General features: G+C 42.8%; 9 protein-coding genes and 2 long non-coding RNA genes across 27 annotated transcripts; 8 read left to right on the top strand and 3 right to left on the bottom strand.

Moving 5' to 3' along the window:
• Window positions 1-97,231: 97,231 nt before the first annotated feature.
• On the bottom strand, window positions 97,232-125,027 carry AASDHPPT (aminoadipate-semialdehyde dehydrogenase-phosphopantetheinyl transferase). The gene is made up of 6 exons (XM_053385737.1): window positions 123,911-125,027; window positions 120,100-120,325; window positions 108,331-108,452; window positions 104,625-104,786; window positions 102,694-102,771; window positions 97,232-99,280 (listed from the first exon to the last, which is right to left on the bottom strand). The coding sequence occupies exons 1-6, from the start codon at window positions 124,091-124,093 to the stop codon at window positions 99,122-99,124; spliced, it is 930 nt and encodes a 309-aa protein (XP_053241712.1). The 5' UTR covers window positions 124,094-125,027; the 3' UTR covers window positions 97,232-99,121.
• Window positions 125,028-125,499: 472 nt separating this feature from the next.
• KBTBD3 (kelch repeat and BTB domain containing 3) lies at window positions 125,500-134,543 on the top strand. 4 transcript variants are annotated; one of them, XM_053385733.1, is made up of 3 exons: window positions 125,500-125,642; window positions 129,387-129,634; window positions 131,405-134,543. In XM_053385733.1, the coding sequence occupies exons 2-3, from the start codon at window positions 129,411-129,413 to the stop codon at window positions 133,008-133,010; spliced, it is 1,830 nt and encodes a 609-aa protein (XP_053241708.1). In that variant the 5' UTR covers window positions 125,500-125,642; window positions 129,387-129,410; the 3' UTR covers window positions 133,011-134,543. The 4 variants fall into 4 exon arrangements, with proteins under 4 accessions (XP_053241708.1, XP_053241710.1, XP_053241709.1 ...); XM_053385735.1 differs by lacking the exon at window positions 125,500-125,642 and adding an exon at window positions 125,649-125,772; XM_053385734.1 differs by lacking the exon at window positions 125,500-125,642 and adding an exon at window positions 128,387-128,487.
• On the top strand, window positions 126,654-128,465 carry LOC128412324 (tigger transposable element-derived protein 1-like). Its single transcript, XM_053385230.1, has one exon. The coding sequence runs from the start codon at window positions 126,654-126,656 to the stop codon at window positions 128,463-128,465; it is 1,812 nt and encodes a 603-aa protein (XP_053241205.1).
• A 4,171-nt stretch (window positions 134,544-138,714) lies between the features above and the next one.
• On the top strand, window positions 138,715-145,336 carry MSANTD4 (Myb/SANT DNA binding domain containing 4 with coiled-coils). 3 transcript variants are annotated; one of them, XM_053385729.1, is made up of 3 exons: window positions 138,715-138,816; window positions 142,637-143,125; window positions 143,911-145,336. In XM_053385729.1, the coding sequence occupies exons 2-3, from the start codon at window positions 142,664-142,666 to the stop codon at window positions 144,484-144,486; spliced, it is 1,038 nt and encodes a 345-aa protein (XP_053241704.1). In that variant the 5' UTR covers window positions 138,715-138,816; window positions 142,637-142,663; the 3' UTR covers window positions 144,487-145,336. The 3 variants fall into 3 exon arrangements, with proteins under 3 accessions (XP_053241704.1, XP_053241706.1, XP_053241705.1); XM_053385731.1 differs by lacking the exon at window positions 138,715-138,816 and adding an exon at window positions 138,827-138,896; XM_053385730.1 differs by lacking the exon at window positions 138,715-138,816 and adding an exon at window positions 138,990-139,343.
• A 12,665-nt stretch (window positions 145,337-158,001) lies between these two features.
• Window positions 158,002-388,751, bottom strand: GRIA4 (glutamate ionotropic receptor AMPA type subunit 4). Of its 12 annotated transcripts, none has more exons than XM_053385719.1 (18): window positions 388,174-388,750; window positions 386,751-386,909; window positions 340,645-340,710; window positions 284,453-284,692; window positions 232,515-232,699; window positions 220,571-220,624; window positions 218,395-218,553; window positions 217,628-217,795; window positions 215,653-215,757; window positions 210,370-210,480; window positions 196,881-197,087; window positions 193,452-193,822; window positions 190,808-191,006; window positions 188,281-188,528; window positions 169,406-169,520; window positions 164,549-164,683; window positions 159,001-159,141; window positions 158,002-158,577 (listed from the first exon to the last, which is right to left on the bottom strand). In XM_053385719.1, exons 1-18 carry the CDS (start codon window positions 388,259-388,261, stop codon window positions 158,542-158,544), a joined length of 2,787 nt encoding a protein of 928 aa, XP_053241694.1. In that variant the 5' UTR covers window positions 388,262-388,750; the 3' UTR covers window positions 158,002-158,541. The 12 variants fall into 12 exon arrangements, 10 of the variants coding, with proteins under 10 accessions (XP_053241694.1, XP_053241693.1, XP_053241695.1 ...); XM_053385718.1 differs by lacking the exon at window positions 169,406-169,520 and adding an exon at window positions 167,037-167,151; XM_053385720.1 differs by lacking the exons at window positions 169,406-169,520; window positions 340,645-340,710 and adding an exon at window positions 167,037-167,151 and having other exon boundaries at window positions 388,174-388,749.
• LOC128412602 (uncharacterized) lies at window positions 200,966-203,744 on the bottom strand. The gene is made up of 2 exons (XR_008330115.1): window positions 203,494-203,744; window positions 200,966-202,679 (listed from the first exon to the last, which is right to left on the bottom strand). It is a non-coding gene; the product is annotated as an uncharacterized LOC128412602 (long non-coding RNA).
• Window positions 355,601-365,396, top strand: LOC128412603 (uncharacterized). The gene is made up of 3 exons (XR_008330116.1): window positions 355,601-355,898; window positions 363,722-363,871; window positions 365,137-365,396. It is a non-coding gene; the product is annotated as an uncharacterized LOC128412603 (long non-coding RNA).
• An 8,915-nt stretch (window positions 388,752-397,666) lies between the features above and the next one.
• On the top strand, window positions 397,667-400,343 carry LOC128412342 (disintegrin and metalloproteinase domain-containing protein 20-like). The gene has a single exon (XM_053385250.1). The coding sequence runs from the start codon at window positions 397,828-397,830 to the stop codon at window positions 399,994-399,996; it is 2,169 nt and encodes a 722-aa protein (XP_053241225.1). The 5' UTR covers window positions 397,667-397,827; the 3' UTR covers window positions 399,997-400,343.
• Window positions 400,344-425,917: 25,574 nt separating this feature from the next.
• On the top strand, window positions 425,918-428,257 carry LOC128412599 (disintegrin and metalloproteinase domain-containing protein 20-like). Its single transcript, XM_053385717.1, has one exon. It carries the CDS (start codon window positions 425,924-425,926, stop codon window positions 428,078-428,080), a length of 2,157 nt encoding a protein of 718 aa, XP_053241692.1. The 5' UTR covers window positions 425,918-425,923; the 3' UTR covers window positions 428,081-428,257.
• A 5,763-nt stretch (window positions 428,258-434,020) lies between these two features.
• LOC128412341 (disintegrin and metalloproteinase domain-containing protein 20-like) lies at window positions 434,021-436,675 on the top strand. The gene has a single exon (XM_053385249.1). It carries the CDS (start codon window positions 434,297-434,299, stop codon window positions 436,451-436,453), a length of 2,157 nt encoding a protein of 718 aa, XP_053241224.1. The 5' UTR covers window positions 434,021-434,296; the 3' UTR covers window positions 436,454-436,675.
• Window positions 436,676-440,025: 3,350 nt separating this feature from the next.
• On the top strand, window positions 440,026-443,400 carry LOC128412598 (disintegrin and metalloproteinase domain-containing protein 20-like). The gene has a single exon (XM_053385716.1). The coding sequence runs from the start codon at window positions 441,102-441,104 to the stop codon at window positions 443,256-443,258; it is 2,157 nt and encodes a 718-aa protein (XP_053241691.1). The 5' UTR covers window positions 440,026-441,101; the 3' UTR covers window positions 443,259-443,400.
• The last annotated feature ends 58,904 nt before the right edge of the window (window positions 443,401-502,304 follow it).

Raw genomic sequence — 502,304 nt, 5'->3', positions numbered from 1 at the left:
CGGGGTGGGGACAATCCATCTGTTACGTTGATTCTCATCATTCAGTTTCTCAAGATTTGATATATTTTTAGAAGTATCCCCTCAAAATACCTTTCAAATTCTGGAGCTTCAAAAGTCCTGGTGCCATTAATATCCTTGAGACTACTCTTGAGTAAGCAGTTTGAGGACTGTAGTCTAGCTACAGCTTTGATCAGCAGTAAAATTCCACTTGTATATGTAGATAATTTCATGTTCATTTTTCATGCAGACTAATTCAGTAAGAGATTTTCATTTACAAAATTGTAGTGTTCCTTTGCCTCAGCAGTGCGTCATGCCAAGCCAAACTTTAATATGCTCTGAAAAACATAAAACCATGCATGGGGCTTTACTCATGAAATCACAACACGGTGAAGAATTTAGAACTCAGAACTGGTAAAGGGATGGATTCTTGAAAAATTGCCCATTTAGCCTGTTGCAGCAAAAACAACAAAGATCTTGTGCCATCTTAGAAACTTAGGCTGTAATCCTATACACACTTAACTTGGGAGTAAGTCCCATTGAATTCAGTGGGATTTACCTTTGGGAAGACATGTACAGAACTGCGCATTAGAAGATTTATTGTGGCATAAGCAGGGTTGGCCCAATTACAAAGAGGAATGAGACAGTTGTCTCAAGTGGTCAGCACAAGGGGCAGTGAATTATTGGACCCCCTGCTCACTTCGTCATTAGTTGGGTTGGCTGCCCATCAACCCCTCTCACTCCACCCAACAAGGCAAGAGTCTTGGTGCCCTACTCCTCCCCCCTGTCTCATCCTGCTCTCAGTGTCCCACAGGGCAAGGCCTTTTGGGTGAGGTAGGCAGGAGACTGCCTAAGGCAAATCACAGTGGCTAAAGAGACTGTTATAATGCCACAGAGGGCCCCCTTGGGTAAGGTGAGGAAGGAAGGGTGGAGAGGGAACAGTGGGGAAGACATCAGCACCAACACTTACTTGGGAGCAAAGAGAAAGGATGAGAAGTAAGGAAGGATGGCAGGAGGGAAGACGAGGACACCATCTGCAAAACCTCAATGAAGAGGGAAAGTGGTGATGGCAGAGCCACTGCCTGCCTCAGGTGGTGCAACCCCATGCGCTAGGCCTGATCATAAGCTTTCGTAGACTAGGGTCCACTTCATTAGATGCAGAGAGTATTATCTTTGTTGGCACATCTGTTGCTGCCACATAGTGATGTGTGGAGAGCTGGGCTAACAGGAAGAAGATCCCCAAGCCTTTGGGCATTGGTACCCAACTTCAAGCCAAGGCCAGCTTCTGGGGGGCAACAGATATCTGTTGCCACTGTTTTGCAATAAAATAAAATAAATTGCTCCATGGAGAAGCAGCTCCCATCATTGTAAAAAGGAGGCCAAGTATGGGTTGGGAACATAAAGGCCAGATGGAGGACCTTTGTTGAATTAATTCTTGGATTTGATCGATTGTGTTTGAGATTGTTTTGACATGCATTTGGATTTGACTTGTTTTACATTCTGATATATGCTGTGTTTTGTTCTAATGACATTCCTTCAGATATTTTGTGTTAACAGAGCTGGGGTGGTAGTACTGTTTTGCTGTTGGCGGCTTTGGGCTTTTTTTTTTAACCAAAGCTGAGTGGGGGGAGGTTGAACTGTGTACAATGCCTTGAGCTCCTTAGAGGAAAACGTGGGGTAAAAATGTAAATAAATAGCCAACCACACAAGAGGGAGCATTATGCTTCTGAGATTGTGGTGCAGGGCAAAAGTGTATGCACGATAGAAACTGGCGCTTTCTGGAACGTGGGCTCTGCATCCCCCTGGGATTTGAAACTGAACGCTTCCATTTTCCCTCTATATTTATGGATGGATAGGCAGAGATATACATGCACAAGATACTGTTTCATGCATCCAACAAAGTGTTCTCTAGTCTACAAAAGCTGATGCCACGATACATCTTGCTAGTCTTTAATGTACCACAAAACTGGCTATCTTGAAGCAATTCAACACAATTTCAGTGGAACCTTGATGATTTATGCCCTGTGTGATCCTTGATACCCGAAGGTGAAGCATAGAACATACTGTATTTCTCTGGTATTGTGTCCCTGGAGCTTCCTTGACAGTTAAAGAGGTGGCTGGCATATTGCTTCTGCAATGGTACCTTGAGCAGAATGCTAATTTGAAGCTGAATGTTGCCCGTGTCTTACAGATGAACACTCAAGTGCAGGTTTGTACAGCAGTTCTGAAGTTTAAAAGCAGAACTGGAATTTAAGTTGAAGTCAAAGGTTTTGGAGGATGCTGTGCTCTTCGCTGCAAAGAGTGTGTTTCTTCTGAGAACAAGGTTGTTTCTCTAGATTCATTCATTTACAGCAAATGTTCTCAAGCAGTGAGTTGTGGGCACAGACATCTCCCAGACCCCCTTCCCCTGTTGATGGGTCTGGGTCACCATGTGCATTGTTTGGTCCTACAGGCAGTTTTCCTAATCCATCCTCATGACTGGACCACCCACTCAGGACATCAGTGAGGGTACCATATCCATTGCAAGCTTGATATCCCTTTCCCAGGCCTGGGGCTTTCCAGACAATTCAGCCAACATGGCCAATGGTCAGGGAGGATAGGAATTTTAGTTTGAAACATCCAGATAGCGTCAAGATGGGAAGTTCTGCCTTAAAATATATTGTGATTAATAGCAGTTGAGAGTGGAAATAGAACCCCTGGTGATAATACAGTGGTACCTCGCAAGACGAATGCCTCGCAAGATGAAAAACTCGCAAGACGAAAGAGTTTTCCGTTTTTTGAGTCGTTCCGCAAGACGACTTTCCCTATGGGCTTGCTTCGCAAGACGAAAACGTCTTGCGAGTTTGTTTCCTTTTTCTTAAAGCCGCTAAGCCGTTAATAGCCGTGCTTCGCAAGACGAAAAATCCGCAAGACGAAGAAACTCGCAGAACGAATTAATTTCGTCTTGCGAGGCACCACTGTAATAAAATAAGTAATAACTAGGAATAAGATAATAAGATAATAAAAATTAGCCTCCCTGGCATACAATGCAAAAAGTCATTTACACACTTGCTTGGAAGCAAGTCCCATGGAACCCAGTTCAACTTACTTTTGAGTAGACATGCATAGGACTGCATTGTTAGAAGTCTCTTTTTGTAAACTGGCCACAGATGATGCTCTATCAATATCGGTCATTTTTCTCAGTACAAGCCCATTGATGTAAGGACATTATTAAAAATTAGCGGTTCTTCATTGCTGTCCACCCTCTAACAGAGCAAAATTAGCCATATTACCTTTGGTTCAAAATCTGTTTTCATAAGGTACAAGGCAGGGCTTGAAGTATACCTGTGCGAAAGGTTGTACGTTTCCCCATACATTGTAGCCATTCATAGCAGAGTCTCAAGTCAATATCACATTTATGTTTTTTCACTTTTAGCACAGCAGATTACCTCTGAGAAAGCTGTTGGTTGCTGCTTTATCCAGCAATATGCAAGCTATTAGCAGATAGACTGGGGGGGTGGGGTGGCATCTTATACTACATTTGAATCTCTAAACTGGAGTCATCATGGAAACAATTTTGCAGTGAAATAGCTTCATTTAGATACGAACTTTAAAAATTTGCTTCTGAGTGCTGAGCTTCCAACACACACATGGTCCCAACAATGAAAATCATTATGATTATGGAAATCATAGGGACAGTGGGAACGAAATCTACCAAGCATTATGGCTATGTAATCTCCTCCATTCATTGCATTAGGATTTGCAGGGGCCTTCTGTTCAACCTCAGTTATAATTAAGGGACGTTGCATGGCAACATTGCTTGGTGAATTGTTCCCATTGTTTCTAGACAGGTAGAGAGACTAGGAATACTAATTCCTTTGAACAATAGTGTCCAGGAGGTAGGAGTGATGGTCCTGAATGGGGAAAAAAGCAGAACCACTATAATCACAGAGATCAGTGCAAAACCTAAACAATTGGGTATCATCATCTCCATGGAGATAATGGCTGTGTTTGCAAATAAATCAATTCTCTCAAAAGAAAGAATAGCTTCCCACAAAGAGCCTGCAGACAGTGCTTTTTATATATAAGCATCTTCAAATGCGACACCTCCCAGACACCCATTTTCAGTGCATTGTACCAAGTGATGTGCTTCCGTATTATGACAACTAAAGTTCCTTTGGGGGCACGTTTCTCTAGCTCATTGTGTGAGGGAAGCTTGAGCGTATTGACAGTCTTGCCTTTTTATACTGCTGCAGTGGCCAGATTATTTGATATTTGAAAAGCATGGGCATTTTTCATTAAATCAAGAATGACCTTCCCGCCCCCCCAGCTTTAACTAAACAGATGCTGTGGACCATATGGTCCAATTGCCCCTCGTTGAGAGAGACATTTCGGATTCAGCAAAGCTCTGCGGCTTTCTAAGTGCTGGAAGGCTGTTCAAATTGCAAGGTGTGAGCAGACAGTGTTTTGCAAAACTTATCAAAAGGAACTAAGGCAACATTTTAGAATGTAAATGAATGCAGTGCTATCCAAATGAGAGATATGCAAAGGCATTATCTCTGTTTGCTAGGACAATTTACTACATTAGTACCTTTCAGTGGCACACCATCCAAGTTCTGAATTATAGGCTTGTTGGTCTTGCCTTTGGGGCCTATGAGTGGAGTAGATGTTAGATCACTAACTCCATGGATCTAGGAGCTTTAAAAAGAAGGCAGTCTAATCAAGACCTACGCTTGAGAAAACTAAAGCTCAGAACTTGTTGCAACATAATCATATTTCAGTCATACATGACAATAATACTATCTGATTTTCATGTTTCCAATACAGTGGCAAGGAGTCCATTTCTAAAGCATGTATTCGTGCATACCTATGAAATGTACCCCTTAGGTTGAAATAGATATTATGGTTTATTGTTGATTATTTCTACAGGACTCACAGTGTACAGAATGCTGTACCGTCATCATCTCAACAACCTTGTAGGGCAGGTGTAGCCAACACGGTGGCCTATAGATGCTGTTGGACTACAACGCCCATCATTCCTGACCATTAGCCATGCTGGATGGGGCTGATGGGAGATGCTGTCCAACATCTGCAGAGCACCACATTGGCTACCCATGCTAGACTCTGTGCTGTAGGGCCACTCAGATCAAATCAAGCAAGGATTTGAACTTTGATCTTGCACAGATCAAAACCGCTAGTAGTGTTGCCTCTCAGAATATTCCAAGTCTTCCTAACCAAATCATCTCATTCAGAATGCTTTAAAACTAAATTGAACTGCAGGCTTACAAAGTAAGTTTTGCCAAGGCATGCTCTGGTGCCCTCAAGCTTTTCACATGTTTGTTACTTACATATAGCTCTTGCCAGGGTGCAGTCAAGCAGAAGTCAATATACAGACTTACATGGGAGAAAGCCTCATTGCATATGGGCATCCATAGCATTTTGGTTAGTCCCTCTGCATTGCTCTTAGTCGGATTTAGCCATGCCTAACTGGCAGGGTTGCATCTTTTAACCTCTGATGGTGCCTCTCATCTTCTGAACTATCTGAACATCTACATCTTACACGGCGGATGGCATGTATGTCACTTGCAGTTCTATATAAAATCTTAATTCACCTAAGACATCCCTATGACGTTCTTATAAATCCTAGAGATCAACACACAGATGATGCCCTTCAAACAAGCCAGTATGTCTCCAGGCAGAGACTATGTGGGGAGGGACATTTATACAATTCCCAGGCACTACACTCTAGATTGCCATGGATTTTAGGCTATCTGTTAAATTATCTTTTTAAATTGGTAGCAAACCGAAGGATTTAATATCTCCACACACACATTACTCACATGCATCAAGTAACTGTGCTGGAAATAATTGGGGAAATCTGTTTCTAGATTGCAGGATTGGCTTCCATGGAGATTTTTTGAAAAATGTTGAACAGGTGTTATTTAAGAATGCTTACTAAATACAGTATTTTTGTCTTGAAACATGGGTCTAAACTAGACCAAATGAGTATTTGCAAACTCTACTGAATCTCCTCTGCTGTCCCATACCTCTTAATGTATAGGAACATAGGAAGCTGCCTTATATTAGTGGAAGACCACTGGTCCATCTAGCACAGTTTTGTCTGCACTGACTGCCAGCAGCTCTCCAGGGTTTCAGGCAGGAGGCTCTCCCAGCCCAAACTGGAGGTGCCAGGGATTGAACCTGGGATCGTTTACATGCAAGACAGATACTCTACCACTGAGCTATGGCCCTTCCCAATATATCCTATCTTATTTCACTATGGCCAGTAGGTGTCAGAGCCTTCTCCAGTCCCTATTTGTGCCAGAAGATAAATCATATCAAGAATGGATCATTGGCAGATGGCACTAGGATTGCCATACAACATTTACCACTGGTAAGTGGTATGTTACACCTGCCAGAATTGAGAAGAAGGAAATTTAAGCAGTGCATCCATGTGCCACCTGTCCATTTTAGGTCAGTACCATTATTTTGATCACTTCCAGGTATGTTATAATCACTTACATATTTATCAGCCACTCTCTAGCCATTCTAGTAATTCTTTGTAATATATCAATTACTCAACGTTCAGCAAATCTGCCAAACATTACTAAGAGACTCAACCATCATTTACAAAGCAAAGCAAATGCAGTTGAATAAATGTTGCGAGATGAGTAGAAGTATCTCATTGGGGGGGAAAATGTGCTTTTTAGTAGGGCTTGACATATCCATTCCTTGTCATTTTTGTATGTGTTCTCCTGTCTGTCCATTCTGCCATGTTTCCACATCATTCTGCAAGTTAAAATAATATTTGCACAAAAATAATACATTTAAAATATGTGCTTTTAAAATTTATTTTGTTCTTTTTTTAAAAAAAAAAAAACAACCTGAGAACTTAATCAGAACATTTGGGAAGCGGGAATGCTGGTGGATAACTTAATTTCATATCAATGCATTAGTCTAGGAAGTTGAGGATCAGGTCAGTTCATATCAGAATTTGCAAAGGATGAATTCCTCAAACATCCCACCTTCTAAGGATCTAAGTCATCCTTGGTATCAGTAATAACACTGTTTGGCCAGCACAGTCATTTTAGTGCTCTGATCCCACAGCTCTTGAATTCACTAATTTAAGCATCACTTTATGCTTGTATGTTTATTATTTTATAACATAACACTCAACCTGTAGAACGGAGTTGGATACAGTCCAACTAATACCCCAAAGGTATGATGCCCATGTTCTCAGCTCTAGCCCAGTTCAGCTTTTAGGCAGCTTTTCTAAATCCTTCCCAGATGTGATATTATTAATCAACAAGTAGGCAGAGAAAACAAAGGAAATTAACAAGCTGTGTAAATGCAAAGAATGCAGAGAGATCTTTTGCTAGGACCAAGCTGCAAATGAAATCTTCAGGCAAATCTGCACTGAAAATTCATATTGTACTTGCATAGTGGCCCATTATGAATTGTGCATGTGAGCTTGGGAGAATTAGCTCCTAGCAATAACTTACAAGTACAAAGCAATAAAAGAAAAAGCCATGATCACATTGGTGTAGGTACATACTGTGTGCCAAATTATTTGTGCTTGTGGCAGTTAAACTGTATATAAGCAATAAACCAGTAAGTCATACATTGAAAATTAGCCTCCCTGGCATACAAAGCAATAAGTGACTTCTGAGTTGGAGCAATGGCTATAGAAAACATGGCAACATTTAATGTCTTTCAGCATCCATCTTGTGCGACCAAGCCATTATCTTTCTTTCCGAATGCATTTTACTTCAAGGTCCAGTTTTCTCACATGCATTGCCTGCAAGGTTGCAGGGGAGAATATTTAACAACGGGAGATAGGAGGTAGGACAAGATCTAGTACTTAAAAACCTATGGAAAATGTAAAAAGAGATCTGCTGGTTGGCAGGTTGAGGTAGCTGGTGATTTTGCAGAGCTTTGAGATTGGCTTAAGTCCTATCTGCAACTTGCTGGTATTAAAATTCAAGAAAATTATAGGTGTTCCTTGCAAAACTTATAGATAAGGCAAGAACAAAACTGGCGCACAATAAAAGCATGGAAACACTGTTATGCCACCTCAAAGCTTCTGCCAGCATTTGTCCAGGCAGCTTTTATTGATTAGTGGCATCCAAGAAGTGTGATTGTTTGACGTAATAAATTTCTACGTAGGATAGCATCATGCGTCTTTCTATCACAGGCTACTAGATGGTTAATGAAGCAAGAAAACCCTCTTTGCTTTGTACAAGGAGCCTTCCAACTCTTGTTCCATTTTATCTTCACATTGGAAGTGTGAGATAAGTGAGGGTTGGAAGAGAAGTATTTGCCCATAGCCACAAAATTATGGGTTTGAATCTGGGACTTCTGCAGCCTATCTCCAAAGTCTATCTTTTGCAAGGTTCACATTTCAGCCATTGCTTTCCTAGTATTGCCTAGACTGTTTTTCAGAAGTCGCAGCTGATGTTTCCCTTCAGCACATACTCAACTGTGCATAGCAGCCAATGCTGTTCTCATCTGGCATACAGTGACACATTGCTGTGCACTCATTAAAATAATCCTCAAGAATAGCAGTATTGACTTCTTTTACATGAGAGTTTGTTGAAGCAGTGCTATTTCCGCCTGGAACTGGTTGGTCAGTGGCTGGAAACCAATCATATACTGCCTTCCGTTGTTGTTGTTAAGAAAGTTGGGCCATAAATGAAATAAATAAAACTAAAGCTGGAAGTCTCCCAGCTGATGCCATGACCAGAGGTCCGTCAGAAGCTGTACAATGTAGCTCCATCTCTGTAACTTAGCAGGTCTGGGTTGGGCTATTGCCTGAAATAGGAATCCATCTGAGAACACTCCCTGCCCTCATTCTCAGTTCCTTGGAGGAAATATAGTATCCAAGGTAATAAACAGTGCAAAATTGCTTCAGTGTGGCTTAATTAGCTGTGTTGCTGCATGGAGGTTTCATCAAGCCCCTCCGTTAAGGTCACAGAGAAAATGAATCTGTTCGTTAATGGAAGTGTAGAACAGAAAAGGTTTGGCCACCTCTCTGGCACATATAAAACACTGCCTTAAATCCACCTGTACTTTATTTTCCACATTTTCAGTTCAAAATTAAGGATTCATACAGCCATTATCCAGCAAACTGTTGCCCAAGCCAGGTTGCTTCACTAAATTTCAGCACCATCCTAACATCCAACTTCTTTTATTAATTAATCAAGAATAACCCCATATTATTCATTCTCATCAATAAAGAACATTAGAGAGGAGGTGGAGAGATAACACATTGTGTTTATAATAAGCTGCCTTAAATTGTTTATAAGGATAAATAGGTAGTCAAAAACTATGAAGGAGTAGCTAGCTTACGTTGTGACCTTGAGAGTGCATCTGTATTTTTAGCTACTGATAAGGTTGCAGGAAGCAATATACACTTACTCTGCTGTCATGTAGTCACACAAGAATCAGCAAGACTGTCACAGGCTTAGTTCTATCATTGCTTCGGTTAATGGTGAGATTGGAGCCTGTGTCACTAACACGTCGTGCCCCGTTCATGCAAAGCCATCCCCTGGTTGCCTGTTGATAATAATGCAGATTAGTACTCATTGCTGAAGAACACCATTCTTTAACGCCTGATCATGAGTCTGAATATTCGGGTAAAGGGTGTTGAAATGGCAATTGATTGGTATTGTGAATGTGCCCGAAAAGTCGAGAAAGTGGGAAAATGCTAACCAAAGTTCCAGGCAATCACTGGTACGGTCTGTGTCAAGCAACCTACAGCTATCAGTGGTCCAAGTTTGTCAGGATTCTCCTAGGACATTGGTCTTGAAAAAATAGGTCATCGTGGAGATTTGAAATCTGTTGTTGTTGTTGAGAATGATGCGGATGCTGATGCTATTTATCAAATTTGTATTGTGCCCTTCATTCGAAGATCACAGGGCAGTTCACAGCATGAAAATACATAATGAGAGCATAAAATTTAAAGTAGCTAGGTGTCCCAGAGAGCAAAAATAAAGCTCAAAAATCACATTTGATACCAGTGTGTATCAACTCTTCAGACACAAATGACATAAGAGATAGAATTGCAGCAGAGGCTGTTGAATACATTTTGCTCACATTCTAGCTATGGGTAATAGAAAAGATTCTTGATAGATCAAAGTCAGCTCCCACTACATACAATATATGTGGAAAGCTCCTCCTCCTTGCTACTATTGTCACTTGCCCATCCCTTGCCACTTGACCACTTCAGTGCCCTTGATAGCCCTTGACAGCCATGGAGCAGCAACCCAAGGGTGGATGGTAGCCTTCAGCATCCCGGAAGAATGACCAGACGATGTTGTTTTTCATCAAGGTCTGTTCAGAGGTGCCACCTACAGTTGCCCTGAGCATAACCTGCACACATTACAGCTCACCAATTCATGTTAACACCCCCAGCCAATGGGGTAGTGTGCCATTATCTGTAATTTGGAGCTGAGCACCCACTTCCCTAGGGGAAGAAAAAAAAATGATGTCAACAGAGAGTGACCAACTTGGATGACTTTAAAAGAGAACCAGACTAATTCATGGATAATGCTGTCAGTGACTGCTAGATATAATGGCTGTGCTCATCTTCCACTGCTGGAGGTGATATGCCTTTGAATACTAGTTGATTGGAATCAACTTGTGGGGAGAGTGCTGTTGCATTCAAGTCCTGTTTGTCGGAGCTGAATGCAAAGGCCTCTGGTTGGCCACTATGAAAACAGGATGGATTTGGTGGGCCTTTGTCCTGATCAAGCAGGGCTGCTCTTATGTTCTGAGACAAGGGGCAGTGCAAAAGCCTGGGTAAATTATTCACCATCTCAACTCTGCAGATGCAGATAAAAAATCAACTGTTACGCAGCACTTTGGCCTAGCACTAGAAGGTGTTGTTTGGAAAACGATGTTCTTTGTATAGGCAACTGGGACTGTTATGACATCAAATAGCATTTATTTATTTATTTCAAAGCAAGCGCAACTTGAACCTAAAATAAGTAATTTGTGCTTCAGCTGCAGCAGTTCTATGTCAAATAAGATTCGGCAAAAATGATGACAGTAAATGATGCTTTTGATATTAATAGCCAAGAGAAGGCTTTCGAGTTATACAGCTCAACATTTTGTAATTAAAACACTGGTGCTGTATTCTCAAAAAAAGGTGCTTATAATTTCAAGCATGCAGTGTGCCCTCTGGTGGTGTAAGCGTATGGCCAAACATTTTAGGCTTCTTAGAAATAAGAGTTATTATGCTAGTAGGGAAAGCAAAATTAAATTCATGGTGCTAAAGCCAAGGAAGTCCAAATTAACTTAGCTGGATTTATGTCTCAGAAAACATGCTTAGGTACAGGCTGGAGGTAGTTTAACAGCTGGTTTAGGAATCAAAAGCAATCCCTTATGCATCTGGAAAAGCCATGCCTTTTATGAAATTTATTGCCTGCCCTTCACCATAAAGTCCCAGGGCAGGTTACAACAATAGAATATATAATTATAAAAACAAATAAAACCATTAAAACGATAAAAGATGTAAAAACAACCCAAATAAAACAGAACGTCATAAATTCAACAGAAGAGGTGGATCCCACAAATCAAAATACCTTGCCTGTCAAAGGCCAGGGTAAAAAATGCACCTTCAGCATTTTTTGAAGCATTAGTGAAGATGCCTGGCATACCTCTATAGGGAGAGAGTTCCTCAGTTTGGGCTTCCACAGAGAAAGCCCCTTCCCAGGTCAACATTCTCTCTACTTCTGAGGGTGGCAAAACTACCAAGCCTACTCTGCAGGTCTTCATGCTCAAGAAGGTTGGTAGGGATGGAGATGGTCCTAAGTCATGAGGGCTTGAGGGTCTTTTGGGTGGGGGCAGGATCTGACACCGTGTGAGATGCTGCAACAAGAGGGGCAAAGGGTGGGCATGCGTGGAAGTGTCGTGTTTACTTTATTACATTTAAAGCTCATATCTTCATTACTGGGGATACCAGCAGTAGTGTTTAGCTGGTTTGTGGGTGGCCATCAAATAGTCGCCATTTCTGGAAGTGGTGTCTGCTTTGTGATGATTGAGTTAGGATTGCTTCCCCCAAAACAACTGAATTTACATCTAACCAAAGATTTAAATTACCTACTTGAATAGACCAAATCTGGGGCATGATCCATCCACAATGAATTGCATTTAAGTTCCCATTGATCTGTTGGAAAATTAAGCTCACACTTAAACCTTTCTCACTGAAGCCAATGGGACTTAAGCATTCATAATATGGGATAGATAGATGGCCTTGTTACTTGAGTGATGGTGGTATATGAGGTACATAGTAAACATAATAGCAAAACAGTGGAGAATATTGACCAGGGATTACTGGAAAGCAGTCGTGTTAGAAGAGCGTGGAACAAAAACTTAATTACTTCCTTCACTGGTGTGCATGTCTATAGAATAAATTCACTGCCATATGACAAGGCCATGAGATCAATTGTCTGTGCACAGTAAAAACTACTCATTTTCTTAACACTTTAAGGTATGAACCATTCTCCATGATAGTTGAATGTATTTTTTGGAGCAGTCACCCTTGCCTTTTGCTAAGGCTTCTTCACTGTTTCCATTTCTGTCCTGGGAGCCCTTGTTCCTAACATCTGCTTCCCATTAGGCCTGTGTTGTTATGCTTAACGCTGTGGGGAAAGGGGATGAAGCAGCCCAAAATACTACATACCAGAGCAAGAAAATTAGCACAAGGAGTTGCCAGGCCTTATACAGAGTCACACCTTTCATCCACTTAGCCTTGTACTGTCTATGTTCAGGACATTTTGCTGTCTGAGGTAGAACAACACATGGCTCCCACCCCAAGTCAAGTGCATAGACCCAAGGCTGGCCAGATTATTTTGACACCTGAGGCAGCAAAATATCTGAGAAATGTATCTGCCTGGGAAGAAAAAAAGAATAATTTGCTTGACTTTTATGATATACAGAATCAGCTGCCTCATAGTGTCTAATGGTAGGGCCGGCCCTATGACTATGCCAACTGAAAACAGCTCTCCAAAGACTTAGGCAGAGGTCTTTCCCAGCCCAGATTTACATGAGATTGAATGGATTGATGTTGGGACCATCAGTATAGAAAGCATGGATTCTATCACTGAGCAATATCCCTTTCCTACAAGATTCACTTGCATTACTTGAGATGAAGCTTTGCTGGTGGTTGCCTTTTGGGAGGACAGGGCATTTGCAAAGGGTACCTCTGCAGCTGTTGTTGATTCAGAGCATTCCTCTTGTGTTGTGTTTCCCTCCCAAAAAACTCCATGCCTTGGAGACAAGAACTGAAATGGAGGGCAACACCAATGAGCAGAGGAAACCAGAAGGGGAGATAAGCTCAAGAGATGCTAGGAAGCATTTGTTTCTGTAGAAGGGCTGTTGGCCAACATATTTCACGCAATACAATTTTTTTTCAGGAGCAACTTAGTCTGGGAGACATTAGAAAGCAACCATATTTCATGAGTATCAGTTGATCAGTCCCTTAGATGGTGCTTGACCCAAAATAAGTTGGGCCACAGCATTTCTGCTGGTGTCCCACTGTCTTCCATCAGCACGGGGGAAGCGGGCACTTGAAGTCATAGTCATAGGCACATGTCAACACTTGGTTCCTTCATGCTTATTGTGGTTGCGTAGAAAATGTCTATTGCTCACATCAGGAAGCAACCTGAAACGCCACGAGTGTAGGCATCTCCGTACAAAAATGGCAGAACTGCTGTGCTGGTGGCAGCCATTTTGTCTTTGTTATTAACAGTTTAATATAAATTTTACAGTACACAGAAACACACAATTCTCATCATTAGCATACCACAACATTGGTTGACAGCGGCACCAAACATTGGCAGTTTTTTACCATAGGAAACATTGGTAGTCTTTGCCACAGGAAAAAGAGCGAATCAGCAGCCTTGGCCCATCTGGGTCACACAAAATGGCCACCCTTATGCTACTGAGGTAAAGAAAAGCTGAGCCTGCAGTCAGCCAAGGGAGACTTTGCTCCTCCAGTTTGCCTGAGAATTGCAGCGCCACTTCTAAACGGAAACATCTTTTGAGCTTACCTTGTAATAACTCCTCTGATGTGTGTTGTGACTCCTCATCTGCCTTCTGTAACGAAATCTCTTGCTTCAATGCTGTGTGTATGTGCGTGTGCGCCAGCCCGTGTGCGTGTCTGTATTACAGCGCAATGTTTTTACTTTGTCTTGGAGAACCTTGTTTGTTGCCATATTAGTAAGCCTAAAGTACACTCTTTATTTTAAATAAAAAAATAAAAAGTAAAGCAATATTTACTCTACTCTGCATCTTCTCAGTCAAAGCCTCCATAGCGGCAAGCTATTTCTTATAAATGTTTATAAACAGAATGCAGTTTTCTAATATTCACTGCACCAAGCAGAGGCGACTTGCTTTTTTCCAGACATTATTAATATGATGACATTAAATAACAGTGTCAGCGTCTACTTCTTCCACACCTGTATTTTCTAACCCGCGACCAATCTGCCACATTTTATAATATTGCCAACAAAAAAGCGTTTTTAAAGAGAAAAAGGAAATTAATCAGCTATTTCATGTGTGATCTTGACACAGTACCTGATTCATAAAAAGGGGGAGGGGAGAATAATTCAGCATCTCAGTTCAATAATTTTATTCGTGCTGTTCAGATTGCTAAAGTCTCTGAAACTTTAAGGACTCAGGGATATGGGCATTTCTTCAACTTCTTCTCCAATTCTTGAGTCATTATTTTTTCAGCATCTTCTGTCACTCCCTCTGACTTCTGCTGTGCTCATGTAGACCCTCATAAAATAAAATTTGAGATCTAATCAATGAATTTTTTAAAGAAACGGTGAGTATCTGGATTCAGTCCGCCATTCTTCATTTCCCCTGCCAATCAACTAACCAGTGTGATTATTGCCAAATGCATGTGCTTCCATAAGGACACAGTTGAGTCAGAGCCTTTGCACTTTTTTCATTATTAAAGATGAAATGTAAATGTCGCTATGGAAAGTATAAGAGCATTTTTTTAAATCTGGAAAACTTATACACAGGTATATGCTGATCTCCAGGCCTTTTCACAGCTCCATCATAATGCTGTTCACTAGATATTTCTAATAGGCCACAGGGCAAAATTTACCAACGTGTATGTGAATTAACAGAGGCCAATAAGAGATGGGGTGCAGTACATGGCTGATGTAAATTTACAGCATAAGTAGCTTTCTGTGAGGTCAGATTAGCTGTCCTTCTCATGGAATATTTTCTATAAGTGGCAGCAGCTTTTCCCAGACTCAGATCAATGTCTTCTCCTACCTGATCTTTTCAACTGGAGTTTCCAAGGATTGAACATAGATCTTTGGCACGTAAAAGCGCGCCACTGAAGAGTGTTTGTCTCTCCCTCTAAAATTCTGTTATGTGCTTCTCCACAAAAGAAAGAGGAACTTTAAAAAAAATAAAAGTGTAGCATTCTCCTTTCAGAACTGAAGCCTTCTCAGTAAGCCCTCTTATTTATTTTTTTAAAAAAGATATTTATTGAGTTTTTCCACCTTTATACATTAAAAAATCAAAAAAGGAAAAAAAAGTTAAAAACACATAAAGTTTACAATCCTTATTTTCAATAACATATTTCCCTGACTTCCCCACACCTCCCCTTCTTATATTCCAATTCAAATTGTTAATTCAACAAGTTCTTGTCCCCAATTTTTGACCTTTTTATATTTAATTCATTTAAAAAAAAACAATTTTAACTTATAAACATCAGTGCTCATTCTTAAAACTTTTTTCTAAAGTCGACCCAAATTCCCTTCCACGAATTCCCCAATTTTCATACCAATAACAAAACAAAATAAAAAAAAAGATTATAATTCTGCACCCTTTGGATTCCCAAACCCCACCCCACCCTTTCCCGGTTTCAATCCCCAACAAATGTCCATCAGTCTTAGTCTACTATCAGCCTGGAGACCTCACGTCCGAGGCTCTTAATTCTCTCTCAATTCCTCTCTGCCGGTTTTTTTGGTAGTCCTTAATATTAAACACCAGATCTCGGAGAAGCTCTGTCCCGATAGGGTCCATATTTCTTCCAGCCAGACCTCCATACTTAAAAGTGGAGCCCGAATCTTGTTTCTTACTCCGTTTAAGTCCAAATGTCCCAAAAGCTCCAACTTTCACCTTAATCAAATTTGTAATCCATAGGTCTTCAGATCTCCACATAAGGAGATCTCTCCATTCTTCAATCTTCAATTCAAAACAGATTTTCATCATCCAGTACTTATTTTCCTTTGTAGCCATCATGTCAGGCCTCTGGCTCTCCTTTGTCATCTGCAACATTACATCTCCTCCTTCCTTTTCCTCAGAAACAACATATATCTCTTTCTCCACACTCTCAAATCTTTCAAGTTTCTCTTCTTGTCCAGCTGCATGGACTTCATGAGTCAAGTCCTTATCAAATTCAATGAATTTGTTTACTGTTAAGTCCAGAGTTGCAACATTTGTAGCCAAAACATCAATTTGGCCTTGTAACTTTCCCAAGAGAAGAAACACTCTGTCCAATTTAGCTTGAATTTTTCCTCCTTCAGCCATTCTTGTAATGTCCCAAAATCCCCTCTAGAGGGATTTTGGTTACTTTATCTTCCTTCCAGTTCAAATCCAAAAATCAAGTTAGTTTGTATCAGTTCTTCCTTGTTTTCAACAAAATATAACCAAATTGTAGCAAATATATCCAGCAGAGATAGCAGAAACAAAGTTCTCTTTTTCCTTCTTGACAGCTAATTTGACAGCTGTCAAACTCTTCTATATCTCCTCAACAGGCTCTCTCGCGGATCACTCCTGGGTCCTGGGGGGTGGCACTTCAGCTCTCAAAATTAGCTCTTATCCTCCAGTGAAATTACTTATACTGCCAAATCGTGAAATTAATGTCTTTTACCCAATAAAGAAGAAGATATTCTCTCGACCTTAGTTAGCTAGTCCTTGCTTTAGATTATTTATAAGACAGGGAGACGGACTTCCTGTTTGCGCCTTCCCCGATCGTGCCTAATTCAAAAAAAAAAAATTCTTTACAAATCCAATTTCCGTATTACTCACGGGTTGTTGCTTTTAGAGTCCAATTGTTCACAAGAAGAAGTCAGCGCTCTCCGACCATGGCATGTGGCTTCACTCCGCAAGAGAAGCAGTCGACTCTCAGCACCGCGCCGCTCACCCCGTCCCCCGTTCCGAAGCCTTTAAAAAGGCTCCTTCGCGGGTCGGGGGCGCAAATGGTGCCCGCCGAGTCACCAGGTTCACAGGCTTTAGCGCCTGTGATTTCTGAGGGTCCCCGCGTCGCCGCAGCGGCAAGACCCGGATCCTGCGGAGCCGATTCCCTCCGGAGCTCGGAGGGAATCCGCCATTAGCCGATGGCGCTAACCCGGAAGTCCTCCTCAGTAAGCCCTCTTAAGTGCTTACAATAGTGTGTTGAGTTTAATGGTGTGACTAATCCTACCAAAATTTTTTGGTTTTTGCCCAAGGGGGTTTTTGGCCAAAGATGGAAATTATCAGTGGCATTCAGTGGCCAAATATGCTTGTCTGATTGGACAGACTTCATGTAGTCTCCGTGGCATAGATGTCTTTGGAGTGACTTTGCTGGAGGTCAGTTAAGGACGTGGCCAACAAGCTTTAATTATTTGACCAAACAAAATGTCAGAATGGGGTGTCGTTTCCCCTCTTCCACTCATCGTGTCATCTCTTGAGGAAAGTTTTCGAATACCACTTGACGTATGATTGTCATTGTATTTCATTCGTCTTAATGTTAAATAACATTTTAAGCTAGATGTTGTAATCATCCATTGTGTGTGCAGAATGTGATTGGCGACACGCACACACACATATATATGGTGTGTGAGGGTCCAAAACCAGGCATAAAGGACTGGATTGGGCCCATATTTGTAACACTGACTTCCTTTCCTTTCTTTCATGGCAGTGCTGCTTTTTCACAGTGACAGGTTTGTAAAGAAATAAAATAAAAGCCCTGTGACACACAGTTGTAAAAAGCTCCACTGATCTCTTTTGCACTCGTAGGGCACCAACCACCCAAATTTAAACGGAGCACAGTTCTGTGTTAACTCAGAAGTAACCCCGAGTAAGTTCAGTGGTGTGGCTACCCCTTTAAGAGTGCTCAGGACTGCAGCCTTAATCCCCGCTTGTTCCAATGAGCTAAATTTTAAGGACATCCTGAATTCTTCCATTAGTATCAGTGGCAGCCAAAAGGCTTTTTAACTTTAGCTGCATTGCACCCACAGAGTTCAGCGTGAGGGAGAACTGCTCCACTGACTTTACCAGGGGGAAAAGCACCTTATGGGAATTCCTATAGGAGTGAATGGGATGGCCGCTTCTTAAACAGAGCTCCACACATGCAGGAGATTCTGCAACTCTGCCGTGGAGCTTCTAGGTCATGTGGGTTTTTGTTCAATTCTGAAACGTCCATTTCTGGTGGAATGGAGAACCCAGTTTTTTAAAAAAATCTCTCGTAGGTATTTTAGCAACATAAATAATCCTTATGTTCCTGCTCCATTAAATTTTATACATGTTCATATACTATATATAAGTATATATAAATATATATATATATAATATACATATACATATGCATATATTTTATGAATCAGGTCTGTGATTTTTACTATTCTGAGCAATTTGATGCATTTTCATAAGGTCATTATCTCTTATTTAGTTTGCAGTGTAAATAATAGTGTACATCTGCTATTTTATTATACCAATATGCCATGGGCAATTTTCTGTTTGTTTGGAAACTGTACTAGATATATCAAATAGCAATTGCAATGCCATCATTCCACATTGCTTCCATATACAAAAGTATCTGTGAGGCGTATGTTTTTCAACCGCTAATATAATCTGCAGCATCAGAAATATTTGATTTACATTTCCCTCCCAGCTAAACCCACCTCTCAAAGTATGTACAGTTCCCAACAATGTTTTCTCTTTGGTAATTTCCACTTGGTTTGCATCCCATGTATGTCCTGTCAGAAGTGAGTGAAACATGAGGTATAATGTCAATAGCCATTTCAGATTGGAATTAATCTATATCAGTCTGTATGCATTTATAGTGCTGAGAAACAACACAGCAAACACTGCTGCTGTGCTCTTTCCATTTTCTCGCCCGGGCTTGTGAGATGAATAGCAATAGATGATCGGTCGGATCCAGGATGAGAGACCCATGTGCAAAAGCAGGCTTCCCCACTTGTGCCCATACATCCCTCATGACTGGGTGTGGCACATTCAAAAGGTGCTTTGTGAGGTTTTAAGGAAAAAATCCTACACCTGAGCTTCTGTGCATCATCCCTCTGTTTACACTCCTTAACTCACATACACCCAATACATGCCCTTCACTTCTACCTGTAAGTTCACAACCGCATGTTAGGCATGGCACATTAAGGCCTCTCAAAATGGCATCTCCACACCAAATAGATCCATCTACCTTTTTTCACAATGCCATCATGTTTTGTATATCTCAGGCCCAACTCAAGAAATTGGACAATGCGATGATGCCACCAGATGGGGGAAATGGCCCCTGGTCAAATTCCATTCCTATTTGTCCCATCTTCCAACATGGCTGTGGAGAGAGAGAGAGAGAGAGCAGCTTCAAAGATTGCTCTAAGCATTGATCTCCCATCCTGTTTGGTCTTAAAAGTGACAGTTGACTAGCTGAGATTTGGGAGAATCGATTCCCCATATTATCAAAGCTCTCAGCGCTGACTATTGGTCTGACAGGGAGATACTGACATAAAGATCTCTGGAGTAGATGGAGGAAGCGCAATAGCAGTGCTTGTTGGTTTGTGCCCTCAGTCAAAACATGAAATGTATCTTCCATGCTTTTCACACAGCAAAAGCCTTTTAAACACTTTTGTATATTTTTGTGTGTGTCATACGCGGTGTAAATAGCATGTTTCATTATGCAAAAATTTCTAGGTCATCAACTTCAGAACAAGATGAATTTGTATATGAGGAAAATCGAAACATCGACAGTAAATCCGGATGATTAAAACAAAATATAAAGTGGTTATGACTGTTGTGTGTTCTATTTATACTGTCCATATCCCGGTTTTATGTTTTAAAGGAGAGGAAAAAATACATTTTCTTTACCCTTGAGTGTATGATCAATTATTTAAACTATATTTACATCAATAAATCTTATGCCAAACCTATTAAATGTTGTCAGGCTGTTTGCTTTGTGGGCATGATGACAAATATCCTGGTTTTTTTTAAAAAAGCATGTGGTGTGAGTGTGTGCCATTTTTAAATCTGTATTCCTATTCCACTAAATTAAAAAGCAGGTTTAAACGAGCAAACATTGAGATGAATTGTGAAATCCAACACAGTAAGAAAGATTGTAATAATATGCACAGAGCCTCTGCACAGAGAGGAAATGTGTTGAGCTTGTGTGGACATCCTCACACACATGTGAAACACTCACACACATGTGATCCTCATACACATGTGAACGACTTCCTCACACACATGTGAAGCACATGAGAGCCAGTGTGGTGTAGTGGTTAAGTGCAGTAGACTCGTAATCTGGTGAACCGGGTTCGCTTCCCCGCTCCTCCACATGCAGCTGCTGGGTGACCTTGGGCCAGTCACACTTCTCTGAAGTCTCTCAGCCTCACTCACCTCACAGAGTGTTTGTTGTGGTGGAGGAAGGGAAAGGAGATTGTTAGCCACTTTGAGACTCCTTAGGGTAGTGATAAAGCGGGATATCAAATACAAACTCTTCTTCTTCTACACCTCAAAAATGAAAAAAAGGAAACCCTTGTATGCCCAGTAATAAAATATTGAAACCACATACTCCATTATTAGTAGTATGTTGGGTCAGGTTGCTTACAATTCTGCTATAAAAATTGGCACTCACAAAATACTTCTCACCACTTCTGTTCATGAAATCTTAAGAAATAAATGTTTGGCACTACAGTGGTACTCTGGTTGTGAACGGGATCCGTTTTGGAGGCCTGTTTGCAATATGAAAAGAGCGCAACCCGCAGTGGCACATCTGCGCACACGCGGGTTGCAATTCACCACTTCTGCGCATGCGTGTGACGTCATTTTGTGCTTCTGCGCATGCGCAAGCGGCAAAACCCGGAAGTAACCCTTTCCGGTACTTCCGGGTCACCACGGGACGTAACCTGAAAGAACATAACATGAAGCAGACGTAACATGAGGTTACGTACTTTAAAATAAACTGAATGAAGGTACTGCGAGGCAATTTCCATGCCCCACAACATCCCACTGATCGAAAGCAGGACCCTCGTTTTTTAGTCCAGCACAAGGAGAAGCTCCTGACCAGGGCTACTTCTGAGTAAACTGCTCAACCAAAAATCAGCCCAAATGGACTGTAACCAGGTAATGATGGGGCCTGTTCCCACTGGCTTATATGATGCATTTTCTATTTTATGCAACTTACTGTATTTTAGATTCTTTTTGCTCTTGTTCTTAGATCCGTTTTTAGTATTATAAGCCACTTTGAGTTAATTTTTTCTTAAAAGTGGCTAATAAATCTAAGAATAATAATATGCCTCATAGGGGTCACTGGAACAGGAGAACCTGAGGAAGGCACAGGTTACCCCTTGAGGGAGGATAAAGGAAAGTGGTGGGGAGGACCATGTTGAGCAGGGCTTCTCTGGTCTGTGACTGGTGCTCATGAGAGAAGTGACAGGGAGCTGCCCAATGATCTGAGGGCAACTAGAGAACATATTTTTTAAAAAGTCACATTCACATTAAGACATGGATGGGGCACCTGGTGTCTTCCAGATGTCACTGTACTCCAGGGCCCATCATCCTGTGTTCAGGGATCAGGGATCATGGTATCTGAAGTCTAGCAACATCTCAAGGGCCAGAGGTTTCCCCTCACTGCACTAAGACATGAATTCATGCTCCCATGATAAGTGGGCCTGATGTTCGCGCTCAATCCCAGAACCATCATAAAGCCTCCCCAGTTATCAGTTTCTGAACAGTACCATCTGTGGTTGCCATTCAGCTAAAATGCGGCTTTCAAGATTTTGGGTTGTGTTCAATGTTAATTCTATACAGAGTAGATCGCTCAAAAATTCATGGACTTGGCTAACTTGAGTCCATTCATTTCAGTGGGTGTAACTTGGTTAGATAAAACCCTATGAAATTCAAGTTGCATTTACATTTTTCCCTTAAGTGCTGATGTGATGATTACCAGCCTGTCCTTCAGTTTGTTAAAGACCTAACATAATACTCCTGCAGTCCTGGGAAGGTGCCACAGAGAGGCAGAGAATCAATTTATTTCCCCAAATTTCAGTAAAAGGTGAGTGCTTATCAGTTTGAGCAGATGGGTACTTAGATAGCACCTTTTTAAGGACAAAAATATGAAGCTACTCAATGCTGCAGCAATGGCCAGCTGTTTTAAGACTAGAGAGGTAAGCAGACATGGTTTTCCCTTCTGCCCTGCATTTGTCCCAGGCAGCACTGTTTCAGTTCTGTGAGATAGTATAAGTTACCATTGAATTTAAGTCAATATATGCCAAGCTGGTATTAGAAGACTCCCTGGAAAAGACCCTGATGTTGGGAAAGATTGAGGGCACAAGGAGAAGGGGACGACAGAGGATGAGATGGTTGGACAGTGTTCTCGAAGCTACTAACATGAGTTTGACCAAAGTGTGGGAGGCAGTGGAAGACAGGAGTGCCTGGCATGCTCTGGTCCATGGGGTCATGAAGAGTCAGACAACAACAAAATAATTCATATAATACCAAGGATCTGGCCCATTTGAAATGCTTCCCTGGCAGATGTCCACCATCCCCAGATTTTCCTAAAGCTGGTTCCCCACTCCACCTTCTCTTGGTCCAAATCTCGTCTGTCCCAATTAAATCAGCACATCCCGTTTTCTGGGGCCAAGCTCTTGCGTGAGAGCAAAGAGCCCCAAAACGCATGAGACCATGGCCCTGAAAGATGCTCGGTTTGGGGCACCGTACTCTCATGCAGGTCATGTGACTCATGCACTTCCTAGAAGATGGTTGTCATGGTTTCCTGTTGCAACATGGTGGAGGGTATGATATATAATGGCCCAAAGAGCGGACCTATGACTTCCATTCCCCTTCATCTGCTCTATATATTAAATTCAATTTTTAGAAACTAAAGAATCAACTAACAAGTTTATCAGTATTTAAATGTAACCTACAGCTCTATAAATAAAGGATGCATTTTAAATGGAATAATAATCTTCCATTCCATTGCTTATAATACAACAATAACTAATCCTCATTTTGAAGATTTTGTCAGTTTTAATCCAATCAAGATTCTCTAAAAAAAACACTATTCTTATAATTAGTTAAAAAGTTATTTGAACAGTCCATCTCACACACTCCTCGTTTCTCACTATTTTTAAAAGCCAAAATGTTAGCTTTGCCAATTTAATCATTTCCCAGCACCTAATTTCCAATTTATTTCTCTGGAGACTTCTTCTAGTTCAGCCTGATTAAAATTTTAACTGCCATTAATATATTTATTATTCTTCCACCTCCAATCCAGTATCTTAAAAAACACACACACTGAGAGATATAATAAAAAATATCCATAGGCCTTCATCAAGCTCCAAAGCCTTATCAATAGACAGGTCCCAGCTTCAAAAAATCTCTCAAAACTGTATTTTGCTAGTGTTCCAATTCTTTGCTAAAGGACTAGACTCCAGGAGAAGCTACACTTCACAAGGATATGAAGCGGACTTTATCCCAGCCCAGGGTCCTATGGCTGCTCTGGACTACTCAGTACCGAGTACCGAGGCTGATGAGAGTTGCAGTCCAAAAACATTGGAGGGCACCAGGTTGGGAAAGGATGATGTAAAATGGTGAGACAGGAGGCAACTTGGAACATCCCAAACATCGTTTAGCAAGCTCAAGCAATAGAAATCACCCAATTTACTGGTAAGTTGAAAGAGAGCGCCACCTGAATCTCTTCTTAATATGAACTTGGTTTCTAGTTGCAAGTGGTTAATGAGCAGTTCATCTGGCAATATATTCCCCACAGCAGATAAAAACAACAGCTGATACTGGAAAGGTATCAAGTCACGGATAGCAAATAACTAAAGTGTTCGTGACAGCATTGTTAGAACATGCAGACACATCTGTCTAGGATTAAGGGATTTCCTATAATATTGGGAGGAATTCATGTGACATCTTTTGGTTGCAAGGATATTTCTTGACTAACACAGTTCTTTTTAATAAAAAAAAACCTAACCCAAATACATTTCAGTTGATTTAAGCAAGGGTGATCAAGGGTGACTGACTGAAGGCAACTGGATTTGCACCCATCTGAAAATTATTGCACAGTACGTTTATCTGTTAAGCATTTTTGTGCAGAATTAATAGAAAATTTCAGGGATACAGGTGGCGCTGTGGGTTAAACCACAGAGCCTAGGACTTGCCAATCAGAAGGTCGGCGGTTCGAATCCCCACGACGGGGTGAGCTCCCATTGCTCTGTCCCTGCTCCTGCCAACCTAGCAGTTTGAAAGCACGTCAAAGTGCAAGTAGATAAATAGGTACCGCTCCAGCGGGAAGGTAAACGGCGTTTCCATGCGCTGCTCTGGTTTGCCAGAAGCAGCTTAGTCATGCTGGCCACATGACCTGGAAGCTGTATGCCGGCTCCCTCGGCCAGTAAAGCAAGATGAGCGCCGCAACCCCAGAGTCGGCCACAACTGGACCTAATGGTCAGGGGTCCCTTTACCTTTACCTAAATATATTTCTTTACTGCAATGGGAGGTTGGTACACAGATCTATTTCAAAATCATTTCTTCTTTCCTGCAAATAGAGAGCTAGATGGAACATGAGACAGACTGTGAGTGATTTTTCTTTAACATTGTTTTTATATAATATTATGCTACTTTCCTCAACCACTGTTCAGATACAAGGCCACCCATAAAATATGTCTTCCAACCGAATAGGTAAGGGGTTGCAAAGTTGTGATGAAGGAGAATCTGATCAAATGGTGCAAAATGTGACCAGGGTGGGGTGGAAACAGAAAGTATGGACTTAAGGCCATTGAAAATGTGGCTTACTTTATGGATGTTCCCAGTGCAAACCTCCCATTTTCTTAGCTAATTACCTACTTAAAGCCAGCAAGGATTCCTTCGGTTTCTGACTGATGGCCATAGATTTCCAATAAAGCGCTGCTGCAACTCTGTGAGAAGCCTATCATGTTGCTTCAACAGCAGTCAAGCTCTATTAGGGTCACTGTCATATCTGGGAGAAAGGTGCTGAAGCTCATGCTGTCTTCTTCCAGGATCAACATTTCAGCTAATTATCCTAATTCCAGAAGAGTCCTCTCCAGGAAGCCATTAGGGCCTGGGGTTTGCAAATCTAATGAAACATGACAATGTGCTGGCTTCCGCACCACTGAGACAAAATGGTCGAGGAAGTCACATTGTTTTTCTCACGGCTTCCTGACCTGTGTGCACTGTGGGTCTCCTAGCCAGGGCCAGTCCTAGTTATTCCACTATGCCTGGAAACAAGCCTCTGTTGCAAAGTAGGGCTGCAAACTTGAACCAGTTTAATAGGTAAGAGCATCTGCTGTAGAGATGGATAACCTGTGGCCCTCCAGATGCTGTTGGACTAGGAAGCTGCCTTATACTGAGTGAGACCAGTGGTCCATCTAGCTCAGTGTTGTCTAAATTCCAGCTCTCCCTGAGATGCCAGGGATTGAAAATGGTGTTGGTTTCTGTGTGTTGCCACTGTGCAGTGCTTTGAGTCACAATACTCTGTTTACATTCCAGACTGTTGGAAGTCTCACGGAAGACAGGGAAGGACGAGAAGTTTGAGCTACATTGCAAAGAGTTTTATTCCTAGTTACGCAGACAGAAAAGAAACATCCTCTCTCTGTGAAAGGAGAGAGCAACTGAACCAAAGGAACAGGAAACCAGTAAACATCACATCCGTCTCCTGTCTTCCGTGAGACTGCCAACAGTCTGGAATGTCTCTGGAATGTAAACAGAGTCTTGTGACTCAAAGCACTACACAGTGGCAACACACAGAAACCAACATCCTCCCCCTTTCTGTGAACACCACCGGGCAGTGTGTCAGTACAATATCAGTACAAACCCAGTTTCTGTACATAGTTACAGTTGATCCTTCGGAACAACCCTGGACAATAAATCAGCAGGAATTTCATTACCTGGCATGTAGGACACCGTTACGAGTCCTTTCTGAACACATTCTCTAGCATGTTGCAGCTTCAATTGCAAGTGCTTTGTGCTTTGCTTACAACCTTCAGAAGTCAGCAAGGCCAAACATGCTTTGTTGTCCTGATGAACCTGGATTCGACACTTTACAGGAATTCTCATGTCTTTACACAATTGTAACAACCATTTACAACCCACAAGTGAATAAGACAGTGCATTCAGTTCAGCTTCACAAGAACTTAAGCTTACTGTTGTTTGCTTCTTGCATGACCAATCAAATAGACCCTGGTTGTACATGTAGCAAACCCCAGGCGTGCTTTTCCTGTCTGTAGTGTCACTTCCAAAACTCGCATCAGCAAATATCTCAAGACCACAATACTTCTGATTGTTAAATCTCAGTCTGTAGTACATAGCGCCTTTCAAATAGTGTGCTATGCATTTCAGAGCTTTCCAATCCTTAACCGTAGGATTGTTGGCATGTCTGCTTAGCAAATTAGTGCTAACTGCAATGTCAGGTCTTGAACATCTGGCAATGAAGTTTAGTTTGCCAAGCACACTTCGGTACAGTGTAGTGTAAGAAAACGCTTCTTCAGTATCACCTACCTGATAACCTGTTGTCATTGGTGTGTCTACAGGGTTAGCATCCATCAGGTTTAGTTTGGTTAACACATCAGCAATTTTCTGTGACTGGTGTACTAAAATATTACCATCTTGGTCTCTCTCTATTTCCAGAGATAGGTTACCTCACCAAGAGATAACCAACTGTCGGACTTGCATTTGACCAATGGCACTGAGCTATACCTGTTCATCACCCTGTTCATTTCCCATCACCCTTGAACACTGGCTACAGCTGATGGGATTTGGAGGCCAACACGATCTGGAGAGTCACAGGTTCCTCACCTATGGTCTACTTAAATGTTACTTGGACAGTTATAGAGAACACATTTTATTTTAGTATTAAAGGTGCACTTGTTTGTTTTTGAAGGTTATTTTGGTTCTGCCGTTGTTGCAGAATATTAACAATGGCCTCCTAACTTGTGGCAGCATTTGTTTATTGAGTCGCAAATCAACTTGCACTACTTGCAATTCCTCACCTTTGCAACTATTGATTTTTCTTTGGTTTTAGTCCATTCCCCTTGATGGTGCTGCTTTTTCAAATTATTGGCTTGCCGCTTTTATCGGGTTGTGTCCAGCTAAGTTACAGAGCAGACTGATTGAAATTAATAGACCAACGTTAGTCATGGCCATTAATTTCAATGGGTCTACACTGAGTTAGACCTAAATGCTCCTGAGCCCAATACAAAGCCCTCAATGTCTTCCTAACCATTAGGCAAAATGAGCCAATTGCCTTGGGCAGCAGGGGCAAATGGCTAGTTTTGTGGTGTTCTGTTCTGGTGGTCAGGCTGCATTTGGTATGTGTGTGTCCAGTTGTGAGCCCAACATTTTAAGACAGGTGATGACAAGCTGGACCACATCCTGAGCAGGATGAGCAGTAGGATGGCCATCTGTTAGGGATGTTGCATCTCCTGAATTGAGCAATGGGTTGAACTCAATGATCTCTAAGGCCCTTTCCAAATATGTTTCCATGATGACGCCTGTTTTTAAGGGCTGCTGCCTTATCGCCAGTCTCTGCACTTACCTCCTCTGTTCTGTTTGGTTGGGAGAATTGTTTCTGTAAGATATTGTTTATTTTAGCGTGGTTCACCCTTGGTGTGTTTGTTGGGATTGTAAAATGTAATCATCCATTTCCATTCAGTGAATTGGAAATACCACGGAACAGGCTAGTCACTGTGGAGGCATTACTATTGATTCCTGTCATTTCTGTTTACAGAGGCTGACCGGAGGCGACAACACACCTCCACAGAGAGCCCCTCACTCCTGTAAATAATATCTCATCTCTCCCAGGCTTCTGGCAAAATGTGCATACTCCTTGCTTGGGCTTGTAGCAATAGAAATGGCTGTTATTGACAAACAGCACTTTTGACGTGTGAGGTTGTTTTCTTTATTCTCTTCAGAATACCTCTGTGAGAAAGGTAATTATAAATTGCATATTTCAGAGAGAGAATGGGAACTACATGCCTCAGTCTACAGACAGGATGAGGTTCAGGCTGCGTATACAAAACAGCAATCATGTGACTTCCCCCAAAGAATCCTGGGAACCGTACTTCCTTTTGGAATTTCAGCTGTAAATAAAATATGTTGTATTTTCACAAACTTCCATGTAGTAAAAGCACTAGTATTTCTGACCCCATCCATTTGGAGCCTACAAAAATGATATGCCGAGAGAGCAGGTAAGTGAACAGGAGAAAACAGGGACTCAATTAGCAGAAGTTTGAAATTAAAATGTGAGGGCCTGATCAAAATGTTGTGGTTTCATTGTGCCTTTAAGTTAAAACAAAAGGGCAGTGTAAACAGACTGAGGAAGAAGTAATAGTCAGCCAGGGCTCACATGGAACGATGCACAACAGGTCCGCGAGGATTGATTTCTATAATAGAATCACAAGAGAATGGAGAGGGAATGTAGTTGGTATAGAATTTCTGGGCATGAAGGAGGCATTAATAAAAGGCTTTTTGTGAAATCTTAAATGAAAAAGCAGGTTGGAATAATGGCTCTAGGGGGTTGAAACACATCAGAAGCGTACGCTGACAGTGATGAAAAACAGACATGAGATGAATACACCCAGTGAAACACTGCGGTTGATTTGCAGTCTCCTGGCAAAATAGCGAACCAGACGCAGCACAATTATTCTTAGTCTATGGATCATTGGTGGTCTACAGAGCAATTTGGCCCGGAATAATGGTGTCTTGTTTGACAAATGTCTCAGTCACTCACTTGCAAGCCTGTGCTGTCTCCTTCCAGAGGAAGCTGTTCCTTTTTCCTTTCCTACTGCTTGTTTGGGAGAACTTCACTGGAGAGCAGGAGCTCAGTTTTTATTTGGAGACCTTTCAAACTGTATCTTCTAGTCAAGCTTTCCTTTCTTGCCTGGTAGAGGTGTGGCAAAAGGTGATAGTAAGGGTAAAGTAAAGGTAAAGGGACCCCTGACCATTAGGTCCAGTCGTCACTGTCTCTGGGGTTGCGGCGCTCATCTTGCTTTATTGGCCGAGGGAGCCGGCATACAGCTTCCGGGTCATGTGGCCAGCATGACTAAGCTGCTTCTGGTGAACGTTTACCTTCCCGCTGGAACGGTACCTATTTATCTACTTGCACTTTGACGTGCTTTTGAACTGCTAGGTTAGCAGGGGCAGGGACCGAGCAATGGGAGCTCACCCTGTCGTGGGGATTTGAACCACCGACCTTCTGGTTGGCAAGTCCTGGGCTATGTGGTTTAACCCACAGCGTTAGTAAGGATATGGTAAAGTAGACTATACTAAGCTCCCCCAAACGTGGTGCCCTCTAGATGTTTTGGACGGCAAACCTCCCTCATCCCTGACTGTTGGCCATGTTGGATGGGACTGCTGAGAGTCCAACAACATCCGCAGGGCACCAGGTTGGGTGTGTGAGGGCTATACCACTTCAGGCTAAATGGGGGAAGGATGCCATTTTTTAGAATGTGACCCCACTTGGAAAACAACATTTCTCTGCGAGTTCTAGGAGAATGGGGAAGGGGAGCTGTTTGCAGAAGGAGGGAGAGTCTCTCTGGATTCTTCAGCAGCCTGTCTCCACTCTGCCTCTTGGGCACCCTCCCTTCCAGCCTCAGAGTCAGAGTCTGAAACCCTGTCACCTCTCCTGCTGCTGACACCTCCTCAAGCCAGTCTGCTCCTTCTTCTCCCTCTGACCACTCATTGTTGTCCCACCACCAATCCCCTGGCTTGGAGCTTTCTGTCATGGGACAAAGGTTCTTGAAAGCAGAAGAAGCAGTAAGTCCTACAAGCCCTACGCAATCATTCAATCCTAAACCTGCTAACTGCTAAACTGTTAACAGCAAACTGCTAAGTCACAGTGACTCGTGACTCATTTTGGGTGATGACTCATTCTCCCTATATAAAGTAGCCTCAGTGAGAGAGCTGTATGGATTTTCTATGGAGTAGTCTGTGGAATACAGTGGTACCTGGTTGAGAACAGGATCCGTTCTGGAGGGCCGTTCGCAACATGAAAAGAGTGCAACCCGCAGTGGTGCGTCTGCACACACGTGGGTTGCGATTCGCCACTTCTGCACATGCGCGTGATGTCATTTCATGCTTCTGCGCATGCGCAAGTGGCAAAACCCAGAAGTAACCCTTTCCGGTAGTTCCATGTCACCGCGGGACGTAACCTGAAAGAATGTAACATGAAGCAGACGTAACATGAGGTATGACTGTAGTGCTATTGTTGTTGATGTAAAGCTAAGGCAGACAGAGTGGCTCCGGCACTAGTAAATCAGTAACTAAGACTATGCCACTGTGAAGAGTCAGATAGCTGCTATGAGCACTCTGTGTATGCTCTTAACTATGTTGTTTACCCCCCCATCCAACCAGTCCATGACTGAACCCCTGGGGCCATCAGCTGGTCTTGCCAACCTCTGGCACCAGGCCTAATGATCCCAACTTGGAAACCAATGCCCATTTCTTTCTTTCTATTATTCAGACCTAACCACTTTTTTTTTAATACCTCCTAGTTCTATGATGCTCTGACAAGGGACCAGGAGCTGGCTGTACAAAGTAGTTGCGCACTCAAGCCATCCCTGGATGCCTCATTTAATTTCATCTCTATAAAACGGAGCAGCAACGGAGATATCAGTGACAGCCTTGTTACCATGCTGCTTCCAGTCACATCAAATTGGGATCAGAGATAATAAACACAGCCGCTTCTGCTGTTATCAGGCTACCCTTCTTGCCACCTACAATGTTGTGACCTCATCAGATTCCAAGAGTGCCGTGTCCCTGTTTCAAATGACTGACTAGGTGAAATTTGCTGTTCTTTTACATGAAAGGAAAGGGATGTCACCAAAGGGGAAGGATTGGGACAAACGAAAAAGAGACAGCCCCACCTCCAAAATAGGAAGGGACAACCGTTGCATCCCAGCTACACAGAAGGGCACTAGGACTTCCTTTGTGGGTTTCTTTTTCTTTTTCTCTGAAGATCTGCAACTTCTCTAAGTGACAGGGCATATTTTCATTTCTACTGTTGACATACATTTCGTAATGCATATTGATAGAGTGATGGATAGGCTGCCAGTTCCTCCCAAAGGAACCCAGGGTAGCATGTTGGTGTTATATGTCGTGGGTATCTTCTTACCAAACTCGCTGGGATTGGAAAATTGCATAAAGCTGTATGGGAGAGCTCAGTTGGTACAGCATGGAACTCTTAATCTCAGGGTTGTGAGTTCAAGCCCCACATTGGGCAAAAGATTCCTGCATTGCAGGGGGATGATCTAGAAGACCCTCGCGGTCCCTTCCATCTGTACAATTCTATGATTCTATGACCTCCGGCTCATCCACTGCACTTCCTGCTTTACCGCTGAATTGGAACAAACAGCAATACATGGTAAACACAATTGCCATTTGCTCCAATCCAGCAGTAAAATGTGGGTTTTCCTGGGGACAAAGCAATACAAACAAACAACAAATGCTCAGACATGGAGCTTTAAAGCCCAGTCCTGGATGCATGGGCTCCTACAGTGTGGTTTCTTTGTTTACTTATTTATTTCATTCATTTCAAGTTCATATGCAATGTTTCCTCCAAGGACAAGGGCACTACAACCAGAAGTGAAGACCACAACAGAGAAAACTGTGTAGTCATGTGAAACCTGGTTTTCCAAGTTTCAGTGACATGGATGTGTGTTGAGTTTCAACAGGGCTTTCGCCTGTTGATCTTAAACTGATAATTTGTCTGGAAATGTTTCGGTTTGTCAGGAGTGCGTGCAGGAGCCAGGCCCTGTGACCAGTAGGACCTCACAGGACGGGGGCCTTCCTAAGTTTGTTCTGAGGAGGCAAGGTGTGGCCTCACAGGTGAGGTCGATTGGTAACTCACAGCAGCTGGTGGCAATAGCCAGGAAGGGATATAAGGTCAGCATTTCCCTTCAGCTCTTTGCTACAGCAACACGTTTCCTGCCTTGCTGCGTTTGACTCCTTGCTTCTTGATCCTCGGACCCTTGACTTCGTGACTCCTTGCTTCCTGACCCTCGGACTCTTGGCTTCCTGGCTCCTGGCTTCTGGCCTCTCGATCCTGCTCCCACACTGTCATCTGCCCCCGGTCCCGACATCCTCAGCCAGGACTTTGACTCGGACTGTGACACGGTTCATGCACAAGTTATCGAGAGAAAGAAAGAGAGGGAGGGAGGAATAAATCCTGCAGGGACAAAAGGAGGGTAAGAGCAGAAATATAGTCTTGGGAAGAAAAACAAATGTCTCTGAAATAAGGAAGCTTTTTTGACTTCAAGTTGGCTTTGCTCACCTGTGTGAAAACAATCTCATTATGAAGTGGTGACTGAAACCTATAAAGAAGCTTAGGAAGCAATCAACTGGAGGTACTCTAATATTTCCAGGTCATAGGTATGAGCAAAGTACATCTCAGATGCTTTGACCTTCAATGACTAATGAAAACCTTTTAGTGTGGAAGGTTTTTTTGAGATGGTGGGTTGATATACTGAGGGTTTCTCTTGCCATGCTCTGCTGTGATTTCAGAGTTTTGATTCTATTATTTTATATCAGTTCTTTAAAACAGATTTTAATTGCTTTTATGAAATAAGATTGTGGGCCATCCAGAGGGCCCAGCTAGGCCAAAAGGGAGACTATAAATTAATACAATCAACCAGTGCATGACTCTTGCTGAACACGTAAATTATGTGGCTGGGTTTTTAATTTCAACATTGAAGAAGGGATATCTGCCTTGGCTTCTAAATGGGAAGGATCTTTTAATTATGATGTTCACAGATACCAGTGTGGCATCTGCTGCTATGCAGAAACAGATGATCAAAATGATGATAATGACATATTTATTTATAGCCCGCCTTTTCCCCCTGACGGGACTCAAGGAGGCTTACAGATAAAAATAAGAACTGCAAAAAAGAAAAAGAAAAAAACAAAGTTAAAAAAGTAATCGCTGATAAAATTAAAAGTAAATGCATATATAAAGTCCATTAAAACCATACCAATAACTACAATAAAAAATAGCACCAGCCCTTTAATTAAAAACCATCAATTCTTAAATGTCTGTTGGAACAAGAAAGTCTTCACATGCTGGCAGAAAGACAACAAGGAGGGAGCCAGTCTAGCTTCTCCAGGGTGGGAGTTTCAAAGTCTGGGAGCAGCCACTCAGAAGGCCCTTGAGATTATGGGTTGAAACATATTCCTTATGAGGAGAAGCTTACTGGTTTGGGGCATTTTTAAATTTATTTAAAGGATGACGTTGAGTCATGATGGTGGTGCAGATCCTCTGAAGAGACACGGCTGGTGCTGTGGTCCAAACCACTGAGCCTCTTGGGCTTGCCGATCAAAAGGTTGGTGGTTCGAATCCCTGCGACAGGGTGAGCTCCTGTTGCTCTGTCCCAGCTCCTGCCAACCTAGCAGTTTGAAAGCATGCCAATGCAAGTAGATAATTAGGTACCATTGTGATGCGAAGGTAAACAGCATTTCCGTGCACTCTGGCACTCATCACAGTCCTCCATGTGCCAGAAGTGGTTTAGTCATGCTGGCCACATGTCCTGGAAAACTGTCTATGGACAAACACCAGCACCTTCGGCCTGTAAGCAAGATCAGCGCCGCACCCCATAGTTACCTTTGACTGGATTTAGCCCTCCAGGAGTCCTTTACCCTTTACACGTTTTTACAGATCCTCCATGTTAAAAGGCACCTGCTGCTGAGTGGGTTTGGGGTAGACGAACAGCTGGAGGATTAATGCCTTCATGTCCTGCCTCTGGACTCACTAGAATCATCTGCCTGGCAATGTGGAATTTCTGTAAAAGTCATTATCAGCAAGGGAACCTAAGAACTGATAGTGTTAGAGTGAAAAACAACTCCACATAAGGTACAAGGAGGGCTCTGACAGCTACAGTGGAAATGGGTTGAGCAAGTTGCATTTCAAGGATTGTGGTGGGATGAAGAGATAGTCAGGTGATGTCAGGATGCTGTCAGCAGCTCCCAGTTGGTTGCCCAGGAAAGTATAAAGACAAGGGAAAGTTTCTTACCATCTTTATTGATTTCAATCTTTAGAGAGAGGCTAACGGACACAGCCTGTTGGATAATGGTGTTGTCCCAATTGAATCTCCACCTCACCTCTCCCACTTCTACGGGTGCCGCTAAGTGCCCTCTGTCTTTGAGCTCTTTGCTCTGCTTCTTTTAAGGCTCATCGGGTTCTGGGAGATGGAGGGTCTGATATGCTTTCTAGTGACAACGTGTCAGCCAGCTGCTGTTCTGGCTCTGGCTGCTTCTCTTCTCCCATGATTTCCCAACATTCCCCCTCATCTGCCTCTGAGCTGTGACCTCCCGCAATCCACTGTTGTAAATCTATACTGTCTTCCTCTTCCTCCTCCTGGAAGGGTCAGGATGGGGAGGCAGTCTCCACCATTCCTCCTCTGCCCAGTCCCTAACAGGTGTTGGGGTGGCAGAAAGTGTTTGGGTAGAGGACGAACAGCTAAGATGACACGTATTTTTCCCTTATAGAGGAAGTTCTCATCATCATCATCATTTTTAATTTGTATACTGCCTTTCTATCTTACAATACTCAAGGCGGTTTACAAGCTGAAGAAACAAATAATGCACATCTTATAACAATCTAATGCAATACAAAAATGTGATAAAACATCACTTTAAAATAGGCAGCCTACATCAAAAAAGTAACATTCAACAATCAATTAGTATAAAATAATAATATCAACATATAAAAGTTAAACAGAAATCCACTCAACAGTTACAATAATATCTAAACTATAATCAATAAAACAACGGCAAGCCACAGAACATAAAACAATACACATTGAGAAGCAGAGGGTAGAGCAAGGCAGGTGGAAGGAGGCCTTGCCTGATGGAGTCTCTCCCCTCACAGTTCTTCCTCCAGGAACCGCTCCCTTATGAGGACTCCTAGGACCAGAGACTCTAGAATGTCTCCTATGCTGACTCTTTGGACTCTTGTCTTGTGTAATGCATTACTGAATGAAGTCCAACCATCTGGTAGTTTGGTATGAGGCCCCATACTTGAACCCCAAAGGAAAAATTATCCCACAGTGGCTGATTGGAAAAGGGATGATGGACTAGGTGGCTGTTGGTCTAGGCTGGAGATGGGGAAGCTTTGGTCCTCCAGATGTCATTGGACTATTACAACTCCCATCATCTCAGACTAATGGCCATGCTGGCTAGGAGATGATGGCACTTGGAGATTCACAGGTTTGGTACCCATCTCTAGCCTAGGCTTTTCTTCAATTCTTATGAGTGAGCACAAGTGTTGAATGAACTGTAAACAACCTCCTAGCACTGATGCATCCCTTGGCATTAATACGTGGTGGTTAAACTTTAGATTATCTCTCTCTGGGGATGATTGATAGTAGATACAATAAGTTCATCTTGAAGCAAACTAACTGCCAGACACAGTTTATACAATACACAATGGATAAAGCAAGTTCATTTAAAAATATGACGTTGGATAGTGGACATTGTGCCTCGGAATTGTTTATTTCTTTCAAGATTATTGCTTTATCACTAACAATACACTTTGATGTATCGTATTAATATAATTCAATATCCAGCAGAGGCTGCCAGACTGGAAAAAGCAGATACGTGGAATTTTAAAATGCTGAAATAATGAATGAGTCAATATCTAAGGGCAGGATATCGAAGAGGAAATGAGAAAACTAGTACCGTATATTATCCATGGAGAAATAGAAATACAAAACTTACAGGGCGCATTGTACCGTTTGCATAGTAAGAATCATCAGGCAGCCACAGAATTATGATGGCAACATTAGCATTAAGGATCATAATGGATTATCATTTTATCACGCCCCTCTTAACAACAAACTCAGATGGAGCCACCTCAAAATAAGAAACTGACTTCTCGGCATGGGAGACATTCTAGACATGAAGAAGTAAATTATGTGAAGTATTTATTCTGTGACTAGGCTTACTGTGTGCTCTGCCAGATCAGAATATGCACCCTAGAAGACAGGATTAGTTGGGCTGCTGCTAAGGACCCAATGCCCAATCCTGGTCCTGCTGATAACAGCCCCATAGACCTTCCCCTCCTCTTCACCATTGCAATCCTGCTTGTTCACCTTCTTCTGGCCCAGGGATGAACAAATCTGTGAATTTCAGTTTTTATCCGTTCCTCACTTTTTGCAGATGGTGACAGCAGCCACGAAATTAAAAGACGCCTGCTTCTTGGGAGAAAAGCAATGACAAACCTAGACAGCATCTTAAAAAAGCAGAGACATCACCTTGCCAACAAAGGTCTGTATAGTTAAAGCTATGGTTTTCCCAATAGTGATGTATGGAAGTGAGAGCTGGACCATAAAGAAGGCTGATTGCCAAAGAATTGATGCTTTTAAATTGTGGTGTTGGAGGAGACTCTTGAGAGTCCCATGGACTGCAAGAAGATCAAACCTCTCCATTCTTAAGGAAATCAGCCCTGAGTGCTCACTGGAAGGACAGATCCTGAAGCTGAGGCTCCAATACTTTGGCCACCTCATGAGAAGAGAAGACTCCCTGGAAAAGACCCTGATGCTGGGAAAGATTGAGGGCACAAGGAGAAGGGGACGACAGAGGACTAGATGGTTGGACAGTGTTCTCGAAGCTACCAGCATGAGTTTGACAAAACTGCGGGAGGCAGTGGAAGACAGGAGTGCCTGGCGTGCTCTGGTCCATGGGGTCACAAAAAGTCAGACACGACTAAACGACTAAACGACAACAACAACAACACTTTTTCCATTCTTAATTTCAGCTCTTCACATTTCAATAGGAATTTACTGTTAAAAAAAAATGTCATGGAAATTTACCAGCATTTTTAGTGTGACTTTCTCTTAATATACACATTTGCATATGCAGTTTTGACCAATATGCCCAAGGTTCCTCAGCAGGCAAGTTGATACTGTAGGAGCAAATCAATGTTGCGCTGTTAGAAAGGTCTCATCTTCACAAATATTTCTGCTTGCCCAACAGAATGCCCTCCACTCGCCTCCATTTATTGTTCTAGAGATTCTCCCAACCCCCTGAGCAAATTTGGAAGAGTATTGGGGGCGCATGGGGAGAGGAGGAGGGCTCCCCCGTTAGTCAAATCCACCCCATATAGAAGTGATCCCTGGAGGCAAACATTTGAAACTCCTTGGATTCACAATTTCTTTGCAGAACAGCACATTTAAGCTTGTCTCTCTCTGCCCTGCCCTGTCCTTGGTCAAGACACTTTGAAAAATGCAAAGCAGCCTTATGGAATCAATTTCCCTCTTAAAAGACCTGACATCAGATTAGGGAAGCTGTAAAGGTTGGGAAACCGGGGGGAACAGATTAAATCAAATAACGGAGCTCTGTGACAACCAGAAAGACAGAGGGAAGGTTTGGAGTTGACAGAAACCTGGAATGAAAGAAGTTTAGAGATTGAAAACAAAACCCATAAGGCATGGAAAGGCTGGAATTGGAACAGAAAGGGCAGTTGGGTACCAGAAGACAGCTATCAGATGAGAAAAATAAGGAATAAAATGCCTAAGATTGATTGCACTGAACAGGAAAATCACTTTCTCAGATACAGGTTGCTCAGGAGGGTGGGGAGAATGAAAGCAAGAGCAAGACGAAGGAGGAAAGGTTTCTGTAGTTATACCTTCTAAGGTGTTCTCTTCAAATGAACGCTGAATCAGATATATACCCCCCCTCCACGAAAATATCAAGCCAATTTTCTGTGAACTGCTGGGTGGGAAGTCAATGCGAACAGATTGGCTTTCTGGTTCATTCACTGATGCAATAATACAGCCGTGAAAACCAGTCAGGGGCATTTCCTCTCGTTGTGGATGTGGATTACACCCAGGGCTTTGTGCATTTGTGATTAAGAAGATGAGAAGCGCCTTCTGGATCAGACCAACGACCCATCTAGTCCAGCAACCTGTTCTTGCAGTGGCCACCAAGGCTGTAGGTAGCCCCAAACCAGGACTTAGCACAATTCTCTCCCCAGCTGTGATTGTTAGCTGGGATTCTGAGGCATATTTCCTCCGACAGTGGAGGCCGAGCACAGCCATCGCGGCTAGTATCTACTGGTAGCATTGTTCTCCATGAATTTTTCTAGTCCTGTTTTTAAAGCTACTCAAGTTGGTAGACATCACTACCTCTTGTGACAGTGAGTTCCACAGTTTACTTATACATTGTACTTTCTTTTTAAAAAAATTTTTAATTAAATTTTCCACTTTTATCATATTCCCATTTTGTTACATAATTCTTTAACTTAATTCTTTAACTCTATAAGAGCATCGACCCCCTTCCCTCCCTCTTTCTGACTTCCACACATCTTTCTCTATTCTTCGCATTTCTATAATCTCTTGTTTACCTGCTAGCTTACTGTAATATTTCACCTTGTTATCGGTAAATCAGTTCCTTATATTTACATTACAAAACATTTCAGTTCAAGCCTACAGATGTTTTCAGATGTTTACGATTTTCTTTCATGTAAAATATAAATTTGTTCCAGTCCTTTTGAAACAGTTCATCACACTGATTCCGGATCTTCCCCGTCAACTTGGCCATCTCTACATACGCCACCATCTTGACCTGCCTATACACTGTACTTTTTTCCCTCCATCTTGAATCTTCCAATCTTGTGGATGTCCACGAGTTCTAGCTTTGTGAGAGGAGAGAAGCTTTTCTCTGTCTGCTTTCTCCACACAATGCGTAATTTTATACACCTCTGCCATGTCTCCTATTATTCGCCTTTCCTCTGCTCTGCAAAACCCCCAAATGCTGAACCCTTTTCTCTTGATTATGTTGATTGCCCTTTGCCGAACCTTCCCCAGCTCTAAAATGTCCTTTCTGAGGTTAGGCGACCAGAACTGTACACAGTCTTCTGAGTGTGTTTGCTCTATAGATTTGTATAATGGCATGGTGATATTGGCAGTTCTGTTTTCACTTCTCCTCCTAGCATGGAATTTGCCCTTTCCACAGCTGCTGTTCACTGGGCTGATTCTCATACTGCACTTAGGTAAGTGTGGAATTTCTTACAAAGCATTTTTTTTAAAAAAAATCTCATTTGTAAAAGAGGTTTGTAGCCTCGAAGACTGCAAAGATATTGATGATAAGAAATATATATTTCAGCATTTGAAATGAATGGTTCATGTGCCTTCTCAAGTTTTCGATCCTTGGGTTGGGGGGCTCAGTGGTAGAACACCTGCTTGGCATGCAGAAGTCCCCAGATTCAATTCCTGGCATCTCCAGATAGGGCTTGGAGATACCTCCATCTGAAACTCAGGAGAACTGCTGAAAGTCAGGGTAGGCAGCACAGAGCTATACTTGATAAAAGGCGGCTTCCTGCCTTCCTATGCCAGGTTATTATTAGTTGAGCTCAAGAAAGTACTTCATTGGCGTTGTGGGTCTCTGATTGCGTGCAGTTCATCAACACTTGATAACCAGACCCTTGGAGCAACGGCGAAAGGAACAGCTCAGCTGCCAGATATGAAAAAGCATCTCTGCATTGGAAACTGCACTGGCGGAGACAGGTGTTGAAAACAAATGTGCAGTGATTTGCTCATTGTCTCAACCGCAGGATAATCAGGGCTGGAAGTAATAGTGCTATATAGATGCTTTCCGAAAGAATGAAGCGACATCGTCTTATTAACTCGAAGGAAACGGCTTGTTACTCTCAGCATCGTAACTGAGCTCTTCAAATAGAGGGCACCTTCAAGCAAAGGACTGCCCTCTCATAGCCCTTCAAATAGAGGACTGTTCTATGTACAGTGAGACAAATGCCTACTCTAGCCAGGATGAGGATACAACATAACATTTCATTGCAGGTCCTGGGCCAACCCAACACCCAACCCAACACTGAAGGAGCGTCTCCACCCCCATCGTTCTACCCGGACACTGAGGTCCAGCACCGAGGGCCTTCTGGCGGTTCCCTCACTGCGAGAGGCTAAGTTACAGGCAGAGGGCCTTCTCGGTCGTGGCGCCCTCCCTGTGGAACGCCCTCCCACCAGATGTCAAAGAGAACAACAACTACCAGACTTTTAGAAGACATCTGAAGGCAGCCCTGTTTAGGGAAGCTTTTAATGTTTAATGTATTACAGTATTTTAATATTTTTTTGGAAGCCGCCCAGAGTGGCTGGGGAAGCCCAGCCAGATGGGTGGTATAAATAATAAATTATTATTATTATTATTATTAATGTTATTTATTTGCAGCCTGAGGCAAAGGACAAGGTGGCAACTTCCCTCCCATTCCATGCATAAAAGATGACTGGTAGCTGAATTTTGCATTTTGCAGCCTAGCTTCTGCATTGCAGGGCAAGCTGCACAGGATCCTATAACACCTTGCTGCCATTCTTTGCTCCGTACCCTTAGCACACACCACCTGAGGCAGCTGCCTCCTTTTGCCTAATGGTAGGACTGGCCTTGAGCAAATCTTGCTTGTCTTTCTCATTTCTCATTTTGGTTCTGGCTCCTCTGCTTCCCCTTTTCAGAGTTTCTGTTTCTACCACCACTGACAGTTTAGCTCACTTTCCTGCTCCCTGAAGAGAAAGCTTATTGATTCCAGCAGCAGCAATTTGACATTTTTCCACAGAAGGACCTCACAGCATTCAAAGAGGGATCATCCAGATCTGTTCGTGATGCAACTTCTGCAGACAGGTCATCAATGCAATTCGTTTTTTCACCCCCTCCTCCCTTTGAGAACCCAATATTTCAATTTGTTTGCTCCTGCTCCTGCTCCCTTTTTGGTAAAGTACACAATCGGAACGAACAAAAGCAATATAGCTCTAAGTACGCAATCGAGAGGAAAGCAATATAGCTTTGTTTCTAAGCTGTCATACTGTGTTTCCGGTTGCCTGGCATACAAACTGGTTTCTTTCATTGGATTGCAACTTAGCTCTTTCTCCCTGGCACTGTGCAGCTTCAAAATATAATCATTCTGCTGACATTCCTCTTTTGTTATTTAATATACTATCACTATCAATACAATGTGGCGTGTCTGGCACAGTTAAGACCACTTTAAAGCTGAAAAGATATCTGAAGGGGGAAATGCAGTATAAGCCTGCACATCAATACCTCTTTCCCAAAAAACGTTCCAGGCAGAAACACACGCGCGCGCGCGCACACACACACACACACACACACACACTGCAAATTGAGATTGGGTCGGCCTTCCTTTTTTATATATATAAATTTTTATTAACAATTTCAACATAACAAATTATCAAAACAAATCATCTTCATTATCCTCCCCATTCCCCCCTCCCACCTCCCCAACAAACCCTCCCTCCCTCCCCGCTATGACTTCCCTCACCTCCTCTTTCTGATTTCTCAACCAATGTTAACTTCTGCATATTATAAAATTGTATTCATCCCTATCTACTATGTTAGGTAAAGGTAAAGGTACCCCTGCCCGTACGGGCCAGTCTTGACAGACTCTGGGGTTGTGCGCCCATCTCACTCAAGAGGCCGGGGGCCAGCGCTGTCCGCAGACACTTCCGGGTCACATGGCCAGCGTGACATCGCTGCTCTGGCAAGCCAAAGCCGCACACGGAAACGCCGTTTACCTTCCCGCTGGTAAGCAGTCCCTATTTATCTACTTGCACCCGGGGGTGCTTTCAAACTGCTAGGTTGGCAGGCTCTGGGACCGAGCAGCGGGAGCGCACCCCGCCGCGGGGATTCGAACCGCCGACCTTTTGATCGGCAAGCCCTAGGCGCTGAGGCTTTTACCCACAGTGCCACCCGCGTCTACTATGTTAACCCTCAATAAATTTGTCTATGTTTATTCAAAACCTGCCAAGGAGTCCAGTTCATTTTGTTGTCTTTTTAAATAGTTTGTAAAAGATTCCCATTCTTTTTTAAAGTCACAGTTGTTCTTGTCTCATAATTTGCATGTCAATTTTGCCAGTTCTGCATAGTTCATCAACTTCTCTTGCCACTGTTCTTTTGTCGGGGTTTCCTCATTCTTCCATCGTTGTGCTATCAAGACTCTTGCCACTGTTGTAGCATACATAAATAAGTTCTTTATTTTCCTTGGCAGGTCTTGTCCTACTATTCCTAACAAAAATGCTTCTGATTTTTTTAATAAATGTTATTTTAAACATCATCTTCATTATATATCATTTCCCTTAAAAAAAAAATTCTCTGCATTCCCACCACATATGGTAAAAGGTCCCTTCCTTTTCTTTACATTTCCAACAGGTGTTTGACCCAGTTTTATACATTTTTGCTATCTGTACTGGTGTTATATACCATCTATACATCATTTTCATGTATTTTTCTTTCAGAAAAGAACAGAGATTGGGTCGGCCTTCCAAAAGCTGAGATGAGATGCAGATAGCGGTTGAATGGAATAGCTGTCACAGTGGTGGGTTTATAAAAATGCTTATTTCATTTCCAGACTGCCTTTATTCTTCCAGGTTCAGATGGGGCTCAGCCTGGGAAGGTAGCCCATCTAGGAGAAGGAAAACTGATTCTAAACCTCCATTGCCTTGTGACATATCTTCAGGAGAAGAAAAGGCTAAGTAAACCCTACACAAATCCGGACTGGAGTCCAGAGTGGAGTGACGCCTTGTACACCTCCTACCAGGAACTCCTGCAGCCACGCTAGTCCCAAACATATTGCTCTGCTTTTGGTGGGTCTTGTCATCTGGGCAGCCCAGGACTGCCCAGGCTTTTGCCCTGGGAATGCCACATTGGTATTGCTAATGCAGCAGTTTGACTTCACCCCCAGAGGTGCACTCCATTTTCTCTTCAGACAGACAGATGCCAATCCCATTTTGTTCTGTAGAACGCAGAGCAACATACATAGTCCCAGGCATCAAACAGACCAAGACCCACTGAGTTTCAACAAGCCTGTTGCATTGTGAGCTTTCAGACCATGCTTTGCTGGCCCCCAGGGATTACATTGTGTATGGCAGCGGTGGGGAACCTCTGGTTTGTGGGCCTAATTAAGGCCAACAACCTTACCGGTTTGGTCCATCAGGCCATTTCTTCTGCCTTACATCTCATATCATATGCAATGTCAGACGTTAGGTAGAAAGATTGGGCTGAAAGATTGACAGCCACTAACAGTAGTTGATCAGCTGGTTCAACCCCTGCCTTAAACCCTGGAGAGCTGCTACCAGTCAGTGTGGACAATACTGAGCTGGGTGGACCAATGGTCTGACTAGGTATAAAGTAGTTTCCTATGTTGTGGCAACACGAGAACAGGGCCTTCTCTGTGGTGGCTCCCCATTTGTGGAATGCTCTCCCCAGGGAGGCTCACCTGGCACCTTCATTACATATCTTTAAGCCCCAGTAGAAAAAATTTCTCTTCAACCAGGCGTTAGGCTGATTGACATTCTATGGTTTTAAAATGTGTTTGTGGGAGGGGAGTTATTGGTTTTGTTTTGTTATGTATTTTGTATTCGCAGTTTGTATCTTTCCTTTGGGAACTGCCCTGGGCTCTTTGGCTGAAAATGGTATATGAATTTAAATAATAATAATTCCCATGTAAACATCATCATCATCATCATCATCATCATCATTATTATTATTATTATTATTATTATTATTAACAGGTACCTGCACATGTTTTCCTCCCATTGCCCACCCCACCTCCTGCTAAACTGGTGCAGCTCTCTTTTTTATGACTTGGATTTTGCACACCATTTTGTCTGCTCACATTAATCTGAAACATCAATGTCTGAGCTGTTGGCTCTGCAGATTATACTTATCATTTCAGTTAGTTTGCGCAGAATAGATTAAATGTGAAATGGCAGCTTTGCTACCGAGAGCTCAATGCGTTCAACCTGAAAGGTTGCTTTAGATTTGTAGCTGCCCAGTGTCAGGAATCAGTGTGGCATTTATGATTTTGTTCTCCGGGTGCATTTTTAGCTAGGCTTTCTCTGCCTCCAGCTTGACTGAATGCCGTGGAAGACAATGCATGGAGATATCTATCTATCTATCTTTCGAAACCCTCTGCACCAGAAATCACCCACTTTTGTTCTGGCCTCCTTGCTTGCTGCTCCTTAATTTGTGCAGTGCTAAGATAGCACAGTGAATAGAGGAACAGAAACAGTGCATGGAGCAAGATAGGATCCCCTGTCCCATTTTGCAAAGAGATGGTACTAGTCGGTAAGGGGGAAGAAGGTAATAATAACAACACCAAATGGGTTTTAATCTCTGAGCGCTGTAGTGTATGCAAAGTAACACATTTTGGAAGAGGCAAATACCTTGGCCAGCATAACTGAACAGGTGGAAAATGGGAATGTAAGAAAGGAACATTCAGCTCCCATAATGCAAGGACCTCTCCCCTCCTGCGGCTTCCAGCAACTAGTATTCAGAAACATTACTGCTTCCAACTCTGGAGGCACAGCATAGCCATCATGGCTAGGAGCCACTGATAGCTTTCTCGTCCATGAATTTGTCTAATGCTCTTTTAAAGCCACGATACAATATTTGGTACAATACAATAGCATTCAGGAGCGATAAAAGCAAATGCTTCTTCATGCAGTGCCTAGTTAAACCAAGGAACTCGCTCCCACTGAGATCCAGCTCTGAGGTTGTGAGTCGAGGCCCCGCTCCCCGCTTTGTGATGAAATAAGACACATGGACACAAGTATTTTAGGTTAATGGGCTAAAAAAGGCCACAACTTTATTGGTTACAGAATGTGAGCGGTGTTCGCTTAGGCATTGGATCTGAACAGACTACAGTGGTACCTCTGGTTGCGAATGGGATCCGTTCCGGAGGCTCGTTTGCAACATGAAAAGAGTGCAACCTGCAGTGGTGCATCTGCGCGCATGTGCGATTCATTGCTTCTGCGCATGTGTGGGATGTCATTTTGTGCTTCTGTGCCTGCGCGAGTGGCAAAACCCGGAAGTAACCCTTTCTAGTACTTCCGGGTCGCCGCGGGACGTAACATGAAGCAAACGTAACATGAGGTATGACTGTATACTTGACTCCTGTCCGAGGAAGCAGGAGCAAAACAAGGAAGAGCTTGTGGGCCCACGGCCATTTAGATGCGGCGAAACCACGTCCCTCAGCCAGCTGCGGGCCCAGGACTCCAGTGACGCAGGGGACCCAGCCATGCCTGCCTGCGAGTGCGGGAAGTGATTCCCGCTCACAACCCCTCCCCTCTGGGAAGAGGAGAGGCTTTCCCTCACTGCGAGAAGTGAAGTTACAGGGAACCAGGCAGAGGGCCTTCTCGGTAGTGGCACCCGCCCTGTGGGACACCCTCCCATCAGATGTCAAGGAGATCAAGAGCTACACAACTTTTGGAAGACATCTGAAGGGAGCCCTGTATCAGGAAGCTTTTTAATGTTTGATGTTATATTATGTTTTTATATGTGTTGGAAGCCGCCCAGTGTGGCTGGGGAAGCCCAGCAAGGTGGGTGGGGTATAAATAATAAAATTATTATTACTATTACTATTAGTGTGGATAAGCCCTAAGTGCTCTTGAGCTCAGGTCTTGCTTCAAAGCTTCCCACAGGCATCTGATCAGCCCCTGTGAGAACAGGATTGGTCTGATCTAACAGACTTTAATTATGTTCCTTCCTGTAACAACATATTTCTGGTTGGAAAGTTTTGACTGCCTGTGATTTCTCAATCTTTAACTGTCAGTCTGGTGCACAGGAAGGTGTGCCCGGCTGATGAAGGTCTGAGACGGGAGAATGCGGTAGACAATAAAAACCGATGTGTTTCATTTAGCAGTTTCTAAGGAAGGCTGCAGTTATAATTGTTTTGAGTCTCTGTCCCGGGAATACAAGTTCTTTTGCTTTGACCCAGCCTTTTAACTCAAGTTATCCCAGAAATAATAACTGTGAGCACTCAGGCCAGAAAAACATTTTCTTGATCGCATTTTTCACCTCCCTAGTGGCTCATTTGGAATAGGAACACGTACCATTTGGGTCTCGTCCTCTGCCACAGTAAGTTACAAGTAAGTTGCACGCCTTAAAACAGGAGCACATCTTTCTTAGTGGGTGAGAGAGAACCATTGTTGTATGTGTTTCATAACTAGCAAGGATGCAGTCCAGCCTCAACAGAGGTTAGTCCACTGGGGGCACAGTCACCCCACACATTTAAAGAACTATTATTCATTCATGTAAAAGGTAAAGGTACCCCTGCCCGTACGGGCCAGTCGTGTCCGACTCTAGGGTTGTGCACCCATCTCACTTAAGAGGCCGGGGGTCAGCGCTGTCCGGAGACACTTCTGGGTCACGTGGCCAGCATGACGAAGCTGCTCTGGCGAGCCAGCACCAGCGCAGCACACAGAAATGCCGTTTACCTTCCCACTATAAAGCGGTACCTATTTATCTACTGGCACTTAGGGGTGCTTTCGAACTGCTAGGTGGGCAGGAGCTGGGACCGAAAGACGGGAGCTCACCCCGCTGCAGTGATTCGAACCGCCGACCATATGATCGGCCAGTCCTAGGCACTGAGGTTTTACCCACAGCGCCACCCGCGTCCCATTCATTCATGACCCCCCCCCAAATAATTCTGGGAGTTCTGGTTTGCTGAGGTTGCAAAGTGTCAGGAGTTCAGCCTACACTTGAGTAGGACCCTGGCAGAGACACATGCCCGACTGGCATGTTCTCTCCCTCCTGGTCGATCGTTTGGGAGCTTCATAAGCTTTCTGCAGGCCAAACATCACAGTGACCGATGCCAACCAACATTGGCAAACTTAGGGATCCACAGAGTTTGTGCATCAGGCACGTAACAGACCTCAGCAACTCAGCATTTTGGCTAATCTACTTTATTTACATATAAACACACATGGAGCACTGAAACATGGCTCCCTCTCTGGGAGTCTTCTCTTCTCATGAGGTGGCCAAAGTATTGGAGCCTCAGCTTCAGGATCTGTCCTTCCAGTGAGCACACAGGGCTGATTTTCTTAAGAATGGAGAGGTTTGATCTTCTTGCAGTCCATGGGACTCTCAAGAGTCTCCTTCAGCACCATAATTCAAAAGCATCAATTCTTCGGCGATCGGCCTTCTTTATGGTCCAGCTCTCACTTCCATACATCACTACTGGGGAAACCATAGCTATTCCCCTTACATAGCGACAATTCTCAGAGTTCCCTGTGAAGAGGGGTGGATTGTTAAACCATTCTGGGAATTTTTGCTCTGTGAGGGGAATAGGGGTCTCCTAATCACTCTCAGCACCTTTAACAGCTCCCAGAATCCTTTGAGGGAAGCCATGACTGTTCTAAGTGGCATCACGGTGCTTTAAATATAGGGCGCAAATGCGGCCTAGGAGTTCCACCCCAGCAGGCTCAGTCTGGCCTCAGCTAGTACCCTCCTGCCTTCTTCCTTACAAGCAATAGTGGTCAATTGGGCAGAGCTGCACTGCCTTTGTGGTTTCCCAGTGTCAGGGTCGCTGCCAGTTACCGAGAGGGAGTGTTGTATCGGCTCAGCTGTTGTCCCCACCCTGCAAGGACCTCCATGCTGCCTCTGCCTGCAGCCCCAGCATTAGGAAGCCAGGTCAGGAGGAGTCCAGGCCCACCTCCACCTGCTCACTGCTATTGCTCGCAAGCAGCCCAGGAGATGCATAGGCTTGGGGTTTTACTGTCCCGAATCCAGGACACCCACCCCACATCATGCCATTTTGTCACAGCCACCATGAGGCAGGTTAGGCTGAGAGGCAGTGACAGGCCCTGGGCCACACAGGGAGCTTCCCAGTCAAGTGGGGATTTGAACCCTGGTTTCCCGGGTTCTAACCTGACACTCCTATCCACAACAGTGTAGCAGCTGCTCACCATTATTAATAATGGCAGGCAGAATTAGACTGTGGTCATTATAATTCCCCACTCAGTTTTGAGCATTCATGGAGTGCATTTGCATTTCCAGTATCAATCTCAGATTACTTTTATAATTTTCTGCTTTGCTTGTTGAAAAGCTTAGAGATTAGTTTTTGGATTAATTTCCTTCCACTCATTTGCCTCTTTCTCTCGCCATGACAAACATTTGCAGGATGGCAAAGTGGACAGATCCGTCTGTAGGGGAAAGGTTTGTCAATGGGACAGGGTCCAAATTAATGCAGCGAAAACCAGGCTGGTACAAGAGAGCTCACCAGGGTTATGCTCCTGCAGCTGCAACACACGCATATATTAACCACTAGTGTGTTAAAAAGAGGAGAGTGTGTTAGAAAAACTGGAGAAAAGCAATCAATGGCTAAATTGACAATACAGTGGTACCTCGGGTTACAGACCTTTCAGGTTACAGACGCTTCAGGTTACAGACTCCACTAACCCAAAATAGTACCTTGGGTTAAGAACTTTACCTCAGGATGAGAACAGAAATCGTGCGGCGGCAGCAGGAGGCCCCGTTAGCTAAAGTGGTACCTCAGGTTAAGAACAGTTTCAGGTTAAGAACAGACCTCCAGAATGAATGACACCTAGTAATCCTAGTGAACTTTCCTAAAAGCGACAAATGCAAGCTTATCCCATTCAAACACTGTACTTCCTTCTTTTCGCTTTAATTCTATCCACTTAGATACATTATTATTGCCTAGCAGTGCAATCTTCCACATGACTAGCCAGGAAGAAGTCCAATGAACTTGGTGGGGCCTGCTCCCAGGAACTGGAGTATAAATTTTGTGGGCTTGTGGTTTCCACTCCCATAACAGGTGTGCTGGAACTGTTTCCAGGAGAATCACTCAGGACTGTCTAAGGTGGGTGGCAGTGTTCTCTAACTGTAGCTCTCCTTGTTGAATCCATCATAGAATCTTAGAGTTGGAAGGAGGGCCATCCAGTCCAACCCCCTGCAATGCAGGAATCTCAGCTAAAGCATCCATGACAGGTGGCTATCCAACCTCTGCTTAAAAACCTCCAAGGAAGGAGATCCTACCACCTCTCATGGGAGTCTGTTCTACTGCTGAACAGCTCTTACTGTCAGAAAGTTTTGTCGGAATCTCCTTTGGAGAGAGATATCATTGGCCTATCAGAGCCGCCAGACATTGAACTGGAGAAGGGGTGTAGCTCAGTGCAGAAGGTCTCAGGTTCAATCTCTCGTATCTCCAGGCAGAGCTGGGAGAGATCTCTATCTGAAACCCTGGAGAGCTGCTGCCAGTCAGTGTGGGTGTCGAGGGTGCTCCCTAGCCAAAGGAATGCACAGAGCCTCTTTAATTGTCAAAGCTGGCACTTAGTCATTTCTATGGCAACAAATACCCATGCATACCAGTCTAGCATCTAGGCTGCTTTTCCAAAGTCTGCACTCCATGGAGCAGTTTCAGGGGACCACTCTCCTTCTCTACTAGTTTACGAACCTTCCTCTGAGGGGCTGCACACATGCAGCCAGAGACTACGCCTGCATGGAAGTTGCCTCTGCTCTTCCCTCTTCAGTCCCCTCCTGGTTCTGGGAGACAGTGGTAAAGGAGAGACCTGATGTGAGAGACTCTTCCTCTTCTTCCAACCAATCCTGTGCTCAACCCTCCAGCTCTGCAGCTTCCCTTGGCTCCCACTCTTGCCACAAATCCGAGTCAGACTCCGGCCCCTTTCCCCCCGGGGCACATTCACCAATGTCTTGCCAGTCTCTGATAGTGGGCGATACTGAGCTCAATGGCCTGAGTTGGTGGAAAGGCAGCTTCCAATGTTCATATGAACATCCTTCACTTTCCGTTTCTGAAGGAAGAAGCAATCGTTTTGGTACACTTCTTCCCAAAGATTCTAGAATATGCACTTTGGAAACAAACATAGCAGCACTATTTTCCTTTGGGTCACATTGGTCACATGGGTAATCCCACCCAATCATGTAAGAGTAGGAAACTCAGGCCCTAGGACAAAATGCATCTCCAGGCCTCTCTACACAGACCTTGGGATTTCCCCTTGTTGTGTACTGAGTTGAATAGGATCCAAAATGCAGCAGTCTGTTTGGTCCTAGAACAATAGGATCCAAAATGCAGCAGTCTGTTTGGTCCTAGAACAATAGGATCCAAAATGCAGCAGTCTGTTTGGTCCTAGAACAATAGGATCCAAAATGCAGCAGTCTGATTGGTCCTAGAACAATGCAGCAGTATGATTGGTCCGCAGGAGCCACCCAATCCAGCTCCAGATGGAAGTGAATCCACAACCTGATTGGCCTACAGGAGAATCCCAGAATTAGCCAATCACATGCAGCCCATTGTGTAAATAATGTATATAAAGCAGATATTTTGGGGGAACATTCATTCCTCCTCACCCCTATGAACTGAATAAAGAGCATGAAATCCACTCTCGACTCCAAGTATATTTCACCCCTAGTCCCTGGCTCCTCACCAGTGAAGTGTGCAGTTCTATAGCCCTTTCCCTGGCATGAACTTAATCCAGCTGAATTTGCAGAATTCCACTAAAGGCCTTTTCTCCTGTCCTTGCTGCTTGGTTAGTTTATTAATGCCTGGTGTTCCTGTAGCTGACATTTTAAAATAGCACAGACATCTGCTCTCAATAGATGGGTGAGCTCTTCAGTGTCAGAGGGCGCAGCTATCTTCCAAAAATGAAAAGGTGTCTTTTGTCAGCCCACAATATATTACGGTGACATAAGGGTCATGCAAAAACTTCCTCAGCCGTGAACAATTCTAGGGAACTGGATGAATGCAGCGTGACAATGTTTTCCCCACAAGCCAATCAACCAAATAAGCAGAGGCATAGACTTCCTCACCTAAAACGGCTGCTTTCGGTGACTTAACAACCGACACTTTCAGGCATAGCAATTTTAGCTGTCTTAGCTTCCATCACCTCATGGCACTTGAGGTTTCCAAATTATTTTGTCCCATGTAAAGTAGGTGACCTACTCAGCTTCCAGAGTCTGTGGGGGACGTTAATGGTAGAGGCAAGTGATATTTGAATGAACAAACATGATGGCTTGCATCCAATGCAGTGTTACATCACAGCACAAGAATTTTAGCCTGTGCAGTCAGACTTCCCCCTCCCCTCCCCTGTGGGCCCTCCCTGCACCTACCCCAAATCTGCTCTAGAGTGCTTGGGGAAAGCCCAGAACACGTGGGGGTGCAGGAGTGTGGGGAGATGGTGGAAACCCCATTAGAGCTGCAATGGATACAATCCAATGAATGCAATTTTTTATTCTTGACTGTATCCAAGAGCTTTTGAAATTTTGCATTGAATATGATGTTGATGACTTACCTGCATATTTAACATACTGGGCAGCAGGGGTGGCCCTTCCTTGCTCTGCTTGTCGACCCACCCACCACTCCCCCTTGATAACTCTATGCAGTTTTGCATTATAAACTTCTTCTTTTTTCCCCAAGCAACTTACGGAATAGAATACATTTATGTATGTTATGTTCACTCATATATGCATTTTAGTTGTAGAGTTGTAGAGTTGAAAGGGACCGTGAGGGTCATCTAGTCTAACCCCCTGCAATGCAGGGATATTTTGCTTAATTCGAGGCTCAAACCCATGACCCTGAGGTTAAGAGTCTCATGCTCTGCCTTCTGAGCTATTACAGTGGTACCTCGGGTTAAGAACTTAATTTGTTCTGGAGGTCTGTTCTTAACCTGAAACTGTTCTTAACCTGAAGCACCACTTTAGCTAATGGGGCCTCCTGCTGCTGCCACTGCGTGATTTCTGTTCTTATCCTGAAGCAAAGTTCTTAACCCAAGGTACTATTTCTGGGTTAGCGGAGTCTGTAACCTGAAGCATCTGTAACCTGAAGCGTCTGTAACCCGAGGTACCACAGTAGTTGTTTCTACTGACACTCTTAAGTGACGTTCATCTTTTACTTGGGTGGCGTAGGTTATGCCCTTTCTTTGTTATTGCAGGGTGATCTCTTTTAGTTAATAATATTTTTTAATCTTTTGGTATTATATGCTTTAAAAATGTCGCCATTGTGAGGCTGTCCCACCCCACAACAAATGACAAACAATAACAGTACAGTGGTACCTTGGGTTAAGTACTTAATTCATTCTGGAGGTCCGTTCTTAACCTGAAACTGTTCTTAACCTGAAGCACCACTTTAGCTAATGGGGCCTCCTGCTGCTGCTGTGCCACCGGAGCACAATTTCTGTTCTCATCCTCAAGCAAAGTTCTTAACCTGAAGCACTATTTCTGGGTTAGCGAAGTCTGTAACCTGAAGCATATGTAACCTGAGGTACCACTGTACTACTATTTAAATATGCATATGGGACTTACATACAAACATGTGTTGTTGTTGTTTAGTCGTTTAGTCGTGTCTGACTCTTCGTGACCCCATGGACCAGAGCACGCCAGCACTTCTGTCCTCCACTGCCTCCCGCAGTTTGATCAAACTCATGCTGGTAGCTTCAAGAACACCATCCAACCATCTCATCCTCTGTCGTCCCCTTCTCCTTGTGCCCTCCATCTTTCCCAACATCAGGGTCTTTTCCAGGGAGTCTTCTCTTCTCATGAGGTGGCCAAAGTATTGGAGCCTCAGCTTCACAATCTGTCCTTCCAGTGAGCACTCAGGGCTGATTTCCTTAAGAATGGATACGTTTGATCTTCTTGCAGTCCATGGGACTCTCAAAAGTCTCCTCCAGCACCATAATTCAAAAGCATCAATTCTTCGGCGATCAGCCTTCTTTATGGTCCAGCTCTCACTTCCATACATTACTACTGGGAAAACCATGGCTTTAACTATACGGACCTTTGTTGGCAAGGTGATGTCTCTGCTTTTTAATATGCTGTCTAGGTTTGCCATTGCCTTTCTCCCAAGGAGCAGGCGTCTTTTAATTTCGTGACTGCTGTCACCATCTGCAGTGATCATGGAGCCCAAGAAATACAAACATGTAGAAACTACCAAACCCGATGTTTCTAGTGTGTGTGTGTTCTGCCCCAGAAAACTACCTGCTTTCCTTCTTAAAACCTGCAAGCTAATCCTCATGCCACCTGATAGCTTGTTTGCAAAGATCCAAAAGCTTCAAAAGATTCATGAAGTGTATATCTTGTTGCTCTTTGGTTGTTTTCCCCTCAGAAGGTTCTCCTGGCCCCTACTTCTGAGGCATCAAAATGGCATCACTCAAAATCCTTATCAACCATAATCCATAATCCAAGGAAAGATATGGTTGGCTATATGAATATTTTGTCTCACATCTTGGCTTTTATACTACCTTTGCTTCTGATATTTAGCAGCTAGCTAAGATGTAGGATCTGCAAGATACGCAATTTTTCTCCAACAAGAAAAGAAGCAATTGCATTGCCCTCTAACTGGGAGCAGGCTTTGAAAGTTGGGGAAGTGATAGGAATTTCTGACACATCGCCAGGGTTTTCTTTTTTATTCTGGCACTTGAATTGCATATTTTGAATTGCAAAAAAGAGAGGATATATTTGCTGACTTCTACTTTTAACTATGGAACGCTATGACGACTCTACCAATGAAAAAAAGGATGTGTCCTGGGAAAAGAGGACATATGGCAACCCAGATTCAGGTAGGCAGCCATGTTGGTCTGACGCAGTTGAAATAAATTAAAAAATTAAAAAATTGTCCAGTAGCACCTTAGAGACCAACTAAGTTTGTTCTGAGTATAAGCTTTCGTGTGCATGCACACTTCTTCAGGGGTGTGTGTTCCTGTAACATTTCTAGATTCCCTATTTGTAACGACGCAATCCTAAATTAATCACAACTGAGACATCCTTCGGGTTTTCAAAGGCCAAAGGGGGGGGGCAGAGAGAATGCAAATTCCTCTTAGTGATCATAAGCAATATTGCTTTTTAATACTGCGAATAATATCTTCTCTATTGATGAATTGCTTCTGACACTTGCAATTAAAACAGAAGATTCAGTCATTAGAGGCAATCAATCTGAATATGCACCTTTTTTTTAAAAAAAGGAATTAGATTGCATTGAACTTTGGGTATTAGACCAGCCAAACCTTGTGACTTCTCATCGTATCACTTGGTTTCATTAAGGACTATCTGGATTATGAGGCTGTAATGCAATATATAATTTGCTTTTAATGTGTGTGAAGCCCTAGAGCCTGCAAATGAAATAAGAACCAGACGCTTGTCCCATGTAAAAAATAAACCAAACAAGACTTTTCTGCCATTATTACCATATATATTCAATTGGGTGGAATGATGCCAAGCATGCATATCAGATCAATTTGAACTAATGGTTAGACAGCTGAACTTGGGGTCAAATGCTACATCAGCTTTGGGCTTGATAGGATGGCTTCAGAGCATATCATGGAAATTAGATGTGCATATTATTATTTTACAGATGATATGTATTCCAATTCAGCCTTCCTTTTAAGGCTGGGGTTGAGGAACCAATGGCAAGGAAGCTCTCCTATGTCTGGCCCTTAGGACTATCCCATATCCCCTGCCATACACTTGCTCCCAAGGCCATATGGTTTGGCTTCATACCATTCTTGAGTGTTCCTTGCTTGATGGAAATGTATCACTGAACTCTGATAATGATGCTTGCTTGCTTGCTTGGATGGAAGATAGAGGCATGTGTGTAGAAACTATTGTAGATATTAATATTGAACAGCTTAAAGCAATAGGTAAAGGTAAAGGTACCCCTGCCCGTACGGGCCAGTCTTGACAGACTCTAGGGTTGTGCGCTCATCTCACTCTAGAGGCTGGGAGCCAGCGCTGTCCACAGACACTTCCGGGTCACGTGGCCAGCGTGACAAGCTGCATCTGGCGAGCCAGCGCAGCACACGGAACGCTGTTTACCTTCCCGCTGGTAAGCGGTCCCTATTTATCTACTTGCACCTGAAGGTGCTTTCGAACTGCTAGGTTGGCAGGCGCTGGGACCGAGCGACGGGAGCGCACCCCGCCGCGGGGATTCGAACCTCCGACCTTTCGATCAGCAAGTCCTAGGTGCTGAGGCTTTAACCCACAGCGCCACCCGTGTTGCTTGCTTGGATGCCACCTGCTTGCTTGCTTGGATGGAAGATAGAGGCATGTGTGTAGAAACTATTGTAGATATTAATATTGAACAGCTTAAAGCAATAGGATGCATAAAAACTAACGCCTCTTGGAATAAAAAGTGTCCAGACCCATCAATATGATTCAAAAGCTTTAATTACAGGACTTGTTCCAAAAACAGATACAAAAAGAGAAAAGAATGACATGTGCATGTCCAGCACAGGTTCCATCTTCTTACTAATTTGAAATAACTCCAAACAGACCTAAAATCAGAAATCTGTCTCTCCCCACGCAGCTTCCATTAGCCTGGAGCTGCTTTCTCTTCAGGGGAGACCTCATTAGCACATCCTTTATTTCTCTGTGGCTTCCAGAGAAAAACTCAAACATCAACTCCCCAAAATGGTGTTTTGCAATTGATACCTCTCTCACATGATCTAAAGTTAAACACCACGTGAGAAGTAGCAGAGAACATCAACTCAACAGCCAATTATCAATACATGTAGGTGCTAAGATAGCTCTTCTTAGCTTCAGTATATCCCAGTTAAACCTTTGGCAATACACATACAGGAATGTTCCATTTCAGTGTCAGTTAAGCCATTATACTTAACAGAAACTAGCCAACCTGTGTGAGAATTTCTCGATTCCCTTCTTTCTTCATTGCTTTCTCAGCCACGACGTTCCCCTTTTCACCTCATCTTCCACGGCACTTAGTTCCTTCCCTCTCCCTGGAGATCCTGGATGAAGGATTTCCCACCCTCACCTCAGGCAAACCAACTTTCCATTTCTCCAGCGGTAGCACTGTTGCTCAGCATTCCACGTCCAACTCTTCCTTCTCCACAGCTATGGCAAGTCACAGCAGGGCAGAGTGGAAAAGACCTCTCAACATCCCAGTCTGGTTCACAAGCAACTACACTGGAACCTCCTTTTTGGCCGTGCTTCAGGGTGTCTTAAACATCCTTTTCATTGCATGTGTGACACTTCCCTTCTTCCAGTTTCCCCCCCTTTGCATCTCAGTACAATGCCAGAAAGAAGGCTGATCGCAGAAGAATTGATGCTTTTGAATTATGGTGCTGGAGGAGACTCTTGAGAGTCCCATGGACTGCAAGAAGATCAAACCTCTCCATTCTTAAGGAAATCAGCCCTGAGTGCTCACTGGAAGGACAGATCATGAAGCTGAGGCTCCAATACTTTGGCCACCTCATGAGAAGAGAAGACTCCCTGGAAAAGACCCTGATGTTGGGAAAGATGGAGGGCACAAGGAGAAGGGGGCGACAGAGGATGAGATGGTTGGATAGTGTTCTTGAAGCTACCAGCATGAGTTTGACCAAACTGCGGGAGGCAGTGGAAGACAGAAGTGCCTGGCGTGCTCTGCTCCATGGGGTCACGAAGAGTCAGACACGACTAAACGACTAAACAACAACAACAACACAATGCCAGAAGATGGAGAAAGTCAACTGGCTTGTTTTCCAGGACTGTGTTCCATCGCAACTTCAAAGTAATCAATCTGATACCGAACAAACTTATTTTAGGTATATTTGGAGTGGGAAGAGAGGGCCCTTCCCCAAGGGGAGACTTTTCACACCCCACAAAATCCCAGTCTCGTCCCAAACTTTCTCATGGCCAGTAATTTGCCCCAGTCGTTCATTGCGGTCCCAAAGATACAAACAAAGAGTATTGCTGTCTTCATTGAGAGACCAGCCTCTGTAAAGCTTGGGTTAGGGATGAGACTCCCAAATCACTTGTCTGCAGCAGATGGCTGCAACAGATGCCTCAATGGAGGCTGTGTTTAAATCTGGCAAAACAGCATCTAAAATGTAGGTTTGTTAAAAATGTAAAATGTGACTCAGCCATGCTCAAAATATGATATATTTACAACACAGTGTTGAGAAAGGAGGTAATTTTGAACGCCAAATTGAGCTCCATAAAGAATAATATTATACACATATAACATAATGTATGTACTTAGGGAGGTTGTTTTCTTTTAAATAAAAAACCGTATCTTTTAAAAACCATGTCTTAAGGACAGGAAGAAAACCCTTCAATTCTGTATTACTACCTTTTGAATCTGTTTCAGTCATTTTCAGCACACTTTGTCCTAGTTTAGTCAAACACTTCGAATGGACATGAAAACTGTTTGGGAAACAGAAGCGATATCTTGATTTATTTATTTTTTAAAAAGTGCAGGCACACACAGCTGTTGAACATTTGTGGAGAACTTTTAGCCCACAATTTGTTTTGGGCGTGTGTGTGTGTGTGTGTAAAGGTTTGATTATGTGTGCAGAGATTTTAGCAACTTTCCCCCAGGTGTGGTGGGTAGGCAATGGAATGCACATCTTCAGGAGGGGGCCTCTTCTGCCCCCTCAATATTTGGGGGGGGGGCTTGGCTCCTGTTATGTACTGAGCTGAATCCTAGAACAATAGGATCCAGAATGCAGCAGTCTGATTGGTCCGCAGGAGCCACCCAATCCAGCTTCAGGTAGAAGTGAATCCGCAACCTGATTGGCTTGCAGGAGCAGCCCGGAATTAGCTAATCACACGGGGCCCATTGTGTAAGTAAAGTATACATAGCTAGATATTTTGGGGAAAGTTTCATTCATTGCTACTACGAGCTGAATAAAGAGCACACTCGACTCCGAGTATATTTCAGCTCCCTGCCTAAAAATATTGTGTGGGTCAAGGCATCCACAGCCCTGTGGCAATGGCTCCTATGCACCAAACCTATTCTCTAAGAGACCTGACACATTGGAGAAAAGCTTAGTGTGTATTTTAGGGGTACACACCACTTTCAAACAATAGGTTCTCTGCATCGAAAGACCTCCCTCCCCAGCTATCATGAGATTCTCTCTCTAAGCTGCATAGCTTTTCAGGATTGCAAGCAAGAGGAGAGTGAGAATGAATGTGTTGCCTTAGATAACACTGCCCCATTCTGGGTAGATGTGCAAACATCTTAGCAGGGAAACATCTCCACGTCCGGCCATCTGGATATGAATTTATGTTGGAAGATAGATCTTGGGGGAGTTGCATGCCCTGTCCTTTTGACATATTCCACATTTTGTGATGTTCCCAGGGTTTGTGTACACTGTTTGAAGTTAGAATGATAGCAAACTCCCCTTCCCTAACATTAAAGAGATGAGAACCATGTTGTTTTGTGAGTTGGGGGGGGGTTTACTTGAAATGCCAATAAAGATGTAACACAGCATTTTATCTCAGAATCCTCTTCTGGTGGCAGGAAGCTGGTTCCATTTAGCACAAATTCCATTCTGATTTCTGCTGAACAAGCCTCTGTTTCAGGCAGGTTCAGTCCCCAGGATCTCCTGGTAGGACTGTGAGAAAACTGTGTCTGAAATCCTGGACTGCTGCTGTCAATCAGTGTGTAAGGGAAAAAAGTAAAGGACCCCGGGACAGTTAAGTCCAATCAAAGGCAACTATGGGGTGCAATGCTCATCTCACTTTCAGGCCGAGGAAGCCACCGTTTGTTCGCAGACAGCTTTCTGGGTCATGTGACCAGCATGACTAACCCGCTTCTGGCACAACAGAACACCGTGGTGTAAGCACAAGGAAATGCCATTTACCTTCTTGCCACAGCAGTACAGTGGACGCTTGGGTAGTGAACGTGATCCATGCGGGATGCACCTTTGCAACCCGCAGCGTTCGCAACCCTCAGTGGCGCGTCTGCGCACGTGCAGGTTGCGATTCGGCACTTCTGTTCATGTGCAAAGCACGATTTAGCACTTCTGTGCATGTGTAACTGCCAAAACCTGGTAGTAACCCGCTCTGGTACTTCCGGGTTTCGGCAGTCCGTAACCAGAAAAAATGCAACCTGAAGCGTCTGTAACCCGAGGTATGACTGTACCTTTTTATCTACTTGCATTGGTGTGCTTTCGAACTGTTAGGTTGGCAGGAGCTGGGACAGAGCAACAGATTTGAACCACCGACTTTCTGATCGGCAAGCCCAAGAGGCTCAGTGGTTTAGACCACAGCACCACTCGCTCCCTTACAATCAATGTGTAGATAATACTGAGCTAGATGGAGCAATGATCCGACTCAGCAGAAGACAGCTTCCTTTGTTGTTGGCGTCCATCCATCTCGAAAGTGGGCTGCACCACCAGTCATGGAGGAAAAAGAAGATGTGCAGAACCTCACAGATATGCCCTAAATATTTTAATAATATCAGGCATAACGTATCTCCCGACTTCAACATCTCATCCATGCATTGAGAATCTTCAGCTCTGCCTAGAAAATATTCAAACAAACGTTTTTTTAAAAACAGAAGCCTTTTTACTGGGAATATTAGAACCAGATATGCAAAGGAAAATAAGAGAATTTTTCTTTATGCGACAGCAGCAGCAAGAATTCTAATTGCCAAAAAATGGGAAAATGAAAGAATCCCAACAACAACAAAAAATGTCAAGATAAGCTATCTGATTATTTAGAATTGGCTAAACTGACAGGGGCAATTAGAGACCAATCCAAACAAAAATTTCAAAAAGAATAGAGAAAATATAGTGAAAACCTGAAAAAGCAGTGCCCTCAAATTAATACTTGGACTTGTTGGGACTAATTTCCGCAAAATAAGATATGGTGTAAAAATGTAAGTTATAGAGGAAAAATAGAGAAGAGGAATTGAGAAAGAAACAGTTTATTAAATACAGTGGTACCTCGAGTTACGGACAGGATCCATTCCGGAGGCCTGTCTGTAACGGGAAATGCCCGTAACTCGAAGCGTGTGTCTGTGCGTGGCGCGATTTGGCGCTTCTGCGCATGTGCAAAGCGTGGTTTAGTGCTTCTGCGCATGCGCAAGTGGTGAAACCCGGAAGTAACCCGTTCTGGTACTTCCGGATTGCCGTGGGACGTAATGCGAAAAGACACAACATGAAGCCGACGCAACACAAGGAATGACAGTATACAACCGGACCCGTATTGAGGGGGAAGGAAGTCAAATAGAAATGAATAAGAATTAAAATAGGGGTGTATGTGTATTGTTTGTTCTCTATGTGTAGCTATATCTTTTTGGATGCTTGTCTTGTGCATGACGTCTGTGTTGGTGTTGGTATAATAAGTTAATAAAAGCATTAAAAATAAATAAAAAGAGAGAATCTTCAGCTTTCCCTAAACTAGTCTTTAAAAAGATAATAGGTCTCTTCAAGACTACCACATAAAACGGAACAGAAAGGCTGCCTTGCGACTCTGATTGAAGATCCCAAGCCATTTACATTGTGCCAATTGTGCCAAAGTCACTGTAAATCCTATTGGATGACACTAAGCTTGCTCCAATGTGACAATGGTGAGGAAATGCGGTCTGCCAGAGTGTAAATTGCTGCTGGAATGGTGACAGCCAGCTTTCTGCAACCTGTGTATTCCCTGTGGCAGCAGCCTCTATATACAGACCTGGCAGAAGTGAGGCATGATTTCTTGGCACACACTTCAAAGGAAGACTGGAGAAATTGGGTAATCCTGTGGGGACAGGCTAGGAAAGGGCAGGGCTGTATGATTGTGCTAATCAGGTTTAGCCAGTAAAATTGTGCACTGTCCAGATTCTGTCAGTATCTAGGAATGGGTGAATCTGTCAATTTCAGCTTCTCATTTTCAAAATCTCCACATTTCCACATCAACCTGCAATTCTTTAAAAAGTCCTCATGAATATTCATCAGCATTCTCCTGATATACACATGTTTGTATGCACTTTTCCCTTCTATATACATTTTTGCAAAGTACCCCCCACACCGTAATGCATTTTTACACATTCTTTTCACTAGTGCATGCCTTTGCATGCACACGTTAACATTGTACGGTGGTACCTCGGGTTACATACGCTTCAGGTTACAGACTCCACTAACCCAGAAATAGTACCTCGGGTTAAGAACTTTGCTTCAGGATGAGAACAGAAATCATGCTCTGGCGGTGCGGCGGCAGCAGCAGCAGGAGGCCCCATTAGTTAAGGTGGTGCTTCAGGTTAAGAACAGTTTCAGGTTAAGAACGGACCTCTGGAACGAATTAAGTACTTAACCCGAGGTACCACTGCATATTCATTTTCTGCAAAATTCAGAAAAGTGTGAATTTTGAAGGATGTGTTGGTTTTGCCTTTAAATGTGAACTGAACCAAATTTCTCCCCCACCCAAAGCTCTACCAATAACCCTCAAATAGCTGAGACTCCTGCATTGCAGAGGGTTGGATTTGATGATTCTTGGAGTCCCTTCTAACTCTACAATTCTACGATGCTATGATTCTGTTCCTTCCAGGAATCTGCTGTTGACTCACCAGATCATAGAAGGGATAGAATCATAGAGTTGGAAGGGAACCTCAGGATAATCTGGATCAGCCCCCTGCAATGCAGGAATATGCAGCTGTACCACACAGCTGCAAACTTGGCAATATCAGCACCAACTGAGCTATCCAGTCTTCATGATTCGGTTCTACTTCTTATCCATAGCCTTTCAGCCTGACTCTTCCACTGATCTCCTGATTCCAGCTTTGACCCGCATGCCTAAATGATCTACCCAGCCTCACCCTGCTCTGAGGCTTGCTCCCTGAGACTTGACAACCATAATGGCACTTTGCCTGTTACAAGCTGTTAACCTTGCTATGGATGATGCCGGCTGCCCACTTCTGAGTAAGTGTCTGTGCTATTTCCCTTTCATTCGTAAAGTGCATTGGACAGTAAACACAGCTGTGGCTATTTGACAAGGCATTATTCACAGTGTAAAGGCCTTCTCCAGTCTAGTGGAATAATATTAATGATCAAGGTTACATGCCAAACATGGCAAATTCATTGACAAAGGCAATGCAAAACTTCAATTGCTTCAAGAAGAAGAAAATTCATTGAGAAACCAGACCCACGTTTGCCTAGTTGTCTCTGATCGCGTGGTTTGTTCAACTATTGACAGTGTAAAGCATAAATGAAAATGTTGCCAGGATGTAGTAGAAATGGAGGTGGATTGCTTGGCTCACTTTTAAGATTATATATTTCTTGCTCTGGTAGTTAATAACCTCCAGGGCTATAATCAAGGTAAAGGTAAAGGTAACGGTAAAGATAAAGGACCCCTGGATGGTTAAGTTCAGACAAAGGCGACTAGGGGGTTGCGGCGCTCATCTCACTTTCAGACCAATAGAGCCAGCGTTTGTCCACAGATAGCTTTCCAGGTCATGTGGTCAGCATGACTAAACTGCTTCTGGTGCAACGGAACACCGTGACGGAAGCCAGAGCGCATGGAAATGCTGTTTACCTTCCCACCGCAATGGTACCTATTTATCTACTTGCACTGGTGTGCTTTCAAACTGCTAGGTTGGCAGGAGCTGGGATAAAGCGACGGGAGTTCACTCCATCACTGGAATTTGAACCACGACCTTCTGATTGGCAAGCCCAAGAGGCTCCGTGGTTTAGACCACAGTGCCACCCGTGTCAATGTAGAGTTTATGGGGACCTAGACTTGAATTTTCTAACAGACAATAGTGGACTAGATCTAACCTAGTGCCATCCAGATGTTTTGGACTACAAAGCCCATTAGCCTCAGCTGGCTGATGAGAGCTGAAGTCTGAAAATCTGTTTAGCACCATGATGGACTGGATGGACAAATAGCCTGAGTCATATGATGCTGGATATTATTATTATTAGCTGTGTTATTCCACAATTCCACGATTCCATTATTCTATCATCATCATCGTGACCACCATCATCTCTTTGTTTCTCCATTTTTGTATTATGTACTCTAACACGTGGGATGAGGAATATCTCCCTTCATACCTCAGATTACTGTAGAAAAAACGTAATTGTTTTAGGAAGGCAAGTCACATTTCAAGGACAGAACACAGATTCATTTTGCATCGCAGGACCTTGCAGATTCCCTATTTAAATGCAAACCCTTTCCCCACATATTTTCCAGCCTGTTGCTAAACAGTAACCGAGAAGGAAAACATCATACATTTTTGCTTATTCACCCTTGCCAGAGATCTTGTTAATGAAGAACTTTTCTGGGCAATCCGTTTTACAGATTGCCAGCCCTTAATATGCACAATGACACACACATGGCATATCTTACAAGGTGACTGTGGCTGCTTCCAGACAGATATTTGTATATATCCCATCACCACTGAGCTACGGAAGAGCCGTGGTCCAGTAGCAGAACATCTCTGAAGCATCTCCAAATAGGGCTGAGAATGTCCCTTGTCTCAAACCCTGGAGAGCGGTTGCCAGTCTGTGTAGACAATACTGAACCAGATGGGCCAACAAATCTGATTCAGAATAAGGCAGCTTCTTATGTTCCTGCGTTTACTGCTGCTCCAGTGGTCCTGTTAGGAGTCACCAGGGTCCAGACCTTAGCCTCAATGAGACCCCCTTTGAAAAACACAAGGAGTGTGATCCTGTGGGGGCTTTTAGAACAAATGAGCAACCTAGGGACTCTGTATGCACTGAAGAAAAACAGATGTGCGTGGGAATATGCTAGAGACAACTCTACTGTGCCACAAGTAGAACCAACCATGTGCTTGCATCATTCTCTGGCATTGGCCTAATGTGGTATTCCCCAACCTGTTGACCTCCAGAGATGCTTTGGATGGTAAGTCCCATCAGTATCCAGCATGCCCAATGGTCAGGGATGATGGGAGTTGTAGTCCAGCAACACCCAGAAGACAGTACTAGGTGGGAGAAGGCTGGGCTAATGAAATATGTAACAGTGGCAAACATGCCTTTTCTAACGTATACTGGCCTTCTCAGAAAAGCCACACGTAGGACAAACAAATTGTATTTCTTCGCCCTGCCCATTTCAACTTGAATTAAATACTGCAATTTGTTTTCCACAGCCATCAGAGTCGAGGGGAGGGAGAACACTTTGCTTAGAGGATATTTATAGCTTTCATTTGTACTATTTTCCAGTTCTCTTTCTCTCTCTTTCTCTCTCTCCGCATCTGTGAAGACAGATGCTTTCATTAATTCGAGTCCCCATTGCCCAAACCTCAGGAGGAGAGAAATATTAAAACAAATAAATTATTAAGTGTTCGCAAAATACCTCTCCCAGATATTAAAAAGGTGGTGACTTTCATCTCTGGCAGTGATCTCAGACTCACTGACGGCAAGCAGCAAAGCATGCAGCTCAGTTTTTCAGCAGAAAAACTGGCTTTGCAAAAATGTGGACTGGCAGAGGAACCATGGGCATTAATGGGAGGCGGGGAAGTGAAGAGGTGGACAAGAGCAATATTTCAAATGGATGAATGTTTGGTGAGTCACAGGACTTTGCCCCATCAGAGTGTGGAAAGCAGTCCAGCTCTAGCAGTTGATGGGCATGTGCTGAATTTTGTATGCACTGTGGACCTACAAGACGCAAAGCTTAGGCCATGCCTCCAGTTTCGCTGTAGAACTTGCTCGCACAACAGGTAATAATGGCTGCTGTGGTGTTTGACCATTCTTTTGAAAATGTCTGTACAGGGGAAAAGAAAGAGTTAATAGGTAGACCAATAGGAAAGCCAGAGGCGGAGCCTACCTGTTTATAAAAGGGTTTAGCCCGAGGTTTGGTTAGTTAGTTAGTTGGTTGCTTGGTTGCGAAAAGGCAGTTGGGAAAGCAGTTGGCAGACAGATGGAAACAGAGAGACAGTTAGTGCAGTTGTTTTTTGTGTGAGGGGAGGTAGAAGAGTTAGATACAGAATAAAACAAGACTAAGAGGGAAAAGGGTAACAGCGTTTTGAATGCATTTAAAGTTTATTTGTGTTTGCAATAAACTACAATCTTCATTGTTAACATAAGAACCTGACTGAGACTAAGTGATTTACCGGGGAGGACCTGGTTGGTGGCAGCGGATTAGCAGTGTATGGGTCAATAGTTCGTGAGACAACCGGGGACTCCGTATGAACGCCACAGCTGCCAAGTCGGATGACTTTAAAACAAGATATTCATGAAGGATAAGGCTATCTAGGGCTCCTTGCCATGTCAATGATGTTATACCCGCAGTGTTGGAGGCAGTATGCCTCTGAAGGCCACCTGCTGGGCATAACAAGTGGAGGAAATGCTGTTGTGCTCAGGTCCTGCTTCTGATCTTGCCACTGAGACATCGGGCTGGCCACTGTGGGCAGCAGAGGTCTGAGAGATGGCCAAGAAACCAGGCACATGGTGTGGACACCTCTGGTCCTAGGACAGGGTGTCGGGGACTGGACTGAGGAGGAATGGTGGAGACTGCCCCCCTCCTGAACCTCCCAGAGAAGAGGAAGACGATATAGATTTACAACAGTGGTTTGCAGAAGGTCATGACTCTGAGACAGAAGAGGGACAAAGCTGGGAGATAATGGGAGAAGAGGAGGGGAGAGCAGCAGAGCTGGAGCAGCTGGCTGACACCATTCCTGATCCTCCTTCTCCTAGGACCCGATGAGCAGTGAAAGTGGTATAGCAGAAAGCGAATAGGCAATTGGCCTTACGCAGCCACCATAAAGTGAGTGCTGCTGCTGACGACTGAGAGTGAAAGGGGGAGGAGATTACTTAGAGCAACACCATTATCCAAGAGATGACATTTCTGTGTCTCCCTCTCTGTGAATATTGAATAAAAGACCTTGGTAAGTGCTTCTTGTCTTTCCATTACTGGCAGCCTGCCATAAGGGAGGGGGGGTCAGATTCCCTGAAGCCTGACACAGGGTGATCTGGGTCAAATGGCTCCCCAAGGCTGCTGGGGGCTCTCCTCCTACTTCCCTGAGGAGACCCCAGTCTCTGGTTCTGGGCAGGGCTGGACCCACCCACATTGCAAACCTGACTGGAGTTTTACTGACCTAGCCTCCCCACATGGTTGGCATATTTCCAGCTATGTGAGGTTTCCCTGTGGATAATCAGCTCCTACATAGCTAGGAGGTTTAAAGAGTATCCCTGTTGCTTGCCTTCTCACCTTCCTCCAGCTCAAAGCTGATCCCCACCCCCTTCCCATCTCCTTAACTGCTGTTGAATAATAACTGCTGCTGAGGAATTCTAATAATAGTTATTATTGAATAATAACTGCTGCTGAGGAATTCTAATAGAAGGAATTCTAACCTTACAGTTGCATTTACCCAGACCTAGCTGTGGTTTCCCTGGGAGATGTGGGTTTAAGCTGAATGCTTCGTCAAAAAGGTGAGTTTTGGAGAGAGAACTGAGACGTGTTCTTGTTTCTTAATGAATTCACTGAGTGAACAATTATACTGTGTGAAGCTCTTCCTCTTTTTCTGAACCTCTGGCCTGTGAGTGGCTAGTTCTTTCCAAAAGATCTAGCATTTTGGAAAACAGAACCCAGTTAATCTGTACCCAACTTGTAATAAAGGACTCTGTACCATGTAGAGCAGGAAGAATAATAATAATATATAATAATAATTTATTATTTATACCCTGCCCATCTGGCTGAGTTTCCCCAGCCAATGTGGGCGGCTCCCAATCGAGGGTTAAAAACAATACAGCTTTAAATATTAAAAACTTCCCTAAACAGATGTCTTTTAAAAATAAGATAGCTGCTTATTTCCTTGACATCTGATGGGAAGGCGTTCCACAGGGTGGGCACCACTACCAAGAAGACCCTCTGTCTGATTCCCTGTAACCTCACTTCTTGCAATGAGGGAACCGCCAGAAGGCCCTTGGCGCTGGATCTCAGTGTCCGGGCTGAACAAGGTGGGTGGAGACGCGCCTTCAGGTATACAGGACTGAGGCCATTTAGGTCTTTAAAGGTCAGCACCAACACTCTGAATTGTGCTCGGATTGAAGGGGGCCCCTAACTGCATATGGTTAAACACATTTAGAAGCCACCTCCCAACTGAAAAGCCTGATACTGTAGGGGAGGTTTCTAAGCGCATTCAGCTAAAGGCATTTGGGAACCATTTTCTGACCGTTCCACTCAGCATGGGAAGGTCAGCTCCACTCTGCAGTTACCGGGGAAACATCCTGCATGTAAGGAACAGGTATCTCCATTGTATCTAGCAGGGTTTGCCAACATGGTACCTATGGGTGCACCCTTGAAGTTTTTCCCTGGCACCCATGAAAACCTCTGAGCACGCCCCCACTGCTTCCATGGGCATGAGGCGGGTGAAGGCGGTTGCCTCTTTCTTGGAAAGAATACTGAACTGAAGGAGGAAGTTGGAAAGGTGGCACTCTTTCCCACTTCCTTTTTCAGCTTTCTGTGCTTTCCAAGGCTCAGGTGAATTCTGTGGGATTTGACTTTCTTGAAAAAGTCATGTGTGTGCTTTCTCTCTTTCTGACTCTCAGGGATGGAGCTGATCCAGGGAAAGAAGTGACCAGAGTGAGTGATGCGCTGACTCTAAAATCTGAAAGAAAGTGCAGGCCTAAAAAGTTTGGCAGCCCAACTTTTTATATTCAGTGCGGGTTTTTCTAGAAAAATAGGTGCCAGTACTCACCATGAAGTTGTTAGAGTAAGTGCCACACTTTTTAACAACAATAAAAGAGAGGTGCTGGTACTGCGTTCCCTTGGGTACCCCCTGAAAGAAAAAGCACTGGTTATATCCAATAGTGTCCCTTCCATTAGCGGAAGGCTCTCTGATCCAGCAGTCTTCTAACCATGGGATGAGAGCAAGGCGTTTTTTTGCCGAATCCTTAATTGTAGTCTTTCAAACACCTTGTGAAGATGTGGCTTTTTAATTAGGCTTAGGGCGGATTAAATCATGTTTATGCTGTCTTAGGTTGTGTTTATTTTAATGACTGCTGGATTTGTTAATTTTCGTTTGATTGTAATGGGTTTACTTTGGAACGTTATTTGCTTCACATGGTGTTGCTGCTTAATCTCTTACCCGCTCCCCGAAGTTTATTTGAAAAGCAAGCTGAGCTAGAAATAAAGAAGAAAGAAGTAAAGAACACCCCTTGGCCTTGCAGCACTGCCCACACTGTTCCAAATGGTCCCTCGAGCAGATTTTAGAGGGTGCAAGAGGGCTGGAGGAGGGAGGAGGTATCAGCAAATATTGACTCCTTCCTCTTTCTGTTGATCAAAGGCTCAGATGGATCTGCCTTCCATTGACAGGGTACCTGCACCTTTAATAGTTGTTAGAAGAGAAACTTATTAAAGGTGCAAGAGCTCCTTATATTTTTGGCATTTGGCTACCATATATTCAACCCATAGCACAGATAGAATCATAGAATCATAGAGTTGGAAGAGACCACAAGGGCCATCGAGTCCAACCCCCTACCAAGCAGGAAACACCATCAGAGCACTCCTGACATATGGTTGTCAAGCCTCTGCTTAAAGACCTCCAAAGAAGGAGACTCCACCACACTCCTTGGCAGCAAAGGAGATAATTGCCTTTGATCCTAAGATAAGTAAACACAAGGAATTTCACAGAAGGAACGTCTCCAGTCTCCTCCATTACTTGTACCTCTCCTGAACGTGAAAGCCTTTCCTGAAAAATATGAGATGGGGATAGAGGGTTGCCAGGGGTAGGATAAGAATGGAATCCCTGTGAGCCGACTATTAGTTTTAATTGTTTCAACGTGTTGCCTGCCCCTCACTGTTCACCCATCTCAGGGTAGGCTGCAACAAATCAAAAATACAACAATAAATTAAAAATGCAATAGTGCATTTTAAAAAGATTTTTTTAAATGCACTATTGCAAAAATATGCACTCACAAGATATAGGGGTGGGTTCAGCAAATATACACCTCAGGTGTCAAAGGCCAGGGTAGAGGGGTGTCAGTATTAGAATCTGACAACCAATAAATGAGTGCTGGAAAAGTTATGGAATGGATATGCTAAGCCACCCCATTTCAGCCTGTTCCTCTTTGGCGCTATTTAGTTGGAACAGGCTATATATGTTCAAGGTCCCATCATACTCCATTTGCTGGTGATTTAAGTCCACCTGAAATTACATTAGCATGCACACAATGCACCCCCCCAAGGATGCCACCTCCTAATATTTCTTACCTATAAAGAGAGTTCTGTTTTTGGAGATGACAAGATACTGCCAGGTCTGATCTTCACTGTTATTTATCACAGAGTGCCCTTGGAGTAACCAAGGGGGGAAAAAACTCTCAGCAAAAGCATACCCTAGAATATAATGTACTAAATAATATTCTTCAAATGCTTACCATGAGAGAATATGAATGTTGGCTGTCAACACACACCATGAGTATTGTGACAAATAGGTATTTGAAGCGAGGTTATTTGGGCATAATTTCAGACCGGCAATCTATGTTCTTCTCATTCCCAGTAAGCACCAGTTTATAAGAATATTGTAGTTCTTTGACAAAGGAAAGATTGATGTTTACAGCATGGGGGCGGGGGACGGCGGCAAAATACAAATAAACCTTTGCAGTTTAAAAGACAGCCTAGCGTTTTCGTGGAAAACAAGTCTAGACTGAAATATCTCTCCTGCCCCAGCACAAACAAACCCCAAAGTGTGCTACATTAAAAAGACCAATTTTTCTGAGCCAAATTGACTTTTCCTTTTCAATTTATTTCAAATTGTTTGTTTATTAAATGCCTACAAATTATCTGCAATAATTACTGAACTATCAGTGCAGCGAGAACAGCTTGATGGAAAACCGAATCCTTAATACAATTGAAGCAATTCTTAATAGCAATTGCAGATAATTAGGATAACCAAGCTAGCACAGCATGTTGATGAGTCGTTGAAACTAGCTAACCAAAAACTGGAAGAAGAATACTGGGATCCTATTACTGTTTTGCCTTCGATTTAAGTAGTGTGGTATACGCCACACCGAAAGTCAGCTGTGAGATTTTCAAAGGCCTTCCTGAGTTCTTTGTTGTAAACCTCTTTGAGTGTGATTTCTCTGTGGCAAATAAAGTGATAAATGAAAATCCTTCCAGACTTTTCCCTAATGAAGGCTCCATGTCTTCAACATCAACACATCTCAGACTGCTGTTAAACTCACAGGCAAAACGCCCGGGTGCTGAAAAACAGCTATCTGAATCCAGAGCTCCGTTAGGAATATGCAAATCTTCCACCCCGTTCCTTAAAATGAAGGCCGGGTGAGAGGGAACGACAGCAAATGCAGGATGAATGAAAACTGAAGATCTTATGATGTTTTATGAACCAAAAGGCTTGAACAAGCTGTAGCACAGCTCTTCCAATATGGCACATTCCCTGCTGATATCTGCAAAAGTGCCAAGAGAAAGGTGTAGCAATCTTCGAAAAGCATTTGCAGCACAACTAGGGACAATGAGGACACTGCTTGTGAATATGTGGAAAGAATCGATGGCACCCATGGAAGGTCAGTTGAAAGAAATTAATGCCAGATTAGACTCAATGTATGAAATGGCCACAACAACAGCAACAAAACTGGGGCTTAGCTCATTATAAGGAAATTAAATATTTGCAAGCACCTTGAATTTAGCCTGGAAGCAAATGAAGAACCAGTAGAATACTGGAGTTCTATGGTCAAAGAAAGGGGCTGTCACCAACAGCCTAGCTCAGGCATAGGCAAACTCAGCCCTCCAGATGTTTTGGGACTACAACTCCCATCATCCCTGACCACTGGTCCTGTTAGCTAGGGATGATGGGAGTTGTAGTCCCAAAACATCTGGAAGGCCAAGTTTGCCTATGCCAGGCCTAGCTGCTACATTTATTTCATTTCTACTTTCCTAAAGTAGGTGACCACCAATGCAAGTTTTTGGACATATTTCAAAAGCTGCTCCATGTAGAACACATGACAGCTGGTCTGTGATGAAATCATACTAGTGATTGTCCCAAGATATACTGTGGCAAGACCTCCATCAAAGGCCACTGCCAGTATGCCAACAGAACTGGTGCAAAATAATTCAAACCATAGTTAACATACTCAGGAGGTCTAATGCACTCCCAAACCATGAACCTTATTCTTTAAGGAGGAGTGAAATCCAGGACAGGCTTAGTGCTTATTTCTTGATTGGTGATTCCTCCCGCCAACAGGACTTCCACCTTGTCCAAATTAAGTGTCATGTTGTTTACCCACATTCAGTTGCTCACTGATCTTGGTTGATAATTTGCGGCCTCCAGAGGATTCCCCTTGGAGTCAGATAGAAAGGAGAGACAGAGTTGGGTGTCGCAACTTTCCAAATCTCCAAGCAGTATAATGATAAACAGTATTGTTGAGGATGAGAATGGGATCCTGTGGAGCTACATGAGCCAGGGGTCATTGGGACAAGCAGTTAAGATGGATCAAGAATGCTGATGCTGTGAAGATCAAAGCATTTCTGCTCTCTGGTATAACACAGAAATTGCTTAAATTTAATGATTCCTAGTGTTGCAGTAATCAAAACCTAAAAAGATATCTAAATCAATGTGAACCCTTTGAATGCTTTAATTAATGGAATACACACTTTGAATTCATAACCCTTATGTTAACTTCATCGTTTCAACATTATCCATTTTGATTTTAAGTAAGCTGCCTTTTGTCATATTGATTTGGTGTTGAGACCCTACTGATCTGTCCCTGAGAAAAAACAACCGTAGTGTTAAACACAGTTACTCCGGCATGAATCCCATTGACCTCATCTTATAGATGTTGCCAAAAAAAATAAAAATCAATGGGACTTAATCATGAGTAAGCTTATCAAGGATTGCAACCTTAACCTTTATGCAAATAGATTCCATGCCAGCTTTCCAGTATTTTAGTCCCATCATCTGAGCACCCTGACACTATGCTAGAATGAGCTCATTTGGAAATGCCACACAATATTGGGACAAAAGAGATCAAATTAAGTACATAAATCTATATTTTAATACCTCTATAAGTAGCCTGATTTACAAGGGTGCTAAGAAGTAAATTGCATCTTCTAATCCAGATAATGCAGGAATGTCTTTTTAATTAACCATTAACCCAGGGATCAATCTGGTCTACAAAACGTTTCTTGGAACCTCTCCCTCCCTCCTCCCTCCACCAGAAAAAAACCTACCTAAGGTGATTCAAGGTGTGTTGTGATATAGCTATGCTGTGAATTTCCCTGCCCTCAATTCCTGTTCATTGGCTGTCAACTGTGAGGCAACTTCCTAGGCAAGATGATACTGCGTCAAGCATCGAGTATCCATAGCACAGGTTTTATGGAAACATGGGAGAAAACAAGACACTGGCTATTTGGAAAGGTCTAGTAGTAGTATCCTTTGCCATATAGTTTGGAAACCATGAGTATGCATAGTTAGCATGCTAGATTTGGAACTGGGAGGCCTAGGTTGTGTACACGCCAAATCTTAAAAAGCACATTTGAAGCACATTCTTTCCCTCAAAGAATTCTGGGCACTGTAGTTTACCCCTCACAGATTTGCAATTCCCAGGCAGTAGCTGACCAGTGAGGCATAATTATCTCTTCCACCAACAGAGGCAACCTGTAGTGCTCATACTTTATGTCAATCAGGTTGAGCTTATAACTCGTACCTGCTGCCTTTTGTGTTGTTTTTGCTGCATTTACAGCACTGAAGTGACCTCCTCAAGCCTGGGAAGTGTTTATGGAGGTCCTATGCTACCCATATGACAGGGCCCCCTATTGGCCTTGCTAATGTGGTCCAAAGGAAAGCAGGACAATACATTTGGTACCAACTTGGCTGTAGGAGTTGCCAGAAGGAGGCATTCAAGGCACCATCCAACTGCCTTAGGGACACCATTCCAGATTTGTGTAGGATTTAGTCCTTAGCCTTTTCTTTTCCTGAAGAGGTCCCACAAGACAGTGGGTACTGATTTCTCCTTGAGGTTTACTCCTGAAACCTTTCTCATGAGTGACTGTATCTGCAAGGCAGCAGAGGTTTAGGCTCAGAGTTTTCCTTCTCCTAGATGGACTACCTTCCCAGGTTGATGAGCCCCACCTGCCTCTTATTTCCATATACATCTCATGCAGAAACCGCCTTCTTGACTGTTGGACCCACTATTGGTCTCATGTGCTCAATCTGCCGGAGTCTGTCTTCACATGCAGAGTACTTCCCTAACTCACCAATGATCGAGACCCATTGGCTACCCTCACCTGTTTCAGCCGACCAGACAATATATTTTAATGTGAAATGTTAATCCCAGCCAAACTGACAATTCCCCCTTCCCTTATGTAAAGCAAACTGCAAACTTCCTAACAGCTCTGTTTCCTATTCAGAAAAAGTTCCACACTGTCACACACAGCTCTGTCAATTGGTGTCAGTCTTCACAACCATATGCATAATACAACACAGATGTGATGTTCTAGGCAACTAAAAATAGCATCTGCCTTTCAGTTTAACAAGGCAACATGCCCATAGTCAGTACTATTGATCTGTTTGCCTTTCTTTCACCCCTTCTGTCAAAAAAGGGACTTTAAGAGGCACAGCCAAATCCCAAGCCTGAAGGAATTGGGCTTTTAAAAGATAGAAAACACATACTTCGTATGGTTAGCAGTAACTCAGAAACACCACGGATCAGAATGAGAAAGGTAGCTTGGTACCCCCAAGATAATCAACGAATAATAAAGAGTTTTCTTGGCAATGTGTGTGTATTTTGCAGCTTCCAGAGAAAATTATCCTTAACTGATATAATATGCCTAAAGGCCAGGTGGAACTTCGAATGATGAAACTTTTAAAAGGAGGGATGTTCATAGAGAATTGGGGAGAAAGGTACCCACATAAAAGGGAGGTTTGGCAGCTTTTCAAGTCTTTGAACAGGTTCAACTTCCAGACAGTCATAATGAGCCATGCATTTCAGAATCAAAAGAATAAAAAGCAGACCATCAAAGGTTCCTTCGTGATTATTCGTGTAGCCAAAAGAAAGGCTTTGGACTTCTATATGCTTGAACAGGCCAGATTCACAATATGAGGACATGGCTGGGATGAAGATACCAGTCTGTTCCAGTTCCTTAAATGGGGGCAGGCAGTCACTAGCCTTTCCTCCCGATTCCACAAGGGCAATTCACGCAGAGGAGCACCCTTCTGCAATTGGCTCCTGCAGGTTGCCTTCTCTGATTGGCTGTTTTCACATGCCCTTTCCCCCAACTTCTATCGGCCTCACTAAGGATGGGGGAAAAATTGATTCAGTTCACCCTGAAAGCCAACCTAATTTGTAGTTTCTGAATCAATACACAGTCTGTAACACAGGCGGCCTGGAATCTGTGCAGATTGTGGGCAAATGCAGTATTCTTGAATCCCCAAAGAACCCTTCCAAGGGCAAGTCACTTGATAACTTGTAAGTTCACATCTTTTAAACATGCAGGTACATTTTTAGGAAGGCTACCTCTGCAAACAGCAAGCACCACAGCTTTAAAATCAAAACCTGTGGACTGTGTCAAATGCTGAAAGGTTACATTCACTAATGATCTCTGGTGGAGTGCCAGTTCCTTAGCAAGTGTCAACATTCCTTTGATTTCTGGCCTATGACATGACAAATGACCTATTCGCTCCATGTCACCTCTCAAAAGCCAAGTCCACTGAAGGTGTTTTCTCTGATTACTTGAATTATCCATTAGAATTTCATGAGGATTTGAATGAACACTAGAGATATGCAAAAGCAAAACACACACACAAAAAACCTCTAGAGATTTTTTTTAACTGCTTCCAGTCCCCCTTGAAATTTCTTAGGTTTTTTCACCTCAAGAGGGACCTGAACGTCTGTGACTAGATTTCTTTTTCAATGCAATCATTTTGGTGCCTGCTGAAATCATTACTGTTTGGACAAGCCTACCCAGACACTTAGAAAGTTGAGATAATTTAAATCTATTTCAGTATTTCACTATACCTGAAGGAGCGTCTCCACCCCCATCATTCAGCCTGGACACTGAGGTTCTCCTCAGAGGGTCTTCTGCTGGTTCCCTCACTGCGAGAAGCGAAGTTACATTGAACCAGGCAGAGGGCCTTCTTAGTAGTGGTGCCCTCCCTGTGGAACACCCTCCCATCACATGTCAAGGAGATAAAGAACTACATAACTTTTAGAAGACATCTGAAGGCAGTCCTGTTTAGGGAAGTTCTTAATGTCTGATGTTTTATTATGTTTCATCATATGCTGTAAGCTGCCCAGAGTGGTGGGGGAAACCCAGCCAGATGGGCAGGGTAAGAATAATAAAAATAAAATGTTTTAAAGTAGGGTTGCAATTTTTCTTGAGTTTACTATTTTATCTTTTGTAAACTGGATTGAGAGGGTTTCTTTTACAATCAAGCGGTGTATAAATTTTATTAAATAAAATAAAACCTAGGGATGTGCAAAACACACAACCTTGAGAAAGCTGACTTCCCATTTAAAATTCTTCAGATGCAGGGTTGGCCCTAGACATTTTGCTTCCTTGAAGCAAACCAGGAAATGGTCTCCCCCCCAATCAAAGTTTGTTAAGGGTGCTTAACAACAATCCAGAGAATTGTAGCTTAAGGGTGGTTAGCAACAATCCTTGGAACTGTAAGGGTGCTTTAAAACAATTCTGGGAATTGTAGTTTGTAAAGGGTGATTAGACAGCAATCAATCACCTTGCTGCCCCATTTTTTGTTGTTGTTGTTGTTGTTTAGTCATTTAGTCGTATCCGACTCTTCGTGACCCCATGGACCAGAGCACACCAGGCACTCCTGTCTTCCACTGCCTCCCGCAGTTTGGTCAGACTCATGTTTGTAGCTTTGAGAACACTGTCCAACCATCTCATCCTCTGTCGTCCCCTTCTCCTTGTGCCCTCCATCTTTCCCAACATCAGGGTCTTTTCCAGGGAGTCTTCTCTTCTCATGAGGTGGCCAAAGTATTGGAGCCTCAGCTTCAGGATCTGTCCTTCCAGTGAGCACTCAGGGCTGATTTCCTTCAGAATGGATAGGTTTGATCTTCTTGCAGTCCATGGGACTCTCAAGAGTCTCCTCCAGCACCATAATTCAAAAGCATTTTATTTTTAGTGAACCTCAAAAAAATATGCTATTGTAATGAAAGGGTGGACATAGCATTCTCACCCCCCACCTATTTTCAACTGACTCTGAATACCTTTCTTCTGCACTACACACTTACACACAAACATGTTTCCCCTCTTTTTCTTGCCTTTGCAATTGTTCATTCTTTCTCCTCTCTCCCCTTTCTCTTTTATTCTCTCTCTTTTTCTTTCTGTGGTGTCTTCTATCTTGGTTATTACTTTTATTGTTATCAGTGCTTTTCTTCTAGAAAAACAGGTGCTCGTAATACCCCCAGAAAAAAAGCACTGATTATTATTATTGTTTTTGTTTCAATGCACCTTTCTCTACTAGTTTGCAGTGCGTGTTTGTGTGTGCTGTATTTAATTATGCTAGTGTAGTTTCTCATAGATGGGGTAGGGGGTAGAGTGTGTGTAGCCACATCTGATGAAATGTGTTGCTTTTCTTCCCATTTGCTATAATAATAATAATAATAATAATAATAATAATAATAATAATAATAATTTTACTTATACCCCACCCATCTGGCTGGGTTTCCCCAGCATATATATATATATATATATATATATATATATATATATATATATTCATTATTGAATATATATATATTCAATAATGAAACAGCGCTAAGATCTCTGAACTATATGACAATACAAAAGTGTTGAAGTGTTGATCTGGGATTTTGAATAAAATATTTAAAATAAAAATGGCTTTGTGGGAGCAGGAGACCAATAAGCAGATGAATGCCCTTCTACATAAAAAGCCCCAACTTATCCACAGAAGGAGAAAGGGGTTTAAAAGACAGAGAGGAAGGGAGAGAAGAGGGAAAAGAGAAAAGGCAATGACTGGGGAAAATTAAAAGAGCCTCTTATTAAAAAATAAAGGCTCAACCATATACCCCCCTCCCCCCCTCTCTCTGTGCTTTTCATTCCTAGATTCCCTTTGTCCTTTCCATATGAAAGACAGCCTTATTTGGATCTCTTTATGCACATGGAGCTCACTGGGGTTTACTCTTAAGTAAGTGTAGAGGATTGCAACCATACTGTTTGACTCTCAGAAGGAATGTCACTAGGGTTTACTTACAAATGGCAGTGTATGAAATGGATGCTGCCTCTACATCTCAAACAGCACCACTATTGCCTTTTCGCATCCACTGTTCCAACCCAATGAGCACAAATCACAGCAGTTGCCTCTCTTCCAGTTTTCAGAAGGAAAACACGTACGATAAAACAAAGGAAAGACTGAAGCAATGATGTTTGGCTCGAATGAGGAGTGCTTCATCTTCAAAGCTCTTGGAGGGAAACTAATTAATTAATTCTGAAGCAATTATAGAATTCAAACTTATAGTATAGCAATAGTAAAAAAAAACCCCTTCAAAAAACACAGCACACTTTACATTAGTAATGTTATGGTTCCACTGAACTTCCAAGCTATGCTAAAAAGGGAGATGTCTTCTGACAGCAACATGCTGCTGCTGAAGTATTAAGGGTAGCAGAGAATGAGAAATTATGTATAATAATACCGTTCAAAGATACATTAAAGGTCAGATTAAAATTTTAAGATGTACTTTCTCCTGGGCTGCAAACACTCCCTCTTTGAAGAGTTACTGTAAGTTCTTCTAAGGGCTTTACTTTAAATACTTTTGTCTTTTCCCATTTATGTCCTGTGGCAACTCTTTTTTATTCATTCCTAGTCACAATTCAAAGTATCCCTGAACTCCAGGGGATACATGCAGCAGGACAGTCCAACTCTGGGTTACTGAAAGACTTCCAGCTGCAGAGATATAAGACACATGTATTGCCGGTAGTACGTGTGAAAAGGGTTTAGAGCAGGGGTAGGCAAACTAAGGCCCAGGGGCCAGATGCGGCCCAATCGCCTTCTCAATCCGGCCCGCGGATGGTCTGGGAATCAGTGTGTTTTTACATGAGTAGAATGCGTGCCTTCATCTAAAATGCATCTCTGGGTTATTTGTGGGGCATAGGAATTCGTTCATTTTTTCCCTTCAAAATATAGTCCAGCCCACCACATGGTCTGAGGGACGGTGGACCAGCCCCCTGCTGAAAAAGGTTGCTGACCCCTGGTCTAGGGGACAAGCTTAACCCGAGTCAATAGTGTGAAGCAGCAGCAAGAAAGCTAACGTTATACTAGGCTGAATCTACAGAAGTTTAGTGTCCATAGTCCCACTCTATTCTGCCTTAGTCAGGCCAGATCTGGAGTACTGTGTCCAGTTCTGGGCACCACAATTTGAGAAGGAAATTGACAAGCTGTAACATGTGCAGAGGAGGGCAACGAAGATGATCAAGGAAACCAAGATTTTGAGGGAGTTGGGTATGTTAAGCCTACCTGCTTCTTCTGCCCACACCTTATCCAGTTCTCATGCTCCTCTGCCCATCCCTGACGCTTCAGCAAGACTCTGACAATTTAACTCCTCCCCACTGGGAGTTTGAACTTCTAGAGATCATGGGAAAGGAGCAGAATCTGGAAAACTGACAAATATCCTCCCCCATCCAAGGCCAGGACTGCATCTGCAGTAGTATGGAGATGAATAGACAGACAGGTGGCTTTGGGAACGCTTTGGAGAAATGCTACATCTCTGTGTGTTTCTGCGTGCAGAGCAGATGGTCTACCTTTCCCTACTTTTTCACCCAATAGAAGAAAGTTGCTTTTATCAGAGCCTGGCTGTTAGGAAAACTCTTCCAGCGCTCATGACATGTTTGCTGGAGATAGAGAGGTTTTGTGCCTCCCTATTTTCCTGGTCTCTTCTCACCCCTCTGCGAGTTTTGATGTTTTATTAATACTTCTGAGAGTTCCTGTAACGCAAGCATCTAAAAATCCCTTTGTGGGAAAGCTGCCCAAAGTTGCCAATAAAATATGAAGTTTTTATCATCTACCCGACATCCTGAGCTTTAATCATATTTCATTTTGTTCTCGGATGCCGACCTCTGCTCTTTGGAGGCTCAGCCAGTCTCTTGAGCTAAGCTTCTCTCCCAATTTAGTTTTCTCCTGTTACCATGAGACTCCAATAACTTTGTACTTAAATAACTTTGTACTTAAAAACTCCAATAACTTTGTACTTAAAAACAAACCCAAGCTTATCTGTGTGTACGTGATGGAATGCATAGATAAACAGAGCTGCAGCAGCTGGCATATATCCACGCCCAAATCTAGACCTGGATAGGACATTCTCCACAAGAAGACATCTGAGGTCAGTGGTTTAAAATGGACCCTTGACTGCAAGGATGTGAAACCTCGGGTCCAGGGGCTGGATGAAGCCCTCTGGTTCCCTCTGTCTGACCCTGACTCTCCACATACAACACCCAATGCTTGACTGGGTTGATTCTGACTTTTGTACAAAGAAGAAGAAGAAGAAGAGTTTGGATTTGATATCCCGCTTTATCACTACCCGAAGGAGTCTCAAAGCGGCTAACATTTTCCTTTCCCTTCCTCCCCCACAACAAACACTCTGTGAGGTGAGTGGGGCTGAGAGACTTCAAAGAAGTGTGATTGGCCCAAGGTCACCCAGCAGCTGCATGTGGAGGAGCGGGGAAGCGAACCCGGTTCACCAGATTACGAATCCACCACTCTTAACCACCACACCACAAAAGTGTTGGTGTTCATTGCAGAGGCAGAGAATAAGGCAGGACTGGGCAGACTTCTGGATTGTAAGAGTCACATCCATTGCTCCACCCCCTTTTGCAGCCCCTTTCGCTACCACTGTCAGTGAACATCCAGGGCTGTTCTCGTCAGACTGGGGAGTCCAGGACTAGATGGTTGAGCTTCTTCTTTGTACTGGAGCATCCATGTAGGGCTAGTATCATACGGAAGCAGATGGCGCTGTGGTCTAAACCACTGAGCCTCTTGGGCTTGCTGATCAGAAGGTTGGCAGTTCAAATCTCCGCAGCAGGGTGAGCTCCTGTTGCTCTGTCCCAGCTCCTGCCAACCTAGCAGTTCTAAAGCATGCCAATGCAAGTAGATAAATAGGTACCGCTGCAGCAAGAAGGTAAATGGTGTTTCTGTGCGCTCTAGTTTCCATCACAGTGTCCTGCTGCACCAGAAGCGGTTTAGTCATGCTGACCACATGACCCGGAATGCTGTCTGTGGACAAACACCAGCTCCCTTGGCCTGAAGAGGGATGAGTGTCACAGCCCGTAGTCACGTTTGACTGGACATAAGCGTCCAGGGGTCCTTTACCTTTCTTAACTTTTAGTATCATATCATTGTGGGTTCTTGCAATGCCATGACTCAGATCTCATCTCACGTTCAATGCATAGGTGAGATAATCTGGGATAGCTCATAAGACTCTTAACCTCATAGTTGTGGGTTTGAGCCCCACATCGGGCAAAAGATTCCTGCGTTGCGGGGGGGGGGGGTTGAACTAGATGACCCTTGGTGTCCCTTCCAACTCCACAACTCTACAATTCTATGCTTTTCTCCTGTCCTCTGCATCCTCCTTCAGTGCCTCAGGTCTTTGAGCAACTCGTTAGACATTTCTGAAGTCAGACTCAGAATGACTGATTGAAATCCCCTGTAGCCCCCCGAAGTGCTCCCCACTTCTTTTTCATTCCTCCATCCCATATATATGTGGATTAGCACTTTGCTATCCACAGAGAGGCTAAAAGGTAATTTAACTCCAGCTCTGCCCTCTCTATGTTCTATTACATGTTATGAAAGCCCAGGGCAGGAACAAGACATGTTGTTTAATAGAAATAATACCCCCATGGCACTATAGTTCATCACAAGTTTCTCTCGGGTAACCAGCTGCTATATTTTTTACGTCCAACTGAACATTATCTCAGCCCGAAGGATTTTTCCCCCCTGTCTGCCTGTCTGTCTACAAAGCGGAAGCATAACGATGCCCTCAGTGTCCTGGATCTAGATTTCATTTTTAATGGAATATTATCCTTTAAGCTGAGGATTTCAGGTGCCACAAGCCTTCCATCACATCCTATGCAGCCGAGAAGCTTAATGTTAAGAATGGAAAAATACAGTTCGCAGAATGGGAAGAATGGGAAGATAATATTCACAGAAAGGCATAAATGTCGCTCCCGGGGCCCTACAAAAATTTGGAATGGCGGTATGGGGATCAGTGGGAAAATAAAGATGTTAATATCAGATTGGTTAGTACAGATCTGGGCTATTAGATATGTGATAAACCCCACAAACTTGTCCAGAGTTGGAGAAGTGGGCAAGTTGGTTGAGGAAGGAAGCATTTATTTGCATAATGCAATTTAATTTAATTGCATAATGCATTGCAAGGGTAGCCAATGTGCTGACTTCCTGATGTTGTGGACTCCTGCTCCCATCAGCCACAGCCAGCAAAAATGAGGGATGATGGAAGTTGTAGTCCAAAACATCGGATGGCTACAATATTCTTTATATAATTATGCGGTATTGCCAGGATCTGGAATCTTTGGCCCACCAGATAGTTTCCCAGCAGCCCCAGCAAGGAAAGAACCACTAGATCTAGGGTCGTGTGGACAGTTCCCCTGCATGGGGTACGAAATTGAGGGGGGTGCAAAATTGAGAAGATCCACTTGGGGTTGCCAAATTGTGGCCTTGCAAAAGGGTGCCATATTAAGAAAGATTACCAAAGTCCGTCCCTGAGCAAGGTTCCCTACACCTGCTCTGCCCACCTCTGATTCTCAGCATCTGGTGTTCAGAAGCATAATGCCTCAGACTGTGGAGGCAGCACATAGTCATTGTGGCTCGGGTGGTCTTGTCGTCCTGTCTAATCCTCTGACAAAGCCTTCCAACCTGGTGGCCAGCTTCTGGGCTAGATTTAAGCCTTTTCCTCTTCTTCCCCTCACGGTGTCCTTCTCTGTCTTTTTCTCGCTACTCTCTGGGTTATTGGGATGATCCTTAGAAAGGGCTGCCTTAGGAAGTTAGAGCTGATGAGGAATTCCGCCATCTTTAAAAGCCATAAATAAAAGCAAAGGCAGATGTTTCCCTAGTAAACACAACACAAAGCATCGTCTAGTGGTGCTTTGCAAAAGAAGTCGGTGACATTTTACCACCTGGCCCAGCCAAGAAGTATTCCTAAATCTGGACAAGTATAAATTAAAGACAAATATCCTATTTACCTGGAGATAGAAATTCATTATGTTAAGGTCAAATGCATCTGGAGCTGTCTGCAAAACTGGCAGATACTATTAACAAGCTTTATATAAAGTGGAGCGGAGACAACTCCGCTTTCCCCACATTAAAGGTGCATTGAGAACAGGTGTGGAAAAACTTTTTGCACTCCAGATGTTGCTGTTGGAAGGTCAAGTGAGCTTTCCCACCCAGTCGTGGCATCTGCTACTTTAAGGAGAAATTTGCTGATGAATTTTCATGAGGAAACTTTAAAAATAAATAAATAGAAACAAACCACAAACTGATGTGGAAATGAGAAGTTAAGACTGGGAAAATGAAAAATGGAGAGAAACCAAAAAGGATGGATTTGCCCCTTTCTGGGCTTAGCATTGACCCTGGAAATCACAAACACCTGGACTCCTGCTCTCTACTAAGCATCACATCCTGGTCTAAGAAGTGAGTTGCAGCTCCTTCAAGACAGCCATATCGGCAACTCAAGCAAGCAAATCAGTTGACAACTTGCCAGGTCCAACCACGTTTGCCAGTTTCCCAAAACTGTGGCAACTGTGAGAACAAGATGCTGGACTTAAAGGGACATTGGCCTGATCCAGCAGGCTCTTCTTATCATCTTATGTTCTTAAGCATCTTTTCCTCCCGGAAGCAAAGCAGTAGATCCCAGCTTTGCTAAAAGTGTTTCTATTTCACTGCCGTGAAACATGGCCTGAAAAAAAGAGGAAAGGATGGGGAGATCTTCAGCTTAATGCAAAATATGATAGTAGAAAGAAATACTGGAAGCTGCCCATCATTCTTTCCAAGGCACTTAAAAGAAGAGGGAATGAATTACCTTTCCAAAAATAACTTTCCCCAGTCCTCTTTCCGCACTCATTCTTATTCCCCCGAAGTTTCAATTTCACACTGTGTATCAGACTACCTTAGGGGCACATGCCGTTATCCTCAATAAAAGCATGCCTAGCATAGAGGAGTCCTTGAAGCACAGAGATATAACAGCATTTAAAATGGAAGGAGACTGGTCCAGTGAAGTTATAAGTTTTTGAGAATATTTTTTAGACCAACTGCTCATGCTACCCATGATTAAAAGAATGCAAATAAGTGTGGAAAGGAAACCAGGGAGAGGTGAACTCTCCAACTTGCCTATCGTGATATTGTGCATAAATTAGAGCTTAATTCCTCCCATTTGCATCTCCTAATGGATTGAGGCAGATGTTTCTTGTATGCCATTATTCATACATTCAGAAAGCGAGCGAGTTCAAGATGCCTTCTCTCAGGGGTCGGAATCTTCACTGAACAAGCCTTTATTTCTGACTGCTCTCTCATATGAAAACACATGGGTCCACCTCCCTTCCTCTCCGCATCAAACTCCAAACATCAGTCCAAGATCACTTGAGAAATCACTCCAATTGTCTTTTAACAATGAATTGTTTTGACATGCCAAAGAGGAATAAGAACTTTATATGAGCATTCATGGGAGTGAACTCCAACACACTGCACAAAATGCTCTCTCCAGGAAACCCAGGCCTCAGCTCATAATGCAGGTCCCACAACCAGGGTAGATGAACAGGTTGGGGCGGGATTGTACAATTATGATTTGGCCCATCCAATTACCCCTTCATTCTTATGGGTTGCCTGGAGGCTGCAGCAGTGCACAAAATACATGGGGCTCAGAGAGCACCCAACCTTCTTTCTGTTTCAGCTGGTTCCCCCTATACTGCTTTAGAAGGTTGCCAGGAGGACATAGTTTGGCTAAGATGGTAAACCAAAGGAGAAGTCCCTTAAAAAAGACATACAAAATAACCAGGTCATAGACCAATGAGTGGCAGGAATAATAACTGAGTGTCAGTCGCTGCTGCCAACGACTCCCATGGCTGGTTGCCCAGGAACGTACAAAGACAAGGAATGTTCTTACTGTCTGCTTTTTATTCAGTATTTACAGAGAGAGGCTATAGAACCCAGCCTCTTTAATAATTGCATTGCCCCAAGTGAATCTCCACACACCCACCCGTCTCTTCTACTTCCTCATGTGTCATTCACATTGTCTCTTCTATGGGTGCTGTTACATGCCCTCTGAGCTCTTTGCTCTCCTACTTTCAAGGCTTGCCAGGTTCTTGGGGGTGGATCTGGAATGCTTTCTAAAGACACTGTGTCCATCAGTTGTCACGCCCCCCCAGTACTTCCTCTTCCTCCTCTCCCATTATTTCCCAAATTTCCCCCTCATCTGCCTCTGAGCTGTTACCTCCCTCAAACCCCTGTTGTAAATTTAAACTGTCTTCCTCTTCTCTGGAAGGGTCAGGCTGGGGAGGTGGTCTCCACCATTCCTCCTCTGCCCAGTCCCTAACACTGACTAATGAAATTCATATATCATATATGAAGTACAATAAGAGGATGCAAAACAATAAAAACTATGTCTCGGTGAAATAAATAACTGTACTTGGTGGTATAGTACAGTAGCTTCCCAAGAAACAAAAATACATTCTAGAGTTTTTATCATTCAATTGCTTTATAGTACTTGGACTGTCTATTATTCAACTGATGTATAGATTTGAAGATTTTGATGTATAAATTTTGTTTATCATTTCATTTAACTGATACACAGTATTTAGACTGCCTATTACTTCTTCTTCTTCTTCTTCTTCTTCTTCTTCTTCTTCTTCTTCTTCTTCTTCTTATTCTTATTCTTATTATTATTACATCTGTTTCTATACAGATTTAGAATTGATTATTCATTCCATAACATAGTTTTGTCTTGTTTCTTTTCCTTTATTGTACCTTACATAGGATATACAGTGGTACCTTCGGTTAAGTACTTAATTCGTTCCGGAGGTCCGTTCTTAACCTGAAAGTGTTCTTAACCTGAAGTACCACTTTAGCTAATGGGGCCTCCTGCTGCTGTGCCGCCGGAGCACGATTTCTGTTCTCATCCTGAAGCAAAGTTCTTAACCTGAAGCACTATTTCTGGGTTAGCGGAGTCTGTAACCTGAGGTTGTGGCCTGAGGAGAGTCCCAAGGGCTAGACCAAGAGGGCTGGAGGGCTTCATTTGAGCCCTGGGCCTGAAGTTTCCCCACCTCTGTTCTGGGAACACACACAACTTCCTGTCCTGGAGAGGGATGAAGAAATTCCGGCTGGGAGGAGGGAATTTACACCCCTTCAGACCTCTCCGTCTGGTCCTTGGGACACATTTTTGCCCGTGTCCTTGAATTCCTATAATGCCTCTAGGTTGCCTGGAGTATCAAGAAGGATATTTGCAAACGTCTGTAGGAACTGGCCTACAGTACAAAGGCAGAATTCACAGACGTTACTCTGCCCACTTTCCCCTCTGTCTCTGCCCACCTCTGGTCCCTGGAAGAATGTCCCTCTGCCTCTGTGGCCCCTGGGAAGTTGCCCAGGAGGGAATACGGCCCTCAGGCTAAAAATGTTTCCCCTCTTCTGATCAAAGGAGAGAGGAAGGGAGTGGCCATGCTTTTGGATGATTGCCTCCTCCTTTCCTGCGCAATGCAGACCACTGAGCAAACACCGGAGCTGGAAAAATCTCCTTTCCCAGGCCAGCTGTTGGAGCAAGGATCACCCCAGCATCCTGGATCAGAGGCGGAGAGAGACTCGAGAAGAGGGGAAGGGCCCCAGCTCGGTTGAAGAGCATCTGCTTTGCATGTCTAAGGTTGCAGGCTCTGTCCCCAGCTTCCCTGGGGAGGACTGGGAAAGTCTGAAACCCTGGAGACAGTCAATGTTGATAGCACTGAGATCGATGGACCTTTGGGTCTGACTTGGTAGAAGGCAGTTTCTTATGTTCCTAAGAGGCATAAGGTGGGATTAGATAGCAGCCATGGTGGCAGGGTGTGTGTGTGTCTGTGTCTGTGTCGGAAACAGGAAGAAATCAGAGGACGCTGAAAAAGACCTGCATCTGACTCCTTTCAGTTTGCTCTTGGTATTCCATCTGGCAGATAGACATGCCCTTGAATGCTTGGAGAGAGAGAGGGAGAGAGAGAGAGGGAGAGAGAGAGACATCCCCTATCCCTCACACTTCCCCTCTTGTTTTAATGTGTCCTGTCACTTGCTGGTCCCACGCTCCCTCAACATATAATCTCTCACACAGCTCAGTGGCCAAGAGAATGACTGAGGCACTCAGACCCCTCTCCAAGGCTATTTTCCAGGGTAAACAAAACGGCAACTTGTAAAGATTACTGATGAACTCGATCTTCCTCTGGAGACAGCACATTATCTCAGAGCCAGCCTGTTTTCTGTCAGCACGTCCCCCACAACTCTCTCCCCCCACACCTCACCACCACCAAGAATGTCAAGGTCAGCCAAACAGACCCTCCCCAGTGACAAGAACACAAGCGTCTCTGTGCTGGCTGAGTGCATGGGAAATATTCTTGATTGGCACGGCTGATGAGTACTATTCGCTCAAGAACTATAAAAGCCAAGACCAGCCCTACCATTAACCAGGGTGAAGCAACTGCCTCAAGCAGTTGGTGCGAGGGAGGAGGGCAGCCACAACAGCCCTCAGCTGTTCCTCCTGAGCCCGGCAGCTGTCCCTCTCTGGTGGAAGACAGATCGGGGTGTGCCACCTGGCCCAACCTCTGCCTGCTAAGCTAGCCTGCAGCCAGAGTGCTATGCCAGGATGGGGCAAATGTGGGTTCTAATTAGAGATGGACATATCTTTCAGTTTCCATTTCTTTCCGTTTCTTGCTTTTTCTACTCTTATATTGTGTTCTATGGTGTGGTGTAGTGGTTAAGAGCAGTAGTCTCGTAATCTGGTGAACCAGGTTCACGCCTCGCCTCCGCTCCTCCACATGCAGCTGCTGGGTGACCTTGGGCCAGTCACACTTCTTTGAAGTCTCTCAGCCCCACTCACCTCACAGAGTGTTTGTTGTGGGGGAGGAAGGGAAAGGAGAATGTTAGCCACTTTGAGACTCCTTCAGGTAGTGATAAAGCGGGATATCAAATCCAAACTCTTCCTCTTCTTCTTATCCACACTTTCACGGCAACATGTGGTTTTTCGTGGAAATTTTAGTGTTTCGGCACAAATTTTTAGAGTCTTTTAGCACAAATTTCTTGCCCCACCCAAGATGGATGCCTATGGATTAACATGTGCATAGACCTGTAATACAAGCTCTTTCATGTAACAGAGCCAGCAGAGATACAGTCCCATGATACAGCTCCATGAATGTTAACCTGTTAGGTTCTTCTTCAGCTTCAATGGAAATTTCCAGTCATGTTTCTCAGTACAACACAGCAGGCACATTATATATTTATTTTCCATTTCAATGTACATTAAATGATTATACTTAACAGCCAGACCCAATGGGTACTAGCCACCACTGGATGCCACTACATTATTGTCTTTTTGCAGCTGGTATCGACTAACATAGTTACTCTTCTAGAATTCACCAAAGAGATTTATCTAGGGGGCCTTTATTTAGGCTTGATAAACTGTTCATGCTCCTGCCAGGTTCATTCCAATTGCGACTGCATTTGTTTCCATCCGCAAACAACTACTTAATCAAATTAATCCAGCTATAGAAGTTGTGCAACGCTACAAAAAGCTATTTCCCGCCATCGCTATCTAATTTACACAATGAATCACACAGGCGCGGACTTTGCAGGATAATTATCTAAGCCAACAAAAGGCACAGCGGGCTTCTGCCATGTGTGCCCAACGCATTTGCAAAATGCAACCAGAGATAAATAAAAAGAATCGGCAAGGAGAAATATCCCTTGATCTCTTGAATAGAAAGGTTAACGTCAAAAGAGGTGTGAGGGGAAGGTGGAAACTTGGAAGGAAAATTAACATTGTAAATTAACTCAGGGTAAATTAATCATGCTTCCCCATGGCCTTAGATTTAACACGTAAACACAAATTTTCAGAAGGAACAGAGGAAATGAATGAGACACGCAAGGTGAAAAGTGGATAGAAAACTGCTGTATACCAGTTTACGTTATTTGGCCATCTAGTCCACTGTTGTCTAGCAGTTCTGGAGAGCCAGTGTGGTGTAGTGGTTAAGAGCAGTGGACTCGTAATCTGGTGAACTGGGTTCGCTTCCCCGTTCCTCCACATGCAGCTGCTGGGTGACCTTGGGCTAGTCACACTTCTCTGAAATCTCTCAGCCTCACTCACCTAATAGAGTGTTTGTTGTGGGGGCGGAAGGGAAAGGAGAATGTTAGCCACTTTGAGACTCCTACGGGTAGTGATAAAGTGGGATATCAAATCCAAACTTTTCTTCTTCTTCAGACCACCTTCATGAGACACATACCACTCTCCAAACTCCTTCAGAATTGCTCCTCCTGGGAATGTCATGTACATTGCCTTGGGTTCTGTGGTGAAAGAAAGGCAGGATATATCAGAAACAAGAAAATAAATGCTTTGCTCTGATTGACAGCAGCAATCTAAAATGCCCTGCAGTCCCACCTGATCCTTTTAAGTGCAAATACTAATACTTGAACCTGTGATCTTCCATAAGCAAAGCAGTTGGGGGGGGGTACGCATGGCCCTGAAAGATGGCATCCCAGTCCCCCCCCCATCATGTTGGAGGGCAGGGGATTCCCCATTCAGCTTTGGGCCCCAACCTAACATGACCCAAAGCAACATAATAGGCACTTGGACATTTTTGTTTTTTGTTTTACTTCTTCCTTTCCAGCCTCTTAGTTTCCTTGCCCAATATTTACAACAAAAGTCACATCGATGCAGGTGAAGTGATGATTTTGAAACTTTTGGAGGAGTGTGTGTGTATTTTAACCATGGAAACAGAGCAAAACCAGAACAAACTGCATGTGGTTTCCAGGAAAAAAAGAAACAGATATTCCATCTTGGCAATGGGCTGGACAGAGGGACAAACTATATGGTTCATTAGATGCATCTCTGTGCCCTTAAGTGTCGGATTTCTTGAAACACAAACTGCCAGTGTGGAGGCCTGATTCACATGAGATTCCTTGAATGGTCCTCTCTCTCTCTAGTTCTCTCCCTCTCTCCCTCTCCCTCTGTGTCGAGCATGGGTGTAGCCAGGGGGCAGAGGGGCAGCTACCCTCCCCCAATCAAGTAAATAATTTAAAATACTTAACTAAAAGTAGAAACAATCAGAATTGAAATGCTCGCTGAGGTCACATGGATGATACTGACTGAGCAATAGGCGTGGCTTCCACAATCTGACCAATCACCTCGCAGGTAGCTCGGTTCTGGAACGTGAAAGGTGGATGTCCCGCCTCTGACCCAACATAAATCCTGGCTATACTCATGATGCATTAAAACCTTTTTGTCCTGTGAATTGCCCCTGCACTTTGCAAAGAATCCCTATTGAAGTGAATAGGTGTTTTGCAGAGGCACAAACCACCCTTTATGATCCATAGCAGGGGGCAAAGGGTTGAAAACAACAACTCCTCTTAACCCTCGTGCTAGGATTCCGATCTGGATCAGGCCACCCCACACTGGCAATTTGTGTTTAAAAAACAAAACATCCTGCGTACAAAACTAACACAACATCTTGTTTGGCCATTTCATCATCATCATCAAACCTTTATTGGCATCACATAGAAACATTCAGAATACATTCAGAATAAATGGGCTATTTCAACAGTACAGTCATTTGCCAAAGGGAAGAAGAGGCGAGCAATCTATTTCACCTCTGTGGGTCTCCAGCAAGGGCAGGATCCTGTAGCATACTTCGGCGACAAAAAATCAAATAGAGGAACTTAGCTACTGTCTTGGTGAGCTCCTGGTGTCTCCCCTGTAATAAGAAGTGTATAACCTCTGTCTCTGGTTTCCATGTTGGAATACATAGATGGTCTAGAAATTGTTGTCGGAGATCATCATACATTTTACATGTAAGGGCCATGTGAGCTAGAGTTTCCACCAGATGGGCATCGCATGGGCAGATGCTATCTTTGGCCATTTCAGTCCCTAAAGAGGCTCGCAATATAAATGAAAAACATCTACGATGAATAGGACTAAATTAGATGAAGTGTGATCAGAAACAAAGGTTCATGGGGCAGGGAAGAAATGCTTCAAACAACAGAGGGAAGTTCTAGAAAGAAGTATGTCTGTCTTTTCGCCACCTTCTTTCCCCACCCTAAAAAAACCCCAACAAAAAACCTGAAGCCCAAACCTGCACAGACCACCTGATCTCAACAATCAAAGGTAATATGTTACTTTGGCATAAGGTGCTGTCATCTCCTTACAAGTTGATGAACTACGGGACTGTAGGCCATTTCCATGGAATGAGCAAATGCTTGGCAGCTTCAAACGGAATTAACTGAAATGTCAGTTTTCATTCACTTGCAGCAGTCTTATATTTTGGCGTTTATTTGAAAAGGAAATTGCTTGATTTCCATGGGAAACTATGAGCATTTTTACGAGGCGGAATGCAACATGTCCATTTAAAAAAACAACCACATGCCCCTCTGCCCTGCAAGAACCCAGGCAGTTCACAAGCAAGAAGACAAAAAATAAAAACAAAAGCTGTGAGGAGAAAATGAGGGTGTTCCTTCTGCTTATCTTAGCTGCAAAATTCCACTGACCACTCCCCCCATTAAGGATTCTTTTTCTGGTCTGCTTTTTACGAAGGGACAGTGTATCATAGTGATTAGAGTGTTGAACTAAGGCCTAGGAGGCTAGGGTTCAAATTTTCACTCAGCCATTAAGCTCACTTGAGCTTTGCATCAGCTTCGCGTGCATAGGATTTGTGCATTTGTAGAGTTTTAACAACCTGCCGTTTACTGGAGCAAAGGCAAGTAAGGGGCTTTTTTAAAGCCAACAACTAGTATGAATGTAAAAAAAATAAAATAAAAATCTTTGTCCAGTTTTTCCCTGGTGGCAGGCAGAAGAGGAGGGGGCTGTATCTGTTTGTTGGGCTTGCCAAGACTGTGAGATCAAGGTGTGCAATATTTTTCTTTATTTTTGTCATTTTGTTATTCCATGCATTTTCCTTATTAAAAATCATTATTTTCCTATACGTAAGTAATGTTCAGGAAGAAAACTGATGCATGGACATGTAGCCTTGAACTGTTGTGCAGGTATAGCTGGATTTATTTTCCTTTCTTTGTGTGCAAGGAAATAGTTTCATTTGGAAGTTTTTCCCCCTTGTTTTGTTTTGAGTGTGGTTTGTCATTACATTTCATTTTACGATGCGAAAATTGTTTCTTACAAGCTGACGATGTTAGAAAGCCAGGAAGTGTTCTCCCCTCACAGGCAATTTTTCCCCTATATTGGATTATGCAAATCCTGTTTACAAGTCAGCAAATTCAATTTGGTTGGGTAAATTAGGCATTACTTTTAATCACATTCTACAATTTGTTTTCAACTGCCCTTTTCACACCCATCATTGCGTTGACTTCCTAGAAGTAGCCGTTCGATAGGAGGACGGCAGTTATCTCAGGACAACATAGGTGGCAAGCATCCATCTTCATAAGATGATTGGCTGGTAGCATTCCTAGCTGAAAGCAAGGATACAGTGTCCTTTCGCAAGACTCAGACTTGCCCAGCATCTAAATCCTCTCTTGAGCTTGCTGACGATATGGATGCCAAGGCATCTAGAGCCAGCTTGGTTAGAAGAGTTCTTTGGAAGGTGTCCAGCTACAACTTGAATTAGCTTCATTTTGACTTTTAATCTGATGGGATGAGTTAGCCATCATCTTTCCTGAATTAGCTCATGAAGAAGCAAGGATTAGCACACTAGTTTATGGGTAGGGGTGTTTCTCTGTTTCTCATTTTTCACATCTTAAATTCAGTTCTCCATACTTCTGCAACAACTTGTAATTTTCTTTATTTTTGTTGAAAAGAACCCTCATGCAAATTCACCAGCACTTCACTGCAAATTCCTCCTGTTAACCACATTTTTGTATATGGATTTGACTGGTGTACACAGTTTTGCAAGCAATTTTCCCCAGTATATTTATAATGAAATGATTTTATAATGTTATATCATTTTACTGTTGTTAGCCGCTCTGAGCCCGGCTTCGGCTGGGGAGGGCGGGATATAAATAAAAACTTAGTAGTAGTAGTAGTAGTACAATGAATTTTGGCACATTTTCATGAATATACTCATTTTTATGGACACTTTCCCCAATATATGCATTTTTGTAAACAATGACTGGTTGGAGAACGGCATTGCAAAATTCAGGTAAGTGTGAGTTTTGAAGGACAGCTGTGTTTCAGTTTGAATATTGTTTCAGAAAATGCAAAATGGAAAGATTCACTTTTAAATGCAAACCGAATCAAATTTCTCCCCCATCCCTATTTATGGCATCTCATATCATGGGTTCCTCCAGACAGCCCGCTCATTGTGCAGGCTGATTTGCTTCCACAAAGTTTCCATGGAGGCTAGACTATTTCCAATATGTATAGAACATTCCTGTCTGTGAATATCCAGCAATGTACATTCAATAAATACTTACATTGATTTGCTTGTAGAATGCTTATGTCTTCCCATTCATATTCGTTCATCCCACACTTTTCATTTCCCTGTCACTTTCCTAACTGCAAAGACACCTGTTACTTTTTTTAAGGTGGATTTGTTGCAAAGGGCTACAAAGCATTTTATTCCACTTTCATTGTGCAAACCTAGATTTACGGTGTGCGCTTGAATCCATCCTTCAAACTAGTGACAGTCTGGATTAAATTGTTGCAGTGCTCTCTGCATGGAGCCGCTTTTCAACAAAACAAAAGAAAAAGAAAAAGAAAAAGTTGATTCTGCAGGTCCTAAGGCAACACATAATACATATCTTCACTGGCCATTCCATGCACTTGACATGACAGAAATGTGCTCAACAAAGGAGCATATTGCAGAACCACATAGTTTTTGTTTCAAAAAACTAACATGGTTCTTCAGATTTCTGGTTTGTTTTCTCAGAGAAAGTCATTTTGCCAGTGGATGAAAATTCAGTTATAAACTTCATTAAAGCTGAGCAAAATTGAGTTGGAGCCTAACCTCCACTCATTTCATCTAATGGCAAAACTTTCATTTATAAGAGACTGATTTTCATAGCTTATCAGAGCTGCTGGCTCATTTCCACTGTGTCATAGATTCTGAGGTAAAAATTGTTTCAGGGTAATATGGAAGAGACTGAGCTTCAGCTGTATATATGGAGTCATCTGCCACTTACAATTATGGGTGAATATGTTCTTTGATATTTTAGAAATTCATTTTTTGGAAACTGATGCTGCATTCATGTCTCTCTCTAAATTTACAAGGTGTTCTTTATTATAATGACTATACCAAAAAGTGATCACTAGTGAATTTTGTTGTTGTTGAGGGGAGGGTTATCTGAGAAATATCATCCGTATATGAATTAACTTTCACTTGGCTCAGAAAATACTTTTCTTTTGCCATAGCCACCTTACCATTCCAATAAATGAAAAACAGCTGCAATACTCACTAATTAGTTCTAATAAATGCTGCTCAGTGGATTCTTGTCAGGTGAAGCAATAGATCAGGGGTCAGCAAACCTTTTCAGCAGGGGGCCGGTCCACTGTCCCTCATACCTTGTGGGGGGCCGGACTATATTTTTTTGTGGGGGGAATGAACAAATTCCTATGTCCCACAAATAACCCAGAGATGCATTTTAAATAAATGGACACATTCTATTCATGTAAAAACACACTGATTCCTGGACCGTCTACGGGCCAGATTTAGAAGGTGATTGGGCGAGATCCAGCCCCTGGGTCTTAGTTTGCCTACCCATGCAATAGATGCTGGGTTCACTCAAGGCTAGATGCTAACCTTGGATGTCAGTTCTGCCCAAACAGCTCAGCCAGGAGAGGCACCATAGCTCAAGCTCAAGGACTGCAGCTTAGTGGTAATGCACATTCTTTGTAAGCAGATTGTCCAGGTTCAATCCTGAGTATATCCAGATTTATTTCTTTTTAAAAACAGGTAACAGGTGATGGAAAAGTCAGTCTCTGTTCATATACTATCTTCTTGCCTTCTTACAACCAGTCGAGTGGGTGGCCCTGGCTTTTAGATTCCTCCTCTTTACTCTGACTACGCAATCAGAAAATATGAAGATCAAGTGAAATTTTTACAATCCTTCCTTTTCTTTAATCTGCTCCACATGAATTGTGCTGTTGTGATATTACGTTTCCAAGCGTGGCTGGTATGGTAATTGAAATGACAAAATGTCTGTCAGCAAGTTAATCATGCATAGAAATAAACAGCTAATTTCAGGTAAGCTGAAATTTGTTTTTACCATTAGCATCCATTTAGGAAGCCTGAGAACCCTTATTACCTAAACAGTATTTATAATGTTTATCTAAATGCAAATGAGAATATTAGCAGTTACATTTGTGGTTCTCACTACCATATATTGCATTAAAAGCCAGGAGGCAAATGTTTGCAGATAAATTCTAACCCTACCCCATCTCCCAGCTCACATTGCAACAATCTGAACTTCCTAAAGACTAATTCCAACTTTACTTTGTGGTGGGTGACAACTCACAATAACACCGTTAAAGCTGGTGGGAGGGGTGGGAAAACTTGTTGGGACATCTTTGTTGCTTCTGTCTTATCTGAACTTCATACCCTTATCTGAAATCCTGAATCATGACTTCTGAGCAGTGTCTGCAGCCAAGCCTGTACCGTTGCTTGCCTGAATAAAGAACTAGTTATTACCCACAAGTAAGTCCTAAATCCACAGACAGTGCTATTATATTCTATCAAAGATAGAAAGCAGCTGCAACAGAACCCCGGGGTTCCCCTGCTCAAACCAGTGCTATGGTTCAGTTCCACTAAAAAGTTGAGGAAAGCTAATGAGTTTTAAATATTCCATAAAGAAAATTTTCCACCTCTTTCCATAGAAGTTCCAGTGTTTTCATCCCTTAGTATTGGGTAATCAATGTGGTGCCATTAAGGGTATGATGTCAATTAGCGGCATGTACTACAAGTCGCTTCCTCAGAGAAGTGTGATGCTTCACTTTGAATAAATGAGGTTCCACTGAATTGTAAAACTGAGAGATCTCATGAGGGCTGTTGTACCTTTGTGCAGTCTTGAATTTAGAGTTATTGAATCATCCAGCTTGGCTGCTCTAGAGTACAATGCAAGATTTAAAACTCGAGCGCTTTGTGCTTTTAAACAAGTACCTTCATTGTGTGCAGCAGGAGAGGGACTTCTTAAGGATTTCCCAAGGACCATGGCAGCAATAATGAAAACAAAAATAGCTAACTTGAAATCCTGGCAAGGAAGACATTCTCATGAAAGCCAGTTTGGTGTGATGGTTAGAGTGCTGGACTAAGACCTGTTTTCAAATCCCTACTCAAGCCAGGTAGTTCACCAGGTGTCATTGGACCAGCCACCACCTCTCAGCCTAACCTACCTGGCAAGTTCAGTTGGACTTGCTGAACAAATCATCCGCTCTTTGTGATCTGTCCAGGGTGCTGAAGCCAAAAAGACCAGACAGTTGCTGCCACGTTCGAGCTCAGGCTATTTGCCCATTTAGCCCAGTATTGTCGACTCCAGCCTTCCAAACTCTTCAGATGTTGATGGACCACAACCCTAACCATTGACCATGCTGGCTGTGGCTGATGGGATTTGGGAGTCCAACAACATATGAAGCAGGTTTGAGAAAGCTGGTCTACTTTGTGGCTCTGAAGGGGCTTTCCACTGTTAGGATTATGATGTTCCGTTCCACCTTAAAACAGATGTGTGGATTGTTGTATGTCACATGTCTGTTTACTTCCAGCACAGCCTGCTGGGAACTTCAAGTGTCCTACATGCCAGGAAATGAAATTCCTGCAGATCTGTTGTCTAAGGTTGTTAACAGAGAACAACCTAAGGTTTATGTACAGCGGTTGCAATTGGGTTGAACCACAGGTAAAACAGGTTACACGGAAAGGGGGAGGATGTTAGGATTATGATGTTCCATTCCACCTTAAAACAAATGTGTGGATTGTTGTATGTCTGTTTACTTCCAGCACAGCCTGCTGGAAACTTCTGTTGTGTATAGCTTTCGCTTATGCTTTTGCTTAAACACGAAGGGGAGTAGACATGTTTTACCTTTGTCCTGATGCTGAATAAAATGCTTGTAAATATGCTTACATATGCCTCTGTCCGTTGCAAAGAGTTTTTATCTCTGCTGGCTTGTGTGCTCAGTCTCTAAAGGTTTCTGAGGCTTGAGTCGCAGTTTTGATGCTGTTCCAAGAACCGGAGTTCACCCGGCTGCCGGCCGGTGGGCTGGAGCCAGCTGGGGGCCTGCCAATTGCCCCCGTCTCCCAGGACGCATCACAACATCCACATCATGTATCTGACCCTTTTAACTGGAGGTGTCAGTTATAGGACCTGGTCAGACTCTTCCTGCTTAGTTTTTGCTCTGACTGCCTGTAGCAGCTGATGCGGTGGAATGTCGCTAGTTTGACTGTAACTTACCTGGATCAGGAACGATGCAGCTATGCGGATGAACCAGTGGGAGTGCTGGATTGGCTCTGCCAGGGTGTCCACTCAGCCTCGACCATGCTGCCACTGTCCAGATAAACTACTTTGATGCCAGTGTTTAGGAGGGCAGCTCTACTGCACCAGCCACTGCTGCTTGCTGCATGCACTTCCACCCAACCCAGGCTTGGCCTTGCCAGAACTGGAGACTTTCCAGGGTGCCACTTCAAGCCCAGACAAGAGCAGCACTGCCTACAACCTTGAAACAAAACAACTCCAGGGAACCAAATGTTACTGGAGAACATTTTCTCCCCTTGCTTTCATATTTACACCGTATGATTAAAGAATGCATTCTATACAATATGGATAGCTACCTTGAGAGTGCTATTTTCAGTTCACTGAGGCGAAACCTTTGAACAAATGTTGATCATTGTTAAAATGCACCAGGAAAAATACAGTCCATTATAAGCCAAAATAAGCATGTGAGGCTGCACTCTCTGCTCAAGTACTGCATTGCAGAACTCTTTTTTATTTTTTGTAAACCCAGCTTCTGTCAGGGGTTCCAGTGCAGAAAACTCTTGCTATTCACGTATCCAAACTTTGGATATGAATTGCTATTCATATATCTGAACTTTGAGCAGAACCTGCCTATTCCATTCATAATATATGTATCACCACCGCTGTTATCTCCTTGTGTTTATTTCAGCTTCTTAGTGCCACTAGAGACCCCTTATTTTCTTGGTGATCAGTAACATTTTTACCATCGCCATGCACTAAGAATGGAGATTTACTATCTTTTCCCCACTTGTTTTCTCATCGTTGGTGTGGTAGTGGCCATGCAGCAACTGAAGGTGCAACAAAATCTTCTACAGCATCTCACATCCATGAGTCACTATGTGTTAATTCTTAAAGGTACATCATTAATTTCTTTAAACATGAAAATATGGTCTCTTTCATTAACATTTACAGAAATTGTAGCCACCTGTGTTAGAATCTATACTACCTCTCTGTCTAAAAAGGAACTTTGGCCAGTGATTGGATTAACTGAATTTATTCTGTTCCATTTTTCCATCATAAAAGAATATGGTATGTAAACTTGTTTATTTAGTATGTTATGTTACTTAGTTTGCATAAGGATTATGTTATATCATGTTTGTTTAATTTAGAGTATGCACGGTTGACAAAGCCCGGTTGGGAGAAACAAGGTATTATCCTGGAATCCTTGCTGTGCCATACCTTCAAGTTTTCCATCTGATTCAATATTTACATACAATGAACGTTAGAATCCTCAAAGCAGCAATATGTCGAACATCATAAGATAAGAATACCATATTGTGGTTATTGCCAATATGCCAGTTTAGGAACCGAATGGACTTTATCTCCTGACCATACATTGGACTTTAATTTTCTTGATATATTCTGTTTGCATGATGTGTTGATCTATGGAATTACACTTTGTGTGATATTCTATGTTGAATTGTGTTTGAAATAGAAGTTACATAGTCAAAAACTGGCTGTTACGTTGTGTGTGTCGTTACCAGGATTGTATTTACGTAACCTAAGGTTTAGTAGTGTTCCACATAAAACCCTGCTGTTAGTTTTGGATCATCCACCCATTACTTAAGTGGTCGTTCCCTTGCCCTTTTAAAATTTGTAGGGTCTCCACACTTTGTTGTTGTTCAGTCGTTTAGTCATGTCTGACTCTTCGTGACCCCATGGACCAGAGCACGCCAGGCACTCCTGTCTTCCACTGCCTCCGACAGTTTGGTCAAACTCATGCTGGTAGCTTCGAGAACACTATCCAACCATCTCGTCCTCTGTCGTCCCCTTCTCCTTGTGCCCTCCATCTTTCCCAACAACAGGGTCTTTTCCAGGGAGTCTTCTCTTCTCATGAGGTGGCCAAAGTATTGGAGCCTCAGCTTCAGGATCTGTCCTTCCAGTGAGCACTCAGGGCTGATTTCCTTCAGAATGGATAGGTTTGATCTTCTTGCAGTCCATGGGACTCTCAAGAGTCTCCTCCAGCACCCTAATTCAAAAGCATCAATTCTTCGGCGATCAGCCTTCTTGATGGTCCAGCTCTCACTTCCTTACATCATTACTGGGAAAACCATAGCTTTAACGATTCGGACCTTTGTCCTAGTACCGCTTTATTCCATTGACCAAGGCATCTCTTGCCAAATACTCTACATATACACATTTTAACTTTGCAGACTTACTCACTGCAAGTACTTTAGGAATCAGAAATGGCAAATGGCTTATCAGGAAAATAAACAATAAAGACCTGGTTCATGTTTTACTGGACAAGGGTGCCCTCCCCTTTGGTGGGATGGTGGCCATGTGCCCTTGTCCTTACCATGACTACACAGGGGCTTCTTAGGTACTGCTGAATGGATAATTGTTCTGTTTGTATGATTTGTGTCTTGAAATGGTGGTGTAGTGGAGCTACTGCATTAATCAGGTTATTGCATAAAGAGCCACACACGTGAAGTCTTCCTGATAAACATTACACAAGGTACTTGAGGAAAGACAGAAATGCACCAACTCTTCCACTATAGGAAAATACTACATTTAAATCAGGATTGATGTAATATTTTTAAAGTCGGACAACATCATTCCTTTCTTTCCCTCGCTCGATTATATTTGCAGAAATGAAATACAAAGATTCAGCAGCTGATAATAATATGAACTCAGCCAGAGAGCAGAAAACCCAACAGTTTTCCGTCTTCTGAATCTAGTCTTCTTGGAAAAGGTCAATGAAAAATGTAATCATTTGATACAGAACAGCCAAAAAACTAGAACACAAAAGGCAATTTTAGCATTCCCACCACCCAGACCACCAAACATACAAATTAACTGCTGGAAAGGAGAACAGCGTGCGGCCTTTGTGAGTGCTTTCAGCTTTTCTCCTTGCAAACGCAGCCTCTCTTATCTTGGATTGGAACCCTGGCGTGTTGGCGATTCCTGCTTAGCACAAAAGCTATCCCAGCAGGCAGGGTCTTCAGGTGCAAGAGGCACAGCAGAGGCAACTAAATCATCAAAAGTCAGTGTGGTAAATGTAGTCTGGGTCGCAGCAGAAGAAAGCACCTGAGAAGAAGAAGGGAGGGGAATTCAATTCACAGAAATGCAGATCAGTATTTCCATGATTGAAGAACAAGATTGTAATTATTTTCCCCTGTTTGTAACATTAATAAAACAACACACACCTATTTTACAGACGGGAGAGGCAGAGAAAGATAGATCTAATTCTAATTTTGAAAGGCAACCCAGTATGTTCACATTTGAGCACGACCCCAAGGTTCTGGAATCTGAAGGACCAGGGTGAAGGGGATCAGACTTTCCCCATTTTGGTCCATTATCATTTCGTCAGTCTGCTTTGCCTCACATTCTTCCCTGCTTGAAACTGCCACGTGCAGTTTTCTGTATTTTTCGGTACACAACTGTCGATCACTCCATCTTATATGCTGAAATATGGGAAGCTCCATCAATATTGGCATTCCGCCAGCTCTTGAAGACACACCAGTTTAGACAAGCATTTACCATGCCTGTTATAATGGATTTAGTTTTATATATTTTAATTATGGATTTTTTAATGTAGTCTTATTTTTCTAACTGGGTTTATTCTTGTTAGTTTGCTATTGGCTGTTATTCAATTGTGAACCGCCTTGGTATTTCTTCTTCAGATGTAAGGCAGTATATTAATTATTTAAATAATAATAGTATAATAATAATAATAATAATAATAATAATAATAATGTATGCACCAATGCGTATGCATGCTGATTCAGTGAGAGAGAAGAAAAAGGAATCCATGCTGTTGTGTGATCACATCAAGAAATGCCCAAAATAACTGAGAACATTCAGTTGTGTGAGGGAGAAAGCATATGGAAACATTTGTGATTCATGGCTCCCTTTAATAGATTTTGTGAAAAGCAGATATTTATACATTAATTGCTTCAGTTGATTTGATTTGAAATAATTGTTGATTGATTCTGCTTTTGCTACCCGCCCCCCCCCCCCCCCCGGTTCTTTAACCGCTTTAATATTTTCACATTGGCCAACATCCAATGATGCCCACTTGCTTGTGCAACAGAAATTTGTTTTACATAACAGGACTTCTGGTTTCTCTCCTCCTTGTTCCAGTCCCGCAAGCACCCCCAAAATCTGCTTTGGGTGGTTCCCCAGCCCTCTGGAGCATATTTTGGAGGCACACGGAGGTAGAAGAGGAAAGAAGCACCCCATTACATAAGCAGACGCCCACTCGGGCCACGTTGGATCTCACCTTTTCTAGGTTTCTAACCAAATTCTTCTGAAACTTAGTATAATATTTTTATGGTAAAGGGAAAGGTAAAGGGACCCCTGACCATTAGGTCCAGTCGCAGATAACTCTGGGGTTGCAGCGCTCATCTCGCTTTACTGGCCGAGGGAGCCGATGTACAGCTTCCGGGTCATGTGGCCAGCATGACTAAGCCACTTCTGGAGAACCAGAGCAGCGCACGGAACCGCTGTTTACCTTCCCGCCAGAGTGGTACCTATTTATCTACTTGCACTTTGACGTGTTTTCAAACTGCTGGGTTGGCAGGAGCAGGGACCGAGCAATGGGAGCTCACCCCGTCGCAGGGATTCGAACCGCCGACCTTCTGATCGCAAGTCCTAGGCTCTGTGGTTTAACCCACAGTGCCACCCGCGTGCCATGCGTAATAGTCCCATTATGGTATATTCATCAAAGTTTGCATTTATCCCAAACTGCACCATAGCCTTTCTAGCAACTTTGCATTTAATTGCTAGCTTTTTTTAAAACCACGAAAGTCAGCTGTGGGGTATCGATGTTTAAGTCTCCCTTTTCTGCTGTTGTTTTTTATGCGTTCGCTATTACCAGTGCAATGCAAACACCCTTCACATCAGGCTGGGGCGAGTAGGGTTGTTTGGGAGGAAGTGTCCCACTGCACAGCCCTGCTGGGTTCTGCCATCTCCTGCTAGACAACTGTAGAGTGACACCAGCATCACTTCACCGCAAGATCTGGCGAGCCTCGGGGAGAACAGGATGCTGGGCTAGAAGGGCCATGTCATGAATGAGCCAGCGCCCAGTGAAGGTTTGCAGCCAGCTCTCAGGGAAGGTTTGCAGACAATTGAAGAAAGCAGCCAGGAACAGAGAGGGTTGACTGCCAGGCAGGATGAGCATCGGCTAGTGCCAACTCCAAAGTGCCAAAGGTCCATATAGTTCAAGCTATGGTTTTCCCAGTAGTGATGTATGGAAGTGAGAGCTGGACCATAAAGAAGGCTGATTGCCGAAGAATTGAAGCTTTTGAATTATGGTGCTGGAGGAGACTCTTGAGAGTCCCATGGACTACAAGAAGATCATACCTATCCATTCTGAAGGAAATCAGCCCTGAGTGCTCACTGGCAGGACAGATCCTGAAGCTGAGGCTCCAAAACTTTGACCACCTCATGAGAAGAGAAGACTCCCTGGAAAAGACCCTGATGTTGGGAAAGATGGAGGGCACAAGGAGAAGGGGACGACAGAGGACAAGATGGTTGGACAGTGTTCTCGAAGCTACCAGTATGAGTTTGGCCAAACTGCGGGAGGCAGTGGAAGACAGGAGTGCCTGGCGTGCTCTGGTCCATGGGGTCACGAAGAGTCGGACACGACTAAACGACTAAACAACAACAACAGTGCCAACTTCCCCACTCCTTGGAATGCCGGTTGATAAGGGAATGGCTGAGAGCGGCTGGAAGCCAGCCAACACTCTTGGGAGGGGCAAACTGGCGTGAACAGAGAAGGAAGCAGTTTATCAGAACGGGAACAGATTGGAGCTGATCTAATCCCTCCTAAGAGTCGGCTAAGGGGAGGGCTGTTAGACCGGAAACAAAGCAAGAGGCGCAAAGTGAGAAAGTTCAATGTCGTCTGTAACCGGAAGGGATCTTCAGAAGGGTCATCTTGATTGATGATGGCGGAGGCTGTGTTAAGCTCTCCGGAGTTATCTGTTGTTTTGACAATAAATCATCCTTATTAATTAACTACGCTTACTGTGTGATCAAGCCGGGGACTGGACTCCTGACAGGTCATTGGCCTGGTCCATCAGGATCTCATATTATTGTGAAGCTCCTCCTTCCACCCACCAAAATGAAGGTGGGGGGAAATGTTGCCAGCAAGTTCTTTACTAGCAGCAGCCAGCAGAGAGCCCCACCATGGAGTTTTCTGGTGGCAGAGCTGAGCAGGTCCAGGAACTGTTGGACTGAGCAGCAGATTGGGCTAGATGATCTCCAGTATCATATCCCAAGTATTCAATTTTATTCTAGGATCTGAATACAGGAGGACGGTATTTTCTACTCTAGGTTTTTATTAACAGCTGCTTGGAATTGTATTCCAGCCAAGGGTGCTATTGTGTATTTAAAAATTCAACAGCTATTTAGCATAGAGCCATCTCAAGGCAGAAGACACAATATCACAAAACTACTAACAATTCTGCTTGATATTGAAAATTACCCGAACATCTTACCGCGGCAGGCTTCTCTCCAAACTCTCCTTGTTTCCCCAGAGCAACTGCAACATGGTGACAATCATCTAGCCGTGTTTCCTAGAAGGCAAAAGGGGAAAAAGTGTACTGAATAACTACCAACACTAATAGCAAGCAAACGTAGGAGAGTAAAAGTTTAGATAGTACAGACTGGAAAAATTGCCTACATTTTTCCATTGTTGCTACATGTTTCTGGAAGGTCGGTGAAGTGACAGCTTAGGTAAATTAACCTGTTGGCCTGTCAACCCTCTTATGTAACACTTCCTGTTCCATGTGTGAAATATTGCAAATATGGATCTGCTCTAGAGTGAGTAATATTAGGGAAGGGGTGCGGAACCTCCTGTCTAGGGGCAAAATCCACTCCACCAGGCCACAGAAATGAGGATTTTGGTAGCTGCAAATCTGTCAAGCGGTGGTGAAAAAAGTCACAGGTGTTAATGCATTGTCTTCTACACAACCACAGAAGAGTAGCCTACCCTTTGGTTACCCTTTAACCCTCTTCCACCCCATCATTTGGATTGTCTTTCTCCCTATTTTAAAGGAAACAGAAAACAAAGAAAACAGCAATGGAGCCATTAGTTGTCAGCGCATGACCTACTGGGGGGCCCTAACTCATCAGCTGAAGACCAGTGCTTTGACAATTTCTACTCTGTTCGCTGTGGGTGGTAAAAAAAGAAGTCTCTTCTTTACCTACTATACTTGATCCCATCCCCCCACCACCATTTCATACATTATCAAAGCAGAAACTTAGTTCCCTAAAGTGAAGTTAAGAGGTTATTTCTCAGTGACTTAATATTAACATCATTTCCCATTTCGAAAAGCAAACACAGGAGTCTAAATGTTAGTTACTGCCACTACTGGCATGAGGTCTTCCTAGACTGCAGACGTTAAAAGCTTTACGGGTGCTCCAACTGGGTGCATTATAAGGTTGTGCGGCATTGCGAGAGGACAAAGCAGGTTTTTTCCTTCTTCTCTGCAAACAACAGCAAATTTCTTTATGAGAGTTCAACAAAGCAACAGCACAATCGCTCCTGAAAGCCATGTACAAATTTGGCCGTTACAGGGAAAACGTGAATGTAGTTTTGATTGCTCCTCGAGACATAGCACAAATACTAAGGGGGTGGGTGGAGAGTGGTGGGTGGAGAGTGTGGCACCAAAAAATGCACAAAAAAAACCTCCCTGAGGGAGGAATTTCTGCCTTGAGTCCGCCTTCTGCCCTTAAAATCAACCAGGCACAACCAATGGTCTCCCCTGGGCCAATGGATTTTTAAGGGGACCCAGAAACACTGTCCACACAACCAACTATCAGGAGTTCAGCCTACACTCGAGTAGGACTCTGGCAGAGACACATGCCCGAGTGGCATGTTCCCTCCCTCCTGGTTGATCGTTTAGGAGCTTCATAAGCTTTCTTCAGCCCAAACATCACAGCAACCGATGCCAACTGACATTGGCACACTTAGGGATCTGCAGAGTCTGCGCAGTTCGCGTGACAGACCTCAGCAACTCAGAATTTTGGCTAATCTGCTTTATTTACATATAAACACACACGGAGCACTGCAACATGGCTCCCTCTCTCCCAAGCATCAGACAGCAAAGAACAAAGGACAACAGTCGCACTTCACAGAACACAGTAGCACAAACATCGTGTCCCCGTCACTTCCCACTCTGTGGAGTCAAAACATATACAGTCATGTGAAAGACAACAATCCCATGACTGCAATCACGGAGCAGAAATTCCAACACCGACTAGGCAAGCTCCTTTTCTTCTCCTACCCCTGCACCCTCACAAATCGGGATCCCAAGCAAGCAGGAGCTCACGAGTAGGCAATTTAAGCGTTACACCAACATCTTATGGTATTTCAAGACAGTATATAGTATAACTTTAGGGAGAAGTTTGTAGGTTGCAGCCTCACCTCAAAACTCCATTCCTTCTCTTCTTCGCCATCCAAGAGCATAACTGTCTCCTTATACGTTTTCCCCACTTCCAGTTGCAGTGGGGATACTTTAAACTCAATCCTCTGAAGGTCAAAACCTATCCCGACACCAATGGCTTTTATAAAGCTCTCTTTTAGTGCCTAAAAGTAAAAAATAAATATCAAAATGCAGATGGTCAACCCGTGTATGGTTAAGAGTAGTATCCCAATCACTATATGTAGAGTGGCTTTCTGAATCTCCACCTAATAGGAACCACAAGACTCTATATTGTGTCCCCCCCCCCACTTACATTTAAAATTCTTCCACGCCTATACACGATTAAACCAGGGCCAAATCCCAGGTCTTTTTCTTCTGCCTGGTATGTATAGAGAATTTCCATGGTTATATCTTGCGAGTACAATTGGCAGGAGTAAGCATGGGACAACACAGAAGCCGCCTTGCAGATACCCGAGTTACAAAAATGCCCACTGCATTAATAAGAACTGGCCACGAAACCTGAAGGTTTTAGCTGATCAGTCAATTAATTGATTATCTGTTTATTCTTCCTACAAGTAACTCAAAGTGGCTTATATATGGCTCTTAGGCAGTTTCCCACCCTAGCATCTTCCTTCTTTAGCTTTAGTGGAATTGTGCCATCAAGCCATTCTCTATGCTTAATGAATGATTTAACTGATCAACTGTTATTCTTATTGTCAGCGCTGCCCAAGGTCCCAGTTCACACAAGACCAACGCTGCTTCTTTCTCTAGTATAAAAGTCTTTATTGAAGTTCAGTTTCACTTCCACACGCGCAGCGTGCAACGCTACGTCTGTACCTTAGACCGTCGAAGCTCCATCTGAATCTCCTCCCCCTTGACACCAGTTTAAGATTCTAGCCTTACTCCACCTCTTCCTCTGTTCCTTCCTTCTCTGGGTCCGCCTGCTAGTCAGTCTCAGCCTTCCTAGACTCCTCTGACGCTGAGTCCCCTGACTCTTCCCACTCCCTCCTTCGGGCTTTTGGACCTGGCTCCCAATCCGGGTTTTCTGCTGTCCCGCGCTCCTCCACATTTGAACTTGGCGCGCGCGCGCAGCCTCCCACTTTCCTTCTGACCGTTACACTTGTGTCACTGCTCCCTCTTTCGGGGAGGCTAGCTGGACCTGGCCTTCCCTCCGTTTCCCCACTTCCCGATGGGGGCGTGGTTATCCCTGACTCATCTTCTTTCCCCGCTGGAGGAGAGGCTGGTCCTGACTCATGTGACTCTCCCCCCCCACTGTGCTCTGGTGGGGGAACTGGTCCTGATCCTCCGCTGCTCCCTTGGGAGTCCCCGCTGGTCCCTTGTTTCTGGAGCGTCCCCCCTGGGACCCCCCTTGCCCTTACCATAGGCGCCCCCTTCTGGGAATCTTCTGATTCGCTGGAGAAGCTCATGGAATCTCTCGGGTCACTGTCATATTCCCCTACGCTCCCCTCGGATTCCTCTCTTCCGCTCTCTATTTGCTCTCTCCCCTGTGCTTCTGCTCCTGAGCCTCTGACACTTATTTATTTATTAAATGCCCTTCACTATAAGGATGCAAGGGCAGGTGTTGCAACGTTAAAGCATAACATTAAGAACTGTTTAAAACAATTTGCAATCGTGAAAATAAAGTGGGTTCTAAAAATATTCACTTCTACTGTCAAAAGGAAGGGTAGAGGTGAGGATTCAGGAATAGCCAGAAGCTGTATAACGAAGGTGCCGATCACATCTCTGTAGGGAGGGAGTTCCACAGCTTAGGGGCCACCACAGAGAAGGCCGTCTCCTGGGCCACACCTCTGAGTGCGGAAAAGCTACCAAGAGTGTCACCTCTGCCGATATCAGCATTCAAAAGGGATTGTAGCGAAGGAGGTGATTGTTCACATATTTCGAGCCAGAAGAAGAAGAAGAAGAGGAGTTTGGATTTGATATCCCGCCTTTCACTCCCTTTAAGGAGTCTCAAAGTGGCTAACATTCTCCTTTCCCTTCCTCCCCCACAACAAACACAGTTATTTAGGACTTTAAACACCAATTTAAACCTCAAATTGAATCTGGAAATGAACTGGCAAGCAGTGTAGCTCAGGACCACAATACCTCTCCCCAGTGCTTTTTTTCTGGGGGGGGGGGTGCGCGAGGGTACGCATACCCCTAAACATTTTGTGACTCTAATGGGAGAATAAACTATTTTTTTTAAAAAAATAAAATTTTATGATGGACGGCGGTATATAAACCCAATAAATAAATAATAATAAGTAATAAACAGGGGTTATATGACATCGGAATGGAACCCCAGCAAGAAACCTCAATACGTGTGCCTTTTTGGGGACAAGAAATTCCAAGGTGACTTGGAACAGGGTTGGGGAATCCACCTGCCCATCAGTTGTTTGGCAGGGAGGAGATGAGAGGGGAAATGTTTCAATGTTGTACAAAGCAAATAATTGAAGAATTATTCCTGTCTACAGGAAGAAATGTTGGTTCTGTAATAACATTAAGAGAGATTGTATCCATTCATGGTGCGAGTGTGCAAGGGCGAAGCAATATTGGAGGACGGTGCTAATAGTTATAAATGAAAAAATTAAGGAGATAATAACTGAATATTTTCTATTATGTCTCCCAAATTATGTGAATCCCCCCCCGCCCCCCAGAATTGCAAATAAATCTAGACTCAAGATACTGTATAATTTAACCCTGACAAGGATTGTGAATGCTAAAATGTTGAAGAAAAATTTAAGCCAGGTTTGGAAATGAAGTAATTAGAAAAATAGGGGAAGAAATGTCAATTATTACATTAACAATCACATGAAAGTGGAGGGATACAGAGGAAAATGGGAAGACTGGAAATTAGCAGACCAATATATAAGAAAGGAGGAATAACGGAAGATGGAGGGAATTCATATTCTCTTATTTAATATTTAATGTAATAATGAGAATTTTAAAAGAGCAGATTAATGAATTATAAAATATTTAATATTTACTGACAGTTTAATAAGTGGGTATTTGTATGAATAATATTTGTGTCTTCATGTATGATATATATGTATTATGCCCATTATTCTGAAAAATATTGTATGAAACTAATGTAGTTGATGAAGAAATTTAATAAAGTTAATTAAAAATATTTTTAAAAAGAAATACATATGAAACACACATTTTATCACAAAATAGTATTTTAGCTTGGTGAACACATTTCTAAACGTATTTCATCCTAAAATACTACTTTCGATGCACTTTGCTACATTTTTTAAAGTTGAGATCTGTAATTTAAAATTAGGTGTGTGAAATCTGAAAGATAAATGTAATCCATAGATGTGTTGGAAGTAGTGAAAAATATGTCACCCCACTAATTAAATATATTTTAGGAGATGGTACATAAAGACTGATTGTTAATGATAGCAGCAAATACTGAAATGGTGTATGAAATATGATTATAGTGCATTATAGTATTTAAGATTTGTATTGTGCATTCTATGTTATATATTAACATTATGGCATTTTGTACATTTGATACATTTAAACACAACTGTTTTACAAAATGCAGGCCAAACAAAACCCTCCTCCGATTCTTCTTTGTAGGCTTTCAAAGCAAATATATAAACGACTCAATAAAAGTTCTTCAAAACAAAGCCACTCAAATATTTGAAGAGGGGCTGTGTTGACTGGATTATGGATAAACGGTTAAAAATAAAAATGGTCAGTTACCCAGTGCCTATGAAACATATCCAACTGAAGCCATTCGCTGTTCATGGACTTGATTGCTCTCCACTCTTCCTCTGTAAACTGCCGCTTCATAATTCGAAAGAACTCCGGAATTGAACCGCTCCCTGCAATTAGAAAGCAAAATGACTGGGGGGAAATAGATTGTTAGGGACTCTGGGGATTATTCAGAACCAGACCATTGGTTCCTTTAACTCAGTACAGTGGTACCTCAGGTTAAGAACTTAATTCGTTCTGGAGGTCCGTTCTTAACCTGAAACTGTTCTTAACCTGAGGTACCACTTTAGCTAATGGGGCCTCCCGCTACCGCTGCGCGATTTCTGTTCTCATCCTGAAGCAAAATTCTTAACCCAAGGTACTATTTCTGGGTTAGTGGAGTCTGTAACCTGAAGCGTCTGTAAAATGAGGTATCACTGTACTGTCTACACAGAGTGGCAGTAGCTCTCCTGAATTTTGGAAAGGGAGACTGTCCCAGCCCTGTCTAGAGATGGCGGGGATCTGGAACAAATTTATATGATATTTGAAAGACAACTGCAAGCAATTATCATCATTAGCAAGCTTATCTGAAAATTTGTAAGATGGAATTGCTACCTATACGGGCTGAGTAACATAATATTTTAGGTAATGATATAACAAGGATAGGAAATGTAAAGTGAAATGTAAAGACGTAAAGTTTAATTTTGTAAACCATCAGACAGGAGGGAATGAAGTCGTTAGGCTCAGTTGAGCCAAAGAGATAAAATAAGAGGGGTGATTATATGTAAAACCAATAAAAATCATATATATATATATATATATATATACACATATATACATATATACATACATATATATATATATATATATATATATATATATATATATATATATATAATGGAGATGTTGGAGACTGAACCTTCTGTGCTCAGTCCCTCTCTGGCAGCTCGTTGTGTTTCCACGGAGATCGAGGAGAAAAAGACAATTTAAGCCAACCGTGGCTGCCCTAATGCTGCTAGATTTCGAATCCCAACAGCCCCCCAGCCAGCAAAGCCAACCACCAAAGATGATAAGAGTTGTAATCAAGGAGTAGGCAACCTAAGGCCCAGGGGCCGGATACGGCCCAATCGCCTTCTCAATCCGGCCCCTGGACGGTCCAGGAATCAGCATGTTTTTACATGAGTAGAATGTGTCCTTTTATTTAAAATGCATCTCTAGGTTATTTGTGGGGCCTGCCTGGTTTTTTTTACATGAGTAGAATGTGTGCTTTCATTTGAAATGCATCTCTGGGTTATTTCTGGGGCATAGGAATTCGTTCATCCCCCCCCCCAAAATATAGTCCGAACCCCCACATGGTCTGAGGGACGGTGGACCGGCCCACAGCTGAAAAATGTTGCTGACCCCTGTTGCAATCTATTAACATCTGAAAGGTCACAGGTTTCCGACCCTTGCCTTAGGTGAGGAGTTGCAAATTCAGGCAAGGGCAACATCAAACATACTGAAGGAATAGGGCAATTCAGAGTATTACACATATGGTCAATGGCACGTTAATCTGGAGAGCCAAGGTCAGTGAGGGTGGAATTTTCAACTGAAGCCAGAACTCTTCCTGCTGGGTATTATGGATATACAGTTAGAAAAGGACTATGGAACTTTGTTACAATATATGATTACGGCTGTGAGACTTTTATATGCACAAAGATGGAAGGGCTCATTACTACCAACAAAGGAAGAATGGCTGTTAAAACGAATGAACTTAGAGGAGACGGCGAAATTGACACCTTTAATTACAGAAAAGTCATTGTTAACGTTTGTTAAAGAACGGGAACATCTCATGGATTTTTTGCATGAAAAAGAAAAAAGGAATAATGATATTTGGATTAGATGATTGAAGATGTTTGTTTGCAGAAAGTGGCTTTGTTGGGTGTTATATTGGATTGGACAAAGCGAATATTGTTTAGATATTCTGAATTTTATTTTCTGAAGTTTATTTTCCGAATTTTATTTTTCTATCTTTCTCTTCTAACCTCTTTTCTACTCTTTTTTCTTTTTCTTTATCTTTTTCTACTCCTTTGTCCCCCCCTTTTTTTACGGAATTTAGACCAAAGTCTTAGTTCAGATAAAAATGGGAAAAGAAATTTGATATTAACCTTTGTATTTTTCTCTAGAAAGCCTAATAAAACTTATTTTTTAAAAAAAGGGATTGTGAGAATGTTTTTTTTAAAAATTAATGAATTGCTGGTGCACCCTATCTAGATCAGTGAGGGGTTTTAACCCTTTGCCTGGTGTTGTGCTCTAATTCTGTGAATGGTGCTTTGAAATGTTTAGCTCTCAAACGTTGCACTATAATACAATGTACAAATTTTCAACTGACCCTCATTTATATTTCCAGCAGCATTTTTTAACCTTAAGTGCTGCATTCAAACACACTTGGATATGCCTGTTTCAAGTGGGACAGGAAGAGAGGCAGAAGGTCGTATTTTAAAGGAACAAATTGATATATAATGCTTTTTCATCCAAGTTGAGACACTTTTAACTGAGAGCTGCAAATCGGGGGGGGGGGGGACAGACAACAAAGGCAACTTCTTGGAAGAGCTGCAGTGAATGTATGAGCGGCGGCTTTTACAAAAAGCATTTAAGAAGCCTTGATCTCAACTAAAAAGCGCTTTCCGTACAAGGATAAATAAAAAGGCCAATAGCCATAAGGTCAAGTGATTTCCCACAAGATCACAGGATGACACATATTCAAAGGGGAATTTATTGCTGATGACATTGTCACCTTTCTTATCCCTAAAAGCCAAAAGATTTCAATAAGGTGTTTCTCTTTCACATAGAAGGCTAAGGGCATCAGCAGTCCTTTCACAACTTCAGAAAATAAAATAGCAGTTTGGAAGAGGGATGGCTGCTGATGATAACTCATCCTACTTCGACCAGCAAAAAACGTTTCACGTGTTCCAACTTTCAGTTTAAAGCTTGAGGGGGAAAGTCTTTTGATAAGCAGTTGTGGGACAAAATAAAGTCACAGGTGTGTACATACCACAGGGTACAAACCTCCTCTCAGACCACTTTCTGCTCTATTCAGTACAGTGCCAGATTTATGTATAAGCTAAACAAGCTATAGTTTAGGGCCCCACACTCTTGCCCCCCCAAACTCGATGTACATTTCCAAAATATAAGATTAAAAACAAATAAAATAAAACCTAGATACAGCAACAGTGTTTTATGTTGTATAGGCTCCTATTTGTTATGTGCAAATGGCTTCAGATACCTATTAGGTCCATAAATTACCATATAGCATACAGTGGTACCTCGGGTTAAGAACTTAATTTGTTTTGGAGGTCCATTCTTAACCTGAAACTGTTCTTAACCTGAGGTACCACTTTAGCTAATGGGGCCTCCCGCTGCTGCTGCGCCGCCGGAGCACAATTTCTGTTCTCATCCTGAAGCAAAGTTCTTAACCTGAAGCACTATTTCTGGGTTAGCGGAGTCTGTAACCTGAAGCGTATGTAACCTGAAGCGTACGTAACCCAAGGTACCACTGTATACTCATTATTAAGCAAGGCCTTGTAGATTTCTGGTTTTAGCTTAGCTGAGCATGCTGGGAAATTATTAGCAAGCTCATTATTTGGGAAAAAAGACATCTCTCTCTTTTAAAAAAAATAACAGCAATTACAATCCTACCAACTGCATTTAAAGAGATGGGAATTTAAAAAGCTAACTTCAGAAGCAACCTTTTCCTGTGGAAGGCCAAGTTCTTGCCATCTTGCCTTGTTAATGAATCTGATTAACTATATAATACCATGAAATTTTGTAAAAGATTAGAACTTGCAGTAGAAACATGTACCTCTCCAGATGCTGCCTGACTCCAACTCCCATCAACCCTAGTCAGCACGGCCAATGGTCAGGAATAGTGGGAGATGGAGTCCAGCAACATCTAGAAGACCACAGGTTCTCCAAAAGTTCTGCCATCATCAGTTTCAAAGTAAGGATATTGACAATTTTGGCAGATCTTTACATTACAAATGTGATAGATTTTCTTGGAAATGGGGTGAGAATATTGCAAATATTAATACTGGATGCATAAAAGCTGACTCCTTTTGGAAGCAAAATGATCTAGACCCATAATTATTATTCAAAGCTTTACTATCTAGAATGTCTTCAAAAACAAGTACAAAACAATCAATGATACAGCCGGATAATTCCATGCCTATCCAAGCATAGGTTCTTCTTAAATATATACATAATGTACCTAATTATGATCAGAGTAAAAATCAAATCTCTGTTTCTCCCATAGCTTGCATTAGCCTGCATCCAGTCTAAGTTTATGCAGCTCCTTGAGAAGCTTCATTATCACATTCTTTTGTTCTCTGTGGCGTCCAGAGAGTTACTAACAGGCAACTTCCTTCAAAATGGAGATTTGCAATTGAATACCTTAATCACATGATCTAAGGTTAAACACTTACGTGTAAACCAGCAGAGAACAGCAACGGTTAATGGTCAATCCAACTGAAGCTCAGAGAGAGCTGTCTTGTAGCTTAGTATATACTAAAATGGAATTTTCCAGTGTTAAACCCTTTCAGCAATAAACAATCATTCTCCTTTTCAGTGTGCACTTAAACAATTATACTTCACAGAGAACAAGACTAGATTTCTCTGTCATATTTATTTCCAGAGAAAGCAGTGTTTGAACAAAGGAAGATATCCCGAAAATGCGCTTCCTCAAAGTGAGGAATGTACATTAGGGGCTATTTCAGTATTTCTCAGAGTGGCCTGAGAGCCACCAGTGGGACTCAGCCCCACAGCCTGCCCCTCTGCCCTGCCCCCTAGTGCCAAAATTCTGAATTGCATTCTTTTATAGAGGCAACAGAGTGGGGGGGAGGGAGGGCAACTTCCCAGGAATAATAAATGCTTTATTTTAATTTCAAATAAAACTTATAAAAAGCTAACACATTTATCTTTGGAGTTTTTTTTTAAAGAAAATGAACATATTTATCTGTTATCCTGCAGGTTAGATACAGACTTCTGGGTCACGAAAACCTAGGCATGAGGTACCTATTTATAAAATGGGATGAAGTGACAGAAAAAAATTCTTTTCAGCAACTGTGCTGCTAAATATCTCATTAGCAACATAAACGTAATTAATGTTTTATCTGTTATGAATAGATTAAAAAAGCTGTTGTGCAGCTCATACTCCTTATGTTCATAATTGAAAGCAACAATTTCTTATCTCCCCTCAAACAGAAAAGCAACAAACGCTTTTTTTCTTATGTGGGGTGGGGAAATAAGTCAAATATTATCACCATCCAGGGCACTAAATAAAGGCTTTAGAGCTCTGAAATGGAGGAATCCTAGGCACATGTACCTGGGAGCAAGACCCAGTGAAACAGCAGAACTTAACTTTCAAGTATTCATGCCCGGGATTTGTCTGGGAAGAGAATAATTGGCTGCTAGAATCTTCATGTCTAATTTCCTTCTGAATGAATCGTATCTGAACTTCGCTCCCTCTCTAGAGTGTTCATTTCAGGGAGCAGACAATCCAGCTTTGCGTCAGCAGTTGTAAAATTAGTTTTAACTTATTTTTAATTGATTTCCCCTGGCAAGGGATAGATGATAACTGTTAACTGACGGGGTAGGATAAGCCCTGAGGACGGATGATAACATTAATGTGAATGACGGCTAAAAATGTTAGGGGGAAAGTGAAGAGTATTTTGAAGGCACCGAGAGAGGGGTGTGCGGTTTCTGGTTTGCTCTAGGCCCACATTTCAGAAATACATCTTTTTTTAAAAAACCCCAAAAAGGTATCTATGTCTCAAGCGCTTGGAAAAGGAAATACCATTCAGAGTATTCCAAGTATCAGTCCTTAGTGTGCAGCCATGAATTCTATAAATCACTGCAGAACCTGTCAGCACATTATTCTTACAGGTAGGGTGGTATCCATGAGCAGTTTTGAGAAGCAATAGGGCATGACACTGCTATTTCCCCCCTCCCTTTTGACATGTGTCCTGCAGTATTTCCAAGTGTATGACAGGCAGAAATTCATCAGGCATAGATTTTCACTACTGCATTCCCATCTTCCCAACAGCAGCCAAGGGGAAGCTTGAGCTTGAGTTTAACTCTTTCTCTACTCTACTCCCATTTATATTGCATGGCACCAGTGGAGGTCTCCCTTGAAATCTATACAGTAAAGCACTTTAAGCTCCACTGATGAACAAAAAACAACTAAGTTCAGCTGAATATTATTAGGATAACAAGCACTAGCCCGAAACTTTCCACCATGCCACACTTCACAGATAAAAATAGTATTCTGTATGCCCTGTCACTCACAGAAAATAATCTTAATTTCAATTATTCCCATAAATGAATGCTAAAAACCAACAACCTGGAAACATTCTCATGCTGTGACTGAAGAGTTCACCATACTTCAGTTAGACCTCTGATGGAATATGCTGGTGGGATCATGATGCAAAATAAAATAAAATAAAATAAAAAAGCAGCAGTAGCCATAGGAAGTAAAATGCTTTAATTGCACCAAAGCGGGACTTACGGAACAATCCTATCTGGCAAGATGGATGGGTTAGGATCCAGCTGGGGTTATACTGATGAAACTCCCTCATCCTTGGCTGGTATATCTCTCTCATCCTGGCTCAGCCAGGACTTAGCTAGCTGAGCTGAGCCCAGAAGATCTTCAATCTTCAGCCCAGTGTAAGCATTGAAAGGGGGGGTGAAGCGGGGGCGAGACCATGGCAGGGGGGACTTAGGCTGGATCCTAAGCCTGGTTCAGCTGAGTCACATGACCTGGCAACCTGGTATAAATTAAGCCGGCAAAAAGGGTGGTGTATCTCAAACACAATATTGAAGGCGTTCTTCCTCTCTGCCATGCTTAGGCTGGCTCATCCAGCTGTAGCCTCACTGCTGATCAGAATTTGGCTCTGGTTTATCTTTAAGGTAAAGGGGCCCCTGACCATTAGGTCCAGTCATGGCCGACTCTGGGGTTGTGGCGCTCATCTCGCTTTATTGGCCAAGGGAGCCGCGTACAGCTTCTGGGTCATGTGGCCAGCATGACTAAGCCGCTTCTGGCAAACACGGAAATGCCATTTACCTCCCTGCCGGAGTGGTACCTATTTATCTACTTGCACTTTGACATGCTTTTGAACTGCTAGGTGGGCAGGAGCTGGGATTGAGCAACAGGAGCTCAGCCCGCTGCGGGGATTTGAACCGCCGACCTTCTGATCAGAAAGTCCTAGGCTCTGTGGTTTTAACCCACAGTGCCACCCACATCCCTGTCTTTACTCTGGCTTAATTTACACTGGCTTGCATGATGCCAGCTTCCTGTGCTGCTTAGGCAAGGCTATTACAACAGTAGCGTGCTAGATAAGCAAGCAGTTTAGAGCTGAGTCGAAATTTCTTTCACTCTCTCCCCTAGGAAAATACTTTCTGCTTCCATTATCAGCTTTTTCACAGCAGAACCTTGAAAAGCCCATTAATCAAAAAGTGAACGGAAATGGCAGCATGCATATTATACAGATGCAGATAACTCTTCTCAGCATTTAAGCACCGGAAAGCCATTTACATTATTTTCTCCATGTTAGTTACTTTTAAGTTGCGTTGGTCTCAATGGAGGCAAGCGGCTCCAGTGCTCAACTCTCACCGCTATTTAGAGGACTCAAATAGTGCTTAACTTGGGACGTGCAGTTGCTTGTGCAACAGAAATCCACAGGGCCTCCAGCTCACCTAACCTTGCAGAGCAGATTTTGAGGTTACTAAAGGCAGCCCCTCTGACAGCACGTAACAGTAATCTGGCAGAGACTAGGACATTAATGATCAGAGCTGGCCTTGGTCATTCATCCCTTTAGACTGCAATCCAAAGTTTTGCAGAAGAGGAGATATAGTGTTGCATCTGCAGCTGGGACATTCAAGGTGACGCTGGAAGTTGATGGCAGCAGACCATTCAGGAAAAATCTCTGCACCATTTTAGCCTGCCTTTTAAAATGCAGTTAAAGCTTATCTTTCCTGGTGGTCTTCCATACCTGCTGATTTTTAAACATTATGAAGCAGCTCTTACTTTAGACCAGTGTTTCCCAAACTTGGGTCCCAGCTGTTTTGGTACTACAACTCCCATCATCCCTAGCTAGCAGGACCAGTGGTCAGGGATTATGGGAATTGTAGTTCAAAAACAACTGGAAACCCAAGTTTGGGAAATACTGCTTTAGACGGTTTCACCCAAAAAGTTTACTTTTAATGAATTTTTAGGTTCCTGATTCGATTTCTTATAGCTTTGCATAAGGCAAGGCACTAGATTATCACCAATCTCCACAGGAGCTTACCAGCACTCTGTAAATAAAAGCAGTTATTGAGTGTTGGCGAGGCATCGAGAACAGTATAGAATCACTGGAAAATTAGCATGTCTTATACTTCTCCACCCCCCACCAAAAAGAGATACAGTGGTACCTCGGGTTAAATACGCTTCAGGTTACAGACTCTGCTAACCCAGAAATAGTGCTTCAGGTTAAGAACTTTGCTTCAGGATGAGAACAGAAATCATGCAGCAGCAACGCAGCGGCAGCAGGAGGCTCCATTAGCTAAAGTGGTGCTTCAGATTAAGAACAGTTTCAGGTTAAGTACGGACTTCTGGAACAAATTAAGTACTTAACCTGAGGTACCACTGTAAAGACAAAACTAAGTACCGGTAATTAAGCAGCCTGGTCTGAAGAACAAATCTACACTGCAAAAATACCTGCTCTATACCAGTTAGATTATCATGGTTTGCCCCAAAGAATCCTGGGAGCTGTAGTGTAGCAAAGGTGCTGAGAATTTCCTGTTAGAGATGTCTAGTTGTTCCCTGACAGAGATACAGCTCTGAGAGAAGAGAAAATGGATTGGTTATTATAGCGTTATTTGGGTGCCAAAATGGTTTTCACATATCATGACGAGCATCCCCTTTTCAATGTGGCGGTTTAAATGTTGCAGATGGTTTCATCCGCAAGTGCTTAATGTTTTGGAATCTGAATATCGGAACAGATGGAAAGATTTTCCACAGATCAATAGTGCCACCCTGTGGCTGCTCTTAAGATAAAGAAAAATACAAATCCCTTGTAACTCTTAGTTTTTGGAACATAAAGCCTCTTTCCTTTCTGGAAGGAAAAACACACACACACACCGATCCACAGAATTGGGGGGGGGGGGAGTCAGTCCAGCCTTTCGTTTTCCAGAGAATCATATTGGTATAGTTTGGTTGTTTGTTTACATGAATTGCTTAGCCCAAAGCAGGGTAAATACAACTGTATTATAAGAACTTTAAGAACTTGGTGCTTGAGATTACTTTTCACTGCCATTTCTTTTTTCCCCCTCATCTGTCATGTATTTTTAGATTATAAGTCTGTTGCCAGGGACCATCTTAGTACTGATATTTGCCACACCCCAGCTTTTTCAGCTCAAAGGTGAGGTAGAAATACCGTAAATGGGCAAATAAATACTGTTAGGGACTAAACCCTAGAAATTATAAATGGCAGGATTTTGAATATTTTGAGTACTGAAGGGAAAATTGCAGTCAAGTGGAAAAACACAAGCTAAGCTTCTGTTCCAAGCCAGGGCCTCACCTAGGTTAGAGTTATTAATGTGACAAAAGTGTTGATGGCCCATCTGAGAGGAATACTGGGCCTAGGCAGAAAGAGGTTGCCATGGTGATGGGGTGTGTGTTTGAGGTGACAAGAAAAGAGAGTTTTTAGAGCAAGGTGTGCTGGGAAGAGGAAGGGGGAGAACAAAGACTGGGATCCATCTTGGGCAGGCTGGCTGCAGTCTGGCTGGGAGAGATGCCTTTGACTCCATGGCTGTGGGGGACCAGCCCCTCTTGAAATGACCATGCTGTAAGACAGGCATCCCCAAACTCAGCCCTCCAGCTGTTTTGGGACTACAACTTCCATCATCCCTAGCTAAAAGGACCAGTGGTCAGGGATGATGGGAACTGTAGTCCCAAAACAGCTGGAGGGCTGAGTTTGGGGATGTCTGCTGTAAGATCTGGACTCCCTCCACACAGACTAAAGGTGTGAATATGTGAATAAATCATATTTCTTTAAGCTACGACAATCTCCACCACGTCTTCAATTCTCCAAAGCAGCACAAACCTTGGGTGAGCGCCCGGAACCCACTGAGGGTGGCGCCCAACTTCTGTAACAATATGTACATGCATACATTCAATAAAAACATGTCAAACAAAATTAGAAACATGCCGCAGGTCTCATTGGCATCTCCTTGGGTAAGATTCCCTCCTGAAATCTTGGACAGCAACTGCCACACAATGTAGTGGGCAATGTTGAGCCAGATGAACTGATGGTCTAGCTTGCTATAAGGCAGCTTCCTTATACCAAGGCTAATGGATTGAGGTTGAATCCTGACAAGACAGAAGTACTGTTTTTGGGCGACAGGGGGCGGGCGGGTGTGGAGAACTCCCTGGTCCTTAATGGGGTAACTGTGCCCCTGAAGGACCAGGTGCACAGTCTGGGAGTAATTTTGGATTCATAGCTGCCCATGGAGGCGCAGGTCAATTCTGTATCCGAGACAACTGTCTACCAGCTCCACCTGGTATGCAGGTTGAGACCCTACCTGCCCGCGGACTGTCTCGCCAGAGTGGTGCATGCTCTGGTTATCTCCCGCTTGGACTACTGCAATGCGCTCTACGTGGGGCTACCTTTGAAGGTGACCCGGAAACTACAACTAATCCAGAATGTGGCAGCTAGACTGGTGACTGGGAGCAACCGCCGAGACCATATAACACCAGTCCTGAAAGACCTACATTGGCTCCCAGTACGTTTCCGAGCACAATTCAAAGTGTTGGTGTTGACCTTTAAAGCCCTAAACGGCCTCGGCCCAGTATACCTGAAGGAGCATCTCCACCCCCATCGTTCTGCCCGGCCGCTGAGGTCCAGCGCCGAGGGCCTTCTGGCGGTTCCCTCACTGCGAGAAGCAAAGCTACAGGGAACCAGGCAGAGGGCCTTCTCGGTAATGGCGCCCGCCCTGTGGAACGCCCTCCCATCAGATGTCAAAGAGATAAACAACTACCTGACATTCAGAAGACATCTGAAGGCAGCCCTGTTCAGGGAAGTTTTTAATGTGTGACATCTTAGTGTATTTTTGGTCTTTGTGGAAGCCGCCCAGAGTAGCTGGGGAAACCCAGCCAGATGGGCAGGGTACAAATAATAAATTATTATTATTATTCCTGCATTTCTAAAATTGGAACAATTCAGCCAATGGCAGTCAGAGACTGTGAACGAAGGAAAGCTCAGCCAATCACTGGCACTTCAAAAATCCCTCTACAGCGTGTGTTGCAATAAATGAGCAAAGTGGCTTCTCTTTCGTGTCCTAGGACACTGTAGATTATTAATTAATTTTTTTTAAGAGTGACTATAGTACACTTAGGGACGCGGGTGGCGCTGTGGGTAAAACCTCAGTGCCTAGGACTTGCCGATCAAAAGGTTGGCAGTTCGAATCCCTGCGGTGGGGTGCGCTCCTGTCGCTCGGTCCCAGCGCCTGCCCACCTAGCAGTTCAAAAGCACCCCCGGGTGCAAGTAGATAAATAGGGACCGCTTACTGGCGGGAAGGTAAATGGCGTTCCGTGTGCTGCACTGGCTCGCCAGATGCAGCTTGTCACGCTGGCCACGTGACCCGGAAGTGTCTGCGGACAGCGCTGGCCCCCGGCCTCTTAAGTGAGATGGGCGCACAACCCTAGAGTCTGTCAAGACTGGCCCGTACGGGCAGGGGTACCTTTACCTTTTATAGTACACTTACCTGGCATGCTCGTCTTCGTAACGTCAATGCCAGCTTGACAGTCAGGCTCGGCGGCAAGAACAGCATAATTCCCTTGATGGGAGACATTAAAGCTGAAGCTGGAATGGGCACTGCTTAAGTCATTTGCAAGGACAGGTTTGCCTTTTGAAGTCCTTTGTAACTTTATTTCATTCCAAGGAATCTTCAGCTTCTCTGCAATTAATTTTCTTATCAGCAGACGGCCAGCCTATGAGGCAAAATGAACAAATAATGTACAGCAAGTAACTGTTCTATGTAAAAGGGGGGGGGGGATATATTAAGATACCATTTGCCTTCAAAAATGTTTTGACAGTTCATTATAGAGCACAGCTATTCTTTTAAAAACAGAATTAAAACACACCTTTGATAATCCTCATAGAACTCTAGCCCAATAGTTGCCATTAATTTGATTCTGAATTGATTTTAGAATGAATTGATTTTAGAATGTATTTCAATTAATTGATTGTGATTTTATGTAAACTGTGTTACTGTTGTTAGCTGCTCTGAGCCCGGCTTTGGCTGGGGAGGGTGGGATATAAATAAAATATTATTATTATTATTATTATTACAAGTTGGGCCAAATATTACAGCTACTTTATAATATAATAATAGAAGATAGAATAGAACAGAACAGAATAATAATGCACACACACATATACATTTGAGGGGTCTTAATACACACACACACACAGTGGTACCTTGGGTTACATACGCTTAAGGTTACAGACTCCGCTAACCCAGAAATATTACCTCGGGTTAAAAACTTTGCTTCAGGATAAGAACAGAAACCCCGGAGGTCCGTTCTTAACCTGAAACTGTTCTTAACCTGAAGCACCACTTTAGCTAATGTGGCCTCCTGCTGCTGCTGTGCCGCCGCTGCACGATTTCTGTTCTTATCCTGAAGCAAAGTTCTTATTTCTGGGTTAGCGGAGGCTGTAACCTGAAGTGTATGTAACCTGAAGCGTCTGTAACCCGAGGTACCACTGTGTGTGTGTGTGTGTGTGTATTCCACTCTTCCTGCAAGAAAGACGGAAACAGGGGCTGTCCTACTTTATACTCACAGCAACCCTGAGAGGTAGGCTTGTCTTAAACCCATGTCTCTCTCATCCGTCCTATACCCTCCAACCCAGCCCCTATATGCTTCGGACTGCAACTCCCACAGCCATGCTGAGAGGGAATGATGGAAATATCAGGAGGGAACCAGGTTGGGGAAGCTGCTCTAATTAATACACTGAAATAGAACGGTCACAATGATGGAACTTACTGTCTATACACATGAACAGGAGAAACCAATGGCTGGTCCTAAGTTTGTCAGGAAACGGTTCGCTTTTATTACATTTTCGAATGATGCATTTAATGAGGAACTCATAGGCATTGCTCTCTATGATTTAGCAGTGGGTTTGCACTCCACACACCCCTCCCAGGGCTATTTTTATGATTTAAAAAAAGTATTAGAAAGATTGCACTCATATATTATCCGTTGGGCACCAGCACCACCTATAGCACAGGAGATAATATAAGCAGCAAACAGAAATCCCATTTTCACATCTGCCTACAGAGCTGATTAGAATGGATCATACCACACAGTTCTGCAGTGACTCAAGCCGATTTACATTTCATTTATTTTAAAACGTCGGCTGGAACTAGACGTTACAGAGCAAGCATGGATGCCACCGAAGAGCCTGGCATCTACGTCTCCTCCTCCTCCTTTCAACTCTTTTATTCCGTTACATGATAAAGTTATAAAACGACCAGGAGACATTACCATTGTAGCGGCAGTTCTGGGAGGAGAGGAGCTAAATGACAGCTGGTCCCAGCCAAGCTGAGGCTCCCCTGGAGCCATCATTATAAATCTCTAGGCAAAAACTTACCCTTATAACCAGGCCTTTGGCCTTTAATTAATTAATTAATAATAATAATAATTTTTATTTATACCCCGCCCTCCCCAGCCAAGGCCGGGCTCAGGGCAGCTAACAAACAGTAATAAAAATGAGCTGAATGAATACAACTTAAAAACAAGATTAAAATGCAACAATAAAATATTGAAACAATAAAATATTAAAATGCAGCCTCATCACAGGAGGAGAAAGGAAAAAGGAAAAAGAAAAAAGAATTGGTGTGGCCTTTTAGAAGTGGGTGGGGTGTTTTTAATGTATTTCTATTTCCTCTTGATTTTAATATACTTTTGTGGGAGGGTTTGTCCGTCTGTTTGGTCGGTGGGTTGTAAGTCGCTTTGTGCTGCCCCAGGCAGGATAAATCAACCATCAAATTTAATTTAAAAAATAAAAATGATGATGGAAAGAGATGGTTAGTCTCTTCTGCATCCTTTTGATATAGCCAAGTGGGAGTTGGCCACTGGGACAGGGCTAGAGAAACTTAAGTTTAAGGGCTGAATGTGGCCCTCCAGGGATCTATCTGGCCCTCAGAATGCTCTCCAGGCCACACCCCTTACCCCAGGCCAAAGCCCTCACTGGGCTTGCTTCCTTGAGTATTTTTGCCAGGCTGGAATGCGTCCTTGAACTCTGATATTCGCTCCTGCTTGTCTGGATGGAGGATACAGAGAGGAGTGTTCCAGTTTTTGTAGAAACTAGCAAATTGGATAGCTCAGTCAGTAGAGCATGAGACTCCATCTCAGGGTTGTGGGTTCCAGCCCCACGTGGGGCAAAAGATTCCTGCGTTGCAAGGGCTTGGACGAGATGGTCCCTTCCAACTATGATTCCATGATCTCTTATATGTGCGAAGGCAAAATTAAGCATTCTTTGCTCTGCCAGCATCTGCTTCTGGCCTTGACCACCTCCGATTTCGGCCCCCAGAAAGCTGCTTATAAGCGAATGTGGCCCTTGGAGCTGAAAACAGTTCCCAACCCCTGCTCTAGAGAGTGGCAATAGACAAGAGAGGACTCACCACCCTGTCATTTTCATTTTGCAAGTATTCAAGATCAAAAGCAGGCTAAAAGAACCCTCCATTTAAGGAAACTCAATGAAGGCCCAAACACCCAATACTCTGGAGCCAACGCTATGCTGATGGGGCGGTTTGGCACTGAGATCCAGTGCTGAGGGCCTTCTGGCGGTTCCCTCATTGCAAGAAATGAGGTTACAGGGAACAAGACAGAGGGCCTTCTCAGTAATGGAACCTGCCCTGTGGAATGCCCTCCCTTCAGATGTGAAGGAAATAAGCAGCTATCTTATATTTAAAAGACATCTGAAGGCAGCCCTGTTCAGGGAAGTTTTTAATATTTAATGCTGTATTGTTTTTAACACTCGATTGGAAGCCGCCCAGAGTGGCTGGGGAAACTCAGCCAGATGGGCGGGGTATAAATAATATATTATTATTATTATTATTATTATTATTATTATTATTATTATTATAGCAGTTATCAGCATAGGAGACTGGGTAGACTCTATTGGTTCAATGAATCTCTCACTTGCAAAAGTCTCTGTCTAGAAGCACTAGGAAAAGGTAAAGGGACCCCTGACCATTAGGTCCAGTCGTGGCCGACTCTGGGGTTGCGGCGCTCATCTTGCTTTATTGGCTGAGGGAGCCGGCGTACAGCTTCCGGGTCATGTGGCCAGCATGACTAAGCCCCTTCTGGCGAACCAGAGCAGCGCATGGAAACACCGTTTACCTTCCCGCTGGAGCGGTACCTATTTATCTACTTGCACTTTGAGGTGCTTTTGAACTGCTAGGTTGGCAGGACTAGAAGCACTACCTTTATGCTAAAATAACAACTAAGAGATGAGAGATATTCATCTCAGCAAAGTATATCTTAAAATAAGAGCATAAATATATATACCACTGCAGCCTTGGCATCGCGGCGGAAGACAAATTGTTCAATGCGCTCTCTCTCTTCAGGCTGTATGACGCACATTGACAGCAGCCAGTCCTCACGGCAGGGGACCCAGGTGCCATAGGAAAAGGCCCAACGTACTCTCTCCATAGCAAGACGCTTCAAGGAAGCCACAGCACACCGGAACATATGTTTTAAAACGTCAGCACGTGGTGGAGAGTGGAGAGAAATAGGAGGCTGACAGAACTCTTGGGCCAGTGAGTTCTGGGTTCAAATCCCTACTCAAGTTAGGCTGTTGCGTGAATGGCCATCTTTCAGTCTCTCGCAGGGTCGTTGTGAATGCAACATGGATTAAGCCCCTCTCCATGTGAGGTCATTGAAGGAAGGGAGCAGGATCAGAATCATATAAATAGAATGATGCGCAGTCTTTTCTCCAGCGTAAACAAACGCCTCCTCTGCCCAGACTGCAATTCTGTAAGCCCCTTTCAATTTGGTGGGGCTTACTTCCAATCAGGTGTGTTTAGGATTAGCAACTACTGAGGAAAGGGAATAAAGGATTTAAATGCAAATGCATCCCCAAAGTCTTCTCTCAAGGACTGGATTTCAAGTGGACCCCTTGCAGTTTTCAAAACCTGCTCCTCTTGGCATTACTTAGAGAGATTGCAGCAGACAATGGGCCAAAATGTACACGAATAGACAAACTGTTTCCCTTCTTTTGCTAGCAATCTAGGCAGGTTATTTTTTTTTTAAGGAGAGGTCAGAACGCGTTGCTCTCCTGGGGAGAAATAGCGCTGCTGCTGCTTCCGGGAGGGAACGGGGCTGGCTGGACTCGAACATCCGAAGTGCTGGGCACTGAGCGTAGAGATGCTCTAGCCTATGGCTGCAATTCTTAACCCCACTTACCTGGGAGTAAGCCTCGCCGAATTCAACGGGGCTTACTTCAGAGTATAGGCGTGGTTTAGGATTGCACCCAAAACTTTTTAAGCCAGGAGACTCCAAGGCTGCAGGAAGCCCCGCTGGACTCAACGGGACTTGCTTCCGAGTAATCAGGCGAAGCAGTCCGCGCTGCAGAATTGCAGCAGCAAAACTTGAGGGGAAATAAAGTGCAAGCTCCGCAGCGCGCGTGGCTCACTCTCCCCTCTGCTCGCTCCCTTTGATGAAGGTTCGAAAAAGAGGAGGGAGGGAGGGACTCGCGGAGGTTAGAGAGGGAGAGGAAACGCAGCAGCCAATCGGGAGCCAAATGCAAAACACGTCAGACCAATCACCATCTCCCTCCGGAGAGTACATAGAGGTATAACAAGAAAAAAACGAATTTTGCGTCCGGTGCTTATTCTGAGTTCTGCTTTACAGCAGTCACATGCGAAACAACAGCATTGCATAGAATACGGGGCGAAGCGGGGGGAGAATCTGTATTTCCACATACCTTATAGAGCCCTGTTCTATATTATTTACATTGCTTCCCCCCTCCCCGACGCTCACTTTCAATTGATAACCTGAAGTGTCTCTTTGTTTTCATCGAGCTTGGGAGCGGGGGGCGGTCCCCGCTCTTGACAACGTCGGCGGCACCGGTAGTTACGAGGAGGCGGGCTTTTGCGTTTTTTTTAGCGACACGGACTTGGGCCACTCACAACACAGGACGCGATCGATGGGCAGCAGGAAGAGCCAATGGGAGGACAGCGTCGGCTTTTGCAGATGTCGGGTGCCGCGGATGGTCTCGGAGTGGCTGCGCTGGATGCAGGTGGGTGGTTAGCGGCGCGCGCCGAGGGGGAAACTACGGAATGGAAGGCCTCCGCTGGGTTATAGGCGGCGCGTTCCTAACGAGGGGTGTTCAACTCGCCAGCCTGGGAGCTTGAACTGGGTTGTCTGAGGTAAAAGGGAAAGCGCTATAGAACGGGCCGTGTTTTAGATTGGCGTCTCTGGTGATGAGCATGCGCGCGGGGCATGCGCAGAACAGCCACTGAAGCTGTTACGTAGCGTGTGCCCTTAGTTCCCAGACGTTCCTCCCAGCTGCGAAGGCGGAGCTTCTGTAGACAGTAAGGCGATGATATTGAAGCTGAATGATGCTAGGAATAAGTGCTGCTGTTTCCCGAAGGGCAGTTTTGTTGGCCTTTTGCAGGAAAAGCAGCAGAGAGTTTCAATTATAGTGGATTCCCCCACCCCACCCCTTTTATGTGGAAGAGGAAAGGCTATAGCTCAGTGACAGATTTTCTGCTTTGCATTCGGAAGGTCGTGGGTTCAGTCCACAGCATCTCCAGGTAGGGCTTGGAATGTCCTCTGGCTGAAACCCTGGAGAGCTGTTGCCCGTTCTAGCAAGCTAGATGTACCAGCGGCCTGCAGCTTCCTTTGCTCCTAAGTGGCTTACCGATGCCAAGGTGTCGTCAAGCATGCTCTGCTTTGCCACTGTTAATTAATTTGCTGCACTTCCTTTTGGCCTAAGTGACTCTGCATGTTCTCCTCAACTTTTACAATCACACCCACCCACGACCGATGCGGTACATACACATGCATCTGTAAATGAAGACAGTACTTTATGTGTCTGATGAAGTGAGTTGCAGTATGATCACGGCTTATGCACATTTAACACAGGCAATTTCCAAATTTATGTGCGTGGGGGGGGACCTCATCGACAATCCCACCCATCATTGTACAGCTTAGGAAAGGGTGCTGAGGTGGAGTCAGTGTGAGCAGCGTTGGAGAACGTGTGGAGGTGCAGCTGGAGATTGAGAGTAGCCTTGGTGATTAAGAAAACATGGCCCCCAAACGCAAGCCAGGGCCCTCAGCTGCCGTGCAACACAAGAAACAACGATTGGTTCCAGCACGGCAAGAAAAAGTAGCGGCGCTGGACTGCTTGAGAGATGGCATGTCCGTCTCTAGTGTGGCACGCAAATATGGCTACAGTGAATCGAGCGTCCATGCCATCAAGGTTCGAGAGAGAGAAATCCGTGACATTGTGGCAGCAAGTGCTCCAATAACTGCTCAGGTGACAAGCCAGGTGCACGACAAGGCTTTAGCGAAGACTGAGAAGGCATTAAACTTGTGGCTTGAAGACATGAACCGCAAACGCGTGCCTACTGATGGCGTGATGTTACGGCAAAAGGCTCTCAGCCTCTATGCACTCTTCAAACCTTCTGCCGAGGATGGGCAGCCTGTGAAGGAATTCAAAGCCAGCCACGGTTGGCTTACTAGTTTTAGGAACCGCTTTAAACTGAAAAATGTGCACGCAACTGGTGAAGTGTCTACATCTGCAAACAAAGAGGCAGCAAAAGCCTACCCCAAGCAATTAAAAGAACTGTTAGACGAAAAGGGATACCTTCCTGAGCAAGTTTTTAATGCTGTTGAGACGGGGCTGTTCTGGAAAAAAATGCCTGAGCGGACGTACATCTCCAAATCAGAAAAACAAGCCCCTGGCTTCAAAGCAGCTAACGACCGTGTGACTGTGTTGCTCTGTGGCAGTGCAGCTGGGCATTTAATAAAGCCAGGCTTGCTGTACAGGTCTGCAGTCCCCCGTGCCCTGAAAGGCAAGAACAAAAATCTCCTGCCTGTGTTTTGGCAACCCAATAAAAAGGCTTGGGTGACTGCAGCAACGTTTCTAGATTGGTTCCACAATTGCTTTGTTCCGGAAGTTAAGCAGTACCTTGAAGAGAAACAACTGGACTTTAAGGTGTTGCTGATTGTGGACAATGCTCCTGGTCACCCTGAGGCACTCTGCTTTGCACATAATGATGTTGAAGTTGTCTTTCTCCCGCCCAACACGGCCTCCATCATCCAACCTCTCAACCAAGGTGTGATTCGGTGCTTCAGGGCAACTTACACAAGGCTAACCTTCTCATGGATACGTAACGCTATGGATACTGATCCCAACCTTGATGTCATTGAGTGCTGGAAGTCCTTTAACATGGCCAGTTGCATCACTTACATTAAGCAAGCAGTAGATGCAATCAAGCCCGAATCGGTGAATGCATGCTGGCGCATGTTGTGGAAAGAATGTGTGGATGATTTTAAGGGTTTCCCAACCATTGACAATGAAGTGGAACATATTGTCCAGATGGCCAGACAAGTGGGTGGTGATGGCTTTGTTGACCTCACTGAGGAAGAAGTTGAAGAGTTAATTGATGGCCATGGAGGAACGTTGACTAATGAAGAGCTGGAGGAACTGCTAAGACCAAGTACAGAAGATGAAGAGGAGGAGGAGAAACAGGATGAGCCAGCGAGTTGGAATCTGCATAAGTTTGCTCAAGTCTTCCAGACAGCAAAACACCTGAATGATTTGATCGCTGAGTTTGATCCCTCTATGGAACGAAGCCTCAAAATCACACAGGGTATCACAGACAGTTTGAGACTGTATCGAGAAATGTTTGAACAGCTCAAGAGGCAACAGCAACAGTTGCCAAGCACCATGTATCTCACAAAAAACGCAGCGGTAGCAAGTGAGCCCACAGAATCAACTTCTGAAACTGAAACACAGCCAACCCCTTTGCCTGCAACTCGCAATCTGTTGCTCAGGCCTGGCCCATCATCTCCTGGAGCAACCTCAAGCCCTGAAGAGGATGAGGAAGACTAAGCAACACGGTCATTGTGCACAGGTAAATGCTGGTGTGCTTTTTATGGGCCATTTACCTGGTTTTTAAAGGGTTGTATTGACCATATGGTATTCTGGCTTTACATGCTATCCCCAGAATGCAACCCCGTGCAAGATGTGATCATACTGTATATGCCATGAAAGCTTGTATCATAATACATTTGTTAGGGTGGTATTCAACCTTTACTCAGAGTAACAAGTTTGCATAACGAGCAAATTATTTCCATCATTTCCTGTGGGAACATTTCTAATCCAGGTTTTCTCCCTCCATGCTTTTTGCCTGAAACTGCTGCAGCCAATCAGCAAAAGCCAAAGAGGAAAAACTGATTGGTCCAATCTCTCTCCTTACCCCCATGGTTTCTGCCCAAAATGGCTATCATTGACCAGCAAAACACAAACAAGTAAGAAAGTGGGCAAACTCTAGCTGTTCGGCTATATGAATCAGTTGTTTGTATAGCAAGGTTTGGGTATAATTCTTTGGGACCTTGCTTTCCCTCAAAAAAACAAATAAAGCAATGCAGTAATAGTTACAGTTCATACCACAGATTATTTTAATTTTTTTGGTAACAAAGTCACTTAAAACATTTAAGCCTTAGGAACTCATGGTGGTTACAGTGAAATATATTCACTGCAAACCAGCATACAAGCATCATTCTGTGCATGGATTTCTTCATCACTTGCTTTGAAAGTGTACCCAGAGGCAAGTTACCAATGGGATTCCGACCTGTGATGTATTCTTTGGATGGCATTTCTAGCTATTTTTATTATTTAAAATATTTATACACCTTTCCCAATATGGATAAAGATTCCTTGGATCACCACACCTAGCATACCGTACCTATGAAGTCATTTTTGGTCAGTAATTTTGTTGTGTGTGTCTAACTTTTATATTATCTCCTTCAGCAATAAGAATAGAGTGCAGAAACCATGGACAACCGATATGATTTCATTAGCACCCCAACTTGCAATGGGATTTCCTCTCGTGAGCAGAAAGCCAGCTCCTTGGTGGCTGAAGGCCATGGCCAACAAATCTTAAATGTACTGCAAAGCTTCAGAGATCAAAACAACTTTTTTGACTTCAAAATACTTGTGAAAGATGAAGTGATCCCATGTCACCGTTGCGTATTGGCAGCATGTAGTGACTTTTTCAGGTAAGCCTATGATGTAGTTCTTGTGTGCATAGATATATAGATATATATGAATAGAAACATGGAGATATATAAAAATGACTGTTACATATGTGATGTAGTTAATTCATTCTTCTATTCCAGGGGTGTCAAACTCAAATTCATCGGGGGCTGATATAAAATTCATATAAATTCATTGGGGGCCGATATAAAAACAAGTGGAGGTTTCCTGAACGCATGTAAAGTGGAGGTTTCCTGTGTAGAACGGCTGGCGCCGCTAGAGGGCAGACGTTCTCTGGCTTGTAGGCTGCCGCGCATGCGCTGAAGAGGCGGCTTTCTTGTGTGAAAAAAATAAAAACGAGAATAAAAGGTGAAGGCTGGCGGCCGGCGGCGGCTACACGGGCCACATGACAAGGTCTGGCGGGCTGGATTCGGCCCGCGGGCCTTGTGTTTGACACCCGTGTTCTATTCAATTCACAACCCACCTATTCAAAACATAGAAGTAATTCTCATCCTATGTTGACCTTCAAAAGTAGATTAGTAGATCCAGTCAGCTATGAAAGGGCTATGAAACCATTTTAAAATTATTTGTTTTTGTTAGATAGCATGACTTCCACCCATTCACTGTGTACAACTTCATATGTAGGTTTCAGGTGGAGATGTGCATTACCATCTGCCTTAAAAGCTATATGCAGCCAATTCAACACAATGCAGAAGGGCATGCACCTACAGATACCACTTCTGTATGCAAACCGCCTTTGCTGGATGTATTGATTACACTAATCGATAATAAAGTTATTTATCGGTAGGAATATTTAATAACTGTTTCTCAATGAGTATTTTTGTTGTTGTTTGGATACTCTATGATGCAACATAGTATAGCATTTCAAATCAAATTGCTTGGCTCATATCCTCTGTTTGACAGTGTCTAGTATTGAAGATCTCAGAGAAGACATACAAATAATTTTAATTGTATTAAAATAAAAAATCAAGCATAAAACAGAACAATCACAGAAAACAGGTACAAGATATTGAAGCAGAAACAAAAACGGGTCTAGATACATCCGGAATACATTCTAGACTTTAGGTATAATAGAAATTACAACATATGAAAACAAGAACACTGTTAACATGGGTAGCCCTTGTCTTCCAGGAGGGTGAGCTGCATTTCCATTGAACCTTGGTTTGTGCCCACCTCATGTTGTTGGAACTGCAACTCTCATTGGCTTCTTGGTCAAGGGTGATGGAAGTTATAGCCCAACAGCATCGGGTGGGCTCCACATTGGCTAATTGGATGTACAGAAACAGAAATCCTCTGGCAATACATCATGCTCTTTTACTCACTCTGAGCTTTTAAGAACTTAAACATCCTAAGCAATCTGAATCTGAGAGTGGATGTAACTGTTAACAGGAAAAAAAAATAACCCAAAAATTACAGTGGACTTGCCATAGGTAAGCCTGTAGTTTGGATCCTATTCTATGAACTAATTTGTGTTTTAAGATATACACTCATCATACCTTGATTGGAATGATGCCTGAATTTATCATGCCGAACTATTTAAAAGTAATGAAAACCTCATAGAAAAACCCTGCTTCTTCTTAAATGTGCTTTATACTGCATTAGTTTTGTATTTATTCACTCTACAAATAATTTACCTAAAATGTCCAAAAGATGTTTATTGAAAATAGTTCCCTTCACCTTAAGCTGTGTGGTTTTGGTTCTACATTATATTCAGATGGAACAGATATCAGTGATGATTTATTGTGTGTTCATCTTCCATATTTTAACTGCAGGGCCATGTTTGAAGTTAACATGAAAGAAAGAGATGATGGGAGTGTTACTATTAGTAATTTATCACCCAAGGCAGTGAAGGCATTTCTTGATTATGCCTACACTGGAAGAACAGAGATAACAAACGATAACGTAGAAATGTTATTTCAGCTTTCATCCTTTCTTCAAGTTTCCACTCTTTCAAAAGCTTGCAGTGACTTTCTAATTAAGAACATTGATCTTGTCAACTGTTTGCAGCTATTATCCATTTCCGAAAGTTATGGGTCCACTCAGTTGTTTGACCAGACCCTCAAATATGCCCAGCGCCATTTTTCCTTGCTGCTCCAGTCAAATGATTTTCTGGAAATGAATTTCGAGATACTGCTAAAATGTATAGAAGCAGATGAGCTCAACGTCCCAGATGAGGAATCTGTGTTGAAAGCTGCCCTTTGGTGGACGAAACATAACTTAGAAACAAGACAGAAACATCTTCCTCACTTGATGAAAAAAATACGGTTACATCAGTTATCGGAGAAGACGCTGCAGGAAGTATTGCACTCCGAAGAACAACTACTTGAAAGCGCTGGTTGCTTGGTAATAATCAATAAGGCAATTAAAAGTGTGCAAACTTTTAGCGGTTTGTTTCCAGACGCTCGCCCTTCAACAACAGAACAGTACATACTTGTTCACAAAACTGAGGAAGACGGAGTACATCGACATACGTTTTGTTACAATATTAAAACCGATCAATGGAAAGAACTGATGCACACGCACATAACAGATCTGCCAGGATCAAGTTTATCTAGTTATGGTGAAAAGCTATTTATAACTGGCGGATGTGTAGGGAACTGTTTCCGGACAATTAGACTTCATATCGCCGAAACGTATCATGATGCCACTGACCAAACTTGGTGTTATTGTCCGGTGAAGGACAGCTTCTCATCCGTATCAGCCATGAAGAAGCCAAGGACAATGCATGCATCTGTTGTGACCCTAAATCAACTGTTTGTAATAGGGGGGAAGACAAGGGCATCTAAGGATATCAAAAGTCTTTTGGATGTGGAGGCATACAGTCCTCTCTCTGGGGAATGGAAATCTGTGAGTCCCTTACCAAGAGGTATCTATTATCCAGAAGCAAGTGCATGTCAGAATATAATTTATGTGCTTGGTTCTGAAGTAGAAATTACTGATGCCTTTAACCCATCTCTTGATTGTTTCTTTAAATATAATGCCGCAACTGATCAGTGGTCTGAGCTGGTAGCAGAATTTGGGCAGTTCTTTCACGCCACTTTAATCAAAGCTGTTCCAGTGAACTGCACATTGTACATCTGTGACCTTTCCACCTACAAGGTTTATAGTTTTTGCCCAGAGACATATGTCTGGAAAGGGGAAGGTTCTTTTGAATGTGCTGGTTTTAATGCAGGAGCAGTTGGAATAGAAGATAAAATTTACATCCTCGGTGGAGATTATGCTCCTGATGAAATCACTGATGAAGTACAAGTCTACCATAGCAGTAGGTCTGAATGGGAGGAGGTTTCACCCATGCCAAGAGCCCTAACTGAGTTCTATTGTCAGGTGATTAAGTTTAATAAATATAGGGACCCATGGTTGTTTGCGATAGCAGTGTAGTCCAATATATCAGTTATAAGAAACTGCACAAGTTTTATGGTTTTGTTTGCTTTTCATTTGCCAAAAAGCCCCATATATTAGAGGCCCAATGGTTTGCAGCCAGTTTTTATTTTAATAAGGAGCAGGGCTTGATTGAATGTTTGAATATATTCAAACACCTCTTTTTAAATTTCAGTAGCAATCCCCCCCACCAAAAGGGATTGACCACAACTAGAATCAGAAGCTTTGTGAACTCAAGAGTAATGTAGATGATGTGAGGGTTTTCCCCCCCTTTCCCCCAGTCAGCCCTACAATATGTTGAAAAGCTATGGTATGATTTGGGGTCAACTGGTCAAAGAAAAAAAATGTCAAAAATTACATTGAGCAGTTTACATCCTGGCCCAAGTTTTCAGATTAATGCACTTTTAGGGCCAAAGTAAGAGTAACCAGGATCAATCATAGTTTTGCCAGTAGAAAAAAATGGAGTTAAAAGTTGAAGTTTTCCATAATATGTAGTAAAGTAAAATAGGCTGAATTTAGTTGATTTCTGGATGTTAGCTTAACTGTTTACCAGGGAGCACACCCCATTGAACTCAGTGGGGTGGGCTTCTGAGTAAAAATGTGTAGGCTTGCTGTAAGTTACTCAATTCTGGATTTTTTTAAAGCTTAATTTAGCATTTTTCACTATTAGATATTAAATAAAATGTCAACTATTTTGATAGGAACATTGCACAAAATAATTTTCACAAACAACTTTTATTACCTTGGGCTGCAATACTCTGTTCACCTGGGAGTATGTTCATTGAACTCATAGAACTTACTTTTGAGTAGGCAAAGAACTGCACTCACTGATAGACTAAAATGGTTTAAGTAAAGATAGTAGTGGATTCAGTTGAGTATTCAGTATCTCAAATGGTGTAGCTTCTTGATGTTACTAATAGGTTGGTCTGTCATTTCAATGCTGTTGACTGTGCTTTTCTCTTTATGATAGCCATAGGTAACAGACACAGCCCAAGAAAGTACCTTTATGCTTATGCCTGTGGTAGCAAGTGTGCAGCAAAGTTTTTATTTCCTTTGTCCAAAACAATATAGGAATTTTTCTACTTGTGCTTATTGCATCAGGTTATATCTCGTCAGTCTGATGTAAAATCATAGAGGGGTTATAATAGATCAGTGTAATTGTATTTCCCCAACTTGAATGCCTCCATATCTTTTTGGACTACAGCTCACATCATCCCTGATCATTGCCCATGCTGACTAGGGATGATGGGAGTTTGGATCCCAAAATCTCTGGAGGACACCAGATTGGGGAAGGTGGCCAAAATTTATATTTATTTAAAATTAAGTTTCATTTCCTGTGTAAATTTACTTGGGAGTAGGTACATTTGAATTCAGTGAGATTTACTCCAGAGTGAACCTGTTAAGGATTATACTGCACAGCTTGTATTTTTGAGGCAGTATCTTTCATGACTGTTTGGATCCTAATTTTGCATTTCCTTATTCTTCCTTAAATTGTAACTGGGTTGATGATCTGTATAAAGCTGATTAAGGGCATGCCAGTTGCACATACCTACTTTTGTCATCCATCTCATGTACTAACAACACATTAGATATAAGAGAAGGATATAGCTAGTTTTCTAAGGCTGCATTTCTATGCATGCTCAGTGGGGCTTAACTCCTGAGTAAACATTTTGTAAGATGTGTTTGCTTAACATCTTGCAAAAACTGGACCACAAAACACAAACTAGAGGCCAAAATATTAATTGTACAAATGCACTTTTAAGGAGTACGTATTATCTAGTAGTCTTACCTGATAGTGGCTGGGATCCAAAGAGGTATTTTAGACATGCCCAAGAACTTGGGCAAGTCTAGTGGTATTTTTACTTCCCTCCAACCTTTGAAGATCAAGATCTTCATGACATATCAAACTGCTTTAGAAAGTCCCCTCCACTCAAGTTTCAAAAGTAATTTGCTATACGCCATGGGGAGATGTATTGTTCAAGAAACACAGTCACTAGGGTATGCTGGACATGAGAAACTAGTGTTGTAGTTATTCAGATCCCAGCCTACATTATAATGTAGAAAGGAGTTGCATGCCAACGTATATGAATTTATTTGCACTAAAAATGTAACCACACCAAAACAGTTCTATTATTCTGGTATTGTATTAAAATATGGCATGACCTAATGAACATTTAATATATGTAATTTCTTCCTATGATCAGTTAATTGATTGAACTATTTGCTAACTGATCACTAGTTCAATAGATATTATTTTGCAATTACTGTATCACAAATGTCAGTGTCAAAATGTAATGCATTGTTTCTATACATTGTGTTTTTTATTTTCACTTTTACACTCCTCTGCCAAGTCCACTGGAGCAATCATCAGTGCGACACGGCACCTATGACCAAGTCTGCTACCTATAAAGGTATTGGAATCAGAACAGTCAATCTAGTTCTCATTGCTGTAAAAATGTTAATGGAAACTTTAGTATTACCCTGAGGAAAAGGGTTAGGTAAGACAGAAAAAACGATGATTGCTAAATAACTGACATTCAGAGTAAGAGATTTTGCTGTAGCACATAGTATGGGAAAGGGCACATCTACACAAAGTGGTTTGAATCATGTTCTGTTATTATAGCTTTCCTCAAAGCACCCTAGCAATTGTAATCTATTCCCCACACCCGAAAAAAATCTTTAGTCTCTTTGCAGACCCAGGGCTCAGTGATTTGGAGAGCTGTCACACACAAAAATATTGCACTTGTGCACATTCCAGCTCCCCATCTACAGTCCTTGGAGGAGGTGGGACTGTTATCCTTCTCCCTCATGGCACCTGAAGTGAGGGGTCCCCGTCAGCCCACCCCCTCAATTTGGGACATGTATTATCACCCTGAAGACGAAGGCTGATGATCAGTCCCTTCTAGCTAGCTCACCTGCTGCAATGGTGCCTGTTGCTCCTCCTTGAACACTACTCATCAGTGGTAGAGAATGGCCACCGCACCTGAGAGTTGAGCACTACATGTTGCTAAGCACGCCTCCCTGCTCCCAGAGTACTAGCTGCTACCTCTTTCTGCTGCTGCTCTGTCTTCTACATCTGAGGTACTTTTACTCCACCCAGTTTTTGAGGTTGGGTGAGGGTGTTTCTAGGGTCCAGAGCAAAATTGTTGAACTTCCTGCAATTTCCTGCTGCCACATTGGATTCTGCTCCTCCTTTTGGAGCTTCCTACTGGATCATCTGAATCACAGTTGCCTTCACTTTTTGCCAGAGGAAATGGCCCCACAGGTGTCACTGGGGTTCACTTTAGCTTCATTACTTTCGGGGGGGATCCTGGGCACCTGCCATTTTGAGGCAGGAACGTGTGGGGAAGGCTTTATTTTGACACAGGAGTGTTCTTGGTCATTTGACTGTAATTATCCCCAAAATCCCTGAAGGAAGTGGCGTCCCTGGTTAGCCATTGATATGCAGAAGGAAATAATCTTTAAAGTATTTGTAACCCTGCTACAAGCTACTTGAAGTGACAGAAATATGTTTGTACCTGTGTGAGAGCTGGGATATTCATTAATCTGCATAATAAAAACACTGAGCAGTTGAACTAGTATGTTAAGCTTCTGCTCTATCTCACAATGAAGAACCACCTCCGTATACCTAAATTTAGCATTTTCCTTACAATGAAGAATGAATGCTGCAGAGATTTCCTTCTGAATAAATGATTAAGCTCATTTTAACACTTACCTGAAAGTAAGTTCAGTTGTAATCAAAACTTTCAAGAAAATGTATTTGGGATTGGGGTGTAAAAATGAAAGGTGAGAAATAGTTATGATCAATGTTCAAAAGAATAATATAAGCTCTGGAAGTCATAGAAATGTTGCCTGATGGCATTCCCGCTTCTTAGCCCCAAATGGAGTGTGAAATATATACATTAAAACCCTAGGAAAGCTATAGAACCACCAAAACAAGTATGAACTCTAAAAACTTACTATTTAACGCCCAGGACCAGTATAAGGAAACTTTGACAGCCACTGCCACTCTCTCTGCTTGCTCACCCTCTATGTCTGGCCTGCACTGAGTGAAGTAAGTGATAGTGTTGATCACTTATAAAATGCTTTTCAACCCTTAGGTAAAGGTAAAGGGACCCCTGACCGTTAAGTCCAGTCGCGGATGACTCTGGGGTTGTGGCACTCATCTCGCTTTACTGGCCGAGGGAGCCGGCGTTTGTCCGCAGACTCACATCTGGCAAACCAGAGCAGCGCACGGAAACACTGTTTACCTTCCCGCCGGAGCAGTACCTATTTATCTACTTGAACTCTGACGTGCTTTTGAATTGCTAGGTTGGCAGGAGCAGGGACCAAGCAACGGGAGCTCACCCCATCGCAGGGATTCGAACCGCCGATCTTCTGATCTGCAAGCCCTAGGCTCTCTGGTTTAGACCACAGCGCCACCCACAACCCATTTTCAACCCTTGGGATACTGTTAAAATCAGACTTGCCTGCCTCCTCCCTCTGAGGGGGTGGGTCTACCAACCCCTTGCTTGCCTTCTCTTTGCACAAGGTTGCTGTCAGGATAAGGAGGGCGGGGCCAGGATGAAATAGCTGCTCTTTACAGAGAATTCTCCACTTGTTCACCCTCCCTCTTTTTGGAGGGAGAACCATGGGCCTGCTGCTACTGCCTTGCCCACAGTAAGGATGGGAGACCTATCTACGGCCTCCAAGATGATGTTGTCTTCCCAGCTCCCAGCCAATGCAAAGACATCGGAAGCTGCCAAATCAGACCTTTGGCCCACCTTGCTCAGCACTGTCAGCAGCTCTCCAGAGTTTCAAGAAGAAAGCCCTCCAGATTCTACCTGGGATTGAATTTGGGACCTCTTGCATTGCAAGACAGATGCTCTTCCCTATCTCCTCCATGTCCCTGCCACTACTCTCCCGAATTGAGTGATCATTTGCACACGAGCAAACTGAACACCCGAACACGGCACATGCTGCAAAGGTTTGGGACTTCTCCATTGCCGAGGATCGTAGGAGGCAAATGTCATCAGCCAATACTGTACGGGATGGGGTGTTCGTGCTGCAGTAGAAGTAGATGTGCGCAGGGAAATGCAAACACCAGCAACAACTGGCTACTTTGCAAACTACGAATGTGGCGTGCACAAATATTTGTACCCAATAAGTCATCACGAAGCTATTTTTTTTTAAAAAATGTTAGTTTATAAAGCATGTTCCCCCCTTTTGGATGTCCCCTCTCTTTGAAGCTGCAGAAGCGGGGATCGCACCCAACCCTTCCCGCTGCGCCGCTCAGGTAGGCGGCAACGCAGCGGGCAGCGGTACGCAACTTGCGCGTGCTCTGAGGTGATCCAATCCTTTCCACAGCGGTATCCCAAAAATCGCAAACGGGATCCATCGCCCTTTGCCCGCCCCCTTCCGTCCCGGTGAGGACTGACACGGGCGAAGGCCGACTCCTCCTCTGCGCCCCTACCTAGGGAAGGCCCACCGACTTCCCTCCCTCCTCCTCAACCCGCCGCCTCGCCTGCGCCAACTCACCCGCCCTTTCTCCCTCTCCTCCGAAGGCGCCGCGAAAACAACCGCCTCTTTTCGCCTCCTCCACCAATGACGGAAGCCATGCTCGTTGACAAGCAGCCGCCGCGACCAATAGGCGGGAGACGAGTCAGAACGCGAGAGAGAGCGAGCGAGCGAGCGAGTGGGGGCGTGGCGCTAGGGGCGTGGCGGGCAAAGTTGCGCGAGTTGGGGAAAGGAGGCGGTTGGAACCGTTGGGGAGCGCGAGCGGGTGGCGAGCGCGCGGCGCCGTCCAATCGGAGCGTCGCGTGGATGGGTGAGTGACAGGCGGCCGCGGCAGGCGGGTGGGGGTGGGTCAAAAGGCCGGCTGTTCGGAAGGGGGAGCGGTGCGCGCAGGTGAGTCGCTCTTGCGCTGCTGAGGGAAGGAGGAAGGAAGGAAGGGGAGGAGCCGCGTCCGCCTGTGAGGGAGCGCCGGGGTAGATCCCAGTTCCCTGCCGATCTTGTGTGTGTATGTGGGGGGGGGGAGATCGGCTCTTTTCCTCCGCCTTCTCCCACCCCTGCCTCCGTTCACGCGCCGCCGCTGTTTCCCTCACGGGCCTCCTTCCCCTCTTCCGCCATCGCGTGGCGTGGCCGGGGGGCGCCAGGTGCGCAGCCTCCCCGCGCCCCACCCGTTTTCCCGAGGAGAATATTCGCCGCCGACAACGCTTCGTAACATCTCCACACGTTCAAATTCAAAGCGGGGTGTATGTGTGTGTCTTGTGTGAAGGTGAACCGCGGCGGCCCCTCATTTCCCTCGTCCCCCGAAGGAGCCCCGAGGTGGTAGAATGGGCCGCGCCTGTCCTGGTGAGGGATGCTGCCGTCGCTATTGTCGTTGTGTTTTTGCTGTTTTGTTGGATTTAAATCCCCATTCTTCCTACCAGAGCCGTTGGAGTGGTGTGCGACGTGTATAAAACACAGTGGCTGCACCAAGGACTGCCTACTCGAAAGCTGAAGCAACAGCCCCGCTGAAGAGCAAGAGTTCATTTCCTAGGGCAGCTGAGGAGGGTTGCCTTCTGATACCTTATCTTCTTATTTCATCTTCTTGTTCCTCCCCCATATTCCTTTTTAGAATTATTCCTACATACCTGTTTGTAAACTGCTGCAAGATGGGAAATTGCACAATAGGTTCTGGGCCAAACTCTCACCCACAGTGCTTGTTTTCTCCTTGCAATGAGGTGGGTTTTTTTAAAAAGGGTGTCCTTTAAAAGTAGATTGAAACTTAGTGGTTGCATCACAAGTTTATGGAGAAAGTTGGCCATTAGGGCTATGCTGAGGTGGCGACTTCCTGATCAACGGCACCCAGAGCTAGTTTTCAAAACATCCTCCTCTGGGCACCTGTTCCAATCATACAAAGGCTCTCTGTTGCTCAACAACTTTGGCTGGATGCTCCCCCTAAAAAAAGGTGGTCAAGTTCCAGCATCTCTTTTTTATATAGAAAAAAAGCCACTTTATAAGTGTGATGCAGTCAGCTAACATAGGAAACAGGCAGCGTTGATCTCAGTGGGACTGTTTGAGTGGAGTTAGGATTGTGCTGGCCATATGAACATATGCTGATCAAAGCCCAGGCGTTGTATGGTGAAGAAGGGTAGCTCATACAGGATGGATGTTGTGCTTTCTCTTCCCCCTTAGACACTTTAAATATATATCATGTGCTTTCCCCATCTTTCTGATCATATTTGCAACATAGGATAGTATTGCTGGTCACCTGTTATTCAGTGTTCTTCACAACAGTATCAGCTGCAGCCCTTACTGCCTCTTGTAATCATTTGGAGAGTAAATTAACTCATGGAGAAGAAAAACCTGCCCGGTTCTGTTTACAAAGAAGTCTGTGTGATGTAGTTAACACTGAAGGTGCATGGACAAGGTACAGGTACAGTCCTTTGCCACAATCCACTCCTAAAATCATATGGAACCACTAGATTCTCCTGCCCAGTCAGGCATTCTCCTGCAGCTGATGACCTTCAGGGCTACATTCCTTTGGGGTAATTGGCTGAGTGCTTTATATGTGGGTGGAGGATAGAGGTGGAACCCAAAGTAGGCAAGGTACGACACTTCTCTCTCACTGTTAGCCCCATTTACCACCTTCTTGACAGCCTCATTAAATGAGGCTAACAGGTACAGGCTGCTCATCCCTCTTCTAGATGTCTGAAAAAAATAATAATTCAACCTCCAGTTCAATTTACAATTTGACCAGGGCAATCTGAGATGCAATCCAAAATGGATCCACGAATTACCCTCTCCCTAAACCCAAGGTTAAAATCTGGGATTTCCAGACTTCATTGACATCATCAGTTTATTCTCAGGTTTCTGTGATGCATCCCTCTGTAAGTGTACAGAGGGCACAGGATAAATTATTGGTATTTGCACACTGATCAATAGACTATTGGTAGTGGGATAAAGGTAAACTGTGAAGATTATTGTTGGATCTTGCAGCATAAACAAGTTGGAAATAAAACTTGTTGATGACATTCAATATTGACAGGTGGAATATACTAGAAAAGGAACACCAGATATATTTACAGAACATTGTGTTCTGTATTAGCTGTTGCTACCCAAGAGAGAGGTGCTGGAATTGCTGTGGACAGCTCCTTGGAAAGATGTAAAGCTTTTACATAATGTGTGTACAGACTTTTCAGTTTTCATTGGCTGTTGTAGATCTGGAAAAGTACTTTTTGGTTTTGAGGAAAGGCTGTGAAGTCAGTCTTTAGTTTTGCAATTAGGATCTTAAGAGAGGATAGACTGAAGAACATGAATGGATAGAAAAAATATTGAGGCAGCCAAAACTCTGCACAGTATTCCAAATGCATTTGTGCAAGAGATTTGTATAACAGCATTATATTGACAGTTTTATTTTCAGTTCCTCTCCTAATTATCCCTAGCATGGAATTTGTCTTTTTCACAGCTGCTGCACAATAGATCAACATCTTCGAACTATCCACTATGACACCAAGGTCTTGTGATAGAAAATTCATGATAGAAAATGGAACGCAAGGAGCTGCATTTGGGGCGGGAGATGGAGTTCTAAGAAGCTTCAACAGGATGTGGAAATAGCTCATCTCTATATATGCAGCATCTGTCTCTGCTTCTGAATTAACCTCTCTTCATTTCTAAAAATCATCAGCATTGGTATTTTTTTTTGGAAGAAAGCATAATATCAGGAGAAAGGTTTTATAAATTTAAAAATAAAAGCTTTCCCCATAGATCATTTGGTCCTTAGCTTTTAAACAGATTTTTCTCCTCAGTGATTGTCAAAATGGGAAAGAGCTTTTGAGAAGCAAACTTGAATTGTACAGTCACACAAATGTACACATTTCAGAGCAGGCTATTGCCACATTTGCAACTGGCATATGGAAGTTAAGAACAGCAGAAGAACCTTTCAGTGTAAAGCCAAAGAACCATGTAGTCCAGCATCCTGTTTTCTACAGTGTTTCACCAAGTGCTTTTGGGAAGCCCAAAACCAGGTAATGAAGGCAATGGACTTTCCCTACTGTCCCAAAACTGAGTATATACCACAGCAAATGGTATTTAAAAGTAAGCTACCTGGAAGTTTCCCTTAGCTGTTGTGGTGAATAAGCCATTGATAAATCTATCATTGATAGATTTTAAAGGCATCTAGGCCAGTGAGCATTGCCACATCTTGTGAAACCTGGTGGCTTTTGCATTCTATAAATAAAAACTGGATACCTCAAAGATTCACATTAGACAATTGATTGCCTGATGTCTTTGAAGTACTATATCTTTTTTACAAATAGCATCCACTAACACTTATTTTGAAGAGAAACCAATAGTATCTTCCATACTATTGCGTAAATATTATTACACAATTGGTTGTCTTGTCTAAACCTCTAAGGTTTCCTCCCATTTTGTTCCTTTATTAGATGCTTTTATTTTTATTTAATTGAGCTGATTTTAGTTCATTGGTTAAAATTCAGTCTTTGCATATTTCTCGATGGCATTTACTTTCTTTGCTCTTTGCATTTATGAAAGATAAGAGGAAAAGCTGAACTAGTGAAACAAGATCTCACTGCAGGAACAAGCTGAATTGCGGGGTGATTGTTAAGGAACATAGCAAATCACTAATCTCTTGTCTGCTACAGGAAGAAGTACATTGAAAGCTGAAGAAGATGAAACAGCTAAAAAGGAAAAGGAAAAGCAATTTTAGTGTTCAGGAAACTCAAACACTACTTAAAGAAATCCGAAAAAGGAGAGAAGTGCTTTTTTCTAAACAATTAAATACAACCATTAATGAGATGAAGCGGAAGGCTTGGGAGGAAATAGCAGAATGTGTTAATGCTGTTGGTGAAGGAGAGCAGAGGACAGGGACAGAAGTCAAAAGGCGATACCTCGATTGGAGGGCCCTTATGAAACGGAAGCGACTTAATGCCAACATAAAGCTTGTGGGTGCTGGCTTTCACCTTCCATCATCTGATTTGGATGATTCTCTCAACGAAGATATTGATGAGAAACTTGGGTTTCCAACTGAAGCTGGTTTTGAATGGCAGAATATTACAGACTTTAGAGAAGCAGGTGGATCATTAACAGAAATAAAAGTGGAAGAAGAGGAGGAGGATCCACAGAGTTTTGAAGTAAGTAGTTTCTTCATGGTAAGTATATTTTATTTGTATGCTTTCCTTCTGTAAAATTTCCTAGCTCAGCTACTGTATAATTTCCAGTCCTTAGTGACAACTCACTCTGTTGTCTCCTAGAATTGAAGCGAAATCACCTATACAGAGCAATACTAAAATAAGGTTACCAGACGTCCCTGTTCCCAGGGACAGTCCCTGGATTTACAAATCAATCCCCATACAAAATCCATTGAAGTTGAAAAGTGTCCCTGGATTCATTGAAAAAATCTGGTAACCTTATACTAAAATCTGACTGAAGGCCCACTGATGGGTCATTGGAAGCAGTGTAAGTGCCACTCAAAGGCCTGCTGGCAGGATGGTATGTATGGCATTGGGGCCCCCATGAGGAAAACTCTGCAGGCATAGACGTTATGCCAACAGTCTTATGCCAGTGGTGAGACCACAAGAGGGCAAGTCAGGGTAGCTAAAGAGCTGCAATATCCTCAGACCTCTTGTCCATTAGACCTGTCCCTAAAAAGGGCCAGCAGGTTTAGGAAGTTGCAGAACACCACAGGGCCCCACCCCAAGATAGGATTGCTCTGCCCATTGCTCAATCTGCACAAAGTTTGGATAACAATGAAACACGTAGGTGAGATCTTAATGTGCTCTTCCAAAGGCTCACAAAAATCTTAGTCTGAGGGCCTCTCTCAGAAGCTATATAAAGTTTTGCCTTGCCTTTCCTACAGCTGATAGGTGTATCTTTACCTAGTGCAGAACATCATTAAATTGCTAATTGATTTTCTTAGTTTCCTATTGAGGAAGAAGAGGAGATTCTGTCCTCAGTGTTGCCAGATTCTAAAAGGGAAAGTGACCTTCCTGATTTCACTCACATCGAAGAGTTTGGCAATCTAAGCTCTGCTCAAGCTAGGCTGGCCTATGAAGATTCTCATCTGCTGATTAGCCTTGAAAAACAGAAGCTGGAGTTAGAGAAACAGCGACTGGATATCGAAGCAGAACGCCTGCAAGTGGAGAAGGAGCGTCTGCAGATCGAAAAAGAGCGATTACGACACATTGACCTGGAGCATGAGAGGCTTCAACTGGAAAAGGAGAGATTACAAATAGAGCGAGAGAAACTGAGGCTTGAGGCTTTGCATGCTGAGAAACCTGTGCTGGAAAATGACCCCAGCCAGTCAGAAAAACCTGCCTTGCAACCTCTGGATCTAGAAACTGAAAAACTAAAAATTGAAAAGGAGCGCTTACAGCTCGAGAAGGAGAGGCTGCAGTTCTTGAAGTTTGAATCAGAGAAATTGCAAATCGAAAAAGAACGTTTGCAAGTGGAGAAGGAGCGCCTTCGAATTCAGAGGGAAGGGCACCTGCAATGAACTTGGAGAAACCATGATTAACAATGCTGTGCTTTGTTTGTTCTTCCTCCCTTTTTTCTTTTTGAAAGGGTAGCTTGGTTTCAGTAAAAGTGTTGGATAGTCTGGTTGTCAAAGCGTTTCACCATCCAAGAGAATCCTGCTTTCCATTGCTTTGATACTGTGATGCTTACATCTTGACAGTACTTCTTTTTCCATTGCCAGAGTTGAACATTAATGTGTTCAAGTTTAAAAGAAGCTAAGGAATGGTGCTCAGTAAGTCAGTGTGCCTGTGTAAATGGAGCTTATGTGTGAAATTGCATTTCAGTGTAAGAGAAGTGTTAAATGTCCTCTTGCATTCTCTGTTGTATAGATTTGCCTCCACATTAAGCATCAAGGCTTAGCTGTATCCTGTCCTTCTTAAGAGTGTTATTCTAAATCCATAGGAGCTTTCAACACAAATTTGCATTTGATCTAAAGGAATGAGATTAAAAGTAGGCCTTATGCTTTACATAGCGTTAACCATGAAAGTAATGCCTTTAAAATGAGGTGTGTTCTTCTCTAGAGAAATGTTGAAAGGTCAGACTTTGAGGCTCTCAGTAGTTTTCCTACTCAACTATGTTTGTTAGTAGAAAAAAGAATAAATGAAGCTTCATGTATGAAAATACAGATTTCACCATTTATTTCCAAGCCAGACTTTAGAACCTCTGGCTTCTGTAGATAGCTTTGGTGGCCCACTTTGACATTGAAGTGTTTGAGCAGAAATATATCTTGTGGGATTTACATAGATTATTTGTACATGTCAGTTTATTTATATCACTATGTAATTACTTTTATTTTGCAAATAAACTGTTATTTTTTCTTACTGAAATAAGCGTGTGACTCTACAGTGGGAGGACAATTGGGTGTGTTGCAGATTCCTGTTCCTATTCCCTGTTAATCAAATCATTTTAAAGAATCAAGGCTTTGAGTCTTGGTAATATTAAAGTTCGTCCACTTCATCTGGCTGGTGCTTGGCCAGTACCAAAACACAAGCAAACCTGCGTAGTTGGTGTGACAGCTGGATGAGGAGTGGGACAGAGTGCTTTTCACTGTTGCTTCTGCCATCTGTGTTTGTGACCTTCAGCTGATGAGTCAGAAACCACTAGTGGGTCGTAGTCTGATCCAAGGTGGGTCACAACAGGCGCACTGTCACCATGTCAAGAGATTAAGAAATGGGTCTTCAAATAGACATTTGGGTTAAAAGTGGGTCCCAAGTGAAGGCAACAAGAATTGGACTAATCAGTCAAAGTTGTATGTCATAGGTATTACCAAATAAAGTCATACTTCAGTATATGAAGCCACTGATCCTAGTGTTCCCATATGTAACTGAAGTTTTCCAAGTGGCAACAAATTCCGTTGGTTTAGCAATCCTCTTCAAAACCTTAAGATGATGGACTCTTTTTTTCTGAGGCAACTTAGATCTGTGTTGATGGGAGCTCTGGTAGGTGCAACCAACATTAGTTAATTTTGGGTAAGTTTATATCCAAACAAAAAAAATGACTGCTCACTGGTAACAGGGTGGTGTTAAAGGAATGTAGTACTTCGCTGCTGTCACTGAGCAACGAGAAAGATGTGCCCATACCCTTACAAGCTGAAGATTGCTGGAGTGGCACACAATTGGTGAATGACAAGCTGCACACACAGGCAGCATTTCACCAGTTGTGCACTGAGATGGTGCTACTCTGCCTTCCAGCAATGCATGCTGGAATAGGGGTATGGTGAAGGGGTTTCTCTGCCCCTCGGTTGTTACTTGGTGTGACAGCGTATTACACCACTCCTCCATGAATTACCACTGTTGTCTTGAGTGCCTTTGCTACTCTTTGAACCTGCTTTAATTCCTTGAGTAACTGGGCTGTGGTATACTGTGCCTGGTTTCCATTCCCCACCCCACCCTATAATTGTACTATTCAATCATTAGTCAGTTGGATCATAAGGCGTAGAGTTGCCAATTCATTTCATGCTGTGTAATGCAATGCTTTAAAGTCTGTAATTACATTACACAAGGCTTATGATCCATCCTGAGATAGCTTGCTCTTGATGGATAGCACCATCAAGGAGAGCAGAAGAGCTAGAATGAGATGGGGAAAGAGTACAATTTTAATTTGACTCGTCTGTTTAGGAGTTTGAATACTGCTTTTCAGTGGGATAGTTATCTGCTGGATAAGAAGATTAAGGGAATAAGAACTACCAGAGTTTCACACTCTAAAAGTTAATTTAGCTGTTTTAAAGTTCTAGTTAAGAGTGCTGTTAGGTGATCATTTTCACAAATGAAAATCCATGTTTAATAGAAACACAATTCATTCTGTCACAAACAAGCCATATACTCCTAGCTGGGAATCATCATACACTTTCAACCTGATTGCAACAGTCTCCCATTTGGAGTAGTGGTTCAGATAAATAATCTGGCCATGAAGTGGCCATTCAATGAGGCTTGTGCATAGGCTTCTGGTCCTTTGTAGCAGTTTGGGCATTTCCACTGATGTTTACATTGGAGCCTGCTGATTGCCATTACTTGGTTTTCAAGTGAGTGGTACGGGGTGAGTTTACATCATAATTTTTATGTTAACAGAATATATCCTTACCAGTAGAATGATGGGAACATCTGTCTCTAGGCATGGATGGATGGATCTCTGCAACTTGTTTTCTCTTGCCACCCTAGGCAAATTATTAAGCGGTAGATTTCCCAGGGCATGATAAACCCAGCAATGACTTAAAGGCAAACAGGGTTCAAGCCCATGAAGAACTAAGGCCTTATATGAATAATAATTTGCTAATGGTAGTTATAACTGCCATGGTGGATAGGATATTCAGTGATGCCCAAATACTTTCATATATGGACACTGGCAATTATATGCCACCAGTTATCAATGGAAACCAGTGTGGTGTAATGGATAGAGTTAAGGCTGAGATGCCACTGAGACTTGTGTTTTGTGGCTCATAAATTTTGATTTCAGGGACTTTTACCATTTAAACAGGTGAACATTGATTATTCTCTGACTCCAAGCTGGAGAAAAATGCAGTTCCTTCTCTCTCTAATATACTCATCACACAATTCCTGCTATCCACCATCCAGACACCCATATCCCAAGATTGATGCTCCGGCATAGTATGTGAAAGGAGGGAGTTCTCTACCTTGCAGATGCCCAACTGAGAAACAACTTTCCTTCTTTCCTTTCTCCTGTTTGCTACCAGAACAATAGAAAGCAAGAGGGTGGGAGGGAAAAAGAACGAGTCCGAAGAAGTTTTAAAGTCCATCAGACTGTGGGGTCTGTTGGCTTGGCAGGGTCCAAATTGATTTAGATTGTATAGGCTTATGTTGAGCTGTTTCCCCATTTTTTGAGATGGGGAATAGCTTGGTTTACTCTGAGCCATTCTCCAACATGGGAGCCCACCTATTACTAACAAACATGAAACATGAATCTCTATTTGTGAACTTGGACTAGTTGCTATCTCTTGACCTCATCTCTTGGATCTGAAGAGAAAATGGGGGGGGGCAAATCTGCACTACCCCGAGCCCCTGAACCCCAGTGGATGGGACAAAAATATAAGCAATACATACACATCATCTCCAGTATTTATTGTTGCAAAACACTATCTGCTAGAAGCACATCAGATGATCATCCACATAATGGAACTACTGTGTGTCAGAATAGCTCCTTAGTGAGGTAATTCACCACCGATAATATTTCGCTTCACACATTGGGCCCAAGAGCTAAACTGATATGCACTATGCTATATTTTTTGTTTTAAAACTCGGGTGTCTATAATCCTGCTGAAAACATCAACCCTTTCAAAGCCCTTTCATCTTGGTGAAAAATAAATCACCTTGGAGAGCCAATCTTAGAAGTCTTTACATTTTAATATTTGCTGCTAATGAATGCTGATGTCTTAGATTGCCCTGGAGCCTGAACTCCTCTATTTATTCACAGAGCAGACTTTGAATAGCTGACAGCAGAGGTATTTTGTCTGCAGCATTCTGACAGCCTGCTTCCTTTCAAGTCTAAGGAAATGTGGGAGAAACTCACATCTCAAGCACCCATGTCAATCTGGAGCAGGACTATGTAATACGACATTTACACCTGAGCAAGTTATGAATCCAGCATATTGATTTAGCACACCCACTCATGCTGGGTAGGATGGAGAGAGTTCATGCATTTATGAACCAAAGATGCAGTAGCACACACGGCAACCCCACAGTATATATGCAGTGTGTGATGTGAACGTTGTGTGAGTACAAAGTAGGCCCATTTGATGCAATACCTTCATAATCGGTTAACTTATCCCAGAGCCTTTAGGGGAACTGAATTTTTCTAAAGCCAGAACTGCTATGTAAAACATTCATGCTTTAAACAGATGCAAATCCCAGCTCCTCACAGCCGTTCCCAGTTTTAGGAAATGTTTTTCCCTGGGTAAATGTTGCTTCTCACCAGTTTCCCCCTTAGTGTGACAATTGGCAATGTATGTGTCCACTTCTGCTTTAACGCAAACTTCTTCTACCCCAAAACCAAATTAATTCAACTCTGGGCAGCGTACACAGCAGTCCTTGTCTTGCTAGCACCCTAGAAGTCTGTATACAAATATGTCGCTACGGTGGTAATTTTTATATTTACTGTATTTAGCGGATGTGGGTGGCGCTGTGGTCTAAACCACAGCCTGTTGGGCTTGCTGATTGTAAGGTTGGCAATTAGAACCCCCACAACAAGGTGAGCTCCCATTGCTCTGTCCCTGCTCCTGCCAACCTAGCAGTTCAAAGCCTACCAGTGCAAGCAGATAAATAGGTACTGCTACGGCAGAAAGATAACAGTGTTTCCGTGCGCTCTGGTTTCCGCCATCGTGTCCCATTGCACAAGAAGCAGTTTAGTCATGCTGGCCACATGACCCGGAAAGCTGTCTGCGGACAAACATTGGCTTCCTTGGCCTGAAAGCGAGGTGAGTGCCACACCCCATAGTTGCCTTTGACTGGACTTAACCATCCAGGGGTCCTTTACCTTTACTTTTTTACCTTATTTATTATAAGCACTTGTCTCGGTAGTGTTAAACTAGCAGGCTTTTGAGCTGAACAGAGCTCTTGTCCAGAGAGGCTCGAAACAATGCAGCCTTTCCCTATCAGGCTCTGCTTGGATTTATCCAAAAGTTTAAATCTAGCATGCAATCCGAGGAAATTATTATATAGGAGTCAACATTAGAAGTTAACTGAAAAAGGTAGCCCTTGAGTTTTACCTGTCTCACCTCTGCAATGTGTCGTTCAGTTTGGCTTTGTTCCTGACACCCTGACATGGAGCTTTCTTCACTTCACGCCACTGTCTGTGTCATTAACTAGGTAGTGACATAAGGACCTGAAATATGTTAAACTGCACATTTCTTTTGTGGGGAGGGATGTTGCTGCAGTGAAATGAAATGACTGCCTTGTGCCCTCTCCTCCCCACCCACCCCAAAATCACATCCCCCCATATATACATATTGCTTGACAGAACACGTATGTTACAAATATTATAATGCACAGATACACAAAATTATATATACAAATAAAGCAAATGAAAAATGAAAATAAAACAAGCTGGACAAACTACAAGCACATTGTGATGTTTGACATGATGTTCTCTACATGTCTCCAGATCTATCCTCCCCAAGTCGTCCTCCTCAGTCTTTTCCTCATCCACTTGTGTTGAGTCACTCTCCTTCATCTTCCCCATATCTCCACTATATAATATCTCTTATTTTGTACCATGCCCAGGACCCAGGCTACACATTGCATCTTCTAACGGAGGGATGCTGTTCCTGAACTTCTTAGGGGGGTAGAACTACTAAGAGGGTCTCCTCTGCTGCTTAGGGCTATAAGCAGTAAGGTGAGCACCTTGAATTGAACCAGAAACCAACTGGCAACCAATGCAGCTGGTTTTAAACAGGGATTGTGCTTTTGGACTATAATACCTATCATTCCGGACTACAGAACATGCTGGGTGGTGCTGATGGGAGTCATAGTGCAGCAACATTTGGAGAACCACAGATTTCACATCCCATAAATTGCTCTATGGAATAAGGCGCGGGTGGGGAAACTTTTGGCCTCACAGGCTTTCTGATTTAGGAAAGGTTTTGTACTGACTCCTGCTGAGCAGAGCAGGGTTTAACCCTCTTGGTGGAGGGAAATTAAATCCTGTTGCTTTGGCTGCATCCACAGCCCACACAGAATTGAATTTAGCCCATCAGCTGACAGCACCCACTCATTGGAGTAACCTCAGCTCATTGACAGGTGAAAAAAATGGCCTCATGGACCAAACTGGAACCGCTGATGGACCCAGATCATCTTGTGGTAAGGGATCCTAACTATTGTACCAGGAAGGAAAGATTTTCTGCAGAGTTTCACCCCAGTTTGGACAGTATATCTGTGGTACATGCAACATATTACCTGGCACTTGTAATTCCCTAACTTCTGCTATCTTTTTTCAGTCTAATGCAGATTGTAAGTCTCCTAAACAAGGACTTGACTGCTCTGCAGGGAGGGTTTAGAACACTATTAATATTATATCAAAATCAAATAGTAGCTGGAATGGTAGCAGCTGTATGTTTGACCTATACTGCAAATGCAGAAAGTACTTTGGTCCCATTTTCCAAGGAATTTCATAGCATATCCTTTCACCCTTCAGTGTAAAGAAGGTGAGGAAGAATTAGCTCAAAATGGAAACAACTTTTGTTATAAATTTGCAGCACTGTACAGAAATACAAAATAGCAGCATTAGAGGCAGTTTTTAATTCCAAAGTTGTTGATGTGTGCATATCAGCAGCTGCATGGATTTGAGGAGTGTTTCTCTGACCCAAAGACTTTGATAAGGGCATGTCCTGTTTTGCTTTTTCAGATGTTGCAAGCGGTGGCCTTAGAGGGACATTTGAGGCACTGTGTTTGTGCTGAGAGCAGCAGAAGATCTGCCTCATTTGTTACTTTCATACATCTTTACAATAAAACATGAAATAACTATTGTCATCCACAAACGTTTTCCAGAATGGGTTTCCACAGGGGGAGGGGGGAGTGGAGAGAGAGAGAACTCACATTTTGTTGAGTAAAAATAAAACTAATTACCTGATTGGACTGACATTATGGAAATAGATCATAACCATAATTTCTAAACTTTTGTGTCTGTAAGATGGCTTGCTCTGGACTTTGCTCATGTGACACTGCAATATTGTGATCTGAATAAAAATATATTAATGATGCTACCAAAACAGTTGGTTATTACGTGGAGCCCAAAAATGGCACGCCTGTATCAAGTTCTTCCACTCCTGTACTGTGTAGTGCTGCCTATCATGCTGCTCTCCAGATCTGTTTCCCAAACTGCTTTTTTCTTCAATGAAGCCCATCCCTCTGTCCAACCTGGCTTGGTGTAAGGGTGTAGTTCTGCCTACAGACAACTATCCATGCAAGCGAAGGGAGTAGAGGTCTTGGAGAAGTGGAATCTTACGCATTTAAACGTTTTTCACAGCCCCAAAGTTTTGTTTTTCAGTGTCCCTTGCTGTATGTTTCTTTATGTCTTGGGATGACAGAATTTGGAGTAATTTTGGGTGCTTCTAAGAAGTACTGCTAGCTGAATGTGTTGTCATTTTGGCATTCTGGAATGTAGCATTTCAACCTGCAGAGGGTTCCACAAACAGCATGAAGACCTACAGTCTGCACAAGTTTTTTCCTTTGGACATTACGAGATGTACCAACAACGACATGCAGAAATGGCTGGGGGTTTGGCTTGGATGTAAGGACTGAACTTGCTGTTAGTTGTCTTGGAGAATTAGCATTGGAAATCTAAAACCATGTGGGTCTCCTAAGAAACTTGGTTCTATATTCTTCAAACGGAGGGGTGGGGAGATCCTGAATTGGGCATCAGAGTATATTTTTCATACTCCAATATTCTTGCAGGGATATATCAATTACTAGCCCAATGCAGGATTTATTAACAGCACAGTTCTTCCTTGGGTTGCACAAACGGAAAAGAAAGAAAGGCATGGATCCCCTTCAACCCATGCTCTTTTTCTGCTAGACCAGGTGGCAGGGATTGGAAGGGCAGAGGGCATTCATACTACCCCAATAATCCAATAAGAGAATTAGGTGGCACCTACATTTTGTGTTGAGAGACATAGCACAGCCTTTCCTTAAGCTACGGATTTGCTGTTGAGAAGAGGGGGAAACTGTTACAAATAGAACACAAAAACGCTGCATGCAGATGTACACAAATTGAGTAGTAAATCCATCGCATAAGTACATGTTGTTTAGATGTACAATTTCCCTTTCTGGATTGGGGTCAGGGGAAGCTAGTTCTCAATTTCCAGCAAAATCTGGCTGCTCATATTGCTGATTGACTGACAACTAACCCATCTTCCTTTCTTCCCCTAAGACTGAGTCTCTCTTTGTGTGTTTTTATAAGTTGCAGAATGCACATTTAACTGAATCAAGGTACCTTTGGTCCTTTTTTTAAAAAGAAAAGATAGGTAGCCCTTCTGAACCATAGGGAATCAAGACAGACTACCAAATCAGTATTTGAGTCTGACCAATATGTCCATCAAGTAGGTTGTGATAGCAAGGGAAGCTGAGCTCAAACTGTAGCAGGGGGAAATATGGATCCGGTCCCAATTTGCATGCATGCTTGTCTTGGGATAAATGACAAATGCAACCAACCCATTCCATTAATAAGCAGTGTTTGTGTGGCCAGAAAGAAAGATAGCTCAGGAAAGTGAAAAATTCTTCCCCCCGAGTCTTGGATAGAAGCAACCAAGGGGCCACACATCAACTGTGAATGTTTTACGTAAATCCAGAATTTCACAACAGTCTCTAGCTGTTAGTAGCTGCCACCTGCCTGCCACAGCTCAGCCGTAGAGCACCTGGGTTCCAGGTTCAATCCCTGACATCTCCAGGCTGGGAGAGACCCATGATTGAAACCCTGGAGAGCTACTGCCTGCCAGTGTAGACAATACTGGGTTAAATAGACCAAGAGTCCATTTAGAAGTCTTACTTTGTGACTGCCTGTCTTCTGTTGGGGCTTTGCGTATGATGAAATCCTGCACATGTGCAGCCAAAAGCCAAGAAAGTGGTTTAGGGACCAGAACCTCAGCAGGGTGTGGACTGTGCTTCGTGACATCTCAGAAGCCAGGGAAATTGCTGAACATAGTTTCCAGTGCTTGGCAGTGGGCTTCAGTGCCTTACAAAGCCCGAAGCGGGGACCCTTAAAAATCACAGGCGGTGAAGCCTGTGAGCGTGGTGACTCGGCGGGCACCATTTGCGCCCCCCAAGCTGTGAAGGAGCCTTTTTAAAGGCTCCGGAACAGGGAATTGGTGAGCAGCGCAGTGCTGAGAGTAGACTGCTTCTTCTGCGGAGTGAAGCCGCATTGCCATTGTCGGAGAGCGCTGACTTCTTCTTGTGAGCAATCGGACTGTAAAGTAACAACCCGTGAGTAGTACGAAAATTGGATCTTTAAAGAATTTTTATGAATTAGGCACGATCGGGGAAGGTTTAAACAGGAAGTCCGCCTCCCCGTCTTGTAAATAATTTAAAGTAAAGGACCTGCTAACTAGGGTCGAGAGAACTCTCTTCTTTTTGGTTAAGGATTTTAATTTCACGGTTTGGCAGTATAAGAAATCTTACTGGAAGATAAAGAACAAATTTTGGGAGCTGAAGTGTCACCCCCCCCCCCGGACCCGGGAGCGCCCCGTGAGAGAGCCTGTTGATGAGGTATTGAAGAGTTTGACAGCTGTCAAATTAGCTGTCAAGACGGAAAAAGAGAACTTTGTCTTCCTTGTTTCTGCTGGTTACAATTTGGAAATACTTGATACAATTTGAAAATAAGGAAGAGCTGATACAAACTAATTTGACTTTTGGATTTGAGCTGAAAGGAATACTAAGGAACCAAAATCCCTCTAGAGGGGGTTTTGGGACATTACAAGAATGGCTGGAGGGAAAATCCAGATGGAACTGGACAGAGCATTTGTTCTCTTGGGAAAGATACAAGGCCAACTTGATGTTTTGGCTACAAGTGTTACAACTCTGGACTTAACAGTAAACAATATTATTGAGTTTGATAAGGATTTGAATCAGGAAGCCTATTCAACTGGGCAAACAGAGAATTTCGAGAGCTTTGAGAATATGGAGAAGGAGACAGATGTTGTTTTTGAAGAAAAAGAAGAAGGAGCTGTAATTCTGCAGGTCCCAAAGGAGAGCTTGAGGCCTGACATGATGGCAATAAAGGAAGATAAAAATTTGATGTGGAAAGTCTGGCCTGAATTGGAGACTGAAAAATGGAAAGATCTCCTTATGTGGAGATCTGAAGACCCAAGGATTATAAATTTGATTGAGGAAGTCGGAGCTTTCGGGACATTTGGTTTTGAAAGGAGTAAGAAACAAGATTTGGAGTACCCCATAGGCTCCACTTTTAAGTATGGAGGCCTGGCTGGAAGAAACATGGATCCTGTTGGACTGGAGCCTCTCCGAGATTTGGTGTTCAATATTAAGGACTATCAAAAAGACCGGCAGAGAGGAACTGAGAGAGAATTAAGAGCCTCGGATATGAGATCTCCAGGCTGGACTTCCGGGTTAGCGCCATCGGCTAATGGCGGATTCCCTCCGAGCTCCGGAGGGAATCGGCTCCGTAGGAGTTGGGTCTTGCCGCGGCGGCAACGCGGGGACCCTCAGAAACCACAGGCGCTGAAGCCTGTGGACCTGGTGACTCGGCGGGCACCATAAGCGCCCCCCGACCCACGAAGGAGCCTTTTTAAAGGCTTCGGAGTGGGGGACGGGGTGAGCGGCGCGGTGCTGAGAGTCTATTGCTTCTCCTGCGGAGTGAAGCCGCGCTGCCATGGCCGGAGAGCACTGACTTTTTCTTGTGATTTGGACCTAAAAACAACAACCCGTGAGTAGTACGGAATTTGGATTTGTAAAGGAAATTTCTTTTGAATTAGGCACGATCGGGGAAGACGTAAACAGGAAGCCAGTCTCCCCGTTCTGTAAACAACCTAAAACAAGGACCTGCTAACTAAGGTCGTGAGAACTCTTTCTTTTATTGGGCAAAAGACATTAATTTCACGATTTGGCACTACAAGTAATTGTACTGGAGGATAAGAGCTAATTTTGAGCTGAGGTACCACCACCCCTCAGATCCGGGAGTGATCCGCGAGAAAGCCTGTTGGAAAGGTACTGAAGAATTTGACAGCTGTCAAACTAGCTGTGAAGACGGAAAAAGGGAACTTTGTTTCTACTGCTTCTGCTGGTTATATCTGTAACAATTTGATTATACTTTGTTGAAAATAAGGAAGAACTGATACAAACTAACTTGACTTTTGGATTTGAACTGTAAGGAACACTAAGTAACCAAAATCCCTCTAGAGGGGGTTTGGGATATTACAAGAATGGCTGAAGGAAGGGAAATTCAAGCTAAGTTGGACAGAGTTTTTGTTCTCTTGGGAAAGCTACAAGGCCAAGTGGATGTTTTGACTACAAATGTGGAAACTCTGGACTTAACAGTAAACAAATTCATTGAATTTGATAAGGATTTGACCCAGGAAGCCTATGCAGCTGGCCAAGAAGAGAAACTTGAGAGATTTGAGAGTGAGGGGAAAGAAGTATATGTTGTTCCGGAAGAAAAGGAAGGAGAAGCTGTAATGTTGTTAAAGATAAAGGAAGGCCAGAGGCCTGACACGACGGCTACAAAGGAAAATAAGAACTTGATGAAGAAAATTTGGTTTGAATCGGAAACTGAAAAATGGAGGGATCTTCTTATGTGGAGATCTGAAGACCTAAGGATTACAAATTTGATTAAGGTGGAAGGTGGAGCTTTGGGGACATTTGGACTTGAAAGGATTAAGAAACAAGATTCAGGCTCCACTTTTAAGTATGGAGGTCTGGCTGGAAGAAACATGGACCATATTGGACTAGAGCTCCTCCGAGATTTGGTGTTTAGTATCAAGGACCATCAAAAAAACCAGCAGAGAGGAATGGAGAGAGAATTAAGAGCCTCGGACGTGAGGTCTCCAGGCTGATAGTAGATGGACTGATGGACGTTTCAAGGGGATTGAAACCGGGAAAGGGGGGGGGTGGAGTTTGGGAATCCAAAGGGTGTATAATCTAACTTGCTCTGTTTTTATTTTGTTTGGATATCTATATGAAAATTGGGGAAATCGTGGAAGGGAATTTAGGCCGACTTTAGAAAAAGGTTTAAAGAATAAGCAATGATGTATAAATATGAAGTCTATAAGGCAAAATTGGTTTTTTTTTAGACAAAGGAATTAAATATAAAAAGGTTTAAAAATAGGGATAAGAGCTTGTTGAACCAACAATTGGACCTGGAATACAAGAGGGAGAGGTGTGGGGAAGTCAGGAAAATATGTTATAGAAAATAAGGATTGTGAACCGTATGTGTTTTTAACTTTTTTCTTGTTGTTTTTGGTTTTTTTCTTTTTTTTCTTTCCTTTTTGGTTTTGTTATTGTATTACGGTGAGAAATTTTAATAAATATTATTATTATTTATTTTTTTTAAAAAAGAGATCTCCAGGCTGATTGAGACTGATATTTGTTGGGGATTGAAACCGGGAAAGGGGGGGGGTTGGAGTTTGGGAATCCAAAGGGGACATAATTATAATTTGTTCTGTTTTTATTCTGTTTTGTTATTGGTATGAAAATTGGGAAATTCGTGGAAGGGAATATTGGTCGATCTTAGAAAAATGTTTTAAGAATAAGTATTGATGTATAAGTATTGATGTTTAAGTTTGGATAAGGCAAAATTGGTTTTTAAAATGAACTAAATTAAATGAAAATAAGGTTAGCAAAAATAAATTGAGGAAATGGACTAAAGAGAAAAGGTAAAATAATAATATGTTAAAATAAATTATTAAGTTAAGGTTGAGAAATAAGTAATAAGGATTTGCTGAGTTAACAATTTAAATTGGAATACAAGAAGGGGAGGTGTGAGGAGGTCAGAGAAATAAGGTAAAAGAAAATAAGTAATGGAAATTTTATGTGTTTTTATTTTTGTATGTTGGTTATTTTTCGTTTATTTTTGTTTTTGTTTTATTATTGAAAATGCTAATAAACATTTTTTTTAAAAAAATACAAAGCCTCCCCCATGACAAGCAGAAGCAGAATATATTATGCAAAACAGAAAGCAAAAAGCTGAATAGACTATGCAATAGTTGAGTCACCAAGCACACAAGCATAACTTGCATAATGTATGCAAGATACAGAATCACACATTTTTGCTGTTGCGGGATTTGGATTCCCTCAGAGGAGATTTATTTTTAAAGCACAGGATACATATATCCCTGCCTGCTGTACATAGGATTATTATGCTGGAGTGAACCAGTAGCAAAGTCAAGAAGAGTCCATTGCTTCTCTGGCCAGAAACTCAAGCCCGGCCACACTTCTTGGCGTCAGAATGCAAATTTGTCTCAAATACAATTTGCCCTCAGCTCTATTGACCTGTTGGGAACAGCATTCCTGATAGTCAGAAAACAACTCCAGGTCAGCAGGTATTAAAAGAACGGTTGTTGTTTTATTCTTTTTTGGTGGGTACAAAAACCACAGTTTCTTACACAGAACAAGATTATAAATAATATCGGTAACATGAGTGACCCGTAGTCTCTTTTGATTCTATACTGCAGACTGATGGTGTTCTCTAAACTTATTTGTTGGTTTCTTGTAGTTAGACAGATGCAAATCCATGGAACACGGAATGATGGGACAGAATGAGGATGACCAACAATGTTTATAAAAAAAAGTCTCTGAATTTTATTACAGTGATGACATTTTATATCAATTATTGCAATGAATTGTTCCCTAAGATGGTTAGAAAAAAGAATTGTGTTGTCCTCTACTGAATTTACATCCGTTAAAAAGCAAGCATGTTTCAATATTCCTCTTTTTTCCCCCAGAGAAAAAAGTAATTAATTTCTTTTATTTTTTCACAGGATTTACATATTTATTTTCTTATCACAGTTTAGTGACTTGTTTCCACAGCCGGACAGTCTTCCCACTGTATAATGTTGATCGTCGGGAAACACAGGTAAGCATGTTCATTGACTTCTATAGCAGTTGGTTCTCCACTTTGCCTAGACAAAGACCAAAAGGTAGCCTTTTCCTCTTGTGTATTCTTCACGGTTTTAATGCGCTAAATTGGCAAGTCCTATTAGTTGGTGTTTTGTTTTTTTAAAGTCCGCTCAAGTGAAATTTGTCACTGTTAATATTCCTGTCCCAACCCCACCTCCCCCCAACAAAACTAAATTATGATTTCCCCCCCCCGATATAAAATCTGAGTTTGGGTTTCCAAGCTGAGACCATGCACACACATTTGCTGCTGCTGATGTCTGGCATGCCAGGATGCCCTTCCCAGGCTCAGCCCATTTCTAAGTTCATCAATGACATTTCCCCGTGTCGTGTTACAGTCCATGCTGTATTCCCGTCAGTCACTGACACAGTTTAATTAAGGCACTCGGATATTTTTTTGGTTTTTATGGTAGGTCTGATGCAATTACCGCCAACCCCGAACTTTGTCTAATTGCAGTTCCGCTGTGTACAGCCTTTGGGCAGTCGGGAGTCAGAATGCGTCCGTTTTCTCCCATGCTTCCTGTGATGGATAATCTGGCTTTGTTTCGTATGGCTTCAGAAAAGGTCAGCTGGGAGGCAGGAGGAAGGACAGAAAGGGAGAGAGGGAGAAGAAGAAAGGGAGGAGGCAGAAAGGAAGTGTTACAATATTTCTGTTCCCCAATAAAACCAGTGCACAGCAAACACCAAAAATATCTAGGTGTAGACATCTGCATTATCACGTTAACTGTTTATATAATGATATAGATATAAGAGCATTTAACACACTCTTTTTTTAAAAAATAATAATAATCAATGCTCTAAAAGAGATTAAACTGGAGATTCTCATTCTGTTAAAATTTAGTAAAAGTCAAATCTCTGTGGGCAAGTGTAAAATGTTACTCAGTTGCCCAGTTTTCCTACGAATCAATCTCTTGTTCCTCCCCAGCCCTCCAAATCCATTTTCATGTATATGTGATAGCAGTAAGGCTTGGAATTTTCTCACAAATTAGCTCGTAAATCTGAAGTCTTGTCAAGCTGATATTATCTAGTTTACTGCATTTTTTGAATAAAAAAAGTTACAGGCTTTCTGTATATTTAAATGAAAATCCAGCCAAAGGTAAGCCCCTTTTAGCCCCATTGATTTAAATGAAAACTAAATCCAAATATATGCTTATCTCCACAGAAATAAATGGGACTTAAAAGTGTTTGACTTTAGCCGAATTCTTCCTTCCTTCCTTTCCACTTCTACCTTGATTTCCTTTCACTTAAAATTAAGGCAAGTTGCAAATACTTAAAAGGCTAATAAAAACAACAGCTGTAAAAAAAATATGTATATACATAATGTGAAGAATTCAAAATCTGTCTCAAAGGCCTGTTTAAATAAAAAAAAATGGTTTAGACCTGCCTGGGAGTAACCGCCCTCCTCTGAACTCAGTGGGACTTACTTCTGAGCAAACATGCATAGAATTGCACTCCAGGGCTGGAATCCTATTGGGGGTGAGGTTTGAGGTTTCGGAATGCCAAATCCATGGCAGGCTTTCTTTTAGAAAGAAGCATCTCATTGTTTGCAATTTGAAGAAGAAGAGAAGAAGAGTTTGGATTTGATATCCCGCCTTTCACTCCCCTTCAGGAGTCTCAAAGCGGCTAACAATCTCCTTTCCCTTCCTCCCCCACAACAAACACTCTGTGAGGTGAGTGGGGCTGAGAGACTTCAAAGAAGTGTGACTAGCCCAAGGTCACCCAGCAGCTGCATGTGGAGGAGCGGAGACGCGAACCCGGTTCCCCAGATTATGTGACTACCGCTCTTAACCACTACACCACACTGGCGTGGTCTTTTTCTTTTTTAAAAAAGGCCCATTGATTTGAAACGGGACATTGGCACCACTAAGTTTTGTTGGGCCGGGGCCAAACTCTCCAATAAAGTTAGTTTATTTGCTGAAATCGTGGCAATAACGTGGCTACACGTGGCATATTATGGGACAAGAGCAACACACACACACACACGGCCCAAAGCAGGACATTTATGGTGGATTAAGACAATCCCACCCCTCTGCAGTAACTGAGATTGTCCCGAGAGCACCAGCCATAAGGGTTTTGGGTTTTTTTGCATTGGGTGGTGCCTACAAATGAGCGAGTCACCCTCTTTGGCTTTGCATGCAGAGCATTGGAGGGAAACACTTAGCTTCCGGGGGAAGCCTCCTGAATCGACCTTGAGAAACGGAACATAGCGAAAACGGATAGTTGACAAAGATGTGGGACAAAAAGGAACATGGCTGACATATCTCTTTGCTTTTTGAGGATGGGGGAACCTCCGGCCCTGGCTGCAGATGCACCCTTTTCTTGCCTGAGACCTGAGTAAAGCTTTATTATATTCGTTTTATGGTGTTTCTATAATCACCTACGTTAAAACAAATCTCAAAGTAGCGTACAAAGGTGAAAACAAGCAAACAGATTGAAAGCCATTTAAAACAGAAACACCGAATCACGAGGAACATGGAAAGATAGAGAGCTACTAACCAGGGAAAGACTAAGGAAGCTGAAATGTTTCTGCTAAAGGATGGAACCACCCAACCATTGGCGCCTTATTCATTACTGGACAGGTGAATTCTACATAATCCTAGTTATAAATGAAGCAAGGGGTGGGAGTTTAAAGTGCTTTTTGTTTCATTAATTAGAGTGGTTATATGATACAAAGGTTGCTTCCGGACAGCCTGTTCATTGGGCATTCTTCCTGAATTGTTTAGATGAGGTTTGTGGGGAGATTAGAATACATTGTCTTTGTATTTGTTCTGAACTGTTTGCAGGAGGGTTAGATAGTGTGCTCTGTCACTCTCCTTATTGCAAAAAGTCTGATTTTGGGCAGAAGCCAGCTTGTTTTGCAAGACCAAAATCAATTTGCCCTCTGCCTTTCTGTCTAGTGATTCTAAGAAGCTACCTTTGGAACAGCCTTCATGTAAAATGGTTGTGAAGGAGGTCATTCACTACGTTACCCAGTGTCCTCTATGTAAAAATCCTAATGAAAAATATCTGGGTTTCACCACATAATCCCCACCCCACACCAAGTGAGTTTATGTGCTTTTTGCTGCCGTGCGTTAAAAACGGCTTAGCGCCTTGCACAAATGGGACGTGGGTGGCGCTGTGGGTTAAACCACAGAGCCTAGGACTTGCCAATCAGAAGGTCGGCAGTTCGAATCCCCACGACAGGGTGAGCTCCCGCTGTTCAGTCCCTGCTCCTGCCAACCTAGCAGTTCGAAAGCATGTCAAAGTGCAAGTAGATAAATGGGTACCACTCCGGCAGGAAGGTAAATGGCGTTTCCGTGTGCTGCTCTGGCTCTCCAGAAGCGGCTTAGTCATGCTGGCCACATGACCTGGAATCTGTACGCCGGCTCCCTCGGCCAATAAAGCGAGATGAGTGCCGCAACGCCAGAGTCGGCCATGACTGGACCTAATGGTCAGGGGTCCCTTTACCTTTACCTTGCACAAGTGGAGCTGCTGCTGGAGAAACAGAAAGAGGAAACTTTCAAGAACACAGATAGGTTTTGAAAGCCACGTTCCCTCTTAAATTGTTTCTGGCAGAAACAAAAGGTAACAGACAAATGGCCAAGGAAACCTTTTCGGAAAGGGAATCTATACTTTCCCACTCCATGTGCACCAAGCCCCCTCCCACGTCTTCTTCACCCTCCTCCTGGAAACCCACCTATTTCTCGGTGCTCTCCAGCTACAGTGACCACACGCCAATCTCTGGTCATACTGTGTTTGTTCTGCATTGTATGGTTCTGTTGTGTATCGGCTGTGCCTTTTGGCTGCAGTCTCCTTGGGGCAGGGGCCTGCTATTTGACAGGCACACTTTGCCTGCTGTGCAGTGCCGTGTGCGCCAGCACTGCATGAATAAAAATAAAAATAATAAATAGAATGCCTTTCTTTTTAAAGTCCGAGGTGGCAAAATAAAATGCTTAACATTTACAAGTTTACACCTAAGCTTTATTTGCTCTGTGTGTGTTTGTTTTTTAATTGCCATATCACTGGTCTTGTGGGTATTATTAAAGTGTACAGTCATACCTCAGAAGTCAAAGAGAATCTGTTCCGGAAGTCCGTTCGACTTCCGAAATGTTCGACTTCCAAAGCGCGGCTTCTGATTGGCTGCAGGAAGCTCCTGCAGCCAATTGGAAGCCACTGAAGCACCATCGGACGTTCGGCTTCCAAAAGAATGTTCAAAAACCGGAACAATCACTTCAAATTTTCAAGTGTTCGGGAGCCGGAATGTTCAACTCCTAAGGCGTTTGGGAGCCGGGGTATGACTGTACTGAGATGTGTGTGTTTTAGGACCCACCCTATTCCTGCAATTTGCTTTAACTGTTTTAATCCTGAATTTTAAATGGTTGTAACCTGCCCTGGGATCTACTGATAATCAGCACCCTACTATGCACATCTACTTAGAAGTAAGCCCCATTGACTTCAATGGAACGTATTTCCAGCTGAATGTGTATGTAGGATTTGAGCATTTGTACTATACCACAGTTTTGACAATCCTAAATATTTCTGGCTCAGAGATGAAGGGGGATAAGAAAGAAGACAATCAGTGCACCTGTATGCTTTCCTAAGAGCACCCACTCTCTTTCCTCCAGCCCTGAGTAGCTCTCCTGCTTGTGACAAACAGGGCACTCTTTTTCCATGAGCAAAAGCTGCAGTTTTGCTTGCCACCCTGTACTGAAGAATTTTGCCGTGACCTTCCAAACTGCATGCTGCGAGGCATGTCAGTTTCAGCTCGTTGGAGGGAAAGTCTTCTTGCAAATGCAGGAAAACTAACTAGCAGCACAATCGTATGCATGTAGACTCAGAAGTAAGCAACATTTATTAAGGAGATGTTTTTGTTTTTTTAAAGAAAAACATTGTGAAGCCCTGCTGGATCAAAGCAATGGTCCATGTGGACCAGAGCAAAGGTTCATTTAGTCCAGCCTTGCTATTTCCCTTATTAATCAGTTGCCTCTTGGGATATATACAAGCACAGCATGAAGACATTAGCCTTTTCCTGTTGCTGCTCCCAAGCAGCTGGCCTTCAGAGGCATGTTGTCTCTGATCCTGGAGGCTGCACACAGCCTTATTGACCAGTAGCCTTTGATAGATTTATCCTCTGTGAATTTGCCTAATCTTTTAAAGCCGTCCGATGAAGAGGCGGTCACCACATCCTGAGGCATCACCTGCCTCAAATTTGTTACAAACTTATTCCAATGGAACGTATTCCCAAACAAGTAGGGAAAGGATTGCGCCAGAACTAACGAAACAGACTATCTACAGAGAACATCCAAGAACAGAAGAAACCAGGTGCACCAAGCCTGAGTCTTGATCCTCCTTCATATATAAAGCACCTAGAATTATTTTTGGAAAAGCCATCTTCTCTTATGTCTGCCTAGGATCTTGCTTGGCCTCATCCTTCATCCAGAAATATAAATGTTCACCATGAAATCTAAAATTTCTAATAATAATAATAATGATGATAATTTATTTATACCCCACCCATCTGGCTGGGTTTCCCCAATCACTCTGGGCGGCTGTAGACGTCCCTGCAGATTTTTAAAATATATATTTTTAAAACCCATTGTATCCAATATATTTCTATCTCTCTCTATATATCTTGATGCATTTTTTAAAAATAAAAAAGCACCAAAAAAACCACCCCTTGCAATGCAGATGTCTATTAGCAACATATAGGAAAGTATACTAAACATCTGCAGCCAAAATTAACCGAACCGTTTGTTTGTTTTTCCAAAAGAGGAAGCTCTCTCGATAAGCAAGCAGTTACCACCACTGGACAGACAGGGCACAAGACCGCATGACAAGATGATGATGCACCAGCCACTCACTGTAGTAGGGCCCTAAGTCCTACCCCTAAATTTTAACACTCTCGGTTCCATATACGTTGTAACCTTCTCTATAAGTTGCTAAATTCTGGGTATTCTGCGAGGAAGTTGGATTAAAAGTCTGTGCACTCTTTGCCACCTTCATTCTCTTCGCCTCTGCCCTGGATTTGTAACAGAACTCTATCAAAGCCACCAGCATAGCCAGGCCCAGGCCTCCAACCAGAATGTAGAAGACGCCCGCAACATTGCTGAGACTCAGGGCGCTCGTCTTGTCCTGGGGAAACAAAAAGGGGTGTGCGTGTCAGATCAAAGGCGCCAGGCAGCCGGAGAGCAAACAAACAAAACAGTACAGTACAAGTACAGAGGCATAAGCGACGGCTTCATTGAAATACACGGGGAAAGGGAGGGGGGAAGACAGGCACTGACAAACGTCTTCCGAGATAATTGGCCTGCCCTGGCTTGCAAAACAAACATACGTATATAAGCAAACAATTTGTTTTCAGAAGCAAAATGCTACGAAAGATTACATGTGCTTAACCAATACTTTCGGATGCAATTAGCCCCTCGGTAATGAACGGCGGTGAAATAGTCTACCACAATTAACCGCAGCGCCAATAAAGCATATCTATCCTCTCTCGACTTGACGTTTAATGGTGGCCTGAACACGGGGTCGTTAGAGGATCATTAAGTAGCCTAAGTGATCTATGGCATGGCTCCTTTTAGGATAAATATGCTCCGATATATTTATTTGGAAAAGAAAACACCAGACCGGTCTTCCAACTGCTGGTTAAATAAAAGGCTAAATGTCCGTTACATTTAAATCACTTTTTAAAATTCAGGCAAACAAATTTCCTGTCACAGCTCCCGAGCCTCGTGTAGGATGTGAGCTAGGAGACAAATGAGTCTTTCCTCACGAAGAACAGCCTTCTCACTTCCTACTATACTGTTAAAGGAGAAAGAGGCCTGGTTTGTGAAGCACTTGCAGTATGGTGGAGAGGGAGAGGGGCCTGGAGCGTTGGAAATTCAGGGAACAATCTTGCTGCATCTGCACAAGTCCACAAACAAGCGTAGCAGCATTCTCTGGATCGGGACCACTGGCTTCCCTGGTTTTCTCAGGGTTGTTGTTTAAATTACTTATTGTTACTATCAGAGGAAGCTGCCTTGTATGGATTCAGACTTTTGGTCCACCTAGGTCAGTGTTCTGCACTGACTGGCCGTGCTCAGGTGTTTCAGACAGGACTCTCTCTTAGTCCTACCATGGCAGAGATTTAACATGGGATCTTCTGCACGCAAAACAGATGTTCTGCCAATGAGCTATGACCTCTTCTCACTAAGGGACTGCAGTGCTGATGCGGTAAATTGTTAGATACGTAATTTTTTAAAAATCCATTACGTTTTTAATTTAAGGCATTAATCTTAGTGTTAAGTAAGCATTTCAAATCAGTGGATGCTTTCCGTTCTGCGAGTTCGTGCGGCCACAATTCACTGCTGATTTGAATGAGCGAATGGCATGAACATGAGACTGCACACTTGACATTTCAGGATTTCAGAAAGATGCATGTAATTGTACATCATAATACTTTAGACTTTTTTTAAAAAAGGATTTGACATTATACCGCCCATTGCTATACTCCTAATTAAGCAATTTATGCAGGCATGCCTGTCGTAATAAACACTTATTAAAAAATGGGCTGAGAGTAAGACTTAGTTTTTTTTATTCTGAGCTATGTGGAATTCGCACACCATGATGAGCGCCGAGTTCAGTTGCTGAAATAGTTTAATTTAAAGATGCATTATTCAATGTTCCAACTAATGGCTGGGCAGGTGTAGGATGAACATCTTTCCATGTTGTTCATGTTTCGGTGGGGGGGATGGGATGGGTGAGGAACGTAACATTTTAATCTGCCTCCAAACTTGTTAGATTTGCAAAATACCGTCAAGAGAGATGGCCTTCCTTTTTAAAATGAGGAGTGGCAGGAGTCAAGTTGACATGGAGGTACTGCCAGATGTTGGTGAGGTGAAGGTCCACCAGACATGATCAGGGTTACAGTATATTAAATATAACACAATGCAATATAATCTTCAGATCTTGCTATCATTTCTAAGACTGATCAACAGGACCATTCTGAACCTAAGTGGTTCAAGTTGCTTAGAGCGTGGTGCTGGTAACGCCAAGGCTACAGGCTCGATCCCTGTATATTCCTTCATTGGACTAGATGATCCTCAGACTCCCTTCCAACTCTACAGTTCTATGACTGTAAGTCCATCAAAAGAAGACCTTTTAGAAAAGCATATGTGCTCCATAACTGAGGTGCCACCATGCCCTTGTAGAAACCGGAGCATCTTTTTTTTTAAAGCAAGTTAAGGGTTTGGCATTTGGGGAGATGCCTGGGATGAAGCTGATGTTGAAGGGCTTTAATTTAATTAATGCTTTGACCCTGTGTTGCATTTCTCATGCAGGGTTTACGAATCCAAGCGACCACTTCATCTTGCCCCCCTGGGGTTGGGAGGGAAAGGATAAGCGCCTTCTGTGCGGTGCCTGTTCAATAGCTCATTTATTTCCATTCCTACGTGAACATTAGCTCCCTCGTGAACACAATAGCGGGTCCCGAACTGCAGCGACTGACCTTGCTTCCAGAGTCCTTGGGTCCACATTCCCCTTTATCGTACCACCATTTGTTTTTCAGCTTGTCTAAGACGCCTGCCTCACTGAGTTTCAGAACGGCAAGGTTTACAGGAGTTCTTCACGTGGGAAATAACATAAATAACATTATATATGTTATTTTATGTTATTCAAGTAAAACTACATAGAATCGCATTGCAAAGTGACGGAGCGGAGGCCACAGAGGCTGCTTATGTCGTGCACAGGGTTAGAGACAGACATACGACTGGGACCTGCTCCATCGCTTCAGGTAATGGGCACATACTGCTGGGGAAGGCTTGGGAAAAAATTGCGTGCAATTACTGTGAACCCAAAACTATTGGCTTTCACCGACATTCAGTGGCCAACCAATTTAATGTCGAAACAAGGAGGCACCTGATTACCAGATTGCCTATCCTTTGTCCTCAAACTCACCTACATTTGAGCAAAATATCAACTGAACAATTTAGGCGGCAGACCAAAGCTGGGAAGTAGGTTCCATGAGGCTGAGTAGGATCTGTTTCAGTGTAAATCTGTTTAGGCTCACAATGCATACCAACATGTATGGGCCTCCCTATCGTTGTATATTTCAGTAAGCAGGGAGGATATAGCTGCCTCCCTCTCCATGGAAGGTATGGATGACAACACCCTTGATAGTTTTTATATCACCGACTAAAGACCTGATTATTCCGCTGGGTGTTTAGAGGAAGTCGGTAAAGATGGCTGACACCTGAACGTTATTTTATGCTGCACTGATTGCTGCTATACTTTTAAACTGATCTTTATTTAATTTCGTTGCATCATGATGTTTATGTTATGGGTGGGTTCCTTTGGTGATGGAGAGTGGCCTACAAATTTCATTAAAAAATATTAGAAAGCTGTGCTTAGAGCACAGTATGTTGTGTGTCCCCAGGTCTATAAATCAAAACCCTACTGAACCAGGCCATTCCTTTGGGTGGCACTGGGCTTCTTTCAGCTTTTAAGTGCCTCCACAGGGTTGTTCGAAAGATGACATGGAATAAGCCAATGGGTTATTTGGGAGAAGGGGGGGTATAAATGTGATTGATAAATATAGATAATATAAAGATAATATAATATACCCTGCCAGATGGGCAGGGTATAAATAAATTATTATTATTATTATTATTATTATTATTATTATTATTATTATTATTACTATTATTACTATTATTATTATTTATTATTATAAAGGAAGCACCTGCAATCACATGATGTTTATATGAGTTTTCTTTCCTATGGGAACTGAATGACACTTTGAGCAGGTAGAGTGGATCATAAAATCAAGATTTATTTATTAATTTCTTAAATGTCTATTTTGCCCTTTATCCAAGGATCACAAGGTAGTTTACATATCAAGGCCCAAAAATAACACAACATACTAACAAACAAAAACATTACCCCCCCCCCAATTATGCCACAATGCTAGTGTTCAGGGGACAACTTGTGCACCAGAGCTTGGGCCCGACTCTCACAAAACTACAGTTTCCAGGTTTCATTTGTAGAAACCACAACAATAAATCCACCTTTGTGTTGGTGTGCTCTAAAGGGAAATCATAGAAATGAGGCTATCCAGACAAAGTCTGGCCCCTGCAACTAGCTGGCCTGCTAGTTGCCACCCACCCAAGAGTTAAAGAGAGTTTTTTGGATGAAGTAGTGACTGTAGCCATGGGGATTTTCTTTTTCAGTGAAAGACCGGGGTTGTCTCTGTGGCCTACTGAAAATCTTCCTCTTCCAAGAAGCCTTTTAAGAAGAGATCTTCCCCAGTCTGCATTTGTGCTGCAATTGATTTATTAAATGTTTTAATTGCTTTCTGGCCTGTGTGTTTGCTGCCTTCTGCTCTTTTGGGAGAAGGGGCAGGACATAAATTTAATAAATGAAACAAAATAAGTTGGCCCACCAACCTCCAGCTACAGTAAAAACCAGTTGGTGATGGACAAGCAGCCTGAGTCATTCACCTGGAGAGACAGGGAGCTAGTTGGGCTCTTGTGATCTTGTCTGCTGTGCTGTGCTAATGACTTCCGCTGCATGTTCACCAAGCTGCTTTGTCCCTACCAACTTTTGCGTCGAGTCTGTTTTGATTTTTTAATATGTAGAGATTCCAGGTATGACATGCAAAATGACGATTTGGATTCCCAGGCCAATATGTTGGGCTTGAGACTCAAAACAAGGATGCAAATATTTTTGCTTTGACAGTAATTGCACACATCTGGATGTTGGTTTTTCGCTTTTTTATCAATGCCGTCAAGGATTTCGTGGCAAGGAAGGAAAGAGCCCCAGCAGATGCACCAATTACTCTACATACTGTTTACCCGCTTTGGTGACATTGAGGCTAACCTTGGAGTCACCTCCCCCGCTGCCACATTCTCCTTTGTCGTACCACCATTTGTTTTTCAATTTGTCCAAGAGGCCTTGTTCATTCAGTTTTAAAACTGCGAGGTTAACAGCATTTCTTGAAACGATAAAACATATTTTGTAAGAAACTGCATAGCCGTTAAGATGTTAGAAGGAACGAGGACTTAAAAAGCTCTTTTATCCACACACTAAATAAACCTCTCATTTGCATATTATAACACACCTGTGGGGAGGTAGAAGCATGCTGGCAAACAAATTTGGGGAGGGAAAAATGCATTTTTTCCAATAGAGGGCAGCTTTATTGCTCGGTGCTTAAGTAAGGATAATATGATTTTGTAAACCGATAAAAAAAGAGAGAAGGAGCTATTCACATATTTTCAATGTGGTGATAAAATGCAGCCAGGATATAGAATTTAGAGTGTGTGCATCCTTTCCCCTACAGTTTATAACAGACAGTAAAAAAGAAAAAGACCCTTGATTCAATTTCTTTAGCAGCCAGAGAGGCATGATTGTTTGTTGTACAAAATACGAGTATTAAATTTCAGTTCCCTTGAGCTGAAATAGTCAGCTCTTGTACTAACATTAAAGTCTGGTGGTAAAGTGTGAATTAAATAGGTGTACAAAATAAAAGATCAGCCCCCCCCCCCGCTTTGGTGCGAGTCTCTACTTCTTTTTACAACTGTCCCAAACATAGGTGTATGATGCGCAATTCAACCAAAGTTAAAACATATTGAATCCAATGGAAGGGATTCAAGCACTCCCATTAAAAACAATGAAACATAAAATGTGCTTAATTCTACGTGGATTATGCCCAGATGATTAGGCTACCTTATTGTTTATGATATTATGTTAGAGGCAGTGTCACTAGAGAGAACTCACCACCAGATATCTAAGGGAGATTGCTTCATGGAATTTAGGATAACGGTGGAATTCAAAACAGAGCTCTTACCTGACACCATTGGGCTTCATATTGCAACAAATTACCCTAGACTTGGCTAGAGGCTTCTGGACCCTGGCATCCATGCATGGTGTCATCAACATGCACCAGGGCTCTGAGATCCATCCCTGCTCCACCCACAGAGGAGAACAGGCAAAGGTTGCCTCGGTGTGTCACTGATGTATCAATGAATTCCAAACAAAACTGAACTTCAATTTTTGGAAACACAGGGTTGCTAACAATGGAAATCAGATAGCTCCTTTAGCAGAGGCTCATGAAATCACTGGATAGAATTTCCATGGCACCACATTGTCTGATGCTATCTAATGCCCAGTAGACACTGAACAGCAGGTTTAAAGCAAACTGACCTTGCTTAATAAAAATGTGGGCCATGTGGCAACATGTAAAAATGCAAGGCAGTGATTTCATCCTCTGTCAGTGACTGTCTTTTGCTGAGATTAAATCTTAGAATTGAAGCTGTTGCAGATAAGCAAAGGAGCTCTCAAATCCAGAAACTTATTCTGGATGTACGTGTTTTGTGGCCCACAAGGAGTTGGACGGCTCCTCATTTAAATCAAAGTTTCCAGGCTGAAGCCTATAAGGGCCTGCTGATATGGGTTAAGCAACAGGTCAGGGTACTCTTCAACTGGTCAGGACCATGGACAGCTCACCACAGGCCTGATTAAAAGGTAAGGATAGATTAAAGGCAAATCAGTAAGTAAGGAGTTTGGAGTGTTATTCCTGTGAGATTTTGGAGCCAACGGTGAGCATCAGTAGATGGTGGAGGACTATGTGGACTAAAACGGGCTGCACCCTATTAAAGGGTGCATGCTTCAGCCTGAAGTCTCCTGCTGCCTCGTGGGCATGGCAAAGTGCCCTACTGAGTTGCCAGTGTCCTGGAGACGAGTTATTGGAATCAAAGGGATAGGGCAAGGTACAGGATGGAGGCACCACTTGTCCCTTGTGGCTCCTCCAGTGCAGGCATGGGGAGTGTGTGTTGTCCTCCGCCTGTTGTTGGCTATCCATTGTGTACACTTAGTTGAGATTCCAGCATTGCACGGGGCACTGGACTACTAGATGATCCTCAAGTTCCCTTCCAACTCTACAATTCTACGATTGAACTCCCATCGGCACAGCCAGAATGGCCAATGGTCAGAGATGATGGGAGCTATATAGTCCTGGGCACATGTTCTCCATCCATGCTCTAGTGCAGGGTTTCCCAAACTTGAGTCTCTAGCTGTTTTTAGACTATAGTTCCCATCAACCCCGACCACTGGTCCTGCTAGCTAGGGATGATGGGAGTTGTAGTCCAAAAGCAGCTGGAGACCAGGGTTTGGGAAACACTGCTCTAGTGGGAGAGTTACTATGGAGGATATGTCCTTAGGTGGTTCTTGCTCCTAGTCCTTGCCATCTTCCATCTTGTAGAACTCTTCCCCTGATAGAGGGGGCTCTTGGGCCGTGACAGCTGTACTGGTTATACCTTTGCCCTGATTATGCCAACTCATTACTGTGGACCACCCTGTACATAAGGAGAGCATCTTTATGGGTCAGCTGTTTTGGAAACACATTTTGTCCTTTACTGCCTTTCATGCACATTTTTTTTTTTGGGGGGGGGGTTGTTACACAGATCCTTGCCAACTAATTATGAGGTTTCACAACTGTCTCTTAACAGAATTGACCTGAGCCTCATTTCAGTGGCTGTTAAATTTGTATTAGATAGTGAATACAGATAATGTAATTACTTGTCTGTCCCTGGAACTCAAAATACAGGAATACAGGCTGTGGTGTTAGCGATAACACTCTGCTTTTTTGTGGATAAAGCCTTTGGGGCTATGCTTCTCAGGCAATCTGACAAATGTAGTTTTATACAAGTACTCTAATTATGGTTTGTGATCAAGAGGGAGAGGAAAAAGAGCAAGGCTGGACTGAAATTGTTCATTTGCTTCCTTTGTTCCAGGAAGCAACTGCTTTTGAACCAGAGATATTTATTATGGATTTCCAATTAATCATTTAGATGACAACAGTTTTGTTTCCAGTTAGTACCTCAACCCACACCTTCCCTTCCCTTAAATATTTCCAGCGAAGTACTATTCATGGGGTGTTTTTTCTTGAAGATTTCAACCTCTCTTTCCTTCATGCTGAAAGTCAAAACAAAATGCTACTCTGTATATACGGGGCTGCAACCAGTATAGCACCAAGTTACTCATTCTGTCAGCACAAGGATGGCACTTCTCCCTCTCCTCCTGTATGCCCCCTAAATCTATTCTACGTTTTCCATCAACCCTGTGGGGCAGATTTGGGGAGGGTGTGGGGCATGTGGAGAGGGAGGAGTTCCATTACCCAAGGATAAATCCTTGTGCTGACAAGAACGTGTTAGGTGGATACCACCCCCCTTTGTTCTCCCCACTTCTTATTTTTTAAAAATTGAGGACCACCTGCATAGATAGTAAAGCATGAGACTGAATCTCAAGGTTGTGGGTTTGAGCCCCACTTTGGGCAACCCCCCCCCCATTTAAGGGGGTTGGACTAGGTGACTTGTGTCATCCCTTCCAACACTACAGTTCTGTGATTTTATGACACCGTGGCTGGAAGGTATAGATACAGTGGTACCTTGGTTTTCGAACGTAATCTGTTCCAGAAGACGGTTCGACTTCTGAAACGTTCGAAAACAGGCGCAAAGGGCAGTCTGCAAATTCAATAGAGGAAATTGGGGGGGGGGACCTCAGCGGAAGCCGTTAGACATCTGAGGCGCATTCGAAAATGGAAGAATTTACTTCTGGGTTTTCGGCGCTCAAAAACTGAAACATTTGATTTCCGAAACCAAGGTACCACTGTAACAGAGAACTGTCCTCAAATGATCTTAATGTAGACTGTAATCTTATTGGGGCAGGGTTCTGTCCTTTACTTATATTACTTTGTAAGGTGCCATAAGACGAGTGTAGTGGTTAGAGGGATGGACTGGGTCTGGAAAGTCTCCACTCAGCCATGAAGCTCCCTTGGTGACCTTGGGTCAGTCACTATTGGGTCAGATTGAGTTACATCACAGGGTTGCTGTAAGGATGATTGTAAGGGGATGGGATGAGAAGAATAATGTACACTGCCTTGAAAGCATTGTATGAAAGGTGGGACATAAAATAAACACACATGTTTAATAATATGCAACAACTGCTCTTACTAACAGAAAATAAATTGTGCTAAATGTGTCAGCAGATCCATGTTTTATTTTATCTCCCCCCCCCCTTTGCAGCCATGCATAAATATGAAACTATTTTAAATTAATGCTGTTTATTCTCATGTTGTCCACACTGGCTCTGGAGATGGGATGGTGTGTTTCCTTCATTCTTTAGTTATATCCCAGGGCATGGGCTGATGACACATGAGGCTACCAGATTCCTGAAACTTAACAGGTCTGGGTTTAGACACTCCTTGGGTAGGTGGTTGCTTGGAAACCACATGCATGATGGAAGGAAGATGTAATGGGTAAGTTAGGCTGAGAGGCAGTAACTGTAAGTGGGGATTTGAACTCTGGTCTCCCAGGCCCTAGTCCGACACTCTAACCACTGCACCACAATGGCTCTCATATTGCACCACCAGAACAGAAATACTGGGTGCTGCCCTGAATGTCTACAAATCTTATTCTAATGCCTCATAGTACCAGAGATATGTCCTCTGCCTATTTAGAGAAATTATCTGTTAATTGAGAAATTTCCAGATTTACTTGAGATGGAGATTCCCATGCCTCTTAAAAGAAAAATAAAGCAAAATCCATCGTGGGGGTGGGGTGGGGAATTACTCACCCTGGCCAAAATTCACCATTACGGATTAGGAAGAATAAAACTTTTCCACTTACTTTTTTGGGGAAGGTGTAAATTGCTGTTGATAGTCCTAAAATAACAATTAAAAAACCCTATAAAAGCTAATCATGAGAGGGTTATTTAGTAGGGTTATTAGCCATATCCATAGACAATTTCACAGCACAATAAGAAAAAAATGGAAATAAAAAGGAATGAAATAAATGAGATTTTTAAGCGCCTCTCATTGTTCTGAAATTAAGCTCAAATTGGTTATGAATCTAACCACATTGCATTCCTTGCTATATCTAACAGGCCATGTAAAAAACACTTTTGTTTCACACTGCCATTTTAAAAAAAATAGCTGTAGAATTAAGATGCAACCCAGTGTATCAAAATAAGCTGCTGTCCACTTTGCAATGAAACAGTATTGTTCTTCTGGCACAATATTTTGCATTTGCCCATCTGGAGGAAACTTATAGAAGGTTCATGGCAGAAAATGAAAATATTTTTTCTTAAAACAAAACTCTCAGAAATACCCAGGGTTGTGTAGGCCCAGCTAAGTTGCTCAGGTTTTATTTTATGATTTAGAACGACAGTACATAACTCTATCACGGAAGACAGTGAGCTTCAATTCAGTGCTTTTAAAGAGGCACATTGGGAAGTCATAATCTTTGAACTGAATCCCACAGAGTAGTTCCCTCAGCCCCAGTCCAAAGATAGAGCTCCTTGCAAGTAGAAGCTGCCTTGCCACTTCAGTGCTGGGAAACTCCACATAGACTTTCTCACTGGACATGCAGAGCTTCCCCACCACTGAATATGGAAGCTTCTGCACACATGGAGCTTTCCTGAGTCCAGCAGAGCCTCAGCTTGCAAACAATGACTGAGGGCTATAGCAAGTAGCTATAGGCAGCCAGTGCCTATAGGATTCTATGAACATTTCAGCAAACTCTCTAACCGTGGAGTTAGAATGCTCTATCGCTAAGTTTTAAAGCTTATGCAGAAATGTACAACTAGCTTGCATCATACCAGACATGCAAATATCTAGTTATAGGTAGGTAGCCGTGTTGGTCTGCCGTAGTCAAAACAACAACAACAACAACAACAACAATAACAACAAATCCTTCCAGTAGCACCTTAGAGACCAACTAAGTTTGTGTGCATGCACACAAAAGCTCATACCCATAACAAACTTAGTTGGTCTCTAAGGTGCTACTGGAAGGAATTTTTAAATTTTGTTTCGACTACAGCAGACCAACACGGCTACCTACCTGCAACTATAACTATGAAAGGCACCATATTGAGCCATAGGAAATGGAAGTCCATCAACTTCACCAAGAAACTTGCACAGGTACAGATTGACATCTTCTTTCTGACTAAATGCAAGAACCTGGACATTATACCTAAGGGTCTTAGAATTAAGAACCCTCTACAATCCACTGCTATCTGAAGAAGTGTGCATGCACATGAAAGCTCATACCAATAACAAACTTAGTTGATCTCTAAGGTGCTACTGGAAGGAAATTTTTTTTTGATGCAAATATCATAGAAGGTGATAAAATTCAATTAGGGGAAGAGCATTGTCCTGAATGTGTTTTTAAAAACAGTAGCACATTGTGAAGGTTTTTCCATCAGAGCCAGCCCAAGACATTCTGCCACCTGAAACAAGGGACAAGATGGCGCCCTATGCACAAAGAAGCTGACTAAACTGGCCATTGAAACTTATTTCAATAATGGCAGCATGGCAGAGTCCTCTACCACAACTGAGGGGAACAGGCCAGGCCATGTGTTGCACACAGTTCTGTCCTCAAACACCACCCCAACATCTACTGCCTGTGGTAACTACCTTATTCTGCCTAATGGTAGGGTTGGCCCTGAATACAAAACCGCAAAAAACAACAACAACCTGTTGCTTTAGTCCTGATAAAATGCGCCACAGGGCTCTGGTTTCCTGACACTTTTTGGGTGTCATTCCCTTTACAGATCCCTTAACTGAAAGTATGTCACAATGCTAATACTTACCTGTTTTGTTGCCCTCTGAAAATGGCACCTCTGGGCAAGACATTACTTCAAGCTGGTAATCTCAGTTGAGAAGAGGCATTCTAAAATTGTAAAAACTGCAACACTATTTTTAAATGCAGAGATCTTGGAGTCCATTAAAACAATGAGCTCAGCCCCCACTGAGGCATCTTAGAGAATCAATTCTATATGATTCCATGATTTTATGGCTACGTAGAGGATTTTTTGTTGTCGTTGCAAACAGAGGAGAAAGCATTAAAGTGATCTCTGACCTTATTCATGTGAACTGCCTGCCATTTCGCTATTATCTTAGCAGGATAAATCTTTTTAAATGTCAGAATCCCCACAGTTTCCCCCTTCTGTTCAAGGCAGAGTATACTTGGCCTCTTTTCCTTTTCCTTTTCCATGGCAGCTGCTATAAAGAAATATAAACTGTTTGCAGGTGCCATAATTTCCTGAGCATTTTCACATTTTAAGACCCAGAAACCCTACTGGCAAAATACATAATGGAAAGGAGAAAAAAGATGTTAAACTTGTGCCATCAATAAAAGCAATATAATAAGCAACAGTCTTGGGGATATGCAGGGCTTTTCTTTTTTTTCTAAGCCAGAACTCAGTTCCAGCCATTGCTATTATAAGAGAACAAGGGAGGCGTTCATGGTGAGTTCTAGCACCTATTTTTCAAGAAAAATAGCACTGGGGATATGACATACAAAATTGGACAAATCTATTTTGGCTATAGGACTAAGAAGCACCTTATCATCTTAGTGAAACAGTATAGACCAGGATTCAAAACTTCACACACACACACACACACACACACACACACACACGTTCACAAGATGGTGCCAATCAATTCTGATTTATTAATACTTTCCTCAAGTGCTTTAGTGCCATCTCTCTAGATAAAGAATAACTTTTATAACAAGACTAACAAATTTCTTATGGTATATTCTGTGGACCAGTTAGAACAAGTCAACAATGGGTAACCCTCCATATTTGTCCTGTAGGAAATGGTAATCAGAGGTACGCTTGAAGACTCAAGTTGCATTAGCTACCATGGCAGAGCAATGGCATTTGGGTTGGTTTAGACTAGAGCTTTTATTGATGGAGTGAGCTTTGCTAGATAAGTTGCTGGATATTTCATTTTTGCCTCTCTGTACTGAATGTAATATTTTGATTTTAACTATTGCTGGTCTGGATTTATTGAGTTGTATGATTTGTGTTGATTTCTCCTGTTTTATTGTGCCAGTCTTACAAGGTGACATATAACCCTGAATTTTAATAATAATAATAATAATAATAATAATAATAATAATGATGATGATGATGATGATGTGTTGGGGCTTGTTTTAATTACTCAGTAATTAGTGAAAGCCAGTCTGCACCTCCTTAAATATATTTCTTCCCATGTTCCAGATCTCAGCTTGGCCAAACTTGGGCTTAGGGGGCCAATAAAAACACTCAGGCCTATGAGAAGAGGTGGATAACTATGTATGATGATCTTCTTTGTTATAGATATAGAGCCAACAAGTTCAGTGATTTCAAGTGAGCACAGTACCATTGATACAGAACTGGCATCAGGACCTAACATCCTTCAGCAGCTGCCAAGGCCCCAACAGCCTAGTAGGGTCGACTGCTGACACCTGTCATGGGCCCACCATTTATTTTTTTTAAAGGCCTCTGGGCCTAGCTGCCATTTTCATTGTTGGAAATGGAAGCCATAGCCCCTAGTCACCTGCTGCTGCCTGGAGCACTGCCACCCACCACCAATGCTAGGTAAATTTGCCAAAGTCCACCAAAAGAGGAGGACTTTGCACAAGACTCCCTCAGAGTTGTAGATGGAACTGCCCCAACAGTCAATGTCTGAATGAGCAATAGGAAACTGCTAACCAGTTGGGATGCGAGTGGTGAGGCTAGCCTACAGAACTGCCCTTTCGATGCCTGCATTCCTGCTATTTACCTGGATGAGGTTGGGGTAGGGCAGCAGGTTTAAGGTGTATATCAGTGGGGCCAGCGACTGCCCCTGTGAATCTGGTGCATCCACCAGTGTGCTTACCCTGCTCCTGGTTCCATTTGGACAACCACTTCCTCTTTCAGTTCTATGTGCTTTTCAAGAATCAAGATTACAAAGCACGGATCCACATGGATCCTCAGGATTTTTGCATTGGGTCACCCAAAATTCACCATCAGATCACATAGCATGTCCATGGCTACAGCCTGCACCAAAAAACCCCCGCACCCACTGTTTCATGGGGCAGCAATGGCGCAAAAATGTGGTTACAAAGTACGGATCCACATGGATTCTCAGGATTTTTGCATTGGGCTATTCCAAACTCACCATCAAATCACACGTCTGTGGCCACAGCATGTACCACAAAAATCATACATCCACTGTTTCGTTCAGAATATATTTTTTTCTTGTTTTACTTCTCTAAAAACTAGGTGCGTCTCATGGTCCGGTGTGTCTTATGGAGCGAAAAATACGGCATTTCTACCAGATCTGACTTTTACCCAGATCCTTTGGAAAAGCAAAGAGTTTGTGCACCATCGCACGTACTTTTCTTCCTTCTCTCTCAATGGGTAGATTGTAAGGGGACTAATCTGTAGGATGCAGGAGAAATTTCTAGAGAGGGCAGCTGTCAGAGACTGGGCAGAGGAGGCATGATGGAGACCACCTTCCCATCCTGACTCTTCCAGGGAAGAGGAAGAAGAAGACAGTATAGATTAACAACTGGTTTGCGGGAGGTCACAGCTCAGAGGTAGATGAGAGGGAAAGTTGGGAAATCATGGGAGAGCAAAGAGCTCAACGACAGAGGGCACACAGCAGCACCCGTAGAGGAGATGACGAGGATGTGGGAGAGAAGGTGGGTGGAGATTCACTCAGGACAACACCATTATCCAAGAAGGCAGGTAGGTTCTACAGCCTCTCTCTGTAAAGATTGAAATAAAAAAGAACTGTCAGAAACTTTTCTTTGTCTTTATAATTTCCTGGGCAACCAGCCGGGAGCTGCTGACAGCATCATATACAGACTAGCTCAAAAATCCAGATGTGCCCACAGCTCTAAAAAAAGTTGGTGCCCACTGAGAACACTGTCTCCTTTGCTTAACCCTTCACCTACATTTTCCTTCCTTGGGTTTATTTTTTTTTTGGGGTGTTGCTGCTGGAGTTTGATGGAACCCTGGGAATAGGCATGAACATATGGTAACGCTGAAACCTAATGCTACACCAAACCGTGGCTTACGATGGCCATGCTGGCTCCCAGGGAGGAGACTGTGGGCTCAGCTACATTAGCCATGTTACAATGCTATAACTGCACTATAAACATGCAACACCAGATGGCACTGTAGAGCACGAAACTTTGTCTATGAGATTTTACATAGAGTTTTTTATTTCGTTATAATGATCCAGCCTGTATCTGCTTTGCTCCTCCCTAGTCATTTTAGCTCAGTGTGATGTGGCAGCTAAGCCAATGCTAGTTTGGCTTACTGTATCTGGCCAAAATTTCCTTTGCCAGGGAATAAAAATACTGGAATACTTGAAGTTCTTGTTTTAATCATATGCATCTGTTTGGATTTTTTTTTAAAAAAATGGCAAACAGCGTTTTGTTTGTTTATTTCTCAAGTTGATTTTTGGTGCTGAACGCTTGGCTGATAAAGCTGAGCCTGGATGAAGTTATGTTTTGCTAGTGACATAGTCTGGTAGGAACAATGTTGCTATAATAATTCGCTATCCAGCCTGTGCCCCCATCTCTAGACCCTGCAAGCATTTGAAGATTGCTGAGAAATGCAACAACTTGCAAATGTAGTATGAACAGTGGCTGTAGAAAGCCCCATATTATAATGCAGAGCTAGTTTCTTTAATAATTTGGCAACATTATAAAGTGAGCACCTCTAAAAAAAGAGGACCAGGTTTTGTTCTTCCTTAAAATTCAGCATCTGTCTGAGTGAGTTCCAAGAAAGAACTGTTCTTAAGATGAAATGAATTTACTTAGATGAGACTCTCATAAACCCTCACGGGGCTTATCTTACATTTTGTTTCTGATTACATAATTTTTGTTTGCAGCTATCATTTCCAGCATGGTAGACGTTTCTTCTGAGCTGTCCCAAATCTTGGATAAAAGTCAAAAGTAAAGAACTGAATGAAAGAAAATTCCTCTCACTCCATAGGGTGGCGGCCTAGGGATCTTTTTGTGACGAAAGGCCAGCCCCCACATCTTCCTCCCTAGGAGCCTCCAAAGAAGGAAGATGGGGGAACAAGGAAGAAGGGTGTGTAGATTTATCCTGGCTGTTCAGAGGAAGCAGAGCAAACTCTAATTTAGAGTAGAACCGCACTGCGAGTGGGTGATTGTAGTCACTCTAAGCTCAACAGGGACTGTAGCCTGTTGCTTCCTCATCGTCATCCTCCTCCCACAGATCACCCCTCTGCCCATAGCTGTCAACTTACAGATTTGAAAATAAGGGACCAGCAGCCTCGAAAATAAGGGATCAGCAGCCAAAATAAGGGATTTTCTGGCCACAGGTTATGTTCAACTTCTGAGCCCCTCTGAGCCAAAGGCAAAAAGCCCAGCCAGCAGCCAAATGAAGCCTCATCAATAAGGGACAGCAGCGGGACATGGCGCTGGGATAAGGGACTGTCCCGCCAAATAAGGGACACTTGACAGCTATGCCTCTGCTTTTATCTCTGGAGACAACCTGGTTCAAATCCTCACTTCCCTATTGCTCCTTGGGTGATGTCAGGGCAGCCACTATCACTCAACCTAATCTGCATCGCAGGTGTGTTGCTAGGGTAAAATAGGCATGAAGCGACTTCTGTGCACCTGTAAATCCCCCCTCCTTTTTATCATTTGCTGCCTTCCTGTTTTTTTTTCTTTTCTAGAGGGTGGGATTGTGTATGTCACCTTCAGCTCCTGGAAGGAATGGCAGGATATGAAGACACACACACATACACACAAACAAATACATACACTCCACATCCATCCTTCCACAAAACCTAAGATCCTTTGGGACCTGTACATTTCTCGTCCCCCCCTTATTGCTCAGGCTCATCAGTTTCAGTGTGTGGCTGAAGAATGAAAATGGAGCGTTGCGGCAAAGTGGTATCTTGAATGGTCTCTTTCATGAACAGCCTTGCCTGCTCTGCCATTTCTTTAACAGGACAGGCTAGCCTAAACTATCTCAGGTTAGGTGATTGGAGTATTTGTTCCCTTTATCCACTCATTCTGGATTGCCTTTTGATTTAAAAAGTGATCAAGGTGAGGGAGAATGCATTATGGTCATACATTATTCAAGTGAAACACAATTCAGATTAATCTCACTGAACGTGTTGCCATTTTGGTGAATCCATAGAGCAAGTCAGGAGAAAAAATGCTGCAAGTGCAAATAGCTTTTGAAATGAGAATTGTGGTGGGGGTTGAGGGAGAGAGGAAGTCACATGTTTGATTTCAAAGGTAGGCCCCCTTATATTCATTAGCCTATCTTTGAAATCAAGCATGTGGCAGGAAGCTCTCACTTTATTTCTCCCACACCATTTATGACACACTTCCAGCAATGTTCATATAAATTATACTTATTTTTGAACCTTCATTGGGGAAAATGCCATTGTGGAATATTATTGAGCTGGTTTTATGTTATGTTTACATTTAAACTAACTTGCCCCGCCATTTTCTACATAAACTTACATTTATTTTGTGAAACTAGTCTGAAGTTCTCTTTCCCCCCATTTCCCTGCACGATGTTAGCATAGCATAAAATTTTATTACAGCTGAGTATAATTTTAGAAAGTGAGCCGCCAAACAAAGGCACTTCTCAAATTCAGTTTAGTTTCTCATGGAAAATTTTCCGAATTGGGCAACAGTGCACTCAAAAGCATTGAAAGAAGCTGACTCATATTATTTGTTCTACTGTATTGTTTTAAACATGAGCTTTAATAATTTCAATCTGGGTTGGACTGCATTGAATTATTATAATAATACGGTATTTTGTTTCTGTGTTCAATCACTGTTATTATAAACTGCTTTGAGATGAGAGAGGCTTGAAGAAATAAAGGAATGAAGAAAGAAAGAAAGCCGGGGTGTTAGCTCCTGGCCATTTGAAGGAAGAAAAACAGTATCGTATTAGAATTTGGAGCATACATACAGGAAAAACAGCAGCAGAAACAGAGGTCCTGGGCCAAACTATTTTATATTACCATAGAAGACCAGACATTATGGACCTTCTGCCACTTTCAGCTGCTCCTTTAAGGATTACGGGTTTGAGTTGTTTTATTTTATTTTATTTGTTTAATTAAATTTATATACCATCCTTCATCTGAAGATCACAGGCTGGTTAACAGCATAAAAATACAAAAGGAGAACAATTCAGGAAACAGAGTTTTGGGGATGGACTTGCTCTTAGCACAGCAGGACCAAGTGGCTGAGGAGCTGGTGCCTCTCTCTATCTAGAGGCAAAGAGCCTGGACACCGTCCAGTTTTCACTAGGTTGAGTGAATAAACTACTTTGGGGGAATCTTCTGATAAACCCAAAGCACAGTTCAATCATCTAGGTAGTTTTTGTTCTTCCCTTGCAAAATACATAGACTGACCATGCGTTAAGCAAGCCAGGGGCTAGCAAGGACTTTTGCCCTTTAAAGCCACAATGGAGGAATAGAAATGGATAAGGAAGGCCAGCCTTCTCTAATCCCCCTTAGGTTGTACCAGTGATACAACTCTACCTATTTCTAATAACTTCCAACTCAGTGCTATTTACCAAAAGAAGCTTTGTTAAATTATAGATATTCCCTGAAGACTGACAGCAACGAACAAGGAACAGCATTAAAGTTTCAGCTACATGGAGCTAAATAAACCCTTTGAGAACAGCTACTGTATATTACCAAGACAGAGATGATTGTTCGGGGAGATTTGCTCCCTCAAACAAATAGCAGGAATATTGTTTAACAGCAACCTCCACTGGGTGCTCGTTGGTCGAACTAGAAGGGTACAGAGCCGAACGGTTGATTGTTTTCTAGCTAGGTTTAAGTGTTTGCTACTGTTATTTATTAATTAAATCAATTGAACCCTGCCTCTTCCTTCCAAAAAAATATTAAAATCATAAACAATACCAAAGTCAGACTCAGCCATAGGCTAGAGCATGACATTCTGAGAACAATTCTCCCTTCCTTCCCACCCAATCTAATAAGTGATTCTCTCTTTCCTCATATTAGAGTACAATAATTCTTTTGCAGTCATTTAGCAAAAGCAGAAGTGTAATTGCTCCCGCTTGGCCTGAAAGTGGTTAGGGATACCGCAAATTTCTGTCCCTAATGCAATTTCCTGTTCCTGTGATTTTCTGTTCCTAATGCAAAACCTACATTGTCAGGTGTGCAAAATCAAATACCCAGAGTGCAGTAGTTAATGTAATAATTCCACATGTGGAACAACTCCTGTTCTTTCCCACACCCGTGTACACTCCACCCCCCCCCCAAATCTGCTCTGGAGGATTGGGGAACACCCAGAACAATTGTAGGGGGTGCATGGGGACAAAAAGAGGGAAGGAAAGTCCCATTACACAAGCAGAAGTTGTTCCCAAAGTGCAAGGAGGTATTTGTACTACACTGAATACACAATGGAGAGTGGATGGAAAACATGTTGTAAACCAATTGTGAATAAAGATATTGTTATGCAGTAGTAAGTTTGGAGTATGCCCTGAGTTTCTTTCAGTTCTTATGATTTTGTATCTGTTGGGGTAGAACGTCTGAGAGCAAGTTTGCCAGACGGGTTCCTTTATTTAAGTAAATACTTTGGCTAACTACCAGTAGTTAAGCACCATGATCAGCATAATCAAAGGAGTTGCTCTGTGCCATAGAACAAGTGGGTGGGCCTCCCCTGCCCATCTAGCTACCAGGTAGGACAACAAAAGCCACTGTAGTGTGAGCTTGAAGCAGGGTGGAAGCTGAATACACAGAGACATGATTGCTCTGTGCTGGATCCAAAGCTGTGACAAATGGAGAAGCAAGATCAGTTAGGGTGTTAATACTGGGAGCCCCTCCATTTTATGCTCAGGTTGTATATATGTGCAAATATAACCATTTCCCCTAAAGACACGACAGTCTCCGCTGACCTTCATTCCAAGGAAACTAAAGCTGAGGAAGCATCAGGAACTCCTGGATTTCCTCACTGCTGAGAGATCTAGGTGGAATGAATGTGACAATGATAAGGGTCTGAATTACACCACCCCCTTTTTGGGGAGGGATGAATTTCTTCAAATACTTATTGCCAGTGTTCAAGGAAACAGAAAGATCTTCAGAAATAAAGGGGGAGGCTTTCGACTTTGCTAAGAATGGCTGAGATGCTCCTTTTATGGTCAACTTTCGTCCTAAAAATTATTCCTCTCCTCCCTTGCCTCACAAGTTGACGAATGATCCACATGTAAAATTGTTGCAGTTATCATAACTGATTGGCACTGGCTAAAGAGCTGCAAAACAAGTTACAGAGGGCACCAAATTAGAGGCAGAGAGAATAATTACTGCAGTGGGATGGGGAAGATGAGAGTTTAGGGCAAAGAACCACACCATGTCCAATGGAATGGCTGGCTCAGTTTAAAAACATGCAACCAGCTGGCACCTCTTAGAACTATGGAGAATGCTATCCTGAAATCCAAACTGCAAACTAAACTACACTCCCCTTGTTCATTGGTAGCATAGTTTCATTGCTTTGCATGGCATGGGACAACAATTTAGAACAAAACAAAACAAAACAAAACAAAAGCCTTGCCCTTAAGCACTAACCACTCATTAGTGGTTCCTAGCATGTGTGTTCAAATGGCACTCTTCCACTAAGAAGATTAGTTCTGACTTCTAGCTGCTGAAGATTTACCTGTCTTTTATGTTTCCCTCTCATGTTCCATCATCTTAAGCCATTGTTTTAAGCTGCTCAAAAGTCCAGCAGGTTCACCATCCTCCCAAACACTCCTGCAAGATCTTGTCCCTCATTTCATCAGATATGGTGTTGTTGATGATCATAGCTACACATGGAATCCATCCATGAAATTCAATGAGAAGGCCAGGGAGTAGGAGCAAAAATCAAATGGTTGTTTCCCCAAAGCAATGAAAAGGTATCACTTAAAAGCCCTCCTCAACACCATCCCCAATCTGATTTGCCCCATCTCTTTGAAATAAAATAATTTAGAGATGGTCTGCTCACAGATCCTCCCAGCAGCGTATTTAGATGGGCTCCTACACACTGAGCTTTATCCAAAATAACTGTGGGTCACACAATGACTTGATGCCAGGCTGTGTACAAACATTACTATTCTGACACAGCCAGTGGCTTTCACTCTATTGCCACAAAAGCCTGACTTCTGGTTTTCCTAGCACAGGTATCAGCAAACTGGAAGCGGGAAGGAAAAACTGAACTATAATGTGGTCCTAAAATGTAATCATTCATCTTGTTTTTATTATTGCTTGTAAGCCACTCTGAGCCCGGCCTTGGCTGGGGAGGGTGGGGTATAAATAAAAAATAATTATTATTATTATTATTATTATTATTATTATTATTATTATTATTATAAGACTAGTCAGAAAAAGAAAGCATTTTCTGCAGTACTTCCTTCCCCTATTTGCTGACATGGATGGACCACAATGGAAACGAATGACTAATTATCAGTTGAACAACACAAGGCTACAGAGTTGGTAAATAACAGGAATCAGGAAGGGTTCAAATAGAAACCCATTCCCCTGCTCAAGTGTAATGAAGGCAACTATGAGTGACAATAGATATTAGTGATGTATGAGCTCACCACAGCTCTTATAAGATTGCCTTGGAAAATGAGCCACGCTATTTCCCCCAAAACTGGGAAATAGCTTGGGCTTATTTTCAAGGCAAGCCGAAATCAGAAATAAACTGCCCGCAAACCAACACCCATCCCACCTAATGATCCAACACTTCTCTTCAGCCATCTCTGCTTGCTCCTCCCAGAGTGTCATTACTTCCTTCCTCCTGCCTCCTTACTTGCAGAAGCATGATGCCATCACCAGAGAACTATTACATTAGTCCATTGTTTTGAGAAGGGGGAGTGAATTTGGAGGTGGGTGGAGAGACCTCTCTCTTTACTTCGCTGGTGCACATCATGGCCCTATGTAGCATACCAGGTCACAAGGATTCCACAGGAAATGCAATGTTCCCAAATTCCCCCGTAGCCCTTGGTGAAATTAGGGGCTTCTTAAAGCCAGATGGTCTGAAGCTCAACATCAAAAAAATGAAGATCATGGCCACTGGTCCCATCACCTCCTGGCAAATAGAAGGGGAAGAAATGGAGGCAGTGAGAGATTTTACTTTCTTGGGCTCCATGATCACTGCAGATGGTGACAGCAGCCACGAAATTAAAAGACGCCTGCTTCTTGGGAGAAGGGCAATGACAGGCCTAGACAGCATCTTGAGAAGTAGAGACGTCACCTTGCCAATAAAGGTCCGTATAGTTAAAGCCATGGTTTTCCCAGTAGTGATGTATGGAAGTGAGAGCTGGACCATAAAGAAGGCTGATCGCCGAAGAATTGATGCTTTTGAATTTTGGTGCTGGAGGAGACTCTTGAGAGTCCCATGGACTGCAAGAAGATCAAACGCATCCATTCTTAAGGAAATCAGCCCTGAGTGCTCACTGGAAGGACAGATCATGAAGCTGAGGCTCCAGTACTTTGGCCACCTCATGAGAAGAGAAGACTCCCTGGAGAAGACACTGATGCTGGGAAAGATGGAGGGCACAAGGAGAAGGGGGCGACAGAGGACGAGATGGTTGGATAGTGTTTTCGAGGTTACCAGCATGAGTCTGACCAAACTGCGGGAGGTAGTGGAGGACAGAGGTGCCTGGCGTGCTCTGGTCCATGGGGTCACGAAGAGTCGGACACGACTAAACGACTAAACAACAACAACAAAGCCAGATGATTTGCAGCTGCTAGAGAGGAAATCTGGGCATTTTGTGGACACATCTGTCATTACACATTTTTCCTAGCTCGGCCTTCCCCAGTCTGTAATCCTCCAGGTATTTTGGAGTCCAAATCCCATCAGTCCCAGTCAGCATGGATTATGGGACTTGTAGTCCAACAGTAACTGGAGGGCAGCAGGTCGGGGAGATTATCCATGTTCCACACACTGTAAAACGAGGCATTTGAATTTTTCATTCAAACTATTTGATAACCCTAAACTGTGCAAAGCTGCCACTGTTTTCAGAACTCAAAAGGATTTATGAGTTATTGCATCGTCAGCACACATCAACACAACTTAGCAATCAAACTGATTTGTTAGGGGTGGGGAAGATATTGGCATCTTTGTATGTAAAAGCAAAGACATGCAGGAGAATCCCATGCATGTTTACTCAGAATGAAGTCTCCTATTTTTCAGTGGGGCTTACTCCTAGGTAGGTGCGCATGACATTCCCTTCTAAAGTTGCAATCTAGTGTCCACTTACTAGGGAGTAAGCTAAATCAAACCCATTGGGACTTACTTCTGAGTTAAAACACATAGAATTGCACTGTATGATGCTTTAAGTTCATACGGTATAATTTTGCATCCTAATTCTTAAAACGTTTATTTCAAAAATGGTGGCTTTGAAGTCAGTAATAAAGCTGGGAATAAAGGCGGCAAAGTTTTAAAATATTTTATGCACAAAAAGACGCTTTAACAAAGGACTCACTGAGGCTGTTTTTGTCTCAGTAATACTGTCCTTTTGAGATCATGGCGGGACAGGGAGATTCTCACCTAATGTCTGGCCACCCAAAATATGACAGGCTAAGCTACTCAGTGATATCATGCAATTCAATAAAATAAAATAAAAAACCTCTTGAGCCTGAATAGCACTTGGAGCTACATTTTGTCTTGAGGACAACTTGGAAGCAGTGTCTGACCAGTTTGTTTTTTATATGGCCTTGATAGATATACACCAATTGTGACTATTCGGTGGACTATGTTATTCATACAACCGTTACCTCCTTGTCGATCTAAAATGGGAAATGGGAAAAGGAAGAAAAAAAAAGAACATACCATGTCCACAGAACAACACAAAAAGAACTAGATCAGGGGCATCAGGGAAGGTGGAATACTATAACAACACATGTTATATTGTTATACTATTCCACCCACCTTAATGAAGAACCCTTTGGTGTGGCTACGCCATAGCCTTTCGAATCCAGATTTCCTCCCACTTTCATGGTGTCACATGGCTTGCGCTGCTCAATGTATTCATTCATGGTGGACTCCAGGAGGAAGGCAAACTTGCCCTTGGACTTGCGGACACGGGCAACTCCCTCAGCCGTAGTCCTAGCGAACACGGACGGGTCTGTTGTGCTCATGTACGCCCACATCTTTTCATACACTGCTATTTTAGATCTCTGAAGGAAATTAAAAGGAGATTAGATGCAGCAAAGGGACGAGGTCGCCACAGAAACAGGTCACAATGCATAATGTATCAGGAGTCAGGTGTTTTTTGATCGCTCCGTGGAGGGAAAAAGATACCTTTTTGATAGCATTAGAGTCATTCGTAGGAAGATACTGCAGTCCTGACATTGCTTACCGCCGAACATGCTCGCAAGTTTTATGCGCAGCCATGTTAAAATCATTTCCAGGCAGAATCACGACAAACAGAAGAAATTATTGGAGGTGTCAGAATGACTGGCAGGAAATGTAATGATTGCTAAATGTAGCCTTTTGTACAGGTTGGTTCGATGCAAGCAACAAAATTTGGCTACACACAGGGCTGTGGAAAGAAAAGTTGCACAGACTGTTGCTGTGTGTACAGCCTGTGCATTTCCCCCATGGAATGGTCCCATCCTGTGCAAATAGCCACCTCTGGATCATTCATAGAGGTGGCCATTTGGCACTACATGGGAGCATCAAATCCACGCAAAGTAACTCTTACTCATGCTATCTAAAGGCCAATTCTGCCATTCACCAGCCCTGCTAGACCTGCTAATAAAGGGAAAAGGCCAGGAAACAGCTGAATAGCACCAACGTATGCAGTTAATAGCTAAATAACCATTTCCTATGGTCAGATGCAAGCTTGAAATACTTGCTTGATAGACCCGCCTTGAATAGATTTGCCAAAGGCCTGTCTATGGCCATTACCTATTAACTGTCTATTGCCCAGTTATCACCCTAGTGAATGGAAGGCAAAAATAAACTCAGAATGTGCACTAAGGCAAAAAGTCACTAGTGTAGTAGAAATAACTAAATTCACAAGGCACGCAACAGTGTAGAATGTGTGCATATGCTGAGTAAGAAAAGAAATCACACCAGTGAGAAAACATGGTGTGGTTCTCCTGGAAGCTTTATGTAGGTCTGAGGAGCACCTGTTCAGACATATCCTTGTTTTAAGAGGCTTAGCTTTTGAGAATGGCTGATCTGCCTACAGCTCCCCTTCTTGGCTAGAGCTGGGTTATGGCACAGACAATGAATCACCAACAGGCATCCTTTGAGTTTCACATTCAAACCCCACTGCAGGCTCAAGTCCTGGCATCTGGGGTGGTGGAGCATGTCCCAAGGCCCTTTTGCATTCCTCTGGAAGTATAACAGGGCTCAGAGAGGACATCCCTCTAGAAGCTCCCTCAAGGGTTGTGTCAAACAGCTGAAACATGCATTGTTAGGTGGTTCTTATACCGTTTCATTGAACTATGTTCTATTCATATTTAGGACAGAAGGCCAAGGGTAAAAGTGATGGAGGACATAATTTAAAGTACTATTATACCACTTTGACAGTCATGGAGAATCATGGGGACTATAGTTCATTCTGGGAATTGTAGTTCTGTGAGGTCAGCACCCCAAACAAACTACAGTTCCCTGGATTCTCTAGGACCTTTAAAGTGGTACAATAGTGTTTTAAATGTATGGTGTGCGTGGAGTCTAAGAAATTTCACCACTTGCCTAACTATTCTATCAAAGGCTAGGCTGTTTCCAGTGTTTAAGAGTTTATATTTAATGGCAATGAACACAATCCTGTCCAAGTTAAACATTTTCAAGTCTCCATGGCCAAGTATATAGTGGCATCAGTGGGACATAAGAGTCCTTAATTATGCCCAGCAATTTCTGTTTCCAAGCTTGTAGAAAAGGGTACGTTTTACATTTCTGTAGCAGAAAAACAAAATTAAAGTAACGTGAATAGAAAGCTTTACAAGATGAATGTGGTTAGGCAAAAGACTGGAACAATGTCTCTTATAGTTACAGACTTATAAAGCAACCCTTTTGCTTCATTCCAGTGCCTGGAATTACATTATTATGCATCTTTTCATCAAAGGGCGCCTTCAGAAAACCCGTAAGCAAGAGTGAACCTGAAAGACCCCTTAGAATCATCATATATACTCAGAACTCCCTTTCGTCTCCATGCTGTGGTTTGCAATCAGCTAGCAGAGCAATGCTATATTAATTACCTCTGCCTCTACAGTCCCTAAGGGCAGTTCCTAGCTTGACATGTCAAGATCAATATATTTGCCACAAATTAAAATGATTGCAAACGCCAACAAGTGGCATTGGAGTTTCAAAAAACACAATGTCAATATTGTTGGAGCTACAAGACCACAAATCTGATTTTCCATAATGCATCATTATTCCGACTGAGTTCCGAACGCTTCCCAGGTAGAGCAAGGGAAACAAGAACCTAGTAGGCATGCCAACTTACTCTGAAGAATTCTTTCGTCGACCCAGAGTCCAGTGTCCCATATGCAATTTCAGTTTGTTTGGCAAGGTCTTCTGCGCTTTCTATGGGCGAGACCATTCGCTCAACAGTCAAGAAAGCCGCAAGGTTAGCGGTATATGATGAAATAATGATGAGTGTGAAGAACCACCACACACCTCCAACTATGCGACCTGAGAGAGATCTAAACATGAATAAGATAATGCATATTTTCCTATCTTTTGACCAAGGAGAAAGAGAGAGAGACAGAGAGAGAGTGAGAGACACCATTATTACAGGAAATTTATTCGCCAAGCAGCAGTAACTGGGACTGAAACGTAACAGGACCAAAGTTCTGTTTAACCAAGCTTCTCCTGATATCCGGTGCTCAATCCAGGATACAGTGAGTGTGGTGTATAAATAGAAAGGCAATATACCTCTGAGTTTTAATTATATTTCTCAAATGAGAAAGCAGCTGCTACAGCGGCTGGAGTTCAGTGGTTTTCAAACTGTATTCAGGGGAATAACAAGGCTCCTTGTGAAAATATAATTCGCTGAAGGAAAGCTTCTTTGAAAGACAGTTTGCCCACCACGACTCATCTTCCTGTCAGTAAGGGGGTGTGTTGAATGGCTTGCAGGACACATTTTCAGTTAGTGAGTCTCAAAATACCTGGCTGTACATGGTCTGAGATGGAATCCTAAGTACTGTGCCAGGGTTCTTTGGCAGATAGGTCTCTAGAAAGGATTGAGTGAAGGTTGGAAGTTTTTAAAACAGCCAGGCTAAATTACCTTCTGTATTCCAGGAACATATTCTTACATACTTAGCAAGGTATGCTTAAAAAGAATCCAGCGTGCTCTGTATTTGTTAGGACATTGTATGAAAGAATTCAACACAAAGATGCCTGCCACATCTAAGCAAGTTATAGACAACATGGTCTATATGTATCCAAATGGATAGCCATCAGGAAGAACTCTTTGGATTTTCACAGCAAAATTGACTGTCTTTGAAAACTGTTTACACCGCAGTACTAGATATAAACCCTTCAACTCCATTAACTTTATAAAGTCTAGACTTTATAGACACCCAAACAGAAACACTGCTATCTGTTGCCAGGTTTTGCCTAGGAATGAATGAGAAGAGTCCTTATTCAGAGAAAATCAGTGATGCTTAAGTCCTATTGAAATAAGAAACCGATTGGGACTCCTTTCAGGTAGTGTTTTGGGTCTGGGACCCTGGGAAAAATAGCAAAATTGCTTTGTTTTTCACATTGGTTGTGTGCACATTTGACAAATAATACTCCACTATTGGGGGGGGGAAGCACATTTCAACACAAAAACAGAAACTCACTCAAATGCAGTCCAGGCCTCATGAAATCCCAAGTTTCGGCAGGACTAACGTCCAACAAACATCCTCTGCTCTGTATCCTAAGTGTGTACTCCATTATGCAGGTTTTGATATTGATTTCTGTACAGCATGGTTGCACCCTAAATTCTGATTCTCTAATTTACGTTCCACCTGCTGCATTTTCCATATTACCTTTGGGAGTCTGAAGAAATAACTTAAGACAATGCAGCTGTCTGAAGATTGCCTACATTTGAGCAAGGCCAAGAGTGGACATGTGGAATACCTAATGTTTATGCAACCCAACAGTTGTGAGATGGACGGGGAGTGAGGTTGGAGATAAGAGGGAGGGACCGCTGTCGAGGCAATGGAATAGAGGCTACTTCAAAGGTAGATAGTGTAGGAATGTACCTGTTGATAAGTGTGCATGATCAATGTGTGCATGCTATGACAAAAATATAACCAGTTAGCTTAAAGTACTTTCTTTGAGAAGATGTGTTAGAGTTCTTTGTACTATGCCCTGGACATCTCTTGCTCCCACCTTACTTGGTGGGTGAGGGATCCTACTGTAGCAGTGAAATAAAGATTTCCCACAGCAGTAGCATTTTGGCTCAAGAAATGGAAAAACAGAGCAACTGAAATGCACTGGGAACAATGGGGAAGCATTTTCATATTGTCTTTGTATAATACGGAGGCTGCTGGCTTCATCCCAAACCAGAGCTGGCCAACGCCTGTGTTTTGGGGGGACGCATTCTGCTTTCCATACGGGTCTAGTTGCCAGACACACAAAATACAAGCTCCTGAGTGATCATATGCCATAATAAATTTGATGTTACCTAGTTGTAAGGGTTTCCCAGCTGTAGCGCACCTCTGCATAACATTACGTGCAAGCGTGAACATTTACAAACAACATACATAAGTACGGTACATTCCAGATCCAAAATAGAGATGCAGCATTAAAGATAGAATATCCATTACAATTCTTCCCCCCAGTACCAATCCAGGAGTTGCCAATTGGCTGTACCTACCTATTGCCATTAACAGAATCCCTGCTTTGCAAAAATAAAACGAATATCCGTGAAACTTTAAAAACTACAAGAACCTGAAACGTACAAAAGGTCCAAAATGATTCAATATGGCTGTCTGATTTGAAAGGGAGACAATTACTCGGAACACGTTAATGAACAGAAGAATCAATCTCAAAACATCAGCAAGCAAGTGGCTGCCTCTTGTGTATGGTATTGTGTATCCTCACTGCTGATAATAAAATATACATTTTTAAAAACAGAGATATCATTTCATACCAACCTGGGAGAAATATCACATCCTTGCTGCATGAAGGCACCCAGGGAGAACCACAGGCTGTTGAAGATGCCAAATTCATTGGGAGGCTGGTCACTGGGCCCTTCTTTGCCGTCCTCTGGCTCCTCTGTGTGCCACTCATATGGACTAAACCTGCTCACCAGGAACAGGACAACACTGACCCCAATGTAGGCAAAGACTATGCACATCCAGATCTCGTAGGCTAAGGGGTCCAGAAAGGAAAACACTCCAGGTTTAGATTTCTGAGGCTTTTTGATCATAATGGATATGCCCAGACTCATAAAGGGCTTAGAAAAATCGATAACCTCCTCTCGTACCAAAGTGATGGTCAGAGGCGCGACAGCAATCTCTGCTTTCTGCAAAGAGAAGGAGAACCCAAACAACTACAGATTAGAGAAACACGAAATGGCACAAATTGTTTTGAAACAATTGGATGCATTAGACTTTTGCCCTCTTAAAACTAAAGGCCAAAATGGAAACAAAAGAAAGTGAATAGGGGACTGTGCGCACGCACATGTACATGTGTGTATTCTTATTGCATAAATATCATTCTATAATCTATTATTAGTAGCATCAATGCCTCTTTGATCATGAACCTTGAAAAGTACCTGGAGCTGAAGGAGGAAGTTGAACGAATGACAGTCTTTCTCACTTCCTCTTTCAGCTCTGTGTTCTTCTCGAGGCTCAGATTAATTCTGCTAGATCCAACTTTTACACAGATCCCTTGAAAAAAGTAGAGCACTTCCTATCTTTCTGTCTTGGTGGTGGCAGGAAACACCTGATCCAGGGGAATGAACTGGAATGGTCTGAACCTGCCTAGAAATAGAAACAGGTCATGCCAATTGAACCGGGTTTTGTCTTTTGCTTTTCACCTGATTTTTCAAATACTCACCTCATCTTGAACTAACTTAAAGCATCGTGCTTATTTTGAACTAACCTATGGGAGGCCAGGCAGTGATCTAGCCTGTATAGCACTTCTCTGCACACTATGTACATTCCCAATGTGCTTACAAAGCACATTCAAATGTTACCTTGCTTGTGGAGCCATTTGTGTGTGCAGCCTGGAGTTCCATGGGGCTTTGGACTGCAGCCAGTGCCATCAGCTCTGAAGAGCTTTAACAGTGTCTAGAACAGAGCTTTCCAAACTGTGTGTCGTGACCCATTAGTGTGTCAGCTACAGTGTGTAGGTGTGTCATGCGAATGCTCTTATAAGGGGTTAGTTTAACCTCTGGTTCCCTAGTAAAATTGTGTCGCGAAATGATATGTCTAAAAAGTGTTACACCAACATGAAAAGTTTGGAAAGCTCTGGTCTTTTAAGAGTGCATGGCTCCATTTATCAGAATGAGTCAGGCTCATTATCAGCATTTCCCATTTTGACTAAGCAATAAAGAAAATATGGATATCCAATAAAAAGGCATGGTGTAAAGTGTGGAACCTCTTGAATGCTGCCGCCTGTTTCAATGGCTTAATTCACATTCTCTTTTTTCCTTCTCAAATATTCATTTTCAAGGAAGCTTAACAAAATGCAGCATAAATTACTTGAACTTCAGAGCCTCATTCTTTGTTAGACTTTGACAGAAATGGGCAATGACCTCCTTATTCATCATGCAGTGAGTGGATAACATTCCATGGCAGAAGAATGAATATTTAACCGGAGTTGACTGCTGGAGATTTTGAGAACACCTGCAAAAGGTAGCTAATTGCATTCATCACTAGAAAGTGCTTTGATGAATAAGCTCATCACTAAAGATTATAGTGTTGTGCAGATAATATTTTAGTCATCTAGATTCATCAGAAAAACAGCAAGGATCCCCTAGCTCTGCAGGACAGTCTTCTTTAGATATCTCAGTTGGTAGAGCATGAGACCCCTTAATGTCAGGGTTGTGGGTCTGAGCCCCACATTGAGCAAAAGATTCATGCATTGCAAGTGTGTTTAAAATTTCAGACATAGTCTTCAATCCTATCCACAATTACTCAGGAATAAGATGGATTTTTCTTTGGAGTAAATAAGCATTGGATTGTACTGTGTACCAATATAAAATGAAAATATATTTGAATTCAAATAAACAAGCTTTGGGTATTGTTACAAGGATTTCACGGCTTGCCTCCAATCTGTGTTTGGGAGTGAACCAAAAATGGGTTTGGCTAAAGTGAAGGATCATCATAGGTGGAGGGCTGTTCCAAACATGATCCTGCTTTCTCATGCACAGGTATATTCAAAAGTGTAAGGACATCAGATGACAGGTCAATCGGTAGAGCATGAGACCCTTCAGGGTTGTGGGTTTGAGTCCCACGCTGGACAAAAAAAGATTCCTGCATTGCAGGGAATTGAACTGGATGATCTTTGTGGTCCCTTCCAACTCTACAATTCTATGGTTATATGATCACCTCCCAACCATCCTCAGTCACTCAGTGAACCACCCAGTCTTCAAAGCATCTCCAGCCCTGCTCACAAAGTTATGCTGATAAATGAAAATTTCTCTTTCTTCTTCACTCATTCTAAACAGCACAGCAGGGCTCCTGTCTACACAGCACAGAGATTGTTGGAACCAAACCTTTGCTGCTGAGAAGCTTATCAGATGAAAGAGTCTTGGCTGTTTGCTGAAACCAGAATAGGAGCATCCGAAGCTGCCTTATACATAGTCCAACCCAGTGCTGTTTTTCTGGGGGGTACGCATACCCCTAAACATTTTGTGAATCTTTGTACTTTTGTCCATTTACTGTATTTATTTTTCCTCTATTTGAATTATAAAATGGTGATTTTCTTGAGTCGAAATGAGAGTACCCCTAAATATTTTTTTTTTTGGGGGGAGCACTGGTCCAACCACTGCTCATTGCTGTCTACACTGATAAGCTTCAGATCGGAGTCTTTTCCAGTTCTAGAGTTGCCAGGATTGAACTGGGGAGCTTTTGTATTCAAACCATTATCTCCACCAGTTGAGCTGCAGCCCTGCCCAGCAATGAGAAGGTGGGGGCAGCCTTATCATTCTGCTTTTCAGTGTACACTTTCATACCTCAGTAGTTCACTTGTAGTGTCAAGATGCATTTCCATATTTTCTAAGTGATTAAAAGGGAACGTTCACACTCACTAGTTTAAATGTTCTGAGAAATGATCCATCAACAGGGAAATTGTTTTAATGTCCCTTCCAGAATGGAAATGCAATTTTCTTTCCAAGCGAAGCATTTCCTGAACATACATGCACAGTTTATAAAAGAGGTTGTGGCGTGCCACCTGCATGTCTATTACAGCTCGGAGGTAATATTTAGATTATTCATCAGGGATTGTCAACATTCATATGTCAACATTTGCCAAGAAAAGAGCCAGACAATCGCTGGGACGTATATAACCCTACATGACAACTACCCTCATGAGAAGTTGATGCAAAAGTTGGCATCAAAAATAGATATGCTTACCCCATACACCAGTTCTCCCACCATCCCATTCCAGATTTTTGTGTTTGGATCCCGTGCTCCGTATTTTCCATCAGGAACAATAGCAATTTTGTACTTGATGCCAATATGCTTTGCAATTTCTGATGCCAGGTCTACACAGTATCCTTCATACTTGTCATTCCCTTCAAACAGTTCTCTGTTTTTTTTCCACATAACATATGGGGCTTCCTACAATGAAAGAAGGAGAACTGTAAAAGATAAACATATAGCATAGCCTGTCCAAAGGTACATGTTATTTACCACCAGCTGTGTCATATTGGAAGGTCACATCAGATATTATTGAACTGATCACAAAATGGAAAAAGAAATCCATAAGAAATCTATCTATCTATCATCTATCTATCTATCATCTATCTATCTATCTATCTATCTATCTATCTATCTATCTATCATCTATCTATCTATATCATCTATCTATCTATCATCTATCTATCTATCTATCATCTATCTATCTATCTATCTATCTATCTATCATCTATCTATCTATCTATCAAATTTGCAACATATGACATACACTTGTCCAGTTGAAATCCAAAACCCAATTTAGAATTTTTTTTTATCCTTGGGCACATAATAAGAATGACAAAATTAATGGACCAGTTGCTTTAAAAATCAATTTCTTTACAACCATATTTTAACACCTTTGTTTATATGGATAACTTATTGACTTCTATTGGAATAATTTTACAAAAAAACCACCCCTGGGTATAGGTGCCTTTTCAATATGCTGAAGGAAGCATCAGCTACCCCTTATAATTCAATAAGCAAAATAGCACTCACTGGGTTGGATCCAGACAGGCCTTTCTCCTTCTGTTCATGGAAGGCTCCAAGATCCAGCAGAGGCTCCATGGCAGAGATAGGGGAGCCCTGCCCCCCTGCACTATGTTTAATGCTGCTCTGGAGGATTGGCCAACCCTCTATAGTTTTTCAGGGAGCAAAGAGGGCTGCAGGAAGGCGTAATCAGTGGAGATAGCCTATTTCTCTCTTTCCTCCTGAGCCAGCAAATACCTGCTGAGTACGTCTCTGGATCCAACCCACCATTAGGAATGTTTTAATATTTTTTAAAATTTTCATTCCCTATAGAATCAATACAAGCAGAACTTAAAGAGAACTAAAAATAAGTAAACAAGCATGCTTTTCATTCACAGCCCTGTTGATTAAAATCAACCCATACCAATTAATCAACCACGCCTTAGCTGATTAGTGTGTAAATTTCAATCACGCAGTCCTCCATTTAAGTGAAACATAAGGAAAGATTGCATCCAAAGACTCAGATCTGCAGATTCAAATTCTGTTCCTTGGAGATTCAGAATTCTGTTCTTTGACTTATAGTTTAATTTGCTGCAATCAATCTTCAAAACAAACGAGGTCAACCATCATAGTGCTTCTTTTCCCACGTGTCTCATTGCTCTCTTAAAGCTGTTTCCCTCTCTTTCCTCCTAAAGCTCCCCTCCCCCGAGTTCTCAAATGTGGTTGTGAGATCATTTCTCCTTCCCCACATGTAGCCAGGGGGAGTTCCAAATAGTGTATTAAGTCAAAAATCCAAGCACCATGCGGAGATTTACATGGCATTTCAAAGGTACCATTTTTGAATGCAGTCTGAACATATATGCAGTAGCCTTTTATCAAGTTTGGGGAGTGGTCCATATGGACCAGTACTGTCTGCTCTTAAAGGCTCCCCCATGTTCTCAGGCTCCAGTATGAGAGATCTTTTTTTCAAGAGGGCATGTTGTTTGGTGTTGAATTTGGAACTCCCTAAACCCAAATAATGAGTTCTAAGCAGCAATGTCTGTGAATTCTGATGACAATGAAAAAGGGAGTGGAAGCTGGCAATGTTCACTGATTCATCCTATGTTTAGGATAGTGAATGTGACCAGTGGTCACTGTTGCTATTGTGGTTTGAACCCGCAGATTGATTATCCCCTCCCGCAGCCACATATGTGTTGTGTTTTCTTTGCACTGAAATGAGTGGAACATGTAAAGACAACGGGATTACATAAGTTACACAATTAGTTATGTAAATAACACAAGTTATATAATTAATCGTGTAAACACCATTCCCCCCAGTAGACAGCAAGGTGAATTAACGTCGTTTTTGGCAGAACATGAATTGCAGTGAAATGGAAATGATTCTGCCTGTGAAAAATGCAGGGCGGAATGGAAAATTATTCATTATTACGTCACAAGCAAACACAGAAAAGTCATTATAACCATTATAGGCAAATGGAGAAATATATCGGGAAGATGGTATTTTCACCATGGTACATCTTCATTTTGACACTGTGTCAATGCCTTTTCTTTGTGTTTTCAATACCTTATGTAGGAGCATCCCTGCATTACCCAATGTATCAGTTCTAATATTAGAGATTTAAGATTTCATTTAAAAAGGGGGGTGTTTGGTAGTGCCGCATCACTTACATCTGATGACCAGATAAAAGACACAGAGGTTGTTGCCATTGAAGTCACCATTTGCCAATAGTTTCTCATCAACTCTCATTTGGGCTGAGCTGTGGCAACAGATGGCAAACGTTGTGCCTTCAAAGGATAACCATAGCAGCCCCCTGCATTTCTGTCCTGTCCAAACAGATTATGCAATAATACATAGCCAAAATAGGAACGACTCAGATATTTACTGGGACTATGATGCTGGAATTATTTGGAAAGCAAGAAAACTTTCATTCCGTCTTCAATGAAAATAATGGGCTCCCAAGGTCAATATTGTGTAAACCAGATAGCATTCATCATTTGGAGCACGACACTACCAATTATGGTTGTTCTTATGTGTTCTTGCGGCTTCTGGGGTTCTCAGGAAGCTTATTATGGGATTCTCAATTAAAAGATCAATAATAGCCTCTTCCTTGAAAAGTAGATTCCCCCATATTTACCAATTTTCTTCTGCAGTGTGCTGATTCAGAGGTATTGTGCCTGTTCTACAGCACACTCTCAGTTCATATAGTGATGGAGAGGTCCTACAGTACTAGCCAGGTGAATGGAAACTGTGCCCTAGAACTTATTGCAGAAATCTCCTGCAACATGCAGACAAATTGATATCAGGACCATCGACCTAGATAAACAGCCAAAGCATCGATATGGCCAGGAGTTTAACTAAACAGGAGCATGGGTCAATTTTCATGGAGACACACTAATATGTATCCATATGGTGGTCAGATAATGGCCACACACTACATGTTCAGACTGTGATAACCAAAGCTTACAGAAAATGCCAGCCCTTGTGTATGCTGTACCTTCAAGCTTGTTTCACTTTGTATTCAACTTTTGCCTTTGGAAAGAATGGCATTGCCAGTTGGGATGAGCAAAGGCAACTCCCACACCCCTACAGTGAGAAGTGGTTCACTCCATTATTCCCCCTACCACCTCATTCCGTGCTCATTCTTTTGCATGTGTACACCCAACCTTTATTTGTGGAAGTTGTGAAACTTTTGCAACTGCAACTATCTCGACACTAAAAGCAGCTGAAAGACCAAGCATTAATAAAAATAAAAAATGCATTATCTCATTTGCAATGATATCAGATCACCCTATTTCTCCCGCGGGCCAAATTGCAGTTGCAGGAACTCATTCAGAGCTGTTATATCTGAAACATTGCTAGAAATCCAGCAGAGAGATAGTGCCTTGCAAGACGTAATACTCTGCACACTTAGGGTACTTAAAAACGTAATTGGGAGAGGTTTAGCTTTCCATGATGTGCCCATATATATTGTCTTTTGTCCCTGTAGTTAAGCAGGCTTTGAAACAATACAAAAACCTTCAAAACTTGATGATCAGAACCAAAAGCAGGGTAAACGCAGTACCATGTTGTGTGAAGGGATCCAACAAATGATGGCTTCATAGCCACAACTACTCAAAAAAGATAGGTTGTTTATGTGATGAATGCATAATCCATTGTTGGCTCCATCAGGCAACCCATTTTGATTTCTATTCCTGCCATACAATGGCTACAAAACTAAACACGTGTTGAGAAGATATCCACCCACCATTTGGCCTGATGCAGTTTCTAATTACAATAAAATTAGAACACTCTGGAGGAGGTTTATGAAATATAATTCCACAGGAAATCCACATTTCAAATGATTAGTAACAAAGTATGAACATAGATCATCAAAGTGGTACAAGCTTTACTTACAGAAATCTGATATCTATAACAATGGTTAACATTTAAAATATACAGCTTTGCAACAATAGATTTATCAGTGTAGAGAAATCCTTCACAAACTTGCTAGTACACAGCTCATAATTAGAAACTAGGGAATGGTCTTTTTTATTTTTTGAAAAGGAAATATATTGTCTCTATGCTTAATTTATACTCAGAAAAAATAATCTTGCACTTCCCAGAGAACTTCAAAGCATTTGCTAAAGTATAGAAAAGACATTTATCAAAGGTTTGAAGGTCGGTCTTGCAAATAATAATAATAATCATTCACCTTGTCATATATAATAAAACATTCCATGGGATTCAGTGGGAAGGCAATTTACACCTCTATGTTTGGCAAATATGGAGGAACCAAGTTCTCCACACTTTTTCAGCTAAGGCTAAGTGCTGTGCAGTCTGAACCTATTGGTCAAGACCTGGAGCCGAACTGGTTATAACCAATGTTCCTTCTTAGTTCATCTATCTGAGCACCTACGTAGATCCTCCCTGACCTTTGCAGGCTTCTTGTATAGTTAAACAGATTAGCCTCTCCTGCCTTCACCTCCCCAAGCTTGCATGACCCAGTTCTGAAGCTGCACTAGCATACTTCAAAACCCTGACAAAAGTTTTTGCTATGGTCTGTGATCGGCGGAGGTTAGTTTCAGTCTCTGTGACTTACATAGGTAAAGTTGGTATTGGTGTTCTTCAGCCAGGAACTCTCCCTGCCCTCCCCTTCAGCATCCAAGAGAGCAGAAAAAACATGGATGCCATGGATGTAAAAAATGGGGGACACGCATGTATTTTTCTTGTCATTGTCCTGTTGCTCTGGGGGTGGGGTGAGGGACTGCTTTATTGCAATTCAAAAATGCACTAGCAGGCAGCCTGTGGGGGTAGGCTATGGGCAGGTACATGGCTGATTTTGGAGATTTTAAAAAAGGCCTTGGAATTCAAAGACCTGATCCAGCTCGTCTTATGTTCTTATGATCATGTGGACTGTAAAAGAATCTCCATTTTAAATCCACATGGAAGCAGGATAGGCTGACGTTAGTCCCATCCACATATAGAATGGGGATGAACTGTCCATTCAGATTCACAATGAGGCATGGGTCCTGGAAATGTCAACAAACTTGTTCACATGTGAACAAACCAACAGTAGTTTAGCAGCTAGACGCTGCAGCTATTTTATAGAGAGTAGCTTGCTAAATATTCTAAAAGCAAAACGGAAACGTCTGATCCAACCAAAGCACTTTCAAAATCCCATTAATTTCAGTATCAAGAATTTAAGCAAAATATTAATTTTCCCATTCAAATCAGCTGCACTTAAAATGGCTTGACTTCAGCAAGATTGTATACATGTTTCTTCAGCATATTTGTTTCTTCCTAACAATTGTTTTTATTCATATGCAAATCGAAGCAATTAAACACTCAGTTAAAAGATGTACAATTACAGCACAACAGTAGACATATTTACTATTAAATCCCATTGTGTTCTATAGAATTTACTCCATAGTAAGTGTGCTTACTTTGGCAGCATCACTCTCTAATTATATACGTATTTCCTCAGAAGTAAGCCCCATTGAGTTCAATAGGACTTACTCCCAGGTGCAATGCTAAAGCGTGTTCTCCTTCAGGGAGAGCACGTGTTGCGGTGGGGTCTACTGAGCCACCCCCTTTGTTGCTGGGTAAGTTCTCCAAGATGGCCAGGGGGCATTGATTGGATTGCCGAGTTGCTGGGGGAAAAGTTATGTTGCAATTTTGGTGGGAGGGGTAAAAGGTTTAAATACTCTGCATGCAGCCTTCTACTTTCTCTTTTGCTGCGTGCAACGGATCACCCGCCCACCCGCCCTAGAATAAGGGGTTGTTGCGTTGACCTTGCTATGCCTGTCATGGGGTCGTCTGCCTTTGAGCAGGGGCCTGGTAGGAATTTTTCCACCTGGCAAATTGGCTGGCTGGGTGGTTTTTGCCTACTGCGTAGCAAATCGTCACAACTTGTAAGGTTGTGGTTAGGCATTGGTTATAAATCTGGTGGAGGAGGGGTTAGGATAGGCTGGGCCTGCCCCTCCATGGTTGCTGCGGAAAGGGAATTCCGTTAAAGGAATCCTGGGGCTTGCCATCTTTTCGTCCAATCCCTGGAATGGGACTAGGGCCGGCAAGCCTTCGGGGAGCAGGCGGGTGAGAGTTGAGGGTCTGTGTCTCAGCTCCAATTCTTCCCCGACTTGCTTTCCCCCGCACTGTCTTTCGGTGGTGCCCGGAAGTCAGTTCTGTCCCCAGGCGGGGGGACAGATAGTCTTAACCAATGCCTAAACAACCACTCACAGTTTGTATTTTAATAAAGTTGTGGCCAAAATCATGCCAAAAATCTTAAACAAAAAATTACGTGTCCGTTGTGAGTTATTTTGGGGGGTGGATTGGGGACCTCAACACGCAAACCCACTTATCTCAGAGTAAGCTCCCCAAACCTCAATGGGGCTTACTTCTGAAGAGACGTGTATAGGATTTGTACTGTAAATCAAGTATGTGCCTTCATTATACACCTTTAGGCACCAGGCAAGAACATTCCTCTTTAACCAGGCTTTTGGATGACTGACATCCTATGCCGTTTTAAAATGTGTTGGGGGAAAGTGTTATTGGGTTGTTTTTGTTTTTATTTTAATTTTGTATTTTCTGATTTTGCCCTGAGACCTGTGGGTACAGGGCGGTTTACAAATTTAATTAACTATTACTACTATGATTTCTTTAATCAGCCAATACCCCCAAAACACTGAATTAGCAGATAAATGCACCTGGGTGTTTCAACATATTTCAAGGGAGAGAAAAAGAAGCAGAGATGTTGTCCATAATATCCCCAACCTGATGCCATCCAGAGGGTTATTCAACTAAGTTTTACTCAGAGCAGATGCATTGCAATTAATAGATCTAACTCAGTTATGTTTATTATGTTCAGTGGATCTATGCTGAGCAATGCTTAGTTGAATACCACCCAAGGGGTTTTGCTAGTACTAGCAAGGAACCCTCATAAAACACAAATGGAATAGTTCCCTCTCTGTTCTACTCTTGAATACTAGCGTAGATGTTTTGGACTACAATGTCCATCAGTTCTAGTCTGCATGGCTGATCAGGGATGATGGGAATTGCAGTCCAAAGCATCTGGTGAACACCAGATTGGGGAAGGCTGGCATGTACTTTCAAGAAAGGACTCATTTGTCTGGGGTCTGTTATGAATCGTTTTGTGGAATTATCAGGGGATGTTTCTGGGGTCTGGGTTTAGACTAGGTGTTCATGATTCGGTACAGTTCTTTAGCATCCGATAATTAATTCACATGTTTATCCTCCCCCTTTTAGACTTTGTAATTTAAGAACACGGCAGGTGATCTAGTTTTCTACATCATTAAAATAAGAATTATTATGCTACATAAATGTTAACTAAAGCTCTCTATTTTTATATCAGCTTTTTTAATAAACCCCCACTAACAGCAAATTCATTTTTTTCACGTTAAGGTAAAACAAAAAGATAATCACGTCTGCTATACAACCAGAGAACATATTGTTTCCTAAAAGTAGAACATGCTGATTTGGGCAGTATAGATTAATTCTACTGATATCCTGTGTCTATGAATGAAATAGCACTGCATCAAATGAAGCACAGGAACATACAAAACCAGAGGACACTAAGCAAATTGCCAAATGTTTTATTAAAACATGCCATGCGGGAAAGAGTTACTAATAAATAGATACCTGCCTTCCAGAAACGGAAAAGCCGAGCATTACTGATTCCTAGGAACTATTTAATTAAATGTAGAAATGGACCCAGATCCAATTTCAAAACAGTCCCAAATCCTGTTTTTCCCAGTGGCACTGAATTAACTTTCCTTTAATATGAAGAGGGAAGTGAATGGGACACGTCACTCAAAGCAGCCTTTTTCACTTGCTCGCGTTACGGAAGAAAGCATATTCACAAGATTCTGGAGATAGACCACAGCTAATTAAATGGATCTGTATATATACAGTACGTGGCTGAAGGGAGTGACGATGCTGTTGCTGCAAACCAGCATTCACATGCCTTCACAGTTAAGTGCTGGGGTTCAATGCATATAATTAGTTGGGCCTTGACTGTAGCCACGTTTATCGATTGCAACTCAGCTAGCATACGGCGAACTCTTCTTATACCAGATGCTTAGTGGGGGGAAATTCCACTGCAGCTGCAATCTGGGACAGAAACCTGGGCGGTTCTAGATGGGGCTGAATCATTACTGGACTCTAGAAGCAAAATAAATAAATAAAAATTCCTTCCAGTAGCACCTTAGAGACCAACAAAGTTTGTTATTGGTATGAGCTTTCGTGTGCATGCACACTTCTTCAGATACACTGAAACAGAAGTCACCAGACCCTTATATATAGTGAGAGGGTGGGGAGGGGTATTACTCAGAATAATAATAATAATAATAATAATAATAATAATAATAATAATATTATTATACCCTGCCTTTCCTGGTTCAAAAACCGGACTCAGGGCAGCTAACAACAATTTTAAAACACTTAATTATAAAGCAGCATAAAATACAGTATAAAAACATGAATAACAATAAAATTCAAAAATAAATTTAGGGGAAATAAGCATTAGATAATCCCCAGGGCTGGCTGGCTGAATTGGTCCTAATTGGGCCAGCGAGGAGGCCAGGGGAGAATTAGCTGTGAGGTCTCAGAGCGGGTGATCTTCATAAAAGGGGAGGGGGAGGGAAGAGAAGGGAAATAAATTCAAATTAAAGGCCAGGCAGAATAGCTCTGTCTTACAGGCTTGACGGAAGGAGGTTAAATCCTGAAGGGCCCTAGTCTCATGGGACAGAGCATTCCACCAGGTCGGAGCCATTACTGAAAAGGCCCTGGCCCTGGTAGAGGATAGTCTGACTTCCTTAGGGTCTGGGACCTCTAAACTATGGTTATGCATGGACCTTAAGGTCCTCTGCGGGGCAGACCAGGAGAGGCGGTCCCGTAGATACGAGGGCCCTAAGCCACAAAGGGACTCTAGAAGGTTATGCAATACAAAGCCTAGTCCCCACAGCCAATAAAGCACGGCAAGGACATGGAAATAGTATTGCAGAGGGGAGAGCGTGGGGCCCTCCACATCACAATCTACCTTTGGTCATGCTGGCTGGTAATGACGGGAGTTGCGAGTCCCAACAGTAAATGGAGCTCTACAGCCATCCCTGCACTACTGTCATGACACCAGGCACGTGGTTTTTCATTACATGTGAAGAGATGTAATTTGACAGTAATGTAGAGAATTTATTTATTGGTGTTACCATTTGGCTACTAAGCTTAGTAATAAGCACCTGGTTGTACCAAAACACATATGATATAAGCTGAGTTCTCCGTATATTCTGTGGTCCAGGATACATCTGCAGGTTGCTTTCTGTTCATGTGCAGTGGGTGCCGCGCACTGGACTTAATAGTTTAAGCACCATCACATACCAGTCTAAATGGGTAGGAGAAGTAGGTGTGAATGTTGCTGTGTTGCTGGGCTGCGTCACACCACCTTCCAAGCTACATCTCTAATAGGTTGGATCTAAAGGCTCCGTTCCTCTGACAGAAGGAGTCGTCCTCCAATGGAACGAGTCCTTCAGGCAAAGGAGTCTTTCCGTTTCAGAAGGACACCTTTCATCACAGGAAACTCCTTTGGATTATGGAAGGCGATCTTTAGGTCCAACCTAAATTCAGAACCCTGCTAGAAAGCAGCAAGTCCCGGCTCTGTTCTGGAAAGCATGTTCTCCGTCATGGAGAGCACGTGTTGCGGTGGGGTCCAACAAGACATCCCACTGTTGCTGAGTGCATAAAAGTAGATGGCCACATTTGCAATTGGGCTCCTCTTGTCGTTGGGTAGAATTTGATGTTGCCATTTTGTGATTGACAGCCAAGAAGGCTTTTATTCCCTGTGCACAGCGTTGAGCTTCCTCTTTTCGCTGTGCGCATCGGATCACCCGCCCACCCTCCCTATATTTAGGGTTGTTCGCATTGACCTTGCTATGCCTGTCATGGGGTCGTCTGCTTTTGGGGAAGGGGCCTGGTAGGAATTTTGCCCATTTGGCTGATTGACTGGTGCCATTTGGTTTTTGCCTACTGCGTAGCAAATTGTCACAACTTGTAAGGTTGCGGTTAGGCATTGGTTTTATGAATTGGTTGGTGGAGGGGCATGGATTGGCTGTGCCTGCCCCTCCAATGCTGCTGCTGCAAGGGTATTCCATTAAAGGAATCCAGGGGCTCACCATGCTTTTGTACAAACCCCTGTCAAGGGGCTAGGGCCACGCAAGAGCCCCTGGGAGCATTTGGGGAGAGGTGAGGGCATGATACCCAGCTCCATCTTTCTCCCCAAAATGTTTTCCCTTTCTGACTTCTTGGGCGTGCGAATGTCAGTCTGTCCCCATGCGGGGTCAGAGAGTCGCAACCAATGCCTAAGCAACCACTCACATTGTTTGTATTTTAATAAAGTTGTGGCCAAAATTATGCCAAAAACCTTAAACAAATATTCTGTGTGAATTGTGTTTTTATTGGAGTGGCTTGGGGACCTCGACACGAAAATGTTTCTGCCTTGACCAACATTTGTGGTTCTGGGTCTGGGAATAAAGTCCGGACCATCCCTCATTTGGTGCATGGCAACGGGAAGAAGTTTGGACACTGTGCACGAGCCACTCCATATGAATAGCTCATTACAAGCGGAGAACCAACACAGAAGTAACTTTCACCTGCACGCTGAAGCTCAGCCTTAACACAATGGAAAGGGCACAGACTGAACATTTAATAAGGCTCCCCCCCCCCCTGGGCTTCTGTATAGTTTTGTTTAACTCTGAAAAGGCATGCTAGGGGAAACCTTGGCATGCTACATAAAATTCATTCAGATCCTTGGTTTGGAAAATGAAAATACCAGTCCTAGGACTGGTTGAGTTATTTCGCAGAGAACATTTATTATGCACGTCAAAACGCTTCACTGCAAACGAGACAAGACACTTTAAACAGTTTCTTTCCCTTGCATCCTGCTTCTTTCTCTTTCTGCAAGCACTGCTTAGTTGCTCCCAAACTTGGAAGTATTTTACAATAATTTACACTGTACATGTATGAAAGCCTTAATTTAAAGACTGGCGTGAGAGGGAAAAATGCAACTGAGAAAGCCTTGAAATCCTCCTCATTTTCTTCATAGCTTGGCCAAGTTGAAGATTGAATGCCACCTGTTTTAGGCTTTTCAGAATAGTCACAGGGCTTTTTTTATTTTCCTTGATGGTTCAGTGCCTGGTCATCCAGTCAGAGGATCAGAAATCCATATGGAAAAATATAGCTCAATTCTACTATACTGGAGGTTAACGCTTGAGCCTTAGTTAGGAATGTTCACGGCACCGTGGGACGCTTTTCTTCCTTGATCAATTTCTTAAAATAGGATTCTTCATCAGAGGCTGAAAAGAGGAGGACTGTACTGAAGTATGATTTTTCCATTACTGTGTCTTTTTTTTTTCAAAGGAAAAAGATACATTTTTTTATAAGTCCCATGCAAAAAAGAATTACGCAATTAGGTTAGGTTTACACTCATAATTTCTGAACACAATATTAGTTCTTTCCACCCTAGAAAGACAATCCTTAACAGGTGATTTGTTGTGATGGCAATGAATGCGTCACCATACTCAAGTCTCACAAACAATGCAACAGCTAGTGGTGCAGAGAAATCCAGTCCCACACACTTTACCTTGGATTGTTTTCAGTTCATCATCAATTTAGAAATAAAAATTTTAAAAAAACAAAAATCTGGTTAAGGAAGATTAACACCATGTAAAGCACTCCGTGTTTCTTAAAACAAACCTCATCCAAAATGGTTGGGGAGAATAACCCCAATTCTTTTCTAATGAGATATGTGAAAAGGGCAGTACAAACCAAGTTTGGGGGGGGGGAATTAAGACTATTCAGGTAAAGGTCATCCTTTGCCAGTCTGCTTTGACACACATCAAATTTAAAGGGCACACCTGACTTTGGAAGAAACAAAAATAGGTTAGCTATTCCCTTCAAGAGGTACAGCTTCTTTCAGAAGAACCAATTCTGAGACCTATAGATTCCCCTTTTTTATTGCTGATAGTTGTGAGTAAACAGTTACATTTTTTATTATTTCCTTGGAACTTTTAAAATGTAAAAATCCATGATAAGTGTAACAAATAATAATAAAAAACATACTGGCCATAATCCATCCAAAGTCCAACACTTTTTAATATCCCACTGATTATTAGGTGAGAAGGGCACAGCAGTTCATGGGAGAGGAGGAGTCACTTCCTAAACCATGCCAGGTCATTTTGGGCTGGGAGAAAGGTGCCCCCACCCCCGGCCAACTTTTTCCATTCCTCCCCACCTTAAAAAAAAACCCCCTCATATGATAAGAGTGGCAGAGAAAATGTGCCATATCTAGGGTTGGTGAAATGTCTCAGCCCATTGTGGTCTGTGTCAAGGGAAAGAAGAAGCTTTGTTTATGGTGGAGCCAAGGTCTTCTCTACATACTCAGCATTCCCCTGGGGTGCCTGCTTCCAGGTCTGCTGGTGAAACTTTCTGCCACCATATTGCACAGTGGGGAGTGGGGCCCATAGCATCCAAAGGACCCTCACCTGCCTTCCGTGAGAGCTAAGAACTGCTCTTTTAAACATGTACATATGCATCAAAATCAATGGTACTTAAAAGTGCTTAGCTTTGGATGTATTGTGGCTGCTGTGGGTTTTATTCAGTGATATCTTGACATGGTAAAAGGACTACAGAACCGGTGTCTAAGAATCAGCTTCTGTTCGAAGACATGCTTTCAAAAATTACGCATGTTTCCATTTTTCACACGTAAAGAAAAATGAGTAAATTGTTCTAAAATGAACTAACTAGCAAAAATGTACTTATTTGCTATAAGAGTCAGGGAACCTGCATTTCTTGCAAATTGCAATGCGTAACAAACATCCACCAGATACATGTATTCCTCTATGTTTCCCCCCTTTAAAAACAAAACAGAAAGCATTGCAAAAAAGAGAGATCTACCTTACTGAAAGGTAGCTTTTTTCTCAATTCAGAACTTTTCATTTTTTGTATATGGTATACTACGTAACTGAAACATTTTAAATACAGCAATAATTTGTTTTGATCAAAGAGGACTTTTAAAATATATTAAAATTGTTATTTTAAGATCTTTTATCTGCCACTCCTCTGTTAACTTGCCCACTCTGATATTTACTTTGTGGGAAATCAGGCAAATATATGGCTTACAGGCCTGCACTTTCTTCCTTTCTTTTAAAAACTTACCATAATTGTGGTTACGATTACTGTTCTGTTCTCAAGAGCTGACGTGTCATTTCCCAATGTAGGCTCATGCTGAATCAAAACTAATTTATCCATATCATTCCAGTAACCAATCTGAAACACATAAATGCAAAAAGTAAGTCTGCATACATATATGTGGATGATGTGATTTGAGCACTATGTTCCCCTTGTTTTGGGATGATGTGATTTATTGATTATACATAGCCAGATGTTCCATTGGGGGGACAGTATTGACTAGGGGCTCATCCAGCCTTCCTTTTGTGTTGAGTTTCTAGGAACAATTCCGGCCTTTAAACCGTGTGTCTGATCAGTGTTATGTCACGGCGTTTTCCCCAGGAAAGCCCACATTTTACCTGGAAAGTGTGCCACAAAAGGAAGTCTGGATGAGCCCTATGAAGATCTGTGTAAAGAGCTAAGGCGATTTATTAAGTTTGTGAGTAGTATGGATTATGGTCAGGATTATGGTGGAAAACAAGATTTATCAATATTCCATTTATCACTTCATTTGTAAGTCATAGACCTCTCAGGCCAACGCTCACACACCAAAGTTATGACTTATCAAATGTACATTCAGATTATGATAAAAAGAAACAGAATTGAACAAACAGGAAGCCCACTGTATGTATGTTTGTTTTCCCAGAAAAAAGTATCTGATTTTAATGGGATTTACTCCTTCCAGTTCTGTATGCACTTACATGGAAATTTTTCACAAAGAACACAGAGGGACTTATGCTAGAGCGGTAGTCTTCAAGCTTTTCAGACCCAAGACTCAAGTTTAGTCCACTGGAGACTCAGTTACTGGTGTGTGTTTTTTAATCAAATATTTGTATGGTGATAGTCCGGCTATTGTGATCCACTAGAGGTCAGGCAGAGATCCAGAAGTGGATTTCCAACCAGCCATTTGAAGGCCAATGTAAAGTGTAACAAAGGTTAAAATAGAAAGCAAGCAAGTGGACCTACATTTGCTTTGGTTCATGCATGCGTCTGGCTTGTGACCCAAAAGTTGGCAATAGGAAACGTAGTCAGTAGACAAGAGAGAAAGAGAGAGGAAGTGGTATAGAGGAAGTGGTTACCAGAGAAATCCCAAAACCAAGCATCTTCCTTGGTGCAGAGCAATGTGGAAGCAACTGAGGAATTGGAGCTCACCTGTTCCCTTCAGTGAACCGAGAAACTGCAAGTCTCCTGCTTCTATGTTATGTTATTTCTCTTTGGAGGAAGTGATTTGCAGAAACAATTGTTGGTTTGATCATCAGAAGCAAATACAGCTTCTTGGAACACACCGACCTGAATCATGGGGAGTTGATGTGAGCCAAGTGGGACGTTTATATTCTCTGAGATTCTTGTCTGTTATTTGTGAATTATTCATCTCCCCTATCTATAGAGACAAGATTCATGGTATGCTTAGCATTCCCACAGCCGCACCTATTCCTTGCTAGTTTTTTCCCCGGGAAATGTTGCAAGTGCAGTTGGAAAGCAATATCTATGCTCCAACAGAAGCTTGAGTGGGTTGGGGGGACATGTGCCAATGAAACAATAATGTTAAATCCTGCAAATGACAACTCAGGTTCATAATTTAATCACACAAATGCATTTGTGACTTGACTTTGAGTAGTGGCACATTAAGGGAATGTTTCTTTCATAGACACTCAAGTAAAATGGGTGAAGAAAAAGGTTTGCTTTTTGTCTCTCTCCTTGCCCTTTTCTGTTCTGGTGAACAGAATGCCATGAATTGATATTGCTGAAAGAATCATAAATCACGAAGCACAAAACATAGGAAGCAGGGATGCACATTGGCAATAGAAGTGAAAACCTATTACATTGCTTGTGCTTATTTCTTGTCCTTGTTCAGAACAATGGTGCAGCAAATGAAGTATTGTGCCTTTGGAAGTAATAAATTCTAGATATGTGTGAGATGATGATGACTAGCTCCTGCACTTGGTACCTTCCACAGAGTCTATGACCACTGAAAATAAGGCTGGTTTTCACAGGAACTGGAAGAATTTTTCTTCCTTAATTACTGAGCCGTACTATCCAGATAAGCATCATTCACATTTTGTACTTTAAGCAGCAAGAACAGAGCATCCATGTACATTTCAACGAATAGCTAAGAATAAAATGTGTAGAAAGAAAAGTGAGTGAGGAAAATACAATAAAACCACGGACAGGCAAAGCTTCCCAAGACTTTGGGTATCATGGCTTATAGAGAGGAAACATGGAAAAGAATGTGTGGCAAAGGATACATCTAGACATAACTCAGCGGCATTGAATCAAAATAAGAAAGAAGTTCATTGAAATAAGCAGTATTTAGAACTTTGACCACACCTGACATGCTATCAAATAAAATAAAACCAGAGCTTGGTTTCCGAGTTGCCCTTCTGCACTACAGTGGAGAGCTGTTCACAGGAACTTAAATCCAAGCCACGTCTGCAAATCAACGGGGGCTAATCCTTTCAGGATATTGATTTGAAGACTAAGGGGATTTTGGCTTAAGTTAACCTCTATTTCCAACATGGGATGGAAAATAAAAATGGGGGAAAATGTTCTCCTCTTTTGTTTTACACGTCCGGCCTACTTGTGGAAATGAAATCTCAGTAGACTCGCAACTATGTAGTTGTAGACTTTAATTTGCACTCTTCCCTTGCTGGGGGCAGCAGGGATCTGCAGCTTATAAAAAAATGAGAGGATAGGCTATCGCTCTGCAGTAGAGAATATGCGCTGCATCCAGGAGGGTCTCAGGTTCAATCTCCAGCATATCCAGTTAAAAGGATATTAGCTGCCCGGGGAAAGATCTCAGACAAAAACTCCAAAGACCTACTGCTAGTCAGAATAGAAAGTATTGGAAATAAATGACACAGTATAAGGTAGTTGTTGAGGCTGCTGGCAGACTGGGGTAAAGGCAAGGAGGCAGGTGCCAGGGACTGGCTGGGTGAAGAGTAGTAGTGGGAGACACTAGCTGGGGAACCTCCAAGGGAAACTCCAGAGAAGGAAGGCTCAGAGCCAGGGGGTTGGTGGTAGAACTCTGAGGAGCAGTCAGAGGGAGAAGATTGGGAGGAGGGGCTTAATGCTGAAGGAGCAACAGAGTTTAGTGAGCAGGGAGAGCCAGTGGCAGGGAGCAGTTAAGAATCCGAGGCTGAAGCAGAGGAGGGAGGCAAAGAGCTTGCTGAAGAATCATCGGCATCTCCCTCTCCCAGAGGCATAGGAAGGTCAGGTGGTACCCGGTACAGAAAATTTCTTGTCCCACCCCCCCCACATTGATTATTTTTTGCCTGTAAAAATGGTTTTACATTATTTCATATTTTCTTACAAAGGAGTAATAAAAATAAACTTTTATTTCTATCCCAGCTGAAGTCGGGCTCAGAGTGGCTAACATCAGATACATAACATTGGTATAAAATCAAACAATAATTAAATTACCTCCTAAAAACATGTCAAAATCAAATTAAAGTCTATTTAGATGGCTTTCCGCAGGGTTAGGGTTGGGAACAGTAAGTGCTCCACTGAATTGAAATTTCAGCCTTCACGACACAGGAAAACGGCCAAGTAGACAGCTATTTTTGTGGAGGAGGGTCAAGATATTAACTGATATGCATGAAATTTCATATACAGTCGTACCTCGGATTAAGTACTTAATTCGTTCTGGAGGTCTGTTCTTAACCTGAAACTGTTCTTAACCTGAAGCACCACTTTAGCTAATGGGGCCTCCCGTTGCTGCTGCTCCACGGGAGCACAATTTCTGTTCTCATCCTGAAGCAAGTTCTTAACCTGAGGTAATATTTCTGGGTTAGCGGAGTGTGTAACCTGAGGCGTATGTAACCTGAAGTGTATGTAACCCGAGGTACCACTGTATAGCTATATAATCCCTAGTGTAGTAAGATAAGAGCTTTGGAGCAGGCATTTTTTTAAAAAACGTTTTTTATGAACTGCCCTAGTAGGGCAGTAATTGTTCCTTGATAATTTGTCACCCCCCTCCATGATGGAACCTAGGTCAGCCCGCCCCCTGCCCCCCTTCCTACACCCCTGCCCTCTCCTACTGTGATAAGCTCCCCTCCCCGCTGGTCCCCAAGAACACTCATGATAATGAGGGCAAGAGAACAGTGATCAGAGGTGAGCAGGAGTAGTTTGAGACTACTTGGGCAACACCCAGGGATGGAGACTTAGAGCAATGCAGAGGGAGAGGAGCAAGGCCTGCTGGGAGCAAGACTTCTTAGGAGCAAGACCTGCTGGGAAGTGTTGCTGAGTTGTATGCAGCTACCCTTAGTGTCAGGGACGCGGGTGGTGCTGTGGGTAAAACCTCAGTGCCTAGGACTTGCTGATCATATGGTCGGCGGTTCAAATCCCCGCAACGGGATGAGCTACCGTCGTTTGGTCCCAGCTCCTGCCCACCTAGCAGTTCGAAAGCACCCCTAAGTGCAAGTAGATAAATAGGTACCGCTTTATAGCGGGAAGGTAAAAGGTGTTTCCGTGTGCTGCGCTGGTGCTGGCTTGCCAGCTGCAGCTTTGTCATGCTGGCCACATGACCCGGAAGTGTCTTTGGACGGCGCCGGCTCCTGGCCTCTTGAGCGAGATGAGCGCGCAACCCTAGAGTCGGACACGACTGGCCCGTACGGGCAGGGGTACCTTTACCTTTACCCTTAGTGTTGATTTAAGAAAAAGCAACATTGCATAGAACTGAACAATAATGTGACTTCAACTCATAAACATATTATCCCTTGACCACAGGCAGGCACTAATAGCATGCTTCTTCCCTCAGAAATCCAACCTGACAGACTGAATTACAAATGGAAGCAGAAAAGAAACCCGTCTTACTGCTATTGCAAAGTTCTTTCCGCCCAAAACTCTGCCTGATGGGGGAAGGAGGAGGGAACTAGTTCCTTAAAATGCCCTAACACACTTTTCAGGTGATTATATTTTGGGCCTGCAGTAAGGATATCACTGCAAAGTGGTTGTCTGACCTTGGAATCTTAAGCTTTCTACCTTCCTTTCTGTTTCTTTGCACCTCTAAGTTATCATGCTTGTGAAAAAACAATTGTTGCAAAAAGCAAAATGAAAACAGAAGACCCCCATGGCAATCAGAAGATGCGATCCTCAGGTTGGATTCAGACTTAGTCATGCTTTATTGAAATGAATAAGTCCCGCTGGGGCCTACTCTGAGCATGACTAGGCTGGATCCAACCAATCAATGGCCTTGGTTACCATGCCACAGGCTGAAAATCATGAATGAACTAAAGAGCGGAGAACAGCTTGGAAGACTGGACTGGCACGTACCTTTCGAGGGCCATTGCTCTTCAGTTCAAACACGTCCATTGAATAGTTGACTCGGCGGCCATAGTGGTCAAACTGAACATTTCCCGTGAGTCCTTGTATTCGAACCTTGAGACAGGAAATAAATCAAGTTGGTAAAAAGCATGGATGCTTTGCAGTGCCTTTATGTGTGCGATAGGACACTCCATTGTGTAACCTCACTGCAACATTGCACACCAGCTGCAGCTTCTGGGTCAACCTCAAAGGAAACGTCACATACAGGACACTACAGAATTCAGTGTAGAAGCTGCCAGTTCATGGGCCACATTGGCCAGGCTTTCCTGGTCCAGGAATGGGCACCATTGACATGTGGCCCCTTGGAGATTTCCCAGGTGGGAATGTGGCCCTTGGGATGAGAAAGCTTCTCCAGCACTGCAATAGGGAAGAACTTGAAATAAGGTTCATGTTTCTGCCTTCCATCTTGTGCTTAAGCACTGCATCCATCACATCACTTAGGAATTCTTAAAAACCCTGAGACTCCCCTTGCTTCCCCTCACTTTAAATAAAGACAAATATTGCCCTTTCTGTGGAACATTTGAAAGAAGCCTGGTGTAGTTAGTAGCTTTCCGAAAGAGTAAATGTATACCTTTCAAGTGGTAATCTTCCTTTGTCCTGCATTTTCATTGTTACCCAAATTGCAATAAATTCTTACCATGTGTGCATAGGCAGAGAGCTGCCTGCAGCGACTTCTTTTCAGTGTCTCTGTGGTATGCTCATTTGCATTTGCAAATGGTTTAAAAATTCACTGTAGGCTCCCTTGCTCTCTTGGTCCTTCCTCTAATCCAGAGGAGGGGAGCCTTAGGCCTGGGGAACAAATGTGGTCCTCCTGGCTATCTGGTCCTCAGGAATCTCCCCAGACCACTTCCCTCACCAGCCATGCTCCACACCACCAAGTGCTTTTGCCTTTGTGGTGTGTGTCTTTGATCTGCAATAATACTTCTTGTATGCCTGGATGCACCGTTGTGTTTTGTATGTGTAGAAGCCTGGAATGTTGCCTCTTGCACAAAGGGTAAGAGCAGCATCTGCTTATACCTGCCACAGGTTTGTGGTCCCAGAAATGTTACCTGTGAGGAAATGTATCCCCTGGGATGCAAAGGGTTTATTTCCTCTGCTCTACTGCAACTGCCCCTCCATGAAAAGAGAGGCTAATTTATCTTGATAGAGATTTGAAGAAGAGGAGGAGGAGGAGGAGTTTGGACTTGGTATCCTGCCTTTCATTCCCTTAAGGAGTCTCAAAGCGGCTAACAATCTCCTTTCCCTTCCTCCCCCACAACAAGCACTCTGTGAGGTGAGTGGGGCTGAGAGACTTCAGAGAAGTGTGACTGGCCCAAGGTCACCCAGCAGCTGCATGTGGAGGAGCGGAGACATGAACCCGGTTCACCAGATTATGAGTCCACCGCTCTTAACCACTACACCACGCTGGCTATCTTAAAAAATTGAAAATTTTAAGCTTTTTTTTTCATCACGAATGCAGAGCCCTGACATCAGGGGAAAATATTTCCTTTTAAATGAAATAAGGAAAGTGAAAGATACCTTTCTTTTTGCAAGTTACACTGAGCTAACAAACTAAAAAACCTTTTGAGCCGACAGAAATATGTTTGGCGTGCAGTACTGCAAAAAGTTCAAACAGCTCTTAAGACAATTTTTTAAAATGTTTTGTTTTATGAGTGTGATGTGAAATGCAGGGGTTTGAATCATTGGTTCATATTCTTTCAACAAAAACGTTGGAAAAGGAAATATAAGCAGGCTTTCAGTTCTGCCCAAATATTTAAAACCCTGAGCCAGTTATAGTATCTTAGAGCTGCCCACCTGAAATAAACAAAAAGGAGACAATCACAATAATGCATCAACTGCTAGTCGCTTTAGAGGTTTATGATGTTTTCCAATCCATACAGTGACTTCAAAAGCAACTGGGTTTAAGTCTTTGCAAGAACCACACCTGTTTCAACGTTCTCTCCATGTCAATCCCTTGGCTCCACGGTGCAGCCGGGTTTGCAAGACAATCCCCTGCGTTTCCCCTCCTAGAAATGTCAATTTTCTGCCTTCGAAGGTTACGGAACGTCTCGGCCATCACAAGCACTCCATCGTAGGTTAGAGCAGAGGTATACTAAAAAAATGTAGAGATTGGGCATGTCTTAACAGTTTTGTTTTGTAAGGAAACTGGTTCAACTTTAAGAATATATCTATGAACAACTTTTCTCTCTCTCTAATGGAGGCTGAAGCTGATTAGAATGGTTTTGTGGACCAGAGTTTGTGCCCAAAAGCAACTCTTATTCTTAAATAACTTTATTTCAAATAGCAATAGTTGCTGCAGTTGCTAATAATAACTGGGGCACCTTTTTAATAGAGCAAAAGGTTTTAAATTTTCTGCTTGAACAGAAACTAAACCAAAGGGAGTCAATTTGGTGCCTTCCAGATGCTGCTGCAGGACTACAACTCCCATCAGCTCCAGCCAGCATGACTGATGGACAGGGAGGATAGGAATGGCAAGCCAACAAAAACTAGAGGGCACCACGTTGGCTGTCCCCAAACTAAACACATTGAACCCTGCAAAGATCAACCCAATTTATTTTAACACCATGCCAGGAGATGGATAGCATTGACAATAGCTGCAGTGATATATATTTTTTAAGGTATATGGCAAGTATGCATCGTTTAAGTTAACCTATTTGAGCAGTCATTTTAGGATACACTGCAGACAAGTACCTTAGGAGGAGTCTCTGACCCTGGGTATTCTCTCTGGTCCAGTTTCTTCCACCGTTGCATGAGTTTAGCAACCATAGGCGTATTAAAATCCACCAGCTGAAACCCTGTGACATTGGCTCCTCCATGCATAAATCTGTCCAAAGAAATATCCTTGAATCCCTGCAAAAATCAATTAATGCAACACAAATTGAAAATTCTCCACACACTTTAAGTGACTATACATAAACAGCCACAAAGTAAATAAGTAAATCATATTATATATATTTATTTCACATGAACAAGGACTTAAATCAGAATCATAGAATTGGTTGTGACCCCAAATGTCAACGTCCAATCCCTGCAAATGCAGGAAACTTACTACTGTAGCATCCCTGATGTGTGGCCATCCAGCTTTCACTTAAAACATCCAATGAAGAAGACTCCATCACCTTCTGAAGCAGTTTCTTCCACAGCTGAATGGTTCATGGTGTCATTAAGTTCTTCCATATGCTTATTATTAATCATTTTTTCTTGTTGTTTGGAACTACAGCTTCAGGTCCATCAGTTTGCTCCATGTGACAGCCTTTCAAATATTTGAAGGTGGCTATAATATAAACACTTAATTCTCTCTTCTCTCTGCTCCTCGGGCCTTTCCACATAGGACACGCACCCCAGGCCCTTCACCATCTTTGTTGCCCTACTCTAGTCAGTTCTGGTTTGTCAATATCCTTCTTGAATTGCAGTATCTAAAAGTGCTTCAAATAAAGCCTGAGCAAAGCAGAATACACTAGCACCATTACTTCTTGTGATCTGGACATTATATTTCTCTTGATGAGAGTTGCATTAGCCTCTATAGTGACTGGATCATATTTAGTTATTTGTCAGCTAAACCCCCTAGGCCTAGATCCTTTTCACATGACCTGCCAGCTAAACCCCAGTGCTTGCGATTACAATATACTTTAAACAAAATACAAGTACTTAAGAATGAAATCTATTGCAACAAAAACTAAGTCCTTCAGTACCAGCTACTGTGACTGCACAGTACAGTACTACAGATCTCTTCCCCATTCCAGATGATGAGTCAAACATGTTCCAACTAAATTTTAACCAGGATTGCCCTGTAACTTCCAGTTCAAAGTCAATAGCAAGATATTCAGCTCAAAAGACTTACTGGTGCCTGCACTTAAGAGTAATCCCACCAGGGTGAAATAAATAACTGTGGAAACAATTGCATTTTCCTAGTGAATATTTTTCTGCAACTGGAGTACTTGGAAGTCTTTGCAGCAGAATCTGATATTTCTATATGCATGTGCAGAATGAAGAAATGGCTGTGGTTTGCTGTTATGTCATTTTGTTATGGTTGGAATGCTGTTTTTCTGTTACTTCTTGTCTTTGGGCTGATTTCTGTAATCATTATAACTAAGAACAATAGGATTGTGCCAGAGTAGAAGAGTTTGGATTTGATATCCCGCTTTATTACTACCCGAAGGAGTCTCAAAGTGGCTAACATTCTCCTTTCCCTTCCTCTCCCACAACAAACACCATGTGAGGTGAGTGGGGCTGAGAGACTTCAAGAAGTGTGACTAGCCCAAGGTCACCCAGCAGCTGCATGTGGAGGAGCAGAGACACGAACCCGGTTCCCCAGATTACGAGTCTACCACTCTTAACCACTACACCACACTGGCTCTCGTACATTTATTTATGCACGTATTTGCTACATTTGCACCCCATCTTTCTTCCAATACACTCAAGGTGATTTACAGTTTAAAACAATAGCATACAACCTAAATAGAGATAAACTTGAGCAGAAAAGGTAGTGCAAAGAGAAAGGGAAAAGAAGCAAATTCAGATACCAATTAATATATAATGTCACATAATTGTTACAATGAGCTAGTCACCTTTGATGCAACCATGTGTGTGTGTGTGTGCGCGCGCATGTGCGCGCACGCGTGCTAATGGGGACAATTCCAGTAGGTGAGTAGTCATACGGTTTCAACCAAGCCAGTGGAGGGAGCCTTGATTTATCAACTCTCCCTCAGTTGCTTTAACCCAGGAGCAAAGCTATCTGTGAGATACTCTGATCTCCAATGAGCCAACCCTATCTCCCTCTTTTTGACTGCACAATCTCAATTTAATAAGGCCATGAAGGATTTTTCCAGACAAGCATGAAGTTAATTCATTAAAAAAATGTTCTTACCAGGTTTGCAAGGATGTAATGATAGTTTTTAACATGCTTTCCAACACTCACAATCTGTAGGAAGAAGGAAAGAAAGAGAACAATGGATACGGCATTACTTCAAACAGTGGGTATCGCTTATGACATATAATTTGGGTAATATAATGTTGAGATTGTTTTACCTCTTCATCAACATTACAAAGGTACCTAACAATTTCAGTGTCTAGATGTTCGAAAAGAGCTCAAATAATCCCAAATGTGAATTAAATTTCTGCCACGTTTCTGTGCTTTTCAATCTCTGTTTCACTAGCCTTGTGAAGGCTACCTTGGCAGGATCAGTTTGCAACTAGTTACAGAAGTGGAGGTTGAAAAAGCTATCAAAGGAGCATAGCAGAAAATGTCCAGGTTTGTCCTAAAGCAAGATCAAAGTTCCTCAAAATCAGAGTAGACAGATCTATAGAGAAAGTCAGAGTTCCTTGTAAATGAAGATATGCCAGAGAATTTATTGTACAAGCCATCAACTTCCCTCATTCCACCCAATCAATGAGATGAAACCATCATATTAAAACCATATAAACATGGGCATGTGAATTCAAATCTGGATCATCCATTCAATTGCCATCTGCCCAGCAGACACTTTTGGTCATTTTTAAAATAGTATTTTGCACCTTTCTATTTTATTGCATCTTAACTTCTGCTTTAACTACGGTTAATTTTTTCTGCTGCTCTGTTTTTTCCTGCTATTTTGTGTATCTTAATGGTTTTAAAAACTTTTTTTGTAAACTGCCTTGAGAGTTTTGTAAGTCAAAAGGCAAGGTATGCATTCCTTACATACAGGAATAAATTAATACGGAGCCCTCAAAACAAAACAACTCTTTCCTTTAAGTATTGTTAGATGCCACACGCAATCTATGAGTGGTGTGAAGTTCCAGTGAATTTCAGGAGCTCAGGATTCTGGTTTCGTTTTGGAAATAAGGCACAGCGAGACTATGGTGTCTTTAGGATATATGGTTTATTTACACATATATACAACATGAGCCTATGATGTAGGGGCTCACAGCATTATCACATCAAGAGGGTCTTGCTTCTCCTGTATCTGCAACCTTGGATTCAGACTGACTTCAGCCATGGCTCTGACACTCTCAGCAGCTTGCTGACTTTTACAGACTGCAACCTCTTTTCTCTTTGTCATCTCCCAGCCAATTCTAAAGACTCTCCTTCCAAAACTCTTCTTTGTTTTCCAGACTACCTCAGAGCTAGAAGATGGGCTTCACCAAACTGCCATCTGGCACTGACTTTGCCTTCTTAATGGTTTTTCTAAATGGGTCATTACCTTCCCTTTGTCTTTCTTAATGGCTCATCTCCCAGGCAATTACCAGGCTGGCTTGCCTATTCCAGCAATTGAATCTGTGCTGAATCCAGGCATTAGAAGGGGGATTCCAGGCATTCCACCTACCCTCAGAGAACTCATCAGTCTGCCATTTTGTAGAGACGGTTAAACACCTGTTGAAACATACTGCCTCCCATAACAAATGACAATGTTGCTGAGGCTTCCCCTGTATGACTGTGTGACATATCCACTGCCTAGATAAAATGAACAGTGCCTCACTGTGCTATAAATTTGTAAGGGGCACGGGGGCTTTTCACAAGTAGAAGGTTGAGACTAGAGTGGCAATATTGCGGCAGGAACAGCAACAATATAAACATGGAAAGAGATGAGATTTCTATGCAGCACCTGAAGCAAGTATAAATCTTTCACAAAGTATTTTAAAAGCCTTTGAGGGAGACAAAAAAAAGATGATTCACTGAGTGCAGGCGAACATTCAGTACCAATGCAGTAGCGCTGAAGTTAGCCTTTGCAGAAAGACTTTGCAATACAACAGTTTTTACGGGTTGATTGAAGGAGGCAGCTGGCATTGAGGTGCCTGTTGATAGTTTTCATTCCAAGATAAAAAGCAGAAGCCCTAGCCAGGATACAACTGGCAGGGCATTCATAACTGGAAGACAGTAACTCTCCCTGCCACCCCACCAAATGTAGAGACAGGCTGGAGTGTTACATCTACAAAGAAAGCACCTAGTTATATGGGAAAGGGGAGATACAAAGGACATATGAAAAAGCATTGACAAGTATCATTTCAGCAAGTTTCCTGTAAAAGTGTGGGTTGCACTGGCTATCAGTGGGCTGATGCACATCTCCAAAGCTCCTCTCAGGTGGGGTGATGCCCTGTTGGGAGATGCTCTGAGGAAGAATGCTTTTGTACACGGTCCCTGATTGATCTTTTCCCCATGGGTTTAGGCAGATGGCTTTTTACAAAATTCTCATTTACGTAACTGAAATCTCAGCTATCACTATTTTATCCTAGATAGGCTCGTTGACTATTATATTTGGATATGTGCATGCACATTTCATTACGGCTTTCTCTTCCTATTTTAACGAAGGGTTTTTTTGTTTTTTGTTTAATGTGAACATCAACTATGAGGCCTTTAAATCTCCACTGTTGGAACCACTGCTAAGTCTGCAGATGTTTAAAACATCAAATATAATAATCCTTCTCATTAAGAGTTCTTTAGGCCGAGTTATAATGTAAGTTTATTGTTCCATCCAAAGGCTAGAACAAACAGCAATATTTTGGCACCATAAAGGCTAACAAATATTTTGTGATATGAGCTTTTCTAAGCAACAGCCTGCTCCATAGGATTGTCAATCAATCAGAAAAAGGACACACTTGTTTTCTTTAAAGCCAGTTACTAGAAAAGCAAGAGGCAAAGATTTTGCCTTCTTCCGTCTCTTTTATTTTTGGACATAGACATATTGCTGAGCTCTGCCTCTGCACTTGCCCAAGCATTGTAAGTATTTGCCGCTTTACATGCAAATGATCATACACTAGTATCAAAAGTGCTTCACATGTATTAATCCTTGCAACATTCTATAAAGGTTGGGTAAGGATTATTTCCCCCACGTTGCAGTGTGTATGTGTGGATCGGGGGGCGGAGGAAGGATGGAGAAAGAGAGAGAGTTGCTTGCTTAAAGCTGCCCAGTGAGGTCACGGCAAAGACAGGATTCAAACTGGGAACTTCCTCATTTGTAGTTCAATCTTTTAACCATTATGCTCAATCAGGGTCAAGGCATAACTAAGTTGTGTTCAGCAATCCTACATTTTTGCTTAAGAACATTAAGGTTGATTCATCTAGTGCATCATGACTGGCAAAAAACAAAACAAAACAAAAAATGCTGTTGGACCACAAAGAATTTAGCAACAAGTTAGAGGGATGGATTCAACACCGTGCTATGATGAACATCCTTCTTTGCAGAAGCACTACAGCCTGCCAGACAGAATGATCCCCCTCTCCTTCCCCCTTGTGCTGTTTGTGCAGTTTTCCTGACCCCCATCCCGAGTTAATTTTTAGGAGGTGCAGGGGGGCGTGGGGAGAGGTAGGGGAAAGCCTTGCTGTGCAAGCAGAAGTCCTTGTGCAAGGCTTCCATAGGTGGCGTTCATTAGGTTAATCCCACCCTAAAATGTTTGTTATGGCATAAGCCAGTACAGTGGTACCTCTGGTTACAGACGCTTCAGGTTACAGACTCTGCTAGCCCAGAAATAGTACCTCGGGTTAAGAACTTTGCTTCAGGATGAGAACAGAAATCGTGCTCCAGTGGCGCAGCGGCAGCAGGAGGCCCCATTAGCTAAAATGGTGCTTGAGATTAAGAACAGTTTCAGGTTAAGAATGGACCTCCGGAACAAATTAAGTACTTAACCTGAGGTACCACTGTAATAAGGAAACCGTATCCACCCCTGTATCATGCCTCTCTATCTGGCCCTTGTTAATCTTCCCAGGCTATACCCTGTCCCTAACCACAGCCCCTCTAGCCAAGCCACATCCCCTACCAGTCTTGCCTTCCACCCTTTGTGTTTTGCCTAGCATGTAGACCTGGAAGGCTGCCCAGAAGGGAATTCCTTTGGTCTGAAAAAGGTTCCCCATACCTTTGCATGGACCATGGACCACTTAGCTACCTTCTGCCCAACCATACTCTATGATTCTTTGCTCCCCCACCAAACTGATCATGTTCTTTGTTTTGGGGCCATTGGCTATACATTGCAGGCAGCAATGGATTGGAGTACTGATGTTGATCTGTGGCCAACAGAGTTGGAAGGACTTGCCATTCCAGTATTTTTTGCAGGACATTTTTGGGAAGACATTGCATTAATCGATCCTCGGGCCCATTATCTCAATTATTGTCTGTAACTTCTTTTGTTACAAACAGTCATTCTTCTAGGAAAATATAGCTAGGAGGGATGTTCTTTGTGTGTTTTTCCATTAGGCACATGCATACAACATTACATAAAGAAGTTACCAGTCAAATCTGAGTTTTAATAGGAAAGCTTTTTAGATTAACAGGGTTTTTCGCCTCTCTACAATAGAGCATCAAATATTTGTGCAAAGCAGATGGATCTCTTAACATTCATTTCCACTTATACTTTCAATTCAGAATCTGTGGGTTGTTTTCATTATGCGTAAATGGTGACAAAATGAAAGGTCCACTAAGTAATTATTGATAATTTTGTGTGTAGCTATATTGGGATAGAAGAGTGGGAGTTAATTAATTTATAGCTGCTATCACATTATCAGTGGAGCTGATTAGCAAAGAAGTTATGGTAAGTCTATTTTCAAAAATCAGATGGTCATTTCTATGGGAACAGATCTATGTCCAGTTAGGTCCAATTTTGTTCATATAAGCATGCAAGCTTTTGAAACGGTTCAGGATAAAAGTGATTCTCTGCAAGGGAATTGGGAAATTCAAGGGCAGAGGAGCAGAATTTTGGTAAGGCGGAACAGCTGAGAAGGCACCTTCTTAAGTGTGGCAAAAGTTTGTACGACAAAATGCAGCAAAACTGCTAAAACATCACATTACACCAAGAGGTCAGACACCTTCTTCCATGACAGGTGGTATGCAGATGGACTCTGCCAGGTGGGATGCTGAAAAACATTTTTTAAAAACCAAGAACACAGACAGCAGCATATTTCACACTGGAATCAGCATTTGAATGAGTCATCCTAAGTAGTGCTGAGTTGTGAGTGTTGATTTCAGGGGAAGGTTTCTTTGTCTTCCTCCAAAACATCCTCAATCTTTTACTAATCTTTCAGGGGGGCCCAAAGGTGATGATGATAATAATAATAATAATAATAATAATAATAATAATAATAATAATGTATTTATTACAATTAATAAATTAAAGGGGGGCACCAAAGGTGATTAACAACAACAACAACAACAACAACAATTTATTATTTGTACCCCGCCCATCTGGCTGGGTTTCCCCAGCCATTCTGAGCAGTTCCAACAAAGATTAAAAATACATTAAAATGTCACACATTAAAAACTTCCCTAAACAGGGCTGCCTTCAGATGTCTTCTAAATGTCAGGTAGTTGTTTATCTCTTTGACATCTGATGGGAGGACTTTCCACAAAAAGCCACTTCAACACCGCAAGGCAGGCACAAACAGCCTGGTTGCTTCCTGTGGCAACATGACCGGTGGACCTTCACTCTCCGTTCAGAATGAGGACAATGCGAGGATTTTGTTTGCTGCAAGTGACATTGTCATGTAACCACATCTGTTTCCCTATGTGGCATCGTGATTTCACCCTGCTGGTCACTGGATTCCTCATGGGCTTGGTTTTAGGCAGCCAGCAAGAATAATATGCAGTCGCAGAAAGGGGTGCTCCTGAAGCACCTTCAGCTCAGCAAGCTGTGAAAGGCAGCAAGGAAGATGAGCAAAGGTGTGTACGTTGGGAAACATTCTGGACCCTCCAAAAAACCCTGTTCTTCAGGCAGGTTTGCTGGCAAAACATTCAGTGAAGGAGCGACTGTAACATTTCCAGTATCCCATTCTATGTCACGTGTATAACCGTAAGGTTAAGTTAGTTGCAATATACCCCATTGGCATTCATAGTTCTTGCATAACATGGCCTGAGTTCCTGTTTGTAAGAGCCCAAATAAGACAATTTATTGATGAGCTCAGTATATTTATGGCTATTGCCTTTGGAGGAGAAAATGGGGTGCATGGAAATGATGTTGATGTTATTCAAAATAAACACACATTTTCATTACACACACACACACACACACACACGTCCCCATCCTCCATTTCATTAAAAAGCCTGCAAGCATGGCACTCTTCAGTCAAGCAAATCTTTACCATTTAATTCACAAAAGTTCATGTAGCTTTCTTTGTAAGAAAAGTGATACGGAACTATCAAACAGAGAAAGTATTACCATAGTACATAAGAGTTTACTGTGCAAAGGAAAGAAGTCGTTTATATTGTACCCCTGCGCTATAGCAGAATATTCCATACCCTTAATAAGTCAGCCCTTTGTATCCAAACTACTCGGTGCTCTACAAAGCAGCAGGGCAAACTGGAATCATGCCAGAAATACAGGAAGGAAAAAGTGAGCAAACAAACCTTATTATCTCCCGCTTGGACTACTGCAATGCGCTCTATGTGGGGCTACCTTTGAAGGTGACCCGGAAACTAGAACTAATCCAGAATGCGGCAGCTAGACCTACAGTGGCTCCCAGTACGTTTCTGAGCACAATTCAAAGTGTTGGTGCTGACCTTTAAAGCCTAAACAGCCTCAGCCCAGTATACCTGAAGGCGTGTCTCCACCCCCTTCATTCTGCCCGGACGCTGAGGTCCAGCGCCGAGGGCCTTCTGGCGGTTCCCTCATTGTGAGAAGCAAAGCTACAGGGAACCAGGCAGAGGGCCTTCTCGGTAGTGGTGCCCGCCCTGTGGAACGCCCTCCCATCAGATGTCAAAGACATCTACCTGGCTTTTAGAAGACATCTGAAGGCAACCCTGTTTAGGGAAGTTTTTAATGTGTAACATTTTAATGTATTTTCAATCTTTGTTGGAAGCCGCCTAGAGTGGCTGGGGAAACCCAGCCAGATAGGTGGGGTACAAATAATAAATTGTTGTTGTTGGCTGAAAATTCATTCCTACCAGCCACAAAGGCTATGCTTTTCCTCCACTGTTGGGAGCAATAGGCTTCTTAAAACCAGTGCTAGGAATCACAAGTGGGGAGGGTGCTCAGGTTCTGCCTGTGGGCTTCCCATGGGCATCTGGTTGGCCACTGTGAGAACAGGATTCTGGACTGTTGTTGTTGTTGTTTAGTCGTTTAGTCGTGTCCGACTCTTCGTGACCCCATGGACCAGAGAACGCCAGGCACCTCTGTCCTCCACTGCCTCCCGCAGTTTGGTCAAAGGATTCTGGACTAGATGGGCCATTAAACTGATCCATCAGGCACAACTTAGGTTGCTTTCTAAGCCCTATAGAAGGAATGTGATCCTTCACCAACAAGCCAGTGTCTGATGTGAAAGAAAGCTAGATGCTAGCACAAGACATCTCAAAAATTATGATCGGGAAAAGGAGATATATAAATGTAATAAACAAGTATCCCCCCTCCGCAAACAATTAAAGTGCACTTTCAAGACTTCTTACTAAACACAAACCTTGCCACTGTTTTGAGACACCTGCCATAGAAATCTGACTTCTAACGCCATTAAAGTCAATGACAAAAACTTGTATTGATTTTAAGCATGATGGATTATGCAACAATCTTTCTTGGTGGGTGAAGACTATCAATGGCGTTGAAGGAACAGGTGCCATTCACAGTTCAAGAAGCCCAATTATAAAGATTAAACTCAGGGGTGCAAAATGTACAAATAGTGCAATATTAGTTTCTTGGAAATCAATACTAGATATGCACACATCTCATTTAACACGGGAATCCTGGCTGGAAGCTGAGGGGTGATACATGAATTCCAGGGGGACATTTATATCCATAGTGCAATGCTCACTTGAGTCCCACTGAACTGGTTGAATGCATCTTGATACAAGATTGGAATGTGGATCACTTGTTATCACATGAGACTAGGATTTGGATCACAGTAGTCACATTAAGATGTAACACTAAGCCATAATTTGCTTTCACCATGGGTTGTTGAAGAAACCAGGATCCCAGTTGCAGACAAGTGATTGCAAATGATTGCAGCTAAGGAAGGGGAAGATGTCACCAGCTATTTCGCCACTGAAAATGGGCTGCGGGTGGGGGAACTTGAATGCTCCAGTGCAAAACACAATCCTAAAGCTCCTCTTTGTTAACTCTCTCCTCCCCACTCCTCCTGAACCAAAGTCCTTACTGCTGTGGGAATTCCTTCAATAAGGAATAAAGTCAGGATACTGGGTTTTACTGAAACTCACAGATTATTATTATTTTTTGTTGGTCCCAAACGAACCATAGCTAGTTGGCTGGGGTGTGTTTTAAACCAAACAAACCACGGCTTAGCATGATGTCCAAACCCAGCCAGACTGTATATCAAGAAGCCATACAGTCATCAGTCAATAGATCTATGAGTTTTTACTCAGGTACTCAAATAACTTTGCAGATTTAGCATTCTTACTATGGTGAAAATAATGCACTGGACTCTATAAAGCAACAGCTGCAGAGGAAAACATTTATTCTCATACTTTTTTAAAAAAAGATCATTTTCATTCTCTTTTAGAATGATGATAAGATTTGATTATAAGGTATGATGTGCTTCAAAATACATTCAGAGCCCTGCAACAACAAACAAGTGTTCAAAATTCATTTCCATGGTGGGACCACTGTTGTCTCTGCAATGGTTGTAGAAACACCTACATTTTGAAATTTGCTATATCACTTCCCTCCAGTTTCTTCATCTCTATAGCTGCCTTCAAAGGGGTCAGAAAGTCTTTTTGCACAGCTTCAGAATCACAACACTTCTGTTTCTTATGCAGGAAACTGTGTTGAATATTTCAAGCATGCCCCGTGTACAAATATAAAAAGAGCAGCATAACAAAATAGCCTGCAGCACCACTAGGTGGCATTCCTTCACCAGTGCTGCTGCAAAGAATGCTTTGACGAAACCAAGGTTCACGTTCCCATTTGTTTTCAGCCCTGACAGAATTTTCAATCAAGGAGGATTAGATACATATGATTTATGACCTTGTGAATTATTCTAAGGGTATCTGAATGCAGCTCAGTCTGGATTCCGAGTCTGGTTCCCAGGCACATATGCAACACTTGCTTTCTCTATACTTGATTGCCATAGAGTTTATGAACCGGCAACTGAATGTGTGGACTGTCTCAACAAAAGAAGCATTGCATGCAGGCAGGGAGGAGATGTGAAAGCTCTTAATTGTGATACCGGTGCTGTGGCTTTCTAACTTGCTGATAAATGATCTGGAGTGAGTTGGGAACAGTGAGGCGCCCCAGTGTGATGATGACACAAAATCATCTAGGGTGGGAACAGCCAAAAAAGGACAGTGCAGAGCTCTCTCTACAAGGACATTTCTAAGCTCAGGGATGGTTATTAAAATGGCAAATGCAGTTCAGTGTAAGCAAATTTCAAGCGATGAGCATCTGTACCTGCTCCCAGTACGTTTCCGAGCACGATTCAAAGTGTTGGTGCTGACCTTTAAAGCCCTAAACGGCCTCGGTCCTGTATACCTGAAGGAGCGTCTCCACCCCCATCGTTCAGCCCGGACACTGAGATCCAGCACCGAGGGCCTTCTGGCGGTTCCCTCATTGCGAGAAGTGAGGCTACAGGGAACCAGACAGAGGGCCTTCTCGGTAGTGGCGCCCGCCCTGTGGAACGCCCTCCCATCAGATGTCAAAGAGATAAATAATTACCTGACATTCAGAAGACATCTTAAGGCAGCCCTGTTCAGGGAAGTTTTTAATATGTAACGCTGTACTGTTTTTAACACTGATTGGGAGCCGCCCAGAGTGGCTGGGGAAACTCAGCCAGATGGGCGGGGTATAAATAATAAATTATTATTATTATTATTATAGCAGACAGTATACTGATCTGCTCAGAAGAACAGGATAACTAATGTAGATTTGAGGGAGGCTGTATTTCAGCAAGTGTTTTATTGCTCCTCAGTGAGGATGACAAAGGTGGTTCCAGCTTTCATCTCCACACTAGAGCTGGCTTCAGGGCAGGGATTGTCCTGACCATTGCACTCCAGTTCAGCCAGCTCAGCGTAATGATGGGGAATATTCCCACCTTGCTCACTAGCTCCAAGAGAGAGAGAAGACAGTTAGGGGAGGCTGCTTTGGAGGTGAGTGGCCATGATACTTTGGCTAAGCATCTCCAAAACAAGCCTCAGCCTCTCACTCCATTTCCAGAGAAGGTTGGGGAAGGCTGTTTTGGTGCGGGATGGCTGAAGCACCACAAGACAAACAAACATAGGACTGCACCCTTAAGTCTTTGATCTTGTGCTACATCTCACTGAGCTTGAGGATGGTATTGTCGAGCTCAAGGTGATCAGCCCAGAAGGGATGGGATGGAAGAAAACGTGGGCCAAGAAACTGTGGCTCATGCCCGAAACACGCCTGAGTGCCTGTCTTGGGGGCAGAAATGATTCCCACCCCACCCCACCTGGAGTGTGAGAAGCAGCAGTGCTAACAAGCTGTGATGATGCACTAGTGTGAAAAAGGTGGAAGAATTGCTGCTTCATGTGTCTAGCACCTCTGAGTGACCTTTCTGAGACACCTCCTAAACAATGGAAAACTGTTTCTGCAGTTGTTTGTCCCACAACTTGTTCCCACACAGAACAAATTTTAGTTGTAAGAGGGGAATTGAAAAGGAACCCGTCCCCTATCATGTGGTTAGGACAGCTGGGATAATGCAGTAAGCTTTTGCTAGAGGGTTGGTGGAATTTAAGTGCAGCAGTGTAGGATTAGGTAATGGTTAAGTTGTAGTTAGAATCATAGAATCATAGAATCATAGAGTTGGAAGAGACCACAAGGGCCATCGAGTCCAACCCCCTGCCAAGCAGGAAACACCATCAGAGCACTCCTGACATATGGTTGTCAAGCCTCTGCTTAAAGACCTCCAAAGAAGGAGACTCCACCACACTCCTTGGCAGCAAATTCCACTGTCGAACAGCTCTTACTGTCAGGAAGTTCTTCCTAATGTTTAGGTGGAATCTTCTTTCTTGTAGTTTGGATCCATTGCTCCGTGTCCGCTTCTCTGGAGCAGCAGAAAACAACCTTTCTCCCTCCTCTATTTTAGTTTTTAGTTGATTTTAGTTTTGCTTATTCTGGTTCTGGGTAGAGTTTATTAATGATGTGATCACGACAGGTAGATTTATTTAAACCCAGACCTACTCCATTCCTGCTCTCTCTCTCTCTCTCTCTCTCTCTCTCTCTCTGTGTGTGTGTGTGTGTGTGTGTGTGAGAGAGAGAGAGAGAGAGAGAGAGACTAAAGGGGTGTTCAAGGGAGTGGGAGATGCAGCTCATTTGCCTGCCCCTTCACACTCTTCTACTCAGCCAAGGTCCACTAGTGTGTAGGACTAGTGTGGTGTAGTGGTGAGAGTGTTGGACTAGGGCCTAGAAGGGCAGGGTTCGAAACCCCACTGGGCCATCAAGCTCTCTGGGTGACTTTGGACCAGTCACCAACTCTCACCTAACATAGGGTTGTTGTAAGAATAAAAGGGTGAGGGGGGAGAACCTTTGTGGGAACTTGAGCTCCTTGAAGGAAAGGCAGGATATAAATATAATAATAAAACCAATAGATAGTGAATGTGGGTTTGGCTGGAAAAAAAGCACTGGGAGCTTCAGGCGAGTCTTGTAGAGGATATGGGGTGGGTTCAGTTCCTTTTTGCAGTATCAGCTGTGTCCCTGCTGTATCTGTGTATGGGATGTTTATTTTTCCTACTGGACTGAGAAGCTGCTTGGTGGGAACTTCACATCAGTGTGCAAATGGATCCAGCGGTGTAGATTAAACACCAGGCTGTATATAAAAGAGTGGAGGGAGGAAACGCATCATGAAAACAGTCCTGGCCTTGATTGGCAAGGCAAAAAATGAAAGGCAGAGGAGAGAGGCCGCTCTTCAGGGGCCGCACTAATGTGTTTGCAGTGACATTAAAAGCAGGCATTACCTGTTCTAAGAGATTCTGAAGCCTCTCTATTTCACAATCTATTACGAATTTCTTTTCCTGTCTCCGGTCCAAGTCTTCTAAAAGCTGCCTGTAGCTTGCATCATTAAAATTCTCCACACATATGGCGCTGACTTGCCAGCTTTTTTCTCCTGCTGTTTCCATAATAGCTTGAAGTATTGAGTAACCTGAAAGAAAGGGACACAATACACTAATGACACAGTCCTTGCATTCTGTGGATCATAAGACTGTTTAATCAACATCAAGTTCCTTACGGAGCTGGTGAGGAGTTAAGATTTACAGTTACTAACTATGTTGTGCTTTCTCTCCTCTCCTTATTATGTACACATACTGCGGCTGTCAATCTTTTAAAGACTCCTTAGTTCATTGTGTGGGCAACCCAGAGAAAGTTAGACATACAAACACTTCATTCCCACTGAAACCCGCAGGACCCAAAGGGCACTGTTACAGAAATGTTGTTTTGATTTCAGTGGGAGTTGGCACCCCGATTTCATCTGCATTGCACCCTAATTCACAGGTAGCCTACCGATGCGTGTCTGGGCATAAAACTTTATCTGACCAAATTTTAGTCAATATGTTAGCTGTCAACCCTTTTCTTGCGAGGAATCCTACTCGGAATAAGGGAATTTCCCTTAAAAAAGGGGAAACGTTGACAGCTATAAATATGTAGTGAAAAAACAAGTTTCCATAATTTGCTCGCAATTTCCCTTTTAAGCGAAGGGGGGGGGGTGGAGAGTGAGAGACTCTCATCTGTATTTTATATACATTTATAGTGTATTTTCTCTCATGAGCATCCTGAAAAGATAGACCCCCCCCTCTCTGCCACTCTGCCTTTGAGGGAACTTAGAGGAATAACAGTTTATTCCTCTGCTCACTTTCTCCTCACCAATCGATGACCTCATTCCATCCAAGTGCATGTTCTTCATATCTGTTCAGTCCATGCCACTAAGTGACACCAACTTCATTTTACAGATCGTTCCAGGACCTGGACTAGTATTTGGAGAACAGAGTTGTCCTCAGGGGTACAGATATTTGCCATCCCCAATGTCCAGCTCTATCCTATAAATGTAAGTGTATTCAGAAGTAAGTCTTATTAAAGTCAATGAAACTTACTCCGAGGTAAGCGTAAATCATACTATTAATAAAAGCCTCAACATCTGTACAGCATTTTCAAGTGCCCAGGGACAGTTCACGTGCATTATCTAGATGTATTGTAATTCTTACAGTGAAAGTAATTCAGTACTATTATTCCTCATGTTGCATAGGAGCTCAGCCCGAATTCCTAACTATTTCCCATATTTAGGTAATGATTATAGCATCTCAATTTAGTGATATTTCAAGGATGTATTCTGATGGCAGCATTTCATCTGGCTAAACACCATAAGAGATTTTAATTATCGAGGGAAAATTATGTTATATGTGACTCTCAAAGTATACAGTGTACCTTTAGAAGATGCACAAAACTCTAATTCTCAGATTTAGGCAATGCTGGTTGCAGAATAAGACACTGTTTGCTACTATCTTTATTTCTATAAAATTCCTCCTGCTGCAGAGGAATCGAAAAATGTCATCTCATCTTTGGATAAAGGCCTTTCCCTCCTCGCACAGCTGCCTGCAGTACTCTTGTACTAATTTTGTGCACTTATTTCTTTTGCTGCATCAAGCCATCTATCTTAAACCTGCTCATTAACAACTTAGTTTGCTAATATACCGAACGAACAGTTAATATCTTTCCCCCACACAATATTCGCACTTGAAAGCATACATTGGCCGTGTTCACACATAATGCTAAGCATGACTTGCATGAATGTGGAAATGTACGGGTTCCAGGGGAGAAACGCTGCCCCAACTTTGCTTCTCTCTGGCTTTTTATCTCAGCATAAAGTAAAGGTAAAGGGACCCCTGACCATTAGGTCCAGTCGTGGCCGACTCTGGGGTTGCAGCGCTCATCTCGCTTTATTGGCCGAGGGAGCCGGCGTACAGCTTCTGGGTCATGTGGCCAGCATGACTAAGCCGCTTCTGGCAAACCAGAGCACCTCATGGAAACGCCGTTTACCTTCCCGCTGGAGCGGTACCTATTTATTTACTTGCACTTTGACGTGCTTTCGAACTGCTAGGTTGGCAGGAGCAGGGACTGAGCAACAGGAGCTCACCCCGTCACGGGGATTTGAACCGCCGACCTTCTGATTTGCAAGCCCTAGGCTCTGTGGTTTAACCCACAGCGCCACTCGCGTCCCATTTTATCTCAGCATAGCATGGCAGATAAGCTAAACTTTGCCCTAGCATGTTACCAGAACTCAGGCTCATGGTTAAGCTCTTTCCTCCTTAACCCAATGGTCTAGCTAAGGTTTTCTACAGTTTGTGGCTAAGGTTCAGACAACACGCAAATCTAAAAGGGCCATGCGGGTGAGTTGATCCCAGAAAGCCACTGGCTGTGATTGCACATAACATGAAACCATTATTTAGTACTATGCACATCAACTGGAACAAACCTTGGTGGTCATACATTCCTCTTCCCCTCTCTTTGTCCCATGCTGCCAGGAGGAGAACTTCTGCCAGCATTTAGTTTCAGTTTCACAGAATCTTGTCGCTACTTACAAACCAGTGATTGTGGTTTGTAGCAAACCATGTGTTATAAAGCTGGCTTGGTTTGAAATGGACTAGAGTTTGTGATAAACTATGTCTCTGATTCATATGCAACAGCATATATGCTTCTGCAAAAACAAAACTGAACATTGGCCAGGTCTTTTTTCTGACGGCACAGGATAAGAGGGAAGCGAGGGTGCTTTCCTTAGTTTTGTCCCAGCTCAGGTACATAGTGCCAAATCGTTATGTGCCAAATGGGCTATTTACTCAATGCTGGGTCTGAGTAAAATATTTAACCCATATTTGTGCTATCTGTTATATAGTCTTAAGATTAGTCATTATTAATATTACCGTCATCATTATTTTAAAGAAATAAACAGGGATTACGCTTCTCTGCCTTAGGGGGAGATTTTGAGCTTTAATTAATTAATGTTTATAAAGGGTTTTGAGCTACATGAATACAAGGCATATTGAAACTATTCCTCTTGTTCTCAGGCGTAGTTAAAGCAGATGGATTATTAGCAATGGAATTAACCTGCCTTTCAACTGCAAAGCCCATTTCATTCCAAGTTCATGAGGCAAAAAACATTGTTGCTGTTTGGCTTCCCTTTGTTATTTTTATGCCTACCCCTAGCAAACTCTGAACTCCACAAATACTAGAATGTTCCTTTGAAAACAAAAACAAAAAGGTAATGTCTAATTAAGCCTCCAAACCAGAGCTGCTACAATGTGTATACTGGGCACAGCAGCATGGTAACTAAATGTTACGTGTGGTTCCATGTTGCATGCTCTTGACCAGGCATAGGTAAACTCAGCCCTCCAGATGTTTTGGGACTCCCATGATCCCTAGCTAACAGGACCAGTGGCCAGGCTTGATGGGAATTGTAGTCCCAAAACATCTGGAGGGTCGAGTTTGCCAATGCCTGCTCTTGACATTTCATCTCCCTCTCTTCTCAGGCTATGCATATTGCTTGACTGGAACATGTCCTTGAACTCCGATAATGCCTTTTGATTTTCCAGATTGAGGACATAGAGGGGAGAGTGTGGAAACTAACCACCTAGCGTGGGTGCATTGAAGTATCATAGAATGCCCAGCATAAGCCTCTGCTGGTTCTCAGCGTATATATCATAGCTGTCAACTTTTCCCTTTTCTTGCGAGGAATCCTATTCGGAATAAAAAGGGACGCGGGTGGCGCTGTGGGTTAAACCACAGAGCCTAGGACTTGCTCAGAAGGTCAGCGGTTTGAATCCCTGCAACGGGGTGAGCTCCCATTGTCTGGTCCCAGCTTCTGCCAACCTAGCAGTTTGAAAGCATGTCAAAGTGCAAGTAGATAAATAGGTACCGCTCTGGCAGGAAGGTAAACGGCATTTCCGTGCACTGCTCTGGTTCACCAGATGCGGCTTAGTCATGCTGGCCACATGACCTGGAAGCTGTACGCTGGCTCCCTTGGCCAATAAAGCGAGATGAGTGCTGCAACCCCAGAGTCGGCCACGATTGGACCTAATGGTCAGGGGTCCCTTTACCTTTACCTATGGTATATATCCCTGTCATAAGCTCAGCCATTTTTATAACTCCGTGCTCAGGAAATCCGATGGTCCCTAATTTAACAAGGGATGAAAGTCCAGCAATGCTGCCTTTTGCTACCGGCTTACTCCCATGCAAACGGAGACGAACAAAGGGTTCTTCAGCCTTCTCCACTGCAGAACCAACAGCAACAGAGGCTTAGGCAAAGTGTAGAAAAGTGCCATAGTTTGGTGGTACAATGTTTGATCTCCTTTGCCCTACTGGGCTGGAACCACCTGCTATGGTCAACACATTGCTGCTCTCCTCTCTTTCCTGCCAATGCCTCATCATTCAGATCACAGGACGGCATCATGTCGCAAGTTCCCCTTGCCCCTGAAACCATTGGTTGCCATTTGCGAACATGGTATGTGGCAAGCTACTCATTATTAAATGTTACTGGAGGAGAAGAAAAGGGACTCTGATTTTAAACACTTGCCTTGTTCCCATGGCCTCAATTTTAGCCGGCAAAATTGGCTGAGCACCCAGCCTCTGTGGATCCTCCAGGCAAAATGATTTATAATGGTTTTCTACACGTACTTCTGAGAACGCAAATATTTTAAAGCTTACAATCATTACAGGAACCCACAATCTCACCTCAAGTACATGAGTCAGATTACAGGTTAGCACTTCAGATCGTTTTACAAATGTAAATTTCTTGACATAATGGGTGAATATGTTTCCATAGTCAAGGTTAATTTTTAACCTGAAGTCGGTTCCCCCCCCCCTTTGCAGGGAAAGAATGAAGAATTCTTTTTAATTACTGCACAGTTATTCAGCTGTTTCTGTGGTTATATACTCCTTTTTTTCCCTTATGCTTGTCTGTAATTATCTTTTCAAATCATGCCCAGATCCTTTCCAAATAATATATTCTTAGCCTCATTTCCTATTCACTTCCATATATAGCTCCGTAGTTAAAAGAACGTCAGGATTTTATACGTGCTCATGACTCACTGATGGTGTTAACTTTGATTTGATCTTTGGTAGTGACCCAGTCAACATTTATTTAATCCAGTTTCTTGTCACAGATTTGCTTAGGCTCAGTGAGAGAGTCATTCAGAAAATCAGCTGGTCTTCTTTTCGAATTCAGACTTGGAACCTTGACTCCCATTAACAAATTATGGGAGACACAATGCTGGAATAGTTGGGTCCTTTTGCCTGATCCAGCAGGTCTCTTCCTATATTTCTGACTTACAAACGCTTTATGAACAGGTGACTCAGCCAGGAAGGAAGATAACAGGGCCGGCCAACAATGGCTAGTCAAAGATTTCTGGGAAAGTTACAAGCAACACATGACCACTCCATCCACTGTTGGTTCCCAGCATCAAATATTCAGAGACATACTGTCTCTCTTAACAGAGAAGTTCCATTTAGCAATCGTGACTAATAGCGACTGATAAAAGTTATCTTCCGCAAATTTATCCAACCCCCCCTTTAAAGCTATCTAAGTCAGCCATCATAACACCTTGTGGTAGTGAATTATATATGTCAATTATGCACTCTGTGACAAAGTACTTGCTTTGCCAGAACAGAATATACTGCCCATTAATTTCACTGGGTGACCTTGAATTCTAATACTATGAGAAAGAGAGGGAAGGAAAATCTCTATCTGCTTTCTCCACACCACATGCAGTTTTGCAAACCTTTATGGTGCTATTGGTTGCATTTCCAACCCCCCCCCCCAAACAAAGACCTCAAAGATATGGCAAAGATATGGCAACCCCACTTTTCATTTTTGGTTTGCCTTTTCTCTCCTGTTCCCAGCTCTAGCATATCATTTGTTAGATGCACCTCCCACTTTGCACATTGGACATTCCAGGTTCAATCCCTGGCATATATAGATAGGGCTGGGAAACATCTTGCTTACAACCCTGCACTGCTGTGATGCCAGTTAATGTAGACCAGCCTTCCCCAACATGTTGTCCCCCAAATGCTGCTGGACTCCAACTCCCATCATTCCTGAGTGTTGGTCATGCTGTTTGGGGATTATGGGAGTTGGGAGCGCCACAGGTTAGTAAAGCCTGGAGTAGTCAATACCACATTAGATGGACCGATGGTCGGAACATAAGGTGAACTTATGTTCCTGTATTCAGTATCTGGATGTGGCTTAACCTGCAGGCATTTTGAAAGGCATTACTATAGTGGCTGCTTTATATTTAAGATCCTGGGTTTTCCTCTCTAGATACTTATGGTTGATTCAAACCCCATCGCTCTGGAAGTGTTGTCTCACTGTGTGTCACTGTGTACGTTTCCGAGCACAATTCAAAGTGTTGGTGCTGACCTTTAAAGCCCTAAACGGCCTCGGTCCAGTATACCTGAAGCAGCATCTCCACCCCCATCATTCTGCCCGGACGCTGAGGTCCAGCGCCGAGGGCCTTCTGGCGGTTCCCTCAATGCGAGAAGCAAAGCTACAGGGAACCAGGCAGAGGGCCTTCTCGGTAGTGGCGCCCGCCCTGTGGAACGCCCTTCCAGCAAATGTCAAAGCGATAAACAACTACCTGACATTCAGAAGACATCTTAAGGCAGCCCTGTTCAGGGAAGTTTTTAACGTGTGATATTTTACTGTATTTTTGGTTTTTATGGAAGCCGCCCAGAGTGGCTGGGGAGGCCCAGCCAGATGGGCGGGGTATAAATAATAAATTATTATTATTATTATTATTATTATTATTATTCTGAATGTCTCCCTGCTTCATGGGAGTTTTACTGCAACCTGCTCTGTGGCCCAGCAGACAAGAGACAAAGCCCGTCCCAAGCCACAAAGGGATGCAAACATTACACAAAGTTACAGTCAAATTAAGATAAAGGGACCCACAGTTTCCACTGCTCAGTAGTGTGACTACCAAATTAATGCACAGTGCTGAAGTCTAGTCAATTTTTATACCTTTGTTTTCCTTTATTATAAAACACGACAGCAAGGAGTCTTCTTTTTACAAAGCATACTAATGGCGTGGGGAAATAGCTTAACTTTAGGACCCATTACAATGAAGTGGCATAAGAAATTGACTAAAACAATAGAAGGAAAGGAAGAACTTTTATTTTCCTACTGCAAAAGTTTCTACGAAGTAGTTAGTAGTGGGTGTGAGCAAGGAAGTTGGAGGATGACCAGGGCTGGATTTAGGTTTGATGAGGTCCTAAGTTACTGAAGGTAATGTGGCCCTTTATATGTCCAGCTGTCCTTTGTCAACAACAAATTGTCACAGTTTTTTGTGTTGAATATATGCTATGGTAATTTATGGACCTAATAGGTATCTAAAGTCATAACAAAATATGTATTTTATCAAAGTAATTGTTGAAATGAAATACAATTAAAAAGAAGTATCCAGTTTTTTTCCCTTTAATTTTTTTGGGCCCCCCCCAAGAGTGTGGGGCCCTAAGCTATAGCTTGTTCAGCCTATACGTAAATCCAGCACTGGGGGTGACCCTCAACCACCATGCAGATGGTGGACTGCAACCATCATCAACCCTAGCCAGCTTGGCCAGTGTTCAGGCACAATGGGAAAAGTACCCTGAGAAGATCTGGAGGGCTGCACGCCCATAGCATGGGTTGCCAGTACTCAAGGCTGTGTAGAGAGGACGGGAGGGAGGGAAACATACAGAGCCCATTCAACTGCCTAACAGCATCCATGCCACCCAGGAGATTGCAGCCTCAGAGATAAAAAAGAAGAGTCATTCCATTGTCTGGAGAGGTCACTTCCTGGTTCGTATGGAGAAGCTGTTTTCAATGGAGCTCCACGACGGAAGCGCGCAGCTCTATTGAGGCAACACCAGGTGTTGAAATTGGGTGTCCCTAAACAATTTTGCACCCCCCCACCCTTCTCCCCCCCCATCTCCTCATACTAAAAGCCTTACTTTGGAATTACCCAGAGGTCCGGCGGTCCGCCAACCCCGTGGCCAGAGGGGAAAAACAATTCCAGAGACTTCTTGGTCAGAGAAAAGAGATTTATTGAGATCTGCGCAGAGGCAGCCAGTGGAGTCCTCTCCAAAGACTGGCTATGCCCAATTTCACATTTGCAAACTTTCTTATACCTTGAAAACACCCTTCCCTCCCCCAAGCTTCCCCAAAACCTTCTCCAATCAGCTGGCAAGTTTTAGCTTACTTCCTTATATGGCATATGGCTATCTAAACGCCCCTCCTTCCCTTGTTCGTGTGTTCTTCTCTTGCATTACTGCATCAGAGAGCATGTGCAAAGAGTACTGCAGTTTCTACTTAGCTGAGAGAAAAAACAGGAAATGGGCTTCCCTGCTAGCCAGCAGAAAGAGGAAGCTGGCCTTTCTGCAAAGCCGCTGCTCGCTGTCTGCTAGCCGGCAGAAAGAGGAAGTGGGCCTCTTCCCAATTCAGCAAAGCAGGATAATATGCAATTTTAACAGAGCAATTTACTTTAGAAAACAATTTATCAGAGCAGAGCAATTTACTTAAATATAAAATACAGGGAATACCTTCCCTGTCCCTTCAATACTATGCCACTGACTACAGGTTCCTACCAACTTGCATGGAACATTGGCCCACAGTGCAAAAGCTGAGACTTGGATGCAGAGTGAAGGTGAAGCAGTCACATGATCACCTCACCAGAAGCCCCAAACCCAGAAACTCTACCTTCAACATCTTCAAGCTGTTGCATGAGTGGCCCAAAGACCCCCTTGGTATGCTCAGTGCTAAAGCTAAGCGCTTCTGGCCTTGCAAGCTCCCACCTGGGAATGTTGTTTTGAATCAGCCGCCAGAAGAGAAGGGCGTAAAAGTGTAGTTAAACAAACAAGTTAGAAGGCCACAGAATTTAACCTACTTTTCGGGATCATTGTTCCTCAGGGATAACAGAAAAAGAGCAAAGTGTAAGCACTGTTAGCATTTGCTAAACTGAAGTAATTATGAGCACAGGTACCACAGCATGAATGTGTGTGGGAGAGATTCTGCTTATTCCTCATGAGTGGCTATGTTGGACCTCAGTGCTTCTAACATAAAATTGTGCAGAAATAGAAGAAATACATGTGATGGACTTAGACAGACCAAGGTGTTCCAGGTATATATGTATGCTGGACGACATTTCTCTGGTTCCTTTATTTATTTATAGTTCCTTTTCTGTTACAAGGAATCAAAGCAATTTGCAGTTAAAAACAAAATAAGCAATACGCTAAGAAGCAAAGCAGCTAAAACAGTAAAGGTAAAGGTAAAGGCACCCCTGACCATTAGGTTCAGTCGTGACCGACTCTGGGGTTGCGGCGCTCATCTCGCTTTACTGGCCGAGGGAGCCAGCGTACAGCTTCCGGGTCATGTGGCCAGCATGACTAAGCCGCTTCTGGCGAACCAGAGCAGCACACGGAAATGCCATTTACCTTCCCGCTGGAGCGGTACCTATTTATCTACTTGCACTTTGACATGCTTTCGAACTGCTAGGTTGGCAGGAGCAGGGACCGAGCAACGGGAGCTCACCCCGTTGCAGAGATTTGAACCACCGACCTTCTGATCGGCAAGTCCTAGGCTCTGTGGTTTAACCCACAGCGCCACCCGTGTCCCAGCTAAAACAGTAGCTCCCCTTAAACAAAGGGGATAGCTCAGTGGTAGAGCATGGGATTTGCACACAGAAAGTCCCTGGTTCAACCCCTGACCTCTCCAAGCAGGGTAAGAAATGTCTCCGGCCTGAAACCCTGGAGAACTGCTGCCAGTCAGTGTAGACTATTGGGAGCAAGGACTGCTAAAGCTGAGGGGAGAGGGGTTTGCACAACTACTTTGGTGCCTATTCATAGGTAAAGTAATCTTTGTGCGGAGACTCTCCTTTTTTGGTTCATGCCTCCCCTCTTAGCCTTTATACTACAAGCTCACTCCATTACGAGTGAGTAGTGCCTTCTGTCCCTATGCTACATGTACAGATAAGCTGATACGTACATTTATGCATCAAGCAATAATGCAACCGTTGCAGTGTTCTTTGATGGATTAATTCTGAAAAGCCCCTGCTTCCCTGAATTATTCATTCCCGTTACACTGTGCAATAGAACTGAACATCTAACTGGCAAATATGTTTCCTGCCTAAGACAATGATATCATTGTCGCAGACAACTTATCGTTGGCAATCTTCTTCAAAAATTCCAGCAATCAATTACCTATGTTATAATTAGAATTCCAATAACTCTCAGTGCAAGCATTTATTCTGTTAGAACCCCCTCCCATGAGGACATTTGCCTGTTTTCATTCAGTATCCCATTCTTAGCCCCCCCCCCAATGCATTATCAGGACTTCGGTACTTAACTGCCAGAAATTACACAGCCTACTTGTGCAAGAAAGAACCAGCTATGTTTGGGTTATGTGCAAGCTGCTTAGTCAAAACACACAGCTTATTATACTGGTAAATCATCTGAATATCTTCCAAGAGTACCTGTTTAAGGCACCCTTAGGCCTTAGGCCTCTGTACCTCTTTTACAAGCAAAATACAATATGCCCACCTTAGAAAATTGGAACCTGGATTGCATGTTTTCACTGATGTTTGTCTTGAACTTCAAAGTTCTGAATACTCTTCTTTTTTAGGAGATATGCAACAACAACAAGGGACATTATTGCCACATAAATAAGCAGCAAATATCACAATTGTGTTTATGCACTGGAAAAATCAATAAAACTTCTTATTTCTAAAAATATTCTGTGCTTCTTCCTATGAATGTAGACAGCACTGCAAGTGACTGGTTACTAGTTAATTCTGTTTGCCAAATGACATGAAGGATTTAAATACTTAGGTATTAACCTCACTGCTGACATAAGACAACTGGGATGTAGAAACTACAGGGGACTGTATAAGGGCATTCAACAAGAACTTACGAAATGGCAATACCCCAGCTTTAGCTGGGCAAGAAGCCATGGTCAAAATGTCAGTGTTACCTAAATTCTTTTTCTTTCTTTCAAGTTTTGCCTATTCGCATCCCAATACTTCAGGATAAACAACAGAAGTCTCTATAGAAATAGAATGAAATGAGGGGTGAGAATGCCTAACTTAGTGTTATATATTATGCTGGTTTTCACACCAAATCCATGATCTCATTGGTCAGGGGAAAGACAGACTAACAAAATGAATTTCAATAGGGACATATGTAAGGTTCAGCACTTAGGCAGGGATAATCAGCTGCACAGATATAAGTACATGTGAAAAGGATCTAGGGGTCTTTGTAGACCACAGGCTGAACATGCATCAGCAATGTGATGCAGCAGCAAAAACAGTGAATGCTTTTCTAGGCTACATCAATAGGAGTCTAGTGCCCAGATCAAGGGAAGTAATAGTACCACTCTATTCCGCCTTGGTCAGACCACACCTGGAGTCTTGTGTCCAGCAGGGGCAAACTTTGGTAATCTTTCATAATATGGCATCCTGTGCGAGGTCAAAATCTGACACCCCCAAATGAATCTTCTCAATTATGGATCTTCTCAGTTTTGTGCTGCCTCGCCTTGGAGCTGGTCCTTTCCTGACCAAAGTGGAGTCTTACAGCCCAGAGACAAAAGGTTGTAAGAGATCCCAATACTGAGCTAATGGACCAATGGTCTGACACAGGATAAGACAGCTTCCTGTGATTTTCTGGACCCTGTGTTGCGAAACCCGAAGAGCTCTGCTACAGAGACTTAACAGTCCAAGGCATTTGACATCAAGCAATTCTCTTTTCCTATTCTTTTCCTTGTCCTGGTTTTCTGAAATATGAAGATAAGAGCACATACTTTTTGGAGTCCCCCCAACCGCATTTTATTTTATTTAAAGCTGTAGTCAGGCCTCTCTGCTGCTGGATTCATGATTGAAGCTCCCAACAATGTCAGTTTTTGTTTCCACTGCAGATGTACTGCAGCACATTCCTGCCCTCCTCTCTTCGTTTCAGAGGCTTCCCGACAGTCTTGGGAATCACACTGTGAAGGTGAGCTATCAGACTAGAGAGTGACAAAGCCTGGTGGAAACCTGAGAAGACCCTGAGGACAGATGCACGGTGGCAGAGATATCCACTCTCATTGTTTCGCACACATTTTGCTATTTATTCTTCTCAGACAGAATAATCCTTTCTACTTCATTATGTTTGGAATTTGAACTGAAACTACTGGATCAAAGAACCTTACTTTGCTCACTGGGAAAAAAAGGGGGGGGGTTAGGATGAATAAACTGCCTGCTTTTGAAGACAAGCAGTGAAATGACATTATTTCCATGCAGTATGTAGTATGGAAACAGTTTGCTGTGCTTAAGAGGAAAGGAGAATTGGAGGCTGGATGCATGGGTTGGCAAACCAAGTATTACTGGGTTTTAGGGTATGCCCCCAGAGGTCATATGTGGGCCTGAACACATTCATTAATGGCATTTGTAAGCCACCCTTCACCAACTGCTCATAGGGTGGGAACAATGCAGTAAATCAAAATTAAAATAAACAAGCTCAGCAAATGACAAACAGTTCAAAACAGTTCTTTATGATGTACTAGCAACTGGCACCACTCAGGGATTCTAAGAAATCAAACAATCAGTGCAGTTCTGAAAGGTTCAGTTTGCTGTCTTGATTCAAAGCTGTGTCCCATTGTCCCCCCAAAATAGATGAATATGTGCTCCCACATGTGTCAGCAGGGCCTGCATAATGCCACACAACCCCGTTCTGCCCCCCCCCACATTTCGTCCCATTTCGTGATGTCTTCGTGTCACTTCCAGGTTCAGTGTGATGCACACATGCACAGTCGCACGCATATTGGACGAGCCTAAAATGGTCACTGCCTGCAGTTCATGAGAGCTCAAAACCAAATGTCCTTCTCAGAAGGTATCTGTCTCTGAATAACAGATATGGGATTCACAAATGGGGAAGAGTGCTGTTGCACTGATGTGCTGCTTGTGGGCTTCCAACAGGAATCTGGTTGATCACTGTGAGAACAGGGTAGATGGGCCATTTCATAGAATCATAGAGTTGGAAGAGACCACAAGGGCCATCAAGTCCAACCCCCTGCCAAGCAGGAAACACCATCAGAGCACTCCTGACATATGGTTGTCAAGCCTCTGCTTAAAGACCTCCAAAGAAGGAGACTCCACCACACTCCTTGGCAGCAAATTCCACTGTCGAACAGCTCTTACTGTCAGGAAGTTCTTCCTAATGTTTAGGTGGAATCTTCTTTCTTGTAGTTTGGATCCATTGCTCCATGTCCGCTTCTCTGGAGCAGCAGAAAACAACCTTTCTCCCTCCTCTATGTGACATCCTTTTATATATTTGAACATGGCTATCATATCACCCCTTAACCTCCTCTTCTCCAGGCTAAACATGCCCAGCTCCCTTAGCTGTTCCTCATAAGGCATCGTTTCCAGGCCTTTGACCATTTTGGTTGCCCTCCTCTGGACACGTTCCAGTTTGTCAGTGTCCTTCTTGAACTGTGGTGCCCAGAACTGGACACAGTACTCCAGGTGAGGTCTGACCAGAGCAGAATACAGTGGCACTATTACTTCCCTTGATCTAGATGCTATACTCCTATTGATCAGCCCAGAATTGCATTGGCTTTTTTAGCTGCCGCGTCACACTGTTGGCTCATGTCAAGTTTGTGGTCAACCAAGACTCCTAGATCCTTTTCACATGTACTGCTCTCAAGCCAGGTGTCACCCATCTTGTATTTGTGCCTCTCAATTTTTTTTGCCCAAGTGCAATACTTTACATTTCTCCCTGTTAAAATTCATCTTGTTTGTTTTGGCCCAGTTCTCTAATCTGTCAAGGTCGTTTTGAAGTGTGATCCTGTCCTCTGGGGTGTTAGCCACCCCTCCCAGTTTGGTGTCATCTGCAAATTTGATCAGGATGCCCTTGAGTCCATCATCCAAGTCGTTGATAAAGATGTTGAATAAGACCGGGCCCAAGACAGAACCCTGTGGCACCCCACTAGTCACTCTTCTCCAGGACGAAGAGGAACCATTGATGAGCACCCTTTGGGTTCGGTCAGTCAGCCAGTTACAAATCCACTGAGTGGTAGCATAGTCAAGACCTGATACAGGAAGGCCTTTCTTAAGTTGTACATGGCATGTATACCCCCTTGCTGATGTTAACAGGTAAGCCGGGAGCAGCCCTCTCTTCAGTTTCATAAGTTTCATAGGAACATAAGATATTGGCATATTGATACACCCCATATCACACACAAAAATACCACTCTCTGTGTTGGGCTAAATGTCCCCTAGGCACGGTCTGCTCAGAATACATACGAGAGATTAAAAGCTGAGAGTCTCACATTGCCAAGGATAGCTGCTGAAAATTCCACAGGCGGAATGCAAAATGCTAGGGGTTCATCTAAAGCCCAGCAGTCTAAGGTTCCTGACCTTTAAATTTGATTGTTTTGTAACACTTTCCAGTTGCTAATATCATCCATTTAATGTACCAAACCCCATTTGACAGACTGAGTGTTTCTAGCCTGCACATCTAGCTACAGAGGATTTATTTGAAGGCACAAGAAAAAGAAAATCTTGAAGTGTCAAGCAACTTTTGTCTGTCTTCAAAATCGCTGATAATGATCACTTAGCCTCTTGATCTCCTTGATCTTTGATAAGTTAAGTAGACGGAGCTCTTGAAGGCTCCCTTTTCGAACCATCTTTTTCTGGCTTTACATAATATATTCCCCAGGTGTTCCCCTCCCCCCCCTGAATGCTTTCCATCCATTAAGCACTAGAGACCCACAGCCAAACATTTATTCAGCACTACAGAACTTACTTTCAAACATCTGGCTATTTACGTCAAAACAGCATGCGACATTCAGCTCAGCCTTTTGGGCAGGCATAGGCAAACTCAGCCCTCCAGATGTTTTGGGACTACAACTCCCATCATCCCTGACCATTGGTCCTGTTAGGTAGGGATGATGGGAGTTGTAGTCCCAAAACATCTGGAGGGCCTAGTTTGCCTATGCCTGCTTTTGGACCTCTCTGCCCCCTTAGCTCTCTGCCCCATATTTCCCCAAAGCTCCTTTTCAAGTCCAGTCATTAACCCTGCCAACAACATGAACCCTGCCAACAACATGAAATTCCTTCATCCAAATTGTTATAAAGACATTGAGCCTGCATAGCTCAGTTGGTTAGAGCATGGTGCTGATAATGCCAAGGTTGCAGGTTCGATCCCCATATAAGACAGCTGCATATTCCTGCATTGCAGGGGGTTGGACTAGATGATCCTCAGGGTTCCTTACAACTCTCCAATTCTATGATCCTATGAACTGCAACGGGCCTAGGACAGAGCCCTGCAGCATCCCACTTGTCACTTTTTTCCAGGATGGTGAGGAACATGGGAAACTGCCGTATTTAGGGTCAGACCTTGGGCCTATCAAGCTCAGTATTGTCCACATCAGGGGTCGTCAACACTGTGCCTTGCAGAGATGCTGCAGGACTGCAACGCCCATCAGCCCCAGCCAGCGTGGCCAAAGGTCAGGGATGATGGGAGCTGGAGTCCAGCAATATGTGGGTGGCACCATGCTGACTACTCCTCGTGTACACTGACTAGCAGCAGCATCCCAGCATTTCAGAGTATATTTCAGTCCTACCTGGACACTGGTTTATATGACCTTTGACTTGAAAAAGGCCCCCAATCCCTTGCGTATAGGATTTCAGCCTAACTTCTTTAAAAGTCTGGGCCAGATTGACATTTGTTCCATTCCAACACAGCTCTTTTAACGTCTGTTTCAGAATGCATATGAGTTAATACATCTAGAATGTCATGGTAAAATTCCACTTAGCATAGCTAAAACACCTTCTGCACAATCCTTTTTAAAGTGCCTACTCAGATGAAAGTCCATCGAGTTGAACATGACTTGCTCCCCAGAAAACGTGTATAGCAGGGATGGGAATCTCCCAGCCTGCAGAAAGATAGACAAATTATAAACTGTCTGTGTGTGTGTGTGTGTGTGCGCACACACACACACACACATGCACACACCAGATGTTGAAGTGGGAGGGAAGAGGACTTTGATGTTGTGAAAAGTGTGCAATTGCCTATCCCTCCCCTGCAAAGGAGTGCGGCAAGTTCAAAGGAAAGAGGCATGTGTTCTTTATAACTACGCAAAATGTAGTCTATGCATTTTGCAATTGCATGCTTTCAATTTTCAAGATGCAACAGTGTTTTGAAGCTTGAGACTTTAAATAGTTGTAACACAGGGCTTGCAGCTCCATTGTGCATTGACCTTGTTTGCACTCTTCTGATGGATTCCTGAGTTCTTTTTGCCTTTTGCACAGTCAAGAAAGCTAAAGGATATAGAGGGTGGTTTTTTTTTAAAAAAAAGTCTATGAAGAAAATGAAAGGCTCGAGTGGAGTTATTAAGAATGAAATATATGTCATGAGGAAATATATGTTATGAGGAAATAAGTCTGTGTGGATCTTTGGCTGTATGAACACATGTGTGGCTGTATGAACACATGTGTGGAGCTCTAAATAAGCGGGCTGGCTGAACCCTTCAGTTCAGTTCAGTTCTGGCCTGTGAATAAACAAGAGCTGTTTGAAGAATCGCTGTGTCGTCTGATATGTTCACCCACAACTTAACAGGAGGCATCAGATGCATAAACAAAGAGGGAGGAGACTCCGAAGGCACACAGCACAGAAGATAATTCATTGGACAATTCTTCTTCAGGAAGGGCTCTTACCCAGTTATTACAAAGAGCCCCAAAGCTTCTTCCACATCATGCTATTTTAAATTATTTTCCATGTATCTCTGAGAACCCCTCACCTTTTCTTCCATAAAACCAACCAAAGTGAAAACCCCATTTGTTTCTGAATGTTACTTGTGTGAATATTGTTGGCCCAGTGGTGGGTATACATAAAAGGCTTATTTGAATGTAGTGTAGGTAAAGTATAGCCACTCTAGCTAGTAGCCATTATTCATCTTATTCCCTATAAAATTTTGTCCCATCCATTTTCAAAGCCATCCCAGGGTTCAGTGTCACCAGGATGGGGCAGATGAGAGGTTTTGTATAGGCTAGAAAGATTACCGTATCTCTCAGAGAAACCACAGCATGGATAGTGCTTAGGCATGCAAGTTCTCCTGCAAGAATTAAAAGCATAAACATGATGAAAGAGTGTCTGCTATGCATGACTGGGCTGGAAATACTTGAGAGAGCCTAATTTCTTACATGTAAGATCTAAGCATAGCAAAAAGCTACCATACTTGTACAGCTATCCACATTTTTAGCGAATACGTGGAATTCACTTCTGATTAATTAAGGGCAAATTGCTAAGGATTGAAGTATAATTGGCTCACAACAACCAGGTGCGGATTATAGCTAAATCACGGTGGATAGGCTGTTTAACTCACACATTTGACCGATTGGCAAGCCTTGCTACTCAGGTGTGCCTGTCTGAGCAAGGATGCATGTTAACAGCCACCAATAATGCCTCAGAAGAAAAAAATTATGGACCTGTCTTTGTGTTACTTCTGCTTTGCACTGCATTCCACCATGATCTAATATAACTTACCATTTGCTTAGCTATTATGTATATTTCTTTATTAAACTATAATTAAGTGTAGTCCAAAGAGGGACTACATGACTAGGCAAAAAAGAAGATCTAGCCTGTGTCCCAGGACTTAAAACACATCTGAACCTTCCATCACTTATTTATTTGTTTAATTTAAAATAAAATAAAATACAAAAAGCTATTTTGTTCAACATAATACGATACACTAAATCCTTAATTAATGAAAACACATACAAATTAAAAAAGGTGACATTCTGGGTTATAAACTGCTTAAAAGTCTCCTGGCAGCATTTTATTTTTTTTAACATGGGATGGCCTTAAGACCACCAACAGATCACAAACACCTTTGGAGAGAGGTGACTTATGATTTGATGGTGGTTTTTGAGGGGACATGGATCCAGTGTTTTTCCACCATGACAGTTCTGGCGAGCTGTACTTTTTATGGTTCAGAAAATGGAGGTGATTGTGATTTGTGCTGTGATGGTGGTTTGGGATGTAAAGGCCTGTGGGCACTCGGGGAAGTGCCACATGCCCCAGGGACTGTGTTGAGTATCCCAGAGCTACAAGATGTGAATTAATAGGAAGTACAGTGGTACCTCGGGTTTAGTACTTAATTCGTTCCGGAGGTCTGTTCTTAACCTGAAACTGTTCTTAACCTGAAGCACCACTTTAGCTAATGGGGCCTCCCACTGCAGCTGCTCCATCAGAGCACAATTTATGTTCTCATCCTGAAGCAAAGTTCTTAACCCGAGGTACTATTTCTGGGTTAGTGGAGTCTGTAACCTGAAACATCTGTATCCTGAAGCGTATGTAACCTGAGGTACCACTGTATGCAAGATTGAGTAATCAATGAAAAATAATTGTAGGGTCATTCAATAAGATTTTTATACAGTGGTACCTCGGGTTACAAACACCTCGGGTTACAAACTCCGCTTACCCAGAAGTAGTACCTCGGGTTACAAACTTTGCCCCAGGATGAGAACGGAAATCCGTGCCAATGGTGGCACGGCGGAAGTGGGAGGCCCCATTAGCAAAAGCACGCCTCAGGTTAAGAACGGTTTCGGGTTAAGATCGGACCTCTGGAACGAATTAAGTTCGTAACCTGAGGTACCACTGTATTAATTGTCACTTTAATTTTAGTTATGTGATATTACTTTAATTACTTTAGTGCAATGATAAACCAGAGAAGGGCCTTTTCACTGGTGGCACCCATGTTGCGAAATGCCCTCCGTGTTGAAATACGAGAGGCTTCATCAGTATTGGCATTCTGCTGGCTCCTGTGTAGGCAAGCATTCCCTTGCAACCGAACTTCTGATCTTACTGTTTTAATTATTTTTTAAAAACTGTTTTCATTGTCCTGCTTTTCAACTGACTAATTATTTTGTATATTTTAATTATTTCTTAATGCCCTGATAAAACCATTATTGTGTATTTTAATTATGAATCAATTTTATAGTAAACTGCTTAGAAGCCATTTTGGCATATAAACTGTATATAAATTAAATAATAACAACTTACAGAATGCATTTTCTCAAAGTGTATTTTATATTAGTATGAATATATTTGAATTGCATCGTGTCTTCTCTATTTCTAACCAAATGATTTGGAAAGTTGACCATATTCAAGCTTCCATTTCTTTGTCCTTATGCAGAATCCTCCAGTCAACAACACACATTCTCTGCAACGTATTAACTTGTATTTGTTATTTGTGGATAGGATTCTACTTCTTCATGCGAAACATGAGGCTAGTGTAACTGCTAATAATGGTCTCTGCTTACAAAACTAAGAAGTGTTATGTTTTCATATTAACGCTACTTAAGCAAACAAGATTCAAACAAATTTATTTTCTTAACTTCAGCGTGTTTGGTAGTAAATAATATATTAAAAACACATCCTGGATTAAAACGCGCACACACACTCCAAATTAAAAATTCAATGAAGTATGTAAATAATTTAACATAGCTGGGTGTTTTAAATCTCATGTAATAATAATCTACTACCAAATCTTGCAGGAAAGAGGATCAGTCAAATGCAGGCAATTCTCCAGTGGCCTGATTATCTCTGGAGTGTGATGTTCCCCACAGCTTCCCCACAGCAGTTCTTTACAACAGTTCTTTATACGATAGTTTTTTTTAAAGTATGAGCTAAGCAAAAAGAGGAAAAAATGTATAGTCTAACCAGCACGGTTGCACACTATATTATGAACATATGACTATGGGTTTTTATTCAATCTAATATTCTAGTCCTTAGTAAGCATATATGGCACAGAGAACACACCACAAAATTTCACGCTGGCCATACGGTCTAAGGCAGGGGTAGGCAACACAAGGCACATGGGCCACAAGCGGTCCACGGGGGTCGTTTAACCTGCCCACTAGCCACCCCTGAACCGAGCCGCCTGCTAGGCAAGTCCCCGCCCACTGTGCTAAACCGGTGCAGCACGGCGCGGGAACTCGCTTCCACAGTGCCAGAAATCGTGTCTGTGCATGCTCAGATGCCGGAAATCACATCTGTGCAGATGCTGGAAATCATGTCTGTGCAGACGCACACACTGGAAGTTGTGGCTGCGCGCACTCACGCACGAGCACGATTCAGCCCACGGAGGGATCTCCGCTGGAGTGAACAGGCCCAGGCGAAGTAAACCTTGCCGACCCCTGGTCAAAGGAGTTCATAAGAACATTTTCTGACTTCAGCAATTACAGTGGACGCTTGGGGTGCGAACGTGATCCATGCAGGATGCACGTCCGCAACCCGCAGCATTCGCAACCCGCGTCTGTGTGCCTGTGCATGCGTGGGTTGCGATTCAGCGTTTCCGCGCATGCGTAAAGCACGATTTAGCGCTTCTGTGCATGCCCGACCGCTGAAACCCAGAAGTAACCCGATCTGGTACTTCAGGGTTTCAGCAGTCCGTAACCCAAAAAAATGCAACCTGAAGCGGCTGTAACCCGAGGTATGATTGTAATATCAAAACTAACTTTTTTAAAAAAAAATAGTCTGTACCTTTAGTTGAGTTGAACTTTAATGGCAAAGAAATCAAATGATATATGCACAGACTGGGGAAAGAACCCAGTAGGTTCTGTTGCCCAATATTATTTCTTAAAAGTAAGCACCCAGTAATACCTAAAGCACGCCACCCCCGCAGATGTTCGGTCATTTATTGAAAACCTCCAAGAGAGGTTCAAAAACCACCCCGGGCACTTTATTCTATTGTTGAACTGCATTTGTACGTAAGAAGCTTTTTCTTAATGCCTAATACAAATCTATATTCCAGTACTTGAAGCCCAAGTTTAGCAAGGTTGATAATCCCATGAATGTGTCTTATAATGCTTAAAGCTAGGAAGAAATGTGTTGGTGTCCTTCTGGGTAAGACCATGGCAAATCACCTTAAGGACTTGCACATCTGTGCTATGCTATTTGTGTGTGTGTGTGTGTGTGTGTGTGTGTGTGTTTTGTAGCCTAACTAGCTCAAACTGGAAACCAAAATTAGCTATGTCGGCTATTGGAACACAAACGTGACCAAAGCTATTAGCATCTCTTTTTGTCTTTGTGTGAGCATGTGTGCGATAACTTAAAAATAGTCGCACAGATTTGGTTTACATTCTGCATGCCTGTTCTCAAGCTGAAGCAAAAGCCTGGCGGCCAAATTTTAAACTCCTAAAAATAGCTCTAAAACCAGAGCGCTTGCAGAACACCAAGTATAGCAGCAGGAACAACAATGAAGGAGGATGACATGTTGGAACAACGACATCTATAGGAGGGAACCTTAACCACGTAATTGTCTATTAGTATTTGTGTTAAATCTTTACAGGAAGGCGGGGGGGACCACCTCTATTTCCATTCACTGACTCTCAAAAATATGTCCAGTGACTCTTGTACAGAAGACAGAGGAGAGTATTTGAACTCACTATTCATTAGACTGGAATTTATCCCCTCCCTGCATATAAGAAGGATAATAATAGGGTAAGCCACAAAACATAAAACAAAACCCTGCATTATTTATATTCCATTTTCTCTATTTATTCCCCCATTAATTTTCCCCTCTTCATTTCAGGGTACTAAATGTGGAGTGAAATTATCAGCAGTCAACGCGGCATGTTTCTGTTCTGGTTCTAGCTCATATAGTTGGCCTGGCAAATTGGCTCTGATTACAACACTTTTTATAGCTTGCATTATCTTTGCTGGCTATAAAACAAAAAAGGCCTTTAGGAAAGTGGCATCTCTCATTTTCTCATGCCTTAAAATGTAAAATATGAAACAACAATCCTGTCTTACTACTTGGACAATCAGTCTCTTTAGAAAATAGCAATAGGCTATTCCTTTCTTCTATGTTTTTCAGGGACATCTAGGAAGATAACATGTACGTATTTAGCCTAGGCTCGCTAAATCCAGAATCTCCAAATCTAAGACAAATCTAAGAACAATGTGTATATTATGAACATGTTATATGCTCACTACTAGAAAATACATTTATGCAACCGTTGTTTTCTCTGAATCATATTCACATTTTGCAATTGCAATGTGCTTACAGGTGCAAATAAATCTAAGAAACTTTATCCTGAGGTCACGTGCTATATTATTATGTCAACACAAAAGTGATGCTCTCTTCTTCTCATGAGACATTTCAGAAATTAAGGACCACGGCCCCATTTCTATGGTAGTCACAAGCAAGGAGTTCCAGATAAGGATACCCATCCACATCAAGATACACATCTTGTCATTTCAAAAGGACTCAGTTGGGTATCATGATGTGATTGTAGAGAAAGAAGTGTGTTGCTACTGACAACAGTTTTGGAAGGCTTACACCACACAGAGATCTCTCTAGCAGGATGGGTGGGCTGGGAGGGAGAGTCATACAGCATGCATTTCTAACTATGTTATCTGGAAATAGGTCCCACTGATTTCTAAAGCTATTTCTTTTTCTGAGGTTCCTCAGCCATTGCCTGCTGATATTTCCAGTTTTGATCTTTCTCCTTAGATAGATAGTATTCTTTTCACTGCTATCAGCTGGGGGTCAATTGTGGCTGTTCTCGCGACAGCTGATGTTTGCTAATCTATGAGCCTGCCTAGACAAGTGACAGAGAATGTTACCAAAATGTTTATGCTACAAATCTTGTGCTTTTCCTCTGCCTATGAAGGCTGGACCACCTGCCCTCCATAGCTGTCAATCAGCCAACCTGAAAGACTTTGTCTCTAAAATGCCTTTCCACAGAAGAATCATATTTAAAAGCTTTTCTGTGACACTTGTCATCCTTTCCTGACCTATTCCCCCTCCCCACCTTTTTCCCGCCTCTCCTGCTGCCAAATTTGGATCAAGAATATATTTGCTTTTAAAGAAGTAGTACTGCAGAGAGATGAGCGCCACAACCCCAGAGTCAGTCACGACTGGACCTAATGGTCAGGGGTCCCTTTACCTTTACTTTTACTGCAGAGAGGCTGCCTGTTTCCTCTTTCAAGGATCCAATTTGTAATTGGGCTCTGCAAATAAAACCACCACCACCCAAAATCAGGAAGTCACCTTACTTCAAGCCTACCCCAACCCCCAATAGTCTCCAAATTCCTTCCCTTTCCTCAAACATAATGTTGCTGCTTTTGTTTTAAGTTTTGGTAGTCCTGGAATGTGTAATTTTCCCGGGGTTATTGATGTCGCAAGGGCATCAAAGCCCTGGCTAGAACATATTCCAAAACACCTAGATCACTGATTACAACAGTGCTTCAGCACAAAAGTGGTTAGATCTCCACCACTTTCTCCATCTTCCTCACCAAGGGAGCAGCAGCAGCGCAGCAGCGCAGCAGCCCAGAACCTGGTTTGAATTTAACAATCACCTTGTGATATGTGGAGTTCTTTGCCTGGGGTGCTTTGCTTGTTGTTCATGTGTTTCACGTGCAGGTGGTTGGGTCTCTGGCTTTCTACCTCAAGAATCCAACTCAAAAATCCCATGTCAGCTTCGCATGCTATGCAATGTGATGTGCAATGCTGACACAATTTTCAAGTGGGACACAGTAAGTTATTTTCCTGACCAAGCAAGTTACCCAGAAGCCAGAGTGGCTGCCCTTACAGGGGCAATCTAGCTCTTTTTGCCCTCTATAGTTTCAGTCAAAGTTCTGGCACAAAAGAAATAATACAATTGGCCTGAGCAAAATGGCAATATTTGTAAAGGGCAGACACAACAGAAGCAGAAGTCTCGACTTGTATTTCACTGATAGCTATGCTCGATGTATGTGGTTCCTCGACATCGCTATAGAAAAAGCAAGAGAACAGCAGCAGAAGAAAATACATTACTATGCATAACTAGGGAGAGCTTGAATGCATGGGTGAATTGGATCAGCCCTTTAGATCCTGTTTTGGGAGTGGCAATTAGACCTCCCACGACCCCTCAAAATTTAAGCATGGAAATGGCATTTTAAATTCTCTCTTTCACTTCACTTTGCAATGCTGCTGGTGTGGCTCAGAAGCAACAACATAACTCTTGACTGCTGTTATTCTTCCTGCCCACCTGGCTGGCCACTGTGAGAACAAGATGCTGGACCAGGAAACTGGACGGAACCTGATTCAGCATGTTCTTCTTAAGTTCCTTAGATGAATTATGGGAAGGTAGAATGGTAGCGACCAGAGTTCTGCAGCTAAACCAGCAAAGCTGGCAGTTTTAAAAAGTTAAGTGAAAGAAAGGGAGGAGGAAATAAATGAACTTTACAAAGATGAAAACAAGTGTGAAGCCCCACCACCACCAATTTTAAGCCCTTCCCCTTCCCCCCAGAATTAATAACACTTCCCATTTTGTTTCACTTAGGGGCTTCAGCCAAACTGGCTCCCCAAATTTGGCCAAATCCAAAAATTGAAATGAAAGGAGATAGTCTTATGAATCATACAATATAGAAGAAACAATACACAAAACAATGTTGATCTAATTTTCCACATGTAATGGCACAGTAAATGTGATATTGGTCCAGGTAAATGGGTGGGTGGAAAAGAGGGAAGTAGTTGAGGCCTACTATGTGACTGAAGCAAGTAAGAACTTGTGACTTATGAGACACAGTCTCTAGCCATCCCCCAGAAAGAAAGTTAGGAAGCTAAATGTGCAGGTACTCTACTAAGTGCTTTCTGTGAGATAAGCCAGGTTGGTCACTCCTACCTTTCAGTGTTTTTAGACAATGAGTGAAATCAGAGCTACGATTGATAAGTGAGCTGCTTGAACACCAGGCAGTAGGAATCCCGGGGGTCCTACAGAGCTATTTCTCCTCCCCTTTGTTACACTTTTACAGCTTTTATCTTATCTTCTAGTCCTTGGAATTTCCACCATCTGCCCTAAATTTTTCCCTAGCCACCAAAATGCTTCTTTCCTGTGGTGGGTTTGTCTGGTCTGAGATCAGGGCTGGATCTAGACACATCAAAGAAGCGTTTCAGTTTAAAGCACTGTAAATTTAAACAGGGAAAACAAGTAGGGAAAAAATGGGACTCCACATCGCCATCTGGTGCCACAATGCTGTATCGCACATACAACGCATATAAATCGCTTTTTCTTTATTGGTCTAACTGAGTCCCACGTAGTCTCTTGAAGTTATTTTGTTGAAATACTAATGCACAGTAACTTCTAGGGACTACCTGATCTCAGACAAACTCACCACAGGAAAAATGCATCTTGGTGGGCAGATGCTAAATAATCTCCCTCCCCACAAAGCCAATGTGAAAACTTTGCAATGAGGCTTAGGCGTGTTTCCTGCTGTGCAGGAGCTGGTGTCTAGGCACTAATGAAGAATTCATTGTATACTTAACTTACAGTACAATACGGTACATGTCTAGTTCAGAAGTACCGTATGTTTCCGTGTATAAGACAATGTTTTTTCCTTTAAAAACCATGCTAAAAAGTGGGGGTCGTCTTATACATGGGTAGTGCATAGGGTGGATGTTCAATTGCTTGCTGCCGAGGCTGTCAGCAGCTATTGTGCGTGTTATTGGTTGCTTCATCAATGGGTGGTGTTGATTGGCTAACGCTCCGGGACTTGGGTGGGCAATTGGCAGCTTCTGCCGGCGATGGAACAGACATGAGGTGGAATTAGTGATGTGCGGTGGAGCGATTTTCAGCAATCCCTCTTTAAAAAAAGCTCACCAACCCTGGGTAATCCTCTGCAAGAAAAGCTCAAGAATGCTGGGCAATACTCCGCAAAAAAAGAAGGAAAAAAAAGCTCTGTGCCATCTCCCCCCATTTTCTTAATTTTTATTCCCCCAAAATAGGGGTCATCTTATACATGGGGGCATCTTATAGACGGAAAAGTAAGGTAAGTCTCTTACTGCTAGATAAATCAGTGTAGAAATAGCAGTCTAAGCTTTGGTTTAGGATTGGCACCAGGGGAACCATGGTCTGTGCCTTTCACAGCTGTATCATGATAAACAGGTCCAAGCAGGACATATCTGACTTCCCATGATAAACATGAAGTTGTCTGTAGGGGGAGACACAGCAACAGCTGTAATCTTTCTTTTTGTGTTATGTCACACTCCCATGGCAGCCATTTTGTGACTGGCACCAACAGCACTCTCTCAACATTCATAAATGAGCCCATTGGTCCCAAAAGGTTGGCAACCCCTATTGCTGTTGATGGACCATACCACTCAGGTCGAATTCTCCTGACAACGGTCTATTCACTGAGATCTTTTAAGTCTTTCATATAAAGTAGAAAATGTCCACCTATGGAACTGTTGACAAAAATTGTAGGTCTACATACATTTTCCTGTCCTGAGTCTCCTCCAACCAGCAAAGAAAACTTAACCAGTTATCAGTAACTTGTCGGGATCAGGAATAATTTGGCATGACAAGAGGAAACAATGTGCCAGGGGCAGAGGGTTTCCTCCTGCTGACATAAATTGGTGCATCTCTGGAGAGACCAAGAACACTTGTCCCTTTAAATTTATGGAGTTATTTACTGTTGGAAATGTCACTGCAAGCATGGCATGTGTGTCTTTTTTCCATAATGATGTCTGCTCAGCCCTCTGAATACAGCAACATGTCCACATCCAAATAACAAGGCTTGCTCTCAGTTTTGCAAGCAGAAAAACATAATGGGGGAGGCAGTAACAGTGTTGGCTCCTCATAAAAATATCACACAAATGAATGTTGACTGTCACTGACAAGGAACGATGTGTTGCAACCTGTGGGGTTGTAGCTCAGGCAGAATAACAAATAACAACACTTAGGGCTGTCACCTGGTTAAAGAAATTGTAGTCAATTGATTTCGGCTTTTAATCTACTGAATGAATCTGCATACATTTGCATATGAGTAAGCACACAGAGAAGAACATGGTTTCTTTCTTTTTAAGAATACCAAAATATGATGCAAACGAGAAGCATCTTAGATGCATTCCCTGCTGTGTGAGAAGGGGAATGGACCAGCCTCTTTTAAGGTAGCATCCGCTATCTTTGGCTTTAGTAGGTATTTGCATTAAACAATGTGTTGTTGTTTTTTTTAATAAAAAAGGTAATCATCACTATAATTTATTAAGGATGAAATCCCAACTCCTTGGCCAGCACTGTAATGCTGAATGGAGCAGTTTAGCCGCTGCAGCATCCTTAGCCCTGGTGCTTGTGCTGCCTAGGGTGGAAACAGGGGTTTTCTTTTCTTTTCACAGAATCAGAAAATTGTAGAGTTGGAAGGGACCACGAGGGTCATCTAGTCCAACCCCTTGCAGTGCAAGAGTATTTTGCCCAATGTGGGGATCGAACCCATGATGCCAAGATTAAGTTTTTAAATAAGCCACCCTAAGGCCTTTTGGTGAATGGAAGAATATAAACAATGAAAATTAAAACAAGAAACAAATAACAGTGATGTTATTATCTCTCTGTCTATTTAGTGGCCATTTTCATACACAGAGGGAATGCAGAGGTTGTAAATGCAACATTCTCAATCAGCGTTTAAAGAATTTGCACATGTCCATCTCCTGTGGCTTTGAAACCCAAAGCTGTGATCTTGAAGTCATTGGCTCACCTGCCATTCAGTTCACATCTATGGATCTATCTCATAGCGAGAAAAAAGCACAATGAGCAGTGAATGGGTATTTATTCTAGCTAGAAGTTCACAGAGACCATAGTAATTTCTGGGAAATATATTTTTAAAGTTAAAATATATAGTGGTACCTCAGGTTAAGTACTTAATTCGTTCTGGAGGTCTGTTCTTAACCTGAAACTGTTCTTAACCTGAAGCACCACTTTAGCTAATGAGGCTTCCTGCTGCTGCCGCGCCACTGGAGCACAATTTCTGTTCTCATCCTGAAGCAAAGTTCTTAACCTGAGGTACTATTTCTGGGTTAGCGGAGTCTGTAACCTGAGCCGTATGTAACCTGAAGCGTATGTAACCCGAGGTACCACTGTATTTATGTTAAAAGTAAGCAAATTTGCACAGCTTTCTAAAATGGAAGCGCATGCTCCTTGCAAGCACTGCTTAGTAGTGTTTGCAACAATAAAACTATGTTGTTACCTGTGCTTCTATTTATAAGACAGCAGTGAGTCCAGCCTCGTCAAGGATACAAATATAAAGAAGCAGCGGATACATAAGTGTGCACCATGGAGTGAATAAATTACGCTGGACCCAGCAGGACTGTTGAACATAACAGCAGGGGCTGTGGCATTTTAACAGTGTAGGGCGTAATGGCCTCTCCCATAAAACGACAGAAAGCCTGAAAAGGGATAGTTCCCGTGTCAAGCTAACAAATACCCTCCTTTAGACTTAACAGATTGTTGCACCTCTCCAGAGCCAAAGGACTCATTGCAGACTGCAGCAGGGATGCTTTTGTTCCGAAACGATCAGGAGATCGTGGGCCATCTTTCATGTCGCACTGACGCACTTCATCCTTCAGCAGACGCATGTGCTTTTACACCAGCCCACTTTATCATGGCTGCAACCCATTAACATGGAGCTCTTCCAAAGCATTACTGCATTATTCCACACAGCAGGGGCTGTGAGACCCTCTGGCTGACTTGGAATGGACCCTGCTCAGCAGTTCCCATTAGGAATAAGACAATAGCACAGAGGGAGGGAGTTCTGTGTGAACGAAGATCCCACTACTACTGCGCAGGTCCAGAGCTGGGCCGAATGAGTCGCCTCTAAAACGTAGCCTTAGCCTGTGAAGTGTGCTTCTTTGGCAAACATTTAAGCAAAGGGAAAGTCTCTCCCTCAGCTGAGGGTACAAAAAATAAATAAAAATAAATGTCCTCTCTTTTTCTCCCATGCCAGTGTATCAGGTGCTAAGATACTTGCTTCTCCCTCGGTCTTGCCATCTTCCCTCCTGACCTATAAGGAGGTGAGATTGAGGTGTCCTGAATAGCTGGGACAAGAGACAGGGGACGAAAGAAGGAACGCAAAGGAGAAGTCACAGCTGTCTTGTCTAGCCATGCATCTAGGAATGTAAAGTTACAGGAGGTTCTCTGGATTGCAGCTGCATTGCCAAGTTACATTAGCTAGCGACTTCCTTTATTTCTCTTTGCAACACATGTTCTGGCCCCTTTGCCTGAGTTAAGTGGAGCTGTTGTCTCCATAGGCACTTTACTGCACTGCTGTCCTCTTATGGAGCACTGTGAGTGGAAGTAAATGGACTTCGTCCCTTACAACTCAACAATTCCAAAGCGAAAAGGACACACATGATCCAGACCGTCATCACAACTTGTGGTGCTGCATTGGCATGGCACATTAGCAGCACAGAGTTCTGGTATTACTGCACGACCAAGAATCTCTCAAAGGTGTGTGGAAACTGGGCTGCATTGAGTATTTTAGAAACACACATTGGGGAGAGGCTCCCAGACTTTGGAACTCCCTCCCTAGAGAAGCTAGACTGGCTCCCTCCTTGTTGTCCTTCAACCAGCAGGAGAAGGCTTTCTTGTTCCAACAGGCTTTTGAGAACCAACTGCTTTTAAAGAAAGGGCTGGTGCTCTGCTGCTTTTATTGAATAATAAGAAGAAGAGTTTGGATTTGATATCCCGCTTTATCACTACCCTAAGGAGTCTCAAAGCGGCTAACATTCTCCTTTCCCTTCCTCCCCCACAACAAACACTCTGTGAGGTGAGTGGGGCTGAGAGACTTCAGAGAAGTGTGACTAGCCCAAGGTCACCCAGCAGCTGCATGTGGAGGAGCGGAGACGCGAACCCGGTTCCCCAGATTATGAATCTACTGCTCTTAACTACTACACCACACTATTTGTATGGTTTTAATTTTTTTTTAATCTTCTCAAGATTGGTTTGAGAAGATATTGAATTATTTGGGTAGGTTTGAACAATCTGGGTAAATTAAAATGTTAACAGTTAAATAAACCTTGTGGATGGAGGAGTGTTAAAGTATATAAAAATGTACATATGGTTGATTTGAATATGTTATTATTGATTATGTATACCCAATGTATTAGCTGCCTGGGGGGTTTCACTGTTTGTGTTTTGGTTGTTGGTAAAAAAATGTAAACAAACAAACAAACAATTTTTTTTAAAAAAGTGTGTGCGTGTGTAGTTTCAATTCTATCAACGTTTAATTGTTCTCTAATGATTTTTCCAGTATGTTTTTTGCTGTTCTTATTTTTTATCTGCAAGCCATTTTGAGTCCCTGATAAGGGGGAAAGGTGGGATACACGCATAACAAAACAAGAACAAGAACATCAGATGCATTTCTACAATAATGATGTATCTCCAAACATGCAAAGTTCATCCACAGTCTGCTGATGAGCCTCTTCAGCAGCAAATGCAGAAGAGGTATCATCAGAAAGTTTGGAGAGAAGGAAAAATAATCTGAAAGAAATCCCACCCCCCACCTTGCACATGTCTCATTTGCTTAGGAAAAGCAGCGATAAGGCTCTCTCTGTATTCAGTTAAGGGATACTGTAACACCACAGACCAATAAAAAAGGCTTTTGGGGGGATTGGTAAACAGTCACTCAGAGCAGTTTCAGGTGGTAAGCAAGAAGAACCTTCAGGCTTATAGGTAATGGCATTTTTGTATAACAAAGAATAATTCTCTCTTCTTTTTCTTGCAGGCTGTCAATGTGACACAAATGACTAACATTTGTGGGCAAGCAGGCTAGTGAAAAAATGTTGTCAGCTATTACCTTTTCTCAGGCTACCTGTAATGTTGTATTATACAGCACAGCAGGAGTTCAAAGAAAGGTCCTAACAGCAGCAGAACAGAAGGTAATTAACTTTGGCACCATTCTAAAAGCGTTCCATCCACCTTGGATCTCACAAACATTTGTCTTCCAAGCATTATTTTTTTTAAAATGCTTCTTGTTTTCCTCTTAGGCTTCTAAACCAGATATTCAATTAAATTAACAACCCACCTTTTTCTACATTGTAAATGGTTCCGAGAAACAAAACAGACCAAGTTCGCAGCCAAGAAGACAGCTTAATCTGAATAAATCTGAATTCGGTCTCAACGATTGGCAACTTCAAAGAATGAGTATCTCAGGAAGTCTCTGGTGTGCATTTTGCCAATTTGTTTTCCATCAGGCTGTCTTTGTCAGATGCTTCACAGCCCTATGCGCTCCTTTGTAAAAAGGCAATCTACTGTGTTCCAATCACTAGACTGAAAATATCTTGGCAAAAATCTCATCTAATATAGTCTCTCTCTCCCCCATCCCCCACCAAACAGATGCAGTTTTCAAAGTAGATAATATTTCTGCTTGGCGGACAGAAGCACATATCAAGAACAGGCCACAAATGGTGCCTGCCTGAATCAGATTATGCAAAAGACTGGTAAAAACTCTTTTGATGCTTATTTCCTTTCCTCACTCCTGATTAGAAATGTGGCACATGTATAAGGGCAGGGCCTCTTGATTTGGTTTTGTGCTTCTGCAGTTGCTTCTGAGTTGAGCAAAAGTAGAAGAAAACCTGCATGCACCCTCTGCCACTATGAGAAACAATCACCATCCTATTATTAGTGTCAGAGGGATGAGTATTTAGGTACCTCAGATGGGCCTAGTTCCACATTTTCTCATCTATAAACAAAGTGTGGGGTAACCAGCGCTATATAAACAGCATGCTTGAGCCTAATTAAAGCATGAAGGGGTTAATGTCATAGAGTAATATGTCCTGCTGTGCTTAAAGGTAAAGGACCCCTGACAGTTAAGTCCAGTCGCAAACGATTCTGGGGTTGTGGCACTCATCTCGCTTTACCGGCCGAGGGAGCCAACGTTTGTCTGCAGACAGTTTTTCCGGGTCATGTGGCCAGCATGACTAAACCACTTCTGGCGAAACCAGAGCAGCACACGGAAATGACGTTTACCTTCCCACCGGAGCGGTACCAATTTATCTACTTGCACTTTGGCATGCTTTTGAACTGCTAGGTTGGCAGGAGCAGGGACCGAGCAACGGGAACTCATCCCATCACGGGGATTCGAACCGCTGACCTTCCAATTGGCAAGCCCTAGGCTCAGTGGTTTAGACCACAGCACCACCCGCATCCCTCTCTATATAAACAGCATGCTCGAGCCTAATTAAAGTATGAAGGGGTTAATGTCATAGAGTAATATGTCCTGCCATGCTTAGTCTATATCATTTCCTCACACCTTGGGAGGAAATGGACAACCAAACCTTTTGTTGTCTACATCCAAATTTGGTGTGTGAGGAGCTCTGAGCTGCTCCCTCCGGCCACATGGCTTTAACCAACCTCTTTTGTTTCAGACAAGAATGGAATTTGAGACTAACGTTTTCCTATACCAATAGTTCAGGATTATTTTTTTTTACCATTTTGCTACCAAGCAATGTTTTACGGCCTGTGCAACTTTTTCTGACTGCTATATGGAAAAGCACATGAATCTGACATTTGAAGAGTTTTACAAATTATCTTATAACTTACTAAATGTGAGGTCTAGCTGTGTGCTATGGAAGGTGGAGTACTTTGGGAATCACTGGAAAGGGCACATTTTAAAGGTTTTATAGCCTCTATTTCCTTACTTTTATTGGCTGCATGCTTTGCTGTGTTTAATCTTTGCTAGGGTTCTTTCACCAAAGAGTACTTGCCCCGAACTTGGGATTCTGGCATCCAGGATTTCCAATGCAATGCCCCATTCTTTCATCTTCTCCTCAGGTCACATCAAGACAAGAGGTTGCAATGATTAGTCTCTGGTGAAACCTCATTTCCCTAAGAGGGAAATGACCATCACAAAGCTGTGATGGTCTTAATGAGCAACTTAATTGAAGTCATTGGGCACCTCCAGACTGGATTATTGTTACTCGCTCTATGTGGGGCTGCCCTTGAGACTGACCCAGAAACTCCAGTGGGTGCAGAATGCCACAGCGAGACTCCTTACAGGGATCACGTTCACCCGGTGCTATACCAGCTGCACTGGCTCCTGGTGGAGTACAGGTTCAGGTTTAAGGTGCTGGTTTTAACCTTTAAAGCTCTATACGGCCTAGGACCCTCATACCTACGGGACCGCCTCTCCTGGTATGTCCCACAGAGGACCTTACGGTCTTCAAACAAAAACATCTTGGAGGTCCCAGGCCACAGAGAGGTTAGGCTGGCCTCAAACAGAGCCAGGGCTTTCTTGGCTGTGGCTCCGATCTGGTGAACGCTCTGTCACAAGTGACTAGGGCCCTGCAGGACTTGACATCTTTCCGCAGGGCCTGCAAGACAGAGCTGTTCCACCAGGCCTTTGGCCAGGGCACAGCCTGACCCCCTCCTTTGGCAATCCTCACAGAACTCTAGCCCAATGGTTGCCATTAATCTGATTTGAATTGATTTTATAATGAAATGATTTTAGTACACTTTATCATTTTACTGTTGTTAGTCACTCTGAGCCCAGCTTCGGGTGGGGAGGGCGGGATACAAATAAATTTATTATTATTATTATTATTATTATTATTATTATTATTCTGATCAATAGTACTCAGCGCTTAAAACAGTTCTTTCAATGGACTGCCTTATCATTTCAGTAAAAATCTGAATACTTGAAGTTTTTCACTGGCTTTTTGAGATGCTGTATTCTACTGTTTCTCTTATACAGTGCCAAGATGATAGAGCTCAAAATGGCTCGAACCTATGGCAGATTACTAATTTTAAAAAGAAAAATCCAAGTGGAATGGGATCTTTGGACATCAATATTTATGAGCTTAGGCTTGCTGTTTTCTATTTTTATAAACCCATTAGGCTTCACCAGAGATCTTTAATACACCATTTTCCTTTCAAAGCCCTGCTTGAAAATTCAAATGAATGTAACCTTCAAATTAAGCCAATCTAAATTAATATGTTGTCATATATAATATAAGGTTCTGTTTTGGAGCTGAGAATGAAAAGAAGACAGTTGATAGAATAAATGTGAATGTCAACATTCTAGTATTAAGTTGAGAATTTTAAAAAAATAAAATAAAACACAACAAAACAGGCAAATCGCTTTATATTTTCTACAAGGTCTAAGAGTAACTCTCTGAGTGGTATTCAGCTAAATAACTCAATGCAGCCCCACCATCCCCAAATCTGCTGCAGAGAGCTGAGCTGAAAACCCAGAACAGATTTAGGTAGGGCTATGAGAGGGAGAGACTGTTCTGTTGAGCAAGGATGAATCCTTGCACTGATGGAGCCTATTTGCTCCATGCTATGTTGAATACAATGGCACCTCTAGTTACGAACTTAATTTATTCTGGAGGTCCGTTCTTAACCGGAAACTATTCTTAACTAGAGGCGTGCTTTCGCTAATGGGGCTTCTTGCTGCTGCTGCGCTGCTGGCACACGATTTCCGTTCTCATCCTGGGGCAAAGTTCTCAACTCGAGGTAACTCTTCCAGGTTAGCGGAGTTTGTAACCTGAAGCGTTTGTAACCTGAGGCGTTTGTAACTTGTATTGTTATGCAGTAGTAAGTGTGGACAACGTCCCGAGTTTCTTTCAATTCTTGGGATTTTGTATCTGTTGGGGTAGAACGTCTGAGAGCAAGTTTGCCAAACCTGTTCCTCGAGGTCACTCTTCCAGGTTAATGGAGTTTGTAACCTGAAGCATTTGTAATTTGAGGTACCACTGTACAACACTAACCAGCTTTATAGCACTGGCAATATTTATAACCACCCTGTAAGGAAGCTTAGTGCTGTTGTTCCCATTCTACACACAGGGCTGAAACACAGTGGTTTGCATAATATCATATGGCAAAGGCAGAATTCAAACTGGAGGGGTCCAGGCTCACAATTGCACTACAGCAACTCTTTCAGGTCATGAGAGTAGCGAATAGGGACGATCTGGAGGGATGGGACTTCCCACTGATTTGGTGGGAGCTCTGACTTGCCTCATGTTATTTATCACTAGGAACTCTGCAACAGATGTGCACCCTTCCTCAGTCAACAAAGTGAATGTTTACCAGGCCGCTATATCTGGTAACGTTACACTAAGTGGAACTCTCATCCATAGAGGGCTCATCTGCAGTTTGCATGTATGACTCGGCAAATCTGATCTTTACAGGCCAACTATGCGTGTGCATATCCTGATCTCCTATGTCGTCCATGTCACAACAAGCAGAAAAAATAGAGGAGTGACAACATCTGTGCAAGGAAAGGTTGACTAGAAACCCACACCATGGCTCTCCCTTTGCGGGCCAAATTAAATGATACACATAAACACATGTAACAATATTCTAAGGCAGGGATAACCAGTGTAGTGCCTTCCAGATGGAATTTGACTCCAGCTCCCATCAGCCTCAGCCAGCTTGGCCAATGGTCAGGATCATGGGAGTTGTAGTCCAACAACATATGAAAGGCACCACAATGGCTATCTCTGCTTTGAGATTTGGCAGAGAAATGGTGGGTGCTAGGAAGAAGATGATGAAGAAGAAGAAGAAGAAGAAGAGGAGGAGGAGGAGGAGGAGTTTGGATTTGGATTTGATATCCCGCTTTATCACTACCCTAAGGAGTCTCAAAGCAGCCAACAATCTCCTTTCCCTTCTTCCCCAACAACAAACACTGTGAGGTGAGTGGAGCTGAGAGACTTCAGAGAAGTGCGACTAGCCCAAGGTCACCCACCAGATCAGTGGGAAGTCCCATCCCTCCAGATCGTCCCTATTCGCTACTCTCATGACCTGAAAGAGTTGCTGTAGTGCAGTTGTGAGCCTGGACCCCTCCAGTTTGAATTCTGCCTTTGCATGTGGAGGAGTGGGGACGCGAACCCAGTTCTACCACTCTTAACCACTACACCACGCTGGTGCTTAGCACTTTTCCTAACCATTCCCTAAACTGTTTCCCGAGTTCCTTGCCCCAAGCAGAATTTCAAAGGTTAAACACACATTTTGAATAGAGTGGGGTGTAGAGTAGTGGGAACAATTTGGAGCAAAGAAAGATCAGGTTCAGAAAAGGGTCAAACACACATCACTGTTTCTTCATTGAAAATGACCCTTTCTGAAAGCAAATTTTAAAAAGTTATGAGCAGAAGAACAAGAAAACTGCTATGTGGACCTGCTCTTAACACACTATCTCCAATGTACCGTAATTTTTGCTCTATAAGATTCACTTTTTCCCTCCAAAAAAGTAAGGGGAAATGCGTGTGTGTCTTATGGAGTGAATGTAGGCTGTGCAGCTATCCCAGAAGCCAGAACAGCAAGAGGGATTGCTGCTTTCACTGCGCAGCGATCCCTCTTGCTGTTCTGGCTTCTGAGATTCAGAATATTTTTTTTCTTGTTTTCCTCCTCCAAAAACTAGGTGCGTCTTGTGGTCTGGTGCCTTTTATAGAGTGAAAAATACGGTAATTTTCCTCAGGGCAGTGGCTGCTTTATAAAATTTCTCCATTGCCCCGCAGAAGAGAGTCACTCTAGCAAAAAAAAATGGTGCTTTTTGGGGTAGCTTTGTTGGAACTGCGGTTTTGGATTGGGGGTTCCCTGAAGTAATTTTAATACTCAGAAGCAACGACTGCAGAATGATGACAATTACACAATTGCTTAAACACTCCCCAAAGTTAAATCTCAGCCAATCGACTGTCCCAGGGGCTCCTTCCACTTTTTCCTATCTAAGTTTGCATTCTTTATACGGCCCTGAATGTCAGCAAGGAGTGTGGGCCGGGAAACAAAATAATAAGAATGGCTCACAGGGGCACTGGGGCTATATTAAATACATTTTCAGACCTTGTTATTAATTCTCCCTGCTTGGCAGAATGTTTAAAAATTGGCAAGGGAGCATTAAGAGACAGGATGTCATTATAGAGGCACAGGTGGAAAAAGAGAAATCGCCAAATGGTTCGCTGCAGGTTGGTGGACAGGCCCAAAGGGGTACAGGGAAAAATTATAAGTGACATGTATGATTGACACTCCACCACAACGCAGCATTGAAAAAAAGAGAGAAAAACCTGCTGGTTTGAAAGGAAATACTCTGGCAGGCAACTCAAATGCATCGTAAGCTGCTGTTTGGTCTCTAAAGAGGTACCCCATTCTGTTTCTCCTACCCATCAGGGAGAGAGGAGAGACAATTTAAATTAATGACCACGGATCTGCAGAGGAGGAGGGTGAAGAGGTCATATCTGAAAAGCGGGGATGGGTATTCCTTCCATGGTTTTACTCCATGTGGGAAAATGAAACATTTAATCCTTCTACCCTATCAGAAAAACACAGCTCTTTGTGAAACTTAGCAGCTGCTGCCATTGCCCAGAAGCTGCTGTCCTTTCTCAGAATGTGTGATGATTCTATACCTCCCCTGCCAGTTCTTCGTTACTCTTTAATTGGCCCCTCTTCTATTCGCCCCCTTGATGCTGTCAGTCAAAATCAACATTTAGTTGCACTTCTTTCTTTGGGGGAATCACACAGTTATGCCTTTGTTACTGCATGGGGCTGGGTGATCCAGAGAGGCATCAGGGATCGTTCAGCTGGGGGGTGGGAGCAGTTGAACGCTCACCTGGGGGACGGGACTCCCTCAGTCCCCAGCCCCCAGCTCTGGGAACAAGCTGCGTCCTCCCTGGCTCTGCGAGGCGCTGGGGTGAAACTGCCTCAGCTCCCTTGGTGAGAGCACCGGCAGTTCCACCTCGGCGCCTTGTGGTGCTTGTGCCAATGTAGCTTGTCGTTTCGACATTGCAGTGTAGTGCCAGATCACGATGTTTGGCCAGTGATACATCATGATGCTGGAAACCTGACATAACCCAGCCCTAATTTGAACAAAAGAGATAGTAAATGTGTAGCAGTGGCTCATATCTACAGATTCAACACAGCAAATGCAAGCTTTAAAAGCTGTTGAGGGCTTTAAACACAAGGAGTGTGCTATAAAAGACATGCAGCCAAGAAAGATACAGTGGTACCTCGGGTTACATACGCTTCAAGTTACATATGCTTCAAGTTACACACTCCGCTAACCCAGAAATAGTGCTTCAGGTTAAGAACTTTGCTTCAGGATAAGAACAGAAATTGTGCTCCGGCGGCGCGGCAGGAGGCCCCATTAGCTAAAGTGGTGCTTCAGGTTAAGAACAGTTTCAGGTTAAGAACAGACCTCCGGAACGAATTAAGTACTTAACCTGAGGTACCACTGTAACTGACTTTGGTTCCAATCACCCAGACTTGTTATGTATGCCACAGCCATCAGGAAGAGCTGTGTAAATAAAACAACATTACTTTCTGGCGTTTCTGATGAGCAGATGTTCTGGTTTTTGTCGATTCATTTATGGGACAACCATTTCTTCTCTGTGACTCTTCCCGCTGCCACCCCTCCACCACCGCCACTCATTCTTTACTTCCTGCATTCAGAATTGCCCAAGTGAAAGCTGAACGGCCCTGACTGCGCCTGATTGAACAACACCCCGTTTCAACAGCTGTGTGTTGGTAACACTGGAAATGTCTCTCTCAGAGGAGAAGAGGTTCTGGTAATCAGCGTTTCAGCTTGGTCTTTCATATCTCTCAATGCACCCTCACGTTTGAAGCCCTCTTCACTCCTCATCACTTCCTTTGCATAATAGGGCAACAGTGAGAGTGCTTTGAGGTTTAGAATTTTTAGCAATGAAGCAGATTTCCTCCTGAATTGGTCTATATGAAGTAAGCATTTCGGAAAACAATTTTGCAAATTAAAGTGAATAATGATATAGGAGTATCTTAGTTTCTTTCGAAGCCTCACACACATTTTGCATTACAGTGGTACCTGGGGTTTCAGATGCTTCAGGTTACAGACTCCGCTAACCCAGAAATAGTACCTCAGGTTAAGAACTTTGCTTCAGGATGAGAACAGAAATCGTGTGGTGGCGGCGTGGCGGCAGCGGGAGGCCCCATTAGCTAAAGTGGTGCTTCAGCTTAAGAACAGTTTCAGGTTAAGAACAGACCTCCGGAACGAATTAAGTACTTAACCCGAGGTACCACTGGATTCTTATATTCTGAAATATTATGTTTAAATGCAGCAGGAAGTGACAGCAGACCCTCTATGAAGGGCAGTGAGAGTAATCACACACTTTTCCTGCACTTCCATCCATCCTGTTTCAGATCATGTGTGATTAATTCCTCAGAAACACCCCTGCCTCTTTTTATTATGGGGCATATAAATCAACCACAACAAACTCTAACATATATCATTTGCTGCAATTGAATTTTAAATATATCCAAGCTCATCGATGGATACTAGCTATGATGGGTATGCTTTGCCTCCCCAACTACAGACAATAGTACTTCTGAATACTGGTAGCTAGAAACCACAGGAGGGGAGATTTCTCCTCTGCTTGGGTCCAGCTCTGTGGGTTTCCAACATGAATCTGGCTGCCCACCACAAGAGCAGGTTGCTAAAATAGTTGGGACATTGGTTGATCCAGCAGACTCTTATTACGTTTTTTTGGCTTTGAACCAGGGCTTTTCTTTTCAGCTGGAACTCACTAGAACTCAGTTCCAGCACCTCTCAGGTGGGCACCATTGCCCTTATAAGAGAATGAAGGAGGAGTTCTGGCACCTCTTTTTCTAGAAAAAAAATAGCACCGCTTTGAACCATGCTGTGGATTTTCTTTTCCATAAAATTCCTTCTCCCTCCCACCCTTGAAAATGATCCCCCCTTCTTATTTTCTCCATATAAACTGGCAATCGAAGGATGTGGCTGATGATGTGCTTTGAAATTTCAATTCCCACAATCATTTCAGGAAATGACAGACAAGGAGGTAAGGACAGTGAGTCAGAACAGAAGCCTCCTGGATTCTCCCCTTTGTAAGCACTCCCTTCACCTCTTTTTAGCCTGCAAGGGGAAAGCAACTGAGCTTTTTACAATCAGGTTATTGCATGCATTACTCTTGGGTTGCTGTTTTTTTCAAGAGCTCTCAAATTTTTGAGTACTTGAAGCAGATTCTCACACAAAACTGAGCCAAACAGAATCCCATGCATCCCGACTTTAATTCCAACAGTCAGGCCGGATATTTATTAAACTCTTCCCAAGTTACATAAATCTTAACATATGAAGTGCATAAAAAATATTTATTCAGTAAGAATGTGTGACAGGTTTCACAAGTCTGGTGTTAGTGGTGAAGGAAATATGATATAAAACAGGCTCAGTGGATCTTGCTAAACAGAATGAAAAATGTGAGCCAATAAGTTATGGATCTCTGCCAATTCGTTGTGTGTCTTTTAGTCAATCCAGACTGGATATATGTGTTGAGGAGTAGCTGACTGATAAGCACATTATATTATGAAATTTGGCCAGTAGCAAAGGCATGTATATGTTTCCTGACTACCACACTTTCATGCAATCTTATCTGAAAAAAAGTTTTCTATGTTGCTTTTAAACTGGTGATGAAAGAGAGAGAAATCTTCCCAATAATTGCTTTTCAACCAGTTACCACTCAATGCTCAATGCACCTAATCCTACCTGATCCCAACACTGATCACTGGGGATTAGGTCCAAAGTCATCTTGTATCCGGTTGGTTCAATGGCCAGTTGTTATAGGTGCATGTCTTTTAGGATACCTAGAAATTCTTCACCGTTTGTTGTGACCTGAACACACATCTGTCGTAACACGTTTTTCTTTAGATAATTCTCTTGATTTCAACCTTCAACGCTAGCCATTTTGGTTGTGTGTATGTGATAGAATGCTCCAAGTACCAAACTATTTTTGATGCTAGCTCCTATCAACTGCCTTGATTCTGTTTGTACCTTTTGAAAGTTTGGCTCTCAAATATTCAAAAGACATAAGGAGCTCCCAGCTGGCTCTTCCCTGCCCATCCTATCAAGTTTGCGTCAAGAGATAACCATATACCACAGATTCTTTCCATCTGAGGTTTTCATTTCCCACCCACTTTATATCTGTTCTGGTTTAAAACTACACTCTCCACCTCCTCCATCTTGGCTCAGAAGCTTCTAACATTAGCATATAAAACACCTACACAATACCCTATTCAAATGTAGCTCTGTGAAGCTAAGGAGTTATGGATCTGACTGGTTCCTAAATGAAAGACTCCTGCTGCTCTTAGCTTTCCTCAATGCAAAGGGAGGTCCAAGTACAACAAAACAATTAACCCTCTGTTTATTTAATAAACATATTTAAGCATCTGTGCCACAGCCAATTAATTTTATTTAACCACCTGCACGTGCCCTTTTTGTAATAGTTCTCCCAAGCTTTTGAACATTTGTTGACTTTAGATAATCAAAACATATTATTTGTGATAAGTTTGAATTTAGGAAATGTAGCTCTGGTTTCTTTTTTTGTTTATATTGGTTTTCCCCCCCATTTCTCAAATGATCTGCATTATTTGTTCTCTTTTCTCTAAGCCCTATGACCCTGTTCTACTTTGCTAGTTTGTTCCTTCCTGGATGTTGTTTGCATTTATTCTGCCTTTTCTGTACTTCTTTTTTAGTCACTTTTTTTTAGCTTAATAGGAAGCTGATTCATCTATACAGCTTCTCTTCCTTAGCTTCCTTATCTATTAAATCTGCTTTGAAGCATCCTCCTCTGAACATTTTATGCAAATTCCGTGGAGAATTTACAATAAGCCACCTAAAGGAAATAACTCAAAAAAAGAAAAAAAAGAAAATGTATTTCTTTTTTTTTAAGAGAGAGAGAGCGCACACAATCAATGCAAGAGAAAGAAAGACAGAATTTACAGAAGTGATCTCATCCTTTATCCTCCCTATGCTTAAGTTTCAACCCCATACCACCAAGAGTTGTTCTCACAGAGCCTCATGGGTCCAAAGGCTATTTGGGGGAGGCAGCCAGGGATAAGTAAACAGTGAGAAATTTGCAGGAAGGGAAGGGCAAACAGAGGCGGACACTGGTTGGCCAGGTCTCCCTTCCTCACACAGGCCCGGGTGTAGCTAGGGACCCATAAATGCATATATTTCACCTTGGCATCACCAGATATCTAATCCTTTTAACTGGACGTGGCAGGGATAGAATTTGGGATCTCTTGCATGGAAAGCATGTGGTCTTCTATTGAGCTATGCACCTGTAATGGTTCTAGGGGTTGCTCGTGCGTAAGTTGCCGCCACTCCTGGCTAGGTTACCTGGTTGAACCCTTTCTGTCTGGACAGCCTCTAGCTTCGTGGCTGTCTCAGTCGCTGGCAGAATCTGTCAGTGGGCGTTTCTTGAACTTCTTCCAGCAAAGAAGTTCTTTGACGCCAAGTCTCCTCCTACTCTCCCTGCGCGGAAGTCTTCTGCAGGGAGGGTGTGGGCAGCGGAGTACCCATACTCTCTCCGCTGGTCTCCGGCGAGGAGTCTTGGAGCCTCCTCTCCGATTCCCCCATCTGCCCCCCTTCTCCACTGGTGTTATGCTGATTTCCTTCCCCAGCAGATGGGCTGCCTCTCTCCCTACTGGGACGCTCTCCGGCATCCCTCTGGAGCCTTCCCTCCGCCTCTAGCTCTGATGGCAGTTCCCTGACAGCACCCTTCCTCTTTTGGATGGGGATGAGAGGGTAAAGTCAAAGCCTTTAGAGAAAAGTGGATTTCCCACTTTTGAAATTAAGGAGACTTTCAGAAACAGGCTGGTAATATGGCATAGAGGTCTGCTGATCAAAGAAACTGAAGTCCTTTGGTGCAGCTCTTTGGATCCTGGCCACAGAGAAAAAGTGGAGCCCATGGGAGTTTGTGATAAGTTCCTGGAGATGCAGCCCCTCCAGAAATTCTCACTGACTTAATGTTAGGTTTGCTTTATTCCAGTGAAGCAGCGGACATTAAACCCTTGATTAACTTGTCCCAATGTGTGTGCAAGAATGTGAAATAGTTTCAGGAAAGCTAGTAAGCTTCTGCTTTTGCAAAACATGTACCCCCCCATTTTTAATTTGCTTTTTTATACACCCCCCATTTCAACAAAATGCGTGCCTTGTACCTTGTAACAGCTTTGGACGTTCGTCTATAGTCCTCAGATAATGCTTCTCAAAAGACAAGTTAATTTTTCTGAACTAGAAACTCAATTTGGAGCCCAGTTGGCACATATATTTGTTTTACATTCAATGTTTATTTGGCACCACTGCCAGGCCCTGGCAGCTGCCACTATGCCTGCCTTTGTTTCCCACAACTATGTGTTCCAGCGCCGAAGCCAACACCTGTGGCTGCATAAAAGGCTAAATACAGCAGCTGCCGGACTCAGATGTCCACAGTGAAATAAAATTCTAAAGCATACGAGTTTGGATGTGTGGCTTGCTTCCTCCTTTGACTCTTTTCAAGGCTTCCTAGGATGCTTGCTCTGCAGGATACTTCATTTATCAACTGTCTGTCAGCCAGTGTTACTGACCTTAGGTTTATTAGTGGCCTTGAATACCCCCATTTTATTAATGATGCACCAAGACATGCCAAAGAGGTAACTCTGAAGTAACTTCCTGGAAACCAGTGGCGTGCTTGAAGAGATACTCTGGTGTAAGACAATGAAGTTGACTCCAGCTGTACTTCGCAACCACTAAGGAGGATATCTGGCACAACAGAGGCTGCTTAAACAGGCTGTGTTTGGTATCCTGTCGAGAATATCACAGCACCTGTTTTCTCGGTGACAAATGTGGTTCCTATTCTGGAAACAAAAGGGTTTCTCCCTCACATTTGAGAATAATCCCAGCTTCTCCTTCACAATGAAAAATAAAAACAGCAGGAGACATCCTTGGGATGTGTGAAACCTGTCCCTTTATTTTCAAGGATATTTCCACCTGCCCACATGCTGGCATCAAATGTTTGAGACGCTTATCGTCAAAAGCAGGTACAAAGTTTTGCAAAGCAGATCTGAGCAATTGTTACTTGCTGCATACAGATCACTATCCATCCATCCAGGAGTACAGACACCAAGATAGTCCTGAATCACTCTTGCGTACCGTATGCAAAATTGTACAAAATTCAGTCCACCCGCCAATCATATTAACCGTGAACCTGCTGTCTACTCAGGACACTTATATGAAAATTAATTATCTGTTCTGTTTTACTTTCAGAAGCAGTATTCAGAGCATCCTTAAATACATCCAATATTTTGTTGAAAGTCTGAAATACACGCTATAGGACACATAAAACTGGATTTAGCTTTGTTATATATTTTAACCAGGATATCCACACCAAATTGCTTTCTGGTTGTTACATGAGCAGTCGTTCATCATTATGAAAATGCACATGTCTGTTTCTAAATGCTATATGCCTGTATACCTGAAGGAGACTATTCACCTGCATCATACAGCCCAGACACTGAGATCCGGCTCTGAGGGCCTTCTGCCAGTTCCCTCACTGTGAGAAGTGAAGTTACAGGAAACCAGGCAGAGGGCCTTCTTGGTAGTGGCCCTGTGGAACACCCTCCTGTCAAATGTCAAGGAGACCCTACTTCTTCTGAGACATTTGAAGGCAACCCTGTGTAGGGAAGTTTTCAATGTTTGATGTTTTAATGCGGTTTTATAATTGTTGGAAGCCATCCTTAGTGGTTGGGGCTATCAATCAATCAATCAGTCAGTAAGTCAATGATATTAAACAACCTTGTCCAATCAGCTGAGTATCTTGTCTCCATCAGTGACCAGATCCCAATGGTTCCAATAAAGTATATAAAAACACAGCATGGCAGTGAATTTACTGACATTTTGAAAGCATGGAATAAATGTTGGGTCATTACAGTGGTACCTCTGGTTATGAATTTAATTGGTTCCAGAGGTCCATTCTTAACCTGAAACCGCTCTTAACCTGAGGTACCACTTTAGCTAATGGGGCCTTCTGCTGCCGCCACACCGCCAGCACGCAATTTCTGTTCTCATCCTGGGACAAAGTTCTTAACCCGAGGTACTACTTCTGGGTTAGTGGAGTCTGTAATCCGAAGTGTTCGTAACCCAAGGTGTTTGTAACTCGAGGTACCACTGTATTTCATGATACAGGTAGTTTTCACCTCACAACTGAACTGCATGTTAATGACATCTGTTACACAAGATTTGGTTTTCTTTTCGTGTATTCCGATACTGCATCCTTACCCATGGATATATATTTACATAATTTGCTTTGAAACTCTAAAAATTGACAAATTTACTAAAAAGAAAAAAAAAGATTTACTCTGCTGTATATGATTCCTGAATTTTTAATCTGACCTCAGCCGTATTTGCAGGGCCTCCCAGGTTTCCTGCCATTTGAAGTATACAATACCAAAGGTTATGTAGGGGTTGCAACAAGCACTAAAGCTGCCAGCTCCTGTCTGAACAACTCACTCAAATGCATCAGATCGCCTGTGATCACGGTCTCCTGTTTATGGTTTGTGTTCAATATGACACTTTTTATCTGAGCAAATTTCAATTTACTCTTTAAAATAAAATTGTGCAGCACACTCTGCTGACTGCTCTGTGCACCCTAGCAATGCAGCTATTCCCCAGCAAATCTACTCAAAGGTACCTTTCCAATGTGAATCAATGCTGCTTTCAACAAACATTGCCATGGTTTCCCAAATAAAGCGCTGCTTATTGTAATAATGATTAATCATTGTCATGGCACTTTTCATGCACAAGGTGCTTTCCAATCTCCCCCCCCCAACCTTCACAATTACACCTCCTAGAAGGTCACTACTCAAGTAATGGAATTATAGGCAATGGTAACTTACTCAAGACCACACAGTTCTTGCAGGGGGAGAAAAATAAAACACTATATTCAGTAAACTATACCGGCTCTCACTGAAAAACTCATACTTATGCACTTGCTTTGGAAGTACTTCTGTTAGAAATCAAGCCCTGACTCAGAAGCTCGGCAGGTGAAATGCAACAGTCTGCAAGAAAGCAAGTCTGCCAACAGACTCACAATTTAGTAAAGATTGTTTGGGCATGCTGAATGTGGTGAACTGGATTCTCCATATGGGGCCTCAACACATGATTGCTGCAGTTTCCAGTAGGGCTGACTTGGGGTGCAACTGAGGATCCAGTTTTAATATTGTTTAATTTTATTCATGTGTTGTTGAAACAATGGGCTTGTTCCCTACTCTTTCCAAAGTCTCCTCTCTCAGAATAATTATTTCCTTCATCCGCCAAGATGACCTAACAAAAAAAGTTTCATTCAATAATAGCGGGGCTGAAATTTCTCAAAAGATAATTTCTGAGAAAGACTGGTGGATAATTTCTCACTCCCCACCTGCCACCCCAAGCATCAGTTTTGCCACCCCCAAAGAGCATGGAGGATTTTGGGAGGTCCTTTTCACTCAACTCCTCATCTGTATGATTACAGTGACTGTTTAAACAGCTGTAAGCAGGCAAGGTATGGCAGCCTCACACAGAGGCTTCAGACTGCAGTGCTGGTTCATAAAACTGGACCTCTATGTAGTGCATGGCATGGTGTAGTGGTTAAAACATCAGGCTAGGACCTGGGAGACCAGGGTTCAAACCCACTCAGTTATGAAGCTCACTGGGTGGCATGGGGCAAGTCACCAATTCTCAACCTAACCTACCTCACAGGTTTACAATACGATACGATAATCTTTATTGTCGTTGTCCCATACAGAACAACGAAATTGGAAAAAAAAATACATCGTTCAAAAACCAACAAGCCTGCTGTCCCAGCCTGGTTAACCCCCTAAAAACTCTGATACCCCATAATTAAATACAATATAATCCCACAGAGACTACCTTACACTGCGTTTAAAACCATAATCGCATTTGGATAGAAACTGTTTCTCAGGCAGCTAGTCCTAGTCTTTATAACCCTGTACCTTCTTCCAGAAGACAGAAGCTGAAAGAGATCATTTCCGGGGTGTGAACTATTCTGCACTATCTCTGCAACTTTCTTATGTCACCTGGAAACCTAGATTTGATCCAAAGTGGGAAGAGTTTGTTCTGAGGATGATATGGAGACGGGGAGGACAATGAGCGGGAGGAGCACCTTGAGCTCCTTGGAAGCAAAGTGAGAGACAAAGTGTAATGAAAAAATTACAAACTCCTCAGTAGCCACACACTTCTGGATAGCACTGCAAAGGTCCTTCTGAACTCATGTGGATGCTAACACTCAGAATCACAGGGTGAAAATCAAAGTATCCGATGAATTTTAAGTCAACAACTAGTTTAGCTTTGACTTGTTGCTAGCATCCACCTGTCTCAAGAGACAATGGAGTGCACCTTTAGGGGTGAAGTCAGACTGCTATGTTAGCAGTAACAAAGTGACCTCCCTAGGGCGCTAGCCTGGGCAGTGTATATGGGGGTCCTGGACTGCCCAGACAATGACCCTCCTTATGGCGTTTGCCCGTTCTTTTGAAAATGTCTGTACAGGGGGAGAGAAAGAGTTAATAGGTAGACCAATAGAATAGCCAGAGGCGGAACCTACCTGTTTATAAAAGGGCTTAGCCTGAGGGTTAGTTAGTTGGTTGGTTGGTTGGTTGGGAAAAGGCAGTTGGGAAAGCAGTTGGCAGACAGATGGAAAGAGAGAGACAGTGCAGTTGATTCTTGTGTGAGGGGAGGTAAGAGGGGAGTTAGAGACAGAATAAAATAAGACTAAGAGGGTATAGGGCAGGGGTCAGCAACCCGCAGTTCCGGAGCCGCATGTGGCTCTTTTACACCTTTGCCGCGGCTCCGGGGCGGATACTAGCGAGGGGAGGAGGTGCATTGTGCGCCCCGACACTCCCCACTGTGGCGGGCACTGTACTGGCTGTGACGTCGCATGGGGGCGGTGCGTGCGTCAGCCACGCACCGTCCCGGCGTCACCTTCCTGCCCGCTGTCAGATCGCGGCTCCGGAGATATATTTGTTTTAAATGTCGCAATGGTTTTGCGGCTCCCAGTTTTTTTTTCTTCGGAAACGGGTCCAAGTGGCTCTTTTTGTCTTAAAGGTTGCAGACCCCTGGTATAGGGTAACAGTGTTTTGAATGCATTTAAAGTTTGTTTGTGTTTGCAATAAACTGCACTCTTCATTGGTAACTTAAGAACCTGACTGAGACTAAGTGATTTACCGGGAAGGACCTGGTTGGTGGCAGCGGATTAGTTAGTGGTCTACGGGTCAATATTCTGTGAAATGGCCAGGGGCTCCATACAAACGCCACAATGGCTATGTTACTGGACCCCAGCTCCCATCAGCCCTAGCCAGAACAGCCACAGGCCAGTGGTTTGGGGAACTGGAGTCTAACAACATCTGGAGAGTCACAGGTTCTCCATCAATGGTCTAAGGTTACATCATAATGACAACCTGCTGAGCTAAGCAGGTGTAGGTCTGGTCAGGGCTTTGAATGGGAAACCACCTAGGAATCCCATGTCTGCCACCCTGAGTTCTATAATGGAACAAAGGTGGGCTATAAAAGGAGTAAACTTGTTTTAAAAATAGCACTCAAGACATAGTGGTTGAAGGACTGCCTTCCCACTAGTTTTATGCATGCTCAAAGGGCATGCTCACTCAACCTCAAAGGGTTTGCAAGCTGATTAGTGGTGTATGGGTCAATAGTCCGTGAGACGACCAGGGGCTCCGTATGAACACCACACTCATCTTGGCCTCAATGTGGTCCAAAGGAAAGCAAAGCAATACATTGGCACCAGCTTGGCTCCAGGAGTTGCCAAAAGGAGACATACAAGTCGCCATCCAACCATCTAAGCGACTGCCAGATTTGTGGAGGGTTTACTCCTTAGCCTTCCCTTCTCCTGAAGATGTCCCGCAAGGCAGTAGAGGCTTAGGATCAGAGTTTTCCTTCTCCTAGATGGGTGACCGTTCCAGTTTCATAAGCCCCATCTGCCCCTCACTTCTTTTACTAAAGCTTTTGAAAAGCAATCATTACTTCTAAAGGTGTGGGGGGGGGGGAGAGATACCAATACTGCGTTAGTATTGAACTATAATATCAGTTATGATACCAAAATGACTATGTGGGAAATACATTTATCTAACTTGTCTAGACTATTTCCTTATTTAACTCAAAACCTAATAATAAACTGATTTCTCTCAGCTTATTGGCAGTGCAGCTCCCAGCCCTCTTGCTTTCAGCTCAGCCTTTGCCAATTGTGTCTGGGTCCTCTGCAACTCTCTCTGTTCCCGCTTCATTCTTCTGATTTCCAACTCTTAAATTATCCTGCACACTTCATAGTACTTTCCCTTTCCAACTTCTTAGCCAGTCAAAAGGGCTGTTCAGTTTTATAAAGTTTCAGATTCCCATAGTAACTAGGCTTCCCCACACAAATTTAACCTTCCTAAGCTTGCCTGTTGCACCTTTTATGAGCTTTCAAACCCCCTGGCAAGAACAGACTGAGCTTTTCAACTACAAACAAACACACGAAATTGGCTGAGAGTTTTATTCCTTCACACAACACATGCATTTAATTAATGTGCGGATGCCTGATGATCTTCTTCCAAAGCAACTACTCTATTCCAAACTTAAAAATGGAAAGCGTAATGCTGGTGGTCAACAAAAGAGGTTTAAAGACTGTCTCAAGGCAAATCTAGAAAAATGTAGTATAAATACTGACAACTGGGAAACACTGGCCTGGGAGCGCTCCAGTTGGAGAACAGCCTTTACCAATGGTGTCACGGGCTTTGAAGACACTCAAACTCAGGACGCAAAGGGAGGAACGTGCTAGGAGGAAGGCATGCTTGGCAAATCCACACCGTGATCAACTCCTGCCCAGAAACCAATATCCCCACTGTGGAAGGACGTGTGGATCTAGAATTGGCCTCCACAGTCACTTACAGACTCATTGTTAAAACCATGTTTATGGAAGACATTCTTATTCGGCTACGAGTGATCACCAAAGAAGAAGAAACATTTAATTAAGTGTTTCTCAGTGGTAATGCAAGCTGCATGGAAGTAAATGAGAACAGAAGGGACTACTGCAATAGGCTGGCTAAATGTAGTTCTCAAGTGGGAACTACATTTTTTGGTGACAAATAGCCAACTCCCCCCCCCCATTGGGCAAAAAAACCTATATTGTGTGGGGGAGGGGAGATGCATATTTACATTTTCATTGTATTTTGTTTCAACACAGAGCCTTGTGACACCTTAAAGAATAACAATCATAGCACCATGGGCTAGAGGCCACTTCATCAGATGCATTTGACAAATTAGGTCTTGCCCCCATGAAATAGTATGCCATTATAAAGTTTTTAAATCTTTGCAGTGCAAACGCTCTTCACTGTTTATGCTGTCACGAAGTAACACACCTCCCATTCTGTGTTTTTTTTTCAAATGCAGAAAAATCCACCACATAATAACTATTTCATCTCCATTTCAAAAATGCATTGAAGATTTCAAAGTTTCTGAGATAAGTTCCTGAAGAAAGGTTTACAAAGTGTGCTGTCAGAAATGAGATTCTGAAGCCATCCTTGGCGTGGCATTGCATACTTCAAAATGGTGCGCCTGTGATTAGCCTTTGAAATTTTGATGAGGAAAGGTGAATTCAGGCTAGGGACTGATTTGGTGATTTTTGTTAAAAAATAACACTGCAAATGTTTTTGGCTTTGCATGAAGGAGTACAATTGTTTATTTGTTTTCCTACTTGATTCCTAATTACTTCAGTTTGATCACAGAACAGATTGCAAGGCAGGAACGACTAAAAATGTCAACAGCTCAATAGGGTCCATAGATATTGTTTCAAAGCTTTCTTATCTGAGCATTTTAGAAACAAAGAAGAATAAAAAAAATGATTCAGCATAGATGTGAGCGGTACATGCAAAGGTGCACAAAGTCATCAGCGCAGCAAATCGTGCTAAGGGAGGGCTACAGTTAACGGGCATTGTTTGTTTAGAAAAGTCGGCATAATATAACACAGCGGATATTAAGCCACGGCTCAAGTTCATATTGTAGATAATTCTGTGATACAGGATGTGATGCAGTTACAGAAACATAAAGGTACCCCTGCCCGTACGGGCCAGTCGTGTCCGACTCTAGGGTTGTGCGCTCATCTCACTTAAGAGGCCGGGAGCCAGCGCTGTCCACAGACACTTCCGGGTCACGTGGCCAGCGTGACGAAGCTGCTCTGGCGAGCCAGCACCAGCGCAGCACACGGAAATGCCGTTTACCTTCCCGCTATAAAGCGGTACCTATTTATCTACTTGCACTTAGGGATGCTTTCGAACTGCTAGGTGGGCAGGAGCTGGGACCGAAAGACGGGAGCTCACCCCGCCGCGGGGATTTGAACCGCCGACCATACGATCGGCAAGTCCTAGGCACTGAGGTTTTACCCACAGCGCCACCCGCGTCCCCTACAGAAACATAGGAAGCTGCCTTTTCCTGCATCAGACCAATGTTCCATTTGGCTCACTATCGTCCACAATCACTGCCAGCAGCTCTCTGGAGATGCAGACAGAGGGCACTCCTAGCCTTACCAGGTACCGTCTGCATGCAAGACAGACCCTGTGCCACCAAGCTGCAGTCCTGCCTCACTGCTATGTCCTTCAAGCCTTGAATCTCACCCACTGAAATTAAATAGAGTTAGAGGTGCTTACCTGTCTGTTGCTGGATTGTTTGTATATTTATTTCAGATTATTAACTCTCAGCACTGAACACTTTCAAACGACCCATCAACAAGATTGTAAACTTCATAATATTAAGTGAGTCTAAGAATCACAGGGGGTGTGTGTGTGCATGCTTTTAGAAGAGTTTGGATTTGATATCCCACTTTATCACTACCCAAAGGAGTCTCAAAGCAGCTAACAATCTCCTTTCTCTTCCTCCCCCACAACAAACACTCTGTGAGGTGAGTGGGGCTGAGAGACTTCAAAGTAGTGGACTAGCCCAAGGTCACCCAGCAGCTGCATGTGGAGGAGCGGAGACACGAACCTGGTTCACCAGATTACAGGTCTACCACTCTTAACCACTATACCACACTGGCACAAAAAAAAGCTGCTTTTTATTTTGGAGCCCTTCAAACATATTGCTGTGATTCTGAAGCTAATTTTGGTACCCGCGAAAGCTAAAACCTAATGTATAATCAAAGCCAGTAAGTCCCATTGAGTTCAATGCTGCTCACTTTCAGGGGATAGAACTGCAGCCTACATTAAGAATGTGAAGTCGTCGTCCCCCCAAAAAACCCCCCCAGGATCATATTCTTTCTAAGGTGCATAAATGCATCTGGCTGTAAATGAATTGAGCAGAAAGCTGTTACGTTACTTACCCCTGTCTGTGTCATAAAGAAAGACAAACCGGTTCCATTTATAGTGGCCCAGCAAGCTTAGCAGTGCTCCCTGTAAGGAAGGCCTCAGTTGCAACACAAACTGGCTCTCGCCCTCAGTGGGAAAACTCGGCGTGATGAGGGAGATGTGCAAGGCGCTGCAGAATGAGGTCAAGGTGTGTACTGATCTTTTATCGTACAGTCCAAAAATGGCGAAAACTCCTCTTGAATACTGGGAGCAGACTGGAAGAAAGCAAAACGGGGAAAAGGTGTGATTAAAAAAACCCCAAAACACTTCCTGCTTATTAAGATAGCAAGATCAACATCATAACCATGGATTAGGAGGGGGCAGCTGGCAATATGCAGGAACATTGTCATGCAATTCTGCAGCAGAGCTAGTGGCCGTTGAGACTTTCACAAAATGGTAGTATGAAATACATGATCCATATGTCTACATCCTTTGAGGACAAAAGCCATAGTAGGTCCGTGTTAGAACATATGCTTTATAGACCAAAGATTCCAGGTTCGACCCCGGACACCTCCAGAGCTAGGAAACACGCTGTGTGTCAATGGTCAAATCTTTATTACGGACAGCATACGGTAAAAGCATCTACATACATAAGCAGAGCATGCTAAATAGGCTATAGGGCAAGTATAGAAGTAGGGGGTACACATACAGTCATACCTCGGGTTACAGACGCTTCAGGTTGCGTTTTTTTGGGTTACGGACCGCCAAAACCTGGAAGTACCAGAACCAGTTACTTCCGGGTTTCAGCGGTTGCGCATCTGCAGAAGCACTAAATTGCACTTTGCACATGCGCAGAAGCGCCAAATCACAACCCGCACGCATGCAGATGCCCAGTTGCGGGTTGCAAACGTGCATCCCACACGGATCACGTTCGCAACCTGAGAGTCCACTGTACTCATTCTCTTGACTACGATAGACCAGGATATGATAAAAACACATAAGGCACAAAAATCAAGCAACAATTACTTTTTTTTAGATGCAAACCTTCAGTTTTAGACCTGTTGTGGGGCACATACTATACCATTGATGTATATCAATCACAGCAGCACAATATCTGGCAATTGGCGTGTCCTGCAAATTTGTGTGTTATTGGCAGAACACTGCTGTGGGAAGCCCTGGAGAGGTGCTTGCCAGTGTAGACAATGCTAAGCTTGACTGGGAGCTCCCATCAGCTGTTTAAATGATAAACGCACATGCTGCTTTGCCTCTGCTAGATAGCTGATCTGCTAGCGAGGAATATAACGTAGCCAAAGTAGATGTAACCAGATGTGAGGAGAGATAAATAAGCTGCTGTGAAAAATAACAATAAAGTGGAACTTTGTTTCCCGTGTTTCAAGAACATTCAATTTATTAAAAAAACCTTTAAGCACAGGCTCAATGGCACACATGGGAGGTCTCGGCACAGATGCAAAGTTAAGAATGCTTAGTGTTTACGGGAACGAATGCCCTGATAGGTACCTCATAAAATGTCATCTATGGATCCCCTGTTTCTTTCCACCAAATCTTTCAAGCCTCAGCAGTCCAAAATATCCATAAACCACAGCAATATCACTCACATAACTCTAACTTCCAGAACTTTGAGACAATGACTTACACGTTCACTTAAATGTATTCTCCAAGGAAAAGCGGAAAATGCCTGCTTAGTGTTACTAGATCATATGCCAAATTGGAAGGTTGCAGCTTTGTTTGCATAAGTGCCAACTAAAGAGCACATTGCAACTCAAAAGGCATTCTTGTTATGTATTTTAATTAATTATTAGGTTTGCATTCCATGAATAATTCTTGAGAATTATCTCTAAAGGCTGTTTCAACCCAGGATAAGTTTTTGAGATAATAGCTGAAGCTTGCAAAGCATTTTTATGTAAACTAAATGGGAAGGGAAAATTAAATTAGCTGTAAATTAGCTTTACTGAAGTATATATTTTTTTTTCTTTTACAATAAATTTGAATAGCATAATGGCACAATTTGCAAATCATCTTAACAGACACTGCTGCTGACAGCACACAACAATAATTTGAAAGATCTTCACTGGAAATAAAAAAGAATAGGAAAATCAGGACTTTGAAGGATTGGGTAATCCTGATAATGGTGCAATCTCTATTATCCTCTATGCGGCAAAGTTCATCCTTGTCTTAATTATAAGAAACTAAGGCAGATTAACACTACTTATAAAGCTGGTGCTACTTGACTAACATTTTCCCCCCACTCTCCTGTAATTCAAAATATGCTCAATTTAAAAACTATTTATCAACTTATTTCTCAAACATGATAAGAAGGAAAGGATTGTTAGCAGCTGCTGGAAACTAAAATACAATTTTCCAATGCATCAGTGTTTTGCTAACAGATTTTTAACAGCCGTCAGAAAACCGAGGAAGCAATGTGTGAATGGAAAGATAAAATGAGTGGCAAAATATAAGTGATATTCCCTTAAAAGTGAAAGTTGAAACCAATCCGTGTGACTGTGCTGATGCATTGGTGACTGTAAGTGGAGACCAGAGCTGCACCTTCACTCTGCAAATCACAGCAGAACTGACTTGGAGTAACCATGAACCCTGCCATCCACTGATGATGTCACATGATGATACAGGGACATCACAGATAGCCTTTCAGGTGCAGCTTCAGGAGAGAACCAGGTTCAGCAGTGAGCCAGAACAGCTGAGGGGTAGTGGCAGTGTGGGAGCAGAGGATGGAGGTGGTGCAGGAGCAGCAGTAGTAGGCAGAGCAGAGATACAGGCAGAGAGTATGAAGGAGGAGGATGAGAAGTCAGAGGAGGCATGGCTTGGAGGCAGTGAGAGGAGGAGATGGAAGAAACGAGGGAATGGATAAAGGACAAGGCAACTGAGCCAGAGTTGGCCTAGAGCAACGGTTCTCAACCAGTGGGTCCCCAGATGTTGTTGGACTACAACTTCCATCACCCCTAGCTAGCAAGGCCAGAGCTCAGGGATGATGGGAGTCCAATAACATCTGGGGACCCACAGGTTGAGAACCGCTAGCCTAGAGGAAAGAGAGGAGGAGAGAAGATCAGAAGGAGAAGTCCAGAACAAGAAGCCTTGGGGAGAGCTTGGATGAATGGAGGCTGTAGAAGCCAGCAAATAGAGGTGAGCCCCCAAAGATTGTAATCTAGGAAGCAGGGAGAGAAATTTCTCCCCGGGAAAAGACAGCTACAAAGCAGTCTAGATCCCTACATGGCAGCAGGAAAGGTGCAATGGATAGGTCTTAGAATCTGCATGGCTTCCATAGAGGACACTCCACTAACTTAGCACATAAAGAGGATCATTGAGAATCTGAAAAGGGGTTTATGAGCCGAAGTAGCAGCAGATTTCAAGAGAGAGCATTCCTTACCACCTTCCATGTATACAGTCAGGTTGCCTCTTATCACCTTCTGTGTAGTTATGTTACTCACATAGACAAGTATATGGAGAAATTATATGGAGCATTATGAGGAAGGTTTTAATGATCCTGCAAGTCGAGCTTTCTGGCATGGAGTCCAGTCTTTAGGCATGATTCCATACATGACTGCAGAAGCAGTGACCTGTGATCTTGACAGCGGTTTTGTTACAGCTTGGCTGAATGAGCGCCATTAGAGATGCAACCAGAAGGACAGAAATTATTGCAATTTCCAGCAGTTCTGCTCTCCATCGGTGAGAGATGGAGAGACAGCCAGAAGAGACCCAGCCAATTCTATGCTCCAAATCACTTACAGCCCATAAGTATTGCCTTCCCTGGGAACCAATATTTCTCCCAAAGGCCTGCATTTCATGAGACTCCCCCCTGCTCAAATTCCCAGCCCTATCCTACCCATTGCCAAGCCACACAAATATATCAGGCTGACAATCTAGCTGAATTATTCTCCCTTTCAATGTGAGTAGTCTTAGGCTCAGCCAAGCTCATGCTGCAAGGGAAATGAGTCCACACCTTTCTGGAAGAGCTGCAGCTCAATGTCAGAGCCAACCTAGGAATGACACTAGACAACCTTTGGTGGTGGGATGCTAAGAAGTGCCTCTCCATCACCACACATGATCGTGTTTGGTGCCATGTCTAGGTTGGGTCTAACATTGAGCTACAGTTCCTCCAGAAAGGAGGCAAGACTCTATAGTGGGAGGTAGTTAGTGTTAGAATTCCTGCTCCGTGATTGCAGTTATGGGATTTTTGTCTTTCACATGACGTGGTATGTTTTGACTCCACAGAGTGGGAAGTGACAGTGTTACTGTGTTCCGTGAAGTGGGACTATTGTCCTTTGTCCTTTTTTCTCTTTGCTGTCTGATGCTTGAGAGAGAGGGAGCCATGTTGCAGTGCTCCGTGTGTGTTTATATGTAAATAAAGTAGATTAGCCAAAATGCTGAGTTGCTGAGGTCTGTCACGAAAAGCTGTGAAGACTCTGCGGATCCGTAAGTGTGCCGGTGTCTGTTGGCATTGGTCGCTGTGATGTTCGGGCTGAAGAAAGCTTATGAAGCTCCTGAACGCTGGCCAGCACTTCCTCGTGTGTAAAACAAACACTTTCTTTGGTACGTATTGGATTTTCTGACATTCAGCTTCGTTGGATACCTCCAACCTTTAGTGTTATGAGAGAGCTCCAGCAAGAATTACTGTGACCATCCTATCCAGGAAAAACCACCACTAGTGGACCTCCTAAGGCAGGGGTCAGCAAACTTTTTCAGCAGGGGGCTGGTCCACTGTCCCTCAGATCTTGTGGGGGACCGGACTATATTTTTTGGGGGGAAATGAACAAATTCCTATGCCCCACAAATAACCCAGAGATGCATTTTAAATAAAAGCACACATTCTACTCATGTAAAAACACACTGACCGTCCATGGGCCAGATTTAGAAGGTGATTGGGCCAGATCCGGCCCCAGGGCCTTAGTTTGCCTACCCATGACCTAAGGCACCCTGCACCACTAAAGATTTAAGTGATTTGCTTGCATCCTGTTCCTTAACTGCAAACTTCTAGGAAATTCAAATTACTTGTGAGAACAACTCAATAATCATGTATGTCATGTAAGATTTATGGGAAACCTGACACAACCAGGTTTCTTCCATAGTTTTCTTGGTCTTAACCAGAAGGAGCTTTAAAAGAGATAAATATGTATCCACTGTCCTCTCTAACTCAAGCAGTAATGTGCTGCTACTGATTAGAATAACAACATTTCTGTATACAATCAGTTTCCCAGAAATAAATCTCACAACCGCCTTATAAAATTTAGTCTCACATTTATTTAAATGAAAAAGGAAGTGGGCATAAGCTTCCCCCCTTTTAAGTAGCAAATACTTTGATTGTCCAATTTTACACCATCAGTATTCCACTTTCTTCTTTATCTTGAAAAGAAAGAAAACAGGCTCATTTATAAAGCTAGTATTTCTTTCCTCTCAAGAAAGTACTTCTAATTTAAAAATGGGAGGGTTGTTATTAACTCAACTGTCTGTTCTAGTAAAAATAGCATTTTAAACATAGTAACTCTTTGGAAACTAATCATATGTACCTCTTTCCCCTCCAGCCACTTCAAACAAAAATACTATTAATTTTCAGGCAGGAAAGAATAACCTCAGCACTTTCTCTTTGTATTTATGAATTTTGTCAGCAAAGCTTTCACCAAGTGGGATTCAACTAACGTGGGTAGAAATACTTTCAACTGTAGACTGGGCAGCCAGACAGGTAAGGAAAAGAAAGGCTAAAATGTTTGTGGGATTCTACATGCAGCTGTGCAAGGTGCAATTAAGGATGTTCACCTACACAACCCAGAAAATTCTGACAGGAAATGAGAAGGGATACAGCTCTGCCTGTACAAGTGTGTCTTCCCAACAACACACCCAAGAGAACATCATCAGCTTACACCAACATGTAAAGGCCTCTCTGTACAAGTGTGAATTGGGTGTTCTTTTATTTCTTGGTTACCACAGTTGCAACAAAGTCATCCTCATATAGGGAGCACCCTAATCCGCAAAAGAGAGATTATACAGGGACCTCTAGGGGGTCACTTTATGAAGACCACTGCCATGATGCCCCCGCATAGACACATGGAAAGATGAGGAAGAGGCTGCAAGTTCAGAGCTCAGAATAAAATGAAATGAAAATGAATGAAAACAATGTAAACTAAATCACATGCTGGATGGAAAACAAATTGTGTAGAGCAGCATTTAAACGTCTACAGCCTCCACGACAGACTTTTACTAAAGGATTGTATGACACCACAAAATTCTCTCAAATGAATTGTGAAATTGTGCTTTCCCGCACCACAGTCTGACATAATATTTGAAAACGAATGTAATGGGAGCTGTTGTTTACACAATCCCTCCATCCATGTCCCTCTTCCCACCCACCCACCCAAACAACCTTGCATTAGAAGCATAGAAGAGGAGACATGACTCTCCTATCCTATGGCTTCAGGAGAAAAGCTAAAGCTACAAGGAACATGGCAGTTTCAGAAAGGAAAGCACATCTTCATGATACAGTGTCCTTAGGCTGCTCAGTTCACAGCTACAGGGTTCCCTCCTTGTGGAAGGACACATACGCATGCAAGTATTCTACAAGGCATTTCAGTGGTTCAGACAAAGGACATTCGGCTTCAAGAATTACAGTGCAGAAGGATACAATGGATTGCATTCAAAGCTGCTGTTACATGCACAACAGGCTTCTGCTTGCAGAACAGAATTTCCTCCTCTTCCTCCTCTGACCTGCAGAATCTGGCTGTACACCCTCAAAAACCCTCTCTCCATGGGGTACAGGGGCCCCTTTGGAAGAGATCAAGGAGGAAAGTATGGGGAGAGAAGGAGAAATCCCTTTCTGCTCCTGCAGCCTTGCGTAGAACCCAGTACACAGTTTTCCGTATTCCTGGCACCGTTTTCTATCTTTGGCTTGCAACACACAAGGTTACATATTGCAATTACATATGTCAACTTGGTAAAATGATGGTATTAACAAATAAGAAGCATGTTTTTGACTAACAAGTGTGTCATTACATGTTAACTAAAGGGTGCTTTGGTCAAGTCTCTCAACCATTTAAGCAGCTGAAGGAACAACTGTATTTATGTTGTCCTACCATAAATATAACATGCACATGTTCTAATCAGCATTTTTGTATCTTTGCAAACAGGGCTTCAGCTTAAGGCACCTTTTGGTTGTGCAGGCATTAGCATTTCATGAGCTTGACAGAAACTGTCAGCTACAAATCCATCCTGTTGGCCCTTTCCCAGCAGTCTTGCGTTACTTTTGATGGTGATTGTCAAACTAGCCCCACCCTAATTCACAGTCTGTTACCAAGTTATGGTTTCAATGTTGTAAAATTTGGTCAAATGTCATGTGATTCTGAGATTTCATAATACCTTTTGAATCTAAACCTATGGTACTATGTGGCATAGTTGTCAACTTTTCCCTTTTCTTGTGAGGAATCAGAATAAGGGAATTTTCCTTAAAAAAAGGGGAAATGTTGACAGCTATGCTGTGTGGTGGTCCAGTGACTTCTAAACTCTTTTCTTCTTTGTATTCATAGAATCATAGAGTTGGAAGAGGCTCTGAGAGTCATCTAATCAACTTCCGGTTAGCGCCAGCGCTTAATGGCGGATTTCTCCCGGAGCTCCGGGAGAGATCTGCTTCGTGGGTTCGGGTCCTGCAGCCACGGCGGAGCGAGGACCCCCAAAAATCACAGGCGCGTAGCCTGTGAACTGGAGACTCGGCGGGCACCTTTGCGCCCCCCCGACGTTGTGAAATAGCCTTTTTAAAGGCTACGGATCAGCGGAGGGTGTATGGAGCGGTGCTGAGAGTCGCTTTCACCCAGCCTGCGAAGCGAAGCCGCGTCGCCATTAGCGGAGAGCGCTGACTTCTTCCGGTGAATTTGGATTAAAAAGAGCAACTTTCCGTGAGTAGGATTGAGCTTTAAAACATAATCGGACGCTAAAATTAATGAAATTGGGCACCGAGACGGATAAGCATCAAAAAGGAAGTCTGCTTTCCGTTCTGTAGCAAGATCAAAGCGAAAGGCATTTCAGCTGTAACTTTTGACAGGAAAGTTTACGAGCTAAGAAATCCACCACCAAGCAAAGAACTCCCTCCCCCGAAGGCAGGAGGGGGGGGGAGAAGATTTTAAAGTGATTCCCTGCCTGTTTCAAAAGAAATTGAACTGTCTACCGCTGCTGCTTTACCGAGGGGTCGGACTGCCGGAGAAAAAGCACCGGCTAAGGACTGCCGCTACAAAAAGGTCAGAAAGTAACTGTAATATTGACTTTGGCTACTCTCTACTTGAAACATCCTATTTTGTTACATACTAAGTTATCTGCAGGATACTATTGATTTGGATCTTCTACAAAGAAAGGGACTAGGAGGGCTTTTGTTTTTTGGAAGGTGTGGGAACAATTTGAAGTTAAAGAACTGATTTTACGCCCTCTAGAGGACTTGTGAATAGTTTCAGCAACAAGTGGAGCTTAAAACCTGAGAACTCTTTCTTCTGACAGCTTAAGAGTGTGGGAATGACCTTGAGTGAAAGACTTTGTTATGGCAGATGGTAAACAGAAAGAAGACTCACAAGAAACAACTTTGAGATCTGGTAGACAATACAAAGTCGATCTTTCTATGCAAAGAAGGGCCTCTGTATCAGGGGCCTCTGGAACTGCAGCTGTCACAAAGGCAAAAGTGAAAATAATGTCTTCAGAAGAGGCATTTGCAAAGGCATTGGGGAAAATAAATGATTCTTTGGAGGAACTAAAGAAGCAAGGTGCTGAAACAAATAAGAAAATTGAAGAAATCTCTGGGAAAATTGATTTAAATACTAAAAGTATAACTGACCTCGGGAACAAAGTGAACTCCAATGCAGAAGCAATTGGGAAATTATTGGAAGATTCATCTACAACACGAAAGATAGCTGAGGAAGCTAAGGAAATTGCTACTGCTGCTGAGGAAAAATTCCCACCGGTGTATAGGAAACTAGATGAATATGAGCTGGCACTTTCTATGCAGGATATGCAACGCAAGGAGAAAAATTTAAGGATCAGACTTGTGCCGGAAAAGGAAGGAGATAACTTGGTGGATTATTTCACAAAAGAGTTTTCTGATTTTTGGAAGCAGGAGCTGAAAAAGGAAGAATTTAAGATAGAGAGTGCATTTAGGTTGGGAACAAGGCAGAGGAAGAATAGACCCAGAGATTGTCTGATAACTTTAAGATCCAAGGAGGAGAGAGACAAAATATTGAACCTGCACTATCAAACAACCCTTCGAATTGAAGATTTTCACATTGAGATCTTTAGAGACATTCCCAAAAGTATTTTGGATGCAAGAGGTCCCTATAAGGATTTGGTGACACTGCTGAAAAGGAACTACATACTATTCAGGTGGGAGTTTCCCCAAGGCTTGTCTTTTAAATACAAGGGGAAGAAAAGAAGAATAAGGACAGTGAGTGATAAAGACAAGTTCTTGGGAGAACACGAAGAAGACCTACAGAAAGAGACGTTTCCAGGACAAGGACATCCTTCAAGCAAGGAACCACTAGATACGGACACAGAACCACCGACAAAAGACGAACAACAACTGGGAGCTGTAGGAGGAAGCAAATAACCCCGTCATGGCTTTGCAACTTCTAACCTGGAATTGTAATGGCTTAAATAATCCTAGAAAAAGGAAAAATATATTTCATGCTTTAAAGAAAGACCAATTGGACTTGATTTGTTTACAAGAGACTCATGTGACAAGAGCACATAGAAAATTATTAATAAATAAGAGATTGGGACAAGAATTTATATCTTCAGACAGAGTAAAAAAGAGAGGAGTGGTGATCTATGCAAAGGAAAATTTGCAACCGAAACAAATCTTTAAAGATGACCAAGGAAGATATTTGGCAATTGAAATTCAATTCCAAGGAGAAAAATTTTTGATAGTAGGAATATATGCACCAAATGAAGGGAAAGCAGAATTTTTTAAGAAGTTGCATGAGACTTTGATGGACTATATGGATTACAAATTAATCATGATGGGGGACATGAATGGAGTAGTTTCGACAAATATGGACAAAGCACAAAGACAGGTAGTTACAAAAGACGGAAGCCTACCAAAAACTTTTTTTGAAATGACTGACAATATGGACTTGATTGATATTTGGAGAACAAAACACCCATTAGAGAGAGAGGGAACCTTCTTTTCTGAAGCCAAAATGACATGGACTCGGATTGACCAAATTTGGGTGACTAGCAGTATGGCGTCGAACACAAGGAAAGTGGAAATCTGCCCAAAAACCTTCTCCGACCATAACGCAGTAAAGATGGTGATGAAGCAAACAACAACTGGTTCCTTCAGATGGAGAATGAATGACACCTTATTTAGAGATGAGGAGATTTGCAAAAAGGCCCAAAAAATTTTGAAAGATTATTTTGAAATTAACTTAAGGACTAAAGTAGAAAAAAGAATAGTATGGGACGCAAGTAAAGCCGTGATGAGAGGGTTTTTGATACAACAAAACACATTAAAGAAAAGAAAGCAAAACGAGAGGAAAGAGAAAATTTTGGAAAAGATAAAAGAAGGGGAAAGGAAATTAAGACTGAAGCCAAAATCGCAAGAGATTTTAAGAGAAATTAAATTGTATCAACCACAATATATGGAACTGATGAATCAAGAAATAGAATGGAAAATTAAACAAATGAGACAAAAGACTTTTGAATCTGCAGATAAATGTGGCAAGTTATTGGCCTGGCAAATAAAGAAGAGACAAAAACTCAACACGGTAACAAACTTAGAAGTGGAGGGAAAGAACATATGCAACCCAGTGGAAATTAGGAATTGTTTTCAGAGCTACTTTAGACAACTGTATACACAAGGGCCGCAGAAAGAAACAGATATACAACAATTCCTCGAGAAAAATGGGCTGAAAAAGATTTCGCAGGAAAGTAAGACAATTTTGAACCAGGAGATATCAGCACAGGAAATAGAAGATGCCATTCAAAACATGACGTTGGGCAAATCACCTGGACCGGATGGACTGACTTCCAAATATTACAAAGTTTTGAAGGAAGGGCTTATACAACCTTTGAAGGAAGTCTGCAACGAGATCATGGAGGGGAGGAAGGCACCCGATACGTGGAGAGAGGCCTACATTACACTTATACCAAAGACAGAGACTGAAAAGACCCAACTTAAGAACTACCGACCCATCTCGTTACTAAATGTGGATTACAAAATCTTTGCTGATGTTTTAGCAAAGAGACTGAAAAGAGTTTTGATGGAGGAGATTCATGGGGACCAAGCGGGCTTTCTCCCGAAAAGGCATTTGTCGGACAATGTAAGGAATATAATTGACATTTTGGAGAAGTTGGAAGTGAATATAAACACTAAAGCTGTTTTGATATTTGTGGAAGCCGAGAAAGCCTTTGACAATATATCTTGGAGTTTCATGTTGAAGAACCTCCGGGGGATGGGGGTAGGCCAAGGGTTTGAAAATGGTATAGGTGCAATATACTCTGAACAGAAAGCAAAATTAATTGTAAATAATGTGGTAACAGAAGAGTTCAAGATTGAAAAAGGGACACGTCAGGGGTGCCCTATCTCCCCATTACTTTTTATATCGGTCCTGGAGGTTTTGCTTAATATGATTAGGAAGGACCAGTTGGTCAAAGGGGTTCAGGTCGGAGCTAAACAATATAAATTGAGAGCATTTGCAGATGACCTAGTACTTACTTTACAGGAGCCAGAAGCTAGTACGAAAAGAGTTTTGGAAATAATTCAAGAGTTTGGTCAAATGGCAGGATTTAAATTGAATAAGTTAAAGACTAAGGTATTGGAGAAAAATTTAACACAGATTGAAAAAGAAAGGTTTCAGAATGAGACGGGGTTGACTGTGGTTAAAAAAGTGAAATATCTGGGTGTAAACATGACAGCTAAGAATGTGAATTTATTTAAAGACAATTATGAAAAAACTTGGACAGAAGTGAAAAAAGATCTGGAGATTTGGTCAAACTTGAAGCTTTCCTTGTTAGGTCGAATTGCAGTTATAAAAATGAATGTATTGCCAAGAATGTTGTTTTTGTTCCAAGCATTACAAATAATGGATAAAATGGACTGTTTCAAGAAGTGGCAGAAAGACATATCTAAATTTGTCTGGCAGGGCAAGAAGCCCAGAATAAAATTTAAGATATTAACGGATTCAAAGGAAAGAGGGGGGTTTGCCCTGCCAGACCTTAAACTGTACTATGAAGCAGCAGCTTTCTGCTGGCTAAAAGATTGGCTGCTTCTTGAAAACACAGACATTTTGGATTTGGAAGGTTTTAACAATATTTTTGGGTGGCATGCATATCTGTGGTATGACAAGGTTAAAGCGCATAAAAGTTTTAAAAACCATATTGTCAGAAAAGCACTATTAAATGTCTGGGTCAGATATAAAGATTTGCTGGAAAATAAAACTCCAAGGTGGTTGTCGCCAATGGAAGCTAAGGCAGTTAAAAAGTTAAATATGGAGTCGAAGTGGCCAAGATATTGGGAAATTTTGGAAAAGGAAGGGGACAAATTGAGATTGCAGAGTTTTGAGAAATTAAAAGGGAAGGTGAGAGATTGGTTGCACTATCATCAAATAAACGAAGTGTTTAAATTGGACAGTAAAATTGGCTTCCAGGTGGAAAAATCAAAATTAGAGACTGAATTGTTAGAATCCAGTACTAAGAACTTGTCAAAAATGTACAATTTGCTGCTGAAATGGAATACACAAGATGAAATGGTTAAATCAACTATGATTAAATGGGCTCAGGACATTGGTCATAATATTTTGTTTGCTGACTGGGAAAAGTTGTGGACCACCGGGATGAAATTCACGGCATGTAATGCCTTAAGAGAAAATATTATGAAAATGATTTATAGGTGGTACATAACCCCAGTCAAGCTTGCAAAGATCTACCATTTGCCTGACAATAAATGTTGGAAATGTAAGGAAAAGGAAGGCACATTCTTTCACCTCTGGTGGACGTGCCCAAAGATTAAGGCATTCTGGGAAATGATTTATAATGAACTGAAAAAGGTATTTAAATATACCTTCCCTAAGAAACCAGAGGCCTTTCTCTTGGGCATTGTCGGCCAAGGGGTGTTAAAGATAGATATAACTTTTTTTATGTATGCTACAACAGCAGCTAGAATACTCATTGCAAAGTACTGGAAGACACAGGATCTACCCACACTGGAAGAATGGCAGATGAAGGTGATGGACTACATGGGCTTGGCAGAAATGACGAGCAGAATCCGAAACCAGGGAAGAGAAGCAGCGGAAGAAGAATGGAAAAAGTTCAAGGACTATCTAAAGAAATACTACAAAATCAACGACAGTTAGAATGATGTTGGACTAAAGTAAATGGTTACTATTAGTAATGGTTAAGACAAGGAGAATAAGAATGATTAGCTTAAATTTATAGTAAAATAAGGGAAGATTTGCTGAGCAATTGACTAGAATTTGGAATACAGAAATGGGAGGCATGAGGAAGTCGAAGAAGAAAGGTTTAAGAAATTAGGATATGAAATGGTACTTGTTTTTTTTTTTTGTTCTGTTGTCCTTTGTTTGTTTATGTATGTTTTGTTTGTATAAAAAATTGTTTAATAAAAATATTTATATATAAAAAAAAAGAGAGTCATCTAATCAAACCTCCTGAAACGCAGGAATCTTCAACATCCTTAGAGGTAAAAGCCTGAGCGGCTATGAAGCACAGCCCCTGATGCACATTTTCCAAACAGGGTAAGGAGTGCTCTTTACATAGCAGGAAATGTGAGCTGGAGCCAGAAATTGAAGCCAGGGACAAGGCAGAAGTATTAAGAGCAGATCCCAAAAGATGCTGCTTTTTGAACATGCAAGGGCACAAGCCCAACATTCCAGAAAGTTCCAGCCTTTCAATGGCACATGGCTGATTCTACCTGTGCCTAAAGAAAGATCCATGATGTGACCACCTACAGTCCTAGGTAGCAGCATACTGGGCTTGGGCTAAGTTTCTGTCTTACCCCTTGAGGCTTACGCCCTGCAGTCCCTGATTCTCAGGTGACTTCCAGAAGTGAAAAAAAGAAAAAAAGAGGGGGGGGGGAGAAGCTTTAGTAGAACTGGAAAGCAACTATCTGAAATAATCCAAAGACATAAAAGCAGACCGGTTTTCTTTTGACAGATGCAGTGCGGTGTTATCATTTTGACAGAGTGAGTAAGGATTTGCTGGCAATAAAAGAGGCAATGCAATTCTGACTTCAGTGGCTAGCATGGTATGGATGTTTTTAGGACTACAGATAAAAGTGACATTCCCAAGGTCAGACAGAACAGCTAGATGCCTGGAGCAATTTTGTGTGACCGGACAGCCTTTTATCAGAATCATGAAAATCCCAGCCTGGTCAGCTTTGTGAAGTAGATTGGCAGTATTAGGGGAACAATTTACCTCTCATCCCCACTTGCTGCTTGCTAATCTTACTCTTTACTTCCTCCTGGTTTCTTTTGTGTAATGCTGAGTTTAAGAATGTGAGCTCCTGACCCACAAAGCTCCTGGGTTCAAATCTCAGTTCAGCTACAAGCATACTTAAACAAGTCACTCTTTCTCATCAGACCCAGGCGACCTTCTGCAATATGAGGCTAACAACACGGGCTGACATTGCCAGAAAAGGCTTACAGAGATAACGAAGTGCTTTGAGCACTTAGGGAAAAGTGCAAAAGCCAACTGCCATAAGCTACGCTGAAGTTATGGCAAGGCAGGGTAAATCAGACTGTAGAACTTGCTCCCCAAGGAGGCACTGATGACCACCAACTCTGATGGCTTTCATTTGGTTAGACTGTGGTGCTGATAACACCAAGGTTGCAGATTTGATCCCCATATGGGATAGCTGCATATTCCTGCTTTGCAGAGGGTTGGACTACATGATCCTCAAGGTCCCTACCATCTGTACAATTCTGTGATTCTATTGCGGTGAGAGAAATTCATGGAGGAGAGGGCTTTGAATGGTTACCAAAGAGAGCCAGTGTGGTGCAGTGGTTAAGAGCGGTGGACTCGTAATCTGGTGAACTGGGTTCGCTTCCCCGCTTCTCCACATGCAGCTGCTGGGTGACCTTGGGCTAGTCACTCTTCTTTGAAGTCTCTCAGCCCCACTCACCTCACAGAGTGTTTGTTGTGGGGAGGAAGGGAAAGGAGAATGCTAGCCGCTCTGAGACCCCTTCGGGTAGTGATAAAGCGGGATATCAAATCCAAACCCTTCAAACTCTTCTACTAGCCATGATGGCTACTAGCCAATGCTTCTGAATACCAGATGCTGGAAACCACAAGATGGGAGTGTGCTCTTGTGCTCATATTCTGCTCACTAGTTTCGTACAGGCATCTGGTTGGCCACTGTGAGAACAGGATCCTGGACAATATGAGCCACTGGCCTCATCCAGCAGGCTATTTTTATGTTCTCTTTTAAGTTTAAATACATATAAACATTAACTATTGCCACTGTATATTGAAAGAAGTGCAATAAGAGGAAACCCATTGACATGTGGTCTAATCTCTTCAGGTAAGGCAGGAGCGAACAATATTTCTTTCTCACAGATGCCTACTTTATTCAAGAAAGATACCTGTAAAACAACCAGCTGAATCAAAGCAAACCATGTGAGGAAAAATCCACAAACACACTTGAACGGGATTTCCATACCAGCCCAGAGAAAATTGCTTCTTTACTGCAAATGCATTACAAACAAAACTTATCAACTTAGCTTTCTGAAACTTTCTTGGCCAATGCCACCTAAAAGAGCATGCTTCATTCTTTTCGGAAAAAGGATCCACATCCAATTCAATTCTGCAACATATATGTTAAGGTCTCCTTTTCTTTCTCGCTGTTTGTGTCCTCTTGGCTTTCTCTTTCTCTTATTTTCCTCCCATTGCTACCCTCTTAAAATAAACTTTTTAAAATTTTCTTGTTATTATCAAAGGCCACCTTAGATTGGGGTCTGGCTCAGTTGTAAACAACTTGAAGATGGTAGTTAAGAGATATATAAACTGTTAAATTAAATTAAATTATGAATTACTTCCTACGAAGCATCTCAATGCATTTTCACAATACAATTAAAAATGTATAAGGAACATTTATATATGCAGACACAATTAAAACAACTGCATATATAAAACCACTTCAAATAAATTCATATACATTAAAAACTATTATAATACCATTTTCCTGACCTAAAAAAACCACAGGCTTAGATCTTGAGTTTCTTTATGTTCACAGAAAGGCTCCTTCCGTTTATGGAAATATTTGTGATCCAGCAGTTAATCATGCTGATGGAAAGAGTGGCACACTTTCACCAAGTCCCTCCTCCTGAAGCCCATCCACACTTTAACAATTTTTCAGGCTAAAGGCCTCTGGAGGAGGAAGGAAGAAATTACAGAAAGGTTCCTCTGCACTTCCACTGGCAGGAGAATCTTGTAAGTGTAGCTTTGCTCACAATATGTTCCCACCAGTGGAAATTAACTCAGGATCCAGCCTACTGCAAATTAAATTCAGAGATGACATTCAAGAACTCAATAAATTAATAATGTCATACGGACTGCTGGACCAAATGCTCTGGAACATGCAAGCATGTCATGATAGGTGATGAGCATTCTCCATTTTAGGTCAGCATATGACCAAAAATGATGGTTAATATTGCCTCTGACTATACGAAGATTTCATTTAATTATCATGGTTGGTTATGATATGGCTAGAGTAGGATGATGCCCTCCACCAATCTGCCCAATTATTTTAAAAACCACCTGACCAGCAGCCATCTAACAATCTCTTCTGTTTTATTTGCCCTTGGCCTATTTGCTTGGCACTAAATTCACTTTGCTTTGTTTTGAAAGCAAAGAGAGAAACACAGTACATAGTATTATGGGGAGGTATCAAATATTACTAATTTTATTATTTCTTAACATAGTCTGTTGAATATTACACTATCATGGTTATCAAAGGGAAGGGGTTGTATCCAACTGATACCCAAAGTAAACACACCGAAATCAAATGACTAACTTAAGTACATTCACTGAAATGGGTGGAACTCTGAATATTAAGTAGTTGGGGACAACCCCTTATACCAAGTCAAGATTTTTAGTCAATCTAGCTCAGAACTATCTACAATGACTGGCTGCAGTTCTTGAGGGTTTCAGAGTCTTTCCCAGCCCTACCTAGAGTTGTCAGGAATTGAACTTGCAACCTTCTATGTGCAGAGCAAAAACATTACCAGTGAGCTACAGCCTTTCCTTTAGCATTTGGTTTCCTTTTACACCATTTTACTGCTTTTTATTTCCCCATCCTTTGTATAACCCCGCCTCCTTCATTAAACTGGCTTTTTTGCTTTCTGCCACTAGCTCTAACTATGATCCAGTTTGCCTGTAGATTCAGTTGCTGCAGCAGGCCATTTCAATTGTATTGTTCTGGCATTTTATACCTTGCCTATTTTCCCAAGGCAATGATACAATCACAGCAAAGGAAATCTTAAGACCTGTAGACTCCACTTACTGTAGACTCATCATATCAAACAGATATTGTGGGAATTACTGCATGAGAGAGGCGAGAAGTTCAAGGTTTATGAATGCCTGTGTTGTGCTTCTTTCTTTTCCTCAAGTTTTCAAAATTTTCAGATTGCTTTCAAGTTAATACAGTACCATCTCCTACCACTGTGTACTGTTTCCTTTCCATTAGTAGTCATAGAATCATAGAGTTGGAAGGGACCCCAAGGATAATCCAGTCCAACCCCTTGCAGCTGTCCCATGTGGGGATAGAACCTGTGACCTTGGTGTCATTAGCATTATGCTCTAACCAACTTGCCGATCAGAAGGTTGGTGGTTCAAATCCCCATGACGGTGTGAACTCCCGTTGCTCGGTCCCAACTCCTGCCAACCTAGCAGTTCGAAAGCACGTCAAAGTGCAAGTAGATAAATAGATACTGCTCCAGCGGGAAGGTAAACGGTGTTTCCGTGCGCTGCTCTGGTTCGCCAGAAGCGGCTTAGTCATGCTGGCCACATGACCCGGAAGCTGTATGCTGGCTCCCTCGGCCAATAAAGCGAGATGAGCGCCGCAACCCCAGAGTCGGCCACAACTGGACCTAATGGTAAGGGGTCCCTTTACCTTTTACGCAACCAACTGAGCTATCCAGTGCTCAGTTGTTTGATTTTAAGGCTGTCTAAAGCATCAAATGCAAGCTGATCCAACATTAGGCCAAGTAGATGTTCCATTGGGAAGTTTACATCTAGTCATACGCCTAACATTTCAATTCATCCTATCTTGAAGATGGAGATGAAGCAAGGTTTAGATGAGAGTTTCTTTTCAGGAGGCTAGTGTCGTTTAGTGGTTAGGTGTTGGATTATTACCTGAGAGACCAGGGTTTAACTCACCACCCACCCATGAACCTCATTAGATGACCCTGGGCCAGTTGTGGAGTCTCATATTATCCTACCGCATGGGGTTGTTGTGAGGCTAAAATGGATTGGAAGACAACCATGTGTGACACCAGTAAATTAATGGTACACAGTACTCCCAAATCTGCTATCTACTTGACCACATTTGGTTCTCAAATATGAACATTTGGATGAAAGGCACCAGGCATACTCCTAGAAAAGGAAGGAAGAATGAATGGGGAAAGAAATCACTTCCGATGTCTCTAATTATAAAATCCATTACTCCAAGATGTCACATAGTCATGGAAAGAAGGATAGTGTCATTAACTGCAGGTGCTGGGACAGTGTCACGTAGAGAACCTGGCAAGCCAAAGAAGTAAATAGAGAGGGATTTCTGCACTGCCGTGACCTCTCTCAAATATTACCAATTTGAAAAGGGCTGCCCTCTGCTGCGAGATGCAACTCATTCATTTAGAAGCGACAGCTCCCTTTGAGCACTTAGGCTGGAGCATTAAAGATATTCCTTAGACGTTCATGAGATGCAATATGGATGAATACTGAAAATTCAGAAAACAGTGAGTTCTGAAAATTTCAGCCAATTTTTTCATGAGGGTGAGCGAACTCTCTACCCCAAGGAGGAGAGAATTTGGAGGAGATTTCAGACAGATTACAGGATGGGAGGAAGGCGGTGCCATTTACCATAAAGCTGCCAAGATGTCTTACGTTGTTCCTGGTACCTTCCTTCCCCCTCCCACCCTTTTTCCTCTTGTAATCCTGAGAAATGGTGCTTTGCAGCTTCCCCAGCCAGAGTTATTCCTGCAATGGCCACAGGAAGACATAAGAAGGATCCAAGGCTTATCTAGTCCAATGTTCTGCTTCCCACAATGGTCAACCTGAATGCCTATTGGAATCCCACAAGCTAGAAATGAGGGCACCAGATTTCTCCATGGTCACTAGTGACTTGTAACCTGCTTTCCCCCTGCAAACCCATGAATAAACCCAGAGCTCTAGGGGGAAACAGTGGTTAAAGAGAACTGTAATTTCTGCATTATTTTTCTTTCACCATCAATCCCGAGAATGCAAAGAAATAAAAAAAATGGGGTGGGTTGATTAAATAAGCAAGAGATTTAACATCCTGGATGTAAATAATGTAGGAGTATGTCATTTGTAATAACGCTCAGAGATGCTTTAAATTATTTTTGCCATAAAGACTGCTTTTCAATTAAATATATATATATATATCGTAAATTCTGCCTCAGGCATTGCGTAAGGCTAGTTGATTTTTTTGTGGCAGCATTTGCAGTGGGTGGAGGGGGAAAGGATCAGGATTAGTTAGCACAGCTCACAGCTGCAATCGGGAGAGTAAAATTTCACAGAGGCTGCTAGCTCAGATTCAGAGCTGCAATTGCAGCTGTGCTTTTACTACTGCTCCGCTGGGCCTAATGCTAATACTATTTAAATGGCCTGTTAGTTACAGCCATGGCCTCAAGCTACCTCTTATTTCAAACCCTGTTTAATGCTCATGTTTTCTTTAAAATGTTTTATGATCTTAATTTACATATATTAATTTCTAATTCTCAAACAGCCTCCTTGTTAATAGCGGAGCATGCACAGGCACACAAAATGCACACAGAGGCACCCACAATGCATCAGGACTGAGGCCAAAGAGCTGGTAATTTACATCCCAAACCAAATCAATCAGGCAAAATGGGTAAGTGCAGCCACGCTGCTTTGCGTGCAGATTCTCTCTGCAGCATCACACTGGCTGCCCTTAGAATAATGGATTAGTGCTGTTTGTAGGCACACACAGGAAAAACACAAAGCCTCTGCAGTTCTAAGCAGATCTTTCCCATTTCGTTAACTAAGCGATCAAAAAGGCAGCAGTACGACTCGGGCTTAGCCATGCTTACTCCAGAGTAAGCCCCAATGAGCTTAATTGGATGCACTTCCACTTAAGCACATGTAGAATTGTAGCCCTGCATAGGAAAGGAGAGTAGGACTCGTGAACCTGCAAAAAAGGGGGCATTTAAATAGGCACAACTTTTCTGTTATTGGCAAATTATATCACTTTTTTAAGAAAGTTATGTAGTCAATACAAACAACAGCAGAACAAATGCCCCATTAATCAACATCCTCGACTCTCAAGTTTCCTAAGCAGCTAACCCTACATGGCACCCCAATTCTGCCTAACTCACCTCTTCCATACTCTACTAATTACAGGCCTAGTATTATAGCTATAAGAGCAAATCAAAACATTTATAGATTTTAGTGGGATTTTCTAATTGGTACTTGTTATATTGTACAAGGGAAGGATCTGGTGGCAGTGTGATTGTGTTTCTTGCAGTGATATCAGTATTTTTTTTTATTAAGCAAAGGTAAGGTTGCAGAAGTGCTGCATTCCTTTGGTCACTCCATCTTTCTTTTTTCTTTGATCTAGCTATCTCTTTCCTTCCTGAGCCCTTTTACTGAAGCAACACAGCTATTAGCTGCAATGAGAAAACAGGGTGAAAATTGGAAAAATCTACATATACATGGACTGTTTACCAATCCTGACGCTGAAATTCCTCATGGAGGTTTTCTTTTCAAGTAAGACTTTACAGCTAAGGGAAACCTATGAAATTAATGCCTGTACCTCAATAGCTTCTCAATTATCGTTGTCACCTCTTTACTCCAGAACAACAACAAAAAGTTTAAAGTAAGATGTTTTGAATGCCTGAGAAACACACACACACACACACACACACACACGGGCCTTCGTTAATTAATTTAAAAGCATCCAACTTTAAAATTGCCTGTTGGCGAACACTCGTGCTGAACAGGGAACAAAAATGTCCAGGTGGTCAAAGCAAACACTATCAGGCCCACTTCAAAGCTGGCTAAAAGCAAACCCTCTCTGGCAATTAAATGATGCAGATCATAATTACAAATTAACTCTTTTCAGTTAACTCTTGCCAGTGATCAGCGTGTCCTATATACTGTAATCTCTGCCCCCCTTCCAGCCAGCCATGTTTAAACATCAGAAATGCTTCATAACAAAAAATAAATAAATTCTTAACCTGATAAATTGGGCAGCTACTGAATATGGCAAATTTCCCCTCCCACTTCAAGGTGGTGCTATGCAGAGCTATATTAACTGTCCTTAGCATAATTAATGTGCTTTGCCAGGAATGTGGATGTAGCTTAACTATAACACCACACATCTTTCTGCCACTGGACTGGAAGTGAACAGAAGGTGAGGGTTTGTCCATTCATTCACCTATATGAAGCTGCCTTATGCAGGGTCCATGTAGCTCAGTACTGTCTACTCTAGGGATGGGGAACCAGCTATTGCTAAGCTACAACTCCCATCATTTCTGCCCACCCTTTCTGGAGCTGATGAGAGTTGGGATCCGGTAACATCTAAAGGGCTACAAACCTTGGTCTATGCTGACATACATGGACTCTTCAAGGTTCTTCCAATCCCTGCTATCAAATCTCCTTCTGAACTGGACATACTTGTGATTTAATCTTAGACATTATGCTTGCAAACCATGTGATCTTCCACTGAGCTATGACCTCTTCTTCATCATCCACCTGTTTAAAAATACAAGATTGCTAGACATACATTCTGTACTTCCTCTAGTCTGAAAAATAGGGAACTACCTCTTAAGCTTCAAGATCACTATTGAACATAGAGTTTATTCTACGATAGGTAAACAGCAAAGAATTCAAAAGCTGACAGCATTTTATCATGTATCTATTGGGTTTCTCTCCCACCTTCTTCCAAGGTATACAGAGTTCTCACATTTTATTCTCAAAAGAACTCTGTGATACCTCTAGATCATGTGTGTGAGGGGGAGAGATTCAGACAAGACCACCTAGTTAACATCATTGCTAATTATGGCTATGATTAGCCAGGTCTCCCCAATCCTAAATTCAACTGCAAAATACTAGTTATCCTATCTTGATGCTTTAACCAGGCCTGGATACTACATAATACATATTGATTAAGAGATCTTGTCATAAACATCTTGGCTTGGAAATAAGGGCTACTTACTTTCTCTTGCTATAAATTTAGTCAGAAGAGTTTCATGTTCTATTCCTGTAATCCACAATTAGTCACCTAGAAGTAATGCGACTTCCAGTTAGCAGTCTGTCTTCACTGGTTTCGACTGCCATCCTGCAATGTCTCTCATTCTGGAATTTTATTTCCTTTTTGGGTACAGGGCTCCAAAAGTGGTACCGTGGTAGAAATTCAGTATGTGGAGCTTTTCTCATCACTGTGCCCCCACACCAAGAAAGCTACAATCTGTTTTTCCACAGATCATCCAACTCTACTGAAAGCTACCTTGTTTCTTTTTGTTTTACAGCTTCCTTACCATTGCATGATTTTATTTTTAATCCTCACAAAGATTCCAGAAACATTATTAGGATGGGTGTACTTGTATCCAGGGAATTACACACAAATCCACCTCAAACAGTCTAATCTTTAACTGTGTCTCAGCAGTTCTCCATGAATAATACTGATACTTCTGGGAGGAAGGACATCAAAATGTGAAACATGTGAGGGGCAGTAGAGGGTCATCAAGAAGAACCAGGGACAAGAAAAGACATGGCGAGACAAAAACTAACCAACACACCTTGCAGAGCTGAAGCAGAGTTGCAAACAACCCCTGACTGAAAAAGTTGCAGGCAGTAAACATCAGGAAACCATGTACCAGATGTTAAGATACCACAATACATGCAGCAGCAATCCATTTGCATCTTAAGGGTGAAAAATATTGCATAAAAAGAGCCTTTGCCATTTCAACCAGCAGCCAGCTGAGTGACCCATAAAACAGCGAGTGTGGGGTCTGTCTAGGGCAGTTTTCCATAACCTGGTTTCCTCCAGATGTTTCGGAGTACAATATCCTCCAGATGTTTTGGAGTATACAACCAGTCCCAGCCAATGGTCATGGATGATGGGAATGGTAGTCCAAAACATATGAAGGGCACCAGGTTGAGGAAGGCTGGTGCTGACCTTTAAAGCCCTAAACGGCCTCCGTCCAGTATATCTGAAGGAGCGTCTCCACCCCCATCATTCTACCCAGACACTGAGGTCCAGCGCTGAGAGCCTTCTGGCGGTTCCCTCATTGCGAGAAGCCAAGTTACAGGGAAACAGGCAGAGGGCCTTCTTGGTAGTGGCACCTGCCCTGTGGAACACCCTCCCACCAGATGTCAAAGAGAAAAACAACTACCAGACTTTTAGAAGACATCTGAAGCCAGCCCTGTTTAGGAAAGCTTTTAATGTTTGATGTATTATGGTATTTTAATATTTTGTTGGAAGCTGCCCAGAGTGGCTGGGGAAGCCTAGCCAAATGGGTGGGGTATAAATAATAAATTATTATTATTATTATTACATGGGAGAGCCATGCTTAAAGCCCCACTCATCCATGACTGGGTGATTTGGGTATTCAGAGGTATACTATTTCTATACACACAGGTTTCAGGTAACCAGCATGGCTAATAACTGTTCCAAGGCTGTACCTGGACTCACATGTGTGCAGCCAGCAATCATGTATGTTCATATACACACTTCTGAGAGGTTTAGGATCTTTTGCTGGAGTTAGGACATGCACTATGGAAGTGTGTTAGATCTCCACCCACCGAATGGTAAGGTGATTTGAAGGCAGGCAGCAGACACGAATGTCTAGGTCGAGAAAATGGCTCGCCATCACAAATCTTTCACCCTTTTGCTAAGGAAACAGATGGCCAGTTTTAACTATTTTGCACTGTTCTGGAAGGAATTGTGGAAATTGTAGAAATCACTTAGTTCACAGATTCAAAGGTTAGTTAGCTCTTCTTGCTCCAACAGAACAGCACTCTGTAGGACTCAGCACACTTCAGTGTGGTGTAGTGGTTAAGAGCGGTAGATTCGTAATCTGGGGAACCGGGTTCGCGTCTCCGCTCCTCCACATGCAGCTGCTGGGTGACCTTGGGCCAGTCACACTTCTTTGAAGTCTCTCAGCCCCACTCACCTCACAGAGTGTTTGTTGTGGGGGAGGAAGGGAAAGGAGATTGTTAGCCGCTTTGAGACTCCTGAAGGGGAGTGAAAGGCGGGATATCAAATCCAAACTCTTCTCTTCTTCTTCTGCTTCACTTTAAGTTCAAGTCTGCTTCCCCACCCTTCTCTCCACGTCTAGTTTATGCCCACATTGCTGTAAGACTTTCAGAATAGTTAGGGAATCTTTTACTCTTTAATCAAGATGTCTCTGTATTGTAGAATTTGCTACCTGCTTAAATTGTAACTTCGCTGTCTGAAGCAGCATGCGTGGATCGATAGATTGATAGTTATTCTGCCACTTCTATTTCATATAATAAACCAAGCTTTCTTTATTCCTTTGTGTGAGAGCTTCTTGTTGGCGTAAGGTTAACGGTTAGCACACATCTATAGCAAGTGTGATGCTTGTTCGAAATTACATGCAGCAGTTATGTTGGTGTCAACCCAAAGGCAGCAGTAAACTGTCAAAGGGACATCACTATCTAATTCAACTCTCACCCTCTCCCCTTGCTTGATCTGGTTAAGCACCAGGCCACAGTAAGCAAAAGGAAAAAGCTACCTTGCAGAATTGAATAACTTAACTATAAAGGAAGCACGTTTTGGCTTTGGGAGCACCTATATGTTATTTACCATGTTAGCCAAAAATGCACAAATGAAGATTGGGTGATTTCATTGCATCAGCCAATCTACATTCCACCACATTTTCAAGGCTAGCAGGAAGCAGCTGCAAGTCCCACATACGGTCACCTGCATCTCTGTGTCCATACTTGGCCTATTGAACTTGATGCCATGTACTGTAAACACAGGATGCGGGTGGCACTGTGGGTTAAACCACAGAGCCTAGGACTTGCCAATCAGAAGGTCAGCAGTTCGAATCCCCATGATGGGGTGAGCTCCCGTTGCTCAGTCCCTGCTCCTGCCAACCTAGCAGTTCGAAAGCATGTCAAAGTGCAAGTAGATAAATAGGTACCACTCCGGCGGGAAGGTAAACGGCGTTTCCGTGCGCTGCTCTGGTTCGCCAGAAGCGGCTTAGTCATGCTGGCCACATGACCCGGAAGCTGTACGCCAGCTCCCTCAGCCAATAAAGCGAGATGAGCACCGCAACCCCAGAGTCGGCCATGACTGGACCTAATGGTCAGGGGTCCCTTTACCTTTACCTTTATTGTAAACACAATGGAGGGCCTGTCTTCTACCTAAATTGATTGCTATCCAGAATGGAAGTGCAGAGCAACCATTTTAAAAATGGAATGGCTCCGAGTGAGGGCGCAAGTAAAACTGTCTGAATAAACAATTCTATTCCCATAATAGCTAAGGGGCTAAATTCCAGGCCCTGATGCATGCAGCTGGTTTCCCTTGGAAGGATGCACTTTATGCAAATCTCAGAGATCCAGATAATTCCTGATGCTTCAGCACCAGTAATTAGCACCATAATAACAACCCACTGTGGGCAAGTGCTGTGTTGCTTGTTTTCTAGACAGAAACAATGGAACAAGGTCAAGGTTTACATTGGTGCTTTCAATCTCTCATCCCTAAGTTTTTATCCAATGGTTAACTTATCTTAGGAAATAGCTCTTGTTCATTGCACATTTCTGTAACAACCGAATGGGAAAACAGCATGGTAGTGATATTATTTTATCTTATCCTAACATCCTAATGTTGTCCCCAGAGACATGCTCCAATATCATGTTCATGTCAGATTTTGACATCATAATGTCATCCACATAGCTTTGTACTGACATTAGTTTTAAACACTTTGTGACAATATGGGGGACCCAACAAGATGAACAATAAACTTGAGCTGTCACAAAAAATATACGAGGGATAAATCAGAAATTGAACGTGACTTGTAGCTAATTTCCTGATCAAATACTGAGCGTATTCATGGTGTCATCTGTGAATCACTTGAACTGATATACTTGCATTTAATCTGATTAACACACTATAGCATTAATGACTTCAAAATGTGGTTATTTAGCTCACACAGCTATTTCAGTTACAAATTTCAAAAGCATTTAAGTTATTAGAAGTATTAGCATTTATTTAACTTTGGCAGAGTCCCTATGCTTTTAACAGCTGCTTAACAAACAGAAATTTAGCAGGTGAAGCTTTTTCAAACACAGAGATACAGGCATGGGAGAAGCTTCACTTACTAGATTTCTGCTTGTTGTATGGTAGTTAAAGGCATAGGGGTAATGGTAGGAAAGATACTGTCAGCCCTATTCACTACAGAAATGAGCTAAATAATTACGTTAGATATCACCCCTGAACTGCATCAAGATGTGCAAATTTCATGTTGACTGAATGGTACACAGACCTCATTCACAAGTGCTTCCAGTCTTTAGAATGATCTTTTTTTAAAAAAAATATGCTTGCAAGGCCAAAGCATCATACGTAGGTGGGAGAACAGGGTTTGCAGGCTTTTCCCATTTCCTGTTCCTCAACATCTTTGTCTTATCAGAAACAAGACTTTCATGATTTTCCTCCATCTCTGGGGTATTGTATATCAGGGGTTTCCCAGAAGGCAAGTGCAGAAGTTCTTCTTTAGGCAACATAGAAAGCAGCAAGCTGACATGTGGGTCTTGACAGCCTCAGTCTTGTATACCTGAAGGAGCATCTCCACCCCCATCGTTCAGTCTGAGATCCAGTGCCGAGGGCCTTCTGGCGGTTCCCTCACTGCAAGAAGCAAGGTTACAGGGAACCAGGCAGAAGACCTTCTTGGTAGTGGCACCCACCCTGTGGAACGCCCTCCCATCAGATGTCAAGGAAATAAACTATCTGACTTTTAGAAGACATCTGAAAGCAGCCCTGTTTAGGAAGTTTTTAATGTTTAATGCTCTATTATGTTTTTAATATTTGGTTGGGAGCCACCCAGAGTAGCTGGGAAAACCCAGCCAGATGGGTATAAATAAATAAAATAATAATAATAATAATAATAATAATAATAATAATAATAATTAATAGAAAGTGGTTTTTGAGAGGTTATTCTACTTATGCAGAGCTTCAGTTACGTTATAAATAAGAATTAGCTTTCAGAAGAGCTGTCTTCAAAGAGCACTTGAAAATGACAGCAGGTTCAAAATCATTATTATATATTTATTTATACACCGTGCCTTTTTCCCTGATGGGATTTAAGGTGGCTTACTGATTAAAGAGAAAGAGAAAGAAATGCAGCGTTCCGGGTTTTATATCAACTTCATTGGCTGCCAGTTTGTTCTGGGCTCAATTTAAAGTGACACTTGTCACCTTTAAGGTTTTAAATGGTTTTGCATTGAAAAACTTAACAACCTCTTCCTTGTCCTGTATACCTCTTCCCAGGTTTGTAAGATTTCTGGAAATGTTTGAAGTTGTAGGAAGAGAAAATTTCCCCCTCAGTTTGCTTCCTCACAAAAACCCCACCCGCACCCCAGAAATAACATTTTGAGAGAAACTAACATATGTACGGTACTTACTGTTTTAAAAAAGAAATCAATTCAACAGATTGTTTTACTACCTTAACTACATAACACGCATCATTTATAGTTTAGTTAAAATAGAGAATTTTACTGTTTGGTATATTTATAAAACTTAAAACCACTAACATCTTGTTTCATACAATCAAAATCGTAAATAGAGGCGATTCTCAGCTTATGCTGGGGTTAGGTTCTGGGGATAGTACATAAAGTCAAAATTGTATATAGTCAAAACACATTAGGTTCAATGGTGGGTGGGATTGCCAAAGTATTTTTTCCTGGACATTCACCCCCTTTCTCCCTTTTTAATTTTTATTAATTGCCAAGTATGTAAAGCTGAATGTGTGTAAGTTAAATGTGCGTAAGTTGCATGCTACCTGTATATCCAACTGTAGGCCACTTCCTTCTGTAAGCCTTGGTTAGAGCTTGGTTTTCCTCGAGGTTTTGGTACTTATAGCGGATCGCTTGCAGTTTCTGCCCCCTTTCCCATCTCCTCCTAACAATAAACTGCTTGCTTCCCAACCTTTAGCGGATGTTTGTGTCACAGTTCCTTGAGGAGAAAGCGAAAAGCTTGAGTACAAAATAGAGGTGAGGTCGAAAGGACAACCAAAACAGGATACTTGCTTCTAGATCTCCAAGCTAGATAAAGGTCACCAGAAGAAGGAAGCAGCAATTCAAAGGCAACTAAGCTCTTGTATGTTTTCTTGAAGAATGGCAACACTCACTCGCTGCAAAACTGCATTTTGGATTTCTGTGTGGCACACACCACAATTATTATTTTCTAAAGCGAAAAATACTGAAAAGCATTTCACTCAGACTAAAAGATAAAGTGTAGAGCCATCGAAACCAATGGCCTTAAGCTCACCAATTTCAGTGAGTTCACTCTGAATATAATTGAACCAGGTATCACCCAAAGTATTTCATAGGAGGTTTTTTTTTCAGCCGCTTGCCAATTTTTTTCTTGGAGAAATTTTTAAAAAAGTCCTGAGGAGAAATATTTTTTTCTCCTGAATATTTCCACCCCCCTGCTTCAAATTTCTGTTTTAAAAACTAAGAAAATGGAAAAGGAAACTGATGGATACACCCATCTCTCCTTGGAAGTAAATCCTATTAAATTCAGTGGGGGGTTATTCCCAGATATGTGGGCTTAAGACTGCAGCCTCACTAAAATAAACATTATATGCAGAGTCAATCAAAAAGTATTTGGGAGCCCATTTCAGGATGTTAGAAGCACATGACGCTAGTACTCTTACATTTGCCATAGATTTTCGTCGTCTTCTGGGCACAAACACAGGTGGCACGATTGACCTAGCAGCTTTAATGAAACAAATACAACTTATTTAAAACATTTATGGGGAAAAGGTCAAGATTACCCTTTCTTTCAGTGTTGACGCATAAGATCTCCAAAGGCTGCTGCGACAGCATGGATGATTCATAGCTTACGATTATAGTCCCCTATTTCAAGAAGGAAGCAAGGAATTTCTCCCTCTGTGAAATGATAATACATCCACCCACCACTTTCAATATTGAAATGTCATACTTTTGAGTGAGTGCAGTGAGCAGGTGCTACTAAAGTTAAATCAAATAAACATGCTAAACATTATCCAAATAGATTTTTAAAAATCCAGAAAACCAGCAGTACTAGTGGATGGAACACGACACATGAATTGGGGAGATCTGGGTTCAAATTTCTGCTTTACTATAAAAGCACATTGGAGCTGGTCACTGTCCGCCAGTTGGACAAAGTTGTTGCAAAGAGGAGATAGAAGAAAAGTTATTAATATCACCTTAAGCACCTTGGAGAAGGCTTGAGAAGTGTACAGCAGGGGCATGCAGACAATTATTTTATTTTTTATATTTCCTGATGAAAGGAAATATATACCAGTACCAAACACTTCCCTTAGAAATGGGAGTATCCCTTCCTCTTATAATGGAAATAGCTCTTCAAAGTATCTCTTCAGGAATGAGGTGTGTTTTTCCAAGCAACATTAAAAAGAAACCTATTATTTTCATAGAGAGAGAGAGCAAATGTAATAAAGCAGTTTGTTACATTTGCCTTGCTTACCTATTTAATCAGGAAAGATCCATGCTTGTTGCACAGATTTTCTGCTATGCTAAAAGGTTCTTTGCCTGCTTTGATCCATGCACATAATGGCACAGTTCCCGTTGCACCAATTTCCTTTTAAAATCCCATCTTGTATATTATCAGAAAGTTGCTTCGTGTTACTATGGCAACAGAGACAGGCTGGTGGTCTGTGGGGGTAGGTCATTAGAATCACCTTAGGCTGCTTATCTGTCAGGTTCAACCAGTTTCACTCAGTCTAAGCGACTAAAGCGACACAAACTCTCCCTCCTGTCCTCTCTTTCCCCCTTGGTAGCATCAGTGTCAGTTTATTTCATTTCTTTTTGTTTGACCTCTTTTCTCCATCTTATTGTGATACACTCTACCAGCTTTTTTCATTTTATACTTATATGGTTTTGTGTGTCATCTACCATACTAGTTTTCTTCTTCCTTACCCTTTCCTAATTGTAGACTGGGGGCGGTTTGGGGTTGCATTGCAGCAGTATGACCATGAAATGGCATCACCTGTAGACAATGTAGGAGTCTCCTAAATATTCAGAAGACTCCCTGAGTATGCAGTAAAATAGTACTTAGGTTATATAAAAAAGAAAAAAGCCCAGAGGGGAAGAAAAAGGATAAACATGGCCGCCCTGTCGGAGTATGACTTTAGAAAACAATCTGTAACCCTAACATTATGAAAATGAGAGAGGAGGAGGAAATGGACTGAATCAACTGGGAGGCAGTTGTTCGTTTGCAGACAGGAGTTAAAACCATACCCTCCAATATTTCTCCGATGAAAATAGGGACATTCTGTTCCACTGTGGTGGTGATGTTGACGACAACTATGATGATGACAATGGCGATGATTTTATTTATACCCGCCCTTCTGACTGGTTGCCTCAGCCCATCTGTGCAGCTATACACACACACACACACACACACACACAGTGGTACCTCGGGTTAAGCACTTAATTCATTCTGGAGGTCTGTTCTTAACCTGAAACTGTTCTTAACCTGAAGCACCACTTTAGCTAATGGGGCCTCCTGCTGCTGCCGCACTGCCAGAGCCCGATTTCTGTTCTTATCCTGAAGCAAAGTTCTTAACCTGAGGTACTATTTCTGGGTTAGCGGAGTCTGTAACCTGAAGCGTGTGTAACCTGAAGTGTATGTAACCCAAGGTATCACTCTGTGTGTGTGTGTATGTAAACATAACAAAACATTAGACATTAAAAAGCTTCCCAACAGAAGGCTGCTTTCAGATAGCTCAGGGGTTGCATAACTCCATACCCTCCAAAATTTCTCTAACAAAAATAGGGACATCCTAAGGAAAAGCAGGGCATTCCAGGATCAAATCAGAAACCAGGATGGCTTCTGTAAATCCGGGACTGTCCCTGGAAAACAGGGACTCAGAAAAACTGTTGTTCCTTGTTCCAAACTGCTTTAGATTTGGTTTGGTTAGCACACCACTCTAAGGTCTTATCCACACTTCTGCACCACTCTTTCCAGGCTGTAAATGGCAAGTCGGGCTTTCTGTGGATTGCTGTTTGCTCAGCTTCAGCTTCAAAGAGCTCTGGTGCAAAAAGGAAAAAAGAGCACCTGGGCACAGAGCTTTAAAATGTGGACGGTGTCCTGGAAGCACAGAGGAAAGGGAAGTGTGGATAAGCCTTAAGCTAAAGCATGGCTCAGCATGAGGACACAAGTGGGTGGGATGTCCATGTCCAGAGAATGTTAGAACAAAATAGCAGGAATTTTAAAAGGGGGAAATATATGAATATAAGTCCAAAATGGGGAAGAAGAAAAACCCACGAGGGACAAAGCTGTTTCCAGCAAGGCCTGTATTAGAGAAAAGGGAGATCCAGAAATTTTGAAAATTCATAGAATAAACTCCATACAAAAAACCAATTTCATAACCAAGGGAAATAGTGTACTTGCACACCCCACTAGAAGCTAGCAGTATATAAAGTAGTAAGAAGGGGGACAAAATATGTTTGGTTTCAGTTTAGTTGCAAGGCACAGATATGAATCCAATGAAGAGGGGGGGGGGGACTGTGTGCTCAAACGATGGCTTAATAATAATAATAATAATAATAATAATAATAATTTATTTATACCCCGCCCTCCCTGGCCAGAGCTGGGCTCAGGGCGGCTAACACCAGTAAAATTACAATAAAAACATAATGGGTGGGGAACAATTTAAAATACAGGTTAAAATGCATTTAAAATGCAGCCTCATTTTAAAAGTAGCCCATGGATCAAAACCATAAGGGGAGGGAAAACATAAGGGTCAGACTGAGTCCAAACCAAAGGCTAGGGGGAACAGCTCTGTCTTGTAGGCCCTGTGGAAAAATGTCAAGTCCCGCAGGGCCCTAGTCTCTTGTGACAGAGTGTTCCACCAAGTCGGGGCCAGTACTGAAAAGGCCCTGGCCCTAGCTGACCAATCTAACCACCTTGCGACTTGGGACCTCCAAAGTTTTGTCATTTGTGGACCTTAAGGTCCTCCGCGGGGCATACCAGGAGAGGCAGTCCCGTAGGTACGTGGGTCCTGGAAATGCTAATAATATTTGAAAAATAGATGCAAGGATTAAACTATCAGTATCTGTGCAGATTTATACAGTATAATAAAGGGAAGTAAAGGGAAGTGTTGTATAAATACGCCATTTAGAAAGAGGTGGAAGACATGTATTAGGGGTCAATCAAAGCATAAGCAAAATGAGGCAAGAACAGGGGTGGGATGAAGTTCGGGGAATGACTCCCAATTTCACACACAGTTAAGAAACTAGGATGGTCACTTGAAACAAGTTAATTTTAGATGTGACTAGAGTTGCACTAATTCCAGTTGCCCAAATGTTTGCATTATATTCATCCCATGTGTTACAAATTAATTTAATGAAGCTGCACTTCCAGAATAAGAGTGAAATTCCACACCTCATCACTGGTCACAGCTTCTTTCTATTTTCTGGGTCAGTTATACTCAAAGTTGACCCATTAAAATCCATCAACCTGCCCACTGATTCCAGTGGGTCTTCTATTTCGCATATTTCAGGCATAACATTGAAAAGGACACTCTTCCTTTCCTTTCTTCCATATATCTAGGCTATCTCATTTGAAATCTTGCCACACACATCCCAGATCTGATGCTTTTTCTTCTTTCATCACAAAGATGTTCACATTGTCCACATTTTATTGTCCCTGTCACCACTCTTGATTCTACTGTGCCTGTTTAGCCTAGAGTTCTCTTACGTCCGTCAAATCACACGTATACTGCAATCTTACACCTACATATGCAATTTTTATTATAAGCAAGCTTGTCAGGGCTTGTCCTAAAAGTCGGGGTAGATTGATTTCAATTTTTTAAAGGAACTTCAGGACATCTGATCGCTTTGGGATAATCTCATCTGGCTTGGCCATGAGTATTCTTAGAACAGAAAACAGTTATTGCCAAAAAAAGGTGTCCAGTTAGTAAGTCATTTCAATCTGTGAACAAGAAATGCTATCTATTTCGAACCGCCAGAGCTCAGCAGAAATAACATAGCTTTTGTTTGTTTCCAAGCCCAATTCAAAATGCTGGGTTTTTGTTTTTTTAACTGCATGGTCCTAAATGGTTTAAGGCTAGGATATTGAAAGGTCCATCTACCTCCATATAAACTAATTTGCACTCTCAAGTCTTCAGCAGAGGCTCTGCTCAGTGTGCTACCAACAAGTGAGGCACAGCGGGGGTGGGGGTGATGAAGTTTTGCCTTGGCGGTGGTGCCCAGGAGTCTTGCATAGCTCTTTCTTTGCTAGCCTTAAGGTTGATTGAAATTGAAATTGAGTGCTTAAGTGTACCTTTCATAAGAAACCAGAGGCTTTTCTCCTGGGCATGGTAGGCCAATTGGTGTCAAAGAAAGATAGGACGTTTTTTATGTACGCTACAACAGCAGCAAGAGTTCTTTTAGCAAAGTATTGGAAGACACAAGAACTACCCACACTGGAAGAGTGGCAGATGAAGGTGATTGACTATATGGGACTGGCAGAGATGACGGGCAGAATCCGTGACCAAGGGAAAGAGACGGTGGAAGAAGATTGGAAGAAATTCAAATTTTATCTTAAAAATTCTTGTAAAATTAGTGAGTGTTAAAATGTCATGGGTAAAGCATAGCAGATTTGCAGAGATAAATGATTGGACAAGAGGAAAGAAAAGGGTTAAAGAAAGGAATGTATAAGTAATTTAGATCAGGGGTTGCTGAAAAAGTTTAAAATAGGGATGCAGAAAAGGGAGGCATGGGGAAGTCGTTGAAATTGGGTACATGAAAAAAATTATGAAATTATACATGTTTTTATGTTTGTTTGTTTGTGTTTGTTCTTTGTAGTGTCTTATAATATATGTTGAAAAGCCAATAAAAATTAAAAAAAAAAAGAAATTGAAATTGAAATACTTTATTGTCACTTGTACAACTTGTATACAGTGAGATTACACGAGCACCCCCCACTCAGCTCTCTTAGTCTTAATTCCCCTCGTTTACTGACACCCACCCACCAAACCCAAGAGTCAGTTGCCCTGTTGTTATCTTTTCATTCAGCAGCCTAACAGCCCATGGATAGAAGCTGTTCTTTACCCTGTTGGTGCGACTAATCATGCTTCTATATCTTCTGCCCAAGGGCAGGAGATCAAGAAAGTACCGGCCAGGGTGTGAATCATCCCTGAGAATTTTCCTCTCTCTCCTGAGGGAACGTTCTTCTGCCATCCAGCGGATTCACGGGACAGCCCATAATATCTTGTGCTGTATTCACCACCCTCTGTAGGCACTTCCTATCAGTTGATGTCAAACCAGTGTTAAGATGTCAGGTTAAAACTGTTTGGGTATATATATCTATATCCTAAGCAATAATGGCCTGGTTTGCACAACACTGTGACTTAATTAGACTGTTCAGTCCATGGGCTTCTGAGGAGGAGCACACCATTGCTTTGCTCCTTTGGGCCCTGTTACTGCCACACAGAGCTATGTGAAGGCTTGGCTTAGTGTGCCATATGAACCAGGACTCATGGTCAAGGTCTTTCCACATTAACCACAAGATGTAGTCAATTCAAGGTTTGTCTGTTTTTCTCCTGCTGCCTTTTCTCCATTGTCGGTTTTGGCAACTGATTGCATTAGCTATGATTGTTGGTACCATGTAGAGGTCAGAAAGTCGGGATAAGTACATTTAAATGAAGTAAAAATAAAACTTCTTCTACAGTCCACCTTGGGGGGGAGGCAGTGTGCCATTTCCATCAATTTCTTTATTATACAATAATAAGGCTTATGAAGTATTGCATACAACAAATCTTTTAGGAGTTTGTAAGGATCCAATTTGCTCGCTTTTCACACTCCCATTACTTCTGCATGTGATGTGAAGAAGCTCTTATATTATATAGGTGCATACCAATCTGAGAGACATTTTTGCCTAAAAAGGAATTTTAAGAAGCCTATTAAATGAATAAATAAGGACCAGACTTGCAACTGTCCTATTCTATTCATCCATCTCTACCTTCACTTGCGTTCTGGCTTCTCAGTTTCCATAATGGACATGAGGTTACTCCAGATATGGATCACAGGCCTAAAGCCACAGCACAAAGAAAGTGTCACTGTTTAAAATTTTCCTCAAAGATGCACTTCTCTGATATAGCTTAGATAAAAAGAAGCTAGTGGTCTATATATCGATTCAGCAAATTAGCTCTCTTACTGAACTGCACATCTGTCTGAGTTGGGGTTGTAAAGATGCTTGAAAATGAAGCTGATTATCTGTTTGAAATTTGCTCTTGAAAGACATCCAGGCTTAAAGTAGGTAGAGTAATATGCATTATGGATCCACTGGCCACGGATGAAATAGAATACAAGCTCTGGGACTTTATAAAGCTCTTGTTCTGGTAGGAATAAAAAGCAGAGTGCAGTGAAAAAAATAATTAAAACGTTAAAAGCTTCTTCACACTCTGCTTTTCACGACTCTGGGTAATGTTATCTACACTGACTACTGATAAATTGCACATTAGCCATAAGCAGGTAGCCTATTGTTTTGAAATATAGAGAAAAACTATTTTATTATTATTATTTTGCTGCTGCAGCTGCTCCTGCTGCTGCCTTCATCCCCCAGGATCCTAGGACAGTTTACAAATATTCCCTCCTCCTTCCCAACCCCTTGTGTTTTATCTTTTAGATAGAAAGCCTGAAGGCAGGGGCTGTCTTATTACTGACATTTATAAGTTGCCCTAGGTTGCTTTGTTTTTGGCTGAAGAGTGGATTTAAAATGCTTTAAATAAAATAAATGAGGAGAGGAATTCCGTGCCCACACATATTGTGGTTGGCACAACACAATCCTTCAACATTTTTAAAGGAACACCTTGCCAAGACTAAAGGCTAGCCATTTCTTCCTATTGATCAGCTGTGGAGCATTGAGGAGGCACAAAATGCATCTTGTACATTGCCATACATAACTCATGGTTCAATATTACTGAACTCTTGGAAATGGGCTGGTGGCAAAAGGGGACTCCAGTGTCCCTCAGGGTTGCCAAGAGCGTGGATGCACCAACTTTAGACAGCATTCTAATAGATTTTCTGCAATGTAATAATCCACACCAATATAGAACTATAACATCAAGAAGCATTTCGCTTGTATTCTCAGTAATTCTTACAACCCTGCAAGATACTACAGTCGTACCTCAGTTTGGGAACAGCTTAGTTCCCAAACGTTTTGGTTCCTGAATGCCGCAGAACCAGAAGGGATTGTTCCAGTTTGTGAACTATTTTTGGAAGCCGAATGTGTGACGCGGCTTCCAATTGGCTGCAGGAGCTTCTTGCAGCCAATCAGAAGCCGCGCTTTGGTTTCCGAATGTTTTGGAAGTCAAAAAGACTTCCAGAACGGATTCTGTTCAACTTCCAAGGTACAACTGTATTTTTTATATTTTTATTTATTTTATTTTATTTTATTTTATTTCTATATTGCCCTTCATCCAAGGATCACAGGGCGGTTTACAATACATACCATAGTAACAAAGAATACCCCACCCTGCCGCCCCCAGTTTAAAAGACCATAAATTGGCCTGAGAGAAAAGGAACGTTTTTGCCTGGCACCTGAAGATATGTAAAGATAGATAAGATAAGATAAGCCTCCCTGAGGGGAGCATTCCACAGGTGGGGTATTGTTGGCATTCTTCTGACTTAAGAGACAATGGAAGAGGTAAAAGTGGGTGAAGCATGTGACTCTTATCTTTGTAAAATAGGCTTCATTGAAGCCATGCAAAAATATGAGGTGCACACATACATTCACTTCTAGCCAGACAAGCAAGACACATTCACAGTTCAAGGACACATAACAGCAGACCAAGATGCTAGAGGACATGGAGAAATGCCAGGGAAGGGCAAAAAATGCCTCCTTAGCTTGCCAACAATAGAAGCTAACAGTCTGATGTCTAAGAGAGCACAGCTTTGTGTTCCCATGGACCTGCCTCTCTGCCATTGCTGTTCTGCAAAGCGCTTCAGTCTGGATAATAAAGAAAGAATATACCACAGCTATGTCCATGTGAGCTCTGTAGGATTTAAGTGTTTGGAATTAAGCACTGTATTGTAACTGAGCAGCTCACATTCACTAGCAGACTCTGCAGAAGCGGCTTTTTCTTCCCAGGGAGAGCTCCGGGTCTTTTCACAACAGGCCAGTGAAGACTCAGTGAAGTGAAACCATGTATGTAATAGCAACAGGTATCTTGAGACATAGCAAGTTGTGCTGATGGCCACTGCTGTGTCAAACATTGCATCTCCTGGTACTGGACAACAGCTGCTTTGCAAGGAAGAAAAGCATGCAGTACCTTCACCTGCAGAAGATGAATCTCACTCACCAATCCGCATGCAGACCGTAACAGAAATAGGTTTCAAAAAAGACTTAAACCGAAGGATTACTGTATTTTAATATATTGTTCCTCAGAGTGGCTGAGGAAGCCCGGTCAGGTGGGCGAGGTATAAATAATAAATTCTTCTTCTTCTTCTTCTTCTTCTTCTTCTTCTTCTTCTTCTTCTTCTTCTTCTTCTTCTTCTTCTTCTGTATTAGGGTTGCCATATGTCCGGAAGTACCCAGGATTCAGCCATCAGGGACAATGTCCAGGCAGTACAATAAGCAATTAGCAATAAGCAATAAAGGTAAAGGTACCCCTGCCCGTATGGGCCAGTCGTGTCCGACTCTAGGGTTGTGCGCTCATCTCACTCAAGAGGCCAGGAGCCGGCGCCGTCCGAAGACACTTCCGGGTCACATGGCCAGCGTGACGAAGCTGCTCTGGCGAGCCAGCACCAGCGCCGTACACGGAAAAGCCATTTACCTTCCCGCTATAAAGCGGTACCTATTTATCTACTTGCACTTAGGGGTGCTTTCGAACTGCTAGGTGGGCAGGAGCTAGGACCGAACGACGGGAGCTCACCCCACCGTGGGGATTCGATAAGCAATAAGCATAAGCAATTTATGGTCTTTTAAACTGGGGGTGGAGGGGTGGGGTATTCTTTGTTACTATGGTATGTATTGTAAACCACCCTGTGATCCTTGGATGAAGCCAGCAATTTCTGCCTGGACACTGTCCCTGATGGCCGAATCCCGGATATGTCCGGGAACTTCTGGACATATGGCAACCCTAATACATTGTAACAACAACAAAAACAACAACAATTTATTATTTATACCCCGCCCATCTGGCTGGGTTTCCCCAGCCACTCTGGGCGGCTTCCAACAAAATATTAAAATATAGTAATCCTCCGGGAAAATCTGGACGTATCGCAACCCGTATTGGAAGTAGCGATTTTGACGATTTCTGGGGGGGAACTTTTGTGTCCGGATTTTCACTTTCTGAAATATAGCAATCCTACAATGTATATATAGCTACTTGAGAGAAAAAAAGACCTCTATGAACAAGGTGAGATGGAGCTGCTACAAACCATAATTTAGCCCAGGAAACATCTGCCTGCTCTTAGGATCTGACAAAGAGCAGCATCTTCAAAAACACTAATTCCAATCTGGGAGTGTTAGAGGTATGTTGTTCCTGTGAATCGGCACCAAAGCCTTTCCTTCTCCCTTGTTAGTTTCTTCCATCTTTTGCAGGAAGTGAAATGAACATATAAATATTCAAGGGGCACTTAACAGTTTAGATAAATAAATTTGAGCTATGTCAGTATTTTCAATAATATATTACATACGGAAATGGAGCAAGACAAAATAAAATAAATGCGCATGAGTTCAGGAAAGCTAAGTAATTGAACATTTGTGTGCTCAGAAGCAAGTCCCACTGAGTTCAGTGGGGCTCAGTACCAATTAAATGCTCATAGGACTGCAGCCTGCATGATGATGATATACCAAAACTAAGTGTATTTCCACTCTTTAATTACACTACACAAATGTTAATTTTTCTGAGCATTTCTCTAAAAATGATGAATTTATGTTTCTGCATGATAATGCTGGTGGCCTATATGCTATTTCTAGACCGAGATAATAAAAATTAAATTTGTTTACTATGTGAATGGTTTCATTTTTTAACTTTTAACTTTCATTTTACTTTGCCTGTACTGTATTGTTTTAAGCTGGCATAACCTAAAATATACTTAGTGTAGCCCTGAGTAATCACTGTCCAAATAAATTACACATTACCATATTAAGACTATGAAATATATCACATTCAACTTAAAAGTTCAGGATATTTCCTAAACTAAAACATCTGCAGAAAATTAACTACAGATTCAATTAAGTAGAGGTTTTAGCGACAGAATCAGATTGTGTGCTTTACTACTTCTCTTTCTAATTATAGTTTCTTATTGCGCCCATACTTTGATTACTAGACATGTCAAGTTATGAAATTTCTTCAAACAATATAAATCTAGAACATGGCCTTAATATATTGTATCTTTTTTCATATCTCTCTGAAGTACTGTAGCAGGATTGCAGTGGTTCATAACCCTGAGCCCTTCCGGTCTCATTTCAAGCTACTACTGAAGTTTATTCAGCTATTTTTTGCTGACACTTTCCCCTCCATTTGGGAAGTATCTGAATGTAGTCACAGGCTGAAAGATTACCAAAAATGCAGTGTGTCCAACTGCGCCTGAAAGAGCCTTGTGCAGGTGAAATGGGTGAAATAATAATAATAATAATAATAATAATAATAATAATAATAATAATAATAATTTATTTATACCCCGCCCTTCCTGGTTCAGAAAACCGGGCTCAGGGTGGCTAACAACAAATTTAAAACACTTAATTGTAGAAGCAGTATAAAATACAGTTTAAAAACATGAATAACAATAAAATTCAGAAATCAATTTTGGGAAAATCCATCTAATAAGCATTAGATAGTCACCAGGGCTAGCTGGTCCTACTTGGACCAGCGAGGAGGCAGGGGAGAATTAGCTGTGGAGTCTCAGAGCAGGTAATCTTCATACAAGGGGAGGGGGGAAGAGAAGGGAAATAAAAGATCAGGCTGAATTCAAATTAAAGGCTGGGGAGAATAGCTCTGTCTTACAGGCCCGATGGAAGGAGGTTAAATCCTGAAGGGCCCTAGTCTCATGGGACAGAGCATTCCACCAGGTCGGAGCCATCACTGAAAAGGCCCTGGCCCTGGTGAAGGATAGTATGACTTCCTTAGGGCCCGGGACCTCTAAACTATGGTTATTCATGGACCTTAAGGTCCTCTGCGGGGCATACCAGGGGGAGGCGGTCCTGTAGATACGAGGGCCCTAAGCCTGTCAGAGGGCAGTCTTTTGCTTCAAGCGCTGTCTGGTCCAAGTCTGTTTCACAGAACCACCAAAAGGGAGCACAGGGGCCTTGAAATGGCCCATCGACATCTAGAACCCTGGAGTGCAGACAGAGCAGTCACACAGGCCCTCTGGTCCCAGTCCTTTCACAGTAAAGAGATGCATTGCATTTCTATTTAAATTTTAAAGTATGTTTTCTTCATCAGGGCAATATGCATAGGGGAGCATAGGGCACACGGAGTGGGGCATGAAGACAGGACATGGTGTCCCAATAGTGCAGCAAGATCTTTTAGTGTGCTTGTCCCAGCAGGGGTGGAGGGAGATATTACAGTCTGCTTCAGTAGCAAGATGTCTTGTGCTATGTCCCATGTATATTATATCTTACTGAATTCAGTGGACGCGCTCCCAAGTACAGGACTGGCATATAGGATGAGGCCTGCTGCATACTATGGTAATGTAAAAGCTTATTGTTAGAATCTGTCTGGCTCGGGAGGCAATGGAGGAGTGCTGTTGGATGGTTGCAGCACCTGCTGTGGCTGTAGAGACCAATGTGGGAAAGACATGTTTTGTTGCGGCTGGGGCAGGTGAAGGCATCTGGTTGTGCTGCTGCAGATGCACCAGGACGTTTCTTCTCTCTGTGCTCCTCCCAGTGTCCACTCCTCCTCCGGTCACTGCTATGGAGACACAACTTGACCACCTGTCTCCAGGCACTGCAGTCATCTGCAAGGGATTCCCACACAGCAGGGTTGATGTCGCCACCCTTCGTGTCACATCTGCAGACACCTTTGTAACACAATTGGCCCGGTGCCGGTATTAAATTGTGACATATTGCTAAACATATCAGGGAGTGATAACTGACTTCACACAATTTCCAAGTCCGTGGTGCATAAGCTATGCACCAAAGGGGAACTGAGGCATGGAAAGGGAGGATACAGTGGTACCTCAGGTTACAGATGCTTCAGGTTACAGATGCTTCAGGTTACAGACTACGCTAACCCAGAAATAGTACCTCGGGTTAAGAACTTTGTTTCAGGATGAGAACAGAAATTGTGTGGTGGCAGTGTGGCGGCAGTGGGAGGCCCCATTAGATAAGTGGTACCTCAGGTTAAGAACATTTTCAGGTTAAGAATGGACCTCCGGAATGAATTAAGTTCTTAACCAGAGGTACCATTGTACTGACAGCAAATGGTGTCATTCTTGCTACAGTGGAATTTCAGGCATATTTAAAAGGGTCAAAATACACTGGCGCTGGATCAGCCCACGACACAAGGCTCCTGCTTTGGGGGCACAGTACCTATTGCAGCCTCTTGCCCTGCTCCCTGCTCCCCCTTAGCAGCAGCATCTGAGACTTAACTGAATACTGGATTGTCTCATTTTAAGAACATCAATAATTAAAGCTTCCCTAAGTGATAGCTGTCATACGGGCTAAGCATGGAAAGCTTTTTTTTTTTAAGACTTAACAGTGCCCAAATGTCACAATTAGCTTATTTTGAAGTTGAAGTATATTTAATAATAAATGGAAACCCTCTGGTGGCATTAGCACCACATGTATAAATAAGATATGAGCAAACCAGCATGGATGAAATACAAAGCAGCTTAGTTATAGGCTAGGTTTATGGGACTTTGCTTCTTGCAAATGCCTCTTTGGACTCTTACTGACATTTTTAGGAGACTTGTTGTTTATTTCTGTTTTGCCAACACTGTGCTTTAGTTTGCCTGCTAAATCCAGAAGGACACCACTGTCTAGCCATTTATTCATTAATGATATGTAAGCATACCTTTATGTATCAGTTTTGTCCAGGCACTTTCAAATGTCACCATCCTTAATAGCTGATATGACAAAACAAGGAAGAGCGACTGGAGATTCTCATGCAATGTTAAGCAAACTTCTGATGAAACTGCAGAGCCTAAGTGGTTTGGCTAATGCGTGCCAGACCCAAAAAATACAGGAGGCCTTTCTATTTTTTTCCTGTTCAACATATAAAATCATCTAGCAACACTACATAATAATTATGCATGATCAAACAGTGGCACTTTTCAGGGGTTTAGAATTAGTGGCTTCCCTTGAGCAATGCAAAAAGTCACTTTGAAGGTTAATCCACTGGTCACGTCTCACTCAAAAACAAAAAGGTCAAAATGCTACCTTTAGAATTTTGCAAAAAAAATGTTCAATTTCCTCCCCCGCTACTTTGTTTGGTCTACAAAGAGAATCTATCAACCTGTGATAGCAAATATATGCACTGTGTTCTGAAACATGGGAAGAAACACACTGTGAACCATAACACCTCCATTGCATATGGAGCATATACAAAGAAAAATATGCATAGTATATTGGCCACAGAATATAGGTGCAAGGAAAGTACAACGTATTATGGGTAGCGATCAATTAATAGATTTATGAAAACAAAAGCCCTCTGGGGAGTATTGCTGAATCCATGTGATGCCCTTGAATTTTAGAATATATATCTGAAGTGCTGAGCTAAAAGAATGACTATATATAACCAGTAGCTTGTCATACCCATATATATATATATATATATATATATATATATATATATATATATATAATCCACCCCAACAGATCAAGGCAGGTAATACAATATAAAAACAAACAAAAGAATCAACACTTAAGGTGCAACAGGAAAAGCAGCCATTTAATTTCCAATGGATATGGATATTACACTTTTGTCACCTACTATACTAATTTAAATCCAGCCACCAAAATCCAGACCAGATTTCAAGAAGTGTTCAGGGTGAAAGTACCTTAAATATGTGTTTCAGTAAGTGCCAGGCACTCGTGTGGTGTAGTGGTTAAGAGCGGTAGTCTCGTAATCTGGGGAACTTGGTTCGCTTCCCCGCTCCTCCACATGCAGCTGCTGGGTGACCTTGGGCTAGTCACACTTCTCTGAAGTCTCTCAGCCCCACTCACCTCACAGGGTGTTTGTTGTGGGGGAGGAAGGGAAAGGAGAATGTTAGCCACTTTGAGACTCCTTAAAGGCAGGATATCAAATCCAAACTACTACTACTACTACTACTACTACTACTACTACTACTCTTCTTCTTCTTCTTCTTCTTCTTCTTCTTCTTCTTCTTCTTCTTCTTCTTCTTCTTCTTTCCTAAACTGGGCTCCTCTGGGCTCCTCTGGTCCCAATAACACAAAATGAGTAGCTGGTTGCTACGTATTAGGCACATATCTAGTTAGGACCAGAGATTCAGGAGTTTGTATTCTCCACAAGGCGGTACTCCAAAGTTGTGGGGCAGGAGCAGAAACACACTTGAACATAACTGTTATATCCTGACCTGTCACACTGATGGTATTAGTGGCCTCCTTATTAGATCTAAAAAGAAAAGATGGGAACATGTAGTCTTTTGCATCTGAACATTTAAGAACTTTACAAATCAAAACAAGTCCATATGTTATGTCCAATCAATGCAAAGGAAGAAGAGCAGTTACTGAAACACCATTTTTATATGCTGCAATTGATGCAATCATGTGGGGCTTTATCCTTCTTGCAAAGTAAAAAAACAAACAAACAACTTGTACAGTGGTACCTTGGCTTATGAACTTAATCCGTTCCGGAAGTCTGTTCTTAAACCAAAGCGTTCTTAAACCAAGGTGTGCTTTCCCATAGCAGCGGGGGACTCAATTTACAAATGGAACACACTCAACAGGAAGCGGAACATGTTCCGGTCCAAGGCAAAGTTCACAAACCAAAACACCTACTTCCAGGTTTGCAGCGTTCTTGATCCAAGTTGTTCATAAATGAAGCTGCTCTTAAACTAAGGTACCACTGTATGGTGCAATGTTTCAGAGACATTTTGTGCATCTCTTATATCAAGGGCAACTTGATCAGAACTGAATCCTGAATATCGTAACCCAAGTTCTGTACTGAGTGTAATTACCATAACTTTATTGTTAAGACAGATATTATTCTTAAGCAGTTATTCTCCAATGTGAAAACTTGAGTGAGCTAGGAAAAAATATTGGTATGAGGGTGTTTGCAAGTAGTGTTGCAGTGTTGAAAAACGTAACATAGGCTTTTAAAAAAATAACTTTGAAAAGATTGCTCAATTGTTACCAACTGTAGCATTTGTTGGCTTTACATTTTCAAGTGTACTTTTGTAACCATAAAGTCTAGAAACAAAGTTCAGATTTCTGGGTAGAAACAGTATAATAAAAATGCACATTGAGGCTGCATAAAGAAACAAGAGGGTTTGTCAGTCATTTCCTTTCCTTATTTCATTAACACAAATTTGTCATGGAAAGAATATGATTTTGAAATTATTTTGCTTGAAAACAGCTGTTAGCTTTTCAAAGGCAAGGAAGTTTGATTTTTTTTTTATGCTACACACATGCACAACTAAGATAAAATAGAACGATTCAACCCTAAGCATGCTGCAAGCAGCTAGGCCAGATTTGGATATCAAGCAGATAGATTTTTAAAAGAAACAAAAATATAAAACCTCCCAGACACTGAGATAAATTTTATTAAGGTTATATCCCAAAGATCTGTGGAATATGAGATACAACATGATGAGCAATATAAGACTTTATAAAGGCAAAGGAGTTTATTTTCTTTGGGTCATAAACGAGAGAAGGGGAAAAACATTTCTTATATAAAAAGTGCTTTGCTTCCACATTCTTGAAAGCATCTCAGAGGAAAGCTGCAAAGAGATGTAAAGGAAATTATTGTGCAGAACTGTTTTACATTTATTTTTGATAACTTACAGCAGGTGTTTTTTAATAGGCATTTATGTAGAATAGACAAGAAAAATTCAAATAGCATCATTCACCATATTTATGGGCTTGTGTATTCATAAATGATTAGGTTGATGGTGAGATATTAAATAAATAATATAAATGTGGTGAAATTCAGTTTATACTTCATAATTTCTTGGAACAAGAAGCAAAATACATTTGTAAATTCCTTTATTTTATTTTTTTACTGTTGGCTGTTGGAAATGAGGAAAGATTACAGGGTACGGAGCAAGAAAGCATAAAGTATAAAATATTGTGCCCAAGGAAAAACCTCTTCCTATATTATGGTGCCAAGAGGCATTCTTTCTCCAGAGCCACTGGCTGAATTCAATGACAATGATGGTTGATTAAAAGCCTCTGACTGCAACTTAGCTTTAAATTTCATCTTAAAAGAAACGAACTTGTGGATTCAAACTGAATCACTGACATAACAGTGTCCAAATCACTGTAGTCCAGCACTGCAAACTGAGGCCATGATAATCCACGCTTACAACACCGCCTGCCCATATGTGAGGCAATATCCCTTGAAGTGAAACGAAAAGGCATGCAAAGCCTCGACTTCAGAAAAAAGAAAAAAGATCAGACACTTAGGATCTACCTGATTACTCAACCAGGTATAATCCACCACATTTTGTATTAGGACTATGGCTCTAGAGATCATGTTGATGAGTTTCTCAGTAACAACCTTATACCCAAAGAGGTATAAGGTTATAGGTATAAGGTTAAAGGTAAAGATAAAGGGACCCCTGACCATTAGGTTCAGTCGTGACCGACTCTGGGGTTGCAGTGCTCATCTCGCTTTATTGGCCAAGGGAGCCAGCGTACAGCTTCCGGGTCATGTGGCCAGCATGACTAAGCCGCTTCTGGTGAACCAAAGCAGCGCTCGAAAACGCTGTTTACCTTCCAGCCGGAGCAGTACCTATTTATCTACTTGCACTTTGACGTGCTTTCGAACTGCTAGGTTGGCAGGAGCAGGGACTGAACAATGGAAGCTCACCCCATTGCAGGGATTCGAACCGGCGACCTTCTGATCGGCAAGCCCTAGGCTCAGTGGTTTAGCCCACAGCGGCACCCGTGTCCCCAGGTATAAGGTTAAAGAGAGGTAAAATTAATACTTGTGCATTAAGAGCAGGTTTCGACCCAGGTTAATAACTGTAAGAATGGAATCAATGAACATGATTTGACAGCAATGGTAAGGGCCTACTTCACACATTACATTTTTGGGTGGACAGCTCAGCCATTCTAAATATGGAAAACACAGACGTAACAAGCATTTGTTGCAAAAATTCAGCCTGAGGGAGATTCTTTGTGACTCAAAAGCTTACATGCCACATTTTTAACACTCTGAATATATTGTCCCACTTTCATGACCTCTCTGTTTGACAAAGTCTCCAGTCATTCTGAGTTTTGCCACCTTGAACAAGTGAGTTACATTTCAGGCTTGGGTCTGCATCTGTATAAAGCTAGTGCAAGATTATAACACACAATGCATGACTGAAATGAGATTTAGATGATGTCCCAGGAAGAAATCAGTGGGTATAGCGTGAAGGCTTATAAATGAACAGCTGTCCTGGATTAAAAGGACCCTGGTGTATGTGCTTAAACAGTATTTGAACACTTTAAAGGGGTTTCTGCCTCACAGAATAATAGAATTATAGAGTTGGAAGGGGCTCTGAATATCATCTAGTCCAACCAATGCAGGAAACTCAATACGTGTGGTTATTTATTCTATACTCTCTTTCCAAAACTCAGTGACACTTCTTACATTCAGGCATTACAATTTCATGAACACAACAAGCAAACAAATAAAGATCAAAGAAGAAATTCGTATGCAGATTTTTAAAAATGGAGGCAGAACTACAATATAATTAAAATAAAATTTTGAAGAACCCAAAATGTCAGCACTCTTTTAATGTTTCATATCCTTGATGGGAAAAAAGGTCTCAAATACTGTAGCAGTCTAAACACCAGGAGACAGGTGTTGTTGGAGGTAATCTCACACTTCCAGGGGCAAAAATAGTGCTGTAATCAGGGGTGGCTAACCTGTGGCCTTCCTGATGTTGTTAGATTCCCATCAGCCCCTGCCAGCATGCCATTGACCAGAGATTATGGGAGTTACAGTCCAGAACACCTGGAAGGTCCCAGGTTTAGCTATCCCTGCTAGAAGAGATCTGCAGTTCTCATATAGCCAGGAAAACAGCACGGCTCTTGCCTTATTAAATATAATATTAGCTGGTCATGGTCATATGGGGAAAAGCAGACTCTAATCCAGTACTACGGTACCTGTGACCCTCCACATGTTGCAAGAATACATCTCCCATTATTCCTGGTCATTGGCCATGCTGACTGGGACACGTTGGGCAAAAGACTCCAGCATGGAAGGAGGTTGGACTAGATGACTCTAAGGGTCCCTTCCAATTCTGCAGTTCTATTATTCTATTATCTTTAGGACAGAGGTATGGTCACTTAAGAGCCTCTTGGGTAGAGCTTAAGAGAACTGGACTGCTTGTTAAATTGTTTTTATATGCAACAACAGCAGCAAGAGTATTGTTAGCCCAGAAATGGAAGCAAGAAGAAATTCCAATGAAAGAAGAATGGCAGACAAAATTAATGGACTACGCAAAATTAGATAAAATGACGGGAAGGATTCAAAACCTGTGGGACCAGAGTTTCACAGAAGATTGGAAGAAATATACAAACTATTTGAAGAGCAACTGTAATTAACAAATTACGCTAGTAGGACTACAAGAAGTTTTGTAAGGAGAAATATATGAAACATTGCAAAATAGAGAAAGATTAGAGATATTAGTTATGAGTTTAAATGTAATAGTGAAAGTAAGAAATGTATATTAAGTGATTAGATAGGAAAATTTTCAGATGTGATTGATGGAAGTAAAAGAAATTGTATAAGATGTAAAAGTATGTTTAATTATTGTTGAAAATGATATGTTAAGAAACACACACACACACACACAGAGAGAGAGAGAGAGAGAGAGAGAGAGAGAGAGAACTGGACTGCTGGCCAAAGCTCAAAAACACACACACCTCAGTTCACTTTTGTGCCTTGTCTCAGTAAGTCACTCAGTAGGAGCTCTCCATGGTGCTGTAACAGCCTTGGAACCTATATAATGAGTGAGCATGTGCACAGTGCCTTTCCCAAAACATTGTGGCAAGAGAAAGACATGATTAGGAAGCAGAGCTTCCAGGACAGAGAGAATGTCTGCACTATGACTTAATGCCCTTCTCCCTCACTCCTGCCATGCTGCAGATAAAACAAGCCACAGTTTGGCATGTCATGTCATCTGAATCCAGGCTTCCTCTATACAAACCATGAACAGTAAACTAAGATCATATTCAAAGGACATGATAAGCCAGATTTTGCCTTGTTTTGCCCATGGTGCAGGAAAGGAGATCAGCAATTGGCTATAGCTCATGGTTAGTAAAGAGAGAGCTTAACTACAAACTCAGTTTTAGATGACACATTAAGCCAGACCTTGACTGAGCTCAGTGCAGCACGTGAGTAAAAAAGACCCAGTAAGTCAATTTGGCATACCATGTCATTTGAACCAGGCCATAGTTTGGCTTAGTTTCAAAAGGGCAATGGGTGTTCTAGCTCCCTAGAAAAGGTGAGTTATGAGAAGAAAGTTGAAGGAAGTACGGTCACTCAGAGGTATTCTAGTAGGCAGTTTCTGCCGACACAGAGGGTCCAAAACAATCAAAGATTTGAAGTCCCAATCCCACAGAGAACCTACTGAATTCAATATGCATCTTGTTATCTTTTTCTCATTAAAGGGGAGAGGGAGTGAAATGATCAATTCTCACTCCCACTGCCCCTGGGTATCTTGAAGCACTGAATGTTCTTACATAGAATTATCATCTAAAATACTTTGTCTGACACACCTAGAACTGCACCCAGCCTTTGTTAACTCTATTTCATAGTTCTCTTGCATCCTGGGACTGCTAATAGCACTAACAAATCAGTGAAGAAATATTCCATGAATTGTAGATAAGGCTTTGAATGGCTTTTACAGTTCAATCTTCATTTTTCTAGACTGCACACTTTATAGTTCATGCAAAAGGTTAATGATCATTCTTCCATCTATCACAAAAGATTTACTAGAAACACAGGACCTAACAGCCCTTTGATTTCACTCTTTAGCTTTATGTACAGGACACTCCACTTCTACTACATGTAATGATTTAAGCTGCAACCTATTTCCATTCTGTGTTGTTCTGCATTCATTCAATCATAGGTCGGTTCTGTTTTATTGCCATTGTTTCAAACCCAAAGGGAAAAAACACACACTTAAATTATACTCATAAGTATTGACATCCCAAAATATGTATACTGTGTGTGTGTGTGTGTGTGTAACACATTTCCCTGTAAAATGCACATGTGTGTGTTCGTGTTTCTTTTTTGAACTGAAATTGCATCACAAAATTTGGGGAAATACTGTACATAATCTGATTGATAGCTATATTCAGATCAGTTCACTTCAAAACTTGATCTGAATGAATTTATTCTTTGTCCCTAACTACATGCTCAATTCAGGTAATTAATAGCTATTTTCCATAGTACTGTTTAATTAATATAAAAATATTCTAGCTATGCTGAATAAATAATTAGTTATTACATGCATCTCCCCTTCCTTCTTGTTACATGTAGAAATGCTCACCTCATGATGTGACCAACACTTTCCAAGACATCCCAACCCTCATAACTGGAAGAGTTTCCAAAGAAGAACTCAATACAAGGAAGCAAACCCCTGCCACATACAACATGAAGTTCAGGTTTTAAAAGGGCAGTAACTCTCCAGAAAAGGGAACTTGGGATCCTGGTAGAAAGTATACTGAAAATGTCAGTGTGAAAAATACAAATTCAGTGTTAGAAAGTATTTTGAAAGGTATTTTAAAAAACCTAAAAGCCATGGTGCAGCCAGATTCAGAATACTGTGAAAAAATGGATAACAACAACAACAACAACTATTATTATTATTATTATTATTATTATTATTATTATTATTATTAATACCCTGCCCATTTGGCTGGGTTTCCCCAGGGCCTTCTCAAAAGGATTTCAAAGAGCTGGAAAGTGGTAATCAATATGATCAAGTGGTTGAATCAACTCCTGCCCAAGAAAATGCTAAATAAAGCTGAAGGGTTGTGTGTGTGCGTGTGGTCACAGCACATCCTGCGTATTTTGATTTGGCATAAAGTACAGAACCACTGTGTTTAATGGGGCTGTTAGCAAGTGTGCTTGGAATTGGGGGTGGGTGGGTAGGTGAGGTGCAAATTACAGAAGTTCGTAACATTATAATCTGTATGCACAGAGTGTGTGTAGAGAGAAAACCCTTCATTTCCTACATATTGTTTTGTGTCCAATGTTAGATGTGAGTACACAGGAACTCACAAGGGAAAATCTAACAATAAATAAGATTCCTTTACACGAGCTTGCAAATGTGGTATGAGAAACCTAAATTAGCCTGCCTAAAATTAATTGCTCTTTCCAAATCACAATATAAACAAAGTTAGAAGCAGATCAGGAAAATGATAATTACCTAGCTGATCAATCAGGTGCACGCCCGGTGTGTGTGGTGTGGAACACACACATCAACATTTGATTATCTTAATCCAGGCCTCTTTAATCAACATTAATGAGAAACAGTTTCTGGACAGACTAAAAGGCTGCCCAAAAGAAGCAGGGATGATACTGAGTAGAAATTGCATTGTGTGAAGAACAAAAACACCTTACTTACTAAATAAATAAGAATACCGATAGGAAGTTTCCATTCCACCCCCCCACTACCTTTGAAGTCTTTAACTCACAGAACAATCCTGAGCTGACCTCTGGAGTTTCATTCCAGAAAACAAATTGCACCAATATACCTTTAGGTCTTTGGTGCACTCAAAGACATAATTAAAGGCATTTTGTATTTAAGCAGTAAACACATGCCAGAAAAATGTGCTAGTGTTTTGTTGTGAAAAGAAGGCATGACCTTCATTCCACTCACACATTATACAAATATGTCACTGTATAGCTATTCGCTCCTAATGTCTCTGAGATTAGCTGCTATGCTACTAAATCTATTCAGAAATGTTGTTTTAAGTCAATCTGCTGTGGTGGCAAGGTCCTACTAAAGCACACAGTTTTAGTATAGGGTCTGGGTTTATTTATCAATGTACGGAAAACTGCCACATACGCTGGTTTTCAATGGCTCACTTGTTAGGTTACTAGCAATTTTCTTACTTGCAGTTAAAAGTACTTGCGGGGCAAAGTTTTGCAATGTGCATAGAATTAAACCTCCAAAATAATAATGGCATTGTTTTATAGCCAAAGTTAAGTAAACCTGAAGTTGAGGATATCTGTTCAGTCAGCAAGCATGATGACTCAGAATTTCTAATAAAAGAAGGGCACATATTAAGGCATGGGTGTCTTTGTTGCTTCTTGCAACACATTTGGCATTCACATAGTTCAGATTTGTCTTCTGCAATAAGAAATGCTGGAAAGTTGGTTATAGTATGGATGCATGCATCCCAAGAACACAGTACACATATCTCTTGACCTTCCTCATGCTTTCCTCAAGCACACTGGTCCAATGCAGACATTACTCTGTCCAATCACAAAGATGAGAAGCAGCACACAGGCTTGTGCACTATATCACATCCCTCCTCCAACTTCCTTCCCAGGCTCTCACAGACGTCCTCCTGGTTAGTGAAAAGGATTAGGTTTTAAGGTGGTGTTCACCAGGGCAGGATGGTTTGAGTATATTGACCACACTAGCTGCCAATTAGTTTCTGGGCCCAATTCAAATTGCTGGGTTTGACCTATAAAGCCCTAAATGACTCAGGACTTCAATACCTCAAGGACCGACTCTCCCCATATGAACCGACTCTGACCCTACAATCATAATCGGAGGCCCTTCGTTGTGTGCCTCCTCCATGAGAAGTCTGGAGGGTGGCAACACGAGGATGGGTCTTTTCTGCAGTGGCTCCCATTTGTGGAATGCTCTCCCCAGGGAGGCTTGCCTGGTGCCTTCATTACATATCTTTAGGCACCAGGTGAAAATGTTTCTCTTCAACCAGGCACTCAGCAGATTAACATTCTATGGCTTTTTTAAAGATATGTTTGTTGGTTATTGGTTTGTTTTTGTTTTATTATGTATTTTACATTCTCATTTAGTACAGTGGTACCTCGGGTTACATATGCTTCAGGTTACATACACTTCAGGTTATGGACTCTGCTAACCCAGAAATACTACCTTGGGTTAAGAACTTTGCTTCAAGATGAGAACAGAAATTGTGCTCTGGCGGCGCGGTGGCAGCAGGAGGCCCCATTAGCTAAAGTGGTGCTTCAGTTTAAGAACAGTTTCAGGTTAAGAACGAACCCCCGGAACGAATTAAGTACTTAACCTGAGGTACCACTGTATTTTCTGTTGTGAACTACCCTGGGATGTTCAGGTGATTATTGCTCTAATGGAGTACCATATTAAATGCTTTGAACCAATGGTCCTGTGGTGCCCAAAAGAAGCAGAAACACCCGACAAGGTAAAATGTCCTTATCGCCATGACTTTAAATAGGTTGTTTATTTATGCTAATATACTGATTTGTTTATACTTATCTTTTGTAAACCAATCTGTCATCAGCCGAAGGATGAAAATACTTTAAGTAAGTAAATAAGCAATACCACTCAATTTTACTTCTACCGATGTGAATTTTTACTTGTTTGGTTGTCAAAATTTATCTCTGGCTAAGCTTCTCCTTAAAAAATACAACTTGGCTGGCTGGGTTTGCAAATCTGTGTTTGCCTGGCCCAGGCCTGCCAAGCTCATGACACAGCATGCTAAATATATATCAGATAAATAGACAGATAGATAAAGGAGTGAGTATATGTGTTTCTTATCATGCCCCTGCATGTGTGGTCCGAAGCAGAGAATAGAGCCAAAAGATTTACCAAAGTCTAATGGACTATCATATACTGCTGGTAGACTATATTGGGCTTCATAGCTCACAATCTGAGCAGGCCAAGCCTGGCCCACCAGAGCATAGTAGCAGCTGAACATTTTAGAGTTCTCTGCCACTTTTCTTTAGCCGTAACTCACTGGAACACAGTTCTGGCACCTCTCAGGTAGGCGCCACTACCATTATAAGAGAACAAGGGAGGTGTTCGTGGTGAGTGCCCCCCCCGAAAAATAGCACTGTGTGTCATATAGACAAGATCATACAACTTCCATTAAATTCAGCATTTGCTTCTCCCCATGCTTTCCCTTCCCACATGGTGAGAGCCAGTGTGGTGTAGTGGTTTAGAGCAGTGGACTTGTAATCTGGTGAACTGGGTTCGATTCCCCGTTCCTCCACATGCAGCTACTGGGTGACCTTGGGCTAGTCACACTTCTCTGAAGTACAGGGTGAGTCTTTTAAAAGAGGCCTCGTGGATACAGAGTACGCATGTTCTTTTAAAAGACTCACCCTGTATCTCAGCCTCACTCACCTCACAGAGTGCTTGTTGTGGGGGAGGAAGGGAAAGGTGATTGTTAGCCGCTTTGAGACTCCTTGATGGGAGTGAAAGGTGGGATATCAAGTCCAAACGCTGTTGTTGCTGCTGCTGCTGCTGCTGCTTCTGCTTCTTCTTCTTCTTCTTCTTCTTCTTCTTCTTCTTCTTCTTCTTCTTCTTCTTCATGGCAATTGCACATGAGGAAATCTCAGCTGGTGGGAAAGGTGCTGACAGGAATGGAAGAAAACCTGCAGGTGGGGAAAGAGCTAAGCACCTCTCCTGCCCCGCTTCCCTTGCAGCATTTCAGCTACCCACATTGCCCTGGATTAGCCACTGAATTATTTCAGCTCTCTGAGTAAAGTTTCAACTTTACACTAACTTCCCCAGCCTTAACAAGACCCCACACAAATGCACTTGAAATTTTTCTTTTGTGTAGAGTCACACCATCTTCTTGCGAGTTTTCTTTTGTGTAGAGCCACACCATCTTCTTGCGAGGGTAAATTATTTGCTTAGACACTTAATTGGCCAATGGGCTCGTTGTAATCGAAAACACTTCGGTCTCCAAAGATCAGCCTTTTTCTTTCACACCCTCAACAGTGTAGCCTTCGAATCTCCATTATGGAAGCCTCTGAAGATTACAAGGAAGTTAATATTATAAGGTAGCTGGAAGAAAAGGAGGAGCCATACATTGATGAATATTCACTTTTGCTCTTGAGTCTCCAGGCTATGTCAGCAACAGTTTTAGTTTAAAGGTTCATTTTATTCACCTGCATTGCTCCAATGAGAACTATAAATTCCAGATGCCTCATGGACGGCTTGCTTAAGAGGTTAAAAATGTATCTTCTTTGATAACTGTGTGTAACTCTCAATAGGATTAGAGGGAATTATATATGTGTCTCATATAAGTCAAAGCCACGTATGAGGTCCAGGGGGATGACAGGCACTGCATTCTCATGAAGCAAAACATAAAGGTCATGTGCCTGATTCACTGACTAGGCAAGACTGTTTTCCCTTTGGCATAAATTGAATGAGCCAAGCATATAGTTTCATTTTAGGATCTTGGAAACTGTGGAAGGGCAAAACTCCTTAAAACAGCCAAAACTACGTAAGTGTGCTAAATATTTAGAGACGAACATTGCTCCCTTTACATCCCAACCTTTTCGTGTGTTCGATTTCACATCACCTATTTATTACAGAATTATGGAGAGTGGAAACTTCAAAGCGTCCAGAAGTAATTAGCCATGCTAATGTGGGAACCAAGGAATCATATTCCACAGCTGTCAAAGGGCACACTCACAGGGATGTGAGAACGGGGACAAGGGCACCGGAGCTTGGACTGAATGTAGAAATCACACCTGAGGGCTGTGGTCAGACAAACCAAACATTCAAGATTGCGGTTTGACCTGATGCAAAGAAACTACATGAGACTCTCCAAGCCAATAAAAACAACAACATTGCCTTGAATACTCTGTAGAATGACAAAGAACGATAAAGCAGGATATTTTTTATGAGAGCCAATGGGTTGAGGGTCCTATTATCGGACTCAGGGCAAATTCATATTTTGTGTTGAGAGTTTAAATACACAAGTTTTAAATGTGAAATAGTTGAACTCTCCCCACCTTAAGATTGCAATCTGTTTTGTGAGAGGATTTTTTTTTGTTTAAGTAAGTACTTGGAAAATCTTATGGTCTCTGAACAGGCTTGAAAAACTCAGGGGCCTTATCCCCTGCCTTCCTAGCCAGTGCCCCCTCAAATAATCTTCTCCTTGAAAATTTGTGTGTTGGGGCTGAAGGGACAGCAAGGCAAGGGTGGCCAGTTATGCACTACCAAACACAAGTACAAAAGAAGACACAAACTTGCGCCTGCTGATTTATTAATACAATGGCACATTTAGAAATAACTGCTATAATTTAAATGGGAAATACTGCTATCCTGGTGCTAACCGTGGGTGGGGATTTCTCAAGGTCTTTGAGTGACAAGCCCGGCCTTCTAGTCCTCATCATTGAAGCCTACACTTTCCTGAGGCCTAAGCTCAATTCACTGCATTAAACATCTCATGAAACAACAACTCCCATGCAGCCAAGAAAGAAAGAATCTTCTTGAGCAAGCTCAGGATTGGCCAGGCGTTAAGGCTAATGCTTATAAAGCCTCTCCTGTCACTCACCAGCCCACCCTAACCCTGACATCCCTCTTTGCAAGAGTAAGTTCATTTGGAAATGGAGAGGCTTGCAGAGAGGTGTGGCTGACTAAGAACCCATTACTAGCCTGGCAGTAGTCATTACATCAGGCTGTAATAGAAGAGAGGGGAAAAGAGAATCAATATCATTACCAGCTCTGCTGAGAAGCCAGCTCCTCCTTCCATCAACTGTCACTTGGCAGCAGCCATTGCACCCGGCTGTAACAGAGGAAGGAAGAGAAGGCATGCAGAACTACTTTATTGGCACAGAGGAAAAAATAATTAGCTTTTGACTCTTCCTCTCCTTTTTCATCCCAGCTGGCCATTAGAACTAGTAACTAATAACTAATAATAAACCACAAAGCCTAGGGCTTGCCGATCAGAAGGTCGGTGGTTCGAATCCCTGCGATGGGATGAGCGCCCGTTGCTTGGTCCCTGCTCTTGCCAACCTAGCAGTTCAAAAGCACGTCAAAGTGCAAGTAGGTAAATAGGTACCACTCCGGCGGGAAGGGAAACGGAGTTTCCGTGCGCTGCTCTGGTTCACCAGAAGTGGCTTAGTCATGCTGGCCACATGACCCGGAAGCTGTACGCCGGCTCCCTCAGCCAATAAAGTGAGATGAGCGCCGCAACCCCAGAGTCGTCCGCAACTGGACCTAACGGTCAGGGGTCCTTTTACCTTTAACTTGGCTTAGTTCCTCCTCCCTCCTAATCCATTTTCTTTTTGTGTCATGTCTTTTTGAATTTTAAGACCCGAGGGCAAATAATGCCTTGCTTTTATCGATTTGTAAGCCATTGTGGGAGCCTTTTTTTGCAGAGGAGCAGGATAATAATCCTTTTAAATAAGTAAATAATAGTCAGACCCAGATTTTAGAGTGAATTTGATCTCGGCTCTTAATTAAGCCAGGGTTTTTAATATTGAATAAGCTTGGTTTCTAAATTTCCCCATCTTGAATTAACCAGAGCCATCAGTTTAAACAGTAAAATACATGCATGCCTATACAGTGAAATGGTTGGTGCTCCTGAAATAAGCACAGAAGTGGCAAACAGGATAGGTCTTGGCTGTATGTCTGCTTCTCGCAATGAAACTTGACCCTTTGGTTTAAATATGCACTTAGTATTTGCAATCAATGAAGCCATGTGTGACTTTTGCCTTTTAAATTCAGGTGCTTTTGCACTCAGGTACTAAAAGGCTCTCAAATGACTCTGCTTCTAGTGTGTGTGTGTGTGTGTGTGTGTGTGTGTGTGTGTCTTCCTGCTTTGGGTACTAAAATCTGATGCAACAGTGCAGAAAGCTTGGCTGGCTGCAAATTGAGGGAGGGGATTTTTCTTTTCTTTTCTTGTTGATTATCAGTGACAAAGATCAAATAGCCATGTCCAAAGGAGCATCACCTATGGTTGTCCTTGGACATTTAAAAAGTATACATATCTTTATATGTTTTTATATAAGGCAACAGAGAGAAAGACATTTCTGTGACATTAGATACTATTCTGTCATTTGGAAGTTTGCTTCAAGTGTCAAAAGGGTCCACAGTGAGATTCTATGAATCAATTGTTAGCTACTAAGAGGTGTACTGAAAAAGAAAGAAAGGGAAATTGGTTTGAGTGTAGTACATTTGTACCATCATTTAAAACTATTTTCTTACTTTTTTGTTTTAAGATCAAAGCAGACTGTCACATAAAGTTACTCTGTAATTTCACTGAAGTATATTAAAAAGGTAAAGGTAAAGGTACCCCTGCCCGTACGGGCCAGTCTTGACAGACTCTAGGGTTGTGCGCCCATCTCACTTAAGAGGCCGGGGGCCAGCGCTGTCCGCAGACACTTCCGGGTCACGTGGCCAGCGTGACAAAGCTGCATCTGGCAAGCCAGCGCAGCACACGGAACGCCGTTTACCTTCCCGCCAGTAAGCGGTCCCTATTTATCTACTTGCACCCAGGGGTGCTTTCGAACTGCTAGGTTGGCAGGCGCTGGGACCGAGCAGCGGGAGCGCACCCCGCCGCGGGGATTCAAACCGCCAACCTTTCGATCGGCAAGCCCTAGGCACTGAGGCTTTTACCCACAGCGCCACCCGCGTCCCTTATGAAGTATATTACAATCTAATAAATGTTTAATGACATAATAAAACAGACTCTATTGGAAAGTGGGAAAGGTCCATTGGACTCATCTGAAGTTTATATATCTATGCCAGCATCCTGGACTTAAGTGGAGATTAACACCACCCACTGGCTTGAGAAAGAAACTTAGTCACCTCCTGGGGACATTTATTGTTGGTGGTCCTGAAAGCAGCTATGGCTTGCCATTTTGCCAAGCTAAGAGGAAAGCCATAAACAGAGATGCAATAGCTCAGAGGTATGTACAGTGTTTTGCTAAGGTGGGGTAATTGATAATCCTGCACTTTAAGACATCCCAGCCACTTAGCAAGTCATGGTCTTGGAGGCTTGCCTCGTCTGAACACCTGTACGAAACAAAATAGAAAAATTCCCTCCAGTAGCACCTTAGAGACCAACCAAGTTTGTTATTGGTATGAGCTTTCAGGTGCAAGCACACTTCTTCAGATACACTGAAACAGAAGTCACCAGACCCTTATATATAGTGGGAGGGTGGGGAGGGGTGTTACTCAGAAGGGTGGTGGGAATGGGTGATTGGCTGATAGGTGTGGTAAACCTGTTGATGACTGTTAACGACTGCAATTGGTCTTACAGGAAAAAGCAAGGGGTGAGATGGCTAAAAATAGCTTTATCATATATAATGAGATAAGAATCTGATGTCTCTATTCAGACCAGGTCTCTTCATGGTTTTAAATTTGGTAATAAGTTGCAATTCAGCAACTTCTCTTTCCAGTCTATTTCTGAAATTCTCTTGTAATAAGACAGCTACTTTGAGATCTTGTATAGAATGTCCTGGGAGATTGAAGTGTTCTCCTACTTGTTTCTCTGTCTTGTGATTCCTGATATCAGATTTATGTCCATTTATCCTTTGGTGTAGGGTTTGGCCTGTTTTTCCAATATAGAGAGCTGAAGGGCACTGTTGGCATTTGATGACCCCTGTTGTTACACTTGCACCATTGAAGGATGACTGTCCAGGTGCTTTGGTACAGCCAAAAAGTAGATGGTTCTAATGCTGATAGGATGGTCCCCACTATGTTGGGGGACAGACCTGATTTTAAGAAGCATCTTTTTTAAATTGCCATGCAGTCAGATCGAGCCATTCTGGGTCTGGGTGAGTGACCTTGTGTGAGGAGGTCTTGGGGACACCAGGAGACGCCAAGGGGGTTCTGTTGCAATGCATGTTATCTCAGAAAACTAGGGTTCCTCAGCCTGCAAGGAGCTACCATTACTACTTTGTTGTGTTCCTCCCATACCTTCTTGAGGGTCCTTGCTAGAGGGGTGTGGGAGGGAATGCAAAAATAAGTCCTTTGAGCCAGTTGGTGTGGAGGGCATCTGTGGCCTCTGCCCATGGGTGGTAGCATCTGGAGAAGAACCTCAAAATTTGGTTGATGAGGTGTAAGGCAAATAAGTCCACTTCAATTAGTCCAGAATTTCTTTAGATTTGGTGGAATACATTTTTGAACAGGTTCCACTCCCGCCGTCCCTTTATGTCAGAAGGCACATTCTCTGCTGTCTTTTCGATGCCTGCTAAAGATGTTTTTCTTTCAACAAGCCTTCTAAAATCTTTATCTCTGTTGGTATCACTCCTTGATCCAAATTGATTTGACGTATGTGCTGTTGTTTTAAACTGGTTTTTTTTAAATATTCATATTTGGGTTTGTTTGTTTTTTAAAAATGTTTTTATATATGCAGTCATTTTAATTGTTTTTATATGTGACTGTTTTATATATGTTACTATATTATAAATCATTTTGGCGTACCTCATGGGAAGCAATTCATAAATGTATTTTCTCCTTTTTTCTTTATTAAAGCAAGTGTCTTACAGAAAACACATCATAGGTCTAACATCATAATTAATAAAAACAACAACATCAGGCTGGTATAAATGTATTAATCACCATCACCAATATCATCAAGCCTGCATCAGTAAGAGGACCATACTCCTTTCCTCCACAGGGCAGCGTAAAACAGAAAACAAGAACAGTTTTTTTGCTGAGAAGGATATTTTGGGAGATATCCATTTCCTACATCTCCTGGCTGTAAAATAAGAGTAGATGTTTTATCATTACCAGTAGAATCGTTACTGCAATAGTATAACATATTTATGCCAAAAAGCAGATTTATTTTGCAACAACTGCTATTGAATAAGATATAAATCCTGCTGAGGCTTCATCTTAGTTAAGTTGCATTCCACCTCCACCCCTCAAAAATACTGTGTGCTGACATTTGTGTTTTACACATAGTCAATGAATAGAGATGGGCCCTAGTCTTCAGTATCTGACATGAAAAAGAATCCCACTGAAATCAGTGGAAGCGAGAGGAAGAATAAGTATTAAGTCCCTTGCATGCAGAAGTTGGAGAAATGCTATTGGGATACAGAGAGAACTGCTCAACACCTACTTTGCCTGTCTTTACCCAAAAGGAAAACAGTGTTCAACAATGCAAGGAGAGAGTTGAAGCCCAAGCTTGGTGGAAAAGGGGAAGTCTGTAGACATAGTGTATCTTGATTTCAGTAAGGCTTTTGACAAAGTCTTCCATTATATTCTTGTGAGGAAGTTGGTAAATGTGAACTGGGTGAAGTTACGGCCATCTGCCATGTATGATCTAGCTGAGATTCCTGCACTGCAGGCAGTTGGACTAGAGGACCCTCAGAGCCCCTTACAACTCTACAGTTCTATGATTCCTCAGATGCAAAGTCCTCGTACAACAGTAGACTTGAGGATTGAAGGTGAATCCACCAGTCCTTGCCATGTCAATCTTCTGGCACTGGAACCCACATCTTGTCCCCTGAACAACAAAGGGGGCACCTCTACTACTGGACTCTGATGACTCAGCCAGACTCCTTGAGGAATAATGAAAGAACCAATAAGCTTTCCACAAATAAGTCCCTAAAGTTTGAAATCACACTGCCTGGAAAATGCAGATGGCTGCAGAAAAAGATACAGGCCTATTAGCTGACCAGATGCAGTATTTAGGGGGCAGGTCTTTTGTATAAACTATTCATTCCACACTATAAAGCTCTGCCAGCTGCTTTTGTTGCCTCAGCTGTAGTTCAGAAACAGCCCCTTGGTCCTTGTCCAGGGTCCTGACACTAGCTTTCCCTTAAATTTCTAGTCTGCTTCAGAATTTCAATCCTACTAGACTAAATCTTCCTAGACTATCACCTTCCCTTGATGATGCACACCACAATAGACTGGAGGAATGAGAAGCCCACACCCGGAATGTTTCTTTTGCATATACTGCCCTATCGGCCATGTATACTGATCGTGTGCACTCTCAGTGTTAGATAGGTGCAGAGAAAGAGTCACTCAGTTTTAATGTATTTTTAGGCTGGCTTTTAGGGCTTTTAAGGCCTGTTCCTCATAAGATATCAAAACACAAAATACATAACATTTAAAATACCGTATTTTTTGCTCTATAAGACTCACTCCACCCCCCTAAAAAGTAAGGGGAAATGTGTGTGCGTCTTATGGAGCGAATGCAGGTTGCGCAGCTATCCCAGAAGCCAGAACAGCAAGAGGGATCGCTGCTTTCACTGCGCAGCGATCCCTCTCGCTGTTCTGGCTTCTGAGATTCAGAATATTTTTTTTCTTGTTTTCCTCCTCCAAAAACTAGGTGCGTCTTGTAGAGCGAAAAATACGGTATATCATGGATCCCAACTGAACAGCAGCAGGAATCCATAACAATACAACAACAATTAAAAACAGTCAGTCCGGCATAATATCATTAAAATCAGATAAAAATGTTGAAAATATTCTAGCAGGAATTCAGGGAGCAGCTAAGCAATGATTTGAACTCAGCTCCATGCTGCTATACCACACTAGCACCAGTGATTGTCATTCAACACAACCTTCCGCTAACTGGTGCCATCTATAATGCCAAGCAGATGCTGTCCTCTGTAAAATATGATCCCTAAATCAAAGTGCAAATCTAACTCATCAGCTCAAAGTAATGAATTCTCTCTGGGGACAAAGGAGTTTGATCTTTTTCACTACCTCTTAGTAAGCAAGAAACTTTCTGTGTACCTACAGAGTTTTTGACAATTATTTATCGCCTTGACCTTCTTGAGATTGCCTCGGCCACTCTAATAAAAACAGTTTTCTTCACCTGCGTACATTGCTCTGCAAAAATGCTATATATCTGAATGAGACAGAAATATTACAGTCATTTATAAGCCAGGCTTCTTCTTCAGCCACAACTCAAACCACAATGGTCAAAGATACAGCGCACAGGGTTTTATTATTAATTTTAAACGCTTCTAATTCTAAGCTTCTCAAACTGTGTTCCAGCAAAACCTGCAGTTCCTCAGAATGGTATTAAGGATCCTCAGAATATTCATGAATGAGAACCTTAGTAATGGTACCTGCATGTTTAGACAATGTCCTGAACGAAGAGTGTATGCTGTAGAATGTGCTCCAGAATCTCCTGAAACGAGCTAAGACATATATAGTAGAATATAGGAGCCTCCCAGTTCTAAACCTCTCTCTGAATTCACTTAGAATGGTCAGTCTTAGGAAAACCAGTCTCTGTACCTCCCTCACTTTCATGCACGTGCACACACACACAATTTGCAGAATGTGGATAATTATACTTACCTACTTCGTGATCATTGTAGAGACACTAAGGTAATTACTGGCCTGGTGCTTTGCTCCTCCTGTAGTCATATTGCTGCAGTGCTGAGCTAAGACATGGTTTGGTAAGGTATGCTATCCGAACTTGGGCTGATGGTTATTTAGATATTTAATTAATGAATATACTGCCCTTTGCACAAGCCACAGGGTGAGTCAGGTCTCTCCAGCAAACCATGCGCTGAGTGTAGAGCAGTGGCGTAGCGTGGGTTGTCAGCACCCGGGGCAAGGCAAGTAATTTGCACCCCCTAACCCGTGGATTTGTGCCCCCTAACCCTAACCCCCAGATGTTGTGCCCGGTGCAGCCGCCCCCCCCCTGCACCCCCCACGCTACGCCACTGGTGTAGAGCTTGCCCTATGGTTTTACAGTTGATCTGGGCTAGTAGGGCATTTTAAGCCAACCTACTGTTTAGGTCAGTACAGCACAGCGGCAGAACAACCGATGGAGGAGCAAAGCAGCCATAATCTCCTATCCTGGGTGCCTGCATGTTTGTCTGCCCATAATAAGCCATGTTCTATCTTGGCATACTGTACAAACAAGATCTGCATGAAGCAATTTCCAGCCCACTTTGCTGCCGCATTATATAAGTTCTAAGTATTAAATTACTGACAAATGTGACTTACTGAAGATTCAATGTGTACACTAGATCATTACTCATTCATTCTCATAATATACACTGACTCTTGCTTCATCCCCCCCCCCCATTCCCCATTGCTGTTTTCTGCTTATTGCCTTGCGTAATTGGCTCAAGACATGACCATATACAGTGGTACCTTGGATTACAGATGCTTCGGGTTATGTGTTTTCAGGTTTCAGATGCGCCAAAACCTGGAAGTATCGGAATGGGTTACTTCTGGGTTTTGGTGCTCGCGCATGCTAAATTGCACTTTGTGCATGCGAATCGCATCCACATGTGCTCAGATGCAGCGCTTGCGGGTTGCAAACGCTGCGGGCTGCAAACATGCTTCCTGCATGGATCATGTTCGCGACCCGAGGTTCCACTGTATCTGTTGCAATTCTTCCTTCCTATATTTCATGGGAGGAGATCATTCCCTCACTCTATAACACCGGTCCTGAAAGACCTACATTGGCTCCCAGTACAATTTCCAAGCACAATTCAAAGTGTTGGTGCTGACCTTTCAAGTCCTAAATGGCCTCGGCCTAGTGTACCTGAAGTAACGTCTCCACCCCCATTGTCCAGCTTGGACACTGAGGTCCAGCTCCAGGGGCCTTCTGGCGGTTCCCTCACTGTGAGAAGTGTGGTTACAGGGAACCAGACAGAGGGCCTTCTCGGTAGTGGTGCCCGCCCTGTGGAATGCCCTCCCATCAGATGTCAAGGAAAGAAACAATGACCTGACTTTTAGAAGACATCTGAAGGCAGCCCTGTTTAGGGAAGTTTTTAATGTTTAATGTTTTATTGTGTTTTTGATATTCTGTTGGGGGGCCACCAAGAGTGGCTGAAGAGGCCCGGCTGGATGGGCGGGGTATGTATGTATAAATCAATCAATCAATCAATCAATCAATCAATCAATAAAATAATGATAATATACTCCCGCCACAAAGGGTGCCACACTTTTAATATGCTTCTGCAGAAAGCAGGGTGAGTGCAAATACCAATGGTTTCAGTAATGATTTGATTAGGACTCTGCTGTGCTCTCTGAGCAGAACACTTCACATTGTACATGCATGCATGCACAGACACACACAGGGACACATTTAAAACATATCTGATCTATTTTTTTCTATCATGGGATAATTCCTACCATAACTGCTATAATCAGTCTCCAGCATTTGAGCAGTTCCAAGATCCACCTACTGCCTGAGTGGAGGGCCACTGACAATTGCTGCTCTATATGAACTAATTATTACTAAGGTTTGTGCATTTTGTGCTTTATAAATGTTTGTTTCCTGCCTACTGTGATTTACAGAATAGTTCCTCGTGCTTTTATATTTGTCTCTGCCCTGGTTTAAGAAGCTAACAATAGTAAATGCCCACTAGGGCATAAAATGACAAGGTCAAATTTAGGACAGCCAGACATTAAAAAAGGTGTCTTTTACTGAAACTGACAGGCTGTGATGTGATCTTTCTATCTGCCTTTAACAGGATGTCTTTTATTTTACCTGGGCAAACCAGTCCAGAGTTACAGGAAAATGTGAGGTAAAATCAGGCAAGATACAGCTTGATTATCACATGATGACTAAAGCATTAAGTGAGGCCCTAATAACAGATGGAAATTCCTTATATCCTCATATGCCTCAAACACAAAAGTTTTTAGTGGGGCCTGTTCAAGTATTTAAGCTTCAGGTCATGAAGTAGTAAGGAATCATAAGGAATCATAAGCATAAATGAACCAGCTGTGCCAGAGCTAAATTTACTGTTATTAAAATTCAACAGGCCCAATATTTCACTGCATATTTCACCATTACTAGTTTCACTACCCGCTCCACACAATTTTTTTAGGACGTAATATTTGTGAATATGCCTCTTTGACATCAATAGCATTTACTTGTGAGTAAAGGCATCTTGCATAGGGTAAGTGTGTCAAACTGTGCTACTACCAAATGTTATGGCCATGCTAAAGGCAGAATATCAATTTATCATATATACTGTTTATCACTAAAGGCAACGTGGTTTGGATTTAAGAATCCCAATTCTTGACCAGCCTTCCAAAACCTCGAGCCTTTCAGATATTTTGGATCTCGTCATCCCAGAACATCTGTCATGCAGATTGATGGGAGCTATAGTCCAAACCCTCTAGAGGGCACCTGGTTGGGGAGTCTCTAGACAATTAATTCTCAAACTGGAGGCCAACCTTTTGGAAAAGCCTTTGTTTAGGTGTGAGGAAGAGCGTAAAGTTGACCCTCTTCAAATATTTTAGTGAGTTACCTTTGTTCCTTCTGCCTCTCACAACTGACAACCTGTATGCACATTTGTGTTACTTGATAGCAACCAAGGGACAGCAAAGGGAGAAATATTATTTTTGGTCTGACCTCTCACTTCATTGAAACTTAAAGCCCCAGGAATAGGCAATATGCTTTGGACTACAACCCCCATTATCCCTGACCATTGGACATGCTGGCTGGGGCTGATGGGAGCTGAAGTCCAACAACATCAAGAGGGCGCCATGTTTGTTATCACGGCTGCAGCAGACAGAGGACAGAGCTTATCAGTCTGAACTTACACTAGTAGTGCACCTAGCAGTATCACCGTTTCCAGTTCCAGGACAAGAGTAAATTTCACCATGCATTCTTCATACCTGACTCAAATGCACTTTCCATTACATAGGAGGGCATGGAGAAAGGTTGTGTATATGTCTGTCTGCGTTTTGTGCTTTCTAAAAGATTTATTGCAACCTCATTGCTGCCAGAGTGCTAACTGCCCAAGTTTGAGGCCTTGCACTATTACTATGTTGCAGGCCTGTTTATCAGCAACTGCTTGGTGATAAGATTCAGAAAGGGGAGAGAAAAAAGGCTGCTTTTAATATTTATAGCCAGGGCCTGGATCAGATAAATTCATTTTTGATTGGTCTGGGAAACAGCACGCTGCAGCTGAAGGTTCTAGTCGGTGAAAGATAGGCAGTTAACTGTCATTTGGGACTGTCAATTGGGAGTTAACTGTCAGTTGGGAAAGTTAGCAGATGACAGAGGTGTGAGCAGAGAAGAGAAGAGCAGAGAAAACTGAAGTGAAAGTAGACAAGCACAGAGCTGAATATTAAGCGATCCATCCCCAGTGTGTATTAACAGTACTGTGCTGGAGAAGATAGTAAAAAGGGAGACAGTGACTGGGTTGTTTTTGTTGTTATTTATTATGCAGTCTTCACCCTAAGGTCCAGGGCGTGTTTGCAACGTTAAAACACAACATGAAACAGTTTAAAATACAGTGGTACCTCGGGTTACACACACTTCAGGTTACAGACACTTCAGGTTACAGACTCGACTAACCCAGAAATAGTATCTCGGGTTAAGAACTTTGCTTCAGGATGAGAACAGAAATCGTGCAGCGGCAGTGGAAGGCTTCATTAGCTAAAGTGGTACCTCAGGTTAAGAACAGTTTCAGGTTAAGAACAGACCTCCAGAACGAATTAAGTTCTTAACCCGAGGTACCACTGTAAAGGTCTTACCGGAAGGTTACTCAAGCATGTTTTAGAAAACCAAGTAGCCATTAGTACAACCAGAAGCAGCTGGACCAGATTGTAAGTGAATTTGACTGGGACAGAGACTTAGGGAATTTGGCCAGAGAAATGAGCCTTTTAAAGAACGTTGTCATCAACAGAGTCTCTTAAGTCTTTAGAAACTGTCATCAAGGGCATACAAAACTGCAATGTATAAGGATCCCCTTGTAAACAATTCTAGTTAATAGTTCCATCCCATCTTTAGTGCTGCTGTTCATGTCACACCTAACCATATTATATCAAGCTACTAGGACAGGCCTAGGCAAACTCCGGCCCTCCAGATGTTTGGGACTACAATTCCCATCATCCCTAGCTAACAGGACCAGTGGTCAGGGACGATGGGAATTGTAGTCCCAAACATCTGGAGGGCTGGAGTTTGCCTATGCCTGTACTAGGTAATTTCAAAGGCGTTCTAAGGGAATGGGTGGCAGCAGGAAAGGGTCACGTTGAGCAACTCTTGAGTTGTGGATACCGTTCATTACAAAAAATTAAGAAGCACAAATACTCAAACTGTGTTTAGAAAAAGTGAGAATAAAGTTTCACCAGAGGTGGTGGCAGTGGAGACAAAATGAGAATTCATGGTAAATTCTGCCTCCATATTGAATGGCTCTCAAACAAACCAACAAAAACAGGTTAGTACCTGAGGACATAACTGTTACGAAAAAGGAGCAATGCAGAAGCAAGCACCAGGTGGCTGGAATGGTAAACAGGATATGGCTGTTATTGGATTGTCCCGTGGGAAACTGGGACTGTCTGTAAAGTGCTCTGAGAGCCGGATGTTACCTCAGAGCAGCACATGACCCTGTACTGGAAGTACATGGGTGGAGTAATTTCTCTCTCTGCGTTGGGAAGCAGAGTGTGCAGACATGTTTCTCTGCACTGGTGAACGACAGGAATAAAGACATGTAGATATATTTCTGTCTGTCTCTTTCCCCCTCCCTGGGAGAGGAGTGGGGGAGGAGTGGTGGTGTGTTCTCCTTCACGTTGAGGAGAATCGCCGAAGAGACCTCCTTTGATCTTGCCGGCAGACGCTGGCAGGAGGTCTTAAGGATTCAAGCCGGGCACCTGGAGGGTGGCCAAATTCCTCTGGACTGAGAGCTAAGCTGGGGGCTCTGCTCTTTTGGCTTGGATTCCGACAACTGGTAGCAGACCGATGGTTATCTGATCTATGAGAATCTGCATGAGAGGTGAGAGGTCGATGAATCGTTGCCATCCTCTGCACCTAAGGAGATAAAGAAAGCGTCTGCCTGCAGCCAGAAGCTGAAACAGACAGCTGGACACCGAGAGGAGTGTGTTTCAAGGCAACGGAGCCCCCCCAAAAAAAGGTATGCTGCATTTTGGGAGAGAGAAAAGTGAACGCAGAAAGGTTTAATTCTCTGGTTCACAAGGAAGAGCTGCGTTTGAAAAAAACAAGCTCTGAAAGAGCAAGCTTGCATACCAGAAATTCCTGTGGTTTAGATAAGGAGTTCCGTCCTGAGCAGGTTGCTAGGCAACGTCTGCCAGTTACTGAGAGGCCTAAAAAGAGCCTGGGAAATCGAAAGTGTATCTGCGCAGCTGTGCAAGGGTTTTGAAAAAACAACCCAAAGGTTTGCCCGCCAGTGAAGCAGTAAACAAAGACTTTTGGGAGTTTACTGGCTTGGAAAGTGAAAGCTGGCTTGAGATTGAGTGTAAAGCTGACTCTTGGATTCAGCATGGATGCCAAGAAGGGGGGAGTGCCCCTGGGTGCCGTGGTTCTAGAAGAACACAGCCGGCATGCTGCACTGGAAGAAAAGGACAGGGGGAGGGAGGAACGGAGTTCTAATTCCCCCACCGATGAAGCTACTGAAAAGGATGCTGTAGCTTTGAATGTTGTCCAGTGTTACAATTGCGGACAGGCTGGGCATCTTCAGCGGAGCTGTAAGAAGCCACGTCAGCCAAAAGGAGCGAAGGGCCGCTCAGCAAAGCCTGAGGCGTCAGGCAAAGGTCGTACCAAGCCTATGGTGGAACCTGCAAAGGCTTTGATGGCGAAGGGAACCACGCCAGATGTTGGGAACGCGTTTATTATCGACACTGCAGCGACGGTTCATATGTCCCCACACAGAGAACTCTTTTCAACATTTAAGAAGCAAAGCTTCACTGTGACACAGGCCAATGGTCAGGAGCTAGAAGCGGCCGGCGTGGGGACTGTCTATCTTAAGAGTCTGGACTTGACAATAAACAATGTTTACTTGGTTCCTGAGTTGAAGTTCAATCTGCTGAGTGTTTCGCAGATTGCAAAGAGAGGACTGAAACTGTGCTACGATGCTGAGAGCTGCGAGATCTACAAAGATGGAGAGTTATATCTTTCTGCCAAACAGAAGGATGGACTTTATTTGTTGACTTTTGCACAAAGTGATTACATGGAATGTAATTCATCTGTGTCTAACCTAGTTTCTCTTGCAGGTGTGAGCAAGAAGAAGACCGGGGTCAACAGGGCATTTCAGCGGGTGTATGCTGATGTGATTGGTCCTCTAGAACCATCTAGAGGCAATGCAAGATATTATCTTGTGTGTGTGGATCATTTCTCTAACTATGTCTGGGTTTATGTGTTGAGAAAGCCAAAGGAAGCCTTGGAGAGGTTTAAGGAGTTTTGTGACAAAGTTAAGAGTATGCATGATGCTAACATTGATTGTCTATTCACAGATGAGAAGCAGATTTTTCTTTTACAGGATTTCCAAAGGTTCCTGCAGAAGAAGGGGATCAGACACAAGATTGCTGTTTCAGCGGAAGCGTGGAACAGGGGTGTCTGTGTAAGGGTGAACAGAGAATTGCAAAAGGGGATGGAAGCGCAATTGCTAAGTTCACATCTGCCACATGAGTACTGGGCCGAGTCTCTAATGTCGTTCTGTTATACGAAAGTGAGAAAGGTTTCAAAAGAGTTGGGAAGTTCTCCTTTTGAGAAACTGTTCCACAGAAAACCTTCTGTTGCCCATTTCAAGGTTTTTGGGTCTCATGTGAGAACAGAAGCTCCAGGTGGAGTAAAGAATGCCAGAGGCATTTTTGTGGGGTATGAAAAGGGTCTCTACAGAGTAATTTTGTCTGAATCTGGTCAGGTGATTCTCACAAAATTTCTAGAGAGTGTTCCTGAACAGGAGAGAGTGATAGTACACACATTTCCCACTGAGGACGATTCAGATGATGATGATTTCACTGATTTCAGCTGTACTGAAAGTGATGACACTGATAGCTCGGAGAGCTCAGTTGTCACAGTCATTGAGAGGAAGTCTCACACAATAGATAGGCCTTCACAACTGAAGAATGAACCACTGTTTACCATTGGAACTAGTTCTCCAAAGAGTCCTGAGACTGGACCAGTGAGCAGAGAGGATCAGCACCTCATACGTAGGTCTGAGAGAGTTACAAAGGGTCAACCACCCAAGAGGTACTCAAAAGAGTTTGCTAACTTAGCTGTTGCATGTGTTGCTGTTGTAAACAACCGAGGACAGGTTGGAACTGTGTCTAAGTCAGAGACAAAGACACAACAGAGAGTTGCTAGCCAAGGTAATGCAGATGCACTCATTCCTTGGAGACCAGACAACCAGAGAGATACACTGGGGAAACCAGTGGCGGGGAGTTCCAAGGGTGGAACTGAAACAACAGGGGAGTGTTATGTGTATAACAACTGTTTGTTTTCTTCTCTGGATCATGCTTTGCTTGCTGCAACACGCATTGATTCTTTTGGGGGAGGATGTTACGAAAAAGGAGCAATGCAGAAGCAAGCACCAGGTGGCTGGAATGGTAAACAGGATATGGCTGTTATTGGATTGTCCCGTGGGAAACTGGGACTGTCTGTAAAGTGCTCTGAGAGCCGGATGTTACCTCAGAGCAGCACATGACCCTGTACTGGAAGTACATGGGTGGAGTAATTTCTCTCTCTGCGTTGGGAAGCAGAGTGTGCAGACATGTTTCTCTGCACTGGTGAACGACAGGAATAAAGACATGTAGATATATTTCTGTCTGTCTCTTTCCCCCTCCCTGGGAGAGGAGTGGGGGAGGAGTGGTGGTGTGTTCTCCTTCACGTTGAGGAGAATCGCCGAAGAGACCTCCTTTGATCTTGCCGGCAGACGCTGGCAGGAGGTCTTAAGGATTCAAGCCGGGCACCTGGAGGGTGGCCAAATTCCTCTGGACTGAGAGCTAAGCTGGAGGCTGTGCTCTGACTTATGGCTTGATCCCCACAATAACAATGTCTCTTTGATACCCATCCTGAGACTGGCCTGACATTGTCATCATCTCTGAATAAGGATCCTACAAAACAACACTCTTGCAAGCATATCTATGCCACTTGCTTAATAACCATAGGAAGCTGCCTTATAGAAGGTCACATACTTTGTGCCCACCTAGCCCAATATTGTCTATTCCAACAAGCAGCTGCTTTCCAGAGTCTTAGACAGATGTTTTTTCCATCACCTGCTACCTAACAGGAGATGCCAGGAACTGAGTCTGCAGCAGGTCTCAGATAAAGCATGTCCTCTTCTGTTTAAGGTATGTTCAAGTCCCTGAGTAATTCCCTTTACTGTATCTCTTTCCAGAAATTGATGTAAAGCAGAGAGCATCTTAATAATAATAAATAAATAAAAATATAGCTACTCTTTTATCCTCCAACATATAGACCCCTTCCTTCTTTCCTTCTGGTCCTGAAGCAGCAAGTTCCCATTTCCCCTCCGTTAAATAAATCAGAAGGCATGGGCCTATTTGGGTGTTCAGTTGAGTAAGGGATTATCCTTGGGATCCAGTTTATGATCTTAACCTTTGTTTATTTCAGTGTCATGGGAAATGTCAATTTCTCACATCCTAGGGTGTCATCCCTGAGCCTGCTGGATTTGTTTGGGGGATTAAAATTTAAAACGCATCTCAGCCTCCCTCTTGAAATGACAGCAGTACAGCATTCAGATTCAGAGTCTAAGTATTAGTGAAAATGTCCAACCAATTTAAGAAATCTGCCATTAAAATTCTAGTCAATGAATCCTACATGCACCTGTAGCTCACCTTACATGAGTGAATAATTACACAACATGGTATTTGTGAGTCGGAGAGCTTTTCCTTGAGGACTTTCATGTTCATGAGCAGAAGGCCTTTTGCTTCTACTTCACCTGCTTGTTGAGTGCTGATGTTTTATGCATTGCCTTCTCTTACCAGGTAATCTCTTGCTGATTATAGTTAGCAGTATGGTCAGAGCTGATTTTTCAGCATAAATAAAGCTCGAAAAGACCCATCTACCACAGCTACACTGTGCCTTTTTGCTAAAAACCAAGCACAACAGAGAAGTACATGGCAATGAAGTCACTCACTCTTCCTTTACGTGTATTTGGATGTTTAAAAGATGGCAGGGTTTATTCACAATCGCCAATATCTATTGACTATTAATCTTGAGATTACTGCTGGTAATGAACGCATCTGCAGGTAAATGGATTTCTATTTCAAAGTAATATTTTCATTACCTTTGAAACAGAGCATGAAAGATCACTCTTTAATGCACTTATCTGTTCATCCAAACTGTAATTTAAATGGAAATATTTTTACAGGTCATATAGCCTGCTGTATAAGGCACAATAAATTCACTAAGCTTTAAATGCCTCTTCCTAGAAGGGAACAGAGTCCAAACCAATCTAAAACATTAAAGCATACCAAATATTGGCAAGGTACTATTTCCTTACTTAGCTTGACCTCAGCTGGTACAAAATGTAATAAACATATACTTAAGGGCTCATCTTTCCTCCGCTTGATCCTAATTCCGGCATATACTAATAGCTGATAATGCAGATTTTTTGTTGTTGTTCATTATTGCTCGGGAAGAGGGTCACATTGGAAAGGCCTCTTGCATTACTCATGCACTGCTTGTCAGCACACAGACTGGAGCAAGATTACCAATACAGCTGTCTAATTTTGCTGAGATAGTTGATGTAAGCACTTGAATATTCGCTGCCTGCACAACCAGAAACCAGCATGTTGGAAAAACATAACAGAACTATAGCTTTTTCTTGTATGCCCCCATGTCATTGTGAAAAATGGGGAAGAGATGCGCTTTTCTTGCCCAAACATATGGTGGTAACATGCAAGACTAATCTAGGACCTGTATGCTACAATTTATTACATAAGGGTGGTTTGCATATATGCACGCAGGGACTCTTGCTATCTGAAACTGCATCGAGATGGTGGTACCCAGCACCGTGCCAACACAGGCTGAACATGAAACTATAGGCAGCTGCCTCAAAACCAGAAGGAAGAAGCTAAGGACTGGTCCATGTATCTGAAATTTCAACAATCCTCTTTCCAACCGACTGAATGTCCAAAGTGATGCTCCAGAGTCTTGTCCCACATCTTGCGCCTTCTATCTCTAATGCACAGATGCTTCCTAAGCATTTAAGTCTCACAATGCACCGAACTGCTTATGTGAATATTCTGTTCCAGTTTTACCTGCTACCTGGTCGATTCTATTACCCCATCTATCATTTGTTTGTCCAGGCAAAAAAACAACAACAGCAACAGCAATGTTGTCATTATTATTGTAAGTACAAAGGTGAGCCAAAGTGACTTACAGATAGAATATAAACACGAAAACTAATTACAACAAACACAACCAATAAAAGAAGGTAAAGAAAATTGCTTAAGCCTCTTTGTATATGTTGGTGGACTAGTTGCATGATCAAATATTTGTCATGGGTGGTGTAGGAAAAGCTGGGTGGAAAGTTTAGCATTGTATATGAACTAAAGAAACAATGCTAAACTTCCCACCCAGCTTTTCCTACATCACCCATGGCAAATATTTGATCATGCAACTAGTCCACCAACATATACAAGAGGCTTGTATATGAACTAAAGAAGGGACGCGGGTGGCACTGTGGATTAAACCACAGAGCCTAGGACTTGCTGATCAGGAGGTCAGAGGTTTAAATCCCCGCGACGGGGGGTGAGCTCCTATTGCTCGGTCCCTGCTCCTGCCAACCTAGCAGTTTGAAAGCACCTGAAAGTGGAAGTAAATAAATAGGTACCGCTCCGGCAGGAAGGTAAATGGCGTTTCCGTGCACTGCTCTGGTTTCGCCAGAAGCGGCTTAGGCATGCTGGCCACATGACCCAGAAGCTGTACGCCGGCTCCCTCGGCCAATAAAGTGAGATGAGTGCCGCAACCCCAGAGTCGGCCACGACTGGACCTAATGGTCAGGGGTCCCTTTACCTTTACCTTTTATAAACTAAAGAATATTTTTATAAGGGCTGGATATATGTTTGTACCTACAATTCCATTTATGGAACTGAACAACATCTAAGCAATACAGGTGAGTTCAACAACTATAGACCCCCTGAGTCAAGCATGGTCTTCAGAGATGCCACCTGGCCTCTAATTTAGCAATCTAAGAGCAACAAAAGTGTGCACAAAGCATTGTCATGTACCAATTTAGATTGGTGTTTTGGCTGGCCACTGTTCTTATACTCTTCTCAAAATGGTGCTTCCAGAAGTCTACTTCCTAAATACAGCAATATAAAATAATCTATGATTATCTTTAATCTTATTATAGAAGGGGTGGCTAACTTCCCAGTTCAGGAGCCTGACCCTGCCTCCAAGCAAATTTTTCTGGCCACCTATGACCCAACTGATTTTGGCAGCAAAAATAAAAACATAAATTAGACACAGCATTGGAGTGGGCAGAGCCCAACATTTAATGAGCAGATAGTGGGTGACAACACTCTTCCTCAGCTGATCTGCATGAATCAGCTGAGTGGAGAGGCTGTGTGTCTGTGTTCCTGTGTATCTCCTCTGCCTTTGCATCCATGACAGAGTTTGCATGTGATAGTGTGAAGTGACCACATCCACTTTTGGCCACACACACTGCTGGCATGAAGCTCCTCAGGATTGGCCAAAGGTGAATGTAGACCACAGGTTAAAATAAGCTAGCCATCCTTGATGTTATCCTTGATGCAGAGCTCAATGACATCTTGTTAGAAAACAGGATATGCAGTATTAAGAGCGGATCACAAAATTTGGCATAACTTTATATTATGTTGTGTTTACTAGCATTAAAGCTGCATTGCTTTATTTGTCTTAAATGCTGGACCCAATTAACTGTCAAATGCAACCCCAGGATACTACTTATCTTGTGAATTTTAAATACAGAGGTGTACCGAAATCTATTCTTTTATAAATTTCAGGAAAAAGCCTGCTGTGTTATGTCTGTCATTTAAACCTTTTTTATTAATCCATATCAATCAAAGATCATTAATGGTAGTAAATTGTGCATTTTGATTTTTCAATTAAATAGCAGGATCAGATGAAGCACAAACTACAAAGAGATGATTCTTTAATGGCTTCATAATTGCATTATGATTTTACAGCTGCAGTAAAAAAATGAATTACTACAAGGCAAAATAAGCACAGAATCACTGAGATAATATGAAAAGGGCTTCCAATTTGTTTTAAAGTAATTCCATTACCCATTCCTTCCACAGATATTTACACATGTATTTGCAATCCCTGGAAGAGCCAAATATTAATTCATTGCCCCCCTAATTCTAATTAATAATGAAGAAATCAAATTAATAATGAGTTTTAAATACCTGATGAAGCTCCCTCTGTGGGGGCTATTCCATCATTTAGGTGCCACAACTGAAAAGGCCACCTCTGTCTCTCAAACCCACCAGATACACTTCTGGCCTCAAAACTCAAATATTGAACAGATGCATACAGAATAAGATGGTTCCTGATAAAATTTTGATACCAGGCCATTCAGGGCTTTAAAAAGAAAAACCAGTGCCTTCAATGAACCCCCAAAACAAACTGAAAGCCATTGAATCTGGCAAAAAACATAGTATGGTCTATACTACCAACTCCAGATACAACCCAAGATACAAGCCACCTCATTCTAAACTGATGGAAGTTTCTGGACTGTCTTCAATGGTAGTCCCAAGTGCATTGTAGGAACTGGAAATCCAGTATGTTAACTGAATGAGAAATGTATTTTATATTGAAGGGAGTAGTTTGAGTGTATGGTGGTACCTCGGTTTACAAACTTAATCCATTCCAGAAGTCCGTTCTTAAACCAAAGCTATTCTTAAACCGAGGCATGCTTTCCCTAATGAGGCCTTCCACCGCTGGTGCCCTTCCACCGTTCGGCTTCCGTTCGTAGACCGAGGTAAAGTTCACAAACCGGAACACTACTTCTGGTTTTGTGGAGTTCGTAAACTGAATAGTTCATTAACAGGGCTGTTCTTAAACCGAGGTACCACTGTACTGAAATTCTTGTAAGTACAGGGAGACCTTAGATTTAAATTAAATTCTTCACTATGTTGAGCAGAACAGTACACCTAATGGATAATGTTGGAAGCTTCAATAATACAAAGCATCATTGGCAAAAATTTCAAAGGAAACCGCCCCATAAGCAGGCATATTTAATCCAATACCTCTCTTGCCAAATAACACTTAAAAGATTCTTATAACTTCAAAATTCAGCAATCTACTAATATGGTTAATGTTAATTTTTGAATAAAATCACCCGATTGTTAATTATCTGTGTCTTTCCTAAGTAAATGTAAGTTCATAATCAGCAATACTGAGGATTCAGATATTTAAGCAGATATTTTCCTCTCAATTCACATACGTAATTTATTAAGTATAACAATGCAAAATGAAACGCAAATGTAGCTGTCTTGATCCATAAGTGCCCAAATCCACAGCCTTTCCTAATATAAAGACTGCCATGCAACTCTAGTTCTGCTCACTGCCTAACCAGAAACATGGGTAACTGCTGGAATTTGTTTCTAAAAAGTTGGAGGTCAGCCTTTGCTTTTTTGTTGCAGGATCCTAGGTATAACCAGCAACTTGCAACAAGCTGGTAGAAACTAATCCAATCTATTCCGTGGTCTTGATCTTGTGTTTGAGACTAAATGCAGACTTTATTGCTATACTGAACCAAATTTTGTTACTTCTTTTTCCTCTTTCCTCCCACTCCCTGCTTTGTGTAACACCCAGTCTGATAAAGAGCTCTGGAAAACTCTTTTATGTCTTCTGCTTGATGAAAATACTCTCCAACTGCAGGACTTTAAAGAGTCTACCTTGAGCCATCGTCCACCAAACTTCTATTTTGGAAACATTTTTCAGCTGATGTTCATATTTTAGATGTTCAGCTATGGCAAATCAAGCTAAACAGAATCAGAATCAGAATGGTTAGAGACTATAGAATAATAAGAAAGCCAAGAATTAAACATGAGTGTTCCTTTGCACTGATATTAACTCAAAATTCTTTCTACCCACCCTTTCAGAGCTGAAGCAAAATTATAATAGAATTTCTTTTTAAAAAATAGCATTGTCAAAGACTGAAATAGAGATGCTTGGATGGGCAGAACTGTTGTTATTTACCCCATGGTCAGTCTTCACTTCAGCACAGAAACAGCCATGAGTGGAGTCATACTTAAAGATGTAGACCATGTAGTTCAGATCAATGAAAGGGTCATTGATGGCCACAACCTCAACTTCACCAGAGTTCACTGCAGCTCTGGTGACCAGACGGCCAATGCCGCCAAATCCATTAACTCCGATTTTCACCATTTTCATCTCTGGAAATTGTGCTCCCAAGGGGTCATAGAATCATAGAATCATAGAGTTGGAAGAGACCACAAGGGCCATCGAGTCCAAACCCCTGCATTACAAAGTATGGTGTGGAATATCAGGATCATGTTCTAGATGCACGGGTGGCCCAGATTCTTCCAGGTTCATTTCAGGGTGCCAGTGCTTACTCAGAAAACCCACGATGGCCTGGGTTCTCCAAAGAGCGCCTCTCTTTATTTGGCTGGTTAAACAATCTATGGCCATTTTAATGTGCATGTGGAAGAGGGAGTTATTGGTTGCTGCTGTTGTTATGATTGTTGTTGTTCAGTCGTTTAGTCGTGTCCGACTCTTCGTGACCCCATGGACCAGAGCACGCCAGGCACTCCTGTCTTCCACTGCCTCCCGCAGTTTGGTCAAACGCATGCTGGTAGCTTCGAGAACACTGTCCAACCATCTTGTCCTCTGTCGTCCCCTTCTCCTTGTGCCCTCCATCTTTCCCAACATCAGGGTCTTTTCCAGGGAGTCTTCTCTTCTCATGAGGTAGCCAAAGATGTTTTGTATTTTCATGCTGTAAACCGCCCTGTGATCTTCAGATGAAGGGTGGTGGATATATATAAGTTTATGTTATGTTGTTATGTTGTGTTATGTTATGTTATGTTATGTTATGTTATGTTATGTTATGTTGTTATGTTATGTTATGTTATGTTATGTTATGTTATGTTATGATTTCAGTTTCTAGTTTCACCACCCCACTGCCATTGTTGCCTGCTGCTCTTCCTCTGCCTAATTGCTACCACCTGCTTGCTTATCAGGCACAGCCAATGAGCAAGCAGACAGTGGCAGCTACTTCTTCCTTTTCTCACCAGCTTTGTGATTTGCTTCCCTCTGGACCAGAGTGAGAGGCAAGTGAACAAACAGGATACAGTGGTGAAGAAGAAAAGCAGGCACAGAGGTTTCTTCCTGGTGGGCACATGACCGAGGGGAGGGCCCTTGACAGGTGTCCAGCCATGCTGACCCTTGATGCCAACCCAGCTTGCCATGAGGAGGGGCAGGTGTCCCAAGGCTGAAGAATGATCTTTACCCTGAGATAGGCAGCACTCCTTCTTTACTGGTCTACTGGAGGCAGAGGAGAAACAAAATGAACAAGATCCAACTCTTCTGCATGGCCTTCAGATCAACTGGCTAGTTTTGTTTTCTTACAGTGGTCCTGCTTTTTATGGTTTCACTGGAGGGATTTATTCACATTTGTTTACTTTGTCTTATTTGCTACTGTACAGTACCTTGAGCACTGGAAAAGCACCTAACAAGTTATTTCAATAGATCAGTAATGTACTAGTGACATTTTGACACAACACAATTCTTTTAATATATGAAATCATTGTAATTGGCTTTCTATTTGTTGTTGTTTAGTCGTTTAGTCGTGTCTGACTCTTCGTGACCCCATGGACCAGAACATGCCAGGCACTCCTGTCTACCACTGCCTCCCGCAGCTTGGTCAAACTCATGTTCATTGCTTCGAGAACACTGTCCAACCATCTCGTCCTCTGTCGTCCCCTTCTCCTTGTGCCCTCAATCTTTCCCAACATCAGGGTCTTTTCCAGGGTGGCTATATATATATATATATATATATATATATATATATATATATATATTGATGCTCTTGCTGTTAAATTGCTTGAAGATATTTCATGGGAAACCATTCATAAATGGAATTAAATAAACAGTACACTGCACCAGCTTACATTTTACTAATGAATTTTGCTTATTGCAGAACAGACCTCTGTGGCTTATGAACTCACCCTACCAGCCAGAAAATGTGGCCAGCTTGGCAACCACCCATGTTTTGCAACCCCAGGCAGGCAACAAAAGCCAGATATTTTATGAAGCTTCCTTGTGTGCTGTCTTACATATACTATGAATGGTGCAATAGTATATGAGTGACAACATTCTGCCTGCACCAATGCACCTTCTCCTCTCCAAGGCCCACAAATTTCTAATTTCATTTCAACAGACTTTTAGAGTCTTTCCAATAGTCCTGCCATTTTATGGAGCCTAGGACTTGCCGATCAGAAGGTCGGCAGTTTGAATCCCCGCGACAGGGTGAGCTCCCGTTGCTCAGTCCCTGCTCCTGCCAACCTAGCAGTTTGAAAGCACGTCAAAGTGCAAATAGATAAATAGGTACCACTTCGGTGGGAAGGTAAACAGCGTTTCTGTGTGCTGCTCTGGTTCACCAGAAGCGGCTTAGTCATGCTGGCCACATGACCCGGAAGCTGTACGCTGGCTCCCTTGGCCAATAAAGTGAGATGAGCGCCGCAACCCCAGAGTCGGCCACGACTGGACCTAATGGTCAGGGGTCCCTTTACCTTTACCTATAAAGTACAGAGCTTATACTAATATCTCAAGTAATATTTGTAAATAAGGCAAAGATCCACTTTGTATCAGGAAGAATTCATGGCCAGTCAGTATTTCTAATTAGCTATGTGTCATTTTCTTATAGTTGGCTTCTTTGCTGATGTCAGGCTGATGGTTAGGAAACTGAATGGTGCTCTATACAATCCCAGCTCTGAAGAGGGAGGAAAGAATTCGCTTTCAGCACATGCCAATTCTACAGCTTCACATTTTTATTCTAGACAGATTTCATACAGCAACTGCAGCTAATTGTTATATGGAGTGATCATCACAGATATTGTATTGTGCTACTTTACATTGAATTATGATAGATAGATAATTTTATATTTTCTAGACACACTTGGATGCAAACAGGCACACATAAAATAAACACCTGGAGTCCTGTGCCCAGTTCCAGGCACCACAATTTAAGGAGCATATTGACAAGCTGGATGTTCCCTTCCTTCTCTCCTCTGGCACCCCCTTTACTCTGGAGGGCCCCCCAACTCCTGCAGCAGACTTTGAGAGTGCATGGGGAGGAATGTTCTGTTGTGAAAAAGGAAACCTGTTGTGTGAGCAGAACAGACATGCTGGATTCAACCCTGTGCTGTTTTTGAACATATGGGCTTAATCAGACTAGAGAACTCTTCCGCAAAACCCCAGTTGCAAGCATGCCAAATGTTAGATTTTCCAAAAATACAAAGCATGGCTTGTGGTTGTCTGTATTAAGTAAAGAACATCAACTCCTAGAGCTCAACATGATCCCCAAGCATGATTTTTCTGTCTCATTCTTTACAGCTACAATACACAGCTGAGCCTGCTTATTCACATAGAGCCAATCTGACTGCTGTTGAGTAAGTGGGTTGTAGACTATGGACTTAATGAATAACTGCAGCAAAGGAAAATGAAAGGGGAGAAATTTTCACCTTGAGTCTGCATCAATATTTTCCCATTTAATCTGTATAGCCTGCTATTTTCAATTTAGCCTCCCCCCATTCCAATCATAGCCTGACTGTTTATCTACTTCCCATTAATGAATTATAAATAAACTTGATAATTAAAAGCTGGTATTTACAATCCTTGCTACGCAGCCCTTGTGCAATAAATGGGTGATGTGAGTGAGGCTGTCGTTCTGCATTACATGCCCCTGTTTAAAACTCAGTGGGTTTTTTTGACAGCATTACCAAGGTTTTTCAGTAGCAATGGAAATGAAGGAATGGCAACATCTTATTAATGCTTATAAATGACTTGCCCTCATCTGGTTACTCATGATTTTAAGTTCCTGTAATAAAACAGTAGATTACCAAGTACCATACACTGAAGTAGCTTCCACTGTTGTGCAACACACACACACACACACACACACACACACACACACAATCATATAGCAGAGACATCACCTTGCCAACAAAGGTCCGTATAGTAAAAGCTATGGTTTTCCCAGTAGTGATGTATGGAAGTGAGAGCTGGACCATAAAGAAGGCTGATCGCTGAAGAATTGATGCTTTTGAATTATGGTGCTGGAGGAGACTCTTGAGAGTCCCATGGACTGCAAGAAGATCAAACCTATCCATTCTTAAAGAAATCAGCCCTAAGTGCTCACTGGAAGGACAGATCGTGAAGCTGAGGCTCCAATACTTTGGCGGCCTCATGAGAAGAGAGGACTCCCTGGAAAAGACCCTGATGCTGGGAAAAATTGAGGGCACAAGGAGAAGGGGACGACAGAGGATGAGATGGTTGGATGGTATTCATGAAGCTACCAGCATGAGTTTGATCAAACTGCGGGAGGCAGTGGAGGACAGAAGTGCCCGGTGTGCTCTGGTCCATGGGGTCACGAAGAGTCGGACACGACTAAACAACACACACACACACACACACACACACACACACACACACATATGATTGTATGTGTCTGTATATGTATTTGTGTGTGTGTGTGTATCTATCTCTTTCTCTCTCTCTCTCTTTCTCTCTCTCTCTCTCTCTATTAAATCCTGCTTTCTCCAAGAAACCCTGAGCAAGGTATAAAGTGCACTCCCATTTTATTCACACAAAAATGTTGGATGATAGTTTATGTTCAGGGATAATGATTAGCTCAAAGTTCTACCCCTGGCCCCATACTCAAGGCAGGCTCCTGGCCAATGAACCTGGGCCTCCATAGCATGGCTGCATTCATATATAATTTTAAGCCAAAGCGGAGCTTAGCATGACTGTGCTGGCTCCCTTAGAGACTGCAGCTGCCTTGCTACATCTGCTCTCCTAAATATCATTCCCACTGAAAGGGTGCAACAGGCTAGGTTCTCACAGAACAAATGAGGAGATCAGTGGCTACACATTTTACCTCATTTCTCAGGTTCTACAAGGGTTACAGGCTTTCTTTCTTTCTTAACACACAGACTAGAGTCTATTTGTTGCTTATGAAACTCTGTATACCTCCATGTAAGATCTGTTCAACAGCGGAACCAACTGCCTCAGAAGGTGATGGACTCTCCTTCATTGGAGGTTAGATGGCCATCTGTCAGGGATTCTTTAGCTGTGGTTACTGCATTGCAGGAAGTTGGACTAGATAATCCTTGGGTTCCCAACCCTACAACTCTATGGTTCTATGTATACTGATGACACTTCAGAGCTGCTCATGAGGTTTAGCATACTTGGTTTTTTGGTAACTTCTTCCCCATACTTCTGGTTTGGTGGTAGAATACAAAATTAAGGAAAGCTCCTATGTAAATGTGAGCTAAGACTCCAACACCAACAGTCCTGATCCCTACTAGGTAAACATGTCAATTTGTTGTTTAGGCCAATTTTTGCATAATATACTATCAAGACATGAGTTCCATTGGAATCAGCTTTCAGAAGCAGGTATGATAAGTTCTGTGGATAGTGTTAATCTGTCAGCAACTATGAATTGATGGTGAAATTTTTGGAGAGGTGCCTTGCTGATTCCATGGTTGCTGCCCAACTAAAAGCAGAAGCAATAGGCAACTGAACATTGAAGCTTCCTTAAACAGAGGCAAGCTATTGGCTCATTTAGTTCAGTACTTTCTAGCAGTTATTTTTCAGGGTCTTAGACAGAAGCCTATCCAAGATAGCTAGATATGCCAACGGGTTGAACTTGGAACTTTCTACATGCAAAGCTTGTGGTCTGTCACTGAGTTATAGTGTTTCAAGTGTACCTGCAGAGCTCTGCTGGTGCCAATATGCTTCATCAGACCAAAAGTGCTTAAATGGGCAAGCGCAGAACCAGACCATCTACTGTCCTAAGTGCCACTAACTTCATTTGCACAAGTACTGACTTGGTATGTATTCCAATGAAGTTTTTGTATACAGGAACAGTAGGAGGAAGCAGGCATAGCCCAGTCAAGACATAGAATAACAGAATCTCAGAACTGTGGAGTTGGAAGGGATCCTGAGAGTCATCTAGAGCAACCTCCTGCTATGCAGGAATCTCAACTAAATCATTTAATTATGTTCCTATTTGTTTAATAAGGTTTACTCACAGATAACTATGCAGGCTTATTCTGTAAAAGGCTCATATGCATGTTGAAAAAAGCTGCCATATCTCAGGTGTGTGACAGTTAATGATCCATGAAATGACATTAATCCAGAACAAAACACATCCTGGTGTGCTGCAGAGAAGTTAAGCTTGTCATGCTCTTCTCCTTAAGGCCTGTTGCAATTCCAATCATGCATAATGGGCCACTGGTGTATGATAACACCATTTTGTAGCTCTGGGTAAGCAGCAAAAACAAGAGGCACAGACCTGGCTGCTTTGCGTCATATATGCCCCGGGGGTTGCTCAGCTTTCTTTGTTTGACTTTCTGCAGTGTGTTCATATTACACTTTGAAGTAGGATTTCCTCTTCACTTTCACATGGGAATGACTGGGGAGTGCATCCTCTTTGGGGCAACTATTATAGGAGAATTCAGCATTTGAGGATTCCTGGTCTGAGGCCATGATAGTAAGCAAGAATCCATTTTCAGCAGAGATAGCTAGTTTGAGGTGGCGAGTTATGATGCAGTCGGTGGGACTTGAACTGTTATGCTACATCATTTTCATATAAATCCTCAGTGGGGGTTACTTATCATTGTGTTGTTGTTTAGTCGTGTCCAACTCTTCGTGACCCCATGGACCAGAGCACGCCAGGCACTCCTGTCTTCCACTGCCTCCCGCAGTTTGGTCAAACTCATGCTGGTAGCTTCGAAAACACCATCCAGCCATCTTGTCCTCTGTTGTCCCCTTCTCCTTGTGCCCTCCATCTTTCCCAACATCAGGGTCTTTTCCAGGGAGTCTTCTCTTCTCATGAGGTGGCCAAAATATTGGAGCCTCAGCTTCAGGATCTGTCCTTCCAGTGAGCACTCAGGACTGTTTTCCTTAAGGATGGATAGGTTTGATCTACTTGCAGTCCATGGGACTTTCAAGAGTCTCCTCCCGCACCATAATTCAAAAACATCAATTATTTGGCAATCAGCCTTCTTTATGGTACAACTCTCACTTCCATACATCACTACTTATCAGTAGCCCCACAATTTCCAGCAAAGTATATTCTCTATTTTACTACTTTTGTTCCCCATAAAAACCACCCTCTTTCACTGTGGTTTGTTCTTTTTATGTGTGCATAAGCAGATATCATTTCTAGATTTCACAATTTGGTCATGAAAAACAGTGCTTTGAACTTTTAATTAGTGTGTAGCAGCACAGATTCAACATGTGCAGCTTTTCATGTTAATGAGCTAGTACAATTGGAAAAGCTGCCTCATCCATAATCTGCATGCTATTAAAAAGGGGAAGAGATATCTTTTCAGTCAAGATTTGGCAAACCTGTCCAAGATATGCATGTTGCCAACATCTTCTTGGCTGCAACTCCCCAGCCATGAATTATGCTCTGCATAACAGGAATTAGAAACTGACTGAGCCAAGTAACAAAGGCAACATTTAGCATGATAAATAGGTGAACTTGGTCATCATTTAAGGATGCAGTTCCATCACAGGAAACAGCATCAGTTGGGAACTATTACAGAATAAGGCTGCATCGTTATCTGTAAATGATCCCCATTAAACAAAGAGGAACATACTTCAATGCAAACATGTACAGGATTGCAGTATAAGGCTGCAACCATAATACAATAGGCTCAAATTCCATTTACTTCAATCAGATCCATAAGATTGCACACACAATGGCCACTGAAAGAAATCTATATCGTAACGTACTTGGGGATTTTTCAGTAGTGGTAAAACTGCTGACAATGATCGTCTGAGCTACCCTAACGTCTCAGAGGGCTGGAGCAGACAGAAGGATCTTTGGATGCCAGTAGCAAAGCTAATCAGAGGTAGAGGATAGGACGGAAACGCCTTGAGAAAATGCAGCCAGCAATCTAAAATGGAGGCAAGCCCAAGGAAGCAGAAGGGCTAAAATGTGGTATGATTCAGAGGAATGAAAGTGACATAAAAACACCAGAGACAGGATTCAGAGATGAAGACAAGCTGGGTAGAGAATGGGCAAAGGGAAGAGGAACACGTGTTCAGGAACTCCAAAGAAAAAGTAGGCTAAATGTTCACATGTGGATTTAAAACAATGACCTAAAAATCTTCAAAAGCAGGCTTAACAGATCCTACCCTCCACCTGGACTATCTGACTACGCTAATTTCCACTACTGAAGCATTTTAGATAACTGTTAAGAAAGGAAAGCTGTCCTTATCTTTGTGGAATGCTGAGCAATGCTGAGAGTGACAGTAAAATTTCAGAACTGGAAAAAAGCATCAATTTGCCGACACGTGGGCTGAGTTCAGATGTTGCAGAGACAAACCATCTGACTGTAGTCAAAACCATGGTTTCCAATCCTGGAGCAGAGACGAACTATGAGGTACAGTATGATGGGGAATCAGGGCGTGTAAAAACAGAAGGAAAGGGGAAGAGGTAGCCCATTATCTCATTGCAGTAAAGTGTTGCCCACTTACAATGCCCAATCCACGCTTTGGCCACAATAAGTGAATGAAGGCACTTGATTGAAACATGCCAAAATGAATTTATATTAGCAATCTACTCCAATGCTAAGATGATTTTTCCTCTCCCTCAGACATAAATCTGTATGTAGAAAGCAGTGAAAGCAAGCAACAAGCTCTAACCTACATTTTGTCTAATATATAATTTTTTCCCCTATCACATATTGTGTTGCCAGGAAAAAAGTAAATAAGTAAATAAAGAAAGTTATTACAGAGTTATTCCTGAAGCCATAATTTTTTTTAAAAAAAAACTACCTCAAAGAGTAAATGAAACTTACAGTCCTTTAGGGATTATCATAAATCCACATACTGTCCCCAAGTGCTAGATTTAGTGTTTGGGCCTTTGAATTAGCTGGGGGGAGGGAGTGTAAAAAGCTCATGCAGAGACACAGCTGCCTTTTGGCTATGCATCCAGACAGGCTTGTTGGCAACAGAGTTTCCCCCTAAAAGGTGACAATTGACTTTCAAATGATAATCCACTGCCAATTCAACTATTTTCTCCTCCAGAAATCAAAAGAATTTCTATCCAATGCACCTGCAGGAAGAAGGTCAGCCATGCTTTTAATCTCTTCATTTAAGGCACTCCCCCCCCCCCAAACCGGTGGATTTACTTAAGCAAAATATGTATATAGGCTGTTCTCGATAATAATAAAATAAAACAGAAAAACTCATCAAGGTATGCCACTTACCCAATATTTGACAACAAATATTCACTGTTTCTGGGACGCGGGTGGCGCTGTGGGTAAAAGCCTCAGCGCCTAGGACTTGCTGATCGAAAGGTCGGCGGTTCGAATCCCCGCGGCGGGGTGCGCTCCCGTTGCTCGGTCCCAGCGCCTGCCAACCTAGCAGTTCGAAAGCACCCCCAGGTGCAAGTAGATAAATAGGGACCGCTTACTGGCGGGAAGGTAAACGGCGTTTCCGTGTGCGGCTCTGGCTCGCCAGAGCAGCGATGTCACGCTGGCCACGTGACCTGGAAGTGTCTCCGGACAGCGCTGGCCCCCGGCCTCTTAAGTGAGATGGGCGCACAACCCTAGAGTCTGTCAAGACTGGCAGGGGTACCTTTACCTTTACCTTTATTCACTGTTTAGCTATTAATCCTTTACAAAGGCATTTTATTTCATAGAATTGTAGAGTTGCAGAGTTTGAAGGGACCCCGGTGGTCATCTAGTCCCACCCCTGCAATGCCGGAATCTTCTATGGCTTCCTTCTGCATGAATTTACACAAAAAATCTCTTTACAGAGATCCCACAAAATATGCATTTTAATGGCAGGTCATTCTTAATACAATGGTACCTCGGGTTACATCCGCTTCAGGTTACATACGCTTCAGGTTACAGACTCCGCTAACCCAGAAATAGTACCTCGGGTTAAGAACTTTGCTTCAGGATAAGAACAGAAATTGTGCTCCGGTGGCACAGCAGCAGCAGGAGGCCCTATTAGCTAAAGTGGTGCTTCAGGTTAAGAACAGTTTCAGGTTAAGTACGGACCTCCGGGACGAATTAAGTACTTAACCTGAGGTACCACTGTATTATCTCCTTATGAACAGTATCATCACTCAAAATATAGTTTGTTTCTCCACTAAATTGCCTTTTGTGGATTCTTATTCTAATATAAAAACAGTGAATAGGGCTGAACAGGCAGAAGCCACAGTCATCTGCTTGGCAGAGATCTCTTTATGTTTCCACCACACAATAAAAGCAAGCCATAGCAAAGAATGCAGCCCGATACACTCTGCCATTGATGCTGCACTTGTTCACAATGAGTTTGGCACTTCCTTTCCAAACATGCATTACTGTTTACCCAGACTCTAGCACAATGGTGCTCAGTGGTAGTATTTACGCTTTGCACAGATGGCCCAGTATTTCAAACTGCGAGGCAGGACCCTCCTGTGTGCAAGATGTTTACAAGAGGGATCCAAGTGTATGGAATTCCCTCCCTGGTACAGTCATGTGATGGACTGGTGTCTTCATTCTCACTGTTTTGGACCACTAATATGCATTAAACAGAAAGACAGGAGCAACAATGTGCAAATCCTCCACTGTGTTGTTGGAACACATCCATCAGGACAGCTCCAGTTCCAGTGGTTGGGTGGTGGTGTTGCTGCTGACACCACCACCTTATAAAGAGCAGCAATGGACCAATTCCAAAATATGTGCTTCATTGAACTTCACCTACATTGCCAGCAAATGGTCACTAAATGTTCTAGTGGCATAAGAGCATTCCTCTGACTGGCTGATTAAATATCAAAACTTGGCCATCTTCAGATGAAGCCAGGTTGCTCCAGATGGCAATCTGTGTGCTAGAGGGCTACATACCATTTGAGACTTATTGTGAATAAGCCCAATGTCCCAGCACAGCAACTCGCTCATGAATAAACACACATGACTTGAAATACCTTTATGAAGTTATCTCAAAGCAAACTATCGAATCAGTTAATTATGGGATTTGTTTGTTTGTTCCACTGTAGATTTTAAAGGTAGTTAATTGGTGGTACGTTTGCAATTAACAGAGACAATCTTCTGAGAAAGCATTTGTTCTGTAATCAAAGGTAGATGCAAGTTTAACTTTCTTAATTTTAATTAATTGTGCAAAACATTTTTTTTGGCAGGAAAAGGGTCCCGGTGGAGAATATTGAACTAGATACAAACCACTTGCTTACCACATCAATAAATCCTAACAGTCCTCCGACAATACTTCCTTAGCAAAAGACTCAGAGGGAAAGCAGTGCAACCTCTTTACTGCATTGCCTAATAAACCAACATTTTAATAGCTAATCCTTTGGGCTATAACTCATGGTGCAAACACTTAACTTGCATTAGAGCTAATGGGAACTATATGTGCCATCGAGAGAAGAATGCACTGCTGTAACACAGATTTCCCTTGTAAGGAAACATACCATATATATATAGTGAGAATATCTCCCATGCTAATGGCCTCCCATATTTAAAAATCAAATATATTTTTTTTAAAAAATGGTGGACAGTTACTTTTAATCACTAGTCATCCACAGTAGATGGCTGTGGCTCAATTTTATTGTTCCATTTAGGGTTCTTTCCTCTAGGAGTCAGGAAATGCTTTGAATTGAACAATGTCAGTACTAAACACAAATTTACAAATAGAGAATCACCATATTTTTGCTAACTTTGTGTGTTTGCGGGGGGAGAGAATGTATTTCCCCAAGCTTTGAACATAGGAGACAGGCTTCATAAGTAAATTGTCGTTGACAATACAGTTGTACCTTGGATCTTGAACGCCTTGGCTCCCCAACAAATCGACTCCCTAACGATTGAAACCCGGAAGTGAGTGTTCTGGTTTTTGAATGGTTTTTGGAAGCCAAGTGTCCAGCAGGGCTTCCTGCAGGCAATCAGAAGCCACACTTTGGTTTCCAAACGTTTTGGAAATCGAATGGACTTCCGGAACTGATTCTGTTCAACTTCCAAGGTATGACTGTATTCCCGTTCTCCCTGATTGCTGCTCTAGCCACTGCTCATGTGCACAAACAAGAGTAACATCCAGTAGCATCAGAATTCATTCATTCTTCTCTGCCTCGACACTACGACGAACAAATGTATGACCCAAGGTGATTTTTCCATTCCCATTTCAGAGCATATCGGAAACACAAAATTATGGCCTACTGTCACCTACAGCAAACAAGGCAGACCAGCCTATTGAGGAGATTTGTGGTAGCATTCAAAAATTAATTCCTTTCATTCATCCATTCATTAACTTTGTATACCACCCTACATCAGAAGAAGAAGAGTTTGGATTTGATATCCCGCTTTATCACTACCCTAAGGAGTCTCAAAGCGGCTAACAATCTCTTTTCCCTTCCTCCCCCACAACAAACACTCTGTGAGGTGAGTGAGGCTGAGAGACCTCAAATAAGTGTGACTAGCCCAAGGTCACCCAGCAGCTGCATGTGGAGGAGCAGGGAAGCGAACCCAGCTCACCAGATTATGAGTCCACCGCTCTTAACTACTACACCACACTGGATCACAAGGCGGTTCACAACATAAAAATACAAAACAAGGGCACAAAATGCATAACAAAACAAGAAACAAGCCAATAGCCCACCCCACTGACATTTTAAAAGCCGTAGATTGTTTGATCAGCCAAAGGCCTAGTTTATAGAGCCTCCCTGAGGAGAGCATTCCACAAATGGGGAGCCACAACAGAAAAGTCCTGTTCTTGTGTTGCCGCCCTCCAGACCTCTCATGGAGGAGGCACACAAAGAAGGGCCTCAGGGGGTGATCTCAGGGTCCATTCATGTGGGAAGAAGCACTCCTTGAGGTATTGTGGTTCTGAACCATTTAAGGTTTTATAGGACAAAATCAGCACTTTGAATTGGACAGCCAGTGCAGTTGGGCCAGGATTGGTGTTTTATGCTCAAACATCTTGACCCAGTGAGTACTCTCACCATCCAATTCTGCACCAGCTGAAGTTTCTGAACCATCTTCAGAGGCAGCCCCATGTATATTGCAGTAATTAACCTAGAGGTTACCTGAACAAAGACAACAGAAATTAGGCTATCCCTGTCCAGATAGGGTGTAGCTGGACCAACAGCTGAAGCTGGTGGAATCCACTCTGTGTCACCGAAGCCACTAGAGCCTCAAGTGACCACGGTGGATCCAGGAGTACCTCCCAAACTACCAACCCACTCCTTCAGTGGGAGTGTAACCCCATCAAGCTTCAGCTTGCAACAAGTGAGTGATTCGTTTACATGAGCAGGCAATGCCACCAGAACAGAAAAAGAAGGTGTATATAACAGGCCATAGATAACTCCACATTCTGATGATATTCTATGTTTATCTTGCAAGTTAAATAGGTGAAAATATCATATTTAATATACATAGAATCCATGATACGTAATGCTATTCTTTTGCATTACATACATTACATACATTTGCATACATGTATGCATTTTTTCCCCTACATGGCAGGAATATGTCTTCGGTTCTCATATGCTTCTATAATTTATTCTATTCCTTCTTTCACATAGCTATTTTGTTGTGCGGTTTTTCTGGAATGTAGTTTGCAAAGTAGCTTGTTTCCTCATTCCCAGTGGAATTTTGCAATTGTGTTGCTTGAAAAGCTGTCATCCACTTTGCACAGCAAACTGCTTTGAACTTTATGATAATTTCCAATAACAGTTTGTGATATGGCATGCAGTGGTTTCTTGTCTTAAGAAACAAATCAAAACACCCATGGATTTATGCAAACTCCTAAGTGTGCTTAAAGTAACTCTCAAGTTAGGGATACAAAAATATTTGCAATTTTCATGGAGCCAAACTAAAATTGCATATGAGTATTCCAAACAAGCAACAAGATTCAAGACGTATTGTTAGGTGCACACCCACCCACACCCTGATCAGCAACTAAAAGCCCAGCATGATGTGGACCCCGACAACACAAATGATTTTTAAAAGCTGGTTGGTGCTCTGAACAGAGCAATTGCAAAAAAAAATATATATCTGTGAAAATTGTTCTGAACAAATCATTCCAATCCAGGAATAATTTGAATGGGTTTGCATATGCTTGTGCTATATGATGGCATTTATGTTTATGTATACAGCACTATTACTAGCTTGCTACTGAGTTGTTCCACAGCTTAGTGATAGAGCATACGTTTTGCATATATAACACTCCTGGCTAATTTCCAGATAAATCCAGTCAAACTGATTTCAGGCAGCAAGAACTGGAAAACAAGAACTCTGGCTAAAACCTGGAAGGGTTGTTGCTTGTCAGAGCACACTGCAGTAGTCTAGATGGTCTGATTCAGTATAAGGCAGCTTTGAATATACTGTGATTATTTTCACCACTTTGGTCTTACTTTTTTCTTTATCCTAACAAGCAGAAGGCCTGCAAAGCAAATAAATGGAGAGGCCTTAGTGGCTGTCAGTAGAAAGATCCTTTCTAGACAGCAACTGATCAGCATTCAGGTGTTTCAGCAGAAAATAGAAGTGCACAATTTCCCTCCATCTGTCAGACGTCAGAAGAGGAACATAGAATCTCATGGATACTACCAACTCTCTTTTACACTTTAGAGGTCAAAGAGTACAGTGCCCAGTATATACGAATGTAAATGAACTGAGGAAGCAAGCAATCGATACTATTAATCTCAATCTGAGATGTTAAGTGAAAGGAAACAAACAGTAATTTCTTAATATCTTTCTTCAGTGCTCTGAAAACTGAATGGAAGCTTTCTGAATGGTATAGCTAGACTGGTGACTGGGAGTGGCCGCCAGGACCACATAACACCGGTCCTGAGAGATCTGCATTGGCTCCCAGTACATTTCCGAGCACAATTCAAAGTGTTGGTGCTAACCTTTAAAGCCCTAAACGGCCTCAGTCCTGTATACCTGAAGGAGCGTCTCCACCCCCATCGTTCAGCCCGGACACTGAGTTCCAGCACCGAGGGCCTTCTGGTGGTTGCCTCATTGCGAGAAGTGAGGTTACAGGGAACCAGGCAGAGGGCCTTCAGATGTGAAGGAAATAAGCAGCTATCTTCTTTTTAAAAGACATCTGAAGGCAGCCCTGTTTAGGGAAGATTTTAATATTTAATGCTGTATTGTTTATAACACTTGATTGGGAGCCACCCAGAGTGGCTGGGGAAACTCAGCCAGATGGGTGGGGTATAAATAAATAAATTAATTATTATTATTATTATTATTATTATTATTATTATTATTATTATTATTGACAGTGGGCCCTGGCAGATTCTGCTACTGTTGTGGCTAAATCTCCACTTTCTACCACATCAGTAATCCCCAGCCATGTTTCTAGCACATTAATATCCCTGCAGTGATTACTTTTAGAAAGATAGAAACAGAGCTCCAAAAACTTTTCATCAAAATTATTTGGGGCACCAGAGGCAGTTTTGTAATTCTTAAATCCAAGGAAGACATCACCCTGAGAAAGAAGACTCAGCATCCACCTCTGTTTTGGAACCCAGCAAGTCAGATATCTCCAACACAGCACAGCAAACCAGCAATCCATAGCCCCTGATTCTCTCCATCAGTGGAAGGTTTAAGGCAGCTACCGGGAGGCATCATGATGCAACAATTTAAGGTGAAGCCCTGTACCTTTAAGAAACTTCCAGCTCGCAGTTGAGAGGTAGGACTTGGAGAATAAATCAGTTGTCTCCTGGTACTTTAAGGGCTCAGTTTAGCTCAGGCTTCTTCCAGAATGTCTCTGCTCCCTGAGATCTATTAAGCACTGCAGACCTTTTCTCTAACTCTCTGGTACCTCTCCTGACACCTGCTGCTTCCAAATCATCATCCAAACCCTTGGCAAGCATCTCCACAGTCTGCAGGAGACTAGTACAGGAAAGGGGAGTCTTTGGCACTTGGATTCACAATGCAGTTACACTGAGATTGCTTCATGGCAATATTGTGCATGAAGGGAATCACAGAGAGAGGATAAAGGAGCTGGTTCACAAATAGGATTCAGACCGTAAAACACTGGCTTCCCTTTATCAAATATCAAAGTATTTCACTTTGGCCCAGTTTACGCATTACTCTAAACCATGGTCTTGTGTTACTGAAATAAGCATGCATGAGCCTTGGGCTCAACATTCCACTCCTGCTCCAATTGCAAAGAGATAGAAGTATTTCCCCTTTGTGATATATGAATGGGGTTTATTCAAACTACTGTTAGCTAACCAGAATCAAACCTTCCTAGCACTGAAACAGAATTTAGCTTACATCAAACTAGGAATGTAGCATAACACACTCCTTTGGCTGGGTGATGTGTGCCAAAACTTGAAGTCTGCTGTCACTCACCCTATGCCATGAGCCACTGCAAATCCTGACTCCCTAGTGAGTTGGGGGAACCTAAGAATTTTTAGAAGAAGAAGAAGAAGAAGAGTTTGGATTTGATATCCCGCTTTATCACTACCCGAAGGAGTCTCAAAGCGGCTAACATTCTCCTTTCCCTTCCTCCCCCACAACAAACACTCTGTGAGGTGAGTGGGGCTGAGAGACTTCAAAGAAGTGTGACTAGCCCAAGGTCACCCAGCAACTGCATGTGGAGGAGCGGGGACGCGAACCTGGTTCACCAGATTACGAGTCTACCGCTCTTAACCACTACACCACACTGGCATATTTCAAACAGCATATTTCAAACTCCCCACTTCCGTACCCCAGTGCTTCAAAAGCATCTCTTTTTTTGTGACCAACACCCAGCAGTTGGCAACCCTGCCAACTATTAAAAGGGAAATGTTGGAATCCACAGCATATTGACCCAGATATAGCCATATTAAAATAAATGAAATTTATTCCAGAGTCAGTAGGTTGTTTAATTCATCCAAAGTTTCCACTTAAATAGCCATTGCTACTGCTATTTATATTTATATTGATTGTTATTTTTGGGGTGATGGCTGTTATTATTTAGCTTACCACTGTATTTAATCTGTGTAGGCAAAAATATGCCACAAGAGACTAACGTTCCTGAGATGGCACAAATTAGCCAAAAGAACTCTAAGCACGATGCGCCCAGGGTTAAATATTATTGTAGCGCCCCCATGAACACTTCTCTCAGTGAGGCAAGTAGGCGTAATATGCTGAGAGTTACTCTGGCACAAGGACCTCTGGAATGAAAGGGCTGTACTGAGTTAGAAGGAAAAGATGGCTGGAAACACTTTAACTGAGGCCTGTGCAGGTTTCTGGATATTTTAACTGCAAAATACTTCATAATACTTCTTTTTCCTTTTGCTAACTTATTTTATTCATTCATTTATTTAGTTTCTATACTGCCCTTCATTCAAGGATCACAAGGCAGTTTACAGTATGAAAACACAAAAACACAAAAACAATACCACACCCTGAGTTGAAAAGGTCATATAGATTGTTTCATTCGCCAAAGGCCTGGAAGAAGAGGGATGTTTTTGTATGGTGGCTAAAGATAAGCAACAAAGGCACCAGGTGAGCCTCCCTGAGGAGAGCGTTTCACAAATGGGGAACCACCACGGAAAAGACCCATTCTCGTGTCGCCACACTCCAAGCCTCTCATGGAGGAGGCACACAAAGAAGGTCCTCAGATGATGATTTCAGGGTCTGGGTTGGTTCATCTGAGGAGAGGCGCTCCTGGAGGTATTGCAGTCATGAGTCATTTAAGGCTTTATAGTTCAAAATCAGCACTTTGAATTGGGCCCAGAAAACTAATTGGCAGCCAGTGCCAGGCGGTCCAGGATTGGCATTATATTGTAAGCCAGCTTCAACCACAGAATAAGCATGGACAAGTCAGAAGATCTCCCAACAGGGTTGCTTTACTTTTGACATGCCTTACGTACCAGAGAGTAAGAAATGAACAGCTCCATCTGCTGATGGCAAAGCAATTGTCAGATAGTGGTTAGCTCTGCACTTCAGCAACTGTTCAATAAACTCCAGTGCACTATGAATGTACCTATGATATTTACACTACACTATTTTATTTTTATACCAGTCTAAATGTGAAAATTTTCCCCTGTTAAAGTCCTGTGAAGTATAATTTGATGGAGGAGCTGGGGAATCCATGCCACAGATCACTAACTGCCCATCACAGAATTATTGTCCCCAGGATTTATTTAGAAGGAGGAATACCTGTTGAGCCATTTTTAGTTTGCAGTATAGATATGCCCACAGAGGCTGTAAAATGATGGCAACAGACAAGATTTAACTGGCGTAGTACATAAAGCCAATATAATGTCCTTTCGCACAAGTACTGGAAGTCTCACCCAGAGTATGTTGTAGGTGTGTTAAAATGTGACTACATATACTTTAAACCAGAATCCAGTTACCACTTTCCTTCCCTAAACCAAAACAGAATTAGTTTACATCAAACCAGGGATGTAGCATAACACACTCCATTAATTTGGCTATCTCCTCTAATCAGCAGGGTGCAACAAAACATTTTGTTACCAATGACTAGGCAGTGCAACACAAGTGGGAAGCAATCAAGGAAACAAACAAGTTTGAATAAAGAAAGAAGCATTAAAATATATATATTAATCTCCGATGATCTGATCACCCATTTCCCTACATTTGCTACTGCTCCTTTATTTGGCTTTAGAAAGAATATGTGGTGTTTTTTTAAAAGGTTATTTACACCCAGGAGGATGTCAGCAACAATAATCTCACCTCTCTAGAGTTCAACCTCATCTTGTAATTTAACATCACAGTAATTTATTATATAGCTCCATACAAATTTGCTGCCCCAAGAAAGAACAAGAAACAGAAACTGCTAGTGGAACAATGCAAACTGAAACACTATTTTGCATGCAGGTGTTGGCTATCACCCATGAAGCTAAGAACATCAAGGGAAAATGTTGGGATGGAAGGAATCTTATTTAACAGTTCAGTCTCCAACAGTAAACCATTTCTGGATCCTATAGGTCAGGGGTGGGAGAACCTGTCTCCCTCCAGATGTTGACAGGACTTCAACTCCCATCAGCCCCATCTAGAATTGTCCAATGGTTAGGGAAGATGGAACATGTAATTCAGCAACATCTAGAAGGCTACAGATACCCCATCCCTTGCTTTAGGTGAAATCTATAGGGATGTAAGGCATAATAAAAAATAAATTAAGGAAAATCTCCACAACAAAGGACACTGTATACTGAAAAGAGGCACCAGACGGTTTTCTGAAGACCTCTGTTGGAAGATGATGAAAAATGAGACAGCATTACAAACAGATGAATGAATTGTAAACCTTGTCTCCATCTGTTCAAATTTGATATATTTTTCTAACCAATGCAGTTTTACTATTTGAACTACAGAGATGAAAAACACAGAAAATGATTTAAGCTTCACATGCCCCGACATACAACCTCTACAGCTATAAGTTCTGGTTTTTGAGAAGTCCTCCACACACTCATCTATTTCAATGTGCACATGCACACCAACACACACACACTAGTCTATAAAAGGGGCAAATATTTCCATCACGGAAACGATGCTGAATGTTCAATAATTGGGAAGGACATAGTACCACCTGTAAGCATCTGAGGATCATATGCAGCCTCAGAATTTTCAATTATTTTAACTGTGGTAGCTCCAGAATAAGAAGACTTGAGTACTGCAAACTCTCATATTTTACATCCAGTAGATTAATATAAATTAATTTTTTTTTAAAAGCACCTGACACAGTTTGCAAGCTTGCTTGTTCATTGCCTGTTTTAAAACAGAATAGTATCATCGAGATGACCCGTTCCTCCAGAAGATAGTTAAGCTGAAACAAATTGATAAGCGCTATGAGACCTGCAGGTATAGGGCGGCATACTACTAAATAATAATAATAATAATAATAATAATAATAATAATAATAATGGTGTTGGTTCACACACTATAATGCAATGAATACACACCTCCCACACTTTGTTTAGTGTCCTTTCTTCCTGAGAAGTGTACTTCTACGTTAATGTTTCTAAAAGTTTCTTCAGTCACATTCATACATTACCTTTATCACATCCATGTTATCTCAGCCTTTTCTAGCCCTCCTAATGTTTAGGACCATCAACGCCAGCCAGCATAGCCAATGGTCAGGAATGATGGGGGAAATAGTAAAAAACATCTGGAGGGCACCAGGTTGGAAAGTCTCTTTTACCTAAAAAACACTCTGGTGCACAGAGTGATCTCTAACACTTGTACCAGCATATCAGCCAACAACACCAAGATACTATCCCTACAAAGCCAGCAAAACACCACACTATATGATACAATACTGAACTGTGTCAATTCCCTACAACACATGTAATTGCTGGTGCAGCAGGTGTAGGATCAGAAATCAACAGTTCAGATGCAGTCCTACTCAGTCAGAGAATCTTGATTTGGCTATAGAGAATGCCAAATCTTTCAGTTTTGGAGATTACCATGGTTAGTATTACATTTGCACTAGCAATAGCACCAAAACAAAGTTTGAAACTACGACCAGAAGCAGTTGTGGATGGGTGCTATCACTGGTGATAACTTCAGTGAAGATTAAATGCCAATTATCTCCCAATTATCTCCCAAATGACAATTATCTCCCAAACTGAAAAGGGAGGGATGCCCAAGCAAGAGGAGTAGGGTGATCTCTTACACCTAATCCAAAAAGTGGAAACACATCGCCAAAAAAGAAGACATAGATCTGCATCAAATTTGTATTTGTTGATTTATATGTATGAAAGAAATATTGGAAATAATTACTATAATATAAATAAAAATACAATGCACTTAACTATAGTGAAGAGAACTATGGTCAAGTGATCTGCACGCATCCACATTCTGCTGCCCAGGTGCTAACTAATGATGGATAGCTGTTGATCCTCTCTCTGTTTTTAGGGCTATTGCTGACTAAGTGTACTCAAAGTAGATCCATTTAAATCAATTGACCTAAGTATGTCATTCCCATTGTTTTCAAGTGGGACACCAGGCTGCACTAAAGAGGAGGTGTGAGAAGGGAAGTCCCCAACATTTTCCTGATCATCAAATCATGGTTTGGTGATTGCCAACATTACATCTGAATGGGGCAACAGCAATAGACTGGTTCCATCTGGTTTGGTTCAACTGGGTTATGCACTGGGTGACAAACTATTTATTTGTTCTGGGACAATGAAGCTGGAAATTTAACTCATTGATTTTGAAGGACAGTGACTGATTTCACAAACAATCAACATCTGCCTAATTCATGTACATGGACCAATATGAACCAGGCAAGGACTAGGACTGTCAGGCTGCAAGGGAAGTATTTTAAGGAGAAAAAATGTTGACAGCACAATTCTAGATTTATCCTTTCTAATTTTGCATTGTCCTCTGCGGGGGAACTGCAGGATTGCTTCTCACCAGCAGTTTTGTAACAGAATATCTGGGACTGTTGCAAAAGAAATGGTTACATCTGGAGGTCAACATGCTTTTTTGTCACACTTGTCCAGATTAATTAATTTTCTAGAATAGGAAGTCTTCAGATGATTACTTATAAAAAATATGTATGCAGAAGTGTGTTAATGCATTGTAAAGTTCATTACATTTTTTTAAATAAAAAAAACTATTTCTAACATGAAGTGGAACAAATATACTCCTATACAGGCCATTAAAAACCAAATGTCATTTGGAGCTTTAAAAGTGCAATTGCAAATATATATTTCTGCATATATTATGCCAATCACTATGGAACCCTGTTGTAATGATACAGATTTAAGTTTTATAACACTCTAGCAATTAAAGTTATTCACAATCCATATTTAGCAATAAACTGTAGCCCAATTTCATTTAACACACTTTTCTCTCGCCTGCAAGAAAATATGCACTACGAAAGCAATATATGGGGGGGGGGGGAGGTTCAGCGCATAAACAGGAGGAAATGAGAACTAAACTACCATAAATCATGTCTGTTTTATTGAACCACAACAGAATCTATATGCTAAAATAACCTGTGTTTCTTAAGGTTTGGGGCCTGTACAAAGCCAGAACAAATAGAACATATCTTTGGCTTTGTACAAAGCAAAACATAGGAGAATAGATTTAAGTCTGTAAGTGTTTGTATTCAAATATCAAGGTGCCAGAAAAGCAGCCAGCTCATCATGGCAGTCTACCAAAGAGAGAGAGAGAGAGAGAAAATCCAGTTGATTCCACATGCATCTACTGTAACATCCCTGATTATGCTAGTTCATCTTTAAGACACAGCTCTTTCAGGCTCCTTGTTCGTTGTTCCTAACCCACAAAATGGTCCAAGCACTGCAGCTTCAAAAAGTAACCTCTGCAGTGAAATGAAAAACGGAAAAAAAGCGAACTGATCACGTCTTAGATCTTTATGCTTGACCTCACATGAATATTCATTTCTGTCCAGTAGCTGAGAGGCATTTGTACCGTATCATTTTGGGACACACACACACACACACACTTGTGTTCTAAACTGAATTGCTCTGAATTTTGCCATCGTTTCCCCCACAAAAGCCACTCCGAAATAATCAGATTTTGTCAGGCTTGCCACAGTATTAGTTACTGCATTCCCCCCTCCCCATAAATATCTTTAATTAGGTTAGAACAACTCACACATCTGTGCTTTGGAAGCTTCTGTCAACCCAGCAAATGCAATCACATGGAAACCAATGTCCTCCAGCTATCAGACAATTGATTTTTTTTCAGGATTCTGCTCATGTGTAGCTTAAGGGACATGTGATATGTTCATTCATTTGTCAGTCAGTTTGCCCATGTTTCATTAGCAGAGAGCAGTTTTTCTCCAAACACTGAAATAATTCTGACTGCTCCCTTCCAAAAATACAAAACCCAACAACTTCAAAACACACATACAAAAGAAAGAAAAGCAACTGCCCGTAAAGGGTCCATCCAGATAAATGAAGTTTCATCCATGTGAATGGGCAGAGTACATGCTGAAATTATCCATCAAAACAAATGAGACTTGACTCCAAGTGCACCATGCCCAGAGTATATAACTTTAGGATGCAGACACAACTGGAAGTATGGCTTGAGCATGGTCTGTCAGAGTACTTTAAATTATGCACATAATTTCCCTTAAGATTCCACTGTGTGAGATATAATTTGTCACCAATCGATTACTAAAATTGTTTAGAACTGCAACACTGTTTTAAAAGATGGCAGGGGGGAAAGAACCCAGGAGAAAAGATAGCATCACTTAAGAGCTTTGCCTGCATCACAGAAAATTAAAACTAGTTAATCGTTGAATCCAGAGAACTATAATTGCTGCTTCCAAAATCATTCTGCTATTCGTGTGTATGTGATTCCATATGTATCAGAATTGCCCCCAAAATCTCTTGATTAGCCGTGTGCTTATACAAAATACTTGATATCCTATGCAAAGATGCTTCGCAGTACTGTATAGCATAATCTCTAAAACAATGTCGGAGGGCAAGATGCAAACTTAGGTTCTCAATCCATTTGAATATAAGTACCCCAAAGCTGTAAACATGAAGTGTTAACTCGAGTTGGGAAACCCATGCCCAGTGCCTGCAAAAACCTCGAGGAGACTGCAACACTTGTCAATGAAGCATACTTTGGCAGGAATCTTTCCTCCAGTACTATCAATACATAACATAAGAATTCCCACTTATGTAGCATAAATCATTCTGCATAAGACGTCTTGGGAGGAGGAGAGCATACTGTGTGGATTTTGAAGCTTTCCTTGTTAAACAAGGTGCCAAGGTCATGAAAAACTTAAAAGAATCGCTCCAATTCCACTTGACGGCTGCCCCGCAGGTTGTCTTTTGGAACAAGCTTATGAGATGTATCCTGATGTTTAGATGTGAAATATCATATTAGATATTAATGCGAGAAAGTTCAGCTGTTTTTTTTTTGTACGTATATACTCTAAGGGTATGCACTAAGAAAATCCTCTGCAATACATTTCTACCTCTGAAAGAAATAGTGTTTGGAACTGCTTGTTTAAGGACAAAGCAAACAAACCAACGATGCAATAAAAGGAGGGGGAGAAGGCATGTGGGAGAACTGGAAGTTGAAATGATGCACGTACATTTTTCAAGATTCATAACTGAATTTAAAAGAAAGAGGTTTTTCACTGTGACACAGATAGCTCTGATTTTGCAGAGCTACCAAATCCACTGAAGCTGAATTGATGGAAACAAGAGGCATGATTTGCGTGCCTTCCTGCTCTCAGTTTCACATATGTCCTGCTCAGTGTTTTAGCAGGCTGGGATGCTGAAAATGGGGGTCTTCAGATATAGCCTTTAAAACAACAACAACAATCTATCATATCTGGGGGGAAAGCATCCTTTTAAAGAATATGTGGCAAATGCACTAGCGCGTATACACAGGGGCACAGTTCCAGTTGGGGTGGTGTGTGCAATCAAGTAGATCAGATACTAACTTGACTTGGCACCAATGTATGGATGCACGGAGACATATCCACAGGATGTATGCATTACGAGATGATAAGCGACATTTACAACCCAGAATATAGGAGCAGGGCAGCCTCAAGTGACATCACCAGATCAACTGCAGTGTCAAGCCACTCCAATATATTACCCTGCACACCACTGCTTTCACAGCCGCCTTTCTGCTCTAGCCATTAGAAAGCACTTGTGATCACAAATATTAGGGGTTATTTCCAAACACAGACAAGGCATGCCATATCCTGTTGGCAGAGAGGAGAGATTGTGGAGGCTGCTAAATTGATCAAGACACACACACACACACACACACACACTTACAACTACAAAATGCATCACCATAGAAACCAGAAAGCAAGAAACTACAGTAATAATGCTAAAGTAAATGCCATATCCAGTTAGTCAGTACAAGGAAGCCTAAGGGATTTCACCAAGGATAGAAACTAACTAGGGTTTCAATGCATTCAGGGAACGGGGACTTTGAAACTGAAGAGGAATGTAATTATGCTTTCTCTTCTTAATTTCACTGTCATCTGACGGCAACTTTACATAAATGACTTTTTTTTTTACTTACAGGCATTTGTTACAGCGAAGCTGTTTGCTGTTTCAATGTTGTCTACATGAGGAACCAAATTAAAAGGTGCTTCAGATGCGTTGGGGCTGGTGTTGTGAAGAAAAATTGCTAATCGAAAAGCAGTATATTCCTGATCTGTGTTTCGGATGAAGAGGCCACCTACCAATAAATAAATGATACCAAACAATAAAAAGTGTCACAGTTAATTGTTTCTGTGTCAGGCAGCAGCTATAGTGAAAACAGCTCTACATTATTATTAAACAGCATCTTTAGGTCCTCCTTGTAAAAAATACATGTTTATGCACACTGAGATATGAGGTTTACGAGACTTTTAGGACCCCAGCTCCTGTTTTTCCCATAGTGGGGCTCCCGAGCTGCACTGGTCCTGCTTTTTCATGCCTTAAATAGCCATATCTCTTGTGATGAGAGCGACCTTTGAAACCATTTAGCATCCATCTCTGTTAACGTTGAACACATTGCTAAATTGGCCCTCCCTGGTATTCAGCGGCAGGCAGATTAAAGAGTGGATCTTCTATCGAGACATCTGTTGGGGGGTATACAGGCACGTTCCCTTTCTATGTGCCTGTGCAGATGTGCATTTACCTTGGGACACCAGGGAGAATAATCTATAGGGAAGTGGAGCACCACGAACTTTGTCCCTCTGCAGCCTATGGGCCGGCAGCCTTATTAGCAACACCTTTTGGAGTGCATGAGAAATGATGCAGTGATGGAGCTGCAACTGGAAGGGATTCAAGAGCTGCGTCCCATCCAAAGATGGGGGGAAGCAGAAAGGGAAGGCAACCTGGACCAGGCAAAGAAGAGGCACAGACCCAAGCTGGTGCTAGGCAGGGGGAGGCCAGGGGGTTGGGAATATCGACATTAGCGGGAGGGGGGGGCTGGAAATGCTCTAAGTTTCCAAGTAGTGCCCGGAAAGGCTCTGAAGCAAGAAGAGCTATCCCTCCTCCCGCTCCGTGGCAAATAGGTTACTGCAACGTGCAGGCTGTGCTAGACGAGGTTCCACAGAGCATCCTGAATTGGGGATGCAGGCAGCTCAAGGGTGAGCCTTGCGGGGGGGGGTGGCTCAGAGAGCATCTTCCCAAGTTTGCCAACACACTATACACAACACGCACGCATTCACACATGCATGACTCTCCCTACCCCGGAGGCATAAGCATCACCATCTCTCCCCCCCCCTTCCACGCCGCCCTGCTCCCCATCACGCAAACACGAGGGTATATGGAGGGGCTCTCCATCCCCGCGCCCCCCAATTCCTGCGGCCCGCATTTGACCTCCCACCCTCTTCCTTTCTCCCCTCCCCTCCCCACTCTTTCTGTCCCCTCTTCGCCCCCTCCACCCCGTCCCGTCCTCCCCCTCCCCGTCCGCCGCCACCCTCCTCTTCCTCCCAGTCCAATGCAGCGCTTACCTATTTGCACGCTGCTAGGAAAAGCGCCCATTGCGAGTCCCCAAAAGCCAGAAAACAACAAGACAAGCTGTCTGCAAATAATCCTCATCTTCTTCTTTCTCTTTTGCCTCCCCGGGTCTCCTCCTCACGCTCTCTCCCTAGATGTTGTTCAGAGAGGCATTGAGGACACGCTGGTGGTGGGGGAGGGAAGGGGGGGCAGGACACAAAATTGAGAAAAGGGGGGAGGGAGGGGAAAAATTAAAAATGGGGTAGGGAAGAAAAGAGAAGAGGGTGGGTGGTTTTATCCCCCTCCCCTCCCTTCTCTTTTTCTCCCCCCTTCTTCTTTCGTCCCTTTCGTCTCTGGATAAAGCTCTCTCTCTCTTCCCTCCCGCCTTCCTTCTTCCCCTCAGCAAGCCATCCTGCTGAGGCGGATTTTTCCCGCAGTCTCCATAGCCCTGGCAGAGGTTTCTGTCCGGCTGCAAATGTTTCACATGCAAAAGATGGTGGAGAGTTTGGTGGTGCTGGGGAGAGAGGAGTCTAGTGGCTGCGCTCAGAAATGAAGACATGCGCTATTCCTCCCGCCTTCCTGCTCCGACCGCCGCTACCCTCCCTCCCTCCTTCCTTCCCGCCCTGGCGCCCCTCAGCAGATACACAAACACACACACACTCGCGCACACAACGGGGATGGCGGCGGCGGAGCGCGCGCTTTTCAGCGCCTTTGGGCGCCGAGGGTTACTTAAGGCGCGCCACACAGATGATGGGTTCGGAAGAGAGACGGCCCTGCCGCAAATTCATGAGGGAGTGACGGCCCCTCATGGCGCGCTCGTGTGCACGCGCCCTCAGTGCGGGGAAGGCGTTCTCTAGTCCACACGGGCAAAAGGCAGATGGACGGTTTCCCCCTCAGTACACACGTGTGGACAGGCCCCATGGGTCTCCTCCCTCTTCGCGCTTCCTTTACTAATCCATTATTTATTTGAAGGGATAGTGGTACAGTCAGGGCAGCACTTTTGAGGAAGAACTCCCTCAGAGAGGGATAAAACCAGTGCCATATTTTTATTTTTGTTCGAAAAAGAGGTGCCAGAGCTCACCATGAATGCGTCCTTTGTACTCTTAGAATGACAATGGCACCCATTTGAGAGGTGCCAGAGATGAGCTCCGGTGAGCTCCAGCTGAAAAAAAGCCTTGGATAAAACCATTAAATCCAGAGTTTATAATTGCCTAAGTGCATCGCTGTGAATGGACTCAGCTGAAGAACAAGTGGCTTGAGTAGGGCTGTGGCCCAGGCACACACGCAAACCATCCCTTCAGGATCCAGGTCCAACTGCCACATTTTAAGAAAGGCATTGACAAGCTAGAGCAGTCTCCTCCCAAGCCTGGGTCTCCAAATGTTGTTGGACCACAACTCTCATTGTTGCTGATGGTGGTGGGTTGATGTTCAGATGAAGTCAACAAAAATGATGCCATGAAGAGCAGCTGAAAGAGCAGGGTGCATTTAATATGGAAAAGAGAAGACTGATTTATTTTATCATTTTAAAATATTTTTGGACCACCTTTCTGGAAAATGCCTATGCAAGGTGTCTTACAATAATTTGAAGAAAAGAACTCAACAGTGTGAAAGCTAAACCCACCAGACACCTGCCCTTCCAAAGATAAGAGACAATAAACCAAAAAGCCAATAAGTGGTGATATGATGTGAGTCTTCCTCGGATACCTGAAGACAGAGCAGACTTGTTCTCTGTTGCTCCAGAGGGTAGACCAATTTAATGTGTGGAATTTGCACGGAAGCAGACTTTGGCTAAACATTAGGAGAAACTTCCTAATACTGCAAGCTGCTTAACAGTGGAACAGGCTTCCTCAGGAGGCAATGGGCCTCTTGATTCCTAGCAGTATTTCAGGAGCCATATGCTAGGAGTTCTGCAGATTCCTGCTTTGAGCTGTGAGTTGGACAGCTCCTTCCAACTCTAAAAAGTCTATGATTCAAACATCAAAGCCCTGATCTGTTGTTCAGTATCTGTGGATGCTGTACACATATGGGGTGTGAATAGGTGTGTGCAGGAAACGTTCTGCCCCTGACAAGCATGCATGGTTAATTTGATTGTCTGCACAGGGCTGTTCAGATTCTCTGTTCAGGAGTGCAAATGAACCAGCTTTCACCACCAACACCATGAATGTTCAGTACCTGAATGACTGGACAGGACTAAAATAGTAAGCTAGGCTAGAGGGATGATCTGGTATAGGGGAGCATGGAATGAACTATGAGCAAGAAAGTCCCTGGTTCAGATTTCATCTAGGCTAGGAATTCATTTGTTAAGCACTATCACAAAACCTCTTCCTTGTCATAAGGAAAGCCCTACTGGATCAAAAGCTCTTCTGGTCCAGCTTTCTGTTCTCACAGTGGCCAGCCATACATCTAAGGAAATCCCACGAGTAGGAAATGAGCACAGCATCATTCTCCCGCTTGGGATCACCAGAAACAGGTACGTTGTTTCTCATAGCCATTAATGGGCTTATCTTCCATAATTTTGCCTATTCCGTTTTTTAAAACCATCCAAGTCGGTGGCCATCATTAGGTCTTGAGGTGATTCTACAGTTTATGCACCATGTGAAGAAATAGTTCCTTTTGCCTGTCCTGTATCTTTCGGCATTGAATGATCCCTGATTCTAGAATTAACGAGAGAAAGAGAAATTCCTCACCTCTCCATCCACTTTTCCGCATCATGTGTAATTTCACACACCTCTTTCATTCCCCCACTTACACACCTTTTCCCCAAACTAAAAAGCTGCAAATATGGTGACCCTATCATTGAAGTTGGCATTGCTCCAGCCCCTTGAACATTTGAGTTGTCCTTTCCAGCCTCTTTTTAGCAGGTATGGAAACCAGGGAGCAGGCGCACTGGGTATAGGGGGCTGAGTGGGCTTCAGTTCCCCCAATATTTTTGGGCAGGGGGCAGTACCCACCCAAAATTGAGGGGGCTGCTACACCCCGCCGCTGAGTGCATTCCACATGCCCCCGGCCCAGCCTCTGCCCAGCAGCCCAGGAGCTGGGCGGCAGCTGGGACAAGCGAGATCTTTGCTTTGCTCATCCTAGCTTCTGTCTGGCGGCTCAGGAGCCCAGGAGCTGGGTGGTGTTGTGACAGCACCCTATCAATGTCGGCGCCCCTACCACATGGTACCTTCATTATATATCTTTAGGCGCGAGGCAAAAAACATTTCTTTTCAACCAGGCTTTTTGGCTTATTAATATTCCACGGCTTTTAAAATGTGTTTGTGGGAGGGGGGTTCTCCTTTTGTTGTTTTTGTTTTAACTTTTTATTTGTACTTTTGTATTTTTATCTTGTGAACCTCCCTGAGATCTTGTGATGAAGGGTGGTCTATAAATCTAATAAATAAGAGGATTTCCAAGAGCGATCGCCCCTCACAGATTTGCATTACTGATTTATTTATTTAAAACAATTATTTATTTTGCTAAGCCCACCCATCATCATTAAAAATTCCCGCGGCACTTGGCAGGGTGCATGCATAAAAGTACAACATCATGCAATGCAATAAAACTTTATCATAAGATAATGAGAGCAATAAAACGCTAAGTCCAATCACAATTCTTATATACACCAATGTTGCAGACAGGATGCCTGATATGTAAGCCTATCCAATTACATAGCCGTAAATGAGCAGAGAAGCCCTGAGCAAATCTCTTGAGTTTGCAGCTGGTGCCAGAATGCACAGCATGGTGGTGCCAACCAGGTGTGGAGCCTTCCGTTTCGCCGCCTAAGGCGAGATCTCGCCAGAAACAAGCATCCCTTCTGCAATGGTGGTGGTGTGTCCATGGGGGTATCACCTCTTGGGCTTCCTTTGACCAAGGTGGCTTCCTCACCCAATGGGAACAATTGTGGAATATGGATATAAAATTTACAGCATGTTATGGTCTAAGAGAAATTTATATGAAAATGATAGATCGACAGGTATCTAACACTGAATAAATTGGCAAAAAATGTATAAATGAAATAAGTGCTGGAAATGTAAAGAGAAAGAAGGTTCTTTTCATCATATGTGGTGGTCTTTTAATAAGGTTAAAGCTTACCAGGCACAAAGGTGCAAGCAACACATCTCAAAATATGACTCTCCACATTAAAGCCCTATTGCGCTAAACACTGTTATTGCAGCACAAAACAGAAAACTCAGTCTCCAAAATGCTGGTTTTAATCCAAGAATCCAGCAATCTATCAGAATGCAAGACAAAATAGTCCAAGTCCAGTGGTCCAAGACATTTCCCCTGACTGCCCCCCCCCAGCACATGTTATTACTGTGGGAGTTTGGATTGCAGTAAAAAGTCATCAAATATTTAGGACTCTGGTTAGTCTCTAATCAAGTAGAAAACACGGTCAAATTAAAACTGGGAAGTAAATAGAGGGGAAATCTGTTGGGTCTTAGAAAGATGGACAGTTCTCCGATTAAGTCTATGGGTCAGAGTTAACGTCCTTAAAACGAACATTACAAACATTACATTATGCTTGGTGTACATGATTAGATGCCTATCTATCATCTATCTATCTATCTATCTATCATCTATCATCTATCATCTATCATCTATCATCTATCATCTATCATCTATCTATCTATCTATCTATCTATCATCTATATCTATCATCTATCTATCTGTCATCTATCTATCTATCTATCATCTATCTATCTATCTATCATCTATCATCTATCTATCTATCTATCATCTATCTATCTATCTATCTATCTATCTATCTATCTATCTATCATCTATCATCTATCTATCATCTATCTATCATCTATCATCTATCATCTATCTATCTATCTATCATCTATCATCTATCTATCATCTATCTATCATCTATCTATCTATCATCTATCAATCTATCTATCTATATCTATCATCTATCTATCTATATCTATCTATCTATCTATCTATCTATCATCTATCTATCATCTATCTCTATCTATCTATCATCTATCATCTATCTATCTGTCTATCTATCTATCTATCATCTATCTATCATCTATCTATCTATCTATCTATCTATCATCTATCATCTATCATCTATCTATCTATCTATCTATCTATCTATCTATCTATCTATCATCTATCATCTATCTATCATCTATCTATCATCTATCATCTATCTATCTATCTATCTATATCTATCTATCATCTATCTATCTATCATCTATCTATCATCTATCTATCATCTATCTATCAATCATCTATCAATCTATCTATCTATCTATATCTATCATCTATCTATCTATATCTATCTATCTATCTATCTATCTATCTATCTATCATCTATCTCTATCTATCTATCATCTATCATCTATCTATCTATCTATCTGTCTATCTATCTATCTATCTATCTATCTATCATCTATCTATCATCTATCTATCTATCTATCTATCTATCTATCTATCATCTATCATCTATCATCTATCTATCTATCTATCATCTATCATCTCCTGCCAACTGGATGCAGTTTTCCTTTAAAATTGCTCTTGAACTGCACTCCATAAAATACAAATGGCATTGGGAGATGGAAGATTCCAACCCAAAAAAATTTAAAAAATTCATTTTCATAATGTTTTTCTTATATCACCATCTCAACACTGGTGTGTGGACTGAAGGCCACAATTTTATTTTATTTTTGAGTGAAGATTGAAAAGATTTGGTTTACCCTACCAAAGAAAACTACGCTCAAAGCATGTCATTGCATTCCAGGAGAAAGCACCCATGAGTCATGCCGCTACAATAGCCCCACATTCAACTGCAGTATCCTTGCAGCACTTTGAATCATAGAATCTAGTCCAACTCCCTGCAATGCAGGAATCTCAGCTAAAGCATCCATGACAGATGGTCATGGATGGCCTAGCATTTACTGTGGCATAAACATTCATCAAATGCATGATGTGGTTGCTGCAATAGTTCCATGATCTGGTTGTCCTGTGTGGTGTCTGTTTTTAACTGACTGGTTAGTTGGTTGGTTGAATTTCCTCCCACTCTTCCTTGGAGGCAGAGACCTCCATAAACCACCATACACACTTATGGTGCTATACACAGATGAATAGATAAAGCAGACTTCTCTTTAGAAATGCTTTGTAATTATGCCCATGATCCATTTTTGATGTGTCCTTAAGAGAAAGGAATTGCATGACTGCTAGGAAGCCACTGATAACATCCTCCTGTACTTTCCTTATCCTCTCCAGAGCGGAATATACTTCCCCCACCCACTGAGCCCACAACACTCCACACAGATGTCAGCATCACACACAGCTGTGCTGCCACCTGCCCAGCATGAAGGGTGTGTAGCACCATGAATGAGGCAGTGGTGGCATCTTGTCTCCCGACAAGCTGGAAACTTCAGTGGAATGGAGCGACAGCAGAAAAGTTACCACATTTAATAGGTCTGACAACACCCATCACTATATTTCATGAAATAATCCATTTATCAACTTTTTGTCAACTGGAGCTCACATGGAAACTGATGAGCCTTGCGAAATAGTTTCAGCATGAAGCCTCCCTAAAACAAACAAACATATATGAAACTCTCAATTAAGGCAAGTTACCGAAGACAATTTGCAAAAGGGCACAATACTGCACTCAGATATCTGTGAGTATCCCCTGCTGTTTTAAGTGGGATTTCACACTTTGTGTGGCTGTCAAATTATTGTAGCCTTGTATTATTAAGGAAGTTTGAGTTCCTTAACCATTCTCCAAATAACACCAGAGGTTTAGGATTCATGTTGGTCCTTCAGGACAAAGAGCTAGTGAACAGAAACCTCTGTTAAACCAACTCTATTGGATGAACAGAAGACAACAAAACTTCCAGGATGTCTGTATTTTATTGTGAAGGGTCATGATGAGGTCGCATTTTTGTAGTGTGATCCTACATGTAAAACTTCTTAGCAGCTTTCACTGCCATCTCCTAGGCCATGGGTAGGCAAACTAAGGCCCGCGGGCCGGATCCAGCCCAATTGCCTTCTAAATCCGGCCCATGGACGGTCTGGGAATCAGCGTGTTTTTACATGCGTAGAATATGCCCTTTTATTTAAAATGCATCTCTGGGTTATTTGTGGGGCATAGGAATTTGTTCATTTCTTCCAAAAAAGATATAGTCCAGCCCCCCACAAGATCTGAGGGACAGTGGACCAGCCCCCTGCTGAAAAAGTTTGCTGACCCCTGTCCTAGGCTTTCCTAAGCATCCTATAAGATGTTCTTGAGGCTCCGTTGCATGCACGCTGCCATACCAGCTCTAGCCGTCTGAGGTCCTCTTTCATTTTCCAGAGCTCCTCGGTAAACCAGGGGGCCCAGTTTCGGCGGGGTCGCAGAGGGCGCTTAGATGCAATCTCATTGATGGCCGCTAAGAGCCGGTTATTCCAGTTCTTGACAAGCTCATCTAGTGAGCTGCCGGGGGGGAGCAGGGTCCCGCAAGGCCTGACAAAATCCATCAGGATCCATCAGCCTCCATAGGCGAGCCCCAAATAGGTTCGCCACCCAAGCGGGTGGGCGGGGCGGGGGGGAGTCAATCCTGGCTTTCAGAGCGTAGTGATCAGACGATGGCACTTCCACAAGGGGGGCACAGCTATACCTATAGATGATCACATCTATACCTGCCCCAAAGATCAGATCCAGAGTGTGGCCTGCTTGATGTATGGGACCCAAAACAAACTGGGAGAGCCCTAATGTCACCATGGAAGACACTACGTCCAGAGCCCGAGAGGAAGGGATGGCATCGGCATGGACTCTGAAGTCCCCCAGAACCGATAGGTTAGGGAACTACAAGGCCCAGCCTGCCACCACCTCCAGCAGGCCTGACAGGGTGGCTGCGGGTGTGCTAGGTGGTTGGTACACAAGCCAGACAGCCAAACTCTCCTTGGTGCCCCACACCAGGCCAACACATTCAGTGCCAGAGATCGATGGTGCTGGCTGAGCCCTGAAAGAGCAATCCTCCCCGATTAATGCTACCCCTCCCCTCTGACCCACAGTCCGTGACTGGTGGAGGACAGAGAAACCCGGGGGTGCCATCTCAATCAAGGTGATTACTTTGCCTTCCCGCACCCAGGTCTTCGTCACACAAGCCAGGTCAACCCCCTGTGAGATAAAAAAGTCTCGCATGGTGGTGGTTTTATTGCCTATAGACCTGGCATTGCACAACACCAGTGACGGAGATGAGTAATCCCTGCTCACCCTACCCTCTTCCCTCAGGATGGGGTGTAGATTGGAAGGGGTTCAAGCATCTCCGCATCTCAAAACCTATAACATCTACCCCCACCGCCAGACCTCCCTAGCTCTTCAAAGGTGGTGATCCCAAACCCTGTACTGGCCTTCCCCATAAAGGAATGATATCCCCTCATATAACATATGCATATAACTGTATAGCTTATAGTTCAAATAAGTAAGCAGGGCTCTGCATTCTGGTATCTTTGAGGCTCAAAATTATCCAACATTATTTTCAGCCCATCTAAAATAACTACAGGCCTTCCATCACTATCAAAATTCCATCCCATCTGTTCCACCTTAATCCTAAAATTATTCCTTTCTCCTTGCTGATTCCTTATGAATTTTAAATACAGCACATTACCCAGGGTTCTCCTTCAGGTCTAGTCTTTTATATCTTTCATGATCTTTTTCTTGTTTTTGTGTGTTTGCTACATTGTTGGCCAACCACCATTAACTGCCGCACATCACAAAGGCTTGTTCTGCTGATTATAGCCTTGATCTACCAATTGAGGTTCTTTAAAGGGCAATGTTTTCTTTCGGTTCATTCTCCTGAATCATATAAGATAGGGAAACGGCCACAGGAAGTCTAACGTGCCTTCCAGATGATGAAGGTAGCAGGCAAAGCTAAAAGTTAGAATTGGTACCACTTTGTCCAGATTGGGTTCCATGATGTTCAGGCCCTGCCCTTCCACTCTAAATATATGCAGAACACCTCATCACCAGTATTAGGTGTGGGATGGCCACATGTACATCGCTAAAAATGAGAAAATGCATCACCAAAAAGGGAAATGCAAGGTGGCAAAGATTGGCATAAAATTGGCATTTGTTCATTTATAGGTAAATGTAGAAATAATGGCCATAATTTATATAGAAAGGCAGTTTGTCATAGTGGGAAAGACTGTGCTAGTTGTTGATGGACAATTTCAACATCCTCTTGCTCCCCTTTCACTTGGTTCTTTATGTTTAAGCCAGTTTCTATATTTTGCATACATTTCAATGCTGATTGAATTGTCACAGAAAATACTTTTCATATTCCATACATGACAACTGAGGATCATAACCCATCCACTGTATGAAGTGGCCTCATGTCCACTGACTGATGCCGAAATAAAACTTGTCAGTCCATAGGGTGCTATAAGACTCTTTTTTTGCTCTTCTTCCTGCAACCCCCTCAGGCAGAAACTTCTTAGGAACCTTCTCTTGCTTGCTCTTCCTCTACCATTCTGTTCCATCTTTGATCCTCCAAGCTCCACCCCCATTCCACAGATGGAGCACACTGGCAGTTGCTAGGCAACATATCTTCCTCCTCTTCTAATTCACACATAGCCTCCTTCCCATCTATCTACTAACCTGGTAACAACTGTTTGGGACTTCCTTCTCAAGGATAAGATGCCAGAGGTGGTGCTTCAAGAGATTCTTTCATCTTTCTGGGAAAATGAATGGCAGCCTGGCATGGCTGCTCATTATGTTCTTGAGGAATCTCCTGAGTGAGACTGGTGGCCAGACACCACCTCAGGGCTTTAGGTATGCCTCTTATGAGGTGACCATCCCAAGGAAACTGAGCTTCAGGTATGGACTACAGGAAACCCGGTATGTCAGCTACCTGCTGCAGATTGAGGGGAAGGGCCAGGTGGTGCATCTCCAGCAGAAGAAGGGCATTGTTCCTAAAGACTTCCCCATCTTTACGTACAATAAGGAAGGGGACCTCCAGGTTGACTATCATTACATCAGGGATGAATGTTTCTACAGTGGTTTCATACAAGACAAGCCTCTCTCTTCAGTCACTCTCAGCACTTGCTCAGAGGGACTCAGGGGCCTGTTACAACTTAACAATGAGACATATCAAATTGAACCTGTCCAGCCATCTGCTACCTTTCAGCATGTGGTGTATCGACTGGAAACAGTGGAGGGTGCCATGTACATGAGGTGTGGGTTGACGGAGGAGGAGCAAAGGCATCAAGAGGCCGTGATCCAAGACAGAAAGCAAGTGGCTGTCAGAAGTCCTCCAGCAGAACTCTGGTGGCCACACAAGAGACATGCAGAAGTGGCATTTGTGGTGGAGCATGAACGATACGTTAAGTTTAATAAAAATGAAACTGATATAGCTATGAAACTTCTCGAGACCATCCATATGGTAAATTCATTTTTTGAGCCATTTTTGGTTGAAGTGTCTGTAGCAGGACTGGAGATATGGACGGAAAAGAACCTCATAGATATTGGTAAAACTTTAGGAAGGACACTTAAAGCTTTTACTGTATGGAGACATGACATTCTACTTAACCATCTAAAGAATGATGCTGCTCACTTAATTGTATACAGGTCGTACGGAAGGAATCTTGGACGAGCATATGTAGCACAAATTTGTGATAACAGGGCTACTGGTGTTGAAGTATCAAGAAATTTCAATTTGTTTGATTTTTCTGTACTTTTTGCCCATGAATTTGGACATAATCTTGGTATGAGCCATGATGAACCAGACTGTACATGTGATCGACGTGCCTGCATTATGTCTGCTTTGTACTCACGGACTGATAAGTTTAGCAACTGCAGTTACCATAAATATTTCAATCTAAAGGACTCAACTTGCTTGTTGATTCCACCAGACCCTGATCAAATGTATAAACTCAAATACTGTGGGAACAAAGTAGTGGAAAAAGGAGAGCAATGCGACTGTGGTTCAGCTGTGCAGTGTCAATCAGATCGATGTTGCAGGCCAGATTGCACATTGCATCCATTTGCCAATTGTTCTTCTGGACTGTGTTGTGCCAGGTGCAAGTACCGTCCCGCTGGATCCATTTGCAGAAAGAGTATTAGCATCTGTGACCTGCCTGAGTTTTGCACTGGGACTTCAGACCAGTGTCCAGAAGATGTTTACATACAAGATGGTGCCCCTTGCGGTGATGGAGTCTATTGCTATCACGGTCATTGTACTACTCCCAATGGGCAGTGTGAAAAGATATTTGGTAAGAAAACCGTACGAGCTTCAGAGGATTGTTTCAGAGGACTGAATGCTCGAGGTGATCGCTTTGGCAATTGTGGCCTTGAACATGGTATTTTTAAGAAATGCAATGCTGAAAATATTCTATGTGGCCGAATGCAGTGTAGTAATATCCATAGTGTACCTACCTTGGAGGAACACCAAACCATCATTCAAACCACCATTGGCAAAAGTAACTGCTGGGCTACCGACTACCACAGTGGAATGGAGGTAGCTGATCTTGGAGCAGTAGAAGACGGTACACCTTGTGGCACTGGCATGATGTGTATGAATAGGGAATGCAAGAACGTGTCCCTCTTGCAGTATGATTGTAATGCCACAAAGTGCCATAATAGGGGAATATGCAACAACCACAAACACTGCCATTGTTCTTATGGTTGGGCCCCTCCTGACTGTCTAAAGGAAGGACATGGGGGCAGCATTGACAGTGGGCCAATTTCAAAAAACTGGAATGGTGTCAGTGTAGGTAGTATTGTAGGAAGTGTGTTGGTCCTTTCCACAGTGACTGCTGCTGTTGGCATGGGTGTGTATTACAGGTTTGTGCTACGTAACAAGGTTAGAAGAATGAGTTTAAGAATCTCTCCCTCAGAATCAACAGAGGAATGAAAACCACACTAGATCACAGAAGCGACCAATGCAGAAAGTTTCAAAACGGTATGATGGGTATAATGAGCACTATTACATAACATATATTTGACTCTGTAAGCATTGGTTCAGTTCATCTGAAAGGGAAATATTCACATATGAAAATATTTGCCTATACTTTCACTTTCTGTTGAGAGTCTCTTTGTTGTTCAGGACAGAAGTCCTATCCTATGTTGAGTGGGAGAAATCTGTCCAGTGGAATGGAATATTATCATACCATGCTAAAGAAATGCATGGAAGCAGTGCTGGTATTTTGGGTATCTTGGATTCTCTCCTAAAGTAACCTTGGGTGTACAGGGACAGAATCATAACCTGGTATTATTGTGAAGTGAATTCACATCTGTCTAGAAAGCCATTGCAAAAATTGTACTGATAATTATGTCGACACAAATGTTAATGTTGAAATGAGACAGTTTATTAAAAATATTACAAAACCACCAAAACATAATATTTCAAAAAGCTATAATGGAAATAATGGCAAATGTTATGTAAAATATTTGAGGGTGCAATCTTTTCATTAAAGTTTTATGTTTGTTTAGCACCTTGTTTATAAAATTTGCCACACAGGATAATCTTTAATTTATCCACAAGGAGAAAATAGTTTCATATATTTAGAGCATCTCTCTGTGCTTTAACACAGAATCATGTCCTTTTAGCCATTGGAAGGTAGTCAGTGATTGGAAACCTGTCTTTAAAAAGGAATGCTACATGGTTAGAAGATCTTATTTTTAGAGAGGCCAAAGCACTTTTGGATAAAACTAGCAGGTAAGGGTGCTCTCTGATAATGGTACATCCCCTTTCTGAAATGTTTCACATGCCCCTGAGAGTTTTAACTTCCCTTACCTAGTTAAGGACAGGAAGAGTCATAGTTCAGTGGCTGAGCCCCCTTTTTTTATGCAGAAGGTCCAGGATGAATGCATTTTTGTGACTCCATTCAAAAGGTTCTCAGGTAGCAGAATGGCTAGGAGAGCCACTGAGATGCCAGAGAGCCTGCGGGATCCCCCAGATGACCTGCTTATTGAGCATTCATCTTGATTTGTTTGTGCCGAGGTTCTGCATTTCCCCATCACTCCTCTAATCACTAAAGAAAATCCATTTAAAAAACAAATTTGAATGTCAGAGCACCCAAGTGCTTTTTAGTCCAGTTTAATTGCACAATCCCACTTGCAAAATACTGACAGTCTGAAAGTGACCTGTGTCCCTCGAGATCCTTTGCCATATTGCACGATATTGGTTTGGATGGATGAAAGGTCTGACTCATTGTAAGGCAGTTTTGCTATTACAGGTTCGAAATAATGAAAATGGAGATTAAATGCATTAATGGAAACATTTGTAATTTGCATCATTTATTCCAGTTACCAAATTGTGTTGCGTGTGTCCCAGCATGTTCAGTCTTGAATCATAAAAAAACCCTGCTTCCCTAGAACACAGTGAATATCTTAAGATTTATTTTTCCATTCCAGGGATGAACGTTTTGTGCAGGTAGACTGAACGCTTATCAAGGTTAACACGAAAGGTTATTGTATTCCTTTTGCAAGTTCTAGATTTTCTTACTCTGAGAAGCAAGCCCTTCTTAATACGTTAACTTGAAAGTTTAGGAGCTTAAATGCCAGTCCTTAATAATGTAGTCTCTGTGTAGCATTCTATGGAGAATTCTGTGTTTTTGGGGAAGAATACAGGAAAGATAATGCTCCAGGTCAGGATAAGCTGAATTAATTATTCCTTTAGAGAGTTGTTAGTAGAATATTCAGTGCAGTGCATGTACCTACTACGCACAACTTGTGTGAACTGAATTGAGATCTTTTCATATTCAAAGCAGGTAAACTTCACTTCTGAATATCACTGTAATTAATTCCCTCCAGGGGCATGTAGAAATGGTAGGTATAATTAGCTGTGAAGATACCTAACACTGCTGTCCTGTATCAGGGAAGTTAAATCGCTAAATTCTCCATTTACTTTTTTTTTTAAATGACCTTGCATCAAACAATACTTTGAACTATCTTCTGATAGTCCGTGTGCAAAACTATGCTTGTGCCAAATACATCCCCCCCCCCCAGCCAAACAAAAATAAATTCACTTGAAGTTGCCATGGAGTTTTCAGTCGTATCAGCGCTCGTTTCCACTGCCTGTGAAACGGTTTGTCAGGATGAAGTCACTCATGGTTTTAATTAGAGCTACCACTGATTTTTCACCTGTTAGACAAATTCCAAGGTGGATTTGATCAGCTGAAACATGTAAAGGAATTCAAAGGAAGCTAGCTTATTGGGGAAGATTAGAAAGAGGCTTGTCTCTCTTTTAGCTTTACAACTAATACTAATAGTAAACTTAAGTGGTGAGTCCCAACAGGACTGTAGCCAAAGCAGAGGCAGAATGAAACCATTTGTGGGGTGAAGGTATCAGTGTGCTCAGTGAAGTCCCACAGACTTTAGAAGTGCATTCCCACCCCCCCAAAGCAGGAGCAATGCTCTCAGAAGCAGCCCAACAAGGCCTGGACATGTCTAGTAGCCTTGGAATATGGAGTGACAGCTCACTCACTTCTGCCACTGGAATCTCAGGCTGCCTGGTTGACTCAGAGCTCCTTTAACTAAGTTTGGCTGGGACACCAGCTACAACGGGATAGGGAACCTCCCACATGCAGGCCAGAGTTGGCCCTCCAGGAGTTCAGATGTGACCTATGAGGTCATTTCCCCCAAATCATGGCCACCTGCCCCACACCTGTTGCCATATATCAGGTGTGGGACAGCTAGAGACATGGCTTCCAATGCACAACTGGGAGCTTTTAAGTGCACTGCCAGTTGTGCACGTCATTATAAATGACTTGGATGAAAGAACTGAGGGGATGCTCATCCGATATGCAGACGGCACAAAATTGGGAGGAGTGGCTATATTCCTGAGCTGCTGAAGGGGTGATGGAAAAGAGCGAAGGAAGCCTCTGACTCTTACCAGCAAACTTATTTCCCTGCACCTGGAGTCTTCCTTCCACCTTGTATTTGATGGAAGCCTCATGTTTTAATTCAGGCATAGGCAAAGTCGGCCCTCCAGATGTTTTGGGACTACAACTCACATCATCCCTGACCACTGGTCCTGTGAGCTGGGATGATGGGAGTTGTAGTCCCAAAAACATCTGGAGGGCCAAGTTTGCCTCTGCCTGCTTTAATTGCTACTGGGAACAGAATGTTAAGCTAAGAAGATCTAGATATAACCCAGAAAATAAACGAGTACATACATACTTCATTTGCAAAGCTGGATTTTGCACATCTCTCAACTGCCAGTTAATTTACCCCAAAGCAAAACTTAAGTCATATTTGAAAAGTCCTATCCTATGTTGATGAAAATCTTCAGGAGCCTCAGTAAGGATGATATCACACAGGTAGAGAGGTGCAGGGTAATTGCACAACCCTAGATAAGAGTAAAAACTAGTCTAGCCAAGTACCGTATTTTTTGCACCATAACACTCACTTTTTTCCTCCTAGAAAGTAAGGGGAAATGTCTGTGCGTGTTATGGAGGAAATGCCTACGGGTGGCATGCCTACGGATTTTCCTCCTCTATGTGCGTGTTAAGATCGGGTGCGTGTTATAGAGCGAAAAATACGGTACTCTCCCCCTCCCAGCTGAGACTAACACCAGATGCTCAGAGGATGATGAAAACTCACTGTTTTGCATGCCTGGCAGGACTTTGGAAGTCCACTGCTTGCAACTCCCAAAAGTTGCTGCCACCTAGTAGCTATGGGCCAATGATCTGACTAAATTTAAGGCAAAGGTTTAAAGCCTGCACCACTGCAGAGTGCAGGCAGGGAGATTTGCAAGAGGAAGAAAGCAAGCAGAAAACTAATACACCAAGAAGCAGTCTGAGCCAGAAGTTCTCTCTGGTATACTTGTTTGCCTGTTAGTAAGTTTGTGGCATTCCTTCTGTAGTCAGAACCTGGCTTACCCACTCTACTATCTGACAATTTTACTACCTCAGCCCCCATATCCTGAGATTCAAAGGCAGAGCCTGAGAGCTCTCAAGTGTGGCACCAGTTCTTCAAAAAACAAACAAACAAAAATTCTAGTTACGATTCTAGTTTGTCTTGTTAACAGGTCCTACTGTGGGATTGCTGCCTCGTTTCTCCTGAGTTTACTCAAAACACGCCTGTTTTTGGTGTTTACCTCTCTCAAAGAAACAGAGTGACACTGACTGTAAAAAAAAAAAAAGGCTGGAGAAAGGAGATAATTTAAATTTTAGAATGTGTGTGAAGGCTCGAGACAATAACTTGCCCCATTGTGCTATGATTCCATGATAGGGAGCTGAGTTCACTTTCCCCAGAGCCAAATCCAACACCTGCTTGCCGACAACTACAAGATTCCTGGCTTGGTTGGCTCATTTTAGAAACCAACAAATAAAGTATTTGCTATTCTAGCTCAAAGCAGCTTTGCAATTTCTAGATAGAGAAAAGAATACAAAAGAGCACACTTATTTTTAGCATTTTGGGTTTTGTTTTTGTTTTTTTTTGGTTTTGCATCTGCCTCTTCTTGGAATCTCACCAGGGAAGCTTGTTCTGCAGTCTGACTTTCATTGCATCATACAAACAAACAAACAAAACAACCCACCTCTTAAATACATAATAGATGTAGTTGAACACACAAAGGTACTGTGCTAATTTGAAGCATACGTCACTAATCAAACAAATGACAATATAGGTTATATCAACATCACTGCAGAACATTAGGCTGTCTGTCCCCTTACATCAGGGTTGGGGAATATATGATCCTCCAGACGTACTTGAACCCATCAGACTCAACCAGCATGGCCAATGGTGAGGCAGGATGGTAGCTGTTGTCCAACAGGTTCTGGAGGACCACAAGATCCCCACTCTTGCCTTATACATATGAAAAAAAGTCAGCAAATTCAAGTACCTTAGGAAGGAGATTTTTTAAAACAACAACAACAACATACCTCTACCTGAGGCTTACTACACAGCACACAAGTGGTGTGCCAGAAATTTCCCCTGTGTTTTTTCTTGACCATTCTCCATCCATTAATGAAAGAGGAAACTGCCTTCAAAAACTTTCCATGGCTGAAAGTGTGAAGTTTTGATTGACTTGCCTAACTTTCAAGGTGGTCAAGGGGTGTTTTGTGTGTGTGTGTGTGTGTGTGTGTTTTCTTTCATTCAACAAATTATCTCACCAGCAGTCTACACTTTTTTATGTAATATTTTTTATTCATTTTCCAACAATTTTTTATACAACCAATTCACATTTTATCACACATTCATCTCTTTTTTTGACTTCCCTCAGCTCCTCTGCTGATCTTTCGTTTGCATCTATATTATTAACTTCGTATTGCCTTTAAATAACTCCTTTCCTATTATTCTCTTTTTAACAATATTTCTCTATTTTTCACAGTCTCTTGAAAACCAACAAACGTTGTCTGTTCATCACATATGCCTTTCAGATAATCTGTAAATCTTCCCCAGTCCTCGATGAACTTTTGGTCTCGTTGGTACCGAATCTTCCCTGTTAGTTTGTCCAATTCTGCATAATCAGTCAATTTCAGTCTCCATTCTTCCACCGTCGGTATTTCTACCTGTTTCCATTTTTGGGCCAGAAGAATTCTCGCTGCTGTAACTGCGTATTGAAAAAGTTTACAATCTTTCTTACTTTTCTCATTTCCTACCAATCCCAATAGGAAGGCTTCTGGTTTCTTAATAAACGTATATTTCAACATCTTTTTCAATTCATTATATATCATTTCCCAGAAGCCTTTCACCTTTTTACACTCCCACCACATATGATAGAATGTCCCTTCTTTTTCTTTACATTTCCAACACTTATTACATGTTTTATACATTTTGGATAGTTTTACTGGCGTTATATACCATCTATATACCATTTTCATTACATTTTCCTTTAACGCAGAACATGCCGTAAATTTTAGTCTTTCGTTCCATAATTTTGACCACTCATCATATTGTATATTATAACCAAAATCTCTGGCCTAATGTATCATTACCAATTTAACCTCTTCATCTTTTGTATACCACTCCAGCAACATTTTATACATTTTAGACAAATTTTTATGCTCATTATTCAATAACTCTAATTGGAATTTTGATTCTTTTTCTCCATATCCATACACTTTACAATCTTTTTTAAACATTTCACAGACCTGATAGTAATGCAACCAATCATAGACAAATTCTTTTACTTCTTCATAGGGTTTCATTTTCCATTTCCCCCATTCTTTAACTACTAGTTCTCCATATGTTATCCACCTCCCCCTCATATTAATCTTTTTCACACTCATCACTTCTAAAGGTGAAATCCATCGGGGGAGTTTGAATTCCAGCAAATTTTTATACCTTTCCCATACATTTATCAATGACCTTCTGATGTGGTTTTCAAATCCTTTATGAATTTTCTTCTTTTCATACCATATATATGCGTGCCAACCAAATCTATTATCAAACCCTTCTAAATCCAACAATTCTCCATTTTCTAATTTAATCCACTCCTTTAGCCAGCACAAGCAAGATGCTTCATAATATAGTTTCAAATCTGGCAGTGCGAAGCCACCTCTTTCCTTCGCATCTGTCAATAACTTAAACTGCCAGCAGTCTACACTTTTGCAGGCTTCCCAGGTGTCTCCAAAGTACTCTTAGAATGGCAATAATGACCACCTGAGATGTGCTGGAACACACCTGAGAAGCCAGAACTAAGTTTGGGTGAGTTCCAGCTGAAAAAGAAAATCCCTGGTTTTCGGGTCTCACACAGACACCTTTCCCAGTCCCGATCTGGCATCAGGAATGACAGGAGTTGTAATCCAGCAACAGTTAGAGGGTTGTAGGTTCCTTATGTCAGCTAGTCCAACCCTCCCGCAATGAAAGAATATGTAGCTGGCCCATATGGGGATAAACCCACCTCCTTGCTGCTATCAGCACCATGCTCTAATCAAGTGAGCCACTAGAAGCTTCTAGTTTCTTTTGTAAGGAGAGCAGGGACTTACAAAAGCAAAGAATCTACCCACATCAACTGACTAAGTTCTCCTTTGGCTTCTGGGCTGTTTGTGTGCCAGTAACTATGAAAGATAAAACTGAAGCTTTCCCCTGATTGTACAAACTAGCATAAATGCTCCAAAGTGCAGCAGCTGTCATGTGCATTTCTAGACACACCTCTCACCCCCCCACAAGCTGTAGATAATGTTAATCTTGGCACATTACATCATGCTTGGATATTTGCTAGAGAGGAGGCTTCCCTCCATATAATATCCCACTAATGCAGCAGTGAAACTGCCTTCATTAGGCAGAGATAAGGTAATGCATGTGGTAATCTTTTTGGGAGAAAGGTAGCTTTTATGGAGTGTGAGAGAGCCCTGCTCGTTTCTATACAGGTACTTTATGATGCTGAATTGAGCTCCTCAATTAATAATTCCCCATATGGTATTTGCTCATTAATGCTGGAAATAATTCTTTTTTGTTCTCTACTTTTGTTAGCTAATAAGGCTCGAGGGCATCTTCAATGATTGGCGATAGCTGAGGAAGAGAACAACTTATTACTTACGTTGTTTACACAAGTGCGAATACAGTAGTAATACATGAGTGCTTAGTGACAGCTATTTTCCTTGGAGTAAGCAACATGGATGGGTATCAGCTACCTGGAAAACCAGCTGTTGATTGCAAACCTAAATGCACAGGGGACTCTGAAAAGTACAAAAGACCCCATGCTTCAGAACATTGCATTGCAGAAGTAGGGAGGTGAATGGAACATCTCTCTCTCTCTCTCTCTCTCTCTCTCTCTCTCTCTCTCTCGGTGTGTGTGTGTGTGTACGCTGCAGAGCTAGAGCATTTGTCCTGCCTTTGTGTTAATTAAACATACTTTTGAACACTGGCATATCACTTGGGCCAAGGCTGAGTTCTACATCTTTTACCGTATCTATGTCTTTTACTATAACAACATGAGAAGTAAGTGAGCTATGGCATTGAGGAGTAAGAAAGTCCCGAGAAGCCTTCAATTACCACCACTTCTGTCACCAATGTTGAGTTGAGTTGGCATTTGTATGTGATGGCAAAGTCACTTTAAAAAGGCAAGGGGAGAAGAAGGCAACAGCTACACACCACTAATTTGTGAGCCTGGTGAAGCCATGAACACTGGTAGCAACCCAAAATATTTATGAGGGGAAAAGGGGGCAAACAGATTCCAAGGGGACAGACTTCACCTCAAAACATTAAACCAACTCTATTTCACACTAATGCTCCAATCCTAAAACATGTTTATTCAGAAGTAAGGAACACTGATTTCAATAAAATTTACATCCAAGTAAATATGTATAAGATTGAAGACTTAATCAACATTTTAATTTATTTTTTATTAGCCACGTTCTCTTGGCGCTGCTAAAAATGCTTTGCTGCAATAATGAGAACAATAATGAGAATCCATCTCGATCTGATTTGTAGAAGTGGGTCTTGCGCAATTGAACGCTTTTCTTTCAGCAGCATTTGCTGGTGTTGAAATGCAGGGACAGAAAGCATTGCCTGTTGGGTTTCTGCCTGTGATGCTGCTGCAAAAAGTACAGGAGCCCTGAGGGAAATATATGGCAGTCACAGATACTGAGTTGTATGTCAAGAAGTCAGTCAATCCACACACTGCAGGATAGTGAAGTAAATGTGGATAATATGGAGCCCTGGACACACAGTATCAGTACAGAGAGAGGTGGTCATTTCTGGGTTAGGATGGAAGGGTCTGCCAATTTCTATTCTATTAGTTTTCATTTTAAATTTGGTTCTCAACATTACTGCATCGATTTGGATATATATCTATATCTATATTATCTATATCTATATTGATATAGATATATATATATAGATAGATATATAGATATATAGATATATCTCCTCACAAAAATTCCTCAACATTTTAGTGTGAATTTCTCTGACTACATTTTTAATGCTCTTTTGGCACAAGCACTCTCCAAATATAGTGCATTTCCATATGTTATTGACACTAATATATTCATTCTTAGGCACACCTTGACCTTATATAATGCATTTTTGCAAACATTGGTTGCTTGGAGAAGCGCGTTGCGAATTTCAGATAAGTGAGATTTGGAAGGATGGCTACATTTCAGTTCTCATACCGTCTCAGAAAGTGTGAATTTGATCGATTCAGATTTAAATGTGAAGTGAATCAGTTTTCTCCTCCATCCCTATTTCTGAAGTGAAAAAGAAAAAAGGCAGAAGAAGTGAATGAGAGTTAAGCATGCATTGCAAGAACAGAGAATCCACCTCCATATGTAATCACATCATTTTACTTTGCATTCAGCCTGGAATAACTAACTACCTTGTTAGTGAGACACATTCATGTCTCAATTATTTCTGCATCCAGACCTTTAGAGACTTTGAATTGCTTTGCAGATTGAAGGGATCCAGACCGGAGCATCTCAGCTTCAAATACAAACTGCTTAAGGCAATCAGCTGAAGACAGGGGACGGGAAACATGAATTGAATTGCTGTAGGTTGTACCCACGGAAGTCATCCCATTAGGGCAAAGACTTACATCTGCACAATGAGACTTCCTCTCCCTATTTTCTCCATATGTCACCCTCCCAATCTGCTCTGATCCCCCATAATTGGGAAACAATAAACAGCACAGTTTTCTAGGGTGGCATTTGCCCATCTTTGCTCCCCATACTGTCACTTATGGCCAGGAACAGCACAGCTAGCCTGACCTAGCTAGGCTGCCTAAGTGCTTTAAGCCAAAAGGAATATTTGAGCCTTAGCTTATACTGGACCAGCATAATGCATTTGGGCTTTATCCTGTCCACTTTTCTTGGAGGGTAAGACTGGCTCCTTATAGAATTGTAGAATTGAAAGGGACCACAAGGATCACAAGGACCACAAGTAGTGATGTATGGAAGTGAGAGCTGGACCATAAAGAAGTCTGATTGCCGAAGAATTGATGCTTTTGAATTATGGTGCTGGAGGAGATTCTTGAGAGTCCCATGGACTGCAAGAAGATCAAACCTATCCATTCTGAAGGAAATCAGCCCTGAGTGCTCACTTGAAGGACAGATCCTGAAGCTGAGGGTCCAATACTTTGGCCACCTCATGAGAAGAGAAGACTCCCTGGAAAAGACCCTGATATTCGGAAAGATGGAGGCCACAAGGAGAAGGGGGTGACAGAGGACAAGATGGTTGGATAGTGTTCTCGAAGCTACAGAAGTGCCTGGCGTGCTCTGGTCCATGGGGTCACGAAGAGTCGGACACGACTAAACGACTAAACAACAACAACACAAGGATCATGTAGTTAGTACAACCTAATGTGGGGCTCGAACCCATGATTCTGAGACTCTCATGCTCTACCAACTGAGATCACTGCACCTTGCTTGATTGCCCTGACCAGAGATGTATAAGTGAATAGTTAGTTAAGAATCTTTCCTTCTAGAGGCCACATTTCTTTTAGTATCTAATCTCATTATGAGTCTACTGATAGATTGGGGAAAGGAAGTTGATTAAATAAATTAAGAGAGAGAAAAGCAGATGATAAATGGCAACAAACGGCATTGATGGAATGATGTATTAAATGTAGACTTTGGGATGTATGCACATTTTGCAAGGAAATGAAGGCAAATCTGTTGGTTTCACAGAACTTGCTTCCAAATTCTTCATTCCAGTGGAAAGGAAACAAAAGGCTTGTGTGGGTTGGAGATAAGGACTTATTTGGGTAAGAGAATCCTCCAGAGCAGGTGTGGGGAAGCTTTGGCCCTCCAGATGTTGTTGAACTACAACTCCCATCATCTCTGGCCATTGGCTATGCTTGCTGGTGCTGCTGGGAGTTGTACTTCAGCAATAAGGCGAATACCTGATCTAGAGACCATGGTGGATTGGTCTAGCACAGGCTTCCTCAACCTCAGCCCTCCAGATGTTTTTGGTCTACAACTCCCATGATCCCTAGCTAGCAGGACCAGTGGTCAGGGATGATGGGAACTGTAGTCTCAAAACATCTGGAGGGCCGAGGTTGAGGAAGCCTGGTCTAGCGGTTCTATAAGCCATGATGGCAAAATGGAGGGAGAAAGCATGTCACCGAATGGCTATTGCCATAATAGCTATATGACAGTGTGGTGCATTATTTATTGATTGAGCGATCAATTTCATAAAATTTATGATTGTTGGAACCTCAAAGCCATTTACAAAAAGAATAAAACAATAAAATCATCAGTAAAAAGGTTAAAACAACTGTTTTAAACATTAAAAAAAAATTAAAACCAGCCATTAACTAAAAATGGATGTGCTTTAACACATCAACATTCCACACATCTGAGTCGGCTTGTCTCAATAAAAAAGTTTTTACAGGTACCAAAAAGAGTTCTGTGAAGGTACCTGCCTGATGCCAAGTGTAGGTGCTGCCTTACTAAAAAGACTGATTTCCTACAAATGTGGTAAAAGTAAGAGTGCCAGTTTCACCAATCAAAGCAGTGAAGTGAATTGGTATGGGGTAAGCTGATCTCGCAGGTAAGCTGCTCCCAAGCTGTTCAGGGCATTATACACTAACAGTAACAACTTGAAGCGGGCCCAGCAGCAAATTGGCAATTGGTGCAGGTCTCTGAGCACAGGTGTTATATACGGACAAGACCTCGCTCTTACCAGCACTTGTGCTGCAGCACTCTGCACTAACTGCAGCTTCTGGATCAAGCACAAGGAAATTCCCACATAGAGCACATTGCAGTAATCCAATCTTGAAAAAACCAGTGCATGAACTGACTGATGGACAAGTTTCCCTGGCCCAGGAATGTCCGTAGCTGTTGTACCCGTTGCAGTTGGTAAAAGACACTTCTGACCACTGAGGCTACCTGGATCCAGAAACAACCTCAGTGTAGTGGTTAGTTAGAGTGTTGGGTTAGGACCCAAGAGACTGGGGTTCAAATTGCTCCCCATAAAGTCCAAAACATCTAGCAGGCACCAGGTTGGCAAAGGCTGCCTTAGATATTTTTTGCCTGCTCTTTATATAACGCTATACTGTTTTCCTTTATGGCAAATATTTGCATGAGCCACCATGTGAAACTAGGTTGTGTGTATCCAGCTCTTACAAAGGAAGACTGGCACAGAATGCCAACTTGCAGTGAGTGATCTAAAAATTGGACAGCCTGTAGGGGCACCACACCTATGCCCAGTCTGCTGTCACTGGCATAATCTCTCTTTTCTCTCTTTGTTTTTAACCAACTAAAAACCTTTTCAGAAATGATACTGATAATGTAGCAATAATCCTTAAGGCTTGGCAAACCACTGTGCCTGACTGCCTTTTCATTCCGAGTGCAACCAGTAGCAGTCATTAAATGAGCAACCTAGTTTAGCAGATTGCATAGTGTCCTAATGAGGGCTCATAAAATATCCTGTTTCGCTAGGTTGTTACAGAAATTAGTATTTATTTTATTTTGTTTTACTAAAAATAAAGCCCAACCAAACGCTGCTGTTATTAGAAAGCATTTCCTCAATCTAGCAAACAATTGCATAGTCTTCTTGACTCAAAAATAATATTTTAAAAGCAAAGCTCGCCAAGGCCACTGGGCTTCGGCAAGGGAGAGCTTTCCATTTTAACAGCCTGGCACTTCCAATCATCTGTTACAAAGACCCACACCTGGGGATGAATAACAAAATGTCAGCATGGGGTCAGTGTGGGGATTGTACACTTCTGCTTGCAAGGCAGGCATTCCTGATAGAATCCCCTTAATTACTGTCACCCACCCTGCCTCTTAGTGAATCACATTCCCATTATTAAATATTCAAGGGAGGACTTCGCACTCAGCACAGCGGGACCATTCATTTTCTGGTGGAGGCAGCAATCATGGCAATCTTACTTTCCACTTCCAAAGGTGTAGCCAAGACTCTTTTAGGGGTTTGTGTGTGTGTCAAGCAGCCTGCAGGGCCCCTGTACACAGCCAGGGGCCTGGATGTAACTAAATAGGTCTCAAGTTAAACAGCTCTGGAACAGCTTCTGACACTGTATGAGTGCCAGTGTGGTGTAGTGGTTAAGAGCGGTAGACTTGTAATCTGGTGAACCGGGTTCGCTTCCCCGCTCCTCCACTTGCAGCTGCTGGGTGACCTTGGGCTAGTCACACTTCTTTGAAGTCTCTCAGCCCCACTCACCTCACAGAGTGTTTGTCTTGGGGGAGGAAGGGAAAGGAGAATGTTAGCTGCTTTGAGACTCCTTCGGGTAGTGATAAAGCGGGATATCAAATCCAAACTCTTCTTCTTCACCCAAGCAGGGTTGCCACCTGTCCCGTATAATATAGGATCGTCCTGTAGTTCAATGTAAAATACTACATCCCCCATTGATTCAATACAGGACACAGTTTGTCCTGTAGTTCCACTCTGCTGTACTCTCTCACCCTCCCTTTCTCTCTCTCTTTCTAGGCCAAGTTAGGGATGATCTTCAAATGCCTGCCCTTGCTCCAACCAGTCCATGCTGGCTTGGCTGGAGAAACTGCCTCTTCTTTTCTTTACTTTTCCCCTCCTCACTCCCTCTCCTCATTTGCCCCCCCCCCAGGAGGGGCAAACTAGGGCAAGGCTTTCATGTTATCACTTCCAGTTTTCTGCAGCTTCGGTTTGGGTTAAGGCAGCCATTTGCGGAGCCACGCTGAGTATTTGATGGAAAAACTGGGTATGGATTTTGGTAAATGCTTATTTCCTGTTTTGTATCCCACACTTTCAGCCCAGCCATGCTCCCAGAGCAGTTTGCTTTCAGCACAGGAGAACAGTGTTTTGAGTAAGGAGTTTAGGCTGTGTTCTAAAGTGCTAGTGTGGTGTAGTGGTTAAGAGCGGTAGACTCGTAATCTGGTGAACCGGGTTTGCATCTCCGCTCCTCCACATGCAGCTGCTGGGTGACCTTGGGCTAGTCACACTTTTCTGAAGTCTCTCAGCTCCGCTCACCTCACAGAGTGTTTGTTGTGGGGGAGGAAGGGAAAGGAGAATGTTAGATGCTTTGAGACTCCTTCGGGTAGTGATAGAGCGGGATATCAAATCCAAACGCTTCTTCTTTTTCTTGAATCAGTTGACCAAATCTAGCCTGGCTTATGGGTTTGTGAGGCAAATAGCCCAGTGATACATTGCAATGGGAACAAAGATGGCCCAAGAAAGTATAGGTAATGGGCGGAGATAATTTATCAGTATCCCTCCCCCTCCACTTCAGCTAGGTGTCCAGTGCTGTGCAAAGGGCAAGGGCAAGGCTGCATTTTGATTCAGTCAGAGAACCATGGGCTTTGCCAAAGCATCTTGAAGGTCCAGCCTGTTCCACCAAGAAGACCTGAGGTGGAATCAATGGACTTTGGGTGTCTGTCAGAGTGCTTAACCTGCACCTCCACCTATGCTTGACCTGTATTTTTGTACTTGGTGGACAGTCACCCTGTATAATATTCAGGGGAGGCCTTGCCAGCCATGCCATGGTCAGTGGAATGTCACCTTGTGTCTTTGTGGAAGCGAGTCTTCTTGGTTGTGGCACTGAACATCTTCTTTTACACAGTTCAGGTGATGTTGAACTCTGGTGCAACATAGAGAAAATTGTCTCTGGCAGCTGGCATCCAACAACATCTGGAGGACTCCATGTTGGCTACTCACAACCAAAGCTTTTTGCAAAAGTCTTGCAAAGACCCAGATTCCTGGGTAAGATAAAACAGGCAAGTATTTATATGACAGGGCTACAGTTCAGTGGTAAAGCAGTTGCATTGCATACAGAAGGCCACAGGTCCTGTCCCTGGCATTTCCACATAAGGCTCTTGTTTGAAATTCTGGGGAGTTTCTGCATGCCAGTGTAAACAATGCAGAGCGAGATGGTCTTAACCTGTATAAGGCAGATTCCTTTTGCTCTTTTCTGCCGGCCAGCTATATTTAAAACAAAATGTAGCATAAGCAGTTGGGATGTTTCTTGCACTCAACCCCAACTCCTTACTTTTTTTTAAAGAATGCATATATTGCTGGAAGAATGTGTCCATTTTGTATTTACAGTTACTCTTGTAGTGGCAGGAAATAATATTACCCATTTATTTGCACAACAGTACATTCGTACTTCCTGACACTTTATATAAAAGCTGGGGTTTGGGAGATGCTCTATTTCTATTATGTAAGAAGATGATCCTCTCTCTCCCCACCCAAACTGTTCCCGTCTTCTGTTATCAAGCTGTTCTGTCCTGCAAGCTCACAGGAAAGTCTGCAATGTGGTTGCTATGTGAATTTTGTGGATCGTGCAACCATCTGTGAATTTTAGCTGTTAAGAATATTAAAGAGAGCCGAGAAAGGAGGTGACTGCAATAGACCAACTGCTGGAAGTAAACATTTTGGCAAGAAAGAGTCTGTCATGGAAGACAGTACGCCTTCTCTCTTATCCAAGGATTGTCAATGTGAAGTTATGAAGGTAAGAAGGAGCCCTGGGGGGTGAGACCAAAGGCCCATCTATTCTGTTTCCTCAATGGCCAACCAGATGCTTGTGGGAAGGACATCACTCATGGTCCCCAGCAATGGAGGGATAATGTGAGGCACCAGAAGCATTGTGGGATGGTATCATGTAGGGCTGCCATATTTTGAAGAGCAAAAAAAAAGGGGACATATTTGCCGACTTGTACTTTTAACTAGGAAGTGAGAGCTGGACCATAAAGAAGGCTGATCGCCGAAGAATTGATGCTTTTGAATTGTGGTGCTGGAGGAGACTCTTGAGAGTCCCATGGACTGCAAGTAGATCAAACACATCCATTCTTAAGGAAATCAGCCCTGAGTGCTCACTGGAAGGACAGATCCTGAAGCTGAGACTCCAATGCTTTGACCACCTCATGAGAAGAGAAGACTCCCTGGAAAAGACCCTGATGCTGGGAAAGATTGAGGGCACAAGGAGAAGGGGACGACAGAGGACGAGATAATAAGAATAATTTTTATATATATATATATATCCCGCCTTCCCCAGCCGAAGCTGGGCTCAGGGCAGCTAACAACAATCAAAATAATCCAACATTCTAAAAACATTCATTATAAAATTAATTAAAATCAAATTAATGGCAACCATTAAGCAACATTCTGTGCAGATTGCCAGAGGAGGGGGTCAGGCTATGCCCTGATCAAAGGCCTGGTGGAACAGCTCTGTCTTGCAGGCCCTGTGGAAAGATGTCAGGTCCCGCAGGGCCCTAGTCTCTTGTGACAGAGCGTTCCACCAGATTGGAGCCGCAGCCGAGAAAGCCCTGGCTCTAGTTGAGGCCAGCCTAACCTCTCTGTGGTCTGGGATCTTCAGGATGTTTTTATTTGCAGACTGTAAATTTCTCTGTGGGACATACCAGGAGAGGCGGTCCCGTAGGTACGAGGGTCCTAGGCCGTATAGGGCTTTAAAGGTTAAAACCAGCACCTTAAACCTGATCCTGTACTCCACCGGGAGCCAGTGCAGCTGGTATAGTACCGGAAGAATATGATCTCGCAGCGAAGACCCCATAAGGAGTCTCGCCGCGGCATTCTGCACCCGCTGGAGTTTCTGGGTCAGTCTCAAGGGCAGCCCCACGTAGAGCGAGTTACAACAATCCAGTCTGGAGGTGACCGTCGCGTGGATCACAGTGGCTAGGTCAGGGCGAGAGAGATAAGGAGCCAACTGCTTAGCTTGGCGGAGATGAAAAAATGCCACCTTTGTTATAGCTGTAATCTGCGCCTCCATAGAGAGGGAGGTATCGAAGATTACACCCAAACTCTTAACGGACGATGCTGGCACTAATTGCACCCCCGCAAGAGATGGGAGTTGCCCCCTCAATCCCATATCGCCCCGTCCCAGCCAGAGGACCTCTGTCTTTGAAGGATTTAACTTCAACCGGCTCCCACGTAACCATCCAGCCACAGCTTCCAGACATCTGGTCAGTGTGTCTGGGGCCGAGTCAGGATGGCCATCCATCAACAGATAGAATTGGGTGTCATCGGCATACTGATGGCAACCCAGCCCAAAACTCCGGACAAGCTGGGCGAGGGGGCGCATAAAGATGTTTAAAAGCATCGGGGAGAAAATCGCACCCTGAGGCACTCCACACACCAAGGAGTGGCGCGATGACAATTCCCCCCCAAGCGCCACCCTCTGTCCCCGACCAGAGAGAAACGAGCGCAGCCATTGAAGGACTGTGCCCTGGATCCCCACGTCGGCAAGGCGGTGGTCCAGGAGTTCGTGATCGACCATGTCAAAGGCTGCTGACAGGTCTAGAAGAATCAGCAGCCCCGACCCGCCTCGATCCAGCTGCCTGCGGAGATCATCTGTTAGGGCCACCAGAGCTGTCTCGGTCCCATGACCAGCGCGGAAGCCGGACTGGAATGGATCGAGAGACGATGTTTCATCCAGAAACCTACCAAGCTGTTCAGCAACCGCTCTCTCAATCACCTTACCCAGGAATGGAAGATTCGAAACCGGGCGGTAATTGGATAGATCTAAGGGATCTAATGATGTTTTCCTTAAGAGCGGGCGCACCACTGCCTCCTTCAGTTCCCCTGGGAATATCCCAGTGCCAAGGGACAAATTGATGATATCACCCAGGGGGCCCCGCACCTCATCTGGACACGCTCTAATCAGCCAAGACGGGCACGGGTCAAGAGGACAGGTGGTGGGCTTTCCAGCTCGGAGGAGTCTGTCCACATCGGCTCGCAAATGCCTCACAGCTGTGTGTCAAATTGTTATTTAAATTTGGCTGTCCTTCAAGGGACGTTAACAACCTAATTATACTAAATAATTGCGCCGGGCGAGAGCTAGCGGAGGCAATGGAGGCCGAGAAGTAGGACTTCTTAGCGGCCTTCACTGCCATCTCGTAGGTTTTCATAAAAACCCATAAGATGTTCTTGAAGCTCCGTCACGGGCACCCCGCCATACTCGCTCTAGCCGTCTGAGGTCCCGCTTCATTTTCCGAAGCTCCTCGGTAAACCAGGGAGCCCGGTTTCTGCGGGGTCGTAGAGGGCGCCTAGGTGCGATCTCATCGATGGCTGCTAGGAGCTGGATATTCCAGCCCTCAACAAGCTCAGTCAATGAGTCACCAGGGGGAGCAAGGTCCCGCAAGGCCTGACGGAATCTATCAGGGTCCATCAGCCTCTGTGGGCGAGCCCAAATTGGCTCGCCACCTAAGCAGGGTGGGGGTGGAAAATCAATCCTGGCTTTCAGAGCATAGTGATCAGACCATGGCACCTTCATCAAAGGAGACATGATCACATCTATACCTATGCCAAAGATCAAATCCAGCGTGTGGCCTGCTTGATGTGTGGGGCCCGAAACAAACTGGGAGAGCCCTAGGGTCGCCATGGAAGACACCAGGTCCAGAGCCTGTGAGGAGGGAGTGGCATCAGCATGGATGTTGAAGTCCCCCAATACCAATAGGTTAGGGAACTCCAAGGCCCAGCCGGCCACCGCCTCCAACAGGCCTGACAGGGTGGCTGCTGGTGCACTAGGTGGCCGGTACACCAGCCAGACATCCAAGCTCACCTCGGAGCCCCACACTAGGCCAATGGTTGGACAGTGTTCTCGAAGCTACCAACATGAGTTTGTCCAAGCTGTGGGAGGCAGTGGAAGACAGAAGTGCCTGGCGTGCTCTGGTCCATGGGGTCACGAAGAGTCGGACATGACTAAATGACTAAACAACAATGACTTTTAACTATGGATTGCTTAGGATGACTCTACCCATGAAAAAGAGGAGATGTCCTGGAAAAAGAGGACATATGGCAAACCTAATCATTCATGCTATGATTTCCCTCACACTTATACGGAGCCAGTCATACGGAGTGGAACTGGGGAAATTCCCAACTGGTATTGAATTGACAGCGTGCCTTTGGTTTGGTATTTCCAGCACTTCACTAACCTGAAGTGGTACAGCTGATGAAGAAATTGAGCACTTGTTTCTTTTTGCAAATTTGTAAACTGGTCCTGAGTCCTTAGATATTATTCCCCCATGCCTCTACGTTGCCTGACAAGGAAACTTATAATAAAAGTGTTAAGAACAAAAGAATTGAACATAAAGAGGACATAAAAACAAAGCGATCGGAAAGATGACATCAGAGAAAATGTTCCTTTTTACCCGACCTTTGGTTGATTTGATTGACATCCAATGCCCTTTTAAAATGTGCTTTTTCCCCTGGGGGGGGGAGTTACTGGGTTGTTGTTTTTATTTTGATTATGTATTTTGTTGTTTTATATTTTGATTTTATTCTGTGAACCGTCCTGAGACCTCCGGGTATAAATAATAAAACAGTTGCAAAAAACAAACAAACTAAAAGCTTGGAAGAATCAGCTTGGAAGAATTTAGGGTCTTCTTAAAGGAGGAGGAGGGGATTCCACAAGGAACGTGGAAAAATTTAACATGAGTTTTGCTGGCTTGGGGGTGGGATGGATCCCATCTTCAGCATTCACAGTACTTTTTACCGTACCTGCACCTGGAGAACAGCAGCATGCCCAACTTACACAAATTCACTAGGTGAAGATATTCCCATCACTTCATCTCCATGCTAGGAAATGCTTTAAAGGTAAAGGTAAAGGGACCCCTGACCATTAGGTCCAGTCGTGGCCGACTCTGGGGTTGTGGTACTCATCTTGCTTTATTGGCCGAGGGAGCCGGCGTACAGCTTCCGGGTCATGTGGCCAACATGACAGCCGCTTCTGGTGAACCAGAGCAGCGCACAGAAACGCCGTTTACCTTCCCGCCGGAGCGGTGCCTATTTATCTACTTGCACTTTGACATGCTTTCGAACTGCTGTGTTGGCAGGAGCAGGGACAGAGCAACGGGAGCTCACCCCATCACGGGGATTTGAACCACTGACCTTCTGATCAGCAAGTCCTAGGCTCTGTGGTTTAACCCACAGCTTCCTGGAAAAGCTTTACTTGCACATTTTAAACATATGTTTATTTTTGTACATCGTGCCAGTGGCGTAGCGTGGGTTGTCAGCACCCGGGGCAAGGCAAGTAATTTGCGCCCCCTAACCCATGGATTTGCGCCCCCTAACCCAGATGTTGCGCCAGGTGCCCCCCAGATGTTGCGCCAGGTGCGGCCGACCCCCCTGCACCCCCCACGCTACGCCACTGCTCCCATCCTCTCATAGCTGGAGGTGCCGGCGACTCAACCTGGGGGCCTTTTGCAAGGAAAGCAGCGCTCTCCCATGCAGCCATGAACTGTAGTAGACCGGCTCTTTTGAGAAGCAAGGCGGCCTCGGCTGAGGGACGTGGCTGGTCTCTGCAGGGGAAGGAAAGGAAGAGACCGCGGGGTCTTTTTCTTCCAGGCATCCGTCCAAGAAGGAGCGCCTGCCTCTGGTTTAAACCTCGCTCACCAGAAGAGTTGCAGATCCAGCGGGAAAGCAAATGCGGGGGGAAGTCTCCTGAGAGGCGCCCTCCCTGCTCTCAGAATGGCGGGATGATGAGAGGCGCCCTCTAAGGGACAAGAGACCCGGGAAATCCACCTCCCACTGAACTGAGCTGGGGGGGGGGACTTAATTGGAAAGAGGATCGCAGCTTCCTCGAAGGGAGCCTTTGACCTTGAAGCTTGCTGCTGGCAGGGTGGCTTTTTGCGGTCACCCCAATTTGGGGCGCAAATACCCGGCGGCTTCACCCCCAACCCCCGCGAAGATGCGGCTTGGGGGGCGCGCGCGCGTTTCCACCTGACTCTCTCCCTCGCCCCCTCCCCGGAGCGTTGCAGTGAGAAAGGGAGAGTCTTCCGCTCGGCTGTCGCTGTTTCTCTCCACGTGTCCGCCGCCAGAGGCAGCAGCGTCGGCGGCGGGCAGCCGTGCCTGTGCGAGCAAGTCTGGCGGCGGAATGGTGGCGAGGTGCTGCGGCTGCCGCCGGGCCCTGGCATTGGTGCCTCCCGGCGTGCTCTGCCTGGGCGCGGCGCTCAGCGGGCTCTTCAGCTTCGGCTTCTTGGCCTGCGCCCGAGGCTCTTCGGAGACTCCGGAGGCGGCGAGCGCGCCCCCCCAGATGTTGCGCCCGGTGCGGCCGGCCCCCCTGCACCCCCCACGCTACGCCACTGCATCGTGCAGGAGCCATACATTAAGGAAAGTTTCCAATCCTAGACAAGTTGAACATTTCCTTCTGTAAAACTCAGTTTTTTTTAAAAAAAACCTGTTGGAGAAGAAAACTGAACGCAAAACACATATATTCCATGCTTGTCTTCTGGTTCCGTCATTTCTTACTGAAGCTGCCTTCTGTGACTATCTTAAGGTGTGCAGGCTTCAGACATCAGAAATAATGTAAGATAAGAATTAATTCTGCCAGAAATTCTTCCTTAAAGAAATAGCAGCCCCATGAGAGTGCACCATGGAGGATTTTATTTATTTTTGGCAGCATATACATATTTAGGTCTGATTCAAATAACCAGCTCGGGGACTTCTTTTGAGATGGACTCTTAAAATACTGTCCCTAGGCCAGGAATTAGGAATGGTCTTATTAATTTCTTGTCCATTGTAACAATTTTTGTCAACCTAGATTGTGTGTGGTTGAACAATTCACTAGTGAATTCAGATACTGATTTAATGTGGCATGGCCAACAATCTCCCCCTTCCGAGCTTTTGTTGTGTGAAGCCTTCTGCATACAATACTCTCCTGTGTGTCTGTGTAGGCGTCCTCTGCAGTATGGGGCTTGGTGAGAGAGACTTCCACATGTGGGCAGGGGCAGTGGGGACAAGAGAAGCTTTGGCAGGGAATTGAAATGCATCCTCTAGTACAGGCATACCCAACTTCAAGTAGGCTGAGATCTACTATCTAGCATTAAAAACTGGCAGTGATCTACCACACTATCCCATTGTCATTAGGTGCAAGGGGTAAGGTGTTGGTGGCCAGGAAAAACCCCTTTCTTTCCTTAGCACAGATCCATGGTCGATTCCTTTTTTTATAATTTTTATTAATTTTAACATGTAAATTATAAAATGAACCACAAAACTTATCACATATACAATCTTTTTAGACTTCCATCTGCACCTCTGATGATCCACCGTTTTAACCACTTCTTATGCATTTCTTAACTTTATATTGCCTTTAAATCTTTTAACAAATCATCCTTCCCCTTATACATTTTTGCAATAATTCCAATAATACTCCTCACAAAACTTCTTGCAAACCTACAAACATCGTCTGGTCTTCACAAATACTTTTCAAATAGTCTGTAAATTTACTCCAGTCTTCTGTGAATTTCTGGTCCCACTGGTTTTGAATCCTTCCTGTTAATTTATCTAGTTCTGCGTAGTCCATTAACTTCATCCTCCAAGGTCCACGTTCGATTCCATCGCCTTTTTCCATGTATTGCCAAAAGGGAGGTAACAGCTGATCAAACCACAGGTCACTCTGTATGGAGGAGGAAAGAAAAGTGCCCTCCTTTTATCCAGCCTCACCCCAAATGTGCAACATCGGCAGCCCCACACCCCACTTCCCTTTGCTCCCGAGGGGGACTGCTGCACCCTCTGCCCGTCACACGAGCACGGCCCTGCAGCACCCAGCAAGGGTTGCCCAGCCGAGGATGGCAAAAGCGGAGGCACAACTCTCTCCCTCCTGCAGCCGCCTCGCAAACCCCATTCAGCCTTCCAGTGTATGCTGTGGACCTCATGGGACTGTGGAAGCGGAGGCACAGTTCCCTCCCTCCTGCAGCCAAACCCTGGCTGCGAGGGAGGAGCAAAGGCTGCCTGGCCATAGTGTGACTGATGGAAATCCATCCATCTACCTGTCGATCATGATTGACACGTTGGACATCTCTGCCCTAGTATATTCAGTCAGTCAGTTTTATTGCACATAGCCAAAGGCTGCCACAGTGTACACAGAATCATTCAACAATTAAAAGAAAATATACTGGATTGATACAACAAACTTAAAACATTTATATTATCTACTCTAAACAGAGCTATACAAGTACCTTATTATACAAGTTAAGACATTAAACAATAAAATTTATAAGCTAAAATTATCACATGGCCACTAATATATTAAAGAATAATGTTAATTAATACAATGTGCAATTATATTTGGAGTTTGGTGATAAAGATAGAATATAGCTTGATGTAGATAGGGTCAAATAAATTCATGCCCTAGTATATTAAATTTGCAGCAACAATCCCTCGGGGTGGGGTGAAGTGCAGCTTGATATGCACCTCATGCAAATACGAACAATGGCTTAGTGCAGGGGTCTGCAACCCGCGGCTCCGGAGCCGCATGTGGCTCTTTTACACCTTTGCCGCGGCTCCAGGGCAGATACTAGCGAGGGGAGGGGGCGCATTGTGCGCCCCGACACTCCCCACTGTGGCGGGCGCTGTACTGGCTGTGACGTCGCATGGGGGCGGTGCGTGCGTCAGTCACGCACCATCCCGACGTCACCTTCCCGCTGTCAGATCGCGGCTCCGGAGATATATTTGTTTTAAATGTCGCAATGGTTTTGCGGCTCCCAGATTTTTTTTTCTTCGGAAATGGGTCCAAGTGGCTCTTTTTGTCTTAAAGGTTGCAGACCCCTGGCTTAGTGCAAGCGCTGGAGTATAAAGGACCTCACCAGAGAGAAGATTGCAGCCACTTTGCCTCTCCTCTGGCTCTGCTGCTGTTGAGAGCCAAACCATGGTTTGGCTTGGTTCACAGCAGCATAGCAACAGCAGGACTGGAGGAGGAGGAGGAGGAGAAAAGCAGTTGCAATATCTCACCAGAGAACCCACACACTGATGCTTCTGCACTAAGCCATGGATTGCTTTAGCATGACATATGAAGCACGTGTGTAGAGCTACCAACAATGGATTTGCCAGAAATCTAGCTACCTCCAGAATTAGTGATCCCATGTGAAATTGGGGGGGGGGGACAGGGACGGGACAACTTCTCCTGTACTCCTTAAATGGTGCCCTTACACCTGTCTTCTACTGTAGGGTTCAAAAACTAAAGAACAGACATGAAATGTGTTGGCCTGTCAGGAAGGAGAGAACCAAAGGAAAAATAATAATTGTCCTCTCACTTCGTAAAGGTTCTGAGCCTGGCTCCTACCGCATACCATTAGAAAAGATTACAGTAACCCAGGGTACATTGATTTTCAGACCCCCTTTTTTCTCTGGCAGCAACACTGCAGCAAAGCAAAGCCTCCTAGCTAATCTTTTCCATCAAAGGAAAACACTTTAGAGCCATAGATAGTGACTTGTTTTTTCCTACCTCCAAGAAGGACTTACATCACAACGTAAAGCAACACCTTCCTCTTATCTCTGCAACTTTGCTACCAAACTGATAAAAAAACTATGACATGCATTTAAGAGAGCACATCTCTAGTTAAGAGGATGTTGAACCACTGGAATAACATTATAAATCACTTCACCTCTTTAGAGCAAAAAAAAGTTTAAATAGTTGACAGAAATAAAATGGTAACAGCTAGACAGGGTGGAAAATGCCATATTCTAATGTAGTCTGAAGAGTAGGCAGAGGTCGAATAAAGAAGGATGCGTGGTTTCTGTTTACTCTGTATATAGGTAAATTGCATTTTGCTGTAAATGAAGAATTGCTATCTTGTCTGCTGGTTTAATAAAGAGGAAAGTCTGGTACCCTGGAGCTGCCATTCTATTGGCTAAGCTCTTGTGCTGTCAGGGAATGTTTGTGAATGTTCTGAGTTGAATGGAAGGTTGAAAAGCACAGCCTGTCTTTGAGGGAAGTGGCAGGTTGCTTTTGATGGGGAAATTCAAGGAACTTAGGTATGGTAGCTAGGTGCTATGGGCTGTATGCACGAAGAAGGGGTGTACCTAGGGGTTGACCAAGGTGGCCCCCACTGGAGACACAGGTCTGGGGTGTGTGTGCAATAATTGTGCTTCTGCTGCATCATCCTGGACTGGCTCCTGGATGGAAGGGGTTTTTCTGGGGTGGTATAGGCCACCCAGCAACACCTCTTGGCCGGCAAGCAGTGTGGTGAGACTGTGAGTCAGAGGTGCACACAGCCCCACCACCCACCTACCAGGTAAGGCACTCCACTTTCTTGAAATGGAGGGAGAAGGTTGGGGGGAGTTTTGTGTCCTGCAGCAGCTGCCAGAATGAACCAAGTCAAACTGGAAATTGGGAGAGAACTGAGGTGATGGTGGTGAATTTGTGTGGGGGTGGGAAGAGCAGGGGAAGTCCAGTACCTGACAGAACAACTAGAGCTGGAAAGTGAAGAGACCTGGGTGCCCATTGTGTGCCACTGAGGTGCTTCATTTGGGAAAGAAACTGTGGGAGATTTGGAACTCAAGGCCTGGAGCAGGAACTCATGGAAGCTCCCGTTGAGGGAGGCTGCAGCTTGGTGTGCAAAAAAGGAATATGCTGAGGGGATTGGGAGGGATTAGAGGGGTCATTCACTCATCCGGGTGGTTTTGACTGAGCTGGTGGCCAGCACTCCCTGCTGGCTTCCCTTCTCTGAAGGAGGTGGACAAGTGAAAACTGTGGCCGGAAGAAGCACTTTGCTCACCTGGGCTTCTTCAACTGGCAAAGTGAAGAGGAGGTGTTGCCTCAGAGCGGATAAGGAACTCAGCAATGCAAAGATGATTGTTCTGTCACCAGTTATTTCTAGGTTTTGCATACATTTAAACTCTAATTGAATTGTGACAGAAAGTACTTTTCATATTCCATACTTGAAAACTAAAAATCATAACCCATCCACTATATGAAGTGGCCTCATGTAAACATTTATTAGACCACAAGACTCTTTTTTCTCTTCTTCCTGCAACCCTCACAGGCAGAAACCTCTTAGGAACCTTCTTTTCCTCTACCATTCTGTTCCATCTTTGATCCTCCAAGCTCCGCCCACATTCCACAGATGGAGCACACTGGCAGTTGCTAGGCAACATATCTTCCTCCTCTTCTAATTCACATATAGCCTCCTTCCCATCTATCTACTAACCTGGTAACAACTGTTTGGGACTTCCTTCTCAAGGATAAGATGCCAGAGGTGGTGCTTCAAGAGATTCTTTCTTGGAAAATGAGTGGCAGCCTGGCATGGCTGCTCATTATGTTCTTGAGGAATCTCCTGAGTGCGATTGGTGGCCAGACACCACCTCAGGGCTTTAGGTATGCCTCTTATGAGGTGACCATCCCAAAGAGACTGAGCTTCAAGTATGGACTACAGGAAACCCTGGATGTCAGCTACCTACTACAGATTGAGGGGAAGGGCCAGGTGGTGCATCTCAAGCAGAAGAAGGACATTGTTCCTAAACTCTTCCCCATCTTCACGTACAATAAGGAAGGGGACCTCCTGAGTGACTATCATTACATCAGGGATGATTGTTTCTACAGTGGCTTCATACAGGACAAGCCTCTCTCTTCAGTCACTCTCAGCACTTGCTCAGGGGGACTCAGGGGCCTGTTACAACTTAACAATGAGACATATCAAATTGAACCTGTCCAGCCATCTGCTACCTTTCAGCATGTGGTGTATCGGCTGGAAATAGAGGAGGGTGCCATGCACATGAGGTGTGGGTTGACGGAGGAAGAGCAAAGGCATCAAGAGGCCATGATCCAAGACAGAAAGCATGTGGCTGTCAGAAGTCCTCCAGCAGAACTCTGGTGGCCACACAAGAGACATGCAGAAGTGGCATTTGTGGTGGAGCATGAACGATATGTTAAGTTTAATAAAAATGAAACTGATATTGCTATGAAACTTCTTGAGACCATCCATATGGTAAATTCATTTTTTGAGCCATTTTTAGTTGAAGTGTCTATAGCAGGACTGGAGATATGGTCAGAAAAGAACCTCATAGATGTTGATGGTGGAATAGGCGCCACACTTAAAGCTTTTAGTATATGGAGCCGTAACACTCTACTTAACCATCTAAAGAATGATGCTGCTCACTTAATTGTATACAGGTCGTATGGAAGTACTATCGGACTAGCATATGTAGGACAAATTTGTAGTAAACATTGGGCTACTGCTCTTGAAGTATCAATATATTTCAATTTGTTTGATTTTTCTGTGCTATTTGCTCATGAATTTGGGCATAATCTTGGCATGCCCCATGATAGTTCGGACTGTAAATGTGACCGACGTGCCTGCATTATGGCCGCTTGGCACTCACGGACTGATAAGTTTAGCAACTGCAGTTACCATAGATATTTCAATCGAAAGGACTCACCTTGCTTGTTGATTCCACCAGACCCTGATCAAATGTATAACCTCGAATACTGTGGCAACAAAGTAGTGGAAAAAGGAGAGCAATGTGACTGTGGTTCAGCTGCACAGTGTCAATCGGATCAGTGTTGCAGGCCAGATTGCACGTTGCGTCCATGTGCAAATTGTTCTTCTGGATTGTGCTGTGACAGGTGCAAGTACCGTCCCGGTGGATCCATTTGCAGAAAGAGTATTGGCATCTGTGACCTGCCTGAGTTTTGCACTGGGACTTCGGACCAATGTCCGGAAGATGTTTATGTACAAGATGGTGCCCCTTGCGGTGATGGAGTCTATTGCTATCATGGTCGTTGTAGTACTCCCAATTGGCAGTGTGAAAAGATATTTGGCAAGAAAACTGTACGAGCTTCAGAGGATTGTTTCAGAGGACTGAATGCTCAAGGTGATCGCTTTGGCAATTGTGGCCTTGAACATGGTATTTTAAAGAAATGCAATGCTGAAAATATTCTATGTGGCCGAATGCAGTGTAGTAATATTTATGGGCTACCTACCTTGGAGGAACACCAAACCATCATTCAAACCACCATTGGCAAAAGTAACTGCTGGGCTATAGACTACCACAGTGGAATGGAGGTAGCTGATCTTGGAGCGGTGGAAGACGGTACACCTTGTGGCACTGGCATGATGTGTATTAGTAGGGAATGCAAGAACGTGTCCCTTTTGCAGTATGATTGTAATGCCACAAAGTGCCATAATAGGGGAATATGCAACAACCACAAACACTGCCATTGTTCTTATGGTTGGGCCCCTCCTGACTGTCGAAAGAAAGGACATGGGGGCAGCATTGACAGTGGGCCAATTTCAAAAAACTGGAATGGTGTCAGTGTAGGTAGTATTGTAGGAAGTGTGTTGGTCCTTTCCACAGTGACTGCTGCTGTTGGCATGGGTGTGTATTACAGGTTTGTGCTAAGCAACAAGGTTAGAAGAAAGAGTTCAAGAATCTCTCCATCATAATGAACAGAGGAATGAAAACCACAATAGATCACAGAAGCGAACAATGCAGAAAGTTTTAAAAGGGTATGATGGGTATGATGAGCACTATTATATAACATATATTTGACTCTGTAAGCATTGGTTCAGTTCATTTCAAGTGGAAATATTCACATATGAAAATCTTTGCCTATACTTTCACAGTATGTTGAGAGTCTCTTTGTTGTTCAAGACAGAAGTCCTATCCTATGTAAATGGGTGAAATCTGTCCAGTGGAATGGAATGTTATCATATAGGAGGATTCCATGCTAAAGAAATGCATGGAAGCAGTGCTGGTATTTTGAATATCTCAGGTTTTCTCTCAAAGTAACCTTGGGTGTACAGGGATAGAATCACAACCCAATTCTCTCAAGCCATTTAAATGCAATATTTGTACGTTTGTGAAGTGAATCCATGTCTGTCTAGAAAGCCATTGCAAACGTTATACTGATAACTGTGTTGGCAGAAATGTTAATGTTGAAATGAGACAATATATTAAAAATATTATAAAACCACCAGGACATAATATTTCAAAAAGCTATGATGGAAATAATTCCGAATGTTATGTAAAATATTTGAGGGTGCAATCTTTTTATTAAAGTTTTCTGTTTAGCAGCTTGTTGATAAAAAATTGTCACACAGGGTAATCTTTGGTTTATCCACAAACCACTTTTACTGCAGCCGATTCCCAGGAAGTCTGTGGGATAGAGAAACAGCAAGCTTTTTCAGTACTGCTTATAATACAATTTGCAGAGAAGAATTCAAGATGCATCTAATGTTGCCCTGAGTGAAGTTCCACCCCCCTTCTCCGTTACTTTCCTGTTCATCTAATTTCTCCTGCTGCATCCGACTGTGACTGGTATGAGACTGTTGCCTCTGAGCTCTCTTTTTGAATATTCTCAGCGAATGCCTGGTTTGGGGAGAGAGAACGGGTTTTGGGATACTCTCCGGCGACATCATCTCATTCAACTGCTGCTCAGCCTCCTCCTGCTGAATGCTATCCATGTTCTCCTCCTCCTCTCCCATTTCCCCCCAACTCCCCTCCCCTCATCTCCCTTACAGGTATGCTCTGTGCCAAACCACTCCTGGAGTCTATGCTACCTGCCCATTCCTCCTCTCTAGTCAAAGCCTGCAGCGGTGGTCTCCACCATTCTTCCTCCTCTGCCCTATCCATGACACCACTGGGAAGAAATGGGAGAGTGAAGATCTACATCAGAAACAAGGTGGGGAAATCCAGTGGCGTAGCGTGGGGGTGCAGGGGGGGCCGGCCACACCGGGCACTACATCTGGGGGGGGCGCGCGCTCGCACTCGCAGCTCTCTGCCCCCTGCTAAAATCCACGGGTTAGGGGGCGCAAATTACTTGCCTTGCCCCGGGTGCTGACAACCCACGCTACGCCACTGGGGAAATCAAATCAACCTTACCTGAGGTGGTTGCCTCACCTTGCCCCATAGGTGGGCTGGCCCTGTTCAGAGACATACTGGCTCCAACATTGGACGTCATACAGAGCCAGTGTGGTGTAGTGGTTTAAGAGCGGTGGACTCGTAATCTGGTGAACCGGGTTCTCTTCCCAACTCCTCCACATGCAGCTGCTGGGTGACCTTGTGCTAACCACACTTCTCTGAAGTCTCTCAGCCTCACTCACCTCACAGAGTGTTTGTTGTTGGGGAGGAAGGGAAAGGAGATGGTTAGCCGCTTTGAGACTCCTTAAGAGGAGTGAAAGGCAAGATATTAAGTCCAAACTCTTCTTCTTCTCCTCTTCTTCTATTGTGGCTAGTAAATGTTAATATCCTTACGTGCTAGGAATTTGTCTAACTCTCTAAAAAGCAACCAAAGCTGGTGACCATCACTGTACCTTTTGAGAACAAATTCTATAGTTTAAGTATGCACTATGTAAATGGTTCTGTCTGTCCTGAATCTTGAATCCTTCAGCTTCAATGAATGTCTTCATGTTCTAGCCTTGTTTCTCCATACAATCATGGGTTGAAAGGCTCTCAAGGTTCATCTAGTCCAACCCCTTCCAATGCAGGAATCTCAGCTAAAGCATCCATGACAGAGGGTCATCCAACCTCTGCTTAAAAACCTCCAAGGAAGGAAAGTCCACCACCTCCCAAGGGAGACTGTTTCACACTCCTCTATCATATCCTCTCTTGCATGCCTGTCTTTCTCACATCATCAGCAACTGACAGAAAGCAGTGCTGGTCATGTGGGAAAGACCAGGAAAATTGGCTCCATGCTCATGGCAACTGCAATGGGTGCCAGTGAAGTAAAATCTGGCTTCAAAGGAGATATGAGCTTCATAAATCCCTTCAGCTGTCCGGAATCTTCCATCTTTAAGCTTCACTGAATGTCTTCATGTTCTAGTCTTGTTTCTCCATAGAATCATGGAGATAAGAGATTTATAAAACCCTTGAGCTGGAGTCATACTCAGAGTAGACCTTTTGCAATTTATGGACTGGATTATGCCCATTGCTTTCCTTCGACTCTGAATTTCACTTAGTTGCCTACAATGCCCAGCTTACCCATGATCCCCTGGGCTTTTGCACCCTGGCATACTGTTGTCCAGGATGATTGCTGCCTTGTAATGTATATAAGAAAACCAAACTATTCCATCAAGAAGCTTGGCCTTAAAAACAACAACAACAACCTTGGTTATTCTTACTTTGTTTGACAGTTTTCCCACTAGCACAATATTCCACATTTTGTTATACCAGTAGGCTGTCATCCCCCCCCACCCCCCACCATCATGTAATGGTCAGTCTGGCTGATTCTAATAAGTAGCAAATTAGAGCGTTGCTTTTTAGATCTTTGTAGCTTTGGGGAGAAAATATTCCACTAGCTGAAGATCCAGCTCTATGTGCTGATTAGTTCTATCTTTCACTAAGATCTTCTGATTTGGGGGGAAGGTCTCAGAACATTTTCAAGTTAATCTGAAGTGAGCTCAGAATAACTTGCCTATTTCTAATTGAAGTATTCAGACACAACACAACTGTGAGGGAGAATATTATGGGAAACCAGCTTTCACCGAGGTCAAAAGGTAGGCCTTATTTGCCCTCTGAGCTTATACAGGGTTTACAAATCCCCCTGTATTTAACTCCCATTACACGTAAATCACCAGTGCATATAAATGCAAAATATTTTTTGCACCTCACAGATTAAATATTTTATAAATCTTATACTGGAAAACCAAGTAAAGAGTATTCTAGATTATCTCAAATTCTCAGTTAGAGCAGACTTTGAAATAAATTGGGGTATTCCTCAAAATGAACTATATTTAGGGAAGCCAAAACACTTTTGGATAAAACTAGAAGGTAAGATGCTCTCCAATAATGCTAGATCCCCTTTCTAAAATATTTCACATGACCCTAAGGGTTTTAACTTCCCTTACCTAATTAAGGATGGGAAGATCCATGGTTCAGTGGTGTACACCATATATTGTATGCAGAAGATCCAGAATGAATCTCTTGTTGTATCTACAGTCAAAAGGGGCGCATGGAATCTCCCACTAAGGGAGGATGCAGGTTGGTGTGCAGAAAAGGAAGATTCTGAGGGGCTTGGGAGGGATTAGAGGGGCCATTCACTCTTTTGGGTGGTTTTGACTGAGGTGGTGGCCAGCACTCCCTGCTGGCTTCCCTTCTCTGAACGAGGTGGACAAGTAAAAACTGTGGCTAGAAGAAGCACATTGCTCACCTGGGCTTCTTCACCTGGCCAAGTGAAGAGGAGCTTTTGCCTCAGAGCTGATAAGGAACTCAGCAATGCAAAGATGATTGTTCTATCACCAGTTATTTTTATGTTTTGCATATATTTAAAAACTAGCTGAATTGTCTTTTTTTTATAGATATTTATTGAAATTTTCAAAAAATAGAGAAAAAACAAAAAAACAATTAAAAACACATAAAATTTACATTCCTTACTTTCAATAACAAATTTCCTTGACTTCCCCACATCTCCCCTTCTTGTATTCCAGTTCCAATTTTTATCTCAGCAAGTTCTTGTCCCCAAATTTTACCTTATTATATTTAATTCATTTTAGTTAACCAATTTTAACTTATAAACCTCAGTCTTTATACATCAGTGCTTATTCTTAAAAATCTTTTTCTAAGGTCGACCCCAATTCCCTTCCACGAATTCCCCATTTTTATATTAGTAGCAAAACAAAATAAAAGGAAACAGAGTATAATTGTACACCCTTTGGATTCCCAAAGCCCCACCCCCCCTTTCCCGGTTTCGAACCCCAACAAATGTCCATCAGTCTATCTGCTGTCAGCCTGGCGACCTCACGTCCGAGGCTCTTAATTCTCTCTCAATTCCTCTCTGCCGGTTTTTTTGATAGTCCTTTATATTGGACACCAAATCTCGAAGAAGCTCTGTCCCAATAAGGTTCATGTTTCTTCCAGCAAGACCTCCATATTTAAAAGTGGAGTCGAAATCTTGTTTCTTGCTTCTCTTAAGTCCAAATGTCCCAAAAGCTCCAGTTTCCACTTTAGCCAGGTTTGTAATCCATAGGTCTTCAGATCTCCACATAAGGAGATCTCTCCATTCTCCATTCTTCAATTCAAACCAAATTTTCAGCATCCTGTTCTTATTTTCCTTTGTATCCATCTTAACCGGCCTCTGGCTCTCCTTAATCATCTGTGGCATTATAGCTCCTCCTTCCTTTTCCTTCAAATCATCATGTATCTCTTTCCTCACATTCTCAAATTTCTCAGATTTATTTTCTTGTTCAGCTGCAGAAATTTTTAGTTCAGCTGCAAAAACTTTTTGTTCAGCTGCAAAGACTTGAGTCAAGTCCCTTCCAGGCTCAGTAGTTTTATTTACTGTTTCATTCAGTGTTGTAACATTTGTAGGCAAAACATCACTTTGTTCTTGTAACTTTCCCAAGAGGAAAAAAGTCCTCTCCAGTTCAGCCAGTATTTTTCCACTTACAGCCATTCTTGTAATGTCCCTGAACCCCCTCTAGAGGGGTTCTGGTTTCTTAGTATCTTCGAGTTCCAACCCAAAATTCAAATTAGCCTTTTCTTCTTTATTTTTAACAATTTATTACCAAATTGTAACAAATATAACCAGCAAAGACAACAGAAACAAAGTTCTCCTTTTTTCCCAACTTTGACAGCTAGTTTGACAGCTGTCAAAGTCTTCTATATCTCTTCAGCAGGCTCTCTCACCGATCGCTCCCGGGTCCTGGGGGAGGGGTGACAATTCCGCTCTCAATATTAGCTCTTATCCTCCAGCACAATCACTTATATTGCCAAAACGTGGAGTTAATTGCTTTTATCCACAAAAGAGAAAGGTGTTCTCTCAACCTTAGTTATAAAATCCTTGCTTTAAGATGTTTACAAGGCGGGTAGGCGGACTTCCTCTTTGCGCCTTCCCCGGTCGTGCCTAATTCCCAAGAAAATTTTCCCTTTTTTAAGTCCAATTTCCGTATTACTCACGGGTTGTTACTTTTAGTCCAAATGTTCAGAGAAAGAAGTCAGCGCTCTCCGTCCATGGCATGCGGCTTCACTCAGTAGGGGAAGCAGTCGACTCTCAGCACCGCACCGCTCTCCGTCCCCCGTTCCGGAGCCTTTAAAAAGGCTCCTTCGCGGGTCGGGGGGGCGCAAATGGTGCCCGCCGAGTCACCAGGTCCACAGGCTTCAGCGCCTGTGGTTTCTGAGGGTCCCCGCATCGCCGCCGTGGCAGGACCCGACCCCTACTAAGCCAATTCCCTCTGGAGCTCGGAGGGAATCCGCCATTAGGTGATGGCGCTAACCCGGAAGTCCTAGCTGAATTGTCACAGAAAGTACTTTTAATGTTCCACACGTGACAACTGAGGATTATGACCCATCCCTGTATACAGTGGCCTCATGTCCACTGACTGATGCTGAAATAGAACTTGTTCGTCCATGGGGTGTTATAAGACTCTCTTTCCCCCCCCCCTCTTCTTCCTGCAACCCTCCCAGGCAGAAACTTCTTAGGAATGTTTTCTTCCCTGCTCTTCCTCTGCCATTCTGTTCCTTCTTTGATACTCCAAGCTCCGCCCACATTCCACAGATGGAGCACACTGGCAGTTTCTAGGCAACATATCTTCCTCCTCTTCTAATTCACATATAGCCTCCTTCCCATCTATCTACTAACCTGGTAACAACTGTTTGGAGCTTCCCTTTCAGGGATAAGATGCCAGAGGTGGTGCTTCAAGAGATAATTTCCTCTTTCTGGGAAAATGAGTGGCAGCCTGGCATGGCTGCTCATTATGTTCTTGAGGAATGTCCTGAGTGTGCCTGGCGGCCAGACACCACCTCAGGGCTTTAGGTATGCCTCTTATGAGGTGACCATCCCAAGGAAACTGAGCTTCAAGTATGGACTACAGGAAACCCAGGATGTCAGCTACCTACTACAGATTGAGGGGAAGGGCCAGGTGGTGCATCTCAAGCAGAAGAAGGGCATTGTTCCTAAACGCTTCCCCATCTTCATGTACAATAAGGAAGGGGACCTCCTGAGTGACTATCATTACATCAGGGATGATTGTTTCTACAGTGGCTTCATACAGGACAAGCCTCTCTCTTCAGTCACTCTCAGCACTTGCTCAGGGGGACTCAGGGGCCTGTTACAACTTAACAATGAGACATATCAAATTGAACCTGTCCAGCCATCTGCTACCTTTCAGCATGTGGTGTATCGGCTGGAAATAGAGGAGGGTGCCATGCACATGAGGTGTGGGTTGACGGAGGAAGAGCAAAGGCATCAAGAGGCCATGATCCAGGACGCAGAGCATGTGGCTGTCAAAAGTGCTCCAGCAGGACTCTGGTGGCCACACAAGAGACATGCAGAAGTGGCATTTGTGGTGGAGCATGAACGATATGTTAAGTTTAATAAAAATGAAACTGATATTGCTATGAAACTTCTTGAGACCATCCATATGGTAAATTCATTCTTTGAGCCATTTTTAGTTGAAGTGTCTATAGCAGGACTGGAGATATGGTCAGAAAAGAACCTCATAGATGTTGATAGTGGAATAGGCGCCACACTTAAAGCTTTTAGTATATGGAGCCGTAACACTCTACTTAACCATCTAAAGAATGATGCTGCTCACTTAATTGTATACAGGTCGTATGGAAGTACTATTGGACTAGCATATGTAGGACAAATTTGTAGTAAATATTGGGCCACTGCTCTTGAAGTATCAATATATTTCAATTTGTTTGATTTTTCTGTGCTATTTGCTCATGAATTTGGGCATAATCTTGGCATGCCCCATGATAGTTTGGACTGTAAATGTGACCGACGTGCCTGCATTATGGCTGCTTGGCACTCACGGACTGATAAGTTTAGCAACTGCAGTTACCATAGGTATTTCAATCGAAAGGACTCACCTTGCTTGTTGATTCCACCAGACCCTGATCAAATGTATAACCTCGAATACTGTGGGAACAAAGTAGTGGAAAAAGGAGAGCAATGTGACTGTGGTTCAGCTGCACAGTGTCAATCGGATCAGTGTTGCAGGCCAGATTGCACGTTGCGTCCATGTGCCAATTGTTCTTCTGGACTGTGCTGTGCCATGTGCAAGTACCGTCCTGCTGGATCCATTTGCAGAAAGAGTATTGGCATCTGTGACCTGCCTGAGTTTTGCACTGGGACTTCGGACCAATGTCCGGAAGATGTTTATGTACAAGATGGTGCCCCTTGCGGTGATGGAGTCTATTGCTATCATGGTCGTTGTACTACTCCCAATGGGCAGTGCAAAAAGATATTTGGCAAGAAAACCGTACGAGCTTCAGAGGATTGTTTCAGAGGACTGAATGTTCAAGGTGATCGCTTTGGCAATTGTGGCCTTGAACATGGTATTTTTAAGAAATGCAATGCTGAAAATATTCTATGTGGCCGAATGCAGTGTAGTAATATCCATAGTGTACCTACCTTGGAGGAACACCAAACCATCATTCAAACCACCATTGGCAAAAGTAACTGCTGGGCTACCGACTACCACAGTGGAATGGAGGTAGCTGACCTTGGAGCAGTGGAAGACGGTACACCTTGTGGCACTGGCATGATGTGTATTAGTAGGGAATGCAAGAACGTTTCCCTCTTGCAGTATGATTGTAACTTCAAAAAGTGCAATAATAGGGGAATATGCAACAACTACAAACACTGCCATTGTTCTTATGGTTGGGCCCCTCCTGACTGTCAAAAGAAAGGACATGGGGGCAGCATTGACAGTGGGCCAATTTCAAAAAACTGGAATGGTGTCATTGTAGGTAGTATTGTCGGAAGTGTGTTGGTCCTTTCCACAGTGACTGCTGCTGTTGGCATGGGTGTGTATTACAGGTTTGTGCTAAGCAACAAGGTTAGAAGAAAGAGTTCAAGAATCTCTCCATCATAATGAACAGAGGAATGAAAACCACTCTAGATCACAGAAGCGAACAATGCAGAAAGTTTTAAAAGGGTATGATGGGTATGATGAGCACTATTATATAACATATATTTGACTCTGTAAGCATTGATTCAGTTCATCTCAAAGGGAAATATTCACATATGAAAATCTTTGTTTATACTTTCACAGTATGTTGAGAGTCTCTTTGTTGTTCAGGACAGAAGTCCTATCCTATGTAAATGGGAGAAATCTGTACAGTGGAATGAAATGTTATCATACCATGCTAAAGAAATGCATGGAAGCAGTGCTGGTATTTTGAATATCTCAGATTTTCTCTCAAAGTAACCTTGGGTGTACAGGGTAACCTTGGGTGTACAATCACAACCCAATCCTCTAAAGCCATTGAAATGCAATATTTGTACGTTTGTGGAGTGAATTCACATCTGTCTAGAAAGCCATTGCAAACGTTATACCAATAACGGTGTTGGCAGAAATGTTAATGTTGAAATGAGACAATATATTAAAAATATTATAAAACCAACAACACATAATATTTTAGAAAGCTATTATGGAAATAATGGTGGGTGTTTTGTAACATATTTGAGGGTGCAATTTTTTCATTAAAGTTTTTTGTTTTAACAGTTTGTTGATAAAATGTGTCACACAGGGTCATCTTTGGTTTATCCACAAACCATTTTTGGGGAAAAACCTTTTCAGATATTTTGAGACCAGCTCTGTACTTTAACGCGGAATATACAAAATCCCCCCCCCTCCCTGCCATGGAAGAAGGGATGGGTGAAGAGCCACATCGGGGACAAGCAGGGAATGAAGTCAGGGTACTGTCGGCAGCTGTGGTCGATTCCCAAGAAGGCTGCGAGATAGAGAAACAGCAAGCTTTTTCAGTTCTGCTTATAATACAATTTGCAGAGAAGAATTCAAGATGCACCTAATGTTGCCTTGAGTGAAGTTCCACCCCCCTTCTCCGTTACTTTCCTGTTCATCTAATTTCTCCTGCTGCATCCGACTGTGACTGGTATGAGACAGTTGCCTCTGAGCTCTCTGTTCAACTATACTCAGCGAATGCCTGGTTTGGGGGGGAGGGTACGGGTTCTGGGATACTCTCCAGCGACAGGATCTCATTCAACTGCTGCTCAGCCTCCTCCTGCTGAATCCTGTCCATGTTCTCCTCCTCCTCCTCTCCCCTTTTGCCCTCATCTACCTTACATGTATGCTCTGTGCCAAACCACTCCTGGATGTCTATGCTACCTGCCCATTCCTCCTCTCTAGTCAAAGCCTGCAGCGGTAGTCTCCACCATTCTTCCTCCTCTGCCCTGTCCATGACACCACTGGAAAGAAATGGGAGAGTGAAGATCTACATCACAAACAAGGTGGGGAAATCAAATCAACCTTACCTGAGGTGGTCGCCTCACCTTGCCCCATAGGTGGGATGGCCCTGTTCAGAGCCATACTGGCTCCAACACTGGACATCATACAGAGCCAGTGTGGTGTCGTGGTAAAGAGCGGTGGACACATAATCTAGTGAACCTGGTTCGTTTCCCCGCTCCTCCACATGCAGCTGCTGGGTGACCTTGGGCTAATCACACTTCTCTGAAGTCTCTCAGCCTCACTCACCTCACAGAGTGTTTGTTGTGGGGGAGGAAGGGAAAGGAGATAGTTAGCCGCTTTGAGACTCCTTAAGAGGAGTGAAAGGTGGCTTACAAGTCGAAACTCTTCTTCTTCTCTTCTTCTATTGTGGCTAGTAAATGTTAATATCCTTACATGCTAGGAATTTGTCTAACTCTCTAAAAAGCAACCAAAGCTGGTGACCATCACTGTACCTTTTGAGAACAAATTCTATAGTTTAAGTATGCACTATGTAAATGGTTCTGTCTGTCCTGAATCTTGAATCCTTCAGCTTCAATGAATGTCTTCATGTTCTAGCCTTGTTTTTCCATAGAATCATGGGTTGGAAGGGTATCAAGGTTCATCTAGCCCAACCCCTTGCAATGCAGGAATCTCAGCTAAAGCATCCATGACAGAGGGTCATCCAACCTCTGCTTTAAAACCTCCAAGGAAGGAAAGTCCACCACCTCCCGAGGGAGACTGTTTCATACTCCTCTATCATATCCTCTCTTGCATGCCTGTCTTTCTCACACCATCAGCAACTGACACCGAGCAGTGCTGACCACGTGGGAAAGACCAGGAGAATTGACTCCATGCTCATGACAACTGCCATGGGTGCCAGTGAAGTAAAATCTGGCTTCAAAGGAGATATGAGATTTATAAATCCCTTCAGCTGTCCTGAGTCATACTGTCGGCACATATATTTTTTCTAGAATCATGTAATGGTCAATCTGGCTGTCTCTAATAAGTAGCTAATTAGCGCTTTGCTTTTTAGATCTTTGTAGCTTTGGGGAGAAAATATTCCACTAGCTGAGCATCCAGCTCTATGTGCTGATTAGTTCTATCTTTCAATAAGATCTTCTGATTTTGGGGGAAGGTCTCAGAAAATTTTCAAGATAATCTGAAGTGAGCTCAGAATAACTTGCCTATCTCTAATTGAAGTGTTCAGACACAACTGTGAGGGAGAATATTATGGGAAACCTGCTTTCACCCAGGTCAAAAGGTAGCCCTTACTTGCCCTCTGAGTTTATACACGGTTTACAAATGCCCCTGTATTTAACTCCCATTACATGTAAAAATGGCTCAAGACTTGTGTATTTAAAACACCAATGCATATAAATGCAAAATATTTTTTGCACTTCACACATTAAAGATTTTATAAATCTAATACTGGGAAACCAAGTAAACAGTATTCTAGCATATTTCTAATTAACAGAGAGCAAATTTTGAAATAAATTGGTGTTTTCCTCAAAATGAACTATTTTTAGGGAAGCCAATACACTTTTTGATAAAACTAAGAAATATCAACAACCTCAGATATACAGATGACACAACCTTGATGACAGAAATTGAGGAGGAATTAAAGAACCTTTTAATGAGGGTGAAAGAGGAGAGCGCAAAGTACGGTATGAAGCTCAACATCAAAAAAAACTAAGATCATGGCCACTGGGCCCATCACCTCCTGGCAAATAGAAGGGGAAGAAATGGAGGCAGTGAGAGATTTTACTTTCTTGGGCTCCATGATCACTGCAGATGGTGACAGCAGTCACAAAATTAAAAGACACCTGCTTCTTGGGGAAAACCAATGAGAAACCTAGACAGCATCTTATAAACCAGAGACATCACCTTGCCAACAAAGGTCCATGTAGTTAAAGCTATGGTTTTCCCAGTAGTGATGTATGGAAGTGAGAGCTGGACCATAAAGAAGGCTGATCGCCAAAGAATTGATGCTTTTGAATTATGGTGCTGGAGGAGACTCTTGAGAGTCCCATGGACTGCAAAAAATCAAACCTATCCGTTCTGAAAGAAATCAGCACTGAGTGCTCACTGGAAGGATAGATTCTGAAGCTGAGGCTCCAGTACTTTGGCCACCTCATGAGAAGAGAAGACTCCCTGGAAAAGACCACGATGCTGGGAAAGATTCAGGGCACAAGGAGAAGGGGACGACAGAGGACGAGATGGTTGGACAGTGTTATTGAAGCTACTAGCATGAGTTAGACCAAACTGTGGGAGGCAGTGGAAGACAGGAGTGCTTGGCATGCTCTGGTCCATGAGTTCACAAAGAGTTGGACACGACTAAACGACTACACAACAACAAGATGCTCTCTGGAAATGCTAGATCCCCTTTCTAAAATATTTCACATGACCCTAAGAGTTTGCATTTCCCTTACTTATTTAAGGATGGGAAGATCCATAGTTCAGTGGTGTACACCATATATTGTACGCAGAAGATCCAGAATGTATCTCTTGTTGTATCTCCAGTCAAAAGGGGCGCATGGAATCTCCCATTAAGGGAGGCCACAGTTTGGTGTGCAAAAAAGGAAGATGCTGAGGGGATTGGGAGGGATTAGAGGGGCCATTCACTCATCCGGGTGGTTTTGACTGAGCTGGTGGCCAGCACTCCCTGCTGGCTTCCCTTCTCTGAATGAGGTGGACGAGTAAAAACTGTGACCGAAAGAAGCACCTTGCTCACCTGGGCTTCTTCAACTGGCCAAGTGAAGAGGAGGTTCTGCCTCAGAGCTGAAAAGGAACTCAGCAATGCAAAGATGATTGTTCTATCACCAGTTATTTTTATGTTTTGCATACATTTAAACACTAGTTGAATTGTCACAGAAAGTACTTTTAATGTTCCATATGTGACAACTGAGGATTATGACCCATCCCTGTATACAGTGGCCTCATGTCCACTGACTGACGCTGAAATAGAACTTGTTCGTCCATGGGGTGCTATAAGACTCTCTCTTTTTTTGCTCTTCTTCATGCAACCCTCTCAGGCAGAAACTTCTTTCGAATATTTTCTTCCCTGCTCTTCCTCTGCCATTCTGTTCCATCTTTGATCCTCCAAGCTCCACCCACATTCCACAGACGGAGCACACTGGCAGTTGCTAGGCAACATATCTTCCTCCTCTTCTAATTCACATATAGCCTACTTCCCATCTATCTACTAACCTGGTAACAACTGTTTGGAGCTTCCCTTTCAGGGATAAGATGCCAGAGGTGGTGCTTCAAGAGATAATTTCCTCTTTCTGGGAAAATGAGTGGCAGCCTGGCATGGCTGCTCATTATGTTCTTGAGGAATGTCCTGAGTGTGCCTGGCGGCCAGACACCACCTCAGGGCTTTAGGTATGCCTCTTATGAGGTGACCATCCCAAGGAAACTGAGCTTCAAGTATGGACTACAGGAAACCCAGGATGTCAGCTACCTACTACAGATTGAGGGGAAGGGCCAGGTGGTGCATCTCAAGCAGAAGAAGGGCATTGTTCCTAAACGCTTCCCCATCTTCATGTACAATAAGGAAGGGGACCTCCTGAGTGACTATCATTACATCAGGGATGATTGTTTCTACAGTGGCTTCATACAGGACAAGCCTCTCTCTTCAGTCACTCTCAGCACTTGCTCAGGGGGACTCAGGGGCCTGTTACAACTTAACAATGAGACATATCAAATTGAACCTGTCCAGCCATCTGCTACCTTTCAGCATGTGGTGTATCGGCTGGAAATAGAGGAGGGTGCCATGCACATGAGGTGTGGGTTGACGGAGGAAGAGCAAAGGCATCAAGAGGCCATGATCCAGGACACAGAGCATGTGGCTGTCAAAAGTGCTCCAGCAGGACTCTGGTGGCCACACAAGAGACATGCAGAAGTGGCATTTGTGGTGGAGCATGAACGATATGTTAAGTTTGATAAAAATGAAACTGATATTGCTCTGAAAATTCTTGAGGCCACCCATGTTATAAATTCATTTTTTGAGCCACTGTTTCTTGACGTGTCTGTAGCAGGACTGGAGATATGGACGGAAAAGAACCTCATAGATGTTGATAAAAGTATCGGAGCCACACTTAATGCTTTCAGTATATGGAGACGTAACACTCTACTTACCCATCTAAAGAATGATGCTGCTCACTTAATTGTATACAGGTCGTATAAAGGTATTATTGGAGTAGCATATGTAGGACAAATTTGTAGTGAGAAATTCGCTACTGGTGTTGTAGTATCAAAGAATTTCAATTTGTTTGATTTTTCTGTGCTATTTGCCCATGAATTTGGACATAATCTTGGTATGAAACATGATGATTTTGTCTGTAAATGTGACCGACGTGCCTGCATTATGTCTGCTTGGCACTCAGATGTTGATAAGTTTAGCAACTGCAGTTACTATGAGTATTTCAATCGAAGGAACTCACCTTGCTTGTTGATTCCACCAGACCCTGATCAAATGTATAACCTCGAATACTGTGGCAACAAAGTAGTGGAAAAAGGGGAGCAATGTGACTGTGGTACAAGTGAACAGTGTCGATTGGATTATTGTTGCAGGCCAGATTGCACGTTGCGTCCATGTGCCAATTGTTCTTCTGGATTGTGCTGTGACAGGTGCAAGTACCGTCCCGGTGGATCCATTTGCAGAAAGAGTATTGGCATCTGTGACCTGCCTGAGTTTTGCACTGGGACTTCGGACCAATGTCCGGAAGATGTTTATGTACAAGATGGTGCCCCTTGCGGTGATGGAGTCTATTGCTATCATGGTCGTTGTAGTACTCCTAATGGGCAGTGCGAAAAGATATTTGGCAAGAAAACCGTACGAGCTTCAGAGGATTGTTTCAGAGGACTGAATGCTCAAGGTGATCGCTTTGGCAACTGTGGCCTAAAACATGGTATTTTTAAGAAATGCAAAGCTGAAAATATTCTATGTGGCCGAATGCAGTGTAGTAATATTTATGGGCTACCTACCTTGGAGGAACACCAAACCATCATTCAAACCACCATTGGCAAAAGTAACTGCTGGGCTACAGACTACCACAGTGGAATGGAGGTAGCTGATCTTGGAGCAGTGGAAGACGGTACACCTTGTGGCACTGGCATGATGTGTATGAATAGGGAATGCAAGAACGTGTCCCTCTTGCAGTATGATTGTAATGCCACAAAGTGCCATAATAGGGGAATATGCAACAACCACAAACACTGCCATTGTTCTTATGGTTGGGCCCCTCCTGACTGTCTAAAGAAAGGACATGGGGGCAGCATTGACAGTGGGCCAATTTCAAAAAACTGGAATGGTGTCATTGTAGGTAGTATTGTCGGAAGTGTGTTGGTCCTTTCCACAGTGACTGCTGCTGTTGGCATGGGTGTGTATTACAGGTTTGTGCTAAGCAACAAGGTTAGAAGAAAGAGTTCAAGAATCTCTCCATCATAATGAACAGAGGAACTGAAACCACTCTAGATCACAGAAGTGAACATTGCAGAAAGTTTCAAAAGGGTATGATGGTTATAATAAGCACTATTATATAACATATATTTGACTCTGTAAGCATTAGTTCAGTTCATCTCACGGGGAAATATTCACATATGAAAATCTTTGCCTATACTTTCACAGTATGTTGAGAGTCTCTTTGTTGTTCAGGACAGAAGTCCTATCCTATGTAAATGGGAGAAATCTGTACAGTGGAATGAAATGTTATCATACCATGCTAAAGAAATGCATGGAAGCAGTGCTGGTATCTCGGATATCTCGGATATCTCAGATCCTCTCCCAAAGTAACCTAGGGTGTACAGGAATAGAATCACAACCCAATCCTCTAAAGCCATTGAAATGCAATATTTGTACGTTTGTGGAGTGAATTCACATCTGTCTAGAAAGCCATTGCAAACATTATACCAATAACTGTGTTGGCAGAAATGTTAGTGTTGAAATGAGACAATATATTAAAAATATTATAAAACCACCAACACATAATATTTCAAAAAGCTATGATGGAAATAATGGTGAATGTTATGTAACATATTTGAGGGTGTAATCTTTTCATGAAAGCTTTTTCTTTCTTTCTTTTTTAAAACTTTTATTTTGCTTTAAACAGGTACATATATATATAGACAACCAAAATTACAAAGGAAAATTCCTTAATAGTAATGATTTTTTTTAAAAAACTACAAAAAATATTGAAGCACATGACACAGAACATAAGCAACTATAGGAAACATAAAAGAAAAGAAAAATAGAAAAAAAGAAAAAGAAAGAGGAAGATGAGCCAAAGCAGGAAAGCTCATCCATTGTACACTTCCGTCAAGCTCACAACAGATCATTATTCTTATCACTTATCTCTATCTGCATTCCAAAGGAATCCCTCATCTTGGTATCAGGGAACATTTCTCTATGCGGTATCAATCTAAACATAGCCAGATCTTTCTTGCTGAGCCCTTGTCCCCTAAATAATTATTTAAACATTCCCATTCTTCTTTCACCAATTTTTTAGGTTTATCTCTTATTGCATCTGTCAGCTTTGCGAGCTCCAAGTACTCGCACAATTTGACTACCCATTCCTCTTTAGTGGGTGTATTTTTATCTTTCCAGTGTTTTGCCACTATAACCCTTGCTGCTGACGTTGCATACATAAATAGCCTAGTTTTGTTTTTGGGAATATTATCTGAAACCATTCCTAGTAAAAATTCTTCTGGTTTCTTGCTAAATGTAGTTTTTATCAATCTCTTTATCTCTTCATAAATCATGTTGCAAAATGTTTGTATCTCTAGACAGGGCCACCACATATGGTAGTAAGTTCCTATCTGTTCCTTACATCGCCAGCACTTGTTATTGTTTGATTTATTTATTTTTGCAAGTTTTACAGGGGTCAGGTACCACCTATAGTACATTTTCATAAGATTTTCTCTTATAAGGAAACAAGCCATGAATTTTATATTTTTAGTCCATAATTCATTCCAAATATTGGGTTTGATCGGATGTCCCAGGTCCCTCTCCCATTTTACTATAATTTCTTTGATATCTTCCTCCTTTCTTTGCCAATTCAAAAGTAGTTTGATTCCCAGGAAGGCTGCGAGATAGAGAAACAGCAAGTTTTTTCAGTTCTGCTTATAATAGAATTTGCAGAGAAGAATTCAAGATGCACCTAATGTTGCCCTGAGTGAAGTTCCACCCCCCCTTCTTCGTTACTTTCCTGTTCATCTGACTTCTCCTCCTGCCTCTGAATGTGACTGGTATGTGTCAGTTGCCTCTGAGCTCTCTGTTTGACTGTACTCAGCAAATCCCTGGTTTGGGGCAGGGATACTCTCCAGCGACATCATCTCATTCAACTGCTGCTCAGCCTCCTTCTGCTGAATGCTGTCCACGTTCTCCTCCTCCTCCTCCTCCTCTCCCCTTTTGCCCTCATCTCCCTTACATGTATGCTCTGTGCCAAACCACTCCTGGAGGTCTATGCTACCTGCCGGTTCCTCCTCTCTAGTCAACGCCTGCAGCGGCGGTCTCCACCATTCCTCCTCCTCTGCCCTGTCCATGACACCACTGGGAAGAAATGGGGGAGTGAAGATCTACATCACAAATCAAATCAACCTTACCTGAGGTGGTCGCCTCACCTTGCCCCATAGGTGGGCTGGCCCTGTTCAGAGCCATACTGGCTCCAACACTGGACGTCATACAGAGCCAGTATAGTGTCGTGGTTAAGAGTGGTGGACTCGTAATCTGGTGAACCGGGTTCGTTTCCCCGCTCCTCCACATGCAGCTGTTGGGTGACCTTGGGCTAATCACACTTCTCTGAAGTCTCTCAGCCTCACTCACCTCACAGAGTGTTTGTTGTTGGGGAGGAAGGGAAAGGAGATGGTTAGCAAATTTGAGACTCCTTAAGGGGAGTGAAAGGTGGGCTATCAAGTCCAGACTCCTCCTCCTCCTCCTTCTATTGTGGCTCGTAGATGTTAATATCTTGTCTAATCCTCTAAAAAGCAACCAAAGTTGGTGACCATCACTGCACCTTTTGAGAACAAATTCTATAGTTTAAATATGCACTATGTAAATTGTTCTGTCTGTCCTGAATCTTCCATCCTTCAGCTTCATTGAATTTCTTTATGTTCTGGCCTTGTTTCACCATAGAATAATGGGTTGGAAGGGACTCAAGGTTCAACTAGTCCAACCCCTTGCAATGCAGGAATCTCAACAAAAGCATCCATGACAGAGGGTCATCCAACCTCTGCTTAAAAACTTCCAAGGAAGGAAAGTCCACCACCACCCAAGGGGGACTGTTTCATTCTCCTCTATCATATCCTCTTTTGCATGCCTGTCTTTCTCACACTATCTGACACCGAGCATTGCTGACCACGAGGGAAAGACTAGGAGAATTGGATCCATGCTCATGGCAACTGCCATGGGTGCCAGTGCAGTAAAATCTGGCTTCAAAGGAGATATGAGATTTATAAAACCCTTGAGCTGGAGTCATACTCAGAGTAGACGTTTTGCAATTAATGGACTGGATCAACTTATGCCCATTGCTTTCCTTCAACTCTGAATTTCACTTAGTTGCCTACAATGCCCAGCTTACCCATGATCCCCTGGGCTTTTGCACCCTGGCATACTGTTGTCCAGGATGATTCCTGCCTTGTAATTGTATATAAGAAAACCAAACTATTCCATAAAGAAGCTTGGCCTTTAAAAAAACAAAAAACCCAACCCTGGTTATTCTTACTTTGTTTGACAGTTTTCCCACTAGCACAATATTCCACATTTTGTTATACCAGTAGGCTGTCAATCCCCCCCCCCCAATCATGTAATGGTCAGTCTGGCTGATTCTAATAATTAGCAAATTAGAGCTTTGCTTTTTTGATCTTTGTGGCTTTGGGGAGAAAATATTCCACTAGCTGAACGTCCAGCTCTATGTGCTGATTAGTTCTATCTTTCAATAAGATCTTCTGATTTGGGGGGAAGGTCTCAGAAAATTTTCAAGTTAATCTGAAGTGAGCTCAGAATAACTTGCCTATCTCTAATTGAAGTATTCGGACACAACACAACTGTGAGGGAGAATATTATGGGAAACCAGCTTTGACCCAAGTTAAAAGGTAGCCCTTACTTGCCCTCTGAGTTTATACTGGGTTTACAAATGCCTCTGCATATAACTCCTATTGCACATAAAAATTGCTCAAGACTTGTGTATTTAAAAGACCAGTGCATATAAATGCAAAATATTATTTGCACTTCACACATTAAAGAGTTTATAAACCCATTACTAGGAAACCAAGTAAGCAGGAGTCTATATTACAGTAAAACATAGACAATAAAAGGATTATTTATAATGAATATCAGTGAACATGGTAGATGCAGAACAACATATTTATTGGACTTGGCTTGATTACATTTGCAGCATTACTCAAGCTGAGTGATTAGTATATACAGCCTTCTCATTTTATGTCTAAATGTATGGAATATGGAAGGCCATGTTTCTGTACTGGAACAAGGGGAATGCAAAATGATGTTGAGAAAGTGGCTAGACCATCTAATATAAAATATAGAGGTTTATAAGAAGAGCTTTTGTGGCCTTAAATTCTGGAGGCTGCGAAACTGAGGCATAAAGTGTATAAATTCCCCCTTACCCAGCCGCAACAATGTCATATAATTTTTATAAAGACTCTCTACTGTACAGTTTAGGTTGTCTACTCATTCTGCACTATGAACAAGCATTTTGTTCCTTTTACAAATATTAGAGAAATTAATGGAAGGACAGCCTAGTGAAGATAGCTAAATGGAACACCCATTGTAAGAATACAAATACCTCTAATTACCAGATGATGGGAAAACCATCCCCAAATGGCTGTGTGTGTGAAGGGTGTGTGTGTGCCACTGGAGTAAATCTGAGTTTTTGAAGTACCGAAGTTTAAGACAGCCATTCTGTGCCCATGTACCCTGGGAGAAAGCTAGACTAAATCCAATGGACTTGCCTCTGTATACGGTAGATTGTTTGAGGAGCAGGTACAGTGGTACCTTGGGTTACATACACTTCAAGTTACAGACTCAGCTAACCCAGAAATAGTATCCTGGGTTAAGAACTTTGCTTCAGGATGAGAACTGAAATTGTGCTCCTGCGCCACGGCAGCAGCAGGAGGCCCCATTAGCTAAAGTGGTGCTTCAGGTTAAGAACACTTTCAGGTTAAGAATGGACCTCCGGAACGAATTAAGTACTTAACCCGAGGTACCACTGTATATGCTGCGGGAGGTCCGCTTCATATACTTAGGGAATCGTAACTCGTTCTGCTCACCCAGTCGCTTTGAGCCCTGAACTTGATAAATTGGCTTGCAAAATCATCAGATCAAGAGAATTATCAGCTGCTTGGAATCACAATCAGGGAGAGGACAATTGCAGTTAGGTTCACTGCAAGAACAGGGTGCTGGACTGTGCTGAGCCTTTGATCTGATCCAGCCAGGCTCTTCTTATGAAAAATGTAGGGAAATTCGAAGCCAACGTGTCAATGCACTATAGCCTCACAATGGCCAGTCGCACGCCGGCAGGAAGCCTGCAAGCAACACTTGAGTGCAACTGTGCTCTCCGCCACATGTGATGCCCAGCACCTGGTATTCAAATGCATTTTATCTCCAACAGTGTCCTGCTTCTGAACTTCCCAGAGGAAGTCATGGTGGCCTACATAGACTTTTGCTCTGATCTAGCGTGGTTCTCATTTTCTAAGCTCTGAGATTGATTGCTCTGCAATTCATCCTTCTCTCACAGGACATTTTGTCAAGATCAGGTGGTGGTTGCTCTTTTTAAAATGCCATTAAGATCCCCCAAATAAATTCAAGCACAGCATGCTTACAGCTTTCATGATTACACATTTTATGCATGGCGTTATAATTAAAAACCAGGTTTTTTTCAAAAATGCTTACAATTATAATATGTAGAACTGAAGCCCTATGTAGGGGGGGGGAATGTTATTTTGCATGTTGAATCGAACAAATGGTTCAGAGAACGAAGTTTGGACGACCTTCTGCCAAGTCAGTTTGTAACATATGTGCAGACAGACACCACTGGCTTCTCTAAATGTTTTGGCATAAAACATGATTGGGAATATTAAGAATGAGGAAAATATTTCTGTGAGCCTAGAAATATTTAACATTGTGAGTCATTGCTTGAGGAATAGTTGGGGGAAAACGGCTTCATGGTACTGTTGGCAGGAGCACCAAAGCAGAAAATCAATAGAAATAACAGAAGTATATCTTCAGTAGTGACGGCGAGAGGACGAATGAGCAGGAATGTACAAATCAATATCACAGAGCTGGCCCCAGGCTTTCGGGACTTACTGGGCACCCTCCTAACTTCACCCTACTATGTATTCGGTGACATCCAGCACCTCAGGACTTCAGGGCATCCTAGACTGGTGCTGCTGTGATTGATGTGTGGTGTTTAATGCAGGGATAGGGAACCTGTGGCCCTCCAGATCCCAGTTTTTTGGAGGAGGACTGTAGCTCAGTGGTAGAGCAACTGCTTTGCACGTGGAAAGTTCCAACTTCAATCCCTAGCATCTGGAGGTAGGAGGGCTGCGGCCAGTCATGGTATGCAATATTCAGCAAGGTGGACCAAAGGTCTGATTCGGTATGAGGCAGTTTCCTATGTTCCCAAATCTCATCAGCCCCAGCCAACATGGTCAATGATGATGGGACTTGGAGAACAGCAACATCTGGAGGTCTTTCTTTCTTTCTTTCTTTCTTTCTTTCTTTCTTTCTTTCTTTCTGATACAGTGGTACCTCGGGTTACATACGCTTCAGGTTACAGACTCCACTAACCCAGAAATAGTACCTTGGGTTAAGAACTTTGCTTCTGGATGAGAATAGAAATTGTGCTCCGGCGGCGCAGCAGCAGCAGGAGGCCCCATTAGCTAAAGTGGTGCTTCAGGTTAAGAACAGTTTCAGGTTAAGAACGGACCTTCGGAACGAATTAAGTACTTAACCCGAGGTACCACTGTACATACTTTAATAACACATATCAAAGCAGCTCACAATATATGAAAGCAGCTCTCTCACACACACAAAAATCAATCAATATCTGTAAAGCATAATTTAATGCATCAATAAAAAAGCAGCAATATGCACTGGCTATGTTGATAATAGTTCAGCTTGCACATATTATTGCACACCACCCAAATCACTGAGTGGTGTGACACCCCTGGGGTTCCAGGCAAGCCCAGGGTTTGGTTTCCTCAGAATGAAGAACAGATTATGGTTTCTTTATGATACATGTCTTATTTACACATATATACAGTCCATGCCCATGACGGAGGGGCTCACAGCATTAACACCCCAGAAGACCTTGCTTCTCCCATAGCCGCAGCCTTGAATTCAAGCAGAAATCAAACATTCCTCTTCCTTGCAGGCTTCTGCCTGCCTCCTGCTTCTAGTTTCTAGCTCTCTCACACAAACTCTGCTCTGACCTTCTAACTACCAGCCAGTTGAAAGAGGGGATCCACTCATTTGTTCCCCTTCACAGAGTCACTTCCTTTGTTACCCTAATGGCCCATACTTACGTAAAGGTAAAGGGACCCCTGACTATAAGGTCCAGTCATGGCCGACTCTGGGGTTGTGGTGCTCATCTCGCTTAATTGGCCGAGGGAACCAGCGTACAGCTTCCGGGTCATGTGTCCAGCATGACTAAGCCGCTTCTGGCGAACCAGAGCAGCGCATGGAAACGCTGTTTACCTTCCCACCAGAGTAGTACCTATTTATCTACTTGCACTTTGATGTGCTTTCGAACTGCTAGGTTGGCAGGAGCAGGGACTGAGCAACGGGAGCTCACCCCGTCGTGGGGATTCAAACCGCCAACCTTCTGATTGGTAAGTCCTAGCCTGTTTTGTGTTCCCTCAGATAGCCTGCTACCCTCAGGTATGGTGGAGGATGCTGCCAGTGTTAAGTGACAATCTGGTCATCTCCTGGAGCATGGAATATGTGTATATGGTTGTAGCAAGCACCATTTTGTCCTTTTTCTGAGAAAGGAAAATATCTTGGGTAAACCCTGTTGAGCAATCAAGTTGAGAAGGGTCATGAAGTTAAGCGGTAGACCATTGTTTTTCCATACAGAAGACCTTAGGATCCCCTGGTCGGGCTGAGAGAAACTCCAGTCTGAAGACTCAATGCCAGTTTCCAAGATGAACCAATAGTCTGACTTGGTATATGGCAGCTTCATATCTTTCAAGTCTTAAGTGACGTCTGACAAGCCTTTAAAGCAGAGGTTTTCAACCTGAGTCCATGGCTCCCTTGACCAACTACATTCTTTCTGCAGTACCCCGTGGGACTCAGGAGCCCAGTTATGTCACCCCTTGCCTGTAGAGCTGGCAGCCCCTCACCCCTTTTTGAACACCCTCTCTTGTGGAGTGTTCCCTCATCCTCCTCTCCCCTCTGCTTGGGAGTCCTCTGGGCAGCCACTGCTGCCACTCCTGGTCTCTGAGCTGCCCCCCTACCCCAAAGAAAGGTGCCTCCTCACACTGCCCCACAGGGGCTGGGGCTGTCCATTCCCAACAGCAAGGGCTGGTGGACTGGCTGGCTTGGCTCCCTCACCCACTTGCTTGCTTACTCCAAGGCCACCTCAGCTCCTGGCAACCAGCACCCCCTGGCCAGCCCCAGAGGCACCACTCACCTGCAGAGCTTGGAGCCAGGGCTACTGCAACAAACAGCCATGCAAGCCTTTGGGAAGCAGAGAAGTGAGAAGGCATCAGAGGAAGGGAGGGAGGGAAAGAAAGAGGGACAGAGGTCCACTGTTGCCCACTGCACCCCTGACCATCCTTCAAGGCACTCCAGGGTGCCACAGCACACTGGTTGAAAACCACTGCTTTAAAGGGACACAACCTCCTAGGATCTGGGCATGCATATTAGGGTAGGACTTCTACCCTACCCTCAAACAACACCTGCCTGAGGATGGAAACCATTGACTCAAACAGAGAACTTTCCATTCAATGTTTGCTATGTTTGCTATGCCTGTTTCCACTTGCTGTTTCTGATCTGTTTTCTATGGCCCTTTTAACATGGAGAGGAAGGCAGAGAGCATTCAGTGATACAATGCATTTATGAAAACAAGGTCTTCCTGGGGAAATCTGATTAACTTCCTTGAGTAAGTGTCAATAAGAGTCTACAGGGAAGGGAGCAGCGATATAATCTGGTTGGGCACCAGGTTTTTCCTACAGAGCTACATAAAATAAAAGGGCAATATATGTTATCAGTGGTGAAATTCTCAGCTGGGTAAGCACAGTTTTAAGTGAGAAAGGTCTCTGTGCAGGAGGACAAAACATAAAAAAATATAAAGTGAAGAGAAAAGACAGGTCAATTGCAAAATACCAGTGATGGTTATCAGGTCAGCTGCGTGGGAATTTTGATGAAGGGAGGTCAAAAGTTCCTCACCCCTAATTGGGGAAAGGGAATCTGAGTGAGTTTGGAGTTATTCCAAAATGATTGGTGAAATGTCTGGGAGCTCAGCAAGTGCACTGTAACAATGGGAATTACTTAGCACTTATAGAGCTCATTTTTAATCCTTACAGCTCAAAGCTTTTTACAATGAAGCAGGCGACACTGGTCCACCACTCTTTATCCAGGCAGGCTGCCAATGGACTTAAAAGAGGAATCATAAAATCATAGAGCTTTACAGAACCCCATGGGTCATCTAGTCCAACCCCCTGCAATGCAGGAATCTCAACGAAAGCATCCAAGATTGGCCGTCCAATCGCATTAAGTTTACATTATTATTATTATTTCACTCCAAACTGCAGAATCTCAAGGCTCAATGGTTTTCTCATATGCCAGGGATGGGGGATTTGTGGCCCATTGGATGTTATCAGACTCTGGTTCCCATCAGCCAGCACAACCAATGGTCAAAGATCAGCAACTCTGGAGGTCCAGAAGTTCCCCACCACTGACTTACACACTGGATTCCTATACATGTTTAACTGGAACTTAAGTCTGCAATCCTACATATGCTTTCCTGGGAGTAAGCCCCATGGAATTAAATAGAATTGCTTCATTGTATTGTAAATTCCATTGATTCCTGCAGCACCTACTTCTAAGTAAGTGTGCATAGGACCGGAGCCTCTTGGTTCATTTGGCATATCTGAGACACTTCTTTTCCCTGTATTTCCTGGCAAACGGTAACATGGTGAGATAATGTGAATGGTTCATAAGATAGAAGCAACAAATCAAACTTGTACTGATGCAAGGGTTTTATTTTAATTGCTTGTTCACTTTATTTGGTCATTTCCCACAAAATACCTATGATAATAGTTCATGTGCATCTCTCAGCATCAGAGTAGGCTTCCATGTCTGAAATATTTGCATCACCAAAAAAACTCATATTGGAGATTAAATTAATATTGGTTGCTGTTTTAATTGGTGGCCACAAAATCCACTTTGTCTCTCTTTAAGACAGCTGAACTAATAAGTGAAAAATATGCACAGAGAGATTTGTTTTCTGTGATATCATTCCTGGTACATTTGCAGGACACTTTTCTGTAGCAGGGGGAAATGTTGCAACTGCAGTTCAAGGGCACCATTGTTCACAAATGCTTCTGCCCCATGGTTACCCTTTTCAGGAGCACATGACCTCTTTCAGCCCCACTCCATAAGAAATGGGGTCTCTCGGCTTGTCTGGAAAGAAAGGTGATATATACACATAGAAAAGACAGTGCCCCACAATTGCACGCCCTGCCTCTGTTTTCAGGGTGGTCACCTTTGTGAACTGCACCACCACAGAAAAGGTCTGGACGTGGAAGAGACCATGGCTGAGATTGCTGCTCTTCTGCAAAGCCATTTGGATTGCCTTGAGCAGCCTAATCAGCCCCACAAGAGAAGTGTGAGGATAGGATAGTCCACTCTGGTTAACTTCTGCACTTAATATTTCTTGTGTATGTTGTACTTCAATCCAGGAAGCAAAATGTATTGGGCCAACCCTACTGCTTCCTAATATTCTTCTCTCCTGGAGGTGCTGGTGACTGAACCAGAGACTATAGATGCTGGACTATTGAGCTATGACCCACTGGACCACAGGATGGAAGCCTGTAACCATAGCAATATAGAGCACCAATGGCATGAGCCCCCTTGCCTTTGAGAGGCAGGGATACAGTTGGTAGTTTAGGCTTGTGGAAATAATCCCAGTGCCAAAAAATGTCCACCTTGCCTCCTTCCAGATGTATAATAGAATAGGATGTTCAGGGGGAAAAATAGGATTTCTTTTAGAATGTGAGTAATATAGAAAATGTTGAGGTAATGCTAATCAGGTTGGAGGGGAAATCATTTCTGCAAAAGATTGCACTCTATTTTTTTTTATTGAAGAAAGCTTTTATCCTGAGTAGCTTTGACTGGTGCTTTAAATCAAGGATTATATATTATTGCTTTCTGCCAGAGAAAATGGTATATGGATGTCTGCACTTTCAAAGATCTCAGGCCACCAAAGAAACATGCCCTGGAAATGGTCCCATTGTCTTTAATACCTGCACTTGACAGCATTGATTCTTTTTGAGGAACGAAGGAGGGAATAAGAAAAATGATGAGTCGCGTTTCTATAGTGCTTTAGGGTTTTCAAAGTGCTTCACATACATTATCTCAGGATTCCTTGCAACAACCCAGTAGCTTCTGACACCATCACTACCATCTCCCCCACTTTTCCTCACATGTAATGCCCAGCGAAGGACTATAGCTCAGTGGTAGAAACTATGGTTTGCATGCTGAAAGTCATGCAATCGCATTGTAGGCAACGGGAAAGATCTGTCTTCCTAAGACCCTGGAGAGGCTCTATCAATCAGAGTTTCCTAAAAGAAATTGCTTGCTATTATATTATTACTTGTTGTATACCCTCTGAGAATACTTTGATGGAAAGGCATGGTAGAAATCTTCAAAACAAATGAATACATGGTATATGTTTGTTATTTCATGATGTTCTCTACTTAGTGACAAGACTAAGAAGGTGCACTTATTAGAGGCAAGGAGCAGCTCTTAGCTCCCACCTTAACAGTCTTCCTGAGCATATGCCTTTAGTTAGTCCCACACACCTGATTTATGTGTGGTTTCCATGGGTGCCAGCTTCAGAGAAGACAGTAGTGAAGTTTCTGTTCCACTAAGTCCCTCTCACTGCTGCTTCCATCCACTCAGTTCTTCTGAAAGCTAATTTTAGAGAGCCTAGTTCCAGTCGGCAGTAATAATATCAATGGCCACAAAGGGTCCTGCCCTGGCTACCAGCTAACAAGCCTGCTCTGGCTCTGATGCGCAGTCTGTGGAGCTGTTAGAGCACAGCTGCCAATCCCTGTCTTTGTAGCTCAGGCAGTCGAGGTTTATGGTTTTAGATGTCGAAGTGCCAGGTTCAGTTCCTCCTGAGGGAGTCTCAGAGTGAGAATCCTTCAGGTTGAACTGCAGTACGAAGCTTCTAAATGTAAATACAAAAAAAAAAGAAGACAAGAACAGCTGGTGATTGCTCTCAGTGCTGGAATATCTGATGCTGTTGCCCCAGTGTTGCAAAGTGTCTGCATCCTTGTGCTTACGGAATGCTTCTAGAAATATTACAGAATTCCAAACTTGTCCCTGAAAACCCAGAGCCTTGGGGTTTGTTGAAATGTTGAAATGTGTACTTGAATGATGTGCTCCCGGTGGAGAAAGGGGAATTGATCAGGAATTTGTTAGTGCCGGCTAGAATGACTGCAGCGAAGTCATGGAAACAGAGGGTTGTATATGGAATGCAAGAGTGGCTTAGCAACAATTATGCTAAAAATATTGCATTTAGGGATTGTTAGTTTCAGATTAAACCCAGTAAAATAGTTTGATGAAAGGCCTCCTGGTATGAACATGGGAGGAAAAATACATATTTTTTTCCTGGGTATTAACAACTTCCATAAGAAAAAAAAAAAGATGAGCGGTGGAGATCAATCAGATGTTGACAGCCCTTAATTTGCTGGAATTTACCCCAAATTTTAATCTTTTGGACAGAAGTAGGGGTCTGCAACCAAAAATTGCAGCAATGAGTACTCCTGCTGTTTAGGATTGTAGCCAACCAGTCATGCCCCTTTCCAGGGTACTCCATTTCATTTCTCTTCCTCTCTTGTTTTCAGTTTTTCATTATTATTTCCTGAAAGATATCTAACAAATTTATTAAATAATACTAATAAATAAATAGTCCAGAGGGTATGACCCAAACCAATGAATTCAAATCGCAAGAAAGGAGATTCTGACTAATCGTTTGAAAGAACTTCCTGATGGTAAGAGCTGTACAGTGGTGAAGGCGATTACCTCAGAAGGTGGTGGACTCTCATTCAGTGTATATTTTTAAACAGAGGATGGGTAACCTTCTGTCAAGGATTCTTTAGCTGTGATTATTACATTGCAGGGCACTGGATGACAGGACCCTTCGAGTCCCTTCTGACTCTACAATTCTATGATTCCAGGAAATAAGCCCCCAACAGTCACTCAGTATTTTATGCCCGTTGTATATTCTCAATTATCACTGGATGTTTTTGGGATCCCCAATAGTCAGGCAGCATTCACTGGACACTGAACATGTTCAGCCCTCTTAGACCTGTCTTGAGGTTTTCCCTGTTGTCTAAAATGATAGGCAAAACCACTTTTATTCACTTTTATTCAACCCTCTTAATTTTCTGCTTACCTTTTAGTGGGGTGTAATGGAGTTGGATCTCTCTGTGTGTTTGTGTATAAAACTTCTATATATTATGTTGTTTTATTCTTGTTTATAGCCTTGCTTTTAATGTTCATTTTTGTAAGTCATGCTGAATATCATCTTTAGAGGAAAAAGCAACTCATAAATATAATTAGCAAAAATCTTATTAATTGATTATATTATTAATATTGGGGTCAGTGTGGTGTAGTGGTTAGAGTGTTGGGCTAGGTCCTGGGAGAACAGGGTTCAAATTCCCACTCAATCCTGAAGCTCACTGGGTGACCTTGGGCCAGTTACTTCTTCTCAGTTTAATGTGCCTCACAGGGGTGTCATGAGGATAATATGGGGAGAGGGAAAAGCAAATACACCACCTTGGGCTTCTTGGGGGAAAGGTGGGATAAAAATGTAATAAATAAATAAATATGCAAATGCTGTAAATAATAACCTCTGCAAATCTCTAGGTTCCTTCCTCCTAAAAGCAAGCAAAAATTCAGATCAGAATTAGAATATAGGTTGATGCTTCACTGATTACTTTACCTTTCGACCTACTAAACATTTCGCTTGGATTTCTGGATGTAGTAGTGCGGTAAGAATGTAAGGAGATGATTTGAAGCTTGCTAATGACAGACAAAGAATAATAATAATTACAAGGAAATGGCTCAATCCGAAACTTCTTGTACTTAAGGAATGGGTTACAAATGCCCACAATGGCAACTTGGACTGAATATGTGTGCTTAAGAGATGGCAAACAATGAACAGAGACATTCCGTCATTTATGGTCACCCTTTATTAGGTTTACAAATTCAAGTCAGAATTTTGATATTAATACTTAGATGACATTTCCCCCTACGGTACATCAATTTTACTAATAAAGTTAAAAATTGAAAGCATGCATTTGCATTAGTAGCTACAGAATCATTCTGAAGATAGAAGGCTGTGAAAATATCTCGAGACCTTTCACTATCTGTAAAGAATTGGGACTTGGGTAGTAATTATTTTTATTTGTTTTTGAAACAAGGCTGCATTTGAAAAGGATGGTGGGAGGAGAACCGAAGGTGGCGGAGGCAACATTTCCAAATCCCTGATGGAACAGAAGTGCGGAGGGCTAGCATTTTACATTTCCGCATCCTTTTTGCCAGCTCCAGGGCTGCATTGCGAAATCCAGAGTTGTGCACAATACAACTGGGAGTTGCACAATGCTCCACAAGCAAGTTTGGGGCTGCCAAATTGGGTCAACCCACTGTGAAAAACGTACTGAATAAATTTGACCTTCATCCCTACTGAAAAGCCAGCACAAACACTTGTACCAGAGGAACTGTTTGCTGTCCATGGTCCTGAAATTTCAAAGGCGACCAAAGATAAGCATTTACTATGTTACAGGTGAGTTTTAAAAAGCTATTAATCACGCTGCTATCCAACTTGTATTAAAATAATAATAATCTTATCTTGTTGTGGTCCTGGTTTAATTATGGACTTGAAAGAGAAAGAAAGAAAGAAAGAAAGAAAGAAAGAAAGAAAGAAAGAGAAAGAGAGAGAGAGAGAGAGAATTAAATTAAAACAAATTAAATTAAATTCAGTGCATGTAGCAGGAAATATTTGGAAACATGCTTCAAACAACCATATGTATGCAGAGGGACAAATAACAAAAATATGAAAAAGTGGGGCTTTGGTGTGGAAAATGCACACCTAAATCTGTCTTGACTTTACAAAAACATATTGGGCTTTTTACTCATCCCATTACAGAAATTACTCAGAAATTACTCAGAAATTTGACAAACTGAAACCCGTGTTTTAATGCAGGTATTATTTCATTGTCTTGCTAACAACCTTTCCACATTTGTCATTTTCAAATTTTATATTCATTGTGTCATTAATTGCCCTTGTCTTCCAGAAATATAAGTAAATCATTTAGATGATACACTACATGTGCTCTACATTGGCGGACCAGGAGGAAGCTTCATCTAAAGCGGGGATTTTTTTTCTTTCTTCTTTTTTTCGTATTCTTGAAACTCTTAATAAATATTATTTTAAAGGAAGACCTGTGAGTCTCCAACTGCATTGGGCTTCCCCTCCCACCAACCCCAGCCAGAACAGCCAATGGCCATTAATGAAGGGAGATGGAGACTATCAAACATCTGGACACCCAACCCTGATCTAAAGGCAACTTTCATTGGGACTACTATGCAGAGTGAAATGAAGCCACGAGAATCTCCACCCTGTGCTTGCATGAAAAGAATTCCGTTTGTTTGAAATGGTTCATATGGTTCATTTTTTGTTAGGTGAGAATTGTTGGCAATGAGATGGTAGACCATGCTACATAGGAGCCATTGCAACATAAAGACATTGACACTGGTTTGTCATTGTCCTCCCCATAAGTACTGCAATGTGCTTTATGTGGGGCTACCTTTGAAGGTGACCCAGAAACTGCAATTAATCCAGAATGGGGCAGCTAGACTGGTGACTGGGAGTGGCCATCGGGACCACATAACACCGGTCCTGAGAGATCTGCATTGGCTCCCAGTACATTTCTGAGCACAATTCAAAGTGTTGGTGCTGACCTTCAAAGCTCTAAATGACCTCGGTCCTGTATACCTGAAGGAGCGTCTCCACCCCCATCGTTCAGCCCGGACACTGAGGTCCAGCGCTGAGGGCCTTCTGGAGGTCCCCTCATTGAGAGAAGTGAGGTTACAGGGAACCAGACAGAGGGCCTTCTCGGTAGTGGTGCCCACCCTGTGGAACGCCCTCCCATCAGATGTCAAGGAAATAAGCAGCTATCTTATCTTTAAAAGACATCTGAAGGCAGCCCTGTTTAGGGAAGTTTTTAATATTTAATGCTGTATTGTTTTTAACACTCAGTTGGGAGCCACCCAGAGTGGCTGGGGAAACTAAGCCAGATGGGCGGGGTATAAATAAATTAGTATTAGTATGTTAAGTGGAACCATCAGGGGACTCTGAAAGCCCTCAGCATCTGCCCCATGATAGGACTGGCAATGAAGCAGCATTAGAAACGGGAGTGTTATCCAAGGTAGGAAAAGTTCCCTGAGTACAAAGTGACTCTTGTTCACCCAGGGTGGCAATTGATTCTTTTTTTCAGGAAGGATTACACATTCTGGTGCTTTGCCTGGGCAAAAGTATTCTTCACTGGCTCTCGCCTTAGTATCTATTTTCCATCTCTCAGTTCTCATCTGATCTAGCTCTAGGTTTCTGGCTCCTCAGTTACACTTGCTAACTACTCACCGATGACTCAGCCAGTGTGGTGTAGTGGTTAAGAGTGGTGGACTCGTAATCTGGTGAACCAGGTTCGCGTCTCCGCTCCTCCACATGCAGCTGCTGGGTGACCTTGGGCTGGTCACACTTCTTTGAAGTCCCTCAGCTTCACTCACCTTACAGTGTTTGTTGTGGGGGAGGAAGGGAAAGGAAATTGTTAGCCGCTTTGAGACTCCTTAGGGTAGTGATAAAGTGGGATATCCAATCCAAACTCTTCTTCTCTTCTACACCACCATCACCCATTTTAGCCCTTCCCCCCTGCCCAATAACTTTTGCCTGGCACTTTATGACTTGATTCTCCTAAAGATCAAACTGATTTGATCATGCCTGGGCTAGCTAGGTTCCCTACCAGCTAGGTTCTGAGACACCCCCATTGCCTCTGAGTACACCAGAGGGAATCTATCTTACTTAAACCAGCACTGTAGACGCTGCAGCCAGTGCTTGCAATTAAGGACTTGATTGTGCAAAGTGTCGAGTGCCTTCTATTGCCACTGAAGCCAATTTCCCACAGAGTGGAAGTAGATGCAGGTGGAATCTAAATGTAGGCTTAGTGACAAATGAGTTCTCGGGAACACCTACTCTGCACCGAAAGGAGCTCAATGGCCCTTTTATTGCAATTACAATGATAAATGCAAGGGGGGCATTAGCCAGTGTTTATTGAGTGCACCCCTCCCAAGTGGTACTACCAACTCACAGTGTAGGTGGCCAGTGTGAGACCATCAGCATATTCAATACTGGAGGTGAAATTTAAACCATTTAATATGCAGACAATTCCAGCAATCTTAGTAATAGGAAAGAGGATCCTTCCTGCTTTATGCAAAGCTGCCCTGTATACATGTCTTGAAAAGGAAAGGAATTGTTTCCCCTACAGAAGAAAGAGAGAAAAACAGAGAGACAAAGGGAAGAGCCTGCCAATGACCTAGCTAGCCAGCCCTGCATCTTGTTCTCACAGTAGCTAACCAGATGCCTATGGTATGGGAAGCCCGCAAACAGGGCCCGAAGGCAACAGAGCTCTCTTTCCAGCAACAGGTAGTCAGAAGCACACCATGTCAATTATTTTGCTTTTTTACAAATTAACCAACGGAGACCGAAAAACTGGGTGAAGAATGGAATGGGGTATGGCTGGCTACTGAAATTCTGAACATTACCCTGCAACAGGGTTGACTGCAGATCTGATTTCTAAATAATAATAATAATAATAATAATAATAATAATAATAATAATAATTTATTATTTGTACCCCGCCCATATGGCTGGGTTCCCCCGGCCATTCTCGGCAGCTTCCAACAAAGATTAAAAATACATTAAAATGTCACACATTAAAAATTTCCCTGAACAGGGCTGCCTTCGGATATCTTCTAAATGTCAGGTAGTTGTTTATCTCTTTGACATCTGGTAAGAGGGTGTTCCACAGGGCAGGCGCCACTACTGAGAAGGCCCTCTGCCTGGTTCCTTGTAGCTTTGATTCTCGCAATGAGGGAACCGCCAGAAGGCCCTCGGTGCTGGACCTCAGTGTCCTGGCAGAACGATGGGGATGGAGACACTCCTTCAGGTATACCCTTGGTCTCTCTCCTCTAATTGCTACTGAAGAGCCCCAAGAGCTAAGAAAATGTTCTGAAGATAAAAGATCTGCTTGTAGGGAAAATAGATCTCTGCAGGACAAGGACTGTTTGCAAGTGCATTTAGGATGTCAACCTAAAACTGGAGCCCAGTGGATGAGACTGTGTAGACTTCTGAATCTAAAATTGGCTGCCCATTTATTGAACAGTCTTAAGAGTTTGGCTTGTCTCTGAAGACTACGCTGCTTGAGCATGATTTGCTACTTTAAAAGCATGAGAGATTTTTCTATTAATACCGTCTGCGTATTGGTGTACAGCACACCTGCTCAGATTTCACAGAGAGGGCCTCAATGAATAAGCATGGCAACCACAGGCTGTCACACGGTGCCTGCTCTCAGACAGCCAAAGGAGTGTCACACGGTGCCCGCTCTCAGACAGCCAAAGGAGTGTCATCTCTGGTTCCACAAATGCCATTATTAGAATCTCCAGTCAACCATAATAAGCATACCTGAAAAAAGGCAGATAGTTAGAGATGGGAGATCTTTATCCAGGACACGTAGGCAAAGAGAAATGAGCTAATATTTAGCTGCTAACGCTAGCTTGATTTGAAATCTTGAAACAGTAATTCATCAGCTATGGAAGACTTCCCCAACCTGAGGCTGTCCAGATGTTTTGGAGTCTGGACTACAGTTTCCTTCAGCCCTAAACAGCACTGTGCTCCTGGGGCTGATGGGAGATGCAGTTTCAAATGGCCAGATGGCATCAGGAAGAGAAAAGTTGAACTATGAGCCACAGTATCAAAGGCATTGGTGTAGCCAGTAACATGACCGGATTCATAAGTAAAGGTAAAGGGACCCCTGACCATTAGGTGCAGTCGTGACCGACTCTGGGGTTGCGGCATTCATCTCGCTTTATTGGCTGGGGGAGCCGGCGTACAGCTTCCGGGTCATGTGGCCAGCATGACTAAGCAGCTTCTGGCGAACCAGAGCAGTGCATGGAAACGCCGTTTACCTTCTCACCGGAGTGGTACCTATTTATCTGCTTGCACTTTGATGTGCTTTCGAACTGCTAGGTTGGCAGGAGCAGGGACTGAGCAATGGGAGCTCACCCCGTTGCGGGGATTTGAACCGCGACCTTCTGATCAGCAAGTCCTAGGCTCTGTGGTTTAACCCACAGCACCACCCGCGTCCGACTGGATTCATATGATGGTCTAATTAAAGATGCTAAATGGACTAAACTTAGTTATGCCAAGTAAAACTGGAAAAATATACATGGGGTGGGCCTACTTCTTCCTTTCCCTGTAGCAGTTACCACCTCATAATCCTCAGCTATGACACCAGTCCAGTTAAGATGACTTTTATGTGGGTCTTTCTTCTCCTATAAAAGAGAGTCTTCATCCTGGTCCTCAGCGATATGGGACATAAGAGGGTTTAACATGAGCCCCCTGCTACTCAACTATCCACTACTCTGGGCCATGAGGATTTTAGAAGAAGAGTGTGCATCAAGACATTTGGGTCAAAACACCTTGGTTAGCAATGAGGAGGAAGACAGTCACAGAAGCAGCTGAGGGAAGGGAAGCACTATGGAGGGGACCTTCCTCAAGGGCTCTGCAAAACCTGGAGTCAGCACTGAAATTGGGAGGCACAGGACAGGGTGCCAACTTCAATAAAAAATTGTGGAGGCCCAGGTATGACCTGCTCTACAGAATTGGTCACAAGATTTAGTGCACACACACCGTTTGAATGGCAATACCCATTAATTTGGGGGGGCAGCCCCCTCAAATATTTTATTGCAGAAGCCTAAGAATAACTTTTACTAAGGAAAGAGATATCAGAGTTCCATTTCAGGAGTAACAGAAGTCAACTAATCCATCAATTTATTACAGCCAATCCACCAAAAATAAAAAAGAAGAAGCATGCAGTATGCAATAATTTCAGAGCAAAACAGATTGTGAATTGCCCTTTTAGAACAATCTTATAAAACCAAAATAATCTTGAGTTACTTCCTGCTCCAGTTTTTGGTGACAAGTTGTTCTGTTGCTCTCACTGCTGCCAATAGAAATTTAGCTACTGTCAGTGATGTTTTTCTCTTCCGTTAGATTTTTAACATAATATTGAACTGACGTTCTTGGGAGTATGGTTAGCAAAGGCTGCTGAACTCCAAAACTGAGGACATAGATTCAATTATTACAGGGGCATGTTCTTAAGGAAAGAGGTGTGCCAACATACCTGTCCGAAATGCAACAGAAGTAACAGAAAGCTTGAACTATCTGTGCATCCTTTCGAATTGTGATGGTGCTCTCAGTCATTCAGTCAAAACTGTACTGCTGAAATCAAAGGACTACACCAAAAAAGGAGGGAGGGTTTAATATAGGAAAATAAAACCCAAGAGGGGCTCAGCATGCATGTCTAAGATCAACATCATTATAAATAGATAGCTCATACCAAAGCCACACTAAGAGTGAATTCCTGCATGTACGCCCTCCATTTGACAACTGCCTAGTCAAATGACATCTTGCCAGCATGAAATAAATATCACAAATCAAACACATATAGACACAATGGTCAGATCAGCTCTCAACTTTTCAAGCAGAGTGCTTTTCAATGAAGGCAGCCCATATGTTCAACTCTCGGTTGTTGAGTTGTGCATGAGTGATGTGCATACATGTGTGACTACTTGGATATCTTTTTTAAAAATTAATTAAATAATTTACAGAGCTTCCAGGACAGATTACAAAGACACATCGTGTGTCTGCCTTCAGTTGATCCACCCTGCTTCTCTCTGCCACTGAAACTCCTGAAATCCTTGGATGTCGATCCATACAATCAAACCACATGCTATCTGCCTGTGAATTGCATTCCTTTTTACCAACTCTACTTTTAGGGTAAATAGCCTGTACCTCCTATGGAGCCCACAAAATGTCTCAGCAAATATTCCCTCAAAAATCCACAATGCATAAGAGACTGTTTGCTCTTCCTGCTCAGTTTCCCATCAGCAATGGCTCAGCCTCCCCTACACTGAAGCCATGAAGGCATGCTTTCACAGCAGCCATTTTGTGATATGTCACATGCCTCGTGGCAGCCATTTTGTGACTGGTGCCCATAATACTTTCTCAGATTCCAAGTGTGTCCACTGCCCACAAAATGTTGACAACCCCTGGTGTGTGTGTGTGTGTGTGTGTGTGTGTGTGTGTGTGTATAAAAGAATATATGAAGATGAGAGCCCTATTGAATCAGATCAAAGGCCTAGGTAGCCTAACATTCTGCTTCCACAATGGCCAACCAGATGCTTAGGAGAAGCCCTCAGGCAGGACAGGAGCACAATGGCACTCTCCCAGTTTGGATCTGCAGCAACTGGACTGTTATGGGTCTTATATTGGAGGCAATATAACTATCATGTCAAGTACCCATTAACAGTCCTTTTCTCCACAGACTTCTCTAATCCTCTTTTAAAGCCACTCAAACTTCCTTTCATTTCTACTTCCTTTCCATTTCCATTCTACTTCCTTTCACCTCTCCCATTTCTCCTAACATTCAACTTCATTGAATGATCCCTGGTTCTAGTATCATGAAAGCAGGAGAGAGAGAAACATCTCTCCATCCATTTTCTTGACACTTTGCATAATTTTATACACCTCCATCCTGTCTTCCACTTGCTCATCTCCCCCCAACCCTCCCTAAAAAGCCACAAACATTGTCAACTTTCCACACAGAGGAATTTCTCCAGCCCCATGATAATTTTGATTCCGCTCCCTCCTCTATTATCAACAGCTCTCCTGACTTGCTATAGAACTGCAAGGCAATGATATTTGCTGTCACTGCTGCCATCACAGTGATGGCGCAAAACCATCTGTCTAGGTCCCACATTTTGCTACTATGACAGCAAGCCCGACTTCCCAGTCTGTTATGTGTGGAAATATATGCTGCGACGCTGCTTGAAAAATATGTAATGCACAAAGGCACCGTTACTGGGAAAGGTTATCATTTCAGGAGCAGTTTCTTTAATGGTGAATTTTCACCTACACGCCACAGCACAATCTAATAGAAGTGGTAATTCAGATGTAGGGAAGGAGGCAGGTCCCATCTGACTATCTCTATATGCAGGGATTGCTTATTCCACTGTGTGTATTAAGCTGTTTACTTCTGGTCTCTTTGTATAACATGAAATCACTTGGGCAGGACTGTGCTTAGATAGCTCACCTTGTGATAGCTGAGCCTCGGATTTTGGCGACATATCTGTGCACAGACAGAGCTGGCACAAGATCTAGAGGGTTGGGAGGACCTATAGAATACATTTAGGGGGTGCATGGTGGAGAGGAGATGGGGAAAAATATGTTGCACAGGCAGAATCCTTGTGCCGGTGGGACGGATTCTTTGGATAGTTAGATTAGTTTCTTCTTCAAACTCTTGAAGCGCCCCCTTTCCCCAAAACATCTGGTTCATTGGTCTTTCCTCCCAGATCAGATCTTTGCTGTTGCTTTTGGAGGGAGCCAGCCAAGTGCTTAGCTAACAGTCTGACAAGTCAAGGGAACCAGATCACATTAGTCTCTCAGTGGGAATCTAAATTTGGCCAAACCTTAAAGGGACAGGGCGCACACATACCATGTCTATGTATTCTCTGCTCAGGTGTTATCGATTCACCTAGTGTTTGGAATGCCTCTTCATCTCAGGAATCATGGATTAGGAAAAGAATGGAATAAGAGATATGTGTATATGCACATTCCTTTTTTATGGTCTTGAATTGCTTCTCAACAGCCACCCCATCAAGAATTGTCTGACTACTCTTATTTCTTGTGGGCTACCCCATGCCTTAAATCCTCTTGTATTTGTCCTATTGTGGGGGCCGGTTTCCTAGCAAGGAGTACAGGACTCTTGTGATTTTGTTGTTGTTTATATCTGTTTATTTGCCAATATACAAGTTGAGGATTTTGGATCAGGAAAGCGATCAGGTTGTACTAGTCTCTGAGCCAGCCCTAGCTTTTCCATTACTTCCCCAGTGTTTTTGGAACATGTTGGAACTCCTGCACAGCTTGCAACCTTACTCAACCAAATGCTGTCCATTAGCTGTATATCCTCACCTGCCAGGTACTTGCAACCTCTATGTTTCCATAGCTTTGGGAAAGCAGCAAAAATGGGTGTATCAAGATCACCATTCATGGCTGGTGGAGATTTATTTGGATTTGTGGGTACGTGTTATGCAGACCTGAATTGGTACTTTGTTTTCTTGCAATTATAGCCCAACCTTCCTCAAAGACTTACACTGCTGCTCTACTGATATTATCAATACATCCACCCTGTGAGGTAAGTTAAACAGAGGTCATGTTAAAGGTCACCCAAGGACTAGTGCTAGGCTGAACAGTTCTCCTGCATCCGCCCGCACCCTCCATTGTTCTCCATCAATTAATGAGAAAAGAAATGGCATTCTAAAACACCAAAGGAGAGAGACAATTTTAGTGCAATTCTCTTGCATGGGGTACAGGGCTTTTGATGTACTTACCTTACTTCTGAGGTGGTGAAAGGGGTACTTGTGTGGCCACAAATTCACTCTGCGGCCTTGGCAGGTTCCTGCACTCTAATTAAAAACCCAGTGGAAGACATTCTGAGGTAACATCTCTCACGGGGCCTTTCCAAATTGGGAGCTCAGCTGGAGAGGCTGTGGAGTGCTGAAGAAAAGTTTACTGGAAATGAAAATGTGCACACCAGTCTTGGCCACCTCACAAGCTCCAAGCCCCATGCCCACCGAAACTCTAAAGAGCCCCAAGAATGAGGTAGAAAAACAAAAGCCTCATTCTCAGAGGAAGAAAAAAAATGAGAAACTGGAGGACAGATTCTGGCACAGTGCTACCAAGAACACACAGCAAACACCATGGTTGAAGATGAATTTGAGCCCACTCAGGGTCTAATAGTCTATCTATTACACCAAGAATAACTTCAGCTGATTTCAGCTGATTTCTTTCTGTTTCCTTCCCTTGCTTCCCATTTTAATCACAGATCTCCCATTTCTCCCTCCAAAAACAAGAGTCTCTCTGACACACGCAGACACCCCAGAGTGTATCTTGCTGCATGGCTATTTGATGATGGCATGCCTTATTTTTAGAATAGCTTTCATTTTCAGCACTGGCTTTCTAACAACTATCCAGGCTGGATATTTATCATTAAAGACATGCTTTATAGCTGAAGTTAGACAAAGCAGGGTCCCCCCCCTCCAATGCTGAAATTCTCACTTAGGTGGCGGGGGGGGGGGCTCAGGGACTTTTAGCTGGTAATTTTCACACATGGAGTAATAATGAGAAACAGTATGTTCTCACTTGAGTAATAAATGGCAATTTGGAAATAAAAAAGCAGAAATGTTACAATATGGGGGGAGCTAACCTATGGCATCAAATTCCTTGACCATTGGCCATGTTGTCTTGGGGATGAGGGGAGTTAGAAATCCAACAACATCTGGAAGGTACCTCAGTTTTACTGCCATTTCTTCCCTTTGAGTTTCTCTTCACTGCCACCCCATCCCCAGTAAAATTTCATGGCTTCTCAAAATTAAACAAAATTAAAGCATCAGCCCAAAGAAGACTTGTGCAACAGTAGATCCATGCTCAGTCTAGACCAGTGGTGGCCAAACTTGGCCCTCCAGCTGTTTTGGGACAACAACTCCCATCATCCCTAGCTAACAGGACCAGTGGTCAGGGATGATGGGAAATGTAGTCCCAAAACAGCTGGAGGGCTGAGATTTGGCCACCACTGATCTACACTGTTTATGGGCATCTGTTGTGTCATGTCTCATCTGAGGAAGTCCTCATCAGAGGAGAACCAGGAGGCCCCAGCCTTACACCATGCCCTGGGTCATGCTCTGGGGGGGCAAGGAGCTGGGCACCTGCAATGAGGCTGAGGGGGTCTGTCCACACCCAGTGTGAGTTCAGCTTCTGAAATCAAGGCCAACTGGGTTCCAGGTCTGAGGGGAAGGGTGTTAGTTTCTGTTTTGCCACTGAGCAAAACCACTGCTTAGAGTCACAGGACTCTGTTTACATTCTAGGAATTCCAGGCTGTTAGAAGTCTCACAGGAAAGGAGATGGGATGTGTGAGGGGAATGAGGTCTCCTAACAACTCTTGGCAGCCTTAACAAACTACAGCTCCCAGAAGTCTTTGGGGGAAAACCATGACTGTTTAAAGTGGTGTCATAGTACTTTAAATGTATGGTGTAAGTGGCCATAGCTGATAGGGAAGTCTTGTGCAACAAACCCTCTTCTCCGAAAGATCTGACTTTGCTAAAGAAAAGCGATGGGAAGATACACTGGAAAATGTGGGGTAACACTTGCTTTGCTGCAATGTCATCTAACCTCCCTGCAAACAAATCAGAATAAATCAGTGCTTGGAATGAACAAATTCACTTTAACAAAGGGAACAATCTCATACACAAGAAGCTGGCATAAAGCAAGCTGTTGTAAATTAAACCAGAGCCAAACTCCGTTCAGCAGCAGGACTACTGCTTACTGCTACTGCTATAAGATTGCTCCCTAATTCACTGAATTTCTTCAAAAAATATCCAAATTTCACCCGAAAGTAGTTCCTATAATTTCAGAGCAAACACAACACAAATTAAGTTACATTTGGGCAATTCCTAATTCAGTTCCATTTCAATTCAACAATTCCTCTCTCTCTCTCTCTCTCTCTCTCTCTCTCTCTCTGTGTGTGTGTGTGTGTGTGTGCATGTGTGTATGTGTGACATACCCTCCAACATTTCTCCGATGAAAATAGGGACGTCCCATTCCATAATGAAAATTTTATTATTTATATCCCACACATCTGACTGGGTTGCCCCAACCACTCTGGGCAGCTTCCAACATATATAAAGACATAATAAAGCATTAAACATTTTTTAAAAAACTTCCCTATACAGGATTGCCTTCAGATGGCTCAATGTTCGGATAACTCCATACCCTCCAGCATTTCTCCAGTGAAAACAGGGACAACCTAAGGAAAAGAGGGACATTCCAGGATCAAATCAGAAACTGGAATGGCTTCTTTAAATCAGGGATGTGCCTTGAAAATAGGGACACTTGGAAGGAACTTCAGGTGTAGTTTTCAGGTAAAGGTAAAGGACCTCTGACAGTCCAGTCGCAAACGACTCTGGGATTGTGGTGCTCATCTTGCATTACTGGCAGAGGGAGCCGACGTTTGTCCGCAGACAGTTTTTCCGGGTCATGTGGCCAGCATGACTAAGCCACTTCTGGCGAAACCAGAGCAGCGCACGGAAATGACGTTTACCTCCCCTCCAGAGCGGTACCTATTTATCTACTTGCACTTTAACGTGCTTTCAAAATGCTAGGTTGGCAGGAGCTGGGACCGAGCAATGGGAGCTTACCTCGTCGCAGGGATTCGAACCGCCAACCTTCCAATCGGCAAGCCCTAGGCTCTGTGGTTTAGACCACAGCGCCACCTGAGTCCTAAGTTTTCAGATTTTGGAAATAATTCAGTAAATTTTGTTAAAGCAAACTAGCTCATTCTAGTTGCTGCATCTGAAGGGCACCAGATTTGGGTAAAGCTGCACAAAGTTTTGTCTTACAGCCCCTGTCAGTTCCTGGGTTTCCCCCCCTGAAAATAAAACACAGCCTCTAAGCTTTGACAGATGGCAACACATTCACTTGTACTACAAGAAATAGATTTTGAAGGGAGCTGCTTTGAAAGCACAGCCTTTTCTGCCATCTCTCCTATCTCTTCCTTCTTCACCCACTTCAGAAAGTCTAAACTGTGAACATCAAGTGTCGGCACTTTGGTATAAAGCGCATCCACACATTGAGGTACATGATGGCACATTTCCCATCAAGCTAAATATAACCTTAGAGCTCAAATGCTGAATCCCCATAACACTGGCAGATGTTAGGGCTGATTTACTGCAAGGTAATACATGTGAATCAAATCTGATTTTTAAGGTAATTTGATTTGGAGGCAAATGTTTTGTTACACATCACCCCAATCTCCAAGCTTCCCCCAAAAGCATTCTTGTCCCTAATGAATGGACTTCAGGAGAAGACATATTTGGGTATCCGTATTATTGATTTTGATTGTATAAATCTTAGTTTTCAAAGTGCTCAGTTTCCATCTTTCTCCAGGGTGGTTTTTAAAGGAGCTCTTCTTTCAAAACAGATTTGCAAGTGGCAGCAGAATTCACACCATGGCAACTTGCTGCTCTACGAGCTAGACTGGGATGTTTGAAAGCCATTATAAGCTAGTGTGAAAGACAGATATTTTGAATCTATCATTACACTGTGACCTGAAAAATGAAGCTCTCCCCCCACTCCCACTTCAACAAATTGTTATTTTGAAGTAGAGTTGTTGAGCCAGGTCTAGTGCCTCAACATCTAAGTAAGAACAGCATTGTGACTTTGTGGTAAGTGGAGACGAGATTATGTGACTTGGGAGAAATGTACCTTAAAGGTGGCGGGGAGTTACAGTAGAACATTGCTGTCTGCAGGAAAGTTTCTCCAGCAACTTCCAAAGATCTCAGAAACCCACTGTGCAGCAACTTCTAGGGTTCCCTGGGAAGAGTGATTGACTGTTAAACTACTCTGGGTCTCCCAATAACTTCCAGAACCCTTAACAAATCAGAGCTCCCAGAAGATACATCTAGGAACTCCTCTCCTCACATAAACCAACCCAGACTCTGCATTCATCATCTGAGACTCTTCTATGTGTGCCTCTTCCACATTAGTGGCTGGAGAAACCCAGCCAGATGGGCGGGATATAAATAATAAATTATTATTATAAATTATTATTATTATTATTATTATTATTATTATTATTAGGTCCGGAGGGTGGCAGCACAAGAGCGGGCCTTTTCTGCAGTGGCTTCCCATCTGTGGAATGCTCTCCCCAGGGAGATTCGTCTGTCAACTTCATTAGATATCTTCAGGCACCAGGTAAGAATGTTAATCAGCCTTTGGCTGATTAATATTCTACAGCATTTCAAATGCATTTGAGGAAAGGGGGAAGGGTATTCTGTTGTTTTTGTTTAAGCTATTTACTGGTATTTGTGATTTTACTTTGTATTTTATATTGTGAACTACCCTGAGATCTTATGATGAATGACGGTATATAAATCAAGTAGATATAGATAGATGATAGATAGATAGATAGAGAGATAGATACTTTGGGGAAAGCCATGATAGCTTAAAGTGGTACCATAGCACTTTAAACATATGGTGTGAATGCGGCCTGAACAGAGAAATGATCTGGAACTAGCTGTATGGGCTGCAATCAAAAAGGCATTTCACATCTAATTTGGTCCTGTTACCATCCCACCAAGGGAAAAAGAGGATTTTACCACCCATCTGAAACACAGGAAACTCCATTGTACTGAATCAGGTCGTTTGTTCATCTAGTTCTGTACTGTCTACACACTGACTGGCAGCAGCTCTGCGGGGGTCTCTCCCAGCCAGGGGTAGAACCAGGGACCTTCTGCATGCAAGGAAAATGCTACACCACTAAGCTACAACCTTCTGCTGGTCCAGCTGTCTGTAAACCACAATGTAGACTGCAGTAAAATAGTTATCCGTCTCCAGCCTTGCTCATGCAAGACACACAGATGAAATATTCAACAGTTTGGCAACCCGACTCCTTTGGAATTGTTGGATGTCTGTTCAGCGGTATTATATGTTATTTCAGAAGGTATATTTATGTTAACCTCATTTCTAGCTCTTACTCCTTCAAGCTGCATTCAATTTACCTTATACATAAGCTGAGCCTGAGATATATTTCAGAGAATCCCTCCCTGCTTCATTTCCTTTGCAGAAAAGGTTGTGTGTGTGGTTTGTTTGTTTGTGGGGTGTGTTTTTTTGCTACCACTCTTGATGGATGAATACATTTGTGTACAGATTGAGAACATGCACACTCTATGTGAGACGAATAAAGAAATACTCAGTCCTGGGTTTCTGTTTCTTTCTGAACTGTCTGCTATTTCTGCGGCAGAATCCATGCCATTAAGCATTTCAGCTCCGGCCCATCACACAGTCTTCAAGAGAGTCGCCTTTTACCTCCAAGTTAAGGGCAGCAAAGCGGAGGGTGGAGGTGGTGGGGGCAGAGAAACAGCAATGTGAAATTCTCTTTGAACGCTTGTCTGAAATATTTTCCTCTGTACCGGGAAGAAGAGCAGAATGACGAGGGCACTGAAATGTTACCAAGCAAATCAATTGTTCACCGTACGAACGGGATGGGTGATGGTGGTCTATGCACATGCTGACAAGAGATTCTGCCTGCGACAGAACCTGAGAAGCCTAAAAGCATAGTATGTCTTGTGTTTAATGAACAAAGCGAAAGTCTATTAAAAATACATAGAAACATTTTTGAAAACAAGAATAGGGATCGCATCAAGGGGGCCCATGACATGCCTCTGTGTGCGATGCTGGAGGAGGAGGAGGAGGAGGAGGAGAAGAAGAAGAAGAAGAAGAAGAAGAAGAAGAAGAAGAAGAAGAAGAAGAAGAAGTAGAGTAGTAGTAGTAGTAGTAGTAGTAGTAGTAGTAGTTTGGATTTGATATCCCACTTTATCACTACCCTAAGGAGTCTCAAAGCGGCTAACAATCTCATAGAATCATAGAATCATAGAGTTGGAAGAGATCACAAGGGCCATCGAGTCCAACCCCCTGCCAAGCAGGAAACACCATCAGAGCACTCCTGACATATGGTTGTCAAGCCTCTGCTTAAAGACCTCCAAAGAAGGAGACTCCACCACACTCCTTGGCAGCAAATTCCACTGTCGAACAGCTCTTACTGTCAGGAAGTTCTTCCTAATGTTTAGGTGGAATCTTCATTTCCCTTCCTCCCCCACAACAAACACTCTATGAGGTGAGTGAGGCTGAGAGACTTCAAAGAAGTGTGACTAGCCCAAGGTCACCCAGCAGCTGCATGTGGAGGAGTGGGGAATCAAACCCGGTTCACCAGATTACGAGTCCACCACTCTTAACCACTACACCACACTGGCTCACAGAGTTTTGGGGGAGCAGCTTCAGCTCAGGGCTGGAGCATGTGCTCTGCATGCAAAAGGTCCCAAGTTCTACAGCTAGTATCTTTAGGTAGGCCTGAGAACATCCCCTGCCTGAAACCCTGAAGAGCTGCTACCATTCAGTGTAGACAACAATGCACCAATGTTCAGTCTCAAGAGAAGACAGCTTCCTGTCTTCCAACAGAATAAGATGCTTCAGGAACGTGAGAGTTACTTGATCTTCTCCAGCCCACTCTGCCCTGCAAAGCTTAGTCCAAAAGGCTTCTGGGACCTCTCCTGTGGGCTGCCGAGAACACAGTGGGGCTAAAGCGACGAGCTGTTGGCATGCTGGAGGGAAGATTCTGGATGAGTCCCGCAGAGCTTGAGAAGGCAGCTCAATCGAGAGTAGGGATGAGGGAGGAATTGGTTTAGACTGCTTTCCACAATCCATGAGTGGAGTTGTGCTACGACATAGGAAAGCAACAGAATTGTTTTGGCCTTCTCCCTGAAGCCCTAGTACTAGACCCAGCCATTCCTGACAGCCACAAGCAGTGCAGTCACACTGAGCTTCATTGGTGTCCCTTCAGGTGGGTTGCTAGTAGAGGGGGGAGCACTATAATATATCCACACACCCATTTCATAAACACCTCTAGTTTATCCCCTTCCATTTTGGTGTAAGTGGCTGCTGTTATTTATCTGAGACTAGGACTTCCTGTTATGGGCCTATCTCCGCATCTAAGATAAGATGTTCCAATGATTGCTCGTACTGCTGATTGCCTGTATTCCTTACACAAAATGACTGAAAGGCTTAGTTTGTTCTGCAGTCAAGCTTTCTTGCTGAACGCCGGAAAAAGCCATCTGATTATAATGACACTGGATGCTACTCTCCAGGCTCATGGTTGACCCAGAAGTGAATGCTAATCAGAATGGAGCCTTTCTTCTCAACCATTAACCTTTATTCCCAAAATATTTTTTGCCTCCTCAGTGCTACTCTTATCTTCGATATAGAAATTAGGAAGGTTGTCACTGAGCTGGAAGTGCCCCCTCCCCCTTCTTACCAAGCTTGTCCATTTTTGCCTATTTTTATTTCCTTAAGTACAAGCTCTTTAGTGTGTGAAGAAGCCCCCCCACCCTTGCTTCACTTCTCCTTCCTTTGAACTACCAAGGATGTGTCATTAACATTTTCTTTCTCATCATCAGGGAAAAGATGACAATGCCAGCCTTGCTCCATTCATATTCAGAATAAGCTGCCAGAATTATCCATCTAACAATATGCTGAAATAGTCGCTTATTATTTGGTCTTTGAAAATCATTGGGAGCAAAGCATTCTCTCCTGCAACTGTTACTATTATAATTTTCCTACCTCCCATAAGATCATATGAAAATGCCTATTGTGTGTGTGTGTGCTCTAATTTACCTCTAATCCTCCAATTTTCTGTTTTATTCATTTTTATAAGCTTTTATGTGTTTACATACTGATTTTTATTGGTTTTAGTTTGTTTTTGTTCCTGTTTTAACATTTTAATGATATATTATTTTTAGGCAGTACACAGCTTAGGGATTTTTTAAATGTTGTGGTTAATAAATGCTTTTAATATGTACTTTAATATGTACTACATAATATTGTGTGTGTGTGTGTGTGTGTAGGGTTGTGCTCCTTCTCACATTGCTCAACTACCCCACCTACCTACACCCTCTGCCAAACCCTCCCTTTACACCCAGTTCAAATGGCAGCCACAAGAACTGCAGCATGATGACAACCTTACTATTTTATTATATACTAAGTTGTGCATGTGTGTGTAATCCTCACTGGGACCTCATGGTGAAGGACAGTAATTATTATTATTTATGTGACACACATTATATCATTATGCTCCTGAAAGATGGGAGTGGCTTCTGGAAGATGGGATGTGGATGAAACTCATTGCTCTCTGCCCCCCCTCTTGTCATCAAATCCAAGTAGGGCAGGCATGTGGGGAAACTTTGGCTCTCCAGAAGATGCTCCCATGAGCCCCAGAAAGCATGCCCACATTTCCAATAGCCAGGGAGGTTGGAATGTGTAGTTCAGCAAGATCTGGAGGGTGAAAGCTTATCCACACCTGCAGTAGACCCTTCAGGTGTTCCAGTCATGAAGGTGCAATGCAAATAAGAAAGGGGTGGGGCTCCTTGGCTATCAAGTTTTGCAGTAGGAACCTCTTCTGCTTGTGGAGGCTCCCTGCGCAGTTAAGAATCCCGGGAGATCAGGGGTCTCAACCATGTGAGGAGCTTTGCCATTGCAGATGCTGTAGCTGGTGGCCTTATATTTATAGGTCTGTGTTTTTATATTTTCCTTGTTCTTTACTGATTTTACTGTATATGGCTTTGGGTCACTCTGTGAAAAAAAGCAACTGAAAAATATAATAAACAGCAGTAGTTGCTACCGTAGCAGTAAGAGCATGGGGAAGCAAGGGGTTGGGCTGAAATCATGGAGCCACTGCACTGTCCTGCTTGCATTGCACCTTCATGACCTGAAGAAGCTTCTCTCCATTCTTCCCCCACCCCAAATTTAAAGAATTTTAGTTGCTTATGGAGTTAAACCCTTTGGATCAGAAGTAGCCAATATGATGTAGGACACACTTCCCACCATCCCTGACCATTGGCCATGCTGGCTTGGGTTGATGGGAGCCCAAAATATATATGGAGGGCATCATTGGCTACACCAGCTTTGGAATTTTGTGGAGGTTTAATATCTGTGACTCTTTGGAGCTGCTGTGAGCTTTGTTTTATGGTGGTTGTTCTCTATGGCTGGTTTCATGGTCCATCTTATTTTATGGTTTCATCTTCGTATCATAGCTGTCAACTTTTCCCTTTTCTTGCGAGGAATCCTATTCGGAATAAGGGAATTTCCCTTTTAAAAAGGGAAACGTTGATAGCTATGCTTTGTATGCAACTGTTTTTAACTTTTATTGTAAGCCGCCCTGAGAACGTTAGTTATTGGGCAGCATATTCTGTAAATATGAGACCTTCGGGTATACGGCGGTATAGATTTTTTTTTTAAAGTATAAATTATCCTCAGGGATAATATTATCCTCCCAGGGGCAGGGAGAGCTGAGAAAAAGTGGCTTGTCTACAGTTATCTTGTAAGTCCCTGGTAGAGTTGGGGTTTGAACTGCGGGCTTTTTGAGTTGTAGCTCAAAGTCTTAGGCACTGACACTACAGTAGCTCATGCTTCTTGCGGTGGGATAATTTTCTGGAAAACGTATTCAGGCATAGCTATTTGAGACCAGCTTTTCACAACAGGAGGTAGATTCCCACCACCACCTCATTGAATGATACCAAATATGTTATTGATTTATTTTGGGGTAATAAACACTCAAAAAAAATTGTTGCTGACATGCCCTGTGGTGTTCTGTTTTTGGTCAGAAATTATTGCTCTTACCAATTGTGCCTGGGATAAAACTTTGATCATCTGTGGGTGATACTCTTAAATTTCATTCCTTGGATATGAGGACTAACACATGGACAACAAATGTGAATGGTGTAAGAATTTATGGTGGATAAAAGACTTAGGCCAATTCCAATAGTGGTTTAACAATCAATCCCTCCTCCCAGGGAACTCTGGGAATTGTAGCCCTGTGAGGGAAACAAGGCTCCTCTAACCTAACAACTTGAAGCCTCCTTAAAGAACTATAGTTCCCAGGATTCTTTGAGGGAAACCATGACTGTTTAAAGTGGTATGATATTGCTTTAAATTTATAGTACAGATGGGACCTTGTACTGAAAGGATAGAAGAACAAACATCCACTATCTGTCCTCCTCTATCTTCCACGATTTGAAGATGTCACTGCCCTTTCTACATGTTGGGACCTATGACTTATAATGGTCAATTTCATTTACACACCTATTTGGACTTCCTATTTAATATAAATGCAATTAATTATTTTTTAAAAAAGAAATCTTTGTAGTAGATTGGTCCCAACATCTTGTTGTTGAGCACAGAGTTTTGGACTCCCCTGACTCTTGGTTGTGAACAGGCTTTGCAAAGTCATTGTAGTTCCAAGCTTAGGGTGGTTTACATTTATTTACAATTTCTGAATTGAGTGATATTGATCTTTTCTGGGGTTGGCAAAAATGCCTTTTTGCTACTGTCTTCAGTTTATGGATTGGATGACCTTGCACCAAAATCTATAGAAGTGAAGTCCTTTTCTAACGATAATTTGTAAGCAGACTCACACATTGCATTCACTTTAGTGTGGTACTGCAAATACAGCAATAGTGTGAATTTTTATTATATTCTGATATATTGTCCTTTAAATAATTTGGTGGAGAGACTATGCATTAGTATTGATGTATGTTTTCCTGCGGAAGAAGACTTATGTAAGTGGAAGTGTGCTTGGGTTTTAGATATTATTTTATGTGTATATATACATTGGCAAACTCTTTGGGTTTTTCCATTGTAATTTACTGCTGTGGACCACTGCTAGGGGTTCTGTTTCTGTTTGTATATTTTGTTCATTTATATCAATATGAAATGCTATTTTGTGTTTGAAATTCATTGCATTTGCAAGCAGCCTAGGCTGCAGGGAGCGTGATGGTCATGACTGTTCAGACTACAAAACAAGTAGGGAAAAGGATGAGTGGGATTAACTCTCCCTCTCTCTCTCTCTCTCTCTCTCTCTCTCTCTGTGTGTGTGTGTGTGTGTGTGTGTAAATTGTGAAACCTTTCATCTCCCCACCTGTGAGGAGCTTCCATTTCTGAGCTAAAAACTTCTGTGGATATATTTTGGCTCTGTTCTAATAATTTTGTTAAAAAGATAGCATCATGCATTTCTATGGAAATACAGAACTTTTAGACTAAAGGCAACATCCTATGGCAACATCTACCAGGATGAACAGCATATGATGCAGCAGATAATAATAACAACAACAACAACAACAACAACAACAACAACAACAACAACAACAATAATAATAATAATAATTATTTATTATTTATACCCCGCCCATCTGGCTGGGCCTCCCCAGCCACTCTGGGCGGCTTCCATAGAAACTAAAAATACAGTAAAATATCACACATTAAAAACTTCCCTGAACAGGGCTGCCTTAAGATGTCTTCTGAATGTCAGGTAGTTGTTTATCGCTTTGACATCTGCTGGAAGGGCGTTCCACAGGGCGGGCGCCACTACCGAGAAGGCCCTCTGCCTGGTTCCCTGTAGCTTTGCTTCTCGCAATGAGGGAATCGCCAGAAGGCCCTCGGCGCTGGACCTCAGCGTCCGGGCAGAATGATGGGGGTGGAGACACTCCTTCAGGTATACTGGACCGAGGCCGTTTAGGGCTTTAAAGGTCAGCACCAACACTTTGAATTGTGCTTGGAAACGTACTGGGAGCCAATGTAGGTCTTTCAAGACCGGTGTTATATGGTCTCGGCGGCCGCCCCCAGTCACCAGTCTAGCTGCGCATTCTGGATTAGTTGTAGTTTCCGAGTCACCTTCAAAGGTAGCCCCACGTAGAGTGCATTGCAGTAGTCCAAGCGGGAGATAACCAGAGCATGCACCACTCTGGCAAGACAGTCCGCAGGCAGATAGGGTCTCAGCCTACGTACCAGATGGAGCTGGTAAACAGCTGCCCTGGACACAGATTTGACCTGTGCCTCCATGGACAGCTGTGAGTCCAAAATGACTCCCAGGCTGCGCACCTGGTCCTTCAGGGGCACAGTTACCCCATTCAGGACCAGGGAATCCTCCACACCTGCCCGCCTCCTGTCCCCCAAAAACAGTACTTCTGTCTTGTCAGGATTCAACCTCAATCTGTTAGCTGCCATCCATCCTCCAACCGCCTCCAGACACTCACACAGGACCTTCACCGCCCTCACTGGTTCTGATTTAAAAGAGAGGTAGAGCTGGGTATCATCCGGATACTGATGAACACCCAGCCCAAACCTCCTGATGATCTCTCCCAGCGGCTGCATGTAAATGTTGAAAAGCATGGGGGAGAGGACAGAACCCTGAGGCACCCCACAAGTGAGAGCCCAGGGGTCTGAACACTCATCCCCCACCACCACTTTCTGAACATGGCCCAGGAGGAAGGAGCGGAACCACTGTATGACAGTGCCCCCAGCTCCCAGCCCCTCCAGACGGTCCAGAAGGATGTTATGGTCGATGGTATCAAACGCCGCTGAGAGATCTAGCAGAACTAGGAAACAGCTCTCGCCTTTGTCCCTAGCCTGCCGGAGATCATCAACCAGTGCGACCAAGGCAGTTTCAGTCCCATGATGAGGCCTGAATCCCGACTGGAAGGGATCCAAATGGTCCGCTTCTTCCAGGCGTGCCTGGAGTTGTTTGGCAACCGCTCGCTCAATCACCTTGCCCAAGAATGGAAGATTTGAGACTGGGCGATAGTTGGCCATCGTGGCCGCATCTAAAGATGTTTTTTTTAAGAAGTGGTTTAATAACCGCCTCTTTCAGCGGGTCTGGGAAGGCTCCCTCACGGAGGGAAGCATTCACCACCCCACGAAGCCCATCGCCCAGTCCTTCCCGGCTAGCTTTTATAAGCCAGGATGGGCAAGGATCCAGGAGACAGGTGGTTGGTTTCACTCGTCCAAGCAGCCTGTCCACATCCTCGGAGGTAACAGATTGGAATTGATCCCACTCAACTTGACTAGACAGAACTCTAGCACTCTCCCGCCCCGGCCCTGCTCCCATGGTGGAGTCTACTGCTTCCCGAATCTGAGCGATTTTATCTGCAAAAAACTTTGCAAAATCATTGCAGGAGAACATGTGGCCCGTACTGGGCCCCGATGTTGCAGGTGGCTCCGCTAAATTGTGAACCACCTGAAAAAGTCTCCTGCTGCTGTTTTCTGCAGATGCAATAGAGGCGGTGAAGAAATTCTTCTTTGCCGTCGCTATCGCCACTTGGTAGGCTCGACGTTGAGCTCTAACCTGTGTCCGGTCAGATTCGGAATGAGTTATCCGCCACCGGCGCTCTAGCCGTCTCAACGATTGTTTCATTGCCCTCAGATCCGTGGAAAACCACGGGGCTGTCCAGGCTCCATGCAATCGGAGAGGGCGCTTCGGAGCCAAACAGTCAATAGCCCTGGTTAACTCCACATTCCAGCGGGCCACCAGGGAATCAGCTGAAAGGCCATCAACATGGGATAAAGCATCCCCTACCACTCTCTGGAAACCATTTGGATCCATTAAGTGGCGGGGGCGGACCATCCGAATTGGTCCCACCTCCCTGCAGAGGGGATGAGTCGCAGAGAAGTCCAGTTGCACCAGGAAGTGATCTGACCATGGCACTTCTTTCGTTTCGCTTTTACTTAGTGTCAGATCACCAACATCCATGGAGGTAAACACCAGGTCCAAGGCATGTCCGTGGCTATGGGTTGGGCCAGACTTATTCAGGGACAGCCCCATGGAGGCCATGCTTTCCACGAAGTCCCGAGCGGCCCCTTGTAAGGTCGTGTCGGCATGGATGTTAAAATCCCCTAGGACGACCAAGCTAGGTGTCTCCAGGAGAACATCCGCCATGACCTGAAGCAGCTCGGGCAGGGAATCCTTGGTGCAGCGATCTCTGGCTCAGCCAGCTGAGTCCATGTTTAGCCAAGTAAGCTGGGGTTAAATCCCCAACCCTAGCTCAGCTGAAGATACGCCAGTGTAATTTGCTCATCCAGTCTCAGTCGGGATTCAGCCATCTGAGCTGAAGCTGGCTGAGTGAATGCCAGTGCATGTCTCCTAAAAGGGACATTCTGAGGATGTTGTGAGGGTGGGACCAGGGTGGGAGGAAACTTAGTTTGGATCCTAAGACTGTTCAGTCATGTGACCTAGCACAGAACACTACTTTAAAGCTTTGTTTTCCCTGCAACAGGCTTAGGCAGAGCAGCAGCCCCATTGCTTAACATGGGTTGATCTGATGTAATGCCAGCTTAATTTACTCCAGCTTGCTTTAGCCAGCTTCTTGTGCATAGGATCACTTCTGAAAGCTGGCCATGGAAACAGGTTGGCTGGATGCAGGAAAAGGCAGGACTCCTGTGCTATTAAAGCAGCCTCATCAATTCTCTACCTTCCAGGTGTCTTGGAATACTTTGGCCACCTCATGAGATGAGAAGACTCTCTGGAAAAGACCCTGATGTTGGGAAAGATGGAGGGCACAAGGAGAAGGGGATGACAGAGGACGAGATGGCTGGACAGTGTTCTCGAAGCTACTAACATGAGTTTGACCAAACTGCGGGAGGCAGTGGAAGACAGGAGTGCCTGGCGTGCTCTGGTCATGAAGAGTCGGACACAACTAAACGACTAAACAACAACAACAGGTGTCTTGGACAACAACTCCCACCAACAATGGCAGAACTGGCTAAGGTTGAAGAGAGTGGTCATCCAAAACAACCAGAAGGCACCAGGTTGGCAAAAGCCGCTTTAGTGGGTCTGTAGAAGAGAGAGTTCTTGCATGACAAGCTGTGCTGCCGGGCAAAATATCCCTCTTCTAAACTATACAGGATCACAGCCTTTTATTGCCTCTCATCATATTGAATGTAATGCTGCAGTGGATCGCTGCAAAAAAAATTAGAAATTAAAAAGCAAACAAAGCACTGCATGCCATTGATAGCTGATTCAGATCTCACAGTGTTTTGTTATGATTAGCTAACCATTAAATAACATCAAATATCCAATAAATAGGGCCGCGGGTGATGCTGTGGGTTAAACCACAGAGCCTAGGACTTGCTGATCAGAAGGTCGGCGGTTCGAATCCCCGCGATGGGGTGAGCTCCCGTTGCTCAGTCCCTGCTCCTGCCAACCTAGCAGTTCAATAGCACATCAAAGTGCAAGTAGATACATAGGTACCGGTCTGGCGGGAAGGTAAACGGCATTTCCGTGTGCTGCTCTGCTTCGTCAGAAGTGGCTTAGTCATGCTGGCCACATGACCTGGAAGCTGTACGCCGGCTCCCTCGGCCTATAAAGCGAGGTGAGCGCCGCAACCCCAGAGTCGGCCACGACTGGACCTAATGGTCAGGGGTCCCTTTACCTTTACCTTTATCCAATAAATAGTGTAATTCCACCCACATGCCTATTGGCATTAATTAATTGTTAATAAATGCATCCTGCCCCCAAGACCTCCCCCAAGAATATACAGGCTTGCGAAGAAGTGAAACAAATTCAGAATGATTCCAGAGGGCATTTTAAACATTCCTTCAAGAACATTTGCAGATCTTGGTCCTTCTGGACTAAGCTGCAGTCAGTGTAGGTTAGGTTAAATGTCAGAACAAATTAAGAAAAGGAGAAGTCTCTCCTCCTGTATTTCTGTGCTTACATATTTTTCTCTTAAATGTGGCAAACCCAACAGTATAATTCAGAAGGAACACAATTGGAAATGGACTGGCAAACATCTCAGGAAAGCTTGGCTGAACTGGAACTTTGCACATGCCTTGAAACTATGTGTGCAGTGTATCTTTCCTCTGAGCAATGAAAGCAAGTAGTGGATCAGAGAAAGCAGTTGCTGTGTAAGCCAAAAACTGATCCAAAGCTATAGGCATGCAGGCACAAACATGAACAGCATGCATAAGCCTAATTAATCCCCTGGAACCCAGTGCCATATCTAATGCAGGTAATGCCTCTAATTTGGCTATTAATTATCCCTTGTGAGTAATGGATTCCCTCCAGTAAGCACATCTCATTAAAGTAAGTACCTTCATTTGCATATCCTGAGAAATTCAAGCTCAACTCCTGCAGCAGTCACATGATCTGATTGGCTAAGATACCCATGTGATTCTGCTGCAGCTCTGTGGTGGGAACTATAATGGCTGTGATCCATAATGTTTCAGAACAATTAACTACCTGTGTCTTTTGTTATTCAGTGTCACATGTGTCCAGGGCTTGGAATGAACTAGTTCATCGGAATGAAATTTTATTTAGTTATTGCATTTATATCCCACCTTTTTCTCTATGAAACTCAAAGTGGTGTACATGGTTTCCCCCTCCTCAGTTAATACCCACAACAATCCTATGAGGCAGGTTGGGATGAGAGGCAGTGACTGGACCAATGCCACCAAGTGAGCTTCATGGCCAAGGAGAGATTTGAAGCCCTGTTTCCCAGGTCATAGTCTGTTCCTCTAACCATTATGCACACTAGCACTCTACACCTAAAAGTAGTTCTCATAATTGCTGGTGAACTAGTATAGGTGGACTAAATTCATTTGGGGGTAGAACTATGAATGATTTCTAGTTCATCTTCATGGCTACTGCCCCCAACCCAGCAGGAGGCCTGGACTCTTAGAGCGCGTACACAACACACACACACTTTTTAAAAGAAAGGTACAAAACAAAACGTGAAAGGAACATTCTAAGGCTTATTAGGCAGGTATGGAGGAGCTGCTGTTGCTACTGCCAATCACTGTGGCTAAACAAACAAAAGGAGGGAATGTGAGGCATTTCCTGTGTCTTCTCTTCTGAAGAGAATCACTTTCTTCTAACAAGAACAGCTTGAAGTGAGATGTAGAGTTCTAGGAACAAAGTGAATTATGCTTTGTGCCTTTTAACAGCTGTATTGCTAACACAAATTAAACAGCGTAGACATGATACATGATACAGCATAGACATGAAATACAATTATGAGATAAGCTTCACCTGTTGAAATTCTGTCTGTCAGACATCTTATTACTTCCACTTTTGGACTCTATATTCCAGTACAGTTGCTTGCGACATTCTGAATGCTGTGTTTTCTTTTGCAGAAGACAAACATTTTATAACTCAAATGCTTACTTGGATTAACTTGAAGTGAACTAGTTGGCTTCGTAAAAGAACTGGTTCTGTTTTGGACAGGAGGAACTTGAACTTGATCTACTTCCTTTTTAAAAGTAACTTTACAAGCACGGTTTATGCCCATTCCAGACATTAATGAGATCATCTTGCAAATCTAGGTTAATGCCTGATGAAATATAACTAGACTATAACTTGACTTCTCTTAGATCCCCAAGTTGTTCAGCCTTTTGGAATACACCCAGAAGGCCGCTTCAGGCTTCTCTTTTCCATTATAGGACAAGGCATCTCATTTTCCTCTTGCTTCAGCTAGTGAGTCCTCCTTCCTGCTGTTTAGGAGCTCCTGAGAGATCCTAACTCTGAGAGAACCACAAGAGGTTTTTCATAAGGCTTGCTTTTCCCCCCGTTTGGCTTTTATGTATCCATAGCCTAGACTAATCAGTGTTCAAAATAGGAATGGAATTAATGGGAGGAGGAAATACCATTGAATTCCTGTGTGTCCCCATTGTCTCTGAGCTTGCTTATCATCAGAAGGCAAGCTTTAACCACTTTATCTGTTCAGTTTTATATCCTGTTCTGAAGGTACAGCACAGTCTATGACAGAAATATCACACAAAGGCTCACATGTTGCTTTAGATGAGTCAAAGTTAGAGCTCATCGCTCTGAAATTTCCCCGGTACATGTAACCACAGCAACCTTATTTTTGGCTCAGAAGAAGAAGCTGTGACATCATAGAGATTTAAAAAAGAAAGCAATTCAGCTGAGGAAAGGAAGCTTTGCAAGGATTTAACCAGAGCATCACATTCCTTAAGAGAGCAGCAGCAATTATGCCCCCCCCCAAAATAACATGGAAAGCTCAATTTAAAGATCAGCTAGTTTCAGTTCAAGTTCATCCTGTTCAAAAAGGAACTAGTTCCCGTTTATCCCTTTACAAAATGAACTAGTTTGGTTCATGTATGGCTGGGAATGTTACTGGCCTGAAATCTTGGAGAGGTACTGCCTGTCAATGTGGACAATATGGAGGTAGATAACTTAGAAAAGGCAGCTTCCTATGTTCAGTGACTGCAGGGGTTGGGTGGGTGAATATGAATCCTGCCAAAATTGCCTCCCTTTCATTAGCAGGCTTCCTGAACATCTTTTCCACAACTCTGCTCACCAATTCTTAGGATCCAAACCAATGCACATAGGAGGTTGCCTTACACCAAGTCAGGACATTGGTCCATCTATCTCAGCAATGTCAACACTGACTGGTAGCATCTCCCCAAGTTTCCAGCAGGGACTGGAGATGCCAGGGACTGAACCTGAGACCTTTTTCATGCAACACAGATGCTCTGCTACTGAGCTACAGCCCTTGCTCTGAATGACTAATGACTTGATATGTGTGTTCATGCACACGTGTATGGGAATGTTGAAGAATTGGAGAGCTGGAAGGGACCCAAATGGCCATCTATTCCAACCCCCTTCAATGCAGGTATTGCAGCTAACAGACCACCAAGAGCCCATGAAGGGAGCAACTTTTGGACTCCTGCTTTTAATAGCTTGTGTTGGTTTGTTTGTTTTGGTTTTCCAACAGTTCACCTGCACTGAATTTCCCTTTCTTCTCTCAGGGCAATTCATTCAGGACATGATGATGATTCCCCCCCAGATCTCTTGAGAAATCAGAGCAGTTGGCAACTCGATTTCCATTATCTGCAATTGGAATGACCGAGGTAAGAAAACATCAGTGCACAGAAATCTTTGCAGAAAAAAGGAGGAAAGGAGGAAGGGCAAAGGCACAGATTTCCAATGACTCATCCAAATATCTGCAGCTCTCCAGAAAACTGGGTTTTGCTATAATCATATGCAGCATGGGTAATATGCATTTCCAAAAAGAGCAAGACTGCAAAGTGACAATGGAGGACGTCATGTGGCCTGACGTTCAAAGCTGTAAGCTGCTTAGACCAGCACAGTCTCAGCGACGCAACTTTAAAGAGAAAGCTTGCTAATTCAGCAAATGACAATAGAACAAACTGGCTCGGAACTTATGCAATGTGCGTGTGTATATATCCAGTGTCAGCCCATAATTTAAAGTCTTAAAAGCATGGCAAGGGAATATGATGGAAACAAAAAAGGTCATGTCAGAGAGAGATGTCAGCCCCAAGGCAAATGACACATTACAGCAGAAAAAGCGTCAATTACAGAACAAAATGCAAGACGATCGATTCCCACCACAGAGAGATCCTAGTAGGAATAATTTGCAAAAACATACCAGAAACTGCTATTATTATAAGTTTAGTAGTTTATGACGCATTTGCAACTTTGGAGAAATAGGCAGGCAAGAACTAGCTTGCAAGTGGTGTCCTAGTTAACATCCTGTTAATCCATCTCTTAAGAAGCGTTTAGGAAAAGCACAGGCTGTTTCTCAAAAGTCTGCTGTAGCACTCACTTGTTATGTTTCGCAAATATCTCTATCAATACAAGCTTTGAGATCCATGCAATGCAGCTATTGTCTTTGCTGTCAGGGGACAATTGGGGGTACACATATACCAAGCATTACGTGCAATGCTATATTTAAGCGCACATCCTTAAAGGTGAAGCCATTAACTGCTTGATAGCACCAACTTGTTTGTGAGGCATGGCTACTTTGTGAGTTTATGTGACAAAACATACTGTAGTAGATTGCCGGGGGGGGCAGTCAAGGTGGTATCTGTGGGTCCCTTCCAGAACTGTGATTCTCTACCAAAGAGTTTTGGGATTTAGTAGAAGAGGCCACAGGACTGGCCAGACAAGTTTCTTTGCAAGACAATGGCCTGAGCTGGCCAAAGTGGTTGGCCTATTGCCATAGAAACAAATGGGCAAACCTTTCCCAACCTCACCCTTTTAGGATGGAGAACAATAGGCTACCATAAGTTGGCGAGGTGTTCTGTGTGTGTGAGAGAGAGAGAGCTCCTTTGGCGAATGTTGGAAGCTAGAGACACAGAAACTTGTCTTGCCCTGTGCTGGAACCAAAGGTATGGCTTGGGGATCTCCCAGGGAACCTAATGGGGAGGCAAGTTCTGCTAGAGTGTTAAAGTTGTGAGCCCTTCCATCCTATTCCCAGGCTGTATATAGTAAAGGTAAAAGGACCCCTGACCGTTAAGTCCAGTCACGGACGACTCTGGGGTTGCGGCGCTCATCTCGCTTTACTGGCCGAGGGAGCCGGCGTTTTTCCTCAGACTAAGCCACTTCTGGCAAACCAGAGCAGCACACGGAAACACCGTTTCCCTTCCCATTGGAGCGGTATCTATTTCTCTACTTGCACTTTGACGTGCTTTTGAACTGCTAGCTTGGCAGAAGCAGGGACCGAGCAACGGGAGCTCACCCTGTTGCGGGATTCGAACCGCCGACCTTCTGATCGGCAAGTCCTAGGCTCTGTGGTTTTAGACCACAGCTGTAAATAAAACTTTTAATCCTAAAAGCACCACAGTCTCTACTGAGGGTCACTCAAAGGAAACCAAACCCTTGGCAAGCACTAGAACATCTGGAACCCAACTTTTGACTCCAGGGCTGTCATCTTCAGAAGCTGTCTGTCCTTTTCTTACAGTATCCTTAGCGTAAGAGTTAAATCTGCCCTAGGTATTAGCCATGCAGAGAACTAGCTGGAGTGAACTTGGAAGGGTCACTTCCAAGTTCAAGTTAAGGTCATGGCAAGATAAGACAAGAAAATGCACAGTGGAGACTCCTTCCCCCTTCCCTTCTGTTAGTATCCAGATGACTGGGGGATAAAAGGCTGATGGAAATGTCATGGAGGATGCTTTGTGGAATTTGATTTTAAGGAAGCACCCTTGAGGGAGAATGCACAATGAAGAGGGGGGGGAGTGCAGATTTGTGGAGATTAAATCACCACAATATAGCATAGTAGGTAAAGGTGGGTGAATCTTTATTTTTCACAAGATCAACAGTTTCTTCATAGCAGCTTGTTATTTTGTGCATGGGCACATTTTGGAACTCCTATGGAAGGCTTCAGATGATGAATGGGTGTGCAATAATCAAAATTGGTTGATTTTTTTAAAAATTAAAAATACACACTGAATTTATTTTGGGAATTATAGGGACAGAACTACCTAAAATGTATAGAAACTTATTTATGTATGCTATTACAGTGGCAAGAATGTTACTTGCCCCAAAATGGAAAGAAGCAGAAGTCCCAGCAAAGGAAGAATGGATACAAAAACTTATGGAATACGCAGAAATGGTGAAACTTACCGGAAGAATAAGAAATCAAGATAAGAATTTTTTAAATGAAAGAATGCAAATGGTTTGCTGAATATTATAAACAGATAAAAACATTGGCAGGATTACTGTAATAACCTGCAGTTTTAGAAGAGTATATCTTTAAAGAAGATGAGTAAATGAGCAAATAAAGTTAATTTGGATATGCAGAAGATATTAAAAACAAATTTAACTGCAGAAAGAGGGGGGAGGAAGTCATGTTTTGAAACGTCAAAATGATTGTAAAATTAGTGAAATATATAAAATTAGTGAAATGTAAGAACAAATGAATTAATAATAACGACACATACTGAAAGTCCTTTGAATACTTATTTGCAGTACCCTATATTACTTAAGGGAACCAATGATCTGTATAAGAGATAATAAGGAAGAAAGGCCGAGACAGCCACACATTCTTTTTTTTCTTTTCCATTTACAGTACCAATTTTCTTTAGAAGAAGGACAGTGTCACTGTCATAATCAGTTAATTTGAACATGTATAGTCTGAGCAGTTATTAAGGACTTGCACAAGCAAGCACATAGACAGACTCTGTGGATTCCAAAAGCAGCATCAGTTATCTTGGATACAGGGATGGGAAGAAATTTGGTTCAGTTCACACTCAAAGGCAAGCCTACCTAATTTCCCAAAACTACATGAACTGAAATGCAGCTGCCCTTCAACATTTGTTCTTCTTCAAATTTTGCAGTCCAGTACTACAGCCAAGTGATGGGTATGAAAATGCCTATACCTAGGGTGAAATTTGCATGCGAATATTCACAAAAATTAATAATTCACAAAATTATTCACGAAAATTGCAGACAAACATATATTAAAAAAATTGTCCAGTAGCACCTTAGAGACCAACTAAGTTTGTTCTGGTTATAAGCTTGCATGTGCATGCACATTTCTTCAAATACCGATGGTGTTTCCATATCTGAAGAAGTGTGCATGCACACAAAAGCTTATATGGTGGTACCTCAGGTTACAGACACATCAGGTTACAGACTCCACTAACCTGGAAGTAGTGCCTTGGGTTAAGAACTTTGCTTCAGGATGAGAACAGAAATTGTGCGGTGGCAGCAGGAGGCCCCATTAGCTAACGTGGTACCTCAGGTTAAGAACAGTTTCAGGTTAAGAACGGACCTCCAGGATGAATTAAGTTCTTAACCCGAGGTACCACTGTGCCCAGAACAAACTTAGTTGGTTTCTAAGGTGCTACTGGACATTTTTTTTATTTATTTCAACTGTGTGAGACCAACACGGCTACCTACCTGAATCTAGAAACACGTATTAGTGAATGTTGTTCTGCAAACGGGTTGATATTAGGCAAAGTTGCCTACAAATGAGTCCAATGCAAATGTACCAGAAGAAATCCGTACTGAAATTTCGAAGAACTTTCACGAAGACTTAAAAAAGGACAGTGATGTGCAATGGAGCAGAACTGAGCTTAAGAATGGAAAAATTGGAAGCCAAAATTGTTGGATTTGTCCATTCCTTTGTGGGATCCCCACCCAAACTCTAACCCTGTCCTCACCATCTGAGGCTTTTCTTTGTGTGCCCCCTCCAAGAAGGGTGCAGAGGGTGGCGAAGTGAGAATGGGCCTTCTCAGTGGTGGCTCCCCATTGATGGAATACTCTCTCCAGGGGAGCATGGCTGGTTGCATCACTATCTGCTTTTAGGTGCCAAGCAAAACCATTCTTGTTTTTCCTCAGACTTTTGGATGGTCTTTTAGGTTGTACTGCTCTTGTTTTCACACTTGGTTTTTTAAAATGCTATTTGTAAATTGCTCTGAGTTCTCCCCCCGCCCCTGAAAACAGTGACCAATATATATTTGTATTAATAACAAGAACAACTCCTGCCAGTCCCCACCCTGGCAGTTGTGATCCACACATCCCAGGCCAATTTCTCCCTGCCGACAATGAAGCTCTGACACTTCTTCGGTCTTTTAACAGGACTTGATGGATCATAACAATATGTTAATTCAGAGATCCACAACTTTCCGAACACATATAAAAAAATAATTGGCATATCATTTTCACCAAGCTGGCAGATGACAAATTGAACCCTGCTCTTTGGTAGATGTGTTTTGTTTGTTTGTTTGTTTCCCGCTCCTCCTCCCTAGGGAGATCAGAGTCGAGTATGGTGTAACACTATAAAACACCATCTAATGATAGACAACAGTAAAACTCACAGCACGAGGGCAGAAAAGCCCAATTAAAGAGAAATGTTCTAACAGCCCTCCTAAACACAGGCAGTAAAGAAACCAAAAGTTTTGACTTTTCCATGGTGTTCTTCATCCAAAAACAGGCAACCTCAAATGTGAAGATGTTGAGTCCAAGTTGTTAAAAGACAACACCTGAATTATGGTTATCAAAATGGGAAGAGGCCATACGTTGGTGAATCCAGACAAGGTGTGCATTGATGATTGCAGTGCACAGCTTTGATTTCCATGGTGGGTGGGTGGGTGGCGTCAATAGAATAGCCTAGTGTTCTTCAACCTTGACTTCCCGTATGTTGTTGGACTACAGTGTCCATCATTCCCAGGCAGTTTGATAATGACTGGGAACAATGTGAGTTGTTGTCCAAGTACCATATTTTTCACCCCATTAGATGCACCACACCATAGGATGCACCTAGTTTTTATGGGGGGGGAATAAATAAAAAAATGTTTATTTCCCCCCCAGGCATGGGGCTGGCGCAGGGGAAGCTCGGGCTTCCCCCGACCCCAGCCCCCCGAACAGCCTGCTATCCGCAAGCCTAGGGAGCCGCGCTGTCTCCCCAGGCTTGCGGAGAGCTGCGTGAAGCCCGGGCACGCTCTTCAGCGCGCCCCAGGCTTCGGAATGCAGGCAGCTCTGCGCAACCCTTCGGAGCCCGGCGCGGCTTCGTGCCGGGCTCTGTGGGGTCGTGCAGAGCTGAGCAACACCCGGGAGCGCAGGCAGCTCTGTGCGACCCTTCAGAGCCTGGCACAGCTTTGCGCCGGGCTCCGTAGGGTCGCACAGAGCTGAGCAATGCCCGGGAGCGCAGGCAGCTCTGCGCGACCCTTCAGAGCCTGCACGTCTTCGCGCTGGGCTCCGTAGGGTCGGGCAGAGCTGAGCGATGCCTGGGAGTTCAGGCAGCTCTGCGCAACCCTTCGGAGACCGGCGCGGCTTTGAGCCAGTCTCCCAAGGGTTGCGCAGAGCTTCCTGAAGCCTGGAGAGCGAGAGGGGTTGGTGGGCACTGACTCCTCTCGCTCTCCAGGCTTCAGCGAAAGCCTGCATTCGCCCCATAGGATGCACACACATTTCCCCTTCATTTTTGGAGGGGAAAAAGTGTGTCCTATAGGGCGAAAAATACGGTACATCAGTTGAAGAACACTGGAGCATTCCGTGATTCACCTAAGCGTTTTACCCCATTCATTTGCCAAAAAAGTTTCTAAGGCTGGAATTCAACAAGATTTGTTCAATTATCATTGTCAAAACAAGATGACATCTGATTGGCTCTCTAAACACTCCTTTTTTCGTTATTTAGCTATAACATTTGATAGAATACAGATAATTGAACAAACTTTGTTGCATTACATTCTTCATTAAATTATCTTTCCATTGATATATAATTTTAAGGTATTACTCCAAAACAAAGTGGTGTTATGAGCCCTCAAACCTCAGAAATTCAGTTTCTCCAAAAGGTTTCCACAATTGTGGCCACTAGTGTAATAATATGGTGCTGGAGGAGACTCTTGAGAGTCCCATGGACTGCAAGAAGATCAAACCTATCCATTCTTAAGGAAATCAGCCCAGAGTGCTCACTGGAAGGACAGATCCTGAAGCTGAGGCTCCAATACTTTGGCCACCTCAAGAGAAGACTCCTTGGAAAAGATCCTGATGTTGGGAAAGATGGAGGGCACAAGGAGAAGGGGACGACAGAGGACGAGATGGTTGGACAGTGTTCTCGAAGCTACCAGCATGAATTTGACTAAACTGCGGGAGGCAGTGGAAGACAGGAGTGCCTGGCGTGCTCTGGTCCACAGGGTCATGAAGAGTCGGACACGACTAAACGACTAAACAACAACAACAACAACAATCATAACAACAGCAACAACCAATAACCCCCTCTTCGAGTCTGGAGTTTTCACCTTGCATGAACTGATCTGAATTACTTGGCATAGCTAAATACCAGGAGCTCAATGGGCACTTTAAAAACTTGCCATGCTTTTGCTGTTGTGAAGCATAATCATTGTTGTTATTCATCTCTACAATCTTATGCATTAACATAATGAACGTGTGGCCTTGGAAAAGATGTATTGCCTTCCGTTCTTTCATAAGCCTAACTAGCAAAGCAGCTATTAAGTGCTGTTGGCGACCAAACCTGCTGGGATTCCAGAACCTCTTACAAATGAAGTTGAGAGCTAGAGCCATTCATTGCAGGGATAAGTAGGCTTGCAGCTGTAATTTATTCATGCAGTTCTGCTTGCAGACCTGGTTGGTTCATTTAAAGGCTTCTTGTTAATAGGTGATTATTATCACCACCAGGTTTCTGGCGGTGGTAATTGGGGTTAGAATAATAGAATCATAGAACTACAGAGTTCAAAGGGACTCCAAGGGTCATTCAGTCAAATGCCTTGCAATGCAGGAATTTCAACTAGGTCCTACATGCCAGGTGGCCATCCAACCTCTGCTTAAAAACCTCCAATTAAGGAGAGTCTATTACCTCCTGAGGAAGACCGTTCCACTGTTGAACAGCTCCACTGGCAGAAAGTTCTTCCTGATCTTTAGGTGGAATCTCCTTTCTTGTAACTTGAAGCCATTGATTTGGGTCCTATTCTCTGGAGCAGGAGAAAACAAGCTTGCTCCATCTTCCATTTGAGAGCCCTTTAGACATTTGAAGATGGCTATCCTATCTCCTCTCAGTCTCCTCTTTTCCAGGTTAAACATACCTAGCTCCCTCAACCGTTCCTCATAAGGCTTGGGTTTCCAGACCCTTGATCATCTTGGTCACCCACAGTCCAGCTTATTAATATCATTCTTAAATTGTGGTGCCCAGAACTGGATATGGTACTCCAGGTATGGTCTGACGAAAGCAGAACAGAGCAAGACGATGACTTCCCTTGATTAGTGAGCATTCTTTGGATTCCAAGTCAATTAGCTACAAGCCCACCAAACGGTAACCTCATCCATCCCACATATAGGATGGAAGGAATGAAGACTGTCTCATTATGGCAGGGACAGGGAATCTTGTTCAGCCAGAGACCTGTATTCCATTCTGGGAAACCTTCTGAAGGCGACATGCCGGCTGCAGGTAGGACTAAAGGCCAAAGGTGGTAGAGGGTGGGTGGCTTGGGGAAAGTCCAAAGAACCAGGTAGAGAGGCCTGGAAGGCCACAATTGGCCCTTGGGTCTGAAGTTCTCCACCCTTGCTTAAAGGGGGAAGAAAGGCCTGGAAATGAGAGTTGAGGAGCCAGAGGAACAGATTTAGGTTGACCTGCATCCCTTCCAACATTTCTCAGATGAAAATAGGGACATCCTAAGGAAAAGGGTGGCTTCTGTAAATCTAGGACTGACCCACTCAGAGGGTCTGCACCTGTGTTTCATAGCCCTGCATTTGAGAAGCACTGTGTTAGCCCTTAACCGGCTGTCATGATGCCATTTCCATTTGGAAATTCATTAAAAGTGCACAAAAACCTGCAGGCAGGTACATGAACCAAATGTTTAAACCCTTTGTCTGTAATGAAAGGGAATTAGGTTACCCATCCAGCAACAGAGGCTCACACCTCAACGGCTGTGTATCAATTTGCTTCCTTCGCAACAGCAGCCGGGCTTGCTAGCGCTGGGGCTGGTTCTCTGCCAAACGATGATCATCAGGAAAGTGACATCTTCAATTAGCGATAGTGCGGTAATAGGTGAGGGGAAAGATTCCCCACCGCTCTGCTTTAATACACAGAAGATATCTTTCAGAAATGTTCCAGGTAGGGTCATCTTATTCCTACCTTCCTTTTAATCTGCACATTGATTTATGACCTGTAGGCCAATATACAGGTATAGACCCTTTTACATGGCAACAGCTGCAAATGTAAATAATTCAAAGTGTAAACAGCAGGAATGTCACCCAGTCAAAGAAGTCTAACTTGATTGTCCTTTGAGTTTTAGTTGATTGATGAAAGGCTTAATTTGCACATGAGTAAAACAACAGCTCTAAGGGGAAAGGTAGAGGTTTATTTCCTTCAACTGTGAGGACAATGCAGCCCCCTTGAGCTACTAGCACCCCAAAATGCACAGAAACTCAGATTTGTGCAACCACCGACTGCCACAAGAATTTTTGTCTTACCCATTTTGTATGTCTGCTTAAAAAGTATGTAAGATAAACCCAACATGGCTAACAGAGAAAGCATAAAACACTACAAGTTACAAAGCCGTTCAAATTGCAATAAATGCACTGCAGGTTACTCAAATAAATTACATACATTAAAACCAAGAACTGGGCAAAACAATTCAGCATGACCCTGTGGGACATGAAATAGGGACACAAGTAGTTGAGCAAAATGAAAAGGGTCTAAACACTTGCCTGAAGCTTAATAAGAGAGGGGGGCAACCAACTTCTGCAGGCAGAGAGATCCACAGCCTCCATGATGACACAGAAAACACCTCACCTCACATCTTGGCCAATTGATCTTCTGAGAGTGGTGGGATGCTTTGCAGTGCCTACAACACTGAATGCAGTAGATGGACAGGGCCATATAAGAAAGGGAGGCCCTTCAAATATTCTGGTCCCAAGCCACTTGTAGAATACTATTATACTATCTGGGCAACCATTTCCAGGAAGACATGGTTGCTAAAGCGGTCTCATAAAAGAAGCACAGCTGGGGTATTTTCACTGGAGATCTATAGATACATCCTGCAAGCTTAATTAACACTCCAATGTTGTACTTCAGCAGCATTCTTTAATACAAGAAACAGTGAAACATTGCTGAATCACCATTATTATTCTGACCTATGGGCTACATGGACAATACATTTCAAATGCCCTTGTTCACTAGTTCAAAGCCATTCATAGGTTATACTTGGGTAGAAATGAATTCTGGATTCCATTCATCTTTCATACCAGATATAATGGTTATTCTATACTTTTGCATGATCACTTATTCAAAGATTTTAAAAAGATGTGAGGTGAGTCAAAGTCACATTTCTGTCTTTCTTTCTTTTTCTTTTTTAAAAAACCAGGGACTCTTTTCTTCTTCTCTTTCAACTCGGCAGCCTCTAAGTAACCCCTCTGTACATGCAGTCAAAGCAGAAGCTGAAATGAGTTGAAGCAGTCTTATCACAGGATAACTGGCTGTTCAAACAAGCTCTAATCGTTGGAACAAAAATATGATCAAAGTGCAATAGAGCCTAACATATCTGTGTCAAATGATCTGGAGTGTGCATGACATAGTGCGCTGCGCCCTTTCTCGGGTTTGGAACTTTGTTCTAATCTGAAACACTGAAAGGCAGACAGAATGAAAAAGAGGCTTTGCACTTCCACCATGTAATTTGGCCATTCAGATTTCCTGTAATGCTTCAGGGAAAATTCACACGTATAATAAAATAGTAGTGGTTTGCTGATGCAACAACAACGAAATACCTCATGTAATATCAAAGTCTCTGTAAATTCACCTAGTGGAGCATCAAGAATTAAAACATGCAAAAAGTGTTTCAGGCAAAGCCTCCTTTGCTGGACTTTGTATTCAGTACACAATACCATCAGTGTTTCACAAATTGTTGGAGCCAATGCATCTCTTGTCTCAGCACACGACTATGAACAACAACAACAACAACAACAAACTGCCAAGTCACATATTCCAGCCACGAAAGCCATTCTTGGTGATTTACAGTTAAAACAGGAGAGAAACCTACATTGACAGCCAGCCTCACAGTTTCTACAAATATCTCTTATTTTGACCTAGATGCATTTATATATCCTTTGCATCTGCTATATAGAAAGGTAAGAGACTACCTTTCAACCCTTGTAGGGGAAGCAGTTTCCCGTGGGTCTAGGCCCCCTTCAGACTGCCACTGATAACACATCAGCTGAGAGTTGTGGATGGTCCATGCATAACCATCTATGGGTCAGGGGTAACCCATGGGCTCCAGGTAAATCCTTCATTCATTCCAAGTTCTCCCATCCCTTACAGTACGCTTTGCTCACTAGATGTTCCTTTATATTCAAGTGTGTTTATATTCCACCTTTCTTCCAAGGAGCTCAAAATAGCACCCATGGTTCTCTCTCTCCCCATTTTGTCCTCTTAACAACCCTGTGAGGCAGAGGAAGCTGAGAAGCAATGACTGGTTCAAGGATTCTCAGTGAGCTTCATGACTAAGTGGCAATTTGAACCCTGGTCTCCCAGGCCTTAGCCAACTCCCTAACTACACTAAAAAGGATATACCAAGAACTCAGGCCACAAGTTTCAATATAAGGAATAATTCCTACTCGAGAGTTGAAAAGAAAAACGTGTATATTCTGCTAAGAATAACAGTTTGAAGCTAATGGTAAATTTAAACACAACGTGTAAGTACAGTAGTTTTAAGGTAAAACGTTTAAGCACAGAAATAATGTAGTTTCAAATATGCAGTAATATAGTATAAAGGTACATAAAATACCAATACACAACAATTATTTTGTACAAGTCTCAATGGCAGTCAAAAGGAGTCCATATTATATAGAATCAGAATAAAGAATCAAATAGGGCCGAAAAGGAGTATCCGGAGTGTGAATCAGATGTACGACTCAGTAGTGGTGACCAGAGATAATGGAATGCTTCCAAGTTTTCATGCATTTCTCTGCGTTTTTTCACCTTAAAACTACTGTACTTACACGTTGTGTTTAAATTTACCATTAGCTTCAAACTGTTATTCTTAGCAGAATATACACGTTTTTCTTTTCAACTCTCGAGTAGGAATTATTCCTTATATTGAAACTTGTGGCCTGAGTTCTTGGTATATCCTTTTTAGTGTATTTCCAACAAGAACTCCCTAACTACTACACTTCTCTGACTCTCTACAGTTCCCATCACCCCTGGCCATTGGCCATGCTTGCTGGGACTGATGGGAGTTCAAGTTCAGCAGCCTCATTCTTTGCACACCTGCCTTACAAACAAACTGTTAAAATACTACTCAGATGTTTGCAACCCCAAGTGCTTACAGGGCCAGCATTCCCTGCAGTTGTCTAGCATATTTACAGACATCAGCTTAAGGACTATAAGCTGTGCAGTGGAAGGAAAGGAAAAGAAAACTGGTAACAATAAAAATTTATTCATAGGTTTCATTCATACACAAATAAGCACAGCATAAACACAATGGGGGGAAAGAAAGCTCATACAAATTTATTTTGCTTCCCATTGTAAACATACTTCCACATTGTGGAAAGGAAGCATATCATCCCATGAATTGGATATGTTTATTGTAACAAAAACAAAATAATTGCAAATAAAAAGGATTTCTCGAGCATGTCAGTATGGCCAGACCACAGCAGCAAAGTCTTAAGATTCAATGTGGGGTGGTTTTTTTTAATAAGAAAAAGCTAGTTGAGAACTTTAATTATTTTTTATAGTACTTATTACCCACTCTTTACTCAAGGGACTCAGGGTGGTTTACATAAAATGATAAGCTTATATATATAATTACAGCATCTAAAATCAGTCACTATAGTATGTACAAAATAAATGCAGCACAGCAGAAGGGGGTGACAAAGACCACGACGTCAACTCACCCCATGTAGGGAATTGGCTCAGCAATGGTGCTTCTGCTTTGCAGTCAGAAGGTGCCACATTCAACATACAGTGGTACCTCGGGTTAAGTACTTAATTCATTCCGGAGGTCCATTCTTAACCTGAAACTGTTCTTAACCTGAAGCACCACTTTAGCTAATGGGGCCTCCTGCTGCTGCCGCACCGCTGGAGCACAATTTCTGTTCTCATCCTGAAGCAAAGTTCTTAACCCGAGGTACTATATCTGGGTTAGCGGAGTCTGTAACTGAAGCGTATGTAACCTGAAGCGTATGTAACCCGAGGTACCACTGTACTCAGAAGACGCTCTTTCTTTATAAAAGGGGCTAGTCATAAAAGCACAAAACTGATAGTAACTCCAGTCCAGTACAGGTGAACAGCTTCTCAAGCGGTAAGTCTTCCTACTGTGGATTTGCTGGTTTGCCTGTATTAATGAAAGCATGGAGTGTTTTCTTCCTGCCATGCATTTTAAGATATGGTCAAGTCTGGCCAATTTTCCAAGTGCTACAGCTTCCCCACATTATTCATGGGTGAAGTTGGTTCCCTGAATCTGTAATCCATGGGAGGTGGCACAGAGCAGGGAAGGTGCTTCCCCAGGCTATAGAGTCTCACAGAGTCTCTCTGAAGGCACAGCTCATTTTCTCTACTTATCCTCCATGCTTTTCCATTTTTATGTAAGACTTCAGTTTTCTATTCCAACTGTTGCTTATATACTTTCCCAAGACCATATGGGGGTGACATCTTGCTATAGCTCCATAACGATAGTAAGTTCCAAAATGAATCCCGGTATGGTTAGATTACTGACGGGTTTTGAATTTTTGTTTTGTCTTGAGAATTAAATGAGAAACTGTAATCACAGGCTAAGGCAGTATAGGGAAACAGTTTCTCAACCCCACTTTTTATAAATGATATAAGATATTAGATATTTGTACTTACTTAATTAAATTCCCTGCCAGAATTGGGGGCAAACCTAAGAGAAAGTAACTTGCACAAGTCCAATAAGCGAATAGCAACAATTTGAAATCAGCCCAACACTTTATGCACAATAGTACACTGACTCCTAACATTGGAAATTAAAAATATATAAAAAGGACATTGCCTTTTTAGAAAAGTAACTGTATTGGTCTGTTGGTCTAAATAATAAGGGAATGTCCCCAGTCCAAAACATTGGAGAGCTGCTGGTGGCCAGTTTAGACAATACTGAGCTAGATGGATCAGTGATCTGACTTGTGACCAGTGATCTGCTTGTGAAACATGGGCCACTTATAAACGCCATCCAACTCCTCAAAAGATTCCATCAACGATGTCTCCAAAAAATTTTACACATCACTTGGGAAGACAGGCGAACTAATATCAGTGTACTGGAAGAAGCAAAGATCACCAGTGTCGAAGCAATGATTCTTCAACATTAACTTCGTTGGACTGGTCATGTTGTGCGGATGCCTGATTATCGTCTTCCAAAGCAACTACTCTATTCCGATCTTAAAAATGAAAAGCGTAATGCTGGTGGTCAACAAAAGAGGTTTAAAGACTGTCTCAAGGCAAATTTTTAAAAAATGTAGTATAAACACCAACAAGCGGGAAGCACCGGCCTGTGAGTGCTCCAGTTGGAGAACAGCCTTTACCAAAGATGTCATGGGCTTTGAAGACGCTCGAACTCAGGACGCAAGGGAGAAACGTGGTAAGAAGAAGGCATACTTGGCAAATCCACACCATGATCAACTCCCACCCAGAAACCAATGTCCCCACTGTGAAAGGACCTTTGGAGTCACCTACAGACTCATTGTTAAAACCGTGTTTATGGAAGACAATTTTACTCGGCTATGAGTGATCGCCAAAGAAGAAGAAGAGGCATTTTCCTATGTTTCTATGCATCCTGACTGGTTGATGAAATCCATACAGCACCAGCGCAAGAAATACACATTGGAGTGCAGAGCATTGCAAAGTCTAAGGACACCAGCCTCTCAAATGGCTTTCCCATGCAACGCTGCTTAGCAACTACTGGTCTTATTTTATTAAGCCAAATATTGTCCTGGACCATGCTGCGTAACCTATAAGCTCCAAAGCTTCTACCTCTCTGGCTTGTCTACTTAGTATGTGCAACATGTTATTAGTTTGCTTCCTTACCTGCCTGATGGCCAATATCTGGCCAATACCTGTGTGTCTCTAGGCTGATGGCCATAGAACTCATAGCGATTTGCTATGTGCCATTGATGTTGGTCTCCACGAAGAGACTGTGGTTTCCATTAATTCTGCATGCATTGCCTGTTTCATGGCACAGTGACATAATTGTCAGTAGGGGGCTGAATAATACATAGGAGAATAAGCCATTTGTTGTGATTATCCTATTCAAACTATAATGGAACTAATTCACTTCTCCCTATCTTTACAGCACTGTTATTTGTATTTTATGTCTGTGTTTCAAACACACCAGGCAAAGATAGGATCATTCGTACTTCCTCGAAATCAACCCTCTTCATCTATTCCAATGTAAATTAATATTTTGGAGCTGAATGCTCTCCCTCTTTCTTCCTTCTCTTTAGATTTCCCCCACCACCAGAACCACAACACACTAGGGAAGAATGCAGGGATTCACGTCTTCTAGCCTGAATTGTTGTTGTGCTTGCAGAGTTCTTCCCTCCCCAAACTGAGCAACGCATTTCAGAAAACTACAGGAGGTCTTTTATAGTAACAAATTACTTGTAAAATAGTAATGCATATACTTCCGGGTTAGCGCCAGCGCTTAATGGCGGATTTCTCCCGGAGCTCCGGGAGAGATCTGCTTCGTGGGTTCGGGTCCTGTCAGCTACGGCGGAGCGGGGACCCTCAAAAATCACAGGCGCGTAGCCTGTGAACTGGAGACTCGGCGGGCACCTTTGCGCCCCCCCCGACGCTGTGAAATAGCCTTTTTAAAGGCTAAAGATCAGCGGAGGGTGTGTGGAGCGGTGCTGAGAGTCGCTTTCACCCAGCCTGCGAAGCGAAGCCGCGTCGCCATTAGCGGAGAGCGCTGACTTCTTCCCGAGAATTTGGATTAAAAAAGAGCAACTTTCCGTGAGTAGGATTGAGCTTACATTAAAATTGGACGCTAAAATTAAAGAAATTGGGCACCGAGACGGACAAGCACTAAAAAGGAAGTCTGCTTTCCGTTCTGCAGCAAGATTAAAGCGAAAGGCATTCAAGCTGTAACTTTTGACAGGAGAATTTGCGAGCCAAGAAACCCAACACCAAGTAAAGAACTCCCTCCCCAGAAGGCAGGAGGGGGGGGGGAGAAGACTTTAAAGAGATTTCCTGCCTGTTTTAAAAGAAATTGAACTGTTTACTGCTGCTCCTCTACCTGGGGGTCGGACTGCTGGAGGAAAGGAACCAGCTAAGGACGGTTGTTACAAAAAGGTTAGAAAGTAACTGTAATATTGACTCTGGCTACTCTCAACTTGAAACATTCTATTTTGCTATATAGTAAGTTATCTGCAGGATACTATCGATTTGGATCTTTTACAAAGAAAGGGACTAGGAGGGCTTTTGCTTTTTGGAAGGTGTGGGAATAACTTGAAGTCTAAGAACTGACTTTACGCCCTCTAGTGGATTTGTGAATAGTTTCAGCAACAAGTGGAATTTAAAACCTGAGAACTTTTCTCTTCTGACAGCTTAAGAGTGTGGGAATGACCTTGACTGAAAGACTTTGTTATGGCAGATGGTAAACAGAAAGAAGATTCACAAGAAACAACTTTGAGATCTGGTAGACAATACAAAGTCGACCTTTCTACGCAGAGAAGGGCCTCTGTATCAGGGGCCTCAGGAACTGCAGCTGTCACAAAGGCAAGAGTGAAAACAATGTCTTCTGAGGAAGCGTTTGCAAAGGCATTGGGAAAAATAAATGACTCTTTAGAAGAACTAAAGAAGCAAGGTGCTGAAACAAATAAGAAAATTGAAGAAATCTCTGGGAAAATTGATTTAAATACTAAAAGTATAACTGACCTCGGGAACAAAGTGAACTCCAATGCAGAAGCAATTGGGAAATTACTGGAAGATTCATCCACAACACGAAAGATAGCTGAGGAAGCTAAGGAAATTGCTACTGCTGCTGAGGTAAAATTTCCACCGGTGTACAAGAAACTAGATGAGTATGAACTGGCACTTTCTATGCAGGATATGCAACGCAAGGAGAAAAACTTAAGGATCAGACTTGTGCCGGAAAAGGAAGGAGATAACTTGGTGGATTACCTGACAAAAGAGTTTTCTGACTTTTGGAAGCAGGAGCTGAAAGAAGATGAGTTCAAGATAGAGAGTGCATTTAGGTTGGGAATAAGGCAGAGGAAGAATAGACCCAGAGACTGTTTGATAACTTTAAGAACC

Source organism: Podarcis raffonei, chromosome 4, assembly GCF_027172205.1.
Source record: "Podarcis raffonei isolate rPodRaf1 chromosome 4, rPodRaf1.pri, whole genome shotgun sequence".
In the NCBI taxonomy this organism is placed as follows: Eukaryota; Metazoa; Chordata; class Lepidosauria; order Squamata; family Lacertidae; genus Podarcis; species Podarcis raffonei.
Note: the sequence above shows the minus strand (reverse complement) of the source record. Positions and strands in the feature narration are given on the sequence as shown.

What these genes read in the sequence shown, in the direction of transcription:
- KBTBD3 (XM_053385733.1), top strand. Translation starts at nt 129,411, where the DNA reads ATGGACAACCGATATGATTTCATTAGCACCCCAACTTGCAATGGGATT. An exon ending in GCATGTAGTGACTTTTTCAG is followed by an intron (nt 129,635 to 131,404) that starts GTAAGCCTATGA and finishes TTTTAACTGCAG; the next exon opens with GGCCATGTTTGAAGTTAACA.
- LOC128412599 (XM_053385717.1), top strand. Translation starts at nt 425,924, where the DNA reads ATGAGTGGCAGCCTGGCATGGCTGCTCATTATGTTCTTGAGGAATCTC.
- LOC128412598 (XM_053385716.1), top strand. Translation starts at nt 441,102, where the DNA reads ATGAGTGGCAGCCTGGCATGGCTGCTCATTATGTTCTTGAGGAATGTC.
- MSANTD4 (XM_053385729.1), top strand. Translation starts at nt 142,664, where the DNA reads ATGAAACAGCTAAAAAGGAAAAGGAAAAGCAATTTTAGTGTTCAGGAA. An exon ending in AGGATCCACAGAGTTTTGAA is followed by an intron (nt 143,126 to 143,910) that starts GTAAGTAGTTTC and finishes TGATTTTCTTAG; the next exon opens with TTTCCTATTGAGGAAGAAGA.
- LOC128412324 (XM_053385230.1), top strand. Translation starts at nt 126,654, where the DNA reads ATGGCCCCCAAACGCAAGCCAGGGCCCTCAGCTGCCGTGCAACACAAG.
- LOC128412341 (XM_053385249.1), top strand. Translation starts at nt 434,297, where the DNA reads ATGAGTGGCAGCCTGGCATGGCTGCTCATTATGTTCTTGAGGAATGTC.
- LOC128412342 (XM_053385250.1), top strand. Translation starts at nt 397,828, where the DNA reads ATGAATGGCAGCCTGGCATGGCTGCTCATTATGTTCTTGAGGAATCTC.
- AASDHPPT (XM_053385737.1), bottom strand. Translation starts at nt 124,093, where the DNA reads ATGTTCCGGTGTGCTGTGGCTTCCTTGAAGCGTCTTGCTATGGAGAGA. An exon ending in ATATGTTTCATAGGCACTGG is followed by an intron (nt 104,787 to 108,330) that starts GTAACTGACCAT and finishes TTTTACTTTTAG; the next exon opens with GCACTAAAAGAGAGCTTTAT. An exon ending in AGAAGGAATGGAGTTTTGAG is followed by an intron (nt 102,772 to 104,624) that starts GTGAGGCTGCAA and finishes TTTGCCTTCTAG; the next exon opens with GAAACACGGCTAGATGATTG.
- GRIA4 (XM_053385719.1), bottom strand. Translation starts at nt 388,261, where the DNA reads ATGAGGATTATTTGCAGACAGCTTGTCTTGTTGTTTTCTGGCTTTTGG. An exon ending in CGACGAAAGAATTCTTCAGA is followed by an intron (nt 188,529 to 190,807) that starts GTAAGTTGGCAT and finishes AATTTCCTTCAG; the next exon opens with AGATCTAAAATAGCAGTGTA. An exon ending in GCGGGGGAGGTGACTCCAAG is followed by an intron (nt 164,684 to 169,405) that starts GTTAGCCTCAAT and finishes TTGTTTCCCCAG; the next exon opens with GACAAGACGAGCGCCCTGAG.